At 35.3% G+C, this 533902-nt stretch overlaps 2 protein-coding genes across 6 annotated transcripts; one reads left to right on the forward strand and one right to left on the reverse strand.

The window, feature by feature from the left end:
• Window positions 1-14985: 14985 nt before the first annotated feature.
• LOC150098914 (divergent protein kinase domain 2A-like) lies at window positions 14986-431701 on the reverse strand. Of its 5 annotated transcripts, none has more exons than XM_090404859.1 (9): window positions 431679-431701; window positions 408757-408810; window positions 110632-111211; window positions 80466-80607; window positions 59096-59266; window positions 53495-53627; window positions 40861-41097; window positions 29983-30192; window positions 14986-21061 (listed from the first exon to the last, which is right to left on the reverse strand). In XM_090404859.1, exons 3-9 carry the CDS (start codon window positions 111186-111188, stop codon window positions 21045-21047), a joined length of 1467 nt encoding a protein of 488 aa, XP_090260985.1. In that variant the 5' UTR covers window positions 111189-111211; window positions 408757-408810; window positions 431679-431701; the 3' UTR covers window positions 14986-21044. The 5 variants fall into 5 exon arrangements, with proteins under 5 accessions (XP_090260985.1, XP_090260987.1, XP_090260986.1 ...); XM_090404861.1 differs by lacking the exons at window positions 408757-408810; window positions 431679-431701 and adding an exon at window positions 137038-137370 and having other exon boundaries at window positions 14986-16476; window positions 21017-21061; XM_090404860.1 differs by lacking the exons at window positions 408757-408810; window positions 431679-431701 and adding an exon at window positions 137038-137370 and having other exon boundaries at window positions 14986-16983; window positions 21017-21061.
• Window positions 411455-414064, forward strand: LOC150098915 (uncharacterized). Its single transcript, XM_090405510.1, has one exon. It carries the CDS (start codon window positions 411578-411580, stop codon window positions 413954-413956), a length of 2379 nt encoding a protein of 792 aa, XP_090261636.1. The 5' UTR covers window positions 411455-411577; the 3' UTR covers window positions 413957-414064.
• Window positions 431702-533902: the final 102201 nt, after the last annotated feature.

A 533902-nucleotide genomic window follows, 5' to 3' on the forward strand; every position in this document is an offset into this window, starting at 1 on the left:
TTTCTCTCTTATTCCATATGAATTTATTCAATTGACTGCCTACCATACCAGCTTTGTTGATTCTACTGTCTATTTCCATATTTAATTTACCATCTGCAGTAAAAATCGTGCCTAAGTAGCTGAAATGTTTTACTTGTTCCACAGGTTCCCCATTCACAACACAGTTGACATTTTCAGCGATTCTACCTATTTTCATTGTCTTTGTAATGCTGACCTTCATACCGTATCTATTACAACATTTATTCAATTTAGTCAGGGAATCTTGCAAACTTGTAGCGGATTTATTTAGAAGTATAACATCATCTGCATAAAGCAAAGAGCTGACATTAACATATCCAGTTCTGATATCATGTTTAATACTACTTTCCTTCATAATGTGATCCATATAGATAATGAATAACAGAGGGGATAATGTACATCCTTGTCTCACACCAGATTTAATATTAAACCATCTTCCTGTACTTCCTTCAGTTCTAATTGCTGACTTACAACTCAAATAAAGACTAAGCATTGCTTGATATAATGCCCCATTGAAACCATATAATTGTAGCGCATTGAATAGCTTCTCTCTTGGCACCTTGTCATATGCCTTTTCCAAATCAACAAAACTTAAATACAGATCTTTGTTATATTCTCATGCTATCTCAACTGTTTGTCGTAAAGTGAAGAACTGAACTCGACAGCCCCTATTTGGTCTGAATTCAGCTTCACCAAGCTTTTCTTCCACAATTCTTCTCAACTGTTTTTCAAGTATACTTGCATAGATCTTGCCAGGAACACTCAGTAGGGAAATACCTCTGTAATTCTCACATTTAGTTTTATTTCCCTTTTTATATATGGGTACTATTAGAGCTCTATTTCAATCATCAGGAATTCGTCCCTCTGTCCAGGATTTCTGAACTAAGCAGTGCAGCCACTGTAAGACTTTTATACCACCATACTTCAGCATTTCTGGTGAAATATCATCTACTCCTGCTGCCTTTCCACATTTCAAGCCGTTGATGGCTTTTTCTACTTCATGTATGGATATGTATTCCTGATTGTATGCCTGTTGAGTGTTTTTTTACCACTGTGCTCTCACTGCTTGTTTCATTTAGCAATTTTTTGAAGTAATTACTCCATACTTCAAGGATATCTTTTTCTCCTGTTTTCATGTCACCTTTATCATCTCTAACTCCTTTTACAGCACTCTTTCCTCCATTTCTAAGCTTCTCCAACAACCTCCAGAATATCTTATCACCTTCTTGATATTTATTTTCTATGTTCTTGCCAAAGTCCTTCCATGACTTTTGTTTAGCTAGTTTTACACAGTGTTTCACTTTCTTCATTATCAGTATACAAAGGAATGAAAATTGTTATTATAGACTAGTTTTAATTATTTCTGCTTTTAATTATCATAATATACTTTTGTTTTTACAATACACATCTATTCTTGAAATCAATAAATTACGAATGCACCAATGACAAGCATCAAATTGGAGATTGTTTAATCTTTTGTTTAGTGCAACTTGGTTTAATTACTAGATTTCGGCATGTTTCAAAGATGAAACAATAGTATCTAGGTTGACCTGCCTTTCCTTAATGGTAATTTCTTAGTAAAGTTGGCTGCAGTTTATTTCTGATCTGCTTCTGTGTTTGGCATTTTATTATTTCTTCCTGCTTTTTTTAAACTTCAAGTGAATTAAAGAGTTTGCATGTTTTATGCTAACAAGTTTGTGACTTTGTTAAAGTAAACAATTTAATAATAGGTTAACTATTTTATTTAATAATATTATTTTAATTTAAATTGTGAGGGTGGTTAGAAACATTATGCAATATAACTTATTGTCGATAGATAAAATAATCTATTGACAATAATAATAAACTTAATAACTAATAAATAATTAACTCGCATAATATTATTTGCAATAATGAATAATTAAATATGTTGAAATTTCTGTTTTTACCTTTTTATCTAAAAAGGAATTTTGCTCGAGATTAAAAATGAGAAGTTTTTAGAGGTTCATTTATCTAGTTTACCCAAACTTGACATACAAAAAAAAAAAAAAATTAAATAATAAGCTTGTCATTTTATTTCTAATCATTAATGAAAAAAAATATTTAAAAAAAATATATATATATATTTATTTGATGTTATTACTATTAATATGCCCTGCTTATTAGAAGCGTGAAGCTTGAGACCAAACAAGTTCCATATTTGGTCTTTAGAGCTGGGTTTCGGATAATATAAAATATAAAAGAGAAGAGAAAAATAGAGAAACAAAAATCCTTAGCCCCACCCATGGTTACAAATGTACATATTATACTATGTATGTAGCATTTTATGCACACATTTGAGCTATTAAATGAAAATTTACTCGGTTGTGTGTATGGTGGTGGTGGTGGGGGGGTTCCTCTTAGTTATAACTTAGGGACCACAGTTATCTTAAATCTGGCCCTGCCTCCACTCCTCATCATTGCTTTATTCTGTGTCATGTTAGCTGTCTTGGTGTGGAGTTGTATTTGTACTAAATGCAATAATGGAGTGCTTTGTTCATGTTCTATGAATTAAGTGATGCTAAAACAATAAAATATAGTCAGATATAACTAGTGTTATAAATATCTGTACGTTACATTCCTTTCGTAACTTCCATCCCTGGAAGTTACGAAAGGAAACTGTGAACAAGAGGGTGAGGAGTGGTTTCTTTGCATGGAGGGTGGTTGAGCCGTGGAATGCATTGTCTGATAGAGTGGTTAGAGTGAGAATGGTCAATGAGTTTAAGGAGTGGTATGATAGACTTTGTTTCTTAGGGGGGAACCTCCCCTCGATGAGTCTTGACAGACTTTATGTTCTTAGGCAGGACCTCCCACGATGAGTCTTTCGACTCCATGGAGGCCTGAATAATAATAATAATATTACCATTACAAGAAGTTAAAAAAATTCATTTATTATTAACATCTGGCCTCCACAAAGTCAGAAACTCATCGTGGAAGGTACACACTATCAACAAAAAGCTAATCCAACTGTGCCTTCAACTGATTCAGTGTGTTCACATTCACAACACACTCGGGCAATGCATTTCACTCACTACCCACCATGCAGAGAACCTTCTCCTAATACAGTTTCCAGGGACTCTTGTTCTACCTTTCTCTCTCATTCTATGAAAAATTTCTTCCATGTCAATCTGATAACAATTACTGACTAGCTTATATGTCTCAATCATGTCTCCCCTCTTCCTCCTATTCATGAGGCTCTGTAACTTACATTCTCTCAATCTGTCCTTGTAGTCCACATTGCAAAGACCATTGATCACCTTTGTGAATCTTCTGGACCCTTTCCAACATATCCTCGTCACTATGAAAACCTAGCAACCAAATTTGTGCACAATAATCCATATGAGGCTTGATCAAGGCCTTATACAATGGCATCATAACCTCTCTATTTCTGCATGTCAGGGCCTCCGCATCATTGTCATTCTCTGACGTGACGTCTTCACATCAGATAATGTGTACAGTTTATTTATAATTAGTAGCATGTGGCCCCTGAATTTCAGGTCCTTGTCCACCATCACTCCTAGATCTCTTATCTCCTCTACTTCCATTAAAGTTTCCCCACCAAGTGTATACTTTGTATCCCATCGTTCCTTACCAAATCTCAAAATCTTATTCTTTGCAACAGTGAACTGACACTTACCCTTACTTGCCCATTTCATGCAATCTATTCAAGTCCTATTGTAAGGCTATAACATCCACTTGACTCTGCATTGCTTTCCCCAGTTTTGCATCATTGACAATGACGCATTGTCATTACATGACAGTGATCTGCAAATAGCTGCATATCACTAGTTAAACCCATCCCAATATCATTAACATACAAATTGAACAATAATGGCCCGAAAACTGACCCCTGCTGCACACCACTAGTGACCTTCCTCTTTCTGGATACCGTACCCCCAATGTTGTGATATTTATCTGACAGCCAGTCACCAATCTAACTTTTTAATCTGTCATCCAGTGCCATCTGTTTCAGTTTAACAGCTTGTCATGTAGCAGTCTATCAGAAGCTTTTGCAAAATCTAAGTCTACCACAGTACATGCATCTCCCTTGTCCAAGACATTTATCACCTTGTTATAGTACATAAGTTAGTAAAACATGATCGCCCTTTACCAAACCCATGCTGATAAGCACAGAGAATACTGCTGTTATCAACCTATTTTTGTATCCTGGGTCTCACCGATCTCTTCAGTACCTTAACCACAACTCAGAGGTGTAGTTAGGGAGGGGCGACACTTTGAACTTTTGCAGTTAATTCTAAAATACAGTCTCGATAACTCACTTCCAAATATTGTAATATTACTGCGAATTTTCCTCACAATTGCTGTAAGTGTTGCTAGTTACGAGAGGAGTTTTTCTAAATAAAATTGATTAAGAATTACCTACATTACTATGAAATAGACTTCACCAATGTCATTGACGATTTTGCTAACAGAAAAGCAAGAAAAATAACATTTTAGAATGTTGGAATTAAAGTTTTACTTCAAAAATGAACATAGTGTTTTAATTTATTTCCGTAGAGGTCGTTTTGACTTTTTGTATTATTTTGGGTGTGTATTGAGAGGGGTGGTAAACTCAGGGACTGCCCTTGGCAGCAAAAGCTCTAGCTACACCACCTTTATGCAGTGAAACAATTTTATCTTCTTTCCACTCCCTTAGAACCTGTGCTGTTTTAAGACTCTTATTAAACAGGCATGCCAATGCTACTTATAGCCAACTTCCTGGAACATTCCCTTAAGAATGTGGTGATATGTCATAAAATCCTATCACCTTATTTCCTTATATACATCCAGCTCGCAATTAAGACATCCTCTCCTATGTTCTCTATGCTTGAGTTTATCATGATTTCACCCGGATGAGAATAAAACATCTTTATAAATTGTTCACCAAATACCTCAGCTATGTCTTCTGTAGCAGTTATTATACTATCCTTTTCATCTGTTAACATCATCTCACATGATCATTCTTCCTTCTACTTGTGACATATCTGAAAAATTCTCTAGAGTTTTTCTTTGCCTAATTTGCTAATTTCTGCTCATCTGTAATTTTGCTGTTCTTACCAACTGTGACTCACCTATCTTTTCTGCTCTTTATACTCTTCATACAGTTGATTGCTATCTTTATTCAGTCTTTTAACCTTTGGAATACATTCACATATTGATGTTATTAAATATCTTTTGGTTTCATACTAAATGTTGTTAACCCATTTGTTATACACAATTTTTTTTTTCTTTTCAAAGTCATGTGAGAAAAATGAACTGCTACAACTTGTACTGAGTAAGGATGGATATGCTCAATATTTTGAAAACTTAAACCTGTAAAATTAGAAGAAACCTGTTACAACAGGTCTTTGAGCCAGTGTGTATGTTCTTCTAGAATCAGTTAACCTGACAGTGGTTGCCTTGAATGAATCTCCTTTTTGTTGCTTACAGAAAAAAGGAGATTCAATTTTACTTTTCTAAAAGAAAAAACGGATCAAATCAGAAGGAAATTAGAAACTGATTTCTCTATCCCTGATGATTCTTCTAGTGATCACAATGAAGAAAATCCAACTCCTCCTTGTCTGCAATCGGATTACCTTGAATTAAGAGAATAATTAAAGGAAAAATCCATTTGATGAAAACTGACATCATATCCTTTGGAAACATGAATTACATTTAAGTGGTGAGTACCAATTATTTTTTACTTAATTACCTAGCTAAGTTAAAATAAAATTTTATAAGCATTTCAAACTGCAGCCCTGTTCTTTGCAAACCTTAGCAATATGGTTTATAAAGTTAATGGTCTAAAAGTAAAAGTCTGAAAGTAAAAAATTATAATTTTAATATGTTATTCTATTTTTACATTAATGACATGTAAAAACTGTCATCGTATAATTTGCTTACTTCATGCCACTCAGGAAGTTCTAAAAAATTCTTGATAAGTGGATGTAATTAATATGTGAAAGATGTAACAAAAAAAATTGCTGTTTCTTCATTTTAGAAGGCTAAAAGGGATGAAAATGACAAAATGGACAATTTTGCTTTATAGCATCCAATCAAGAATAGCTTTCTTAAAAGAAAGGTAATTTTGACTTTTTTACTCAAAATTACCTAAGTACATATTATGTGTGCTTTGCATTATAGGTATACTAAGGCAATTAATGTGAAGTTATTAGCCTCCCTATATAAGTAGCCTAGTTATGGAGATACTTCGCATGCTTTGTTTGCTTACACTTGAATAAAAAATTAAACAAGAATATAATCTATTGTCAAATTTAATGTATACAAATGCCAGAAACATCAGAAATAAAGAAGAGGAGTTTTTGGTATTGGTCAGCTTGAATTGTCAAAAATAATCAGCATCAATGAGATTTTAGTAGGGATTTCATTGATGGTAGCTGAAAAACTGCAATCACCAAAAGTAGAAGTCAAGGGGGAATTTTAAGACTGAGGGTGATGGTTCATTTGAGGTTATCTGGTGAAGATAGAGGCCTACAACACAAAACATACTGTTGCTAGGAGATGCATGGAAAAATGTGGACACATGCATTGGCAGATTAACACAATGAATGTAGGCAGAGCAATTATGGGGGGGGGGACTTCAACTATGGGTTACATAGACTGGAAGAGAAAAGGGCATACGACAAGATGGAAATGGAATCTATATCATTACTAAGGCATAATTATCTGAAACAGCATGGGATGTAATGGCCTACGGTTTGAAAGCACTGGATCTATTAATAGCATCAGAAGAATGTATCCATAACCAAGGTGGCACCACCTCTGCTCCGATCAGGAAAAGTAACCATGGAGTCTAATCTTGATGGGTTGCTAAAATCTTGTGATTCTTAGTTAACCCATTTATGCCTAGTGACAAGAGAAATGCAGTTTTCCTCATCAAAATATGATTTACAAAGAAAATACAAGTTGTCCTTGTCCAATATACGTAGGATGCTAAAAAAATACCTTACAACAATAAATTAGTTTATTTAAATGTTACTGAATATGGTAAGCACTTTCTGAAGCATTTTACATGCAACTATCTTTGTTTTTATCTGACAATATACACATTATGTCTGATTTTCTTGGAGAACAACCCAATGTGTATGCATGTCAAATTGATTTTCATTCAAGTTTTGCTGTGGTCTTCCTCGCTAGTCTTGTTGTGCATATTACGATATCACTCTACATCTAAATAAAATCGAACTTATAGTTCTATGAAAACTTAATAGTTCCATTGCATCCTTTTGCCTTTGCATGTTCATTACTCATAGCTACAATGATTAAATACATTGCTTGGAAAGAAGTCAACAGACACCTTAGCATGAGGAACAAAGAGCCATGGGACATCCACCTTAAAAAGATGTAGGACATCCTTTTGCAGCAATTCTGTAGGGCATACTTTCCATAAGTGTATGATAGCAATCAATGGGAATTTTTACCCATTCTTCCTGTAGGCATGTAATGAGATCCTGAACTGTTGTGGGGCAGACATCACATGACCTCACCAGATATTCCAATTAATCCCACAGATGTTCATTAGGGTTGAGATCAGGGTTCTGTGGAAGCCAGTCAAGTGATGTTCAAGGCCACAAACCAAGCAGTTACATAAGTAGCCTTATAACATGGTGCATTGTATTACTGAAAGAGACGATAGTCAGTTCTGTAGAAATGCCACAAAGTACAAAGCATTGCATTGTTTAGATACCTCTCTGAGTTCAATGTTCGTGGCACCACAAACAGAGGTCCCATGCCAAACCAGGACCATACCAATACACTGCCACCTCTGAATATGATAGTCGTGGTTACACGCTCCGGTAAGAGATGTTCGCTGAGCATCTGCCACATCCTTCCATCTGCTCAGTAGAGAGTGTAGAGTGATTCATTGCTCCATAACATAGCTTTCCAAGCTTCTGCATCCCAATGTACATGCTCTTTACGCCACTGAAGACGATACTGCACGTTGGTTTGGGCAATGTAGGGCTTGCATATTGCGGTCCTACCATGGAAACCCATGTTGTGAGCCTCAGTTCTAAATGTTTTTATCTGGAACACAAATCTGAATGAAAACATTTTTCATTCCAGTTGATGCTTGGCACTCTGCATGCAATGTGTCAGCTGACAAATGGCAGTTTTTACATATTATTCTTTGCAGCACTCTACAGTCACATTTAAGGAATGTGGTAGGTTAGCACTATGGAGAGCACTTGCAGTTGACTCCCTGCACTTCCATCTTAGTCTGGCATTACTGATGGTTGGCCTGGGATGGTCTAATTTGTTAACAGCTTGCCGAACAGATAGGCCTGAAACATGGCATCCTATCACAATGCCTCTTTAAAACTCAGTCAGTTCTCTTCTCAGCCATTTCATCTGGATGCAGTTACATTGTATCATATTCTTTCAATTTACACTGGCTATAAACACGACTCGTTACGATGCACCTTGCCCTTGGGGTGTCCGTTGACTTCTTTTAGTGTATGTACTTGTAATAAGGTTAGAATACCCCCCCCCATGCTAGTTCTGTATTTTGATATATTCTGGTTCATTCCTTCGATGTATTCATTATAAACTTTTACAATATATGGCTGTTGTATAAGAACATGCTTTTTTTGGATACTGATGAATAGTGAATAATAGGTTTAATCCCTGTATGTATTTGAACAAAGTTTCACATTGTTATTGTTCTATCTATACTACCAATACTTCATTGATTGTATATGTACTAAAGTAAAAAGAGCTGCCATCTCCTTTTTTTTTAACATTTTTTCTTTTCCACTGTGCAATTTGAGTCTCTTATCACAAATGGTACCTATAGCTGTGACTGACATTTCTTTTAACTTTGCAATGAACTTTATACTAGTAAAAAAACTTGTCATACGATAAATGAAATTTTTCAGATTGCATTTCAATAGAATTTAAGCGAATTTGATAACATCTCTGCCTAACCTGAAGCTAATTTCTTTTCCTGCTCCACTTGTGGGACTTCTTCCTTGATACTATTATTATTATTATGATTATACGGGCACCTTCATGGAGTCCCAATTTATCCACACAATCTATCACACCTCTCCTTGAATCCATTAACAGATAAAAACACTCACAATTGTCTCTGGCAACCCATTCCACTCATTGACAACTCTCCAAGAAAAAAATCTAGTCCTCACACCCCCTTACTAACCAGACTATCAAGGATGACCCCTTGTTCTGGTTCCTCTAGCCAAGTTCTGAAACATTTCCCCTGCATCTATCCTATAAAATCCTTAAATCAATTTAAATGTTTCTATCCCCTCTTTTTTTTTTTTCCTATCAACCAACTTCTGCAATCCACACACCTTTTATCTATCCTCATAGAGAACATTCCACAGGCCATTCACCATCTTGGTCACTCACCTCTGAATCCTCTCCACTGCTTCCTCATCCTCAAGAAACCTGACTTGAGCAAGTAATCCAGATGTGGGTTATCAAGACCTTATAAAGAGGAATAACAACTTCCTTATTTCTATTTGCTAATGTGTTCTAGTCAAGTAATCTTATGGACTACCTTAGCAACATGTCTTCTAAACTTGAACTCTGTCTACTACCACCCCTATATCTCTAGATTCATCTATTTCCTGGAGTACAGTCCATCAATTTGATACATGGCTTGTAATCTATTTATCCCAAAATGCATTAAACTGATGCACATTATTTTTTGTCCATACAGCTATTTAAATTGTCCTACAAGCTTCTACATTGTCTTGAATAGCTATTACTCTCCTAATTTTGCATCATCAGTTTTCCTATATCATTTATGTACAAATTAAACAGCAATGGTGTCAACACTGTACCTTGCAGCACACCACTAGTCACCTGCTTTCATCTAGATTTTCCCCCTGCATATACCACTTTTTGATATTTGTCCAGCAGCCACTCTCTTATCCACTTAACCAGTATCATATCCATCCCTATTTGTTCTAATTTACCTAACATAGTTCTATGTGGTATTCTGTCAATTGCCCTTGAAAAATCCAGCAAAATCACTGTGTAGATAGACATTTCCTTTATTCAAGTTAGCTGTTACTTTGTATAATTATTCCTTATAATTATACAAAGGAACCTATGTATAATTATAAGGTATAATTACCTTATAATTATACATAGGTTCCTTTGTCTTGGTATTCCTGTATGTTTATTCATTCTACCACCCAAAACCATATGGTCACTCTCTCTCCAGCTGGAAACAGATGCTATGACCAAATCTGAAACTCTTGAACCTCATGTTCTTTCTACTACGTGTTGCATAAGATATTTGTCTCTCAAGAATTACAGAAATTCCATTCCTTTACTACATTGCAGTATCCTCTTTCTGATTTATACTGTTGTAGTTAACATCTCACATAAATCATTCTTTTGCCAAGCTGAACTACCTAAACATCTCTACCCTCTTTGCTCCCTGGTTTATAGCAACATCCTCACTAAATATCTTATCCTGCTTACCTCAACACCATATGTTCTCAAAATCATCAGTGCCCTTTCTATCCTGCTATATCCTCCTACTTCTATTCTTATCAGCATATCATCTTCCATCAACAATGCCTCACTGCTCCCAATAATCTTTAGACAGGCTGAGGCTATCAGTGCCACCAGTTCATCTCTTTTGCTTTAGATACTCCTGGCATTCATCTAAAGGAACATCACCAGACTATCAATGTTTCATTATTCCTTTCAGACTTCATTGGATTCTGCATTACGCCATGTGTTCCCCTTTCTTGTAAGAGGCCACTCCTGCTACCATCCACCTTGCTGTTTCCCTGTGCCAATATACTCTCAGATGCCTGGATAATCTAAGGCCCTCTCTTTTGACACATTTTGGCTATCATACCATTCATTACTGCCACTCTTTTCCACAGCTCTGCATTATCATACCTGGATAATGCACTATCTTCCCTCTCTCACTCTTCTGCTGTACAATCTCAAGCATTAATCTTGCATCTCTCCCCATTCAGTTCACATGGTTTAGCTGGCAGGAATGCTTTGTAATACTATTATTCATGCCTCCATGGAGTCAAAAGACTCATCGTGGGAGGTCCTTCCTAGGAAACACAAAGTCTATCATACCACTCCTTAAGCGCATTGACTGTTCTTGCTCTCACCACTATCAGGCAATGCATTCCACGCTTCATGCAAAGAAACCACCATTCCTCACCCTCTTGCTCACATTTTCCTTTCGTAACTTCCAGGGATGGCCCCTTGTCATCACTCCTTCCCACTGTTCAACCAAGTGAAAGAACTCCTCAGTGTCAACCCTGTAACCACCTCTCAACAGTTTAAAAGTCTCAATCATATCATCTCTCCTTCTTCTATCCACCAAACTCTGCAGTTCACATTCCTTCAGCCGATCCTCATAACTAACATTGTACAGTCCTGAAACCATCTTAGTTATCTTCCTTTGTACCCTTTCCACAGTTAATTTATCTCCTTCAAATCCTGGGGGACCAAATCTGAGAACAATAGTCCAAGTGTGGTCTGATCAGAGACTTATACAATGGAATGATAACCCTCTTATCTCTGCAGGTCAGTGTCCTTCTCATAATTGCAGCAATCATCAACCCTATATTGCAGAGGTGGTGTTACCTTCACCACCTTTGCAATATGTCCCCTAAACTTCAGGTTTCTATCAATCGTCAACCCCAGATCTCTTCTTTCCCCTACTTCCTCCAATAGAGTACGCAGCATCCCATCAATGTGTCCCAAACATTTTGCTGCATTAAACCTACATCCCCATTTATCTAGCTTATTCAAATCCTCTTGCAGGACTACCACATCTGCACTATTACTAATAATTCTTCCCAGCTTCACATCATCCGTAAACAATTGAATATCCCCTGCAATCCACTGACAATATCATTGATATAAAGGTTAAACAGGACCCCACTTATAACCCTCTGCTTCCTTGGAACTTCCCCACCATACACAACTCTGATACCTATTGGTCAGCCCACTTGACATCCAAACCCATGTGCCGCAACTTAAATATCAGCTTATCATGTGCCACCCTGTCAAATGCCTTTGCTAAATCCAAGAAAATGGCAGTATATGCCTTTCCCTCATCTACTGCTCTTGTAACTTTATTATAAAAGGCTAGCATATTACTAAAACAAGAGAGCCCCCTTCACAAATCCATGTTGACTCTTACAGATAACATTACCCTCATCTGCCCAATGCTGTATACGGTCTCTCACTAATTTCTTCATGATCTTAACAACTACTGATGATGCACAAACTGGCCTATAATTAGACACTTCCAGTCTGCTTCCACCCTTATGTAATGGCACTATCTTACCTTCCTTCAATTCCCTGGGCACCTTTCCCTTAGCCAGACTTTCATTGAAAAGTCAGGTCAAAGGAGCTGTCAGTTCTTTAGTACATTCTCTCAAAACTCATGGTGAAATACCATCCAGTCATACAACTTTACTGACATCCAGAGTACTCAGTATTAGGAGCACACTCTCCTCCTGTACCTCGACCCTGCCCAATCCTTCTAGTATTAAAATTTACTCAGGATGAAATACTCCAATAAAGTGTTCATTGCACAATTCCACTATGTCCTCTGCATCAGTCACTCTATTCCCATTTTTATCCCACAATGTCATTCTTCCACAATCATTTCTCCTCCTACTGGCCATATGGCTAAAAAATTCACTAAGATTTTCTTTGGATCTTAGGGCCAAATCTCTTCTCATATCCCAGTTTTGCCTTCCTTACCATACTAGTCACTCTCCTGGCCTGTGCATCTGCTCTTCATTTGTCTCCTTATATCTCTTCCATGGGCTCTTTTTCGCATTAAGTTCCTATTTAATATTGTTTGTCAACCACTTTAGTCCAGATTGTGTCTTCTTCACTTGTGGAATACAGCTTACTATTGCTGCTAACAAATATTCCTTCACAATTTCCCAAGCACTAATGATATCCCGGCCTTCCAATTCCTCCCTCCATGAAACTTCCCCAAGTTGACGTCTAAGACTATTATAATCACCTGCCATATAATTTCACATATGTTCCCATCTCTTTGATACACCTGCTTGTCTATTCATCTTCCAAGTCAAAACCACATGGTCACTCTCTCCAACTGGTGGGAGAGATGTCATCTCAGTTATGCTATGACCAAATCCAAAACTCTTGAACCTCTTGTTCCCTAAGACATTTGTCCCTCAAGAATTCTAGAAATTCCTTTCCTTATTTCTATATGCATCTTCCTCTCTCCAATTTATACTGCTTTAGTTAAAATTTCCCATAACAATCATTCTTCTTGCACTTGCCAAGCTCAACTGTCTAAACATCTCCTGGTCCCCACCCTCTGTGCTTCTTGGTTTGTAGCAACACCCCACTAAATATCCTGTCTCTCCCACCTCTATCTCACACCATATGCTTTCAAAATCATTAGTGTCGCTGCCTTCCAAAGCCTCCACTCTTAGAGGACATAAGTTGTCACTTATCATACGCAGTACTCCACCACCACCACTTTCCCTTCCTATCCTGCCGAAAAATGCTGTACCATGCTACTTCTGTTCCTATTATTATATCCTCTTCTGTCAACCACGTCTCAGAGATCCCAAAATAATCTTTGACCGGCTGATGCTATCAGTGCCACCAATTCCTCTCCTTTATTCCAGATACTCCTGGCATTAGTATAAAGCATAAAAATGTCACTGTTTCTATACCCAGCATTATCCCCCCCTCCAGACTCCACTGGGCTCATCGTTATCTGATGTCGTCCCCCTTCTCCCAAGTACCCTTTCCACAAGAGGCCACCCCTGCTACCATCCACTCTGGGCATTCTAGTTTCCCTGCATTGACACACATTCATTCAGAATGGCAATCTCTCCAGATGCCTACGTCCTTCCTCATTCAAATGCAAGCAGTCTCGCATACAATTCCTTTCTGTCCTCAAATGCCCTTCACATATTCCAGTCCTCTCTTCTGACACATTCTAGCTATTATGTTATTCAATATTACTGCTCTTCTGCTCAGCTCGTCACTATCATACCTAGGCAACACACACACTATCTTTCCTCTCTCTGTTTTCTTTCGTATAACCTCAAGCAAGAATCTCATATCTTTCGCTGCCCAATTTACATTACCTCTGAAGTCATTTGTTCCTACCCTCACAATCATCTTTTCACCCCTCTTAAGTGCCAAAGCCACACTTTCTATCGTTCCTCCAGGCAAACACTCCTCACACATCCTATTGAGAAAAAACCTACTTCCATATGAGACTGGCTAACTACCTTTTAGTTGAAAGCGATAAGATAAAGGTTCCTCAATCATGGATAGGAATCTAACCCAGAACTTTGTTTATACAGACTGAGCTATGAAGGCAATGAGCAGAATATGAGTGCTCTGTTGACAAACAGGGGTTAACATGGATTTCCCACTGAGCATTCAGACTCTAAAGGGATGCCATGTGGTAATAATATCTATGCATGTTGCTGTGTTTTTAGCTATGTTTATTTCAACAAGGTAATAAAAAGGCTTTAACTATTATATATTTAGAATACTTACATAAATGGTTCACATACTTCCCTTTCAAACTGTCTGCAATGGAGTTATATGTATTCTGAAATTAATTTTCTTTACATCTATTGTGGTGGCTTTTAAGCATTCTTGTACTAGGATTAGTAACTAGTACTTAGCTTTTTTATGACAAACGAAATGCATAATTATTTATTACATGTGGAAATGTGAAAATAACTGAAAGTTAAGGGTAGATGTTTGTACTGAGTATAATTGTTATTATACTCAGTAACAACTGAATGCTGTAATATAAAAGGTTTAGCTCTCAAGAAATTTAAATGTATCTTGTATAATCTATTTAAGGGATAGTTTGTTTTGTAAATATTTCCTTTTTCTAATGAATTTAGCATGAAAGAAGAACGGTATCAGCAGCAATATAATTTATTATATAAATTTATTTTTAATATTTAACACTTTTCAAATTAACATCAGCACACATGTAAACTTCTATGAAAGGCAGTAAAAATTATCACATGACCTAAAACATTTCACAAAAATATTGCAAATAGCTACAAATGCATTACATAGCTGCCATTGAAGTTCACAATTGCAGTGTTTTTTGTTTGTTTATTAAAGATAAGGCTTTCAGGAAGACATTTTTAGAACATCTGTGGGCACTGAACATCGAAATTTCTTACAGCAGCTACTGATATTTATCAAAAATATTTGTTTTATTTACAATCATAAATTTAACAAGAAAGGATATATTGAGAAACTGTATAACCATTCATTACCACAACAACAAAAAAAGCATTCAATTCCAGTTCCCAATTTAAATTTTGAATCAATGATAACTTCATTATATTTTAAAATCTTAGTTTTATACATGCTAAATACAGATGAAGTTACTACAAACTTAATCATTTTATAATTTAAACAAACAAAAAAAAAAGCTGCCTTGGAAGAAATATGATTTAAATTTAAAAGAAAACAAACTTCTAAAAGTAACATGAATAAAAAACTTGTTTGTAAAATTTCTAACAATAAAATTCATGTTTACACTATACAGCTTACTTAAAGATTGAATACTAAAATTTGATAGTCCATTATCTTAAGTATACAAATATTTGTGCATATCAAGAAATACCACCTTTTATATTTTTTAGCAAACTGATATACATTTTTAATATACAAAATTCAAAACACTATAAACTTCCTATCATCATTATATACTTTTTAAAAAAAAGTTATGCTCATCCTATAGCACCACCCAAAAAATATGTACATTCAAGTTATCCACCATCATTAGCAAGAAACACAAAGGAAGGAAGAAAGAAACTTAAAGTTCAGATATGATAGGTAAAATAGGAAAGTACGGAAAACATGTTTATTGTGCATTTAGTTACCCTTCCTCACTTTTCATTAAGAACTAGTAAAAATAACATTTGGAATATTAAAATTAAAAGACATATCATTTTAAAAGGACTTTTTAAACTGCTGATTATGAAGATACCAAAGTTAGATTTAATTATTCATGTCCAAACTATATCTTATATAAGAAATATATAAGAACATATATTATTATGCAGGTAAGTATGTCATCAATAAAGATAAGTTGTCTTGAATTAATTCTATAGATATCTTTAGCTTAAGCTGCAGGTTATTACAGGTGACAGTCACTACAGCAAACATCATTGCAGGCAATTCTGGACAAGTCCCAACCCAAAACCCCAGTCATAATGCTATTTTAAAGAAAATTCATTACAACAAGCTATTTCTGAGGACTTAGTTTGTTATGAGAATCGTCTGTAAGTGAATTTCATGATGGGGATGTGAAATTTTTCTGAATTTATCAGTTCAAAATAAAAATGGGAAAACTATTCACAAAAACTCTTTGATTACAAAATGTGGAAACACTGCCATATGTGCCTGTCATCAAAAGTTTATATCTTCAATGACAATATCTACCTATTATAAAAGTCAGAGTTTTAATAGCATAATGCATTACATACAATAAGATTAATATAATTCATCAAATACAAGACCATTTATTTAACTATGATTGGACTGCTAATTTAATGCATTTTATTATTGCCATATCTGCACAGAAATGCAATGTAGCTATATTCTGTGTAAATATTACAATGCAAAGCCAAATTCCTTATCATTAAAATACCCCAATGGTGTTGTCAAAATGCAAGCAAAAAAATCTTATGATAATAATGCCACAGTTCTTTTTTTCAGTATTTTTGCATACCACCCAATTTTTATCTCCAAAAGTAATGTCAGCATAGAAGTTACAAAAAAAGAGAGGCTTTCCCTGCATTTCTTCATGAGTCAATTGATCTCTGTGAATTAAAGAAGATGGAAAGTCATGCTCATCAATATAACACTCATTGAAACGAGCCACAGGTGAGGATAACAGAGAAAGGGAACCAATTTCAAAGCCACTTTACATGTGTCCAGCTCATCTTTCTATTAAAGAAATATGTTAACTAAGACATCAATCAGAAATGAGATTTTTTCTGGAAGCATCATCATATTATTAGTTTGATAAAATTGTATTCATGATTAGGCAAAGTGGAATACTGGTCATGAGTATCTTGGAGAAGTCAAATTCTTAGACTTGATTTTTTTTTTTTTTTTTTTTTTTTTTGATGCACAAGAATACAGTGATTGTGTCTTAATGCTTCAAAAAAACATACATCCTTCTTTCAAGGAGACTATAGTACCTTCTCAAACATGGAAGGTTTTACTCAATAATATCAACTGCATATACTAGTGATTACTGAAAATCTAATGTAATTTTGAATTAGATTAATATTATTCTTTAAATTTTGTGAGGAAGGTAACTGAATCGATTAGCAATCCACACTGACTCGTATAATAAACATTTGTGGAAATTCATTATTTCTGTATGGCAAGTCATGTATATATTTTAAAATCCTTATGCCATGAATTAATGACTATTGAAACAAAAATTGAAATGCCAAGATGGGTGGAAAACTGCCTAATAAAATAAAAGACTAGATTGGTGAGGAATAACCTCTTGACACAAATAGAAGTTATATAACCATTACTGAGTATTTTGCAATTCACAATAAGACCACAAATTAACCTTAAAATTTCAAATGTTGATTTCAGGAAACAAAAATTGGAATCTATATTACTTAACAATTTAAGTACCAGGTCAAGCCAGTTTTGCATTGCTATTTACAAGGAAATGTCTTTTAAACAATAAAATGAATTACAATACTGAAAATATAATGATCACTAATTTAAAGCCAGTTAAAAACACGAGTATGTATTTATACTAATTATTATACAAAATCAATGCCAACAGCATTTTATTAATACTATACTATGATCAGCGACCACATGTTTGTAGGTTATAATTCAATTCACAGGTAGAGAGAATTTGACGTGATGATTTGCAGCCTATATAACTTGTTTTTTGTTACAGCAATAAGAGTATAACATTTTTAGAATAGAAATGGATCTGATGGGTACACATGTAGTGAATGTAATTTCTTACAATAAATGATTCACCAGAAATGTGACATTTGGAAATAATCATTACTATTGAAAAGTTTCCTTTTTTTCATGGAGAAACGAAGTAGAATTTTCAGTTTTGTCTACTGGATACTAGATAATTAATTCCTCAGCACTGAGAATATTCTTGGTTTGATTTTAACAATTAAAAATGAATTGCTGGTTAGATTTAGGGAAAAAAAAACACAACTTAGTAAAAAGATGTCTGAGAATATTGAATTCATGCATCAGCAAATTAGTGCAAGTTTAGTGATTATTATGAAGGATTTTAATTATGGTGATATCAATTGGAAGGAGGAAATATCTCGTAACAAAAAGGAAATGGAATTCATACATCTTCTACGAGATAATTACTTGAAACAGCACATAACTGAAGGGACAAGTGGTGTGAGAGTGTTGGACCTGGTTTTTGGTTCAGAGGATATATGCATAAGCAAGGTGTCCTCGTTACCTCCAATTGGTGAAAGTGATCATGTGGTATTGACTTGGGAGATTGCAAAATCTGTGGATTTTTCTGTTAACAGGGTTATATACCGAACTTCAGGTTAGATAATTATAACAAGCTTTGGAGTGAGCTTGCAGCCATCCCATGGCAGAACATATTGCAGGGGAAAGATGTCAGCAGTGCATGGAATAAAATTAGCGGGTATCTGAGGAAAGCAACATCAGATTGTATCCCCATGGTAAGGAAGATAAACAAGGCAGGCGTTAGATGAGTGATCATCTAGCTTGATCTACAAAAAAAGAAAATGTTATGGAGAATGTACAAGGAGAAATGCAATCAGTACACCCATGAGCAGTACAAGGCTCAAGCTAGGAAGGTTACCAGCATAGTAAGAAAAGCTAAATCTGAGTATGAGAAGATCAAGGGTAATCCCAAAGAGTTCTTCTGCGATGTGGCAAGTAAAAGGAAGAATGAGTGCGGAAGGATAACATGTGCTGATGGTATTGAGGTGACAAAATCAGATGTAATAGTCGAGTTACTGAGTGATTACTTTTCAAAAGTCTATCATCCAAGTGAGGATATCTCTGTACCTGTAGCAACAACTAATGTGAAAATTGAAGCTAAGAAATCAGAGGTATTTAATATATATTGCAAAATTTAAATGCAAACACTGCTGTAGGTTTACATGGAATATCAGCTCAGGTATTGCATGAATGTGCAAAGGAATTGTCAATCCCTTTTACTTGGATATTTAATTTAAGTTTGAACTCAGGTATGGTCCCTAGGGAGTGGAAGTTAGGCAAAGTGGTTCCTTTGCATAAGGGTGACTCTAAAACTGTGGTAGTTAATTACAGACCAATCACCATCTCAGGAGTAGTGGTAAAAGTATTGGAAAAGTTGGTTAAAGACAAAATTCAAGAATGGGTGGATCAGGATATGATATTCTATAGAGGCCAACATGGTTTTGTTAAAGGTAGATCCTGCCTTAGTAATCTAACTTTTCATAATAGAATGACATCTGAGTTGGACAAAGGAACTGGCTACACAGTGGTACTTCTGGATTTTGCTAAGGCTTTTGACAGGATACCTCATGGAACACTGTTACGCAAATTAGAGCGGACGGGAATGGATACTAAATTGGCGATATAGATAGAATGGCTCAGGGAGAGATACCAAAAGGTGGTGTATGGAGGAGCCGAGTCCAGGATGAGGCAGGTGACCAGTGGTGTTTGCTAGTTTGGGTCTCCTCAGGGCTCTGTGCTTGGGCCATTATTGTTTAATTTGTATATAAATGATATAGGAAATGGCTTAAAGGGAGATATTCAGTTGTTTGCTGATGATGCAAAGTTGGGTAGCTCAATAAAAAATCAAGCTGATGTTGAAAGTTTACAGGATGATTTAAATAAGCTGGTAGAATGGGCAAAAGGTAATGGATGTCAGTTCAATGTGGAAAAGTGTAAAGTCATGCATTTTGGGATTAAAAGATTACCAGCTGTATACTACATTGATGGAACAGTACTCCAAGAGATTGATGAGGCTAGGGACTTAGTGAGATGAAGCTCAGGGGACACATTGCTAAGGTGTCCAAGATTGCACATAGGATTACTTGGATGTTGAGGAACACACTGACATCCAGAGATAAAGAGGTTATTATTCCCCTTTATAAAGCATTGATACTTCCACACTGGATTACTGTGGTCAGGTCTGGTCACCTGGATTCCTTGGAGATGAGGAGGCTGTGGAGAGGGTTCAGAGAAGAGTGACTAAGTTGGTGAAGGATGTAAAAGATGCTCCCTACATTGATAGATTGAGAGCTTGTGGGTTGCAGAGGTTGGTTGATAGGCAGAGAAGAGGGGATATGATAGAAACATTTAAATTACTGAAGGGTTTTTATAGGATTGATGCAGGGGAAATGTTTGAGCTCTGTGATAGTGATGGAAGAACAAGATGTCATCACTGGAAATTAAAGAAGAGTATGGTCAACAGGGGTGTGAGAACAAGGTTTTTTTGCCTGGAGGGTGGTGAATGAGTGGAATTCATTGCCTGACTTAGTTGCGAGCTCTTAATCTGTAAGTAAAGGAATTCAAGAAGAGATATGACAGATATTGTTTTGCTAGTTTGGGTCTCCCGCAACGAGTCTACTGCCTCCATGGAGATACCCGTAATAATAATAACAACATTTTGGTCATCATATGGGCACTCCTTGCCTAATTAAAATTTGTTTTTTTTTCATTTTTTAAGATGTAAATAAGACACTGTAAATATATACTGCTGTTTATCACCACTTAATTTCTGTCTACACATCTTCCTTAGAAACAACTGAAATAAGTTTAATGATAGGAGCTTTACTCCTCTAGTTTGCACTTTATAATTAAGCATCAAATTTTTATACCTGATATATACCTTCAGAACAACTGAAAAATTTCATTAAAAAAAAAAAAATAAAGTTCAGATTACATAAACTATACATTAATCTATAAAAGAAAGTTTCCACAAAATGCATGCAGTTACCAAGTTAATGAATGCCTTCCTGATATTCTTATGCAAACTTTGAATCTGCAAAAAGAATGAAGGAAGGGTGTAAGCCTAGATTCAATAAAATAAAGTGTATATATAAGTATGGAACTATATTTATTTCATATTATTCTCACCAATGAAAGGTAAACATATCATATATATATTATTGTGGTGGGCTAAGGGTCAGATAATTAGTTTCCTTATTCTAGAGACCACATATAATACTTTTTTTTTTCAAACACTTCAGGCCTCCAATCAGCAAGCAATTTTTGTCACTTGGTGCAAGATGACCAATTGATGATAAACATTGCCTAAAGACATCACAAACATTTGTCTGTAGTGCAATTCAAATTGACTTAATGGATGGATTGCATTCATGTTATACACTTAAGAAACCAGGCTGCTATATATATATATATATATATATATATATATATATATATATATATATAAAATAAGGTTATATTACTTTATAAAAATAAAATAAATTTAAAAAAAGCTAGGCATGTATAATTTATATTTTTATTCCCCCTTCCACAGTATAATTGCTAGTCTAGCTTGGCCAAGTGGTTAACATCTCCAATGAACAGGTTAAAACTAACTCCCACTGTCACATGAATGCCTTCAAAGTAGTAAATGAATTTCAGTGGCAGGTGTGAGACCACCACACTGCTGATTTTGAGGGCTATGGCTACAAAAGTTCTTCAAATAATAATCCTTAGCTTGCTCATGGCTTATCTTTCATGGGTGGAATTCGCATTTAAAAAAAAAATTTTTTTTAAAGAATTTTTTTTTATATCAATTTACATAATTATATCAATAAAAAATTTTTTATTGATATAATTATGTAAATACAACTGGAATCACAATAGCCAGAAGTAAATGAAAAGTTAACACAAGATAAAACATAGTGGATAAGAACAATGTTCCTTACTCCTCTAAAAATCAGAGTATCCATCTATAGTGAAGAAAAAGATGCAGAAAAGCAAATGATGAGCTAGCTCGATTAGAATGCTGAGAATCAAAAACTATGTTTTGGTGTATTATCAAATATATATATATGCTAAGTCTATATATTTGTAGAAAGAAGAGTATCTTCTCCCAACAAAAGGTTGAGTGATCCTTCTGAAGCCAGTATTTTTCAACCAGGAAAAGTATGTTATCACATGTGCCCGTGAGGTATTTAAAATGTGTAAATAAAAGAATAAGGCCAGAGTATTCAAACCTGCACAGTACATAAATGCCATTAAATTTTCTGTGCAACAAGCTATTCATTGCAAGGCAGATATAAAAAAGAGTAATGAGATACTCTACCAAATATTACATGGAACATGGCATAACTAAATTATTTTATGAAATACCTGTAGTCTAATGCAGAATTATGGCACAGGCACTTAATTCTATTTGGTCATATGAACTTTACTCAGCATCACAAAGTAACCATTAGGTTGGTTAATTCATTGAAAATGCTTATTCAAAATATTCTCTTATAGTAAAGTGATCAGATACTGTTAATTATCTGATAAAAACATTGGACGATAATTTAGCTATATTAATCCTCGCCAAGCTGATGAAATAAAATATATAACACCATCTTATCATTTTATATCCATGTTATTTTAAAAGGTATTATCTCAAAGGCATTTTAATGCTGCAGCCATGTTTTTCATGATGGCTAAACATATCATGACTAGTACTACTGTTAATATATTAAAACATTTCTATTATCAGAAATTCACTGCTTAGTTTTTAATTTCACTTTTGGGAAGCACTGAATGGCTAATAAAGCAACAAGAGTGAAATTAAAAACCTATCTTTGAGAGGCAAGCAGTGAATTTCCGATAATAGAAATGTTTTAATAGATTAACAGCAGTACTAGTTCATGATGAAATTCACTGCTTACCTCTCAAAGATCAGTTTTAATTTCACTTTTATCAAGCAGTGGATGGCTAATAAGCAACACTCCTAATGTATCCAAAGCTCATTTTAATTCTATATGCATTCACTAAAAATATAATCAACTTGGAACAGGTTCAAAGAAAAGTGACTAAGGTAATATTCTTTTGAATGTTGGATAAACTGAGGGAATAACAAATAAAAAAAAAAAAAAATTTATTGAACAGTTTGGGACAGAATAAGAAGCCATCCCTAGCAGTTGTAAGAGGACAAATATCACAGACTGACTAAACAGCTTCTGTAGTACTCCACATAATAGTAATCATATTTTTTGTTATTAGAATATACCACCTTGTGTGAATGTGCTGAACAGTGCAAACAAAATACCATATTTTTCAATAGATAAGGCGCACCTGCTGTATAACGTGCACCACAACATTTTCATCACTCCTTTTGATGTATAGATAACGCACAAGCGCCAACTAGCGGTAGAGTTAGGAAGTACAGACAGAGGATGGAGGAATTCTTTAAAAGCAAGTTCGTTGCTAGTAATCATTCTCTTGTAACTAGATATGTTGTTATTAGATCTGAATTACCCATGGAAGACAGAAGTACTTCCCAGAGAAACTCCTACAAGCACAGTTCAAGCTTGAAGTGGTTGAATTTGCAAAGGAAAAAGGGAATCGTGAAGCTGGTAGATTGTTCAGTGTTGGAGAAAGTAGTGTTCGTGAATGGCGAAAGGCTGAAACAGTCCTGAAATGTTTACATACAAGGAAACGTGTTATGAAGTTTAGGTGCTTGTGGCTAACCATAGAAAAAAAATTGTTTGATTGGGTTGTTAGTGAAAGAGCTAAAGGTATGAGAATATCTACTGTCTGTGTGTTGCAGGAATCTAAAATAATTGCAAAAAACGATAATATAAAGGATTTTTCAAGGCCTACCCATCTTGGGTTTTTGGATTTATGAAGAGAAACAATTTAAGTGTACTTCCTCCACTAGTGTTAGACAAAATTTGCCATGCGACTGGGAAGTGAAAGTAGCTAAATTTAGTTTCTGAGAGAAATCTGTGTAGGATATGGTTACGTGGATTGTAGAAAGTTGGGCTACTGTAAGTGAAAACTGTGTTAGAAATGGTTTCATTAAAGCACAAGGGAATGTAGTGGTGTCTGGTGACAATGATTATGAAGCTGAAGAAATACCAAACGAAATTTTTAACAAAAATGATTCTTTCAATATTGAGTCTGAAGAATTTTTTGGATTTGAATATTGTAATGTTAATAAATATTAATACTTCTACCTTAGTTTTGTTATTACATTTGATTTACCTCTCATACCTTTCACAAGTATACTGCGCATGTTCATTTTTAACAAATTTAGACTTTTTTGTATATATAGATAATGCGCACGTTATCTATCAAAAAATATAGTATTTAACATAGATGGGGTGGTGGTAGACAGAGAGTTCAAGTTTACAGAACATATTGCTAAGGTAGCTCATAAGATTACTTGGCTATTGAAGAACACATTAACAAATAGAGATAAAGAAGTTGTAATCCTGCTTTATAAGGCCTTGATATGCTCACATCTGGATTACTGTGCTCAAGTCTAGTCCCCTGGGTTTCTTGGCAATGAGAAAGCAGAGGAGAGGATCCGAAGGCAAGTGATCAAGATGGTGATTGGGCTGTGGAATGCCTATAAGGATAGATTGAAGGTGTGTGGATTGCAGAAGTTGGTTGATAGGAGAAAAAGAGGGGATGTGATAGAAACATTTAGGTTGCTTAAAGGGTTTTATAGGATAGATGCAAGGGAAATGTTCCAGCACTTGGGTAGAGAGACCAGAACAAGGAGTCATCCTCCCTGTAAGTTGAATAAAGGTGTGGTTAGCAGGGGTGTGAGGACTAGATTTTTTGCTTGGAGAGAGTTGTGAAGGAGTGGAATGGGTTGCCAGAGTCAGTTGTGAGTGCTTTGTTAATGGGTTCAAAGAGACGTATGATAGATTGGGTCTCCTGCGATGATTCTTCAGACTCCATGGAGGTGCTCATATAATAATAAAAGATTTAAATCAAGAATCATTGTAAATAAAAAGTAGTAGTAGTAATTTTCTTAGAACAATGATAATATTAAGTATAGAAAGTTTTAAGAAATTAAATGAAATTACTAAATATTAATTTTCAAAAACACCACACTGGAATTGCACCACATTCATGACAAGCAATTTCATAACAAATATCTAAGATCTGGGAAACTGATACTTTGTTTAGCTAGTTTCTTCATAGTGACTAATTGATATATAATTTTTCTGACTTATATGTAGAACTGTGTATATATGTATATATAGAAATGCTTGTAGAGCAGCTGGCCTGTAGCATTATACTATAAGCCATAATTTTTTAAAAAGGAAAAGCACACTTTAGTCATTTACACACACACAGTACGAAATAAATATTGGGATAGTTCCTATTTTTGTTCCTGAAATGTGAGGGTGTAACACTGGGGGGGGGGTATCACAGCACCAATATGAAACAATCAGCCAAGAGTTTAAAGAGTATAGGGAGTCAAGGTTAGTAACAGGACACTATGCAAAGCTGCATATTCTTGGTTTCTATATATAGTAAGCAGCACTAACTTGCCACCTGTCATCATGTAAAAAATATAAGTCTATAATATACAGTGCAAAATCATGCTACACCCTTTTCTAGGGTGTAGCATGATAGGGTAGATGCTTGGGAATTGCCTTATACAGTCCATGGATGTAACAACATGGCAATATTTCCTAGAGTGGACTTAGACCTGGGATGGTGTTCCCTTTGAATGGAAAAGACCCGAGTTTGATTCTCGTCATGAGGAGTTTAGGCTTTTTCAATTTAAGGTTTATTAGCCAGTTTCATACGGGAAAAGTGAGATTCCCCCATCCTGGAAACTGAGTTTCCAGGAGGAAAAAATCTCATCCTGCATAAAGGCAAACTGGTCATACAACAAACACAATTTACAGGCAAAATTACATTATTTATGATCACCAGCATTATACCGATTTCATAAGATGCTGATCTGTGCTTCAGGTAAGCACAGATTGGGCTGATTAATGCAATTCTTCTTACATTATGGCAGCTTTATGGAATAGATCTCATCTCTTTTTGAACATAACATACCATGTCATATTGTTATTGCTGTTTGACGTTGCTCGAAGAAAACAATCTCAACCCAAACAGCATATCTTTGGGATCATATAGCAAGAAGAATGGTCCAAAATATTTGACTATCACAAATTGGTGAAGAGCATAGCATAGAAGTAACTGCAAATCAGGGCCCAAATAGTAGCCAAATCTGGGGTGTGGATGTGTGCAATTTAGAGTTCCCTGATACACAGTGCTGTCTCAATAGTTATTTTAACACAGAATATGATGTCTTGTAAAGATGTGAAAAGATTGAAATCCAAATAGCATTTTTATCATCCATTTCTAACATATCCAGAATATAAAGTATTGAAATTTCAAGGCACTATAATTCACTAACTAGACTGCATGAAATCAGATAAATTAATGACAAATAATAATAATTACTATAAAGACAATATTATGCTTCTCATGAAGCCTCCTGACTTGTTTTTAAGAGATCTTTATATTTATAGGCCATGTTAACACAGATGTGAATATGAGATAGATGTATAATACAGCTATTTTGGGGGCATGTAGTAAAATTAGTTACTTCAAAGAAAACCCAATAGCTGCGAGAATTTTAGTTATATTAAGAGCAATTTTACATTAAAAAATTCTCCTGAACACAAACTGCTTTTAAAAGTAATATAAAAAGAAAATTTAAGCTCGGTGTGGTATTATGATTTGCACTTTTCTTATGGCATTGTAATGACCTAAAATTTTACTGAATAATTCAGAATATTTTGTGCTAGGCATTTTTTTTTATACAAGTTCATCTATTTCATGACAATAAAAAGAAAATGTGAAGTTTCCCCATCAATCTACCATGATTTTAAAGCAAAAAATCCTCTTTTGAAATATCCCTTGTCTCCCTCATATAACAAATTCTTAGTACAAAATCCAGTTCCTGTGGAAACTGGTTAAAACAGCTTATAAGATATTTAAGATGATACTACAACGGCCATGCATATGTTATGATACACTCAAAATCCAGGTTGGATGAGTTGCACTTATATAACTTCACAATATACATCAAAGTGACAAATATCAAAATAAAGCTAAATTTGAACTATGTGAAGTAGAGGAAAAGGTTAAAAACTAAAACCCCATATTTTGTTACATAATGTTGAGAAGACTAATACAAGCTAAAAATCTTTGAATAAGGCAGTATAGTTTTATGTAGTACTGATATCAACATTTCTATGAATATCTGTATAACTAAATTAATAATGGAAGAAACTTATAAAATGATAATGTGAAAAAATCATGAAAATAAATATTACTGAAATAATAATATATCACAGCAATCCTCAATATTTGGCATAAAATTAGCTTTATCCTTTCAGACTGGCTCAGAGACATAATAATGTGACCATACAATGAATTTTCAGAACATGTTAATTTATATTAAATTAAACAGCAGAAAAACCATGAGCATAAAAACTGACAATTATGCTATCTGACATCAAAAACTAAGACCAGATATTTATATGTTTTGTTCAAGGTCTGATCAAAAAGTGCTCATACTGAAGGCAACAATGTTTAGTTAGAAGCAGAAATGAATTCCACTGAATACTCCATATACTACTGCATGGAAGTGTAAGAACATATTCAGTATTTTTACCATTGTTGAAAGTACCTTTCAAATGCAATTTTTCAAAAGCTTCCTTATCACACTTGTTCAACTCTCAATATCAAGCACAACTTTTGCATGTCAGGATTTTCTTTAAATGGGGAAGTGTGAATGGAATCACACTGGTTGAATATTACATTTGGCAAAAAAACTACAATGCTTTTTTTTTTTTCCCAACTGTAACAATTCATAAAGTTGGCAGATGTCAACTTCACCTGTTCCTGGAACAGATGAAGTTGATAACATAATTAAGATGAATTCTTTATTCTGACCACTCTAGTATTATTTCCAACACTTACCAAAGTGCAACATTATAAAGGGGTAGTACAAACCTCTACTTTGAATGATAGTTTCATGACAATAAGCACACATAGCATTAATGTAGGATTGCAAGTTAAACACTATATATATATATTCACTCAAATCAAGTTGCATCGTTAATTCTACATTAGTGATAATATGCCTTACTGTCATATGTATCCATTTTAAACTAGATATTCTACTAGTTTTCAATACTACACTTAATGATCTTTGCAACAAAACCATCATACTATTCAGAATAAAGAATTTATCTAAGTAAATCTCTAAGAATTTAATAATGCAGTGTTCCAGAAATTTGATTTTCTCTCATTCAATTATGTACTTTATCCAATTGGTTTTTTACTAGCAGTTATCAAACCTCTAGAATAGCTGCCACGCTCAACAGATATCCATTGCCAAAACTTACTCTAGGAAAACTCACCGAATCATCAAAGTGGCCAATATGTACTATCTCCACTCTAACCTACAGGGACTGTGGGTTAGAATCCCATTATGCCACTGATATTTGTATCATAAATGCCTTTATACAGTAATGATTTCAATGCTCAGTATGAGACCACCACACCTCACTTATCTCAAGGTCTAAAATAGCCTTAAGTTTGGTGAAACTGTCAAAAAAAAAAAAACTGCTTATTTCATTGATTTTGTGTAAATGCACATACATTGATTTTCAGTGCTGACAATGAATAACTGAAATAATATGAGACAGAACTGTTTCTACACAAGCAGTAACGCTATACGTGAACCAAACACATGAGCAGAGAAGAAACTGCCAAAGAAATAGTCATTTTTTTTTTTTTTTTTTAAATTAGATCTTCTAGAATGTTTAATAGGCAAACTGAACTAAAGTGGTTGGTTTAGTCCATTTGAGGTTGTGGATTTCTGATGTGCATCATGATACATTAAAATTCTACCTCAAGTAAAAATTAAGAAAAGAACACTCATGATTGGTGAAAGCTTAAATATCTGCAAGGAAAAGGTAATATAAATAACTACATGTGACTGATGGTTAAAAAAAAAAAAAAAAGCAGATCTTCTGAAATGAGAAACATCACATCAAAATTAAAACAAATAAAAACTGATGGGAGAAAAAAAAATTATGAACACTTACTGCAATGTACATTGGCAAAAAAACTTCATTTAAATAAAATAAATATTTCTCTAGTTTATTAAAAAAATATGGAAAAATCGTATGCAGTCAGCTATCACAAAAAAAAAGCATTATGATGGTCTAATAAAATAAGTCTTAAATATATCTAAGGAAGATGAAAAGTTCACAACTTTCAAAATAAATGCTCTAACTGTTACCCTACAATCTCAAACTACACAAAATATTAAAATTAAAACAAATGTAAGCTTTCAAATCAATGTTAATAATTTAAGAAGAATATTTTACAAAACATTTCAATGTTTCCTATTACCAAATTCTAAACCCTCTTAAAATTACTCCAAGTATATATATAAACCATTGTTATCAGTAGTTATAGTTTGCTGAATTGAGATAGCAGATATAAACAAAGGTACACTTGAAAATCAGAATGACTGATTTGCTGGCTTCTCTCTAAACTGGCAATGACAGCTCAAGATGAATAAATATTTGTCTATTTGTGATTACTTTGTTTGCACATACCATTTCAATTCAATGGTTATTATATTAATTCAGAATAGATATATTCTGAATTGAGAACACATAAAATCTACATTCTTATAAAATATTTATCTTATTAAAAGTATTTTAATATACTATTTAGTATATTTGGTTTTATATTTAGGACTTAGTTTAAAACATTATTAAGCTTAAACTGTTCAGGCACTGTGTTATAAAGATATGTCAAAAGAGATATTTTAGATTACAACAGTATTAAAAATAAACTAATCTTTAACTCATCTACAGTTTTAAAGGTTATCATCATCATACTCTTCTGTTTCATCTTCTGCATCACTATAATCATTACCTTCAGCTTCTCCACCTCTGTTCTGTTTTTCTTCCTCTTCATCCTTGTTACCAAACTTTTCATCAACATTTTCATGAACATATCCTTCCAAAATGTCCCTTAATTCCTCTATAGCATGTCTTCTTCCGCCTGGGGTAGTTTCTTGTACACATTCTCGCAAAAGATCTTCCACATTTTCTCTGTCTCTCTGAGGAACTGTATGTAAAAGTCCTATACAGAGAAAGCATAGAAATTATGCATATGTACAAATATTAAATAGAAGTTTGAATGCATAAAACTTATCCACAATTTTTTAAAGTTCAACAAATGAAAAAAGAAAGTCCAAGAAAATGATCTGGGTGGCAACAAGGAGAATGTAAGGAAGGATATCAGGAGGTTGCTAAGGAGAGTAAAAGATAGTGTGGTAGGAAAAGTAGGAAGCATGTTGCCCAGGTATGATAATGGCGAGGTGAGATGGCCAGTGAGGATTATGAACGTGATGCTAGCAGAATAGTGTGAAGAGAAAGAAATTCATTTTGTGAATGTGTGGGATGAATTTATGGGGTAGATGGAACTATATAAGAGAGGGGGGCTACAGTTAAATGGATTTGTGCGAGTCAGCTGGAAAAATAGTTGCTGCAAGAGAGAGCAATGACAAGTGAATGGAAGACCCGAAGAAGCAAGAGGTGGTAGAGGTGACATGGAAGAGAGGAAAGTAGGTTAGGATCATGTGAATGCAGAGGTGAGGGGCATGAGAGAAGGAACACAAATGTGGGATCAGGGAGACACTGCATAAAAAAAAAAAGTAGATGATGTACATAAAGGATTGGGTTGATCAGGGATGTGAGGGGGAGGGAACAACTAAGGAGTGGGGTTGGTGAGGTTTACTAGAGAAGCAGAAATAAGTATGTATGTTTACGAATGCCAGAAGTATTTAAAATACAGAAAATGAAATCGTAGCATTAATAGAGTATATATTTGCCCAAAAACTGTTGGAATAAGTGAAACATGGTTAGGTGAGGATGACATCTTGACAGGTGTATAGAGATCGATGGATATGATGTTTTTTTGTGAAAAAAGGCAGTTATCCCTATCTAAGGAGTAGATGAAAAGAGCATACAGTAGCAATTATATATTTGGTTTAATCCTTTATCCAAGTGTAAGCAAACAAAGTTTGCGATTGAAGTATTTTCAAGACTGGGACAACTCATTGTAAATGTGGCTTAAGTTCTGATCACTTGCCTTAGTATCCCATAATGCAAAACATCTCCTTGCGGACATGTATACTGCTATGCATTAAGGGAAGGGTCACTACCCAGACTGGTTTCGACCTTTATTGAGATCTCGTCAGTGGGAGCCAGACCCAGAGGTGGTGATACTAAGGTGGAAGTAATGCAGAAGTCATATCACCATATACCAGTTGCCAAAAGGTCTGATAAAGCATTAAACTAAATATGTAATTGGTGGCATAGCCAAGTGAAAAAACTTCCATCAACATACAGTAGCAATGGTTTTGAAACAGTATGGTATGAAATATCTAGTTAGGTGTTGCTATAGACTTGGTAATGTGGAGGGTAGTGAAAAGGAAATGCATAGGAAAATCTGTCTACCTAAGAAAAAGGCGATCGTTACAGGTGATTTATGGTAATATATAGATTAGAATGGGGGAGGGAAGAGAATGAATTTCAGTTTTTGAGAGACAACTTCTTAGGCAGTACATAACAAGGATACATGGGAATTAAAGGTCTTGGATTTGATTATTGCATCAGATGATGTTTTAGATCTCCCTCCAGTTAGTGAAGGTGCCCTCATGGTCACTTTCACCAACTTTTACTTGGACGGTGGCCAGCCATATGAGGACTTCTGTGAGAATGGGAGACAGCTTGCAGCTATTTTATGGAATGCAGAATTCGAAAGAAAGGAGACCAATGCAGCTCGGAACCTGTTCAGAATTGTGTGGCAGTGGCAATGTCTGAATGCATTACAAAGGTCAAGAGGTCAAATAAGGTGGATGAAATGAAAAGGTGAAGCATGAAATTTGGAAGGCAGCAGCATAAGTTGAGTGATGGCAACAGTCAGTTGTATTGCACGAGGAGTACAAAGAGCAAGCAAGAGGTAACTGGCTTGTTAAAGGTAGCAAAGGTGTAGTTATGAGCAGCAGTTAGCTAATAAGGCCAAGAGTAGTCCTAGAGAGTGTTTTCAGTATGTGGCCAGTAGAATGAAAAATGATTATAAAAGGATGATAAAACAATTCATAAAGGGATTTCATTCTCATGAAAGTAGCATCATGCAGAACTGGAGAGAGCAGTGAGGAGTCACTGAACGAGCAGGAGATACATGAGGAATTGAGTAAACTTAATAAGGACTTGATGGTATATCACCACTTGGCTTGAGGGAATGTTTTAGGGAGTTAACAACTTTCAATTCTTTAACATGAGTCTTAGATCTGCTCAAGTTCCAAAGGAGTGAAAAGAGCAAAATTATTCTGCTTCATAAAGGGGGGGGGGTTGATAAGGAAGCCTAAGGCTTCAAATGAACAGGCCAATCTGTTTGTCTGGAGTTATGATAAAGGTAGAGGGGCTAGCAATGACCTGGATTCAGAATTGGGTTGACAACAGAAACTTTCTCTTTGATGGATAGTATGGGTTTGCTAAAGGAAGATCATTTTTTAGAAATCTACTTATTATAACAAAGTGACACAAGCACTGGACTAAGGAGCTGCACACATGGTGTGTATATTTCGATATTGCTAAAGCCTTTGATAGATTGTCACATGACAAGCCAATAAACTGATGCATTTGGATTAGAGATTAGCTGTTCGAGAAGTATCAATAAGTCATGTATGAGGGAATGATATCAAAGAAGAATAAAGTCACTAGTGATGTGCCAAGAGCCTGTTTTTAATTTTATGTAAATCATATTGGGAAGGACTTGCATGGTGATATATAGTTATTTGCAGATGATACAAAATTGGGAAAACTGAGTAGAATGCATGTGGACTTGAATAGACTTTTTGAATGGGTAATAAATGGGTTCTACCAGTTCAAAACAAAGTTTAAGGTTTTAAAGTTTGGGAATCATAAATAGGATGCAGACTATATAAGATTGGTGGGAAAATTTAAAAGGAGGTGGCAGAAATAAGGGATCCTGGGGCATTGGTAACATTGTGAAGACATTGCCATAATGCCACAGTGCATTATGGCAATGATGCTGACACATTGAAGTAAGGTTATGATTCCATTGTACATTATTAAATCTGGAATGAACACTTAAATTGTCTTTCAGTGTTTCATTTGAGATTTAACTGAGATGAAACATCTTTCTGAAAAAAAAAAAAATTACTTGGAAATATATAATAGATGAATCTTTGTACATATAATATTAATAGTCTTTTCATGTAAGATTGTAAATGGTCCTTAAATAACGACAAGAAAATAAAGTATTGTAAAGGAGACTTTGTAACAAGAAGGTCAAAGTTTAGCGTAAACAATCGTAATCGGATTAATATCATGACTGCAGGCAAATTGCGATACGAACCGAAGGCACGTGTAAACTAATCTTGCGAAGATGCAATGAGAAGAGAAGGTGTGATGTGCAAAATTTGGGTGGCGTCTGCAAAAATCAATGACGTAATAGGGAGAACAGACACGGAGCCTATAAAAGTTTTAGCGATGCTAGTTCGAGGCTTCTTTTTGGTGGTTATTTTTCAACTTGTTCAGGTTTTGGGTGTTGGCTGTCCCCTGTGGTTTTCCATGGGTAATTGCTTCGAAGTGACGGGAACAAATAAGTGTCGTTCGGCGGCAACAACGATGTGGCTAAGTAGCGGGCTTGTCCAAGCATAGCATTTCATGCGACGAGACGAACAGCGAACGTCAATGTTTCGAGTAGCTCCAAACGCACATTTCTGTCTGATGGGTTCCTGAGCATAAGGTTAGAAAGAAGCATGTGTCCGAAGAATAATCGACTGGCCAAGACAAAGAACAAAGAAGCGATCGAAAGAAAGTCTAAAGGAACAGAATGAGAAGTATCGTCTAATTGAATTCTTCAGGCCGGTAAACTACAGTTTATGTCTTATTGTATAATATCTTGAAGCCAGGGTGAGCAATTGTGTATAAAATTTGTAAATCGGACTCGTTAAGGCAGAAGTCAGGACTTTGATACATATTTCTGTAACAAGGATCTTTAGTATTACAAGTGTAAAGTTTCAAGCATTATTAATTTTTGGTCGATGTATTGTATTGAAGTTAATTAAGAAGGAAGTGAGACTAAATCTACTTATTTGTATTAAGCAATTGGGATATGGGCAGGTTGATATTTTGTTATATATCATCTGATGAGAATTACCTATTGTGAACCTTATCTTGTGTGTTAGTTTAGCTTATTTAATTTTGTCATAATATTTAATTTCAACTAGTTTAAGTTTTGTTTAACATGCATTGTATTTATTATGAATAAATTTCTGTCTTTTAACCCAAATTAAATGTCTGATCATTTAAGTCAATGCACCACCTGCTATAAATACAGAACCTATATATGTAAGAAGTGCAGGAGTTTAAGATAGGAGACGGCTACGACTGCAGTTAAGAGTAAATTAGTAAGAGTTTGAGTAATTCTGATGGTTTTTGGAAATCGTGATAATCTGCGAGTCATATCTCTGACAAGAAATTCTTTCTTGTATAGGAACTAAGATGCCACAGCTAAACAAATAAATTCGCTTAGTTCCGAAAAGGATTTCATACCAGATTTTCAATCAGGGAGAAATTGGCCTCTAGCTTGAGGCATTCTCCTTGTTTGAGTTTTGCACATGATTCTAATTCTAGGATAGGCTACGGAAAATCATAGAAGGAGCGCAATGGATAAGAACTTGATTGGAGTTTTAAAGTAAGATAAAAATTTTGTTATTTAGAAAGAAATTAAAGAAGTAATAAGTTTTACAATAAAAATAATAGAAAAAAAAACAACGACGTTACAATGGCGCAGCTGGTAGGATGTAGATTTACATAAATTAAACATAGAAAAATTAATTTTGTAAATCTAGTAGGTCGGTTTTGACTTAAGATCAGATGATTTTGGTGCAGGAATCTATTCTGCAATAATAAGTAAGATATTATCGAAAGTTTGTAAATCTATCTACAAGTATGAGTCTACCATCTAGTTCAAACATGGATGACGGAGAATTTTTCAAGACCATCAGGACTGTTGAGGAGTTGCGAAAGGCAGGGAGATGGATGGACTTTCAACTCTTAATTTTGTTGCGTAGTAAGCTAGTGGGGAAAGCTAGGAATTTTCTCTACTCTTCCCCCCGTACTTAAGGAAACATTAAACTATGAAAAATTTAAGGAGGTGCTAATTGCCAAATTTTCTCGTGAAGGGGGGGTCCCTTCCAAACCTTCTGGAAACTTTACAAGGTAAAATGTGACTAATTTCCTGAACAGACTGCTCTCCATTACACGATCTATGACAGTGTCCATGGAGGAAAGGTCTCACCTTGATTGGATAACTTTCCAACAGTTCAGGTCAGGGCTATGTGATGAATTATGAGAGGTGATATACAAGAAGTGAGCCAACAACTTGGATGGGTGCTATATGCTGGCCAAGGAAAGGGAAAGAATATTAGAGGAAATGTCTCATGCTAATTCCCTGAGAAGGTTGTTACTAGAAGGATTGAGCACACAATCCCCCCCCCCTCTTTTCCTTTTGTTCAGAATGCAAGAGCGATTCCAGCTCCAAAGGAAGAGCTGAGCTTCTGAAGTCATCAGAGCAAGATCAATCCTCTATGGCAATAAAAACAGTAATGTCAGATCATCTGGAGCATGGAAAGGAAGAAGGGGTGAATCCATCACTGAACAAATATTGTGAGATTAGGCATGAACCTACGATTAGGAGTTTAAGGACTATTTCCTTAGTACAAAGGGGTCCAACCATGCGTAGAAAGTAACAAAGGGTCAATCGTGAAAGAACGAGGACTCTCTACCCAAGAGTCCGATGAGTCAGTAGGTAAACCCAAATCATGTAACTTTGAAGCCTACAAGATGCAAAGTGTGGCAACTGCAGAGATCGTAGGACGAATACCATTGTCCCTTGTCGAGAGATTTTTGGAAGGAATTCCCTGTATATTCCTACAAGACACTGGAGCACATATATCAGTGATACCAATGTTGCTGGTCGAGGAAATTAGAAGGTTTCTTCTGATGAGCTCGTTGAACTATGATAAGCCCGTGAAAATTACTGGAGTCGCAAAAATTGAGCTCCTCTCAAATATGAAGGTGAATGTCTTGTTTTCCAGTTAACCTCTCTTATGAAGTACTGGTTCTCCCTGAACTCTCAGATACGAGCAACCAAGTCATATTGGGACTCGACTTCTTGGAGAAACACCGGTTCATATGTAACTTCACTAGCAATATGATATCTCTTTGTGGGAAAAAAATTCCAGCCTAGATTCATAACTGGAAAGGGGAGGGATACTAGTGAAGCTCTAGAAATTGAAGTAGGAGATTCGAAGGAAGTCTCAATTGAATGGGAGAGGAAGTTGGTGCAAGACACTATCAGATCATCAGTCAGAACATGAGCAAATTGAAATTTAGAGTTTTTTTTAGTTTGATATTTCATCGTTTTCCCAGCGTGTTCACTGAAGAAGTTAGGTCTCTCTATCCTGCACTAACAAGGTTAAGCATGCTGTACAAATCAAATCCAACTTCCCTGTGTATGTTAAGCAATACCAAACGCCTCTAAAAACACTTGGACAAACTCCAGAGATTATTGGAAGACTATGAGAAAGCTGGACTTATTGAGAAATCCAATTCCTTGGGAACAGTCCTTTCATACCTGTGGAAAAACCTAACGGGGGGTTTAAGATTTGTGTTAGACGTACGTGAGGTGAATAAGGTCACCAGGCACACTGACTTTGCCATGTGTAAGATCGAGGAGTTGTTAATAGGTCCGGGAGGGACAAGATATTTTTCCAAGCTGGACCTGAACTCAGGCTACTTCCAAATCCCCCTTAGGAAGGAAGACAGGAAGTATTTTTGCTTCACCATGAGATGTCAAAAATATCAACTGTGTCGACTTCCTCAAGGTGCCAGGAATTCTGCCATGAGTTTTCAGAGTCTGATGAATTCCATCCTTTCAGACATGCTGGGAAAAGGAGTCATCTGTTTCCAAGATGACCTATTAATTTACTCATCCGATCTACTAAGTCACAACGAAATTATTTTGGCTGTCTTGGACAGACTGGATGAAGACCAGCTTTCCCTGAAATATTCAAAATTTCAATTTTTCCTAAGAGAAGTAGAATACCTAGGGTACATTGTAAGTGAGGCAGGGATAGTCCCCACTCAAGATAACATAACAGCTATATTAAAGGCTAGAACCCCCACTACTGTTAGGCAAGTTCAAAGGTACCTGGGAATGATCAATTTTTACAGAAAATTCATTCTGTAAAAATTGATCGTGAGACTAACCAAAAAAAGGGGTGAAATTCACATGGGGGTAGAACAACAGGATGCATACCAATCCCTCAACCTAGCATTGACTAGATCACCTGTCCTCACTTACCCAAGGCTCGGACAAACCTTTTTCCTCTCAGCTGATGCCTCCAATGACATCATTGCTTCAGTAGTAGAGCAAAAGGAAGGGGAAGGCCTATTGCCTTCATCAGCAGGAAACTCTCCCCTTCTGAAAGAAATTCTGTGCTAGAGAAGGAGGCACTGGCCATTGTCGACGCTCTGAGAAAACTTAGATATATGTTACTAGGGCAGCGGATCATCCTGAGGTCAGATCACAAACCTCTATCTTTTATCTCGTCCATGAAGGATAAGAACCAAACGATTATCCACTGGACCCTAGAAATACAAGAATTCAATGTGGAAGTAAAATATATCCCTGGGAAAGCAAATGTAGTGGCGAACTACTTGTCTATATCATTAGGTTCTGAGCCAGAGGAGAACACCGGAAAAGGGGAAGAACTGGTCAACACCATACAAAAGGCTGGAGGGTTAGAGGAGAACAAGAACATCCCCCCACCTACAAGTCTGGGAGAAATCTCTCATTATAGAGGCCCAGAAGATGGACCACATATGGGGAGGGGTATACAAAAGGTTAGTGAAAGGAGAAAAACTCTTAGACTCTTGCCACCTTTGCCAACAAAAATCTAGTATTGGAGGAAAGACCCCTCTTCAGCCTTTTCCGATCCCCACGCGTCCCTTTCAAGCTGTGGCCATGGAAATCATTGGCCCACTTCCCACCACCTCAAAGGGTAACAAATATATCCTGATGATGATAGACATGTTCTCCAGGTTCCCTGAAGCCACAGCTATGAAGGACCAAACAGCAAAGACCGTGGCGGACAAATTGTTCAAGCTTATCATCTCGAGATATGGGACACCCCAAACTCTCCTCTCAGATCAAGGCTCCAACTTCACAGCTGAAGTCATGCTGCAGCTGTGCAAGTTGTTGAAGATACGAAAACTATTCACCCCCCCCCGTCATCCCCAAGGAAACGGAATATGTGTGAGAGACTTAATTAAACGTTAAAACACACTATCTCTAAACTGGCAGACAGGCAAGACAAACTGGGATGCTTACCTGTCCCACACCTTGTTTGCTTCCAGGACCGCACTTCATCCTGCCATCAAGGAAGCCCCTGCAGTCGTATTGTATGGGTTCGAGCCTCTATTTCCAAACAAGTTTAAAAGCTTACGTGTCAATACTGGGTTCCCTGATATGAGTATCATGATGAGTGACTACCAGCACTGAGGATTAAATTAAAGAGCCTAATCAGAGGTACTGCCAGTTCCCTTGCACATTCCCTCAGAACATCAGCTGATATCTCATCTAATCCCACAGCTACATTCACACTAAGATTCTGTAATATCCCAACAACCTTCAATTCATCCACCTCTGTTCCAACATAAATTCTTGTCAAAGCATTAACCTCACTTGAATGATATACCTATTCATATTGAGTCACTCAGTAACTCAACTATTTTATCTACTTCTATCACCTTGCGACTCATTAAAGTTAATCTTCCATAGTCATTCTTCCTCTTACTTGGCACATAACAAAAGAACTCTTTGGGATTTCCTTTGGTCTGCGAGGCTAGTTTCTCCTCATAATCTGATTTTATCTTCCTTACCTGACTCTTGTCCTGTTCATGAGCTTGCTGGTCATCACTTTATATACCTTCCACAGCATTTTCTTCTTCTGCAGCTCATGATTATGATATTACTCATCGATCGAACTCCAACCTGATTAACCCTCCTTGTCTTAGGTATACTAGATAATTTAATACAGCTTCCTCTAGATGCCCCATACTATCTCCCGTGCACTACTAACATCCTTCCCTTGCAGGGTTTTATGCCATTGCACAGCTTCAAGCTTCCTGCTAAGCTTATCATAATCACCTGTCTTGTAATTCCACCTATCTCCTTCTTGACAGAATATTCCTCATATTTTACAATCTTCCAACTCGAGACTGCATGGTCACTTTTCCCAATTGGAGACAATGTGGCCTTAGTTATAGATGGCTCTTCTGATCCTATGACCAGATCCAATACTCTTGCACCTTGAGTCCCCTCCATCACATGCTGGCTCAAGTAATTTTCTCTCAGTAGGTGTATAAATTCCATTTCCTACCTGCAAATCTATAAGGGTGTGCTGTAACGTTGTGATAATCACCATAAATTGAGGTAGAATCTCAATTCAGGTGTTTATCAGAACTTTTTAGCTTCCCCTCATATCTCCATAATTGTATTTGTGTTAAGTGTTCTGACAACAAGTGCCAGTTAGGGTGGCAATAACAAAGGACAACGACAAAATCTGAAAAAACATTGACTCAGCTAGGGAAGCAAGGTGAAGTCTGGTTAAAACAGAAAAACAAACTATGGTAGACTGAAGATATTACAGCAACTTGGTCAACACAAAGAAATCACATAGGAAGTTTTTTCTGGTTGGCAGATTAGATTAGCATGTGTCTTAGAGGAAAAAAAAAAATATATATATATATAAATAAGTGATTATACATACATATATAAATAGTTATGAAGAGATGTTGGAAAGGATGCAGAGACAATTGACTAAGATGATTTCTAGTCTCTGGAATGTTGAGTATTAGGACAGATTGAGGGAATGCAAATTGCAGAGTCTAGTGGGTAGAAGGATGAGGGAGGGACATGACAGACATATAAATTGCTAAGGGGTTATTACTGGATTAATATGGATCAGATTTTTTATAGACTGGGTGGAAGGTGGGAGAACAAAGGGCCATCCCTGGAATCTGAGGAGGGGATAAGGAGTAGGTTTTTCACATGGAAGAGAGGTGAATGCAGAGACATTGAATGCATTTAAGTCAAGGTATGATGAGCTGCATGTGTGAGAGTGAGACCTCCGTGATGAGTCTCTTCACTCCATCAAGGTGTGATGACAATGGTAATAATATTATCCCATGCACCACAGCTTTATTAACATCAGGGTTACTTAATATTCTAACCACTTTCCTACCACCCCTCCCCTCCCACATGAAATACACTAATAAAATATTCACTGAACATTTGTTATGTCAGCAGCAGAAGGAACAAAATCTTCCATGTTCTCCCTTTCTTCTACTAACAGCATGACTGTAAACTTCTGTAGGGTTTTGCTTTAATGCTTCAGCCTCTCAATATGAGAATTTCTCTTTTCTTATTATACTCATGCTTCTGAGGGGTACCTTGTTTGTTATATCTTCTCTATAATAATGTCTTCTTTCTCAGAAGTTCCTGCATAATTCCATGATTCAGACATTTTACTCCTACTCTGAACCTTAGGAATACAATCTGACATTGCAATAAGAAGCATTTCCCATAAAATAATTGTTTACACTAAATAGATCAATCAGAATTAAACTAAATTTCATTACTCACCAATATTTTCAGATTTCTTATGTATTTTATTTCCATCAAAGTTGAAAAATCCTTCTGCTTTATGTTCACTGAGATTAGATAACACTTCCTTGCAAATGATAGCAAACATCAATTCACCATACTGAGGTACTTCAGAACATACAGAAGACGTATTCTGCTCAAACAACATTTTCAAGCTAAATCTTTGAAAGCACCCTTCATTACATAGTTCTGCACTTGTAACCTGGTTTCGGTTAACTATAAAAAAATAAAAATACTTAAATATGCCAATTAAAAATATTTGTTTTTATTTTTTAAGTTATCAGAGTAAAAAAAATATCTTTCTGCTCCATTTACCAATAATTTAAATTTCTGGTTGTCACCTTATCTACAAAAATTACAATATGGAAATCTAACAAGGATTCTTGAATGTATTTAAAAAAAAAAGTGTGTTAATTCCTATTCAGTTTAAAGTGATTGGTTCTTTAGAAAGCTTGCTTTTGATCATTTTAAATAGTCCTCCCCATCACAAGATTATAAATCTTTACAGGAAGAATCAGTAGCTAAATTTCCTTTATACTTCTGACATGCTATTTTATATATATATATATATATTGTGACTAGTATTGATTCGGCTTGTAGACATTTTAAAAATTAGTGATATACTGACTAAGAACACCAAGAAAGGTAAGAAAAACTTGAATATAACATGACTAGTTTCGTTGGAACACCGACTTCTTCAGGCATGTAAATAATAACAAAAAAACTGGAAAAATAAGGTAAAAAACATGGACTTCCCAAATTAACAAAATAGGAATGACGACGTTCCGACGAAACTAGTCATGTTATATTAAAGTTTTTCTTACCTTTCTCTGTGTCCTTAGTCAGTATATCATTAATTTTTAAAATATATATATGTGTGTGTGTGTGTCTGTACAGGGTGATTAAAATTAAAGTATCACTGTTTAAGACCTCATGGAGCACCACCTTGTGATCCAAATGCTGCGAAACTTTGCAGGAATACAGTGTGCATCAGGAGGAAGTGATATCTGAGGGGAGTGGGGAGAGAAGCAGTTCCAAAACTCACTGCAAGGGACGATGTATGATATACTGAATGTAGATGGAGTAATTTTTCTGTATGTGTATAAGGAGATAAACAACAGAAGTATAAATAACACATTTTTATTCACTCTTCCATTATGCATTCATATGCTGTTCAATGTGCTACCCTTCCTAGTATGCCACAAAGCATTATGCTGTTTTTCCAGCGCTAGCAAGTTATCAGGATGATTGGATAAACTCTGTCTTTGAGAAATCCCCAATGCTAGAAGTCACAGGTGGGGGGGTCACATCAGATGAATGAGGCAGCCATGCAGTGGGTAACGCATGACTGATCATTCTGGCTTCTGTGAAATGTTCTCGAGGAAAATCATGTATGGATCAATCGACGTGTGAAGGGGCTCTTCCATCCTGCATGAAAATGACCGAATTCATGCACAGGCTCTGGCGTAGCTGTGGCACAACAAAATTGTTTACCATATCATGATACCTCTCAGAAGTAACTGAGCAGGTCACGGGGACTTGACTGGTGAATGCCCTCAAAGAAGAAAAATGGCGAAATGATAAACAAAGCTACAAATCTGCACCAGACAGTAACTTTGGGTGAATGCAAAGGAATTTGTTGAATTGCATGCAGGTTTTGCTTAGCCCATACCTAGCAATTGTGGGCATTCACAGCTCCATTCAGGTGAAAGTGAGCCTCATCTCTCCACAAAATCATCCACAGCCATGCAGCTTCCAACTCCACTCAAGCAAGTAATGTTAAAGCAAATGTCAGTCAATTCTCAAAGTCCTGCAGGTGCAACTCCCGCATCAGGGTTATCTTGAATGGGTAGAAATGCAGACTCTCTTTTGCAGAATTTTCCAAATAGTTGCATAAGGCACATCCATGTATCTTGCTACAGCATATACACTGCAGGAACCAATGCTATTATCTATGGCCTGCTCCATAACAGCAGTAGCAACTGCATTCACTTGTGAAGTGACTGGTTTGCAACCTCTAACTGCCAACAATCCCATTTCTTCAAATGGCTAATAATTCGTCGCAGAACACATGGAGATAGTGAACCTTGCGTTCAGGTGACGAAATTTGCAGAGGCCAGCAACAGCATTGCAATTGTTTAGGTAGCACAGCTTCACGAGCAAAGGTTAGTGCCATCACTGTGGACAGTACTAACAACCAGAATGAAGGGAAAAATCTGGTGTCTCCCCTCAGATATTGCTTCCACATGATGTACAATGTATTCCTGCAAAGTTTTGTAGTATTTGGATCACTAGATGGTCTATGTATGTATCTATGTATGGTGTGTGTGTGTGTGTGTGTGTGTGTGTATATATATATACATATATATATATATATATATATATATTGTTATTAGAATAAATATTTGTACGTATAAAATAAAAATTAATATTTATCAGTATAAATATTAATTTTCTAAAGGTACACACACACACACACACACACACACAATAATTCTGAGATATGTGAAGGGGGGAGGCCTCCATTTTGGAATCTTTTCATACAGTATTAGTGCTCATCATCACAGATGGTCTGTGTCAATTGTATCCGGTTTTGCGTGCCACCCGTTTCAATACCCTCCTGTCCCTGTCAGTCATTTCTGGCAGCTGCCCTGGGTGTTTTCCCTGCACTAGTGATGCCAGAACATCTACATTTGTTGATCACATCATCAACCATTGATTTTGGATGCTCCAGTTGAGTGGCAATGGCACATATGGACATGCCATCAATATGACAGTGATGACATCTCTCTTGAAGTCAATGAGTTCATGCTGTGTTGCTATACCACCTGTATTCAACTACTACAATGAAATACTGCTTCCTACTATCTGTACACTGTTTTTTTATGTTATTAACAAACCTGGAATGTTCTATAAGTTCAAGGAGAGGAGGGGTGTCCAGACAATTACTGGTAGATAGTGTATATGGAGTCACATAGGATCAAAGCCAAATAACTGGGAGGAGACCTCCACATCAACTTTCAGGAATGCTGAGAACAGACTGGGACTTCTGACCTAACATCCAATACCATTAGTAGGTATCTGCACCCTATAAGTAGGTATCTACTGGTTACTGAATGAACAAGGATGGGCTGTCCATTTGGGACTTAGCTGACCAAACTGTACTGTCTATTTGCTTAAACTACAAATGCATATGATGGTACAACATGATGAGATTTCATGAAGGCTAGAGCTTTACCCAGTTAAACAAGGCTACTACTGGAACAACCTTCAACTCAACATCTAGAAGAAGAATAAACCAAACACAACATCAAAAGAACTGAAGATAGGAACCATCAATATAAGGACTTTAATAGAAAGAAAATCAAACTTTCTGAAGAATTGTAAAATTACATGTGGACATAGGTATTACTAAGATAAAGAAGACAAAAACAGGTGAGATTTTACTAAATTATAAATAGGATGTTATTTTCAAGCAATAATGATCAAGGAAAGGAAGGGGTACACTAAACATGAAGATAAACTTCTTGATTGGAATGAGGTTTCAAGTTGAGTTATGTGGCAAACTTCAAAATGGGGAAAATGTACAATGAAACTTATTTGTGCCTATGGTCCCACAGAAGGTTCTTTTAAGGAAGAAGTGAAGGAACAGCCAGCTGACACAGAAAATGGGAAAAGTTGCTCTTGTTGGAAATCTAAACAGCAGAATAGCAAATGAATCCCACCAGGCATATAGGAACATTTTGGGAAAATTTGGAGAAAAGGGCAAAGTTAATAATAATGGTAAGTATTTACTGGACTTCTGCTCAGGACACAGACTAATAATTTCTAACACCATGTTTCAACATAAAGATGTGCACAAGTTCACATGGAGAGAGAAGACACAGGAAATAAGAAAAGCCTCATTGACTACATCATGCTGGGTTCAGGATACAAGAGTATACAGAAATTTGAAATTAGCAGTGACCATTATTTAATAATAAGCAAGATAAAAATGGATAATTACATTGAAAAGAGCTTAAATTTGACTATACAAACATCAGATTTTCACTTAAAGAAAAAAATGAAACATTGAAAAGAAGAACTAAATCTTAGAGTCTCAGTGGCAAAGACACTGATTAATTCAGATAGGGAGGTATGTGGTGAAGTTGTCTGCAATGAGAAAAAAATAAGAACATCATGCTGGATACATAAAAAGATACAAACCCAACATTCCTAGCGAGTAAGTTGGCAGATGTCCTAAAAGAATACAGAGAAAAATGCAAGAGTATGCTATGTGTAAAAGTAGATAAACAAATGTCACAGGAGGACTTAGGTAAGAGAATGGAAAATAAATATCAGGAAGGTGACAATGTTCTGGAGGCTATTGAAGAAGCTTAGAAATGAAGGAAAGATTACTGTAAAAGTATTCAAAGATGATAACAATGACATGAAAAAGAAGATAAGGACATCCTAGATGTCTAGAGTAATTACTTGACAAGACTGCTAAATGAATCAAGCAGTGACAGAAGCTTACTAGAAAATTTTCAAGAGGAATGCAAAGATGAGTACATATAAATACTTAAGGTAGAAAAAGCTGTCAAAAACTTGAAATGTAGAAAAAGGCAGGTGGAGTAGATGATAGTTGAGCAGAAATGCTTAAGTATGGAGGTATTAAAGTTTTGCATTGGCTACAACTGCATAATTCAGAGGGGCTGATCAGAAGGTCGAATTCCAATGATTGGAGTAGAACTCTCATAATACCCATCTATAAATAAATTTATTATAAATAAATAAATAAAGCTGAATGTGAGAATTACAGATGAATTTCTCTACTAATTCTCCAGGTCAGATTTATGTGAGCATACTCGAAAAGTGGTTTAGAAAGTTTGTGGAAGAGAAAATTGGAGAAGAACAAGCTGAGTTCAGGCCAAATAGAGATGGTCAAGATCAGATTTTCACTTAAAGACAAATAGTTGAGAAATTGTGGGAATATGAAAAGGATCTGTACTTAAGTTTTGTTGATCTAGAAAAGGCATACAACAAGATGTCCAGAGAAAAGCTTTTCTAAACACTTCAGTTGTATGGGGTGAATGGAACATTATACAGAGCAATACAGTCCATATTTAAGTTGTCATTCACTAGTTAGAATTGAAGGAAATACAGGAAGATGGTTTGATGTAAAATCAGGGATAAGAATGGTGCACATGATCTCCACTTGTATTCATCATCTATATGGATCACATTATGAAAGAAAGTGGCATTAGGCCTGATATTGGAGTCAAACTTAACGTCATCTGCTTTATGCAGAAGATGTACTCCTAAATACGTCGAGTGCAAGTCTCCAGGATTCTCTAACTAAATTTAATAACAGCTATAACAAATTTAGCATTAAAATGAGTAATAAAAAGACCAAAACTATGAAAACAGACAGGAGAATAGGAAATTTTAGCTGCATTCTGAATGGAGATCCAATAGAACAAGTAATATATTTCAGCTATTTAGGCACAGTTTTTAGTATAGATGGGAGGTTGAATCTGGAAATAGACAACAGAATAAGCAAAGCTGGTATGGTGGGTATCCAGCTGAATAAATTTATATATATATAGAGAGAAGAGCCTGTGTACTCAGTAGAAGTGGTGTTTGCACCCGACTGCACGAAGAAAGACTTTGAGTTCAAATCTAGTTGCTGACTAGAGGAACATTTTCTAAGCCTTTTTTCGACCGGTTCCTGAGTTAGTCGATCTCTAGCACGGGCAAGCGGGTTTTTTCTCACAGAAACTCAGGTTTTTCATTCTATAAACTGAAGAAAATTGGCTGTCAAACCCACACTATTTTCAGACATTAAAAATATTGTGTTAGGGACCACAAGATGGCAGCACTTGCTAGCAGTCTCCTACACTGTGTACCGATTAATTAGTAATAGCCTTGGGCCAGCTATCTTTGATTGGCTACCAGTGGAGATTGAACTGCCTACTCAGTCTCCAAAATATATTAGAACAAAAAGGCATTAATTGATTTTTTTTTTTAAAATAGAGAAATTAGCCAAAACACTAAACTAGCACTATACAAGACGGTGTTCAAACCAGTTTTAGGTTATGGATCTAAGAGTTGGGTTAGAAATAAAGTACTTGATCACTAGAGACTACAGATATGAGGATTCTGAGAAAAATTAAGACAGTGAACTGATGGCATCAATGGCAGAATCATATTAAAAATAACAATATTAGAAAGGAACTTGACATTATTAGCATTCAAGAATGTGTCAGTAGAGCATATCCAAGGTGGTGTGGTTTAGTGGAAGGAACGCCACTTCTATAACAAGTAAGAAGCACAGGTAGTCCAAATTTTCAATTGCCAAGTTTCTCTCACACCTAAAGACATTTACAAAATTCACGACCACAGCAGAACTAACTTATGTTCAACTGGTTGGAAAAGGAAAACATTATCCTCTCAGACAATCAAGCTAAATGTCCTATCAGTCTCTGAAATGGAGATCCTCTATCAATATAATGGTGCTGAATAATCTCTGCTCTTCCTTCCCATGATCTGAATGCTTTCACTCTTCTGACCCAAACACCTGATCTGGTGAACTAAGTGATAATCTTTGCTTGAATATGGGCATTCATCCTTCATCAAACCAGGCTTGTATAGTGGTCAACAGTTTTGTGGTAAAAAAAAATTTGGCATTTCTCAATTGGCACTCTGTAGCAGTCTATAAATCAAATACAGAAATTTCCTCCTGCTCAAATAGGAATTGAGCCATATGGCTGCTTGGCAAGGCTAATGGGTGCCACTTCTACCATTTCATGCTTCCATTTCTCATATTCAGAGATATGGATTAATATGGATTTCACCACTCAATCCACAGATCCAGCTACTGTTACTTACCTTTAGACCTACTATTATTACTATTACCCACCTCATAGGAAGGTTCAAAGAAGCTCATGTGGTTAATATGTTCCAATTTGGATATGGATATTTGCGAATATATCTACTGGGCAAGGGCAGTGTGAGACCACTGCTCTGCTTATTAGAGACCTAAAGTGGATTGAAAAAGTTCAATGTTTGATCTCTACAGCAGAGTTTCTTCTGTAAAAAAATAAAATAAAAAAAATAGCACTAGCCCAATCACAGTATTAATAGACTATAGATACAAAACCTTTTGCAGCTGGATGTTACAAAAAAAATTTGTATCTGGAATAGAGATCTATTTACCAAACTACTATCTTATGGTAGATGATATACCATCCATTTTGGATACTATTTCAAAAAACTCCCTAAAATGATTTATGCTACTATCCAGAAGGCAGAGTTCTTATTACAACTCATTAAATGTTCAATGCTTAAAAAATACATAAATAATTTAATAAAAATTCTCATAGCAGGGCAATGCTATCGAATAAGTTAAGTTAAAATTGTAGCTTTGTTTGCAATGCATGTAGAGAAATCAGAGAGTACTTATTTGAGTAATGAATTTGAATCAAATAGTTTGTTAAAAGTTTCTGAAAGTACAAATAACCTAAATATTTTGAAAAGGAAGAATAATTACCATTGTTCAGCACTGAGGAATGATTTCTGATAACAGAAATACTAAGCAACTAAGAAAATGTCAAGTTGGGAATTTCATGAATAAATTGAAAATTATTTACTTCACGACTCATAAGTTGTATCATCAAATTCCTGGCATGTACCCTCAAGGGATGTACAGGATATGATAGTACAACATGAAAACTTACATCATTACTAACTTCCTATCTACAATTTTCCTCCAAATCAATCTCTTACCTGTCAAGACTCCAATGTTATCAGATATTATAGTTCTGTCTTCTAAGGCACTTTTTACTGTTGTTAATCCACCTATATCCTTGTCTGGATCTTTTTCCTGCCAACCTGGCAGAGAACACTTGTTTTGCTAATCTTTCCTCTCCCATTCTGCTTAAGTGACCATACCACATGAGATTAGCTCTACTAACACATTCCTGGATGCTAACCATTTCAAGTTCTTTACTAATATCCTCGTTTTTAATATGATATTGCCATTAATTCCATCTATTCACTCCTCTAATCTTTTGCAGGACTCTCATATTTGAGGTCCCTAGTCTTTTATTTCTAATCCAACTCTTATATCCATAAGTTAAAATTGGTTTGAACACTGTCTTGTATATAGTTAATTTAGTATTTTGACTAATTTCTCTATTATTCTATATAAATTCATTCAGTTGACTTCTTACCATATCAGATTTGTTGATTCTGTTGTCAATTTCCATATTCAATTTATCATCTTCCCTAAGAATCATGCATAAGTAGCTGAAATATTTTTACTTATTCTTAGGTTTCCATTCACAATGCAGTTAATATTTTCAAAACTTCTGCCTATTTTCATTGTCTTGTTATTGCTGACCTTCATACCATATCTATTACAATAGTTATTCAATTTAGTCAGGGAATCTTGCAGACTTGTACAACAACGTCTGCATAATTACTTTATGCGGATGATGAAATGATGATGAAGAGCTGAGATTAACATCTCCAATTTTGATATCAGGTTAAATACCACATTCCTTTATAATGTGATCCGTATAGATAATGAATAACAGATGGGATAATGTACATCCCTGTCTGACACCAGATTTAACATTAAACCATCTTCCTGTACTTCCTTCAATTCTAACTGCTGACTTACAACTCAAATAAAGACCGAGTATAGCTTGATATAATGGCCCATTGACACCACATGCAACTGTAGCGTTCTGAATAGCTTTTCTCTTGGCACCTTGTCATATGCCTTTTCCAGATCTACAAAACTTAAATACAGATCTTTGTTATATTCCCATGATTTCTCAACTACTTGCCATAAAGTGAAAATCTGATCCTAACAGCCACTATTTGGCCTGAATCCAGCTTGTTCTTCACCAAGCTTTCTTTCCACACTCCTTCTAAACCATTTCTCAAGTATACTTGCATAAATTTTACCAGGAACCCTCAGTTTGGAAATACCTCTATAATTCTCATATTGTTTTATTTCCCTTTTTTTATACATGGGTACTATGAGAGCTCTACTCCAATCATCTGGAATTCATCCCTCTGTCAAAACCTTCGGAACTATGCAGTGCAGCCACTGTAAGACTTTTATATCGCCATACTTGAGCATTTTTTATTATTATATCACACCTCCAGGGAGTCCAAAGACTCTTTGAGGGAAGGCATCAACTCCACAACTCTGCATCTCACTACTCCACCAACCTTCATCATCTAACACCAACAACACCATCTAACACTGACTACCACCACTAGTGCTTTCACAGACAATCACAAACATCCATGCCCACAGCAGTATTCAAACCCACAGCCTTTTGGCTGGAGAGCAGATACACTAACCACTTGGCCAACCAGTCTGCCAAAACGGGCTCGCCCAGGATTTGAACCCAGGACCTCTCTCGCACCCTAAACAAAAATCATACCCTAGACCAACGAGCCACGGTCAAATATCATCTACTCCAGCCGCCTTTCCACATTTCACACTTTTGATTGCTTTTTCTACTTCAAGTATGGATATGTATTCCTGATTGCATGCCTAGTCAGTGTTTTTTACCACTGTGCTGTCACTGATTGTTTCATTTAGTAATTTCAGTCTCTAGTCTTTGTTCAAGTGTTTTATTTCTAAACCAGCTCCCAGATCCATAAGTTAAAGTTGGTTTGAATACTGTCTTGTATACGTCTAATTTAGTGTTTTCACTAATTTCTCTCTTATTCCATAAATTTATTCAGTTGACTTCCCACCATACCAGCTGTGTTGATTTGTTGTCTATTTAGTATCTGAAATGTTTTACTTGTTCTATATCCATTCACAATGCAGTCAATATTTTCAATGTTTCTGCTTATTTTCATTACCTGTATCTTGTTATTGCTAACATTCATACCATATCTATTACAACGGTTATTCAATTTAGTCAGGGAATCTTGCAGACTTGTACTGGATTTATTTATAAGTATAACATCATCTGCATAAAGTAGAGCTGAGATTTACATCTCCAAATTTGATATCAGGTTTAATACCACTTTCCTTTATAATGTGATCCATATAGATAATGAATAACAGATGGGATAATATACATCCTTGTCTGACACCAGATTTAACATTAAACCATCTTCCTGTACTTCCTTCAATTCTAACTGCTGACTTAGAACTCAAATAAAGACTGAGTATTGCTTGAAATACTGGCCCATTGACACTTTACAACTGTAGTGTTTTGAATAGCTTCTCTTTCTCTCTCTCTCTTGGCATCTTGTCATATGCTTTTTCCAGATCTACAAAACTTAAATACAGATCTTTGTTATATTCCATGATTTCTCAACTATTTGTCGTAAAGTGAAAATCTAAACAAGAATCCTAATCCTTGTTCTTCACCAAGCTTCTCTTCCACACTCCTTCTCAACTGTTTCTCAAGTATGCTGGCATAAATCTTACCAGGAACACTCAGTAGAAAACTCTACTGAGTTCAGTTTATTTCCCCTTTTTATATGGATACTATGAGAGCTCTACTCCAATCATCTGGAATTCGTTCCTCTGTCCAAACCTTCTGAACTATGCAGTGCAGCCACTGTAAGACTTTTATACTGCCATACTTTGGTAAATATCATCTACTCTAGCTGCCTTTCCACATTTTAGGCTTTTGATGGGTTTTTCTACTTCAAGTATGGATATATATTCCTGATTGCATACCTAGTCAGTGTTTTTTTACCACTGTGCTGTCACTGATTGTTTCATTTAGCAATTTTTCGAAGTAATTACTCAATTCTTCAAGGATATCTTTTCCTCCAGTTTTCATGTCCACTTCATCTCTAATTCCTTTTACAGCACTCTTTCCTCCATTTCTGAGATTTTTCAACTACCTCCAGAATATCTTTCCACCTTCTTGATATTTATATTCTATATAAATTCTATTTATAGAATATAAATATAAATTTACATTTGTCTCTGTATTCTCTAAGAGCACAAGCCGAATTATTTGCCAGGAACTTTTGATATGCTTTCTTCTTTTCCTTCACTGCCTCTTTAACTTCCTGTGCCTACAATTAAGTTCCGAGTTTTCTATCCTTGCAGACAACCTCACCACATGCCTCTCTGGCTGAATCAACCAATGTTTCCTTCAGGGCTTGCCACTGAAATCTTGAAGGTTTGGTTCCTGTTCTCAAACTCTTTCATTCTTTCTTGAATAATGTTTGCATATTTTAGATTCCAGTTCACATCTAAGAGCTGCTCACCTTTTATTCACTTTAAAACTTTCTTACATGTTCTTCTTTTCAATATGAAATTCAATTTTATTCTACTCGAAACTAAAATGGTGATCACTTCCAATTTCAAATCCTCTGTACACCTAATGTCCTGCACCAAAGATAAAATATCACTATCGACAATAACATAGTCAATGAGACTTTTCTTATTCCTTGCTTCTTCTCTCTAGGTAAATTTATACACATTTTTATGTTGGAACATGGTGTTAGTAATAACCAGTCCATGTCCTGAGCAGAAATCCAACAGGTATTTGCCGTTATTATTAGCTTTGCTCTTTTCTCCAAATTTTCACAAAACATTTTTGTATGTCTGACAATCATCATTTCCTACTCTGCTATTTAGACCCAACAAGGACCAACTTTTCATTTTTCATTGTATCGGTTGCTTTCTCTAAAGCCTCAAAAAAAAATCCCCCAATTGCTACCTTAGTAGAACTTCCTGTGAGAACCATAGGCACAAATAAGTCTCATTGTCCAGTTCCCCATTCTGATAGCTGCCCACATCACTCTACTTAATATTGCCTTCCATTCAAGAAGATTAGCCTCACATTTAGTGTTGAATACCATAGCTACTCCTTCTTTTCCCTGATTGTTATTGCCTGAATATAACATTTTGTATATATTGCTCAGAAAGATGTCACTAGTTTTTTGTCTTTTTTGTTACATCACCCCTAGTATGTCGATCTGGTACTTATCCAATTCCTGAGCTAGCTCCATTTCTTTGTCATTGAGGCTTCTTATGTTGATAGTACTGATCTTGAACTCTGGTGGTGATGTTGAGTTGGAGTGTGTTTTAGGGTTTGTTCTTCCAGTAGCTGACTTTTCGCTGCGCACCCTGTTTCCCTGGCCAAAACATTGGGGCCCTTGTTTAACTTGGCAACGCCTCAGCTAGCATGAAATTTTGCCACATTGTACCATCATTTAATATTGTGGTTTAAGCCAATAAGAATACATTTTGGTTGGCTAAATCCCAAATCAGCCCATCCTCGTTTGTTAACTATCCAGGTAGATACCTAACAAGGTGCACCAAAAAGGTGAGGATTTGACATTAGGTCAGAAGCCCTGGTTGGTTTTCTGCATTCCTTTAAAGGCTATGTAGTGGTCTCCTCTCAGTTATACAGTTTTGATCCTTAAGTGCCCCAGTAAAGTCGTTTATTATTATTATTGTTATTAATAATAAACTTTCATGGATTTGTCATTCTAGCATCAAATTTTGATGATGCTAGGACAAAGCTGTGTGTTTTTTAAAATATTTTACAGACATATATAAATGAAGGAACATGACAGCATTCTTTTATAAAGTCAAATGAAATAAATCATTTCACAAAAGACATACCTGCTGGAAAAACAGCTTTCTCCAAAATCAGAATATCTTTTAAATCTGTGACAATTACTTCTCCATCTTTTGTAACAGCTAAGGTGTCATGAGAAAATTCAGTATACATAAAATACCAATCAGGATCTTCTTCCTAGAGTTTAAATAAATATCAATAAGGAATATTTTTAACATATTAATTTTTTTATTTTTTATGTGCTCTGTTAACTAGAGAAACTAGTTAACAAAGCACATATGCATAATGTCAATTACCTTCTTGAACCTATATTTTTACATTTCAAATGTGCCTAAATTATATGTGCATATTCGTCGTGAAATTATTTAAGAATCCAGAAATAATACATACGATAATGAGCTTTCATTTGTCTGGTCAGTTTGCTGGCCTGGGTGGCTGAGTGAGTAGTGACTCTGTATCTGCTCTTACCAACAGGTTGCAAGTCTGAATCCTAGTATTGGTATGGATATTTGTGATTATCTTTGGGTCTCCGTACTCCTTGGAGATGCCATAAAATAATAATTTTATTTCGTGGTGTGAAGCCACCATCCTGCTTATTGAAGGCCTTAAAGTGACTTGAAAAAGTACCATTTTTGGTCTTCTGAGCAGGATTTCTGGCTTTTATAAGAAAATAAGTAAAATACCAAAAAATCCTTAGTCCACTCACAGTTTATGGCCTTTCGAGGGTGGAGTCATAAAAAGTACTACTGTTCCAGGAGTCAGCTAACATATTTAAGAGTAGAGTATAACTGGTGTTCTTGTTATTTGAGAGTGAGATAATTGAAATCATTATCATTAATTAATTCAAAGTCACAATCAGGAAATCAATCTAACCTCAAAAATGGATCTTGTTAAAATATTCATGCTATTTTTTTTTTCTTAGTATTAACTCATCATATTAAAACAAAATAAAATATGAGTTTATTAAGTCTACTGATTTTGCTGGTGGATTCAAACCAGCATCCTCAGAGAACAAAAACACTATAATCAAGTATATAGCAAAAATAATTCAAAATTATGAAGGAAAAATAAACAAAAGCCTGGTGAGCACTCACTCAGAAGAAAAGAGATGCTGTAATTGTAACTGATGATCATCATCAAATTCCTGACATGTACCACATGTGTGCAGGATACTATGATAGTGTGCGAAATGAGGAGGGTACTAACTTCCTAGAATGTGCTGAAGCCCAAAATTTTGCAGTCATAAATACCTTCTTCAAAAAGAGAACTTCACACCTAAAGTGAAAGACATCTCATTAGGCAATGTAACTACCCAACACTGTTTATTAGTACTAGATACATTGATCAGTCTACACCAACATTGTATAAGACCAATCATATAAAATGGTAGAAATTAACAGAACATGAATCCCAGCTGAAGACTTTACTAGAAGAAACACTGATTGTAGACTTCAATCAAACAGCAAATGACATCAAAACCTAAAATCTGTAACAAAAGCAAAGGTTGCCTCTGCCAAAGCTAAGCATTAAAAACAGATATATGATCTGCTGGACACATCAGAAGGCAAGAAGTTAATATACAGTCTTTTATACAAGACCTAGGGCACATTATAAATATCAAAGATGAAACTGGAAAAATGTTACAAATATTGAAAGATATATTACATTGTCGGCAAAACTACTTTGATAAGATCAGTAAAGAAGAGCTCTCCCACCCACCATTGCAAACAGCCACAGAAGTCCTTGGACCTGTGCCCCTTATCAGCACTTATGAAGTACATATTGCAGTTCATCAAATGAAAAACAACAAGGCCATCGGCCCAGATAATATATCAGCTGAAATCTGGAAGCTACTCTAACCACAATGGTTGACAGTGCTGTTTAACAAGATTATAAACAAAAATGAAATACCATCAATCTGGCTAACCAGTATAACAATTCCCATCTGGAAAGGCAAGTGAGACATTGGTGACTGCTTAAGCTACAGACCAATTTGGCTACTTTCTATACAATGAAGATTTTCGAATGGATACTCAATGCATGCCTTAGAGCCATCGTCGTAATCTTACCAAATCAGTGTGGATTCATTAAAAATTGTGGAACAACAGATGCAATCCATGCCATTCAGCTCTTAATGGAGAAACATCTAAAGAAGAGCATCTAAAAAACATACATATAGCCTTCTTAGATCTGGAAAAGGCATTTGACCATATACCACATGATCTTATTTGGATGGCAGTGAAAACACATTATGTACCTGAAGCTTATGTGCAATGCATAAAAATGCTATATCAAAATGTCACCAGCACAGTATGCTGCACAGCAGGAAACTCTGACATCTTCCCAATAAAGGTACGAGTTCACCAAGGTTCTATCCTCTCACTCCTGCTCTTCATCATTTGAATGGACACTAACCAAGGATATTCAAAAGCCACATCCCTGAACACTATTATATACTGATGACATACTTAACACTACATCGCAAAACAAACTCCTCTAACATCTCGCACAAAAATAGAAAACTCATTTGTATGAGTTTGGAATAAGATTTAACACTAAGACAGAATATATGCAAGAAGGTGACCAAACCGATGGCTTGCTTACAATGGATGTCACGGAGCTGAACAAATGCATCCTGTTCAAACACCTAGGATTCAGCATTAGCTCAAATGGCAATACAACAACAACAGATGCTGAAGTCCAAGTCAATGCTGCCTGGATGAAGTGGCAACAAGTCACTGGAGTTCTTGAAAGAAGATTCCACTATACTTAAAATCAAAAGATTTATAGAACAGTTGTTAGACCAGTAGCCACATATGGAGCTACTGGTCTAACAACAAAATACTGAAAATACTGTCTAACAACAAAGAAACACTAGCAAATCCTAATGCAGAGATGGACGCTTGGCACCACCAGGCTCAAGTGAATACCAAACACCAACATATGTTAGATCCTTGGCATTGCACCAATAACAGAAAAGATGCAAGAGGCAAGCCTAAGATGGTATGGCCATGTGCTATATAGCAATGAAAATTCTGTGGCAAAATTAGCCATGAGGCTTATTGTTGACAGCATTGACCAAGAGGCTGACTTTGGCTTGATCACCTAACTAAAGACATGCATACAGCAAATGTCAATAGTAGAAGTGTTTAAAACACGATGAGTCTCTGACTCCATGGAGGTCAGATGTTAATAATAGTAATTAATAATAGACTGCACAAAATGAAGGAAGCTGTGTATTTGAGTGAACTCTGCCTTAAAGCAGGACAGACACTAGGAAGAAGAAAATCTGGATTGTAGATGACATATATCTAACTGGCTGAGTGGTCAGTATATCCGCTCTCCAGACATAAGGCTGTGGGTTCGAATCCCGTCATGGGCATGTATGTTTGCGATTGTCTGTGGAAATATTAGTGTGGTGGTGGGCAGTAGATGCTGTTGGTGTGGTTCTGGTTCGTTGTAGTTGGTGGATTGAGTAGAGACAGAGTTGTGGAGTAAGCCCTCCCTCAATGAGTCATGGACTCCCTGGAGGTGTCACAATGATAATATCTAATTGACCACTGACATGTAAAATAAACTAATCATGTTACAAGAAGAATCACTGAAAGTTGGTTTGGGGGGAAAAAAGAAAAATGAGAATTGATGTGAACAAGGTACTAAAGTACAATTGAAAATGAAAAAATTGAAACTATTTTAAATTTTACACATATTGAAAGTGTTTCATCTGCAGATAGAGAAGCAACTATATTGCAGATGTTGATATAACGATTCTAAAGATAAGAAGTGCATATGCTAAACTTAGTAGAGTATGGAAAATGAAAAATCTTCTCACAGTTACAAAAATAAAAATATTTCATGCATGTATTGAATTAATTATTTTATATGGAATGTAGTTGATTTCAACAGAAATACAAAGAAAGCTATAAACATTCATAAACCGATGTCAGGGGAGCATACTTCTAAGTTGGTGGCCATAAATTTTGCCAACCTCATTGGCCAAGTGGCAGTGGTGTAGCTAGAGCTTTTGCTGCCCGGGGCAGTCCCCGAGTTTGTCGCCCCTCTCAATACACACCAAAAATACAAAAAGTCAAAACGATGTATAGGGAAATAAAGTAAAACACTGTTTATTTTTGAAGTAAAACTTTAAGTTCAACATTCTAAAATGTTATTTTTCTTGCTTTCCTGTTAGAAAAATTGATGACATTGGCAAAGTCTATTTCATAGTAATGTAGGTAATTCTTAATAAATTTTATTTAGAAAAACTCCACTCACAACTAGCAACACTTACAGCAATTGTGAGGAAAATTCGCAGTAGTATTAGAATATTTGGAACTGAGTTCTTGAGACTGTATTTTTTTTTTTAGAATTAACTGCAAAAGTTCAAAAAGATAAAGTGCCACCAGGGCAGACTGCCCCTTCCACCCTCCCCTAGCTACACCTCTGCTGAGTGGTTAGCTCATCCTCTCTCCAGCCAAAAGGCTGTGGGTCCGAATCCCACCGTGGTCATGGATGTTTGTGAAAATACTAGTGGTGGTGGGCAATAGATGCCGTTGGTGTAGTTGCAGTTCATTGTAGTTATTGGATTGAGTGGTGGAGACAGCTGTAGACTAGGTGCCTTCCCTTGATGAGTCTTTGGACTCCCTGGAGGTGTCACATAATAATAATATATTATTAATACTAAGGAAGAAAAGAACAAATTAACAAAAAAGGCAACCTGGAAATTAGAAAACAAAACTTTAGATAGACTGGATCATCAAGAAATCTGTCATGAAGTCTTAGAATGGAACCCACAAGGAAAGAGGAAGCCTAACTGTCCAAAAAATACATGGAGGAAATCAACTTCAGTAGAGTGTGAGAAGAAGAATTTTGGTAAACAAAGTCCAATAGTGAAAATAAGGAACCAATGGAAAGCATTTACAGACTCCTGATGGAACAGTGCACTTTGCATCCAGGTAACTGTAAAGAGAGAGAGAGAGAGATCTTTTCAGATCAAAATTTCCTGATGTCATAAGAAGCAGCCTTTTTCAGATGCCATAACAACTTACTGTTATAGGGAATTGTTGACTACCTAGTTTAAAATAATCATGCAACCAATTATCTGTTTAATTCTCCCACCCACCCACAAATATACTCCTTGGTGGCAGTTCATCATCGTGTCACAGGAACTGGGCCTTGTTAAATTTTTAAAATTTTGCTATATGCTAAAGAAGTTCATTTCCAACTTAGTCCTTATGATTTTCTTTTCTTTATATGGCAAAGAATTGGCTCTCCAAATGTTATATCCATTTTTTTCTTTTTTTAAGAAAAAATAAAATATATGAAAGCTAATACTTGTTTATTATGATTATTTTCAAACAGTACTGGAAAGTGAAGGGGGGGGATTAAACTGGCAGTTTTTCATGTAGCTGATCTGAAATGATTTTGAAATGTCTAATCAACTATAATGATATATATATTCTTATGTTGAATTCATGACAGTGACAATCTACCTTGTCTAACTTACCTGTGGATTTTGCTATTATGTCAATGACATAACAGTAAAATCCAATGCTCTCAAATAAGTCAGTATAAATGTTTGATCAATAACTGACACAATGAAACAAAACTAACAGAATGCAACTTATTTAATAAAATTGTAACATTACCTCAAAATCTTCCACAATCTGCAAAACTTGTATAGCTAATCCTGCTCTAACATCAAATGGCTCATTTAAATAATCTTTTAAGAAATGGTAGTCTCCTTCAGTAACTACTACTCGACCACAGGTTTCTACACTATTCACAATAGGCATATTGATGTTGTTCTTTACCTGAAACTGATTTTAAAATAAAGTTTGATATTATAATATTTGTAAGAACAATTTACCAAAAACATTTAATAATATTCATTACTTTCATGTAGAATATCAATGAAACAAGGTAAAACACACACTCAACTTTAAAAATTATTAGCACTAACAAATAAATATGCACTGGTCAGGTAGAATCCAATTTGCGTCATTCAACTTATATCTTTTTTCCTTTTCATTTTTTTTTCTCTATAGCCACTACGTGAACCTGTTTTCATATTTATTTCCTGTAACACTAACTAACAGATACTCATGTCAAATGCTAATTAAATTTTCTTCATTCTTATGAAGCTTCTCCAGCCTACTCAAGGTGCTAAACATTTAGCACCTTGAGTAGGCTGGAATACCAATGTTTTCATGTTTATGACTGCCATATGAACTGCATTTCAGACACTGAATACTATGCTAACAACAGGAACACAGGCTGAACAGAAATTTGAATTAAAAAAATATTCTCCAACTCAGTTTATGAACATACAATAATTTATCCAATTAAATAACAAAAATATTTCAAAAACACGTAAAATACTCATGTCCGTGCAGTTAGCTGAGTGGCTATGTGCTTTGCAACCATATGCCTGGGAAAGGAGTGCCCTGGGTTCGATTCCCGTCACTGATGTCAGGAGCTTAGGATATTTCTCAGACATAGCAAGTTAGTCGGTCTTGGGCGACTAACTTGCTATGGATTGCAGGGTTTTTCTCCCCAGTTTATCTGGGATTTTTCATCCCGCAAGCAAGCAAACCAGTCTTGAGAACTCAACACTTCTACAGACATAGGGCTAACCATCTTATCCTTGTGTACGGTTGTGATTAAATGAATAGAAAACCTTTGACGCTGCAAAGTAAAAAGAGGGAAAAAGGAAGAAGAATCAACAACTTATTAAATTGATAATTCCCCACCATATTTTCTGAATGACACCTGTGCCATTTTTCTGATTGCTCCTCAATGCTATAGTTACAAGTCATCTTGATTAGTAGGTGGTAAGGAATACACTAGGAAGAAGTAGGGCATTGATCTATACTTATACTAGTTCCGTAATTATTCAATCTCACTGAGAAATAGATTTTCTTTTCATAAATGTACAGTTAACTGGATTTATAGCATACATACAAGTGCTGTTCCAGAAGGTGTAAATCCACTCAAGAATGGGTTAGTTGAATAGTTAGTTATTTAAGGATCATAAATGAGAGAGAGAGACAGCACAGTTCCTATGTATGCATGTGTTAACACTGGTGTGATGTTAGAGCAAATATACACAAATTATTTCAGTGGGTAAAGAAAGTTTCATAGACAATAATTATCAATTCACAAAGTACATTGGGTAAATGATGTATCAATGCAGTTATGCATGTGTGTATAGTCATCACCCATCTTATTTCAGATGTAAGATAGCTAGTGGTTATCACTAGAATTAACAAGTGAAGCAGCATACATGTGGATCTGCCTTGTCCTGCTCCACCAGGACATGCTCACAAGTATGTAAGTGTCCATTCATGGAACAGAAGTATATATTATTTCTCATAAGAAGTTGATGATGCCATCTTCCCAAGATCTGTTCTAGACAGATGGAAAGCACATTGTTCTGGATAGAAAAAAAATATGAGAACGAAAATTTCTATCCAATAGTGAGAGTGCTGTAAAAATAAACTATATTTATGAATCTTCTTACATTAGTCCCCACACCTAAGAATTCATACAGTTTCATTTAATGTAGCTACGTACTATTGACAAGTGCATACGTGAGGAATAACAGTATTTAGAAAATTAAACTATAAGGTAAGCAGTTATGGAAAGAAAACTCAGTTTACAGCAATGCACAGGATGAAGAATTAGGCAGAAAGAAGACAACAGTCAAGGAATATTAACAGCAGCAATGCCTGAATATGCTTTAAAGATCAAAGCTGGATAACTGGGAAGAAATCTCCATGTCACCTTTTAAGGAATGCAGAGCTGACTGCATCCAATTCACATCTTCTCTACTGTTAGGTATCTATCTAGATACTGAATGAATGAGGATGCACTAGCAGTTTAGAATTTAGCTGACCAAATTGTATTCTTATTGGCTTAAACCATAATGCAAAATGATGGTACAACATGACAGAATTTCATGCTGGCTCATGAACTGCTCAGATGAAAACAACCAGGAACTTGTTTAAGGTCCTGTTGTTTTCACCAGGGAACCATAGTGAACAATGAAGAGTCAGCTGGAACAAATCCCAACTCAGAGTTCAACATTAGCACCATCAACAGAAAAGTAATGGAACTAGCAGATTGGTTGGTGGTTTATTGATGCAAGGACAACAAAGGTTACAGCAATTCATAAATAGTCAAAGACAAATTAGTAAATAATATGTATAAAAATTAAGTTAAGCGATGCAGTATCTATATATAAATAAAATTACAATGAAGGTTACAGCAATACGCAAGGTCAAAGGTTACAGAAGTACATAAATAGTCAAACACATTAGTAAACAATGATCAACAGCACATCAATAATCACAGACACATTAGTAAACAATGCATGCACAAAAATTAAGTTTATCTGCAGCATCATTAAACAAAAGTACATTAAACAAAATTACAGCAAAACACAAGGTCAAATCCTACAGCAGAACATAGTCAAAGATAAACTAGTAAATATGAATGTACAAAAATGAAGTTAAGCAATGCAGCAATTACATATAAATAAAATTGAAGTCAAATGTATTTGTACAAATTAATTCTTTGTAAGAGGTTAAAAACATCATGCAAAATCTGTCTGAATCTGATAACATTTGTCTGAGTGTATATAGCTTGGCTAGATAATAAAAATTTCATTCCCCTCTCTCTCATGTAAAGTGCTGGCACTCCACCAGAATATGACAAATAGTAAGATGCATATTGCATTTCTCTCTCTCTCTCTCTCTCACACACACACACACACACACACACACACACACACACACACACACACACACACACACACACACACACACACACACACAGGTGGGTGGGTCATCAGCCCTCAGTAAAAAGAATGTGTAAGATGACTGTGACCTATGCAGAATAGCCTAACAAGAATAACTTCCTTTCTTCTCTTTCTATTTTGACTAGAATGCCAATGCTTAATTTCAGACTTAATGTGATGTAATTTGTTTGTCAATGCTTCTTGCAATAATTACTGCCAATGAGCAATTAGCTTTGATCTTATAAACTGTCTATAGTCTGTATATGGTACTGTCAAACAGCACATGGAAAAAGTGTAAGCTGATCTAGCACCTGCAGTCTCATTTCAATTAATTCTAATATGGTTGGGAATCCAGCACAAATGAACATCAAAATTAAGGGTTTTCATTCTGTACAACAAGTGTAACACTTCACATAGCACTGGATGTGGATTATTCATAGGAAAGGAGATAGTCTGTAAAGAGCTCAAAGAGTCTATAAATCACACACTTTTGGTAGCAGTTTTCTTTTATATGCACAAGTGCAAGCTGAATGGCATGCAACTCTGTGTATATCAGATGGGATCTGGTTAGAGACAGTAATATCAGAAAAAACACAGCCAACTCAGGTGTCAATTTTTGAGTCATCAGTATAGATGGGAAAGAAATTTGAGCAGGTTGCTCTGTGTGCATTAAACAACTGTAGGCTGACAGATAATGAAGTATCACTTCTGTAGTTGACAAAGTGAGAGGTTGCAAGATGGAATGTAAACCTGCCATTAAGGGATGCTGTTATGTTTAGTGTAGGCAATGTTGTCAACACTTAAACCAACAGCTTGCACAGTCTCTTCAACACACATATGAAAAGGACGTATTGGCAGTCTGATATTGAGTGTAATATTGAGCTTCCCAATGTTGAGAAAAGAGACTAGTCCATGTAGGATAATCTGGAAGAGACTTTATCTTAAGAGGCAACTGTTTCCATCTAAGTGATTGAGCTGGTTCATTTGCTTCAACATAAAGACTGAGTGGGCGATATGCGAAAGGAACCATTAGCTATCTGTACACCCTGATTATGAACGGGATCCAACCATCACAAGTTATTCTACCTTGCAGAACAATAGACTTGAGACCCAGCTTTGAATGTACAGTAGCGAACAAAATAACCCAAACACTAACATTTTAAAGAAAAATTTTAATTTCTCAAGAAAATAAGTACAAAAATTTGTACAACTCCAATTTTACCTAATAATTTATATGTGCTCGTCTGTTCCTAATAAGTTCATTAATTCCCTTAGGCATGGACTCTACCAACGTAGAACACATTTTTCTTATTTCTGCATCTAGAAACTATACTTTATAATGGATTGTATTAAGTTATCAATCTTATCACAATTTAATTTTCCACTTCTCTTTTTCATTATGGCCTACATCTGCCAAGTCTCTATTTAAGTCTACAACAGACTATCTTGGATTCATTTTGCTTTTCCTAACTAGTAAACGGTGTTGAGTAAGTGTAGTTTTCCTTTTTCACCCATATTTTCCCTTTCTTCAGGAGAAAAAAGGTACCTGTCCCCCCTAAGCCTGTTTAAAATCACTACCCAACCAACAGCACAATCAGTGGCAATTTCATGAATGTGTGCATGAAAGAGTCATGAATGTGTGCTGAGAAAAAGTACATACTTTTGAATGCTTTCTTGGAGATGTAACCATTTTATAGCTACACAAAATGAATAAAACACTACAATGTCAGCTTGTTTACACTATTAAAAATGCACAACACTATTAACAAACATCGAAGAGACAGTTAAAAGATGCAGCACTCAACCAAAATTACTGTGAAATGAAACAAAAACCAAACCAAAAATTCGGCTTGTTTGGATTTATTTGTTCCCTACTGTATAAGTGCATGATAAAGACGAAGCAATGAAGTTCGATCTGTACCCGATTCAGTACAGGATAGAGTGCGAAGGAGATTCAATGTTCTCTTGCACTTTTTTTTCTTATGACAAATGTGTGCAAGGAATGTAAGTTTTCTGTCAAAGATGCATCCCATGAACTTGGCTTCTGTTGATACTGGAATAACGGTTTGTCCCATTTGTAATTCAGGATCTGGGTGAAAAGTGCATTTTCGACAGAGGTGCATGCACACTTTTGTCTGTTGAAAATCCGAACCCATAGAAAAACACAATCAATTGCTTGTTGAAGTTGTCATTCAATTACTCTCATGTTATGAGAGCGAAAGTAAACTGAAGTCTTCGATAGTAAAAAGTGTCACACTTAAGACAAAGCATTGGAGGAACACCCTGTTCTTGATATGGCTGCGATAATGTATTTCCCATTCTGACTTGGAAAGTTCTCCAGGACAGAAAGTTTAATCAATACAGGACAGCAGTGTCCCCTGAGACTTATGTTATACAGGTCTTTTAATATGCTATATCTCCAGGGTGTGTCATAAGCTTTTTCCATGTCAAAGAAAACTGAAACCAGATATTCTTACTTCAGAAATGCATCTCTTATACAAGTTGAACAATGTCTATGAAAGCCATTGTGTATTGAGGGTAATTGAATGAAGTTGTCATTCAATTACTCTCATGTTATGAGAGTGAAAGTAAACTGGAGTCTTCGATAGTAAAAAGTGTCACACTTAAGACAAAGCATTGGGGGAACACCCTGTTCTTGATATGGCTGAGATAATGTATTTCCCGTTCTGACTTGGAAAGTTCTCCAGGACAGAAAGTTTAATCAATGCAGGACAGCAGTGTCCCCTGAGACTTATGTTATACAGGTCTTTTAATATGCTATATCTCCAGGGTGTGTCATAAGCTTTTTCCATGTCAAAGAAAACTGAAACCAGATATTCTTACTTCAGAAATGCATCTCTTATACAAGTTGAACAATGTCTATGAAAGCCATTGTGTATTGAGGAAAAGATTATTGCTTTCTAAATACCAGAAAAGCTTGACATTAACCATTTTCTCTAATAATATCTCACAAAGACAGCTGGTGAAAGCAATAGGTCAATAATTATATACTTGTGTTGGATCCTTTCCTGGGTTTGAGATAGCAATGACAACTGACTTATGCCAAGAATCTGGAAACTTTTCCTCTGCAACTATTCTGTTGTATATTAAGAGAAGAAAATCCAAAAGAGATGGTAAAAGAGAGCTCTTTTTTTAGTTCTTGAAGAAATGGCTGATTGTATGGCTCCAGCCCACTGGGTGAAGGATTTATGTTTGTTTCTCTTGAGGCTCTTTCATTATTAAAAATTCAGGAAGACATGAAGCTGTTGCTGAGATTCTGGCAAAATTCTCTCCTAAAGTGTTCTACAATAGCTTTGGATCAGCAATAACACACCATATAGTCTAAGGTAGACAAATGGCGTGTTCTATATCTACCTTTTGTTTTCTGGATTTTATCCTATACAATGTTTGCACTAGTCATTTGATTAACTGATGAGATAAATTGGATCAAGATTGTTTTCAACTCTGATGTCTCACATAATGTGCTTTGGCCTGAGCACACTTAAAAGCTATTAAGTTTGATGCGGTGGGGGTATCTACGAAATATATCCATGCATTGTGCTGATCTTTTTTGGCTACCTGGCATTCTGAATTCCACCAAGGCTTTGGATAGAGTGGAAATCTAAATGATATTCTTGGAATGGAGGCTGTTGCTGCCTGGACAATGCAGTCTGTTACATACTTTTACTGCTTCATTGATAGTTATTTGACTGATAGTATCTGGATTAAACAGATGAGATTAGATAATAGTCTGTTATCTAATCTCATCTGTTTCAGTTTAACTACCGACTTGTCATGTGGTAGTCTATCAAAGGCCTTTGAAAAATCCAACTACACCACTGTATATGCATCTCTTTCATCGAGTGAGTTTGTAACCTTGTTGTAATATGTAAGCAAATTGCTGAAACATGACCTCCCCATAACAAACCCATGATGACCATCAATAAAGGATACCACTATTATCAACTCACTTCCTGAATTCTAGTTCTCCATTACCTTAACAATGACCCCAGACATAGACTGGGCTGCAATGTGTAGCCTCAGTCTGGCATTGCTAGAGATTTTGCAGCCTGGGGGTGGTCCCGAGTTTGCTGCCCTCTCAATACACACCAAAAATACTACTGAAAGTCAAAACGACATATAGGGTAAGGTTCAAAGTGCTGCCCAGGGAAGACCATCCCCCCCCCCTCCCCTAGCTACACCACCGGCCTTAGTTTATCCCCTCCTCCTCCTTTGTGAAGTGGAATAATTTTTCCCTTCCATTCCTTTGGGACTCACTCTGTTGCAAGACTCATGTTAAACAGTTGAGCGAAAGGTGCCATTAATTCCATAAAGTATTACCCTCAAGACACATGTCAAATCCTACAGCCTTATTAATATCAAATTTATGTAATTCTTTCTCATATACTTCCTGCTCATTCACCATCAGTACCTCCTTTGCCATGTGTTCTACACTCCAGCTTCTCCTGATGTTGCCTTCACAAGGATGAAATACACAAACTGATCACTGAATATTAGTCCTGAAAGTACTTCAGGCGCAAACTTTGTTTGCTTACACTTGGATAAAGGATAAAACCCAATATATAATTAGTAGCACAGCCAAGTGAAAAAACTTCTATAAACTTATCTCTAATCTAGAGAATTTTAATAAAAGGGTGTGACATCCATTGGCAACTTGTATAGTTGCCAATGGATGTCATTGGCAACTATACAAGTTGCCAATGAATTTACTTCCACCTTAGTATCACCACATCTGGATCTGGCTCCCACTGATGAGACCTCAATAAAGGTCGAAACCAGTCTGGGTAGTGGCCCTCCCCTTAATGCATATATTTATACATGTCTGCAAGGAGATGTGCTTTGCATTATGAGCGATACTAAGGCAAGTGATGAGAAGTTACACCACTTTTACCAAGAGTTGCCCCAGTCTTGAAAGTACTTCAGGTGCAAACTTTGTTTGCTTACACTTGGATAAAGGATAAAACCCAATATATAATTAATGATCACTGAATAATTCAACTATATTCTCTGCATTGGTTACCAATCTGCCAGTATCAACAACTAGCATTATCATCCCATAGTCATTTTCCCTTCTACTTGCCACATATTGAAAGAACTCAGTAGGATTTTTCTTAGCTCGATTGGTTAATTTCTTCTCATACTCCATTTTTTGCTTCCCTTACCAACCAAGTCACCTTCCTGGTCTGTTCCTTGTACTCCTCTTGCAACTGATCGTTACTTACATTCATCTTGTGTTGCCTCCACAGTGCCTTCTATATTTCATACTTAATCTCTTCATTTATCCATTTTACTCCTACCCTGTAGAAGTAAAATTGATGAATACACTCAGACACTGCTGCTGTTAAATAGATCTTGATCAATGCCCACACAGCATCTATATCCTTCCCACTCAACTCTTCTTTACACACTATATCTTCCAGTTGGTTTTCCATAATCACCAGCCTTGCAGTTTCACATATATCCCTTCTTTATAGAGGTTCTTATGTGACTGGCTGTAACCCATGTGATCACTTCATAGTCACGCTCTCCAACCGAGGAAAGATTAGACACTCCATTCTCAACCACATCCTCTGATGATATAACCAGATCTAAGACTACTCTTGTGTGCCCTCCATTTCACTGTCCCTTAAGAACAAGGAATTTTTTTTCCTTCTTCCTTCTACATATTACGCCTACTGGCCTGATACAGAGCTATCTTAAGCCCTTCTAAGTCGTACCTGTCCCGAGGATAAGGTGACTAGCCCTATGTCTCCCAGTATATTCTATGGCTGTAGCTGCATGTGTTTATGGGGCCAGTTTGCCTGCTTGCGGGAGGGAAAACCCTGCTGTCCACGCCCAAGACCGGCTAACTCCTGGCTATGTGTGAGAAAGATCCTTAAGCTCCTCACATTGGCGACAGGAATCAAACTCAATATGGTTGTGAAATACATAGCCACTAGGCTAACTGTAGAGACCAAGAAATTAATTCTCCTTATTCCATCTCTTCAAATATAGCCATAGTTGAAATTATCCTTTGCTTGTTCACCAAGCCAAGTTGCCTATACATTTCTTTGTCTCCATCTTCTACATTTCCTGGCCTGTAGCAACACCCCACCAAATATCTCATTCTATCAACCTCTTCTTTAACACCATACTGATTCAAAACCACTACCACTTTTTGCCTCTTGTATCTCAACCTTGTGCAGACATATTTCCCCTAATATCATCACTCTCTCCACTTTGTGCCTTTCCTATCTTCACAAAAAGTATCATATCATCCACTTCTATTCCTGTCAAGATGTCATTCTCATCCAACATATTTCACTTATTTCAATTACTTTAGAGAACATAAACTCAATCAATGCAACAATTTCGTCTCCCTTATTTCTGATATTTGTAAACAAACATAATTCATTTCTTAGTCTACAGCATCGGTTCTCAACAGGGGGTACGTGTTGGGCCATTCACGGGTACACGAAAAATAATCAGTAATGGGAAAAGCAAGTAAAGTAAACAAAATGCAAAACGTTAGTTATGGAACAATGAATGTTAAGTTTGAATCACTGCTATTTTAAAAACAAGGGATACAATTTATAGAAATGGGTTTAAAAGGGGCAGATAAGTGGGAAAAGTTGGGAACCACTGGTCTACAGCCAATCTTACTCATGCTGTACCCCATCTGTGACTTCTCACCTGCTCCTGTCTGCTCATCTTTCACCCACCCCCCAGACTCAATCCTCCATGTACTCCTGGCCTTTTCATTTCTGCTTTTGATTATCCACATGTACATTCTCTTCTCCCACAACCACATCAGTCTCATCTAGTTCACTTTTGTTGCTCATTCACTTCGTCTTTGACTTCCACTGATACCTTGTCTGCATCACTCATTACGCTTCCCTCCAGCACTCCGCAACCTTCCCAAATGACTCACTCCACTACCATTCAAATGCAGTCTACTGCTCTTATACAAATCCAATACAAGTCCCTCACACTCATCCCATACATCTGCAAACTGTACTCCTTTCTCTTTCACACATTTCCGCTAACATTCAAGATCTTTACTCTCCACCACAACTCATCATTGTCACACCTGGGCAACACAAACTATCCTTCCTACCACACTGTTATTTTTCACTCATAATGCTATACACTGAAATATAAACCATACAAATTTTAAAGAAATGGTTCTGATATAACACAGTAATTCTTCATAAAAAAATTACAGATGAAGTAATGATATTTAATCTGTCTTTTATTACATTCAGAATATGTAGACAGTTAAGTGTATTGTACTGATTGCAGTCTCTTAGAACCTTCGATTCTGGAAGACTTAAATGAGTACTATTATTTTTGAAAAAAATTATTCATTTTGGTAAAACTCATTCAGAAGTATAAATATCCACACTTTAATGAAATACAATTTTGACTAAAAAATGCACATTTTTATAACATTAGCTAATTTCTACCTGGTCTCCAATGAAAGAAAGTAGACCTCAGTCTACCACTACCCTCAGTGGTGGTGGTGGTAGTACTATCTTAGTATTTAAGTTCCTCATCATTCCACCCTGATCAGGATGAAACACCCTTATAAATTGATCAATGAATATCTCAACAATGTCTTCTGTAGCAGTTAATATTTTCATCCATTAACATCATCTTACCATGATCATTCTTCCTTCTATTTGCCACATATCTAAAAAATTCTAAGGTTTTTCTTTGCCTTATTTTGCCAATTTCTGCTCATACTACACTTTAGTTTTCTTTACTAACTGAGTCACTCTCCTGGCTTGTATAGAAGTATAAAAATCTTTATACTTTTTGTGTTATTGATTATTACCATTATTCATCCTGTACTGTGTCCAAAGTACCTTCTTCCAGATTTCATGCTTAAGCCTTTCATTTATACATTTTATACCTACCTTATTCAGCATTTTGGCCTCCAGAATACATTCACACATCGATGCCATTATGTATTTCTTTGTCAGTTCCCAAGCAGCATTTATGTCCTTACTGCTCAACTCCTCATTCCATGCTATATCTCCAAGCTGTCTCCTAAGCTTGTCATAATCACCAGCCTTATAATTCTAAATATATCCTTTCCTCACAAAAGTCCGGATATTGCTAGCCACAACCCAGGTGATCACTTCATGATCACCCTCACTAACTCGATTAAAGTACAAAACTCACTCACAATTATCAGATCTAAAACTCTTGATCCTAAAACTCCTGCTGCTTGAGATAGCTATCTCTCAAGAACTCGAGAAATTCATTTTCCTTATTCCCAAATGCTATCTCTCCATTCCAATCTATACTGCCATAATAAAATCACCCGTAATAATTATCCTTCCTTTGATCACTAATCGAAGTTGTTTATACATTTCTTCATCACTAATCCTCCACATTCTATGGCCTATTGCAACATCCAACTAAATTTGTCTTCCTGTCAACCTCCACGTTACACCACACTGCCTCATAACCATTGCCACTATTTCACTCTTTCTTGTCTAACAAGTGGCGCACTCAGGATTTAATCTTGGGGGGGGGGATGAGTTGAGTAGACGATTTGAGAATATACACCACTCATTGTATACAACCTATGACTGAGCATCTGCAGTGATCGTGTTATATCCTGATAAGTTAAGAATGTTAAAATTCCACTTATCTTGGTTTAATGCGCAAAGAAGTAAAAACCCAGTAAAATAATTAAGTAAACATGCTTGCTTCTAAGTAGGTATCATTGTAAACTTTAGAAAATATTGAATACATTGATTTAAGAAGAAAGAAATAATTAATTAGCTCAATAGAAATTTTAGTGTAAAAAAAAAAAGGAAGGGGAATTAGATCAATATGTATAAAAGAAAGTTGCCTGAGACAAAGTGTAAATTAAGAGAGTTATGGTTTTGTGTTGATGTTAAATTGGATGTAAGGATAATTTGTAGCAGGAACACTAGAATGTATTCTGTGTGAAAGATAATCCAATGTTCAAGGACACGCTGACGATTTCCCCCGGCAGTCGCGTGCTTGGTGCGTAGAGTGAACAAGCAGGGAGAGAAAGGACGTCGTGAGTACATGTGACATAGAAGAAAATCAAGGTGCCGGATGAACAGCAGAGTTTGCGGTGTTTACCGATAGGGTGAACGTATAAAAGGGTTAGGACCCCCCCCCCCCCCAAGACTCTCTTGGTCCTTCGTCGTGTGGAAGTTCTCGCATTTTCCTTGAGTAGTGAAGGTTTAACCTGGTGCTGGTTCGGGGATGGCCGAATGATACCTAAAGACTAGGACGATGTTACAGCAGGTAACCCTGTCCCCGATTCCCAGAAAGTAGCGGCAGACCATGCCATTGAAGGGTCCCAAAGTTTAAGCTGATAATCACTATAAAGTGTTGACCTGAGGTAAATTGAGGGAACCAATGAAATGTCTTAATGAAGCAGAAGATAGACTAAAGCAGATGCAGACGGATAGAGGTACCATCAAGTAGAGATAAGTATGTTAAATTTGTTATTTATATGAATGCAATCTGAATGTGTATTGATATGTGAAGGACTCAGATACAATTTAAGGTCAGGACTATAGCACGTGTGTCTTATTGGAGGTCATGAGTGAATGGTTACTAACTGAATCTGAATCTATGCATGTTGGAGAATGGTTAATGCTACCAGTTGTTAGCATAGAAATTAAATAATGGAATTTAGTAGTAATCTAGATGATATAGATTCATTTACTTTTGTGTGAATTATTTGAGGAAAATGTGTTCAGAGATCATATCTGATGAAGTAAAGCTTATTAATTGATTTAATTAGAATGCGTCTTCTTATTTGGAATGATGAATATTCTTGTATATTAAACTGTAAATTTAGAAACAAATAAACCTTGCTTGACTTTAACTAAATATGAGTCTGTGTATAGAATTCGATGCACCACTTGTGAAACTCATTAAGGATCTGAGTGGGAATTTAACTGAATAAGGTTGTGGACACGACTGCAACCCTAGGTCACATGAGTATATCTTCTAACTTACTTCTTGATTGAGTTATCTTTAATCTAATAATTCTCTAAGTGGCGCAGTCTAAAAATATAAATTTCTTGGGATTTAAGAGAGGTAAGGTTTGAGGACTCTGCCTCATGGCATTTTGGCTGTACCCTGAGGCTATTTCTTTGTGTGATAGAGATACCACGTGACCCATGTAGAAGACACCTCACTTCTAGTGGCTTGATAATAGTGATTCAAGGAATAATATTGAGAGGGGACACAACAATCGCCGATACATGATACTCGTGATCTCTAGAACGGCTTGGACAAAAAGTATCGCCTGAGCACTACTTCATTCCCCTTGCGTTCACAGCGGCCGTATTTCCCAAGAATTAGAGGGTATTTCCGCCTTATGTGAAGCGCTAATTCATAAGTACTATAGAAATAGAAGACACGACACAACATAAATTTAAAAAAAAAAAAAAAGAATTTTAATTAGGAAAAGATTTTTGGAAAATTTTCTAGTCTTTTTTTTTCCTTTTTCTTTGGGGGGGGGGGGGGGGCATGGCCCCCTCCCTGGGTGTGCCAATGTGACTAACTTTATATAGACATAATTCCCCTGCTATCAGCAGCAACACTCTCCCCTCCCTTCTTGTCCTTTCTATACTCACGAAAAATACCGTATCCTTCTATTTCTATTCCAGTTAGAATATCATCTTCATTCAACCATGATTTTGGAGTGAATAAACTCAATCAGTGAAACTATTTCATCTCCCTTATTTCTAATACTTCTGGCATTTGTAAACCAATATTTGTATAATAACAGCATGCTACCTGCTACTTTTTTTGATAGAATTTTATTTGTAAAATTAGCATTTGTGAAGTGTCTTAATGATATTGGATATATTAAATGTAATTTGAAAAGATTTACATATATATTCTCATATGAATCTTTTTGCTTTACATAAATTGTGTGGGTGCTTAAGGGTTAAAGCTGTATAACTGAGAGGAAACTTCCACATAGCCTTTAAAAGAAGGCAGAGAACTGACCACGGTTTCTGACCTAATGTCCAATCCTGACCTTCTCGTGGTGCACATTGTTAGGCTAAGTTAGGATATTGGGATTTAGCCGACCAAATTGTATGCTTATTGGCAAATGACAACGAAATGGAGCTAGCTCAGGAATTGGATAAGTACCAGATCGATATACTAGGGGTGATGTAACAAAAAAGACAAAAACTAGTGAGATCTTTCTGAGCAATATATACAAACTGTTACTATTCAACACTAAATATGAGGCTAATCTTCTTGAATGGCAGGCAATATCAAGTAGAATGATGTCGGCAGATATCAGAATGGGGAACTGGACAATGAGACTTATTTGTGCCTATGGTTTCCACAGAAAGTTTTACTAAGTTAGCAATTGGGGAATTTTTTTGAGGCTTTAGAGAAAGCAACTGATACAATGAAAAATGAAAAGTTGGTCCTTGTTGGGTCTAAATAGCAGAGTAGGAAATGATTGTCAGGCATACAAAAATCTTTTGGGAAAATTTGGAGAAAAGAGCAAAGCTAATAATAACGGCAAATACCTATTGGCTCAGGCATGGACTGGTTATTACTAACACCATGTTCCAATATAAGAATGTGTACAAATTCACATAGAGAGAAGAGACAAGGAATAAGAAAAGTCTCATTGACTATGTCATTGTTGATAGTGATATTTTATCTCTGATGCAGGATATTAGGTGTACAGAGGATTTGAAATTGGAAGTGATCACCATTTAGTCTCGAGCAGGATAAAATTGAATTTCATATTGAAAAGAAGAACATGTAAGAAAGTTTTAAAGCGAATAAAAGGTGAGCAGCTCTCAGATGTGAACAAACTAAAATACGCAAACATTATTCAAGAAAGAATGAAAGAGTTTGAGAACAGGAACCAAACCTTCAAGATTTCAGCAGCAAGTCCTGAAGAAAACATTGGTTGATTCAGCCAGAGAGGCATGTGATGAGGTTGTCTGCAAGGATAGAAAACTCAGAACCCCATTGTAGACACAGGAAGTTAAAGAGGAAGTGAAGGAAAAGAAGAAAGCATATCAAAAGTTCCTGGCAAATAAGTCGGCTTGTGCTCTTAGAGAATAAAGAGACAAATGTAAGAAAGCTAAACACTCTGTATAAATTTAGTTTAATCCTTTATCCAACTGTGAGCAAACAAAGTTTGAACCTGAAAATATCTTTGGGACTGAGCTAAGATGGTGCAACACCAGGCAACTCGTTGCAAAGGTGAATGAAGCTATCATCACTACTATCTCAGTATCTCCCATAATGCAAAGCACATCTCCTTGCAGACATGTATGCTGCTATGCATTAGGGTAAGGGCCACTACCCAGACTGAGTGAAAAATAAACTTTCAACATCTTTCTCTGAATCCAGAGTAATTTAATAATTAGGTGGTACAGCTTTTGGCAACTCCCATAGGTAAGGATGACCTCCATTGCTTCTGCCTTGATATCTCCACTGTTGGGCCTGGCTTTCACTGACGAGACCTCAATAAAGGTCGAAACCGGTCTGGGTAGTGGCCCTTGCCCTAATGCATAGCAGCATACATGTCCGCAAGGAGATGTGCTTTGCATCATGGGAGATACTGAGATAGTAGTGATGATAGCTTCATCCACCTTTGCAACAAATTGCCTGGTGTTGCACCAAGCTCAGTCCTGAAGATATTTTCAGGTACAAACTTTGTTTGCTCACACTTGGATAAAGGATTAAACCAAATTTATTATAGTCTAACCAAGTGAAAAATAAAATTTCAACATCTTTCTCTGAATCCAGAGTAATTTAATAATTAGGTGGTACACCTTTTGGCAACTCCTATAAGTAAGGATGACCTCCATTGCTTCTGCCTTGGTATCTCCACTGCTGGGCCTGGCTCCCAATGACGAGACCTCAATAAAGGTCGAAACCGGTCTGGGTAGTGGCTCTTACCCTAATGCATAGTAGCATACATGTCCGCAAGGAGATGTGCTTTGCATCATGGGAGATACTGAGATAGTAGTGATGATAGCTTCATCCACCTTTGCAACGAGTTGCCTGGTGTTGTACCACCTTAGCTCAGTCCTGAAGATATTTTCAGGCGTAAATGTTGTTCGCTCACACTTGGATAAAGGATTAAACTAAATTTATTATAGTCTAACCAAGTGAAAAATAAACTTTCAACTCTGTAAAATAGCTAAACAAAAGTCATGAGAAGACTTTAGTAAGAGCATAGAATATAAATATCAAGAAGGTGGAAAGATATTCTGGAGGTAGTTGAAAAATATCAGAAATGGAGGAAAGAGTGCTGTAAAAGGAATTAGAGATAAAAAAGGTGACATGAAAACTGGAGAAAAAGACATCCTTGAAGAATTGAGTAATTTATTCGAAAAATAGCTAAATGAAACAATCAGTGACAGCACAGTGGTAGAAAAACACTGACTAGGTATGCAATCAGTAATATATATCCATACTTGAAGTAGAAAAAGCCATCAAAAGCCTGAAATGTGGAGAGGCAGATGGAGTAGATGATATTTGGCCAAAGTATGGTATAAAAGTCTTACAGTGGCTGCACTGCATAGTTCAGAAGGCCTGGACAGAGGAACGGATTCCAGATGATTGGAGTAGAGTTCTCATAGTATCCATATAAAAAAGGGGAATTAAACTGAACTCAGTAGAGGAATTTCTCTGAGTGTTCCTGGTAAGATTTATGCCAGCATACTTGAGAAACGGTTGAGAAGGATTGTGGAAGAGAAGCTTGGTGAAGAACGAGGATTAGGATCAGATTTTCACTTTATGACAAATAGTTGAGAAATCATGGAAATATAACAAAGATCTGTATTTAAGTTTTGTAAAATCTGAAAAAAGCATATGACAATTGATTGAATATTACAACAGTTATTCATTTTAGTCAGGGAATCTTGCAGACTTGTACTGGATTTATATAAAAGTATAACATCATCTGCATAAAGTAGAGCTGAGATTTACATCTCCATTTGCGATATCAGGTTTAATACCACTTTCCTTTATAATGTAATCCATATAGATAATGAATAACAGAGGGGATAATATACATCCTTGTCTGACACCAGATTTAACATTAAACCATCTTCCTGTACTTCCTTCAATTCTAACTGCTGACTTACAACTCAAATAAAGACTGAATATTGCTTGAAATACTGGTCCATTGACACCTTACAACTGTAGTGTTTTGAATAGTTTCTCTCTCTCGGCACCTTGTCATATGCTTTTTCCAGATTTACAAAACTTAAATACGCATTAAGGGAAGGGCCATTACTTTAATGCTTAGCATTATACAAGTCTGCAAGGAGATGTACTTTGGATTATGGGAGATACTAAGGCAAGTGATGAGAACTTATACCACCTTTACCACGAGTTGCCCCAGTCCTCTTCAGGCGCAAACTTTGTTTGCTAATACTTGGATAAAGGATAAAACCCGATATATAATTAGTGTCTTAGAAGATGGAAATATAAGATCTGACAATGTTGGAGTCTTGACAGGTAACAGATTTATTTGGATGAAAATTGTAGATAGGAAGTTAGTAAAGATGTAAGTTTTCCATGTAGTACAATCATATCCTTTACCCAACAACTGTATTATAAACAGATGTTTTACATATTTTCTGGAGCTGAAAATTTGAAAGAGGATCTTAGAACAAATTTCTTTTTTTTTACTTCCTAAGTTTAGTGCTACAATAAATCTATTTTGCTTGCATCCATGTAGCACTGTCTGTGGGAAGGGAGTGTTTTTCTTTTGAGTGTCATTCCAATTATCTCTTCTTGCACTAATTGTTGCTATATAATAATAATAATACATAGGAGTATTCATTTTTATTTAGGAATAGAGAAATTTTTACTATGTCTGTTGTTTCTGAAGACTGGAATAAAGTTCCTATACCATAAAAATATGTCAATCTCAACAGACTCTGTAGTGCAGAAGCAAGAAAAACAAGTAGCTTTTTTTAATCACTAAATACAGTCAATGTCTCTGTACTATATATTTAGTGATAAAAAAAAGCTACTTGTTTTTCTTGCTTATGCAGTAAGCATCTCTTGAGGTTGGCATATTTTTCATGGTATAGGAACTTTATTCCAGTTTTCAGAAACAACAGGCATAGTAAAAAATTATCTATTCCTGAATAAAAATGAGTACTCCTATGTATTGCAATTATTATTATTATTAAGAGAGACCTCCAGGGAGTCGGATATTCATTGAGGGAGGCCACATACTACACGTACCAGCTATCATACTTATTCTTGAATTCATTCACACCGCATGCACTCACAACGTCCAATAGCAATCCATTCCAATCACACACCACCCTATGAGAGAAAAATCTAGCCCTCACTCCCCCTCTTAGCTACATTCATCCTCAGTTTCCAAGGATGCCCTCTTGTACTTTCCTCACCTCCATAAATTGAAAAATTCTATCAATTGAAATCCTGTATGACCCTTTCAGAAGTTTGTCTCAATCATATCACCCCTCTTTCTTCTGTTTGCTAGTGTCTGTAGTCTACAAATTCTCAATCTGTCTTCATAATCAGTATGCCATAATCCTGATATCATTTTCAACTCTCCTTTGCACTCTCTCCAATATCTTATCAAGGACTTGTAAAGAGGCAAAATGACATCCTTATCTTTACATGTGAATGTTCGTTTCAACATTGCAATTATATGTTGAGTTGCATTTGCAATCTTTGCTACATTATCCCTGAACTTCAACTTCATATCTACTAACACTCCAAGATCCCTAGCCTCATCAGTTTCTTCAAGCATAATCACACCAATATAATACAACATTGGATATCTGATCATGCCAAAGTGAATGACTTTACATTTAATGATGAACTGACATTCATTTTCCCATACCCACAATTCCAACCTATTCAAATCATTCTGCAAGTACGGTATATCAGCAACATTCTTGATTACCCTACCTATCTTTGCATCATCAGGAAATAGCTGTATGTCACTTGTCAAAATCTTTCCCAATATCATTAATGTACAGATTGAATAATAGTGGACCAACACTGATCTTTGTGGTACACCACTAGTTACCTTAAATCTTGCAGACTCACAACCCTCATATACTACTTTTTGATGTCTGTCAGTCAGCCATCCTCTTATCCATGCTAATATTCTATAACCCAAACCCATTTTCTCCAATTTATGCAGCAGTCTGCCATGCTGTATTCTGTCAAAAGCCTTAGCAAAATCCAAAAGTATCATAGTGTATCCATTCCCCTTGTCTAACTCAGTAGTAACATTATTATAGAATGTCAGCAAGTTGCTAAAACATGACCTTCCTTTAGTAAACCCATGTTGTTCATTGCAAAGTACAGATTCACTGTCAACCCATTTTTGAATGCGAGTCCTAACCAATTTTTCCAAAATTTTCACCACACCTCCTGAGATACTAATTGGTCGATAGTTGGATACATCTGTCTTTGCACCACACTTATGCAATGGAATTATCATACATTCTTTCCATTACTGTAGAATCTTCCCTGTTCTGAGACTCATATTAAACAGTCTGGTCAAAGGAATAGCCAGTTCAGCTGAACACACTTTTAGCACACATGCTGATATCCCATCAGTCCCTATTGTTGAATTCTTATTCAGTTTGTGGAACAGCTCTAATATCTTGTCCTCAGGTGTATGAGAACGAGATATTAGAGCTGTTGCACAAACTGAATAAGAATTCAACAATAGTGACTTATCGACAATAAGAAGTGGCTTATCTACAATAAAATACCAGCGGATATATCTATTGTTGATAAAAAAGCTGTTGACAAAAGAAAAGTTATAAATGTAGGATTCCATTCAGCCAGAGCAGTTGCTGCTTTATGTAATTCTGAAATGTTCAGCAAAATTTCTGTGAGAATTCATGAACAGTTAGGTCCATCCAGTAGCTAGATTAATATACACACTAGATTAATATACGCACGTGTGTACATTAATCCCAGGATTAATATACACACGTGCGTGCGTTCAAACTGAAACTAAACGAGTGCTATACATTTTGTAAACATATCTAACAAGGGGTAACCCAGTTGGGTGAGTGGTTAATGCACCCAATCACCAACCAATAAATTGCAGGTTTAAATCATTACATTGGCATGAGGTTTGTGATTGTCTTTAGGTGGAAGGTGAATTTCATCTTCTGTTGACCTCTTATTGAAAGTCTGAGAAAGCTCTGTTTCTTCAGACCTGAAAATGCTTCATGGCCTCTAGAAAGTTTTGAGATTATATATAATGTAAAAATAAAAAATTAAAATTATTATTTTTATGACTATTTTGCCTGCTTTTCAGGAAATGAAAATAAATTCCTAATCTGCTATAGGTTGTAAACTTACTAATACTAGTGTACTATATAGGTTTACAATCTCTCCTAGATGGGAGTTGAATAAAAAGTAGCTGGGAGGGGGGGAAGAGACAGGAGATGCAACTTCATGTCTTTTTCTTTATATTAAACTGATTCCACTTTTATGAAAATTTCAAAATCAGGCTATATAAGATAGCTTTCAGTAGACAATATAACAACAGTAATAAACATGCTGGCATGGCTGGTTATGTGGATAGTACTTCTGCTCTCCAATGGAGATGTCATGGGTTTGAATCTCACTGCAGGTATCGATTTTATGTGAAAGCCAATATTATTAAGCGATGACACTGACTGATGTATGGGACCACTACCCTCATTAACCTCTCTACCGGCCAAGGTGGATGAAATAGTGAGACCACTTGCACTTCTTATCCATGTTATTCAATAGGTGTTACAGAATTGTATCCAGATTTATATGGATGTATATATACGTCCTGGCCAGTTGGAGTGTTAACGGAAGCTTGAGGTGGTTTGAAAAGTTCCATGTTGTGTATCTCTAGTACACGTAGTTTTTAGATTATTTAACCCTTAAGCCGACTCATGGTATAGGGTATGACATGTTTACAACTTTTTGTGGTGGGATTCACATTAAAAAATAATTGACAAATAAACACATAAGATTAGAATATATCCTGTCAGTTATGATGCATTCTTACTATCATGACGACATTTTGGCCTCAATGTAATTTTTGCATTTTTTATTTGACTACTGTATTATTCACTTAGAAAAATAAATCCAAGGAACAGAAATAATCATAATTAATAATTTACTACAATTAACAGATAATGCAAAAGCATGGGTGGTGTACATACTTTTATAGCCACAAATCCAGGATTTATCAACATACTAGTTAAAAATACAGCTTGCTCTTCTCTGCTTAGAAAGCCATCCTCATCTTCATCAAATGTCTTTCTGAACTCCTCAATTAATCTGTGTGTAGCACAGACTGGGAGGCTAATGTAATAATCCAATTTGAATTATTTAAATAATAAATATTATACTTTCTGATTAGCCAAAATAAAAATTAATACTATATTTAATGGATAAAAGAACCATTACAATATGCTGCAAGTCAAATAAAAATACTTGCTGATTTAAAACTTTATAATCCTAATGCACCAAAAACTTATTTGTACTTATATAAATTTTGTATAAGAATGCATATAGCATTGACAATAGTCAGGTATTTTACCACCTGAAGCAAATAGGATGTCACCTTATTTTAATTATTTAGGGGGGGGGGGAGAGCTTATGAAAAGGCCAGTGTTACTTTGATTTACACTATGTGTAAATTGGAAAAATTACTTTCATAAATTAAATTTCTTGTTATTATTAAGAGTGTGCTTGACAATAATTATTTGTTTACTTTCCAGGAATGGGCATCCAATATCTTGAGAGGATCATCTCATTTTGATGAGTTGATCCTAAAAAAAAAAAAAAAAAAAAAAAGGGGGGGGGGGCAAGTATTTTCATCCTCCAATCCCTTACCATTCCATTTATGGCAGTAACTGTAAATATAATTACTTCTCTCTTTCAAAATTAATAGCTAGTAATGTCTACACTGTTTAGCCAGTGTAGACATTATCAGTTGGCCATGAAAGAGAGTAACTTGGATATGATGTTGGTGATGCTTAATCTGCTTCATAATTATATATTTTGAATGCATTCAGTTTCAAGTGTTTTAGACTATCTTATCTTTTCCTTTAGTGTAACACGGTGATCAGCATTCATTTTATACAAATTATGGACTCTAAAATAAGTATTTATAACACGGTTGCAGAGTCCATAATTTGCGTAAAATGAAGATTATCTTATATTATTAACACATCTCTTTACTTAAAATGGCTTACTTATTTCGCTGTCATTATTGAAGCTTCTTCCGTTCTTGGATATTATTATTACAAATCAGGCACCTCAATGGACTCACCTAAGAGAGCACTAATCATAAACTCTTAACTTCATTCATTTAAGAAGCATTCACTACTCTAACTGAAATATACCTCACCATATACCTTGAGAAAAATAAGACTTAATGCTATTGCTGTCCACATCTTATTCAAGTATCTGCAGAACCTTTTTTTTTTTTTTTTGTATGCTGTGAAATCAAAAACTTCTGCTTTATCAATAAAAAAGGGGGACCCTCTTTATTCATATACTTATGATATCCTCTCTCCTCAGTCTTTTGAAACAATCACTCAACCTATCTTTATAATCAATATTCTTATTATCTGACATCTCCACGAAGTCCAGGACTCAAAGGAGGTTATACATGACTTATACTTGTTCTTAAACTCATTCACATTAGATTCACTTGCCACTTCAATGGGCAAACAGTTACACTAACTACGAACTAACTGCTCTGTGAGAGAAAAATTGAACTCACCTCTTTTTTTTTTTTTTAACTGTGAACAAACTTAACTTCCATGGATGCCCTTTGTTTTGTCCTCATCTTCATATAACAAAAATTTCAAAGAGTATCCTAATAACACCCATTCAGTGGTTTACAGACCTCAATCATATAATCACTCTTTATCCTCTTAACAAGAGTCTAGAGTCCATATTCATCTGTCATCATAAATCTACATTTCATAATTTCCAATATAATCTTTGTTGTAACTCTTTGCATTCTTTTGAAAGTTTTCTTTATCCCCTCCGAACCCAGGAGACCAAATCTGTACACAGTATTCCAGGTGCAGTCATATCGAGTTTATCAAAATGATGTCCTTATCATCACATGTCAAAGCTGCAAATTTTTTCTATGTGACCTTTGGACTTCAAATTCCTATCTACCATAATACCAAGATCCCTAAGCCTCATCAGTTTCTTGTAGCATAATCCTGCCAATATAATATGCCAATAGAAATTTCATCAGGCCAAAGTGAATAACTTTATGTTATTCACTAACAGTGAATTGACAGCCATTATCCATTTGCCACATTTCTACCCTATTCAAATCAGGCTGTAAATGTGCTGGATATCAAGCAGCATCCCTGATTGCCCTGCCTATCTTTGCATCATCAGCAAACAATTAAGCATCTCCTGTCAGTTCCTTCCTAATATCATTAATCTATAGACTGAACAACAATGGCCCGAGGACTGATCCCCACGATACATCTTAAATCTGACAGATTCACATCCACCACATACCACTTTTTGATACCTATCCATTAATCATCCACTTATCCAAGTCAAGAGTTTATATTCTAATCCCATATTTTCCAGTTTATGCAACAGACTTTCATGTAGTATCCTATTATTATGTGACACCTCCAGGTAATCCAAAGACTCATTGAGGGAGGGCACCTTTACAACTCTCTGTCTCCACCAACTACAATGAACTGCAACTAGTATTTTCACAGGCAATCACAAACATCCATGCCCACAGCAGGATTCGAACCCACAACCTTATGGCTGGAGAGTGGACATGCTAACCACTCGGCCAACCAGGCTGGCAACATAAACAAACTTCCATATCCATTTCTTCAGCATCTGCTCTTAACACAAATGCTTTAGCAAAATCTAACAATATTATATCCATTCTCTTCATCCAATTCAGCCATAACATTGTTATAAAATATGAGCAAATCAGTAAACCATGACCTTGCTTTAGTAAACCCATGCCATTCCTTGCGAAGTATACCTTATTTGTCAACCCATTTCTGTATGTGAGTTATTACCAACTTGTCTAAAATCTTCACCAGATAAGTTGGTAGTGTCACTGGCTTTTGCACCAACCTTGTACAATGGGACTATCGCACATTCTTTCCTTTAACCCATGTGCTGATATTCCATCCAGGCAATGCAACAGCTCTTCAACCTTATTATCATGCACTGCTATCTCTTTATTCAATGTAGCAGTAACACTGTGCACCATGTTATATACACCTGGTGGATATATATTAGCAGAATGAGCACACTCATTAACTGAACAATCTCATCAGATTCTGATCTACATTCAATAAAATTATTCTTCCACATTCATTCTTTTTTACTTGCAGCATAATGATAAAATTCTTTAGGATTGTCTTTAGTCCATGCAGCCAATTTCTTTTTGTATTCCGATTTAGCTTTCTAAGTCATGATTGTAACTTTCCTGGCCTGCACTTCATATATTTCATAACTCCTCTCACTCTTGTTCTTAGGATATTCCTTCCATATTATCTTCTTCTTATGGATCTCCTGCTTAATAAGATTGCACATCCATTTTACTCCCACCCTATTTGTTCTTGGAATTCTAGGAGATATTCAGATACTGTTTCATTTAAGCACTTTTTCAAAGATTCTCATGTATTGCTGATATCTTTTACGTTTGGTAACTAATACCATGGGATCAAAAATTGTATTATTCTGAGTTTGTCATCATTTCAAGCCTTGTGGTTCTGCACATAACCTGTCCTAATTAAAATATCTATATAATTATCTACTTTCCAGGAAAGTATAGCTTGATCACTGTCACCAACAGGCAGCAACAGTCACATTTTAAACTATCCCTTCTAATGCTATGAAATGTCCAATGAAATTTAACACTTTGACCTCAAGCTCCTTTCACTTGCTGCTTGAGATAGTTGTCGTGCAAGAACTCAATAAATTCTCCTTCATTCTTATGAGATTTTTCTTCTACCCACTCAATGTTTGGATAATTGAAGTCACCCATAATGATTATCCATTTGGTACTCATCAGGGTAATTTGGCGATGCATTTCATCATCCCTAGCAACTGAACCATTGAAGCTATAACAACACCCCACCATATATTTCATCCTGCTAGGCTTACATCAGAAACCTCAACCACACATAGAACATTATTACTGTTTTTACCCTTCTAATTTTTACCCTTCTAAGTTTTTAAACTATCCCTTCTAATGCTATGAAATGTCCAATGAAATTTAACACTTTGACCTCAAGCTCCTTTCACTTGCTGCTTGAGATAGTTGTCGTGCAAGAACTCAATAAATTCTCCTTCATTCTTATGAGATTTTTCTTCTACCCACTCAATGTTTGGATAATTGAAGTCACCCATAATGATTATCCATTTGGTACTCATCAGGGTAATTTGGCGATGCATTTCATCATCCCTAGCAACTGAACCATTGAAGCTATAACAACACCCCACCATATATTTCATCCTGCTAGGCTTACATCAGAAACCTCAACCACACATAGAACATTATTACTGTTTTTACCCTAGTTGGAGATTCAAGTTATCTGATATCATTAGTAGTACTCCCCCTCCTCTCCTATCGTTCCTAAAAATACTATACCCTTTACACTTGATCACAGGTACATCTGACTTTGATAGTCAGGTTTCACTAATACCAAGGAGCATCAGGAACTCTGTTTGTGATGCTCCTGCCATTTGCGTATAGACAAATTACCGCCTAGCTTTTTCTTATACTTGAATTAACATTTGGTTCTGCTGGACAACTCCCCCCCCCCCTCAAATACACTCAAAATGTCAAAACCCAAAGCATACATTTCCACTCCTTTGTCAGATACATAACCATGCTCAATGACACTCATATCATTATCATGTTTTCATACCACAGCTAAACTTTCTCTCACTCACTCACACACTCACACACACACACACACACACCACGATGATCTAGTTTTCATGACTCTCTGCATTAGGTCTCATCCCAATTAAGTTATTTTCCAGGCACCCTAATGCCAAATCTATTCATTCAAGTGCAGACCATCCTTCTTATACGTCTTCTCTGCATCAAATTTACTCTACACATTCAAATCTCACACCAGGTTATTCTGTACAGCCTGTATATTGAATAATTTATCGTCATAGTTCTCTTTTTTAACTTATTGTCATATCCCAGCAGCAAGCCAACAATTTTTATTCTTTCACTTTTCTTTCTTGCTTTTTCCAATAGACTTTTTTGCATCCTCTCTCATACACTGTATTTGTCACTGCTTAAATCATTCCAACAAGAACTACTATTTCTATTACTGTCTTTTAACATTTGTTATATCTTTAATTTTTGCTCAAATTTCATGACTGAATTGAAATACTATTTGACTTCTTTTTTTCTTATATTTTAATTGAATTATCTTGTTAGGATTACTATTCTTACCACATTTAGTGCTTTCTTGCCTCTTTTTCATATCTTAAGTTTCTTTCAGTGTTTCTCCACTTTTTCAATTCTCTAGTCATTTTCTAATAATTTCTTTTAACCAGGATATTTCAATGTCAAATTATCGTCAGCTGTCTTATCAACTGTTACAACATTTCTGCTCAGCAGGATACGGGAAGTTTTTGGCACCATTTTTCAAGACAAAAACACAATATTTCTACAATTATGTCACTAAATGCAATAAATCAACTGAAAAATTACAATAACATACCAGTTAATCAAAGAAAATACTCAAATAACACACACACACACACACACACAAAAAAAACAATCTTACAAGAGTTTCTCAACATTCTAAAATATTACCTTAGTTACAAGATAATAGAGTGTTGGTATCTTGCTCCACCTTTGCAACGAGTTGCCCTGGTGTTGTACCACCTTAACCCAGTCCTGAAGATACTTTCAGGTGCAAACTTTGTTTGCTCACACTTGGATAAAGGATTAAACTAAATTTATTATAGGATGACCTTGTGCAACCATAATTTTGCATTTGGGCAGGTAGCATTCTCTTGGCATATGTCAAGCCAAGCCTTTTCTGTCAGACACCAGATGATGAAGCATTCATCACTCCAAATGATGAGTTTTCAGTGTTCCAGAATCCAATTATGGTGAGATTTACACCATTCTATTCGATACTTGGCAGAGTCCTTGCTGAAGTTATGATTTTGTGGCTGCCCAGCCATGGAAACCCATATTTTTCGGCTCCAGATGAACAGTTTTGGTGCTGGCATTGCTTGTCTCTGCAAGCAACACAGCCAGTGGTGTATTTAGGTATAGGCCTTGGCCTAGATGTTGAAAGTTTATTTTTCACTTGGTTAGAGTATAATAAATTTAGTTTAATCCTTTATCCAAGTGTGAGCAAACAAAGTTTGCGCCTGAAAGTATCTTCAGGACTGGGTTAAGGTGGTACAACACCAGGGCAACTCGTTGCAAAGGTGGAGCAAGCTACTAACACTCCTATCTCAATATCTCCTATAATGCAAAACACATCTCCTTGTGGATATGTCTAATGTTATGTTATGCATTAAGGGAAGGGCCACTACCCAGACTAGTTTTGACCTTTATTGAGGTCTCTTCAGTGATAGCCAGGCCCAAGTGGAGATATCAGGCAGAAGCATTAGCAGGTCATCTCTACCTATAATTATTGCCAATTGGTGTGCCACCCTTTTTTTAATAATTTACTCTGGATTTAGAGAAAGATGTTGAAAGTTTATTTTTCACTTGGTTAGAGTATAATAAATTTAGTTTAATCCTTTATCCAAGTGTGAGCAAACAAAGTTTGCGCCTGAAAGTATCTTCAGGACCGGGTTAAGGTGGTACAACACCAGGGCAACTCGTTGCAAAGGTGGAGCAAGCTACTAACACTCCTATCTCAATATCTCCTATAATGCAAAACACATCTCCTTGGGGATATGTCTAATGTTATGCATTAAGGAAAGGGCCACTACCCAGACTAGTTTCGACCTTTATTGAGGTCTCTTCAGTGGGAGCCAGGCCCAAGTCCTATCCATCTCTAAATCCAGAGTAAAAAAAAAGCCCAGAGGTTATGGAAACAGCCAGAGGGCCTTGGAGGTTTCCTCCCACCTTTCCCAGTCTTTTTAGCGACCAGCTACAGAACCTTTGTGACAGATGGACAAACACCAACTGGGACTGGGAAAACTGGCTGAGCTTCAAGTGGCAGGCTAGGAAACTGTTCCAAAAATGCGGGCATGAAAGGGCCTACCAACAATGCAAATGGCTGAGGGATCTCTACAGGGAACTCGGCTGGTACTGGACAAACGAACGGAGCGGAGTTCCCTGCGGACATCTTATCAGGCAAGTAGAAACAGAGCTGCAGCAAGAGCGGCAGAGTAGAGTCGAAGACCTCGATTTTCGAACGAGACTCTATCTCAGAAATTTGGAAACACCTTCCGCCACATTCTACAACTAACAACGGGTGGCGGCTAATGATGAGAAAACGATTCACCAGATCGAGGAGAAGGGACAGATTTTACGCTCAACCAACGAAATACTCCATCACTTTCATCAGCAGTATATCGGTATCTTCTCTGACCGGCAGGGCACGGATGACTTCACTGAGTGGGACGCAACACGTTTTCCCGATCATCTTAGTGCCCTGCAGGACAGGCCGATAACTGCAGCCGAATTAAAGGCCACGTGCAGAATGATGAAAACAAAGAAGACCCCAGGGCCAGACGGACTGGAGATAGAATTCTATAGATCTATCTGGGAATTTGCATTGGCAGCGTTAATAAACATCTTTAACGAATTCCTCACTTCGGGAAACATCCCCGAGGAATTCGTTAAGAGCCACACCATCTTTATCCCAAAGAAAGACCAAGATCGGGCTTTGTCGAATAACTGGCGTCCAATCTCCCTAACCAACGTAGACTACAAGATTTTTGCAAAAATTATCTGCACACGCCTTAAGGGCGGTATCAAAAAAATAATAACAAGCTCACAGGTCTACGGGATCCCTGGTAGATCTATGGAATTCAATCTCTTTTTGTTAAGAGACTTGATCAAACTGGCCAAAGAGAAAAAATACCCCCTGGCACTTCTCTCCACCGATCTGGAGAAAGCGTTTGACAGCGTCAACCACAGGTACTTGCAGAACATCCTACAAAAAACATGCGTGGGCCCGAGACTTCAGCGTACAATTAAAAACATGTATGCGGAAGCCACGACCAACTATCTATTAATGGGTTTCTAACAGAACCAATCCGCATAAAGAGAGGGGTTAGGCAAGGCTGCCCGCTAAGCCCCCTCCTCTTCTCCCTAGTATTAGAACCCCTAATCAAAAGGATTGATAACACCCCCGCAATTAACGGTATTCCACTGCCCCAAGGCTCCAGACAATGCAAAATAGTGGCATATGCAGACGATGTAGTGGCTACATTCAGAGACTCTGAGTCCATCTATATCTATCTGTACACGCTGCAAAAATTCAGCATAGTCAGTGGTCTTCGCGTTAACGCACAAAAAACCAAAATCAAAAGTTTCGGAAATTTCCATAGCACTGGACTTCCCTACGGTTTAACGCTACAGACACAGCCCCTAACTATACTAGGCGTGCCCTTTTCAGACACCCTAGCACTACCAATCCAAAAACTGCAGGAGACAAGCAGGGAAAGGATAAGGCTGTTCAAACCAACCTTCTCCTTTTATGGCAGAGCGACAGTAATAAAAACAATCGTCACCCCAATGCTGATGCACACTGTCAATATCACAGGCATCACACTGGCACAAGAAAATAAATTATCAAAAGAACTCCTGGATTTCTTCTGGAATGGGAGAAAACGCGAAGTAAAGAAAGAATACCTACAACTCAAACAGGAAGAAGGGGGTTATGCTCTGCCTGATCACAAAAGCTTGCTATAAGCAAACAAAAACATCGCTTACAGCTCAGGATAACTGCAACAGGTCAGAAATTTTCCAACCTGAGTTTTTGAAAAGGTGACATCCTATGATAATGCCACGTTGAAACCACTAAGCTCTTCAAGTATGACCCATTTTACTGTTAATGTTTGTCCACGAATATAGCAAAATCGTTGCTTCACAACCAGGGTTTTGGTTGTGATGTATACTACCATATACACTACCTCAAATGGTGCCAGGATATTTTTGATCAGAGTATTGTTGAAATATTTTGTTTGTTTTACAGGTTTTCCCATCAAGAATCTGTCTGATGTCCTGCCCGTTTTCCTACTGCAGATTTTTATGACATATTTCTTACAGTAGATTTAAATTTAGTTAAAGAATCAAGAAGACTAAAATGGATTTAATTATTACTATAATATCTATATTACTATAACTATCATATATTACTATAACCAAACAGGTTATAAAGAGGGTTTTTAGAAATGGAGAGATTGTGCATACTCTTGCCATACACTTGATTTTGCATCAAACCATTTTTCTGCACCTCCATCAATTTTAACTGCTGACTTACAACTTAAATATAGGCTATGTATTGTTCAGTTATTTTGAAAAGCTTTTCTCTTAGCACCGTGTCATATGCTTTATCCAGATTTGTCATGTCAAGTGTAATCTCCATCCAGAAGGTTGACTGTTATGGATATCTACCCGAGATTCATAACGCACAGTAGAAGGATATGGTGAGGCTCTAATCTCTTCCATCTTGCAGTTAGTATCCTAAGTCTGCAGAAAGATATTCATGGGCAAGTTTTTTCTTTCCTGTTTTGAGGAACAAAAAAAAAAAAAAAAAAACTAAATAATTGCAGTTTTCATCCCTCAAAACAGGAAATGAGGAAAACATGGCACTGTCCTTGTACATGGGTGAAAAGCAATAAGATGGACAAAGGCATTAAGCCAGTGGCATCCATATGAAGATGTCACTATTTTTATGCAGTGAGCCATTGTGAACTTTTATAAGACCATAACTGTGCAATCTGGTTGAATATGAGAGGTGGAGGGAAACCCTCTACCTCTATATGAGGCCAGCTAACTTACCATTTGATTGAAAACACCTGATAAAAATTCCTCATTTCACAGATGGGATTCGAACCTGATCTTTCCAATCAAAGAACTAGTCTAAACCAACTGAGTTACAGAGGCTCTCATCCAGATCTACAAAACTTAAATACAGATCCTTGTTAGAATTTCCCATCATTTTTTAAGTATCTTTCTTAAATCTGATTGTGACTATCTATTTAGCCTGAACCTAGCTTGTTCTTTCCTGGGTTTCTTTTCCACAAGTTTTCTTAGCTTCTTTTCAAGTATGCTTGCATAAATATGCAAATATGATCAGATTACCAGGAGTCCTCAGTAGGGAAAATCCCTCTAATCCTCATATTTAAATTTTTTTCCCTTTTTCACTGATAGGTCCCGTGAGAACTAACTCTACTCCAATCATCTGGAATTTGACTTCTTTAATGATGCAGTGCAGCTTCTGTAAACTTTTTATTATTACACCCTCCATGTTCTAGGTTCATTCAACTGACAACATATTTATCATATAGAATCTTAAAATCCTTAACACTCCTTGCATTAACAACACATTCTGGTAATGCATTCCATTTGCTGACAATTCTCCATGTAAAAAAATCTACTCCTCTAATCCTTTTTCACCACACTTTTACATAACTTCCAGAAATGACCTCTGGTTCTTCCTCTCTCACCTTCTACTCTTTTTATAATCCTCTCTGGATTAATCTGATAAAATACTCTCACTAACTTAAACATCTATCATATCATCTCTCTTCCTCCTATCCACCAAACCCTGCAACCCACATTTCTTCAACTTCTCTCCATAGCCAGCATTTGTCTTAGTCAATGGTCTCTGGACCCTCTCCAATGTCTCCACATCAAACTGAAAACCAGGCGACCAGATCTGAGCACAATAGTCCAAGTGTGGCCTGACCAGTACCTCATACAGTGGCACAACCACTTCCTTATCCTTGCATGTTGGAGCACTTCTTATCACAGCAGCACTACAATGTGCTCTCTAAACTTCAGTCTAATGTCAATCATCACTCCCAAATCTCTAATCTCATCCACTTCCTGCAGTATGGCACCACTGATATAATACACAGCTTATATTTCTGCACTCCAAAATGCAACACCTTGCATTTATTGATATTAAAACTACAACTCCACTCTTTTGTCCAAGTAAAAAGTCTATTCAAATCTTCCTCAAGGGATTCAGCATCAGCAGTGCTACTTATAATTCTTCCCTACTTTGCATCATCAGCAAATAACTGAAGATCCCCAGTCAGTCCACATAATATATCATTTACAAACAAGTTAAACAGCAAGGGCACAAGAACAGAACCCTGGGCAACACCACTGGTTACCCTTCTTTTTTGAGACACTGCTCCATCATACACAACCTGCTGGTATCGTTCAGAGAATCTAACATTCTGATGAAAAATCAGAGAATCTATCATTCTGATCCATCTAACCAGTATACTATCTATTTCCATCCTCTGCAGCTTATGTGATAATCTATCCAATGCTTTTGCAAAGTCTAAAAATATCACTGTATATGATTCTCCCTTATCTAACACACTTTGTCACCTTATCATAAAATGCAAGTAAATTACTAAAACAGGCCCTATCCTTTACAAATCTGTGCTGACTATCATAAAGAATGCTATGTTCACCAACCCAATTCTGTATTCTATTCCTTACCAATCTCTCCAAGACCTTGATGATAACTGTAGTTATACATACTGTCTTAGAACCATGCTTGTGGAGTGGTATTATTTTGCCTTCTTTCCACTCCTTAGGAACCCTACCAACTGCAAGACTTTCATTAAGTAACCAGGTCAAGGGCATAACCAACTGTCACGCACATTCCTTAAGAATACATGGTGATATGTCATCCATTCCCACAGCCTTATTCACATCTAACCCAACAAACATCTGATACACCTCTGTTTATTTCACTTCCAATTCTCCTAATACTTGCCTTTCTTCTATATATTGTACCAGATCATTTATACCAGTATGATATACGCTGATAAAGTGCTCGTTCAATAATTCCACTATATCCTTTGCAGCTGTTAGTCTGCTGCCATGACTATTCACCAATGTTAGTCTGCCATAATTATTCTACCTCTTGCTTGCCATGTAGCAGAAATATTCCCTTGAGTTAATCTTGGCTGGTCAGGCCAAGGTTAACTCAAGGGAATTGAGTTAACCTTGGCTCATACTGCACCTTTTCTTTCTAGCCTGCACCTTACACTCTTCATGGATCTGATCACCACCAACTGTCTTGTACCTCCTCCTCCATAACATTTTCTTTTCCAGCACGGATTGCTTGATTTGGCTGTTCATCCATTTCATTCCCACTCAATTTACTCACCTTGTGAATTTCCACACATTGTCAACATCTTTTCTGCTCAGCTCATCTACCCAACATACTGATGCTAACTGACTACAGTACTTCTTATAATTACCTGCTTTATACTTCCACATGTATCCATTTTTGGATACATGTGGAAGTATATATATACTTTTCTTGTTTCATCACTTCCTAAACAAGTACCTCGTGATCACTCGCTTCTATCCACCAAACTCTGCAATCCACATTTCTTCAACCTCTCTCCATAGCCAGCATTCCAAATTCCTGATATTGTCTTAGTCACTTGTCTCTGGACCCTCTCCTCGAAAACCAGGTGACCAGATCTGAGCACAATAGTCCAAGTGTGGTCTGACCAGTGCCTTATACAGTGGCACAACCACTTCCTTATCCTTGCATGTTAGAATACTTCTTATCATAGCAGCATCACCACCAACTGTCTTGTACCTCCTCCATAACATTTTATTTTCCAGCACAGCTTGTATGATTTCGTTGTTCATACATTTCATTCCTACTTTATTTACTCACTTAACCCTCAGTATGCAGTCATACATTGCTTCTGTCAGATACTGCCTTGTGAATTTACATTGTCATCATCTTATAACACCATAACTGAGCATTTTAATTGAATATCATCCACCAAGTTTCTGTATACTCTTGTGTTCTGAACCTACATGAAGATATCAACTGTCATCAATATTAAGCTATTTCTTATTCCTATGTCTTCTCTTCATGCAGATTTATGCACATCTTTATGTTGGAACATGGTATTAATGATGACTAGTCCATGTTCTGAATGGAAATCCAGAAGATACTTATTACTGTTGGCTTTTTCCAAGTTTTCCAAACAACTTCTATTATGCCTGGAATTCATTTCCTACATAAAATACAGATGTATTTTGGGAGAATTTAGGAAAAAAAGGCCAAAGCTAATAATAACGAGAAGTTCTGTTCTAGACATGGACCAGTCATTGCTAAAACCATGTTCTACAGTAAAGATGTGCATAAATTTAAATGGAGAGAACACATGAGAAACATCTTATTGACTATGTTACTGTTAATACTGATATGTTAATGTTGATTCAGAATGCAAAATATAGAGGATTTGAAATAGGAATTCTTTATCATTTACTGTGAGCCAAATAAAAGGGAATATCATAGTGAAAAGAAAAATACATAAGTTTTAAGAAGAATCAAAGTTGGATATTAAAAACTCAAATATTATACAAGGAAGGGGGGGGAGCATTTGTACACAAGAATTGCAGCTGCAAACTCTGAAGAAAACATTAATTCAAGCCAAGGAGACATATTCTGAAATTGATTGCAGTGACAGCAAAATCAGAAGAACTTAACAGTACTCTGTTCAGAAGTTAAAATAGGAAGTGATGGAAAAGAAGGAAGCATACTGAATGTTCCTAGCAGGTGATTATTAGAATTATGAATTTGCAAGCATTAATAATCTAAGAAGTAAATAAATAAAATAAGAACTATTTTATAATTGTTACTATGTCACAATTGCCATTAAAAACTTGTTTGAATCAGCAGGTAGTACCCCAAAAGAATAATGTAAGAATGTACAAAGAAAAATGGAAGAAAGCAAGTCATACGTAAAAAATAGCTGAACAAGTTATGGGAGGACTTTCGATTATTTTTTTAACATGCAGCTTAGAATACAGAAGATAAATATCACGACAAAATGTTTTGGAGGCTATTGAAAAAAGTTTAGAAATGGAGGAAAGGACAGTGTAAAAGGAATCAGAGATGACAAAGGTGACATGAAAATTTATCATAAAAATATTCAGACTGTAATTAATTTTAAACATTATTAAATGAGATTCAGTTGCTTCAGTAACACTACTCTTTAAAGGTGAAATAGTAATGAAATTATAGATCTATATCTACACTACTGACATTCTCAAGAATATGAATACTGAGATTTTAATTAAACCCTTAAACAACAATCTAACACATCGCATCAGCAAATTGCATTGCCGAAATGAAGCCCCTGGCTCTTTATTGTAGTAAATACTTTACACACAACCGAGAGTTCGCTTATGGAAAATACACCTTTCCGATGCTTCGAGTTCCCTAGTTTTTGCTATTAGGTTTCTGCCTAGTCTATGATGAAAACCAATGAGTTTGAAACAGCTGTCAGACTAGTGAAAGCTACCAAAATGGACTAATAGAAGACAACATACGGGTGCTTTTCCTATTAGGTTCACCTAGGGCAACTCGTAGTATGGCGGGAGTGTATTCCCACCAATTTTTGCATGAAACTTTTATAGTTTCTGTATTCAGCTTTGAAATGATGTTGGATTTAATATCCACTTAATTTACATAATCTAAACAGTATCTTCTTATTCATACAATCAGTATGATTTTAGACCTGCTCTAAACATGGAACTTCACTAGTAAAACCACTGATATCAAAAATAGTTTTGAATTCAAAGAAAAAAATTAACTATCTTCGTCTTCAGGAGTCTGAAATGATGGTTTCTTTTGACATGGTTTCTCTGTTTACACACATACCACTCCAAGAAACTCTACAATTTACAAGGAGATTTCCCTGATGACATTGTTAAATTATTTAAGCTTACCATCAATACTAGATACTTTACATAGCAAAATAAACTGCTTAAACAAATTGAAGGTACTGTAATGGGGAGTCCTATATTGCCTGCTTTGGCCGATTACCTTATGGAAAATTCAGAAGACCAAATTTTATCACAATTTCTCCCAGATCCTCTATTTGGCTACATCAAAATGTAGCCAAATAGAGGATCTGGATTGTTCATGATGTCTTTTGTGATCTAATCCCATTCTGAAACAGAGCTACTTCAGTTTTTGGACAAATTAAATTCCTTGTACACTTGCATTAAGTTCCCAATTGAGCATGAATCTAACAACGGTCACCACTTTCTGGATACCCTAATACTAATATTACCAAGAGATAGCTTCCTGTTTAGAAGCCATCTACTAGTAATATTGATCTGCTTGGTGGCCCAGTGCCTTATAGTTGTGTGAAATAGTGCTCAGTAGTAAACAACATTTTAATTAGTATCTTATTTAAAAAATGTATTATAGTAATTCCTGAAGTGTAGTAGCTTGTAATAAAGCACTTTACCAGATTAATCTGATAAAAATCCTAATTTTTATCAGATTCCTCAGTAGGGAAAATCACTCTAATTCTCATGTTTAAATTTTTTTAAATATGAGAATATGAGATAATGTAATGCTCAGCTCTATGAAAGTTAACCTCTGCAATCAGTTGTAAAAAAAATTGCCTATTCATTCTGCTGTTAATCAATGGTCGCCATTGGACTAGTATACAAGGTGAGTACCTAAAACAAAAAATACGATTAACTTTAGCACTAAACTAACATAATGGCAGTCCACTGCAAAGTTTGTGAAGAGACACGTATTGACGTTATATCTGTTATGAAGTGTGCAGATAAATGTCACAGTAGTTATCATTTTTATTCTGCTGGTCTCAACGAAAGCCAATTTAAAAGCCTCTCCAAAGACGGGAAACAAAACTGCAAATGCGCTTCGTGCAAATTCGGCAAACAACAAAGACCAGCTTGATGTTCCAACTCTTTGTTCTATGACGGACGCCATTCCAGTGCTACTCAATGCCTGATGGCAACTCCCTCCCCCCTAGGGGTGATGACTCATGCATGCCAGAACTGGACAATATATGTATAATACATTTAATGGGGATAATGAAAGAATTAAAAAAGACGGTAATGACTTAAAAAGTTCAACTGAATATACCTCGAACAAAATAGATGACTTTCTGGCTATCATTGCTGGCCTCTTAAAACAAAGAACTTTGAACTAGAAAATGCAAATATGGAGCTGTGTAGAGGAGCTAAAAAAATTCATGAAACAGTGGATGACCTGAATCAACAGGCAATTAGCTCAAACCTGGAAACTGTTGGTGTTCCTCATGAGCCACGCAAAAATATGCATGAAATAGAAAAGAAAATTGCACATAAAATCAAGATCAACTATACTGAAGATGATATTGAAGTATACGTCATCACCCTAGTGGGCAGAAAAACAGAGCAATGACTATCATTATAAAATTGAAAAGTAAAGCGATCAGAGACAAATAGCTAGATGGAAATAAAATTATCAAATATAGACTAAGCACAACTGATATATGTGACAATTTTAAGGATAGCAAAATATATATAAACGAGCACTTGACTGGAAACATCTACTGTTTATTGCCAAGAAACTTAAAGAAGTCCACCACAAATATCTCTGGGTCAAACAGGGTGAACTCTTCATGAGAAGAGATGATCAGATGCGAAGAAGACTTGTGTAAATGAAAAAAACAGCGAGAGTACTAACTGACTCACAAACAACAATGGCAGATGAGAATAACAACTGTGATGTCACTTTTCATAAATGTGTAATTTGTCATGATTCAGTAGAATTAATAAACTTTTTATTCTCAGACACTAAGTACTTTGAATATTTTGCATATAAATATAAGAAGTATTCGAGATAAATTAAAACACATTGAATTACTACTAGACAATTTAAACTACTGGCTAGATAACTACTGATATTAACAGAAATCTGGGTTAAAGACGAAGAAATTGATTTATATCATTTAAGCGGATTTAAAAATTATTATCAATGTAGAAATTATAACAAACTTGGAGGTGTAATTATCTTTATTCAAAATTTTATGTCTGTTATTAACATAAAAATGAAAACAGCTGAAAATGTCAATTTATATTTAGAACATCATAATATATATATAATGGCTGTATATAGGTCGTATTGCTACACAGAGTACAACTTTATACAAGAACTCGAGCACAGTCTAGATGAGATCAATGTTCTCATAATGATATGAATATTGACTTGCTAAGGAATAGTGGATTATCTAGATTTACTTGCCATGCATGGACTCTAACAATATATTAATGTCCCCCCACAAGAGAATTCAATGGTGGTAGAACATGCCTAGATCATGTTCTACCACATGATCTAGGCATGTGGTAGAACATGATCTAGGCATTCAGGAGAACTTTAAGTGGAAACAAAATCCAAGCAGCAGTTCTGCAAAAACCTCTTGTGGTCACTTTCCCATCAGTATTAAAAGTGCATTTGCAAGTACAGCACAGAGATAGTACAACCGAAAACATTCCCTACACAGCAACTGACTCCAGAGAATTGAAGTTACGCTTGGGAAGAGATAACGACAGAAACAAATATTGATACCTTGTAACATAAATTTATTTCGATATTAAACAATAAAATACAAGACTCAATTAAAGTTAAAATAATAGACAAAATGAAAGAAACAAAGCCCTGGATTACACAGGAAATCAGACACTACATAAAAATTAGAGATAAAGTGTATAAAAAGTTTAAAAAACACCCACACAATCAATATTATGAACAGAGTTTCAAGCACTATAGAAATCTAATACACCATAAATTAAAAGAAAGTAAAAATTAATACTACAGAAATGGATTCCTAAAATGTCACGGAAACCCCAGAAAACAATGGAAGTTTGTGAATAAATTAATCAGCAAAGATATATACAAACAAACCCTCCCCATATCTTTAAGTATGATATGGGAATAGAGAAAATGGACAAAGAGTATTAGCTGAAGAATTCAATAATCACTTTGCCACAGTCAGTGAAAGTATTCTGAAAAATGCTATAACTACCGTGCAGAATTGCATTCCCAAGAGAACTGATAACTCTATGTGAAAACGAAATCAAAAGTGTCATAGCTAGCCTAAAAACAACCAAAACTTCAGGATATGATGGTATTAACACTAGCATGGTGAAAGAATGCCAAACATTATGGAACCCCTAACTTATCACTGATGATGGGCACATTTCCATCAGATTTTAAGAAGGCCATAGTTTTAAGAAAGCCATAGTACCTATTTACAAAAAGGGAAACAAAACTACCTTAAAAAATTACAGGCCAATCTCCCTTCTACTGGTCTTTTCAAAAATATTAGAGAAATTGGTAAAAATTCGACTCATGAAATTTTTGGACAAAAACAACTTCCTTTCAAAGAATCAATTTGGGTTTAGGCAAATGTTTAGCTCAGAACATGCTTACCTTCACAAATGCAGTTTACACCTCCCTAGATGAACATAAACATTAGTAGTATTTTTAGATATACACAAAGCTTTGATACTGTATCACATGAAATTTTAATAAAAAAATTTGAAGTCATGGGAATACGAGGTACTGCTCTTAACTGGTTCAAAAATTACTTAAATGCCAGATCGCAAATTGACCCTAAGACAGCAGATCCTTGTACCACAAGGATCGGTCTTAGGACCAATTTTATTTAATATTTATATCAATGACTTCTGCAATCTTAAACTAAACAGTAAAATAAATAATTTTGCAGAAAATACAGTACTAATTTTCTGTATGGACACAGCCAAACAAATGCAAACCATAGTGAATGCTGATCTTTTAAAAGTAACAAATCGGCTCCAGTCAAATAAACTCAGTCTGAATGTCTCAAAAACTAAATATGTAAATTTCAATTTGTGAAATACTACAGGCAAAATGAACTTCACTGCACAATAAATTTTGCATGATTGGAATAATGCAAAATTTGCAGGACAAATTCAAATTGCAACTGTGAGGAAATAGAAAAAGTCAATTGGGATTAAAAATTGATAGTAATTTAAGCCTGGAAACCACATATTACTGATGTCATAAATAAAGTAAGGATTATGTTAAACAGACTTTACTACCTAATTAGATTTTTAAATTCAAATACGCTAAAAATATTATATCCTGCCTGGATTCAAAACACACTACAATATGGTATATTAAGTTAGGGGAGGAATCTATTGCACTACGTTGAAACCTTTAGTTTTGACCAATGCTGGTTTGAAATTCACGCTTGTTCTTGTTATCATTCAGGGAGCGAGAGGTGTAATTGAAGTCTGATTAGCTGAATAATGAATTAATGACCATCTAAATCTATATATTTAGAAATTTATGTACATTTAATCATACAAATACAACATTTATTTTATAAACGATATTCTATCTTTTTCAATTTAGCTACTTGAATACAAATTCTACCCTACGGTTCTTCTTCATGAACTAGTCAATAGCATTGTCATAAAAAGTTGGTTGTAACTTAAATTTTGCAAGCAACACGCACACTTGTAAATGATGGCTGAAGCTCACTGGCTAGAGCTACTTCGACTGCGTATGGCCAATGTTTAAGATGACGTGAAGGGAACAGAAATGGTTATGCACGCGCATGAAATCAAAGTGCTGCAGTGAGGATCTGGAGGCTCCGACAACTGAGCAAGCCAAGGTAGCTTTGACCAGACGAGCAAGCACTGGCCTTTGATACACAACGCAAAGCTCAATTATTGCCGTGAAAGCTGTTAAAACATCTTCTGTCTACAAAAATAAAAGTCTAAATGGAATGCTTATAAATGCATGCATTTATTAACAAATAAACATTACTTCTTTCTCAAGTAATGAGCTTGTGCAGCAAACATAGCAAGCATGGAGAATTCGCCCCTGGTTTTGATTAAGAATAAAGTAATTCAAATTTTAACTAGAAACAAATACAAGGATACTGCAATGTGTAATAAATACACCATACTAAACATATTATCCCTTAGATATTTATATGCCTATAAAGTACTGTTATTCATAAAAAATGACAATGAATACATAAATATCAAACAAGATGCTTTTTTCTTAGTAGACATAAGGGCCTAAAAATATGTAGTTCCTAAAGCAAATACAGAAGCAACACAAACATTATACTTAATTAGCACCAAAAATATTCAACACACTACCTTTAGCAATAAGAAATGAAAACCAACCCAAACAAATACAAAACTCTAATAAAAGAATATTTATTTTCACACAGAAATGAGGAAGCTCTGTTCAAAATAATAACATAAATGATTGTTTATGCATATTGGTATTAAAAAGATCCTGTTTCAGGTGTAAGATGTAAAAAATTTAAATGTTATGCAACTTTCTCTGTACATATTAGCATGTTTCCTGTGATTTTATCATGTTATTTTATTACAATAATATTGTTACACCCTGATAACTAAAGAATGTGAAAATTTCAGTTATCATGATGTAACAGGAGGAAAAAAAAAAAAAAAAACTGTATAAATAACTAAGTAAGCAAGCTTGTTCCTATGCAGATATCGTTAAGAGCCTTTGAAAGTAACATATACAAAAAAATTATAAAGAAAGAAAGAAAAATATGCTTGCATCCAAGTGAAAAATATAGCTCAAATTGTTTGTTGAACTAAATAAAAAAAAAAAAAAAAGGGGGGGGGGATTTATTACAGCTGTGATATGATAAAATAAGGTTAAGTAAAGCAAAAAAGATTAGTCATATGATTTTCTATGTGAGAGGCTAGTTTTTACACTTGAAATAAGAGATTAAAGATTCGAGTTAATTCTTAGAAAATTTTGGAAAGGGGATTAATTTAATATAGATGACATAGAGGTTAGCTTAAACAAAAAAAAAAAAAAAAAAAAGCTCAAGGGCATAATTCCCAAACTGAGACTTCGTCACGTGTCAGTCGCGTGCACACGGACCACAGGATGTTTTGGCAGAAAAACGCCACTCTAATTGGTGTCAGTGAAATCGACTCCAGTAAAAGGGGGGAAGAAAAGAAATTGAAGAAGGTGCCGCTAGGGTCATCATATAAAAGGGTTAGGAACCACCCCCATGAGGCTTTTTTCCTCAGAGTTTTCTTCACGAGTCTTCGTATAGGTCTCACGTGGATTTCCTGAGTGACGGGGTAGGAGTTTTCTCCGTCCGACATAACAAGGAAACAAAGTGTGCGGGATTTCAGTTCTGTGTTCCTATTGTAAGAAATGAGGGACGCCGTTTAGAAAAAGGAAGAAGATAAGGTCAGTGTGTTTCATCATCCAGTGATAGTAACAAGAGAAAAAAATCTATACAGAAGTCAGTGCCCACATGGTGATTTTTACAGCCATAGAATAGATGATCCTATGTATGTCCTTGATTGAAGCATGTAAAGTAAAGATTGTGAAAGTCCATCTAAATGCCAAAGGAACTTAGGAGTGATAAGTTATAGAAGAATTCGTTCTAGGAAGGTACAATCGGAAAAGGGGTAGAAACCAGTGTTAGAAGACCCAAGTAAAAAGGTAATGTAAGAATCTCGTGTCAATTCAAATCATATGCAACTGTAATCATTGTTCAATACCAGAACAGTTGAAGGGATTAATGAGAATTATACTAGGACTTTAGTACATGTCAGACTAGAATGAGAATAAGCTTGTTACTATTAATTAATAAGTATTCATGTGCCTAGAGATCTATGCATGTACATTGTATTTCATTTAAGAGAGTTTAAAGGTCAAAAGTGTGTATTAGCTCAGAGAAAGGATAATTTTAATCTATATTGTCTTAGTAAGAAAATTAGAGTAACTGATTAGATATGTTCTAGAAAGTTCAGGATTATAGAGTGATCAGATTAGTAAGGGGTTAAATAAAGGGTCAACTAGTTCCAGGACTATATGTTTGTTTGTATAGAATCTGTTATGGCAAAGAAAAACCTTAGTTTTTTAGATATGTGGCAAGTAGAAAGAAGAATGATCATGATAAGATGATGTTGATGGATGAAAATGATAAAATGGTAACTGCAAAAGACATTGTTGAGATATTCAGTGATCAATTTATAAGGGTGTTTCATCCTGATCAGGGTGGAATCATGAGGAACTTAAGTGTAGATGACATAGGAGAGGATGGCATAATTGTGAGCAGGAGGTATTTCAGGAAATAAATAATCTTGATGTAAATAAGATGATAGGATTTGATCACATATCACCATGCATTTCGGAATGTTCCACGGAATTGGCAGTAGCATTGGCATGCCTGTTAGATAAGTCTTGCAACAGCACAGATTCGAAGGCAGTGGAAGGAAGGTAAAATTGTTCCACTACATAAAGGTGATAAGGCTGTAGATTCAAATTATAGGCCGGTCTATATATCTGGAGTTGTGAAAGTACTGGAGAGATTGGTGAGAGGCAGGATACAAATATGGGTTGATAACAGCAGTTATCAGCATGGGTTTGTTAAGGGGAGATCATGTTTCACCAACTTATGTACTATAACAAAGTGACAAATACCTTGAACATGGGAGAAGCATATATAGTTGTGTACATAGATTTTGCAAAGGCTTTTGATAGACTGCCACATGACAAGCTCTTAAATAAATCGAAACAGATGGGATTGGATAACAGACTTCTGAGTTGGATCAGTGACTGGCTGTAGGATAAGTATCAGAAAGTTGTTTATGGGGATGCAGTATCCCGAAAGAGAAAGGTCACTAGTAGTGTGATCAGTTTTGGGACCATTGTTGTTCAATTTTTATGTTAATGATATTGGAATGGATTTAACTAGTGTGATATGCATTACTCTCTCCCAGTTTTGCATATGATGCAAAACTGGGGGAGAGTAATGCAGAGTCAAGCGGATGTTATGACTTTACATAACATCCGCAGAGTCAAGCAGATGTTATGACCTTGAATAGATTGCATGAATGAGCAGGTAAGTGGAACTATCAGTTCAATGTTGCAAAGTGTAAGGTTTTGAGATTTGGTAAGCTATGATGGGATGCAAAGTATACACTTGGTGGAGAAACTTTAAAGGAAGTAGAGCAGATGAGAGATCTAGGAGTGATGGTGGCCAAGGGCCTGAAATTCAGGGGCCACATTGCACAAGTTGTGAAGATGTCATTGCCATTATCTGATGTGACATCTTCACAACTTGTGAAGATGTCACATCAGATTCCACTCAGAGAGAGGACCCTGACATGCAGAAATAGAGGGGTTATGATGCCATTGTATAAGGCTTGATCAAGTCTCATTTGGATTATTGTGCACAGATTTGGTCTCTGGGTTTTCATGGTGATGAGGATATAGTGGAATGGGTCCAGAAGATTCACAAATGTGGTCAGTCGTCTTTGGAATGTGGAGTATGAGGACAGATTGAGGGAATGTAAGTTGCAGAGCCTCATGAATAGGAGGAAGAGGGGGGAGGGGATGATATAAACTAGTCAGGATTGTTATCAGGTATACATGGAGATTTTTCATAGAATTGAAGGGGGGGGGAGATATAATAAGAGGCCACTGCTGAAAACTGTATAAGGAGGGTGTGTGAGCAGAGAATGAGGAGTAGGTTCTTTGCATGGAGTGATTGGTGAGTGGAATGCACTGCCTGAGTGTATTGTGAACGTAGGCACACTGAATCAGTTTAAAGCACCGTTGGATGAGCATTGTGAGCAATAAAGTGTACCTCCCATGATGAGTCTCCGACTCCATGGAGGTCAGATGTTAATAATAACAACAACAAATTGACCCCTGCAGCACACAACTAGCTATTTTCCTTTTTTTGAGATAGTGCTTTCCCCCATACACAACTTGCTGATACCTATCTGATAGCCATTCACCTATCCAACTCAGTAGTCTATCAACTAATCCCATCTACTTTGGTTTATTGACCAACTTGTGATGTGTGGGCAATCTATCAAAGCCTTTGCAAAATCTAAGTATATGACTGTATATGCATCACCCTTGTTCAATATATTTGTCACCTTGTTATAGTATATAAGCAAGTAGTAAAACATGACCTCTATTTAACAAATCCGTGCTGACAAGTACAAAGAATACCACTGTTATCAAAGCACTCTGTATCCTATTTCTCACCAACACCTCCAATACCTTAACTATAACTCCAGATATACAGATCAGTCTATAATTTGTAGTCTTAGAATTATCACCATCTTTATGAAGTGAAACAATTTTCCTTTCTTCCATTCTTTTTGAACTTATACTATTGCAAGACTCTTGTTAAACAGATAGGCCAAGGCTGATGCTAAGTCCTTGGAACATTCTTTTAAGGCAAGTTGTGATATGTCATCAAGTCCCATTGCCTTATTGATATCTAGCTTACTTTACTGCTCATGAACCTCCTGTTCACCCACCATTAAGGGTGGATGAGCAAAGAGAGCAAGGGTGGTCGACACTTAAGCTTCTGATTTCACACTGAGGATGAAACACCTCGATGAACTGCTCGCTATGTGTTCTGCAGTAGTTACCAACCTCCCACTTTCATCCATGAACATCTCATAATAATCTTCTTTCTACTTGCCACATATCAAAAAAACTCACGAGGTTTTTCTTGGCCTGATCTAATTTCTGCTCATAGTGCACTTTTTTCTTTACTAAATTGAGTCACTCTCCTGGCTTTCTCTTTGTGCTCTTCATGCAGCTATTTCACACCTACCTCATTCAGCCTTTTGACCTTTGGAATATATTCACATATTGATGCTGTCATGTATTTCTTTATCAGTTACCAAGCAGCATTTATCTCCTTACCACTCAATTCCTCATTCCATGCTATAGCTCCAAGTTGTCACCTAAGCTTGTCACAATTACCAGCCTTGTACTTCTAACATATATCCTTTCCTCACAGAAGTCTGCATGTGGCTAGCCACAACCCAGGTGATCACTCTCACCAACTGCAGGGAAGTGCAAAACCCAGTCACAATTACATCTGATGATGAAACTGTCAGATCTAAAACTCTTGATCCTCACGTGCCCTCCTTAATCATCCTTCCTTTGTTCACCAACCCAAGTTCCTTATACATTTCTCCACACTCCCTGGCATATAGTAACATCCATCTACGAGGGTGGTCTGAAAAATTCTTGGCCTAAAAACGAATTTATAACTTCAAAATTATTTTTATTTTTCAATATAATCTCCCTTAAGACTAATACATTTATTCCAGTGATGTTCCAGTGCCATTATTCCATCCCTGTAGTGGGTCTCAGTAAGACCTGCAAAATACTCCTCAACAGCTGCAATCACCTCTTGATTCGAAGAAAAACACTGACCAGCAAGAAAGAGTTTTAGGAAAAGATAGAAGTCAGAGGGAGACAAATCTGTGGAATACGGTGGATGTTCCAACAATTCATAGTGCAGATCCTTTAATTTTCCCATTGCCAAAACATATTTGTGGGCAGGTGCATTGTCCTGATGAAAGATGATTTTTTTCTTCTGCAAACTGGTTCTTTTCCTATGTTTTTTTGTTCAGTCTAGTTTAAAGATCGAAATAATATTCCCCAGTTATTGTTTTACCCTTTACAAGATAATTAATAAATAAAATGCCATAGCATCCCAAAACACCGATGCCATGACCTTTCCTGCTGATGGAACTGACTTTGTCTTCTTTGGCGCTGAACAACTGGCTTCTGTCCACTGTTTTGACTGCTGTTTGGATTCTGGTAGGTAATGGTGAATCCAGTCTCATCCATAGTAATAAAGCGATGCACAAAATCAGTTTTATTCTTGTTAAAATGCTCCAAGCACTGTTCAGAGACTTTCATCATACAAATGATTTTTGATCTGCTGTGAGCAAGCATGGCACTCATCTTGCGCAAAGCTTTTTAATTTGTAATTCTTCATGCAAAATATATCCTACACGTTCTTTTGAAATGCCTATAGTCTCAGCAATTTCATGTGCTTTGACTCGCCAGTCATCTAATACCATATCATGCACTTGAACAATGATTTCTGGTGTTGTTACACTTTTTGGGTGTCCTTGATATGGATCATCTTCAGTGTTGGTACAGCCATGTTCAAACTCGGCAGCCCATTTCTTAATTGTCGAAAACAAGTGCCCATAAACTTCACATGAATTTCTTTTGGCGTTAAAACTTCTTTTACAAAGAATTTTATAACTGCATGATACTGAATTTCATCCATTTCAAGAGATACAAACAACAGTTTTGCTTCAGGCAGCTGTATAAAACAAACTACTTGATAGAATGATTTGCAATTTCACACGGATGCTTATGAGAGATGTACCAACTTAGAAAAAAAAAATCTTGCCAATTGTGCTGCCACCTATGGTCAAGGCCGAGAACTTTTCAGACCACCCTCGTAAATATCTCTTTCTGTCAACCTCCACCTCACACCACATTGCCTGAAAACCAATGCCACCATTTCCCTCTTTCATGTCTATCTCATGTGGACATAATTCCCCTTCCTTCTTGTTCTTGTCCTTTTTATCCTCGTGAGAAATATTGTACCTTCCATTTCTATTTGTATTAGGATATTATCTTCATTCACCCATGTTTCACTTATTCCAAAAATTTTGAGTCAAATAAGTTCAATTAGTGAAACAATTTCGTCTCCTTTATTTCTGATACTTCTGGCATTTGTAAATAAACACAGCAGTTCACTTTTAGGTCTATAACCAGTTGCAACCAAGCCACTTGTTGGTTGTAGATTTTCCACCACACCTGCCTTTGTCCAATCACCTTTATTACCACTTACCACATATATCTGCTCTATCTCAACTATGCTACTCGCGTCCCAATCTTTTCCATTTCTATGCTGATCATACATACATACATTCACTCTCCATATGCCAAGTCTCCTTATCTACCCAGGTTCCCCACAATTTCCCTGTTCCTCTTGCATTTCCATTTTTTCTTTATCTTTCACATTACTATTATTTCTATTGCCAAGCACTTCAGTCTCTTCCATACCATTCTCCTAATCTTTCACTTCACCACTTGCTTCTGATCTCTTGCTTGCATTACACACACTGCACTTCCACCTAGTAACAGTTTCTTCAATTCACTCACTCCAAAACCATTCAAATGCAATCTGTATAATTCCATTCTTCCCACAAATACATGCCATACATCCAGAAACTACACTCCCTTCTCCTCACACAACTCTGCCAAGCATACCATTCATGACTCTGGCTCAACTCGTGATTGTCATACTTTGGCAACACACTGCCAAAGTATGACAATGTTTCCCATTATACTGTTATCTTTGACTCTCCTTAATAACTTTCCTGATATTCGCAATTATATTTTCATTATTTCCACTTAAAATTTTTTTTGTCCCTACAATCACCACAAATTCTCTTGCTTGTTTTGTTTCCTCCTCATGTCCAAAGCAGGAATTACCTTGCTCATTCTCTCCCCTCCTGGATAGTGGACCTTATGGATGCTCTCATTAACTAATCGTCTAACAATTGAATCTCCATACACTATTTTTCTCAAATCATTTATCACCTCTTTTTGCCAAAAAGAGGTGATAAATTAATTGAAAAAAATTTTTTTCTTTTTCTTTCATTCTATTCTTTTGCACTTTCAAGACAAGTATGGCAGGGATGTACCTTATCACCTTTACTTTTTAATATAACAATCTGGAAATGGCATAACCAATTTGGTATGCAAATAAGCTCACAAATAAAGACAGACATTAATATTTACAGATGATCTAATTGTATTAGCTACATCAGTAGATGATTTACAAAGATCAATCAAATTATTAAATGAAATCTCAAAAGTATATATTATGAGAAAAACTAAAGTATAAACAAAAATAATCGCTTTCAAAGAAGAAATCCAGTAAGAAGTAAAACAGATAGATAATAAAATACCTTCAGATCCCAGGATGTGATTATCATATGAAGATGAAAAAAGACAGACATTAAAATATCAAATTTTGTTAATGTAAATGATATAAATAATCGAATATATTTATATCATTTATATTATTTTTATTCTAGTATAAAAATATACTAGAATCAGACTGTATAATGTCCTGTCTAAACCAACTTTATTATATGGAAGTGAAACATTGACCATAAAAATAAAAAGATGAATGAATTCAAACAGCAGAAATGAAATTTCTTAGATAGCTGGATATACCAAGTTGGACCATAAAACAAATGAAATTTTAATATCTCTGATTATTACATAAGTAAATATAAACAAAAATGGATAGAACATCTCAAATCAAATGGACAATAAGTGATTACCAAAATTACTATACAGATGAAATAAATGGAAAAAGAATTGAAAGCCCAAGAAAGTGATGCTATGACACCAGAACACGTCATTTGGTCTAAAATTTAACAGGTAGAAGAAGGAAGTTGACCTTGTTTGCATATGTATGCAGATATGATCTAAGGTATGATCATTTAAACAGAATGGGAGAGGAAAGATTAGCAAAACAGGTGATCTGATCAGGACTCATTGACTGGAGAGGGTGGAAGCACCATATCCATTCAAGCCAACCAAGGCATTGACTGTTGATAGGTTTCTACATTACAACTAATTTAACCCTTTATAGACAGGGGTCACAAAACAAATTTTTAAGTAAGAGCAATATGATGGTAATCTGATATTAGAGATTGGTCATCTGTCTTAGGAATGGTTATTTCCAAGTTGCAGAATAAATACTAGTGTAACAGGAGAGTATACTCAAAAAAAGGCAACACAAAACAGGAGTGAACTCTGGAACACAAACCTTTAGAATAATCAGAGAAATTATCAGGACCGAAGACATTTTCATATCCAGTCTGGATAAGATTCTTCTCTCTCTTTTTCAAAAAAAAATATTGAATCTTAAATCCGACATGGTACAAAAATTGTACACTAAGCTCAAAATCGAGGGAAAGTAAGAACCAGATATTAGCTTTTGCTATGGACAATGATGCAATAGAATTATCCAAGTTCCAAAGAGAAAGATGTAGGGTTGGACAAAAGTTGACCAATAGCTTTCAAGAGAGACTAAAATGTACAAATTGCATTTGGACTATCATGCAAGTTTCCTTTTCTGATTCTTGCAAAATCAATTTATATGCTGATAATTTGCTTTTAAGTATTTCAAGCTTTAGTGGGTAGAAAAGAAGTATAACATTTTCAATCAAAGCTGTATGTAATAAGCTTGGTGGCTCTTGAACAGCTTGCATACTTCTTGAAAATCAAAATTAGATAGAGGAAGAGAATTTAAGGTGAAACAGGAAATTAATGTTCTCAAAGTTATAAAAATAGTTTCAGAGATATATTCAATGAAATGTTTGATTAGAAGACTGGAAACAATAATCCAAACAAGGAAATTAAAATTATCCCACTTAGCAATTATAGCTACCCAATCTGACTGTGGCCATGTGAGGGTTGCTATATGGAAAAAGAAGAAATTAACATCCTAGAGGACAAACCACCTGCAGCATTCTTAGAAAGATCATTTGAGAGGAAGAGATCAAAAGTTTGGAGGGGTGAGGGCTGTCAGATATTCTGGTAGATGTGCATCTTTTTTTGAGAAACCAGTGATAATCGCAAATGGCCTTCAACATCTCCAGCTACTAGATCAATGCAGTTGATAAAGGAAAGCTAGTTGGAATGAAGAAAATCAAGATTTAAAGAAAGGAAATTAAAAAAAAAAAAAAATTCAGAATGGTAAGAATGTGATAAAGAAAAACAAATGTGATAGAATAAGAATGTTGAAGCCAAAAGATCAAAAAGGGGTTCTCTGACCAGTGATATCAGAGTAGACATGTGCAAAAATGCAACCTTTTGAGACACAAGGTGTTGAAGAGTAATTAGGAAATGTGAGCAGAATATTGATTGAAGAAACTGACAGATGAACTTCTATTATGTAAAAGTAGGCATGGTCTATACGTAAATAACATGAAGGTCAGAATGAAGACTTCAATTTGTAGATTATGGGAAGCTTACATTTTTTCCCCCCTGCATGTAATCTCTCTCTTCAACTTTTTTGTGTTTAAGATGAAATTATAAGACAGAATATGTATGGAAAATTTCATGGATCTACAAATCATTTGGTGTCTCCCCAAATACCAGTACTCAAATCACAGGCTCTAGGAACATACAGCAGTAACACATTTATTTTCTATCTTACCTGGAAGTTTCCTACAACATGTCCGTGTTTTAGATTCAGTTCTGTATATTATGTAGCAGTTGTCTACAGAATCAAGCTGGTATTTTATAAAATTTGAATTGATCTGGCTAAGTTATGCAAAAATTGGTGAAATGCTACTGTTTTTTAATGTATATTTAAAACATACTTACAGAAAAATATGCAATATTTAAGTATTCCATATTTTTGATGACAGTGCAAACAGCTATCAACTTATGTACTTACGCAATTTCACTGCGGCTCTTGCTTAAAATTAAATTTAGGTTCCTGAAGTTCTCCACTTCTAATATTCTCTTATTTGCTAAAAATCCCAACTTAACTGTTGCATGAACATCACAGGGAATAGGTCTACTAGCATTTCGACATATAAACTCATCAAACTTCATCCATTCATCTACAGATGCTGTACTTAACATCACTTTCTCAGAATCATCTAGCAATCCTTTCCGCCATATTTTACCATCTCTTTCTATAATGGAGTTTTCATCCAAAGTAAATGAACCAGTATTAAATTTTGAACAAATACTCCTACCAAAACAAGCAGGACACAAGTGTGCTTGGGTTAATTCTTCAGATAGAACTTCTATTTTTTGCTTCTCATTACTTTTTTCTATAAGATTATTTCCCAAAATTCTTTCTGTTCTTACACTATCTATACTTGGTAAGTGTTGCTTCCATAACTGTATAATTACATATGCTCCAAGAGCAAAAAACAGCAGCAAGAGAGTCTTCTTCAACCACTGACGAAGTAGCATCTTTATCCACTGTTTGAATGCATACATCCCTATATTCTGGATGTTTTATCCTAAAACAAATATAAGCATAGTAAGCAAACACTTTTATAGGAATTCCAAAGAGAAATAGTTTAATTACATATATACACATAAAAAATATCTTTGAACAAATACATAACAAGTTCGATATGAAATTTACAGATTATCTTCACTTCAACTGATAATTCAAAAAGGTACAATAACAACAACAGATTTCAAAAGATATGATAGAAATTCTCCTTCTCCAGCCAGTCTCAGCCCCATATCCTATGTCACTACAATGGTACCAGTTGGGATGATCTTTGAGATTTCTACTCTTTTCCACTGTCTGATGATTGCTTCTACTCTCCTCATCGAAACACCAACTCTGATCTGATTTGAAATTAATCTTGCTGAGATGTGTGCTTTTAGTTCCCCACTGCACTCAAAATCCCAGATCCTAAGCTTTGGTTTTCAAACAAATGCACCAAATTAGTCCAAGCTAAAAATGCAGCATACAGCTCAATTTAAAATCTACAGCTTTTTAATCAGCTTACACCCTGTTAACAATTACAAAAAAAAAACATCAAAAAATCTAACGCAGACTTTGTAAAGGCCAAATGTACTATGCTTCCAGGATAAATAGCCACTTGAGAAGTTTAATGGCAAAACTTTTGCCCTGTTATATTTCCAACTTTTTTTTCATACAATGGCAACATCTCTTAAAGATAAGGCAAACCTTAGAATCATTCTCCAATTCTTGTTTATCTGATAAATGCAAATCTCCTCTTCCTATTTCACAAACCACCCTCAGTATGTCAACCTCTGATTTTTTATCAGAAAGATTTCAGAAAAATACTCAATAGCCTTGAAACTAATAAGTCACCCAGCCCAGATGATATCCCTTCAGTTATACTAAGAGCTTGTACTCCAGAATTAACACTCATCCTGAATAGCTTTTACAAGCTGTCCTCCATCCAGCAGCACAGAAGCAAGCTTTTATGGCCTTTTGCTAAAAAAGATCTATCAAACTATCATCCCATTGCTCCCACTTCAATATTCCCAAAAGTGACTGAGAAGGTAATCAACAAGTTAGAGACCTCTTTAGTTAACTGATTCATTAATGAAGAAGTCTCTAGTTCATGGAAAGATTTGAAGAAATCATGTGGTTGCTCAATATGTCGAAGGCATTTGAGAGTTTGACATTGTTCCTTCTTATCAACCTGCCATCTTATGAACTCCCTCCTATCTTTTGTGAGTATTCAAGCTTCCTCTATGGTCAGCCACTGCACATCATGGTGGATGGTTCCCTCCCATTTGATTTTTCCCATCGATGCCAGAATATTCCAAAGCTGTGCTTTCACCAACACCCTTTTCTTATACATCAATGATCTTCTCTCACTAATGTACAATTCTATTTACAGCTGTGCTTATGGCAGTATACTCCATTTCTCTTAAATCATGCAAAACTTCATAGTACACAGATGACTTAAGCTTCGAGATATTCTATGGCGAATACCTCAAACACTTTAGCCATTATCAACTGGGGTGAAGATAATTTAGTGAATTTTAATGCTACCAAAACACAAACCTACATTGAGGCCTAGGTTTATAAATGGACAAAGTGGGCACTTGCTAGGGTGCATGGTTTAAAGGGCACACAGAAACTATTTTGATTTTTTAGATGATCTGAGTATTTAACAAATGAATACATTTTACACATACAAATCAATCACTGATTCATACACATCTTCATAATATTAAAAAGTAATTTTCATAAATTTCTATGTATACTTTGAATTTATACTATATTGATAGTAATTTAAATTTTTAAAAATCTATTGTTGTATCATGAATTCGGTGTATATGAGTGAGCATTAACACAACAATAGTGTCTGAATTTTGGCAAGGGCACTGACTCCTAGTGAGGATGTAAAAGCATATGAGTAACAAGCAAATCATTGTCAATGGTGTATGTGAAACTCAATGTTAAAAAACATCGAGTTTCAATGTCAGATTTACTCTTACATCAAGTAAGAGTACATCTGGAAAGTACTTCCCAAACTTAGGGGTTGCTTTAAAAATTTATCGAATATTGCCAATTGCAAACCATACAGCTGAGAGAAGTTATTTTTTTCCTTCTCCAGTTGAAAAATAAGTGAAAAATGCAAAAGATCTGTTCTTAAAGAGGATAACAAACTTGCTGGCTATATGCTCTGAAAAAAAAAAAAAAGCATCACTTAAAAAATGAATTTCTCAAAACTGATTGATCATGGTTATTTTGCTATATGTTTGAAGCAGTATTAGAACTACCTGAAGCAAAGAAGTACAACAAATGTCATTATGGTAAATGTTTTAATAACCAGTGGTGTCGCGTGCCCATTTCGGTTGGGTATGCTGTTGTGTGGGTTATGCAACCTGCGCTACAAAATTCACGTCAACTTGACCATATGATTGCATTTTTATCGATGTATGAAAGTTTTGAGAGTGCATAGCGCATCAGTGCTCATCTTAATTGGTCCAATGCAATTAATTGCAGGATAACTTTAAATACTTTAATTTATCAATTAATGTAACCAATTCGCAGAGCGGGGGAACAATCTGTTTGTTTTAGGATTTATTGGAAGACAACAATGAAGGAGAATGGCATATTTGGTTGGTATATTTGAAATACCCAAAGGTTGAAAATATGTGAACCATCATCTATAAGACATGTGAGAATGGGAAATGAAAGGAAAGAATAAGTGTGAGTAGAAATACTTTCATTAATGGCAAATGAATTATTAATAATTAGCATTTGTGATGTGTGCCCCATAAGTTGAAGTACAGCGAATAGCATGATCCTATAAAGTCTAGACATGAATAAGTGAATTTATGATGGCATAATTAAAAAAAACTTATGAGGAGACAGAGTATGGCAGGAATACATATGGGTTTGATGAAGCATCAAATCATCTCATAAAATTTGTTGCACATGTTATCTGTATTTCTCTGGTTTGTGTATATTTCGCTCTATTTTCTAAGAATTTTCTTTTGTTTACTGAGACTCAGTATATATTTTATGCAAAACAGGATATATAATATAATATCCAACCAATCATTATCAGAATTATCAGCACTTTCGGGAATCCTACATTCATTAGTTTTTTTTCTTTTTTTCAGCAGCTCTTTATTCACATATGCTGGTATTTTGTTGCGCATCAACAATGTCTCATAATACACAGAAGTATTCATTTTAATTCAGGAATGAATTTTTACTGTCTGTTGTTTCCAAACACTACAATAAAAATGTCTCTATACTGTTAAAAAAACTTTCCGATCTCAACAGATGTTATACTGCACAAGCAAAAGAAACAATTAGTTTTGCTTATCATTAAATACAATAAACAGATTTTTGACATTGTGTACTATATTTAGGAACAATTAGCGCAAGACAACTTGACGACACACTTAATGAAAAAATACTCCGCTCCCACAGGCTATGCTGCATGCATGCAAACAGAACAGACTAAACAACACCTAATTAAACACATTTGTCCTAACATTCCACTTTCAAATTTTCAGTTACAAAAAACATGTGTAACAGCTGTTTGTAATACAGCCATTGGATACAGAAAGTGCTCAATTTATGAAAAGCGAAATGAATTTATATATATATATAATATATATATATATATATATATGAAACTTGAAATCAGTTTGAATTGCATTTCAAATATTCGATATCATTCAGACACTTAAATGCTAATTGCATTGACGTGTTTGGATGGAACTAAAGCTTTGTGAAAATGTGACCGCTTGACGCACAGAAGCCGCATACATATGCTAAAAGCTAGTACCAGCTAGGGAATAAGGGAACGACAGACACCTAGGTGCAAACAAGATGTGTTAATACAATTTTAAATATGGAAAGCATAAAGGTAAAATGAACAATAGCTAAAGCTAAAAGTCTTTAAATGTCTAAAAGAAGATCATACTCAAGGAGCACATTTAAAATGCTATATAATTTCCTCAATTAGCTGAATCTTTGGACTCATCATGATCTCTAAAGAAATCCTTGCTTAATCAAATAGCATACAACATCAATTAATTTTTTTAAAATGTCTATATTTTTCTTTACCTGTTCATTATGATGAGTAACTTCAATTTTTCTTTGTCAAGGAGAGTGTCAATTCTTTGTTTTCTAAACATCTTGAGATTTAAAAATGATTGAACATGTGATTGGGAGCCTCACGTTTTTGCACAGCTGCAATTAAATGGTTAAGGTCAGAATATCCATGCTTATCTAAATGCCTTTCTCTCTGGAGAATAATAAACAAGGCCAACAAAAAAGTCTTGACTGCACTTCCCATCCAGTTAACCATTCTACTATACTATATTGTGAAATAGAAAAGTGTCATGTACTCAGTTTTTGCATCTTTGTGAATGATCTATAAATTTGGAAGAGAAGGATGAGGCTTACCTCCTTCAAGTACAGTCATACAATCCACAAAAGTTCTGGCAGAAAACGGGACATTCAGTAGATCGTCAACATTGTTTCCCATTGTAAATATGGGCAAAAGTTATAAATTTATGGAAAATTATATATTAAAAACTTGTGTATGTCTATATTATATATATATATAAAAACTTGCCTACCATGTCAGTTCACACTTCATGCATGCAAAACAGATGAAGCTCATGACAAATGACAATGTTTAATTCAACTGGTTGACACAATAACCAGTCACAGTTGCTAGGTGTTATTGTCTCTGAGCTCACCCAGCCTTGCCTTCTGAGTGGTTTAAAAATACTAGAACGAGAAGAATTTGACCCGCTGAATCCTCTTTACATCTTTTCAAAGGGCTCAAAGGTGTATGTATTTTGAAAGCACGCATGGGCTAATAACGTGAATGGGATGCAATGTTTACATGTCAAAAAGTGCCCTCTTCATGAAGCATTAGCATATTGCATTTAATTTTATGAATCATGCAAAGTATGCAAACAATTAGGGGAGTCTTTAATGAGAATAAATGCAAAAATATAATAGCAGTAATATTGATATTTTGTGTATGAGCACTGCACACCTAGAATATTCGCCCCTGTTAATAACATTAGTCTGTAGTACACTGTACTGGTGGATTTTGTGAAATAATTACTGTAAGTGAAACTATTCTGGAAATTTTATTTTCTGGATTTAGAATATGCATGAAATTTAAACTGCTGTTAGGAATAAGATAAAACTTTTTTTTTTACAACCTCATCAGTGAAAAAATTACAGAGAAGAGAATTATTATGTTAGCAATTTGAATGTCTCAATCATATCTCCCCTTTTCTGCATATCAACTAATTTCTGCAACCCACAAATCTTCAACCTGTTCTCATAAAGTTCATTCCATAGACCTGCTATCATCTTGGTCACTCGCCTCTGGATCCTCTCCACCTCCTTCCCATCAAGAAGAAACCTAGGTGACCAAATCTGGGCACAGTAGTCGAGATGAGGTCTTATCAAGGCTCGGTACAGATGTACAATAACTTGCTTGTCTCTGCTCGTCAAAGTATTTTTCAACAACCAAGTGAGTTGATGAGCTGATTTAGCCAATTTTGCAACATGCCCCCTAAACTTCATCTCCCTATCCACCAACACTCCCAAGTCGCTGGCCTCGTCAGTCTCCTGGAGAACAGTTCCACCAATGTGGTATACTGCTGGTAATCTTTTCACCCCAAAATGCATAACCTTACATTTTGTCACATTAAATTGACATCCATTCTCCTTAGCCCATACCTCCAGTCTATCCAAATCATCCTGCAAAATTTTGACATCTTATGCATTCACTATTGCCCTACCCAACTTTGCATCATCAGCGAACAAATGAACTGTTCCTCTTAGATCCTTCTCTATATTTATTCGTTAATAAACAAACTAAACAGCAGTGGTCAAAGAACAGAACCCTGCAGCACACCACTAGTCACAGGCCATCTTTTGGACTCTACTCTTGAATAAACTACTCTCTGATATCTCTCCATCAACTACCCATCTATCCATCTCACCAACCCTATATCCATTCCCATATGTTGTAGTTTACAGATTAGAATTCCATGTGGTATCCTGTCAAATGCCTTAGCCAGGTCCAGCAGTATCACTGTAAATCCATTACCCTTACCCAGTTCAGCCGTCACTGTGTTATAAAACTTGAGCAAGTTACTGAGGCATGATCTACCCTTCACAAAACCATGCTGTCCCCCCTTACAGTATCTCATTTTCATCAATCCATTCCTGTATTTTTCCCTTGACTACTTTCTCCAAGACCTTGACAACGACTCCTGATATGCTGATCGGTCGGTAATTTGCAACAGTAGTCTTGGATCCTCCTTTATGCAGTGGAACTGTTTTCCCCTCTTTCCACACCTTCGAGACTAAACCAGACCCAAGACTCAGATTAAACAACATGGTCAAGGGCACTGATAATTCTTTAGCCGTTTCACGTAAGACCCGTGCTGATATACCATCCAATTCCACAGATGTATTCACATTAAGGTTCTGTAATAAACTATTCACCTCCACTTCAGTCATCACAATTCCCATATAAACTAATGGTTCCTTCATTTTTTCAATGTCACCACCTAGATGATATACTCTTGCAAAGTGCTCGCTCAGTAATTCCACTATATCGACTGATTCAGTGACCTCCTTACCATCTTCCTTGCTTAAAATCATTCTGCCGTGTACAGGTTTTTTTTTTTTTTTTTTTGCTTGCAGCATATTGAAAGAACTGTTTGGGATTCTCTCTAGCTTGCATAGCTAGTTTCCTTTCATAATCTGCTTTTGTTTTTTTTACCTCACTCGTTACTCTACTGGCCTGCTCTTTATACCATTCGGGTGCCTGCAGGTCACCTTTCTCTTTAAATTCCCTCCACAGTTGTTTCTTTTTTTGCAGCTGAAGCTTAATGGTGTTATTCATCCATTTAACCCCTACTTGTTTTACTAATTGGACCCTAGGTATACAAATCATCCATAACCTCCTGTATATGCTCCTTGACCACTTTCCATGCTCTATCGACATCCAGCCCTTGCAGTTTTACATGCCATGGCACTGAACCAAGCAATCTCCTAAGCTTGTCATACTTACCAGCCCAATAATTCCACATGTACCCTGTCTTAATCAAAAATTAAACACATTTAGCCACCTCCCAGGTGAAGACCCTAGATCACTGTCACCAATAGATGGCAATATGGTCATATTCATTACAATCATTTCCTGAAGTTTCTTCAGAAAACTAGAGAAAAACATGAATGAGAAAGTTTTATAGATGCAGTTATTTAAAAAAAAGACTACAATGGCTATCCCGGAGTATATTCCTGTTTTCCCTAGTTAAATCTTTCTAAAAGATAGTGTCAGATAGCAGTAAAATATATAATGTAAACTTTATTCATATTAAAAATACAAGTGCATTCCCATTATCTCACTAATGTTTAGTCTTCATGTTTTCTCCTTTTTAAAATATGAATTTTATATCGGTGTGGCAGCATGTTATGTCTAATGGATGACACGAAATAGAGTGTCATTTGTTTAAAAAACTATACAAATCTCTTCTGATTATGAAACGCAACTGGAAAACATTTTTGGCTGCATATGTATCCATAGAAGAAACTCATGAGCGATTATTCAATGCTAAGAAAAACCAATGAAAAGTAAATCCTAGCAAATTATATTTATTTTAAAATTATAATTATAATAATGAATGAATGAATTGATTATCTATTAATCTGATTAAATGAATTCACTTTCTAGTTTTTTTTGATGGATCCTTTTGAGATGGAGAATATTTGTTTGCACTGCCCTCCCCCACCCTCTCAGAGGACCAAACATAGACAGCCTTCAATGGGGCCCATTTTCTCAGGCGATGGTCATTACATGAGGATTGTGTAATGTGATAGCATATTATTATTATTATTATTACGGGCAACTCCAGGGAGTCATTTGACTCATCGAGGGAGGCCCCAAATCATTTTCATCACAACTATTCGACATTCATACAGTATCTATCATACCTCGCCTTAAACTCATTCACTGTCACAGCATCCACCACAGACTCAGGGAGCGCATTCCACTCATTCACTACTCTAAAAGTAAAGAACCCAGCTCTAACACCTTTACTAACCACACTTTTGCCCAGTTTCCATGGATGTCCCCTAGTCCTCCCACAACCAGCCCTGTTCTCAAAAATTTCTTCTGAATTAATTTTATAGAAACCCTTCAGTAATTTGAATGTCTCAATCATATCTCCCCTCCTCCGCCTATCAACCAATTTTTGCAACCCACAAATCCTCAACCTGTTCTCATACGGTTCATTCCACAGACCTGCTATCATCTTGGTCACTCGCCTCTGGATCCTCTCCACCTCCTCCCCATCAAGAAGAAACCTAGGTGACCAAATCTGAGCACAGTAGTCGAGATGAGGTCTTATCAAGGCTCGATACAGAGGAACAATAACCTGCTTGTCTCTGCTTGTCAACGTATTCTTCAGCAACCAAGTGATTTGATGAGCTGATTTGGCCACTTTTGCAATGTGTCCCCTAAATTTCAATTCCTTATCCACCAACACTCCTAAATCTCGTGCCTCATCAATTTCCTGGAGCACGGTTCCACCAATGCAGTAAACTGCCTCCCATCTTTTCACCCCAAAATGCATAACCTTACATTTTGCCACATTAAATTGACATCCATTCTCCCTAGCCCAGACCTCCAATCTATCCAAATCATCCTGCAAAATTTTGACGTCATCTGCATTCACTATTGCCCTACCCAACTTCGCATCATCCGCAAACAAATGAACTGTTCCTCTCAGATCCTTTCCTATATCATTTATGAACAAATTAAACAGCAGTGGTCCAAGAACAGATCCTTGTGGTACACCACTAGTCACAGGCCGTCTTGTGGACTCTACTCCTGAGTAAACCACTCTCTGATATCTCTCCGTCAACCACCCTCCTATCCATCTCACCAACCCTATGTCCATTCCCATATGCTGCAATTTACTGATTAGAATTCCATGTGGTATCCTGTCAAAGGCCTTAGCAAGGTCCAGCAGAATCACTGTAAATCCATTACCCTTATCCAGTTCAGCCGTCACTGTGTTATAATACGTGAGCAAGTTACTGAGGCATGACCTACCCTTCACAAAACCATGCTGTCCCCGATACAGTATCCCATTTTCTTCTATCCAATCTTGTATTTTCCTCTTGACTATTTTCTCTAAGACCTTGATAATGATTCCTGTTATGCTGATTGGCCGGTAATTTTCAACAGCAGCCTTGGAACCACCTTTGTGCAGTGGAACTATTTTCCCCTCTTTCCACCCCCTTGGGACTGACCCAGTCCTGAGGCTCAAATTAAACATAATGGTCAAGGGCACTGACAATTCTTTGGCCGCTTCACGTACGACACGAGCTGGTATACCATCCAATCCCACAGATGTATTGACATTGAGGTTCTGTAATAGACTAGTTACCTCTACCTCATTCATCACAATTCCAGTATAAGCTGTTGGTTCCTCCATTTCCGCAAAGCCACCACCTGGATGATATACTCTTGCAAAGTGTTCGCTCAGTAATTCCACAACATCGACTGATTCAGTTACCTCCCTACCCTCAGCATTTTTTAAGATCATTCTACCATGAGCATTTTTCCTTTTACTTGCAACATATTGAAAAAACTGTTTGGGATTCTCTTTAGCCTGCATGGCCAATTTCCTTTCGTAATCTGCTTTTGCTTTTCTTACCACCCTTGTTACCATCCTGGCCTGAGCTTTATACTGTTCATGCACCTGATGGTCACCCTTCTCCTTAAATTCCCTCCACAATTGTTTCTTTTTTTGCAGCTCAAGCTTAATAGTGTTATTCATCCATTTAACCCCTACCTGATTTATTATTCGGACTCTTGGTATACAGTCAACCATTGCCTCCTGCAAACAGTTCTTGACCACCTCCCATGCACCATCAACATCCAGCCCTTGCAGTTTTACATGCCATGGCATTGAGCCAAGCACACACCTAAGCTTGTCATACTTACCAGCCCGGTAATTCCACATATACCCTGTCTTAATTGTAAATTCGACTCCTTTAGCCACCTCCCAAGTCATGACCTTATGGTCACTCTCACCAATTGGTGGCAACAAGGTCATGTTCGTTACAGCCACATTCTCAGTTGCAATTACTAGGTCCAGCACTCTCTGCCCCCTGGTATTTTCCAATACATGTTGCCGTAGATAGTTGTCCCTTAATAACTGCATAAAATCCAATTCCTTCCTCCCATGTGCCCTCTCCTCTTTCCAGTCAATATTACCATAATTGAAATCACCCATAATAATTACCCTCCTTCCATTCATTTCTTCTATTTGCTTATGCATACTATTCCCACCATCCACTCCATCACCCGGTCTATAGCAGCACCCAATTGTATATTTTGTTCTGCTAGATTGTATCTCACACCAAACAGCCTCAAATGTGCTTTTTTCCCCATCCTGCAGTTCAACTTCTATACTCCTTGGCTGAAGCTCATCAGCTATCATCAATAACACTCCTCCCCCCTTTTTATTCACCCTGTCACTCCTGAACACGCTATACCCATCGCATTCAATCCCACTAGCTTTATCATCTTCTGTCAGCCATGTTTCACTAATACCGACAACCTGTGGCCTGGAAGTGCCAACCATGGCCAAAAACTCTTCCTTCTTGTTCCTAATACTCCTGGCATTAGTGAACATGAATCGCAGAAGCCCATTTGTCCCATCCCTACTTTGATTCCTTATACTAATTATCCCATTCTGATTTGTTGTCCGTCGTACTCGCCCGGGCATAATATACTCATTCATACACTTAACTGCCCCCCCTAAAGTCTGCATATCTACTCCCCCCCCTCTTAATAAATCTAGTTTCCCTGAGTCTGTACATCCACTTCCACATCATTCATCAACACTCTTTCAAGTCTCCGTACACCAACTCCATTCAAATGTAACCCATCCATCTTATATAAGTCCTTTCGCCCATCGAACTCATTCCACACATCCACAAATTCCACACCACTCTCCATGCATAACCCACGCATAAAGTCATTGGCAATTATGGCCCTCCTTCTAAACACTTCGCTGTCATACCGCGGTAAGATACTCACCATCCTAACTCTCTCACTCTTCTCTTTTGCTACCTCAAACAACTCCCTCACATCCTCTATCATTTCCATTTTGTCCTCTTTCAAATCATTCGTTCCTGCCACTATTATCATCTCTTTCACCCTCTGTTTTTGCAGTCGAATAGATTCGCTGACGTCCTTTATGTTCGCACCCGGCTGGTACGACTTCGTTAAACTCTCAATTATTACGCCTCTTAATAGCGAATCCCCATACAGCACTCGCTCCTTCATTTTATTGACGTTTACGTACATTCTATTATTTGCCGTCACAGACTTCCGCCGGTTATTTGTCGGTACGTTCAACACACATTTTTGCATACGCTCCAGTTGTCGTTTGGCTCTGTGTATCGCGCCATTTAAACGGGCAATTTCGCTACTCGCACTTATCTCACCATTTTCGTTATCGATCAAATCATCCATTCCTTCGGTGTTTCTACCTTCATTTACACTTTCAGCGACGCTCTCACACATATCTGGCACTACCACGGAATTCTCTAGTACACCGCCATTTTCTGCATTCTGACTACCGTTAACGATATCAGTCTCGATACACGAAACACGCTTGAAGTCCTCATTCTCTTTACACTTTCTACACATATTAACTCCACTATCACTTTCTAACCAGACTCCTACCGCTCTTCGCAAGGCATACATCTCACAGATAGCACACTGCATAAATTCTTTTACATCAAAACTCTTAAGCAAGCATGGCGACCTGGCCGCCATTTTTTTCTTTATCGGTGCCATGTGTACGCTATCTTTTCTTAAAAGTAATAGTTAAAATAACAGAAAACACGCAAAAATTGCACAGACACACCAAGAAACAAAAAGCAAACAATACTACTTAAAATTCTGGTAAAATATCTAATGTTAACACAAAATAATACTGATCTTTTCAGGAGCTCTCGACAAGCCGACGATCTAATCCGTGCGACACCTAGCGACACCCCCTTTGAACTTTGAAATATGGATATACAGTGTAATTCATTTGTTACTTGTTAACTAACATGGTGATTAAATGTTGAAATATACAAGATCTTACACATCAGATAAATATCTAATTATTTTTTTAGTTTAGCAAGCTTAATTAAATAGCTTAATGTTTAACTATAAATATAATCTATCTCATTGAAACTGAAACGTAATCTTCAACCTATTAAAAAACTTTAGATCCAGTATGCTTAAAGTGAACCTTTGTAATAATTTGGTATCAAGGACCTTCTAAAAGAATTATTATTACATGATACCTCCGAGGAGTCCAAGGACTCATTGTGGGAGGGCACTCTACTTCACTAAATACATCTCACCTGCTCCACTACTACTTAATTCTCCTACTATGAAACTACTATAGTATGCCCACAGACTAACTTGCACCCCCAACCCACATTTTGGGTTGGGGGTGCAAGTTAGACACTTGCCACAGGTGCTTCATACCCTCGTTACTGTACTGGAGGGCACCTGCTCTACAACTTTTCGTCTCCACCACTCGAATCCACCAACTACATCAAACCTAATCATCTACATTAATGCCATCTACTGCCCATCACCACTAGTATTTTCACAGACAATCACAAACGTCCATGCCCATGGCGGGATTCAAACCTGCAGTCTTTTGGCAGGAGAGTGGATACGCTAACCAGGCTGGCATAAATAGATTGTGTATCTAATTATAAGAATAGGCTAGGTGGTAATTTGTTATGTCTATATACAAATGCTAAGCGCATCAGAAACAAATGGGTCGAGTTTGTTGCTTTAATGAATATGTTTCTTGTACTAAGACTGTTGGCATTAGTGAACTCTAACTATCAGAATCAGATATGGTGACTGGGATCAAGTATAATGGGCATACTACTTTTAGGAATGACAATAGATAGGAGAGAAGGGGAAGTACTACTAATAATATCAGATAACTTAAGTCCCTATCTGAACTGTGACTTAAGTTATCAGATAACTTAAGTCCCAGTTCAGATAGAAACACAAGAAAACAATTATAGTAATAACGACTCATGTAGCAGTGAGTTTGAGGCTAACAGAATAAAACATATGGTGGGGTGTTGCTACAGACCTGGCAGCTCAGTCGCAGGGGACGATGAAATGTGATGCCAATTTAGCCTAATGGGTACTAAATGAGTGATCATTATGGGTGACTTTAATTATTCAAACACTGATTGGTTAAAAGAAAAATCTCATCAGTTTATTGAATTGTTGAGAGGAAACCAGCATGTGAAAGAAGGAATGCTAAGTCAAAGAGCATTCGATTTGTTCAGAGCATTAGAATGGGGTCTCTGTTAAGAATATATGACTATTTTACCACAAGTTAGTGACAGTGATCATACCGTGCTTTCTTGGAAAGTATCTAATTATATTGATGTTTCAATTAGAACAAGTTACATGCTGAAAACTACAAAGCTGGAAATTATGATCAATTTAGGAAATACTATCTTTGGTCCCATGGCATCTGTTACTGAATGGAAAAAATGTAAGCAAAGCATGGGAAATCTTTGAAAAAATCGTTTAAATGACGCAGTATCTGAATACATCCCTAGAGTTCAAAGAATAAACAGGGTGGAAGTGAAGTGGATGTTCAACCTTATTAAGTAAGAGATCCACAAGAAGATGATGATAGAACATCACAAGAATAACAGAGATGAGTTATGAAATATAAAGCAAGGCCAGAAAAGTAACAAGTATTGTGCAGAAATCTAAACTGGAGTATGAAAAGAAATTGGTTATGCAGACTAAAGATAATACAAAAGAATTTTATCGTTATGCCACAAGCAAAAGAAAAAAATGAATGTGGAAGAATAACTTCATTGAATGCTGATGGTACTTTAGTGTCAGAAGCTAATAAGATTGTTCAATTAATGAGTGCTCATTGTGCTAAGATATATATCAACCAGGTGTATGTAAAATGGTGCACATTGTTACTACTACACTGGATGAATTAAATAAATTTTAATATAGACTTTCCGATATTTCGGCAAACGTCACGTTGCCATCTTCTTGGGAACTTATTACAAAACAAGTGCACACAAGTACTACAAAACAGCAAATGAGAATAGAAGCTAGGAAGTTAACGTTTTCCTAAAGTCCTGATGGTGCCCCCTGGCAGGCTATATTGGTAGTTCTTGGCCTTTGGGCTGAAGTTCTTCTGATAAATGTTTCCCAAATTTGGGACAGTCTCATGCATCCAAATTTGTTGAGGTTTGGCATGTTCCTAAGGGCTGAGGCCGATTCCATGAATAGTCTTTCATATTTGAACTTGCTGCGGTGTATTACTGTGGCTTTCTTCCATCTTATTCTGTGGCGAGTATCCAGAGCGTGGTCTGCAAGCCCAGAGTGGCTGTACTTGTGAAATCGGATGTAATCCTTGTGTTCTGAGATTCTGATATTTGCTGTCCTGCCTGTTTGGCCAAAGTAGGACAGTTTTCAGCTGCAAGGGACCTGGTATACACCAGGTAGGTCTAGGGGAAGTGGTTGGTCTTTAGTGAAGCGGATAAGGGATGCCAATTTTCTATGTGGTCTGTAACAGGTGGTCAAGTCGTTTTTTTAAGATTTTGTTGATTTTTTCCAAGGTGCCTCGGATGTAGGGAATGGTGATGGATCTAGAGTAATCTTTTTTGTGAAGGGGAGGGGGTGGTGGGTTGTGGATAACTGGGTTAAGTATTTTTTGGATTCTTTTGGGAGGGGGTAGCCATTGGCTGAGAAAGTGTCACGAATGTGATTTAGTTCAGTAGTTAGGGCTTGATCATTAGAACAGATTATTTTTGTCCTGTTGATTAGTGTCTTAATAACTCCATATTGTTGTGAGGGAGGGGGGGGGGGGTGATGGGATTGTTGGTGAATGTATCTACCTGTATGGGTGGGTTTTCTATAAACGGAGAAAACCAAGGTTCCATCAGGTTGGCAGATGACTAGTGTGTCTAGGAAGGGGGGAGGTTATTGTTTGCTTCTTTTTCCAGGGTGAACTCGATTCTAGGGTGTTGGTTGTTTAAGTGTGTTAGGAAGGAGAGGAGTGAATCTGGGCCATGTGGCCAAATTCAACAACAATCCCATCACCCCCCCCCCCTCACAACAATATGGAGTTATTAAGACAGTATTCAACAGGGCAAAAAAAATCTGTTCTAATGATCAAGCCCTAACTACTGAACTAAATCACATTCATGACACTTTCTCAGCCAATGGCTACCCCCCCAAAAGAATCCAAAAAATACTTAACCCAGTTATCCACAACCCACCACCCCCTCCCCTTCACAAAAAAGATTACTCTAGATCCATCACCATTCCCTACATCCGAGGCACCTCGGAAAAAATCAACAAAATCTTAAAAAAACATGACTTGACCACCTGTTACAGACCACATAGAAAATTGGCATCCCTTATCCGCTCCACTAAAGACCAACCACTTCCCCTAGACCTACCTGGTGTATACCAGGTCCCTTGCAGCTGTAAATTGTCCTACTTTGGCCAAACAGGCAGTACAGCAAATATCAGAATCTCAGAACACAAGGATTACATCCGATTTCACAAATACAGCCACTCTGGCTTGCAGACCACGCTCTGGATACTCACCACAGAATAAGATGAAAGAAAGCCACAGTAATACACCGCAGCAAGTTCAAATATGAAAGACTATTCATGGAATCAGCCTCAGCCCTTAGGAACATGCCAAACCTCAACAAATTTGGATGCATGAGACTGCCCCAAATTTGGGAAACATTTATCAGAAGAACTTCGGCCCAAAGGCCAAGAACTACCAATATAGCCCGCCAGAGGGCACCATCAGGACTTTAGGAAAACGTTAACTTCCTAGCTTCTGTTCTCATTTGCTGTTATGTAGTACTTGTGTGCACTTGTCTTTGTAATAAGTTCCCAAGAAGATGGCAACGTGACGTTTGCCGAAATATTGGAAAGTATATATTAAAATTTATTTAATTTATATTTCTAGCGTACGCTGTCAATTCCTTAATTATTAGTTATCATGTATAACCAGCGTATAAGCCTCTCAACAAGAATAGTACACTGGATGAACAGTCCTGAGGTACATGAGAATGACACTGACGAACTGTTGCATAACGTGGATAAGAATTTGTCAATAGGGATAGATGGAATATCAGCTGAATTGGCTAGGTGTTTTCACATTTATGACTTGAGTCTCAGCTGAGGAATGATAGCACAGTAATGGAAGGAATGTATTATAGTTCCATTGTGCAAGGATGGTGCAAAAACTAATGTGTAACTACTGACCTATCAGTATCTCTGGTGTGGTGCTGAATATTTTAGAGAGGTTGGTAAGAACTCACATATAGAAATGGATAGACAAACAAGCTATATTCTGAAGGAGCAGCATGGGAGGTCATGTTTTAACAATTTTCTCATATTTTATATTATGGCTGAGTTGGATAAAGGAAATGGACACATTATATGATAATGTTGGATTTTGTTAAGGCAACAGGATACCACATGAAAGGCTTTTGCATAAAGTTGAAAATATGGGATTGGAATATAAACTCTTGACTTGGACAAGTGGATAGTTGACAGACATCACAAGGTGGCATACAGTGAGTGAATCTGCCAGATTTAAAGGTGACCAATGATGTACCTTAGGGTTCAGCTTTTGGGCCATTGTTGTTCAATCTATTGAAAGCTATTGACATTAGGAAGGCCTAACAGGAGATATGCAATTGTTTGCCAATAATGCAGAGAAAGGCAGAGCAATCAGGGATGCCACTGATATTCAACACTTACAATGATTTAAATAGGTTAGAAATTTGGGCAAACAAAAATGGTAATTGGTTTAATGTTAATAAGGGTAAAGTTATGCACTTTGGCATGATGAGGTTTCCAGTGGCATATTATATTAGTGGGGTTATGCTACAAGAAACTGATGAGGCTAAGGATCTTGGCATAATAGTGGATAGGAATTTGAAATTCAAAAGGTCACATTGCAAAAGTTGCAAATACAATGCAGAGGTTAATTGCGATGCTGAAGCGAACCTTGACCTGTAAGGAGAAGTCATTTTGCTTCTTTATAAGGTCTTGATAAGACCTTGGACTACTGTGTGCAATTTGGTCTACCAGGTTCCAAGTAGTAAAGAAGCTGTGGAAAGGATGCAAAAAAGAGTTCAACGATTATATCAGGATTATGAGGACAGATTGCGAATATGAAGATTACAGACTCTTGGTTAACAGGAGAAAGAGGAATGATATGATAAAGGTCTGTAGACTTCTGAATAGATGTTGTAGGATATTGAATGATGAAATTTTTCATTATATGGAAGGTGGGGAGAGAACACAGGGGCATCCATGGAAGTTAAGTTTGTTTGCAGTCAAAGGGATAAGAGCTAGGTTTTTCTCTCACAGAGCAGTGACTGGAATAATTTGCCTTTAGAGGTGGTGAGTGTATTTAGTGTGAATGAATTTAAGGGAAAGTATGACAGCTGGTTTGGGTGATGTATAGCTTCTCTTAACTCCCTGGAGGTCTCAGATAATAATAATAATAATAATAATATGCTACAGGTTCTTATACCACTTGTGTGCAGGATAAATATAATAAATAACAAATAAATAAATAATAAAGTACATGCAATGCAAATCTTGTATTTTTTCTGGAGCATGATCACAACTTCATGGCTACTAGGCTACATTTGTGGGACTCATTATTAATAGCATCCATAATAATAATTTCAGAGTTATAAAATTTAACTTAACAGCTAATCCACCTGAACTGGAAGAACTCAAAACAGAAAAATAACTGAAGAAATTGGTAATTGCAGCAAAGAACCTCAGAGGTTCAGCAAGCTAAAGAAGACTCTTTTTTTTGCTATCCTAATTAGGATAAAAAAGCTTATCCTAATTAGCTGTGAAACAAACATTATCACTGCCATAACATGAAGGAAGAGCTATAAGATAATTTACACACTAAATGCTAAAAATTGAAGTTTTCTTATTGAAAAAAATTTTGAAATCTAATGAATTCTGTTATTAGGGTCAAAAAAAAAAAAAAAAAAAAAAAAAAAAAAAAAAAAAAAAAAAAACCAGTTTATGTTATGTTGCCATCCCAAATGTTAACTTTATATAATTTAAGGATGTACGTGAAAGTATTATGCCCAGAAGGTGAAAGAAATGATAGTCGTAGCGAGAATGAATGATTTGAAAGGAGATAAATTTGATATGAGAGAGGACGTGAAGGAATTATTAGAGGTAGCAAAAAAAAGAGTGACAGAGTTAGGATAGTGAGCCTGTTGCCATGGTATGACAGAGAAGAGTTTAGGAGGAGGGCCATAATCGCAAATGACTTTATGTGCAGGTTATGCAGATGGTGTGGAGTGAGTTTGATGGGCGAAAGGATTTGTACAAGATGGATGGCTTACATTTGAAGGGATTTGGTGTGCGAAGACTGGAAAAAGTGTTGCTGAATGAAGTGAGAGTGGATGTGCAAAATCAGAGAAACTAGAACTATTAAGGAGGGGAGGAAGTGGATATGCAGACATCAGTGGGGCAGTTGAACGTAAGAATGTATATAATGTGCCCGAGTTAGTACGAAGGACAAGAAATCAGAATGGGATAGTTAGTATAATGCATCAAGATAGGGGAGGGACAAATGGACCTCTACATTTCATGTATACTAATGCCAGAAGTATAAGGAACAAGAAGGAAGAATTTTTGGCCTTGGTTGGCTCTTCCTGGCCATCGGGTTATTGGCATTAGTGAAACATGGCTGACAGAAGATGATATAGTTAGTGGGATAGAATGTGTAGGGTATAGTGTGTTCAGGAGGGTCAGAGAATAAAATGGGGGAAGGAGTGTTATTGATGACAGCTGATGAACTGCAACCAAGGAGAATAGAAGTTGTATTGCAGGATAGCGAAAGGAGCTCATTTGAGGTTATTTGGTGTGAAATTGAGAGTAACGGAACAAAATGCACAGCTGGGTGCTGCTATAGACCAGGTGATGGAATAGATGGTGGAGATAGTATGCATAAAAAAATTGATGAAATGAGTGGAAGGAGGGTAATTATTATGGGGGATTTCAACTATAGTAACATTGATTGGAAGGAAGAGAGGACACGTGAGGAAGGAACTGGATTTTATTCAGTTACTGAGGGATAACTATCTGAGGCAGCATGTAATGTAAAATAATAGGGGTTCGAGGGTGCTTGACCTAGTAATGGCATCTGAGAATTTGACTGTAATGAATATGACCATGTTGCCACCTATTGGTGAGAGCGATCATAGGGTCTTGACCTGGGAGGTGGCTAAATGTGTGAAATTTTCATTTAAGACAGGGTACATGTGAAATTACCATGCTGGCAAGTATGACAAGCTTAGGAGATTGCTTGGTTCAGTGCCATGGCATGTAATACTGCAAGGGCTGGATTGATAGGGCATGGGAAGTGGTCAAGGAGCATTTGCAGGAGATTATGGCAGACTGTATACCTAGAGTCCGAATAGTAAATCAAGTAAGGGTTAAATAGATGAATAACACCATTAAACTTAGTTGCAAAAAAAGAAACAACTGTGGAAGGAATTTAAGGAGAAAGGCGACCTGCAGGCACATGAATGGTATAAAGCGCAGGCCAGAAGGGTAACGAGTGTGGTGAGAAAGGCGAAAATGGATTATGAAAGGAAATTAGCCATGCAAGGTAAAGAGAATCCCAAACAGTTCTTTCAATATGCTGCTAGTAAAAGAAAAACTGTACATGGCAGAATGATTTTAAGGAACACCAATGGTAGGGAGGTCACTGAATCAGTCGATATAGTGGAATTACTGAGCAAGCACTTTGCAAGAGTATATCATCTAGGTAGTGACGTTGAAGGAATGAAGGAACCATTAGTTTATATGGGAATTGTGGTGAATGAAGTTGAGGTGAATAGTCTATTACAGAACTTTAATGTGAATACATCTGTGGGATTGGATGGTATATCAGCACGGGTCTTACGTGAAGCGGCTAAAGAATTGTCGGTGCCCTTGACCTTATTGTTTAACCTGAGTCTCGGGTCTGGTTTAGTCCTGAAGGTGTGGAAAGAGGGGGAAAACAGTTCCACTGCATAAAGCAGGATCCAAGACTACTGTTGCAAATTACCGACCAATCAGCATATCAGGAGTCGTAGTCAAGGTCTTGGAGAAAGTAGTCAAGGGAAAAATACAGGAATGGATTGATGAAAATGAGATACTGTATGGGGGGGCAGCATAGTTTTGTGAAGGGTAGATCATGCCTCAGTAACTTGCTCAGGTTTTATAACACAGTGACGGCTGAACTGAATAAGGGTAATGGATTTACAGTGATACTGCTTGACCTGGCTAAGGCCTTTGACAGGATACCACACGGAAGTCTAATCCGTAAACTACTACATATGGGAATGGATAGGAGGGTGGTTGATGGAGAGATACCAGAGATTAGTTTACTCGGGAGTAGAGTCCAAAAGATGGCCTGTGACTAGTGGTGTGCTGCAGGGTTCTGTTCTTGGACCACTGCTATTTAATTTGTTCATTAACAATATAGGGAACGATCTGAGAGGAACGGTTCATTTGTTTGCTGATGATGCAAAGTTGAGCAGGGCAATAGTGAATGCAGAAGATGTCAAAATTTTGCAGGATGATTTGGATAGACTGGAGGTATGGGCTAAGGAGAATGGATGTCAATTTAATGTGACAAAATGTAAGGTTATGCATTTTGGGGTGAAAAGATTACCAGCAGTATACCACATTGGTGGAACTGTTCTCCAGGAGACTGACGAGGCCAGGGACTTGGGAGTGTTGGTGGATAGGGAGTTGAAGTTTAGGGGGCATATTGCAGAAGTGGCTAAATCAGCTCATCAAGTCACTTGGATGCTGAAGAATACCTTGACGAGCAGATATAAGCAAGTTATTGTTCCTCTGTACCGAGCCTTGATAAGATCCCATCTTGATTACTGTGCCCAGATATGGTCACAGTTTTCTTCTAGGTTTCTTCTTGATGGGGAGGAGGTTGAGAGGATCCAGAGGCGAGTGACCAAGATGATAGCAGGTCTATGGAATGAACTTTATGAAAACAGGTTGAAGATTTGTGGGTTGCAGAAATTGGTTGATAGGCGGAAAAGGAGAGACATGATTGAGACATTCAAATTGCTTAAATGTTTCTATAGGATTAATTCAGAGGATATTTCTGAGAACAGGACTGGTGATGGGAGGACTAGGAGACATCCATGGAAGCTGGGCAAGAGTGTGGTTAGTAAGGGTGTTAGAGCTGGGTTTTTTACTTTTAGAGTGATGAATGAATGGAATAAGCTGCCAGAGTCTGTTTTGGGTGCTATGACAGTGAATGAGTTTGAGGCAAAATATGATAGATACTGTGTAAATGTCGAATAGTTGTGATGGTCATGATGTTCAGGGCCTCCTTCGATGAGTCTAACACCCTCTTGGAGTTGCCCTAATAATAATAACAACTATGTTTGAGTGACTTCTCATCTTGAAACCACTTGTAAAACATATGGATGCAGTTGTCTCCCTCATTGCATTTGTAATAAAGTTGGCATTAGGAATATCAGCATACTGTATAAGGAAGATGTGAGCAGAGGAGTGAGGAGCAGGTTCTTTGCAAGGAGAGTGGTTGGTGAGTGGAATGCTTTGCCTGAGTGAGTTGTGAATGTAAACACATTGAATCAGTTTAAAGAACAGCTGGATGAGCATTGTGTACAATAGTTTGTATCTCCCATGATGAGTCTAACTCCATGATAGTCGGATGTTAATAATAATAATAAAAATGTACTTTTCATACCTTGTTTTCTTTGTTGGATACTTTACATTCAGATATTGTTTCGAAAATATTATATGCTTCTGTAGTGGAGTTGGAAGAACAGTGGTCACTGCATCCTTTCATTGCAAAAAGCTTGAATTTAATTCTCGTAATTATGAAAAAAATCCTATATATGGGGAGGGGTCTGGAAAGTTCTGATAAACACCTAGAACAAAAATGATATTCAAGCAACTGATATAACTACAAGAAAGAACATAAGTTACCTTCATAACTGTGCTACTAGTATGTTCTTTCTTCTGGTTATATCAGTTGCTTTAATATCATTTTTGTTCTAGCCATCTATCAGAACTTTCCAGACTCCCTGCCCCCCTCATATATATATATAGAGAGAGAGAGAGAGAGAGAGAGACTTTTTCAGTTGAATGTTAGTTAGCCAATCTCACATGGAGAAAGGTGGGTTTTTCTCCCTGAAAGCAGGTTTTTCACCCCACAGAGATAAATTGATAACTAATATTTAAGGAATTGACAGCGTATACTAGAAATATAGATTAAATAAACTTTAATATATACTTTCCGATATTTCGGCGAACGTCACGTTGCCATCTTCTTGGGAACTTACTACACAGACACGTGCACACAAGTACTAATAACAGCAAATGAGACTGAAGCTAGCGTTTCCTAAAGTCCTGATGGTGTCCCCTGGCAGGCTATATTGGTAGTTCTTGGCCTTTGGGCTGAAGTTCTTCTGATGAAAGTTTCCCAAATTTGGGGCAGTTTCATGCATCCAAATATGTTGAGGTTTGGCATGTTCCTAAGGGCCGAGGCCGATTCCATGAATAGTCTTTCATACTTGAACTTGCTGCGGTGTATTACTGTGGCTTTCTTCCATCTTATTCTGTGGCGAGTATCCAGAGGGTGGTCTGCAAGCCCAGAGTGGCTGTACTGGTGAAATCAGATGTAATCCTTGTGTTCTGAGATTCTGATATTTGCTGTCCTGCCTGTTTGGCCAAAGTAGGACAGTTTACAGCTGCAAGGGACCTGGTATACACCTGGTAGGTCTAGGGGAAGTGGTTGGTCTTTGGTGGAGTGGATAAGGGATGCCAGTTTTCTATGTGGTCTGTAACAAGTGGTCAAGTCATGTTTTTTTAGGATTTTATTGATTTTTTGCGAGGTGCCTCTGATGTAGGGAATAGTGATAGATTTAGAGTAATCTTTTTTGTGAAGGGGAGGGGGTGGTGGGTTGTGGATAACTGGGTTAAGTATTTTTTGGATTTTTTGGAGGGGGTAGCCGTTGGCTGAGAAAGTGTCACGGATGTGATTTAGTTCAGTGGTTAGGGCTTGATCATTAGAACAGATTAATTTTGCCCTGTTGAATAATGTTTTAATAACTCCATATTGTTGTGAGGGGGGGGGATTGTTGGTGAATGTATCTGCCTGTATGGGTGGGTTTTCTATAAACTGAGAAAACCAAAGTTCCATCAGGTTGACGGGTGACTAGTGTGTCTAGGAAGGGGAGGTTATTGTTTTCCTCTTTTTCCAGGGTGAATTTGATTCTATGGTGTTGGTTGTTCAAGTGTGTTAGGAAGGAGAGGAGTGAATCCGGGCCATGTGGCCAAATAGCGAAAACATCATCAACGTAGCGAAGCCATATGGTAGGTTTTTGTGGGGCTGAGTTTAAGGCTTTCTCTTCAAACATCTCCATGAAGAAGTTGGCCAAGGGTGGGGAAAGTGGTGAACCCATGGCTGTCCCCTCTATCTGTTTGTAGAATTTTTCCTGCCAAACGAAATAGCCTGAGTTCATTGTAAACTGAAATAGGGCTGAGATATCGGGAGGAAATTTAGCTTGGATTAGCTCTAAGGTTTCTTTGAGGAGGAAAATTCGTGAATAGGGAGGAGACATCAAAACTGACCATTATGTCATTATGTTGGAGTGTAAGGTTTTCTATACTGGCTTTGAAGTGGGCTGAGTTTTTTTTATGTGTGATGGTGTATTGCCAGTATAGTGTGAGAGCGCTTTGGCTAAATGCTTGGCTAGTTGGTAAGTGGGGGAATCAATGCCATCCACTATGGGACGTAATGGCACATTTTCTTTGTGTATTTTTGGGAGCCCATATATGTGGGGGGGGGGGTCTAGAGTTATAGGGTTTTAGTCTGTTGGTAATCTCCACAGGCCAAGAAGTGACCTTCTTAAGGAGCCTATGGAGTTTTCTAATTTGTGAGTTGGTGGGATTGTAATCAATGGGGAGGTAAGTGTGTAGTAAGTTCCCAAGAAGATGGCAACGTGACGTTCGCCGAAATATCGGAAAGTATATATTAAAGTTTATTTAATCTATATTTCTAGTATACGCTGTCAATTCCTTAAATATTAGTTATCATGTTTAACCAGCGTATAAGCCTCTCAACAAGAATAAAAGAGATAAATTGGTCAGACAACACATGCAATTAACAGACAAAAATACTATTAGTGGGCAGTAAATGGCATGGTACATTGATGGTGACTGTGTAGATGAGGATTAAATAGTATAGGCTGTATGGTACAAAATATACTTTCACGACGAGTCTTTGGAAGTGTCACACGATTATGGAAATAGTAATATTACATCTTTAAATAATGAATGACTTATCTGAATCCATTTGAAAAACAAATGGTTGATGATGATGTTTCTTATTCCAGATGGAACATGGGAGAATAAAAATGAAGGTTATTGCAAAGAGGTATAACATGTGTGAAGATATTAGTAATTCCCACTATTAAGTATATGAAAATTTCCAAACAGATATATTTTCTTTAAAGTGAAATCATGCCTACATACCAATTATTTTAGCATCTTCATTATCTTATCCTAGTCCTTTATAGAGTATTGCATAACACTCTTCAAACTTTATATAGATCATATATATACATGCGATTTCTGCATATTAAGTAATACGAGTAGCAGTGATGGTATAAAAAGAGCAGATTTTGTTGAGGTAGTATGTTTTCTTTTAATGAAAGGTATATGACTATTATAAAATATCTGATATGATAGTTCTTCTTTTTTTTTTGAGATTTGTCGATGATGTTTAAATTTTTAACAATACTTACCCAATACAACATAAAAATGCATGAAAATACTCAAAAACTTGGCTAATTCCACATTTCAAGACTAGTATTTGTTATTTCTTGTTTGGATGTTAACAATTTTTCTGTTCAACTCTGTTCAGTCTGATGATCACCACCCAGGGAACCCACCACTCCCACAAATGCACAAGTTTTGAATTCTATAATTGGAGTTAGCTGATAGGTAGAAAAACAGAGGCATTACACAGCCATATAGATTACTTGAAAGGTTTCATAGGATTGATACAAGAAAAATTTCAGTATACTTGAATAGTGTGAGAAGTACTTGGGGATCATTTCTCGAAACTGAGTAAGAGTGGATAGTAAGTAATTTTTTTGCTCGTAAAGTGAGGAATGATTAAAATTTAGTACTTGGTGAAAGTTTAGTGGGCCTGCTTGATGCTCAAATAATACTAATTTGTAGAAATTATGTCAGAAATACTATTTTCTCATTTTAATAGAGAATCAATAATAATAATAATAATAGGCTTAACATTTTGGCGACTAATAAGTCGAAATTCAAGAGGAGGGACATGGCAAAACTAGTATCAGTGTGTTATCCAAGTGCAAGGTACCAAAAATCTTAAGTATACTTGGGAAAAAGAATTATTCAAAAATAACGCAGAAATGATAAAGAACGTACAATATTACTTCCATAGAGAAAATAGTATATAAGAACTATATTTGTATATAGTTCTTATATATTACAATACATATTCATTTTACCGACAAAGCTTGAATAAGAAGGTAATCTTACCTTTAAAATTCACATTTTAATGTAACGCCATTGCGCCAAATTGGGAAATCTTTAATATATGATGTCGCTAGCTTAAAATATATATGTATTTTAATATTTATAATGTAACAAACCTTTAATTTCACATAGTCTGATTCATGTATTCCCGCCTGGTGAATGACGAAATTTGGGTTGAACCAGACCACAGTTCATCACCCCCATCTTCCATGCTCATTCACGATGTAAACAACAGCCACACACCCCTTACGACACATTTCTTCGAACTTTTTAGCTACGCCAAAGGAATATCACATTACAACAATTAAGTGGGTTATTTTTTCTTTGTTCTGACATGTCAGTATAAAATGCTACGGAGTTTGAATTCATCCGAAACAAATATTGACAACGCACGCATCCTACTTGCTACCTGTTTACAAAATTCTACAACGCACAGACGACTTCAACAGCACTATTCAGTAGGTATTAAGTCGCACAGCAATTGGAAAACAAGACTGGCGGGAGGCAGGTTTGCAGCTGTTGATTAAGGTTAATAACACTAGAGGACGCAAAAGTAAAACTATATACCTAGTTTTACGTTTCGTATACTATTATAATATAATAGTATACATAATATTATACGTATATTATATTTAAATAATAATATTATATTACACTTACTGAAATAAGAGCCAACAGGCTTCATGGCCAAGTAAAATTATTCAAAATTAAGTGGATATTTGAATACCACATTATTTCTTAGCCGAATAAGAAACTCAAAGATAGGAAATCTAATCTAAGAGTTCATGCCGCTTGGACTCACTGATCTTTATATAGTTTTCTATATTCGACATGAAACTCTTTGATTAGATTTCCTATCCTTGAGTTTCTTATTCGGCTAAGAAATAATGTGATATTCAATATCCACTTAATTTTGAATAATTATATTACACAACTATATATAATATTATTATGTATAGTTGTATATAATGCATACTCTCCCCTTTTTTCAATGAGAAAAATGAATAATAATAATAATAATCTGGTTTGTTTAAGTAAATTCAAACTTCTTAGATCACTTTCAGGCAGAAACGTCCAGAAAAGTATCACAATCTATAAATATAAATATTGAGGATGCCTCTTCTTCTGGATCACTTCATTCTATACAAATATGCAGTTTAGATATATTATAATAATATATGTATACAATACACAGTATAAAGAGTGAGTCTATGAGAGTCAAACGAGATACTTGCCCGGAAAAGCAAAAACGAAACAATAAAAGAAAACGAAGAGGAATTTCTGTGGATGCTGAGTAGTGGATCACATACAAGGGTAGTAACATTTTTTTTTTCTTCGAAAATTTGGAATTTTCATCCCTCATACGGGCAAATTGGCGAGAGAAAACACACGGTTTGTGCCATCTTACGATGAGTCCTTGAAGGCATAACGTAATATTCATAATTATTATTATTAATCCTACTTTGCGCATGGATGTTTGTAAAAGCCCACTTAGACGAGCATGATAGCCATAGCCCTTTGGACCTTATAAGATTTATCTTGATTGTAAAAAAAATAATAATAAATAAATAATACAATATACAAACAAAAATACTGCTACTGGACGTTGTGTAGGTGGAGGGTTTCATGGAATGAAGTCTTTTCAGGCTATAACTCCTTGGGGGTGTAAGTAATAAGAAAAATCAAAATCATAGCATTTTTAAAATAATACAGAACATAGTACGTATGGGAGTGGTCATCTTAGAAGTTTTACTGTTGTTTTATTGGCTAATGAGACAGGACCTTTATAAATATTCTGGAGTTTTGTAACTGATTAGCATAAACGTATAGTCAAACTATTTTTTTCCAAATGGCAACAAGGATCTTTGGGGAATTTTTTTGTGTGTGTGCACACACACACACTGCCCTAATAAAGCAGTTGGGTACAGCTGTTTTCATGTCGTTATATTTCCAAATGTATCCAGGAATTTCACTTATATTCTTGAAGACTAAGAAAACTAAATCTCTTCTCCGAATACAAATACTAAAGAAGCAAAGTTATGCATTATAAGCGGTTATATACACTACTTCCTTCGTTTCTTCATGCCTTATATATGCACATCACTTCTAAAGATCCAGAACAAAAGTAGCCAAACTTCTTTATAATTGCCATTCTCATCTGGTTTTATAATGAAAGACCAACGACCAGTTATTAGATGCTTGTTGCTGAATGATAGCAACAAATATAAATCTTCTAATGCCTCTTTTTCTCCAAAAGGGAGTTAGGCGAAGCTCCTTTAGCCCCCAACACTTTTTAAAGACTAGTGGGTGGCCAATCACCATCCTTCCAGCATTTACTGATAGAAAACCCAACTATCAATAAATCAAAGCTTTTCAGGAGAGAGAGAGAGTATGGCGGAAAACTGCCGCCATCTCGTAGTCCTAGATCCTAACACTCATATTATTATTACTAATAGTGCGAGTTTTAAGGTTGATTTTCTTGAGATTTTATTTTCTTCCAAATAGAAATTTTATGGGAGGATCCTGCTTTCTCGCATAAGACATCAATTATCTCGTGAACCGATCGAAGAAACGGTTCGAAAGTATTCCTCTAGATGCTGATCAAATCGAACTTTCAACAATCTCTCTTCAGGTGGCCTAGCGTTACGATGCAAATGCAATTTCTATAAAAGTAAATATACGTAATTCGATAATTTATTATGTACAAGTATAGATACAGCATCATCAAATTTCTGATATGTATGCTTCATGGGTATACAAGATGCTATGATGGTAATAAATGATGATATTATAAACTTTTTATCGACAATCTTCCTGCATATTACTCTTTTATATGTCAGTACTTCAATACTCTCGTATGTAACATTTCAGTCTTCTAAGGCACTTCTCCTGCATTAATTCACCTAGAGTTTGGTCTTCCTCGGGGTGGTCTTTTTACAACGATCTTAGCATCAAAGACTAGTTTTGTTAATCTTTCTTGTCTCGTGCTGTTTAAGCGACGTATGATTAGCTCTGTTCGCACATTTTTGAATGCCAACCAATGTCAAGTTCCTTCCTAATATCGTTACTTTTAACGATTCTGCTATTAATGCCATCAGAGCCTCCGTAGCTCAGTCGGTATAGACGAAGCCTTTTGGTAGGAAAGATCCGGGTTCGATTCTCGACTTTATCTGGTCTCTTTCGACTAAAGGTGAGTTAGCCAGTCTCATACGTAGGTAGAAGGGTTTTTCACCCGGAAAGTCGGGTTTTTCGTTCCTCAGAATAGGCAAACTGGCCCGTAAACACACACGGATCTACAGTCGAAAGTACATACTTAAAAATCTTTCATTGGGAGGGTTCAACCAGTCCTAAGGGATGGATGATGGAAACTGGGAGAATACCACACGACAACAACATTAATGCCACCAGTTCACTCTCCTAATTATTCTCAGATCTACTGTCTGTAGTTTTTGATTAACTGTTTTGCTTCTAATCTCGATCTCAGATCAATTAGTTAAAATCGATTTGAACATCGTTTTTTCTCCTATTTCATTTAAATGTATTCAACCGACTCCTCACTCTACTATAGTCTGTGATCTATTTCCATGTTTAATTTATCTTCACTAAAAACTGTGTCTAAATACTCGCAATGTTTTCTCTGTTCGATAGGTTAACTATTCAGGACGCAGCCGATGTTTTCAATGTTTTCCAATCTATTTTCATAGTCTTTGTCTTTTTATTGTTCATTTTATGCCAATATGTTACAGTAGTTATTTTATTTAGTTAAGGAATTCTGTACACTTGTATTGGATATATTTAGTCGTATACATCTGAATAAAGTCAAGAGCTGAGATTAACACAATCAGTTTGAAATCAGCAGGTTTAATGCCAGTTTCCTTCATGTGCTTCATATAGATGACGAATAGCAGAGGAGGTAGTGTACATCCTTGTTTTACATTTGATTTTATCTAAAACCATCAGTAAAGTTATTTACCACGTGTTACCTAAGTTTCATAAAATGGATTACCTTTTTTCAAAATTTTAGTTTATACTTCAGATAACAGATGTAGAAATTTCGAGAACAAATATAGAATTATGATTGATTCTATTGTTATGCAGCAATTTTGATTGTTCACTTCAAAGATTAAAAAAATGTCAAGATATATTTATAAATATATACATCGATATTTAACATAGGATAAGTAGGGTCTTTTTTATCCCAGCAGAAACTCGGAATTTCAATCCCGCATCTCCGAAATTGCAAAAGAGCTCCCATGATATTCACCTAATAATGCTAGGTATTATTATAACACGAGAGATGAGGGAAGTTCTTTTGTTACTTTCGGAAACAAAAGAACAAAAGAAACAAAAGAACAAAAGAACTGAAGTTCTTTTGTTCTTTTGTTTCTTTTGTTATGCTTACTTCATAATCTCATTAATTTTCCAGTGATGATGATTATGGTGGTGGTGGATCACACGACATAAAAAAAAAAAGACAGAGCTCTGTTGTGCTACTTTTATTTGTTTTTCCTTTTTCATGTCATGTACCTGCCACTTGCGAAAGTTTGTAAACCTGCAATACATTAGTGCGGTGGGATGGACTAAGGATTTATTATTATTATTATTTTATTTAATTCATATTTATTTATTTTTTCTACATAATCTGGAACCTCTCTCGAGACAAAATAGAACTTTTTCAAGCTAGTTCGGGGGCCTCTCAAAAGCAGGGTTGTGGTCCCATATCGCTTGATGAAATTAATCTCCCCTAAGACGTGCACTCATGCCTATTTCAACTTACATACGAGTTTGATTTAACCGTATCCGTGTCATTAACACATGATGTTACGACAGCAACACACAACTCAATATCTTTTTTTTGGCATGAAAATGTCTATTTCTGATCGTATACAGGAAAACCTCGCTTAACGCGATTAATTAACCCGTCAATTGATGCGCGCTAAACGAAATCGCGTTAAGCGAATGCAATAAACAATAGAAATAATTAAAATTCATCCACCAGTTAGCGTAAATTTGGGAAAAAATTACAGTAGAAGTTATATTAGAAAATAAAATCATCAAAGTTAATAAAAATCAAGTGCTTAAAATTTTATTTAATATCTAAACATTTGATTGAGCTACTTTTTTTACAAAAAAAAGAATTAAGTAAAGATGTTTGAATCGTGCTCGACTTTTTCATCTTGTCATGCAATTTGCGACAGCTGGCGATCGCTCTATCAAGATTTCGGCGGACTTCGAAGCTTCGATCCATATCAGGATCAGCATCAAACAATTTCCTTAGCATGCTCAATGTGATTGAAAACTAGCTCAAGTTCTATTGCAGTTAGCTTCTTAGTCGTAACATTCTCTTCTTATTCGCACTCCTTATCTTCTTCTTCTTCATATGCACGCTGCTCTACTAGTTGAAGAAGATCATTCTCGCTTAAATGTTCTGAATGGGAATCGAGCAAGTTTTTCACATCTTCATTATCCAGTTCATTAAATCCAAGTTCTTTTCCAATTGTGATGATTTCTTCAATAATGTTAGATCCTGGATTTTGCGCACGATAAACTAACATAGGCTTGAGCTTAAAGTCGCCTTCTGCATTGCCTCCTAATAAAAGCGTAAGGCGATCTTTAGATACTTTATATCCTGGTTGAGATGCTTCAGTTTTGTTAGGAAAGTTTTTGTTGGCATACGCTTCCCAAAAAGACCAATTTCGTCGACGCTGAATATTTGCCGATCGTCATAATCACCCTCCTGAATTATTCTTTAAAATTCTTCAGGAAACTTGGCCGCAGAATCTTTATTAGCACTAGCAGATTCCCCAGTTATTCTTACGTTATGCAGTCCAGCTCGATTTTTAAAACGGTCAAACCATCCTAAACTCACAGTAAAGCTTTCATATTCCTCTTGAAATTTGATCTCTTTCAATGAGGTAAAAATATTGAAAGCTTTTGCCTGAATATTCCCTGTACTAAGAGGTATTATTTTTTGGTTATAATCCTCAATCCGGAGTGATAGAAAACGCTCTATTTCGATCATTAAATGGCTTCTATTTCGGGTGAGCCGCATGCTTAAAGAAGCAGTAGCAACTTTTCCTTGTTCTTTGTATTCTTTGCTCTTATTTAATATAGTTCAAACTGTAGACTCGCTGTGTCCCAGGTCTCGCACAATCATTGTATTACTAACGACACTTTCATGTCTCTTAATGACTTCCAGCTTTTCCGCTCGCTGCAGATTGGCGCAAAAAAATTCCGCGTAACATAAAAAAATCGCATTAACTGATTAAATTAACCACTCGCTTAAAGCTGGAAATAATATCATTTCATTCAATCCCGCTAACTGATTATCGCGCATATCGAATTCGCGTTAAGCGAGGTTTTCCTGTATTACAAAGGGAAAAAAAAATTCCATGCTGCAAACTAAACTTAGCTATATCACTGTCTGAGAGTACCCAACATCACCATATTCTCTTTCAATTTCTCCTCGCCTCCACAAAAAATTGAACAGGGGGTGGGCTAAAGTTGATCGAATATAATTTACTATTGAAATAACGTCCAAAACCTTCTTAAATGAAATCTTTTCTCAGCAAATGATCTCCTGATGCAAATGAAGAACCATTTGGATTTCAGAGCTTATTTGCTTCCTTTCCTCTTGCGATAAGTCTTAGAACTATACTCTGTTTCTGCCACCGGCTGCTATTCTACTTTTCGATTTTTCTGATTCCATTTCTGAAGACTCAAGTAATCTCTTTACTTCCAGGAACAAATCCTTGTCAGTGGTAACATTTTAACTGTTATATAAACAGCAAAGATGCTATCAATTACAACTGCAAGCGTGTCTGTGATTATTCTGAATTAATCACGGACACTCTTATTCTGAATTAAAAATCAGGTCAATTTTCTGTAAATAAATAAATTTGCACTCAGTTCTGTACGATTGAAGACAGACTCTCGTCTTGAAATTGTTTTGTTATCTGTTCAACCAGAGTAATAAACATTCACAAATTTTGAAATTGTAAAGATATTTCAGTTTTTGAAATTATTTCTGTCACTGCATAGATAGCACACGTACTGATTTATATCAAAGGACGCTACTGCAATTACGCTTTCTCAAATCCAAATAACACACCAGAGACGCTATTTCAGACTTAGTTTAGCGAAAACGTCTACTGTAAATATTGTATATTGAGCAGAGATGAATTTGAGGTTGCTGATTGTTTCGCGAGAATTGTCGTATCTGTAACAAAGTGACATCATTCCAAAAACTCTTCCAATTGGTTGCAATTTTGTAAAAACGCAACGTCATCTCGTACATATACCAATTCTCAAATTCCATTACATTCTATCAAGCTGAAGTGTTATTGCAATATATATCATTTGGATTCGATTAGATCGTTTGCCCCTGCAAACGATCTAATCGAAGCAAAAAAATTAGATAAACAAAAAGGAAAAAAAAGAAAGAAAGAAAAAGACATTGGATAAATGGATGTACGGAAAACAACTCCTATAAGTGCTTGATGCATTTCGTGAAACCCATTTAAAAGAATCGCGTATCTAAAATAGGTTCCACAGCTGTGGTTTTTTAGGTGCGTTTAGCAGAGCACGTCCGTCCAGATGCAAATTATTCTCAATTGTTTCTAGACGTAATTGTAACGAAAATTAATATCTGCGATTCGTTTTGAAGGATTTAAAACATCGAACGTCTATTTGATATTTCAAATTTGTGGTCATTCCAATTTGTGTTTCAAATTTGTGGCGCAGTTTCGGTTTCAATCGGATCAGTTTTATTGACAAAACATTCGAAAATATCGATAATTTGATATTTTCGTTTACATCATGAAAGTTCTTGCAAAAATATCGACTATCGAAGATTTAATATGAATAACCGGGTATTAATATGAATCTGTACTGTACGTAAACGACTAAAAATCATTAGGATGAAATTGGATACAGTTTAAAACTATTCCTTTTTATATATTATTTCATTCAATAAACGGAAAGGTATGAAAAAAATTATTTATTTATAAATATCATTACGTAAACAAACCGCTACGTACTTTATAAACTCTATGCAATTATGAGCTACGGTCTGTATTTAGAACTCTATTAAAATTTGGCGAGTTATTCAAAATCTACCATTTTAATTCCAGAATTACGTAAAAGAAAATTATTTCTACTTATATATGACAAAAACTGACTCGAAGTTTAAGTGTTATGATAATAAATGATGTAACCATACAAGAATGCAATTATGAAACCAACTTTTTTCATGGCTGTCTGCAATTTTCATTACTAGTTTGTTTTACGACTGTCTACGATGATTTCCTTAGTTGTTGCTGTATTGTCCGTGTCATTTAATAAATGTACAGTTGGGATAATAACCAAAGCTACTTCTATAACGGGAAACACTGCGCCTGGACGACCGAAATTAAGGGGCAACCACATTCCAAGTAAATTGCAATAAGTGGGAGTAAATTTATAGCAGTAAGTTTGCAGAAGCTCACATTTAGACACAAATCATTATGCAGTTATTGGAAACATGTCAATGGCTAAAGATAAAGACAAATTAAAAGAAAAATAGAAAGTGCATTTAAAATAAAATTGTTGTGGGAAAAAAAAATATTCGAAAGCTGTACCAAAAATAGTAGAAGCGAATTTACTGGAAATAGAGAGAAATGAAAATACTGAAATAGAATGAAATATATATCGAAGACAAATAATGAACGCAGTCAACAGCCCAATAGGGGGAAAAATTGCAGAAAAAAGGGCTACAAAAATTTGACCGAACATAAAGAAGAGAATAATAAAAGAGAAAAAATGAATTGTGATATAGATTTCTGAAAAAATATTCAGAGAAAAATGAAGTTTACAGAAAATGGTTACCTTCTTCTGATCCTAATGAAAAGAAAGTAAATTATAAGAGAAAGAATGTCGTAGCTAAATGCGAAATTAAAACCTTACGTGGAGAAAACTGGAACATGGAGAAAACAAACTAAAATTAAAAGAACTAGAAACAGAGTTAAATGAAAGACGCTCGTCAACATTTAAAATCATACAGCCTCTGAACAAAGAAGTTAAAGAACAAAGCAATATATCTTAAGTAAAAAAAAAAAAAGGGAATGGAAGAATTTAACATTCCTAACATAATAAATAACTGTAACAAATTAGAAATCATAATGTTAGATGAATTAACTGAAATTCTAAGGAAAATGAAAAAAGAAAAATAAAATAAAATAAAAATACCTGAAAATAATGGTATAAGTATGAAATCATTTTAATAAATATGCCAGCTCGGAACTACATAAAAGATTTCAATCTATTAAATAAAATGCTGAAATTTGGAACAGCTCCAGACGACTGGAAGTTATCCATTACACTTCTTATTTTCAAAAAACGGAATAAATCACAATGTTCAAATTACAGGGGAATAAGTAGATTATATTCTGGTAACAAAATATATACTGCAATATTGTATAGGGAAACATTTAGCAGAAAAAGAACGGATTTAAAAAGGATTCTTTATGTATTCATACAGTCATCACTTTAAAACATTTAATTGAAAAACAAAGAAAATCCAAACTAAATACTTCTAATCTAATCATCCATTATGGAAACTCTTTTGATCAAGCAAAAAGAAATAAACTTTTTGAAATATTAATTAAAACTCAATTATCTTCACAATTAATAAAATAGATTATTAATGACATTATTTTAATAATGTCATTAATATATGTATTTAAAAGGACATGTTAAAATAATGGTGGTATGTGACTCACAGAAATACAATTAGAATCAAATTATCGAATAAATATATTATTAAAAGCACACAATCAAATCTTAATTGTTAATGTACTATAATTATCTCTATACAACCGTGACGACATTGTTGTCAAACATGGCGTGAGATAAAACATGCGAGTATATCAAAAGCAAAATAGTTTGACATACCAAACACACTGAATAAGTTAACAATTAATTATCTCGGCCTACAATTCAGCTACACAGAATAATCAAATTCTTGGAATTTGTGTAACACAAGCCTCCAATTAGCGATCTCTATAAGTTTCTACTATGCAAACGTAAATACAATAAATAAATAAATAAATATAAAATAAAATAATAAGCAGTGATTAAAAATTCTTAGTCACGCAGTACTGATGTATTAGAGGTTTACAACCTTTCGTGGGTGGGAGACACAAAATATATATTAAACATAATAAATCAGTAAACATTAGAATTGTAAAAAAAATTTAAATATTATTCGGTGTGAAAAAGTTTGCTAACTACGAAACTGAAATTTAGAATTCAATTACCAAAACTGCGTACAGGATTGAACTACAGTAGTACTTTTCTCCGATAGATGGCGACGTGATCCACTTACGTCAATCTGCTGAATAGAAAAATTCATGTCCAGCGATTGAAGGAATGTTATTTTTATTCCAAACGGTAATCGGTGACCTGAATTCAAATCTCATCTGTGATGAGAGGAATTATTTAAGTGTGTTTCAAGCAAAGATGGTTAACTGAATTTAAACAAAAGAAAGTACTTTCGTTTATTTAAATTCAGTACTTTCAATAAAAAAAATTTTTTTTTTCTTTATAAATTTAGGAATAAGGAGTTCAAGACGAATATACACAACTGGCAGATAAAAGTCACATCAACGAAATTAGTTAGCGTTTGAATAAAATTGTTCGTACATTCATTTACGGAACTCACCCCAATTCTTCATAACATAGTATGATGGTCAATATGAATGCGTTATACACACTCTTGAACATCTTCCAGAGGAGAGCTTTTGCGTTCAGCCTGAGCATAGCGGATTCTGCCATGTGTCATTAGCAGGAGATGTCGCTAATATTTTGCTACTGATTATAACATGCACGATATATTATATAAAATATGTATATCAAAGAAAAAGGGCTTTATTTGTAATGAGTGAATTATGCTAATCTTTCTTTTTTAAACGGTTTTGAGAAAAATGGAATAAGAAGCTTTGAGAATGAGGAAAACATTCTATTTTTAATGGAAGATAAATAGTTTCTCAGGAAAAGAAATTATCTAAGAGTGCATAAACTACTCACGATGTTGACTATGGATATCGGAACGATCAGTATAGCTTATAGGGTTCCCTTGACGTCAAAAGGCAGGAGAAATGCACATTCATAACGTTGTCGTGGCATTCGTAAACTTCTGTGATCCGAGTAGATACTTAATCTATCACAAGGAATAATATTTGAAATAATGGTATGCTTATATTTAACTGAAATTGATCCATTAAATTTTTCAAGAGTTCAAGTTAAGAATCGGTTAAATTTTTACGCACAAGAAAAATGTTTGAGAAACTAATTTTTTAAGATCCCTTAATTTCTTCAATTTAGTATAATTTAGAAGAATGAAATATTATTTGTTATTAAATAATAATCGATATATTATTTTTAAAGTAATAAAGATTAATATCTGGAAAATTTACAATTTTTCCAATTTATTTTTTTTTATTTTTAGGAAACTCAAAAAAAATTGAAGTAATCATATTTTTACACATTACTTTAGTTCTCGCTAATATCTGTCAAGAATAACGAACATACAAGGGAGGTAAAAATTTAAATAAATTTTGTTTCCATTAACAGGCGTAGTTTTTTCCTTTTCTTCCTTGATTCGTATAGAAGTAAATATTTAGTGTTTATTTTCTCCAAATATTAACCATATTGCTATATTTTTGCTATTAACAGGTTTTATGATAGCCCTGATATACATTACAAACTAGAATTTCGCATTACTTTACGACAGTTACAAAATATTGCAAGAACAAACATAGGAAGAGGATACTACTAATGGTGATGAATATAACTCATTCTCCACAAAGTGTGGGAGGGTGAGGAAATAGGCTTTGAGGCTGTGTGGTGAGAGGTAGAGATAAGCAAAATGAAATATCTAATAAGATGCTGTTACAGACATTTTAACGCAGAGAATTGCATACGTAGACTAAAAATAGTGGAAGACTTCAATTATAACAGGAAGCGGTCCGTGAAAGTAGGGAAAAAGTTTTTTTTGGGCGGAGTTATCTTGAGTAGAATGTGATATAGGACACACGATGAGTGAGAATAGTGGGTTTTGTAATTGCATTAGAGAATATGATGGTGAAGCGACCATTCGGCATTCGCTTTGTGAAAGATAATTGAGTCCGTATTTTGGCGGGGAAGGAAGGGGAGGAGGGGTCATACAATCAGGTGTTAAAAGTTCAGAAATAAACAGTACTTAGGAAGTAATGTATTCATAGGATTAGAAGAATGAAAACGGCTCTCAAGTTAGAAACTAAGCAAGAGTTTCAGAAAAAGTAAATGTTATGGAAGAATTATAATAACGGAGTAGGAGAGACGACTACACGTGGAATATAAAATGCATGACTAGTAAAATGAAAGATTGTATACCAAAGAAGAAATTAGTAATGAGTACTTCGTTTAGGCATTTTATTAGAGTTATTTTGTTCTTAGTCCAGAAGGGGGCGCAGTGAAGAAATTAGACGTCAGCGAAATCATGCGAGCGTCGTGACTAGAGATTTACAAGCAAGTGGAAGGAGAATAAAAAGACTCGCGAAGTTATGGAGAAATCGTGGTCAGTGTTTCTGGAATTGGAGTTGTGGGTAAGATTTGAAAAATCGAGTAAAGACAGTTCTCTATGTAGGACGATATGGATCCCTGAGGGAGAAATCTCGTATTGGCAGTTTACTTATATTTCACAGAAATAATACGAATAAAGATTAGTAGTTTGAATAAAGGATTGGATCTCTGATAGGCATTGTCGAGTTGTGTATGAGGGAATAATATTTCAGAAAAATTATAGGCGAGTTCCTACAGGATTCGTTTCTTGGGACATTTTGCTTAACTTATATGTTAGCGATGTGAAGGGTCTGGAGAATGACATTCACTTGGATGTAGATCATGCAAAATTTGTAGAGTAATAAGGAGTGAAATGGATGTAGCATTTTATGCAAGAGGATTTGAATAGACTTGAATTATCAAAAGATGAGTAGCGATGTTTGTTAACACTTTCATTGCCAAGCTGAAAATTGAAATTTCGTGTGGTGGCCAATTTTTTTTTATTTTTTTATTTAGTTAGCGACGTCCACGCGATAACGCGTGATCGGCCGTTTGGTGAGAACTCGCATCGCGCGATATCGCGTGATTGGCAATGAACGTGTTGAAAATCGCGCTATAAAATGCAGAAATGGTAAACAGTGACAAAGAAGATCCAGAGATGATTAATGAATATTAGGAATGTGAAATATTAACTGTCAAGATATACTGCAAACGTGTGAATTACAATTTAGTGGATAGAAGACGTAGAAGTGCTATGATCTGATCTGAACGTACAGTTAACAAATTAATGGTGACGTAATTACCTGAGAGAATGGCCTACTAGGACACACGACTTTCCTGAAAGATGTAATGAACAAGAGTGTCAGGCGCAATTTTGTTTTTCTCCTGACCAGTGATGGGTTAGCAAAATGCATTACTTGATGAAGTGAATGAATTAAATGCACCATATGATGAATATAATAGCAATAAGGAAAAGTATCAATGGTAACGTGAATGAGTGTGCACTGGAATTACTGACAATAGCAGTGATAATAAATCTTGTGACTCCACAGAGAATAATAATAATAATAATAATAATAATAATAATAATAATAATAATAATTCATATGAGAAAATATTTCGTCTGATTTGTTGGTTCTGGTAAACAATGAAAATAAATAATCAAAAAAAAAAAAAAAGTGAAAAATTCAACAATCGTAAGCCCAAACGATACGCACACTATATATTACATAATAGATCTGTTCTATAAGAAACTTTGTTCATTATAAAGGTGGAATTTGAGAACGTGTAGCTTGTGATATGGTCTCAGGTGCCACAATCTTACACTGATAGAAGAAACCTGTAATACATTCATTTCTAGTAGATGACCGAGAAACTTTTTCTGCACCATTATGATCACGTAGGCATAGCTCTCGTGATCACGTTATGATCACGAGAGCTATGCCTACTTATTTTGGAAAATAAAACGGTTTTAGAGGGTTTATCTTATTTTTTTACATCTTAGTAATGAATTTTTATTTTATCTCGCTTCAAACATCGTCTTATAATATGTTATAAGCATATAATACCTCTAATGACCGATATTTCCTATATAGTTTCGTAGTATTATTACAGGTAATAGTTCTGTACATAACTAGACAAATTAGTAACGAAATTAAATGCGTATTACTTTGCATTAGTTTTAAACTGACACATTGAAATCAAATATAAAGATAGTACAGGTAACCCTCGTATAACGCGATATTTATACAACGCGGTTTCGATATAACGCAGTCTGCAAACTGTAATAACCTTTATCCTTTCATATCTTTTTCACAGCGCGATTTAAAAATCAAATTTTATCTTATTAATTTGCGTCTGCCCATATCGCGCATGTAGTTATGAGTGGCGAATTTATATTAGGGGAAATACCCTTCAGCACGCATGTACGTCAATTGTTTACAGTAAACAAAGACAATTGAAATTGTCTTCCTTTTTTGCAGGAAAGCGCATTAAAAGTCATAAGTGTGTTAATCTCAAGCTGAGCACTTTGTTTTCTGTTGAGTTACATACAATATGTAATGCTTTTCATGTAACAAATTTATTTTTATAGTAATGGCCACTTGAAGGGCTTTTGCCATATGGTTGGAAACGAAATTAGTGAATTAATTGATGGGGAAACAGATTTAAATGAGGAGGAACTGGTACAATTAATAGATGACATCGAACCAAATGGCGGGGAAAGTTCTGCCGAAGATTCTGATTGTGATGAATCCGTTAAAGAATTCAGTTTAAAGAAATTAGTAGAAGTTATTTTACGGATAATGATCCTTCAATGGAGAGCTCCGGAAAATTCACAAGATAACTGGATATTTGTTTAGTTCCATATCATGAACTTAACAAACAAATTGCAGCATAGTGGTAAGCAAGGTCTTATTACTAATTTCTTGATAACTAAACCAGCCGAAGTATGCAATGAGAATTATACAAATGATGTCCATGAGATTTCAAGTGATGACGACGTCCGGCCACTCGTAAATAAAGAACATCTACGAAATGTTCGTTTTGAAGACAGTGATGACGATTAAAATATGCGCTTTATTTCATTTTGCCTAAAACATTGATGCATTATGTGCAAAACAATTTGTAATTTTTATACTTTTATACTGTGTATTTGTTTCATAGTTTATATGTTTTCTTAACTTACATGAATTACCTGAATTAAATAAAAATATATTTTTGTTACATATGTCATTGTTTATATAATTTAAAAAAAAAAAAACGATTTCGGAACCTAACTCTACTTTTTCTATGTGATCTGAGTCTCGCATAACGCGATTTATATAACGCGGCATTTCTATGGAACCTAACATCCGCGTTATACGAGGGTTACCTGTATTTAAATATTATACTTAGATCAATGTAACATTTTTCCTAAATTTAATATTCAGAATAGTTCATTATTTTTATTATTTTTTTTTTCAGTTTTTCGAATGTTCACAAAAAGATTTCGAAACCCTTATAACGGAGATTATTGTATTTGTACAAAGAAATTTCTGATCATTGAAATTACCAGCTAATCGCGAGAGTCAAGAAGCGTACAATTTTCTGCAAATTAACAATTCCGGCTCAATTAAACTTTTCCGTCTGCTACTGCACGTGATTCAACAGAGGATGCTTTATCCAAAAAAAGGTCACGTAGTATGATTAATACAACAATCAACCTTAGCAACGTCCTTAGCGGCTACGTGGGGCATGTTAAAAGACTTTTCATTACAATACGGTAGAACCATTCATAAATCACTTACAGTCTCGAGCCTTTTGTGAGCGCTGGGAAAAAAAAAAAAAAAAGTTACGGCAGCGACACATTTTTTCCACGAGCAAAACCGCTACACAATGAGACCTAGTTAGCTCCCTGTGGTAAGTTTGGCGGAGCATTTGTCGCTCGCTCACCAAGACATTCCTTCGTAATCTATCATTGTTTTGAAGCTGCGATGACGCCAATTCAGTGCATTTGCCTCCAGTAAGCCTTTTGCAGAAAACACAGTGTTAGGGTTCGCTCCGATGGTTATATGTGCCACGAATCTTGTGCGAGCGAGACATACGCACTCGGTTTGTCTTCGAGATGAAGCGCTAAATGTCCCTAAAATTTTCTCTTTTTTTAGAACGCAAAGAATTCATAATTAAGGCCCGATTTGCAAATACTCCAGATTCTCCATACCCAAAAGTCTGTTTTTCGCACATCATTTTTAAAAGTTTTCTATCGAAACTCAATTACGCATCTTACAGAAAATGTAAAAGTGCCCTTAAATTTTGCTGAAGGAGTGTAGTAAGAAAATCAACATTAAAAGAATTAGCACTGATAATAATTGAACAGTCGTTTATGAGGAAATTCAAATTAGTTTTAAACATATTATGAAAAATCTAAAACGTTTTAATTTTAAGTGGAAAACAAATTCAGAAATGCGCTAATTAAATTTTAAATTGATTTTGAAGCTTTAAATTCGATATTATAATTAAATTGTTAAAATGTTTCGACTTAATGGTTGGATGCGCAATGGAGGGGACTCTGATTATATTCAGCATGCGCATTAGGTACTACAATTCATATTCTGTTTGAAATTTCTTATAAATTGATTCATTGCTGTTTTAGGATTTATAATATAATAGGCAATTTGAAATTTGTGATATGATATTTCTGTATTCTCAGATCTCCTATCTATTCCTGTGATCTACGACCTTCAGGATTATGATAATACAAATCTTATAGAATTAATCTATTCACTATTATCGGTGTAAGCGGTAAACAAAAGAGGTTGAATGCCAAAATATAGAATGTAAAGGAGTGGGGAAATAGTGGATGTCAATACTGCTCAAACCGAGTGAACAGCAAGATGTATGGTGCTGCCATCTACTGATGTTGTCGATAGTGTTATTTTGAAATTAAAAAGAAAAAAGATAAATACTTATCCATGTTATCATTAAGGAAACGAAAGAGGACGATTATTTCGATCGTTAAATATTTTAGCGGTGAAAGTTATAGCTGTGACAGGGATTCTATGAAACCGACGCTACTTAAAGAATTTTTTTTAAACAATCATTTAATTATAAGGAATGAAACCAAATTAGTTCTGTATGAACCTTCAAATGGAACTAATTAACACACCATTAATTCCAAACAGTTTTTTCACTTAAATATGAATTAAATTATTTATCTTCTTAAAAAACGATAATCGTCTAACTTGCCCATGCTTGGAAAAAAGAAGAAAAAAAAACGTCTATTTCAGATGGAATTTGACCTAAACTCGCTTTTTTAATTAAATGAAATTAATTTCATAATATTAATTTAAAAAAGGGAAGACTGGATACCATCGATTTGCTAAATACTCTTCTAGAATAATTTATTAAGATGCTGGTTAAGACATTTCTTTCTTTTAAGGTCACACGGTGGTCAGCATTCATAGTGAAGAATTTACGGAGACACAACACACGTGTTAGAATAATTACTTTATTTAGAATTAAGAAAGTAATATTCAGTGCACCTGCAACTTACTTTACATAGGGGAAACAGAAGCACCATCCCAATTAGAAAAGATGAACACAAACGCTACATTAAATACCTCTACTATGGCAAAACAGGCCTGTCAGACTACGCACTTCAAACATGTCACAGAATTCACCGGAAAAGCACGAAGTCCCTTACACCTCACCAAAAACCTGGTATGAAAGAAAGTTCCAAGAACCCTGTGAAATGATGAAACATCATCCAAATCTGAACAAGAATGATGGATTAATTATTCCAAGAATTTGGAGGACCCATCTTCAACCCATATAGCATCCAGAACAACCCCAAACAGAAGAAAACTCTAATATAAAAGGACTTTAGTATTTAATGTAGTTCCGCTATAAACTTTTTATCATCTGTATATTATTATACTGATATGTATGAAAAGTTTATTTTATTTTGTGAATTAATTTTTAATTTTATATATTTTTATTTAGTTTTTTAACACCAGAGGTCAGAATAGGTTAACCAATTAACAAAGCATTTAGATTCATCTTACTTTTGTGTAGTGTAGCTTGTGTCCCGTACATATCTTTGTTTCCCTGATGATGACCTCGATACAGAGGTCGAAACGTCGAATACTATTTTCTTAATTATAAGTAATTATTCTAACAGATGTGTTGTGTCTCCATAAATTCCTCGTTATGTAGTTTAAGATATTTGCTCATCGTCTACTCGGATATCGGAATGAAAATATCATTTTTTTCAACCTCCCCTATTTCAGAGAACCGAAGATGCAGGGAAATTGCACGTGGAAAGGTAACTAAATCGTAGTGAATGTTCCAACGCTTTCCAATTCATTTAATTAATCTTTTTCTGGATGATTTGCGTAACAGGAGATTATACCTTGACGTGTGAATCATGATTGATTGGTAAAAGGTCTTCTGAGAGCTTATTTTTAATGGCTATACGTCAAGGGTTTCATTATATCGAACAGAACCGATGAAAACTTCACATTAAAACAAAATTGTAATATATTTTTAGGCATTCTGAGATGATAACAAAAGAGTAAGCGCAACTCTGAATGGCTGTTTTGCTGAATCTTTCCAGAAATTATTGTTTTGGAGCAATTAGTACTTTTCCGCGGCATGCAGGAGCTCTTCTTTGACTGGAATCCATAGTAGCGACGCCATATTTCATCGATTGTTTAATTCAGGAAGTCATTCATTTCTAGTATCAACAGTTCGCATCGAATGCTGCAAGATTATTCCATTTGGGACTCGATGCCATTACAGAGTCCCATGTATCGCGAGTCGTCCGGGGAATGATTCGTCAAGTAAACTGAAAGCGCTGGAAAGATCTTTACATACTAGACCTCTCCGCGTGCGATTTCCACGTGTTCAGTTCCCTTAAAACAGAAATGCTTCGGGTGCCATTTTCATTCGCATCGAAGGGAAGGTGAGGTAAAGTAATTAGTTTACCCGACAGTCTAAAGAATTCGTCTTGTAAGACATTCAGCACTTCGTAAATTGACAGACGCACACGTCTCAGTTGTGACTTTGTAACTAGATTCATTAGAGAGTTCCTGTAAGTGCGTTTCTCTTCATAATTCCTTCATACAGATCTCTTCATATGCTCCTTTTGTGCGTAACACACCTAAACATTAGTTAGTAAACCAGTGTTGTATCAATTATTAGCATGAAATCTCAATTCGATGTTTGGGGAAAGAATAATTCATATTCTGAAATATTTTAATTTTTTTTTTATTTTTTATTCTTCTTCCTTCGTTGCCTCTGCACCGAAGCCAGAAGAATCGACGTGTCATTTGGCTGGAAATATCTAGTTCGAATGCCAAACTAGATTTTCTTTTTATTCGTCTAGGAACTTTGATAAGAACTTTTCAAGCGAAGGGGAGCTAGTCCATCTCATACCACCCATCCTCTCTCTCTCTCTCTCTCTCTCTCTCTCTCTCTCTGTGCATAAAGACATACCAGTCAGACAAAGAAAGAATTATTTGACAAACATAATTCTTTCAGTTCAAGCTTTAGATCTCTCGTCGATATTTAAACAAACACAACAAACAAACCATTTCTGTTTTCCTTCACATCCGGAGTCTGTTCAAGGCCAAACATTCGGTTTGAAACCTATTTGGCACGATAACATAATTATACTCATACGATGCTTGTCAAATACACACAATCGACTTTTTTTTAGACTTAGCAGAAACATTCTTTTCATCATAGATGGGATAAAGAAAACCACCTGCGCCACGGAGGTAGCAAATATTTATTGAATTCCTAAACGCAAATGCTTTTCATATTCGTGTATTGTATACTGTATATACGTAACATGGAAAAAAAAAAAACGCAACGTGTGAGTAAAACCCGATTACATTATAATATACACGGCTATGTACAGAAATATATAATTAATTAACGTGTGGGGTAATTTAATCAAAACACTCGAGGCTTGTGCGGGGAGGTGGGAGGGGGGGAAGAGTTCCACATCATTAAAAGTTAAGAGGAGAAAAAGAAAGCAATTTAGAAAATATGTTTCCTTTTAGAGCTCAAATTTCAAGTAAGGAAGCTAATCTAACAACTTAAAAGTTTGACGTTTAAAGAGTCAATGAACCTACAAAAAATTAAATAAGATGTTGTTTTTACCAAGTATTTATTTTAGAGTTTAAGGAGTACATCCTCTAACTGAAGTTTTGACATCTCACAGCCAAAGGCCAGATTAGAGTTTCGGTACTCTTTGACAAGATCACAAAAAGGGGAAAGAAACTGTGGAAAAATTTGAGGAAACAGCCAGGGGAAAGTTTTTTAAAAAAAAAAAAACTGACAGCAATCATGAGGATTCCAATGAGAACGGGAAAAAAAATTGAGATGTAGCTTTTATTTTCTACTAACTTTTGGGCTTTGGTGAAATTGTGTTTTTTTCAGAAAGCAAGAAATATAAACCCAAGAATTTTCCGCTGTGGCTTAGCAATATCATTGGTGAAGGAAAAAAAAACAAACGCACCAAAACACAGAATTCTCCGAAAATTTTATTAAGCTTTATAAGAAGTTCCACCCTGACTTACGACAGATAAGTACTGTGTAGAAATCCTAGTATTTTAACAGTTTATACTTATAGGCCAATGCACCGAATATAACAAGACAAGTTTTCTGTAATCATTTATTAAAATCTGGAACGATATGCGTCATGTGGCAGATACAACAGAAGCATCGAGAACGAGTTTCACACACATATAATATCATCCGTGGCATGAGATGAACATGATTTAAAAACAGTTTCCTTGACAGACAGAGATAGACGTACGAAGGAATATTTATCATAGAAGTGATATATCAATATCACTTCAAGTGGCTCGAAAATCGAGGACAGTGTCCTCGTCTCCCACCTAAAAACAATCACAAACATCCATGCCCACGGCGGGATTCGAACCCGGAGCCTAGGTACGTTAACCACTCGGCTAACCAGGCCAGCTAATCTCTTAATGGTGTTTATTTATTGAAAAGTATGTTGCCAGTGTATTAAGTCTAGAACCAAGCATGTTTGGTGCCTAATCATTAATCATACGAGGCAAATTGTTGGATTTCTATCCCAGAATTTATTCCAGTTACACTAATTAGAATGGTTAGTGGCCTAAATAAGCGAAAGAGAGTTGAGAAGATTTATATATCTCATGAGATTTATGCTGTGATTTTCGATATAAATTTTGCATTAGAAAATAACTCTGTTGTTAAAGGATGCCCTTCAAAGTACGTGTTGCTCGTGTTTGTTTGTCAACTGCGCTAATATCAAAACGTACGAAAATTTAATGCTAACTAGAAGATATATTTCAAAGGCAGTTTAAAAACTGGAGTAACTCTTATAAAAGTAAAAGGTGTTTAATCACTATGACTGTCTTTTTAAAACTTATAATTTGAAACAAGTTCTGCTGCTAATAAACGAGACATTCAAATGGACTCAAAAATGTTCTGTTGTTAATGCAGTAGCTCTTAATTTAGAGTCTTAGCAAAGTTCTTTCAGAAGCTACAATCAGTCTCTGGATCCTGCGGTCAGAGATGACATGACATGATTCTGGGTTCGTAATTGAAGCTCGTAGTTGTTTCCAAGAGATCATTCAATAATTACACATTCCGACTGTTTAGATATATCACACATTAGCAATATTAGAATAGAATCCATCGTTATCGTCGCTTTAAATATGTGAACTGATCATTAAGATGTGAATGTTTAAATATAAAGAAACGCTTCAATGAGCTACCAATCTCTTGATGTTGCGCTGCCTCGATATATGATATGGATCTCTTATGAATGAAAAGAAAACATTTTGCCCTGCTTTTCTCCTAAACGGGACACACATTGCCGCAGACTCATCACTCAGTAGAGCATAAACTCTAAACTAATATATTCACCTAATAACAGTTCGTGGGGAGGTGGGGGGGAGGAGTATTCTCGTGGGTAATCAGCCTCTCATGCCATAGTACTAATCTATGGCTTCATACTTAAGGGTTACTAGTTCCGGCAGGGTAGGGGGGGGGGTTGGCCACTTGGGTGCTTCGCTATCAATCATCATTTTGTCGCTCACTGTCACTAGAGTGAAGATTACTTCTCGGGGAAAAGCTCCTGAGAAGTTGGTCAATCGTTGCTGGTTTGATCGATCAGAAAGTCAGTCCTGAAAGTGGTAGTGACGACCTGTCTCGGGACAGATGACACTGGTGACACCATGCCTGAGGCAGCGGCGGTTTCATTAGAAGCTACAGTCTGGTGTCTGCGTTGTGACGCCTAACCTCATTGGTGCAAGAGATGCGCTCGATCTTAGTCTGCTTTTGACACTCTACGTGGTCTCGAGAGGTTTAGAAGCTTTTCCCTAGCAAGTCATGTTTGGTAAACGCTGACATAAACCAGATCAGTTTCGATCAGCTGAATGCCTCGTAGACCATCAACTACAATTCGTTTCGACATCATTAGGACTCTTTAGGTGGGTGCTATTGATAGCCGAATGGCACCAAAATGGTCATGCGACCTTATTTAAATTTGAATACGCCGTCTAAACTCCTCTTATGCACATTCATTCGTGTATCGTAACTTCGCTAAAGCTAACGCGATCCCTCATTTGCAAATAACGGATTTTTATTCATTTTTTTTTTTTTTTAGTGTAAGAAGAATTTACTGAACTTTTTTTTTTCCCATCTTCTTTTAACAAGATAAATTGAAGCAAGTTTTGCTTAAACTTTCTTTTAAATTTTCCCGGAACCTCTAGAAATCCATTTCAAAGGAACTCGACCTGATTCTTTTAAAAAAGGGAGGAAAAAGAAAAAAAGGCAAAACTGCAATAATTCAAAAAAATCGGTACGTCCTAGAATACAGAACAATTATTCATTTTAGCAATCGCCTAAACTAGAATGTTTGCAAAAGATTTTCATGCAAATAGTTTCTAGTTCCTTTCAACAATATTGAATAATAGAAAAGAGGAGGAGGGGATGGGGGAAAGAGGGAAAAGTAAAGAAAAGCTGAAAGCCCTAAACGTTCTGAAGCGGATATTAAGAAGAAACGAGAGGGGGGGGGTGGCTTGCATTCACGGTTCTTTCACACTGGATGGGAAGTGGATTGCTGTGTACAAAGATGCTCTTTAAAGACTAGGAGGGAGACATTTCCATTATAAACAGTTTTCTGAAAATAAAATGCAAATTTCTTTTTAAAAAGAAGCTTTCTCGTCATTATTTATATTTTTTTTTTACTTTTCTAGGAAGCACAAAAAAAGAAACAGGTAGCACAATGCAGTGTTGTGTTGGCAGTATAAGATACGCTAATAGCTCAACTTTCTTTTTAAATTCGGGAGTAGGCGCTAAATGAAAAAAAATAAAAGAATAAAAAATAGTCCGTAAAAAATAACCGTAAAATAGATTACATAACTTGATGGAACAAATAATAGAATTCCCAAGTTTATTTCGGTTCGATTTATTGCAACAACGCATCAAGTAAATATCAAAGTTCTGCCGTATTTCAACAATGCAATATATCACTCCAGCGCGCACACGAGTTTGATGCCGCGAGAACAAACTCGTGGATTCCTCTTTTTTTTCTCTCCTGTTCTTTTTTTTTTTATATTTATTTATTCATTCAACAGACGTTTGAAACAAACGAATCGCTAAACAACAGAGGATGCGTGGTTGGTGCAAGATGTGGTCATTGCGATTTATGATCGGTGATATTTTATAAATAATAATTCATTTGACACCGATAAATATTCAAGTAAATGTATACAAAGTGGAGTTCTAGAAGACGAGGTGCTTGTTATGACAGTATGGTAACGGTCCGTTAGTATCGATGCTAATTTTTGCAGATTACTTCATTTCAGGGACTTCCTTCCTGAACACAGGTGTCCAGACGGGCAACTTAATTTCCAAAGCGATACTCTGCTCTCTTAAAATGCATCTCTTACAGTACGAGATAACTGAAAAGCAGACGTATTACGATCTACTGGCAATTACAAGAGAAGTCATACAACACACGTGCTGCAGTAATTGAGTTAGAAGTAATCTCATTGAACTAGTTCACTGAATATGTCCGAACAATAATAAACCAAAGTAGAAAGGAAGTTGGAAAATTAGAGAAATAGACAAATAAACAGAGAGATTTATGAATGGTAAAAACATGAAATTCTATTCTTTAATGTTAAAGAATGAAATTGTATATTGTTGTCTTGAAACAATGCTTCTAAAAACCAAACAGTTTTAATCTCGTGACAAATTCTCCGATAAAATTTCATTGTTAGAATTTGCTCCCTTGCAGAAAGATCGTTTGGTGTTGCGGTACCACTGGCATCTCGCCACATCTTGACAGCTATTTCGTTCCTCTTTTTTTTTTTTTTTCTGAGTCGTTGACCAAATAACAAACATCACCCTCGTCCCCAAATAGCATCTGTTATATGATTCAGCGCTCGGTGAGTTCAGATGATGAAAGAGTGACGTCACGAAGCAAGGAGGATAATTGCGACAAGACGAGATGTATTTGCTACCCCGCTGGACTATAAAGATGACAGGTAGAAATGAAGACACAGAGACCCCTTAATCGTTTTCAGATATTTAATAGCTGTGTCCACAAGCCTCAGTCAGAAAGCAGGAAGATGAAAACAGAAAAAAAAAAAAACTTTGAAAAAGTGTGGTTGAAAATTGTTAGCAAAAGGATAAGCTTCTTGTTCAGGTCGATAGCGTACTTTCCATTTTTCATTGTTTTTTCGCTGTCTTGAGTAGAGAGGAAAACCTAATATATAGTGTAAACCATGCGTTTCTCTTTCTTCACAGAAAGATCATTTATCGTAGGGAAAACAAATTGAATGGCTCTTTTCTCATCTGTTACCCTCAAGACTTTACATGTAGTCACTGTTGCCGGTTAATTTTGAAACTGTCAGTGTGACGTGGCAGATACAGATTACTCTCTTTTTGGTATTGTTGAGTCACAAACAAGATATTAGCCAGCACACCGCGTGACTCATGTAATATTGATACTGTTGATTTCTTTTACTATTGCGGATTAGGGTTACCGTGTGCTTTGTACAAAGAATCAGAACAATGCAGAAACAAAAAAAAAGGAAAAGAAAAAATTGGGTCATAAATTTGAAAGATATTCTCTAAACGTGTGGATGAAATCAGATAAATCTTGGGTTTTTCATTTAACAGTAGTATAACTCCTGAATCTTCGATTTAGACAGTGTTATTTCAAATCTAAATCATTTTGATCGGAACTTTTGGATAGGTTAGTGGATAGTGTTTCAAACGAGCTGTATTATACCCAATAAATTAAGCACACGCATATCCCTTCCAAAAATATCTGAACCTAGTGCTTTTTACGTTAAACTAGACCTTCATCATCTGTTGCGAAAACGTTGTCAATTTCGCTCTGGATGACTTAATCCTCGTGTATATTTCCGTATTACATCACATCCGTCTTCGTCGACAACAAACAAACAAAACCATTTTATCATATAGAGAAACAATGATGCTGTCATTGTTAGATACAACAATGTTAAAGTTTTGCAGTATCGGATTTGCTTCAATGTGACAGGTTCAATTGGTAGAATGCATGGAACTCGTAGAAGGGTGGATAAATTCTAACTGCCCACTATGAAATTCCTGCGAGCTGCTGCTACTACTATAACTCGAAAAGGGTCGACATTTGTTGTGCATAGGAAAGCACGCCATAAATGGGGAGAGCGCTATCTATCATCATTTGATGGAATTAGGTGCGTATAACGACGGTTCTGGATTTCAGGTATTAGTGCGTGTATGGTGGTCACTGTTATCAGAAAGAGGTTGTTGTGCATAAATCATTGTACTGATCCGGGTCTAGTAGGGCAGACGCAGGCAACGGAAAGTTAATTACCCAGCCGCGTCGTATCTCATTGTTCATTCTGTTTCGTGTAAGACTGGTCCAGCTACACAGAATGACAAATTGATCTGAATATTCATAAAATATTTGGACATAATTATCTCGGCTGTTTGTTGAATTGACTGTCCATGTGTAAAGTAAGGTTCCGCTGTAAGCGTCAAGAAATAACCAGCAAGTACTTTAATGGATAAGCTTACACTCAAATCGACAGATTCCTCTTGCTCTAATGTCTATCTTAAGAGCCGTATTTCCTGGCTGTTCTCCTAGGAGCAATAGCGAGACTGCAGAGCGTGTCGGTGTAGCGGACACTGTAGATGGACTTTTAAGGCGTTGAATTTTGATGGCAAGAGGGAAAACGGGGAAAATTTTACAAGTTGCTTGTTCATTCTGTGAAAGTTATGATGTATATTTCCACGTGAATTGTTTTGTTTCGCGCTGGGAGGCTTTCTGAAAGCCATATATATCGATGCGATCACAATGTGCCTTAGCATAAAGCGTGTCAAGTGTTAACTATTTCGAGTTTGTGTTTCGGAAATATTGCACTACTTAGGTTACACTACTAGTCGTATTGGTAACAGGTGGACGACTTTTCTAATCGAGTCTACTGGAGCTGGTTTCGTCTTTATGAACCTGGATTAAGAGCACAATATCTTTAAAGTAAAAATATACAATTGGAAAACGAATCCAAGAAACATGAGAATATATTTAGTAAAAAAAAAACAAATATTAATTATATACACTATTCAGAAATATCTGGATGTTAGATCTTTGTATTATAGACAAACTAACAGAAAAATCCTGTCGTCTGTGTTTGGAGAGAGAAAAAATTCTAAGTAAAGTTTTTAGAAGTTTCTAATCTGTGTTACTCAATGAAAGTAAACTGATAAATACCATCATGAACATTCCTTTAAATAAAATATGACTCGCTCATTTCCGAGGTGCGAACGAAGGATTTTTTTTTAAATAACAAATCCAAAGTTATAAACCTTTAAAAGCGGTAATCCTGCTGTGGAGGACCGATATAATTTCTCATGTCACATCTCCAATCAACAAGGTGATGGTCTCACAACACGTGATGATACCACCTAAAGGCTTCCATGAACGTTCATGCCGCAGTGGGATTCGAACCCGGTTGTTAGTAGCAAAGCGCAGACGCCCTAGTTCTCATTCTGCAGGCAGATTTCAATGATCAGTGACGGAAAGTACGTTTTATATTCCCTCGGTAGTATAACGATTATCATTCCCGCTGTCATGTGAAACAAGAGTTGAAACTCCAGCTGGGAACCCCTGGCCAGCGTGGATGGTCCAGTGGAGGGCAAGGTAACCATTACAACATACGAAAAGACAGATGATTTATGAAGGAGAGACAGAGAGAGAGAGAGTAAATGACTTTCAAATGAAATGTTTGATGAGATTATAAAGGATGAGATGCAAGAAAACCAATTCGATATTTGTTTTGAAGATAGGAATTGAAAAAAAAAATGGCTGAACGCGCCGTCAACATATAAAGAAAGTCGGTCTAAATCTTGTGGTACTTAATTAACTAGATTCTCGGACTGAGAATCAGTGATAACGCCAAGAAGCCTCGAAATCGTAGGAATTTTGAATTTTTTTGCAGTAGTAATACGACACGAGGTATTTCGAATAAAGGTTCGATTTTTGTTTATAAAATAGGAATTGGAACAAAAAATTAGCTGAAAAGCACCGTCAATATATAAACGATGTCGGTCTAATCTTGGTTTCTCTTAATAGACGCCCGTTAAGACGCATCTTCTCGCAGAGGGCAAAGGCGTGTTTGAGGAAATGGGGGGGAGGGGAGAAACCTTTTTTCGTTTCCCCACGTGATATAATAGGCCTGGCCCGCGCCTTTCACTCAGAGAGAGGTACCGGTAGCGTCTAGTTTAAAAAACAAACAAACAAACATATTCATTGTTATAATTGTTGTAACTGAAAAAAAAATTTATACTATATTGTTTTCGTTTTTCCCATCTTACATATTGTCCCTGGAGCAAAAGCTTATGATAAGTAAGCATCTACAATGCCTAGATTAAGAGCAACCGAAGCAAATAATGGGTGTTTCATTTAAAAAAAAGGCAAATAATTATTACTTTCATAAAACTGACGAATATGCTTATTTGTTTTGTTACAGTCAGTTTGTGATTTTATCGCATTTTAGAAATCCATTTCAGAAAATCGAAAAAATTACACATATAAGTTTTTTCTGAGGGAAAATAATTGATATAATCTATTCTTTTAAAGGAATTTTTATTTCTGTCCTTGTAAATAGACCATCAAGTGTAAAATCGAGAGTATTAGCTTCAAGGTCTGCTTATGTAAGATTACAGCGTCCACAACATTCTCGGTGGTATCCAGTGGCCTTGTTGCCATCAGTAACGGTAGGAGGATAAGACAAACTTCTCTGAGTTTTACCTACATGAGAAACTAACTGGCTTCAAATCCTCCACTGGGAAAATTCCAGAACACTGTGGCTAGAATGTCTCAGATGTCTACGCAATAATGCGTAGTTATGCTAGGTCGAGTCTTAGCGTTAATGAGTCTTATGATAAGAAAATTCAGTACGGTACTCACTTCAAAGCTACTTCTGCGACTCTTAGGCCAAGAAAAATTAGCTACTAGATATATATTCGAAGCACTCTCAAATAATAAAGAATTAAGAGTCATGGCAGCGTATGCAACGCCATGTGTATCGTAATGAGTCACTCGCCACTCTTACTGCAAGAATCATTAGGGTCAAAATTCGATCTGTTGTAGCCACGATTCTAAGTTGAACAATACTTACTCAGCTTATCGATTAGCCACTTTTATCACACGGAGGTGTTCAATGGACATACGTACCAAACCTGAAGCGTTAACTCCAATTAAAAGAATTCGAATCAGAGCATTATCATGTCCGAAATGCATCTTCCTATCTCCCTCCTTTACAGATACTTCTACAAATCGCATTATTCAATTAATGTCAACTGAATTTGGAATGTAGTAGTTTCTGACGTTGTTTATGCTTACGTTAATTAGTCTAATAGAATGAAGGGAAGTTGTTGGGAGTTAGCGTGTGTATAGTGGTGGTGGGGAGAACTCTTCTTTCACAGACAGGCTGAAATTTAAAATTGGCTATATATGGACATTATTGTTTTCGTTATTGAGGACGTAAATTCCTTTTGAACAACTTCATGCGGTAACATAGCAACAACAAAACCACTAATAAAAATCATATCAGCAAAGTAACCTCGTAAAAATTGTAAATAATCTCCTGGATACTACGTGGATTACATTTTTAACACACGAGATGTTTTTATGAAATCTAATTGACATAAGTGTCAGTCGATCACTAATTTTGTTTTCCTCTTTCCCAAACCTCGTTTTAATTAGACTTTTCTTAAAAAAAGTAGTTCAAAGTCTGTTCTGTTGAACTTATACATTAAAGCAAGTACATGTGGCCTAAAAGAACTCTTTCTTCTTTGTGTATTAGACTTTCAATATGAGTTTTCAGGAGGGAGGAATCCTGATCAAAACAATGAATATTTTACGGAACAGTCGTGCTTTAAAATATCAGAAACTGTTTTCAATCTTTATAGATTAAAATAACGTTTGATCTGGAAAGCATGGATTGAACACAAGTAATTAGGTGTGCGTCTCTTATGGGACGGGTTAGTTATTTCCATAACTCATGTCTTTTTAATTTCTTTTTAGGCTAGGGAATAGCCTTCGCTGATATGATTAAAAAAGTGAACAGTTTCTTACAGCCAAAAAGCCTAACTGTTTTGAAAATTATTCTCCAAATGTATTAAGATAATTTTACTTAGAAACATGCAATAGCTTCGATTCCTAAACACGATTTAATTTTAGAATGATATCTGCTTACCTGCAAAAGCAAACAACTGAGAAGTTTGGACTTGATTTTGATAAAATTTACAAATTTGGACACGAAACCTAAACACAATTTTTAATTTTTTTATTCTTTTTTTTTTGAATATTTATATAAATCAAAGATGAGCGAATCCTAGCATGGATGTATCACCCATGGTACTTGAGTAGTGCAGGTTTACAACCTTTTGTGGGTAAAAGTCACACAATTACTAGGAATTTCCATGATCAGATTCTTGTTTTTAGTTCAAAAGTGCATCGCTTATTCTTTCAGTACTGCTAATTCATTAAGAGCAAAACTATTGAATATATAGAAAACATTAAACTGAAATAAAAGGATTTAACAGTAACAGATTTACAGAAAAGACAAGTTAAAATTATAATATGAAAAACAATCAGTTTAAAAATTGATTATTATAAAATAAAATATTTTATAAAATATTCAGAATAACGCGATATTCATCATTCAATGGAAAATGCTTGAATTTCAAAATGACGTGAGGAACATTTATAAGAACGTTTTCAAATGAAGGTGGGTTAGACAATCTCATACGAAGGTGACAGAGTTTTCCCTATGGAAAGGATTTTTCATCCCGAAGAACAAGCGAACTGCAATTAACAGACAAAAATGCAATTTATGTGTAGAGTAGATGAAGTGGTCTCCTATGAGTCCTGCGATTTCATGAAGATCGCAGATATAATAATAATAATAATAATAATAATAATAATAATAATAATAATAATAATAATAATAATAATAATAATAATAATAATAATGCGACATAGTGAAGAACGTGTGCATATATATCTGTATACGTCTTCATCTACATCGCACGGAAATATATTTATGAAATTGATTACGAGAACCAGTTCGATTTCGAAAATCCACAAATTTATCATTTTCTCTCCACTTGTATCGATATAAATTTTGAGAATTTGATGAGCGTTTTTTTTCTCGCTTCATCTCATACTTAAAAATAGTTAGTCGAGAGAATCAATTTGCAATATCGTGAAAACGTTTTCGATGCTTTAAACTAAAAGAGTTCAGTTATTTTAAATTTTATGCAAAATATCAGCTAAACAAACCGAGATAAAGAAATTTAGAAAAAGGAGCTTTTACTTGAAAACTTCATCTCCACAAAAAAGTTCCAGTCAAAATCTATATCCCATCAATACTGTGGTAGGCTAAGAATTAGATAATCTCACTTTAAGCTACTAGTAAGTAGCAGAGAGAGAGAGATAATTTCCCACTCGGGCGATGAACATTGCATGCCATCGAAAGAAAGTCATAAACATTTCATCAAAAAGAGAAATGCTATCCACCAGGCTAACAGTTATCTTACTCATCATGCTATCAATATTTAGTGATATTCTTGTTATAATTTGTACTTAGTATCAATCAAGTACATTATTACTCTTACTGAGCTATTCGTAAAGAAGTTTGTGCAAAAATAAAGCCTACAATCAATCGGCTAACATTTCATAATAAAATCCATAACAGATTTGTACAAGTAACCAAGACAAGAGCTGTGGCCAAGAGCCAATGATTTATTCATTTTTTATTTCAAGGGTGTGTTATTCTTTATTCTATCTCTCTTTCTATAAGGACATTCCCTTGTCTTCACTAGCTCAATGAATTTGTATTCTTTTGAGATTATGGAATTAAGAGATTCAACAGTGCTAACTTTTGCAAAATTAATAGCGGTTCCTGTTTATAATATATATATATATCCGAGTACATGGACACAGGCTCACGTAATCGATTTCACTTGGTGACCGTCGCTTATCTGTGATAATACATTCTTCCTCAAACGTATGGTTACCAGTACTATACATCTGAAGAAAAAGTGCTTTTTTAAAGCAGAAACTAATCTTTCCTTCTTCCTAATTTCATGCTAACGTTTGTTATACATCACCGTATTATCACGCCTGTTTTCTAATAATAATAATAGTTTTCCCGCCTATTTTGGCCAAGGATAATACCGAGATCTCGAGTCAAGATCAACTTGCTCTCTTTCACCATAAGTCTCTCTTGTCATGAACACAGCACATTTATAGCATCCCATCCTTGGAATCTGAAAAAGATTTTTTTTTATTTCACTTCTGGTGTGAGTTTACTTCAGACCCGGTAATAATCTTGTGCAAATCCAAGATTCGTCTCATCGAAAAATACTATTTCCATATTCAGTGATGATTTTCTGGCAATCCTAAAATAGTACATTATTTTCAGATGAGTGCAACTCTTTCAATAAATCATTTTTCTTCCATGAAAACAGAATTTCTTGTCACAACGTACGACCAGTTTCTATATATACAGTATATTAATAATTAAGTTTTTTTCTTCCTTGTAAACCTTTAGGACTCGATTTTAGATAAACGAACTCGCTACAATTGAAAACAAACTGAATCCACGTGATTTTTTACAATACTCATTCAGCAGTATATTGTTACGTCAACTCTAGTGTTACCAGATGTGGCACCATATTTCGTTTATATGATGGCAAAAAAATTCTATCTGATCCCTCCATTGCCTGATGTCTGTTCTGCGTATGCGTATATTTACTCAGCTATCACTTGCATGTCGGGAAATGTACTGTTATGTACTAATAATTGGCATAAAGTATTTCATTCACGAGATCTTTTCATATGACTGGGGAACACGTGGCAAATGTTCCCCAGTCATATGAATGAGGGACTGATATTTTCCATTTGTACCATGAGAAAAACGAAAGAATGTCATGACCTAATAGAATTTCCACTTCTGTTTGTAGAGATGAGTAAGGCGCTATGTCGGCCGAATGGATAGCGCTTCTGCTCTCCGACCAATAGGCTGTGGGTACTAATTCCAGTGCTGGCATGGATGTTCTGTAAATGTCGTTAGGTATAAGATGAATGTCCTAGCCCTTTGTGAGAGCACCTTCCTTACTGGAGGCCTGAAGTGGACCGAAAAAGTTCCATGTTTGAACAGGATTTGATGATAATCTAATCCTTAGTTAACGATGCTAATGTGCAAACGCACAAGAGTGGAGCGATCGGCTTAAGGCTCAACTTTGGGGGGGTGGGGCTTAAGAGGAATATTTTCCAGAGAGGCTTAGTTATATGACATCGGATAAGGTTAGAAGGATTGTGAGCTTCCGTAGCTCAATCGATATAGGCGAAGCTCTTTGGTAGGAAAGACCTGGGTTCGATTCCTGTTGGTGACGTGAGGAGCCTTTATCTGGTCTCTTTCGACTAAAGGTGAGTTAACCGGTCTCATACGGAGGTAGGATATTTCACCCGGAAACTAGGGTTTTTCGTCCCCCCAGAACAGGTAAACCGGCGCCGTGAACACACACACGGATTACAGTCAGGAATACTTAAAGCGGTCCTTGCCAGTCATAGGCCTGATTCGTCAGCTATGCCGGTCCCGAGCCTGGATAAAAATAGGGGAGGGATTGAGATGGTGCTTTACCTTCCCGTAAAAGAGGCTCACGGGCGTTGTGTATCATCATACGAAATAAAAAAAAGAAGGATTGTTTACCTTGTAAACAGAAAAAAAAAAGCTTTTCCAACTTAACTAACTAAGCCAAATATTACTACTACATTTCATTTTTACTGAAAGAGAAGTCAAATTGATACTATCACTATATCTTTTGAATTTTTCTCCAAGTCAATTTTGAAACAACTACTCATTCTGCTGGTCCTTCCTCCCGGAGAAATTCAAAGAAGAAGAAAGAAGTGTGGTCTCTTCAGTCTGGTGTGTCCGGTGTACATGGATGGTCAGAGTAACATCACAATTTTCTGAGATAAATGCTGCTGACATCGAAGTAAACACAAAATGTAAGCTGTAATGATATGTCATATTCGATTCACGTAATGCAACAGAAAAGGAGTAGTTTCTCCCTTTATCTCTCTCTCTCTCATAGTTGGCCAATGCTCAAAATTATTAAAATCTCTATTATTATTATTTTGCAAAGCATGCCACCTTATTACTACCAATTATGCACTAATAGTGAGAACATATTTTCCTCTAAAGGCAGTTCAGTAACATCTCTGATAAATAGTTCATATAATTAAACAGAGTAAATTAAGAAAATTAAACTGGAAGTAACTAGGTCACCGTTTTCATTTACATTTAGTGTCTTTAGAGAGTAAAGTATTTTGTGGAACGTGGATATAGACGCAGAAGTGCACCCAACTTAAAAAAAATATAAAACTGCTGGAAAACGTGTAAATTGCTCTTTTAATATATGAAAATATAACACACAAGCATACTTGTTGTAAATAGACACCATTTCCAGGGGGTCAAGTCACAAAACAATGAATTCTCGTTAAGTGAGGGGTAAGTGAAGAACCTACCTTACAGGAGCGTTCTTCATCTACCCCCCCCCCATCTCCTTGCACACACACACACAAGATAATCCATCCGGATTATTCACTGATAACAAAGTATAGTCCCCCCCCTTCCCCCAGTGATTTAGGAAGGGATTGGAAGGAATTCTAATATAAAGCACGGCCCCGATAATGTTACGTTTGTTGCCCTACTCCACTCTTTTAACCAAAAATAATAAGATGTGCACATACGTGGCTTCAGATAATTAAATTAAGATTAGTTAAAAATATTTCCAAATAATTAAGAATTCAAAAGTAATTTACATAATTTTACAAGTTTCACTAATAAGATATGAGAGTGAAAATAAGTAAAAAATGATAAAATGAGTTTATAAGTTTTTAGTAAAAAAAACTAAAAAATTCATAAGACTAGCTATAGATTAAATAAAAATACGACAAGCATAATCGTAATATAGTCATTGGCAAATTTTATTTGCAACAGAAAAAAGATCACACGAGTTGACAGTCATTCTTAACTTTGATCGTGATCTCTCTCCCAGTTCTACCATGACTGAAGCTATGAATAATATACTTCGATCAAATGATTACTGTTTTCATACGGCTTCTTTTGTAAGCTAGGAACATAAATGAGAATTTGCATAATTCATTGTATAGTTTTATAATTATATTACCTGTCTAGCATATGCTATTCTTTTTCCATGAAGTTTTCCATATTCATCTTGAGTTTCTTCCGCTGTGTATTGCACATTCGCAAGGCAGAAATTAAACAGAGTGAAGCCACTCAACACTTCGAAGTACCACGATGAAATTAAGTCTTAATTTACCATCTTTTCAGATATTAGAATCGCAATAACAGCAGTAATTCAATTTTTCTTTTAAACCCGTATAAGAAATCTCATGGAGATTAATACTAAGCCATTAGTAGAGGTTGAAAAAAAATATCGAAGTCTGTTTCCTTGGTAAAATAGATAGACGACGTAATCACTTGGAATGACTAGTGGCCGATGATGTGATAGGGTGTGACAGCAAGGATTTTACCGACGCCTTGAGGTCTCAGCTGTCTACAGCTATAACTGATGGAAGCTAATCTTAGTATGCAAATATTTTTTATTTTATGGTAGACATAACAGGCTGTAAACAGAAGAATACTGTTCGAAACAGAATGGAATAAAAACTGGATAATTATAGAAAAATAAACTATAAAAACGACTGATTTTATAGTTCTACATACAAATAATTAATTGCTGATTTAATTGGCTCTACCGATGCGGAATAAAATTTTTAGCCAGCACATTATTACACAATAAAAATCGTCTACAGTATAAAAATGAAGGGTTTCCATTAAAACGAGTTAGCTGTAGTTATGGAAATTGTAACGAATGAAGTGTATTTATATACGAAAAGGGGATAAAATTATCTATTTTAGCATCACAAAACTACCCAAGGACAATAAATATTCATAATAATAGATAAAACAAGTTTTATAGTCCAATGTTTACCTTTGAAATTAAAAAAAAATCATAAGTAACCTCCAGCTTACAAGAATACAACTTTCGACCTGAGAGATGCCTTTCAAAAGTTTTTGTAATGCACCAATTTACAATTTTACCAAATTGAAAATATTTAATAGCGTGTTGATTTTAATATATAAAAATAGAATCTCGATGTTTGCGAAAAAAAAGTCAAGTTCATTTTTGCTTTGATATATTTCAATTTATTGAAGTTGCGAAAAAAAAAAAAAGAAAAGAAATCAATGTCCAATCTAGATGGAGGTCATTCTCGGGAGAGAGAAATTAAGAAGTATAGTTGATACCGACCAGTTACGGGTTAGTGAAGTCTTTTTTTTTTTTCTTTTAAAAAGAAGGCCGAAATGAGAACAACAAATGACAGCTATCCTCCCGGTAGCAGAATTGTGTGTGTGTGTGTGAGCTCATAAAACAAAGACTTCTCATTAAGACGAATCGATTTTGCATTTCTGAAGTGTTCATTAGAGCTAGATGTGCAAGAAGTGTAGCCAAGTCTATAACCAGTCAATAGTGTGGCAGTCGATAACCAACAGTTAATGAAAGGGCAGCTTAACTAATGAGGATGGCTAAGCAAAATTTAATGATGTCAAATCTGCTTCATTAAATCTACATCTGGCGAATCATCTGTTTTTTTTTTCTCTTCACTCTTTGCGCGTTTCTCAGAAGCGAATTCTTTTTTTTTTCTGATGTGGCTTTTTTAACGCATTTTTCCTCAGATTCATTTGGTTTGCTAAGATTTTTATTATTCGTCTATCGCTTCGCTTCATCAATGCAGCACACGCTGACGAAGTTACCGAAGTGACTCGGGAATAAATGAATGTTGTATTTAGCTGATTGTAGGAAGTTAGAACTTCTTTTTTAAGCTGGAGAAGATGTAAACAAACATTCAGTACTATTGCAAATATATGTCAAGTCAGGTGACTAAACACCGCAAATATTACGAAAGGTATGAAACCATATTAGTTTAAATAAAAGTTCACAAAAAGTAGGAATATCTAGGATCTTATAAGATATTATATTATAGGTTATATTTTTATTCTTTAATAATGTCATGCCATTCTGACGTCATGCGTCAGCCAACTGTTTCATATTTGTAAATATCTATATTTGCGACATAAAACTAAACATTTACAGTACATCACAATTTACAGTTATACAACCTATAATTTTCGTCGGGATGTTTCAAGCATACTAATGCAATGCTCTGATCACTGTCATGTGTCCTTGACGCTAAAGTCTTTTAATTTTTTTTATCATTATTCTTTTCATATATCAATGAAATATGGTCCTCCAAAAAACCGACTGATTATTAAAGTAATCTGTCGGTTGTGGATTGGCTATTTGGTTGGTTAAGATTTTTTTTTATCACATTGCTGTCTCTTGGACGCCGTATGGTGCCTCCTGTGCCTTCTAGGATTTTGTGGATCGGAGAGTTTAAAGACGTCTGTGATACACAGTCTGTGGATCGGAGAGTTTAAAGAAGTATTCTGTTACTTTTTAGACCGTCTCAAAGCAGATAAGGAAAACGTCAAAATGTCATCCATATATATTTCGAATGTTCTGTTTTGCATGGCGCTAAAATCAATGCCTTTTCTTTCGAATGTTGTAATGTGAAGGTTGATCAATGAACGTAATGGTGAACGATTGTGTGCATGTGAGTGAGCGCACGATTCATAATCAGTCCATCAAGCTGTTCGATTATCATTAGTGCCAATTTTATACAATAAATATAATCATCTTATACTGCAGAGCAATAGTACCAGACGTTTTCAATAGGGAGAGATTCATTTGAAAATAAATACATATCCTTTCTTCTTTTCTAGTTCCCCCCCCCCCCTAGTACTTAATTTTAGGAAGGCCAGTGGGGGGATGGTACCTTATGATTTTATTAACTTTGTTTTGGTTTCATGGTCTGTTCTAAGCCCATCAGCTGACTGATTTTTGTGTTAATTTTTTTAATCAGATGTGTCATTAAAATTAAATTACAAATGGTTTTAGAATAGGACTTATTAATATGATTTTTTTTTACAAAATGTTATCTGAAAACGCGAAAAATCCAATTATACTTTGCTAAAATTTAAATTCCACATTTTCTTCCCCCTCTCTCCTTTACTGTCTAAGGACAACTGTCTCATATCTTTTCTACACAAATATCTTGGGGGTAATTTCGAAGTACGTAACCCTGTAGTTGAGGAATGGTACACTTGCACGCAATTAAGTCCAATGCAAAATTAACAGCGGTGTCTGCCTTCTATGAGTCCCAAGAGAAACGGTTTACTCTTTGCTCTGAACATTTCTTTTAACTGCAAGGCTAACATTGAATTATTTTTACACATTTGTCTCCTTGACAGACGTATTCGCTACCACTAAGCGTACCACAGCAAATTACAATCGTACATGGAAGGTAAAAACCATTCTTGTAATTGGAATTAATGCAACTCGATATACAGCGAATCTTTTCTTGGATTCCGATCAATTATCTGTAACTTCCATTAGAAGAATACGCAATAGTGAAAAATAAATCAGCAAAAAAAATCTAAATATATTGTTACTTCGTGGATTCTTTTCTGAACTGTTTATCTTCAGAGGTTACATATTTATGAAAGCGATACACGAGATTCTAACAAGATAATAATGTTGCTGACAATATGCAGATTACAGTATATAACTGCGCAGTTCTGAAATGGCGTTTTTAACAACTGGACAAAGTTTATTTGAATGCAAATAAGCAAAAATAATTTTATTATAATCTACTCATTATATTTGTTTTGCAGCGCTTAGTTCACTGTAAATAACAAGATTGGACAAACATACAGCAGCTTCTGTAAAATCGTCTATTAGGTCACATACTGCAAACACCTTATGCCAACTAACTCGAGTTGATTTAAAGAGGAGAATGTCTACTGAAATATGTCACGTCATAGGAAAGGACACACTTTCAAATCTTTATGCAAATTGAGATACGTAGATTGCTACCGTGAAATGGTAAACAGTGCTGCCAGCATTTGGTATGCGTATGTGTATTTACATTGTCCTCAAAGCAGGCGAGAGATAGAGAGCTGTCAAGCTGTTACTAGCTTTAAAACAAATTCATCTGATGAATGAGCTCTTAGTAAACTCCCATAACAACTACAGTCGTTCTTAAAATCTAGAGAATACGTATAGGAAGTTATCAGAACTTCAGCCACGACAGATGAATAAACATTATTTTCTAACAAAGTTACTCAATAGATGGAAAAGAAATTTGTTCGTTATAAAGGAAAGAGAATTGTTCTAGTAAGAAAAATACTTTTGGTGTGTTTGCCTTCGACTAGACATCAAATTCACCAATACAATTGAGTAAACTTAGCAAGGCCCTTTCAGATAGATTGCAGCAGAGATGAAAATATAACAGATGATAATACTTTTATGTAATTTTTTTTATTGCTAATTGCTTTGAAGTTACATGCATATTCATTTCGGAAAATGAAAAGGGTTCTAGTTATTTGAGATCCTGAATGTATTCCTTTCATCACTAAAGTTCTTATAAAGCAAGTCTTTCATTACGTACGGATTCCAGTGAAGATGGGTAAAATCATTGATAGGAAACTAATAAGTTCATTTGAAAAACAACCTCTGTTTAGATTTCGGTTTTATTTTACTGCAATGCATCTAAAGTTCTTGAGATTCCCTTCTTTGAAAGCTCCTAAACCGACAGATATTTTGTACTGATCCCACACATGAGAGGTCATAGGGCATATAACATAACAGTGCCATGAGTGGGCAAGTGATGAAGGAGAGAGAGAGAGAGGGGGGGGGGAGAATCTATTAAGAAGTTTCTTAAAAAGCTGGAGATTTTATTCACATGGGAGAAACAGAACACGGGAAGGCTGCTCCAAAGAATAGAGACAGATGGAATAAAGGAAGAAGATGAGACGTTGGTTTGATATGTCTGGATTTGAACTGCGCACGGACGCCGACCGGTGCCCGAGTGTTCCCCCCGCATGATAAAAGGAGAGCAAAGGAATGGCAGCAGCCAGCCCGGCGGATGAAAGTATCAATGCCCATGAAAGTACCTATAAAATGATAATATAGAACCGAGTGGCTATAAGAAAGTGAATGGACGGAGTCTACGAGAGAGGAACCACCCACCAGGCGGCCGTCCTCCCCTGTTCACAATCGAGAATTCTTAGGAAAATTTTAGGTGCATTACCTAAAATGTGAAATGTGTCAGCCGTAGAAGGAGTAGCTGATCTTGACTAGAAATCGGAGCATCATCATAATAAGGAAGAGGGGAGCAAGGTAGGATTCTTCCTTCCACCTCTGCAATGAGACAGGACTGTGCCCCGGCAGCATAGAAAGCCACCAGACCACTCCACTCACCTCAAAACAGTATCTTCCAAGGCCCGTATATTCCAAGGGCCATGAAAGATACTGACGCAAGAAACAGTTTATTACCACAAGCACCTTAACAATAACCGAAGTACTCTTTGCATGATAGCATTCTAAGCAGACGTTAATACCATAGAAATTTGAAGTGACATTTAACAGTTGTTATGCTAAAGCAGGGGATTTCGCTTCCTACTGGTTCTGCTGGTATATAAACTTAATTGCTTCATATAAACTTAATTGAAACGTATGGATAGGATCACAGAAATCTATTAAAAATCTGCTGAAATCTCGAATACAGGGTCCCTACGTCCTAGACTGAATTCGAAACCCAAATCTTTTTGCATTTGTATTTGTATTTGCTGGACAAGGAAGATCCTTTACGATAAATTTTATTTCTTCGGAAAGGAAGTGGTTCCTCATCATTAGTACTCATATTGGTGCTGTTTATTTTAGTAATATATCATATCGAATTAATTCGAGTCTCGCCACTGTCCAAGCTTTTCTAACGGCAATTACATATTGGCTATTATGAAATTATTCGTGGCTAAAAACATTGTTTTATAGGCAAATAGGTAAATTATTATTAGAAGAAACACACGTATAAACCACAGTGAAAATTATTTAATTGTAAATATTTCATCCTAAGTATCTTAGGACATCATCAGTACAGTATTTAAACAAACTTAGGAATAACATACAGTTAGGGCGCATGATTACAATAGAATCTCATGAAAACGTGCATAACGTGCTAAAGTAGTACAAAAAAAAAAGAAAAAAAAAAAAGAGATTTTCATGAGATTCTATTGTAATCATGCGCCCTAACTGTATGTTATTCCTAAGTTTGTTTAAATACTGTACTGATGATGTCCTAAGATACTTAGGATGAAATATTTACAATTAAATAATTTTCACTGTGGTTTATACGTGTGTTTCTTCTAATTATGAACGCACCACAGGTTTCGTTATTTAAAAAAGGTAAATTATTATTGTTGTTGTAGGCACCTCTGTGGACACCGAAGACTCACTGCGGGACAAATTATAATAGACAATAAATTATATTCTTGTTTTAATCCTTTACCTAAGTGTAAGCAAAACGTTTGCGCTTATCTTCAAAACTAAGCTACTTGAATACAGAAGCTATTGACTTCATGCCAACTGTCTCATCATGACTTCTACATTAATTTAACCTCCTGGGTCTAATTCTCACTGTTGGGGACCTCCATGAAGGTTAAAACCTGGAAGAGTCACTTCCCAGTGATATTAAAGCAGCGGCTAATGTAAACAGTCTCCATATTCGAGTAGACTCGTCATGAAGGTACCCCACGCACAAAGTTTGTTTGCTTAGGCTTGGGTAAAGGATAAAAACAAAAATATGATTTCTTGTCTATTATAATTCAGTTTGCAACCAAACGAACAAATTTCTTTTTTTCTTCTTCTTAATATTTACGGATTATATCATATAATGGATCTAAACGCATATTTCTATATAATACAACATCATGTATTAGCTGTTTTCATAGCAACAATATGCTGTTTATGTAATGAAGAAATAAATATTTCTTCATTACACACACGTTTAAATATTTAAGAATTACCTAAGAAACTTTTCAAGAAGAAAACGCATTTTCCTATTAATCTCTAAAAAAAAGAAATGCGTTTAACTTCTCTTTAAGAAAAAGATTTAATTAAAGATAAAAGTCTGCGGGTGCATTTAATCTTTAAAGAAGGGATCTCTTAAAGAAGATAAGGATATCTATGGTACATTTAATCATTACTAACGATAAAGGAAAAGATCTCCTTAGAAATAAAAAGATCTTTCTGGATTAGTCAATAAATACTTAACGAAAGTCTTAGAGAAGGAAGTGCGTTTCTCAAGGTTTCCGCTTTTATGCTAGTCTTGAATCTCCCCAGAAAACGTTCACGATAGAGAGTTTTCGCATTACATCTATATAAATAATATATTTGTATTGACATGATATCAAACGAACTTGGAAGGATTAACTCATTCCAGAAATGAAAAAATAATGTTATCCATTGAAATTATTCTCTGATCCATTTTCATGTATATAGTTTAAAAACAGTGGTCACAGCTCCGACCCTAAGTTGTCCAAATGCATTTTAAGCAATTTATTAATAACGTAGTCTGAAGGATTAACTCATTCCAGAAATGAAAAAATAATGTTATCCATTGAAATTATTCTCTGTTCCATTTTCATGTATATAGTTTAAAAACAGTGGTCACAGCTCCGACCCTAAGTTGTCCAAATGCATTTTAAGCAATTTATTAATAACGTAGTCTGAAGGATTAACTCATTCCAGAAATGAAAAAATAATGTTATCCATTGAAATTATTCTCTGTTCCATTTTCATGTATATAGTTTAAAAACAGTGGTCACAGCGCTGACCCTAAGTTGTCCAAATGAATTTTAAGCAATTTATTAATAATGTAGTCTGACACAATGTTGGCTTTGATTCACGCAGTCAATGACTAGAAACTGGCAAATCCGTTCCGGTCACAAATACATGAGGAAGACCATAAGATGGTACTTGGTAAGAAGATATCGATGTTAGACACGATGAAATGCTTTAGAAATATCAAGAGAAGAAATGGTTTCTGCTTTCATACCAGTCTTGAATCTCCCCAGAAAACCTTCACGTTAGAGAATTTTCTCCAGATCACTCCATTGACTGTGTCTGAAACAATATGGTCAGCGAAGAGGTCTGTGTAGAATGAGAATGTGTAGAATCTGTGTAGAATCTATATTATTCTTATTATGGGCTACTCCATGGAGTCCTTGGACTTATCAAGGATATTAGTTATCACCAATTAAAACCGATGCCCCCATCCAAAGAAGTGGTGAAGAACCTGATTATTGAGGATGGCCTTCTTCACTATCGAGAGTACTGAGGTAAAAGCAATAGGACAATAGTTTGATTGGTGACGTCTAACTCCCTTTTTAAGATGAAGATTGGATAAAGAGTCTGCTTCATGCTGTTGAGTAGATGATACTAGATAAATACACTTTATACAGTATTTCTAACACCGAAAGATTAAGTCTTTTAGGCTTGATGGAAATATTTTAATAACTAAAAGATACTTTGTGTGAAAGAACTAGATTTGGATTCGTTGAATCTTTATTACGTTTGCTGCAACTTAGAGAGAATATTTGTGTCCCTTTTATATAGATAAGCGCTAATTATATTTTGAAACCAATCACCTGTACTCAGTCTTCAATATTACAAAGGAAATTATTCTATATTTCAATATAAACTCAACCAAGATGCAAGATTCATGATATGGACTCTACATAACTAAATCAGTAGATGCATAAAGAAAAAAGAAGCTATTTGTCAAATCCATTCACTGTCCAGCTTCAAACTTACCGACCCACCCTTCTATTTCTTTCCTTCCATTTCATGTACTTTTTTTTTTCTTTGGAAAACCCTCTCTCCTTCTGTCTTCACCAAAAGTTGACGTTAAAATATATATATATCCAGAATTATAAATATACGATATTTCGAAATGGGTGTCTGTGAATGTGTGGTTTCATGTGTTGTAGCGAAGTCCCTTCTGCTACATTCAATTCAAGTAATTTCAAACGAGACCTTGTGTTGATCTGCCATCATTATAAATCACTCTAATTTATAAACTTTGGTGGTATAACATTATATAATATTGCAGGTCGCGCTGGTAATTTCATGAGGAAACAATTACACTTCAACGCATTTCCAACATTTAAAATTAAAATGTAAGTTATTTAAGGAAGGGTAATTAAAGTGTAATACCGTTTTCAAGCAAGGAAAAGCAGGCTGATTTCCTTACTAAAGAGAAATAAAAGCAATTTATGACTTACAGTATACGTTTGCATGCAGTTTACTCAGGTGCAATAGTACCGCATTGAAATATGTTCGTTGAGTATTTCGTTGTCTTGTTACGTTACCTGGAGTCTGAAGTTTAGTGCTTAAAATCTCCATCTTGAATTTAAACGAAATATTTCATATTTATATCTGAAATTTACATTCTAAATGCGCATCTAATATTTATATTTGATTTAGAATTTATAGAAAGCCATATATTCGTGGGAGAATGAAGCGAGATGTCTCATTAGAATTGCCCAGGTCAGATGAACAGGGAGATCGTAGCTGTAAAATTAAAATATTCTCGATGTTATTTTACACAACTGAAGAGCATTTAACAAACATTTCTACAAAAATACCGGATAACTGTACAATGGGAATTCACGTTCGTATAAAAATATTCACTTTTCTGTATAATTTTTCAATTACAGTTTCACATTATGCTTGATTATTATACTACCAATATATTTAAATTTCAGTTTTCATCTCCATTGCTTATGACGATCGCTATCGGAGAAGACAATTATAGAGAATATTTGCTTTTCACCCCTCTCTCTCTCGATCTCTAGCGAGAAACTAAAGATGACAATTACCAGCGGGTGGATTCAGTACATTAAGTCAGACGACCCAAGGAGGTACAGTAGAAAAACAGCCCTCATTAATATGTAAATGAGACAATAAGCTTGGCATTACCAGAGAAGCGAGCGAAGGGGGGAGGGTAAGAAAGGAAGAGAGGAGAAGCATTTCTTAAGAAGTTTGTCTTGAATTTTGCGCTTGATTGCAAGAGTGGAGAGGCAAAAAAGAGTATTCCGGAGATTTCAAGCTTGTTTTCTGGAGCAATTTATTTTCTTAATCCGGTTTTCGGCTCATTTATCCACCATTGTTGATGTAGTTGAGGATTATTGCTTATTCAAACGTGCTCATAAATATTTATTTTCTGACAGGAATGCGTAATAGATTACATAAAATGGGGAGGATTAGAATGCATTTAAGATATTCTCACTAATTACTATTTTTAATGGGTTATGTTTAACGCATTTACTGCTTTTATCTTCCGTAAATTTAAAAAAAAAAATTGAATCGTTACTAGGAACATGCTATCGTGATGTAGTGTTTTTGTGACTTTCTTAAAGGAACGTTAGAATTAGGGGATTTTTATCTACAACTCAGAAATGTCACTTACATACCCAAAGTATTTATGGTGTACGAAGAAAATTAGCATTCATTTCTGGGCATCAATATTCAAAAGAAAAATAGAACCAGCAGCATGGCTACGTATCTGATAATTGGCATTACTATTTTTTTTTTTTTTTTTAATTTTTATTCACCGATCATCGAATAAATACTATTATCAAAGAAGCTGTAAGCAGAGCATTGGGCGTAACATAAATTCTCAACAAATTACATTTCATGAAATATAAATAAGTGCATGCACTTAAAACTAAAACTTATTTTTGCTGAACACTGTAGAATGTTCATAATTAGCGACTAAGGTCTACGTATATGGTGGCAGTCAAATGTGAGTATCTGTTCTCAAGCTTCTTTACTTGTTCTTAAGAAAAATCGATTATCTGCGCAATATAGATGTCGATTTGGTCAGTTTTATTATCCATATTTATACATTTGTTTGCGAGAAACGTTTTCCTTATACTCAAGTTACACAGACTAAGATTAAAGTAGACAAACATAGAAATGAACCCATTATCAGTAATTCTGTTAGCCATTTGGCTTCCATGACTGTTAAAAGATGCAAGAAGCAAATAGTAATTTGGTGGCTTAATTTGCTACTAATGATTCATGTACAGATGGAGGAAAAGAGAGATGTTGCGTGATGGGTGGATGCGAATTCTTGTTTCCATTAACCTTTTTTTTTCTAGTGTCAATCAATACAGTCAGCTAGATAAGTTGAAGGTAACAGTGTGGTTATTAGCAATGCGAGAGATGGACTCATTACTTGAAAAGGTACTTGGAGCACAGCTAAGTGTCTATTAAGGTGATCACCATTATTATCCAATGTTTATGTCTCTAACATGATCATCACCACCGGGAACTAGCTGTCTGTGGATGAGGACTTCACTCGTTGTGTGAGGTGAGTCTGCTGAGTCTGTGTTTTTCCTTCAGTAACGATGCAGTGGTTCAGGTCGATAGAATGCATCGCTTTGTGTGTGTGTGTGTGTGCTGAAATGGAAACCAATGGATACAGTTTCATAAAATGCGTTCAAAGATTAACTCTGAATGATTAACTTGATTTATCAATCGGACTGACAATTATAATCGAAACTACTCTCTGTATACGAGATTTGAAACGTCGCAGAAAATTTATCCAACCAACTAAACCTGTTTAGAGCATTTTAACAGTAACGAAGCTGTTTAAATTTTCGACACTTTTTTTTTATTTAGATTATCATTAATTTGTAATCCATCGATAGTCGTGTGTTGGATACTATCGCGTAAATCAGACTAAGTTGGGTATTCACGAACAACTTTATCAAAGATTGTCTATAGATAACAAAACCAAACAGAAAAAGACTTGAAACGAAAAATTAGTCGATGCTTGAGAACAAAGGAAAGTGAAAAAAAAACTGTGCAATCATTCTACAGTGACTCAAATAATGTCACGGTACAGCTAAACATCGACAACAGATATCGAAATGCACTATGCGTTATGCTCGTATTCGTTTAAGCCCAGTGCAACAGACGACCCAGCTGTGCACCAGTGGAATCAAAATGAAACCAAAACTGCATTTACAGTGAGCAAACGAATACCGAAATCGGCTACTTGAAAACTGGAAGAAAGTTTCTAGTCCAATGAATCGCTGGCTTAACATGATACGCAAGTTTCCTGTTGCATTATTAGATGGATAGATTTATCCAATATGTGCATAAATCTATTGAAAGTAATTATAATTAAATTTGCATTAATGCGAAAACATAGGAGTAAGCGGGAGAAGGAAAATATTTGACAGAGTATGCTGGTAGCTCTACAGAAGATGATTATGCAAATCGAGCCGTCACGGGTCTTGGCATCAAATGTTATCGGCTGGGGCTACCGTGTGGCATGCAAATATCGTCTCATCTCAACTTGAGTGGATGCAGAATTGTTGTGGTGATAAGCCATAACAATTCTTTGACGGATGAGCTTGACTTGAGAAGTGGCTTAATAGAGATAACGCCAAAATAATGGGCTACTTTAAAATTTCCTATGGAGTAGTGAACTAGCTTCGCCTTCAGCACTGCAATTACGTTCTTTCGCGATTTACAGCTGGATGTGAAATCGGCACGTTTTTGGGGATGAATAATGTGATCTGGTTTTTATTCTATAGTGCGGTAGTTCTTTGTACTCTTCGAAGGTTACTTGTGTGACGCGTTGACATCATCGAATACTTAAAAAAATGTTACCAAGTCGACAAACGTATTCGGCTAATGATGCCATGATGTTCTTTGTAACTGTGATTTCTTCAACAAGCAACGCCGATGACAGGAGAAGACTATTTTCCTGTAGGACAGCGTTTCTCCCTTAATACAGCCAGACTGAGACATGTTTACAAAAATTTCAGCTGACTGTGCAATAATTAGAAGTTTCCCAATGGACTTGGAGCAGAATCTTTGTAACCGCAATAGAATGGGAAACATGAAAGACTCCTGATAGAAGCGATGCGTACGTGTTCACTGACCTAAAAGCGAGCACGACGCATCATAATACTAATATAAATGCAAACACAAGGTGACAGAGCTCTTTGAAAATCTTTTCATAATTGTATTGAAAGGGAACATGCTTCAACATGTTCACTTCAGTTACTTTCCTTTCGTGATTACGTCTGTCTTTGTATAGGGTTCTGCTATACGATTCAAGTTAAGCAGTCGCCTGGTGCTTTGAAACCACACACGTTTCTTTCACGACATTCATGTAGTAATGCAACTACCTCAGCCACAGTAGAGACTGTTGAAGTTGCTGTTTGCTTTAACTAAACCAAACTTTTAATATCTGTTATAATAATCTTCTAATAAGAAATAGAAAAATAATGAAATCAATAAACTCTGAATGACACACACACACACACACACACACACACACACACACACACACACACACACACACACACACACACACACACACACACACACACACACACACACACACACAAAGTAGTCAGAGGTAGTTAAAATTATTTATAATATGATTTTAAAGAAATCTCAAGGCAGAATTATTCGTATGCCAATAATATAACATTGAGAACAGGATCAGTGAATTTCCATTATCATAGGCTGGTTTTGAACTCAGATCTGCTATATGATGCAAGGCACAACCGCAAATTAGAAAAGCCATAGTCTCATGACTTCTGTGCTTTAGTGGTTCATCGAATATTTTTGACAACTTCGGAATACCATGCAGTAACTTTAGTTGGTACTGTTCCTTCGGAACGCCACAAATCGAGAAGGAACTCAATGTCTTCGTTCTAATCCGAAGTTCCAACTTATTTCTTTCTTCCTCTACTAGACGGAGTTCATGGGATGGAACGTTATCCCATTCGAACTAGAAATAGTTCTGCAGTATTTCCAGATTACCTCATAATTTCGAAGATTCCATGCTACAATTTTTTAATTCGATTAAAACCTTTCGGTACGCAGTTTATTCGTAACTTTTTGTGCTTACTTATGCGTTGTTGTCAAAACTGCTTTTCGCGTAACACTGCCAAAAAAAAAAAAAAAACGCACGAGTAGAATGTGAGGTTTTGTTTACGTCATCTGTTCGCCATTTAGGATTCTTCAACCTTAGTAAAGAATTAAAAGCAATGAAAGAAGCAGAAGAGATTGGAGGAAGAACAAAAACAAAAGGGAGCTGCAATGCAGTAGCAGGCGAAGAGCTTTTCGAAGACCAGAAATGGAAATATTTCGAAATAAAACGCATTGTGAAATGTGTAGTGAGAAGCGGAGGTTCGACATATAACCACTTTCACGCTTCTATAAATTTAGATGCTTTTCAATTTTTATTCCTTTAAAATGGGGGTGCACTGCTCAGTTAAGAGTGTAAGATATTTGATAAAATACAATAAAAGTACCAGGGAGTCATCCAAAACGGAAATACACAATATGACAAACCAAACAATGCAAAAACGCTTTGTATAATGTGACGGCCATTCTTCGCTTCTTTGGACACGTTTCCAATTATCCGGAATCTGAGAACAATGTGCAACGGTTCTGGTCAAATGATGCTCGACAGCAGTTAATGCAATCCATTATGAACAATCATTCTATAGTAGTGATGTTATACTCAACTCCGTATTGAATCAATCAATACGGAGTTGAGTATAATGAATCAAAAAAAAAGAGTCGAGTTTTTGATCCAATCTCTCTCTTTCCTTCAAGTTCTCTTTCTATTAAAATTTCTTTACGCTATTATTATTAGTATCAAACCTCGATGGAGTGAACTATCGGATCATTTGTTATTAATTACTAATCAAATAGCCTTAATGCTAATTATGATCTGACATTATTCAATAGACGAGCTTAGCACTCAATGAAATTACTCATAGTTGTGATTAAATTCTTAATTTATGTTTTTAGGGTTGATGGACGAAGAACGACTACTATCACGTCGAACGATTCCTTTATATTAGTCTTCAGGATATTAAAACACATACGGGTTGAGCTAGATTGGTGCTATATTGCATGGTTGCAGCATCCACAGCGATGAATTATTATGTGTCCCTCCTAACGTCAAACTTTATATTTAAGCGAACACTTACATTTAATCTTCGACAAGAAATTCATCGTGTTCCACCTGGATATACGCGTTTGATATTTCATTTCCTTTAATGTCAGGCATATTATTAATATATACAAAACGAGAACGGAAGAGTTAGCCTCTTGCTTAACAATATCTGGCAAGCCGAAATAACATCGTTTGACTTTCAAGGTTCAATGTTTGACCATAGCTACCATTGCATTATACACAATATTTAATATCACTTTTAAAAGAAGTCTGTTAGTAAGAGAGCTTTGCGTGTAGGAAATAGAAAGATATTATGTTTTTGAAATATGCAATACTATGCAAATTTATTATAATGGTGAATCTTCTTTCCGGACTTTTTGTGCCTTATTTAGTGCGACACTGTATCTGTTCGTGTAATAGCAGCATATATCACGCGGTAAATTAAAGGTATTTTAAAGAGTAATTCAAATAGTCTAACCTTGTATTTGTATTTTCCGAAAACAGATAACGAATCTTCGTAAAGTTTGTCTTTCTAAGTAGATACACAAGCAGAGTTTTGTTTTTAACATTTTTAGACCACTTCAGCGCTATTGAGTCAAACTGAGTGATATATATGACAATATAAATTTCGTAATAATATTATATATTCTTTATTATACGTAATATGTATAATCCATGACTTATTGCAGTTCAAACAATCAGAATACGTTGACTCCCATTTCAACGATAATTTTCTGTTTAAGGGCAAATTCTCCCCTTAATCCCTCCCAATCAAAGTCTGAAATACAGTTAAAAAACACCATAAATAACATCGCTTTGCTATCCTCCTGCTTCTCCACTTAGCGTATAGGTTTAGAGTTTAAGACCTCCTGCGCATGTTCTTTATTCAACTCACGAACATACATGAATAGATGAATAAATTATGGCCCGGAGAGGTTTATGCACTTATTCATGTTTGCTACACACATCATCATCTTCCATTCTCCTTTTACATTTATTAAAGCCAATCCTTTTTTTTCTTTAGTAGAGCCAGACGCTGGCTGTAATAAAAATACCTTGGACCGAAGAGAATTCTTTCTAAGAAGGATGTTACTGAAGACATAGTCTATATTGCTGCGGCTCTTTCAACTCAAGAAATGGTGGAGACTACGTTTTATGTTACGGCAAACTTTTGAGAAAGAGCCGCGGTTATTTGCTTGTAGAAATTTATTGAAACCAATATATGAGAAGGGACAAAAATAAGCAATATCCGAAGTTCGCTAAAGTGCTACAATAGATGCGTCGTTTTTTTTTTTTTTTTTTTTAGGATTAGGAAACACGAGACGCGTACCAGACATCTAAAAACTCGATAAGAGATGATTTTGTTTTTCTGGAATACTTACATTCAGATAAGGATCGTAAAAATATCTTATTTTAAAAGTTAAGGAGTAAAGTTTTCGTGGTAGACGCAGTTTATATATTTCGTTCAATTTACACAAACCTCCTGCGAAGTGTTTGTCTGCAATATATACTACGCCCTGAACTGTTGTTCTATGCAATTGTTTCCCAATCCAAACTAAACAATGTACTTGCAAAATATGTAAAATCTCTACTACGAACAGGTAAAAATGACATAGTATGTTGATGCCTAGATATCTCCAGGTGACAATGAAGCCGTTTGGATGGAAAAACCTGGATTTGAATTCCGTCCAGAATGTAAAGAAACGTTATAAGTTCCTTTCAAACGAAAAGGAGTTTGATATAGAGTTAGAAGGGTTTTTTCGTTCTGGAAGCTCAAAATTTTCATCCAAAGCCTGAGAATACTCAATTGATACACAACAGATTGTGGAGACTGCAATCCAAGAATTAAATTAATATATGACATCTAGTTATTTAATGGTGATAAACGTAGTGAAGGGGATGGTACAGATGGAAAATTTTATTTTTTTTTCATTGATTTCTTTTAATATTGAAATAAACTGAAGAGCTACAATATGTGTGATTTCTCACACCTAACAGTGAAATATTAACATTTTTTTAATGTTATGTTCTTAGATTTGACTATTATTAATGACTTTGGTAACACTCAAGTTTTTTATATGAAGCCAATTAACTTGGATTCATCTAAATCTATTTAATCCACTAATAGATAGTTAATTAGGCTTCACAGTGTGCTATGTCTGTTAATTGCTTTTTCTGTCGTGTATCGGGTTTGGTAAAAAAAAAGCATTAAAAGAAAAGTGTTTTAAATTATTTTTATATTTTACACATGAAATATATATTTAGTTAAAAAAACTATCGCAGCTGGGAATTATATTGAAAGATACTTTTGTGTTATTTTTAGAAAAGTTTGAGGATTTAAAAAGTAAGGACTTTATTGCAAAAAAGTTTCCGGACTGATAAAAATTTGCTGGAAACAGATACCAGTTCGAGAGACTAGTAGATAAGAGTAATAAGTTATTATTATTACCTTATGGAATATATCAGAATAAAAAGCACATTTTGTTTTCACTTCTTCATTCACGATTTTGTTGGGGCCACTACAGTGTAACACGTACACTTTTGATTCGTGATTCATTACATATTTTAATGTGCGCTCAATATAATCGTGTATTTATAAACTGTACTCAATGTTTTCATTATTATTATTATTATTATTACGGGCAACTCTAACGAGTCCTTAGACTCATCGAGGGAAGAATGATGAAGCAAACGTACCATACCATATAAGCTTATTTAAGTTATTTAGAAGTTAACTGAATGAATCTGAAATGATGTTATAGCACATAATCGGAAACTGAACCACTTAAGTAATCAGGTTTCATTTCGTATATTATTATATTATATTGTAAAACTAATTGAAAAAACTAGTATATACAGTAAAACCAGTAGCGTAACTAGCACATTTATATGAACTGCAGAATCTAGGGATGTATTAGAGGCCCGAAACTTTTTTTTCAGTATAAGCAATAATTTTTTGCTTAAATAATAATTTTGCTTATTTTGCAGTGTCCAGATACTAAACTACAGAATCTTAGATCCTGTAAAACTTCACTAGTAGAATTCTAGAAAACAATGGACGCAAAGGTGCTAGGATAGCTAAAGAAATTTTTAATTTATTAAAATATTTTAAAGGCTAATAAAATCATATGTATCGGTTTCCGAATTTAGCAAAGTCATTGTCATACCATACAAAGGTAATTAATTTTGATATACTCAAGTGAAGCGAATACTGTGGAGTATTTCAACAAGGAACATTAAATACCATCTCACTTAAAGATTGAACTAATTATCACAAATGCAACAGCAAATAAGTGAAAATACCCTTAAAAATCACACCATCGATTGTTCTAATAAGATATAATGGGAGAACAGTGATAAGATGTTCTTGATGTTCTGAGTTGGAGTGTCATTTAAGATTATCACTCCGAAACGACATCTAATTAACTGACATTTCAAATGAGACAAGTAACTGCAGCAATAACTTCTCATATTATCTGAATTACTCTGCAGGTTTTCATTATACTAATTGGATCCTTTCTTCTGTTGACGTACTTTTTTTTTTACTGATTTGAAATGGTGTTTAGCGAAGGAAGGATTTTTACGATAGTAAACTAAAAGTCACACTTTTGTGTTAGCATCTGAGAATAAATGTGAATAACTTTTCACTTGCATTTCTAAAAAATCTACAGGATATCAAACGGTGCAGAAAAGCTTTCTATAATTAATTGAGTATTCCATAAGACAGGTAAATCTAGCAGGATTTAAAATTCTTGTTCAAAATCACGCAGACATACACGATATTCAATTAAGGCTCGTCCATTTTTCTGTCAACGGGGCCATTTTGATATCCAGCAAGGCAGATGGAAACAGTTAATTGCTTCACTTATCCCCCTGATTCACGTTCTGGAGGAAGGAATTTCGTGCTGCGTCAGATATCATAATGTCAGAAGCTACATTATTAACAGGAATAATGTCGTAATTAGCCCAACTCAGATAAGAGACATATGGCGTGCAAGCGTGGGAGGTCTAATTGTTAGTATTGCTCGCTTCATCTTGATAAACACAGGGGTTATCTAGAATCAAGCTTAGGTTGTTGGTTGCTCCATCGAGACCTTTTTAGTACATCGTTTATGTTCCTAACATTTTCACAAAGAATACCGAAAAATTTTATCTTAGCAGTTTGAAGTTTAAATCTCCGAAAGACAATTCTTCACCATTCAAAGATGTCATAATTAACGCAGTTGTTATGATGGATAGTAAGAGAACACGCGGAATTACAAGGTTTGACGTCGTTAAGCATAGATTAATTAAGATGTCTGTTAATTGATGGCTTGATGAGTTTCTCTTCAGTGAGTTTGTGAGTCGTGTTTTGCAACCAGGGAATGCAGTTAATTACAGAAATATAATGTAGGTTACATTCTTCTTACCTTTATTAGAATGCATTACTTTTATTTATAGACTTTCACTGACAGCGCAAGTTATAAGAAAACAGAAATTATATGAAAAATGTTAATTATATGCATTACTACAATTGAAATTCTTGGTTATTTTTCATTTGGTTTATTTTTCACTTTTTCGGCTTGATTTTCAGAATAGATATCTTTGGCTCTTGAGGTTCAAATCACACGTCTGATAGAGGCCGTCAGGTGTGAGATAAACGTCCTGCTTACTGGAGATCTGAAATGGTTTGAAAAAGTTCCAAGTTTGGTCGCAAGAGTGGAGGAGCTCCCGATTATCTAGTCTTCCTATTCATAATGCGAAAATTTACTATAAGTCTCTAACCAATCACGACTGGTTGATGTAGTCTATTTCGTTTTCGAAATTCAATTCTCATGTTTGCGCATGCGTAAATGAATAAACTGTTCGTATCTATCTACGAAATGTCTTGCGTAACCATACAATTACAGACCAATACCAACGCATACGAAAATGTCATCATTAATAGTAGCCTTGTTCGACAAGCTTAATAAAATCAACGCTATGAAATTATCAGAGTTCTTGGAAATATTAATTATGCCAGATTTTTGGTGGTGTTCTTTGTATTCTTTATGACACTGAGTATTGTTTTTGTATTTTGATTATAATATTCATAATCAAATATTCAAATCTGGCAACTGGTTTGCAGATGGTCTCCGATTTCAGCGAGATCTCTAGCGAGATCCTGGCTAGAGATCCTTAGTGTTTATAGTGAATTTCTTTACGGAAATTTTCTATGTTGAATGACATTTAAAAACTTATAAGCCTACATGACTTGTACTTTTAGTTATAGATTATTTAACATCATAGACGAAAGCAACACAAGAATATGGTAAAACCACGACCGCCATCTCATGTTTTTAACATTAGACAATGTACAAATAAATTGCTGGGTTAAAAATCGAGTCTTCTCTGGAAGAGTAAAACAAAACAAAACAACAACAACAACAAAAAAAACTACTTAGCTACACCAAAGATTCGAGATTGGATGAAAAATGGTTTAGAAAATATTTACTACAGAGTTTTACGCAGTCATTCTATTGATTAATTATTATTTTAAATTTACCTTAAACATCAGCCGATTAATTTTAATTTTAAGAAACGATTTTAACTGTCATCTGACATTCCTTATAAAATCGTAAATATTAAGTAAATTGGGAAGACTGTTTAGTAGACACAGATTTCAGTAAATTTGACACTAGTAATCAGTCGAGATGCTGGATGGATTAGTTCCACGTAATGAGTGAGTATTGTTACAGTAAAAGACATTTTTTATTTTCAAATATTTGACGTCTCGATTAAATACCAAGTATATTTAATCGAGACTGTTTTGTTTAAAGATGCAATTAACTTAATTATCTCTTTAAAACCAAATAGGGGAATGTTTCGACAAATTATGTTGTATTTGTTATCATACACCATTTTTTACTCACCAAACATGCTGGCAATCGACCATTGACTGGAATGCGAATTTGTGCATAAAAGAAAATGAAAAATAAAAAAAAAAGCAATTGGCAATTGTCTGCCTGCTCTGGTCGATGTTGAACACCTTTCATTCACTATTATACTAATTAAAGAAACACGGAAAATTATCTTTACAAAGGTATGCTCATTTTAATTAGAAAGTTCCGCGGCACTAACCGGTGATAGCGAGCTATAGAAATAACGAACTGCGCGTGCACCACACGCAGAAGCGGTCGATAATACATCCAGATGGAGGCAAGAAGTCGATAGAAGACTTACTAAAGTAAAGATTTCTATTTTAGAAGCAATTAGCGTCCGCCCAATGTCATGTCGGGGTTTTTCTATTTATGCGATTGATTGATTTCAAGAATCCGAAGAAAGATTTGTATTTATAGAACAGATTATGTCTTCGAGAAGTTTATCCGAACTTAGTTTACTCAAATAAGAAAGCTTGAAGATACTCAAAAATAATCACAAAAGCAAAAAAAAAACCAAATATACCCTTTGAAAAACAATTTTATTACGCTGCTACCATTTCTCAATACAATGTAAAATTCTACAAAACATATTAAAACAAAGACTATAATAAGTTGAAAAAGAATACGTCCGTAGACGTATGAGGTAATGGAGAATGTTTATTGTCACCTTAAATATGACCAAAATTGTGAATAAATATAATTTTAAAAATTTAAACTGAAGTTAAAGAGATTTAGGATTTTGCAGATTCGTAATATATCAACTTGACCTATCTTAAAAGAGTCGACAAAGTACTACGTTTTGAATTTGGTGATTAAATTGTGCTGGATACAACAAATAGAATTCAGTCATTTATTAAACTAGTTTCAAGACACGAATCGACATAAATTGACTTAGAATTTGTTTCCATTTGAGAAGCGATGAAGAGCAGCTCTGCGACAGAGAAAAAAAAAGATTCAAAAGTCTCAACAAAATCGACATTTAAGAACAATTGTGAAGTAGGGTTTATTAGTGGGGCTGAGATAGGACTGGCCTGCAACCACTCTCTCTCGCATCTTTAATAAATATTTCGACTGCATTAAATATCGTATTAAATCACATTGAAATTTATTGCTCTTTTCAACGTTAATAGTACAATATTATTTTAGTGTTTATAATGAGTTTCTTTACGGAAATTTTCTATGTTGAATGACATTTAAAAACCTATAAGCCTACATGACTTGTACTTTTAGTTAGAGATTATTTAACATCATAGTTTAAGACATGGTAATCAAATGAATTTTTTCATTTCTATTAAATTCAAGTTTTTATTCCCTTCGTAATGCCGCGATGTATAATTGCAATGAGTTTTTTTGTTTTTTTTTTTGAAAGAAAAATATTGCAATTTTATTTCGACGAGATTAGATTTAAGAGAGAAGTTGGAGATGGCAATGCCCTCTATATTACGAAAGTAACCAAGGTGTGATTTACACTCTCTAATATGAGTTACATTTAAATCTTACGGATGGTCGAGTTCTTCATCTCGTAGCCCAAAGTAGGACCATAATTCTAAGGAACGAGCAGAGACAAATATGGTAAGAAGTAATTTAAGAAAGGCCATTTTGACTGAAGTGAATAAAAATCTTTCTTCAGAGGCCTTCTACTAGTAATGAAAGCATTAAGGAATTATACCGCTATGTGGTGAGGGAGACTTTTATAGGTAATTTCATAATAAGAACGGGATCTCCGGGCTCTACAATCCCATTACCTTTGTATTAGCTGGGGAGTATGAAACCACCTCTCGAAATATCCATTAGACACACACACACACACACACACACACACACACACACACACACACACACACACACACACACACACACACACACACACACACACACACACACACACACACACACACACACACACACACACACACACACACACACACACACACACACACACACACACACACACACACACACACACACACACACACACACACACACGCGGAAATCTTTAGAGAAGTCCGATTTTCCTTTTTTTCCCCTCTTTTTTTATTATTATTTTATTTTTATTCTTTTTAAATGACGGCTGCATTTTTCATTACTCGTGTCTTACTAGTGGGGTTCGTTTCATTTCTTAGAATGATTCGTAAGCCTTGAGACTTCAGTTATTTTCTGCCGTCATTTTGATGACTTCCCCTCTTCTGAGCGTTTGCTCTCTTGCAAACTTTGCCCGCTGCGTCATTTTTACAAATGAATAGTGGTTTTCGTTGGATTTCATTTTTCTTCTTCTTCTAGCTCTCAAAAGACAGATGTCTCTGTAGATACTGTCTTGCGTTGTAGCAGAAACATTTTCTCTTCATAGCTCACCGATATTTCAGTTTTTTTTTCTTCCACATTTAAAGTTCCATTAGTTTTTGACGTTCGTTCTTTAAACCACTTCATTCCAAGCCGTCTGGTTATTAGTATTATATTTCTTGCCTCCCAGCAAGTGAAGTGTCATCAGTCTTTATGCTTGAGTCCCTCCTCTGTCTATTAGTTTATGTTCAGGAAGCTTGTTGAGGTGGTAGATTAGAGAGAGCTTGACAAATGGGAGTAGAGTTATTAATCTGTCCCGGCCACCTATTGTTAAATCCAATTCACCGAAGTTAAGGGTGATTTTGCCATTTTTATATATTCGTCTATAAATAGATTCCTGACTTTTTTTTTTATCCATTACCCTCTTGACGTAAAATTTTAAACTTTCTTATAAAAGTGATTTCGGCTAGGTGCTCTTTTGTACCCTTCAAATGAGAGAGAGAGAGAGAGAGAGAGAGAGAGCTAACACTTCAAAATTCCTTCATTATAATTTTATAGATGATATGCTATATTAATGTTACGTGAATTTCCCAATTTGAGATAATGAAATCGGGGATTCGATTATAAATTCGTTTTTATCCTAAGTTTTTTCTTTGTTTTTTTCCCGAAAAAAATTTCTTGATTATTTTCTTAATTTCGTTCAGTAATACTGAAATAATAAAATTATTTCAAGTTATCTTGATTGCTACTTTGAGCAAATTAAACATATTATATCAAGGGTATTAAAGGTTTTATATCGTACTATAAGTTTAATATTAAAGAAAACATTACTGCTTAAATGATAACTTAATTCTAAGTTAAACCTTAACACTGCCTGAAAATTTTAAGTTTTTTTAAGAGCCTGACTAATAATTTCTCTTGTTATTCATAAAGTGATTCAATGTTCCGAAAGAAAATGACAAATTTACACGAGTGAGATTCATTCACTAGAAAAATAAAATTCCATGACATATTATATTATTATCAAAAAAATGTGATGCATAGTAGCGTTATGCATCACATTTTTAATATAATTTTAATTATAATTTCAATATCTGGAAATTTATAATGGGAGTTTTTTTTTAATTTGCAACAAGATATAATGATAAACCTTTCGTCCTACAGGAATAAATAATTATCCGACCGTGCATTTATTTTTTGATATTTAAGTTAAAAATTATAATAGCATAAAGTCTAAGATTATAAAATAAAATAATACTCTTGTCTTTATTCCCCAAAGGATTATGCACTTTGCCTTTGTTTATGGAATTTGGAAGGCGCTGATCTTCAGATTTCGTCATCGCCAAAAGTTGAAAGCGATCTGTAAGTCAGCATGGAGAGCAAACAGAAAATAAGACAAAAAACTACTGACGTTCGTTCCTAATCCTTTGTTATTGGGTGTTAATCTAATATGCATCCTACGATCGATTTGTCTGAGTTAAAGGATTAAAATCGGAACTATCTTCAGGTCATAAAAATACCTACTTACCTATTAAATACCTACTAAAGATCGACTAACTCGGAAACTAATGAAAGATAATATCGGATTTAAATAAATATTGATTATTTCGGATTTAAATTTACTTTTTCCGAAGCACAAAAGTTTTATTATTTTTCAAAATTAATTTTGCTTTAAGATACTCTTTTCGAATATATAAGTTTTAGTCGTACGTTTGTTACCGTGTTAGTTATGAATACCGCCAAAATGACGGGAAAACATTATTTTGAAAAGTAATTGCAAAACTTTAAAATATATACGTATTAAGAGATGACTTAGAAATAGACAGGACGAGTATTCGAAATATTCGCATACTGGTAGTTGTATAAAAGAACACCGAACTCCCTGAAAGGTGTGAAGTCTTATATCAGTGTAAGATGCACGCATGCATCTGCAAAAGGACAGCTATATAGAATATTTGGGAGATTTAAGAATACAGAAACTGGGTTAATACAAATGCGAAAAATGTACGATTTAAGTTAGCATGCTAAAGAAAAGTTTACTATTGTGAGAAAAATTTGGTCCAGCAGGGTTTTGAAGATGGTTTTTTTTTTTCAAATAAAAAAGCAACCGATCAAACAAAAACGAGCAATGGTGGAACGGAGAGTTCATCAGCACTACAGGTAAAAATTACATTGGGATATACAGTCAATAAAGCTTTTTTTCATTATCAGAAAGTAGCAGCTGGGTTTTAATCATTTCGTTGTGGCTCAGCAGGTGCAGTTTCTCATCTCAGTAAGTTGCATGCTTTGTTCTTGTTAATTCGTTATCGTTGGAGTTTTTAGAACTTTCTTGCCATTCGTTTACAGTTGGGATCATTGATAAATTACTTAGTTGGAATTATGTCCTCTTTGCGGAGTTATGTGAAAAGAGAAAAATGTTCTTTTTTTATCGATTGATGTTCTGTTTAAAATATCTTTTGATGGATTCACTTATCTCAGTACACGTTTCAAATATTTTTATCCTTGTATATAGTGAGCAATGAAATTTTTTAGAGCTTACTTTGTTGTTCTTATTATAAGAGGATGGTAATGAATAATCTTCTTTTCTCCTCAACCTACTGGTTGGTGGGTAGCGATGTTACCCAACTACGGAATAATAATAATGCCCAAAAAGTATATTCTTGTGTGTAAATGTGTGAGCTCAAGGGACCGGCTTGTAGGTTTATGAGGTGAAAAACTCGAGTTCCTGGAAGGAAAAAACCATTTCACAATCAGTATGAGGCCGGCTAACTCACATTCACTAGTAAAGGTTCTTTGTGTCCTAACTGGGATTACAATCTTTCCAACCAAAAGGCTTCGCCTATACCGAATGAGCTACGGAGGCTCTAAACAATAATAACATATAATAATAAATAGTATCCGTATGTTACATTTCCTCTTGACACACTAGATGCTAAACAACCCTTTTGCACCGTGATGCTAAATGAACATTAAATAATTTTAATTTATTTATAGACCAACATAAATATTCCAGTAAACTGATGCATATAATTTTTCTTTGGTCCAGTAAACCAGATGCATAAAATTCCAGATGCATATAATTTTTCTTTGGTGCTCTACGCCAGCGCTTCCCAAACTGTGGGCCGCGGTCCACTTGGGGTGGGGGAGGGCGTACGTTTTGTTGAAGGGGGCCGTGAAATAATGACAACAAATTTAAAATGTTATAAGGCTAACTAGATTTTTTTTACTCTTAAAAGAAACGTATTTAATTTTTATTATTTCTTTTTTTATTCTTTTTTTTTATATTTTAATGGTAAAGCTCACACATTGGTGCGGGTTCACAAATTTTGCTTTTTGCGTATTTCGGAGATTAATGAATATTAGTAAATATATGCTTATTCATATAAGTTTCATTTCAAAGGTATTGATAAGAAACACAAAAAAGATTAGAAGCGTAGAGCATCAAAGACATATGCAACTGCGTAGAGCAGTGCTTCCCAAACTTATGGATGCCAAGGCCCCCCTTTGGAAAAATTTAATATTTCACGGCTCCCATCGAAAACGCAAAACCTTGACTATAAATTGTATTGAATATAAATACAAGAAATATTAAAATAATATATATTTATGTTACGATTTTTTTTTTCGATGGGGGCCGTGAAATATTAAATTTTTTCAAAGGGGACCTTGGCATCCATAAGTTTGGGAAGCACTGCTCTACGCAGTTGCATATGTCTTTGATGCTCTACGTAGCTGCAACTGTATCGCTGATAATATTTATTATCAGCGTCCTCGTTTTTATTCAAAAATATGCACTTGTATATAATAAGGACGAGAGATCAACACTAACCATAGACATCAGAAATAAGCTATATTTATGCTATATAATTTTAGCACGGATACTAGACGATCTTCATGGAAATTTTATTTTATATCAAAATAACTTCTCTACAAAAAGAATACTTTTCTTTATACTAGTTGGGTATTTAGAAAAGACAAATTTAGAAATACACACAATCTGTACACGCGCGCGCGCGCGCGCGAGTGCAGATCTCAAGATGAACCATTAATACCATCAACACTTCATACAAACTTTTTCTCCAAAGTCATATTCGCGATCGGTGCAAAGCAGATTGGCTCCATGTTTTAATCTAGATGGGCTCAGTCGCTTCCTACGCTGTATCCTGATTATGTCGCGTGTCATCTTAGCGGTCGCCAGAGGTAACGTTTCCTTTCTCTTCCACTTTTCCAAGGTACACCTGAATGTCCAAATAGCTGAACTATGACTCCATAGGGAGGGGTCAATTTCTTCGTAACTGTCCACTTCAAGACTGTCTCTAGGGGTCATCAACCCGGCTAACAGTGGGGTCGTCTGTATTTACGACCGCTGTACTATCTCTGAACTTGAGACAGACAAAGAGATCGTCATGATTACTTTCAGGCACCAGAAACACGATAATTCGCTTTGTGGGAACAACTCTCTGTAACAAAGCGAGGGCATTCTGAATGATGGCTTCGTTTGATTTTGTAAAGGTCTCTTCCATTTTTAAAGAAAAGCGGTAAGGGTACACAGAAAGCAGTAATTTTGAACGCCATTAAAAGGATATAATCGAAGCATCGAAGAATAAAATCGTAACAAATGAGGACGTCTACATCCAATTTCAGATCTCAATTATCTTTAATTCTCTATTCAAATTACTATTCCCGCTCCACTTGGATTGTTATCATGGAAATATCCTACTAGAGCAACATAAAGCGCTAAAATGAAGCTAATGAAGCCATAAATGTAACCTGTCTAGTTATTTCCAACTAATAAACAGAAGTAAATATATATATTAGACACCAGAATCCGACTTAACTCTCTGTCCGTCTTCATTCCTCTAATTTCAATGTTTACGTATGAATAATTAGTATATCCAAGTATACTACCTTCTTCTCTTTTAATAAAGGGAAATATCTTTCCTGAACAATTGTTATCGATTTTAATCACAAACATGTCCGTTTGTATGTTTAATTACGAAATACACTGATAATTATTGTACACTTCAGTCTACTCTCTCTCCTTATCTGGATCAACAATATCTGGTTCCATTTGTGAAGCGCTGCTAAAGATAAATAAATTGAAACAAACTTCAACAGTGAGAAGTCGCTTGCCAGCTCGTAAGTAGATTTACCTTAACTGATGCAGAAGAATTAAAAACATTGAACAGAAACTCTGTGGTAGAAGTTTATGGATTTCTTGTGTAATCTGGCTTAAGTAAATACTCCTAAAAAGTTTATCAGTTTTTAACTTAATTTTTATGGAATTCTAAAGAGTTTGTAACTATAGGCGAGTCGCTTTTTTTGGGGGGGAGGGGGAAATGATGGTGCAAAATTCACTTTCCATTATATTTGAATCTACTTCGTGTCCATTCCTTATTATGCTACTATCTACTCAATTTTTACATCGCAAACTCTGCTGGGATTAGCCTTCTTGTCCTAAATCAAGTGTTTGTACTTTAGATTGCATTAAAGCATGTAAAAAAGTATTGCATGCTCCCATTAATAATTCACTGAAGGTATTTTATTTCCCAAAGGTGACCCTAGAGTTTTTGTTTTAAGGAAACGAAAGGGGAGGAGGGGATAAATCTAAGCAAATAGGAACGCCAATTTCAATTAAAGTGAACAAAAAAAGAGAGAAAGGTTGTTTGGAGACGTTGAAAGAATTGTGTTTTCCCTACAAAGGATGCTTCACAATGTTAACAGATGAGACGTGTGTAGATTTAACAACAGTCTTTTGTACCCGGTCCTTTAGTAGCCCACTCAGGCCAAATTAAGGCATTTCTTGCAAGCAATCACATCTAAAGTGACTTAATTAATTAGCTGATCTCTCTAATGATGTGTAGTAAGGAACATTAGCAACAGAGTTAATTACAAGTTTGAATATTTCATCATCTTTGATGAAATTTACAATGAGCGTCATCTCCGGTATTAATGAAGTGATTATAGATACTCGGTAGATTGTTCACTTGTGTTATAGCAACTGCAGTTTTCAATGGAAATTATTATTGTCAAAATATTCGCAATATGCACAATTTTAGTGTTTTCCATATATAGGAGGGCATTTTCGATTTACCAAAATACCAGTGCTGAGGAAAACCTTTTAGGAAACTATTAATAATACTAACACGGCAACAATAGCGTATTAACATTATACTAACACAGTAATAACAGTGTATTAACATAACACTGACACAGTCCTAATAGTGACGACCATCAAGAATATTTAGCACATTCCTTACCTCTACCTGAAGGTGGCTACTTGACTCAGTCATGAGCGTGTTGATCAAAAGTATACACACATATTTCATTCATCGCATTGTGAAATGCGATGGAAAATATTCCAGAACACCGGATCGGTGTGCGATCATTGGGGCCTGAAGGCTTTGGGGAAAAAACGTTGCCATATTTGGTCTCTAGACAAGGTCTCCAGGATTGCGTAATCCTTCACCCAATCAGACAACCATTCACTTTCATGTGAATTTCACCCTTTCGTTGGGGAAATTCACATAAAAGGAAAATAATAAATTTTTATTCCGTCTATAGAATTTGAGTGGAATTCTCCTTTTAAACTGCCAAGACAATGGCTGGTTGCTTTCTTCAACTGAAAGGATTTTGTATCAGGAATTTCTTTCCGGAGGCTAGACGATAAATAAGGCTGTTTACAAACCATTTTGTAACAACTTCAAAATGTAGTTCGTTTGAAACTGCTTCACAAATTGTCCTTTTCGGCGCGTGGGTTTTGCACTACGACAATGCCCTACAAATTTGAGCGTCCGGAAACTCTTTGGCAATCACAGCATCCTCATAGTTTCCCTCGTCTACTTTATTTTATAAAATTGATCTTCAGCATCACCCTTGCAAGAAAAACAATTTTAAGATATCGCAGATATACAACTGAATATCGCATTTGCAGGACATCCTCAACAAGACTACTAAAAAGTACTGAAGAATGGAAGATTCCTGAAAACCACTGCACATTTAGATAGGGTTAGGAGATCACATTTTTAAACAAAACTTGGTTTAATTTCCTAAAAATATATGTCCAGATATACTGTAAACCCATTACCTGGATAAGGGTAATGGGTTTAGAGTGATACTGCTGGATCTGGCTAAGGCCTTTGACAGGATACCACATGGAATTCTAATCAGTAAACTGCAGCATATGAGGATGGATATAGAGTTGGTCAGATGGATAGAAGGGTGGTTGATGGAGAGGTATCAGAGAACAGTTTATTCAGGAGTAGAGTCCAAAAGACGGCCTGTGACTAGTGGTGTGTGGCAGGGTTCTGTTCTTGGACCACTGCTGTTTAATTTGTTCATTAAAGATATAGGGAAGGATCTAAGAGGAACAGTTCATTTGTTCGCTGATGATGCAAAGTTGGGTAGGGCAATAGTGAATGCAGAAGATGTCAAAATCTTGCAAGATGATTTGGATAAATTGGAGATCTGGACTAAGGAGAATGGATGTCAATTTAATGTGACAAAATGTAAGGTTATGCATTTTGGGGTGAAAAGATTAGCAGCAGTATACCACATTGGTGGAACCGTACTCCAGGAGATTGATGAGGCCAGGGACTTGGGAGTGTTGGTGGATAGGGAGATGAAGTTTAGGGGGAACATTGCAAAAGTGGCTATATCAGCTCATCAAATCACTTGGTTGCTGAAGAATACTTTGACGAGCAGAGATAAGCAAGTTATTGTTCCTCTGTACCGAGCCTTGATAAGACCTCATCTCGACTACTGTGCCCAGATTTGGTCACCTAGGTTCCTTTTTGATGGGGAGGAGGTTGAGAGGATCCAGAGGCGAGTGACCAAGATGATAGTAGGTCTATGGCATGAACCTTATGAGAACAGGTTGAAAATTTGTGGGTTGCAGAAATTGGTTGATAGGCGGAAAAGTGGAGATATGATTGAGACCTTAAAATTGCTTAAGGGTTTCTATAGGATTAATTCAGAGGATATTTTTGAGATCAGGACTGGCGGTGGGAAGACTCGGAGACATCTATGGAAGCTTGGCAAGAGTGTGGTTAGCAAGGGTGTTAGAGCTGAATTATTTACTTTTAGAGTGGTAAATGAGTGGAATAAGCTTCCAGAGCCTGTTCTGGGTGCTATGACAGTGAATGAGTTCAAGGCAAGGTATGATAGATACTGTGAGAATGTCGAATAGTTGTGTGGACATGATGTTTAGGGCCTCCCTCGATGAGTCAAAGGAATCCTTGGAGTCGACCGTAATAATAATAATAATAATAATACTAATAATAATAATATCACATTGTGGGATATATTTCATAAAAAATATGAAAGACGAATTAATTGTATTAAACACAATCCAGATTTTGATGATTTTAAGTGCATTTCACAAAATGCATAACAAATGTAATTACTCTTTTTCCAAATGTACATACGCATGTAATACCGCTCTGCTTATGCATATTTTATTGAAAATCGACAATTTTGATCTGTACTTGAATTCAATGAATGAATGAATGAACATTCAATCGATTCATAATTTTGTTCTCTTTACAGATTTAGTTCCATTTAAGTGACAGTAAGCAGCTTTATAGAAATAAGTATAATTATATATTATGATTATAAATGAAGAAGCGATTATAGACAATCATAATAACGAGATGCGTTTCGTAGCAACATTTTTTGTATAGTGGCATTGTTTATTATGACAAACAATTAAATCTATAGCCATGTTGACACGTACGTTTCTGTGTAATTTTACGTTTCAAAGTACGTCACTTCGGGCGTAAGTTTTGTGTAATTTTTACCATTACAAGAAAAGATTCAAAAGAAACGGCAAATTTTAACAATGATACTAAATCACTATTAAACTATCCTAAATTACTACATTGAAAAGTATCCATAATGAGAAAAATGGACATTAAACTCCGCAGGATTGTAATGTTTACTACACTATTAATAGAGTTGGAAGTTGTTCATAGCCAAAGTTTCGATTTTTCCTATTTCCGCTGTCTTCTCAAGAACTGTCACGATGTCTGTGACAAATGTACAATAGAGAGCGATCGAAGTGGTACTTTTGTAAAATACCGACGAGGGTGTGTCAAAAGTTAGGGCGGTTGGCTACAGATTTATAAGATTCCGATCCGTTGCTGGTTTATATAATGTACAATATATTTTCTTTTGCTTAATTTTAATACTGCTGAAGGTCCTGTTGAAATGATTCGATAAGTTTTAATATTAATTCTAAATATCAAGTTTGACTGAATTATTACTATCAGTTCTAATCATTGTATTAATTCTGTTTAGATATTGCATGGAAAACACATTCTTTAAGTTCCAATAGAAATATGAACAAGGCCTCGCTATCGGTTCAGCTTTTTCAGGCTTAAAAAACTATTTATGGAAATCCTCGAGAAAAAAAAAACAATGAAAAGATTTCTATAAAAGCCAACGACCTGACTTCGGTACGTCGATGATGTCTTTTCCATGCACCAAGTTTGGTCTTCATTTATTAAAAATTTGCCATCTTCGGACCTTGGTTATGACACGCACTACACTACGGAGTATTAGTATCAACTACTGCTCTTTCCTTTACACGCACATTACTTTGATTTGAACTGATTTTCATTCTGTTATACTGTTTAAGTTCCCAGTATCGTGTAATTATGCTTTCTAGTTTTCACACAGTTAACGTATAAATTTTGCTCCTCAAATAATGTAAATATTAATATATTTAAAATATATTTAATCTATTATATTAATGGTAAAGCAATTTTACTCCTCCTCAAATAATGTGGTCTGCTCTCGGCGTTTGGACGTCCAAAACTGGAATAGCGCAAGAATTTTTTGTACGTATTCTAACTAACAAATTTCGATAAAATTCGTGTATCCAGATTCCCGGAATACTTGGTACATACGGTCGTATAAAATGTATCTCATACTGCTAACGTATTTTGCGAAACGCTTCTGATAGTAGTGACAATAATTATAATTATCGTTAATGCAAGATTACGCACTGAAAGTTTTTAAATGCTTTGCACACAAACAGAAAACAGGAGATATTTACGAGCAGGTGCTTATTAGTTAATTCTACTTTAAAAGATAAGAAAAACATTTATTTGAACCTTAAAAAAATATGCAGAGAGTGCTTGCATATTGAGCTAATATCTATTTTAGGGCAGTGAATGTTAAGACATTATTATTTTTTTTTTTTTCGACGGTGAAAAGAAGACGATGTCTTAGTAAACCGAAAGAAAAGACTGAATTCTCGGCTGCTATTCAAGAACTATTTATAGCTACACATCACGAATGAATGTGTCAATATTGCATCGTGAAAATATGCCTCTCTTCCTCCAGCTACTTTTCTAAAGAAAAATATCTTTACATTTATCAAGCTTTTCGGCTCGTCTTTATGCATCTCTCTCTCTCTCTCTCTGTATTCACCCCCCCACCACCACATACTCTTCACTATTTTATATTCTATTTATCTTTAACCAAATAACTTGGTTCACATTCAACGAGGGGGGGGGGGGGTGAGATGAAATAAAAAAAACCGTCTCTCTTTTTAGGTATTCATTATCATGAGAGGACTTGAGGGAGTTGTACGGCTGATTCCCCTGTTTTTTTTTTTCTCTCTCTCTCTCGTGGGACAAGAAGGTGATTTCAGGCAGAAGGAAGGACAATCACAAACTTCATAAGGGGAGATTCGAACCCGGGGCTTGTTGGTTGTAGAGTGGATACGCTAAGCACTCGGGCAACCAGGCCGGCACGGATTAAGATCAAAGTGTTGTAGAACTTGTTATACCAGATATTATTTTGAAATAAAATAAAAAACGCATTTACGTTTATTTGAATAAAATGTTCGAACGAAACAGTTGTTCCCTAACGTTCTTCCATTTCATACGTATCGTGTGAAGAGACCATATCCAGCATCCAGCAGGTCCCAATACCATCCAATGATCGACAAGTGTGCTGTGCCTCATCCGAGGACACTTCGATAAATGTGCGTTCATATAAAATTAAGTTTTGTAATTTCAGTATTCTTTCACACAGTTAAAACTATAGTAGTTCTGCCTGTTCCATCTTTTGCAATTTTTGGTACTACAACTTTTAAACTATTTTAAAGTGCTAATAAGAAGTGAAGTCATGTCGCAGCAATTTTATAATATAATTTTATAATATAATTTACTTTATTTTATTTACTTAGCAATAATAGCGTATTTTATTTCCTTCTTTATAGTGATTTTATCACACTTCATGCAGGCTCCGCTATGATTATGCGACTGTGGGAAAATCCCAACCGGTTTGGCGCAGAGTCTGGCGTTGGGGGGGGGGGCAATTTTATGACTGTAGATGTGTTCACCAGGCGGAATTGCCTGTTCTGGGCCACGAAACTCCCGACCGAGTTTCCGGTTGAAAAAATTCCGTACCTCCGTATGAGACTGACTAACTCACCTTTAGTCGAAAGAGACCCGATAAAAGTTCCTCATGTCACGGACGGGAATCGAACCCAGGTCTTTCCGACCAAAGAGCTTCATCTATACTGACTGAGCTATGGAGGCTCTTAATAGCATATTTTATATTTTTATTTAATTTATAAATCAACATTTTTGAATAACTTAAGATGTTATTCAAAATGAAAAATCTGGAATTCTGGGAGTGAAAAATCTTTCGTTATCTCCATAATAGAACGGATAACTTACTTTCAGTTGAAAATCTGTAAGATAACATGTTAATAAAATTAAATTATAACAAAACATAAATGAATTAGCCTCAGCCTTTATTGTTCGCTGAATGTATGATATATAAATGAAATAAATAATGAAATTTCAGAAGCTTTACAACAACAAAAAAAAATAATAATAAATATATTTGCTTGCTTTCCACTAATATGCAAAAAAGCAAGTGCGTATTACTTAATGCATACAACGCAAAATATGAGTATGGATTACAGAATGAGTACACCAGCACAAAAAAAGAAGAGCATTACATTCATTTATAATCTGAACAGTAAATCTCAATCACATAAGCACAAATTGTGGACTATAAACTGTTTAATTCTGAAAGCGATGGAACAAGGGCGTGATTGAAATGTAAGAAAGACGTAGTGAAACATAAAAACAGTTCTTTCCCCTTTCCCCATCCCGCTCGCTAACGCTAACAGAAACGCAGGCGGTAGTGACAGACCCCAGGACAGGGAAGTATCAAGTCGATAGTTTGTGCACGTGGAAATGACTTTCTGCTAGTTTTCTGGAGCCCACTGAGCCGTGACAAAGCCTACGGTTTTGGTGTTATGACGCGAAATAACTCCCACGAGATGATGTTAAAGAAGATCTTCACAGTCTTTGGACAGAATTCCGAATGGCATCTTTATGTTGCATTGGAAATACATCGTTTTGTCTTTCCCGTAGCGCTACAGGACAGGTCCGTTCGTATCGAATAGAAAACAGGTATGGATGAATGGTATTAAATTCAATTCGATGCGATGCCTCGAGAGCTACTGTGATAAGAAACGAACAATACTTATGAGTGTGTCAAATCCCAGGACTTGTTTTCTGTAGTTTTGAAGGCGGAGGAGAAAAAAAAAAGGTTTTAATGTAATCTCGTTCGCTTTTTATAGAACCTAGAATAAAGTGTACTGTAGAACCAAGTGGACGAGAGTATATAATTTTTTTTCTGGTTCCCACCCACGAAAGGTTATTGGCAAACCTATAGTAAATTTGTACCGTGGGTGGGCTAAGGATATTTGTTTTTCAATTTTATATACTGTATAACATAGTCTGGAAACCCTACTCCAGAGATTAAACAGGGAACTTGTTCAAGCCTTCAGACCTTCAATAAGCGGGACGGTGGTGTCACACCGGGAGATGAAATTCATCTAGAGACACTCACAAACATTCATGCCCACAGGCTGTTGGTTGGAGAGCGAATACGCTAATACCCCCGTCCAACCAGGTAGTCGAAAAATAAGCTGTTTTGCATTTCACGTGATTAAATACGAAGAATGATTGGTTGTTGATATGTCGCATTACGTCACAATGCAAAACAAGCAAAATTACTTTTTGTAACTAATTTTTAAACATATGTATATATACTTAATATAACTATCCCTAAATCTTTAACAATTCTAGCGTTTTATATAATCAGACGGGGCACTGCTAAAATCATATCTGTTGCACTTAATAGAAATTATTTTCATGAAATACGCAGAATTAAACACACCGAAAAAAAAGGTTAATCTTTTATTACTAATCTTTTCCCAAAAGTACTTAATTATTCAACGTATAATGTTCAACATCTATCTGGATGACAATTTTAGAGGAAAATGATTTCTCGGATATCAGCGCCATAAAAACCAATCTGCTTGTTTACGTACGTGTTTTTTTTCCACGCTATTAATAACATGAAATTCTATTAGTCTTTCTTTAGAACGTACTGTGAGCCCAGCTGAAAACTGGAATCAGAACTTTTTTGATCACTTCTTTTTGCTTTACAGCAATCTTTAATACTTTTTACGATAACCTCATTTCTCTCACTGAACTTTCTACGATCACTTAGTGATGGCTGTAATCGTTAGTACAAGAAAAATGGTGCACACTTTTAAGACACCCAGTTTGAAGCAAATGGTTTTGTGTAAGAGGCCACATTTGTATGACTTAGTTCAATTGTACGAAACAAAGCCTTAATCTTGTTCTGCGCAGGTGTGCCAGATGTGGTTTCTTCAAACCCATTTAGATAAGGGTAAGGTATTTAGCTTTCTAGATGGCATTGGTTCACGTTAATCGGATCGTTGGAATTATGTACCTAACAGGTAATTTATGTGCTATCGGGAATCTGCTGCCTCTCTCTCTCTCTCTCTCTCTCTCTCCTCTCTCTCTCTCTCTCTCTCTCCCTCTCTCTCTCTCTCTCCCTCTCTCTTTCTTTCTCTCTCTCTCTCTCTCTCTCTCTCACAACACACACACACACACAGCTCATTATAGTGAATGGTAACGAGCCAGGCTGAGTGATGTAAATCCTTCTGGTGATGAGAGCACTTTACTGTAGACAATTTCTCTTATTCGCTCTGTCTCAAGCAACATAATGGTATCCTTTGAAATGCTATTTGGACTCCTGGGGAATCACTGTCAAACAGCAACTAAAAGTTTCCCATTTTCCTCTTTCTTCTGTGTTCAAATGTGCGAAATACAAATTTGCACTGAGTGAAAATTGTGGTAAATCCCTTTTCTCGCTTTCTTCTTCAAGGACTTCAGACTCTTCTTGTTTCTCAGGTGTTCGCAGGAAGAGAAATGCAGGCTTGCGTTCCACGTAATTGCCGCAGACAAACAATGACTGGTAATTGGCCATTACTTCGTCAGGTCTCAAGGTGTTTGTTCTGCTAATGACCATGGAGCCTCGTTGTATTTAATCTACTTCTAGAGAGCTCTTTACTGCCGGATTACCGGCATCAGATGACACTAGCCTGCTCGTGCATCCATCAAGCTCTATGCCGTTGGGAGAGATGAGGGTGATAGGTTCATGGTGAGTATGGCTGTTTACTCAAGAGTAGAGTAAAGTGCAAAAAAGTTCACCCCGTGTACTTCTGACTCATTTTTAACTTCCGACTGCGGAAATCAATTTATATATGTAATATCCCTGCTTACTGATATAACCTTTCTAATACATTAATATTAATTCTCGAATTATTTTATGTTGTTCCCACTAACTAAAGGTTATTTGCAAATCTACAGTACATTTTGTACCGTGGATATATATATATATATATATATATATCCGCATTGAAAGTTTTTTTTTTACCTTGGTTCTATGATGCATTAAAGATACCAAAAAATTATATACTGTACTTTATTTTAAATCCTTTACCCAAGGAAGCAAAACAATGTTTTGTGCGTGAAATAAATTCACGTCTGAGTTACTTGTATACAGAGGCTGATGACATCACATCACTTGCCTTAGTATGTATCCCATAATGCAAAGCCTACACCCTTTCGGACGTGTATAATGCTATGCATAATGGGAAGGGCCACTATTCAGATCGGTTTCGACCTTTATTAAGGTCTAATCAGTGGGGGAAGACATGGGAGAGATACCAGGGTTGAAGTAATGAAGAAATCGCATATATTTCATATACAAGTAGCCAAAAGATGCTGGACCTTACTAATCAAAATCTCAGGATGTGAGAGAGAGAGAGATGTCGAAAGTTTTTTTTTTTTTTTACCTTGGTCCAGTTATACATTAAAGATACCAAGAAATTATATACTTGGTTTTAATCCTTTATCCAAGAAGTAAAACAATGTTTTGCGAATGAAATAAATTCACGTCTGAACTACTCACATAGAGGCTAATGGATTAAAACCAAAGCGCACAACTAGTTTCGCTTTCATAGAAAGCTTCATCGGGTACATAACATGAAAAGAGAAATACAAAAATATCCATTACAAGAGGCAGTTATAAATTAACTTCCAAACGTATTGGGAGAGAGAGAGAGAGAGAGAGAGAGAGAGAGAGAGAGAGAGAGATCACTGCTGGCTTCATAGAAACCTAAGTCATGATAGAGTGGCAAATCTGCGCAGGTTTGCTAATTGTATGTATTCATTGTATGTTATGCGGCATAAAAATACAAGTTTCTGAGAGGAAAAATCAGACCTCCATATGGGACCATCTGGGTGGGTGTGTGTGTGGGGGGGGTGAGTTGAGTCATACGAGGATTCTTCGAGTATTAGAGCGGATTCAAATCCAAGTCTTTTAACTAAAGGGTATCGTCATTATCGACTGAGGTAGTCGCTCAAGCACAAGTATGACCTGTTCGGATAAGTAATATAAATATGCTTAACAGAATAATTTATTTTATATACAGCGTAGAAAGTGATCCCTTCAATAAATAATTCACTTCAGCATGGTTGCCGAATTTAAATTAGTTGAAATATAGTACAGCAATTTTTCATTAACGAACACATAGGAATTCTTCAGAACGGCAGTCAACATTGATCCCGCCTAGGATGCGAGGAAGTGCGTTTCAACTCCACCGCTTATGGAGGTGGCAGGGTTTTTCTCCTGCATAACAGATATTATATTCATGTATAACATATAAACCAGTCAAAGAACACGCAAATGACAGACAATGCAGAGTGTGCAGATTGGATTAACTATCTAGCTTTACATATTGTTTATAAGAAATCAAGTAACTTGACTCGTGGCAAGTCACTGGAGCTTAACATTAAGAGGGCGATGGAATGAATTCCATTAGAAACACATTTTTACACTCGGACTTACGACCTATTCATTCCACACTGACATTATTTTTTTAGATTTTAGATATCCGACTAATAGGTCCTTTTGGAACACCAGAAATTATCAAGAACAGCTTTGATATGCTGAGACATTATACCCAAGAAGGTATCGAAGCTCTCCACAGCTACTATCTCAGGTGAACATACTGAGTTCCTGCAGTTAGATCATATTGTTGGCTGCAAATCCTAGCAATTTTGTTTCACCGAAATCTCTAATATGCTCAGTGAGATTGCGATACAACAACTAGGGAACTAACTTAAAACGTCAAGTTATCATTTAACATTCCTGAACGAGGGTGCACTGGAATGTGATAATTCATGATGGAACTATCTAATACATCTAATGATATGGTCAACACGAATTCATGCTACATATCGGCAACGATATTCATGTAGGCTACTCAACCGTTAACTGTACTGGCAGGCATCCAGAAAAGCAAGGAACAGAAAAACGTCACCTCATTTCGCTGTTTTGTATTATTGTGATTATAGTAGCCCAGCCTGGTAGTTTAGTACTGTTCTTGTGATATAACAGGAAGTGAGATTCATTATTCCATTTGTTTTCTCCAATCCTCTGGTGTCCAATGTTAATGTTCCTTAATCATAGATGCTTGCGTTTATTTAAAAGGATTGTACCTTCAATAGCTGTATGCACTTATATCCACTAAGCGAGAGATTGCAAGGTACTGAGAGGATGTACTGTGCAGTCATCATTTGATCAAATTGTGCGTCTATTGGACTTTGTTATCTCGTTGATCCTTTGTGAGTAACTTCGAATCTCTTCACATCGATCAGCTGTTCGCCAGATGCTGGACAGTAAATTGTTGTTGCCGTTTATTGTGTTGCTCTTGGTATACTCGAAACATTGTCGCACATACTAGCAGAACAGCAATTTCCGAAATACTCTTACTAGCCCGTTTAGTTTCTACTGTAACTCACCTTTCATTCGAAGTCACTAAAGTTTTATCCTTTATCCACTGTCTCACACAATCGAAGATACCACATCTGAAGGCGAGTCACTGCTTATTTACAGTCAGTGCCTGCCAAGTATAACTATCCGAGGTGCTACTAATGGGTTCCATTTAGTATTTTTAATGTGAATCCTACCCAAGAAAGGTTATTATAAACCTATCGTACATGAGGAGTAAGGGTTAGATAATCTGGAATCTTACTCTAGAAAAAACCAAACAGCGAACTTTCTTTAAGGAACTGGTGATCTCCAATAAGCAGGGTTGTCTCACACCAGGTAATGAAATTCATTTACAATCTAAGGATATTCACAAATATCCCTGTTCATGGTGGGATGCGAACCAGCAGCTTGTTGGCTGAAGAGCGAATATCTGTCTCCACTCAACCAATTGGACAACAGTATGGGGATATTACATACCTGTGGCCTCGTCAGAGACATCCTCATACTCTGATAAATGGAGTATTTAAGTATTTATGAGATATTCAAGTTCTCGGTACTTCACATACGCAACAAAGCTAGAAACCAAATAAAAACATAATAAATAGTTCATAGTAAAAGATGTTATTCTTAAAGTATACACAGAAAAATGAAAACCAGTAGTGGTAAACTAAACGAATTCCACATAACGCGAATTTGGAAAACAAAATACATACATACAATAATCCATACAGATTATATAAATAAATGCGAGAAAATATCAGGACAATCACTCAGATTAAAGATCCTAGAGAATAAAAAGGCAGTTACACTAATGGCGATGGTTTTATGTTAATTACTATGTACTGTATACTGATTATACATACAACTGCGGATAAAATGAAATGAATTCTTATTTGTCATATATCATAGACTGGTGTAGCACCTTTGAATATTTTAGACTGTGCCTTAAATAATATTTTACTGTTTAATTTTGTGACAATTTAAAAAAACTCTTTGGATTTAAAATACATCGTTTTTAAGAAATTATTCTTTCGTCATCATCAGCATAAAATTCCTGATATTATACCCTCGAGGGAGGAAGTATAGGATACTATGAGAGTACTACATGAAAGGTTTCTCTTTCACTATTTTTCTTACTGGCTTCTCTAGTGTATTTTTACTTGCATAAATCTTATCCTGGAATGCTAAGCAGAAAATTCCTCTGTAATTTTCACATTCACTTTTATTCCACTTTTTGATACACGGGGAATTCTACTCCAGTAATCGGAATTCAACTTTCTGACCAAGCCTTGTGAATTATGAAGAAAACTATTTTCTACTGTAAAACTTTTACACCTCCTTGTTGAGCATTTCTGGTCGACCCTTTCCACTTTTCAGGTTAGGGATGGTTTCTTCTATATAAAGCGAAGATTTGTATTCCTGATTGCATGCTCTTGAATATTTTCTGCCGCTGTTCTGTCACTTCTTGTTTCATTTAGCAAGCAATCTTTCAAAGAAATTAGTCCACATATCTTCAATTTTCATGTCACCTTTATCAAGATTCTCTGCTTTCTTTCACAGTATTATTTCTTCCTCCATTTCTAAGCTTTGTCAATAACAGAATATTTTGTTACCTTTCTGATATTTATCTTGTATATTCTCTCGAAAGTCTTCCTATCAATTTTCGTTTAGTTATTTTTAAACAGCGCTTATCTTTCTTACATTTTTCTCTGTGTTCTTTCAAAGCACATGCCGACGAGCATCATGACGAGCTTTCGAAATGCTTTCTTCTTATTTTCTATGACTGCCTCTTTCACTTCCTAAATCCGCCATGGAGTTTTGATTTTTCTATCCTTGCAAGTAACTACACTACATGTCTGTCGCTGAATCAATCAATTTTTTCTTCTGAATCTGCCGCTAAGTCTGAAAGGTTAGGTTTTCTTGTCTCTGAACTGTTTAATTCTTTTCTTGAATAACACAGTCCAACGCAAGTTTTGCTGACTTTTATATGAGACTTGTTTTTTACTAATTTGGGTGCGTTGATTTCAAATATCAAACCCATTTTTCTCTATCACGTCAGGTTTTTCCTCTATGGCATTTTCGTTTTGCTAATTTGTAAGATTTTGATAGTTTTAAGGAGGCAGTACTATTTAAAATTTTCCTCCATTTCTTCTTTAGTGGAACATTCTATGGAAACATATGCACAAATGTCTCATTGTGTACGTCGCCATTTTGATGTTACCCATATCAGTCTACTTCATACTGCCTGCTATTCAAGATTAGTTTCCAGTTTAGTGTTGGATAGTATAGCTTACTCTTTCTTTTCCCTTATGATGATTGCCTGAACATGTATTGTTTAGTTAAAAGAATATCACCTGTTTTTTTTTGTCTTCTTTGTTTCGGTAGCACAATTATATCGACGTAATTCTTCTCTAATTCCTTTGCCAGTTTCACTTTTTCGTTGATAGTCGTTATTTGATGGTGCCTATCTTGAATTCTTATAACATTGAGTACTTTATTGAGCGTTAGCAATTATTGTTTTTCGTAAAAGAATTCGTAAAGAAGTTTTTTTTTTCAAAAAAAAAAAAGATCATAAAATTAAACAGATCAAAAAACAGAATTCCATTATATAAAAATGACCAATAAGAAATCAATACAATTTGGTTCGAAATGGTGATAATTTCTCACAGTATTTTGGTCCCGTTTGTTAATCTACATTTCGTGCATAAATAACTTACGATAAACTTTAGGAAGGACAGAAGAGGAAGGGGATATGGCTACTGATGATTCATGTCCAGCTATAGTAGAAACCCACGAAAGCAGCGATTAGTAATGTCTCGTGTAACAGTGAGTTTGAGGCTATCAGTAGTGAAGTAGAGAGTAATAGGATGAAATATGTGGTTGGATGCTGCTACAGATCTGGTAGTTCAGTTACTGAGGGACGAAATTCATCGCCAAATTACCCTGATGGGTACTAAGAGTGTAATCATTATGAATGACTTAAATTACCCAAACATCGATTACGTAGAAGAGAAATCTCATGGATTTAGAAGAAGAATTTATTAAGTTCTTGCGAGACAACTTTCTCGAATACTATATGAAAGAGAGAACTTGAAGTGAAAGAGTGTTCAGTTTGATCATAGTGTCAGAAGGGGTGTATCTGTTAGTAATATGATTGTTTTGCCACCGGCTGGTGACGGTGATCATACCGTGCTGTCCCGGGAGGTAGCTATCAATACGGATGTTCCAATTAGGACAGGTTACATGCTGAACTACAAAACTGGAAAGTATGACAAAGTCAGGGGAATACTATGTTTGGTTCCATGATATCAATTACTAAATGAGAGGAAGTCATCAATTCATGGGAAGCTTGGAAAAGGTGCTTGAATGAAGTAGCATCTGAATATCCCTAGAGTTCGAAGAACAAATGAGAAGGACCTGACAGACTTCAATTGTTAGCTGATGATGCAAATAATAAGAAGGAAAATAAGTGATGCTACTGATGTACAGCACGTACAGAATAATTTAAATAAGCTGAAACAGTAGGAAAATGATAATGGCTATTAATTCAGTGTTTGTAAAGTTATACACTTGGGCGTGACGAGATTTCCAATGACATATTATATTAGTGGGGTTATGCTACAAACCACTGATGAGGCTAGAGATATTGGAGTCACGGTAGATAGGAATTTGAAGTTCAGAGGTCACATTGCAAAATTTCAGATACAACGCAGAGGATAATTGCGATGTTAAAAAAATCATTGATATGCAAAGATAAGGAAACCAGATCGACAACTTTTGTTATCACAATGATCTTAATCATCATTTTAATTATTATTTACTTGTTAAGAATACTTTACTACCTCGATAAACTCTTATCTCGCTTGTCAACGTGGAATATACAGCTATACATAACTCACTTGACCACTTAGGTTCAGTATGGTACTGCATGCAACAATCATCATAAAAAATATAAACAGCAGCAATTCAGTTTACTTAGTACCTTAAATTAATAACAACTTTTGTAACCAAACTGAAATATCTATATAGCAACTACATTGCCAACTCGGTTAGAAAATAATATACCTATACAATAATAGTACTATTGTGGGTGGATAATTGAGGGTTAAATATATCAAAATATATATGATTAAAATATTATTATCATAATTATCACTTTTATAGATAAATTTTGTTTATTAATTATTTTTAGGATATAAACGATGACATTCATTGAAATCTTCGTTTTTATTTTTCTGTTTATAACAACACATACAAAATCTGATTTTAAAATAAAAACAGGAAACTTGCATCACGTCTAAATAACAGTCATACTCTCTAGTTATTACTGGTTGTAACTAAAGTTATTGGTTGTAACTTTTATCCAAACTTGATTACACCTCTTTCGCTCTCAGATTGTTTCAGTGAACATCCTTACCAGAAAAGCCAATTTCCCAGCTTTTTACTTTTCCGCTACATTCAATTCCCCTTGGATTTTTCGATTCATGCTGCAGAGGTGATGATGCATGTTCTATTGTTCTATTTTTATTCTCTCCTAATTCACATTCAACCTACTCCTAAGAAGGACGACAAAATGTTTGCCATCTAATTATTTTCCAAATCACACACTTCAGTTCTTCTTAAAGCAATAGAAAAACCCATTAACACTCAACTTTTTTACGCTGCCTTGAAGCCTCTCAAATAATAAACACTCTTATCCTAATTCCACTTCAAATCACCAAAACTTTCAGAATATCAACATTTCAACCTTAAATCATAATCTCCAAGCCATTCTTCGATGGGATTCTGATAAACTAGATAATATCAGTGATAGTAAAACCTAATAGTGTCTTATTTCTAGCAAAAAAAGAGAAAATCCTTTTCTTCCACTCTCTTTCGACAACACCCACAATTTTAGATAAGATGGGATTTCTCTTTTTGAGATTACGTTAACCTCAAAATCTCTTCTGGAATAAACATATTACCGATATTATCTCATCAGCATCAAATAGTTTGGTTTTCTCTCAAAGCATATTACTTTACCTTGAACAGCTAGAATTTCTATACAAATCTTACATCCGTCCTACCTTTAAATACTGTTCTCTAAAAATTCTTCTCAGTAAAGAAGAAATAAATTAAGTCAGTTAAGGTGATTAATGACTCATCTCTCACCTCAACACACACACACACAGACAATCATTTTCTATAAATTGCATTTTCTATAAATATTTCTATGAATATTTTTAGAAACTATTTCACATGCACCCGTTATTCCATACTCCTTCACAGTTCAACTCCAAACTGAAAGAAGAAATTTTTCTATCTCGTCATTCATTCCTTCTACTGGTGCTCTTTGGAAAAAAATCATCAAAACAAATTTAATGAGTCTTCTTTCTCCTCGTCCGTCCAAGACACTAATATACTATAGACAAAATATCCTCTAGTGAATACGATTACCATAAAAATATTTAAAAGTGCCACAAATGACTTGCTCATTCATGCAATGAAAAATTTAATAATTTCATTTTATTATTTTCGTGGTAGCTCAAATGTTTAAAACTATATTAGTTTAGGTGATTAATAAAGATTACTTGCAGTCATCATTACTTTGGTTCTATGGGGAATATGAATGTTTATGACTTCTGCAACTACCAGTAAGATGGCTATAACTTTTTAGTCTTATTCCAGAATAAAGAATTTATCCAAAAATATAGCTACCGGAAAGAAGTGTAGAAAAACAATAATTATCATAAAGCTTGTCAGTATCAATATAAAAATATCGTATTGGTGAGGGAAATCAGTATAAATTGAGAGACAATTTTCTTTGAAGTTTTGGGGTATTCATAGATTAAAATGTCCAGGAAAACAGACGAATTCCGCTCAGATAAATGCCTACTTAGTTCCCCGAACGGATAGCGCTTCCGTTCTCCGACCAATAAGTCCTAAGTTCTAATCCTAAGTTCTAATCCTAATGCAGACATGGACATTTGTGAATGTCATTATAGGGAAGATGAATTTCACCGTATGGTGTAATTCATCCTCCCTCTTCTTTGTCGAAGCCCGAAGTGACTTGAAAACATTCCGTGTTTACTCACTAAATGAAGTAGGAGAAACGGATATTGGGAGAAATGTGTAGCCATTTCTCCCAATGGTACTAATTTAAGATAGGGTAACCAACTTTCGTGAGTGGGAGTCACATAATAATAATAAATAAATGAACCAATAATAAAGAACTTAGCTGGACAGGTATAAGAAAGACAGTGCATATTTGACGGATTTAATCACCTTAAATTTAATTAAACATGATTTTGTTATAATCATTGTAAGATAAATTTTACTTTCCAGTGATAAATGGAAAGGCCTCCCGATGACGAAGAACCTTTATCGGGGCTATTCAATTAACTCTCAAACAGCCCCGTGAAAATACATAATCTATAGAAGCCATAAAAAACTCACACCTAGGGGATGCAGCAGGAGAATGGCAGGGCGGCTGCATTACTCGTAATTGCCTATAACAACTAATCAGTGAACTCAACCAGCCTTGGACGAACGAGAATTGGATGGGTGGATAAAAACTTGTTCTCTAGATAAAATTAAATATTAAAGGATAAGATTAAACCGAGTCAGTAAATTTACTTCTCTTAGCGTAGAGATCTGCTACTAAAATAATCAGATTAATAGTTGTTAATTTTCCTGGGATGCTATACAGTGCATTGGTTAATGAATGCTTGGTTGGGTGGCTGATTATTCCTAGTGAACTAAGAACTCTCAAGAGAGTGCGTTAGGTTTGTAAATTGTGTGTGAAAGTTCTCTGTCGGGTTGAACGATTTTTGTGGATGGACAAAACCGGAATTTCCGGGGGAATAAAGCCAGCTACCCCACTGAAATATCCTTAAACAGATTCTCGGGTCTTAGACAACATTCGAACTGTGATCTCTCACAGATGTACTGTTTCATTGAAAAGAACTGAGTTCGGATCTTAATTTTTTTATGAGATGGCAAATGATCTTAGAGATTGTTGTTTATTAATGTATCTTCTCATAATCGCCTATTTGAAGTATGGCACTCTTTTAGTTTTTAATTTTATTTATTATATGGCTATTTTAGGAACTATTTTCTTCATCCCTCTTACGATTTAGTTGGAATGATTTTAATGCATTCCGTGTTGATGTCAACACGGAATGCATTCATATAATTATCGTAACGTCCTCTTCTTTATGATTTCTGCAACGCAATTCTACAGCATTTCATATACAAGATTCTGCGCGCATTAAACTTCGCAGGCTTTTGTTTTAGAAATGCAAACTTTAGTCTGAAAATAAGCCAAATGATATTCTTGGGGCAATTACCGTCCTTTTCTAAACGAACATTGTTTTCCGATATCTAATGTGTTTTCGTTGTGCTATTTGATGTGAGCTATTGGGTTTTCTATTTCTAAGAGAAAATTAGAACTACTCTATATGGGATTCATTACTAGTTCGCTCCGATTTGAATTAGATTTACCCTTTCATGTTGACGGAAGCTCCCGCACAACAATAGCTTAATTCCGACTCATCTTGCCTATCACACCATTATAGCACACTACCAGTAATCTCATTACTTGTTTGGCAGCTCTAAGCACTGTGATGAGTTCTTTTGTAACCGTTGTGTAACATGACATTGGTCATAACATACGGGTGGATTGGGATGGTCGCAAACAGAAGGACGCTGCGCAATGAACTAATCGCAGGGGATAACGTGAAATACATGAGAAACCAACAAACGCAAAATGATGGGTTTCTTACTGTGTGTGTGTGTGTGTGTGTGTGTGTGTGTGTGTGTGTGTGTGTGTGTGTGTGTGTGTGTGTGTGTGTGTGTGTGTGTGTGTGTGTGTGTGTGTGTGTGTGTGTGTGTGTGTGTGTGTGTGTGTGTGTGTGTGTGTGTGTGTGTGTGTGTGTGTGTGCGTGCTCGCGCGCGCTCTCTCGTAATGGCTTTCGATAATAAGAAGCTAGAAAGTTATTATTATTATTTCCAGATTCAATTTTATAAAGAGGATTTAAGTCTTAAGTCCCACACTGTCTTCTTTAAGCTTATTTAATGGCAATCGTATCCAAAGGCTTGTTAACACTGTGCTTGAGCTCAGGATTAGATTATACGGGAATCCTACTCTAAAGACCAAACATGCTTCTTTTCAATCCATTTCAGACCTTCGACAAGCTGGTAGTAGGGGTCTTATGCTGGGTGATGAAACCATCTAATAATTAAATACTCTTAAAGAAAACAATTTCAGATATGTGAATAACAATGAAAACAACACAAGATACATAAGCTACATATTTATAAAAAAATTAACGTTATCTAATATATATATATATATATATATATCTTCTCCGTAACGCAGGAAAGACCTCGACTCAGAATCCTTCGCTGAGCAGAAGAACATTTATGCAGTGCGGGGGAGGACTTTTGAATGGCTGATATCATACGGAGGTATCATGTTTTTCCTTCTCAATAACTCGGGTTACTACTCTCATGCAAAAAGGCAAGCGGTACAAAAACATCTGCAGTTATCAGATAGCATTTTTCGTAGTCTAAGTTACTTTGGTGTGATCCTAAACAATTAAGAACAGTGTTTTATAGTTGTGATTTGAACAATGATATGACTGATGAATAAACACAAATAGTCATACCTTGAGATGGGCATTTTCAAACCCAGGTACAGAAAAAAACTATATTGCAATAATGATTCGAATACCCATTAATTAGAGACTAATGCGTACAAGTGGAAACCTAAATGGTTCAGCTTCAGGTATAGAGGAAAAATTGCCATAAATGACTAGAATTGTACATAATCCTGGAAGCAGGATTGAAAACACCATAGTAGTCATCACGTAATTCGGTTTTACGTGGTACAATTTATAGGATCCGAGATCAACTATGTCTGATATGATAAAAGATGGAAACATGGCGGAGAAAAGAAGCCCATTGTAATTCAGTCTGCAGGCAGAAGCAGCCTGCAGACTGAATCACAGAAGAGAGGAACAGGAACTAGTTCAGGAACAGGAACAGGAACAGAAACAGAAAAATAGTTGTGCGTTCCTCTTATCGTGAATCAGTGGAACTCGCAACCAAAATTCATGTTGGAAAAATATATGAGACTGAAATCACTAAGAAACAAGATGAAAATATGAAATGAATTTAATAACAAATAAAATCAGAGAACTCGACGTTTCACAAGATTTTAAACTTGAACTATCAAAAGCCACTACAAGACTATAGTATAGCTAGAGCCGTAATTATAGTAACCGATTGCAAAAACTTTTCAATAGATTCTATGATAGGCAGGAGTGTCGAGCGGTGAGTTCCTTTTTGTGTGTGTGTGTGTGTGTGTGTGTGTGTGTGTGTGTGTGTGTGTGTGTGTGTGTGTGTGTGTGTGTGTGTGTGTGTGTGTGTGTGTGGTGAGTAATTTTTACATATCTTTGAATCTTTTCTCGTAAAGCAGCGCGGTTAGAAGAACGACAGAACAATATGCCCTTCGACTGGAAAAGACCTGAGGGCGACTCATGACGAGAAGAATCTTTATATGAACTTTTCAACGGAAGGCGAGTTAACCGATCTCATACAGAAGAGAAAGGCTTTTTCCCTCCCAGAAACTCGAGGGGGGGGTCATCCCGCATACAAGCAAATTGACCAGTGAACTCACGCAATTGACAGCCAAACAATATATAATTAATGAACAGTAGATGTCGCAGTGTGTATAGATGGGATGAAAAATTATGTAAGGTGCTAGGGGAGTGTCAAACGTGGTGTGAATGATGGAATATGTAGTGTATAGGTGGTGTTAGTGCAGAGTGTCCTAAAGTACCGAGTTGTATTCATGGTTAATCTCATTAATTTATCTGTTTTCATTATCGGGATGTTACAGCGTAAGAGGCGTCATGAACAGTTCTTTGGTTCAATAGTTCAGTGTTGCGCAAACTGACGAAAGGACTTCATAATTGCATAATTTTTCATTTTATTAACAGACAAATTTCTAGTTCTTCTAGTTCCGCCGATGTTGGGGATACCAAACGACATTTGCACTTGATGATGTATACCCCATGAAAGGAACATAGGACATCTTAACATCTATCTGTCTCATATGGTGCTGTCAATCTGTTTTTTTCTTTTCTTTTGTGGGAGTAACTGAGAGAATTCTAAATGTAGTTTTTTCTAGCTATCTGATACAGAGTTTTTGTTGTTAAAATCATTTTGTTCAAAGGTAATAGTTGTGCGCTTGATTTTCCTCTTGTAATACGACGCTGAAGGTTGTGATTTCTTTAGCTTTCTTTGTAAAGAACATAATATACAATGTGTTTGAAAAGGATACGGTGATGTGTAGTGAAGATATAAGATATATTCCTGTATGTGCGAGCGTTCTAGAACGTGCGAGAGCGTTGTTTGGATTCTAGGAAAAAGTAGTGGAAAGTTGTTTCTAATCCACCGGTGAATTTGATACGGCCTGGAATTGTTAATTTTAGACAAGAATGTATCTAAGGTGTTCGAACTATGAGAACAGATAGTAAATATATCTTCATCATATCTGAGATACAGAATTGGTTTTAATGGTTTAGTTAGGCTTTCATGTGTGGGTCAGTAAAGACAATAGAAACTGTTAGTTGTCGGAATGACTGGACTAACTGTACTAATTGGACTAATCACTAATTTTCTTAAATTAGTGTTTTAACATAACATAACATAACAACCTTTAATCTTTCTCAACCATACGTCGAGATCTGGAGGAGTCTGACACATTATTCAGAAATGCAACTGTGGAAGACTCGATTTTTCTGCTTCTTGGATTCATCTAATTAAAATATTCTTCTTCTTCTTCTTCTTCTTCTTCCTTTCACGTATTAGGCTTAGTGGACTGTTACGGGACTATCTTTAACCTTAGTCTTTCCAGAGAACTTTGCAGCAGTTCTCTGGAAAGAACTAGTTGGATATCATCATGATAATTATGTCTAATGAAAGGACTTTGACGATATGGTTTCAGGAAACAGGAGAACAGGAGCAAAAAAGAAGCGAGTCTCTATTTGAACCATGCAGACGCTTTTGGGAATAGTCAGAACACTGTAAGTTGAGATTACATGTCAACCTTCACTAAGAACTCTAAATGCCATTTCAGGGAAAGAATTAGCAAAAATATGTACGTCTATTAATCGATATTCAGTGGAAAGTTTAATGTAGATAGTCAAATTTGTATATGCAATTGGGCCAATGGCATATTGTGGTAATAACGGTATTGTAACGCACTTTAGTGTCGGTAGAATGTTTGCAAACATAGTAAAATTATGGTACTTGGTATATGCTGATATTACACAGGAAAAAGCTGAATGCATGAAGTCGCACAACGGTCAAAACTAGATACCTGGAATGAGACCTGCACACGGCCTTTTTAAGAAATGAGAAGAACCAAGTGGGACATCTGACCTAGTGTCCAGTCCTCACCTTCTCGTGGAGTATTCGTTAGTATGTATCTATCTGGATATTGAACGAAAGAGGATGGGCTGGCAATTTGGTATTTAGTTGATCAAACTGATTCGGTATTGGCTTAAACCAAAACATAATGGTGGTACAATGATGACACCACATGCGAAAATTCCATGCGGGCTGAGACATCGTTCGGTTAAACAAACAGTTTTCGTTAGATAACCAGGATGAACAGTGAAAAATCTACTACTGGAACAAACTGGACATAATTAGTATTACTGAAATAAGACAAAAACAGGTAAGGTTCTAAATAACCATTACAAGATGTTAAATTCAGGCAAAATGATCAGAGAAAGGAAGGAGTAACTTAATCGTCTTCAATAGTTGGCAATTTCAAGTAGAGTGATGTGGACAAAGATCAAAATGACGAATAAGACAATGAGACATTATCTATAATCCCACATAAGATTCTACAGAGGAAGAAGTGGAGTAATTTTGGCGTTATTAGATAAGGTAGCTGACATAAAGAAAAAAAGTTGGTCCTTGTTACAGTAGATAGAAATGTTTCGGGAATTTTTGAAGAACGAAGAAAGGCTAATAATAATGAGAAGTACATGCTGGATTTCTGTTCAGGACATGGACTAGTCATTTCTAACACCACATTCCAACTTAAAGACGTGTACAAATTCACATGGAGAGAAGATGCAAGAAATGAAAAAAACGTTTTGCGGATTCGCAAAACTGATATCAAAATTAGAATATATTATGTTAAAAAATTTATAAATGCAGAATTCATAATATTTTGCCATTACAAAAACTACCTTTATTGTTGCATATTATTTGCAACAAATAACATTGTAAATATTTCTATATATAATGTAGACTATGGTTTATGCTGTGACTGGAACTTGCTTGTAGTTCTCAAGGCAAACAAAAAAATTTTTCATAAATCATTTGGATGCCTAGCAACAAGCAGCTACAACAAACTGCGAAATGAAATAAGGTCAGTAACCTCAAAATATGCTTTCAGAAAAAGATTAAGATACTACCTCATGGAACTAAATAATGTTGGCTTATTTTAAACATATATTATAAGAGATCTCTGTAACTTATATATTATATCTAATTATGACTCTAATAGATTATGACTAAGTATATATCATGTTACGTAATCCCTCATAGATATCGATTTGCAGTGACTGTATTGCTTAAATTTAATTTTTCTAGTAACCAGTATGACTACGGCCCTTGGTTACACAAACTCTGCAGTTCCTTATATTTCCTTTTCCTGTTTATTATCATAAGTCGTTTCCTTACCATATCAGTCTCTGCAGTTCAAGTGGCTATACTGCCTGCGCATTTAGCTTAGTGGCTATGCGCTTCGCAATCATATGCCTGGGGAAGGAGTGTCCTAGGTTCGATTCCCGTCGAAGAAGTGAGGAGCTTAAGGATCTTTCTCAGCCATAGCCAAGTTTGCCGGTCTTGGGTGTGGACAGCAGGGTTTTTCCCCCAGTTTATCTGGGGGTTTTCATCCCTCAAACAGGCCCCGTGAACACCCAAGTTACAGTCATGGGATATAGTACCTAACTTAATCCCTCATTAGGAGGGCTCAACCAGTCCTAAGGGGCGGTCGAGGAACGGGAGGGGGGAACCCCACACGAATAAACCGAAAGTGGCTATACTATATTTACAGTATACAGTACTTTCTATGTTCCATGATCACTTGTATTGTAGCAAACGTGCATCACTATTATAAAATTGTTATCATTTGTACCACTTTTCAGTTCTTAATAAATTTCAATTTCAATTTGAAAAAAAGATGTAGATGTTTATCTCAACTCTTTAGAGTATACAGATGATGGTATACTCTTAGAGAAATCCAGTACGAATTCCTTAACTAAATGGAATAACTGCTGTACTAAATTTGGAATGAAGATCCCCAACAAAAAGACAAAGACTATGAAAAAAAGGCCGAAACCTTAAAAACATCTGCTTTGTCCTGATTGGGTAACCCATAGAACAAATAAAACAATTCAATTATTTAGGCACAATTTTAGTGTAGATGGCAAATTAAATGTGGAAATATACAACAGAATAAACAAAGCTGGTATTCTGGGTATTCAAATGAATAAACTGTATGGTATATGACAAACATCAGTCAAAACAGTAAAGCAACTGTATACAAGACAGAACATTTTAACTTATAGATCTGAGAGCTGAGTTAGAAATAAAACATTTGATCAAGGACTAATACAGATACAAACTTTTTTCAGCAATTTCGGGAATACTTCAGTATGCAGCTTTTACACTATTAGTGCTTGAATTGTTGAGTATGCAACATTTCAAGCAGTAATGAAGTGGTGTGTAGGGATATGATATATCCCTACACACTACTTCAATGCATTTTGTACACGAACAAAGTAATTTCAATATTTTATTTAATCACGGAATATGAAAATCACATTTTAAAGCTAAACCAATAAAGCATAATCATGGAAAAATTAAAGATGACAAGCTTTTCACGAATTTTTTTAATTTTAATTAAAATTTTTTGTGTGATCTTAGAAACCATAAGATTAGTTTATACATGTGTGTACTTTAAAACCAAATTTTTTATTACTTAAGGATGACAATAAGTAAGTCGCAGCATTTTGCATCCACCCAATGTTGACGCATAATAAGGCGCAACTTTGTAATAATGCACGAGAAGAGTAAAAAATAAATAAAAAAGAGAAAGTTCACCTAACTCAGTTTAAGGCAGCCAGGCTCCCAAACAAATGATTAAAAAGTCATCATCTTCCTCACGAGGAACATAACCCTGTCATGATGAGGCAATTTCGTAGGTGAAAAATGTAGCTGGTTGTTGGAAAGGGATAATAAACTCAGAGCCGAAATTGAAATAGAAAATTGAAAGCCGAGAGGCTAACACCTTAAGTAACAACTCTTCAAGCGAAATTGCTACTTACTAGTGAAGTGGAATGGTGAAGAGTACACCTGTTTGAGAAAGTTGAAGCAAAGTAGTACGACCTCTGTGTAATAAACATCGCAGATATTTAAAACCCTGAGGATAACAACGGAAACAAGTTATCCGAAAATGCGTTAGTTTGTTAAAAGAAAATCTCCTCTAGATTTTAAAAAAAGGAGGAATTCTTGATAGAACTTTTCTCCACGTATAATACAAGCAAACTTTGTACCTAACGCAAACTAAACGTTGGGAGACTTAGGCGTTATTTACTTAACAATGTCAAGTTAAGAAATCTGAATCTATGTCGCCTTTTTATCCTAGAAGATAATGTTAGCTGCATAACACAAAAACTGACGTATTCATAGATATTTTAGTTTCTTAACTGCTTGGTCTAGGCATTCACTGATAGAATATTTAGAATGAAATAAACATTCTGAATATCAAAAACCACCACGTCGTCTCATATTTGCATTTTGTAATAAAAAAAAAAGTTTCTACAATCTTTAAATAACGATCAATACTAGTAAATGATTAATCGACTAGGATATATATACATACAAGAACCGAATATCTAAATACGCGTTTAAATGTGACTTAAAGAAAATTCAAAAACAAATAGGACTTAGTGACAGTACAAAGTGTGTCCCATAAACGACCAAATAATATCCGCACGCAAATCTTAAAGCTAATAGATTCACTATATCTCCTATGATTATTACTTGAAGCCTTCCCAAACAGTTTAGAAAGTTTGCCGAAAGCGGGCCTTCTAGATTTCGTATTTTATGTATGTATTTATGTACATACGAACCGAGAGTTGCGCTTGTAGCAGTAAACAGGGTCAAGCCGATGCCTTGCTGTCCATAGAAAGTTACACATGCATGACTACATACATATATTTGAACACAAATACATGCATATGTTCATACATGAAGCGAAAGCTGGGTTCGCTTTGGCGACATATGACGGGCGAAAGAGATACATCTCCAGATGGGAGGTTGTAGTGTCAGTGGCTGGAGCACAAACGGAATACACTTGTGCGAGTTTTTTTTTTTATTTGTTTGCTTGTTTATTTCTAAACCACAGCGTAAACATATTCAGCTGCGGATAAATCATGAGAAATAAATAATGTACATTAATTGTTCCAAATTAATCTAAAGGGTTGATAACAAAGCGAAACGTATTAAAAATAACTTTTAATTTTCAATTCACTCCAATTATTGCAATAATACTTATTAAAATGAACTAATGTAGTTAATTAAGAAATGTATAATAAATTCAGATATTTTTCAGGTTTTGAAATATGTTAAAATTTTCTAGGCCTTGTTTTATTATCCGTCATCGCTATAGAATCAGGCAAGGCAGAAAGTTCAAGTTAGTACCGTCAGATAGCGCTTTTTAAGCCTTATTAAATTTATTTATGGATATTTTCATAGTTTAAGCAGATAAGTTAACCAGTAAGCCAACGTACAAAATTTTAGTAGTATTATGGAGAAATAAAAAAAATAAAATAAAATCGCATTGGAATTTTTTTTTTATCTTTTCCTCCTCATAAATCCGACATTTATTTTTGCTTAAATATGTTTCCACAGACACACAATTCAACCCAAAAAGACAGGTGAAAGAGCAAAAGGTCCAGAGAACTACTGAATGATGTATTACATGCCTGAAGGAAAGAGACAGACTAACTTATCAAATATTGACTGTACTATTCAGTAGGGTAAAGAACCGTAGCAACCCCTGAAGATAAAAGCATGACTAAACAATTGATACAAAGAAACAGCATGTGCGAAAAAAACAAAGGAAGCAAAAAACGGACCATAGACGTTATTATAAATGAGATTTGCCCATCGTGTCTCTAGGAAATAACAAGAAAGAATATTTTACTTATGGCTTTATAGTTTCCTTGAGGATTAAAAAAGACAACCTTTAAGAAACTACTACATAACGAATAATACACGATAGCTAACTATTAAGTATCAATCTTCAGGAGCTGTTTGCAAGTTAAATAATTTTTCCTTCGACAAAGGAAAAATGATCTTAAGAGTATTTCTTGAATGATTATTTTCCGCCTTCAAATAATAATATTCGTCCTCTTATTCTGCAGTATTCGTATATATATGGGGGACCCATCGTCACTATCCTTCGAGAGGAAAACAAACTAAAAGTATGAATTCTAAATGGAAACTATTATCGACTTAAACCGAAAATAAGTAAAATAGCAAATTACTTTATAAAATATGCACGGCAAATGCTAAGATGAGGAGAATAACTCCACAAGAGTTCATCACAGAGTGCGACGAAAGAGAAAATAATAAGAGGCGGTATTCTTGTTATTTTGTGGAATAACAAGAATAACAACAGGCAGTATTCTTAAATTTAGTTTAATCCTTTATCCCAGTGAGAGCAAACAAAGTTTGCGCCTGAAAATATCTTCAGGACTGAATATAGTGTTGTACTATCTTACCTGGGTAAGTAGTACAACCAGGCAACTCGTAGCAAGGTGGAGCAAGATACCAACACTCCTATCCCAGTATCTCCTATCCTATCCCAGCATAATGCAAGACACAGCTCCTTGTGGATATCTGTTGGTATCTTGTTCCACCTTTGCTACGAGTTGCCTGATGTTGTACTACTTACCCAGGTAAGATAGTACAACACTATATTCAGTCCTGAAGATATTTTCAGGCGCAAACTTTGTTTGCTCTCACTGGGATAAAGGATTAAACTAAATTTATCATAGTCTAACCTAGTGAAAAATAAACTTTCAACAGGCAGTATTCTTGTTATTTTGCGGCAGTAAAATAATAGGTATGGTGAGGATAAGAAAAGGAATAAACGATTTTAAACTATTTTTATGAGGGATTTTCGTATTACTGGTATACTGCAGTTATCTCAAACGATTCTATAATTTGCTACAGATGTTAAGCGACAATTAGTAATGTGAGAGTTCACGTATACATTTAAAATAAGGTTTCAGATAGGAATTGGACTGTTACTGACAGTCCAATTTTTATCCGAAACTTGCAGCTGACACCCTGCGCTTCCATCTCAGTATGGTATCACTGATCGTTGACCTGAGATGACCCGATGTGTCAACAATTTGTCGAACAGAGAGGTCTACAACATGGCATCCTATCACAACGCCTCTTTTAAACTCTGATAGTTCCCTTGTCGTGGCCACTTCACTCAGACACAGTTGCACTGCCTTAGGATCATCATATTCCTCCAATTTATATTAGTTACAAACATGTGACTCGTTGCATTGTACAATGCACCTTGCCCATGGGAATGTCAGTTGACTTCTTTCCAAGCCCTGTATGTATTTAATTATTTCCCATAAATGTTTAACTAGAGGGCTCTTTCGGTTTTAGTAATTAGTCAGCAACTGACTCATCTGAAATAAAATGTTCCGATTTACACATCTTTTAATTAATATTTAGAATTAATAAACTATTTCGCAGTTTATTAATTCTAATTATTTTCTGTATGCAACAATAAATTTCTTTTTAAGTGTGAGTAGAATAATGCAGCACGCTTTACAGTAATCTATTCAACGAGAATGCAATAAATTCTTCAAGTTGTTCATTAAAAAATAACATTTTTACTAGTCTTATAGAGATGATTAACTTTTCAATAGTGATGCACCATCAAGTCTGTAACAATTAAGTGATACAGTATTTAACTTCCTAGATTACACAGCCTTCGGTATGTGAAATTACCATGGATAATATTTTATAAATGCCGTATGTTGTATCACCAATATGATCTACACGAGCCATTCAAAGATTTTTGGGGTTGCAATTATGGACGATGCAACTAAAGCTTCAAAAGCTTGTGCATTGTCTGTTAATTGGAGGTGTTTTGAGGTAGGTTTGCCAATTTTTCGGAATGAAATATTGAGTTTCCGTGAGGAAAACCACTGCTGCCATTGTATGAGACTGTTTAACTGGCCTTCAGTTTGAAAAGCATTATAAAGGTTCCTTGCGTTCTAGACAGAATTCGAATTCAAGTATTTCACCTGAAGAGCATCGCGAAGTCCGTGCGATTCATTATGGAGGCACTAATTAGATGCCAATTAAATCATTCATACAGTCTCATATCATCCAGTATTTAAATTATGACGTTAAATATATCAGTATACTACGAAGTAAGGGATGCTTTAAATCGTTAATACGTTGCGAATGTCATTGACGATATTGAAAACGAAATTGTGGGATTGATGTTCACTACTTGGCCTGTAGCTAACAGGTTATTTAAATTTCTTTTCTGTTCATTTTCTCTAATTTCTCAGATCCTAAATAATTGGAAAGAAGGAAATAGAAGGATGGAAACTCTCCCTCTTGTACCGTATACGGGAGAAGCTGCTGGAATAAGCATTGAATTTTAATATTCATTGACTGTGTATTCGGGTACATCAACAGATGTACCCGAAGAATTGTTATTGCAAAGACTGAAATAATAAATTAAGAAAATAAAAATAGAAGGATAGCACAAAACTTAATTATTGAAATGTGTGACCATGCTTGAGAATGATGTAGTTCTGTGTGAAGAAAACAGCATTCTGTTTCAAGTAGGATAATTCTCACAGTTCATTAAATAATCGCTTTTGTGCTAAGAATTTGCTTTTCATAGTCGAATAATTCGCGAATGACTGTTTTATCCCTTGTTAGCAAGTGAACTGCGAAACAATCCTATGAGTTCTGTTAAAACAAACCGATATCAATCCATAGTCCGGTGCATTGTTTACTTGGTCACAAGAGACGATCAAAGTCGGTGAAATAACAACAATACTCCTAGGAGTGCAACTGAGTTCAGATGGACGTGATTAAAATCTCATTAGACACCAAGCTGTAGGAGAATCCACTTATCTGTCACAGTGCGCAGAAAGGGAAGAGCTAGTTTATCACCGGGAAACGATCAATCAAACTAATAACTTGCAAATCTTCCGAGTATTTAGTTACAGATGTTAGATCTGGTTTCAGATTCCTCGACAATATGACGGCCGGTGTCATTTATCTCTTTGGTGTCTAGTGATGCACGTCACACCAAATGCATACTCGGGCTTGACAGCGGAACGCAGAAAGTAAAACTGACGAACTTAGCGGACAGCCGGAATAAGTGATGCTGACTGGGAAGTGTAAATTAAGAAGTGAAAACAGAATATTTGTCAGTTGTACACTCGCAAGATTCAATAAGATGAATCAGTCGAAGTGGAAAGACAAACTACTAAACACATTGGAACTTAATTAATTTCGTCATTAGATGTGAGAGATTCGATGTCTTAAGATATTCTTATGAACATGTTGGGAGAAAATAAATGGATTTCGTTGCAAGCTACAAAACTTCGCATAATAATATGTAATATACATTAAGGATCATGGACCTATTTATACGAAGATTTTTAGGAATGAAGTATGTTGGGAATGTGGTCTGAACTTATGATTATTAAAACAACAGCAAAAACCCATTAAAACTAATTATTTTGCATATCTAGTTAGGTCGTTAGTTTAGGTTCTCATCAATTAAGAACTTTACAAGTTTAAATCGTACACAAAACTTTTAAATCATAAAAAATCGTAGACGCAATTCAAATAGTTTTAATCGTTCTTTGTTTTTAATTGTTTTTTTTAATTATTTCGTTGGTATAGTGCTGCATAATGTAATCTGTTGTTATATTCAGATAGATTTAAAATCGGTTATAAAATATTATCGTACATATTTAGTATTTTCAATATAACAGTGTTTAAAGGACGTTAGTATTTCGATCCATTCTGAGAAATCAATAAATGATATTTTAGCAAACATTTAGACCGTGTCGCTGTTCGTCTACTTTTATCAATATCAAACCTTCGCCTACGAAGGTAAGAATTTCATTTGCGTTGATCGAAGGCAAATATAAATGACATGTAAATGCGAAACCTTTCTGAACGAAAACACTTCTGTCTGGATAGTTTCAAAGAGTTTGTCCTACACGACTGTGCGCTGTCTAGAGAAGAAAGAAAATAGAAGTTCGTATGACTGCCAACCACCATTTACCGACACGTTCTCTTGGCGGTCCACTGTTAGCCCTGCAGGTATTCTCTGTGACGGTTTCTCGTCTCAACTGACTTATCGTTTCGTTTTTCTTTATGGAAGTGCTCCCGAATAATATTTTCGTCTTAACCTATCTCTAGTGTCACACCTTTGCTGTTAGGTCATTTGTTATTTCTACTCCGTACAAAGCGGTTGTTGATACGTCACGACTTGAGGAAGACGACCAACCATCGCTTTAATACGAATTTCAATTCTGAGGTGTTCGGTACTGCTCGGTAGATTGAAGCATTATGTCGTTTTTAAGAGACAAAGTTCTCGCCACTGTTACCAAGTATTTCGGAGAGAGAAAGATTATTTCTCATTGAAAAATGTACTTAAATGATTAAAAAATCAATTCATTTAAAAAATATTCTATTATAATAATATTTTTGGCTTATATTAGTTAAATGCAAGCATTGAGGTCAAAATAACTTGAACCTAATACTTGTATCATTTAAATAGATTTTGTTTTTTCTTCGAAAACATTTGTTTATGTTCATCTTGGGGAGCAGAATCCCTTTCTTTTTTTGAAAGAGTTCTCAGAACTGTGGTACGGCGTTAATAGTGGAAATAATCACCCAAGATTTGCAATTTGCATAAATTCCGTTTCTAACGCAGAATAACTGCATATAAACCAAACAGCAATCATCATAAAAATTAACAAAACAGATCATATTGCTGTAAAGAACATCGAACTGATCTGTAGAGTGCTGGCAGTCTATCATATAGCAACGAATCATGTCACATTATTTTCCAATTACGCAGTCTATTTTGATATGGTGAATGTCTAAGTGTATCATACCAACAAAGCAATTGGTGTAATTCTTTGGGACTGCTTCTCTGAGTATGGGTTATTATTATTCTGTTAAAGATATTCATACTTTGAGGAAATCACACATCAACTGACCTATTCCGATGTGACTCCAACCCAGCTGTTGCGCCCACCCTTATTAGAGGCCTCAAATGGCTTGAAAAAATTCCATGTTTGGCATGGAACTTTTTTGGCATGTTCTATAGCAGGATTTCAGGGTTAGAGAAAAATAAATAAAAATATACAAAAAAAAAACATAGCACATCCAGAGTACTAATGCATTATAGCTTTACAATATTTCGTGGGTGGGCGTCATAAAAGAAAAGATCAACTATATAAGCCTCATTTAAGATCCTAAACGAAGAGATGCACTGAATAGTGTAGAAGGTAGGATCGTGTGTGTTTAGTCCTCAACCTTATGGCTGGTTGAATAGCAATATGCTATTTTATCAGTGAATAATTATGAAACAAGATGGTTTCCCGTTGCCTTCCTTGCTCTAAGTGTTTATGACTGTAGACGTGTGTGTGTGAGTGTGTGTGTTCAGGGGGTCGGGTGGCCTATGAGACCAGCTAACTCGCCTTTAGTCGAAAGAGGCTAGATAAAGGTTCCTCACATCATGGATGGAAATCGAGTCCGGGTGTTTCCGGCCAAAGGGCTTCGTCTATACCGAGTGAACTACGAAGGCTCCCGAAGGTAGGATTATTGACAATTCTTCTTCTTCTTCTTCTGCAGCTTCTCCCACTTAAGTGGGGTCACTGTTTGTTATGAGACTCCTCCACACCTTCCTGTCTTGGGCTGTCACCACATCCAAGTTCTTCATCTTCAAGTCCTCTTCTACCAGCTCCCTCCATCTCTTCTTTGGCCGCCCACGCTTCCGCCTTCCTTGCACATCCATCTGCATGACCCTTCTTCCCACATATTCGTCCTCCCTCCTCATCACATGACCAAACCATCTCAGCCTTGCCTCCTGTATTTTCGCTCCTAAGTTCGTAACTTTCACTGTTCCCCTGACATAGTCATTTCTCAGATGATCCTTTCTGGTCACACCGCACATCCACCTAAGTATTCTCATCTCTGCTACTTCCATCCTGCTAATGTTATTTTTCCTCAGGGCCACAGTTTCTATAGCATATGTCATAGCTGGCCTCACTACTGTCCTATAAATTTTGCCTTTCAGATTGATCGGCATCCTCTTATCGCATAACACTCCAGCCATCTCCCTCCAGTTCCTCCAACCTGCTTGTATCCTGCATCCCACTTCCTTCTCACCTCCTCCATCTTCTTCCACTGTTGAACCTAAGTATCTAAAGTCTCTCACCTTCCTGATGACATTTCCTTCCAGCTCCAGATCTGTCTCCTGGCCACCGCCCACTGCGCAACACATATACTCTGTCTTACTTCTGCTCAGTCTCATACCTCTCTCTTCCAGTACTTTTCTCCATCTTTCCAGTTTAGTTTCCGCTTCTTCTCTTGAATCTACACACAGCAAGATGTCATCTGCATACATCATTGTCCAGGGTGCATCTTCTCTCACCTCCTCTGTTACCACCTCCATCACAATATTAAACAGAAACGGACTTAATGCTGACCCTTGATGCAAGCCAACTGTTACTTGAAAACTTTCTGTCTGTCCCAAACAGGTCCAAACACTTGTCTTCACATTTCTGTACATTTCCTGCACCAACCTGACATATTTCTCCGGCACCTTCTTCTCCCTCAGACACCTCCAGACTTCTTGCCTTGGCACTCTATCGTATGCTTTCTCCAGATCAATAAATACCAGATGTAGCTCCCTTTGTTTCTCTCGATATTTTTCCATCATCTGTTGTTGATCTACCAGGCATGAAGCCAAATTGTTCCTTTGCAATCTCCACCTCCTCCCTCAATCTACCATCAATAACCCTTTCTAGGATCTTCATTGTGTGGGACATCAACTTTATTCCTCTGTAATTTTTACAGTCTTGGGCATCCCCTTTTCCCTTGTAGATGGGAACAAGAGTACTCTCCCTCCATTCCTCGGGTATATTTTCCTGTTGGCAAACTTTCATGAACAGGTCCCACAGCAGGTAAATTCCCTCTTCCCCCAGTGCCTTCCATGCCTTCACTGGAATTCTGTCGGGGCCCACCGCTTTTCCATTCCTCATCCTCTTCATGGCCTCCGTCACTTCCATTCTACTGATGTTCTGCACCATCTCCTCAGAAGGCTGCCCATCTCCTCTGTGAGTCCTTGCATTTTCCTCATTCAAAAGTCCCTCAAAGTATATTTTCCATCTGTTTCTTATGTCCACATCCCTCCATAATACTCTTCCTTCATCATCTTTGATCTGCCTCACATGTAAGATGTCCTTAGCTGCTTTATTTCTACATTTCGCTAGTTGGTAAATTTTTCTCTGTCCTTCCTTTGTTTCTAATTGATCATACAGATCTTGATATGCCATAGCCTTCGCCTGTGCCACAACTCTCTTGGCTTCTTGCTTTCTCTCTCTTTGTACACCTCTCTGTCCTCTTCCACTCTTGACTCATCCCACTTCTGCTTTGCCTTCGTCTTAGCTGTCACTGCCACTTGTACATCATTATTCCACCACCAACCCTCCTTCTGCTCTCTAATCTTTCCAGATGTCTCACCAAGCACCTCGATTGCACAGCTCAGGATTACTTTTGAATTATGTTTCCACCAATCTTGTACACTTTCCAGTCCATCCGAAATCCTCTCTAACACTCTCTCCCTAAAACGATTCCTCACACTCTCATCTTTTAAGCGAAACCACTTAATTGTCTTCATACCATGGCAACCAGAAGTCTTAAGTTCTTATCTGCGATCTTATTTTAAAGTCTGCGCACAGCAATCGGTCTGTTGTGCTACTTGATCTGTTGGAATTACTTTACAATTTGTCACAACCTTAAGATTATTGACAATATGTACGATTTTTTTTGTGGAGGTAGGAATCTCTCTATTTTAGTTCCTTTCTTTACCTTTGTGCTTTGCTGAGCTATGTGTATTGACTCTTAGTTAAGACAACTAAGTTAATAATATTAGAAATCCGTAAAAAAACATGCTTGCAGTCTCTTTACGTTTTTTTTTCAATATTAGTTCTGAAAAATTAAACAGATTTAAATTGGCTAGGAACGAACGAATCGTATAGGTCGTACTCATGAATTAGCTGAAAAAAATGGACTAACTCAGAGAATCTGTACAACTATTTCCACGATCAATCGATCAAGCCTCAAATATTCAGTTATAGCTTTATATTTGATTCATTAAAATATTCATTCAATAACCAATACTTAGCATAAAGATTTTCTTATTGAATGGCAGCGATTGCAAAAATCACATCACGAGACTTGAAAACATGAACAAAAAAAATATTCAAACATTATGATGAAAAGATGAAAAGACAAATTGCAAAGAACATTCCACACAAAAGAAACGGGATAATCAAAATTAAAACTAAAGGATCACGATCAATATATTCATTATTAGCGCAGTTGTTTGTGGTAAGAGAGGAAAGCGGAATGAAATACCAAGACAATCGTTGGATGCATCATAGTAAACAATTTGGTAACGGCACATGAACAAAAATAGTACTACACTTCAAAAACGTAAGAGCGCGACGCCACAAAGAATGTGCATCTCCACTGCCACAAATGATTAGACAAATACCCAACGTACCACGGTTGATACATGTATAAAAAGACACATTCAGAGAAGGTAAGAGAAAATCGTGCGCTTAAACAACAGGACAATACATATTATACAGCATTCCCAGATAAAGCAGACACGAATTAAAAAGAAGCATCATGAACTAAAAAAAAGAAACACGTATAAAAGAAATAGTGAGAGTTAAAATATCACCCTACATAAAAGAGAAAAATAATAACCAAGAAGAAGAAAACGGAAAATTTCACAAAGAAAATGGAAAATTTCACAAAGTAAACTCAAGAAAGATGACACGACAGCAGAATTCAAAAAAACACTAAACACATGGGACATATCAAATTTTGCAATGGTAATTAATGAAAGAGACAAGTAGTTCAAATACATCAAAGAAAAAAAAACATTGTTAGTATGAAGAAGCACATTATAGCAACATTAGATTAAAGATAAGAAGAGGGAAAAATATATTTAACGTTTCTTACAAAGAAATGTGAGCTATACTACGAACTAAGCATCATTTGCCAGAAAAATATGACATAAGCAATCAGGATTAATTATAGGAAGAGGGGGAAAAGCAAAAATAAGATATATTATAGAATATTTCTACGGTGAACTAAGTTGTAAAAACCAGAAATGAACTATTTGGCTGCAAGAAATGACTCATGGAAGCAGATGATCGATAGGTACACACAAAGAGCTATGATCCGCCAGTAATAAAGTGCTAAAGAAATGGCGGCTGTTTAATAAAATAAGTATGGAGAAAGATGATTGGGACAGGAATAAGATCAAAACGGTAAATTCGCGTCATTATTAGACAGTGTTTAACAGAACTTTCTCCTGAACATCATAAAGAATTTGGTAACAACATGAACAAAAGATTCATATCGCTTATTCGGAAAATGTCCAAAATGGTAGAAATCCCTTAGATATTGTATTTATAACTTCAACATGGTTACTCAGGACTGATCATCCAAGCAGTTCCATCTCTACCTGTTATTAGTATATCTTGTTCTTTTAAACTCACCATACAAATTTAAAGAACCAGGATCTACTAAGAATAGGCAGGGACAGATCTGCGAGACATCTTCGTGTTCGAAAGCAATGTGGACTACCATTAGAGGGAAAACTTGTCCTTCTCCATTCCAAGAACACATGCAGTTAATGATATACCCTTTGTATACCTCGTGAACTTATTACCTTGCTAACTCATGAAACAGTATTGAATACAAAGTGAATTAAGGAAAGACAAATGTATATTTTGACCCTAAAATCAAGTGTCTTTTATTTCACTTGCCATCTTTTTTGTACATGTTAATATAATCGTATCCCTCAACGATACGATTCTTTATTAACATGTACAAAAAATGGTAAGTGAAATAAAAGGCGCACTTGTTTTTATGGTCAAAATATACATTCTTCTTTCCTTAAACATTAAATAAGTATACGTATCTAGTTTTAATTCCAAATAAGCAGGAATATGTATGTAGTTTTTATTCCAAATGTTGCAAGTTTCAAGGATTCCATATGTACGCTTTTAGGTATCATGTCAAATATCTAGCCTATATTCAAACTCCTACTGTGCAATATATAGAGATTCACTGGAGCGAATCAAGATGTCAAGAAGAAATCGGTCCTTTTCTCAGAACTATATCCATTCTTTGGACGTAGTCATTTTAATTCACTAGCGGATTCATTGACAATCTTGTATCGAGTTTTGTACATACAAATGTAACATATTAAAGATATACGCATTTGGGCGTTCATGATACACCCTGTGTTGTATTCAATTCAATTCAACTTTTGAGGCATTACTTATAGATGTTTCATTTGTTACGTTGTCAGTGAGGAGATATCTAGAACAAAAGCTTTAATAATAAAGTCGGGTTTTCTTTGTTGCTCGAGCGGAAGGCACCGCTGAAAAACATTCAAATAAGTAGTTCTGACAAAATAAACACTTCTTTTATTATTACTGATTTTTGAGGATCAGAGCAAAATTAATCCAATTAAAAAGCTTTCAATTCGGATTGGACTCTATTTACTTATTGAGAAATCTGTGCACAGTGTGCTTGAGTTCGTTTATCATTGTTAAAATACATTATTCTGAAGTCTAAAATAGTTTAAAATCCAGGTCATCACAGGAATATTTATCGGAAATTGTTGAAGTGTAGCTAGTGATAAATAACCCAACTGACCCATTTATTGTATGTGCATGGAATTATCCACAATGCCTTACCTTTTATGCTCTCTCTGAAAAAAAAAATAATAAAAATAAAATAAAAAGGCGTGTATCATTGAATCGAGTTGACAAAAGCCGATATGACATGGTCACAAAGAAACGTACTTATATTAAGTACCTCGTGTATGATATATTGCGTTAGTTATCTTCGTCTTGTCCTTTGTGAGCAAATGCAAAGAGGGGATAGTGATGCTATTTTAAAATCACGCTGTTTGAAAGCAATCACTGTATGCGTCGTTCATGTAGATAATGCCTCGATCTATCACACAATTTTTCACATAGAAATTCGTCAATGATTCAGATTTATTTCACTACACCCTTCCAGGATGTTTGTATCAAACTGTATTATATATAAACATCGTTACTATAAACAAGTTTCATTAATTTATGCATTTTACCATTACTGTGCAACGCACAGGGAGGACTATGATAATTTATCTTCTAGTGGTAAAGAATAAATCAACGAAATATATTAACGAACAAATCTTACATTGTCGTGAGACTATGTAGCTCAGTCGGTATAGACGACGCTCTTTGGTCGGAAAGATCTGGGTTTGATTCTCGTCCAAGACGTGAGGAACATTTATCTGGTTATCTTTCTGACTAAACATGAGTTAACCGGTCTCGTATGGTGGAAGGTTTTTTTCCACCAAGAAACTCGGGTTTTTTTCCACCAAGAAACTCGGGTTTTTCGTCCCCCAGAACAAGCAAACCGGCCCTGTGAACATACGCATTTACAGACATAGGATATACTGGGAGGCATAGGGATAACCACCGATTTATCTTCGAAGCTGTTGCAGTTTTGAATCGTAATAGGCCACTAGGCCTAATATATGAAAGGAGGAGTTATCTTACATCGTCGAATTTTAAAGCGCTGAAGAGTATAGTGCATGCACCATGAACAGCTACTATTTTTGCATTTTGATTGTTCACTTATTACTCTTTCATACTTGTTAAATAGAGAACGACCAAGTGAAGGTGAGGGAGGGAGGGAGGGAGGGAGGGTGAATAGCAGAAGAGGCGGCTTCTTCTGGTATATACAGAGATGTAAAATGCGTTGAGAAACCATGCAGAGAAACTAAAACTCAAAACTTTTTTTCATTTTTTTCATTTCTTTTTCCATGCCTTTTTAAAGATAAATTGCTACCTCTTTATTCGAGTGCAAATCGTATTCCGCAACTAGTTTCAGATGAATAAATTTTTATTTTTGTTAGCTCCCACTACAAATAAGAATTTAAATCGGATATTTGCTCTGGTTTGCTTTTCTATCGGATGTTTACAAGTGGTATTGGCGCAAGAAGCAACGCAGCACTCTTCGCCGAAGCAGTTTTACTATTAATTTAGCTTTGTATTGGAAGATAACAGCGATCCGAGTCAACGGTGGATTTTAAGAATCGTCCGTCCGCAGATACGAGAATCAAAAGGTATTATCGCCCGTTGCGGCTGAGTAATATTGGTTTTTCTCGTTTAGACGAGAAAGAGGATAAGAAAAACATAATGCACACATTATCTTGAAAACAGAAATGTCCATAGCGAAATGAAACTGAAGTGGAATGTCTTTAATCTTTAGATGTTTGCAAAATTTTATTCATACAAATAGAACAAGGAAATAAGAATGTATGCAAATATTAGCATTTCGCTAAGTAAAAGTTCAAATATTCTAGAGATAAGACATCTGTTTTTCTCTTCAGCACTGGTTTTTCTTTGCTTTATTTGTTACTCGAAATCCACTTAAGAAAAGGAAGAGAGAGAGGAAAAGAAGAAAACAATTTGTATATAAAATTTCCATTTTCACTGTTCATTAAACACACAAAATAGGTGTATTTGCATTTACGTGTTTATCACGCAGATATCTTTGTATTTCAATCATTCTAACGAAATTAATTATTAATACCTATACAATACCCTATTGTATCTAGTGTTTAAAATATTTACCAGTTAGGCTTAAAAAATGTTTTGAAATTAATTATTATAATGCAGTGTCATAAAACAATATATGGTTATTGGTAGGATATTTTGCATTATCTAGGAAATAGCATCATTTCAAAATCAATCCCCTAGTGAAATGTTGCGCGTGTTTTTGTAATATTTTCTTCATTCTGTCACAACTTAAGTAATCGGAATAAAAGAAAGTCCATTTCATAGATTGGATTTATCAATCTATCGATCAATTTATCTGTCAGTGTCTTGATTTTCATAAAATCTTTCTCTCTTAATCTCTTAGTTGGAAATTTCATAGACATTCACAAAAGATGTATAATTTTGACAGGTTATTCGTCTTTCATTCTCTGTATCGTCAAAGATAACAAAATACTGGCGATTTTTCCTTCATCTCATGCAGCCAGCTCTTAGTGATAACAGCATCTTCCTAGACAATCTGTGCAAGTTGCGGTACGGCTGTCACTCCTATTGATTAATAGCATTTGGATGAGACATCTAAAGACTTCATATCTTAGAAAGCACAATTTAGTCACTTCTTTCAGTGGTGGTTTTGCTAGGGAAGCGGAGGGTCATTGCAGTAATGCAGTATAAAGTGGGGTCAGTGAATAGCATACACAGCAGAGAATATTGATCCGCACCGTGTACCGAAAAAAAAATCAGTTCTCAAGAAAGAAGAAGAATTTTCCACACTCTAGTAGACCCGCTCATAATGTCTTCCTTAGACTTTCACATTAGTGATTACTTACGAAGAAAAACGTCGCAGAAATTTTGCCAATAACAAATGTACTTCTAATTTTATAATTTATTCTCTGCTAGCTCAGAATTTAAATTTCCAACTGATATTGGCAGTGATGTCACAGTTCTTCAGAAAAGTGTACAGAACAGTGACTAGAGTGACATAATTTGCTTGCATTTTCCGCATAAGTGCGACTCGAAAAGATTCATGCAATATCAGCTGAAAAAATATAGTTTTTATGAGACATATATCGTTAAAAAGTACAGTTTTTATACTGTAAAATTTAAATATGCATAATTAAATAGTAAGACTCTAAGAAATATATGAAATATCAACAGTCCTGAGGGAATGCATTTATAATCAAGAAAGATTTTTTCATGAAATAGATCCTTACTGTGTAACAGTTGGTAACCCATGATAAAGAGTGAGATTCAAAAACCAGCAATAGAAAATATTAAAAAATGTTTAAACTGTTGGTTACGCAGTTCTGTATCTCAGTATTTGTACTGTAAACAAGAAAGCTGATCTTCAATCAATAATGTTTGGTCTTTGGAAGACCAAGAGATAATTTTCGAATAGTATGTAATTGGTCAAATAAATGTCTCTATAAACCCGCTTTCCAATTCATCCCAAGTAATTTAGAAAGGGATCGGGAATTTTATTATGCATAAATCAGACTTTGCACTGTCAAACGAATAAAGCACGTGTATAAGAGAACTCGCTAAGAAAGAAGTTCAAGAACTGACATTCTTTTCTCTGCTGTAAATGATCACTAAGCAGGAATTGAAAAAAACGGCTAGGCCGCATTCAAACACAGGTACATGTAGCTAGATTAAAGCCTTTTGAATATCTGTAAAGATATATGAAGAGCAATTTAGAGTACAAAACTACAAAATTATTGTATAGTATGCATAATCTGAATCTGCTGATTCAGAAACTTAGCTGGATCATTTTAAGTTTCTGAATCTCCTGATTCGGAAACTTAAAATAGTGCACATGTTCTGACAGAAATATATTCCTACCGTATTTGCAAAATGATACGTTTTATTTTTAGGTGTTTGTATAGTGAAATACACAAGCATCTTATTAGATTAGTTTTTGGTCATCTGTTTATGCATATCATTCAGTTTATATTTGTGCGATTCTTCTGTTATGAATAAATATATTTTGGTTTAAACCGTGCTATTATAATGAAAAAAAAATGGCAAAACGATTCTTAACTAAATACAATTATATGTTACAAATGACAATAATGAACTATCTACATTAAAGGAGTAAAAACTGCTCTAAGCCCAACTGATTAATGTCACCATACAAGAATGTGATTACGAAATGCTCTTTTTTTATAATTTTTTTTATCCTTTCCATAATTGCTCTTTGTCCATATCGTGGACGAAACGTGTATTGGAAAGAAACTTCTTGTATTGCTGCCAGAGTTTACTGAATCACGATGTTTGCTTCACATCACTGTACGGTTATTTCAATGTAGTTCTATAATTTTTTCTGTGAATCATTTTCTGTAGTTTTTAAAAAATAATTAAATAAAAAATCCCCAGATTTATTTTTATTTCTGTGCTGAAAATTTCTGTACTGAAAATCCATGACTGTCGCACTACAACTCTCCTAATGTTTAAACATCCACGGTGTTAGTGTACAATACGTTTACGACTTGTGGGTGGAATTCACATCAGATGATTTTTTGTAATATAATACTTAGATGGACAATAAGCTATAACACTTCTACCTTAATGTTTTTATGCTATCTAAATTTTATACGCAGTGGCATGAAAAAATGACTGTCGATATTTAAAGAAATGGCGCTTTATGTTTGAACGTATATCGTGCATAAATGACTTTTTTCCCTTCTGAAAGCTGATTAGATTAGATATTGGTTTTATCAACGCATGATGTCGACTAGCGCTTTTTTTTTAGGGCCAAACACATCCGCACAGTTAAGTCTGATGCATCTAGCTACTTCTGTGGCTCTTGTTTATGCTAGGTGAACGGGTTTTTTTTGTATGTTTTTTTTAACCTTCGGGTTTTCTTAAGGAGTGTGCAAATGGCGTGAATAAAATTCGAATTTCCGTACTAAACCAGTTTACATTCCTCTTGAACCCTTCATTGTAGTTCCCAATAAAATATCGCATTCGCACTTTGACTTTCAGATCAGGCCACTGACCGACACACATCGTGCTCCCAGCCGCTACAAATAGCGTTCACGCCACACCTAATGTAATGGGAAGCTGGCGAAAGTGATATATCTTCTGTTACAAACCGCCAAACAAGTCAAACTGCTGCAGGAAGTTATTTGGTGAATCTCAATGCAATCTGCAAATACCTCAACTCTACGTACAATGGATAAATTTCAATTGTTTACAGAAGAATCTTTCGTTGTATGCCTGAACCAAATAGTAAGTACCTCAACAGTAAAAGAAATTTAACGTTAAAATTTTTATTACTTCAATTATCATATTTAGCTTCCGTTGATTTCATGAATTACGTTCTTAAAATATTATATATTATGCTAAATAAGTTACATGAAACCAAAGAAACATTATTGGAGAGATCTACACACAAGAAAAAAAGATGGGAAAGGCTAGGAGTAATTGTAGGTCTAATCGAAATCTGCTCTTGACTGTTTAAGCTATGATTATCAGGGGGGGGGGGAGAAAGAGTTGGGAATGAAGAGACCTAATTCCAACATGAATAATTTCTGTTACGGGTTTCAGGCGTATTTGGATAACTTCAGATACACCTCAACAGACTCTTAGGTGAATGGAGAAGATTGTCTAGTATTTTGGTCGGTAAATGAACAATTTGCTTTAGATCATTGCAAATAGCTCGGTTCGGTATCTCTTTCAGCTTGGTGAGCAGAATTAAAAACAAGAGAGTCAGAATTGTGGACATTAAAGTAACTAAGGGAGGTGACTTCACTGTTAAAGCAAATTGATTGTAGGAAATTCAGCTAAAGGATAAGAATTCAAAGAGCTCAGAATGATTTTCAGAATGGTCGGGGGCGGGGGGGGAGCTATAGAAATAGCAGATGAATGATACGTAATGAGACAAAGAAATCTTAAACCGTAGAAAGTCAAAAAAGAGGAGATTCAAGATTAAGCATCCTCTGGCGAGGAATATCAGATCGTATAAAAGCAGGTATTCACTCTTGTGGCGAAAGAACCAGATAAAATATAGTTTAGACTGCGTCTGTTGTAGGAGTAATTTGGAGTTCGGTTTAAAGCAAGAGATCGTGTTTGAATGTCTGTAGGCGATGGAACACATCATTTAAGTTGGTATTCATACCACGAATATTGGTGAATCAATGTTTCTTTGCTTTTTATTTCTTCAATTGTTCTTCTTTTGACTCATTTGATGTTCGGGTTTGTCAGTAAAATATCATTAAGCATTTCAAATCTTAACTTATTTATATACTGAGTTGCAATTTTAATTATATTTCTCACCATGTAAGTTAGGCGGCATCCGTACATTTGAAAAGTCTTCAATGGACAGTCTATTTATTTGATATTATATAAACAGCTGAAGAACGCCTAAAATTATTACGATTCTGTTAGTTAATGAGTAATTTAATGTATAAATATTATTTATAATTAATACTATTATAGATTTTATTAATTTTAAATTTTTCAGGTGTAGAAAATAAGAAGGTTACACATAGAATTTGAATAAGTCGAATAATTTTCAGGGCAGCTGAAAGTATTCCGAAATACTTATATTTTTTGAATACTCGATTATAAAATATACGAAATAAAAGTGGATCACTCTTTTTTGGGGTCGGGTTTCCTGTTTTAACCGGTGAAAAGCCCGAGTTGCCTGGAAGAAAATCACCGCTTCCGTCTGAAACAGGCTACCCTTTACTTGAAGTGTGACAAAAGTTCCTCTCATCATAGGCGGGAGTCAAATCCGGTTTTTCCAACAAAAGTGCTTTCGCAAAACCGACTGAGCTCGGATCTCTGTTTCTTAAATATGTATAAATTTATAAAAATAGTTTGTTTTAGACTTTTACTTTGTAACAAGTTCACAAAATAGCAAAAAAAAAAAAAAAAATGCGGTTTAGGTAATTCTTAGTCCAAGCACGGCGTTAATGTACTACACAGTTACAACCCTTCTTGGGGTAAGACACACACATCATCCGTCTATGCTAAATGGTTTTGACAAGCCAAAACTGCTCCATGTATTTTTATAAAATCCTACTGAAAAGTAGCGGTCTGATATTCAGTACTTTTATCGTTATACTTAGTAAGTAAGTAAGTTATTCAAAAAGTATTTCCGCGAATCAGGACTCTTCTAATTTCCTTAATAGCCACTTTGTAGGATTTTATTAGAAATTTCGTTTTGCTCAAATAGCAAAACAGGTGTCAGGAATCTTCAAGAATAACCAAAACTGTTCTTCTCCTTCAAAAGTTTTCATTTAGATTAAAAGTCAAAACCGATGTCTTCAAAACTTGTAGTTTATAACTTGGAGATTCTATTATTTTACATTATAACAGTGTTTTAGTGGAATGTTGGTATGAAATCCTAATCTTTCAGATTGGATTTTATGACTCGCCAAAACTAATCTAATTTTATAGTAAACTGACAGCGTTATAACTTGCTACACTTAGTTACTTGTCTGATAGAAGTTACTCTCCCCGTCCCCGGTCAAATTGTGTCTTGCTAATAGTTTGGAAATCGTATTTCAGTCGTTTTAAAAAGAATCTGCCAACCATTTTCCCATTGCGAGTAATCCTAAATAAGAAAGAACAGCCCTGGAGAAGCAGTGACCAAAGCCAAGATAATGCTACGCAGCCCATGATCCAAATAACAAAAGGACAAATTAAATTTCTATGTTCATTTAAGAGTTTCCTTGCAATTCCGTTGTTTTCACAACCGTCAAATAGTGCGAGAGCAGCGAAAGCAGAAGAAGCGGGATGAAGGGGAGAAGATAAAAGTAAGTCTTGTGTCCACAATGCCAACTCTAATCAAAACCAGTTTATTTCCTCATCAACTTCTATTAAAGCAATCACTTGACTTTGCTTCGTACTTTCTATAAAAGAAAAGAAAGAAAGAGGGAAAAAAACTTTCCAAAAATTAGGAAAATAACAAGAGTTATTGAAAGGTAAAAATTTAATTTGTGCATTTTTATTGAATCCGTTGTCAGTGCCGACTGTCGAGGTTGGTGCAAGTTATTTCTTTTTCTGTTTGCTACCCTCGAGACGTCGTTTAATGCCGGTGGAGCGCCAGTGATTTATAGGAGGAGGATGTGAGATAAAATGGGATCCCAACCATCCTGTGTCTCCTGCTACGAATGGAAAGCTCTTTTACAAAATGTAATTAGTGAGAGATACTTGTTCCACACAAGGCTAGCGCTTTGCCTCGTGACATAGAAAGGAACGCAGATCAATATCTACAGAAGCTCGTCTCGAGGTTCATTGCAGCCCACACACACACACACACGGAGAATTCGAACGAAACATTTTACCCCCGAATAATTCACTACTTTGGTTGGTTACGCCTCACTGTGGATGAGCTTTATTTTCCCCATTTTAAGGGATAATGGTTCTTGACCCAAATAGAAAGAAGCCGAATGTTACCAACAAGGGATTTATAAAAGAACAGCGATATGTGTTTCGTTACTCCATTTATAAGCAATGTCAAATTGGTCAGTTCCTCTGTTATTTGTTATTCGAAGTACTTGGCTACTTCTACGAATATAAATGTAGCCTCCTTTATTCTCTGCCATTCAACTGTACCACAACGCACTTCAAGTTACTATTTTTCGGTTCTATCATATTTATTACTGTTGGAAAGAGTTTCATAAAAAGAATGTGTATTATATTTATTTTGTGTACTAAGTGAGCGATTCAATGCTATCCGGACAATATTTAAATAAATCAATATCCCTGCCCCTACTTTATTTCTGAATCGACTAATAACTTCATAGTTTTTTTTTTCTTTTATAAAATACTCGAGTAGGCTTGTATTTCGGTAGACAGTATTGGTGTTGTAAAAGAATTAAGTACTATTTACAATCAGAGGAACAAACTTTGCCTCTTATTTAATATCTGTCTAGGCTTTCATTAAAAATTCTAATAGTCTTGTTCTCCTAAAAGACTCTTTTCTTAACATATTTGTCCACAACATGATTTACGTTTTTGCAAATACTGAAGACCATGTTTATTAAGACTTCTGAATTACATTTATATGTTAAACTGATATTCAATGACAAATTTCTGTCCCTAATATAATATTTTCTTAAAATGTTCGTCTTGAATAGGATTCTCTCTCTGTATTGCATGCCAAGCGAATTAAAAAAATTTTTCTTCTACGAATTTTCAAATTTTAATCATACTCGTAGATATGTTTTAAGAATAACATGTTATTTTTAGTCTGCTTTCTTTTTTTTCCAATAGAAAATTTGAAAAATTCCTACGAAAAAATAAATTGATAAAGAAAGAGGGGAAAAAAATCCAAGCTACTGATGTAGGCAGTTTTTGTGGTATAAGCAAAAAAAAAAAAAACGCATAATATAAAATTAGTAGATTTCATGAGATTCTCAGATATACTGCTACCTTAAAAAGTAGACACAGTCTACGATAGTCCCATAATTAAATAGCCAAGAAAAACTTGATGGGTGGTGTGTATAGTTGTGCAGATACTAAGGAGAAGATAAATAAACAAACATCATCTTTATAGAGGAAACGCAAAGACATATCTAACAACTTCTGTTTATTCGATGCGATTAGTTCCTTTTAAAATGGATCTTAAATTGAAAATAAGCAACAAAATACGAATTTCTCATACCATCAATTATTTCAGACGTAAAAGATCTAAAAGATGTCAGAGTACAAATATTAAGTAAATAATGACTTTTTCGAATATTATTTTGTTTACACATATTTCTCTTTAATCCATTTTCTTCATGAACGTAATACGTAATAAAACGTATTAAAATTAGTATTGATTCCACATTCCTTATAGAGAACGTCTATAGGGAACTAAATAAGAACACGTCAAATTATGAGATGCTACCCAAAAATTCATAAAGCGTAGGCTGCTTAGTTTGAGATCGTGGCTACTTCTAAAGTATTTCCATCATTTAATTTATACACCGAGTCCAACATGGGGAGTCTTTCCATAGAGATCAAATTCAGCACTCGTATCTCTGATTCGGTCTGGATTTCTGAAACAACCTCAACGTCTATCTTCTGAGCTTCATACTAGAAAACAATATTGTGCGCTGGGGCATTGTCGCAGTGTCATGGTGAACGCAACAAATTCTGCTTGTGCAACTTTGTTGGTCGTTTTTGGCGAACATTTTAAACGCCTAAGAACAATAAGCATTGCTGTTAGTTAAAAGTCTGACTTGCAAAAAACAAAATGTCTGATACACCACCCTTTCACAGTGAAAGAAAACGATCATCATGTTTATTGTTTGTAGGATTTTTCCAGCTTTCTTTGGAAGTAATAATGGTGGATTTTTTCCCTGATAATATTGGTTATGTTGCAACAATTCAAAGGTCTCTGAAGCAGTTTTATAGTTTTAAACAAAACGATGCAAAACTCTACTCTTTCGCATTACTTATTGAAGATTGAGTAATACAGTCAACTTAAACTGCAGTCTCGTGAAAACGCCTCGAGCTATAGTTACAACTTTAACAGACTAACTTATAATGAATCGGTACAAATGGGATGAAAAGTTCGTAATGCCATCTGTATGAATGAATCTAATCGCGAAACGTTTGTATACATTCTCGTAAATCAATAGTCTTAATCAGTGTAATCTAATTCTAGAAAGAACATAATAAGATTTTACTTATGATGAAGTTAATCCAAAAAAAGTCAAAACGTGATATCAGATTTTTAAGATTAAAGTGCAGAAGAAGGGAAAACTAACATTTTGTTTAAAGTTTTCGTGAAATTCACTTTGATAATTCATTATGAAACTTTTCTAATATTTGAGACTAAACATTAGGATATGGAGACCCTATTTCAACTTTCACCTTTAACCTTCTGCTGATGAACAAGTGAGGTATCTGTCATTCCACGTGGTCATTAGATACCTCGTTAGAGGCTATTGCTTCATAATCCACGTTGCAAATGATAGCTATCTGTCAAAGAGACAGGTACGTTATGATGAACAAATAATAATTATAGTCGAACACGTCAACTACACCTGGCTTCCTGCACGGATAATGATGAGTACCGTTGCAAGATAATGCCTGTTAAAAAGGTAATCCGTTGAGGTAGCCGAATAATTAGTTTTAATCCAAAGAGAAGGATAGATGTTGACTTTATGGAAACAGCTCTAATCCATCAATCATTAAAGGCTTATGGCACAAAATGTCAAGGGACCAGTTAGTAACACGCAATGCACTTAACTGAATAGTGGCAAACCATTTTCAATAATGATTTAATAATCACTTTCATTAGGAATATCTCATGAATGTTGCTGGACTTTTAGAGAACTTTGTCTACCCCTATGATATGAACGAGTAATGTGTTTCACTTATAATGAGAGACTTTTTTTTTCGGGGCAATTTTTCAAAGAAAATTTTGATCTTATAATATTTCATGGCTAAACAGATACTTTTCCATGAATATAAATGAAAGCCATGCGGTAAATTTACAAACTTAAAGCAAAAGATGTACAAACGTTTGCGGAACAACGTACTAAAACTGAAAGCCAAAACTATCTCCGTCCACTTTTCCAAACTTAGACCATCTTGAAGTTGCAGAGGTGAAGCTAATAAGAATAGTTTAACTAGAAACTAATGAATATTAACCTTACTAAATAGTAATTAAGCTCCTCGTTGTCTCACGAACGCTATTAATGTTGGAGAAAAAGGTAACTCTTAAGATAAAACTTTAGTAGATTTAACGTTACCCTTGGGAACAACCTAATTACCACCACTTGTTTTCTTGAGTTTCCTCTCTTCGCTTTGTGTGTGTAGAGTCTGCGCAGCTCATAGATCCTTATATGTTTAATCTAATTTTAATTTGTTTCTCGGGCCATGTGTACGTAAAATGAAATCTGAACTTCCAAAATACAAATTTTTTCAGGTTTTCTAAGAGACAATGCACTTAGTAAATGTAAAGAAAATGATGACATCTTCAAGATAAATCGTTGATGTATCGTAGACTTTATGATATGATTGCTAGTGTTCCATGAGTCATATTGTCCGTATAAATAGTAATTATATCAGATTTTATGTGATGTAATAGTAAAGCATGTTTAATGCTTTCTGATTAGACTTTACTCTCTATCACTACAGAAGTGGATTAGATTTTTTTTTGCATTTTATGACATATGAAATGAATCCTTATATATGTTTAATACGATTATGATTATGATACGTTCATTTCTTATTTATAGATTTAACTGTGGATTAGCAGAGGCGATAACTTGAGTTAAAGTACGATGAGGAATTATCTCGCTATTCCAAGCACCCGACTACTTTTTTTTTTATTTGAAAATCCGTCAAGAAAGAAATTCGATAAAACTTGGTACAAGTAAGAGCGGAACTGGTCAAAAGAAAGTTTGAAATAAAACCCCTCTGACACTTTTAGGAGCGCACGTCATAAAAACACATAGCCATAATTACTTCAGAGTTTTGCGAGACCAAACTTCATTAATGCAGTTAGTGGAAAATACTCGCCGCTATGACATTTTTCTGGAGGGAGTAGGGAGAAGAGGACAAACGTAAGTTGTATCCCAAACTACGCTGAGAAGGCATCAAATGCGCCTTTTATCTTTCCTTTGCTCAATAAGTTGGAGTCTTTCTTAAAGTCCATGTGAACGCCTTCTGACTTTATCTCCCTCCCTAGGCCACTTCTAGGAAAGTCGAGGTGTGATTTATGTGGTAATCCGGATATCAGAGACAGCCAGAGAGCCTGCACGTGCACCAGAAAGACATCCGATATGTCAAGGAAATATTGAGGTGATAAATAGCCACTGGTCCTTCAAGGGTTAAACACTGCATCTTAGGGGGACTATTGAGAAAGATTTAGAACGCCCGTTGCTTTCTCCTTACTGCATCCATGTCCCTTACTTCTCGACATTCTGGGTCTATTAGCCTTATCTTGATTGGCTAGGGGAAGAGGGACATTCCTTTGCCTGCCAATTCCGTCGTATTTCGTCAGCCATGTGATCTATATGTTTCAGAGAGCAGAAAATAGAGTGAATAAAGTTAGAAGGCTGCATTGTAAAGCATATTAAGGTTAAGAATTTCCTATTTCGTTGTTCTCAGAAAGCGTTTAAAACAGCTGATAGGGGGAAAAATCAATAATCTCAGTAAAATATACTTCAAGCGTATAGTCATTCAAAATCTCTTCATAGTGGCGAGAAAAGATATTAAATGTTAAATGAGATGATGTGACAAAATGGCACTTACTATTAATTATAATTATACCCGAACTCTTTTGATCATTCATCAAAGACGAATTAGTAAAGCAATGTTCGAATTTATCCACCGCATATAGGTGTGTTACACTGATCAATGATTACGCTATAAATGAAGTGAGTCAAGGTTGTCATCAGCTTGCTTTATCTCAAGTTTTAAATAATAGAACCCGTGCTAATTAGACACGTTTCTCTATTTCCTGCTTCCTTTGACTCCAGCAGTTCATCAATTTTCAAAGGATTCAGCTGTCATGAAAATTACTCAAATACGTCTTGGAAATAATAATGTTTAAAAATATTTTAAGTGGTAAAAACTATACACACGGTCAACAGTACTGATAGGAACAATACCTTAATCCCTAAGTTGATCGTCACTGGTTAGATATACTTGTTGGTATGGGCTTGTGTTTACAAAATATTTCTGAGCATTTGGGAAACTGCTGGCTTAATTTTACTCTTTCATTTCTACTGGTGTCACCATTGTCTTACGTTAATTAATTTTGAGGGTAAGTTTAGTGCAAATTTGTCGTACAAGGCATCATCTCTGAACGTGTCGTTTTTGGTAACTCCTCGAATTTAAGAGCGAAACAAAAGTGTTTTAATTTGCCTAAAATGTTTCGCTAGTTTATTCTGCATGAAAAGTTAATTTTGAAACAAACGTTTGAAACACACATTTTTCAGGGTTTTTTTTTTAAAAAAAAACGGTTATAGAAATAGAAATGCACAAAATTTAGCGTATAAAAATTTTATATACGCTTATTCCCATGTAACTTCATTATTGTGTAGAACAACAACATTCTTTGTCATTTGAAATCGCAATTTGTAATTAAGCACTTAGAGAAGAAAAAAAAATTGATAATCAGATTCTGTTTGTATTCGGCAGTATTTCGAATTATTAAAATGATTTTTAATATTTTTCAAATATTTGAATATGCTGTATTTCTAATGTGTCTAAAAATTAAAAATTGTCTAGAAAGTGTTAAGATCTTGGTGGATTTATATATACTTCCTCCGACCTGTCGCACTTTACCGACCATTTACTCCATCCCTCCCGTCGTAAGAGTGCAATATCATTTAGGAAACACGCTTCGGTAGCATACTAGGAAGAACCAACATGAACAGTGGGTTCAAATCCCATCGCAATATGTGAGGAACATTTATAAGAGCTTTGCGACAGAAGGTAAGTTTGTCAGTCTCGTATGGAGAACACTGATGCCTTAAACCTCATCCAGTACCAACATCAAAATAATGATAAATATTACATTCAAACTCTGACCCGTCTTTAGGTGCGTTTCCCAAAATGCATAAATATCTATTAGATCCTTTTTTTTCAGTCATTATGCAAGCTATTTCAAGACTCTCTGGCTAAGGATAGTCAAACTGCTATTTGACTATCCTTAGTTAAATAGCGGTTTGACTAAGGATAGTCAAATATCCTTTTATTTGTTTCAGTTAGCCATTTTGAGGGCTACAAAGGGACAAAACGTGTCAAAATTATAGATGACAATAGCTCCATTCCACTCTAGGCGGGTAGGATTTAGTGAAATTTGGGATTATGATATACACAAGAACATGCTCGTGTTGTTGTTTAATTTTCACTTCATTTCGATCGTTTTTATTAACGAACATTAGTAAAAAGCTTATTCGAATCGATATCAATAATTCAAGATGTAATTTAATGTAATCTGGCATTTTTATCACTATTAAGATATAATTTTTATTAGACATTCACATTATTTTTTATGTATAAAGAGAGATCTTAGCACCGAACATGCTTTACTGAACTTCACAAACACAGTTTATACCTCCCTTGATGAACATAAACTAACATTAGCAGTATTTCTAGATACACACAAAGCTTTTGACTCTGTATCACATGAAATTTTAATAAAAATATTAGAAATCATAGGAATACGAAGTATTGCCCTAAACTGGTTCAAAATTTACTTAAATGCCAGATCACAAATTGTAAAAATAAACAACAGCTATAGCAGCTCCAAAACAATAGACTGCGGTGTACCACAAGGATCTGTCTTGGGACCAATTTTATTTAATATTTATATCAATGACTTCTGCAATCTTAAACTAAACAGTAAAATAAATACTTTTGCAGATGATACAGTACTAATTTTCTCTATAGATACAGCCGAACAAATGAAAACCATCGTGAATGCTGTTCTTTTGAAAGTAACAAATTGGTTCCAGTCAAACAAACTCAGTCGGAATGTCTCAAAAACTAAATCTGTAAATTTTAACTTGCGAAATACAACTGGCAAAATGAACTTCACTGCACAATTAATTTTGCATGATTGGAATTGCAGGACAAATTCAAATTGCAATTGCGAGAAAATAGAAAAAGTCAGTGTAATAATTTACTTAGGATTAAACATTGATAGTAATTTAAGCTGGAAACCGCATATTACCGATGTCGCAAATAAAGTAAGGATTATGTTAAACAGACTTTACTATCTAAAAAGATTCTTAAATTTAAATATGCTGAAAATATTATATTCTGCCTGGATTCAAAGCAGACTACAATATGGTATATTAAGTTGGGGAGGAATCTATCGCACTACGCTGAAACCCTTTAGTCTCGATTCAGAATAAAGTAATTAAAATCTTAACTTGAAGCAAATATCAGGATACTGCAATGTGTAATAAATACACCATACTAAACATACTATCCCTTAGATATTTATACGTCTATAGGGTACTATTATTCATAAAAAAACGACAACGAATACGTAAATATCAAACAAGATGCTTTCCTTAGTAGACATAAGGGCCTAAAATATTTAGTTCCAAAAGCAAATAAAGCAGCAATACACAAACATTATACTTATTTAGCGCCAAAAGTATTCAACACACTACCTTTAACAATAAGAAATGAAACTAACCCAAACAAATACAAAACTCTAATCAAAGAGTATTTATTTTCCCACAGAAATGAAGAATTTCTGTTCAAAATAATTGTATAAATTATTGGTTTTTTTAGCATATTTGTATTCAAAGATCCAGTCTCATGTGTAAAGCGTAACAATTTAAATGCTATTTAACTGCTTTGTTTTATTTTGTTCCTAATGAATTGTTATGCAACTTTCTCTGTACATATTAGCATGTCTCCTGCGATTTTATTATGTAATTATATTATAATAATATGTAATATGTATATTATATGAATGTACATATATGTATATAATGAAAATGATTGCATACATGTTTGTAACTTTATGCATATCGTAACCTGGATAAGCTGTTGCTCTTAGGTTACACATATGATTGCTCAACATTTTGTACTATTATAGGAAGCTTATAAATAAATAAATTAATTAATTAAAAAAATGATCATATGATCTAACGTGTGGTTGCAAATTAGCAAAGTACATTAACTTAGAGACGTGAAAATTCGCAATGGCCGATGAGTTCATGAAGTTGCTCTGCCTTTTGTTCGGTGTGTGTGTGTGTGTGTATATATATATATATATATATAAAGACAACCTTAGATTGCCTGACTGCGATGACAGGATTAGAGATGGAAGGATGTGTTGTGTTTCGTGAGGATAGAAAGGGTAAAAAGGGAGGGAAACACTATTGATGATTGGATATTGGAATGAGCGGTCTAGAATTAAGCCGAAACAGTGTGTTTACTGGCAGGTTTGCCTGCTTTTGTGGAATGTAAAAAAAAAACAAAAAAAAACGAATTTCTGGGAGGAAAAAACCCATTCAGAAATTCTCTGTATGAAACTGGCTATCTCAACTTTCACTGAAAAATTCTTCTAAAGGTTCTTCCCGTTCTAAACGGGATTTGAACCCAAGTGTTTTCAACCAAACCACGTCGTCGTTACCGAATGAGCTGAAAGGTTCGGTTATGCATCAGTAAGAATAGTATTTGTATTCAAATGTGTGATAATGGGCAAACATTTTGAATTCAGTCACTCAGAAAGAGAGGGTGATTAAGGAAACCAGACGATTGCTAATTCCATCTGAGAAACAACTGCCCTTTTGGGATAGCCAAATGCAACTGTGTATAATAGCAGGCAACCATTGAGTGGACAGCGTCTGTCCAACAAAAATAAACATCTCTGGCTAAGGCGGGGAGAAACATCATCATTGGACACCCGCAACTGGAAACAGGTCACATGAAGTGATGGCAAAATCTTTATTCCTGTTATTTCACCAGACGGAAGGTTTGTTTACAGCAAAAAAACTAGGCTTATGAGGCTAATACATTATGCCTGTTAACCCATGTGTACGTTGATACTAAAAGGTACATTTCGTGACATTTTGTACGTCCTTTTTGATAAATTAGAGGCATAGGATGAATAATACAGCTTTCCCAAACACCACTGTCAATTAAATACGTTCATTCAATGTTGACTGTTTATCCTGTACGTGATGAAAACCTCCTACAGGATAATGTATCATCCCACAGAATATATATCATTCAGGAATGGTTATAAAAACATGATGACTTCAACTTGATGTTTATCCTCCCTTCTTCCTAAAGTAATGGGATCTCAGTGGGAAGTTTTAGACTGTGGTGGAATATGTTCGTAATAGGAACCAACAGCCAGTTGGCAGTGCGCAAAGATTTATTATGCTTGTCTGTAGTAGAATAATGAAGTGTTTTCGGAGTCTCTTAGAGTCAATGTCTCGTATATCGAGCATTCTTAAGGCTTACGTTGGTCTGATAATGTGTTAATGTTTTTAAAATCAAAAATGATGCAGCAGTTGTATGTTTGACACATTCATTCCTGTTTGCTGGTAATTTTTTGAATCAGAGTGCAACAATTAACACCATAAGTAAATTGTAGTCGCATCCTCTTTGTCATTTTTTTCTGGCAAAAATCTGATGTTTATTTCCAATTAAAATAATTCTTCTACTTTTATATTAGAATTTATCGCTTGTATACGTCTATAAGAAGTTTCTTTCATCTCTGACAGAATTCAAACGTTGGTATTTTCAACAGAGAGAGAGAGAGAGAGAGAGAGAGAGAGAGAGAGAGAGAGAGAGAGAGAGAGAGAGACATGCATCACATCTACTGCGTTACTGGCTTATTTCTACATTACACGTGAAGTATCTTTATGATATGTAAGAAATCCCTTTGCACTAATGAGACAGTCGCCGATGGTGGATATGATCTCTAGAATTTCCACCCAGATGGTCTCGAAAGGGAGGGTGAGCAACAGAGAGGATTAAGTGTAGAGGCTGTCTCATCCCCTTCCCTTCTCCAACAAGCAGCTTACATTATGCTTCAGATTTAATCCTCAAACTCATTTTATTTGTGCGACTATTTTCTCAGATCAAGTAGAAAGTATCAACTACGAAGTGTTCCTGCAATCTTTCAAATTCTCAGCGTCAGCAATAGAGAGAGATAGAGAGAGAGAGAGAGAGAGAGAGAGAGAGAGAGAGAGAGAGAGAGAGAAAGAAAGAAAGAATGAAGCATTGACGTTTCGCTGACAAAGGCTAGCGGAAATGCTTTACCGGATTATTTCACACGATCCAGCAAAATCTGGTGATTCTTAAAAGTGAATTCAAGTTTCTCAGATGTTCGTCTTCTTTCACAAAACTTCTCGCTTCCTGTTAGTTTACCTTTCGTGTACAAAAAAAGGAAAGAATCCCCAAAGAGAAGTTGCAGAAAAGAAAGAGTACCGTAAAAAAGAAATCGTGGTGGTTCGGTATCAGCGATATTTGTTTTAATAAAATATTCATGTAGCGACGACTTTGAAAGAGATTTTCGTCTAGCAATATTGAAGCCCTTTGATAAACAATAATTCCTTTGAAGAGTCACTGGAGATTTGGATTGGGGAAATGCTCCGAACTGCGATCAAAGAGTTTCTTTTCGAAATATTGCATAATGCACACAAAAGTAAAGAGAAAACTGCCTAACTGGAATTTAAAAGATGTATGGAAGCTGGCGACAAACTTTGATAAATGACACTCATATTCCTTTTCAACGATGCTCTGTTTATTCAATATGCGCTGTCTATTTATCTGAATATATACTTCTATATTTGTAATCAATGGATCTTCGGACAGCAGATTTTCATCTCTTGCAAACAGAAGCTACACGCTTTAGTACGCTGTCATTAGACCTCATTCTTTGGCTAATATCTTCTAAAAATTTAATAAATTTAATAAAAAGCATTTGCTCACACAGCATTTGTTTGTTATAGGCTCTCCTGCTTTTCGTGTATGTGGAAGAAATTAAAAAAAAATGGTGTCACTCAGTCGATCTTCAAAAACTCCTGCTGAGTCTCGTTATAGCAACCACTGTAACACTTCCCACCCACTCACCTCCCCACATAATAAATAATACTGCGAAATAGGGACAAGGAGAGCCTCAGTTAAGTCAAAATGGCAGTCCACTCTAGAGAAATCCATTAAGTATATCTACGCTACCAATAATTATTGCTATTAATGAACTAATCATTTATAAATTATTGTATGCCATAATTATAAATGCAATTAATTAAAACTCCTAAGACTATTATTCTAATCAGTAGTCATTTCGCCTTCTAATCAAGTTTTCTTCTATTCCTATTCTGTTATAAATAAACACGACATTCGTTTCTGTTACTAATCTTAATAGTCTGCAACTTGATATAATTTAATTTAATAGAAAAAAAAAACAAATCTGTCTCCTTTTTATCTGTCCTTCTGGTCCTTAGTGAAACTTTAGCTGCCTTTAAATTAGTGTACTCTTTGCGTAGCAGTTAAAAGTTCGAATCGATCCATTCATTTAGATTAGTAGAGTTTTGCAAAAAAAAAAAAAAAAAAAAAACACGCAGTCTATGACCCCCGCTAATGTCACTGCTTCTGTTATTCAATACCTTTTAATAGTAGTTGCTATTTTGTTTTAAAAACATATTTTATTGCTGCACACTAACCATTTTTTAATGAGGAAATTCTAATTTGGAGAGATTTAGCTATTAATAAAATGAGTTCTTACGACTTCAAATGAATGAAGAGAGAAGAATAAATGGCTGAATGTAAGCATTTGGGTGTAGGCAATCGAGGAAAGTAATGATGTTCCATGTTAGTTCTGTATCTTAAACAACCTTTCCAATTGGGTAATGCACATCTGATGTAAGAACAAGCATAATTCTCCTTCATTATGCAAATTACGCATACATTTGTTCTTCACTGGCCCGAACCTTGAATTTGGAGACTTACATCGCCATAAGTCTTGGTGTTTTTATTCGTCAAGAAGACGCCTACAACATAAGGGTTGCGTGTGTGAAAGCTATTACTAACAGACCAAAAAGGAGAGAAAGCAAAAAGGAAAAGATATCCGAATAACTGCTATTTTCTCCGTCTGCTTTAAGACATGAAAGAGGGAAAAAGTTTTTTTTTTTTTTTTTTTTTCTTTCCAGGAGTTATCTTTTTCGGTATTCCGAAGCTTTTTCTATATGTAGAAGTATTAATTGTTCTACCAGACACTGGCTCTAGGTCAGATGTCATTACGGGAAACGATTTAGTTTCGTAAGCTGTCTCTGGAAGCCATCGTCACGAAGAAATAAAGAGATTAAGCGCTTACGACAGATGAGGTGAAAGGAAAGGGTGATAATCACTACCCAAACGGCGGATCAAAAGATTCTTTTGCAATAGGATAGAAGAGTCTTCGTAAGAATATATACGGGGATGTTCGATGACAATTCTCTTGTGGTGAATGAGAAAAAAAGAGTTCGGACCTTCTGATAGAAAACTCGTTAACAAAACTAAATTAACCTTGCCAGCCTGAATCTTCCAAATCTTCCTTGAAGTAAAACGAATTATAAACGAAAAAACCCTCACTTTCGAATTTATTACGCCAAAAAGTATACAGCAGAGATTTCTTTTCCGTTATTACTATTTATACAAAAGTAAATATAAATTTATTGCGCGATTAGCACATCTTAATTGTCACTGTATCATGTAACTGAGACTTTGAGAGGCGTGTGTGGTTATGTCTCTCAATTACGTATTCTCAGATCGATTTATCTGTGAGAGGAAAGAGGGAGAGCTGTGCGAAAAAAAAAAAATAATAAAATAAAAATGAAAACTTGTTGAATAGAACGTTTTCATGAATAGTGCAGTCTGTTGCTTTCGAAGAAAAAAAAAATTAATTAAAAAATTGTTGTGCCATATTACTCATCTCATCGCAAGCTCTGTATTATGCTCGCTGATGGTTGGTTATCCCTGGTCACTATTTATTTTTTAAACGTTTTGCATATCTGTTTACTACCTATACATTCGCTTACTCAAAGAAGCCCCGAGTTTGAACTTCGTCAAGGAAGAACGAACATTTTCTAGGCACTTTCAACCGTGTCTGAGTTATTCTGAGGGAATGAGGATTTATTCACCGCGGGCTTTTCATAAGGTCAAACCGATAAACCTCGAGGACACCCGAACTTCACAGATTTGACTTTATTAATGCCTCCTTAATAACGTATTAACGAGTAACGTAACGTATTAATGCTTGGACGTTTTGTTTTCGGGTTGTATTGGAAGCATCACTATTCACCACCAGTCATGATTCTCTTTAAAATGGTTGTTTTTATTGTTCCATTTTTGAATTTCTGACACGAGTCTCTAACTAATGAAGTTATCGCAATACGAATAGGTTCGTTGGAAAGAACGTTCAATCTGCTAAAATAATATACTATTTTCACTAATTCTATTTACAAAACGCGCGTAAAAAATCTGTCTCGTTATTTAACGGGCACACTGTGTATGCCCGTTAAATAACGGGCTTGATTGCTTTGTAACTTTACGAGTGCACTTAATTAGCCATCAAAGTTACCACAGTGAGGTCTTCAGCATTTTCAATTCAATCCAAGCAAAATATAGATGTCTGAACTTACGCTTTACAGAATATTACGTAACGATTTCAAACATCAAAGCGTCTGGATTCGTTTAATATACCTGTTATCGAGATAATATGAGAGTCTGAAAAAAAATTTTTAAAAGAGTCGCTGTTAGTTTGCGTTTTCAGACTGCAATAAATTGTTTTCTACGATTTCTAGGGTTCATTGCCAATATATTGCATTTCAAAAAGGAGAAGGGGGGGGGGAGTTGACAATTAAAGTTGCATTCTGTTAGAGTTCAAGCACTTGCTCTATATTCGAAACAGAAATCGATTGTAATGAAATTGATTTTTTTTTTTTACTTTTATATTTTTCCGCCATTTTGTCCAGATTTGGCATATTCTATAAATAACTTTTCAATAACTAAAAAAAGTCCAAAAGTTTTTAACAAAATGTATCCGATGGCATGTATCGAGTGATCTCCGTTAGTGTCGTGTCTAGTTGACGGCACGTTCGCCTTCCAACCGTGTGATTTGAACTGTTTGCATTAAAAGTTTAAATCCATATAGCTCGATCCACGTGGTCAGAACTCTCCGCTAAAGTTCATTAATCTTATTAAGCTTTTTTATTATTATTGAAAATTTAAATTTCATAATTTAATTTCATAATACGAAATGTTTTAGCTGTATGTATATTGGATTCGTATAACTAAAATGTATTTAATAATTTTAAAAAATATTTCACATGTTTAATGTATTATAGTGCTAATAAAAAAAACAAATATCATTAAAATCATTCGTGTTTGAATGAAATATTATTAAAACTTCTAAATTGTCTTTGTCTGAGAGAGGGGGAGTACGCCAGTGTTACTAACCTTTTAAAGGGCCTAAGCGAGTACTGAACGTTTGGGAAACGCTATTTTAGACTATTTTAGAAGGAAAAAGGAAGATTGGTTAGATGAAATAAGTAAAGATACAACAGCAAAGGCAGAAAGAAAGGACATAAAAGGTGTTTATAAAAACATTAATAATGATGACAGGAAGGAGAAAGATGCAAAGGACTGGAGCAGTCAAGAATGAAAGAAGAATGAAATTCTGATAGAAAAAGAGAAGATATTACAGAGATGGGAGAATATGTAAACTTTATGAAGACAGGGAAAGAGGAGAAAATCAAAGGAAAGAACATAGTGGGCAGAGGCTGTACATCATGAGGGAGGAATTGAATCTAGAAATTCAAAAGGTGAAAGAAGGAAAATCCTCTGGAATAGATGGTATACAGATATAAGGAATATAGGGGGAAAAGGTATGGAAGTGTTATGGCAAATTATTAACGCAATTTACGAGGGACAAGAATTACCAGAGGAGTTTAGAAGATCCATCTTTTTTGGGTGGGGATAAAAATTGATCTTCTAATCTCCTCTGGTAATTCTTGTCCCTCGTAAATTCCGTTAATTTTTACAGTCTAAAACTCCCGTCTTTTTTGGATGGGGATAAAAATTGGAGTTTTAGACTGTAACAATTTTAGCACGTTAAGTCTTATGACTCACACAGCAAAAATTCTGGCACAAATAATTTCTAAGAGAATTAAGAGTAAAATAGAAAAAGAAATGAATTAAGGAATAGTTTGGATTCCGAAACAACAGAGGAACTAGAGAGGCTATAACTTGTCTAAGAATTATTGGGAATAAAACACTAAACCATGGTGGAAAGTTGTTTTTGGGATTTGTAGACTTTGAAAAGGCATTTGATACAGTGAAACATAAAAGGATCTTTGACATTCTAGAAAATATTGATATTGACTCTTATGACTTGGAAAATTTAAAGAGATTATATTGGACACAAACAGCGTCAGTATGTGTAAATGGAGAGGAAACAAGAGAATTCCCGGTGGAGAGAGGAGTTAGACAATGATACAAGTTATCACCATTATTGTTTAACCTTTATAGTGAATAGATGCTTAGAAAGGCACTTGAGGATGTAGAAGAAGGAATAAAAATAAATGGAAGAATCATTAATAACTTAAGATATGCGGATGATGTAGTGGTGATGGCAGAAAGTGAAAATGGATTACAATAAATTGTTCAAAGCATTGAAAATTCCTGTAAAGAGTACGGACTAAGGATTAACACAAAGAAGACCAAGATAATGATAATGAGCAGAAAAATAGGAAATAATGTAAAGATAAGATGTGGAGGAAAGATTTTAGAAGAAGCGGAAAGATTTCAATATTTAGGTAGCTGGATCTCAGAGAAAGGAACTTCAGAGTTGGACATTAGAAATAGAATAGGCAAAGCTAAATCAGCATTTATGGAAATGAAGAGAATTTTAATAAACAAGAATATTAAAATAGGTGTTAGAGTTAGAATAGTTAAAGCAATAGTTTGGAGTATTGCAAGTTATGTAAGTGAGTCATGGACACTCAGAAAGAGAGATATGGAAAGAATTATTGCATTGGAAATCTGGTGTTATAGAAAGATGGAAAAGATTAGCTATGCAGAGAGAATATCAAATCAAGAGGTCTTAAGAAGAGTTGGGATGGAAAGAAAACTGCTGAAGAATATTATGCAAAGAAAGCAGATTTGCAGGACATCTTCTGAGAAGTTCTTCCGGACACCTGACAATAACTATATTACAAGGGAAAGTTGAGGGGAAGAGAAGACGTGGAAGATCAACTAGAGAGTTGTTCAATGACATCGTGGAATGGACTGGTTTAAGAATGACGGAGGCGACAGACAGAAAGAAATGGAGAAGAGCTATTCATCTGCAGCAACCCTCTTGCTAGAGGATGCTACCGGACGACGACGACGAATTTAGACATATTATGCTATCGCTATTAATTAAGACAGTCATGTGATTTTTTTCTTTGTTTGATATTTATGTAGAATCTATACTGCGTGAATTTGAAAATTTTTCATTTAGTCTTGTCCCGTATCTGTAAGTAATCGGAATCGATATATTATATATATTTCTTCAAATAATCCCTAAATGAAAAAGGAGAATAATGCCAATTGCTTTCTCATCGAAGTTAGACAACCAGTTTGTGGATTCTCCCTTCCGGAGTGATAATCAAAAGAAAATAAGAAAAAAAAAGCAATGCATACAGAACATAAATTTCGGATGTGAGTGGACTCTTAAACGAAAGTGAATGCCGATCCTTCGAATGGAAGTTTCTTTATCTTTTTAGATGATCTCGTTTATGGCCTACTACTACTTCAATATCTAATCAGGTCAATACGTAATAGAACTAATGGAAAAACTTAAATTTTAATGATAGCTAAAAAGAATAATTCTCTGTGTTTGTACGATCATTTATATAATTAAATGATCATGTCTGGATATTTATGAGCGATAAAATAAAACTTACGGCTTGAATATGGCGACGCTAGAGTTTGCCACCATTAAAAAAAAATCATCTTTGACAAAATAGGGGTCACGTGCTCGGAATATCACTAAACAAAACATAAAAAAAGAAAGAGTCTCAAAATCGATATTGTTAAACGTCGTCTTGGAGTGAATAATTTTTCTCATAAAATAGGGATTTCAGATCGGGTTGCTTTACAAACATCTTAGGCCAGAATCTGTGACCTATATTTCACATATTTTGCAGACGTACGCCGTTTTTGCTATTGATCGTTTGGGTCTCGCCATTCATTTTTTTTTTACCTTCACTATCATGTTATGTGCATACTTCTTAGCTGTAAAAGTAAAATGTAACCAATCTTAAGCCGAATGATAGGAGAAAAAAGAATCTTCTATGTGTGATAATATACGATGATTCCTTTAACGAAGGAAATCATTTTTTGTTCCTATAGATAATTCATACATTCATTTTAGTGGGACCTTTCTTAATAGTCACTTGGTTATTACCTTCATTTTAGTTTCTAATGTGATTAGGACGCGGAAGAAGTGATTGACATTTTATATTACCGAATGGAAAATCCGCACGAAGTGACTTGGTATTCTTAGGACGGTTGGAGTTTAAGGCTAATTTGTAATAGCAGACTCCATTAAAAGAGTTCTTCCCTACAAGATCCAATTTGTTATGTCTTGTTAATGCATGTTTAACGTTTGGAAACATTTAACATAATAGTAATGTTCGTTTCTTAAATATACAAATTCCTTCAAAGGATTTATATCCGGACAAAACATAAATCTACTGTAATATTAACTAGCGACATCCACAGAAATGTATGTATGAATCGCTAACTGAAGAAAGTGGACGTGCATTTTTTTTCCCTAAAAGGGCTTTATTGAGATCTGTGATACAGTATGCATCTGCATCACACAAACTCTGTACAGAAAGCAAGAATAAAACATGGCAATAGAAAGATCGGGAATGAAGTGGATCTGGAATGAAGTGATAAATAGGATCAAAGGAATATGAGAAAAAATATTCAGAAATAGAGTGTTTTATTATTCTTGTTCAAATAGCATTGTGTCTGCCTATACTATACTTGAAATACAAACTTTATCAAGCACGTCGGCACTTGTCATGTGTTTAATTATTACCTATATGACCGCAAAACACACACGCACACATATGCACATACCAGGTTCCCTGAGCACACACATGTCAGGAATTTGCTAGCTGGATGATGTATTATTTCCATGGCAGATCCGTTGAAACATTACAGCATAATTGATGGGACTGGGATATTAAGCCGAAGTTTTCTGGTCCACACGCCGAAACTATTAACGAATAATTGATGAGGAAAGCATTACGTTACGCTGTTGGACAAAACTTGAGTCCAGAGGTATTTGTTCTGTCGTCCAAATACATAAAAAGAGCAAATGCACAACTCTGTGTAGCGTCCAGTAGAGGGAGCTATTTATCGTTTGGAATGTAATTCTCTAAGAGTTCTTTATCATTTTTTTTTTCTAAAACCGTTTTATGTAATCTACTCACGCCTTCCAGCTATTTCGTTAGAGAAAAAGGGAAGATTTTTATGATGCACCATGTGCGACAATCCTTTCTATGTTTGGGAAGCGAACATTATAAACGAACTTTTTTTTTTTGTGCACTCTTGATTTCCGTCCGACCCTTGGAAAGGTTACAGAAGACGAGTGAGTCGTCTTATGTATGAAAAGGGCACCAACACTGCCATAAACTATGTCCGGCTACCATGCCAAAATGGATCTAAGCAGATTGTTCCCAGTACTTCCAACAATATTTTATAGGCTCCTTTGAGATTTGTATAACACGTGATGCGGATTCTAAATGCATTTCGCCTACTACTAGAACTCTGTAACAGAAATAAATTTTTAAGAGCACCGGTTGGGGGGATTTAGATAATTTAAGCAACCAGCTTAGTTCATAGAGTGCAGAAATAGCACTTTTAGTACACAAAACATCTGAACAAAATGCTTAGAAACGAAAGATGAATCATTCACATCATAACCTCATCATATTCACTATTACACATTATATTTCGTGGTTGAATTTCCACGTTATAAATTTATTCACTTTCAAGAAATCCTGTAATTCTGTTCAACAGCGTACTGTTGTCTTAGATAGTATATGAATTGTTTTTTGAAGCCAGTATTTAATTATTACTATATGACTGCAAAACACACACACAGACGCTCATGCACATTCCAGGTTCTCTGAGCACTCAAGGAGTCTTTTATTAAACTGTATACCCGAATGTTCCTTTTTTTTAACATTATTTACCAGTTCTAAATGCGTATACTTTTTTTGAATAAATGTCATTCCTTCTTTTATTTACTAGTTGTTCAGTTGGAGTGCCATTACTGTCAACTTAGCGACTCCAGAGAGTTACAATGCAATTTTTTTAAAAGAAAATTGGCACAAATTCATGGCTAAAGAATTTTTATCTTGATGCACCATTTCTATTACAGCTTATTATTCTTGAAAGTAATATCCATCTGTCTTCCACCCGTAAAGTCTCAAGGAACTGAAGTTCATGAGAGAAAAACGATCCAATGATTCGATTATCGTTCTTTTAATATTTAACACAACGAACTAAATAATGCAATTTAATTTTTTTTTCTTGTTCATTCAAATAATCGCTATGGTCTTATCATTATTGATTCGCAATTCTGCCTTTTTGGTACTGGAAAACGCAATAATGAAACATTCCGAATTTTACCCAGAGAGACTTTTAAAAATAGATAAATAAACTCAAAAATCGACAGGAATAATTTGTTATAAATTAATAGCACGCACTTTTATTAAAAAAAATGAAGTACAAAAGAAAATACAGAGAACGAAAGACATTCTATAAGTTATTTCTACTTATATCATTAACATAAAGGTATTCTCTTCTTTGCAAATACAGATTAAGTACTTGTCGTGGGGAAACGTAACGTGAGGAACCTTCATTTGGTCTCTTTCGACGAAAGGTGAGTTAGCCGGTCTCATACCAAGGTAGGGAGTTTTTTCAACCGGAAACTCGGGTTTTTCGTTCCCCAGAACAGGCAAACTGGCCCCATGAACATACACGGATTACAGTCATGAACACTGCCCTTAGGATGCGTTAGAGAAGTGGCGAACGGGCTGCATTAATTCGTCGTGAGCTCCTCATTAGGGGGAACTCAACTCGTCCTAAGGGACGGATGAGAAGGATAGGATAGGATTTGTCGTGGACAACAAGAAGCAATATAGCACGTAGAGTATTTTACTATCAAGATACATTTCACTGAAGCTTGATTCGTCAATATAAATGTTAATACTTCTTGGTGTTTTGATCGTCATTCATAACACTTTATTCAAAATGAAAAATGAACCGCCATGTTCCATATTTCAGATACAGTTCTGTGCGTATTCGCATCATTATTGTTCTTATCATACATACTATCTGATCAAAAATATCCCGACGCTCATTCCAACTCTCACTCTAATATGAAAGGAATTAATATGGAGTTGGTCCATCCTTTGCTGAATAACAGCATTCAATCTTTTCGGGTGGCTTTCCAATAGAAATTGCTACAGTAATTTCCTTCCATTCTTTCAGAAGAGCATTACAATGGTGGGTTACCGATTTCAGACGATTCGGCCTAGCTCGCAACGCAATTAGCGTTCCATTTCATCCAACGGGTATTCGATGGGGGGGGGGGGTTGAGATCAGAACTCTATGCGAGCCAGCCAATGTCTTCAACACCCATCTAATCAAACCATTCCTGCACAGAACTAGCTTTGTGGACGAAAGAATTGTCGTGTTAATGTAGACACGACAATTCCTCGTGTGGTGTCACGACACGAGGAATGTGTTGTGAATATGTCGAACTATTGCCATAAAGTTGGAAGCACAAAATGTCTTAAGCTCTCCTTATAGGCCACAGCGTTAACATTCCTCGTCAAGGAACTAGGGGGCCTAGCCTAAACCATGAAAAACAGCCCACGACCATGACGACTTCTTGCCTTCTCCACAAACTTCACAGTTGGCACAATATATTTGGACAGGTAGCGTTCTTCTGGCATCTGTTAAATCCAGACTCGGAGAGTGTGATTGTTAATCCTAGGCGTTTCCACCTCAAAATAACATCACTTATAGTCAAGGTTTGAAAAATATTTTGCTGGCTCACCAGTCAGGCAAATATCTCACTCATTTAATGTTATCCTGGCATACTCTACTACAGTCTCCCAATATATCATAAGCAGAGCCATATTTAAGATTGGTGGTCCTAAGCTATAACTTTCAAAAGCTCATTTACTGAGTAAATTTTGTATAATCTATACTGAGACTGGGGGCCCCTGTAGTGTGAACCCCTACGTTGTAGGGGTTTACACTACAGGGGGCCTCACACTACGTGTCTATAGCGTATACGTGAATTCGGCCCTGATAATAGTCATGCGTTTATTCCTGGATTGTGCAATTTATATGCGTTTGTTAATGCTATGGCTAATTTTTATCCTGTATTACTTTGTTCTGTATAATTATTATTATACAGAATTATTAATTCTGTATAATTAACACCAGCATTGAAGCAAATATTAATGTGTTTTTCAGTATGTGAATAAAAAAGTCATGCTTTTTATAAGTGAAACAAAAAATATAGTTATTATTATAATTTTTTGTTACTAATACAATGTTACGATACATTTTCGCTTCTAACACTTGTAATACGTCTTGAATCGCTTTGATGGAAAAAAGCAAACAATTTTTCCAGTACGCCTCTCAATAAAATAAAATCCTCGTCTACACATATAACTACTTTAGTGCATTTTTTAAATTTTGATTGGTTCTGAAACATTGTAGGATAGACAGGGCCAGTGATGGCTTACGACATGGTGGCAACTCAGAAAACAATCGAAAAACATTTGGGCTAAAATCTATTATAATGCAATATTTTGGGAACAATAAATACTTCTTTCTCAACTTTCCAAGTTTTACTATCCACTATTAACATCAAATTCCACATATTCCATCAACGGGCAAGAAAAAAGCTAATTACTCCTGTCCGCTGCGTATCTATTTTAGGTTGCCGTGTCGCAATTAACTTGTTACCTTGCAGTACGACTAGGCGCTCCACAAGATACAATTATGTCGTATACTAGATTCCTCGCGGACCGTATACCATTATGACAAAATCAGTGATAATCGACAAAACAGGTATCTGCAATGACCAACATTCCTCAATATATGCGATAAATAAGATAAACATATAAAAAAAAATATTTACGACGTAAAACGTGAAACATAATCGGCATTGCGTAAATAAAACTGACGATTAAACCAAAACTTCTAATGTTTTCTACTCGTCAACTAAAAATTCTCACTCGTGATGAACAAGCAGACGAGCGCATTTTTCAAGCATTGCTTATAGTCCCACTATCATATATCCTATGATAGTGGCACGTCGAGCTCTTCAATACGGCCCATTTTATTGTTAATGTTGGTCTATGAAGATTACAAAACTATTTATTTCCTTTTATACCCGTACGAGGCATGGTTGTTGTGATGTATATAGCCATATCCACTGCTACGAAGGTGGGGGAGGGGGGGGGGGGAAGGTCCGGATAGTTTTGATCTGATAGTATATTTTCTCCAGCGAAGGCTTTAATGAGGGTGTAGTAGTTGTTATCATGATGAAGTTTTTTTATGTTCCATTTTGAATCTATTTTCGGCATAATAGCATTTTTCATGAATGGTCGATATTCTGTTATTGCTATAAATTACGAGCTTCACTAGCATTATGAACAGATTGTAATCAGAAATTGCTATTTACATTAATTCCATGTATTTCGCTTGTCAGTAATTCTTGATACTTAGACATCACAAAATGTGGCTTTTTCAATGCTGACCACAAAACGCCACAAAAAAGAATCAGATGTGAACACTTGACTTCAGAAATAAATTACCCAGTCAAACATCAATGAGCCGATGGGTGATGTGGTACCTGAAAACGCAAATCAGTGAATACTTTTTGTGATCAATTTCCGTATGCAACATGCTACTATTTCTTTTCTTTTCTTCTTTTTTTTTAAAGCAATTGAAAATTTCATTGTTTAGTATTACTGCTATTGAAAAAGCTAAAATATTTCGAATTAATCTTAAAATATTTAGAAATGATTAAACATGTACTTGAAATGCAAGAAAATATATGTGGATATCTGAGGGCCTCACGACTGAAATAAAAATTGTAGAGAAACAGAATTCAAATAAAATGGAAAGAATAAGTCGAACTGTTAATTATACTACGACTTTGTTGTTAGTGGAACAAAACAAATAATATAAAATGTAGATGACAGAAGCTCTTCATATTCGTAAATACGATCATAAGTAAAAAGCATTACGTTATGTTCAAGACAAATCACATCATCTTAGTTTGCTGGTCAAGATATTAAGGGCTTTGTTCCAGTTCTGTCCATTAGTGTGGTGTTAGAAACAACGTGTTCTTTCCATCACGTTTTTCCCATAACACTGGAAGGACCCGCGGTCCTTTGCCATCATAGCAATCAAGATAAGACCACTCAATAAATCAGCCAACAAAAGAATGTTTCCTCGTGTATGTGTGTGTATTTGTGTGTCTGTAGAAGGAGGGTGTTTCCGCTACCTAACAAATTTCTAAACCCCTCGTGCAGTCTGTAGCTCTTTATAAGAGGAAATTAAATTCTGAGGGAAATGCCTCTCTCAGTCACCGCTCATAGTGTCACATGGTTTGTGGAAACCATGGACCAGTGCTCGCCATAATGAAGCTTGTCAACCTTAAATGACTCGGCGAACGGTCGAGGCCTATTTCAGTGCTTGCGATAAGGGACACGAGAGAGAGTTCTAAGTGCGATAAATGCCTGCCCACTGTAGATAAGAAGTCTTACCTTTAAAGAGAAACAGAAGAAATGGCTGTTTTTAAAAGTGAAATTTCACTCCAAGAGCGGCTATCTGCACTCCCTGATGGCCAAGGGTAATGGTTCGGTTTGTGGGGTCTTTATGAGACTTGTGCGTGCAAATCGACTGCCATTTCAGGCGCCTCCTTCTGCCCACTTATACTTTTTTTTTCTTATCTGAGGTTCGTTTTTAAGAAATTCACTCGAAAATTTAATCAAACTCTCCCGACAGTAAAATATGCCGCTTTTATTTCTTATATCATAATTAAGTACATATTGAAATATCTCAAAGGTGTTTTCAGACACTTAGGTTCCTTACACTTCCAGACATTACACACGTTTGCGTGATAAAAATAGATCATCCAATTCCGTTTTGTGTAAAAATGAGCTACAGTGCAATTACATTTCTCTAACAGTATGTTTAATCTCTTAATTACGCTAAGAGCCTTTAAAACTTTGCTAGAGATTCCCTTATGATCTTTAATTTCCCAGCTGGTTGTAGGATAAGTAATGCTTATATTTAGTTCAACTACCACTTTTATCTGTAAACTTTGTCCACCAGCCAAACAATTCACAAATTCGAATAGGTGCCGCTATCGTTCCCGAAGTTACAGAGTTACTAATGGTATTTTACTGCTGTAAATGAGTTTCTGGTCTTTATAGATAGTTAATGATCTACTGTTTGCTACGATGAACCTTTCGTTGCCATTAGTCAGCCAGCCTTCTTATGATGAACTCTACAGCTCCATCGATCACAGACATCAGATAAAGTCGTGTTATCTAGAGGCATATTCGCAGAGAAAGAGCGAAGGGGAGGAGAGGAAGAATAAAACAAAGGGGAAAACATGAAAGATAGCTAGCCAGACTGGGCGAGAGAGAGAGAGAATGTGATATAAAAAAAGAATAGAAAGAAGCAGACGGTTTTGTTTTATAAGTCCATAATTTCTGCAGTCTAGGAGTTTTTATGGGGACGAACAATGAAAACGGTACATCAACATTGATATGCACAAAATACATTAAATGCCTTTATTCAAAGCTCGATGATATTTGGCCCACTAAATCTCAGCTGTAAGATGTACTAATAACTTTCCAAAGCTTTGTTTCAATAAAATAGAGCTGTTATATTTTTTATGCTTGTTTAGTGAGGTAATTTGAAAGCGAAATGTCAAACGACATTTATTCACCGACAGAGGTTTATAGGGTAATGAAAATGGAGTAAAAAATTGACAGAAACAATAAAGCTTGGTGCTTGAGATATTTTATAGAAGTTTATGATGCCGAAATCCAAAGAGACTTAAAAAGAAAAATTCATGACTCGGATTTTTTGATTTTTCATTGAAAGAAACGTAATGGGGATAAACATAGGCAATCTCTAAATTTATGTTAAATATCAGTTTTAAAAACTCTTAGTCTGAAATTCTTCAGAACTCCTAGCAAACTAATTAAAATAAACTGTATTTTCAGTTGTCTGAATTATGCAAATATATAAAGCACGTAAGCATATATTGCCGGAATGGTTGGCAGAATGATTAGCGTTGGTTGGTTGGTTTATGGTTTATTGGCGCAGGAATAGAAAAGGTTCATACTGCGACATAGCGAAGATTACAGCAGTACACAAAGTTACAGCAATACATAAAAAGTCAAAGGCAGAGTGGTTGGAGAGCGTATCCGCTCTCCAACCAACAGATCTCGGGTTGGAACACTGCTGTGAGCATGGTTGTTTGAGATTGACTTCAAGTGGGAGATGAATTTCATCTCCAGGTGTGAGTTCACCGTCCCGCTTATTGGAGGCTTGAAGTGGCTTGAAAAAGTTCAATGTTTGGTCTCTATAGAGCTGGGTTTCTGGATTATATAAAAATTACAATATATACAATATATAATGAACAAAAAATTCTTATCCCACCCACGGTACAAATGTACTATAGGTTTACTAATAACCTTTCGTAAGTGGAAACCACATAAAAATACACATGTAAATGATTCGCATTTTTATGTACATATCCTAAGGAAATATTTCATTACCGACTTTGTTTTTCTTGTAAAAGTAAGTGTATATTTCAAAACTGCACCAAAACGTTTTCCACTTCGGAAACCCAACCTTTTCATTTGGCAACAAAAAGCAAACCGGTCAGAGAATATATATCAATCCTGTGAGAATGGATGTGCCATATTCTTTTTTGATATCAGTTATTTCTTTTTCCTTTAACCGCTTGTAGCCACACAGCACTGACGTCTTAGGTTTTGCAACCTCTCGTGTGTAAGGTTGGTATAACATAAATCGGGTTCCATTATGCGCCGTACATGACTGATTTTATTCTACGAGTATATGAAGTTGTTAATAAAAAGAAATGCTTTGGTGACGACGGCAGCCATCTAAATATTAGTGAATTCATGGCGATGAGTAAGGTCATAAAAGATTTAGAATGAAACTAAAGGAAAGGAAATTTATAGCAACAGAAAGCAAGTAAGGGTAAAGAATATTACGTTAAATAATGGGATGTGCTCGATTAACAATTTGGACATTAATGTTTATGTATCACGTTCTTATACTGTATATTAATTAATGAAGCTAAAATAACGAACTCACGTTGTTTCAATCATTACCTAGAGCAGGGTTTCTCAAACTTTTCCTAGGACGGAACGCTTCACAAATCCTGAAATTTTAACGGAACCTACCTTGGTTAGAGTCGAGTATCATCGGTCTCGTATTCAATAAAGCTAAGCACATGCTTGACGCAGCAGGCTGTATGGCATCGCAAAAATGCGAGAGCACACACTACATGCGTGCCGGGCCGCATTGCATTGACCTTGCTTGTGACTGCACGTTTCCTAGAATAGATACCTCCATACTTTACTCGCGCTCGGAGGTGTCGACAACCGCGGGAAGCTGAGTCAAGGCCAGCGCGCGCTGGCCTTAATAGCACAATCCACACGCAAAGTGAGGAGCGCCTGATTTTTAAACATGTTTGAACTTGTCGCAGCATTTTTGATAATTTTTCACAGAACACTTATTCACTATCTGCGGAACATAGTTCGGGAAACGCTGACCTAGTGTTCAGCTGCAAATCCAAAATGTCAGGATTTATGAGGTTGTGGATTAACGAGAACGAAGGCAACTTGATATATAGAAGTGAAAAATGATAATTTTAATATTGTCAGGAAAGAATGAATAGGGAAGAAGAGGAGGGAATATGTCATTACTTATCAGGGAAGATTTACACCATGAAATCGATGATGCATTGACTTTTCTTAATCGAGAAAAGAGATCGCGATAGTGTGATGATTACTAAATCAGGAACCTATGCGATTTGGCAATTTGGACGAAGAAGAGTACTACAGTAGCGGAGGAAACAGTGATAATATTAAAGGCTTGTTGTTTAAAACAGTGAAGCAAAAAAAAAATATTATCAGTAAAGGAATTTCCTAATACTGTTTGGGAGCATTAAACTGCTAATAATACAATTATGATTTTGGTTATAATTTTATAGCAATTTATCTAAACCGCCTTGAGCCTCTGTGTGGCCGAGTATCTGGCCATGGAAGGTGAATTACGACTGAGTGGGAAGTAGCAATTAGAAAACATCATGGGTGGAATATGAAGTACAGAATGGTAGGATGAAATTAGCTCACTTTAAGCTAAAAACTCTATAAAAACTTCTCGCATTCTAAACAAGATTCGAACCTTTCTCTTTCCATCGAAGGATAAATGTCGGGTTGTCTTCGCTACTGAGTTCAAGAGGCGTGCAAGCTTTCTAATCAAAAATTCTAAAATAATGAAGAATTAATGGCTTCCATAACATCATTCGTTTCATCTTCAAAAGTTGAATGATGTTTGGCGGGTTTTATAGATCGTATTTTTGCTTAGAAAATTCTGAAAATTATCCGCATCTATAACTGCGTTGGATCCTCCACGATTTCCTTTTTAAAAAAAAGTTAGATAAACATTTTTAAAATATTTGATGGCCTTTAGTATTACAGAAATAGGTTAGCTGTTTTATCCAAAAAAATTTCTCTGGAGTTGGATTTTAAGCATAGAAACAAAAAAAAATATTTAAATAAGAAATGTAACTTTTCATAAGATTTATTTAAAGAATTTATAGAATTATAATAGGGATTCTAATAAATAATAAAATCATAATAGAATGAGTCTAGTACATTAAACTAAAAATGGGATTTGTGGCATCACGATCTTTCATTTATTATTTTTTTTATGATTATTTGCTGATATTAAAATACTTCGTCTCGTATTTCAATATGTTAGACCCAACTGCAAACCTACTGATATGATAGGATGGTAATGCTATTGAGAAAATCTTTTTCTTCCATGTTTTAATGTTTTGTAGGATGAAAAACCGGTCATATCCATATGAAATCTAATACACTTTCAGTAGAAAAGATCACGTGAAGATTCCTCGCATTCTAGAGGAATTCGAACCAGATCAAGTATTTCAAGCAAAGTCAAAGTCAGTAATGAATGAATGACAGTAGTTATTAACATTTTGAAGACCGAATTTCAAGCGAAGAGTGATAGAAAAAATCATTCTTATCAAAATTAGGGAAAGGAAAGCGTGTAATTAAAAAAAAAAAATAAAAAACTGAATATAAACTAAACTAACACAAACATAGAAAAAATATTATATTCCAGAATTCATTAAATTTTGTACTAATAAATGTCAAAATTTAACTAAACTTTGCATATCAATGGGATATTCATGGTTGCATATTTGCAGCATTTTAGGGAATTCCAACGATGACATAAAATAGTAAAGATGATCTTCGCACATCCTACTGCTATTTTTACCTAATAATTTTATAGAAAAGACGTTGCTCGCAAATGCATTGATAATATGTTTCCGGATTTAAAAATTTAAACATTTTTAAATAGTATTAAAAGACTATACCGAATATATATTTTACTTCTTAAGTGCGGTATAGTATAGTATACAAGGAATAAAATTGCTCGTTGGAATAAACACCTCTAATAAAAAAAAAGAAGAAAAATAATCGAATAATAATTACTATAAAACTGGAAAACCTAATTGCGTCCTACTTTCAGTAAATGTTAGGGGCATAACGTAGCCCCTATGATATTATGGTCATGCAATATGAAGACGGTATGATCAAAGTGTGTCTGCGCGGTTAGCCGAGTGGCTTTGCGCTTCGCAACCCTATGACTGGGGAAAATTTAGTTTAATGTCTTAGGTTCGATTCCCGTCGTGAGGAGCTGAAGGATCTGCCATAGCCAAGTTAGCCGGTCTTGGACGCGGGTAGTAGGGTTTTTTCCGCCAGTTTATCTGGCGTTTTTCACCCCGCAAGCAGGCAAACCGGCCCCGTGAACACACAGGGATACAGCCAGGAATACTTCGAGGCGTAGGGGTGACGTGACCATTCTCTCCTCGTATTTCGGTTACGAAATCCAGGCCTGCTTGGAAGGTTGTGGGCCTTAAAGATAGTTTAAAGTCATTTTTTAAGTTAAAGCCATTGAGATAGTAGATGATAAAATTGTCAGCTTTCACTTATAAGATGGATTGTGGTGAAAATAATAATATACATTAAGAAAAGGATAAGAAAATCCAAAATAATATCACACAGCGTAAAAATGGCGATGTGTCGACTAAGTCTTGAAATAGAATTACAGTACTTTATCTCAGCTTAGCTACCTACGTTGCTAGTGAAGAATAAAAGAGTGTTAGTGAAAGTTGGAGCACGACAAATGAATGGCTGGCAAGGCCACTGCTGATGGTCGCTTACAATGGTAGTCAATACTCATAACAGACACTATCGGATCAGAGTGATTAATCGGAAATGGTCGCTTTTGTGCTGCTGTCTCGCGCTGTGCGCTGATCCTGGGTGGAGACATCGGATATAGAAGTCTGAGTTTGTGTGACAGTAAAGGGAAAATCTCCAAAGCGCGGCTCATCAATGATTTCGTACCTGAGGTGAAATATTAAAATGGAGGTGCACCTCCATACGTTTCAAGGCACAGACCTTTGTGGCTCGAGAGCAGGAACTCTATTGCCTTTCGAGAGAATATTAACCGAAGTGCGAAGGAGAGAAAAGTCTTCCCACGTATTTTGATAACACTCACATGCCGAACACGCATCGTATAAATCGCAACTTGTGGTATGTTCAGAAAAGTTGTGCCACCTGCATGCATGCATTTATGGACAGCTGGGATACATTTCAGATCGAAAAATTTTGGAAACTTTGACACGAAATTCCGAAAACTCTGGGTTCGTTTGAAAATTCTGAAGAAAAAAAAAGTACAGACTGCAGTTGGAACTGCAGTATGTGCGTGTTTAAATATTTGCGCTTTATAACTATAGATTAAAAATGTAAACTGATAATAAAAATAAATGTGCACACGCTACATTGTTATTATTGACAACGGTTGCGCGAATTTGATTGAACCTGTAACGTAGCAATATCAACAATAGAGAACGTGACATAGTTTGAAAGTTTTTCTTCTGTTATAATTGGCGCTAAGTTCTCTGGAAAACAAGTATAACGTCTGCACTTTATCACATCTAATCACTGTAGTTTTTGCGCCTTGTCATAAACCAGTGTTTGTCTCTGCGTGCAACCAGTAAACCCTTAACGCTAAAGTTCCTCAGGACAAACAAGAAGGATGACCTACAATCACAGAGTACTCATAATTACCGATAGAGTTCACTGGGATCATGTAATTAGAGTGACATTAATCACCCGAGTTTTTGGGAACAAATCTTTTCATAAATCACCCCCTAATGATTCTCATTAACCTTGGAGAGAAGTCACAGCGTTGTTCATTAACTCAACAGGACTTGTAGCATCTAGGCGAGACATTAAAAAACACTTAAGGGATGTTCTCTTCCTTGGTTAGCATTTTAAAGTACACAAGGGATTACCTGATGGTTTTTGCCTTGGTTGTTGAATAAGATGAACTTAGATTGCTACGAGGAACTTACAGGGACGTTGAGTTTATACAAATAAATTCAGTTTCGGAGAAAAACAAATTATGGTTAAACAAGCCATTGATAATTAATTATTCACAAACTTTAGCTTAGATAAGAAATTAAGCTCAAAGGTGGAACTAATTGAGCCAGGCAATCTAAATCGGAATTAATGAAAAAGGCACACGTAGTTAAATACTGAATAGATAAATCAAATATTAAGAAGAGCTCAAGCTTGTTATATACAAACGAGTTAAACTGTGATAGAACTAAGCCAAACCAAGTTAATAAATAATACCAAGTTGGATTAACAGCAAAAATTCTTAGATTTGGATTTAACATTCTAAATGTCAAATGTAAAAGCAAACGTGTTGTATTCACACTATATATTACGTAACCGTACATTTCGCTGCGGACAACTACATCCAAAGTTACTGATTAGGATATTTTCGACATCATTATTTCTAGAGCAATTTGCTTTATTTAAAATTTACTGAAACTTTGGAAACTTTGTTTCCTTAGGTCAAAATCTCTGAATATGCGCAAAGTCATTTTTCTAAGGAAATCAATTAAAATGTTCGCTTAGCAACGTTCGCATTGAGCTTAACATTTGGTATTATGCAATCGCATCTCTCTCTCTCTCTTTCTCTCTAGCTAGCTTGCTCGCATTGTGGATCTGTTCCTGTTAATACGCTTAATCTTAGAAAACTTAAAAGTGATGAGCTGTCGATAACAACGCGTCAACATATAGGTCGCCGGCTGATTATTCAGTGATGGGATTCGATTAGGATGAGGAGATAGCAATGTCGCAATTAAAAAGGCGAGAACAGCTACAAATCATTTTGTTTTTATAATTAAATTTTCAGCATTCCATAATTTTACAGAAAATTACGTTATTGACCTTGAGCGTGCTATTTCATAATCACGTGCTGTTGGATTTTATTTTTCAAAAACTTATTTTCATTATTTATGATTTTATTTATGAGTCATATTTTGCGTTAACATACATTGCGAAGAAGATTCATAGCATACGATATTATGAAGTAACAGATAAAATTAATGTCCACAATACTGTGAGGGAAACATAAACAAACGTAAAGAAAATAATTACAAGTAGGATTGCCTCTTGAGATTCAGTCAAACCGCACAGCACCTCATCTCACCGACCAACTAATATTGGATTGCGAGATACATCACTGTTTAGAGGCTCGCAGACATTGTTTCATTCATTGATGATCCCTTTGTGATCACCGAAAATTACACCGACCATCTCCAGTTTCACAATGTGGCCGCATGGGGACAGCACAGTAAATCGTTATCCATTATCAAATGGCTATTATATTCTCACTAAATCTGTGCAACCAGCAATGAAGTTGTGAAAATGAAAGGACCAAAATCCACCCCTAGAGGAAGAAAGATGATTTTTATTGTGTAACAGCGACTATCCCTTAATTGATGAGGTGCATTTAATTTTCTCTCTATTGTTATCTAGGGGATAGAGCCAATCAGTAACAAGGCCAAGGGTGTCTGCATTGAATACCGGTTATCGAGTTCGGATATTATAGTTCCTGGAAGATTAGGAAGAGTGGTTGTGTTAAAGGTTACTGGCTATAGACGATTGATGCCCTTTAATTGCATACATTACAACACCCCCTTATCTCAATAGGAGTCATCAACACAAGGGAAGGAAGCAGAGATAGCTACGCTATCCAACTTTATGTATCCCATATAACTTTCTTTGCGATATTACGTCTTTTGTGCAGGGAATTTTAAACCTTTATACCTACTAAAATGTCACTGTCCACCTAAGTGGACGCTATCTGATTAACGATTCGCCGGAGAATGTAATAGAGACACGGTCATAAAAGATTAAATAACTTCCTTGGATAGGATGCAGTTCAGATTTTAATACAAGACAATTACAGTTTTCAATAAATAATGTTTACAAGGCGGTCAGAGATTATTATACACAAAAGCGTACTTCCGATCTTATTAACAAGCGAGTGATTTTAGATAAAGTTGAGTAAATATTTTATTGACACTAAATTAAGTCTATAGAAGCTGCCTATCTATCTTTTCTTGGACGTAAGACGTTACCTTTCTTAAAAAAAAGAATTTTATATGTGTAAGAAATCGATATTTATGTTCTAGCTATTAATTCGTATCCCTTATCGCAATCGCTATAAGGGATACGAATATAAACAGACTTCCCTCACGTTAGCTTTGGGGATTAATATAAATTCATGAATGAAAATTTACCCAATAATTTTAAATTCATATTTAAATAGATAATTAAGAATATGTAATTAAAATATTATTGAGAGAGTTAAAAAGTAATTTGCATTCGCGATATAACAACACAGTACGTGAAAATTAGATTTCTGATCGAGCCTGAGTCTAATATAGAGACATTAACAACAAGAGCAAGCCCATCCACGTTTGCTATTTCATACATCAGTGCAATAAAGAGGGGGATTATAAAACCTGCGTAATTACTCCATCGATTTAAATATTGAATATTTCAGTGATGAACCAGTAAAAGTTTTGCAGTTTATTTTGCTGATAACGAGTGTACAATATTCAACCTTCAATAACATTTAGTGGTATTGCGTTTTCTATTATTAACACTAATCTCTATCGAAGTACCCGAGTTTTTTTCCTCCCTAAAGATGTTTTTTATCCCTTTAAGCTCCATTAACGTCACGAAGAAGCACCGATAAACATTTCATGGAACACAAAAACGCACATGCAACAGTTTTATAAATTTCCTATATGTGTACGTGGCTATTAACAGAGTTTTTGTTAAAATTTCAAGCATATAATTCTTTAATGCTTTGGATTTTTATTATTGGTCCGTAGATTAAAAGTGATGCTCGCTTCACTTGTCGTCAGCAACCGTGAAAGCATTAGTATTAATGAATTTGCGAAAGGAGCATTTTATTGCAGTGAAAATTCAGAGTTTTAATCTTTATTGCTGATAGCTTCGCCATGGGTATGCAATAAAAAGAAATTGCTAAAATGGACACTAGCGATAATGTTTACCTTCTAGCTTAGAAGCTCTAATTTTTTTTCATTCTCTCTCTCTCTCTCTCTCTCTCTCTTTCTCTCTGGCAATAAAACGAGATATCGCAATGTGTGGTAATCGGTCACGTTCGCCCCTGTTAGAAGGGTGGTGGGGGGGGGGAGCCAGAGAAAAGAGATTACACCAGAATCACCGAAAGTAATCAGAAGTTTGAGGCTAAAATCTACGCATGTAGAAGTCAAATTGCAAGTAGAAGTCGGATCTAAGATTGTTAAAGATTTAATGTGATTTCTTCTCTGTGAAGCTTATTTGAGGAAACACGTTTTGCTTTCTAATGTTTCTTGACTTACTCTAGGCAATAAAACACAACTTAAGTAGCTTTTATGTTCGGGATTACATTCACTAAGTACTACAGACACGCAGAGAAAACAAGAAAGAGTAAAAAAGATGTATTGGCGACAGACATACAGAAAACAGGAAACCAGAAAACAAATTAAAATAGAGGTAAGACAGAACAGAAAATGACATGAAAAATAGAAGTGAAAATTGACACTGTTGCACTCTCTCTCTCTCTCTCTCTCTCTCACACACACACACACACACACAGTGTGCGAGTTTGTGGTCTAGCGTAGACTTAAATTTAAACAATACTCTACATCTGTCTTCCTTTTCATTTGATTAACGCGTTTCCAATTCCTACAACAAAACATACAAAAATAGGTTAACAGGAAGTCTGGAAAACCTACATAAAAGAAAGTGATATCTTCTTCCCCCCCCCCGCTTTTCTGAAATGTTTGAAGGTACGTAACAGCAAAATGTAAGCAATTATTTTTTGGTGAAATTTATTTCAAATTTTTGTTTCAAGGATTGCAAAGACAATGAATAGTAATAATTCCATCTAATATCGGTCACTAAATGAAATAGAATTATACTGGGTAAACAGCATCACCATTAAATTTTGTAGGCCATTTCGATTTCGATTTCACTATCAGATCATTTATAACTCCAAGATTAGCCAAAACAAAATTACATGTTTACAGAAATGTCACACTTTAGGCTTATCGCTGTAAACTGCATGTTTACTGTCTTCTTCCTATAGTCTATAATAGGGCCGTTGGTGATGTCAGGTTTGAGACTATCACACTACGTCTGTTAACTTTTAGCCGGTATTCCTATTTTGTAGGAAGAAAAATCAGCTTAAAAATTAATGATGTGCGTTTAATCATATGATTACAACGCAGTGCAGTAAGTTTCGTTCTTGAACCCGTCACTAGTTCGAGACTTCCTTTTTTATAGTAATCCCATAAACGAAAGATTATTTAACCCTATATTATATTAGTATACAGTGGATGGACAGAAGTTGAGAGGTGGGGGGAAATAACTTTTTAACATCTTCTTCTTATTATTATTGTGCTATCTTCTATCGAAGGTCAGCGACCATCTTGGCGAACAAACTGCGCTCTTGTGCTAATCTGAGCAGTTGTGCACTGCTCTTTCCTGTCCACGTCTTGATGTTGTCAAACCATGATATTCTTTTTCTTCCTCTAGTTCCTTTGCCACCAATTCTTCCTATCAAAATAGTTTGTAGAAGTTGGTATTTGCTGTTTCTCATGATGTGGCCAAGATATGATGTTTTTCGTTTCTTGATTATTTGTACAAGATGTTTAGCTTTGCCAATGGATTTTAAGACATCTTCATTGGTAATTTTTTTTGTCCATGATATCTTTAGCATTCTTCTGTATAGCCACATCTCAAAGGCTTCGATTTTCTTGATGGTTGTCGCCTTCAATGTCCATGTTTCAACTCCATAGAGCAGAATAGACCACACGTAGCATTTCAGCATTCGGTATCTGACTTCCATGTTTAGGTCTTTATTGCAGAATAGTGTTCTCATTTTCATGAAGGACTGCCGTGCAACTTCAATCGTTGTCTTTATATCTATTTCTGGATCCCACCGTTCATTAAGCCAGCAACCAAGATATTTATATCTTGACACTTGATCGATATTTTTCCCATTGAGCGTCAGTTTCATTGATGAGGCTGGATGTTTGCTGATGATCATGTATTTTGTCTTGTTGATGTTTATATTTATTCCCATTCTTTGGCTTTCTATGTATACTCTGTCAATGAGTTTTTGGAGATCCATAATATTATCTGCAATTAGCACGGTGTCATCTGCATATCGAAGATTGTTAACAATCTTTCCATTTATTGCGATTCCTTCTGAACATTCTTCCAATGCTTTTTTAAAGATTACCTCTGCATATATGTTGAACAGGAGTGGTGAGAGCACGCATCCTTGTCTCACTCCTCTTTTGATGTTAATATCACTGGTGGTAATGTTGTCTAATTGAACGGTAGCTGACTGATTCCAATACAGATTTGTTATTAATCTTATGTCTTGTTCGTCTAGCCTTATTTGTTGAAGGACTTCAACAAATAAGGCTAGACGAACTTTTTAACATAGGATTTAAAAAGCTGTAAATTGTGCTCTTTAGGAAATGCATAAGAGGAGAAAGGTGTTCCAAAATACAACAGGAAGAAAAAAATTGTTCTGCTAGTCTGAACTGTTAAGAAGTGTTGAACAGCTGATGCACGTTTTTACACATTTATAAAACAGCAATGAAACGCAAAATCATGAACAGTAACGATTAAAATATTTGTAGAAATTAAGCAGCAGAGACTGAATAAAAGAGTGTAAAACAGAATGGGTGAATTAATGAGAAATCATAATACGATCTAAACAGGCCATTAATACAATCTAATGCTTTTTTCTGCACTAAGTATTTTAGGGAGCTCTTTGGAGCAACATACCAAATACGAGAACAGTATTCAATAATTCGTGGGATTTGCGATTATATAATAGCTGTTCAGAGGTGAAGTAATGTTTTGAGGACAAAAAAAAGAGAAAAAGAATTTCAATGATGCCGAGAAGGCGATATTTGTAATATATTTATGTCAAGAAGAATGGAGGCTAGAGTTATTCCGACCAGATTATTTTTAGCCTGGAGATTCGGATGTAATGTTGTCCAAAATAAGATTGAGATAAAAAGTCCTCTTTTTGAGAAATAGATAGGATAATAGTTATAGAAAACGAAATAACGAGTATATTAGCATCCTCATCTAAGAATGGCTTGGGTTGTTGAAGAAGTTAATATTCTTAGGTTTTAGTGATTTATATAGTTTTTTAAATGAAAGAGGTGTACGATGTAAAGTGTCACAAGCAAAACTGTGTGTGTGTGTGTTGCATTACAGTCATCTGGAGTCATTGATATAAGGAAGACCGTAGAAAGGAACAGAACCTCGTGGGATGCCAGCATTGGTTTCAAAGTTAGAGGATAAATCTCCTCAAACATTTCAATCGTCTTCATATTTATGAATGACCATAGAGAGAGAGAGAGAGAGAGAGAGAGAGAGAGAGAGAGAGAGAGAGAGAGAGAGAGAGAGAGAGAGAGAGCTGGATACCGCGTTGCAGAAGCTAGAAGTACCATATGACGGGCGTAATAGGCTTTTGTGCGAAACATGGTAGAGCAATTATCTGAAAATCCCCAAACTTTTCCAAAGGTAGGTGACATAAGTAAGAAGATTCCCTGATCATCGATAGTAGCGAAATAAAAAATAAATACTGGCGATGTTAATTAGTTGAGAGGCTTCAAGTTAGCGTAGAAATTGAATGTTAATTGGTTTTTCTCATCACACTGCAAAAATTGAAGCGAGAGAAATTCGACGATAATTTCATGGTAAAGATTTGTAGTTTCTTCGGAGTTCGCTGAATATGGGCTAACTTCTAGACTGCGGGAGAGATACTAATGGAATAGAAAACAATGAAAAAGTATATCATGATCACGATACCAGAAACATTTTTCTGATCTTCTTCTAGCGAGAATTCAAAGGGTATTGAATGTTGTGTCTCGGGAACAGAAAGAGGATATTTACCAAGAAATTAATGCAACATAAAAAAAAAGATTGAAAACTTTTCCAGTATGGTTCAATTCCTTTTTGTTGGCAAACGATTCGAAATGATAATAATTCCTGCTTGATTTCACGCTATTTAATAAAATGGGATATTTAGGATTTATTATTAATTTTAATAATACCTACTCTTTTATTAGGCAATTTTAATAACAAAATTAAATAAAATAAATTACGTCTAAAATATATCACTTATGATGATGAATGGTGTTCAATAAATTCTATTACGAAAACACTATTTTATGATTATCTTCAATTATTTCATTAGTTATTTCATCTTCTAGAAGACTGAAATTCCTTAAAAATCTTCAACAATAATGTAGGAGTTTGAGGGTGATATAAATCGTCTTGATGTACCCCAGTAAATTTTCTTAGCGGATATCAGTGATTATCTGTGCATGCTTGGTAGCCGTTTATTTTATTCTGAAACCTCCGACTCTTTCTATTATATTTCAATAGCTTCAAAAGTAAATTATCGCACGGCTATTCTATTATCAGTCACAACAGAAAACCCAGTGTCGTGTATTAATTGAAAGCAGTTTATTTGCTCTGCAGGGAAACAAAATCACTTTCGTCGTCTAGACAGCTAATAAGATTCGTTGTGCCGAAAAATTAGTGCGACGACAAGAAATACGTCTCTTTAGACAGAACATGGGATTTTCATTAACGACGCTGGCAATTCGTTGACATTCAATCTACGTACGGCAATACATAGCATTGTGCACATTCTTGACCTAAGATACCGTACACTGATAACGCATGACTGGAAGAAGAAGAAGAGAGCATACAAACACTCCTGTTTCTAAGGAGTACATTAATGCAAAGAAGGAAACATATCAGAAGAGTGAAAGCCTATCAATTTCAGATTAAACTGATTAGTCACAGATTTAAAAGAGGTTTCTTGAAATAAAACAAATGTTCTATTTCTCTACTCAGTTCGACAGCACGATTTTCGTTGCCATGAGATATGGCATAACCGGGGTTATATTCTATACATATAAACGGATATGAAGCAAAATTATTTTTAAAAAAATGAAGTATATGAGGTTTCAGTATTAATAATATTAATGGTGAAAAAAGTACAAATAATATAAAAGTCATATAAATCTTCGCTAAGTGGATATCAAATAATTTCTTTAGACATATCCTTTTGATTCCTCCAGGAATATCTAACGTTTGTTTATTCATTCATTCATCAGTGGTTCTAACAAACTCTTAAGCCCCCACGAACTTCCAAGTCTCCTTGAATTTCGCAGCCGTAATTCGAAGATAAGGTGGCTAGTCCTATGCCTGAAAGGTATTATTCTGTCTGTACAATCATGTGTTCTACTGGCTAGTTTTCCTGGTTGCGGTATATCTAACGTTCATTAAATCGAAATATTTAAGAAATTTTGCTCTCTGCTCTGAGAGAAAGGGAAAGAGAGATAGAATCAGTCGATTCCAAGAAAATTTTGATTAAGATTAAATATTTCATTAATTTTTTCATCAATATTTTCTTTCTTTTTACTGCGTGTGTAACATGGTAATAAGAGAAACGAGTTTAAAAGATAAAAAAAAAAAAGAACAATAAATGGTACAACTATAATAATAACATGCTAAAGTTAACTATATTTGCATTGCTTATAACAGATCTTTAATGAACGAAAACAAGAGGGGAATACCCGTTTTATATTTAATTCTAATACAAGTGCATTATTGAGTTTTATGACTCTCATTCAAAATTATTAAATCTCTCTCTCCCTCTCTCTCCACACACATTCTCTCTCTCTCTACATAGTTTTTCTTCCCTTCAACCACTAGCTGGTTCTCCTCCTCCTTCACTATCTTCGCCTGTCCAGATTCTTCCGTCTCAGAGCCGTATTTTTCCTTCACTACCTCTCTCTGCATGCATTAGCGGTAATGCACATCATCTCGAGCCCTTCTTCCACCCTCGCCAAATTACAAATCCCGAGATCGAAATAAAGTTTGCAGTCAAATCCATCGCGCGATACTTCAACACGCCACAGTTTAAGAGCTAGTTAAGAGAAGAAACATTACGCCTCTTAGAGTTTTACAATCGGCGCCGTAGAGATGCTCCGTCTCTTCGAAGCTCATTGATAACCCGGCCCTACAAGGTTCTCCGTTTGCTACGTTCAACCAAGGGCTGTTTGTGCGCGTGAGTTCCGAGTACCCTTATATTTCACGTATTAGATGTGACGGCATTGCGAAAGTGATGGCCGGAGCTCCGTCGGTTACCGATGGCGTGGAAGTCATTAGATGGGGGAAGGGGAGGTAAAGGAGGATCTGGGAGGCGTGTGTAAGCCGTCCGTGACTGCCAAGGGGAATTAGTGCTCCATAAAATCACTTTTATTTGCGGACAAGTGGTGCAGGGAAATGTATGTCCTGTAGAAGCATTTCTTTAGCCCAAGTGGGTCCACGCCAAATGAGGCATCGCCTTTGCCCTCGTACGGCCCGACGCGTGAAATACTCCAAGCCATCAATTTATGCTCTGTGAGGTTTGCTTCTTTTATCCGAACTGACATTCTCTTCCACGTCCTGGGGTCCAGATAATCACGGTATAATTGAATTGCAAAACAGCTCACTTTTTGTGCATTACCTGCTACAATAATGTCCACTGATGAGGATTCGGAAGGGATATTGCACTTTAGTAGACAGAAGATTTCTTTTGGATAATAATCTTGGCCATTACGAAGAGTCGACCTTTTCTTAACTCCGTTTCACTACAGACAATTAGGGTTTTTTCCTCTCCATCGAAGATCTTTTATTTTTATTCCTTTTTTTCGCTGAATAACACTAGCGACATCTACGTTGTTTTAGCACCGCTAAAAACGTAGATGTCGCTAGTGTTATTCTAGTAGGAAACAATATCATACCAAAATATTGTTCAAAATCCTCGTTGCTTAGTAACGTTCCATGAGCCAACATAGCATTTTGTTGGTTCCATGATCCAACATAGGACTTTGATAAAACATTATCAGACAAGCAACTGACTATTTTATCATGAATTGGTAGAGAATCATAGAATCCCAATATGTATATATATATATTGGAATTCGTCAAATGTTTTATCACGAATTTTGCTGAAATGAATGCTTTGTTTTATTGTAAAATAAAGAAAGAAAACTCCCTTTGTTGCAGGTGTCAGATAGATTTGATAACACTGAACAACAAATTTAATATTTTTTTATCCTTTAAATAAAATGTAGAGATTTTTATAAACTCGGGTAGAAGTTAGATCCTCTGACTTCAGAATTTCTATCACCTACATTTGTAAGGGAAAAATACAATTCTTATACAGTATAACAAAAAATCGTCATAAGTTTTATTTTATTTTAATTAATTTTTATAATTCAAGTGTTATAAATATTTGTATTTAATTAATAGTATTTTGAGGAGTTTGAAGAGTTTCTGTTATCTTAAATAAATGTAATCTCACTAATTATTAGTTTCAAGAACAATAACACTTCCTTTTATTACTTTTAATAACATTTATCGATGTTTAAGTCAGCGAATGAGTAACCGACTTCAATTGCTGTTTACTAGCTATTTTTTTTTAATTCGACAGCAGTTAAGGAATCTACAATTTTAAATGTCATTTCATAAAAAAGTTACGGTCCCAAATCTGAGCTTAATTGTTGGCTCTGACATTCAGAAAGATTTTTTTTCGGTTTATAAGAGCCATAATTTGTTGCTCCAAATTGCCCATGACATATCAAATATAAGACAAACAATAACCGCCTGCAGTTGCAACAACTCCGTTATTCTTGTTGAACATTTAAGACAAGGACTTCATCAGAAATAAATCTATCACTTCTATTTGAAAAATAGGATTTCCAAAATTTAGTTAAACCTTTGGGTACCTCAACATCGCCACTTTAGATTTTCCTCGTACATTTTAAACCTTTTATCTTCCCTTTTGTTTTTTATCAAATGGCTCATGTAAACCTACTTAAATCTTCCCTAACATATATCAGATAGGATTTTGTTGGCCTGTTAAGTTTTGTAAACACATCGTCGTGTTTTGTATCAGCCTCCTTTATGTGCGTCTAACTCTAATGCCTCTTTTCTTTAAATCTCTTTTTTTCGGGATTAAAGGGGATTTTTCCAGCACACGTTCAATACTGACGCTGTACAAGGTGTTTTTCCAGATAAGCTGCGCTTATGTTTGCTAAAAACACGTGTGCGTAGAAATCTGACAGAGTTTAGACTTCAGTTACATACAATTGCAGTGAAGCCATTGTGGATATATATATTTGTCACAGAAACGGTTTTGTTATTTTGCTCTGAATCTAAGGAAAACTTCTTAAAATGGCTTCAACATCATTATATTTTGGGCTTTTCCATAATAAAGTAAGAAAGTTTAAACATTCCACTTAATCTACCCTATAATATAAAATGATAAGATTTTTGTAACGTTTTTGTGTCACGTTTTTTGTCAAGTTATTTGAAACGTTTTGAAACTCAGGGGCTACCCTGAGTGTCGAGTCTTCAAAATTCGAATCATTCAAATTAAAGGAGAACCGGCCTACCAGTCCAGAACTCGGGGGGTTGGGCGCCGTAGGCGTCGGGGGGGGGGGAGAATCCCCCCTAGTACTTTTATAAATTCTTTTCCGAAAAATAATATCAAGTACTTGCAAGCTATAATGATTTAAAAAAAGGAGAAGTTTTCAAAGGCATTCTAACCTAGAGTAAATAGAAAACAATTTATTAGTATAGTTTATAGCCTTGGCGGATTTTGTAGCTTGTGTCACAGATCTTGCCATTGTGGTTATGGAGAGTAGTCTGAATTGTGTATGTATCGCATTACCAGCTGTATTAACTGCTTCTGAAGCTGTCAAATCTGTCTTTTATCATTGCTTTTAGTGACATGCAAGTTCTCCATTATATTCGCTCATTTCGCATTATCCTACAGCACAGGCGTACATATCTCCCAAGCCATCTTAATGTGATGACACCGAAGGTGATTTATACGGCCTTGTAAGAGGTGGTGCGATCCATTTTTCTCCTTATCTTGCACAACGATTTGGACGAAGAGCATCAGCTAGGTGCTGTTTCATAGTACTTCATTATATACATATATCTGTAAATAAGACATATAACGCTGATCAGAATCATGCAGATAAACAACTTACCAATATCAGATAATATAAGATATTTGTGTGACGAAAATGGAGATTTACTCTCGGGACTCTTGATGTTGCAAATAACTCTACTGAAGTTATATATTAGGATTGCTTTCAACTCAAATCAGTCTGCTAGTTGTTTTTTTAAAATATTTAATAGCTTAACTTGGCTTGAATCCAATATTAGATTATTAATTGTTACTATAATTTTAAATCCTTATTCTTATAATTATGTATTATTAATTTATTTATGAACTAAGGTTTTAAAATAAAATAGGTCCAACCGAAATAAAAATAAAAGATGACTAAACATTAAAGTTCATCATCACAAAATTCACCATAATAGGCAAACATTTCAAAGAATGCAGGTAATTATTAGATATGAATTATTCGTCTCATAGACAAACTGCTGTTTAGTGTGATCCTAAACAAAATAACATCTTTGCTCGTTAAATTTCGGTTATTCGTCGTTCTACTAGTTAGTTACTTTTAGCTATTTTCACCGCCTGATATTTAAATTTTTAATTATTATTATTTTTTTCCATATAATATATTTAACTGATACCCGATTTTATGTCATTTTATTCTGGTTATACTTTATTTGTAGTATACAAATTTCAAATTTCAGTAACTATATTTCATAGAAATCTAAAAAGAGTAAGGGATTGAAATATTTGTATAAGCTACTAAGATAATTTTATAAATTATTTTATAATTCCGAGAATTTTATGAAAGAAATTTTATCAGCTATATTATAATTCTGAGATAATTTTATATAAGAAATTAAACTATTTTATAAGCTATTGAGACTGCTCTCATTTTAAACAAAAATCTAGTAATGTTCACTGAGGTTTTTATATTTATTACAATTACTTATTTGTATTTTCTTTAGAACATGCATACCGATAAAGTCCGCAGTTTTAGATGGGGATAGTTTTTTTTTTCAGTTTAATAAACAGTTAAAACATTATTTAAAGTAAACTTTAGAGAAACAAAAGTTTAGTACCACTTTAAGGCTTCCTAAAAAAGAGATAAAAGCAACTACTGGATCATTTTTAAAATTCGCTCTCTCTTTCTGTCTTAGATAAGAGAATGTGCAGCTGTAAGAGAATGTGCATCTCCAAACACACGTCCATCCTCTGATTGCCTATTTTGTATCGGAAGAAACTTTGTGGCATTTCGAACAATCCCAACAGATGTACTGGTTTGTGTGTCTCACAAATAACCACCTGAATCTATTTGGAACTGTTTGATTCCCATCAAGTAGTGAGGGCTGCTATAGACACTGTTCGCTATCACGTCTTGTGTTTTCCTGTAGCGAAAAAAAAAATCGATCTTTTTTTGTTATCTTTTCTTGCTTGAGATGCATCTCTTTTTTCCCCAGTTTTCAGATCTTGCCATGTTATCAAGTAAGACTTGAGAGCCGGGGAGGGTGAGGTTCGACTTATCTCTCGCAGTTCCTAAGTTTTCATCTTCGGGAGATAAGGGTGTGTATTTGTTTCTCGTGCAACGGAGAGCAAAGAACGCTGCACAAGAGCAACAAAGTCATCAGACACTGAGGCGAGGCCCGTCTCCAGAGTACTGAAATCAAGATAAGTTCTCGTACTGCCTCACTACCCTCCAGAAAGGTATCCCAAGAGACAGATGCTACTTCAATGAAGTAGAAGATGTCTAAAATCCATCTGTCGTCTTGGGAAAGGGCTGTAGACACGTGCAGTGGAGGCTTTAAAAAGGTGCAGGATTGCGACCGTTGCCAAAAAATCAAGAGCTGCGAAACCTTGGATATAAGGAAGTCAAATCAGAACAATGCGGTTGCAGTCAATTCATGGATATCGTAAACGTAACACTCGTTACAGTTCCGGTTATTTATTTACGAAGTATACTTCAAAGGAATTTGATCAGAGAACAATTTTAAGCAATGACTGACGGAATAGAAACTGAAAAGAGAGAGTACGTTTGATTAAAAAACTGGAGGATTAAATAAAAACGAAGAAAAAATGAAGTATGGAAAAATTGGAATAAAGGAACAAAATGAAAACATGTCAATAGAGAAAGCTACTGTAGCTTTTAATGTTGATTAAAGTTAGCGAAAGATACACGGAATTTTTTGCCAAGTTAATTTTTATTCGTATGAATTCACTATGCCGGCCTGATTGGCATAGTGATTGGCACTGTTCCGGATAGTTAGTATACCCGTTCTCCAAGCAAAAAGCAGCAAGTTCATATCCCGCCGCGGGCATGGAAGTTTGTGATTGAAGTGAAATGAAAGATGCATTTTATTGTCCTCTGTGAGGCCACCGCACCACTTATTGGAAGACTGAGGTGGCTTGATAAAGTTCAATATTTAGTCTTTAGAAAAGGGTTTCCGGTTTATGTAAAATAAATAAATAAAATTATAAAACGAATAATAAATAATAATAATAACCTTAGCCCACCCACGATACTAATGTACCATGACCTTTCGTAGGTAGGAGTCGCAAAAAATATATCAGTGATTCTACATAAATCACATACAGCAATGCAATAAGGCACCATCAGAAAACCTGAAAACATTTAGAAGCTAAGCAAGGAAGACACTGAGAATGATAGAATCATATAGTGTAATGAATTTAATTAAGTTTAATGAAATAAGAACATATTTTAGTTCTTACTTTTATGCCATTTTCTTTACTTCCCTAGTCAAGTTTGGTACCCGTGTATCTCTCTCTCTCTCTCTCTCTCTCTTTTTCTCTTACACACACACACACACACACACACACACACACACACACACACACACACACACACACACACACACACACACACACACACACACACACACACACACACACATTGAATATTTATATAGAATATATTTTATATATTATGCACGCATGAAGAACATTTTTTAAAAAGTTGCTTTAGTTATAAGACTGATATTTTTATATCAAAATATGTCGATCTCACTGCCTATCCATCTTTGTCACTTTCTCTTGCAGCGCCCCACAGCGTTAATTCCGCTGCATTAATAAACAGTATCCTTGTTCTGCCTGTGTTTAGTCTCCAACATCTCTCCCCATTGCTATCACTAGAGGATGTTTGCTCGTTCAAGTACTTGTGATGAGATATTAAAGATGTAGTATACTCTGGACCGAAGTGATGGAGAGTTCTCAGCAGGGGTCTGATTATAGAGAAAAGTGTGAAGAATGTAGAAAAGATGGAGCTAACACAACACGGAGGCGGATCCTTTGTGCACTCTGGCATACATATGCAACAGAAGATCCGGCTGGTGCCTCCACCGCCGTGACGGACTGCAAGGCAGCCACCAGATGGGATGCAGACACGCCATTTGGATGTTATGTGGTACCTACGCTCATCTGTTTCTCTTGTTCCCCGAGTAGCGGCGCTATTATTGCTACTCCTCCCTATCCATCAGAGACAGGCAGTGTGCAATTAGTGTGGAGTGGCTGCACACTGTCACGCTATCTGGAAATTAGTTTCTCAGTTGAAGCTCATTACCTTTTTGTCTGCCATGTGCGTTAGGCATTAATTACCCCCTGTGATTGCTACGAACATTAATTATTTCTGAAAATCGAAACCTAACTATGAAGATATTTGATGAGATTGATTCGAATTAATGACATCTCTGTGCCTTTTTGGCTTCATGAAACAGTATCAGTTAGGTAATAAAATGTACAATAAGTATGAACATCTTGTCCTCTGCATGACTTTATTTGGCATCGCGTAACAGTCTGTTAAAACTAACAATATCATTTTAAAACTGCCATGTAACGCTGATCTATTTTCTGGATCCTTAGTTTATTTAAAACAAAATTTCGTTTCTCTCTCTGTCGCTCGCTTTTTCGCTCTCTCTTTCATCTATCGATAATAACGTATTTCCGCTGCATGGCTTGGATACGAACATCCGCTAGTTGTCAAGGGAATCTGTTCTTTTGTGGCCAACCCACAATGACGTAAGGAAACTTTACATTATTGATATATTTCGTCCCATGGAGTCGAAGAAGGCACCACTGGTAGAAGTAGACGATTTACCTCACTCGAAGAAGGTGATCTTTGACAAGATTGAAAAGAAAGTTATAAGACGAACTTCTCCGTTTCACGGGACGTCGAACAACAAAGATTTTCCCGCAGCGACAACGTCGGGTCGACCCCTCAGAATATAGATTACGAGATAGCAGCCCAATTCAGTGAGAAGACGTCCATCTGAAAACCTGATACAATGAGTCTTCCTGGCAAATACTCTTATTTATTGATGTCGGGGTAACCTAAATAGCATCCTATTCTGGTTTATAAATGATAGAATTTCGGTAGGGATAGATTTCTAAAAATGTTATCCTTCCTTCCTTCTTTCCTTCCTTGGGATCTCTTTTGTAGAAATCGATTGCTAGAAATGTATCAAGTGAGAAACTATTATTACTGATGTAATGATCGAGAAAATACTTGCAATAAAAAGATAACGTTCTGTCTTGCTTGGTCCCTGGAAAGGATTGTATTTCAGATAACGTTTAAGAAACTCGTACGGACAGAATTTTATATTCTTATTCGAAATTTTCACCTTTCTTTTTTATTAACTAAAATCACTCTCAGATAACCACGATGCATATCATTGATCTAGAGAAGATCTGAGGACAAAAGACTCATTATTTGGAGTCTGCTGATAGAAAAAGGGTCGAACACAAAATTTCAAACTGGTTCAATGAAAAAAATATTAACATGTGATGTGCAAGAAAGTTTCTTCAAACAGATATGCAGATCAATAGAGGGCAATTATTACATACCACGTTTATAACGATCGTATAATTAATTCTTACGATTTTGTTATAGGCATTTAAAATGTAAGAGTACAGAGGATCATTTGTAGACGATAGAAATAATTGCTCGATAATATATTTACTCCTTTTACTTAATGAAATTATCATTGCGTTCGTACACACATAAATTAACGGACATTAATTCTACAGTGCCTGTAATTTTAAATACACTCTGAAACAATGTCAAACCAGAAGGAGATATTTGTCATCTGTAGTATACACTCCAAAAGATCTATTATTACACGATTATTCAGTCTTCAACAAATTTCTATTAAAAAAAAGTAAGATCGCTGTTCAGTTTTTCACAGGCCAGAGAAAAATTCATAAAAGAATAATTTAATATGTATTAGAATATAAGTGGTTTCAATTTATTTTCATGTAGATGGGAGGGGAAATACAGAAGGGAAGAGAGAGAGAGAGAGAAATAATAAAAGGAAAGAATGGAAGAGAAAAAATCATGGCAGCAAAAGTGAGGGTAGTAATACAGATAGAGAGACAAATGAGAAGGGGAGAAAATGAAAAAATATAATAAAAAACGAGGCAGGGTGGGGGACGCTGCCGCTTCTCTCCTGAGTATTCCACTGACATCAAGACTAACATATGATGCTCACGAAATACTGTATCAAAGAAAAATTCTTTCGGTCGATCCTCTCCGCACGTGGTCTTCAATTTAAACATTAAACCATCAATCAAACTGATGTGCACTTTTTTTTTTTTACCAGAAACAAGTTGGCTATTTTCTATTGGTCTACCTAACGCAAAGACATTTCTTCTTCAATCTCCCTTTATATAAATAAAAAATGAATGTTCCTATATAACAGATATCTGAATTCACGCTTAAGGTATTGCTAAATTTATCTGTCATTGCAACGAGAAAAGCACTTCAAGTTTTTTTTTTAGTTTCTAAAATAGGCACGTTGATTAAAATATATTCATTAGAATGCCCTAATGATGCAGTAGATGACTTCAAAACTAGAAGGAGATGGCAAAGACATAATGGCTTAAAGAACACTTTCAGTTAATATTAAGACTAATAAAAATAAGACCGCCATAAAGACAAGGGATCTCTCTACTTTTATTACGATATATATAAGCACAATTGGATGATGAAAGAAAATGGAGAAGAAAATGTTTTAATTTGTCTCTTGATGTGAATAACCAGCAAGAAAACTATAATCATTTTATTCGTCCAATTGCATTTCAATCTGACTTGTTTCCATACTCGGAAATTAGTTTTTATTAGTACGATGTAATTTAAAATTTAGTCCGCGCGGTTAGCCTAGTGGCTTTGCGCTTCGCAACCATATGCCTGGGGAAGGAGTGTCCTAGGTTCGATTCCCGTCTACGACGTGAGGAGCTTAAGGATCTTCCTCAGACATAGCCAAGTTAGCCGGTCTTGGGCGTGGGCAGCAGGGTTTTTTCCGCCAGTTTATCTGAGGTTTTTCATCCCGCAAGCAGGCAAACCGGCCCCGTGAACACACAGGTTACAGTCATAAATACTTACGGCAAGGAAGGCAACGGGAAACCACCTTGCTCATAATCATCTCTCCCTAGAATGGTAGCATATAGCTACCCTCCCGCGGCCGTATGGCAGATGGAACCAGAAGAAGAAGAATTTAAAATTACACTTTTTTTCTCTTTCGTTATTTTTTGCTAGTTTAAACCTGGCTTGTTTTTCTATTTACAGATAATACCTTTAATTGACGTAATCTTCTTCCTCGCAGAAAATTAAACCATTTATGTAAATCCATATGCTGCACATTCGCAGCAATCGCTATTGTTTAATTAAATACGGAATGATCCGTCTAATGTTCAAAAACACCTTGTGGCGGATCATTCAGAGCGAAGTTAAATAGTGAACCGATCATTCTTTCGTTACGAAAAACTGCAAAGCAGCAAAAAATAACTGAAAAAACCTGTGCACTTTATTTGTATATGTAGCCTATGTAAGAAAAGTTATAAACTTACAGTACGTTAGTAAGGTGGATGGGATAAGGGTTATATTCAATTGCATTTACTTATTTCGGTGAATAACGAATGGCATCATAACAAAATGTCTGCACTAACCAAATCCTCACTCCATGAGTTATTATTATTATACAAGTAATAATGGAGTCAGAAGACTCATCATGGGAAATCCAATATTCACACACTAGCCATCATTCACACAATACCTGACACCTTAAACTCATTCACTGATGAAGCACCCACAACCACCTCAGCCAACACATTTCATCCATTCACCACCCACCCTCCAAGCAAAAAATCTAGTCCCAACACCTTTGCTAACAACACTCATACACGGCTTCCACTGGTGATCCCTTGTTCTCTCTCTTCTTGCTATGTACTCAAAAAAGTCTTCAGTGTCAATCCTATAAAACCATGTTAATAACTTAAATGCTTCTATCATGTTTCCTCTTTTTCGCCTATCAGCTAATTTTTGAAGCCTACAGACCATAAATCTATTTTCACAGGAAACAGTCCACAGACCTGCCACAGTCTTTGTCACTCACCTCTGGATCATCTCCACTACTTCTTCATCTCCACGAAATCCAGGAGTCCAGATCTGTTTGCAGTAGTCCATTTGGCTTTATTAAAGTCTTATAAACAATAACCTCTCTATTCTTGCTTGTTAGTGTGTTCAACAACCACGTAACCTTATCGCAATACGCCCTCTCAATTGTCTGTCCATAATCACACCCAAGTTCCTAACCTCATCAGTCGTACAGTTCAGTTCTATCAATATAGCCCACAACTTCTGATCTTTCTCCAGTGCATCACCTTATACTCGGCCACATTAAACTGTCAGCCATTTACATTTGCCCATACTGGTAGTCTAAGTCCTCCTGCAGGATTTCAGCATAACCTTCATTTAACACTGCTCTTCCTAGTTCAGCATCGTCAACAAACAACTAAATATTTCCTGTCAAATCATTTCCTATATAATTGATATAAAAATCTGTGCGGCACACCACTCATCACTTGTTTTCCCCTGGATTCAACTCCTCCACAAACCACTCTCTGATATCTGTCCATCAGCTACCCGCCAATCCAAATCGCCAAATTCATAGCCATCCTCATTTGCTCCAGTTTATGCAATAGAGTTCTATGTGGAATCTTATCAAATGCTTTTGCAAAGTCTAGCAATATTATTGAGTAGTCATTTCCCTTATCCAACACCATTGTTACTTGATTATAAAAAGTAAGCAAATTACTAAGTCAAGATCCATCTTCACAAAATCATGTGGTCCCTTATAAAGTATTATATTCCTATCCATCCAGTCCGGAATTCTGTCTTACATCAATTTCTTCAATACCTTAACCACCACTCCTGATTTGCCTATAATTTTATACTTCTGTCTTGGAGCCTCCATTAGCACCTTCTAAGTACTGAGTCTTAAATTAAACAGCTTGGTCAGAGCAGCTGATAATTCCCTTACACGTTCTCGTAATACACAGGCGACATGCCATTTAATCTAATAGCTGTGTTCGTATTGAGGCTCTGCCATAATTTTAAGCGCCTCCATTTCCTCAACCTCTATTCTCCTATCAGTCTATGCCACATCTGTAATTGCAATGTCAACACCTAGATGGTACACTTCTGCAAAATGTTCACTCAGTAATTCAACTATTTGGTCGGGTTCTGCTACCTCCCCAGCATCAGCACTTTGTAAAGTCATCCTTCCATAGTCATTTCTCCTTTTACTTGCCACATAGCAAAATAACTCGTTAGGGTTTCTGATAGCTTCATCAGTTTGTTTTCTCTCATAATTAGTTTTCGCCTTCTTGTCTTGGGCATGCCGATCTCGTTTTCTTTATAATCCTTCCACAACCATTTCTGGATGTGCAACTCCTACTTAATGAAGCTATTTATCCATCAAACGCCTACCTAATTTATCCTTCTGACTCTAAGTTTACATTCAGATACCGCTTTCTTCAACCATCCCTTGACCACCTCCCATGCACCACTATTTCTCTCCACTAAATTCTTATGCCATTGCTCTGCTAAAACCTGTCTTCTCAGCTTGTCATCATCACCTAACTTTGTAGTTCCACATACATCACTTAACAGAAAATTCTGCATGTCTGGTAATCTCCCAGGTCAAAGTTATATGATCACTTTCTCCAAGCGGAGGCAGCGTAGCTAGATTGGTTAATGTTGCATTTTCTGATGCAATGATCAGATCCAGCATTCTTGAACCTCATGTCCCCTTCATTGCATGTTGCCTCAGGTAATTATCTCTCAGCAGCTGTATGAATTCCATTTTTGTCCTCTGCCTGTGACCGTTCCTCCTCCAAATCTATGTTTCCATAGTTGAAATCCCTACAATGATTACTCAAACTGTACTCATTGCGCTAATATGCGAGTGCATGTCAACTACATTCTCCCTTATACTCACTGGATTATAGCAGCAACCAATTACATATTTATTTTATTGGCTTTAATTCCTCTGTTTTCATTAGCAACTCCCCTTCCGATCCTGCTCCTTCTGTTCTCTCTGGGCAATACATCTTGCATTCTATTCGTGTGACAATATCATCCTCAGTCAACCACGTCTAGCTCATGCCAATAACTTTGGGCCAAGTTGTGCTAACCATGCAAAAAACTCCTCAACCCCATTTCCAATACTTTTGGCATTAGTATCCATAAATTGCAATACCCCTTCATCCTATAACCTTTCATTGCACCTTGTGTTACTTAGCCCACTAAAGTTAACCTAGGGTATTAATTTTGCAGCATGAAAACGTTCTCCAACTTACTAACCTTATTGCCTGAATTCGCGTTTACCTACATCCCTCCTAAACATTTTAATTTCCCTGACTTTGACTTCCGAATTTTCACTGAACAACACTTCTCAAGACTCCTGATACCAAATCCACTTAGATGCAAGCCATCCACCTTATATAAATCCTTCCTTCCATCACTCACTCCACAAGATAAAAACTCCATACCATTCCTGTTGCACAATCTGCGCACTGACTCATTTGTGATCATAGCCCGCCTCCATCATACACTGGCAACAAACTCACAACTTTTACTTTCTCACTCTTCTTTTTTCGCATGCACTAGCAACTCTTTCGTGTCTTCTCGCATACCACATTTGTCACCTGATAAATCATTTGTACCAACCAAAATGAACATCTCTTTCACCTTACTCTGTGCAGCCTTGCATAACTGGCATCTTTTATCTTAACTCCAGGAAAACACGATTTCGTCACACTCTCCTCAAGGATTCCTCATATCAAAATCACCATACAAAACCCGATTCTTATTTTCACGCTGTCACTCTTTCATGCTCTGCTTTCTCTCCCCTTTCTTTCGCTTCCGTGTTACACATCCGTCAGACGTTTCTCCAATCACACAATCTCTCCTTTTGTTCTATGAATGCACGTAAATAAGCAATCTTTTCCATTACCATCTGGTCATTCTCCTCATTTTCCACCGCGTCATTCGCAGTCAAACATACCGCTTGCAACACTAACTACGCCAATCACATTATCCCGTATTTCGTATTTCAACTCACTATCACTCTTCTTACTCTCTTCTGCCATTCGCTCACGAAATACTTTTTACAAATACGTTCTCTAGTTTTATTCTCCTTCCAAAAATCTCTCGTTCTGCGAAGGCCATACGTTTAACACATGCTGCAGCGGATGTAATCACGCACGTTAAAATCGCCCGCCATTATTTTTGCGAATCGGCCCTATGACACACAATACAGTCTACAAGAAAACGAATATTAAACCTTTAAAAATCAGAAAATTAAACACCCTACCTTTGCAGTCAATCACACAAACACTCATAGGTATAATGTTGCAAAACGAATGACTTAATTAACACTGAAGACTTCCAAACAAAACTTCATTTTCCACAGATATTCACCGCTTGCACTCCAATTAAACAATAATCGTTCCTACTGTAAACCTACTGCAAGTTTTATACTGTATTCTAGTAAATATCCATATCTTGGATTAACTCTATCAGCTTAACAACAGAATTTCATATAGAATTTCTTTCTTCTTTTAGTATCGCAACATATTAGAGTTTACCGCACTCATCTAATAACTACAGTAATCTTTTGAGGAACAAAGTGAAGTGCACCCTTCCTTACATTCTGCAGACAAGAAACAAGTTTGATTGTTCAAGAATTGAAAATACACCTTTTGTAAATTCTTGCCTTGCATAACAAGAATTTATAAAAAACGAAAATAATTCATAAATTTTAAATGGATTGCTCCATCTAATCAAAAACGATTATTGGAAGAGATTGCTTAATATCCTTTCAAATATATATATATATATATATATTTTATTTATTTTTTTTTTTTTTAAATTTCAGAGATAAAATTACGATGAGATCTCATGCAGCAAAAGCATATGGAAACAACAACAAACAATAACAGCGCTCAGTAATAATAATAATAATAATAGTTGATTTGCCTGAGTTGACTTTTCTGGACATCTTATACCTTGATGTAATAATCAATACAGGATCAGGATTGCATTTCTGATCTTTCTAGTTGGCCCACAACAAAACCCTTATAATGAAGTTCGTCTTTCTTATACTGTTTCATTCGTCCATAAATTCATCCCACATATTTAAAAAATGGACTCTTTTCTCCTTACACAATTCTGCTAGCACACCTTTCATGATCTCAACTCGACGTTTCAAACTGATCACTATCATATTTATGTACCCACACCCACCCACCCCAACACACACACGCTGACCTCCTTTACTATCATTTTTTTATCTTTTACTCTCCTCAGTAACCTCCTGATATTCAATCTGACAATTTCCTTGTTCCACCCAAATCATTTGTCCCTACTACCACTAATTCTTAATCATTTTGCTCGCTTGTTCCTCATATCCAAAGCTTCAATCACTTTGCCCCTTCTACCTCTAGAAAAACAAATCTTGTGCACGTTCTCTTTCGCCACATCTCTAATAACTGAATGTACATACAGAGCCATTGCCGAATCACTTATTACCTCTTTCACACGGCATATTTTCTTCCATTCTTCCTCGCTTTCTTGCATATCTATAGTTCTCTTCATTTCACATTGAAAAGTTTGTACGATCTTTTACCTCCAGTCACCCCTCGAAAATCTGACTGTTCCACCACCTTCGCCAACTTCGTCACAAATGTTTGATGTGCGAGTTTCGTTTCGTAAGAGTATTGCAGTTGTTTTAAACAGTATGGAAGCCGAAAACCGTGTGTAATACATAGAATAAAATAAAACTCATTTGCGACAGCATTGAAGAAATTATGTCATCTGACGTACGCTTATATGTGGAGCAAAAGCTAATGACTCTTATTATTATATTATTTTATATATATTCCGCCTTTAAACTCTCTTAATCTTTAAACCTTTTCTATATTGTGTATAAAAGTAATAAGAGTATTTCATAAATTGCTTTTCAATTCACAATGTACTCATTCTAGTTTATCATTGTGATAGAATTCCATTCTTTTTCTTGCGATTATATTATGTTATGTTTTCGCATTTTGTACAGCAACCCTCTGGCAACATGAACAAGCGCAGGTCAATAACACTCTCACTTTCATTTTTATTCGATTTTCTCAAGACGGTGAATCTGCTAGACTTTTTATAACAGTTCTTTTGTTCCGTTTTTCTCCACTCTATTTTTCTTCTTCTGTTCCTCCCACCTTCTATATGGTGTTCGCTTGCAGATCGTCGACAGTGACAAGGAGCCTGTCCGAGAGACAATCACTGGATATGATAAACAACTGCACAACATGTTCATCCAGATGCACAAGTCCTGCAACGCAGTGCCCAGACAAAACATTAAAGTCCACTAGACATATTGTAATGTTTTCTATACTAGTCAAAAGGGTTATCAAAAAAAGATATTTTGTACTTCAGTTCTTCTTTTACATCGTTTGAAATGAATACCTTCCTCGAAGACCTGTAAACAAGTCAGAAACGCTGTTCATATGTGAATGCTTTTCTTACGATTTTCCTCAAGAAACTATATCTCAATCATAGGCTTCAGTATAGCCAAAACTGGATTTTCCTTCTGATCTTTTCTTGTTAGTTACAGTCACTACTGGTTCCTCTTTTTTTCATTGTCCATTTCATTTTTGTATACATAAAGAAGAAAGAGAGGCTTCTTTTTGTACATGTATATATATATATATATATATACTGTATACAGAAAGAAGGATATCTGTTTCTTTTCAACTTCTCTTTTCTTTTACTCTTTCAGCTTTCACAATGGAATTGAAAATGTAATTCAACAAACAATCTGCCCACAGCATTCAGCACCTTTTAGTTAAATAAAAAAATAAGAGAATAGGTGTTAGAATGCAGCTATCTATATATTGCACTGAATTCTGACCGGAATGCACAAAAACGAAGATAGTAAATAAGACAAAGAAATAGGCTATATAAATAATGGCAAACGGGAAAATGGAAATTTATCCACTAAAACCAAAGAGTGTTTCAGTAAATCTCATATGACAAATTCATATAAATGGGTTATTACACCAATTATGACATATTCAGCGGCAACAACATAAAATATTCTAAAACATTATGCAGACATATCAGATTCACAACTCGCAACTAAAATAATAGGCAAAACTAGACATTAGATAATAAAGAATAAAGGCATCCGGAAATCAATAAAAGAAGGGATATAAGAGTAAGAAGTAAATAATGTAATAAAAAAGAAAGAAATTATAATCGTGAGAGAGAAAGAAATTTCTACTCAGACTGCAACAGTTTCATTCTCATGTTCAAACGGTGTCACTCAACACTTCACGAACTGATGAATATCATGGAGTCGTATATTTTCTACATGAATTAGAAAAGTTGATTAGAGCTATCAGCCGTGTGAGGAATATGTGCCCTTGATTTCTGTGAAAGTGAAATTTACTTTTAAACTGAGGCCAAGATACAATGTACATGAACGATGAGTTGCTTGTGTCACGAGCGTTTACTTTCCACCTGTGTACGCAGAAACCTTCTCAGACACTTCATGGTATCCCCCTTTTACAAAAGGAATAGAGTGGAGGTGTTTGCACGAGAGAGAAAATCGATTGGAGAAAACACGCCATCGATGATCAAAATTACTACAGGTCATCGCAGTGATGTAGAATGCTGCATACCATTAGAATATGGAGGAAGAGAAGCTGTAGACATATCCGTCCACCTCCATCTATACACGCCGTCCTGTCCTTAATAAATTTCCACTTTCCTCCCATATGACCACATAACAATAGCTGCATTGATAGTGAAGCTTCAGCGAGAAGCTAGACTTGATAACATTTCCATTCTCTGTACTACAATAAAGCGAACAGAGGAATCTTGGGTGTTGTTTGGCAGTTTGACACACTGAATACACCAAGGTGTCAAACAAGTAGAAGTTTACACACTGCTAGTGCTTTGACAAGAGCATACAGGAAGAAGCGGAAGACTTCGACGGAAGTGTCGGGACATGGAAAAGACGCAATTTTACATAATACTCAGAGAACGATTAGCGCAAAGTTTCGTGTAAGTTAAAGGAGAAGTTCATGAATATTCAAACGTTCCTTGCATGTGTATGCGTGTATGTGCGTGAGTGAGAGAGAGAATAACTAACTTTGATTATAAAATGCACTTGGTGTTCGATAAGAAATGACGAAGCAGAGGAAAGGGATACATCATAGTGAAAACAATTCGTGAAAAACAATGCCTGTTATATTTTTAGATTCTTTATCCTCTCTCTCTCTGTTGCATTCTGTATTAGTTCGATTTTTACTGTTCTTTGATTATTTTGATTCTCATTTATCATTCTTCGTTTTTTTCCGATGCTCACTCAAAAGAACAATGTTTTATTTGGAAAGGTGCGATTTAAATTTTTGCCAGTACGTGATGAATAAAGCAGAACTTTTTCAGCTGATAAAACTAAGCTAGTCAGTCTCAGACAGAAAAATAATAAGATACTTTTCTTAAGAGCAAAACCTCACATTTTCGGATCTTTAATCGTTTGTTTTTCCTTTCCGCGTTTTCATCCCGAAAAGTAGAAAATTGGTCCGAAAAACATATACTTTATAGATATGACATAACTACTGGCCTCATAGCCTTAGCTGTTTCGAGAGTAACTCAAAACAAATAAACTTTTTCTCCGTCTTCAAATTTACTACTTTCATCTTCTTCCTTCTTTCATTTTATTTTATATTTTATCTTTCCTTACCATTTTAGTATTCTCCCTGCTTAACTCATTTTATCTATATTCCCAACCTTATTATTTGATATCCGATGTTCTATCATAATACCACATCTTCCATATGTAAACATGTTCAATGGTAGTGATTGTTGTTTGTCTAATGTGCTCTTCATATTTGTTATGCAAATTTTCATGCATATTTGCTCAGGAAAACATTCTATGGATTAATAAAAAACAGTATGCCTTTCCTCTTCACGCTCTGTAGAAAATTAATGGTATCAGGAAGAAAAACATAAGGTTTGTTCAAATAATACTCTGATCATGAAATATGCATACTGATATATTTCGATATCAGCATGCATATCTCGATGACAAGCAATGATTATTATTTTAGTTCTGAAAACAGTCATAGGTTCTGTGCAGGTCTTAGAAAATTAAATCAGAATCCACTAGTCGTTTCGTAGTCTGATATGGTGAGCCTATAACATGTAAAAACATAATCATAAACTCTCCACGAAACAAAACACGTTTAACATGTTTTATTTCGTGATGAGTTTACGTTGTCTGAAAGTACGGAGGAACATCTTCGTATTAAAATTGGCAAAGCTACTAGAAAAATATTCGTTTACTGAAACAAAAGCTGCGATGGAATAAGTCTTTGAATGGTTCCGTCAATTTAAAGATACAAGAACTTTAATCCAAGTACCCATCTCTCAGACAACTACGAACATCTAGCACCAAGAAATTATGAAGAATGGCTGCGTAAAAAAGTTTGAATGATACTTTGAAATGACTGACAATTGTATACAACATAATAGAAGCGGTTAGAAATTTTATACTCTAAGAAACTCCAGTTTAACCGGAGAAGGAAGTGTGTCTCAGCAATTTGTTTGCGCAGTGTCTACTAACAGAAGAAATATACCAAAAATATGCTAACCTCTTCGCCAGATTTACATAACTAATATCAAAGACTCAAAAAACATCTCAAGCTCAGCGATTTGAATACGTCAAGGCCACTGAACGAAAACCCTGAAAAAAAAAAAGAAAATAAAAAGGATTTTGATAAATTTCCAAACAGAATTACAAACAAGGAATAGAAGACAGGCTTGTGTCATATCATTCCAGATACTTTTAAGATCCTTCGTAGTGCGAAAAATGTGCGAAACCAAACTAAGCTATTATTTGTCAGTATCATTATTAAAAACAACATTCACACATATAGGACAGCTGTAAAAAGATAGTCTTAAGCTGATAAACATTTTATAAGCTTAAGACTGGAATTATCATGGAACACTTGACCACAAAAATCCTCAAATCCTAAAATATATCATATACATAATCTATATTTACTGCAAAATGAAATAAAATCCAAGAAGAAAATGCCAGTCACTACGGTTGCTTTAAATCTTCTTCCTTAAAAGAAAATGGGATGACTACCAAACACATTCATTATACTGAACTCCAAAACGAGGAAAGTTTGCATTGCAACAAACAAGATAATTTTAATACGTCAATCTCATGTGCAGAGATCATCTTCCGAATTAGCATTTTCATAATGAACAGGCAGTAAATTGAAGATTTGAGCAAAACTAGTTTAACTAGTTCTTTAATGCAATAAATGAAATGTTCGGTCACTTCACAAATCACCTACAAAAAGGCCACAACTTATATCAAACGCCTAACAGGCAAAATAGTCCCCTAAAATTAAAGATCAGAGCAGTGCATATAAACTTGCTAAGGAAACTTCTGCTTGTCTCGTACATATTGTATGTAGTATTTCCAAAATCTACTGTCTTTCCCAGAAATGTAAGCATCACAAGTTACCAGCTCGCAATATTTTGGACAAGCAGGTAGATCAACTGACATCATAATACAACATTTTGTGACGATTACGTACTTCAACGTGGATTCTCACAACAGACAGTTGACTCCGACCATATTATACAATGAAAGAAAACAAATCTCCACGAACTAAATTAAAAGCATAGAGTTTTCTTGGAAATTACAAATTACTCCAATTTCCTTTGTTAAATAACAAACACAAGAAAGACTTCCATAAGCGATCGTCGTTACGAGTGGACAACTGAGCATGATGCCACAGGTCTATCAGCAAATTAAAAACACGGTTTTTAATTCTCCAAAACAGGTGGACCTACCAGAAGAACAAACCCAATTAATCATACAATAGTCTCGTGGCCTCAGATAACAAGAATAAGCGTTACTTCGTTAAGTTGAGGCTATGCGTCACCTATTTTTGTTATTCACATTTTCTTGTCAATGACAGTTAAATTGGTTTAAGCATAAAATATTATTTAATTTACTATTAAGTTTACAATCATCCTATTTAGTTTTTTTATTATTATTCCGGAAAGGATGGTGACAATGAGGACATTATGACATTATGATTCTGCTTGTATCTTCCCCACTGCTGAGGTAAAGACCTCTCCCATTGCGGGAGGGCCTGGTTGGCCGAGTAGTTAGCGTAAACCGCTCTCCAGTCAAAAGGCTGAGGGTTCGAATCCAGCCGTGGGCATGGATATTTGTGATTGTCTTTCACTTTCATGCATTCATGAATTCATACAACTGTATAATAATGACAAACAGCTACGAAAATCTTCATAGTAAAATTAAACTATTAGTTACATGACTGACAAACAATGGACTATAAGTCCGTTACGCCAACAAATAATGGAAGTTTCTCAGAGGTAACTGATGAGAAATGAGATCAGATCTGATCTCATTGCACCTCATCATTTAGAAGCATCATGCTAAAAAATAAGCAACTAACTCCTCTGCTTGCCTGAATCAATAATTCAGAAGCGATTTTGATAATTGATTGCTTATACGCATGAATCCACAAATAAAAGATATTCAGTGGGCAGCCAATGTATTACTGCAAGACAAGGCTTTCCTTACTAATTAATAATCCTTTATCAAACCTAAGAATGCATTACTCACATTACATAAATGGCAACCGCATTGCACGGAAAGTACATTAGATAATCAAGGCTACTTATTGGTATCTTCTTACAGGAAGATACAGAAAGGAAAAATCAATTTTCAATTAATGAAAACAGCATCTTCTATGAGTTGATTTGGAAAACATTGGGAGCAACGCTCTCAAAGAAACGGAGAAGGTGAATACTTTAATTTCTTAAATTATACTGAATAGAAAGCCACTAACTTCAATAAGAGCTATTTAAGATGCTTCTAAATTAATAGGTGTTTAATGAATGTAGGTGAGAGGGAGAGAGAGGCTATTACGTGATGAACACTGCATAAAAATTAATTATCTCCGCAACCTTTATGGACATTGATTTCCTTCCATGGAGCCACCCAGCTGTTAATTACTTGCGGGGAGACAAGACCAGAGGAAAGTGGTATTGAAAAACAAGGAACTTCATTATAACGCTCTAAACTATGTTATAAGTTTAACTCTTCCAACATGTGTCACAAGGATCGTTGATTACAAAAGAAAAACTAAAGCCACCAAAAATTCCCAGTAAAAAAGACGAACCAAAGGGACTACTAATTATTGTGAGACCTTCCACGATCGTTGACGAAATGGGATTGGGGAATTTTTAATTTTAAAGGAATATAGGCGCTTATTTAATTTTCTTTCATCAAATCTAGGCCTGGTGAGTGAACTGAATAATTAATAATTAGAACAGGATTAACAGGGAGGTGTTATTAATTACCACTGGCTTAATAGCGGCTGGTTTAATTATTGCGGGTAAACTAAGTCCTTAATTAGTTATAGAAAAACTACAGAGTTACTGATTATTTGAGGTGAAAATTAAATAGGCGTTATTACATAGAACAGGCCGTGAAAAGGTGAGAGATGATGCAAATAAGAGCGGCGGTGAAAGTTGATTTGCCATAAAGTGTGCTGATTTGTTAAGTTTAAGTCTGTAAATGGCTTGTGAAATATATAATTTTGCTATGTCCTAATTATCGAAAAATCGACATTTTAGACAACATCTATACGGTAAATTCCTTGTGCCCAAAATTCATGACATTAAAACCAAAATCTGTACATCAAGTTCTTAATACAGAAGGCAGAAGCTGATTCAAAATATGATTTTATATGGTTTAGGCTTAAGATAATATACGATAAGATAGTATATACGTTATGAATGAAGAAACGAAGAAAATGCATTTTGAAAATACGAAATATTATCTTATCTTTAATTTCCCTTGAATGCCATGCTATAAAATTAAATTTTCGTTATGATGTTCGTTTGTTAACTGCTGTAATTCATTGCTATACCATGCACATGAGGGAAACATTTAGAAAAAAAATGACAGTACAGCCTGAAGGTGCATGCAACTTAAACCTTAATGGTGTAATTTGACTCACATTTAGGAAATAAGCGAGTTCCCTGACTGTACAACTACAGTAGAATGACAATATAATATTAACTCCCCAGATATTATATAGAAAAGAAAATGTCAGTAGAGCTTCATCAAGCTCTTTAACATAATAAGTATATACCAGAACGTTCAAAATACACTGCAACACGCTCTTAAAAATATACAGACTTATAGGATCATTTTTAAATATGAACTTCCAAACACTATTTTTCCAAGCCTAGATATACACATGCTTATTCTCCATCAAATCTTTTAATTTTATTAAACTCTAAATGACCTTGCAACACAGTCAATAGCGACGATGGCCTTTGGTTCAAATCTCAGCCAAGATGCGAACTTAATAAGAGCTTAACTGAAGGTGGGTATGACGATATAATAAGCATTATTTTCTATTCCAGAAGCTCAAGTTTTTGCTTCTGCAAACTAAACAAACTAGCCAGAGAACACATAAACTTACAGACATATCCGAATATGGGTATAGAAAGTAGCACTGTATCAGTGCCATAATTAGACTTCTCGTAGAAAGCTAATTTACTTACCTATAATAAATCAGTGATCTAATAACGTAAATGGAAGAAGTTAACGGGGTTTTTTTTCTTATAAAACTGCACGCAATTAAATATTAGCAAGCAAGAATTTAATTATCAATTTTAAAGTAATAGTATCCCTTAACATAGCAGAATAAATAATATTTTGAATACTAATATCTCATTTTCTATATCATTTAGAATTGCATGATATCCCACAACTCATAATAAGAATGTCGCCATATGTTTTGAAAATCGTTTTAAAAAGTAACTTTGCGATGAGTCTTCTAAGGTGAATATATTTGTTCGAAATGGTTTTAAAGATTTAACAAAACTTAAGATCTTCTTAAAGGTAGTGCGGTTTCAATCATATTATTTTCCAACTAGAAATTTCTTTTGCTTTCTTACTGTACTTATGATTCTAAATATAAGAGGTCGCTTAAAGAAAATAAAAAGAAAAAAATTAAAAATCCGAACCATACTTAAAATATAGTTCGAAATATTTTCTAGACCCACATAAGTTTTATTATGAATATTTTTGTATTTCAACCGTTCTTTTTCTTTTAATTCGCTTAAATATTAATTAATAATGTAAGAGACCAGACATTATGTTAACGAGACAATCTGAAAAAGGTTTTCTTATGTTAAACTTATGCAGACACGATGGCTCCAAAAAAAAAGGATAAGGATGTAAGTGAGAGCAGCAGAATAGCTGGAATCTACATAACCTCTAACAACGTAGAGATGATAGAAGAGTGGAAGTAATTAAAAGAGGTACTATTGTTTTCATTTCTTCATAACAGCTTAAATAGATTAGACCGAAGATGACTTGTTTACTGATGTCATCCAAACAGTCTAACATTTATAGCAGAATTAGTTTTCAGTGCTTTTAAGTACAAATGCTTTACAAATATTTAATGTTTAAAAATATTTACACTATAAATATTAAAACATTTTATAAATATTAAATATTACACTAAATTATTAATGGGTTCAATGTTTTCAAGTATATTATAAATAAATAATGACATATTAGCGCTCTTTCAAAGTTATCTTTCGAGTATTTAACAGAAAAAGGGAATATAGTAATATTTTTGGTTAGTCAAGAATGAATGTGTCCGTTATGGCATGCAACCTTATTAAAAAAAATATCCTTGAGACGGAATAATGTTTTGAAAAAATCCATTACTCTCAAATACCTATATCCACTTTGTGATATCTTCAAGCATTTATATAAAAAAAAGTCATTCTGATTAAATAATATGAAAGAGAAGGATATCTAATTTGTCATAATAAATTGGAGGATATCACGAATCCATTCATTTTTATCGCCATATTAAGAAACTTAAAAGTTTTGAAATTTACCAGAGAATATTACCTTTGGCATCGGAGTTGCTTTGGCTTTCGCTACTTAAAAGACGCGGTCTCTGCCTGGGAATTCGTTTATCCGCCTTTTATTGGCGCACCGATTAAGTTTCACTGGCCTGGTAGCTGTTTCCAACCTACTTAACTAGTTAAAAAAGTCCGATACTGTGAAGGTATTTTCACCATCTTTCTGGTAAATTTCGAAACGTTTATGTTTATTCATTTGGTGATAAAAATGAGATTCATAACATCCTCCAGTTTTAATATCTTTATTACGCCAACGTGAACCATTTTTGGATTTAGATTTCATTATTTGATTATGCAATTAGTGAGAGTTCACTTTGATGAATTTAAATTTTTCAACTTAAAAACCTAAAAAAGTTTTCAAGCTTCTGCCTGAGAGGATCTTTGTCCTTTGCAAAAACCCTCTCAGATACGACTGAGATTGTTTTTTCAAAGAGAGTTTCTGACAACAACAGCAGGCCTGGGAACACCGTTGGACTTTATCTTTTCTGAACGAAGGCTTTGCGCAGTAGTGGTACTTGCCTGTGCCAAGCTGAGGCACAGGCAAGTACCACTTAAGAAATCCAGACAATTACTCTATGGGGCACTGACAAGTTTAAGCTATTAGAGAATGGTCTTTTTAATTCATCCACAAGTTTTGGAACTTTTGGTTCGGCCTAGTCTCTGATGAGAATTCATAGTTTGGAACAGTTGTTATGCGAGTGAAACCTAATTAATGCTCTAATAAAAGGCGAATATGCGGACTCCTGGTTAGAGCCAGTGTTTTTTAAGTAGTGCAAACCATTGCAACTCCGATGCCGGAGGTTACATTTCTTGGCGTTAAAAGGATGAATTCAAAATATCCTCGAATTTTAATATCATTGTGATTAACGAATATTTAACATCAAGAAAGCTCAGCAGTATATAATGAATTTCAATCTTATTATTCAGGAATATTGATAGTGTTGCCATATCAACTTAATAACATCAAACTATATAATTATTTTTCAAAACAACAAACCACGTACTGTATAGTGATGATGATGATACTTCAACTTTTAAAAAATTATAAATTATGTTTGGCTTAAGAGAAAACTTAGTTTTTGATAAAGTCATAAATTGTGGTCAACATCTTAATATATCATTTTGAATTTATTAAATACGTGTCAGCTAGACATGTGTTTAATAAACAAAAATAAGTAACGTTGAAAAGTAAATCTAAAATGTAAATACTTCTGTCATTGCATAGGGAACAAACGACTGTTCTACGCGTGATGCCAGAAATAACTGTGAGATTGTGGGAAAATTTGATGGTGCAATATTTCACTGATATCACAACGACGTTAAAAGTCTATTAAAAAAAATCCAATTACAAGCCTTGTTTTCTTTTCCTTTTTTATTTTTAGTGAAGTTCTCTGCAGCAGTTATGATCCTTGTTTTCATTCTAAACAATATGAGGATTATTCTTACATATTTTGTTTAAACATCCTCCAAAAATAATCACATGAATTTTCGTGAGTACACGGACTCTAATTTCAATGTCCATTTTATTGTTTCGAGATAAGAATCATGAAATGCTACTACGTAACGCTATCAGGTCATAAACCGGTAATTTCTGTAATAAACTAACTGATAATAAACTTCATGTTACGTGTTTTTCAACAAGTAGTTCAGCAGTCGGAGATGTAGCCATCTTGTTCGTAAGCCATGCCGTGAAGCCCTCGTAATACTCCAAATGAGTTTCATTCATATTTTCTGCATGCCGTAATACTAAGAGCCTCATCCTTTCGCCTTCTATATAATCATTGATATTTTCTTCATTGCTATAGAACATTGGTAATAGAACCCACAGAATAATTACACTTTGAAATCTGAGAGTGAAGCACTCTATCGTTGGTTTGTTTGTCATAAATCTCGTGAATCACATTCATTACATTTATATAGTACAGACAGAAATATAGACGAATAATGTGTCGTATGGTTCTTTATTTGCAGTCGGCAAATGAACAAGATATCTTTTGTAGCTTAATTAGCAAAAATGAAAGAATCTTTTGTTTTTTTATATATACTATAGAAATTTCACTCAGCAAGAGTTGTTGTTTTCGAGTTACAGTCAATGCAGCTAAGACTGTAAAACCAATGTTTGTGTTAGTTATTATGTGTATTATTATGGCCAGTTTGTCTTTTAATAAAATGAAAAACCCCGGTTTCCAGTAGGGAAAAACCTTTACTACTTAGTATGAGCTTTCATTAAGTGCAAGTACTAAGCCAGTAAGTCTGGTAATCTTTAATACAGTTCAACCTTTATACAGAAAAAGTGTTATCTTCAGGATTATATTAAAATTTTGAAATCTACTTTATGGAAAGGACAGGTCCATTTCAGCAGGGCGATAAAAAAAAACATACAGCAGGGGGACAGAAAATCCCTGGACAAGTATTTACAGGGATTGCCTCTTTATTGTCGTAACTGAAGTAAATAGTATCGTTAGGCAGTTAATTAAAAAGGCGATTAAATGAGAGTTACGTTCCATGGGTGAAGAAACAACAATTTAAGGATTATAAATTTAAATTCTGCAATGCTTAAATTTGAGAATTTATCTACTAGATGATTTTTTCTCCAGTGCTTTCTCGAACGCCTAAATCATGAGCAACAATTGCCAGTTGTTATTCTTTCAGTCTTCCTAGGGCTTTTTCACCTATTATTCACAAATAACGTAACCTTTTTTCTTACATCATTCAGTATTAGAAAAAAAAATGTAAACCACACAACCTAAAAAAAAAAGTACACTATTGGTCTTAAGAGTACTAAATTATAATAATTCAGTACTCTTAAGTACTATGTTTACACGAACAGCACGGTAGGGACTTTACCACATTCCTTCATACTCGTTTCATTAATTTCTGAAAAAAAATGCCGCTGTGTAAAACTCAATATCAGGTTAGCATATATTATGAACTGAAGGTAATTAAACCGGAGAGTCGGTTAAGGAGGAATCAACTAAGGAAAAGTCCAGTATATACGTATACATTAAATCCGTTATTAAAACTATTTCCCAGAGATTTTTTTCATCTTGTCATTTTGCAGTTAGCAGAGGAAATAAAATCTCTTTCACGTAGTATGTATGATGATGTGATTAAAACAAACCTATAATTTTAATAATTCCATTCTTCATTTGAGCCCAATTTCCATTTAATTAAACAAAAGAAAATATTATGGATAAAATATCGAGTATAGGCATGACATAGTTATTACTAAAAGCGAATCAAAGAAATAAAATTATAAATTGAAAACATACTGTAAGACAGCAATAATTTTCCAAAATAAAGTCATTACTTTATTTGACAAAATATCACGAAAAGAAGGATTACATTGATCTTTGTTTCATTTAGTTGAACACCTTAAACTTTTTTGATGGACACCGCTCTTCCAAAATATTTAGTTTGTGACCATAACTTATATACTTCCCTACTAAACGCTATATACATATTTTCTTATTCTTGTTGTTGAGCAGAAAGAAGAAAAAAATACATCAAACAAGACATTTTAGTTTCCATCCTCTCTACGAATGTTTTTCCGATAACTGACATCAATAGCACTACCGGTAATATTTTGAATACTTCTGCTCACAGTGACACTTCTGTGGAATATTTAATGCGCATAATATATTCAAAGGTAAGGATTATGACTGGTGTAAAAATGGGCAGTTTTCTCTCTAAGTCCTGCAACAATCTATGCTATCACCGAGACAAAGAGGATATAAAAATTCTTTTTATAGTTTCCCAAGAAGAAATAATAGAAATTGTAACAGCAAAATCTATTTGTTTATTCATAGTCAAAATTCCATACGAGAAAACCCTTTCCGGTCAATAGCATGTAAAATTTATCCTAGAATAGCGAGCACTTCTTTGTTTCCTTTTTCTGTTTTCCATTCGGCTCTCTTCCTCCTTCCCTCGTTCTTATTGATCCCGTTGTTTCTCTACATATGGCTGTTCTAGATGATAGAACTCGGTATCAAAATAATGCTTCATCTATTCCCCCCCCCCCGTCTGCTCCAAACCACCTCAGCAAAATTTAAATATTCTTCCAACGTACGTCTGTTGGATATTTTCGTAGCGTTCTGTGGGCATTGTACGGTTTCCCTCTGTATATTTTTCTCATAAAACTTTTAAGTGGATAAATCTTAAGAAGCTGGGGAATCATGTTGAAAAATGTACTTTCTTTTGTTTTTCTGGACAGTCCGTGTACACATTTTGAATAAATAAAAAAGTGTTTTGTAGAATAAAAACTCAATTACGTAATCGATATCGGTAGAACAAAAAAGCATGAATGGACTTTATCTCGTTATTGATTTTCGGTGTTCTGGCATGAAATAGTATTTAGACGGGAAGTACGTGGAGCTTGATGCATTGTCTGTATAATACGGCAAAATATCCAGAATATATGGAAAAAATTCTTTCACTTTCTTTCGAGTGATTAACATAATGTAGAATTTTATTATCTCACACAATACAGACTTACTAATGATTGTAATTACTGATCGCAAACTTTCAGTTAAAAAACATACTTAACGTGCATTATTAGTATTATGGACGAATGAGGAATAATAAATATAAATATACAAATATACTAATAAATACAGAATAAATAAGTTTACAATCTTTCGCGGGGAAATTCACACCAGCATATACATTTTCAAGTCATTTCATTTTATTCTAATAATATTTAATACTATTTTATTAATCATTTTTTTAATTTTTAATAATATTTAATAGCATTTTAATGCTATTTTATTACTTCTATTATGTATTATAAAAAAGAAATGAAAAACACAAATGCAACGAAACAATGGATATAAAAATATCATAATAAAATATTAAAATAGAACACGTGTTCAAAATTTTGAAAACATGATAAATAAATTTACTTGATATTTAAATGTTAAATTTAAATTTACGCTTGTAAATAAATTTACTTAACTAATCCTAAATTTATTTATTTACAATCACTTGATTTAATCAAGAAATGAAAAGAAATGAACTGGAATAATATATATTATTATTCACATAATTTATGTAAATCTATTCAATAAATACTTTTTTTTTTAGAAAGCAACTATCAGTCATTTACTTTCCATATAAATAAGTTACACTACCGAAGGAGAAAATAAAACTAAGGCTTTCTCGAAAATAATTTTTTTTAAATCGCTACATTATATCACTTTTCATGAACTAATTTTATATAAAGAACTATGCTTTGAAACTGAAGGACAATATGAGCAGAATAAAAATTCATAAATTGACAGTTTTCTGCTACTATGAAACAACGCTAGTTGTCGTTCATCTGTAAACAGATCATTCTCACTCCACCTAAGGAAAACAGTGTATATTATTCTGCATACCTGAGAGTGCAGTGCATTAAATAGTTGTCCATTAATCTACCTCCTGTACATTAAGTTAGACTTGAGCAAGTTTATAAATACCAATGTAAATGTGAACAAGTTCCTTCTGCTCATCCACGATGCTAATGTACTACAGGTTGGCCAACCTCTCGTGGATACGTTCCCCATAAAACATCACCTTAGAAGTTTGAAACACAAACCCTAATCCCAAACTGTCAACTAAATAAATGGTGGTAGAGATATTTTCTTCATTCTTCAACCAATACATATAGGAAAAGAATACGCGGTGATCCTCATCAGCTATCCATACAACCTTAAGACAGGATGAGCGAAAGCATCGAGTCATACACATCTAAAACTATACCAAAAAATAATATTCTCCTGTTGACATCTACAGTGGTTACATAGTAGAAACTCCCCCCCCCCTCAGAATCCTGGATTTCATATCAAACACTTTTTTTGCAATCATAAGCAGTTCATTACAGAAGAAAACGTCGCTATCTCTATACTCTATCTGTATTTTTTGCAATCATAAGTCTTTTAAACTTTTAAACTCACTAAAACATTAAAAGAGATCTCTTAATCTTTAGAGATCTATGAAATGCTATAAACAGTTATAATTATCACAAAAACGCATTGCGTCTTTTAAACTCACTAAAACATTAAAAGAGATCTCTTAATCTTTAGAGATCTATGAAATGCTATAAACAGTTATAATTATCACAAAAACGCATTGCGTCCAAAGAAGGCCACAGAGGTCTGGTATAACATTAGGGCGTGAGGATTTTCGTTTACTGTGGAGAAATTTTGTATCAAGAATTATTTGCTGCAAGTCAAACTCTCAACTAAAAGTACTACTCAGCATCCGTAGACGTTTAAGGGAAGATTCTCGCCGAAAATTACTATAGAAGTAGTACAAGCAGGACATATTTCTTCACTATGACATGATCATGGAGCACAATCGTTTTTCTGTGCGATAGTTTTTTTTGGCCAAGAAGAACGTGGCTGGGGTCTGGCATCCTCTGTATTCTACAGAATCGGAACACTGAAATTTATGTTCTCCAAGATAAAACTGCAACTTTATGAGAGAGGTGAAGACTTTTTAGATATTAGATCGCATCGCAGGTAGTGCTGAACGCGATCTTGAAGGAAGTCTGTATTTCTCGAATTGGTTGAAACGCTGGATTAAATGTGTACATTTGAAAAGGTACTTGTCAAGTCGAAGTTCCTCCAAGATTGGTATCAAAAACAATATATTTCATCCTTAACGGATCCCCATAAAATTCTTCTGGAATCAAATCAGGGGATCGAGAAGAACAGGCGAAGCATAAAACATATGTAAAATGCTATGAAATCAACGATTGTTCTGCGCGGGTTTTATAAGCACTACATATAATGGATATAACCATCACAAGAACGCGCCTTGAAAGCAGAAAACTTCTAGTTCTGTTTGTTTCTCAGATATAAATGTTCAAAAAAATTATCTAATGCTGGGACATCCTGTACATTTATTTTTCTACTAATCTTGTTTAGACGAGCAAGGCATCCCCGCTCCGCTATTCAACAAACCACCTTCAGTATGCCTTCCCTGATCTTTTAACAGAAGGACATCAGAAAAATTCTTAAACAGCCTTGATACTATAATACTAACATGTCTTGCGGGTCAGATGGACTACGATCCCTCCAGTTGGAATAAGAGCTGTTCCAGAATTAACACACATCCTGTTTCACCGTTACCTGTCCTGCTCATATGGCATCTATCCAACATCTTAACATGTTGAAAGCAAGCTTTTATACAGCTTGTTCCTAAAATCAAGATAAAAATCGGCCATCAACTACTGTCTCATCCCTCGCCTCAATGTTGTCAAGAGTAATGAGACGGTCATTAACCTTAGTGATCACCAATATGAATTCCGCTATTCTCGTTCTACAGTAGACCTCCTTTGGCACAGGCCATGGAAAGATTTGGAGAAGATGATGTGACCACCTTTTGATATTTCCAAGTCATTTGGTGGAGCTTAGCATCCTATTCTTCTTTCCAAGCAACCATCTTATGGTCTATCTGCTATCTTTTTTGTGAGTGGATTGCCAGCTCCCTCTCAGAGCGCTCATGCATATTATGGTATGGTTCCTTTGCGTATGTGTTTTCCATCAATACCAGAGTACTCTCAAGGCTTTGTGCTTTTACCTACACTCTTTCTCCTATACATCAATGATTTTCTCTCACTACATCCAATCCCATTCATAGTTTTCTTTTATGACAATACACTCCTCTTCGTCATTCACGAAACCTTGAGTACTCAAATGTCTCAAGCTTCAAGATCTTCTATAGCCAAATGCTTTAAACACTGGCCTTGTAATTCCCAAGTGAGGTGAATAAAATGTAGTAAAATTTAATGCTACCAAAACACAACCCTGCCTTATTTCCCGGAAGAAATACCATGCTTCACTCTCCCTCACTTTTCAAAACACTTTGTTCACCAACCAAATCATTTTTTTCTTCTTGGGCATATAGCCTATCCTCGCATAAATACGTTATTTCTAGACATTGGATATTACTTCTCTTCTGCTAAAATCTTAGAACTTTATAAATCTTAAATCAGCACAACTTTAGAATATTGGTCGTCTCTCATCTGGGGGGTTGGGGTTGGCGGTACCAAAAAGCTTCTTCAGAATGCTTGATTGTATCCAAAAGAGAACTATTCGCTTAATAAATGACCTTTCTCTCACTGACTTTCCAATCGCTTTCCCATAGATGATATTTTTCTGAATTATTTTTTTCTATAGGTATTTCCATGGATGCCGCTGAATTGGCTGTCACTATTCCTCCATTTCCCTTGAATCACGCACGAAACAGGGACAGCTTCTGGTTAACATCCATATACCATTCAACTCCAGACTCGCCAAACCAACCTCTCATCGCATTCCTTCATTTCACATACTACCTTTTTTCTTTGGAACAGTCTTCTCTCTACCGTTTTCCCCAACGCATACAAGCTCTAACTCTTCAAGAAACACGTTAACAGATTCCTTTCTTTTCTCCTATCACTTGCCCGCAACATAACACTCCACGTTATAGGTCTTTGGGGGGGGGGGGGTAATATTAAAAAAATCAGATGCATCTTTCACTTCCATTACAACAGACACTATGTCTTTACTAAAACATACTTTTTTTTATTCCTTAGATCTGAAATTTTTCACACTTCGCCGAATCCCTCATGTATTCGGTTCACTTGTATTTAAATTAAATGAGAAAAACTAAACAAATTTCAGATATAAAAATGAAAGATATAAATTGAACAAACATTTTCTGGAACAATGAAGATTCGGCCGAGTTGCATCCGTTTGCAATCTGCCTTTAATCTGTACAAAACCAGAAAAATTCTGTATTGGACATTTAACATCAGCTCTTAAAACATTCTGTATATGTTTTAAAAGTAGTTTGGTGTCATTTCTCGCTCAGACAAAAGCAGTCTGTCAACTAATGTTAACGGATGCCCTAGTTTAAAATATTTTACCCAACTCTATCATCAAAGTCAACAGAAGCCTGTCCATGTCCATCAAGTTTGGTAGAAGCAAGAGAATCTCTCTTTCTCTTTAGCGCGAACACATTTTTAATATGTTATTGAACATTCGCCATAGTGTGTTCAGCATAACAAACGACACAAACTCAGAACTCTGATGATAGCTATCAAAAGGACTGTTCGATACATCATATTAACGCTGCGACTAATTAGTTTTTAATCTATCTTAAAATAAAATATAGAAATATCAATTTCGCTCAGTTCTAGATGTAAAAGAGAAACATTATAGAAAATATAAAAATATAATTTTTTTTTCAAACTCATATCAGCAGAAAACATAAAGATACAACAGAAGTCTCCAGGAACTACTGAGAAAATACTACTATAAGGAATCACATCCTACTATGTTTGAATGAAATCCTAAATAAACAAATGAAAGCAGCATGCATTGCCATACCGAATAAAATTCTTTTGATTTGTACTGATTAATTTCAGGATTTCTGGATTAGTTTTACCTCCATGCTCTTGAAATGTTGGAAGAAACGCATCCCCAGAAACTTCTCGCTTTAGTTAATATCGCAGTCACGTCGCCGATTCCTCGAAGAAAGGCCACTGAGATTTCCAAATCTAGTGCTAATTTTCTCCTATTACATAGAGTATAAAATAATGTCCAAAGCAATAACAAACCGCCTGCAACCCACTCTTCTGATGTAATCGATCGGTATGGAATATACATGGTAGCAGGAAAATCAATAGATCACAATCAGTAGTAAACCGACTTAATTAGAGACTTCATACACACTGTAAACACTCAACAGGAAAACCTGGTATCAGTCTTGATTAGCAAAAGAATTTGTGATAACATGGAAGAACAGAAGTATCGAAAGAGTTTAAATGTGGCACTTATAAAGATGTCGGCGCGGTTAGCCTAGTGGCTATGCACTTGGCAACCCTATGCCTGGGGAAGGAGTGTCCTAGGTTCGATTCCCGTTGACAACGTGAGGAGCTTAAGGATCTTCCTCAGCCATAGCCGGTCTTGGGCGTGGACAGCAGGGTTTTTTCCCCAGTTTATCTGGGGTTTTTTCATTCCACAAGCAGACACACCAGCTCCCTTGAACAGACACGGATACAATCAGGAATACGTAAGACAATCCCTCCAGCGACAGGGCTTGAATTATCAGTTATGCCGGTCCCGAGCCCGAATAAAAATGGGGGGGATTGAGGTGTGCCGTATACCTCCCCGTAAAAGGGGCTCACAGCCGTTGAATCACCATACCAAATGAATGAACTTATAAAGATGTCTATATAGAGGAATGAATATGCCATTCAATATTATATTAATCCATTAATTGCTAATTATTGCTTCCTTATGAGGAATATAAAAGAGTATCCTTATTGGGAACTCACCAGAGAATGCCTTTTAAAATATTCACGTCGGCAACATAGATAAATGTCTAATATTATCACTACGAGTGTAGTGAACGAGTGAACTAACTTCGATATATTTAAATTTTATGAGATTCTGCTCACTCTTTAAAGATCGTAAACCTATATTGCAATTAAGCACTACGGGTGGACTAATTATTAGGTAATCTGCAGTCTCTAGAGACGAAATATGGTACCCTTTTTCAAGCCACTTGTTGCCTTCAACAAGAAGGATAGTGGTCTCACACTGGCTAATTAAAACTGTTCACATCCTACAGACATTCCTAAACATCCATACTACGATGAGTTTCAAACCCACAGTTTGTAGGCTGTAGATAGTTTACGCATTTTGACAACTATGCCGATAATAATGACACTTCTTTAGAAAGAAAATCACAAAAACTGGAAAAACATGCAAAATGGTAATAAACTAAAAACCTAAAAACAATAGTTTTATGTGTAGGTAAGGAAAAGTATCCGTTCCATCGAATAATGCAGGCCAAGAGGAACAAACTATTTAATCCCCTACTTCCGTAATATCCCTATCTGCAGTCTGAACTAAATGGAACTAGGATATTGTTTTATTAAGAAATTAGAGTAGAATGGACCATATTCAGCGAGATAAAGAGTACTCAACATCACTCAGGAAGAACAAATGAGAAAAAATAATCAGTACGTACTTTGATATACTCTCAAAGTAATGATTCAACCAGTCGATGTGCTGTGTTGAATTAAGGACTGGTTGAATTAAGCATCCAGACGTTCTCTCTCTCTTGAATAAAAGCAACTGTAACAGTCAACGGTAGGTACTTAGTTGGTTAGGATAGAGCTGCTGACGCCAAGCTTAAGATGATAACATGCTTAATTACTGCTGTAAACTTCAGAATTAAGAATGCAATTATAACTCTTAAAGTGACAGATATGATAAATCGTCACCAAACTACGAGGTATCAGCAATATATAGACAATCTAAGAGCTAAGGGAACTTCAGTGTACCATTGAGTCTATTTTCGAATCCTCAAGAGACGAAGTAAAAATGCTGTTTTCGTTGACGCTGTTCTGTTAAACTATCATTATTACTCCATTCTTTAAGTCTGTAAAAAACAAGCAGTCATTCACTGTAAAACTTCAAACCTGCAAAACCAACTTCTTCTCTTCTCTCTCTCTCTCTCTCTCCCTCTTTTATTCCATCAGTCGGTGTTCTTTGGAAGCGCCCCCCCCACCTCATAGTGGTTTACACCAAGCTGTTCAAGAAAAATCAAGTTTTCTTTCTTCTTAACCACTTGTCCGCAAAAAGAAGTACTATGTGTTTTGCAACCTCTATTATGTGTGATTATTATAAAAAAAAACTTTATACTCCAATATACCACCCCCTCACACATACACACGCGCGCGCGCAAGATTTTTTATATTATCCCTCCCATACACAAGATTTTATAAATGATTATGATTAAAAAAAAAGCCCGAGGAGTACAAGAATTCTCGTAAAATACAGGTGATCGATACAGTGGGAGAGGATAAAAGGGACAGAAAGAACCAAACAATATGAAAATGATAGCAATTGTTATATATGACTGCGATGATATTCTTCTTAGGCATTCTGTAATATGCAACAGTCAATGTCGAATACTATTCGTTTTTTTTTTCAGTAACTTCTGCAATCAAAACATAATAATAACTGGAAGCATTTGTTTGATACTCCGCTCAATATGTTGTATTAGAGTACACAAAGAGACGTGACGGAACTAGTGAAAAATGATTTCCAAGCCGAATGGAACGGGAAAACGTTGAAGAAGGACCGATGGCGAATTCTTTGTCACCTGGGTCAAATTATGTCGCCACCTTTTTAATGGACTTTTTTCTAAATAGATGGTTTTTAAAACAGTATTTTTAAGAGACGTCTTATTTTACATTAGTGTCTAGAGAAATTTCCCCATTTTTCCTAGCGATGGTTCTGCATTGGAGCACCCTTTCCATACTCTTTAAACACCAGTTCTTGTGACTAATGGCGTCTCTAGTATGAGGACACTTTTCTGGACCAGACTTTTTACATTTTACTAGTCAGAGACAAGTTACTTGAGGATTGTCGTCAACAATGTTGATTTGCAGATAGAATTTCTCCTGTTATCATGAGTGTGGAGAAAAAACTTTATCCAGATTGTCATTGATTGCACAGAAAGAATGTAAGCCACAATCCTTCAATATAATCAATCAATCAACGAAAAAACATGTTGCTCCTCCTCCTCCCCATTCTTCGTACGATGGTTACGCATTCGTAAACAACAGCGCTGAGTATGGTTGAGTATATCGGGTTGAGTAGAAAGAAGAAACATAAAAGAAACAATGTTCTAGAACAGGGCTCGTCTTTCATCGGTAACGCAGGTTTCCCAAGTTACTGCTTTTCATGTTAAGGGTTTCACGAGTCGAAGCGAATAGCTGCAGAGCTGTCTATCATATAACCTTGAGAAGATAAAATACCATAGACAAAATACTAAAATTGCCTCTTGCCATAACAACAATGCTTCAAGTGGAATAAAATGAAGAAGAAATTATTCCAGCTCCTTTAAGCGAGATCATTCTGTTATTAGGGTTGGTATATTCATTATCACTTATATCAGTATTTCTTCCACAAGAAATAGAATTATAAGTTACTTAAGCCTGCTTAGACGAGAGACTTATTTCACAGTGGTTTTCTTCTTTTTCTTTCTTCTTTTTTTTTTTTAAATGATCATTTCGCACGACTTAACCGAACACCGCCCTTCTCCAGTAGAGTAATTAAAGAGATCATAAAGGGTAATTTGAAGTGGCCACTGTCTAGGGAACAGTCCGGTGATCTTATGGTATACCTAAGAAGAGTCGTAGTCGCAACAAATACTGCTTTAGTCTCTCCTAATACTTTTCCTGTGTTTGATTGTAAAATCAATAGGTTCCTTAGCGCTCTACACCATTTTTTCCCGTAAGGCATCCTCTTTGCACGATTAACTGACTCAACAGCATTAAGCTAGCACACGATAACATCAGTTCTGGTCCTTTTATCACTTCGTATCCTTACACTATTAGATAATTTCGTTGTTATAGCTTCTCCATCCCTTACAATTGTTTGTTTCGTGTTCGACATCGCAGACTCTACGTCATTCATATAATAGGTCTGGTAAGATAGCGCGCATGAGCAGTAAGTGTTATCTTTATTCCCCAGCATCCCTTGCAAAATGAGCCTTTTCCACCTTCTAATCTCGCGCGCCTCTTTGCTCCACACCACACTTCATCACAGCCTCGCGCACGGCGACATGTTCTGTTAGCGAAAGCGGCATCATACCGTCGATGGGAGAGTAAGGGGGAAAAAAAGCCAAGAGGTGGCAGTTACGAAAGTGGCGACTCATTCATCTGTTCCAAGAGGCCTGACAGTTTTGGTGGAAGGAGGATGACGATGTCTTAATAAAAAGGAACAACCAACTGAAGAGACGAATTTGATACTTGCTTTACAAACCGAGGTTCTCTAAGAACTCATTGTTCTTAAGAACAACGCAGACGAGGATAGAAAAGCAGGCATGATGGAGTGCTTGGAGGACTAGTGTGTCTCGATAATATTCAGGTAAAGTACCTCTAATGTCTTTTTTTTTAAATAATTCAAGTGACACCTAAAACATTAGTAAATTACAAAAGTTATGTGATTCCTCTCCCTAGCTATCTTGCACAGTAGGCGTAGTAGAAACAACTTCGTACACGTGGCTACTATACAGTATTCAAAAGATCGTAAAACTATAATGAATCAAGTCAATGTCATTTATCTTTAAAGTAATGATGATATATTAAGTGTAGAGAATTGTTCGTAAGAGGATATGAATAATGTTTCCTGTAATTGAATAATTTTACGGCACATATGAAAACGGTTCTTGTAGTTTGGAAGCATCCCATTATATTCATTTGACAACTTTGAATAGCTAAATTACAGTTTCTAAAATATTTGGACTCAGTATATGACATAACATCTTTTATAGAGCTTTTTCCCTTTTCTAGAAATCACTTCTGCTATACCTGCTAGCACTAGCTATTCTCATATATATAAGTGATGTATGAAAAACTGATATTCTTGGTGCTACAAAAGAGAAAATTGTGAATGTAGTTATTGCTGTTGTATATTAGAAAGGAATTAATCAGTTTTCGATCCACTACTACGAACCGATACTTATAATCACGGAAATCTCTGTTTCAAGCTATATTTTATTCACGCTTGCTCACAATGGTATTGATTACATTAGACAGGCTAAAGAATTTCCAAGATTTTTAGTGTCTCCTATCAGTTTTTTTTCTTTTTTCAGACAAAATCGAAAATTCAAAGTTGCCATTCATTTATCTTACACAGTTCCTCCAAATTCTTCCTTTGACTACATCATCAGTTAACAACAATAAAAAATACACATGAACAAACTAAAACTGATAATTTATGCTTTAAAACTACAGCACTAAAGGCTTAAGTGTCTCTTAAATCCTTAGTGTTATATATTTAAATCCTTAAAATCCTAAAAAGAAAATAAGTATGGAGAAGAAATACTCATTTCGGCGATATGTCCCTAAATTTGCAATTATGAATGTGCATGCATTAACAAATGTACTAATAAACTTAAATCGAAGCGCCATCTTTTAAGTATTTCGACTATTTTAACGTCGTTCAAAGAGAGGTATGAAATCCAATTACTAATACGTGAGTCTGTTCGGTTATTTTGTGTATATTTATTCATAAAGTCCAATACGTTTCGCTACTCTTTATTCAAGAACATCGTTGGGAAATATGCTGTGTTTTACAACATATTTTTTAGACTGCATATTTCGAAAATAAATGTATACCATTGCACAAAGGTTTGCTTCGTAAAAAGAATACAATAGTGCATTTTATGAACTACTATTGATGAGAATAAAGTGCAGAAGTACCATGTGTTGCAAAATTTGCATATTTATTATTATTATTATGTGAATAAGACATACTTTCACAGGTGTACACACAACACCTCTCCATTATTGTCTCCAACACTATTTTCTATTATATATCTGTTAATAAGAAATGAAATTAGGCACGTATTTTGCAATATGATAGTAAATATGTCAATGATACCATGATACGTAAAATATAAAAGCTATTAAATATTGTTCTTAATACGTCTTCAGTTTCAGAGAAGATTTTTCTCATTTACAATGTTTATTTCTAAATTAGAGAAAGCTTAAATAATTCAAAGCATTGTTTTAGCAGTACAAATTCTAAAAACATATCACAGATGAATGAAATTTCTGAAATTCATAATCATTGTAGTTTAAGAAACTTAAAATTAACTACACTCAAGGTTTCATGGATAAGGGGGATAAATGAATTTAATTTCAACTATACGAATGACACGAACAATTTCTTAAGAAAGCTCATTGCTTGCAGAGTGGAACAAGGGTGACATTTCTTTCTTACATTATTTATAAAATGGACATCTTCACAATGGAAACACTAGAAATTCTCTACACGTTTCGAAAAGTCCGTTCTATTGCGTGATGAAAATCCAGTTTGTTTAGACACTGTAGCCAGACGTGCACTGAATAACTATTTACCCGACTGTGTTGGGATTTTGAGTGTTATGACTTCGAATGAAAGTCTTTGCTCTGATGAGAAAAATAATGCTACGAATATTTACCAAAGTACTAGTGGAAGGAGAAAAATGAGACGCATGAAATCTAGAATGTATAGATTATTAGAGAGGAAATATTTCACTGATATTACAACTTCATTTTTGTAATTTAATAAAATGATCATATACATACAGAAAATCTTTTTTCTTCTTCAGCAGTCTGCAAGGATTACAAACTTTTGAAAGCTCCAAGAATTATTCTACATTCATTTAATATTTCAGTTTCGCTTACGTTTTATTTGCAAAAACAAATCCTTCATATATTCTGACCATTTCTAGGTACAAATGCAACGTATATTTTTCATTTAACATCATATCAGAAGAAGAAAGCAAACGCAGTTTGATTAATGACACATGATTTCCAATTCATACCCCCCCTTATACAATTCACCTTTTCTTGACAGCGAATCAAAAATGAGAGAGAAACTTCATATGTCCACATTTTTCAAACTGCAACAGGAGATCACAACATAAATTACACCTTCCTTAATCCGTCGACAAGATGGCTTGCAGCAACTGAACTTCATAGTTTCTAATGACAAGAAAATTTTTCCATTCTATCTTCTGATCAGCTCAAAAAGCCAAATCACCAAACATTTGTGCTGAAGAAATAGTAGATCACGTTGCACAGCTCGACTTCGTAATCCATTTTTAAAGGTTCGATGACATTCCACAGCTTCATCAATTAAACCAGATAAAAAATGTTTTCCTTTCAGCGCATGTATGATGTAAGTGATCTAGTAGGCATACTTAAATTTAAAAAAAAAAAAATATATATATACAACTTTCGTTTACTTTTGCCAAAACGTTCAACTTCGACTTGCAACTCACGATACTTTGTATTTTTTTCAGTTTCTTTTTCATCAATTCGGCTATTTCCTTGTACTGATATTTCGATAAACCTTGTTTTCACTTTTTTTTCAACCACTGTTATATCGGGTATATTAAATTCCAAGCTTTTGTCAGTCTAGATTTTGAAATCCCTTTAAAAATAGCTTTCTCATTCTTAAAACTTGATGCTTCCAATAGTCTTTAGATACTTTAAGCCCATATGTTTTACATAAATGCTAGTGAATAATTATCTTAGCTATATTATCGTGCCTTTTACGGTACTCAATTTGTGCGATTTTGATGCACCCACTTATAATGTGGTCTACCGTTTCTTCCTTCTCTTTGCACAATCTGCATTTACTGTCTTCTTGAAGTTTTTTGTATTTTTGCTTTATATATATATATATATATATATATATATATATATATATATATATATATATATATATATATATATATATATATATATGTATATATATATCTCTACATGTATATATATATATATATATATATATATACATGTAGAGAATTGTTAAATTTATTTATAGTAATACTCGTTATATATATGAACATTTTCTATTGAATTTTTCTCACTGAGTATGACTTGTGTATCATTTATAAATACTTTCTCCACTACACCAAAAAAATGTTTACTCTATTTTGTAATCGCTATTCCTTGCGATGACATCCTATGGTACGTAACATAAAAAAACGTGAAAAGCTTTGGTAAGCCAGATGTGATGAAGTTAAGATTTTATTGCATTACAAGATGATTGCATTTCTGCTGTGCGGAGAGAAGACACATCATTTCTGTCATGTGTGTCCACACTTATATGTGTTTTGCTCGTCGTGAGCGACATACGAACTGTAATTCGCCGAGTAAACTGGCTGACCTTTAGTGACCTTGTCATTCTAGCGAAGAACTGTGCAGCGAGAAAATGACAACAAGAAAACAAGAAAAACAGAATCGTATCAGTACCCAAACTCTATCTCTCGATGTCACTTTTTTTACCGCTGAACCAACGTGCCTTAACGCACCATTTAGCGGACTGATTGATGTAATAGTGGCTACATTGCATGCCGCCCATTCTCCCGCTGGTTAATCTGCCGCCAGCGATTGTCTGTCATACTGCATGCGTGACGTAGATTGGGCCACATGTTCTACTAGTAATCAGTGATGGGATCGCCACAGTCTGAAAACTCCCATTTTCTTTCCCCCTCCCAAACTCATAGACTAAGCAAACTTTATTGAAGCATCAAATATTTCGTCTTATTACAAAAAATTGCAGCAGCAGCATCAAGGTCACAAGGTCATGAGGAATACGTACATTACTTCGGAAGGTGAGAACTCTATCAAAAATATCCATCTATGCTTCCTCATTACTCAAAAGCACACCTGTGTTAATAACATCCGGTAGACATGGCAGTTGCTAAGTTACGGTTGCTAAGCAACATTTCTAACACTCCTACAGTGCTCGTTCTTGCTGTATTAGGGTCAAGGAACAAAGTGTGGCCTCATTTGATGGATGGCCATACAGGAACAAAATTTCATTAAATGCTTATTGTACTTAACCAGCAGTTAAGAAAATTATACCCATTAAGAAATCCATATTGCTTTAATAGCACTGTTTCCGTCTTTTACTCATTTCAGTTTATCAGGAAATGCTATATTTATGAATCGATGTTTACAGATACGAAACAAAATGGAAACAGATTTAAAGCTAGAAGGTAAAAAGGGATAAATAAGTGACTGCCAGAAATAAAATGATCTCTCTTGAGCGGTTGCGGTTTCAATAGTTCTTCAACTTCAGCCAATGTTTTCTGCTCAGATGTTTTCTTCAGCCAATGTTTTCTGCTGGTTAATCTGCCACCAGCGATTGTCTGTCATACTGCATGCAATGGACGAAATTGGTTGCAATTATGGCCGAAGCAACTAACGCTATATGATCAGTGTATCCTCTATGCTAAGTGCTTTGTGTGTATTCTCAGGTTAGTTTGCCTGTTTTACCATTTGAAAAAACCTGTTTCCACCCTTTAATATCCGTATAAGGCCTGTTAAGTCAGTCACCTTCATTTGAAAATCCAAGCCTTTATAAATTCTTTGTATCGAAGACAGGATTCGGATCCATTTCCAGGTCTTTCAATAGAAGAGAACATAAGGACAATGTTGCATAATCTTTGCGATTGCGTTATGGGGGGGGGTATTGAAAAAAGATTAGGGGAGAAAATCACGCAATAATACAGTTACATTTGAAATGCGGACTTAGTCAGATCTTACTCACGACACTAAAACTAAACACTAGAAAACAAATTATTGTTTTAATGTAATACTTTAACATGCGAATTGATTAAGGAAGATTAGCGTTACTGTCTTAAGTAAAGTAATTTAACAAAAACTAGAAATAAAGGCGTTAGATTAAGCTTGGCTTATGATAATCCTTGTTAACAAATGATTATTCCGGCTTTCGTGAAAACAAAGTATTAAGAGGTTAAATATTCAAACAGGTTTAAGTTATATTTGATTAATCCAAGAGCAGCAAAAAAGAAATGGTACATATCAAATGGACGGAGTTTTTAAGATTATTATTCATACAAATTTAGTAATCTGCAAGTCAGCAGTAGAGACGGAACTTTAAAGGTTATTTAGGAGAAATGAATTGGCCTAGTACCTGATGTGGAAGCAAAACATGGTTACAAACTAAAGTGTAATTTTCTCGACTAACTTAGAATCTCAAGAAGCGATTAGTTCAGGATGGGTTTCGAAGACATCCATTCTTTATGGATTCGCACTCACTGCGTTATCAGTGAATAACAAAAAATCCTCTACAAGACGCAGGACAAGTACCAAATATTTAACGAATAGCTCTGGATAAAGATTTTTGTCTCCTTCAAACTACTTAATTTAGTACTTATGTTGTAAGCTTCAAATATTATGCAAAAACAGGTCAATACTGGTGAGCTGGATTAAGACTTGAATAAAAGTCAGTTACCAATCAACGGTGAATAGTTGTTTGGTCGGCAAACCTTTTACCAACAGAGAGTGGAAAGTTATCATAAATATATATTGACTTAAGAATGAAGTGAATTCTGCGGTGCATCGGCTTGTTTTGAATCACCTCCGAAGCATCTCAAGCTATGTATGATGTTAGCATATTATGCCTGTTAAATGAATATAGATAGCCTGGTTGGCCGAGTTAGCATACCAACTGGCTGAGGTTCGAATCTCGCCGTGGGCATAAATGTTCGTGACTGTCCTACTAATTCTTTGTGGAAGGGGGCCATACCATTTCTTCTTTTAGCAGAGACTCCATTCCCAAAACCTTATGAAATATGGGGGGTTACCATACAGCATACAAACAAATAGCAATGTACCAAGGGAAAAATTGTGTGTTCTGGCCGATTTGCCTGTTTTGTGGAATGAAAACCTGCGTTAATAGGAGGCAAAATTCTTCTGTATGAGATGGCTAACAATGAAATCTGAAATATGCAGCAAAAAACGCAGATGCCACTATATATATTCCGTTTGAACGATGTAATTTCCCTTTTTTTAATCTTATGAAACTTTATTATAATTATTTATCACAAATTTAAAAGAACAATCGAATTAGTTGTTATCAGTTTGTCAAAGTTTCACTGGGTAGATAATTTACAGTTTCGTCGCTAAATAAAAACAAGTTAAAATGAAATTGTTTTTTATTTAATTATATGAACAAGCTATCAGCAAATGTGTAACTGCTTCTCTTCCTCTCTTTAAATCTTACATATTAAATCGCCCTCTTTGACTTTTATAAACATGTTCTACAATCAAGAGATGCTCTCAGCACGCAACAAAACAGGCAGGTATACGTCATAACTGAGTACATTTCAACTTTCAAATGTGTTCGTTTGAAAAGTTAAGTTAAGTTAAGAATAACAAATATTACAGCTCTTATGCATAGCGTATATTTGGGATCTGTGTTACATTCAAATATGCAAATAAAGAACAATATTGGTGAGCGAGTTAACACATTGAGCAGAATTGCTCTGTTAATGAACAGAGAACAGCCGACTGGTTCACTAGACTTTTTGTTTATACAGAGTGATTCATTCTAATCCAGTGATTTAGCAAATATGCTATATTCAATCAAATTCATTTTGAAAATGATCTTTATTTTTATCATATTAGAATTTAAAAAAACAAATTATCAGAAAAATGCCATTTATACATAAAAAGTATAATTATTCATTTTATTATTTACCTAAACGCAACAAAAATTTTGTATTATTGTGCTTGTCAAAGAAAATACAAAACAAAGTAATTTTAATAAAGACGAATTAGATATGACACTAGTATCCCTATTTAATTCTTTATGTGTGTATGTTCTCGTCAACATCTTGGAGATGACTGACTTCGACATAAAAAAAAAACAGACACACACAGACAGTTCTGATGAGTGCACATCAGTGCTTTATACGTGCTTCGATCCATATTAGGTATGAAAATAACTACTTTATGTACAAATATGACATTCTGGGAGAAATACTCGAATAGTATCTTAAAATGGATACAATTTTGCGGAATCAGAATAACACAGGAATTACTATAGAACAGATAAAATATTTAAGAAAGATGATGAACTGCTGCAAGCTATTACTTATTTATGTCCCTCAATATCACTAAAAATCATAAATTAAACAAATAGTTTAGGCCTTTTATTTTGAAAAGGATGTTAGGAGCTCTTAAAACTAGATGCATTAGTGTTAAAAAACGTTTAATTTTCTTGACCAAGAAGTTGATCAATATAATCCCATTAAAAGTCATTCTAGATGCACTAGTATTGTAAATCTGCAGTTATCCAGAGATTATCAGTTCCCGTATATCTATAACTCTTCATGTTTGCATCTTTCAGTTATTGTTAAGATTTCGCTTTAAAAATAGTAACCGTACTTTTACGCAATTCACTGGTAGAACCGACAAGGAATTTTAATAGTTCGAAGTGATTAACAAATGATTTTTATTTGGAATAGCTGTCGATGAAGCTTTTTTGTGGAATTATAGCGTGTGAAATATAATGTCGGTACACGAAATATCGTTTAAATTTACTGGTCTATAAAATTCGATATGGAACTACTTCTCTAGAATGAGACAGTAATCTAAAGGGTGCCGTTCACCATGACTAATGAGATTAAGCCAAAAGCGTGAAACAACTCCCATTCCATACCATAACACCATATCCAAACTTTTACTGTAGCCACAATTCAATCTTCCGGGAAACTTTCTGTGGCATACATTGCTGTACTGTTGTAAAGTGCGAGTTTCCACACAGTTTCGCTGCCACTTCTATTAGGTCCATTACTTTTGTGCGTTGTACCATAACAATCATTTAACGGAGTAAGCAGGAAACTAACTCCATGAAATAACAATTTATATAGCCTTCCATCCTTGTGTTGCCAATCTACATATCTGGTACTCTCAAAAGTTCTCTACTTTTTACTTAAGTTAGGTGTCTTACTGCGTAATAGAGAACGATACATAAGGCAATTAAAAAAAAAAAATCGAAATTCTGATAAGGGTTTAAACAATGTATTGTTTGACGTGTCAGAAAATAAACTGAATAATTAACTTGTTATATACTCAGTTTCTACCTTACTGCATTCAGTAAGGTAGAAACTGACTGTGAGCACAGTCTTTTAGATAACGAAAATTAATAAATTATCATATATACCTGTTCGTTCCCTAAATGGAACAGGTGGCACGTTTTAGGAAAAGCGTTTTGGAAAAGAGATATCTTCACCTTTCGTCAACCCTCACTTCAATGTGTTTCCTCAAGTGTTAGACAGAGGGCGATGTTCCAAATACCAACTAGTATTTTAAGTACACGTACGTATTTTTCTACGGTATTTTGCTGAGTCGCGCGGTTAAAAACTCAAGTTTCTTTCAGGAGTAAAAAAATTACTTATCTACACTAAAGATGAACTGCCTCTGCTGAAAAAAGGCTTAAAACGTTCCCGTTTGTAAATCTGATGTCATGAGAGTTACTATGAGACTATGCCGGCATCGTCGATCGATACAAACATTGTCTGTCTGTTATTTTATTTATTTTTAATATAACAACTTTCATTATAATTTTATATTGTATGTATAAATTTCAAGTGTCCCTGGAGTTCAGAACCGATAAATGGCTCTGATGATCTATCAGTCAATATTGTGCTATTAGTAAAAAGGATGTGTTATCCAGTAAATAGCATATTATTGAAATTCTCATTTACTGAATATTTTTTAAAAAGCAGGTTATTATTAAGAGAAAAATCGTAAAAGAGAAAATACTTTTCCTTTAAGTTAAATTAAAAAAAAACGAAGATGGCTTCTAGTAATCCAGATTAATGAGTACTCTAACGTACATTGTAAGTTAGGTTACTTACAGAATAAGTAATGTAAACAAGCAATAAGCAGGTTGTAATGAGCAGAAATGATATAATCACAGAATACAAATCAAAAATTATAAAATATTTGTAGGTATACAAAACTAGCGACCATTCAAGATAGTAACGAATGTTTTTCGACTGGCAAAATTTATCATTAAATTTCCGCCAGAGAGAGAGAGAGATGAAAGAGAGAAAGAAAGAAAGAGCTCTGAATGTGCTGGTATGCAATGTTGTCTTGAAGAAAGCATAACCCAAATTGCATTGTCACTTTCTACTGGAAATTTGCACACTACAGAAAGGTGGTGTCTCTTTTTACCCATCGCTTACAACAGCATGTTTTAAACTGTAGAGTTTTTTCAAACCTTAATCTAACAATATTTTTCAAAAGAAAATGTTAGATTAAGATTTAAATAACTAATGCTATGAAGTTAGTGTGCTATGTCCCTTAATTGTCGGCCTGGTTGGCCGAGTAGTCAGCGTATCCGCTCTCCAACGACGAGCTGCGACAGGTTTGAAACTCGTTATGGACATGGATGTTTGTCTTTAGGTGGGAGATGAGTTTCGTCACACGGTGTGAGACCACCTCCTTGCTTACTGGAGGTCTGAAGTGGCTTGAAAAAGTCCTATTTTTGGTCTCTACAGCAGGATGTCTGAACTATATAAGAAATAAATTTAAAAAAATAAAAAATATATATAAAATTAATACAAATGGGGAAAAATCCTTATCTCACCCATGGTACAAATGTAATATAGCTATATTATTATTATTATTATTTCATTACACCTCCAAGGAGCCCAAAGACTCATCGAGGGAGGGCACCTACTCTACAACTCTCCGTGTCCATAACGTACTTCAACAACTACACCGAACTGCCACTCTATCATCATCTACACCAACGCGATCTACTACCCACCACCACCACTAGTATTTTTTGTCTGTAAATTGTGTGTGTTGTGAAGGTCGATTTGCCTGTATGCGGGATGAAAAACCCGAATTTCTGAGAGAAATAACCCTGCTGCCTCCGTATATGATATCGGCTCATTCAGCTTCAATTGAAAAACTCATATTAAGATTCCTCCTATCACGAGAGAATCGAACTTAGGCCTTTTCCAATTGAAGGGTGCAACTTACCGTTGCGCTCTTCGATCAAAGACGTGTTTCTTCCAAAATACTGTGCGTTTGAAGCAGGTTTGTCTATCTTGCGAATGGAAAAACCAGAATTTCCAAGAGGAAAATTGCGTCACCTCTGCAGGAGGATGGCTGGATGAGAGTCAACATAGGTTTCATCAACACAGTAAACCTCGTGACGTCCTCCAACCTGCACCAATGAGAAAATGAAGCTACACCAATTTAGAAAAGAGAGAATAAAACTTGATAAAGACAGCTAAACCCAACCAAGTTCGCTACAACTGCTTTAGGTTTAATTTGTTGAGATAAAAATTTTGCATTTTTAAGTTACTCTGATTCACGAAATGTTATAAACCTATAGTACATTAGTACTATGCGTGGACTAAGATATTTTTTTTTAATTTTATTTTTATATGATCCGGAAACCCTGTTCTGGAAATCAAACACTGAACTTTTTCGAGCCATTTCTGCACCAGTAGGCTGGGTGATGGTTTCACACACCGGGCAATGAAATGCATCTCTCATCACCTAAAACATTTACAAACATGCATGCCGGTAGCAGAATTCAAGCCCACGATTAATCGAAGAGAAGAAAAGCTATCCACTCTTCAACCAAATATAACGAAAAGTATTGTTTAATTGTGATAACATAATTTACAATATTAACATATAATATGATATAATAAAAAGTATTGCTTAATTTTTAATAGTGTAAAAAGAAGTTTACACATCGAATCGTTTTCAAGGGCATTCTACAGGTATCATTCCTCCAAAATATCAACAATTCCTTCACGTTTATTCAAATCTACTATAGCAAGTGCAGCAAACGAGCTAATCAAAAATTAACTACCCGTCAAATGCAGATACAAATCTCTGGAACACTTTTCTTCCTTTCCCTTTCTCTTATTTTTCTTCTTCGTCATTTTCAGGTAAACAGTAATTACATTATAATCTACACTTATTTTAAAGAGCTATGTAAAAGTATAGAAGTTTGCTTTACTTCTATACTTTTATTTCATGCTAAGTGCGCTATTTGTAACTTTTCATACCTGAGATTACTACTCATACCGGCCACTGAATTAGAAACCTTTATGCAAAAGTACGCAAACGTCACTTACGCAGTGAATATCTAAAATGCTTGGCCATGTACGTCACTCACCACGTGTTCTAGGCAACTATTTAAGAATGCTGCTGGTCAGTAATCATCAATAGTATTGACTGCAGTGGGAAAAACGAAGGATCTTTCAGAGGAATATAAAGGATCGTCAGACCCGTCACCCACATCTCGCGTGTTTAATCAGTGGAAAAATAAACCACATTGGTTGTCTAAGAGGCGCAATTGTGTTCCAAAGATAGTCTGTCAGAAAAAATGAGATCACCGTCGTCTGAGAAGGTGATCTCATTCCAGTGTCTAGAACATCGTTACCACGTGTTCTAGATACTGGAAGTCTGGAAAAAAAGTCATGTGGTCCGACTAGTCACGATATACCTTATTCTGTACCAGCTAGGCAGAGTTTGGCAGGAGTCCCATGAAGCAATGAATTCAGCTTGTCTTGTGAACACGACTCAAAGTTCTGGAGGTGAAGTCATAGTGTGCAGCATGTTCTGTTGGTAAGGAATGGGTCCCCTGATATTACTGGAAGGTCGTTGTCCTGCAAGGAATATCTGAACATTGTTTCCAATCAAGTCCATCCTGGAATGTTAACTTTTTTTATCCAGCAGGTGACGGTTGTTTCATGGAAGAATTGTTCAGCAGCGGTTAGCGAACATGACAGACTTCCACCATCTTCCGTTGACTGAAGCATTTAGTGGGCTGTTACAGGCCCACATCTACAATGGTGTCGGGAACACCACAAAGCTCGCATCCGAATCCCATTGAGAATGTATGGGACATGTTAGAAAAACAAATCCGGGAGCAAATTCTTCTTTTCCGTCAAATATGAGCCAGTTCAAGAACTGTCTGGTGAACGCGTGGTAGATGTAATCCAACACCTTGTGGAATCTATGCCAAACCGCATATATGTTGTAATTCTGGATAAAGAAGGTCCAACACGGTATTAAATAAAAGTTTCTAATTCAGTGACCGGTATGTGCATTTAAAATAAAAAAGCAGAATATGCTCTGTATTCACTGGATTGACTTTAAAATCCTTCTCTCAGATTTATTGAATAACAGGCCGCATAAGTTCATTATGCGGCCTGTTATTATCAATAGTACATTAATGTAAAAGATTATTTATTTTACTTGCTGTAGCAAGGTGGGTTGCAGACGAAAGATGATCGCGAAACATCTTAGATCAGTTTTCGAAGAATAACTTAGCGGCGCTTAACGAAAATAAATAATATATTAAAATGTAAGTCATTTTGAATTTTTCTAATTATAATGTGATATTTTAGACCATCTGTATGAATGAATGATAAACGGTGCGTGTTTTACCCTGCGTTAGACGGCTTATAGTGAGCTGGTGATGTTTTCTCTTGTATTCTAGTTTAAGAAAGAAAAATTGCTTTTCCTGCAAGTCATCCAACCTTCCCGACATTGCGTGTGTTTACCAATTCCCGCGACTCTCCGCCCAGCACGCACGTGTTGAAAGTTCTCACACGGCACTAGTCATAATACCCAAAGAGAAGAGAAGAGAGAGAGAGAGAGAGAGAGAGAGAGAGAGAGAGAGAGAGAGAGAGAGAGAGAGAGAGACTTTTGGTTCTGTGGTTCGAGAATAAATTGCAATTGGCAAAAATTAGATTAAATATCGTCTGTACGAGGTAAGTAGGTCTGCGTTGTCGGTAGCATGGTAGACAAATAGATTACTTTATTTACAATCGCTTTGCCTAACCTGCTCCGTACTTCACTGATAGTTACAAAACTGTTGCCCATGTTTCCGGTTTCTAATATTAATCACTGGTGACTTGAATGTGAGAATTGGGTTTGAAATAGAATCTGAGAATTGGTTTGGATTAAAAAGGATCTGAAAGTTGATTTAGAAATCAAACATTGTTGGAAGATGAGAAACCACAAATACGATTTCGGAGAAAAATTAGGGGATCGAACAAATGGTATCAATGGAGGAATGATATTAAAAAATCATGAGCTTAGGAAGCTACTCTGAGAGCTCTTCATCATAATGCAATTATAACATCAAGTTATGGAACGTTTATAAAAGTAATTACGTACTTTTAGCATTTTAGAAAGTATTTAAACTATTTGAAATTGAGGATAATGATTCAATCCTATATCCCAGTTTAACTGAAACGTTAGCAATACCTTGTCTCCCAACATTTGATATGAACGGATTATACGAATAATCTCTATCTATATGATTATTTTTATGTCTCCATTTAAAGGAGACGGCAGCCTTATGTAAAACACAGTTCTAAAGCAAAGAGAAACAAAATAATCTCGCAACCAGATATTTGGCATAACCTCGAGTCCAAAATAATAATTTCGAGCATAATCTTGAAATCAAATATTTGACGAGAAATAAAACAAAACTCACGTTTCAAATAGTCAGTCCTAGTGTTTATAGATTTACCTTAGGGACTGGCTATTTAGCTTTGGAGTGGAGCACATTTTTACGTATGGATCCAGAAACCGAATTACGAATTTAACTCGGTTTCTAAGTTAGTCCGAGGCAACTAATTGTTCATTAAAGTAACTCAGTGAAGCAATTAGCGAATATCGCATCAGAAACTACTTTCTGCATCGGCAATGTCGCTAATGGATTGGGTTCAGTTTAACTGAAACGTTTATATATTTAAACTATATCACTATCATTTTTATAGAAATATATTACACTGGTAAGCTACGCAAAAAGTAATATGTGTAACGCTTTCGTCTTAAACGGTCCTATTTATTTATTTATTTATTTATGCTTATGGCTACATGAAACTGGTAAGTGAAGAGAACAACCACAATTTCCAGCAACAAATGATGAAAATCTTAACATATAAAAGTTCATTACATAAAAGGCACAACCAGCTTTCTAAGTCTTTCCTTTTGTTTTTTTTTTTTTAAATAAAGCAAAAGTAACTTTGTCATAATCAAGCCAAGGGCAATTATCGTCCTACTGTAACAAGTATGACAAGGCTGCATGTTCTCACAACACTTCACGACATAAATGTAGCTGTATCCGAGGTTTAATTAGAGAGCAGTTGTGTCTTGTGTGAGAAAACTTGATCCACTAGAGGGGGGGGTCCATTTCACATTGCATCATCTTCTAACATGAGGAGGAGTCTCTTGATACCATGACGAGGACTATGAGAGTAACTATGACAATAACGTCTTCGTGGTGAGACGGGACCGTGATCTTCTGTTTCCTCCATAACCACCGCCACACCAACTACAGGTCAAGGTCCAGGCTGGAAAGCCAATTTAAGGCCTCATCCGTCACTTTGTGGATGTCCTGTAGGCCACCACCACCGTGAAATTGGCGCCTTGGGCAGTCGTACACAATATGAGTAATAGTCTGAGCCAGGGGAGAACAATCACAATAAGGGTGATCTGACAGCCCCCCACTTACGTAGAAGATACCCACATCTGCGCTGACTAGTTATGATCCTGTTTATTGATGACCAAATCTTCCTAGGAAGATCAAACCCAGGCTGCGGAGCACAGGGATCTTCTACCAGGAAGCCGTTCGTTGGTAGATTGTTGGACCAGCGTTCTCTCCATATGTCAGATATTGATGGCAGCGTAGCTGAAGAGAGTTCGTCCATGGACCAGAGAGGTTTTCTAGATCTGAGGCGTAGACTAGGTGGGTTTATGAGAGTCTGGTGTAGGGGCAGGAGTGGGTTGCTCATTGCTTTATTAAATTCCTTAATCGAGGCTTGTCTTCTCCGTATATGTGGTGGAGCAATGTTAGATAGAACAGGCAGCCAGGAGAGAGGGGTCCTTCTCACTGTCCCACTAATTGTGTGCATGGTAGAGTTTAGCTGGGTGTCTATAATGTTAGTGAGTGTACTTCTTCCAAACAGGGGCACAATATTCTGCTGCAGAGAATGCGAGGGATAGTGCAGACGATCTTAGGACTTCTGAACCACAATTCCAGGTTGTTCCGGCAAGCCTTGAAATTATATTATTTCTGGTTTTAATTTTATAGGAGTGGTTAATGATGTGCCTTTTATAGGTTAGGCTTCTGTCCAGGCTCACCCCAAGGTATTTTGGGTTTGTCTCGTGTTCTGCCATTTTTCCACAGAAAGAAAGGTTAAGTTGTGATTCGCCTCTGCATTCTACATGTGGAATACTGCGGATACTGCTTTCGTTGGATTTGGCTTCAAGTACCACTGTTTAAAGTACTCTTCCAGGGTGTTCAGGTCTGTATTCAAGGTTGGTAAAGGAGGTGGATTGATGTAAGATCGCTAGGTCATCGGCATACATATACTTGCTTGATCTGGTATGAGGTACATCATACACGTAGATGTTAAAAAGTAAAGGGGATAACACAGAGCCCTGAGGAAGACCGTTGTGAAGGAATCTGGGCCTGCTCTTTTTTCCGCCAATATGGACCTGGATCTTTCTGTTGGAGAGAATAGAATAAAAAGTTGTAAAGTTTTTTTACACTTTATAATATTTCCTTGTTTTAGGAGGAGGCCCCTGATCCAGACAGTGTCATAAGCAGATGTTAGGTCAATGAAAGTGGCTACAGATTTAAGTTTCTTCTGGAAGCCTGCTTCAATTTGAGTTGTCAGGACCTGGTCACAGCAACTTCTTCCTGGCCTGAAGCCAGCTTGTTCAGTCGGGAGTGCTCTTTCGATGAGTGGCAAAATTCTTTTAAGGAGAATTCTTTCAAAGAGCTTAAAGGTGGTGCAAAGCAAGGAGATAGGTCGCGGGTCTTTCACATCATTTGGATCTTTTCCTGGTTTGGGCACGGCAATTATTTTGGCTTCCCGCCACAGCTTTGATAGTTTACCAGTCATGATGATTTCTGAGAAAAGGGCAGCCAGCCATGTTTGGCCATGTTGACCAAGATGTTGTAGAAACTCAGGGAGCATACCATCCACTCCTGCAGCTTTGCCATTCTTGGTAAATTTTAAGGCTATTCGTACCTCTTCCCGAGATACTGGGTGTCGAGTTCAGGAAACTCGGGTTTCATCCTCAGGATTTGTCTGGTGGAAACTTGTACAGCAATTTTACTGATAGAGCTGGGATGAATCTTGGAGGTTTTCAATAAATGGTTAACCATTGATCAGGAGTTACCTTTGTTGTTTTGTTTGTTGTTGGCTCTGCTCCACCTAATTTTCTCAGAAGTGACCAGCTTCTCCGACTAGATGTGACGAAATCGAGTTCATTGATGGTTGAGATCCATCTTTCCTTTCTGTTTTTATCCAGGGTTGATATGAGCTCCTTACAAATAGTTGGATCTTCAGATTTCTCATATTTGGCTAGCAGTTCCTCACTTTCTCTACTTGTTTGGTGTAGCCTCTAGGGATAGAGGCTTTTGCTGCAGATTTGAGCAGTTTAACAAATCTAGGATAGCAATTAGGAGTGGGTGGAATTTCTCTAATCATTTGCTCGATTTGTTTCTGAAATGCAGTCCAGTTGGACCTGCGGAGATTCCATCTAACGATTGGTGTTCCGCTGATGACTGGGATTGATATTCCTATCTCTATTAATGTAGGACGATGTTGACTATTAGGGAATCTGTTAAGGATGGTTCTAGTTGATGGTAGAGGGTGGTCTTCGGAGTCTTTAGTGACTATGCAGAGATCTTCGGTGTAGGTTCTGTTCAATATGGTTGAGTAAAGAGTGCCGTCTTGCTTGGCATCATAATTCAAATACAAGTTATATGTATCCATCCAGTTAGCTAGATTATTACCATCTCGGTTGTTAGAGAAACAGCCTCACATGGTATGATGGGAATTGAAGTCACCAACATAGATAGCAGGGTGAGGAGGAGGTCGGTCCATCTGATCAGGCCAGGATTGCGAAACCTGTGGGAAACCCATGGGAACATATCTTGAGGTAGTGTTGATTAGGGGACTGTAACATATTTTTCGATGCTTGCCCTCCACCTAAACAAGCAACGCGATCCTTGTTATTCCGAGCGACGATCGAGCCGGCATGGAACTTTTTATGTTTTGTATTCATCATAATTGTGAGTAGTCCAGGAGGCTTGGAAATATTTGGACGCCTTGTTTGAGACATTAGCTTCGTGTTGCCTGTGATTCATCTCGGGGGCTTCTTTTGTCTGAAGCACCAACAATGTACCACAAGGCAGCACGTCCTATTGAGTTATGTGTATACACTAGAACAAATGTTTCCAGATTATTTTCTTTGCGGTTCGTATTAAGAAAAACGCGCTTCCTTAAAAAAAAAAATTCATCATTTATCAACAGAATTAATTATAATAATTAAACACGTGAAATGATTAACATATACTGTTTCCATATATGCCGTATATATATATATATATATATATATATATGTTTCAGTTTACATTTTACCTTATTTTATTAATTATTACAAACATTTACATACAATATTTAAATTATATCACAATTTAAGCATTAGTTAATGAGAAAAATGATATATTACAACATTCTTTTCTGAAATATGAAGCCAAAATTGTACTGGATATTTATAGAAAATTTTGAACAGACCAGACATTTTTATTCATTTTGACCGTTTTCATGTTCATTTCCGTAAATGCTGATTTACGAAATTTCGGGAAAAATCTTACGTTTGTAGCATTCATTTATTTTCTTCGCGAGTCCAATTTCATCGACGAGGTAAGGAAAGATAAGTTCACTGAATGTCCTTTAAATGTATAAGTACTTTAAAAGTATAAAAGCAGAATTACTTCATATGGAAATTATTGAGCTAATAATCTCTGTATAAAGATTATTATATTAAAACAGTGTAATAATATCCTGAAGTCACTCGCGATCCGTGAGTTAGGTGCGCTTATGCTCAACACTTCAGTTGGAATAGCTCACTAATAAATAATATTGCTTATCGTCTTTTAAAAGACATGAATATCGAGTTTTTTAATAATCAGTTTTATTATCGTACAGAGTATTTACATATATACAATTAAACATTATTATTACATTTTCTATTCAATACAATCATTCAACGAACAGTGCAGAGTACATTAATTTCTTTTCTTTCTTTTTGAATATAAATATTCATAATTTTTTCCCTTATCAATATCGTCATTCATTATTATACACCGTATTTACATATATACAATTAAGGACATTGTTGTTCCATTTTATTACTACAAAAACTCAGTATAAAAATGATTGAGTAAATTCATCTTTTATAAATAATATGATGAGTCTTTTCACATCCGTTTAATAATAATAATAATTTTATCAATCAAAAAATTTTAATGTTCATGCATACATACTATTGATTAGTATGTATGTATATTATTATCTATTATTATTAGTAGTACATATATGGACATAGATTACGTGCATAATAGGGTAATGTGGTGCAAAGAACGGAAATGATATATTTATGAAAATTAGTTAGGTGCTAATATTCGCAGCAAAAGGATGACACAGAGTAATCCACGCTTTTCTGAAGCCAGTGAGATTAACGATTAACGTCAACGTTTTTTTCTTTTTTTTGTTAGCATTTGTTGCTGTGGTTACTATATTTTATGTGAAACATATGGCAACTGTTGCAGTTCTAAGTGTGCTGATATAATTTCCATAGTTCGTCTTTAAATGTTCAGATGTTTTACATTATACGACAAGTTGTTGAGTAATGTTGGCATAACATGCTCCCTCAAGTTATGTGGCTCCATACAAATTGTTATAACACCTGGTTGTGTAGAGGATTGTGTTCGGATTTGCTATGCAATACATTTTTCTATTATTATGGTAAGCTTGGTTGAAATATTGTCTTAATAATAGTATAGTGTCTTGGATTTTTCATACTCATGATTTTGTATTTTGCCATTAGGAGTTCGGTGATTTCTTGGTGTGTACTGGGTCTCCAAAGCACTGTTGAAACGATTCTTCGGTGAAGTTCTAAATTTGATAAGTGACTGTTTGCTGTTTTCGTGTGGACAGTTATACCTTACCTTAGTATTGTTTCACACATTCCATGATAGATGAGTTTTTTTAGGTTGGTTGACATCATATCGTTTGCTTGGAAGAGTTTGCAGCAATAGTACGTAGCCTGTCATGAAGGTATTCTATATGTTTAGTCCATTTAAGATAGTGTTCAATGTATAAAACGAGGTATCATAAAGTGCGATTTTAGAATAGTGGTAGCTTCCATGATTAATGCAATGGGTGTGACAATACATTATATCATTAGTGGTGCAGGGTGCATAATTCTTAGGTTCTTTATGATTAGCTTTTGCGCTTTAGTCTTGTTTACTATAATTGAATTGTGGTAGAAGTAGGCGGTTATTTACGATGGGTAGTTACCTCTACTCCTTGTAATTTATTCGTATACTTCGCACCTACCCATTTCCTAACAATGCATGAGAATCATGCATCATTTGTAAAGCAACAAAACATTCCTAAACAACAAAAATAGACAATAATGGGGATAACATTAGTGAATAAATAGTATTACACAGCATAATACATTATTCTAGTTGTTCAGATCACGCAAACGTGAAGTCATCTTTTTACTGAAAAGGCTCCATTACTAAAATATATACTATTCTGATGATGAATAGCCCAGCTCAATGGTAGATTTGTTTTTACTTTAAAGACCAATAGTCGTTTCAGAGTTCCTTTAGGCAACAGACGGTTAGAAATTACTATGTGACTTCAATTTTTTGCCAACACACGTGCCGAAACGATCATAAATGTACCATACTTTTGCACTTACCAAATTTTAAATATTTATATTAAAAAAAGATAAAAGACATTAACAATGAAGTCAAATATCATTTATTGAATTTTTCTTAAATACAATTCATATGTTAGTCTATTTATTTATTTATTTATTTACTAAATTAATTATTTTTCACCCAAATTGACAGGTTATTTCAAAGCCAATATATTTCGATAAACTTAATTATTGTGATAGCATTTCTCATTATATATTTCAAAATATTCGCTTTTATGTGACTCCCATTTGAGAAATGCTAGAAACCTGCAGTACATAAGAGGGTGGCTGATGGATAGGTATCGGAAAGTGGTATATGGAGGGTGTGCATCTGCGAGTTTTAAGGTAACCAGTGGTGTACCCCAGAGTTCAGTCCTTGAGCCATTGTTGTTCAATTTATATATTAATGACAGTATGAGGGGGGTGTAACAATTGCTTGCTGATGATGAAAAGATAGGTAGGGCAATCAGGGATGTTACTAATATCCAGCACTTACAGAATGATTTGATTAGGCTAGAAATGAGGCAAAAAATAATGACAATCACTTCAATGTTAGTAGGTGTAAAGTATGCACTTTGAAGTGCTGAGATTTCCGACGGCATATTATAATGGTAAAGTTATGCTGCAAGAATCTGATGAGGCTAGAAATCTTGGCATTATGGTAGGACTTCTGAAGTTCAAAGATCACACAGCAAAAACTGCAAATACAGCTCAGAAGATAATTGCGATATTCAAAAGAACGAACACTGGCATGCAAGGATAAGTTCGCCATTTTGTCTTTTTTATAAGGCTTCAATAAAACTACACCTGGACTACTGTGCACAAATGTAGTCTTCTAGGTTCGTAGGGAGATAAAAATGTTGTGGAAAGGGTGCACAGAAGAGTAACAAAGATTAAATCAGGATTATGGAATGTGGATTATGAGGACAGATTAAGAACATGTGGACTACAGGCTTTGGCTAGCAGAAAAAAGGTGGATTGTAATATGGATGGTATGCATAAACATCTGAACGGGTGTTACTGAATATCGGCTGATGAAATTTTTTGTAATAGGGAAAGTTGGGAGAGAACAAAGGGGCATCCATGGAAGGTGTTTTTTTGCAGTTAAAAAGGATTAAGAGCTAGATTTTTATCTCAAAGAGCAGTGAGTAAGTAGAACAGTTTTCCTTTTGAAGTGGTGAGTACACTTAATGTGGATGAGTTTAAGAGAAAGTATGACAGCAGGTATGAGTGATGTATCCTTCGATGAGTCCTGAACTCCCTGGAAGTCTCAGATAATAATAATAATAATAATCCTGGTCCAAACATGGAACGTTTTCAAGCCTACTTCAAGATTACGATAAGAAGAACAGTGATTGCACATCGGGGAAGAAATTCACCTACCCTACCACCTAAAAACATTCATAATCCATACTCTCAGTAGGATTCTCATCCAAGCTTGTTAGTTGCAAAATAAAAGACATATGCTATCTACTCGGCTAAGCAGACTAGTGAATCACATAGATTAATCTAGAACTGAAGAAAATAAACGATTATTAATCATTAGCTTTAATTTCATTCTTGATATAAGATTATCATTTGTTAACTCATTTTGTTTCATGATTTTCTCTAATCACAAAATACACTACTCGAACTCTGTACATCCTGTATACTTTAGATGGTAGAATGAATTTCATCGCCCAGTAACACATCACCACAGTACTTATAGGAAGCTTGAAATGACCTGAAAAAGTTTCATGTTCAGTCTTTGGAGTAGAGTTTCTGAGATCTAATCCTCACATAATGTTTAATTACTGCTCTCTATATAGTAAAATAGTTTTAATGTTTTGTTAACAACACAGATTTGACACCATATTCGCATGAGAATAACAACTGACAAGTGACAAAAGTAGTCAGTTGATATTTCTACTGCTTACTAACAGCAGAAACCCACACTACGTCATCAAAAATGTCTTTAGGTTCCGATGACATGTAGAATTTACGCATCTCGCGTTCAACTAATGGGTATATGTTATAATGGGAAACGGGGAAAGAGAATTTGAAACATACATGATCCCTATAATTTTCAAAATAAATAAAAATAAAAAAGTGTGAAGTATGCGATAGTTTAGCGCACTAGACACGTATGAATTCTAGTTTAATTAATATTTTTTTACTTGTAAATCTCTCTCTCTCTCTCTCTCTCTCTCTCCCGAGCATACGTGCACGAGTTGCAAATAGTTATCAAATAGCTAATTTCTCTAAGAAATGTAAAATTTTGGGCATGGATGCCCTTTGATCAAATGCGGAAAATTTATAAAAAATAAAACTTTTTAAAACTGCCTAGAATTTTAATATTTGCTTTATGTGTGTTTTAACTGCAGCGGTGCAAGCGAGGTCAGCGCTATTTGACACCAGAGAGAGAGGCCGTCATGCCGTTAAAGTTTCATTTAAATAGTCAATCGAAATGGGACGCTGAGATGCGTGCAACATGTGATATGATGAGGGCACACATCGCTTCAGTCTGTTGGCTGCAACTCTTACTGTTGTACGTGCCGATTGCACTTTATCTGCGAAAACAAATCATGGTTCTCCTTTACGAAAGCACATAAGACACCGTACATAGAATCTGAAATCGCTCTGGCCTGCTTAATATGTACTACTGATCCTTCCATTTGTGTCTTGGCAACATCCAATCCATCCCTGCAGAGTTCCGCGAAATGCCTAGGGTTATGTAAACGTCTCTCCAGTCTCATTTCTATAATGCAGCGCGCATATAAGCCGATAGGTACGGGAGTCAAAATTACATCGCAGCTGGGGGTAGGCTGTTCGCCTCGTGTGCGAACGCAAATAGAACGCTCACAAACAGAAAACGTGGCTTCCGTGACTCTCCATCGAAGGCTACGTTTTAGGTTTAAATAGGAATTATTTATATGAAACAAGGCTCGGAAGCACAAGACAGATTTCTCCTCCCCTTTGTTACCGACGCTATTTTCTGGAATGGAAATTAAAATGAAATATTTAGTTTCCTGTCAACTTAGAAGGGTCTGGAGCCGACAATAAACAGAAAAGATATCAGAAAAGAAGCGGACAAAGTGCAGTCACGGTTAGAATCTGTGTTTCATATAGTTGAGAAATGGGTAAGTGCACGCACTAAATAACGGATACGGCATTGCTTAAATATGGCATATGTATGCCTAGATCGTAGGCCATATCATTCCATCTAATCGAGTTTCCTTTGCGTGCTCCAAAGCAATGCAGTGAAAGCTACTTCTCGGGGGCCGAAATGAAGGTAGTTTGGTATTATGACCACCAATTTAGTCTCTGTCTTCTTGTAACTAATATCGTCACGCAATCCCCTTAACTCTGTATGTCACTTAGGTACAAAGGTCATCGCCACCATCTCCTAAATACAAACTAAGGATTCAACTTTAAATAGTTACAAGAAAACTTGCTTTCTTACGTAAGGTTCTAAAAGTTAATATCTCTTGAATCCATGAAAAAACTGTGAATGTCTGTCTCTTGTGTGATTGCCTCTTACAATCTTACCAGGTCAAAGACGAGACATAAGTCTCTGAGGTTCATTCAAGATACTTTTTCCTATCTGGCTATAATTATAAGATTATAGCCAGACAGGTTTTCCTGTCTGGCTATAATCTTATACCATGATATGAGCCTTCGTCATACGTATAGCAAGTAAAAAAAAAATGCAGTTTCAAAGAGAGGGATTAAGTGAACCCTTACTATACTTCCGTGCATGTCGGACGGAGCTAAAGAAATTTGTTTTATGCAGAGACATAGTAAAGCTCTCCACGAATCTTTCAACCAGATTTGAATAGAAACGCAAAAAAAAAAAAACTCTAGTGAATCGGGTATAACTCTACACGCGATTTCAGTGGATTTTGTACCGATTTTCTTATATTTCGAAAGTTCAAAGGGATATGCTGCTTTCATCAGTGAGTATCACCACATAGTTATGACGTCGTCTTTTATTATGACAAGTTCCATTTATAGTAGATGTCGTCGATCTGGCTGCGCCTCTCTCTCTCTCTCTCCCCTTCCCTCTTTCGTAATATGTGCGTGAGCAGAGAGAACGAGAGAGAGAGAGAGAGAGAGATCCTCATACCATTCAGACATAGAAATTAACCAAAATTTTCTCATAAAACGGATTTTACCGCTAATGTTTTACATAATTTTCCACGAATTTTTCGATTTCACAAGCATCTACATAAAGTAAAAAGTAATATTTCCTACATACTGAATATTCAATTTTAAGGAAATAATAATTATTATTCAACACTAATAAATATCTGGCAATGGAATACGAAAATTACAAAGATAAATTATCAAAAAATCAAATTATTAACCATAATACATATTTTTGCTGGTTTTCAAAATGCGTTTATTTAAAGAGAAACTGCTTCAATGCACTATACATTTTGTTTAATAAAATAGCCAAATCATTCATAATGGCTTAAAATCCTTGCAGCTAGAATACTAAAGAATGAAATGAAAAAGAGTATCCTAGTAAAATTGTTCTAAAATGGACAATTCTGCACCCTAATAATCATTAGAAGTCTGCATTAGGAAATTCAGAGCGCATATTAGACAAAACTCAGAAGTATAATGGGGTCAAGCATTTCGCACTCGCTGAAGTGTGAAATCAGAATTAGAAAGTTTAATTTGACTACGTTACAAAATAGTGTGGGTAACTTACAGTTATCTGCTTTATTATAATATTATCTAGATTGAAGTAGGTTTTCCAAAACTCGAGCAGTTTTTACTAATGAACCATTCGCATTCTAATGAAGAGCGACACACACACACACACACACACACACACACACACACACACACACACACACACACACACACACACACACACACACACACACACACACACACACACACACACACACACACACACACACACACACACACACACACACACACACACACACACACACACACACACACACACACAGAAAGAGAGAGAGAGAGAGAGAGAGAGAGATTATAGTAGGAGTAGAAAGTTTAAGAATAATAAAAATCTTGTGTGCTCTTTCATTAATTCTCACTTTGAAACTAATTTTCATTACGCACGTTACGTTACGTTGAATTACTATCTTATTATTCACACATTTATCATGTTTGCATAAATGAAAATTCTGTTTCAGAACTAAATAGCAATATATATATATATATATATACTTTCAGTTTCCCGTTTCTCCAGTTGCAAACAAAACTTTCCTCTTCCCTGAGTGTCATGTAAACCATTTACGTCATAAAAAGTGTTCCATACGGTTGTTCCCTGTCAGGGCACAGACTTGGTTGCAGAAATACGCATCAACAAGGAAAGCACCTGTTTGATTTAATGGGTAGTGTGAAAAAGTCCATCAAACTGTTTTCTTTGTGGTAGTTTGAGCAAAAAAAGCCCTTGATATCATCTCAGACAGCGTTCGGATATTAAAGTGAGTGCTGAAGGGCGAACGCTTTCGTGGAAAGTTAGCGTTCATCCCATTGTCTCATTTCAGCAAAGCGTCTGATCAATACCCGGGGAGAGGTAATGCACGCGGACAATGTTTCCAGCCATACGGTGAAGGCTTCCCTCCTCCCAATGTATCGCTTAATGGATTTTGTATAGGATGAAAGCCGAATGCTTCAGAAACGAGGTGTTTACTAGGTATTGTAAACTCGAGGCGAAATTACCAAGCAGCCAATGAGAAAAGGGAAAACAAATTGGAAGTAAACTGCTAGTGAAACGGTTTCGGTACCTAGAAGAACGGATTGCTTTGTATCTTCGGATTCCGTGACATAAACAGCTTTCCATCCTCGGTGGTGTAAGCAATGGGAAAACAGGCCAAACTATCAGCTGGTCAGGTTAGGCAGAATGCCATAATGTCTGCGATCACACATTTTCAGCCGCAGCCATCTCCCACAAAGAATAAGAAAAATTAACAAGATATTCGCAAATTATCTGACATATTCCATGAACGGTGATAATACTCATATGTACACTACTTAGACGTTACAAGAGAAGGGGGAAACATATACAGTATATTAAATTTCCATGTACAAGTTACAGACCAATTATATCAATAAACTGCAGTCAGGCAATGACATCACAGCCATAAATAAAGTTCACGGAGATATCCTAGGAAAATCAGGCACGCACTTTTCGAGTTATGCTGTATTCATAGGAAGAAGAATAAGAAGAAGAAAGATGGGAGTTTAGATCTTATTAAGGTAATAGAAAATGTTTTCGAAATTGTAATAAACTCTGAAGTATATTTTCGACTTTTTAGATAATGCTGGGTTTAGTCGAGAAAGATCTCTTAGATATGGTGAAAATGAATTTTCTGATAAGAACTTTATTCCAGGCGTTTGTTTTCAACCAGGGATAAGTTAGTGTGATTTTTTTAGAGAAAAATAATTATGAAAGTGAAATAATTAACTCTAATAAATCTACTATGTGAAAAAGAGATGATGAATTTTTCAAAGAGAAAATCACTTAATAATTGCTTCCTTTATGCAGCAACCATGAGACTATCTGGTTCCATTTATATCTAACTATCTTTAACTACCAACGTAATCGTTTCTTTTCTTTGCTGCATTTCTATGAAGTAAAGAATGCATATAATAAAATAGTATATATAAAAAAGTATATCAACAGCTACAAGTATTTAAGTTTTACAATATATAAAGCCAAAACAGAATGGCTTTTTCCCAAAACCTCGGGTTTCTCATCTCAGTAGATAAGCAAATCGGCTAGAGAATACACACACAATTGACCAACAAAAAATTTGGATGAATGTGAGTAGTCTCACGCGATGTATCCATCGCCTTCTTCGGGGTATTAGATAAATAACAACAACAATAATAATATAGTGATTAAAACACTGCAGTTATCATAGATAAAATGTTTATAGTCGCAGGAAATTTAGATACAATTCTTCGAAAAGTACAGAAAAAATGCTATATAAAGTTTACAGTATTCCTCTTCTTTTTTAAATTAAAAAATCATATTTGCTTTTCTGATGTTATATAAACACATGAATAAGCGTGTGTACGATGTGATAGTTTGGCACTACGAGAATAGATCTTTTTTTTTCTCTTTTTCTAAATAAATGTGCATTATTATACGAATATGGCTTTACTATGTATTGACTGGAGTTTAAATTGTGTACCCTAACAGAGTTTAGTTTTTATACCAAGTTTAACTGACCTTGATTTAATTTAATCTTCATTACAATTGAGTTAAATGACTAAAAGTTTCATATCCATATGATTGGCAGTCTAATGATTGTGTATTAGCAATTTGATTTCTTAGAAAACGAGAATATAGGTTTAATAAATCAGTGGTATATTTTCTAGAATAAAAAAGTACCAAATACTTGCACCAAGTTATTCTGAAATTCAGTAAAGGTCAGAGACATAACGGATATTACGCTTTATATAATACAGTTTAAAAGCCACGTACGTTTTCCTAAGTCAGTACACTAACCTCAAAAGACATACATACATACATACATACATACAACTCGTAGAAAGAAGCAAAGAAATATTCATAATTATTTCTCATGAGCAAAATGAACATGAAGAACAATTCGATAAATTAAAAGCTTTTATGGTTTTATAGAACATTTTAACCTACTCTAAAGTTATTTGATCCTTAGAACATCCAAAAGGCGTTTTTCCCTTTTGGCTGTTCCTTTAACTTTAAAAATCAAATTCGATAGCAGAATACACAAGAGTTTTATATCATAAATTTTGTTTGACACTATAATTGAAATACAACGAACTGTATAAGATTATGAAAGATAGATCCCAACTGGCTGCCAACTGATTTTAATGAACATTAAAATCAGTTGGCAGCTAAAGGAGCGCCACCTACTCTTTTTGAGGTATCAAACGGCATTAGAGCAATTTTAATATTTTTAGTAATATCCTCCGTATCTCAGTCGATAACAACAATACCCTTTGGTTGAAAATATAAGGAATAGAAACTTGTAGTAAGCGAAGGAGTTAAGGGTTTTCGGCCGAAGGAGAATTAAGATCTCATAAGGAAGTAGCAGATTTTTCCTCTCAGAAAGTCTAAGGTTTTCATGCCCAAGACAGACAAATCGACTAGAGAGTACATAATACGAATACTAGAAAACTATGTTACAATAGGATTAACGGCCTTAAAATGGCAATAATTAGTTTTTTATGAAATTTAGTTACTTGAGCGTAACAAATCTCTGAGCTTAACATCAGTGAGAAATTATCAAAAATATCTTCATCATCATTCAGGGATAAAGAAGATAACTTTAGTATACTTTCTTCATGTAAAAATTAAACAATATTTTTTATAATCTTCATTTATTGAGCATTATACAATCACGATTTTAAAATAACGTTATTCGTTTTCCACAAAGCATATAATTCATTAGTATGGAGGAATTCCTATATAACACGTTGTTTTGAGGTTTATCATATATGATAGATGGAAGGGGAAATAAAAACTCCATTGGATGAACAATTTATTCTGATTGAGTAAACGTCTTCTCTTTTACTCAATGAAAAGTTTGGTCAATAATATTAATGCCGCTTCAGTGAGAGAAGCCATTGCGACCCTAACAGCCAGTTTGTGTTGCTACTTACAGCGGAATCGTACACCAACTACTCTAGATAAGTACAGCAAGCGTTGTATCATCATACTAGAGAATATCATATACATAACAAGCTCTGATTTCTGGGTGAAACACCCTTTTAAATGGGTAAGAGCAAGCATTCGGCCACCAGTAAATTTTTCACTGAACAACGCATGATAACTGAAAAGGAACTGAAATAGAACCTTGTTTCCATTGATACATCCTTTTAGTTCTGCGTTGGTTGCAATTTCCCTTCGTGCTGTGCACTTTTGACTTACATTTGCAAGAACGTTGCAAAGTCTTCTTCACTCTAGATTTGGATGTTTGCGTTAGAACACAGCTATACTTGAAGCAAGATGGACACTTAGTCGGAAATGAAATTCAACCGGAAGTGGTTGCATTTAAAGCTCCTCTCTTGGGTTCTAAAGTTATCAAAGTAAACAGTTGGACTTAGTCTTTGCTATTGGACGAAAACAAACATCTCACAAGTCTCGTGTTAGTTCTGCCTTGCGTCTGTAATTACTTGGTCAGGCGTAAGAAGAGGGCGTCACGAACTTAATGAAATACAGAATAGTCTGCCTTTTTGTTTGTCTTCACATGTTGACATAGCTGCCGCACTCTCCAGGAAATGCTTAAAGAGTTCTGTGCAAACACACACATGCACACACGCACATACACATAAGACCCTGACCTTACTGTTGAATGGCTGCACTAACATGCTCAATCTTCATGTCATTGATCAGTTAATGCTTGTTTAAACCTTTATTATTATTATTTTACATGTAATTACTATACAGTAAATGTGTAGTATCCAAAATAACACGAACTATTCTGAGGGTAAATATACCGCTTTCTTAACAGATGAAACTAGTTTTGTTCTTATAAATATATTTATCTGTCATCATAATGTGCATCAAATTCTCTGCAACTTTAAAATTACGAACAAACTCATAGCTGAAAGTATAATTTTAGAATAGACTACATTTTTTAGATCATAAATTACCGCCGTTCATATCGCTAATTGTTATCACTAAAATACCACTGAGTAAATGCTAAAAATCGATCGTTTCACGGTGAATATAGCGAAACAAAATACGCAAACATTCACCGCCTATACAAAATTTGTGTGTTAATATAAGCGTTTAGAGGTCGCTGTAAGAATGTTCATAAATGAATATAACGTGGGAAACTTATTAGTGCGTGTGATTTGGCACTGGTCAATAAGAAAGTAGGTTATTTTCCATTATCTCAGCCGATATGTGTAAGGTGTCACACTATTTTTCTCTTCTCCTGGCAGTAATGCATGCTGTCTACACCCGCCTGCCTCCAATTAGTGGGCCATTCACCCTTTATCACTGGAAGACTGCATCCGCTACCGTAAATGGCGAACCGACGCCCTTTCCTGTTCGGCGGATATTACACACACAGAATATATCCTCTCCGGTTTCTATCTTATATCAGAATACATCAATTCCGATAATAAAAACTTTTGAAGTATTCATAAATTTCATTAAAATGTGCTAACAACGCTTATCTCCTATCAAACTATAATGATAATCCTTTCGGATTATACTTCATACCAATTATTCATTGATAAAAATAATATTTTCCTGCCAGTATGTTATGTGATCAATATATTTTTCCCTTGGCACATTTTTATGAATATATCATTATTATTACTATTTAATAATGAATATTCTGAATGAATGAATTTAATAATGAATATTCTGAATGAATGAATTTAATAATGAATTCAATAAAACGATCATAATAAGACATCATGTTTCTAGAATATGCTGAACGACAATGACTACCCATATCAAACCAAACCATAGCATATATACATAACACGTTAGTATATTTTAGAACCTTCGTAGTTCAGTCAGTATAGACGAAGCCCTTTGGTCGGGAAAACCTGGGTTCGATTCCGTCCGTGACATGAAAGAACCCTTTAATTGGTCTCTTTCGACTGAAGTGACTAGCCGGTCTCATACGGAGGTACGGGATTTTTTCACCCGGAAACTCGGGTTTTTCGTCCCCCCCAGAACGCCACACGAATAAATAAATAAAAGGTAATTCGTATGGGGTTCCCCCCTTTCCTTAAGATCTCTCCTAATGAGCGATTAAGTACGTATTTTTTGACTGCAGATCTGTCTGTGTTTACGGGGCCGGGTGGAAAAAACACAACCTCCATATGAGGTTGTGTTTTTTCACAAACTAACTCACCTGTAGTCGAAAGAGACCAGGTAAAGGTTCCTCAGGTCTTGGACAGGAAGCGAAGCAGTCTTTCCGACCAAAGGGCTTTGTCTATACCGACTAAGCTACGGAGGCTCTACGAATAAGAGAAGAGTATACTAATGCCTATGATAAAGCAACTCGACAGTTCTATTATTAAACATACGATATAAAGCAACCTAAGTTCCTTTTTTGGGTGGGAAGGGTCTTAATATACGCCACAGGAGTGGACTTTGTGGTCTCTGTACTCAAAATCTGGCAATAATAATGCCTCACATTATTAAACGAGCCATAGATCACAAAACGTATTGTATTTGAATGCAGGTTACAAAAATGTTATACATGAATGCCTAAAGTGAAATATGTACATCACCAGTTCTAATTAAAGGATGTACTGATTCTAAAACAGAAAAAAAAATATAGCAGTCCATTAAAAAGTTTACAGAACAACTATATTAACCAAACGAGTAACCGTTAGAAAAAGAATTATTTGTTTAATTCAGAGGTTCTCAAACTTTTTAGTTTCAAGACTTCTTTACACTTATGGAAGAAAGGAAAGAGAATTTCTTGAGTTCATAAGGGATCGCTATCTCATACAGTTGGTGGTGGAAGAATTCGTGAGAAAATGAATTAGATTTAGTAATAACGTTTTATAATGTAATTGTCAACAGCAACATATCAACATTGTCACCAACTGGTGATAGTGATCATATAGTCCTGACCCGGAAGGGGTGAAAGCATGCAGAGGCATCCAGAGTAAAAGGATACATGTGGAGCTATAGGGCATGCGATTTCAGATAACAGTCTGGAGGAGTTCTGTGGGGAAAATAACAAAGGAAAAGAGATTAATATAGCGTGGGTGGGTCAAAATATGTGTTAAATGGATGAATAGGGAAACTAAGCAGGAATTGCAGAAGAAAAGATTATTATAGAGAAAATATAAACTTCGAAGAGGTGAACAGTTAAAGTTTAGACAAGAAGAGTGACAAGAGTATAATAAGAAATGCAAAATGTGATTATGGGAGGAGACTAACGAAAAAGGTTAGGAAAAATTCTACGGAGTTTTTTATGCAGCTAGCAAGAGAAAGAATGATTATGGGAGGATAACTCTGCTGGATCGAGATGACGCAAGAGTAACCAAAGAAAAAACAATTGCGAAGTTGTTTGTAATCATTTTGCTAAGGTTTTTCATACTGATGGTAATTATACTATTCTAAGGAAACAGGAAGTTGAGGAATCAATACTTCACCTCAGTTTTTTGAATGTGAATGATGTTGAAGTCTGTGATTGTTTAAGTCATCTTGCTGTGAATAAGGCTATTGGACTGGATGGAATTTCACATGTTGTGAAAGAATATGCTAAGGAACTAACACTTCCGTTGACTCAGTTGTTTAATGAGAGTCTAGTGTTCTCAACAATCCCTAATAAGTGGAAAGAGGGCAACATTATTCCATTGCATAAAGGTGCAAGCAAAACAGATGTTCCAAATTACAGACTAGTTTGCACGTCTGGAGTGGTTGTTAAGGTCTTGGAGAGATTGTTTGGAACAGAATACAGGATTTTACTAATTTTACTTACATTTTATAATAAGGTGACTACAGTTCTGGATAGGGGTGATTCATAAACAGTGATACCTCTGATTTTGCAAAGGCATTTGAGGCTACCACATAATAAATTGGTGTATAAATTACAGCGAATGGAATTGGAAAATCAGTTGGTTGATTGGATAGCAAACTGGCTTTCTAATCCATTTCAAACGTTGTGTATAGAGGTGAGGTGCCGTGTCTCTCAGGAGGAGAGTTACTAGTGTAGTCCCACAATTTTCTGTTCTAGGACCATTGCTGTTTAATTTGTTATTAATGTTATTACAAGTGGTTTGCAAGCTGATATTCAGCCTATTTGCAGATGATACTAAGCTGGAAAAAGTTATTAGCAATGATGCAGGTCTACTGGTGCTTCAGAGCAATTTCAATAAAGTGACTATGTGGGCTGACAGGTGTGGAGAAAATTTAACACCAGCAAATGTGAGGTTTTGTACTTTGGATGTCATAAAAAATTAGAGCTGAGTATCATATTGGAGACGTTGTATTACAGGAGGTGGAGGAAGCGAGGGATCTTGGGATATTGGCGAATAAAGAACAGAAATTCAAGAGACATGTTGCAAAAGTGATATAAAAACAGTACAAAGAAATTTCAGTATACTGAGAAGAACGCTGACAAGTAGAAATAAAGATGTGGTCATGTACAAGGCTTTGATTAGACCACATCTGGACTACTGAGCATCGATTTGGTCACCTGCATACCTAGGTAAAAATCAAGCTCTGGAAAAAGTTCGGAGGCAGACAGATAACAAAAGCGATATAGGTATTGTGGAATACTGACTATGAAGACAGTTTGAGATAATGTAAATTGCAGACTCTAGTAAACAGGCGGAGGAGGGGAAATATGATTGCGACATATAAATTGTTAAGAGGTGAATATCAAACAGACACCCAGGATATTTTTCAGGGTTGAAGGAGGGAAGGGATAGAGACAAGAGGTCAGTCTTGGAAGTTATATAAAGTTGTAGTGCATAAGAGAATGCAGCATAATTTGTTTTTTGCATGGAGAATGGTTGGTGAGTGGTGAATGAGGTGTGAGTGCACAAATATTGAACCAGTTTAAGACGAGGTATGAAGATCGCTGTTATAATGCATCTTACTATTGCCACTCTTGATGAGTTATATATATATATATATATATATATATATATATATATTCTGTATGATAATAAACTTTGCACTTACTTGTGATTATAACTAGACAATGCGACTAATTGACTGGAACAAAAAAAGAAAAAACTTCCACAAACTGCTTAATTATTAGGCTCATAATATTTTTAATAATTACATTAACAACGAATACTAATAGCGAAGTCATAATTAGCATTACTTCACCCTAAGTATAATTATAGTTGTGAAGCGTACATTTAAAAGATACATTTACAATCAAAATTAGTCTTCGCAGCAGACGATTGATATGCGATGTATAATACTGCCACCTATTGTCAAAAATGTTCCGCATAACTCTTTATAATTATGTAAATTCGCAAGCAGTTGTTAAAGTATAATTTTGTATTATTAGCTTGAGGAAATTCATTATTCATAAAGTATATAATTGTGTTTTATATTACCACAGGGATGTCATAAACAAGAAATATAATTTTATGCTCCCATTAAAACGTTGAAGTCGTTCTACATAATGATTTTCGTGTTTATTTTCTCATTGAAATTACGATGTGAATAAATATTTCTTTAACGAGAATCTACTGTTTTCGTTTCTGCATTTTCGTTCTTAAAACTACAAAGAAATTCTGACAGTTCATTGGACGTGGTATATTAGATCTAATTTCTCGGAAATGCCAAAGCATGGGAATCTCTGAGATACGCAAAGCAACTAAACAATCTCAGAAATAACGTTATTCCCTTAAGTGACTCCAGATTTTGTTATGTAAATATTACTAGATGTTTGTTTCAAAGTCAAGATACATCCCCAAACTTGCTTAATATTTTCAAAGTTATTCATGAAATTTAATAAGATTTCCATCACTGCCATGGGAAAACTGATTTGCAATTTAATGGAAATTTTATAATTTTACTGCGTTCTTTCCTTTGTTATATTCTGTGTTGTATCGTCTTTCTGAATGATTCAAAATGGAGATTATACACGTCCAAACAGATCTTATTTCACAGAAAATAAATGCGAACGTAATGTGACATATTTCTCAAAAAAGGCTTAGCGTATACTTCTTTCAGTGCAACAGATCTATTTTATTATTGTGTTCAAACAGATGGAATTATTATTTTTTTATTATAGCTATCATCATTATCCTTATTAAAATAAGGATGACATTGACTAAAAAAAATTCCTTAGAAATATATATTTTTCAAACATTTGTCATAATATAAAAATATTAACCCACTTCCCAATTTTATTAAGAATGTTTTTGTCTTCCGATAATCTGTCAACTAATTTTTGTTAGTTGACAGATTATCGGAACACAGATTATCGGAACACATTACCCAAATAACATATAATGTTATTTGGGTAATGTGTAAGGATCCAGGCACTGTTTTTGTTTCTCTGCACGCATATTACAAAAACAGCTTTGCTACGAGGATTTGCATAAAATTTGGCTTTTTAGGTCTCTACTGAAGTAAAAAAAACTTTACTAATTTTTGATTAAAATTAGAATGGCCTTTAGCTAACTTTAGGCAATTTTCATACTGATCTTCTATTTCTACTTTTTTTTAATATCAGACCCACAAAACAGTGCCATGTGTAAGTAAAAGAGTAAGAAGAAATAAGGAATCTGTTGATTTATTTTATTTGAAAATTATGCCGACTTCGTATTGATAAACAAGGGCCTAAATATAGGCGGGTTCAATATTATTTTATAACAATTATGCCTATCTAAATTTGTAAAATAAAATAGCAGAAAATTAGTATCTTATTGATAAGTAGGTGTTAAAGATAGGGAATGGATAAATGATCATTAAGGAAAGCTTTTAATTAAGGACTACACTCACAGGCTATTCATAACCCTTTGTGCATCCTATTATTTAATTATAAAATCTGTTGAATCCTGCAGGATCAAGTATGCATCTCAATGGGTTCTTAATGTATCCTTATCAAGATTAATTAAATGAAGTCGAAGAGATTTATCTCTGTGAGCATTACATGCTGGTCAGTAACATAAATAATGGATGATTGTCATATATTGATTATGATTACATTAGTCATATATTGGGTTATCTTTGATTCTAAGTAGTGCCAGATGTTTACTATTAGATATGACTGTAATCACTTTCAATTATTCCCTAACAACTTGCAGTAAGTCCTTAGATCGGAGACCATAACAGGACTGTACAAAAGTCGAAAGGTGTTTAGTCGGCAATCAGCTTATACTTTCCAATTTTCGATTCTATGTGCATATTTAAAGCATCCAAAATCCCACTCTTACAGCAGGTAAAATTGAAATGTTTTGATGCGTTAAATGTACTTCTGCTACGTAAAAATAAAGAGTTAAGTTTATTAATGACAGTCCCTCCTAGACATGGTTGTAAACCTATACTACGTTACATGGTTTTCTAAGGATGATTATTCGATCTCACAACGAGCGAATTAAATCATCATCTACCATCTAAAGACATTCACAAAAATCCATTCCGCCATACTATCCAAACTCATTGCATATAGCTCTGAAAACAGACGTGCTCTCCACTCAATCAACCTGGCCAGAGTTATGGGTATGGACTGGACCGATGCCAGGAGTAGACAAGTGGGAGTATTTTTGACAAACAAAAAACAAAGAGCAGCTGATTTTATTATAAATAGTTAACTTAATATTCGAAAATTAAATATTTAATTATATTTATTTATAAAAGCATCGAATTAAGAAACGCATGCTGATCTCTCGATACATCTTTAAACTGGAAAGTTTAAACCAGAACGAGTGATATCACATTTGTATGTGATTTGAATACAGACAAGCCATATTTAAAATGATTCCTTTTCTGACTAAATTAACTACTGCATTGATTCTTCACTGACTAAACTGCTACGCCCTTGAATATAAAATTAAATTTCCTGTTCAATAAATTAAAGAAAGAATCCCGCATTATCGTTTTGATCCTGGACAACAACAATATTTCATAGTGCTCGATGTTGCTCACCATGTCTGTGCACAAAGCGAAAGTCATATGGAGTAATGTATTCTGATTCTATTATTTGAATAAATCAATTACTCTTTATTGCATACTACGCATTCTTCATCTCAAGACATGTTCTATCATGAGAATCGATTCCTTTATCACATATAATGACGTCATATTTTTCGATTTGCTATCTCAACGTTCATTCTTGCTATTTCTATACTAAAAAAAATTAATAAAACAAAATAAATTCTTTCATATAACTTTCGTCTCACTATACAAAATTGTAAATGATAGCCAGCTTTCCCTCTGGGCATTCTCTGCGAATCATGATAAATGGATCCCTCTCTCAAAACTTCGCAACCAATGCTGGAATGCCACAAGGCTCAGACCTATCATCTACTTCCTTTCTCCTGTACTTATTAAACGACTTACCCACAATCGCCACTAATCCTATCCACAGCTTTGCAGATGATAATATACTCTCCACTCATCTTACTTATTTGACAAACCATGCAGTACTCTGACATCAAAAGCTAAAAGATCATCTATAACTGATGCCTTTAACATTGATCTACATACTATCCTTCAATGGAGTGCAAACAACCTTGTCATGTTCAATGACACCTAAACACACTTTTACCTTTTCTTGTGCGAAAGAGATCCCAGCTCACCTACCCTAACCCCTCAGTAATATACAAATCACCAGATCAGATCTCTTTGCTTGGACTAACGTTTACCTGCAATCTCTCTGGCATAAATACATCGCATCAATTGCCTCTTCAGCATCCAAGAAATTTGGCATTCTCTTTCCCAAATCCCAAATCCACCTATGCTTGGGATGTTACACTTAAAACGTTCCTTAAAATCCCTGGTGCCATCCAGATGCAGGCAGTTAGGCTCATAGACGATCCCTTTCTTACAGATTCACTTCAACCTTTATCTCACAGGAGCAGTGTTTCAACACTGTGTCTATTCTACAGGTACTTCCATGGTCGATGCTCCAGCGAATTGGTGACCATCATTCCTCCACTTTCTTTGCATCTGTTAATAAAAGAGTGGCAGGCATCCCTTTACTGTGCAATTGAAAACAAACCTTACCAGCTTCTCCCCTTCCTCTTTTATTTCGTCCACCTCTGTCACAGTCTTCCTCATGAAGTATTCCCAAACAACTACAACCTACAGATCTTCAAAAGGAAAAGAAGGGAAAAAATCAATAAAAATCAATGCTTATAGATCTCCAGACCTCTGAAGGGTCTGGAGATCTATAAGAATTGTATGAGAGCAATATAATATATATATATATACTGTATATATAAAGTCGGAGCCCTTTGATTTTCCATCTCGATCAATTAGTCGCTTTTGAACTTATTTTATGGTTTTTTCCAGCTATCAGAAGAAACACCAAAACTCATTCTCGACAGATTTCATTTAATAATTCAGACAGGGAAATTAGGTACAACATTTCTTTGCTTGACATTCGGAAATTAACTAAGAGAGAGAGAGAGAGAGAGAGAGAGAGAGAGACGTGTAAGTTAATAATAATAGTTTGGATCAAAGGGATGTTAATTGCCATTAATAGGTTAGATGAAAAAAAACTAATTTCTTAAGTCCTATTGATGTTGAAGCAAACAAGATAAACAAACCGATAAAAATCTATAAAGAAAAGCACACTCGCCTACGTTTTTCAGTCAGTCGGCAATGTATGATCAAAGCTTTGTGAGTAGTTTTAGACAGCGCTCAGTGGAGAAACAACAGAATTGCCTTTAAGATTTTTTTAACGGGTGTATAAAAAAATAATAATCGATTGTCATGATTTGTACATCCTTTTCAGTAAAAGTAAGAAAATTTCCAAAATCAAATTTTCGTGTTCTTAATTATTCCACATAATAAGAAATTCCACATAATAATAACTAAATTACTGGAATCAGTATTAATAAACTATGAAGGAAAAAAGAGCTTTTATTAATTATTACTTGAAATTCAATATTTATTCAATTAATATTTCGTTAATTAATATTCTAATTGCATTGGTGCTATTAATAGAATCAGATGGTGACTTTGGAAATTAAATATTTTCATGGTTTATAGAGGGCGTCTTCACTAATCATTGTTACAATTATAAATAGGAAGAATGTTGGCGTTACGAGACACTTGAGCTAGATTTATTTGGGAATCTGTTTCTTCCAACATTTAAAAGACTTGCAGAGTTTCCTGTCATCGATTGGAGACTTTGTTATTATTCAAGTATGATATAAAGGAAGGGAGGGGGGGGAATCATTTAGTGAAAGTGCGTCGTTTCACTCGATTTGAAGGTCATTCAGGTCAGAGAAGATGGGGAGGTTCCTCTTTTATTACTCAAGCACACATCGCGGTTAGGGTTAACATATCCCATGTATTATAAATGTCCTCGTAGTAGACAGCGGCATCTGGTGTCCATTTATCACACGAACTTCTGTATTTAGTGACTTGGTTAATTGTAGCTTTTGGCTAACTTTCTTTGCTATTATCTAGGGTGTAATTAATGCAAATTAGCATCATATAGTGACACTGATTAGGATGAAGCTTAAGGGCGTAGCAAAAACTTGCAGCAGTTCGCTAGGGGAAAATGGGAACTGTTCCTTTGCTCGCATTATCTCCCACAATTAATTATGATATGGTAAAGAGATTAGGGGAACTTCTGGTTGCTTCCATCCATGACAGGATACATGACTTAGTAATTTATAGCAGCAGCAGGCAGTAGCTCTCTCAAAGATTATGTGGGGAATATTGGACTGTCGTAGTGATTTATCATCTCGAGAGCAAGCAGTCGATATGTGTAATACACCACACTGTGTACATGTGTAAAACGTAGAATTAATAGAGATACAGCGTATGTCAACACTTTACCTGCAAATTCTGGGGGAACTCTCCGGAAATTGGAAAGTTGACAAATACCAAGATAAACGAATCTGCTCACACCTTTCGTATTAATTAAGACTAAATGAATCATTTATTGAAGCCCCTGAAACCAAAGTTAATATCTGGTTGATGAAAGGTATTAGAAGTATTACGAGATATTAATGCAAATAAAGGGACATGCGCAGTATTCAATCTTTACTGTTCAGATCAATTTTTCGATACACTGCGATGAGATACTGTATTTACAATTTGTCGTATTCTTGTTGTATGAAATTCGAGACTAAACAGGGAATACAAATGGCATAAGAATTAAAAGTCATTTATGTATTCTAAATGTGTTCCGTATTATGTATTAGAATCCCCTTCTAGGATGAGAACAACCTTTATAAGGACTTTTCAACTGAACATGAGTTAGCCGAGCTTATACGGAAATATCCAAATTTTTTTTGTTTTTGTTTTTTCCATCAGAACTCTTTTTTTTTTTTTTTCATCCAAACCGGCCAGAAGAACACAACCCATTAATAAAATTGAAAATTGGTAGCAACTTTTAAATATTTTGGTAGCAACTTTTAAATATTTACAAAATGAGACAAACACTCTCAGTTTAATAAAATGAGAATTAATCAGTAAATGTGCCTAAAAATGATTCTTAAAAATAATACAATGGCACAGACATAATACATATCCTTAGTTGTTTCGGTTATATTTCCAAATTCCAACCAATTCAACCCTGTCTTTCGTGGGGGGGGGGGGGGGGGAATCCAAGTGTCCGGAAGAAGGAGAGACTTCTGCCGGCGTATGAGACCAACTTGAAAAACCTAATAAAGATTCTTTGCCTTTGCATCTAGGCATGATTTGAAGAAGATCTTTCCAACCACAGGTATTGTCATTACCGCCTATTGCTACGGAGGATAAACTAGTTTCAGCGAACCTTCCAAATAAATTTGAAAAGTTCTCTGACCTTTCAGAATTTCTGAACTTTCTTGCTTTCAAATAAATGAAAGCAACAACTTCTGGAGGATCTTTTATTACCTATTAAACCATATGGACAGGATCGGTTGTATAGTTTTGACGAGAACGAGCAAGAATTATTTTGGTAGCAACTTTTAAATATTTACAAAATGAGACAAACACTCTCAGTTTAATAAAATGAGAATTAATCAGTAAATGTGCCTAAAAATGATTCTTAAAAATAATTCAGAAAGATCAAAAATTGCGCGATGACATTAATCAAATTGATATTAAATAAATTTTAAGATAATAAGAATTCAATACGCAAAGACGTATTACACATCAAAATTCTAGGCAGTGGTTCCAAACTACAGTCCGTGGATTCGAATCCTAAGTAGTAAGAGATGTTTGCGAATGTTCTCAAGTGGTAGATGGTTTTCATCTCTCAGTGTGAGACCACCACCACCACCACCACCACCACCACCACCACCCTACTTACTGGAGGACTGAAGCGGCTTGAAACTTCTATAATTGGTCTTTAAAGAAGGTTTCTGGATTATTTTTCCCACAGACATAGTCTTTCATGTTGACGGACCTACCTACGAATACAAACCACTTCCTAACAGTGCTTACACATCTCAGAATGACAATTCATTCCATTCCTAAAAAGCTTTTGATGTGGTGTTGTTATTCATAAATTTTACATTTATTAAACAAGACATTTGCTAAGAAAGATATGAAACTCTTTGCACATTGAATTTAAAGTGAAGGAGCTCCCGTAACTCACCCGGTATTGACGATATCCTTTGGTTTCTTTGAAACCAAAGGGTTCGAATTCTAAGACGCGGTGAACATTTATAATTTTTGCAACTGAAAGTGAGCAAGCCGAATTCATAAGGAACTGGTAGGTTTATCTTCTTGGAAACTTGGATTTTTGATCCCGCAAACCAGGAAAACCGTTAGAAGAACGCGCAATTAACAGGCATAATTACACTAGCCCCATAGCCTTAATTGCTACAGCTATACTTCCAAAACATCCAAAGAGAGTATTTATTTTTATATAACTAAAAGATATGATGATGAACAGCCTATTTTTCTATCCACTACAGGATCACGGCCTCTCCAATTGCGGGAGGTTTTTGGGACTACTACTCCCACGGTGACCCAGTCCATATTGGGAGAGTGTATCTATACTTGGGTGAATAAATGTATGAAGGTGGAAGACAATCACAAACATACATGCCTACACGGGATTCGAATCAGCAACCTCTTGGCTGGAAAGCGGATATGCTAACCACTCGGCCAACTAGGCCGGCAACTACAAGGTATGCAAGCAAATTAATGTGAAGATGGACTGCTTTCAGTTATCTCCTTCTTTTGCTTTATTTTTATTTATTATTTTTAAATCCTTCCGAAAATGCAATCAAAGCAGGCCGTTCGAAATACTTGCTCCGCCCTACTGATAATGTTCTCTTTTGGGTATATGTAGCAAATAAACCCCAATGATTTCTGCACATTTTGGTTTAATACTCGCAGTTATATTGGAATTTAGATAAAATTCTAAAATATCAAAATAAACAGACCATACTGAGTCACATCGTTAACAGACATCAAAAAATCACAAACATTCGAACCCTTGCATTCAATGCCAGACACTCCACGGAGAATTCTACAAGACTATAGTTTTAAACGGCCACATCAAAATAACAGCACATGAAGAGAGAGAGAGAGAGAGAGAGAGAGAGATACTGCGTTTCACTAGTTTGTGAAATGAATCCCAAATAATGCAAAAGAGCCTTATCTTATCATACATGAGCAGAATTTCATCCAAATTGGTAAACCCACTCAGACACTTCAAAATTAGGACTACTTTCTGTTTTGTCTGTAAAGAAAGTATCCGCAATACTCCTTACCTAAATCAAACAAAGCTATCGATAGAAGATGGTTGCATCTGATATGTGCTAAGCATGAACGGTAATCAACAAAGAATGAGTCAAAATTTAGATTAAAAACTTAAGTTATTAATGCTGCAACTAGTCAAGCAAATGTGTTTGCCATTGGCATTATTTTAATGTACGGTATACAAACTCTATCTGAGGATGGGTGAGATGATACACTCGACACATTATTAAATAAGCTTCAAGAAAATGCAAATAATTGTTCTGTATTAAAGAAAGTAAAAATTAAGAAACTTTTCTAGAGGGCAACTTAAAAACGGTTTGTGAATTTTATCCTAGGTAAATTATAATCATATTTGAAAATATACATTTTCCTCGTTACTGTATAAAATAAAATTTAGATATTTAGTGAATTATTTTTAAAGTTTTATGAAACTTTTCAGTTAATTAATTTTAAATTCAAAACTGCATTTGAAATGTTATATTAATGCCACTTTAATTTTAACGTATATAAATTAAATAATAAATATAAATATAAATCAGCTACTTATTCTAATATAAACGTGCGCATACAGTTATGTAGTTGAATGTACATGTGTGTGTGTGTGTGTGTGTGTGTGTGTGTGTGTGTGTGTGTGTGTGTGTGTGTGTGTGTGTGTGTGTGTAGTACTTGCATATAAATAATCATTTCCACTGATTATTTATATGCATAATAAATAATCAGTGGAAATAAAAACCTCATCAAATGGGGCTACCTCACTGGCCCAGACAATTGTAAGTGTGGGACAACCCAGTCCAAGGAACACCTTCTTTCTTTCCCCTTTCTTCCATCACCTTACACAAAAGAGGACCTTACATCCTGCACAGAAAGAGCAGCTGATTGTGCAAGATACTGGAGGAACATCTGACCATATTTATTTATTTATTGTATATAAGTTATGTATAGTTTCCTTTTTTCATATTTAATTATTACTCCCTGTATAATTCACCTACCAAATCTAAGCTGATCTCACTGTAATGTATCCAAATTTGTTGTAAATCATGTTGTACCACTTACTTACTACTGTACCACTTGTGTTTGGATACGAAATAAATAAATCAGTGGAAATAAGATTTTTAAGCGAAAAGTTTAAAAAAAAATGCTACGATACTAACTTCATAAGTTCGATTCAGTTCACGGGCCATTCCCCGTCTATGAGACGAAAAACCTATAACAAAGATTTTAAACTAAAAATGAGTTATCCGGTTTCATATGGAGGCGGGGGTGGGTTCTCCCAGAAATTCACAATATATATATATATATAATTTCCCTGCAAATATATATTCGCAGAGAAAGATGGTGTGCAGGTATGACCTTTACTATCCGTGTGCAATTAAATCCCAAACCAACCGAACCAATCCCATTTACATATAAAAATATCAAAATAAATAATACATATTTATATTTAACAGATTATTTCATTAATTAAACAGAGATAACCAATAGAAATGACGCGTGTTCCCTCTTAATTAGAAATGCATGTTGGAAAACGTGTTGAACGCAAATTAACAACAAAGGCAGGGCAATTCATTATCAACGAAATTTTATATTTCCTCCGATTTTCCTACACCTGTGACTACCTCTCTCCTTATTCTTTAAACAACGAACTAATTATACTGGAGGTATAATCAGGGACAGATGGTCCACTAATCAAACCTGCTGTTCTCATTTGGAGTACAATTAATCCTCCTCTACCACTAGCTTAACAAATTAATAACAAGTTTGACGAAATTGCCTTGTAAAACAGCTCTCTGTGGAGAATGCAATTTCCTCATGTGACCAATTAATTCTAGCTTTAGTTCGCACTTGGTGAGTGTCCAATAATTGGCATGAAGTACTTTCAAACTACTGTAATGGGGTTAAGGAGATTAGCCAGAAGCTTTAGATACAACACTGCTTCAGAGACTCTACACATCTTAACTATATATATATATATATATATATTTGTATACATTTCGATCCAGCCACAAATGCGCAGAACACATTTATTAGCAGTTTCTGACAGTTAAGTCGATCAACAAGGGATTACTCGAGTACAAGGACAGCCGTCACGAAGACTTGTTACCATGATGTTTAGTTTACAGCTCCGTAGCAATCATCCAACTATTTATAATGAAAAACACGGTTAAAATCACTAATAACATGCATTGTATATATTATACAAGTTTTAAAGTCTGATTACGTTTGAGCTTCAGCGTCATCTGGGAAATTGACTGAAATATCAATTTACATTTTTGGAGTTGAGCGCCATCTAAGGAATGCAATATTTTGAAATATCAAATTCCATTTTTCATAGTTAACTAATTTCGATATTTAGCAGTTAAATAATATATTTGCGATCTATAAATAGAAGCTAATATTGCAGATAAATTATCGTAACCGGTAAAATGTCTCTCATTATGCACTTATGGTCCCAGTGGTATCATTAATTAATGAGGAAAAGTTACACCGCTTTTCTATTTAATCTGGGCGTCGTGTACGTGACAAGGCTTCTGAATCATGCACGAATGAAGGCGATTAGTAATAAGTTAATTACCTTCCATCTAAGTTCAAAAAGGTCAGAATGAATTATTTCTGTTAGAATAATCCTATAAGGAGTTTAGTAATGCCGATCATACTAAAGACTGTGATAACGAAACTGTAATAAATTGTACACAAATATTAGTAGTTATAGATGATTACACGTTGTAGTGTAAGTTCAGTGGGATTTTAAAAAATACGTTTGGATACCAGTAGCGCCATCTGATGTCTAACGAAAATTGAAATACGAGGTAGGAACGATTTCAGAGGTAATTCGCATGAATAACTGCGTTTCATTTGCTACTAATTTTCACCCCTCGTTGCACATAGAAAGGGCCATAATCTCACTATTAAAAGTGTCGCGGATCTGCAGTTTTCGCCTGCCTACGAAGCAGTAAATATTCCCATGACACTATAGGTGGCTTGACCTGATGTATATACTGTTGCATGAGGCGAAACGTTGACACTCAGATAACGTATCGTATGAGTTGGCCTGTCATTATCACTGGTTCTACTATAGAGCAGCAGGGTCATTAAACAGAAGACAACTAGTGACACTCTGGTTCCCACTGCTATTTGCGTTGCGTATCTACACTCACTATTGTAGGTAATGGGATTAGGCGTAACATTCAACGGTCCTGTGTTGATTGATTTCGCTTGTGCTGGCGACGCTAACACCAAATTGCGAATTACACTGTTCCGGACATGATTAATTAATGCCTCTCCCTGAAGGGATAAAGTTGATCGCAGTTGCTATAGCAACAAACATCGATCTACCTTTATATTCTCTTTGTCAAGTCATATAATATTTGCTATACAAAAAGAGCAGTTAACTTTCATCTGCAACTGGTTCACTTTCTGCTTAATGAGAAATAATAATAATAAAAAAAAAAAACAATTTTTTTCACGTGTCGCTAAAAATAAAACCGATGCTTAACCAATGTTGACAGTATGCTAAGTTGATGTTTCTTGTGGATAGATTTTCTCTTCGGTTTTATTTTTAGTACAAAACATTAGTGGCTCCACCTATACTGCATTTTTGTAATATCTCAACACACAGAAGAGTAGGAAAGTGACAGTTGAAACGGGAAAAAAAAAAAAAAAAAAAAAAAAAAAACGAGTAGATAACAAAGTATGTTAGGAAGTTCTTTATTCTTACAATTATATAATCACCGTAAATGGTCAAAAATAAAAGTTTAGGCGTATGGAAATAGCCATAATCGTTTTTGTTATCCATGCTAGCATTGGATTCGAAACCCAATCGTCTGTTAGAAACGCTATCCACTAAGCTGACCAAAATAATAAAACTGAAGTCAATCAATTTAAAAAAAAACCACGTTAATAATCTGCTGAGAAACAAACCTAACAGCAATCACAATGAATTGCATTTCTACAGATCATAAATGAACAAACATCTTTGCGTTTTAATAATAATAATAATAAATTAATAACATGAACAAGTTGATTTGGTAACTATGTGGTATAAGGGAATTCCTCACTTTCAAGTCCCGTTATCCACCCCCCCCCCCCTCTGTGCGTTCTGTGCTTTTCTATCCTTATGTGTTCCTGTACTAATAATAATATTGCAAATTCAAATATTTCATATTTACCGATAATAAAACTTCAAATTCAAATGTTTCTTATCGAAAGATTTCCAAACAGTAGTGTCACTAGCGTTACAACAGATGAAATACTAAACCACTTACAATATTATATATTTTCTGGAATCATCATTGGCCTTTGGAGTTCATTAAAGAAGTATTAAGGCACAGCGAAGAGCAAGGAGGCAGAAAAATAAAAAAAGAGATAGAATAAGATATAAAATGAGCCGTTTTAGCTGTTGACGCATGGAATACACCTAAAATGGTCGTCGTTTGAATTTTCACTCTAAAAGTTCCAAAAGCTTCATCGTGTTTTCTATAGCTCTAAAAGATTTTTTCTTGTGTGTCTGTGATATTAATGGTGCGGGTGCAACATGGGAACCATAATCGTCTTAATTAATATTATTATTAACTAGCACCTCCAAGGATTCATCGCTGGGGGGCACTCCACACCACAACTCACTGTGTTAGACTATTTAATCCCCATCTACACAATGTACACACACCCAGTATGTACGTGGTATATTTGGTGTGTTCAATGGCGGGTTTGCTTGTATGCGAAATGAAGGACTGTTTCCCGGAAGAAAAAAAAAATCTCAGTGACTGTTAACAACAAATCTCTCTTCCAAACCGGAAGAAAAAAAATCTCAGTGACTGTTAACAACAAATCTCTCTTCCATTAAAGGGTGAACCAAAAGTTTTCACATGTATCCTTATTTAAGTAAAATTGAAATTATCTGCTTATGTAAAGTTTCGAAGAAGCCATAGCTCACTTTTTACCTATAAATTAAAATGTCAACAGTTAAAAATATTGTTTGTGGATGGAATTTCTCACTGCATGACTAATAGATATCGAGAATGTTATCACAGTGAAACGTAATAGTGCTAAGAATAGTGTTGTTAGTATTTTACACAGACGTGATAGTAGGTGATGAGAAGAGCTACAGTATGATTATGAACAGTATGACAGCAAGGATGTGTGTGTGTGTGTGTGTGTGTGTGTGTAGAGAGAGATAGAGAGAGGGAGAGACCTTGTGTATGGAATGAACAAATCTATGGGATAAATTTGAGGGTAAGAGATTTGCTGAGGATCGTTTGCATCCGAGCGAGAGTGCCAGCAAGAAACTAGGTAGATTGCTACGGGGCAGTTTGTCGAGGCAGGGTGGCAAGAAGTAGACGACTGACTTCCGAGTGGGTGGTTATCAGAATAGGTGTGTGGCAGAATGTGTGATGGAACAGCTGCAGGGTGGTCTCGAAGGACGTAGATTAAGGGTGTGGTCCCAGAATAGGGTAAGGAATTGTGGGACGAGAAGGGGGATTTATGAGTGATTCAGTTTACCTATTAAGGTGGATGACAGAGATTATAATTGTGCTGATAAAATGTGTGTGTGTGTGTGTGTGTGTGTGTGTGTGTGTGTGTGTGTGTGTGTGTGTGTGTGTGTGTGTGTGTGTGTGTGTGTGTGTGTGTGTGTGTGTGAGAGAGAGAGAGAGAGAGAGAGAGAGAGAGAGAGAGAGAGAGAGAAAGAGAGAGAAAGAAAGAGAGAGAGAAAGAAAGAGAGAGAGAATATAAGTATGGAAGAGACAACACCAGAATAAGTAGGAGACTAGTTTTATCAAACAGGAGAAATGGTGATAACAGCCATGGGGATAGGAATTTAGTTCAAAAATCAACTCGGGTTACGTATCTAAATGAGTCAGGTTTTAAGAATAGCATGAGTTAGTTATCGTGCATGTTCATTAAAGTCAAAAGCATCAGGAAATCAGGAATAAACACGAGGAATTCTTATTCGTAGCATTGGTAAACGTAAATGAACCGAAAATTATCTTTACAAGGATAAATCGCAATAGGTACAGTAGTGTATTCAGAGAAGATAGGGAGAATAAGACAAAAGTGGGGGAGCTATTGCTAATGATAAATGAACAGATGAATGATGGACGATAGATAGAGTGGGATTAATAGTGATAGCATTAGTTCAACGAAAGGGTTTGAGACTGATTGGTGAGAAGTAGAAATTTGCGAGAAAAAAAATACATAGTCGAGTGTTGCTTTAGACTAGGATAAACTGAAGAAGAATTGGAACAGCTAATGGACATTGTGAATTCTACGCAGTTATAAGGGTGTAATTATTCATCTCAATTTTTTCCGCTTCTATAATTGCGATAACTGTTTATATCGTTGATGAATCATATATAACTGCATTTGTTTCTGAAGGTAACGCATATCCGTTCAGATAACAACCTCTAAATCTATCTCTGTAGTGCATTTGTGTAATTCAATGATGGAGAACAATTTTGAGGCTCGGATGGGAAATCCCACCACACGTGCACGCTGGGATTGTCTTTCTGAAGTTGTCACCTAACTTTTTTGACTAGCTTGATTGAGTTAATGACGTTGAAATTGCTTCGGATTAAGCCTTGATCCTATTTGATGAATGTTTAAGAGCTAAACGACTTCAGAAACGCACGATTAACACATACACAGAGAGCGCACACATGCCATTTACTGACGTCAGTAATAACCGAGGAGGTATAAATAACTAACCCTTTCCCATGACGTGCGCCAGGAGTTTTCATGGCAGGAAAACCTATTCCTGCAGTTCATATAGGCTGTAATAAGGAAGTTAGACTCAAGAGTGGCCATATGCTCTACTTTCCCACACACACATTCTCTCTTTCTCTCTCTCTCTCTCTCTCTCTCTCTCAAATGAGGTCATCACTTGCTTCCCAGCTAACAATACACTTCCATTAGGCAATTAAAAATTAATCCCATGTGACACGGATTTGCCATTAAGTGAGTTGCTCCAGCGTCTCAAAATCCCTTTTCCATGGCAAAGGTGAACGGTAATTTGTGAGGTCGCATCAACTATTATAGTTGATGCCTTTCTTCTCTTTCTACTACACTTCCCTCTAGGAGAGAAAAAAAAGCATCAATCTGATCTTCCACGAGCTCTTATACCACCTAACTTCCCTGTTAATGAAGTTAAGATACCTTCTTGTTGAAAAAGACTTCTAAACAGCCACCTAATGCAAGCTTCGAAGTAGACTTGATAAGGAATTTTCTTTCGCTGTAGTTCCGAGTGCATTCTGTTGGCTTACGGTCCCTTGATGCGTCATCACCGAGCTTCCTTTTTTCCCCTTTTTCTTTTCAGAGAGTGTTGCATTACCTCCGGACAAAGATGGTGGAAAAAGAAAAGCGTGGATGAATAAGCATGCGTGGTGCCGTTGCAAGCTTGCTTTAAATTCTTTTAATATAATTTAAAATCCGAAACTATACGTAGAACTTTTATAACAGCAATTATATTTCCCTCGTGTTTTTTATACAGAAAGTTTGTTTTAGAAATAAATTAAGTAGACTGCGTTGAATGCGCCATCTATCGTCATCATTTATTTAATGTTGGTCATTTATTATCCCTAATGGTGGAGGGGAGGAATAATACATATTTGGAAAAATCAATATTTCCTTAAAACTACAATTTAAATCACATGTTTTAAGTTTTATAACCTTTATGCAGTATTAAGCTAAGAAAAATAAGTATTTTATGGTCAATGAAACATTCTAGTTAATAATTACAAACAATATAAACATCTAATGAAATCTGAGAATGCTATAATTATGTGAAATTACAGTTGGTACAACCTTATTATATTCTACTTGACAAGAAAAATCCCATAGTGTACTCAGGCATAAACGTTTAAGGAAGATATCTTATACTAAAGGATCACAAGACGTTTCTCTATTATTATTTTACTAATAAAAACATTGATAATCATTATTCAAGAACAAATATTTGAAAATAATCCTTTACGGATGTGATACAACCCATTCCACCACCTTTTACAAGGCTTCAAAAACTAGTTATGTATGTATGTGTGTGTGGAAGGGGGGGGGGATGGTTTCTCCGTTCGTTGTCAATTAAACCATGAAAATATGATGTACAAGCCTTTCTAAAAAAATACAAACGTTTCCTGGGCATTTCCTAATTCTAATGCTGTAACATATCCCATAATTCAACTATAATAATTATGTTATTCATAACAAAAACAGAATTAACTGATCCTATCTTACTGCTTCGATGGAGTTTAAGAATTCAACTTAAATTAAAAAAATGGAAGAATGAACAAACAGTGTGAAGCAAGCGAAAGCTGGAAACACAGACTAGCTTCCTTTTCGACGTTAAGAGTACTTAAAATCTACGCTCTACAAAGAGGACCCAGTGAAGGATCAGTATCCATTAGACGCGACAAGCTAGCAACGAGGGGAAGCTAGCGTTGTCTGTGTGTGTGTGTGTGCATAGTTTAAACCATCGTCGCTCTCTTCCCCATCTCGATCGAAGTGGCGATCCCCAAATTCTGCGCGGAATCTTCTCCATCACTTTATAATCTCCCTTCCCCCCAGCTCTCGAGTCGTGAGTTGATTACTGACCCCCCAACCTTAAGTTGAGGAGGGAAGAGAGAACAAGGAGATGCTGGCACTTTTTTTTTTTTGCACCATCTCACGACTTATCCCTCTTCAGTCTGTCAATGAATAAATGATGACCCGATTTACTTGGCACGTCCCAAAGAACTGCGAGCCGCACTTCCGCCAAGCGACAATAGAACAGCGCTCGCCAGACCTTTATTAAAGTGCTGAGCTGCTTGGAATTTTAAGGAAGTTTTGGAACCCTAAAAGTCTCTTCGTGTGCTTATCTCTCTTCGTCGTCTGCTGCAACTTTACCCCTCCTTAGCAGACAGGAGTTCCCGGTAGAATAGCGACTACAGGTGAATTACGGGCATTCCGTATGCTAATCTTGATATCTGTAATCTGTAGGAAAGTGTGGTTAGTTTAGGCTGTTAGGGGAAAACGGGAATTCTATTAGGTGCTGGCAACTTGTAGCTGACAAGCGATTCATTATTTTTGAATAAGAATATGCATAAATATTGCAAAGAAAACGCTGTTTGTTTTGACGCTGTATTTCACCAAACTTTATTATCAGCAGAATAGTATATTTGTCTTGGTAACCAAGCTTGTAGCGCCAACAGTTCAGTTGATATCGTTAAATATTTTAGTTTCTATGGCGACTATTGTTGCTGCGCATGTTATTGGACTTGATATGGGTAAACATGTATACATACACGTTTTCAAACAGAAATTGTATCTATGATCAGTTGAGAATTATTCCACTTTTTTCATAAATAACAAATCACTTCATAATTATGATAGTAGGATATGGCGTCGCGTGCGAAATTTTATCCAAGACCAATTCTGCGTAGTCAAATATTAGCGCAATATAACTTTCAAAAAAAAATAAAATAATAATAAAAATAAAAATAAAAATAATCGCCTTGAAATCGACATTAGCGACAAACGCGTTGGCAGCACGTGAGAAAGGGACACCGCACGCACGCCCTCTTCCACCAGTTTTAGTGTTTTGTATGGAAAATTTCGAATGGCACGGACTGTGCCCAGCAAGGCTTTTGTAGCACTTCTTTCGCTAGCAGATACAAGCTAACAAAAAACGAGGATAACTGATGACTTAGCTCCTGCCATCGTCTAACAAAGGCTTATGCCATCGTATCTGGTGATTTGTAACCGCTTCGATGCATGTCATTTTTTTTTCACTTCTCACTTTTTTTTTTTTTTATCTTCTCTGAACTCATGCTGCTTCCTAAAGTCTCAGAAACAAATGGTTCCTTCCGAAATATTACAGTGTAGATTACATTAATCCCTTACAGATGTGGTTTGTCAAAGAAAAAAAAATCCTAAACGATTAAAATATCACAGTGTTAATAAAGAAATTAGTAGAGTGATTAATCTTTCATTCCCTAATAAACATAATCAAATAAAAAAAACTTACGTAATTATATTGTATTAATTATTTCAACAAAGTTTAAATTTGTCGATGCCAACTATTTTAACCATTTTCCTTAAAACATTGCATTATCTGTCGACACTTATTGTAAATTCACTTCGTTTAAACTATAATCAAGATGGTTAGCGTGTAAGCGAGGTTATTTGAGCGTTCGTAATTAACTGATACGTTCAGGGAATAATGGAATAAAAGGAATAATGCTGAGAATAAAAGTTTCTGATCGAAGAGGACTGAAAAACGTCATTCAACTATGAAATAAAACAACTTTTGACTGGAACTAATCTACTTTTAGGATATTAGATTCACTTTTCGATCAGACTACTTTCGTCCAAAAATTATTATTATCATTATCACGTGACATCTCCATTCCATGGAGATGTCACGTGATAATGATAATAATAATTTTTGTAATAATAATAATAATAATGTAATTTTTCCAATAGAAAAGTTACCAAAGTAAAATATAGCAATAGTATAAAAATCCATACGACGCTATGTTCTCTACAAAGTTCCGCGATCTCTAGAACAAGATTTCCTGACTAGGTAAAAAAAAAATAAATAAATACGATCTCGATAATATATTATAATTATTGCAAATTAAAATTTTTAAGCAACAGTAATGTATCAATTTATTTATTTAGTTAGTTACAATTTGCTTATTGTTTCAATTCGAAGTTTGAGCGCTGTTTACTTCAAGGGCTTATCTTCAAGCAAAATTTGAAATTTTCAAATGATTTCATAGATACGCTTTAAACACTTAGAAATGACATGCCAATAGCTCCTTTACGTATCTCTCATCAAGTGATAAATCTAAGAGGCTGCAGTTCTTCCTCTTGTTGAGTTAATTGGCTTTAAGAACCTGTTATATTGTGCGCAGTCGCACCCTCTTGTTATGTTGTGGTTCCATGACGTCATAATTGATCTGGTTAAGTGATAGCAACTACATGGAAATCTCCTTTAAACAGTCAACATTCCCAAAGATAAACTGTTCCAGTACAATAGATGAATGAATCATTGACAGTCTACGAGTTGCTCTGCTAATTAAAATCTACTTTTGGCTATTCAACAAGAATGTAATCAGTGACTGGAAGGAATGCTCGTCTGGCTCTTAAGATAACACGAAGTTCTCGGAGAGAATTTCGCAAGTGGCATTTTAGACGTGTGCGCACTCACGGGAACAAGGTGAAGAATCAGGTGATTAAGAATATATTTCGATTAATTCTCAAGATGCATCACTAGAGTCAAATATAATCAGTGAGCGGACAAACTTCTATGTAGTAATGTTTGCAAGATTATTAATTGTTATGGGTTGAACATGAATACGCCAAAGCAATTATTATTACTTTTATTATTACTAATTATTATTTCAATTTCCAATTTTTTTAACACCATCACAAAGCTGCAATTGCTCAGACACTAGTGTTGTTTGTGGCGCCATCTGGCGCGAAGAAATTACTAAATTTTCAAAGTCTAGTACTGTATATGTTTTATCAAAGAAAAAATAAATAAGTAAAAATACAATATTTAAGTGAATTATGAAATTCTAAATACAAGTGCACTGTTTTCCAATTATCGAACGATAGGTAAACTGTACTAATTATCAAACAATAAATAATTTTAAAAAAATAAACATTTTTTCGTATATTTCTTACTATTATACTTAAGAAATATAATCAACGTATATTTAAATGTTCTGAATATTTTTTCTGGATAAAGTTATGAATAGTAAAAAAATAAAATAAATAGAAACAATTATATTTTTATCATAAATGAATTAGTACACCATAAAAATTTTCTCTCCTACCAAAGATCAGTAATAATCTCCAGGATTTTGTTCGGAATTTGATTGCGTCGATATTTGGCAACTACTGTATTTCATCAAGGGGGAGGCATCAATCACGTGAATAAATAAACAAGACCTGTTGGCTACAAGATTAGTTGGAGCGAATGCATTGGACAGTTTATACAGAACATTAGTAAGATTTACACAGTATCAACTCGTGCTTCTATAACTGACCGCTAACAGCAATTGTACAGATATCAGTTTCAAATAGAAGTAGGATGAAACTATCTTGGCAATTAAATATTAAAATTCCTGAAAGAGAAGAAATCATTAAAGAATCTAACATAACATCAGAATTTAGTTACAAACCGACGAAGAGAAAAAATTCCTTCGAACATGAAGTAATTTCGAAACAGCGCAAAAATAAGTTGATTCAATGAGAATCGTATTTTAAAATAAAAAAGAAAGGAAATCTTTTGTAAAGTTACTAAAATCTTACCGACAGACTAAAACAAATAATTTACTGGAAATTCAACAAATAATCATGTGAGAGAGAGAGAGAGGAGAGAAGTATTGTATTCAAGAAATAAATCTCAATTTTATTGATTCACTACAATATTGAATATTGAAAAACATTCGGTAGAAAGGAATTTCCTTTTACAAGCTCTATAGAAAATAACAAAATTACTTTCAGTACTAGGAACTATAATAATATTAATTTACTGGATCAAGTAGAAATCATGTTAGTTATTCACATATGACGTCATATGGTTACTCCCCACCTCAAGCGGTTTTGGAAGTGAAGAAGAAGAACTGGTAGGGTCGAGATTCCGCTTCCACACAGGATTAGTAGGACGATCACAAACATCCGTGCCCTGGTGGGATTCCAAGCCGCAAGTATTCTCTTAGGTGGAGAGCCGATACGCTGCCACTCGTCCAACCAAACCAGCAGTAGAAATCATGTACACTGTTTATTATCAAGAATTATTTGGCTAATTCCTTATGGAGTCTTTTGCTAATTGAATAAACCATTACAACGTAACACAGTAGCTTTCTGAATAGACCTATAAGCATTCCAGAAATCTCAGAATATATCTGGGAAGACTTTCTAGTAGGATTCGCCAGTCGAATACACTGGCTTCGAACTGACGTAATTTTCAATTCCTGAGAATCGCAAGGATAGGAACTTCTATTGAAGACCTATTGGTGTTCACAATACATCCAACTCAAGTGTGTGTAGTACAGCCTCATGGCTTTAATAATCTTACAGTAATGATGAGAGGTCGTGACTTCCACTGAGAGGTTGTTTCATTCACTGTATTGACTACTACAGGCAAATTCCAGGTATAAGTTTAGATCAAGTTCATTCGATTAGGATGAAGTACTATTTTTTAGCGTTCTGAAGCACCATGGATATGGCGATCCATTTGTATCAGGAATTAGAGAATGGTATACATTATGAGACCTTCCGTAGCTCAATCAGTTTCGACGATGCTCTTCGGTTAGAAAGATCTGGCTTCGAATCCCATCTAGGAAAAGAAGGAAACCTTTCTCGGGACTTTTTGATGGAGATGAGTTATTCGGTCTCGTACAAAGGTTGCAGGATGTTTTCTTTCGAAAACTCGAGTTTTTAGTCTCGCAAAAACAGGCAAACCGGCAAGCAGAACAAACGCTTTTTAAGTTCAAAATATACTATAGGCACAGCTAACTCTATCCTGAAATAATAGTCAAGAAATCCAAAGAGTACTGTTTGAAATGGTATGGTCTCATAAGGGCTTAATAAAACTGTAGAAAGAAGATCACTTCATCACCCTCAAAGAGTGACTTCGCGCATTATCAGCTTTATCACAAGCTTCAGACCCTCGCATAAATGAAGACAAAACAACGATACGATATTTTGGTTGTTTGAGGATATGAAGAACTGGTAAACACAAAACTGCTAACGAGATCAACTCAAACAAACTGCTACGCAGGTTTAAAGAATAATTCTCCACATTGTCAGGATGTGAACACCAATTTTATACGAGGAACACAAGCAATAAAAGAAGATAGAATGTCTGTTGTCGCTATATTGCATTATTCCCCTTTCTGTCAGATAAGAAGCTGTATAAGAAACTGCAAGTTTGACTATTCTTCTACATAAAGAAAAGCAGTGTCGAACATGTTTCAAGGTAGCTGCAGAAGTTGTAAGAATGTGGATTTAACAAACACGAACTGGATTGGATTTGAATTACTGCCCAAGCAACTAAGACTATGAGGCCAGTGTAATATTCTTGCCTCATTTATATATGGTAAACGTATGTCCATTTGCATGCTATGAGGGGGTTCAAAAATCTGGGTTTCAGGAAGAAAAAAAAATTCGCCTTCATATGAGACCGACTAACTCACTTTCGGTTTAAAAGTCTTTATAAAAGTTCTTCGCGTCCTTGACGGGATGCAAACCTAGTTTTTACTTACCAAAGAACACTGTCATTGCAGGCTGATGCACAGAGGCTTTAATACACCAAACATAAGAAATTTACGGAAAAGTCTATAAGTTTTGTACCGCCGCAAGCAAGTATTCCACCTAGATGTTTGAAATGCGATTTACAAATCCAGGGAAAGAGAGAGAGAGAGAGAGAGAGAGAGAGAGAGAGAGAGAGAGAGAGAGAGAGAGAGAGTTTCTTTAATTTAGAAATTTAAAAAACGACTGTGTACAATTAACGCATCTAATTTTATATGAATATATAATAAAACCACACAACTATTTCAGCATGGAAAACCAAAGTTGGAAAAATGCTTGTGTACAGAAGATATATCTAACCAATAATAGATCTTGATTTGCAAATTCGTCAGGATTGTCTACTAGTCCGATAAAATGCAAGAACGATGCAACTAATTGCAAAACGATTAATGGAAATAATAGATAATCTTTTCTACTGTTATTTATCACAGTTTTCCAGAGATATAGCATTATTCTGACCCTTTTTCCTGACTCAAATAATCAAAGTTGTTGTTATTTAGTATTACTGGATTATTTTTCATCCCATTTTGTTTTTAACAAAAACAAAAATTTTTAATCGTCCATGACGTGCTCAGTAATGGAGGTAATGTTTTGTTTGTTTTATAAGACTAACCCTCGAAACTTGGAAGTGAAGACTTTCGATGAAGTGTATCTTAAGATCTAAATTGGCTTATTATATTGGCCCAGTCTATAGCATACCAGCTCTTCAAAAAGCCAACTGTAAGTGAGTTTATATAGCTCTTTAAGATTATACTGCTTGTATTTAAAAAAACAAAAAAAAGCAAAAAAAGGTTAAATATGCCTTATTGGAAAGATAAATTTCGAAGCCCACATGGAGATGCGAACTCTGGTGTGAAAGATGAATATTTAGTATGTGAAAGAGTTCCCTCTCCTTTTTTTTTTGTCATAACTTAATTCCTCTTCTCCATTTTTTAAATCAAATGGACACTACGCATGTCTAGTTTTCTGATCGACATGGATTACCAGTTGCCTGAAATGAATTGCAGGGCCGGTGTGTGTGTGTGTGTGTGTGTGTTTTCTTGGAATATCGCATTTAAAAATCAAATCAAATTGTAATACCGTAGTAAATAAAAAATACAAGTTTTATGTTTACTAGAAGGATTACGATGATGATGATGATGATGATAATAATAATACTACTAATAATAATAATACAAAACAGAATAAAATGGGAAAGACAAGTTACTTCGATCCAACGAACTTGAATCTATCCAGTAGGTGTAGAGTAATGATGGCTCTCGTGATTAGGAATAACACAGATGACATCCGAACTAATGATGCAATTGACGCAAATTCTGATGTTTTTAAGCAGAAATTACAAAAAGAAAACTTATAGTGGTAAAATGGATAAAACAGAAAATTCCACTGTTACCCCTAAGGTAGTGATGAAAGTAATGTTAATTATAATAATAAGGTACTAACAAGATAGTTATATTTTCTTGTTAAATAATGTAAATTCTCCAGCATCGAGTACACATCTCTAGATATAAAAGACTCCTCACAAATGAGATTGAAGAAAATCAATTTGTTCAGAAAAAAAAACTTCTTTCCACTGTAATTTCGAGCAGATTTCTTTATCTTGAAAGAGATTTTTTTTTTATTTTTTGCGGTACAGTGTGTAAAAAGCAAGCCTGTCATTACACTTCAAGTGGAGCCCCTTATATTGACATTACATTCTTTGATGTCCATCTGACTCTGTGTACGCTTCACTGCCTCTAGTAGTGGACGATACTTAGGCTTTCTTGGAACACCAGCTTCAACACAATATCCCAGCTAGGCGATTGAGAGCTCTCTCTCTCTCTCTCTCTCTCTCTCTCTCTCTCTCTCTCTCTCTCTCTCTCTCTCACACACACACACACACACACACACCTCTTAGAAATGGAACAATCTGTTTCCGGTGGTCATCTCAAAATTGCTGACGCGGAAAGAGGAAGCCAAAGACACAAAAAAAAACAGCCAATCGCATTTCATATTTGGCAATAATGGCGGAGATATTGAAAGAAAAATAAAATATCATATTTATACTTCTCATCTAGCCTCCAGTTAAAAAATAAAACAAGAACAACAATAAAGAAAAAAGTTTTTCTTTATTGTTGTTCACATTAAGCTAATTGCATTGTTAGTTGGTGAAAAGGCATCATCATACACCTCAGAAAGAGATAAAGAGAATTTTTTTTTGCTTAAAACAGTCTAGACAGTTAACTATAATAATCAAGTAACTTTGATATAATTAAAAAAAACGTCACGCTGTATTGAAAAGATAACTAAAATATTTAATGACTAATTTTATATTCAGCTAAGACTAAAACATTCACTGATGTACAGTCTGCGATGGTTGTGCTAGCAAAATGTCTAGACTAAGTGGAATGCAAAAACAATTTAGAATCAAAGAACTGAACATTCTTTATTCTCTTTTTCCTTCTTAATGCTGTTTAAAGTTTTGTAATCAAAATTCGCAACAAAAACATCAAGGAACATTAGAAATCTTCTTAACTTGGACATCCTTTGGTTTTGTTTAACAATATTCAGTCTATCAAAAATAAACGAATAAATAAAAATTCATCTGCTAAATCGAAAGTAACTAAAATTCATATTAATGACATATGCTGATCATTAACATTAATCTCCTGGTGTTTGTTTAAATCCCTGAGTTCAGTATATTGATGTCTGTAAACGGTGTGTGTGTGTGTGTGTGTGTGTGTGTGCTCTGGAAGCTTCGTTTGTTCTGCAGGATGAAAAGCGAATTTCTTTTAATCTTTTTGGATGACTGAAGTCTTTTCAATAGAAAATTAATTCAACAAAGATGAAAAATTAATCGTGCATTAAAAGTTATTTTAATTCATTTGCTATTCGCTAGATCGTTATCTGATTATTTTGACAGGAGTGTATATTGTGGCTTCAGAGACGTCTTAAAAACTTATCGAGATATATAACGATCTTCACTAATTATTCATTAATGCTTTTTGCCGTGCTTTATAAAGATACACGAGCGGTATGTACAATGAATTCGTTTTTCAGGAGATAATGCTTAGATGTTTAGCTGCTGTTGTTAGTAGTGCACACTAAGAACTCCCTAAAAATTGACTCAGTACAGAAGAGAGCAATTAGTTTGATTGATGACCCACGACTCACTCACCACACCTCCGCCCTCTTTCATAAAGACATTCTGCTGCATTTTCTACAAATATTTCGGTAATTCTAATGAACCCACATCTAAATCGGCGGCAGCTATTCAACTTCAACACTTCTTTACATTTCATCTCTACTCATAGAGCACATTTTTCTTCCTTTTTAACTTTTTTTTATTTAACTGGCAAAAAAAAAAGTTGGATTTTTGCAACAACAAAGGCTATGAGAAGAGTCAATCGAATCTATTAACACATTGCTTCCTTTGTGGGAGGAAAACCATGAGTTTCTCGGGGTAAAAACCCGCCACCATATATAAATAAATAATATAATAATAAAATAAAATGAATATTTTTTGAAAAGAGGGAATTTTCGATTAGTTAGACAATGCATTAATGAATATCTAGATTTTTAAGCCCTGCGTAAAGATAGGTATCGATACCTATCTTTAATGCAATTTCTATTTCTCATATAATTAACTCGATATCTTAATGACATGTTCAAAAATTAATTATTCCTAATATCAGATCACATAAATAACGAAGAAGCAAACGTTGTGTTATGAAATTTTACAAAACTTAATTGTGAAATGTAGATATAACGACAAAATTACGTAATCATCATTCCAACACCCAATATACATTCATATAAGTCAATTATAAGATTTCGCACAGCGCCAAAATCCAAAATCCAAAACGGAAGCATTTATTGGAGCATTCATGTTGAGATACTCGAACATCCACGTATAGCTTAGCAGTGTGTGATCGATTGCGAAGTTTTTACCCCCCCCCCCCTCCCTCGTCTCTCTCTCTCTCTAGATTTGCGAAACGAGAGAAGAAATCTTGAAAAGAAAACTTCCGAAGGTGGCAGTTAGTGGCCAAAACCAGCCGATGATGCTTTCCGCAGCGGCTTCATCGGTGCCCAAGTAATTACTGGCAGATTACGATGGATATCTCAGCAGCGACGGCGCGATCGTACCCTCAATTGACGCCTTCGCTAATACCCTGTCGGGATGGAAGCAGCATTTTTATTTTTATTATTATTATTTTTTTTTTTTTTATGAACTCGAGCGAAATGATATGCAGTCAGTGCAACCACCAATCAAAACAGTTGCAAGGAATGATGGGAAAGCACTGGATTGTGAAGTTTTTAGGGGATGGAGGGGGGGGGGGGGGTGAAGAAGCATTGGTGATAAGAATGCCTTGGTGAACGTGGTTTAACGCCATTATTTTGGCATCGCTATTAAATACGCTAAATGGAACGTGAAAATAGCAAATTTGTTGTGGTTTAATAACCAGAGTTTTTAATCCATGGAAGCATCATTCAGAACATTGTTGTATTTCAAGTATTGTTGTTTTCACTCGTGCACATTATGTATTTTGAACAAACAAAAACTGATTTGACGTCGAAAAGAATATAAAACGGGGAAATATTATATATATCTCCTTGAAAGCATTTCTAGATGTAAAAAAAAAAAAAAAAAAACGAGTACTGAAAAAGCAAGAAAGTGGCTATAATTTAGAAGCGACTACTAGGCTTATATTATGCCGGTTAACACGTTTATTGCAGATCACGCGATATCGCGTGTTGCAAGCTCTCGCCTGTTGGTCGATCACGCGTTATCGCGTGGACGTCGCTAACTAAATTAAAAAATTAAAAAAAATTTGGCCACCACACGAAATTCCAATTTTCAGCTTGGCAATGAACGTGTTAATTAGCGATTAGTTTCATTAGATTTTTAAAACTGGAATTTCAGATGAAAATTTTCTGAACATTTAAAACAATAATGTCAGCCAAGTAGCCGTTTCGAAATTGTGGTCAATCTGTTTTTCTTCATACTTTTTTTTAGATGATTTCTGATGTGTCAGATGATTTACAGTCATTAATCTTGAAATCAACGGTCGCAAATATTTCAACATTACAAAAAATGGCACTTGAGCAAGTAGAACCAGTTAGACCTGCACTTACGCCTTTATTTTATGAAAAGTAAGTACCGTATTAATTAAAAAGAAGATTAAACAACTGATTAAAGACTAATAAACCTTGAGCACGTGTCTCTGAAGAAAATCTGACGAGAAACCGGCAAACCTGGGGATGTTTCGAAGATCTGTATATTTTAAGGAGGGCAATACCAAGGAAGCTTAACGCTTAGTAAACAATCACTCAAAACTCGTTTCATAGAACAATCGGTTGCCTGTCCACATCTTTACATCATAGTCCGGACCCGAGACTTTACCAACTTAGTGTAAAAGTCATTTATCTTTCTTGTTTTCAATAATTTTTAAGTGCTAAGCTGACACATTTAAGTAATTATTATAAGATTATTCTATCACATTTAATTAATTATTTTAAGATTATGTTTGCCACATTTACGTAATTAATAAGTAATTATTCATACTTCACACGAGATTTTTCCAAAAATTCAAAACTGACACTAGTTTTACACGCATTTAAAAGAAATATATAAGTGGAGAAAACTTTGTAATAAATGATCAAAATGATCTGCCATAAAAGAATAAAAAAATCGCTCAGTTAGTTCCTAATGGGAAAATACAAAATGTATATGTTTCGTAGAAACTATTTTCGAAATATGGAGTAAAAAGTAACTGCTATAATAGAACTCGACGCGAAAAAATGTTACTCTTATCATTATTATTATTATTTACGCACAGAATACTATTTAAAAAAGAGTCACTAAGTCGTCTGAAACTAAGAGCAGGAAACCTAAGTGTTAGATTCTCTAACACTTAGGTTTTCCTGCTCTAGAGACTAAACATAAAACTTTTTCAAGCCACTTCAGGCCTTCAATAAGTAGGATGTAGTCACACATTGGGCTATGAAGCTCATCTTGTGTTTATGTACACCTAGTTAGGTAAGAATGTATATTTGTGTGTTACTATGTCTGTTTATTTGACTTTACATTCTTTTTTAAAACTTATTCTAAAAAACAAAGGAGTACAAATTCAACAAATACCTACACGTGTATGGATCTACACTCAGCTTTGCATTTAATTTGCAAGGGGTAATGCACACCTAATTGGGTCTGGGAAAACTCATTGTCCATCAGCAATATTTAAATGATTTCCTTTCACATGAGGTAGGTTATAATTTTAACTAATTTGGTATTTCAACTTTAATTTAAAAAGGAGCAATAATCAGTGGACAGCATTAACTAGTCATAAAAAAGGAGGAGAATATTACAAACATCCTAACATTCTCTTTACATCCTAGTCCGGACCCGAGACTTTACCAAAACGTTTATACCTGAACGATATAATTAGTTATATTGTTATATCTCTTGCTTTCGTGGGAAGCACGAGCAATATGGCTGATTCCAATTACTTCGAATCTTCTGCTATCAATTTTCGTTAAATTGAAGTCTTAGATAAAACAAAGAGAAAATGAAATATATCATGAAATCATTTTTGTTGATGTTCCAAAACCCCTTCATTCTCAATCTTCAATCTAATTTCCAGATTGATTGAAGATTGAGAAAATAACGACGAGCTTCATTTATCTGAATTAGCCTCACAGGCCAATTTATTACTAGACATCTGTAAAATTTAGAGTATGCTAGAGGCCAATTGTTGCCAAATGTCTCGTGCTAAATAACGTATAGAAAATATTGTTTCGATTACAGGGAGCATACAAAAAGTATCCAACTTAATCTGTTGATTCCCAATACGTATATAAACTAATAAAAATTCTTCCTTCTGATTTACCAATTTAATTTGAATATTCCTCTTCTCCATTGAGTTATGGAATACTTAACTAAATGATCCTCTTTAAGATATCTGTTACAAACTTTTCATTTGATAACCAACCTATACTGTAACGAAAGCTGGAGCTGTTCTTTCCTTTTTAAATGTAATAATGATTCTCCCGTACTTTTTTAAAAACCTACTGAGCTTCGATCTACTGATTTCAAGTAGGTCATCTTTTTAATTATGTTCGCAAAATTCAAACCATTTACATTGCATTCTACAAGACGGCACAGAGTAACATATTGTATTCTGGACAGACGATATAACTTGAAATTATCTGTATAATACATATCATATGATATACTGTATTTTTTTATGAATTGCGACCTCGGTATACATGAGAAGTCGCAAAACTTCAAACTCACCACGGTGCCATGCTTGGGCAAATGATTAAGGAAAAAGAAAACACCTCTTGATATGTGTAATTCTGACCTTGGAAGACACAATGTAAGAGAATAAGCTCCAAAGACCAGAGATAGGTGGAATGAACCAAGACGATGAGCAGCTGGACAGTAAACAGATATTGACTAGAACAGGGGGTCGCCAAACTTCTTTGACCGTCGACCCTTTCAAGAGCTTCTTGACGTTTTATCGACCTCCTCTATTTTACTATACGTAATTATAATAGGACAAGCGAAAAAGACGCTTATGAGTTTTTAGATTGTTTATTTTAGAGTTACAGTGTTTATTGTATGTATAATATAGTATATATTATTATATTACTACTATCGCTATCACTAGTGATATCAGTGGTATTACTAGTGATATTAATATGCTGGTATTGAAAAATTACTGGTATTAATATCACTGGTATTACTGCCAGCCCTGCTCAATTCTTCAACATAGAGAAGTTTAGTTCGTGAATGAATAACGATTGAATTATAATATGTATGTTGATGAATTTTAGAACATTAACGCTCACTTGTATGTCGATGGCAAAAATGAGACTGGGATCGATAAGCAACCGTGCACGTGTTGCCATCTCGCCCCTGCCGCGCCGGCCGGGCGGGAACCACCCACATCCGTTTATTGGTAAATACGTCATTTTGGCCTACTTGATTGTCCTCCGTAACTATTTTCAAGACCTTACTCCATCTTACAGGTCTTATTCATGTCACTGTTCCTACTCTTAATTGACTCTTAATTGCGTAGTCATTCAGGATGGAGGTAATCCAAGTTAACCGAATTAAATATTACCCGTACAATGATGTCTTATATTTTTCTATCGACCCCTAACAATGTTATATCGACCCCTGGGGGTCGATATCGATCACTGGACTAGAAGCACCTGTGTGTTAGCACACTTAAAGGAAGCTAGATGAATGGCAGTATGAAAAAAATGGTTTCAGTAAGGATGTGTGAGGGTGTGTGTGTGTGTGAGAGAGAGAGAGAGAGAGAGAGAGAGAGAGAGGGTATAGATTAAGCAGATTGCTGGTCTTCTGCATAATATAGGCATTCTCAAGGAGATTTCGATGTATTATTCCCGACGTGTGAAAAATATTCCACAGTTGAACGAATTTGGGATTTATAAAGGATTGTAGAAGCAAGAAGTAATGTTTTGAATGCAAGAGGTCACCAAGGTGTTTGGAAGCTATGGATGGATATGTGCAGCGAAAGGCTAGAAGTTAGCCTTTCGCTAACTTCTAAAAAAAGTAATCTGATCGTGAGTAGAAATAACAAAATTAAGGAGAAGGTGAAATGTGGGATCCTTCTTACGAGATAAGCATTTTGGTAGCATGGAGGTTTATCAGGCTTCTTCCGCTAATAGTTATCCTCTATAACATTAGTTATGGAGCATCTTGAACTTGGATCGTTTGAGCGCTATAAGACTTGTCATATGAAACAGGGGAATGGGATTTGCTTAGTGTGAGAAAGTCATTTATTCATATATGGAAGAGAGCGTTGGTGAAAGTACAGAGTTGTGTGGTGGTGCTCCCGGTGTGAAGGAACTGCAAGCCGAGGTTTCTGCAAAGGGCAGAAACGTCGACCATAAGGTGGTGTCTTGTTAAGTAGGTCTGTATGCCAGACGCAATTGAATGCCCTAAAAATGTCAACAAAACGACCAACAAGAGTTTTTCCAAACGTTCATTGTATGTAATGTTCACTAAAAGATTTTCTTTGGATATATAATAAAATGTTATTATGAATATTATATAGTATAATACTCTGTCTTGCTGAAATTCTGTTATAGCTGCGTAGCAGGTACTCCATTTGTATTTCTAATGTTTGAATTTTTAAAAAAATTTAAATAAAAAAAATCTTAGAATATATCAGAATAGCACTGTAAACAACGCAAACAACAAAAATTGTGAAAATTCTTAATAATATTGACACTACAGTCAATATTATTAGGACGACATATTTTATTGAAATCCATATATTACCCTTCGCAAGGTAGTGTATAGAAACGATTCTGTTTGTTGCGTTAGGGGGAGGGAGAGAGAGAGAGAGAGAGAGAGAGAGGTCCTCCTGTAATAGAGATGATTAGCATTAGAAACCAGAGAAAAACTGTCTTGAAATTAAAATATGGGCGCGGCAAATAGACAGGTCTTTGAAAGTGATTCGTTTTCTCAATAGATTTTTTAGCCTATCTTATATAAGACAATAGAGTAAATCAAAAAATAAAAAAGTAAATAAATGGCTCTTTTAAACAACTTAATCACTCCAGTCAGTAAAAAACGAGCGAAGAGGGTTGGGGATAGTAGTCAAAGGAAGAGTGCTGGAGAATAGTGCGTGATAAGATAATGTATGGGGGGGGGGGGGAACGAGGGTGGTGAAGGATTTATATCTCTACAATGAACAGGGTCCAATCATTTTAAATGATTGATTACAGATTGGAGATGCGTGGACAGTCGGGATGCGTCAGTTCACTGTCCTCCCCCCAGGGAGAGAAGACATGAAGCCATTTACGGTAAATTAGTGTCGACTAGCAGTGTTCGTGAACGAAGGGCCAGTCTGATGAATGTCCCTACGTACAATACAGCCCCTTATTCATCCACGTTTATCTGGAGTACAGTAATGATGTCTTGAGATGAACTCATTTGTCTCCACGAGCAGAATGGCCTCATTTCAGAATGCTTATTCCAATGGTACTTGCATTAAGCGGTAATCTAGCAGATAGCTTGTGGGCGGCCATCAGGGACTCTCTATAAGGGGATGGGAGTGGGGAGGGGAGGATCTACATACGTACAAAGATGACCTATTTGAATATGCATTTCCTCGCTTGATGCTATACCGAAACAGATCGAACGTTGCGGTGTTTTGGACGCTGTTCAAGTCTCCTTAGACAGTTTCAACTTGCAGCAGGACTGTTACGGAATATTAGCTCATATTTCAAAAGAAGGATGTTTGTCGTCTCATCCATTTCACTTATTTCTTTCTTTGACAATCCACGCAGCCGACTGCACTTATCTTTCATCTACGACTTACAATAAATGATAAAAGAACGTCTGCTGAACGAGATGGATTCACTTTCGCGTTCATTCTAAATCAAGCTTCCCTGTATCTCATGTGTCATCGTAGCCACAGGGAAAAAAATCCCTGATTTATTTTCAACCACTGTTAGCTCGTTAAAACTTTCCCTTGTTTTCTAGACTGAAGCATTGGTTTTCATTTCGTATATGCAGTGGGAATGTCCAGTGTTTCTTGCAAAATGCTAATATCTCTTATTATTTATTATCATAGGTTCAAATTTTTCTGATTAATAATCTTGCTTTTAATAAATGGTAATTAAATGGGATATCTCAGCTATGCATTTTAATTAATTCAACAATAATTAATAAAATATTTTTATCATTCATTTTTATATTAATATTAAAATGTCCCCATTCTTTAATTGAAATTAGTAAAATAAAATCGTTATCTTATTTATTGAAGATGAGTTAACCGATCTCATACGCAGATAGTAGGAGTTCCTCTCTGAGAAAATTGGGTTTTTCATTCCGAATCGGCCAGAGAACACACGCAGTTTTCAGACAAAAAGCCATCAATGGATGGTAAATGACGTGTAAATGATGTGATTCTGTGCAGACATATTAAGCAGCGTGGACGGTAGGTTATGTGAGGTGGAGTAGCCTCCCGCGATAATAATAATAATAATAATATTGTAAATATTATAAATAAAATATTATAATAAAATATAATTAAAAAAATAATACTAATAATAAAAATAATAATAATAATATATATATGGAAGTGAAATCTGGACAATAAAACAAAAAGACAAAGAGTAATAACAGATGAAATGAAATTTATGAGAAAAACTGCAAAGTATATTCTATCCGATCACAAAGAAATGAAGAAATTATGAAAGAATTAAACCAAGAAACAGTAATAGAAAAAAGTCAAAAATATAAACATAAGTGGATGGAACACATTGAAAGAATGGAAACAGAAAGATTACCAAAAGAAGGCTTAAAGTACAAACCATTAAGAAAAAGAAAACCAGGACGTCCTCTTAAGAGATTCTACGATGACCTCTAAGGCGGGAACAGGCCACTCTAGGCCTAAATCCTTGACAAGCATAATGATGATGATGATTAAGGAATGAATCTCTGACTCCTCCAGGGAGTCAGAGATTCATCTTAGGAAGCCACATATTACACGTACCAGCTGTCATGCTTATCCTTGAATTCATTCACACTGCTTGCGCATACAACATCCAATGGCAATCCATTCTAATCTCACCCTATGAAAGAAAAATCTAGCCCTCACCGCCTTCTTAGTGGCATTCATTCTCAGCTTCGAAGGATGTCCTCGAGTCCTTTCCCCGCCCTCCATGAAATGAAAAATTCCATCAACTGGAATCTTGTGTGACCCCTTCAAAGGTTTGTAAGTCTCAATCATATCACCCTTCTTTCTCCTGTTTGCTAGTGTCTGCAGCCTACAAATTCTTAATCTGCCTTCATAATCAGTATTTATAATTAAGTGTCTGTTATATCTCTATATAATTAAAATGTCTCTTCCATTCACTCTTATGATTTACTTTACTTAATCCTCCCTCTTCGACCTTTTATGATGTCGAGCTTATTCTTAGACTTTGAAATCGTAACCGTATCGAGGTTAAGGTGAGCAGCCCTATGCCTCCCGGTGTGTCCTATGTCTGTAGAGGCGTGTGTTCACAGGGCCGATTTGTAATTTTAAAATTACAAACCGGCCCTGTGAACGGGGAGAATAAAATCCGAAGTTTACTGGTGAAAAAACACCCTACCTTCGTATGAGACCGGCTAACTCACCTTTAGTCACCAGATAAAGGTTCCTCACGTCACTGTACTCACGTAGCTCAGTCGGTATAGACGAAGCGCTTTGGTCGGAAAGGGCTTTGGCTATACCGACTGAGCTACGGAGGCTCTTATAATTAATAACTCAATTGAATTGGTTAACACCTTACTTATAAGTAAATTTTTACATGTTTATGTTGTAATTTATTGATAAGATGTTATTTTAAACAATTAAAATGTTATTTTATGTTTTACATATACTCCTCTCATTTCCCCTGTAGTTCTGGGGAAATGACGTTTTCATCCAAAGCGCTAGACAACCTGAAGAAAGACCTTTCTAAGTTCGATTCTAGTTTACTGACTAGAGGAACTTTTTCTAGGTCTTTTTTGCTTCCGAGTTAGATGACATCTGGCATGGACAAGTAGGGTTTTTCTCCCGAAACTCGGGATTTTAATCCAGTGACAGACAGAATAAAATCTACTGTAAAGCTGACGCTATTTCATACAACAGTAGATAGAGTTAATATTACGAAAAACGCGATGGTAGCAGTTGTCTGCCGTACTCTCTTTCCCGGATACCAATTAAAATCATCGATAGTCTTGGGTCCGAAATCTATGACTGCCTAAGGGCGAAGCTTGGCTTCTACAGTTTTCAAAAGTTAGTGCTAAATGGTCTTATCCTTTGGAGAATAAAAGGCGTTTGCGAATTTATTTATTTTCTTTTTTGCCATATGCAGTTATTTGTAATGCAAAAACAATGTAATTTAACTTCTTCGACCGCCTTTATGGCTGAGAACTCGTGACGTTGTAATGTTATATTGACAGCTGTTATCATTTACAACTGTTACATTTTCAGTTAAGATAATGTTAGTCTACAGTGTCCGCATGAATTTCATTGCAACATGCAAAAAAAAAAAAAAAAAAAAAGAACCAGAAATGGCAAAAGAATTTTCTTAAAATTATAACCTGGGCCGAAGCAGAGAAACACTAGTCAAATTTGGAAGCATAGTCATCTTAGACAAATTACAGACACAGGAGGATTTGTTTTCTCTAGGATTGTTCAAGGTCATAGGGTTACAAACTTTTCGCATTCACGAGTCTCTGTTAAATCATTTTTTCCCCTTGCGGGATCACTGCGTATTTTTAACCCTCGTATTTACTCATTTTAGTTACGTTACTGGTGGTGTGCGGTACAGTTTACACCATCGAATATTTTTTTCGAAATAATAATAAAAACATCCGTACGTACCAATTTCATTTAACATAAAAATCCATCAAAAAATGACATTATATGTAAATGACTCTGGTGAATTTGTGAGAATAAACTATTTTGAGATAAATATGGTGAGATGAATTTGAAGTTAAAATTTGAGATGAATTTTAGATAGATGAATTTTGAGATAAATTTATTTCAACTGAAATATTTTAGCATGTAAATAACAAGCTTCAGATGATCTTTATCTTTGTTCACCTGTAAATTATTTCTTGTGAAAATATTCTAGGTAAAACTAAAAGCAGCACCATTTTTAAGATCTTTCATAATCCTACAAGACCAAAGAAAAACATGAAATGCTCGATGTAATAATAAATTGTAACAAATATTTTCATTTTGAAGATTTAAGATACTTTTAAATTCGGGAAATGGGTCCCATAAGGACATCCAAAAGATGTACCTTCCGATATATTATAGTGCAAGTAGCAACCTGACAAAAGTTATGGTAAATAAAAAAATGGGCTGATCACAGTGAATCATAAAAACTTCGTCCCAGGTATCAGTCTATTGGGCAGAAAAAATATTCTATAAAAAACCATCCCGACTTTAGTCGATGTTTTTATATATAAATACGCCACATCCCTAACACGTCTATTTCATTTTCTAATGTTTACTGAGTGACTGGCAAGATTCTGTTTCTTTGCATCCTTGTCTTAGGATGCAATTCCACTTTAATAATAATAATAATAATAATAATAATAATAATAATAATAAACCCTTTTCTAAGGTTTCTGGGCTATCTAAATCTATATATGGCTTAATATATGATCGCTTTTCATTAGTGGGATGTACACAGAAAAAACATTTCCACATATTTAAGAACGGGTGCTTCTTGTTGCGAAATTTTTAATACCTTCATCTAATTGCGATTATTTGGGTCAAGAAATTGATTAGTCTTGGATGAATTTTTATTAAATTAAATCAAATAGCCATCGGAACAATTAATCGGACTAACCTGATAACACCTTTCTTTCTTGACTTGTAAGAAATTAAATCAGCAGTCTAAAAAAAGTAACCGAATAAATAAAAAACAATGTCCATTGTGATTGTCGCGGTCTTTAACATCATTTTAAAGTCTTAAATACGCAGTAAAAGTCGTTCCCTTACTCCAATAGCATTGTTCAAAGTTTTCCTACTTAGACACAAGAAAAAAAAAAAAAAAAAAAAGGGAGGAGCGGCTAATTTTTAACAGTTAGAAGGAAAAGCCTTTTTTTTTTTTTTTTTTTTGTCTTCCCCACCTCTGGTTTTGCAAATTTCGCTGGTAGTTTGTCTCAGCATTTCATTGGCACCAGTCCAAATGCGTGTTTCCAAAGTGGAAGTGATATGCTACAATGGACACACAACCAAACGCAGTGTGAGGTCATTAATGTGTGTACAAAAGATCTAGAAGGTGTCAAGAGATATTTTAAAAGAGGAGGGGGGGGACTACCTTTTTCCTTCATCCTTAACTTTTTAGAAACACTGTCATCAATCTTTGCATAGATTATTTTTCCGACTTTTAAAACTGTCCCAGGAAACCTCCTCCCTGTTATCCCCGTCCCTTTTCTATCATATTTCTACGACCTGTAAAGAAAACCACATTCTTGTAATTTGTCAAACGTCCTTCTTGTGAATAGATTGAGGGGAAATGGTCTTCGCACCACAAAGTACTTTTCTTCTAAAAGGAACTACTGGAGGGAGCTGATCAAGACACTTCTTTCCCTCCTCATCTTTCCCCTTTCCGTATTATGCGAACCCAAATATCAGTCACTGACAGTGATTTTAATATCGCTGTCGGCTTCAGTTTTTTGCTATACATCGTCAACTTCTTCCTCTTGCACTTGTCTACTTCTCAACAGCTTATTAGAAGATCAATCACAGTAGATCGTATCGAGATTTTGCAATTTTTTCTCGTATATAATATATTGGTACTTCGATGGCATCGCTTTTTTTTGTTTTAAAATATACTCGATCGAGAGCGAGACCCTATCGTCTGGTGATCGCATATCCCAGTTATGTTTAACTTTTCATTAAAGAAGAGATGAATAATAACAGCTACAAAAGCCATTTCAGAGCTACTCAAAGAATCTGATGTAACGTGCATAGGCGAACAATATTATATAGCGATGAAAATAAATATCTATATTTGTGATCATTCAATGATCATTGATATTCAACTTACATTTTTACGTAAATCCCATCCATGAAAGGCAGTAAACATATAGTACATTAGTATTAATACAGTGGGTGGGATAAGGGGAGGGAGGGGTGTTATATAATCAGGAAATCCTGTTCTGTGAGGCATGTATTATGTCTATCATTGCATGCGTTTTTCTGGACAGCCTATTTTTGGAGATGAAAAACCCTGCAGTCTTCGTATGAAACTAGCTAACACATCTTCAAAGGAATACTCCTTATGAAGGGTTATTCATCCTGGGATTCGAACCCAGATTTTTTTCCAAACAAAGAGCATCGTCGATACCAGCTGAGCTAGGGAGGCTCGTGAAACAGAGTTCTCATTATTTCTCTCCGAAAGAAAATATCACCTGGAACATTTCTGTGGTAGTTTTTCTCCGGTTTGAAGCAAAACTTCATACACACGCGCTTGTTATGTGAAGTAAACGATTTTTTGATAAACAGAAATTGCAAGAGATTAAACAAAATGGCACTCTACAATATTATTGGGCAATTACTTCTCAAAATGCACAAGTTGCATCTTTGAAATAAACAGTCAATGGTCCCAAAAATTTTGCCTTGCCTACACCTTCGAAGCAGCTTCGTACCAACGATAGTAGCGTCATCTGGCGATCTGTCCGGAAACATTTTGATCGTGCTTTAATATCAGTGTGAGTGCCAGCTCTTTCATGTCGTAGCCACTTTCAACGTGGAAAGTGTCACGTGGCTAATAACTTTTTTTTTTATTGCTTACTATTTCTGTGCTTGTTTCATATAGATAAAGATACTGAAATAGGCACAGAAATGACTGTTAAAAAAAATAATTATAAGTTATTTGTGAACAGATAAAATATCGAAACTAGTTAACAGATTGGCGCCACTTGAGGTTTATTATTTTTTAAATTTAATTTTTTTTTTTCAAAAAGTACACGTCTGCTGGCAACTCCAACTAAAGGGCGAAAAATTCCCGCTAGTGAATAAAAATAAATTCCAAATTCAAATAGTTTTGAACCATTCCATAAATAACAATACTATTAAAAACTCTTCTAGCTAAACTGTTGAAGACAAAACTTCAGCAGGTGATATCTGTGTTTATAGGATAACCAAGTAATGTTTACAAGTATTGGGTGAGAGGGAGAAACACTACCTCAATTAATACTAAATCGAACCCAACATTGCCACTTGGAGTGAAAGTGTTCATGACGCAAAGGATTTGCAAAAGGAATTCTTGACATTCGTCATCTGAATGCTAAAAGAGCATAAAGTTTTGCCTTCTGTTGTGATAAATTCTTGACATGACCTTAATCGAAATGTGCTGGTGCCAAACTTGGCACCGGTGTACCAATAGTTAGCATCACTGATGTAATAAATACCAGTTGGAATTTACTGCATTATTCACAAACAGAACGCTGAAGTCTGTTTATATTTGGAACTACGAACTCAATTTTACTCTCTGAACAAATATGCATTTAGTATTCAACATCACGTATTACCGATGCGAGCTAACAACCGTATTCTATAAAGCTGTTAGTGCTACTAGGCAAGGACTATGTTACGTTAGCAATGGATGAACATGGGTGTGTGTGCTAGGCAACCTTTGAAGTTCTGTTATGAAACGGAAACATTGATTGATTTATTAATCTAAATTCCGGTAAACGTTAATGGTGTGTTTACCGTGCATACGTAGTAGTCAAATATTTAGAAATTAATCAATTCTACAATCGGAAAACATAGCAATAAATGCCTGAGACACAACGCAAGAAATATAGCGAGGAAATACTTGTGATTCTTGAGACACATAATTAACATGTTCTAACAAATTAGTCGCCGAATTACAAATTCCTCCGGCTGTGGAGAGCCTGTCACAATCTTTAAATACCTTTTCCATATTTCTCTGCTTTTCATTTCGTATTTTTAAGTCTCTGTTCTATCCTCTCTCTCTTGATTTTGTCACTTTTTCTCTTTCTGTCGCAGTTTATTGTCTTCAGGCCAAACCAAGTTGTTTACTCAACTCAACTAATCTTCTTGGATTCCTCGTCCAAACCGTTTGTTTTCGTAGTTTCATCTGTTCGTTACAAAACACGCTCCGGACGGCAATTCTTCTTCTTTATTACCTGCTTTAATTAACTCCCACTATTCGTGATTTCTACTGGCGAGAATTTATTTCTATTAAGTACTTTTTTTTTTATCGCTAAGTTCGAAGAAAATAAAGAAAAGACCCTTTTTTATCATTTAAGTTTCGACGTACACTACTTCTGTTTATTTTCCATGCTTTAATCCGAAAGGAAAAAGCACGTTAAGGAGACTACACTTTAAGAAGGGGAAGTTATCTTGATTACATTGAAATAAGACTAGACTTCGACAAACACTGGATATTACTTCAGCTCTGCTGGACAGGGAACGTGAAATTGAAGCATAAAGTGAGTGCCGCTATGAATATATTAATAACGAGATTTAATTAGGATTGCTTTTTTTTTTCTCACTAGTGATTGTCGATCTTACTGTAGTTGGAAATTATTTGCTTATCCTTCCATTTTTATTTTAAGACATTCAACAAAGACAACAACCGATTTTGTGAATATTAAATTAAGTCTTCATCTTTACAGAGCTCTACATCGCAAATAATATTTAAATATTAGTATCGAAGATTCTGTTCTTTTCCCCGGAAATGATTACAGCGTCTATCTTTCAATTCCTTGATGGTTTAATGACAGATTAGGAAAATTGAAATAAATAAATATAATGGTTCTGATTTCTATTCAACGTATGGGTTGGTGAGATGACGAAGACTAACAAGGATACAGAAAAAAAAAAACTAATAAAATAACGTAATAAGAGAAATTAAAAAGAATAAAAATTTGCGATTTAAAAAAAAAAAATGTATGACCCCAAAGTATGACCTTTCTCTGTTGATCACCACTGCTGCTGGTGATCGCGAGCAGATTGTTTTCATTTAATTATGCTGTCTGTAGGAATGATATCTGTGAAGTACACCAGCTCTTAAAGACAATTACCCAGCTTTCCTTCCCTTCCCAAGTGCTATTCAATGGTGCGTGCTGGGAATGGTTACGATGTAAGTTAGGGTGCAATGCTTTGTTGAACTACATTAGAATTCTTCAGTACAAATGCATAACCTCCCGCTCATTGAGCTAAGCAAAGACGACGTAACTGTGTGGTGTCTACTTAACATGCCACTTTATTTCGAGATTCATTACTGGTCTGGGAATTTCTTTAGCGAACTAACGTTCAAGATCTACTGTTTAATATTCTAGTTTTTGTGAGAAAGCAAAATGGAATTGGAAAAATATATATATACAGAATATTTCAGGAGGCTGCAAACATTCCTCTTTGAACAGAGGGAGACTGGTTTTATTTTTCTCGGGTCTGGATGTTAGAATTACTATGATTTTGCGCTAGTTTGAAAGTTACTGCTTCTGTCACAATGAATAAATGATGTGTCTTGCTTATCATTATCATGACAAGTAAGACGCAGAATAACTAACTTCTATTATCAGGGTTTTTTCTCCCAGACTTCAGAATAACCAACTACTATTCAAATATAATAAAAAAAGTATAAAAACTACGCCTTTTGGAGCAGTTAAAACAGAAAGAAAAAATTTAACTTGCTATTTTAACTGCGCTATGCGGCGTAGTTTTTATACTCTTTTATTATGTTTTAATAGTAGTTGGTTATTCTGAAGAATATATTTATTTCAAGTTCCCGAATCTCTCCTTTTTAGTTTAAAGTTCTCGGATGTCTCGTAAATTTTAAATACTGCAGAAGATTAGTTCAGCAAAAATAAAAGAAAAACATTAATCAGAATCTGTTGAAAACAAATAGATATACAGTTCTTTATAATCCCCATTCAAACTATAACAATATCTGTGTGTGTGTGTGTGTGTGTGTGTGTGTGTGTGTGTGTGTGTGTGTGTGTGTGTGTGTGTGTGTGTGTGTGTGTGTGTGTGTGTTGTGTGTGTGTGTGTGTTGTGTGTATGTGTGTGTGTGTGTGAGAGAGAGAGAGGGAGGGAGATTTTTTCATGTTTCTGCCACCGACAGTTTTAATTATTTTACTTTTACTTATTTCAAAGAGCATTCGTAGCTCAGTCGGTTTCGATGAAGCCCTTTAGATGGAAAGACCTGGGTTCAAATTCGTCTAGGATGCGAAGAATCCTTATCAGTGCTTTTCCATTGAAGGTGAGGTAGCCGTACGCTACCTCACTTTCATACGGATGTTCATTTATTTATCGTATGGCTTGTACACATGGTTAAAAGACAATAAGATATAATACACATGAGAATAGATAAAATACACATATGATTAAAAAAAGTCTACATTCAGGCAAATACAAATATGAAATTTATGACAAGCATCAGACAGAAGATTAGTCATATTTTAACATTTAGGTTTTTGATCCAGTTGATCGCCTCTGGGGATAGGTCAAAGATGTCCTTAAAGTCACCTGGATATGCTGTCAGCTCGCATTCCTGTACTATATGGTAAATAGTTTGGGTCTCGGCTCCACAGGGACAGTGGGGATTTGGTATCTTACCCCACTTTGAAAGTAAGTCTCCACATACACCATGGCCTGTACGAATCCTGTTAGTCGTCGTCCATATATTCCTGCATACGGAGGTAGTAAAGGTTTTTTCCTCCCAAGAACTTGTTTTTTTTCCATTCCAAAAACAGGCCAACCAGCTACAAGATCACGCAATCTGCAGAAATAAGAGGCTATGTGTATAAAGATTAACCATCCTATTCGGTCGGATCTCGTTTCGAAAGCGTGGGTGGGTTTAAAAATAAGACAGAAAAAAAACAGAAGTTTGTCGCCATTGACAAAATAGAGTAACAAAGGCCAACTCAAAGTCCCGCCTGCTGTTTTCAAGTACATCATAAAAAACTATACGTTGCAAAAAAGAAGTGTAGAAATTATCCAGCAAAATAACGCAAGTATGGATATTTATATAGACTCCATATTTCAGTCACAAGTACATAGGAATGGGTTCAAATTCAATATAAAATGCGAGGAACATTTATAAGAACTATTAAACTGAAGGTAAGCTAGCCAGTCTCATACAGAGACCGAAGGATTTTTTTCTCTTGCATGAATGAAAACTGGCCAAAGAACAAGCATGACTACCGGAATTAGCCCAGCAACTATGAAATAAGAGTAGCCATTTTTCCATCGCATTTAAATGTTCTCAAAGCATAGTGTGGGCCTACGTGGAGTAAACTATAATGTTCATGGAAATTCATTCATCATTCATTCATCAGTTACATCAGTCTTGGCACTGGTAGCTCAGCAGCAATTTCCTCCATTCCGCTCTGTCATTCGCTTTCTTCTTAACTTCCTGGTAACTCCTCAAACCCGTGCTGTCTTTGACTTGGTCAAGAAAGCTTTTCCTTGGTCTGCCTCTTCTTCTTTTCCCTTCTATTTTGCCTTCAGTTATTCTTTTCACAAGTCCATCATGTCGAAATATATGTCCAAACCACCTATCCCTTGTAATTTTGATCGATTTTATTAGAGTTCTTGTTTCGTTTATCTCTCTCAGGACTTGTTGGTTTGATTTTTTTCTGTCCATTTTATTTTGTTCATGCGGCGCCAGCACCACATTTCAAAAGCCTCCAATCTTCTTACATCTTCTCTGCCTAGAATCCAGGTTTCACATCCATACAGTGCAATGCTCCATATCAATGTCTTTACTAATTTTTTTTTCAATTGTAGGTTGAGTTTTCCTGTTAAAATGCTTTTCATCTTAGAGAATTGGACTTTTGCGTTGTTTATTCTTGATCTTATGTCTTCGCTTGTTCTGCCATCTTCTGTTATTAGGCTTCCTAAATATTTAAAGCTTTTCACTTGTTTTATTTGTTTCCCGCTGATGTCTATATGCTCTATATTGACAGGGATTTTGCCTGTAACAATGATTTTAGTCTTATCCGTGTTGATTTTCATTTTATATTTTTCATGGTTATTATTTAGTAATTCTAGCATTGTTTTTAACGTTCTTTTGTTTTCTGCTACAAGGGCTATATCAGTAAATCTTATACACATGACTTGCTCACCATTTATCTTTATGCCACTATTAATTTTATCTTTAGTTTTCTGAATGGCCTTTTCAATATATAAATTAAATAAAAGTGGTGAAAGTATACATCCTTGTCTTACTCCACTCCTTATATTTATTATTTTCTCCTTATCATTGATTTTAATCCGTCCATTTTGATAAATTATTTTCCTATCCCTCAAATCCATGCCGATATTAGTTAGACAATTTAGGAGTATTTGCTGGTTTACTTTATCAAACGCTTTCTCTAAATCAAGGAAGCAAATGTAAGTATTTTGACTAAGGTTCTATTCTTCTCTCTATTATTGTTCTTAAACAAAGTATTGCCTCTCTTGTTCCTTTATTCTTTCTAAATCAAAATTGGTCTTCATCCAATAGACAATCTATTTTTGAATAAATTCTATTTTGAATAATTTTTAGCAGAATTTTGCTAACATGTGGGATTAAAGCTATTGTTCTAAATCTGCATTTGTTTGCATTATTCTTTTTTGGTATTGGTATTATGGTTGATTTCATAAACTCCTTTGGTATTTCTCCTCTATCATAGATTTGAGCTATTAATTGATAGAGCAAGGGTTTTGTCTCATCACCTAGATTTTGTAGCAGTTCTACAGGAATATTGTCTACACCTGGACTTTTTCCCTTACTCATTTCGGAGTAAGGGAAATTCTTTATCAAATTCTTCTCGCATTATTGGGGGTCCTAGATTATCTTCATTTTGATTTTCCATGCTGACATCAGCATCAAGCTCGTCGCCATTATAGAGATTTTCAAGATAATTCTTCCATTCCATTAATATATCGTCAGATTCTATTAGTAATTTTCCATTTTCATCTTTGGTGGCATTGTTTTTGCTGTTCTTATTAAATTTGAAAGTTAGTTTGTTAATTTCTTTATAGGCTTTCTCTATGTTTTCTTTTTTAAATAATTCATCTATGTTATTACACTGTTCTTCCAGGTATTCTTTTTTGGCTTGTCTACATTTTCTTGTAATTTGATTTTTAAGATATTTGTATTTGGCCACATCTTCTTCTTTAACAGCATTTTTATATTTTCTTTTTTCATCCATAAGGCCAAGTATTTCATCTGTTATCCAATGTTTTCTTTTTTCTTTTTCTGCATTTTTCAATAATCGATTTGATGAATTTGTAATTATGGAATGATTATTTGTTATTCATGGAAATGTGAAAGAAAAAAAGTTTTCTGTATGCTGAGAAGACTGTATAAAATAATAATCATTGCCAGTTTGCATCAAGAAGAGGCATTTGAAGAAGCTGTTCCTCGTATTTATCCGCTATAAAATCCCTTAATGCAAATAACATTCTCTTGAATGACAACATTCGATTTAAAATTTTATTTTCAGGAAAGCAATAACTGGAAATGTCCGCCCTAGAAAATGATTCAGGAGCCGATTTTTGGAAAAAAGAAAGAAAATGCTACTTAAATCAGTCCAAAATTATATAACATATTATTTCATTATTCTAATGTCAATATTTTCTGTTATAAATATTACTATTGATAGTATTTTCTTTACTGAAAGAAGAAGTTAACACTCGAACATTACCCATATTGAACACGTCCATTAATAAAAATCCATTGAAATATGCTAATAAAAGTCAAAAAAAGTGCGTCCTTCGCCATGAAATGAGCTTAAGGCTAATTAGGCCTACAGATCAAGTATATTGTTCATCGTTCATGCTATATTAGGAAAAACCATGACTTACTAACCATCTTCGGCCATCAGAAAGGTATTATAGAAAGGCATTATAAAACTCGAGTCCATTACGCTAATTAAGAACTCTTTCGATTGATCAATCATCACTTCTTTGTTTTCATCATTCTGTTTTTCTTTCATTTTTCTCTTCGATAACGTTTTCTGCAAAGATACTTGAAAAACGGTTCGTCTAACAAAATTAAAATAGTAGTCGGTGGCTCCCTCTGATGGCGTCCTCTGTAAAAGTATTGACCTCTAGTATTCGCAGATGCAGTCTCTTTTTTAAACCTGTTCTCCGGAATCTATTCAGAGAGTAACTTTCGCAAAATACTCTGTGAAATCTTTTCGGTAAAGAGGTATTCAATTAAAAGGAATGGCAAGTTCATTTGTACGTTATAAAAGTAGTCAGAACAGAAAATTAAATTCGCTTCAAGTTTCTGTACTGCTAAAGTAGCTGTAAATTAGCCAATAATTATATGGGTTCATCTAATAAGGCTGTAAGTGGACTCATCTGGTAACAGTTAATTGCACGCGGATACGATACTACCTGACACACCCCATCAAGAAGTAAGTGAGGCAATTAAAGACCGAAATAGAAACAGATAATGATGCAGTGCTTGGCCTGCATTAGGCAGTGGACCGATGTAGGACATGCCAACAAAACCATGCGGTCCACTAACTCGTTGATTTCTTCAGAAGTCTCAAGTTAATACAATACGCATTAACAGTTGAAGATGGAATAAACTAAATCCAGGATTAATCCAAACTAATTCTGTTGATTAAAATCATGGGAATTGCCTTATAAAAGGCAATTTGAATTCAATCACCGGGAGATTAAAATTTACGAATTTAATTTTCAAATTACTTTATTGGGAAAACTGAACTTCTTGGCGAAGTTAAAGTTACGAAACTGAACTAATCCGGAACCAATAATTGAAAACAATAAAAATAAAATCGATTTTCTGACATCTGGTGGCGATCTAAGTAACTATATAAGAAAATTAGAATTGTCTTCTCTCTTCTTCTGACAGCTGAGTGTATCAACGACGATAATGTATCGCTTCGGGTTATGAGTATGCAACCATCGATCAATATTGTCTCTCCCTGTCTGTGTGAGCAATGAAAGCGGCAAACAAAGTGCTGAGTAGTGGATAGGGTCAGTGTTTGCTTTCTTTCTTTGAACGAGCATCGACACACACACACACACTTTTAAGTGCGTTTTCTAATCAAACAATACATTAAAATTTCTCCTAAGTTTTCTTATTGTAATCCAAGCAGAAATTGCAGGGGAATAACTTTCAAAGAATAGTTAACACTTTTACTGAGTCTAACAAACTTACTTGTGCTTACAATCACTTACACTTTTCTTCTATATACCGTAACTGATCTTTAAAGTAGGCCTCACATTTCTGAGAAATTCGTTTCGAGCGAATACGTCACCACGCTTTCAAGCGAATACGTAATTAGTCACCATTTATAATAATAATGTTATTTTTGTCCCCTCTGCATAGCATCCCCCCCCCAAATTCTTGTGCAGTTATATCTTCATATACCTACACAGGAACGTGGGGGATTTACCAGATCACCATACCAACCACTCTTTGAATGATATAGTTCGTAAGCAGAATCTGCATCGTATTATTACCGGAAACTCATTTTTGGACAGAAGTATTTTTTCAAGATACCTTTACTTTCCTGAACAGGAAAAAAAAATTCTAATTTGGTATACGATTTATAGATGTAGGGATGATGCGACATTATTTTTTAATTCTAGAAACATATACTAGCTTGCAGCCTTACAGACAGGTGGCACCGCTGGGTGAGTTTCGTTATCTGAGTAAGTTACATTCTTCTTCTTCCTATTATTATTATCATAGAAACTCTTCGACGCGTGTAACGTATTAATACACAATATTGCTATAAAAAACACGACTTATCAGTGCAAGTCGCATTTTCTTCTATCATTATCCTCTATAATAAAGGATGTCATTCGGGTGACAGCGGAAACGTGCTCTTGTGAGCACGCAGAACCTATTTTTGTTAGGGAAACATGGAAGCATGACGCTCCACTTGGTCAACTGTACAATAAACAAATTTTATGATATAAATAAAAATCTTTTATTTATATCATAAATTACTAACCAACATGGAGGTCTTGAAAAAATTACCTAGAAAAACAACACCTTTTACCCGTATTTTGATCTTATCTAAAAATATTTAAATAATAATAATATAATTTTGTGTAAACATACTATAATATAAAATAAATATATGAAATTTTTATGTAAACTTTATAATAAATTTTAATTTTTAATTAAAGATATGGGTGCATTTGAATTGAATGAAATCACTAATAAATACAGTAACTTTCCTGCAGTAGAATTATTTTTGCGACTGTCGGGAAGTACGCATATTCAAAATGCATGAAAATAAACAGTTATTACTATAAATATACATAGAAGATCGAGATGTAAACAGAGCGTGTGTATCATCCTAGCATTTTCAAGTAACTGTTAGCATAACTGAAGTCTGTAGTATTTAGAAATTCAATCAGAGATTTCCAAATATCATATAAAATTAATGATTGGTTCCTGATGATGGAATAATGCAAATGAATTACTTCCGCAGACTGATTAGCGATAAGGAATGCTTTCGAAGGCATCGTGACCGTATCAGATTCCATATTGTGGTTCTTGGGAGAGGCTGACTGTTAGGCCCGATGAATCATTTTCCATTGCTTTGATATCACTAAGTTGTTGTTTTTTTCTGATCTCAAAATTTTACGAGTTCGATCAATGTAAGGCAGTCTATATTAACAATACATGTTATCATTTTCTGAAATGGATAATATTTAATTTTAAACTGGAAAAAAATCGGAAAAAATAAATAAAAAAATACAAAGGTGGTAATAAATCTTTCAAATGATCTTCTAGACCCGATTGAAAGTAACATTCGTGTAAAAAGTTTCGGATTTTCAGTTACTCCTGATTATATTTCAAAAACTGATAAATAGCAAGCATGTGTCGTGTAGAGAAAAAAAAACCAAACATTATCGAAAAATAGTGCTTATTATATAGATTTAAAACTGTAGCTCTACTTACTATTTTCTCTCATCTCTAAAAGCAGCATTACTAGTTTGGAATGTGCTTTTCAATCTAAAAGAGAACAAACACATCACTTCAAAAGCCGACGAAGGAGATTGCACAGTTATTATGAATACAGCTGAATGATTATGAAACAAAAATATTAATTCTACTTTCTGATCCATCTGCCTATTCTTCGCTAGATAATGATCCAACCTGAGCAACGAATAAAAAGACAAGTGGTTTAACTTTTTATCCTTCACTAGCCTGTGAAATTAAAGATACAGTTAAAATCACCCCTTGCTCTACCTCCTCGATTTTACCTAAAATCTGTACATTAGAAATTCCTAAATATAGACGGAGCAACTTCCCCTACTTACTATTTAATGTTTAACATTATTGTTAGAGTCATATTAGACACAAGTTCATTCATCAAACATAGTCAGAACTCTTCAGATGAATATAATCCAGCTAGAGTAAAAACATTGTTTCGTTAACTAATGTAACTGAAAAGAAGTTCTCATCGAAAATATTCCTTCTCCTCCTCAAAATATTATAAATTTATTTAAACACCGTCTCCATTCAAATTTCTTTCAACGGAAGATCTGCTTCCTCAAACCAAGCTAAAGCTTGAAAATTTGGTGGAGATACACAGATAGTGATATTTTTACTACCTTGAAATATATAGTATTTCCAACTAGTTTATAAAACGATGTTAGTGGATTTGTTTATTTATTTACTTATATTTTATTTAATATTTGTATTTATTTGATTATAATTATATTTTACTTAATATAATTATTTATATTATTATTTACGGCTTACTTATGTTTTTAGATTTATTTATCAATATCGGATTATAAGTGAATTAAAATATGAGACATGGGGAAGGACAAAAGTACTTACGACAGTTTCACATTTTTTTTTTTATTAATTATTTATATTTATTTACACTTTATAATAAACGTTGTGAATAAATTCCTAATATTTAAGTGGCTTTGGATCAACAAGAACCGGACTTGAACTCGGATTAGGTTAAATTTGTAATTCTACTTAAATCTGTACTATCGGTCATTAAAAATAAATAAATAAATAAATATGAAATAAGAAAGAATGAATCGTAAACAGTCGACAATTAACTCGTCAAATTAACTCTTGAAGAACAAGTATGGAAATAGGATTCCTGTGAATCATAAATTAATTGAAACTGGAAATAACAGTGTAGCGTATTTGTTTTTCATTTTAATACATCAATGTGTACTGATGTCGATTAACTTCTACGATTCACTGAGAATTAAAAAGTAAATTTGACTGATTTTTGACTGCTATTAGTTGCGCGCGCGCGCGCAGGAGAGGATTGTCATGCAGTCGTGTTTTTTTTTACAGGATTCAATGTTTCGTTATTTCAATCATTTTGTTCATTAGTCATCAAAAATTAGAGGCGACAAAATATCTTTGATTTGATCGTTTTCTCAAAGACCGAAATCGAAAAAAAAAAAAGTGTTTCCAGTCGCTGGTAAGTAACAAATTAATTTGTGAAAAACTGAAAAGTGTGTAGTTGATTTTTAATAATATAGGAGGGAGATTCAGACCATAGTTTTAAGATAAATGATTGAGAAGTATTAAAGGAACGATACCAACTTTAGTGTGCCACCCAGAACTCTTTGTTCGTTTTTTTTTTAATATTTAATATTTTATTAATGTAATTTATTTGGAGTTTAAACCGATAGCATTTATTTGATTTTTAAAGTAGATAATATGAAATAAATTATATTATTATTGGTTTCGTTTTTATTATTTACATAAAAATTCAAAGTATAGTTTCTCGTTCTGATTTCTTAAAAAAGGATTATTGTCCCCCCCCCCCCTTCCAACGAAGAACCCGGCACTGGAACTTAGCATCATGGTTATTCACTAATCTGGCCAGTTGTTATCTTATTCATGTTTAGTATTATGATACGCGTTATTGTCTCATTCTTAAGAATTTGGAATATAAGCCTAACAGAAGCTTACAAACTCATCATCATCTTAACATTTTGTTTCTTTACGTTTCAGATCCTCCAGACGCTCTACCTGAAAAGTTTCCGACTGTGTGCTGCTGGTTCATGGATTGCTCGTAATTCTTCGTATCTGAGTGTAGATCTTCTGTGTTTGAGTGCACATAAACTGGGCAGTTCTTTTCTTCAGATACATATCCGTGCAATGGAATGGCCAGCATTTAAAATTTTCTTCGTGCTGACTTGGAAGAATTTCCATTCACCGTCTAGAAAATTTAAAACATGTCGACAGGAAAGTGATTCGCAAAAATATATCTAATTAGGAACGACCATCGCAATTTGCATCATTATGAAGGGGAAAAACAAACTGAAGAAAAACCATACTCATAAGCATAACGATGGTCAGAATCCGTTCTCAATGTGTATTAAAGGAATAACCTTGAAGCCATCAATAAGTGACAGCAGAGGTGTACAGTAACAAGTTTCCGTTGGATAGACAGTCTAAGTGGCTTTTCAGCACGAAACAATAACGAATTTAGTTCATTGACCATAGGGGTATCGACAGAAATTGGTTTCGAAAAGGAGATGGCCAAGGTCATCTGAAATACAAAATGTGATTGTCCCGTTTCCGTCAATCCACTCTGGGGGTACGTGGGTGTGTGTGTGTGCGCGCGCGCGCGCGCGAGTCTGTGGGGAAACAGAACAGAACAGATGGAGGTTGGACAACAATGAACCAGTAATATCTGAGATTTAGGATCAAGAAGTCGTGCCAAGAGTATCTCAAACATGCCTTCTCTACGGTGACTTCAAGATTTGAGTTGGCTCAGCGCAATCGACTGGGGATGGCTTTATCATGGAGTGTGGTTGCGTGGATCGTAGTTTTTCCTATACTCAGTACTGGTGGATGCTCGACTTCCTGTTACTGTGACGAGCAAGGGGAATATGCCAGTTGTGTGGGAGATGGTGTATGGGACGCTCTACCTGACATTCCTAGAACGGTAATTCGTCTTGAACTTCGTAACTATGTAGTTAAATCACTGTCTTCCCAACATCTTCAAGGGCTGGAAGACCTCCAGGAGTTGAAATTACAACAGACTCAAATAGAGATCATTGAAAACGGGACGTTTTTGAAATTTCCACGACTAGAAAGACTGGATCTTAGCCAGAACATGCTCCAGGATCTGACCCCCGCCATATTTCAGGGTCTGGAGAGCCTTCGAGTGCTGGAACTCTCTTCCAATCTTCTAGTTAGCATTGATGTGGCCTTTGGTGAGCTGAAAAATTTAGAGCAGTTGAATCTACGAGACAATCATATTCCTTTCTTAACGGCCAGCACTTTTGCTGGACTGCAAAAAGTCCAGTACCTTAACTTGGACTCTAATACCATCCGCTCGGTGGAGGTGGGAACGTTTCAGTACCTCACAAACTTAGCTCATTTGATCATCAGTAATAATCCACTTACATCTTTATCCAGACTGGATTTTTTCGGTTCTCGTCTTCAGTTTATTGATATGTCTCTACTGGGACTTTCGAGAGTTCCCCAAAGCCTTACGAAGTTCGTACGGGACCTACGACTCGCCAAAAATAATTTAACTCGCATCAGTGCTGGAGACTTTGACAGTTACCCTTACCTGGGATTGCTGGTTCTGGATGATAACTGCATCTACGAAGTGGAGAACGATGCTTTAGGGAGGCAAGAATACCTCGTGCGACTGTGGCTAAATGGAAATTGTCTGACGAGTGTCCCGCGAAATCTTCCCCCAAGTCTTCAAGCGCTCTATATGGAAGAGAATAAACTGACCAGAATATCCCCCTATAATTTTAGAGGCTTGGTTCGTCTTGAGCAGCTCTTCCTACAGAGGAATGACATTCGCGAGCTTTCACTATGTGCCTTCTGCGACCTTGTTAGTCTTAAGACACTTCACCTTCAGGCCAATCGCATTGAAAACTTGACAGAAGGCGTCTTTGCCAACTTGACAAAGTTGGAAACTCTGGATCTTTCTCAGAATATACTGAAGACCATCGAAGCCCGCTCTCTCTACGGACTTAGCCGACTAAAAACACTGCAGGTGTCTCGAATAGCGACCAACATAAGAATAGACGAATCTGCTTTCGATCCTTTAGAAAACTTGCAGATTCTGGAAGCCTATGATAGTGTCCGGCTGGTCCATCAGTTGCTTAGTTCCACCAGGATGTTGCACAGCCTCAGAAAACTCCAGGAACTGAATGTCATGCGAAACAAACTAATAAAACTGAGGTCGGATTTTCCTTCTTTCTTTCCCGTTCTTAAAGTGATCAAACTGAGTGGCAATCTGTGGCATTGTGATGGTGGCATTCTCTGGCTTACTTCCTGGATTCGTGTGCCAACACTACAGTTCGACAACAGCCACAACATCCGGTGTGCTTCACCGGAGAGACTGCAGTTTAAGCCGGTGATGACGCTCACCGAAGAAGACGTCAAAGCCCCTCAGATGGTAACCATGACCGTCGACTTCAGCGAACTTCCGCTCGGTGTCGCTACAGGCGTCGTCACTTCTACGGCACCTACTTTACCAACAGAAACGCACGCCACAACGACACTCCTGTTCACCACAGACCAGCCGACGGCAAAGGAGATAAATGTGACCCTGAGTGATACAACTACAGACAATACTCGCGGAAGGACGTTCCGACATATCCCCACCAACGCCAGCGTTCAGTTCGACGGCCTGTCGACCTTCCTAAACGAAACGAGCAGCGAGGAGACGCATTCGGAAAATCGAAGCCAAGTGGAGACAACCCCTCAGAGACGTGTTTCCTTGCACGCTGCAAACGACGGCTACGAGACATCCACAGCTTCTCAGAGATGGGTGGAGACAACGACTGTAGTGCTAGCGACGACCCTGGCCGGTGGGTCCGTGCTGATAGCCGTTGGCTTCTTCACCTTGTTCTCCGTATTCAGGTGTAAGTACAGGTATCGACCCATGAAGCACCGGCAGGTGAGGCGAAGCAGCAGCGTCTCATACTTCCCGCAGCAGGATGAGGTGTCGATCGTAACCTTGACCGAAGGAACCGTTGGTGTTCGCACCCAGAACCACCACGGACTCGGCAACAAACTATATTATATCATGGAAAGCGGAGACGGCGCGGACTGTACAAAAGACTCGTCCCGCGATCCTCAACTCCAAGAACTTCTGCCTCGTAACCACGACAACGTGGCGGGGAATTTTGATATCAACTGAATACGAGCGGAGATTTTCCTCTCGCACTTTTTGTATCTACACGTACACTCGACGAAGCAAGAGAGAGCAAAGAAACTATTTGTCTGAATATAAAGTCCTTTATTAAGATGTTCCGAATCGTTATTTCAATACATTAATTGCAGAACGCACACAATCCAATTAATTACTAACTCATCAGAAACGAGATTTCTCTGCTTGGAACTGCTCGGTTGCATCATCAATAATTACATCATTTAGCTTGGAGACCTTTTAGGAAATGACTTCTCCCTTTTCCCATTCGTTATATGTAGATATAGGAGAAGTGTGAGAGTTTTTATTTCTCCTTAAAAGTTATTTCAGTTGATGTTAAAGTCAACCAATGAAAGTGTAAATATCCGTTTTTTTTCCCCTCTACATATTAAAATCAAAGACAGACTCGATAGCGTAAGAACGCCATCTACAGCACAAGACGATTTGAGTCGGTTCGCAATCATAAACATGAACTGATGAACTAGGAAGTCAGCTTTCATTTTTTATCTTGATCAAACTAAATTTATAGATTACGACTCTCGCATTTGGCTGTAAAACTTAACCATGCTATCTTAAAATGAAATGCAAATACACGTAACAGGTGAATTTCAAAAGTGTTAGTCTCCCTCCCCCCTCTCTCTCTCTCTCTCTGTGTGTGTGTGTGTGTGAAGCATTTACCTTATTATTAATTTCGTTCACATTAGAACTGCACTAACTCACGTTATATGAGTTGCCTTAGTATTACACTCTCGTATTTCACGATTTAGTCAATCTTGAAATTCTCTTCTCAACAGGACAAATAAAGGACCCTCTGAAAAACAGAACTGCTTTCACCCTTCGTTATGTGATTGCCTTTTTTGTGCGAGGCTGTTTTTTCGTTAAATGCTGAATGACTGCTGAACATTGGAATACCAAAACAACTCTCGAGAAGTGGGTTGTTTACTTAAATACTGTACAATGTATTCACAAATTTTGAACTGAGTGGCGCTAGTCCAGTGATGTAGCACGAGATATTGAACTAGAAAGTACAATACCTACCTCTAGCTTTTGTCCTTTGGATGTTAGACAAAAATTGCGTCCAATACTAGTCTTAGCGAAGGAACAGAAAGCTTGATTGTGTAAATGGAATGCAAGTGTTTTTTTTTTTTTATTATTATTATTATTCATTTGGCACTTACCGAGTCTGTTTCAGATTTGGATGATCTTGTTACATATGTAGAGGTTAAGTGCAAAGCTGGGGTTTTTAACTGGAGCTCTTTAGGACTCGAGTCAAAATCTGATTGTAACCGGCCTCTCACAGACTCGCTCCAGTTACTTTTGTGTGTTGAGAACAGTGCCTGATACTTTGGATCTGTCAGATGCAAAGAGTGAGGTACTATGTTTTAATTATAAGTTTGAGTGAGGTATTCAATGCTTGACTTTCATTTAGAAAGAAATGAAAACTTAATTATGGCACTTAACATGAGTTACTGACCACATACGCACACCAGTTACAGAAAATAAATTTTTCCTGTGATTATTATTATTCAGTATTATATTAAAATAATGAAAAGAGTAGTAAATAAAAACAGGAAAGTTGATATATATATATATATATATATTTCTTCATATATATATATATATATATGAAGAAATAAATACTGTAAATGGTTACAATTGATTATCCAATGCTTAAAGAGGATAATGAAACTTAATTTAAAATAACCGTAAAAGTTTGATATAAGTAAAAAAACCAAGTTGCATTAAAAGTTGTATGTTTCTTTATATTACTTTTCATAAAAATTAAAAATATTTCCAAATAATTAAGTAAACAAATAAATAAATAAAACACCGTTTAATTTATGAAATACTCAAAACATATTATTAAGGACAATGGAAGAGTGCCATACAATTTCTCCTACTGTACTCCTCTTGAACGGTTGTCAAAAAATAGGAATTTTTGATAGCCGAATATAATAAATAAATATAAAAAACAAAATAGAAATAGGGGATATTAAAGATCCAAACCTTTTTCAAAGCCGAATATATGTAGAAACTTTGCTAATAGACTAAACTTTTATTTCGACCAAGCGGTACCCTACAATATTCTATACATAAAACAATCTGGTTAAGATGTTGAAACGATCGTGTTGCAAAGATAATTTAATGGCAGGGTGTTTTGTTCCCCCCCGCCTCAATACTTTTTTTTGGTAAAGTAATAGTGCTCCACATAATCAATATGGTGTTTGTATACGAATAATCTGCACTTGTACATATCAAGATAGAGATTGTTAATGTACAAAAAAAGCCCTTGGCTTCGCATGGTAGACTGGTAGTAAGACCGCATTTTCATACGATTTATGCACCCTATCCTCCTCATCAGCGGTGGATTTCTTGAAATAGTTTTAAAGGTCTTTTCCATAAGAGTCTTATTAATAGGTCATATTATTAAACAGTAGCATTGTACATACGCTAGTTTACTATGACAAAATAGCATCCTCTTGTGGCACAAGATTTCTATCGTAATGAAAATATTTTTGACGCATCAACAAGCATCTCGGACATCCAAAATTTGTCCTCACTTTCTATTGAAAGGGAGCGAGGTCACAATTCTGATACAGTTTCCTCTTTTCTTACTATTGGAATTACTGCATGCGAAATACTTTGAAATGAAAAAAAAAATCAAAACTATAAAATAAATTTTAAAAAAAGAGAAAAAATCCAAAATACGAATGTATTATAGGTTTGCAAAAACCTTTCATGGGTAGGGGGCTATAAAAATATCACAAGTTTCTGTTTAATGAAGTGCGTTTGCTATACACCAAAGTAGGCCAACGTATGTGAGAGATAGAGAGAGAGAATATGTCAACCATATTTGAAGAGATAGCAAATCAAATACTGATTTATTTACCTCTCGATATTGATTTTTTTATTTACAAAATAAATACATAAATCTTCTCATGCGTTTTCTGTTCTCTTTTAATCCTAATTTTGGAAAATCGACAATTTATCTCGAATATGGATGTTTATCCGCATTCTCCATAGCCGGGTGCGAATGTGTTTCTATCCAACGCGAAAAAGACAAAGAATGATGAGACTAGGGATGCTCGTGTTCCTAATCCTAAGCAGTATGATATTTCTGTGTATTATCGTATATGTTTTAAATTCGAATATTGTAAGGAAAGGAGTCAAAAACAGTTTCTTTTGGGTTAAGTTAGATTGCTATGAGAACAGTGTATACTGTTTGTAAAATGTATGTGTTCTTCGGCCTGAGACTGTCTGCTTTGTGGGATGAAACACCCGAGTTTATGGAAAGAAAAAGTCCTCCTTATGAAATTGGCTAATTCACCTTCAGTTAAAGCCTTTATATATAAAATGGTTCTTCGCGTGAAATTCATCAACTACCTAAAGACATTTACCAACACCCATGACCGGAGTGGCATTCGAATACACAGCATATTGGTTTGAGAGTGAATATGGAGAGGTCAATTAGGCCCGCTTGAAAGAGGAATATAAAAATTGACAGCATATTTAATAGGTAAATTATTTAATAATAGTTGCAAGGACTTCATCTACATTATTGCTGCACATGAATTCTGTTCAACTGAAGAAAAAAAAAAGAAAAAAAAAAGTGAAACTTCATTTTATAGATTTTGTGGCTAGAAAATAATTTTAGTCAGCGCGGTTAGCCGAGTGGTTACGCGCTTCGCAACCATATGCCTGGTAAAGGGTGGTGGGCGGTAGATGGCGTTGGCGTAGATGATGAGGGTAGTTGCGGTTCGTTGTAGTTGGTAGATTGAGTAGTAGAGACGGAGAATTGTAGAGTAGGTGCCCTCCCTCGATGAATCTTTGGACTCCGTGGAGGTGTCACATAATAATAATAATAAATTGCGGATTTATGTGTAATAAAAAGAGCACATAAAAAAAATACAAATCGAATAATATCATCGTACCTGAGCATAAAATGCTTTTAATGAATCGTTTTAGGCCGATAATCTTCAGTAGTGCAGCTTTCTTTTTCTTTTTACAATGAATGTCTCATTTTGTTGCATTAATTTAAAAGGAAAACGAAATTCTCTATCTGAGAACAGTGTCAGCTGCAGTTTTAAAATCCCCTAAGCTGAAAACATGTCCTGGCTTCACTCGCTAATGATTTTATTTTAAATGTCTTGCCACTTCTTAAGCATTGAACTCTCTCATAACAGGTAAAAGGCTCAGTTGCTACTTTTGACTATGAAAATACCCGCATTTGTTATAAATCCTCAAAGTGTTTTTAGTAATGCTGTAAAAAGAGAATTTTACTCGCTGCAGAACTTACAACAGTAGCATAAAAACACAAAATCCCCAAGGTGAGCATATTTAACAGACCAGGCTTCTCGATGTTTCCAAGTAAAGAATTAAATGCAAAGTGTCCCTAAAAATGGTTTCAGCTAACAGGATCAATAATGGTTATATATATATATATATATATAACCATTTATATATTCCATCGAGGAATGAAAAAAGCTACAAAAATGATCTTTCATCTTTCACTAATCTGAAATCATATTCATAGTTATGCTGATGACAGGGCACCGCCAAATATTCCAATATTTTCATTGAAATAATTGAAATAACCGCACCAACTGTGCACTGCAATCCTTAGGTAGACCTATGGTCTGACTTTGGGCGCCAAAGTTTGGAAACCACTGCCTTATACCGTATATATATTTCGTGGAAAATTGAAATTTGTGTGTGTGTGTGTGTGTGTGTGGTCAGCGATGATACAAGTAATAAAGACATTGAAACTTCTTTTCTAGTGAACGAGGGTCCCGTTCTGATTTGTCTTGAAAAAATAAAAGAAATATACAAAATAAATAAAAAGAATAAGAGTTTTATTCGACAAAACAGAAAAAAATATATATATACAGTATACTAGTGTATGAAATTCAGACGAAAACGATTTTCGTTAGAATTTGCAACTGTTTCCTAATATTTTTCTTTTATTAGGGAAAAAAATGTTTGTCAATTTTGAAATTTATAAAGTGCTGATGTCAAATAAAATAAATTCAGTGTTTCTTATGAAAAAATTAAGATAATTCACTGGATTTTATTATTAGAAGAATTTACAGGATTGCATTACAGCAAAACACTCAAAGAACTGAGTATATTAAATTAGATTAATTGGGAAATTAAGACAAATGTTTTTATTGCTCCGTATCTCAGTCGGTATAAACGAAACCCCTTTGGTCGGAAAGACCTGGGCTCGATCCCGTCAGTGACGTGAGGAACCTTTATCTGGTCTCTTTCGACTAAAGGTGAGTTAGCCGGTCTCATATGGGGGTAGAGGTTTTTTTTTTCTCCTGGAAACTCGTGTTTTTCGTCCCTCATAACAGGCAATTCGGTCCCGTGAACACACACTGCTACAGTCAAAAATACTGTACATCAAAGGATCCCCCCCCCCCCAAACAGCTGACTCGGCGACAGACTGGTTGGGGAATTGTACTAACAAAAGTCGCATCAATGTAACAAGCGGACCCTGCATTGGAAGCGGGATGAACTTGCACAGAAGTTTTTATTGCAATTTAATTTAAAACAAGAAAAGCGCATTCAAATGAGAATGAACACGTCTCGTTTAATAATGCAACCGCTTTTTTTTTTTTTTTTAAGAATACAGAACATTGCACATTTGAGTAATGATTTAGTAATTCCCTCAAACAATAGTTTTCTTAAATTTTAAAGACATTACTACATTTCAAGAGCAAGTATTATACACTACTACAATCTAGCAAAAAAAGTACTGTTTTGGTTCAACTTTTCAAAATATGAACCTTTTTTGGCGATGCTCAAAATGCATAAACACCATTTCGATTCATTCTGTGCCTGTGAATGACTCAATTTCCTTGACACAATCATAAAATGAATGGGTTGTCTCTAGAATCAGTTCCTACTTGTTTCTTTCCTGTGGAATCATTTCCGTACCTTCTTTTTTTCATCCTATATGTGCAGATTATGCAGAGGGAGAGGAGAAAAGGGCTACAAAGATTCCTTGGTATCGGTAACTGCTTTCCTTAATTTTAAAAGTTAGGTTACTTCATCCAGTAATCCTAAATAAAATAATAATAATTACAACAACAACAGGTAGATTATTGTCCTGTGGATTACAGGTCCAGATCGTTTATATCCATTTCAGTGTCATCCCAAAAGTATGATAAATATGGTAATGGAAGAGGTTTAACTACCGTCTGCTGCCGTAATCAGAAAAACAATTTTTTTTGCGAATTCAATGAAAGGATACGTAAATCATAAAGAAGGCGACGTGCGTTGATATATATATATATATATATGCGCGCGCTAAAGATGGCACTCACGTGTTGAAAACTCATGTTGAAAAAATATATCTTCCGAAATGAAAGAAACTTCTTAGAAACAAAAGAAAATTTTAAAAATAAAATTAAATAAAATAAAATTTCGTATTAGTTTCCTACGGAACTAATACGAAACCAGACGTTTCGCTAGATACTGACAAACACTATCATTAAGAGTAAACATACACCATAAGTACATTGACCCACTTGTATCCTACCGAAATCTCCGATTTTCATTTGTCTGGAATCCTGAAAGATACCAGTTTTGTCCCGAATTTTGAATGTATAGTTTAATACTACTTCTACTACTACTACTACTACTACTACTACTAATAATAATAATAATAATAATAATAATAATATCTTCTTGAATACGTTTTACAATAATGAAATTGTATCAAACACAAAATATGGTATATAATAAACAGACAAATAGTAACATTTACATGTCACTTCCTTACATGTCATAGAAATGTTCATTTGCTTATGAGGCTTACCTACTTATGTGGAAATGACATTTGCATCCATAGCGCTAGGTCGCCTGAAGAAAGAGTGTTTTCTAAGTTCATTTCTAGTGGCCGACTAGAGGAACTTTTCTAAGTGTTTTCTTCAACCGGTTGCCCAAGTTAGTCGTTCTTTGGCATCGGCTAGTAGGTTTTTCTCCTCGGAAACTCGGGTTTTAATCCCAAAACAAAACATAGAACTGATACAATTTCAGAGAATAACATATTGCGTTAGGGGAGGACACGAGAAGATTGTTGCCTGTCGTACTCTCTTCATCTAATGCCCTTTAAAAAATCACTAATAATTTGGGCGATATTTTTGATTGGCTAAGGGTGAAGACTGACTACCTTTCAGTGTCCAAAAGTTAATTGGGGCTAATACAGCCTCGTCTTCTGCCTTAGGAACAAAAGACGCTAGGAAATACAGGTAACCCTCGTATAACGCGGTAATTATACAACGCAGTCTAAAATTGTAGTAAACTCCTTGTTGAACGCGGTATTTATACAACACGGTTCCGATAAAAACATTAGGGGAAATACCCTTTAGCACGCATGTGCCTGGATTGTTTTGAAGTAGATGGGGAGAAAATGGAAGCACTTAAAATTTTTGTGTTCCTAGGATCCCGAATTGATAAAGATGGTTATTGTACCGAAGAAATTAGAAGATTATTACTCGGAAAAAAGTCAATGACAAATTTAAGCAAGATCTTTAAAGATAAGGATATTAGCCTCACAACAAAAATCAGAATTGTGAAAGCAATGGAATTCCCTGTGGTGCTGTATGGATGTGAAAGTTGGACCCTGGGAAAGAGTGAAAGAAGGAAGATAGATGCATTTGAATTATGGGTTTGGAGACGCTTCTTAAGAATACCATGGACTGCAAAGCAAACCAATAAATCAGTGATAAACAGAATAAAGCCAGATTGCTCCCTTGAAGTTATGATCACCAAGCAAAAATTGTCATACTTCGGACATATTATGCGAGCAAATGACAGTCTGGAGAAGATGATGATGCTTGCTAAAGTTGATGGAAGCAGGAGAAGAGGAAGATGAAGAATTAGATGGGCGGATGGAGTTAAAGAAGCAACTGGAGTGCGCTTGGAGGTTCTGAAAGACATGGTCAAGGACAGATCGGAATGGAGAGTGTATGTTCTTGGAGTCGACAGGAATCGGAAACGACTCGACGGATCATAACACACACCTCAATTGTTTACCGTATAAAACAATAAACGTTTTATACGGTAAACAATTTTATACGGTAAACGTTTATTCTGCTAGGAAAGTGCATTAAAAATCCTAAGTGTGTTCATCTCAAGCTGAGCACTTTATTTTCTGGTGGGTTACATACAATATGTAATGCTTGCTTTTTTTAAAAAAATATTTTTATAGTAAAGGCCACAAACTGCAACGAAAGGGAAAAACCAATATTGAAAACAAAATTAATTTCTCTCGAAGAAAAATATTCAAAATCTTGGATCGGTTGAAAAATGGAGAAAAACCAGGAATTTTTGCAGGGGCTTTGAATTTAAATGAATCAACAATTCGAACAATCAAACAGAATGAACATAAAATCCGAGAAAGTGTTTATTGCTGGGTCAACGATAAGTACAAAGCGCGTTGCTCGTGTACGATATTCTAATAGAAAAATGGAGAAATCTCTAATGATTTCGATAGAAGATTGCACCTCAAAAGAAAATTCCTATGGATGGAAATCTTATTAAACAAAAAACTCTCAAAGTTTATAAACATTTATAGTGCAGGGGGGAGACCACACTCCTACCAGGCGCGTCCCCCGGGTGGCGGATGGGGGAAACCCAAATGGGTTGCTCTGAATAAAGAATAAAGAGCCGTGGACCAAAGGATGTAGCAGAGGCATGGCAAGCTGGCTACATTATTATGTCAGTAACTTTCATGAGCAGGAGAAAGTCTACAAACCGAGATAGTGCTACTGCGTACGGGACAACCGACACGCCTATTCAAAGACCACATAGAGTAGGTGAGAAATCAGCAATGTGGTCAGCCAAGGATGTGAAACATGTAGCCACCCTCAACATAAGATCACTATACCGACCTGGAAAATTTCAATTAGTCCAGGAAAATTTAAAAAGACTGAAATGGAGTATTTTAGGTTTATCAGAGACACATTGGTGCGGAGATGGATTCATGGATTTACCAGAAGGAAGACTGTACTTCTCAGGAAGAAAAGATAACATACACAGAGAAGGAGTTTCATTACTAATTGAAAAGAAACTTACACACTCAGCAATTGAAATAAACCCAGTGTCTCCTAGAATAATAACAGCCAAACTTCAAGCAAAAGAAAAAGGTCGAACAATTCAAATAATCCAAATATATGCACCAAACAGTAACCATTCAGAGGAAGAAATAGAAAATTTCTATGAAGAACTACAACAGTAAATAGATAATCCCAAAAATAGAGAACTCATGAGAGTGATGGGAGATTTTAATGCTAAAATAGGACAGTTCACAGCAGACAAAAAAGATGTGATGGGGAAATTTGGATACGGAGAGCTTAACGACAGAGGAGAACAATTACTCCACTTCTGTAAAGCAAACGATCTAATGATTACAAACACATTGTTCTATCAACGCCCTAATAATAAATATACATGGACATCCCCAGATGGTAATATAAAGAACTGCATAGACTATATCATCATAAACAAACAATGGAAAAGATCAGTAAATAATGTACGAACATTAAGAAGTTTTGATTGACTGACCACGAAATATTAACTGCCAAAGTGAAGATAAAATTCAACAGGAAAAATAATATCAGAAAAGAAGAAAACATCAACCTATCAAAACTAAAAGATAGCTCAAGCAGAAGTCGATTTTTAGAACAGATGTACTTGAAATTAAAACCCTCCATCTTACAGAACAGCGGAAAATACTGGGAAGAAGGAAAAGAAACAGTGTTATCAATTGCAAAAGACACTCTAGGTTCCAAACCCAAAATAAACAAACAGTGGATAACCCAAGAAATCATAGCTACCATAGAAGAGAAAAGAGAGGCCAAGATACTTGTAAACCAACAAAACAATGAAGAGAATAGAGAAAAATACAGAGCACTAAAAAATAAAGTTGATAACCTATGCAAAAAAGCCAAAGAAAAATGGTTAGAAGAAAAAGCTAAGAAATGCCAAGAAGCATACCAACAAAACAACCTAAAAGTCTTCCATGATACTGTAAGAGAAATTACAAAGGAATTCTCAGCAAAAGCAGTACCAATGATGAACAACAAGATGACTGAAACCGGGAATATTGAATATATAAGAAAAATCTGGTCAAACCATTTTAAGACTATCTTCCACCAAGGAAACAAAACTACAATGCCAACAATAGAAGAAAATAATGATCACCCAAAAATTTTACAAGAAGAAGTTAGATACGCAATAAAACAGATGAAAAACACTAAAGCACCAGGCATTGATACTATCCCTACAGAACTGTGGTCATATGGAGGCAGCATATCAATAGAATATTTAACAACCCTATTCAATAAAATACTACAAACAGGAGAGATCCCAGGTGACTGGAGAACTGGAAATATCATCCCAATATACAAGAAAGGAGACAAAAGAGACTGCAGAAATTACAGACCAATCAATCTACTCCCTCATACCTATAAAATATTCATAAGAATTATACAAAATAGATTAAAAAAACACCTACGAAGAAATGATAGGCATAGAACAAGCTGGTTTCCGAGGAAACTATTCAACAATAGACCAAATTTTCACAATGCACCAACTAGCAGAACTCAGCTGGGAAGACCATAAAGAGCTATATTGTTGTTTTGTGGACTTTAAACAAGCTTTCGATAACATCAACAGAGAAATTCTTCTCAAAATTCTACTAGAAAAAGCAATAGACAAATATATAATACAGTTTCTGATAAAATATTACTCTAAGACAAATGCAATAATTAAAAAGGATACACTCACAACAGAACCCATAGAGATCCAAAAAGGAGTAATGCAAGGATGCCCATTATCCCCATGCCTATTCAACATATATCTAGAATAAGTTGTAAAGAAAGCAACAGACAATGAGCCTGGAATCAATGTCAACGGTTTAAACATAAATAATATCAAATATGCAGATAATCTCGTCCTTCTTGCAAGAACCCCAAATGAACTACAAAAGTTGATCAACAAAAGTTGAAACCTGTAAAACATATGACATGACAATAAATATACAAAAGACAAAAGTGATGAAAATAGGGAGGAACAGAACTACCATCTCAGCCACCCTAAACGGAGAACAATTAGAACAAGTAGACAACTTCATATACCTTGGATCAAAACTAACAGAAACAATAGATGAACTCAAAACAATGAAACACAGAATAGCGATAGGATGGATCATCACCATGGGAAAATTACAGAAAATCTGGAAAACAAACAAATCTAAACAAACCAAAATCAAATTATATGAAGCAATAATTATACCAACAGTCATCTATGGAGCAGAAGCATGGACAGTTAAAAAAAGAGAGGAGAAAAAACTGCTGGCATTTGAAATGAAATGCTTAAGAAAAATAAATAGAACAAGTTGGATAGAAAAGAAAACAAACATCACAGTCAGACAAGAACTATTGTATAAAAAGACAATAATAGAAAAAATTAGAAAACAACAACTGAGATGGTTTGGACACACTGTACGCATGGATGCAGACAGACTTCCTAACGTCCTAATCAATACTTTTCCAACCGAAAATAGAAGACCTGGAAGACCAAGAATTACCTGGATGAAATTAATAAAGAACATCTCGGGATGCAGAACATATAAGGAACTTTTTCGAACAGCAAGGAATAGAGAAAACTGGAAGATCCTGCTCAAGAGAAGACTCAACCCGTCTTAGACGGAAGAGAAGAAGAAGAAGAAGATAGTGCAGACCAGGTGTTCAATGCGGATGAATCCGGGTTATATTGGAAAAAAGTGCAAAAACGCACCTATATTTCGAAAAATGAAAGATCAGCTCCTGGATTCAAAGTTTCCAAAGATAGAATTACTCTACTGTTTTGTAGTAATGCATCAGATGATTACATGACAAAACCAATGTTTATTAACCAATCCTCAAATCCTCGTGCTATGAAAGATTAAAATATGCACTATTTTATTTTGCCTAAAACATTTATGCATTATGTGCAATGAAGTTTAAGTACAATTTACAATTTTTATACTTTTATACTATGTATTATTTATTTATTTATTTCTAGTAAACAGTACTGATTGTCCAAGGTTATACACATGCGCGACAATTTCCGAACTGAAGGATTAAACTGAATAAATGTTACGTTTCTTACCTCCTGAGCGATAATTGAGAGTAGTTTTATGATAAATAGTAATTATTTTGTAAATTTTCACCATGTACGACATGGCTTCTTTTTTTTCTTTTAAGAAAAAAATATTTAGTAAAGACTTTCAAAATGAATACAGTTTTAATAAGAAAATAAAGTGTGATAATAAACGCGAAGTGCTGGGCGATATTTGTGAAACAAATTTTTCTGTATTTCGTTGTGGGCCATTTCACATCGACCGGCATTTTGTCTTGGTTTGGCTCTATAAAAATCTGGTCACCTTAGCTTTATGGTGACCTCCTCCTCCTCCTCCTGCTCATACGTATATGAGGCCTAGTGGCCCGTTATGTTCGTATTAGGCATGACCTATTACGATTTGAAACCGTGACCGCCTCGAGGATAAGGTGGTTAGCCCTATGCCTCCCGGTGTGTCCTATGTCTTAGATATTTTAGATATTATTTTTTATATAGTTTTAGATATTTTAGGAAGTAAATATTCAAGTACTAAATGCTCTACGTTAATGTATTTATGGTGCATGTATACTCTGGATAAAGTTGGTTGTAAAAAATTAGCGAAACGTCGAGTTCTGTGCATTTATGTTAATCATTTATCAAATAAATTTTATACGTACATTTGTTTATAGGTGAATTTAGTATTCGGGATATATTTACGCGACACTTTATAATGTTTCTACAAAAACAGTATACGCATAAGAAGTCTTATGTGTATGTACTGCCTTCACTTACTAATTATTATATATCCAAAAATCGTATATCACAGGCTTAACGAAGGATGTGTTCTCAAGGAACTTCTCAATTTTTATGAACTGTCTGGTTCCCAGGAAGCAACTGCCATGAACAAAGCTTAAAGAATTGCAGTCTATGCCTTGATTTGATTGACGGTACAAAACTACACATAGCACTTCCACTTCTTGTTGAGAAAGTAAGGAATGAAAATAGCAAAATCAGTTACGTTTTATTTTTATTATTTTTATTTCAGTGATAGAACGCATTGGAGTGCAGCTTAAAGCAGTCACATCTGCATATAATAGCTATAATTTGAAATTTTCAAACAAGCAAGTTTTACTTTATTTTATTTTATTTATTTATTTATTAAATATAAATAAATAAATATTTATTTATTTTACAATATTTATAAATATTTATTTATTGCAAAATAAATAAATAGTTAATGAATAACTAACTCTTATTTAGAAGTATTGGTCAAGTGGTAATAAACTATTTAGTAACCAACTAGTTTCGAAGGCTATTGCTGTCGGCATCTTCAGGGTACAAATAAGGTAGGCAAAGTAAATTACAAGCTAGATGTTAACTGAAATTCTAAATCAATGACAAAATAGTACTGAGCGTGAAACAATACACGTGTCGTGGATACATGATTTACTTGCTGAGAAACATTTTGTAGTTGGCACTGAAGTTCATTTCATGTGTGTTTAGTGATCTGAGTAAGTCTGATAAGTCTTCTTGATCTGATTAAGGTCTTCCATATATCAGGGAGGATTAAACCTTGATTTCTGTTGAGGTTTTTTGTGGAACGGGCGACTGTAGCTGCTTCTTTGAAGACTCTGGAACGGTAGTTTTCTTCTATATAAGGCATATAACTTTTATTCCATTCAGTAATGTGGTTGGTTGTAGAGAAGTGGGAAGAAAGACCAGATATATCTTGTCTGTTATTTCTTACATAACCGATGTGTTCCCCTTGTCTCATTTCGAAGCCTCTAGACGTCTGACCCATGTAACTAAGACCACAGGAACAAGGGATGTAATAAACTCCAGCATACTTGTAGAAAGGATGGAAGTCTTTCGGTGATCTTAGAAATTTCTGAATAGTTTCAATTGGCTTGAAGGTCACTCTAATATTGTGTGGTTTTAGGAGGAGAGCCAGTTTTTTGGAAATGGTACCAACGTATGGAATAGTTATAGTGATGATATATTGGGTGACATCACGTTGTCTTTGTGGTATGTCAGAGAAGATGAGTCTTCTAGGGTAGCCATTTAAGGATAGGTCGTTGGATATTGTAGTCAATTCTTCTTGTAGATCATTTTGGTCCGTAGTAAACTGTATAGCTCTTTTCTTCAGCATATGAATAATGCTAAGTTTTGGGGAGATGTGGTGTGATGAACTGAAGTGTAGATAACGTCCAGTATTTGTAGGTTTTCTATAAACAGATAAGTTGACACTGTTATTTTCTTGTTTCTTTATTATGATGTCCAGGAATGGTAGTTGTTTGTCCTTTTCAAGTTCTAGTGTGAATTTGATAGTATGGTGGAATGAATTGATTTTGTTTAGGTAATCCAGAGCCTGTGTAGCTCAGTGGATGTGGCGTTTGCACACCACGGCGCTTGGCTGCATGAAGGAAGACTTGGTTTCGAGTCTAGTCGGCGACTAGAGGAAATTTTTCTAAGCCTTTTTTCGACCGGTTCCCGAGTTAGTCGATCTCTGGCACGGGCAAGCGGGTTTTTCCTCCCGGAAACTCGGGTTTTTCGTTCCGTAAACTCAAGAAAATCGACTAGAACCCACATTATGTCAGACATTAAATATATTGTGGTAGGGTTAGGGACCACGAGATGGCGGCACATTTGAGCCGTCTCTCTTCACTGTGTACTGCTTAATTAGTGATAGCCTTGGGCCATCTATCTCTGATTGGTACCAGTGGAGATTGAACTGCCCACTCAGTCTCCAAAAGTTAGATAGGACTAAATGGCCTCGCCTACTCCGTATACGGGAATAAAAAGGCGTTAGCTGAATCCAATAGCTCTTCTTTTTTGTGGTTCCATATGATAAAGATGTCATCTACATATCTAAATCATGCTGTAGGTTTTGGGTTAATCTGAGTTATAAGATTTTAGTTTCAAGATCTTCCATAAATAGGTCAACACAAGAGGGTGAGAGGGGACTACCCATGGTCAATCCGGTTAATTGTTTGTAAATGGTTTTCTTCCATACGAAATAGTTAGAAGTTAAACAGTGACTAAACAACGAAGTGATGTCTTGTGGGAACGAATTGTCTAAGATGTTGATGTCTTCAACTACTGGAATGTTGGCATTCCAGTAGTTGAAATCATCTTCAGAGATAGGGACGTTTTTTTAATTTTTCAATAAAATGTTGAGAGTTTTTAATATAAGTATCTGAGTTATGGATGTGTTGTTGTAGAATTTTGGCTAGATGTTTAGATAAATAAGTTGGAGAATTGATTCCAGCTACAATGGGGCATAATGAGGAGCCATCCTTGTGCACTTTTGGAACGCCGTACAGTCTAGGAGTTAGAGGATGGATAGATTTTAATTTTTTAATTAAATCTGTAGGCCAGTTTGTCATCCGACGTAATAGTTCAATGGTGTCGTTATGATTTTTTAACGTTGGATCTGTATTAAGGACATTATAGACGGGCATATCTGATAACAGATTGTTAAGTTTATCTTCATAAACTTAACAATGACCAGTACTATTACCTTTGTCCGCGTTAAGTATGATGATGTCTTTGTTATTCTTTAAGTTGAGCAGGATTCTTTTTTCCATAGGGGTGAAATTTGTGTGTGGAGATCTGGAAGGAGACGAGAGGATTATGCTGCTTTTCAATCTAAGGCAAAATTAGGCAAAATTGAAGTCTTTTTTGAGAATAGTAGCGATCTCAGGTTTTGTTAGTATGTGCTTTGATTGGTTAACGATCACTTGGTTATCTGGTAGGGAAGGTTTAGATTGATTTATTTATAAATAAATAAATAAATATTTGTTTATTTATTTTGTAATAAAATGTAATAGAAATAAATAAATATTAAGCTTATCGGGTTCCTAATGCAACTGAAAATATAATATCATTTATATTTGAACAACATTTATTTATCTCTGCTGTGCATCCTTCTGCAAAATTAACTGGCTTGAAAACGAAACAGATTTTTTTTAGCAAAAATAGTCGATAAGCAAAATAATAGTACACTTATTATTTGCAGTATTAGAAAAATATCAAATGTTCTTCGACCCCGGTAGATGGCAGCATAAGCAAATAACGTATATGATTTGTTTATACGCTCCGTACTTTATTCACAATTTTTCCTATGTTGATTATCAATTTTCATATTTAATATAAATAGTCCTGATCGACCACAGATAGCCAGAAGAATTTACTATGGAAAGAGCGCGGGGGGGGGATAAATGTTTGCTGTTCAGTTTCATGAAAAACATGAAAAGGCAGTTAGAGTTAGTTTCGTATTTTTAAACGCATATTTTCTAATTGCATATTTCTTCTAAATTCATACTCATATCCCATTGAAAAAGAATACGAAACAAATTATTAGTTGCAGTTATTTCTAAATGCCTATCCTTATGCCCTTGTAAAACATAAATAAATAAAATAATAATAATAATAATAATAAAACTAATTGCACTCTTTCTAGTTGCATTCACTTCTAAATGCCTCTCCTTATGCGCTTGTTAAAAAATACGGAACAAAACGCTTTCTACTTGTATTTATCTCTAAATGAGTACCTTTATCCCCCTTGTAAAAAAAAAAACACGGAACTAATTGCACGTTTTATTATTGTAGTTACCTTTCCAAATTTTCCATGAAGCCGATTTCAACCTCTGTGCTGTGCGCTTCCTACCCGTGTTTATAATTATTTACCTTATTATATTTTATTTCACTATTTTATTTTATTACAAACCAATTATAGACTGAACGCGATGATTCGTTCGTCACAAATTTAATTTAAATATCTCTAGTTAATGTTAACAAAACCTCCATTCTATAACAGCTTCACACATACAGCATACTTGCAATCAATGCCGTAATTATCTTAATTTTTTTTTAAATTATTTATTTAACAGTCGAGGGTTGATTATTGTTTTTAATAAAATCGTCCAAGATGAGATGAGCAGTAACAGAAGTTCTATATTATGGATTTGGGAGTTACTGTTGATTAGTTCTTTCTCTTGAACGATCTTATAACAAGAGGTCTATGCCAGCAAAGTAATGATAAATAGTTTTTCAGAATTCTAATAGCAGTCGGAACAAAAGATAAAACCCAACATTTTTGGCATGTTAAAGGAAAGATATGCCAAGAAAAGTTATAAATAAAGATTGTTTCAAGCAACGATTAAATATAACATTTCCTAGAAATATGGGTCCCAGCGAAAGCAAGAAAATAAGTTTAAAAAAATCCTCTTCGAGGAACAAGGACAGAACTGAGTGGTAATTTGTTTTTTCACAGCATTTACTATAAAGGTTTAATGAATATGTCAGAATAGAAGTACGGTATTTGACAGTATGTTACAGTACAAACGGTCATTTTTTATCTTTTGGTTAGCTTTAACCATATAAAATCATCCTACCATAAAATTCTAACATACCGCTTCTGTTACTGTTAAGTAAAAATAACTTATATATTTTTGGAACTTTTTTTCCCACCTACCTTAACAATTTTATGTAGTTGAATGAAGTTTAGACATAAATTCAAATTAAACTGCACTCACGATCTTAAAACAACTTAACAAAGCACAGTAAATATTAAAAAATCACCAACGTATCAATTACGTACCAATATTCAAACAATGCTTTAATAATGTTTCTCGTTTATCGATTAATTTTGTCTTGTTTCACTGTGCCTTTTTTTTTTTTTTTTTGTATTTGTAGTCCTCCGCCAGTTGATTTATTTAATTTTCCAAATTAGAAGAGTAAGTAAGTGAAATAAGAATTTCGAGTAACTGTTCTTGCTGTAATGCACCACAATATCAACTAATTAATAAATCCCACATTATAATAATGAAGAATATGACGAACTACTATTCAAACCTGGCCAAATTAGTCGAGTGACATAAGAAGTTCCATATTGCTCGTATTAAAAATAGGCTACACCGATAACGTTAAGGCTTAATTTCCTTGTTATGAATAAGCTGAACTATGTGTAAATTTCAATTAACTACATTTTTTTACTTCTTTTATGCACGATAATACATAATATAGATTAGAGCCATCTGCCCTTTCGCGAAAGAATTGTCGTATCCTCACAATAAATACAGATTTTATTCATAAGGTTAAATATAATAAAGCATATTTATTTAGGCCATATCTCAAATTCGTTTGTAATTCAAAAGTATTAAAAACGTTCAGCAATGTTGGTCTTCATTATCATGCAGTTTCGTTATTGTTCTGGTTATCTACGATAAATAGACAGTCCTTATATAATGACTTTAAGCCAGTCCTTATAAGGACTGGCTTAAAGGGGCGAAGCAAGAATGCACCGTAGAGGACAGTGTGGGGATAAGTGTTATTGAGCTATTAAAGCTCTGATCATGGCAGGAGGGTAACAGCTATCACCGAGCCTCAGTTAGAACTTTATTGGCTACAGTATTGCCATCCATTACCCTCCCAGGGTTTCATGCTCTTCCGCAAACCTCCCCTAAATAAATAGACAGACGACAATCAAGTAATATTTATTTTGTGTTAATATAATATGTTTTGTGGTGTGTTTGGGATCGCATTTGTAATTCTCTTTAAAAGTTTTCTTGAATATTAATCCTTAAATAGGAATGAAAATAAATAACAAATAAATAAAAACTTAGAACTAAATATTGATTATATGTTAATTTTACAGAAGGAAAAAGGAAACCACTATTTTAGAGTGGTGCTTACTGGCTGTTTTGAAATAGCTTCAATGTTTGACAGTGCCTACCTGTGAGCGAGCAACTTCCGATATTAAACGCATAAGATCAAAATATGGGAATTGCATTAATAGCACAACATTTGAACAAATGCTGCGAATTATAAAAACAATATATCCACATGAATATAAAAAGAACGTGTAGCCCAGCAGGTTTGTCCACAACGCTCTCATTCAATATTAATTTAGACACACACACACACATATATATATATATATGTTAATAATACCAAGCAATTTTTAAACCTATATATATATATATATATATATATATATATATATATATATATATATATATATATATATATATGTTTATGGTTTGAAAAAAAAATCATTGTACATACTATTATATTAAATATTATAATGCATTATTTTTTACGACTGTCCATGAGCTTTTCTTATTTATAGATTTTATATTAGAATTTTGCAACCTGCATCTGTTTAACTAAAAAACTGTAGCTGTTCTAAATAAAATAATATTTTATGAGTGCTGTCCAACAGCACTGTTGGACAGCACTGATGTTGTTGTTTTAGTACTCAACCTTTTGGATGGTTGGATAGCAATATGATATTTTACCAGGAAATGATTATGAAACAAGGTTGGTTTTCAGTTGCCTTTCTTGCTCTATAACCGGTTTGCCTGTTTTTGAGGGATGAAAAACCCGAGTTATCGGGAGAAAAAGCCCTTCACCTCCGTATGAGACAACCGGTTAACTCACCTTTAGTCGAAAGAGACCAGATAAAGGTTCCTGACGTCATTGACAGGAATCGAACCCAAGTCTTTCCGACCAAAGGACTTCTTCCTCTATAACTGACTGAGCTACAGAGGCTCGAAGCAATATCATGGAAATGAAAAGTTACTAGTGGAGTTCCACAGGGCTCTGTGCCATTACTGTATAAACATTATTTCAATGACATTGTCACTGGAATTCAGAGAGATATTCAGTAGATAGTGGGAAGCTGGAGAAGATTATTAAGTGTAGTGCTGATGTTATGGCTCTTTGGGAGGATCTGAATTTAAAAAAAAAAATATATATATATATATAAATAAAAAACAAAGGGCAAAGTAATTGGAATGCTAGTTTAACGTTGCTTAGTGTAAAGTTTTAAACTTGGGGATCTGCGGATGGAGACCACGTACTCTATAGATGAAAGTATACTGGAGGAAGTAGAGGAAGCACGGGATATTGGGGTGACGGTGGATGGAAATTTGAAATTAAAGACGCTTATTGCAAAGATTATAAAGACACTTCTGAAGTTTGCTGAATTATTAAGAAGAACATTAACCGGCAGTGATTCCATTGTATAAGGCACTGATTAGGCCACATCTGGACTACTGTGCTCAAATCAGGTCACAGTGATTTGGGGGGGGGGGGGGGGGTATGAAGATACTTTAGAGAGGAAGCAGGGGCGTCTGCGGAGAAAGGGTGATATGATTGCCACCTTTGAAATTGAGCAAGGGAGTGGTGTGAATAAGACGGTAAGGGGTGTTTGTTTATCATGTAATAATAATAATAATAATATAGTTTGTTCATTTCAAAAATTATAAACTGCAGAACTGTTGCTTAATTAACAACTGTACCTTTTTAAACACAGTTTCAGTGACTTGAACTATATATCGATTTTCTGAGGACTATTAAGGTAGTAGACCAGGCAGTCTTCGATTCGCTTCGCTAGCACTCTAAACTAAAAACTTTCTTCTCTTCCAAGCCAAGTGTTCACAATCAATAACTGCTTAGTTCTAGGATTATAATGAATGATTTTATTTATTTCCATCCGACTGCTCTTTGCATATTCTAGATTTCAATTATAACGGTAATTTTCGTATCTAATATGATTGTGATTGTCTGTGAAAATAGTGGTAGGGGTCGGCGGTAGATGGCGCTGGTGTAGAGAATGAAGGTAGTTGCGGTTAGTGGAGTGGTGGAGACGGAGAGTTGTAGAGCAGGTGCCCTCCCTCGATGAGTCCTTGGACTCCCTGGAAGTGTTATGTAATAATAATAATAATATCGAACCGCTCATGCATATTTATTGCCATTTAATCTTTACTGCAATCTTTGTCTTTTAAAACTGCTACATATGTGAAAAAAAATTGATAGCATTATGTTCAATTTTGCAATGTATTTTTAAATTAGACAATTTTGATTTTATTAAAATAGTGGCAAATTGTATTCTTTAATTATAAAAAAATCACTCATACTTACATCTCAGCAGTTTGTAGACAGAAATATGTTACTCCGAATCGAAACACCAAAAGTTATTCTAAGTAACATAAGAATAATTATCCCAAGGCAAAAAAAAAAAAAAAAAAAAAAAAAAAAAAATTGTATTATTCATTATCTAATCGGTAACAGAACTACAATTGTTTAGATTTAGATTTTGCAATTTTATTTTAACGCACTATGTGCTATTTGGCATGAGCCATGTTATTTATAAGTGCAAAAGAAGTACTTATGTTTTCTGTTTTAAGCTCTCAACCAGAAATGAGTTTCTGGGAATCATTTCTGTGAAAGCAAGACCGTGAATGAGTTCAAGGCGAAGTATGATAGATACTGTGTGAATGTCGAATAGTTGTTCTTGACATGATGTTAGAGCCTCCCTCGATGAGTCTGTCGACTCCTTGGAGTTTCCCGGAATAATAATAATAATTTAAAAAATTATCCATTATTTAAAAGAAGATTCAAATATGTATTATGTCTCCCTTAATTTGGAACCACAATCAATTTGCATATGTGTAAATACGGTATTGGGCATTATTTAGATATTATTATCTAAAGAACATATATTGATAGTAATAACAGTCAGTACACAATACTGATTTGTGACAAAGGAAACGAAAATTGAATTTGTAGAAATGTTATCAACCCTATCACATTAAGTAATGCACTAAACTCAGGGTCGTCGCCAGATTAGATCGCGCCCCGAGGCAAACAATTAAATATCGTCCCTGATGGATTATAAGACAAAAATATAAGAAAATCTCCAATTGCTATTTTGTTTTTATTACAAGAGAAACATTAATGCAAAACGATTACTAAATAATATTAATTAAATGTTTGCTCTACGGGGATATCGCACAATAAAACTGTTTTAAGCTCTTCTAAATTTAAATTATAAGTTATGTCCGCCTCTATCGATATAGTTACTAGACCAACCAATCTTTCTTGAGTCATTGCTGTTCGCAAATAATTTTTAATCAGTTTAAGCTTGAAAAAAAAAAAGGGGGGGGGGAGGGGTGCATCACCACCATATCCACATTTGCAAAGTTTAGTCAGTACCGTCGACAGGATGTAGCATAGAGGCAGCTAGCGTAGCGAAGACGCTTACCGCAATATGGCTGAACGAGTGCCCTTATTAATCCACGCCTTGAGGCAGGTTGCTTCTATGCTACACCCTGTCGACGGTACTGATTAAACTTTGCGAATGTGGATATGGTGGTAATGCACCCCCCCCTTTTTTTTTTTCAATGTACAGGCATACCCCGGTCAAATGACGCGTTAGGTTATAGATTCACTTGCAGATGCATGTAATGGTTTAATAACGTTTTTAAAAGTCATGTATGTGCATAAAAATGTGCAAAGAATGCATATTTAATATCCCAGGAGTATAAAGAGCGATCATGGGAGATTCTCGAAACCTTTGTATAGTTTGCGTCCAAAAATGGGTACAGTTGGCAAGGAAATTTTATGGAGGGCGACAGTGGCAGAAAATCATACCAATGTTGAATATTAAACATATTAAACTAGCGTTAAAACATCGCTCAAACAGTGATGATTGTTTAATTAATAGACCTGAATTTAGTCGATGAAGTTAATCTTATTGTTGATCTTTCACCATTGTTTCCAAGCCCTAATCTTACTGCAGCTATCAACGCTAACTTCATCCTCCTGAAAGTCGGGCAGATATACTTTTATTGCATACTTACCTATCATTTTACATCGAAATAAACGTTGGATTAGCCTCAATGACCAGCACGGTACCCTCAGGCAGGGTGGTCTACTTTTCAAAGTACCTCAGACGAATAAAAGTATCCAGCAGTGCCATTTCACATTCCTAGCACCAAGAATCTTTAGTTCTCTTATGGGAGAGCTCAGAAATGAGAAAACGGAAACAACCTTTAAGAGAGGATTAAGACTTTATTGCAGCCATAAATGAAATTGTATCAATGCTTACGTTTTAACTACTCAAGCACAAATGAAGTTCAGACTAGATTGCTCAATGAAACGTATTTATTTATTATGAAATGTAAGAAAATTGTTGAAATTCCTTTCTTTTACAAACTTATAATGGCTTCTATAGAGCATCATGGCCTCTTTTACCAAATCTCAAATCAACCCATCTTCTTTGAAATCTTAACCATAAACAGAAATTGAATCCCTCTTCTTGCAACATTCTTCGTGTATTGGCACTATTTTGGCCATTCTTTCAATTCCTCTGAACCTTCCAAATTTTTCATTGAGCAGTGGAATCAAAGGTGCCGCTATTCCCTTAACATCCTTCCTTAAAACCTCTCTAATCTAGCAACAACCACTTTGATCAAGATCTTCCCTCTCATGAAAAATCTGAATGAATTATTCATTAAAATGTCCTGACAATATCTTCAGCTGTTGCCTCGTAATCTCAACTCATAAAAACAATTTTCTCCCTAATTATTCTTTCTTTTTATCAGAAAAGTAGAAGAAAAATCAATTTCTATGATTTCTTTTTTTCTATATAGGTTTTTCCTTCTTATTCTAGTTTTATTCTTCCTCACCATACTTGTTATTCCCTTAATTCACACTTGACTTTTCGTGCAATTGATTCTTATCCTCTTCCTTATATACATTTTCATGATATCTGCTTTTATAATTCTTATCGTTTCTCTATTATACTTTCTCCCCATTACACCTTACGCATGTCTGGCAACCCTCCACATTCTCTCTCTCTCTCTCTCTTCCAACATGAAGTCCCAATGGTCATTTTACTTACAATCACATGATCTGATGGTATCACGAAATCCAATATTCAAAACAGTGGCAGACCACTACCGCGGAACTCCGCAATGCAGGAAGGACCAATGGTTCTAGTTGCCCAAATGAAAGCTCTCAGGGGGGAAATACAGAAGCTTGTTATTGAGGTCCAAAGTGTTCAGTTCCATTATTCGTGAAGTATGTGTATTCAATTAGTTTAACTCACTGGCTCTCAGAATTTTTTTTTTTAATTTAATTAATTGAATAAATGGTTTTTGTGTGTGTGTGTGTGTGTGTGTGTGTGTGTGTGTAAAAAGTGCGTCATTTTCCAATTCTTGAAATCATTGTAATAAGAAATAAACTTATCTTAACATATCTCGTATTTCTTTTGTTAAAACACAAAGAGTTGCCTAGGACACGTGATGAAGCATGTGACCAAGTTTTTGGGCGCTGCGTGAGTGACGTATATCTGCATGAAGGTATCTAATTCAGTGCCTGGTATGCGTATTTTATTTGCACCTTACGATCCAAACATGCCTTGGAATACAAAAGTCTTGTAAAGCACTTGATAACAGCCAGTGAGAAATAACAAATAGATGGTTATTAGTGGCAAAATGAGATGGCGCAGAAAATTATTAGTTATAAATTATTTAAAAGAATAAATAGAAATTTTAATATAAATATTGAAGAATATGCACTTGTTCTTTGAAGTAAATAATTGATTTTTAATAAAATTCTAAATTGCTTATAAAAGTTTATTATTTTTTTTTTGAACACACCTTAAAATTTAAATTATATAAATAGTACTGATAAAGTAATTTACGATTTTCGGTAGATTTTGTTCATCACATTAATTTGATATCTGTAATGTGTTTATTTGTTTGGTGCAATGGTTACAGTGCATTTATTCACAGAACATTGTGATTACGAAGTTTGCATCATGCAGCAGTAGTGTGCACCAGAATACCATAATTTGAGAGGATTTGACAGGTGACATACAGCTATTTGCTGATGATGATGATGCAAAATATACGTAGGGTAATCAGGAATGCTGATGATATGCAGGTACTTGTAGAGTGTTTTGAATAGGCTGGAATTGTGCTTATGGTAAAATGAATGTCAGTAAATGTAAAATCACCCACTTCGGTGTAATTAGATATCCAATGTCGTATTATATTGGTGGGATTATGCTAGAAGAAACTGACGAGGCTAAGGATCTTGGTAGTAGACAGGAAGTTAATGTTCGGGACATGTAGCAAAGATTGCAAATACAACTCAAAAGATATTTGTAATGCTGAAATATGTAAAGATAAGGATGTCATTTTGCCTCTTTACAAGGCCTTGATAAGACCTCACTTGGCCTATTGTGCGCATGTCTGATCCCCTGGTTTCCGTTGTAATTCTGATATAGTGGAGATGGTGCTAAAATGATATCAGGATTGTGGAATAATGATTATGAAGACAGATTAAGAATTTATAGACTGCAGTTATTACCAAACAGGAGAAAAAGGGGTGATATGATTGAGACTTAAATTTCTGAAAGTGTCATACAGGATTTCAGTTAATGAAATTTTTCAATTTATGAAGGGGGGGTAAGGACAAGAGGACATCCTTGGAAACTGAGAATGAAGGCCGCCAAGAAGGGTGTGAGGGCTAGATTTTTCTTTCATAGGGTGGTGCGTGATTAGAATGGATTGCCTTTGGATGTTGTGAGTGCAAGCAGTGTGATGAATTTAAGAATAAGTATGATAGCTGGTGCGTGTAGTATGTGGCCTCCCTTGATGAGTCCCTGACTCCCTGGAGATCACTCTTAATAATAATAATAATAATAATAAATTACTTTATGATCGAGGTGAACACTCAGCTCATTTATGGTTGTCCCAAGATATAGCCTAAACTTTCTCTTAAGAGAGTTAAAAATTTTTAGTCCGCCCGCTAATGTAAAGTGGCGATGTAGGATACTCTTTTTTTTGTGTATTGTATCTGGAGAGGTAGGTCATCCTGACTGAGGATACGACGCTGGTCATTGAAATTATTCAATGTTTTATTTAGATGTAAAAAGAGAAGTGTGCTACATAATTTCCTGCCATCAACAAGAATTAAATTTCAGTTAATAACCGCAGTTGCCATTACCACTGACGATTTTTTTAAGATCCTATTGGATAAATTGTTTAGTTTTCCGAGGGTATTTCTGAATGCCCCCCCCCCCAGCTATAGAATCAATTCTGAAATCTAGACTTGGTTGGTGAAATAGTTCGTTTATTTGCTCTCCAGTCGACGTGCTGGGGTTTCAAATCCCGCCGTGCGCTTAAATTATTATGATTGCCATTGGATTATAAATGAATTTCAGCGGTCCATGTGAGGCCACCACTTTGCTTATTGGAAACCGGAAGTGGATTGAAAAAGTTCCATGCTTGGCTTGAGATCTAAACACGGTTTCCAGACCAAATAAAAATAGGAAGACCTAAAATATTCAGACTATTTTGGCCTATATCTTGAAATAAGAAGAAATTGTGTGTGGGGGGATGGTCTCGTAAAATTTAAGAAAAATTCTACTCGCCATGCAGAAAAAATCCTACTCGTCCGAGATTTTATTAATTTTATTAATAAAATCTCTCAAATAAAGTCAATAACAGCTTCATAAACTGATTCGTGATGCTGAATCTGTGCTTTTAGCGTCCAAAGATTTTGTTTTAAAAATTATTTTTTTATTAAATAAAAAAAAATTCTATTTTGTCCAGTGCAGCTACTCGCCAGTTAGCAAGACTGCTCACCACAAGACAGTAGGCGAGCTTACTTACCTACCCACATAGACCTTCATTTGTAACCCTTAAGTGATTTAAATTCTCATACACTACCACGTATTAATTAAATTCTTGTACGACAAACACGTATCTTAAAAAGTGGGGAAAAAAGGGGAAGAAAAGGGATGTGATAATTTTTATACACTTTTTCGGGATACAGTAAAGATCCCTTGTCTTTTAACTTTTTTCTTAAATCTCCCGAAGAAATGTACTTAATAAAAGTACGAAACCAGTAGAGAAGTATAATATTCTAATACACTATTTTTTTACAGCGCAGAATATTGCGTTTTTATGCAGAAAAGCTCAACATTTTTAACGTAACCACAGAAACCTCAGAGGCTTAAGAAATTAATCAAAATGTAAAATAAAATAAAATAAAACAACGCAGGGAACAAATATGCACAGAAACTGCGACTCATCATGGACGAAACAAACTAACCACTATGAGAATTCCTCCAGCCACCCTATGAGCTACGGAATAGCGAAGGGAGTGGTTGCGCCCTTAAAAGTTGTAAAATCGACTACTCAAAAGGCAAGACAAGAATACAGCCGTAGACGGCACCCGACTACCGCGTATTGACTTAATTCGTGTACGACAGAAACGTCCTTTAACACTTTCATTGCCAAGCTGAAAATTGGAATTTTGTGGTGGCCAAATTTTTTTTATTTTTTTATTTAGTTAGCGACGTCCGCGCGATAACGCGTGATCGGCCGTTTGGTGAGAACTCGCATCGCGCGATATCGCGTGATTGGCAATGAACGTGTTCAAAAGTGAAACAAAAAAAGAGGGGGGGGGGTAAGAAACTCGAAGCTGGTACACTAGTGGCGTAACAGAATCCGTCACGGAAGAAGTCACTATAGATCTCGAAAATTGATCCTACCCAGGAAAGGTTTTTGTAAACATACAGTTGTTGTTTTCGTCGTCGTGTGGGATTCCCCCAATTTTCCTCATCCGTCCCTTAGGACCGGCTCAGCCCTCCAATGAGGGATTTTTTAAGTACAGTATGTATTTTTGACTGTACATCAGTGTGTGTGTTCACGGGATGGTTTGGCTGTTTCGAGGGACGGAAAATCTGAGTTTCCGGGTGAAAAAAACTCTCTACCTCTTTATGAGACCGGCTAACTCACCTTTAGTCGAAAGAGACCAGATAAAGGTTCCTCACGTCATAGACGGGAATCGAATCCAGGCCTTTCCGATCAAATGGCTTCTTCTATACCGACCGAGTTACGGAGGTTCGTAAACCTACAGTACAAGCTACTTTACACTTCTGATAAGCAAGGGCTGGTCGCACACCGTTAAAGTTAGCCTTTATGCTCTGATCAGACAAAGGCTATTGCTTCTTGTATTAGTAGAAATCAGCAAAACACTTACAGATGACCTAAAAACTATCTATGATCGGACTATAAAACTAGAACCTATGTGACAAAAAACATCAAATGGACTATGCCAGATTGTCAAAAATTCGCCAGCAGTCAACAACGCTGCTGCAAGATCTATTTTCGATGCCGATGCTTTAAATGCAGAAAAAAAAAAAAAGCAACTTCAAGAAAATGGGCGGAGTTTTGGGCAAACTCCGCTGGCCTACATCCCATCAAAAGTGCAAACCGGTGGCCAAATATTTCCTGAATTCAAAATCGGTAAAACGCTGTACGGGTACCCGTTGTTAATGCCGAAATTCCTCTTCCCCCAAGGCAGCCAAACACGAGTCTTGTACAGAGAAGTGACGATGTAAAAACTAGATGAAAAACCCATACAAGACTGTCCAACGTGGCTGCAATCGTAGTTGAGAAAGATGTTAATGACATTTAGTATATTTAAATCCCAAACAGGACCTTCACCAAACTGTTTTTGTGACTTACACAAACAATCCTCACTGCACCAATCGATACTTAACACGCAAAGGGTGAACTCACTACAGATTGTGTTTCCGGATGCTAAACTCAAATTGCGCGAACTACAAGAATTCATCACGCTAATCCTTGTAACTAAAGATACTTCTGACAAGAGATATCCCAAGGCTCAGTATTTTCTATTCCGTAATGGCATGGAAAATGGACATACCGTAATGCCAGTGTGGCATGCCATTACGATATGCCCAACGCCAGTGGAGACGGCAAGACCATCTTTCTCACAATATAGGTAAGAAATAACATAATAATCCACAGTACTTACACCAAAATACTCCACAGTACTTACACCAAAATACTCCACACTTGACTCCAACCATTAACCAAGAAATTAACCAAGTTTCAACCAGCGACACAGGAGAGGAAATGGATTATTCAATCTCGGGTTGGAAAGACAACAACTGTTCTTGTAATTGCAACCATGGAGGTACCGCACGTAAACTCTGATCGAATCCTGTGTTGAATTAAAAATCTCATCCATGAAACGAAAAGCCAGACGCCAATATCATAGAACGCTGGCAGGTTCAAGAATTTTTTTGCAATAATTCTCTGCTCTCTCTCTTTCTCTCTCTCTCTCTCTCTCTCTGACACAGACTAGCAACTCAGAAACTACAAAAAGCAACCTCTCATGCAGTTCTATTCATAAGAAGAAAAGCATCTTCGGAGCGCAAAGTGGTGTCATGTTTAGCTTCCCACCCCCATGGCAATTAGAAATGAAATGCTTTGGAGTCAACAACTAGATAAAGGGTTCTTCCTTCACAACTCATATCGAGTGGGTCTGAGCAAACACTGCAATGGGCCAACTATACCTGCTACTTAAATGACGCAACGGGCTAAGTCTGGACTAATCTAGACTGATCAGACCAGTTCGAGATCACGCCTACAGTCGAATCATAGTGGGGTATTGGAATATAGCCCACAATGAGCGAGCGAAATGTTCGAAAATATCCCAAACACTTTTTTTTGCGGTCTGCCAGACGGTAGATTAAAGCGAACAGGACCATTCAAGTTAGAACACTTTCAAAAAATCTTTCCGATGACCAATGACCTACGTCAATTCAATTCAATAACTTACTTCAGTTGACGTCCAACCCAATACACAGTTTTGCAGACAACAGCACATTGCAATCCTCCCTTTCATTCGACAAACCCTACTCTATACAACTCACTTCAGCCCATAGAGCATCAACCACCACTGCCCTTAATTCTGACCTCCAAGCCACCCTTCAATGGAACTCAGATAACCTCGTCAACTTCAACGCTAGTAAAACGCAGTTCTGTTTTATTTCTTTCTCTCAAAAAAGAACCATTTTCCCCAGTATTATTTTTGATAACACTCAAATTCCCAGTCAAGATGAAATTTCTCTTCTCGGAATTACCTTGACATCGAGCTTCTCCTGGCATAAACACATCACAATCATTGCATCCTCAGCTTCCAAAAAAAACTAGGTTTTCTCTTTCGCTCAAGACGTTATTCACCTCTAAACAGAGGTGAATTTGTTAACCTTAAACAAATCGCGAATCCTCCCAGCATTCGAATACTGCTCTCATATTTGGAGTAGGGGCTCCTAAAATGCTTGACTCAATACAGAGGAAAGCAATTAGACTGATAAACGACCCATCTCTTATCAACTCGCTCCCCTCACTCTCACATAGACGTTTGGTCTCTGCAATTCGTGTATTCTATAAATATTTCCATGGCAAATGTTCATCTGAAATAGCATCAATAATTCCCCCATTCTGTACTAAGTCCATTGGAACACACACAACTGCCGCCCAACATCCTTTCACAGTACACCTTGAAACCCACAGAACAAGTTTCTTTTCCTCCTCCTTCATCCCTGCTACTGCTGCATTGTGGAACAGTCTTTCACTCTTCTTCATGTGTTTCCCAAGAATACAATATACACGCTTTTAAATCAAATGTAAACAAGCAGGGGCACACCAAGGGTATTTGCCTCCGGGGTGCAAACTTTTTATCATCGCCCCTAATACTGCATTGTATAATCCAAATTAGATATTAGCTACATAAAATGCCGCCCTATCAATGTTGTCGCCCGGGTGCGGTGTATCCCTTGCACCCTCGGGTTGGCGAGGCCCTGTAAACAAGCTTCTCCTTTCCCAACCCACTACCCATATACGGTACTAACGTACTATAGGTTGACCAGCCAACCTCTCGTATATGGGCCCAACATAAAAAAAAAAAAAGTTCCAAACTCCAAGTTAATAGTAAGCCAAGTGATCAAGGATAATCCCCAACTCTACAATTTTCTCGTGTAGATCCGGCAAAGAGATAAGGAACCACATCTATTCTGTTGTGTTAGAACAGTTAACACTTATTAATCAAAATTAAACAGTTAAGATTAATTCAAGATTTAAAATTAAAAAAAAAAAAAAAAGTAGCTCAGTCGGTGCCTTTCGGTTGGTAGGACATAGATTTGAATCTCGTCTAGGAATCCAAGGATCCTTACCACGGCTTTTTAAGTGAAGGTGAATTAGCTGGTCTCGTATGGTGGTGGCAGGGTCTTTCGCCTCCTGGAAACTGACTTTTCATTAGGCTACCTGTCCATAAGAGCACGTGCCGTTTGCAGATAGGCTTAACCGCGTTTTTATAGTCAAGTTTATAAGAAGCCAACTTACTTGTTGATGATAAGCCATGGAGCAAAATACGAGCGGAAATATAAGATTTCAACAATTCAGACAGGCTAAATTATAGAGGCGGTGGTACTGCCATTTTCATTAAAAATTATACCAAACACCATTCTGTAACACAACCCTCCAACCACTAACCTCGAGATCACAGGCGTGGAAGTATTCACCAGCTCGGCTGGTAGACTGAAAATTTACTCAGCTTACAACCCACCCTTAAAAACGCTACTGCATTCTGATCTAAATGCCATCTTAGGCATAAGAGAGTCCATCATTATTGCCAGAGATTTAAACTCCAAGCAACCTACCTGAAATTGTAGAACCACCAAAAAGAATGGCTGCATCCTTTCCAACTGCATAGGATCCAACTATGCTGTTGTGGCAGGCTCCACCGAACCAACTCTTCTCAGTACGTTTGGCACTGCTGACATCCTGGATATAGCTATCCTGCAAAATATTAAACTTCAGTACAGCCTAAAATCATTGAACGAGTTGTCATCTGATCATAACCCAATTCTACTACAGCTGGGAAAACAAGAATTTCTCATTCATTTATATCGTGGGAAAAATTGCCAAAGTATTCTGGGATTACATTGAACCTGTTCCTCATATAAGTTCAAAAGAAGATGGGTTGAAACCGCAGTCACAACCCTCACCGAACAAATCTATCCCCAACACTGGTCATCTGCCCGAAGACATTATGAACTTGATCAGAGAAAAAAACGGAGCAAGGAAAAGATTTCACAACACCCGCGCTCCACAAGACAAAACAGTTCTTAACAGACTAAATGGTGCAGTGAGAGATGCACTCAAAGTTTACAGAAATGAATTATGGGAAGAAAAGTTAGCTTCTATCTCACCTATTGATCAATCTATTTGGGGACTACTGAGGAATATCAAACAAAGGCAGATCCCTTCCCCCCTATACTTTCTGATCAGGGCCTTATTCACACAGATGTAGGAAAGGCAGAAGCTATAGCAAAAAATTTGGAATAGCAGTGCAAGCCTTCATATGAAAACTTTGACTTTGATCACTTGTATAAAATTCACAGACAGGTCAGACACTCATTAAAACTCTCTGATACCGATATTGACCACATTACACCCACATCACCTGCTGAAATATATGATATTATAAAAAAAATTAAAGAACAAAAAAAGTTCCTGGTCCAGATGGCATCACAAATAAAGTGATCAAGCTGCTACCCCAAAAAGCTGTGGTGCACCTGACCATAATCATAAATGCAATCGTGAGGTTTCACTATTTTCCTACCACTTGGAAACTGGCTGATGTAATCCCAATTTATAAGCCAGACAAGGACCCATACCTGCCTCAAAATTATCGTCCGATCAGTCTCATCTCCAACCTGGATAAGATAGCAGAGAAAGTCATCTTCTCACGACTTCAAGCTTTAGTAAATGAACTAAACATCCTCCCAAAGGAACAATTTGGTTTTCGGCAATGCCATAGTGCTACTCGACAAAATCCTCAGAATAGTTGAATATATTACCACCAGCTACAACTGGCATCAATACACTGTAGCTGTTTTTCTTGATCTATCCAAAGCATTTGAAAAAATATGGCACTTCGGATTGCTACATAAACTTATTACAGCGGGTATCTCACTGAAAATGGTACAGTTAGATCTTATCTACAGAATAGAAGCATGCAAGTCAAGATCAATGATACTACCTCATCCCAGGGACATATCTGGACCGGAATACCGCAGGGATCCCTACTAGCTCCATTGCTGTTCTCTATATACATGCCAGATATTCCGCACAACCCAGTGTCATCCATCATGGCCCTATATGCGGATGATACAGCATTATTAGCCAGACCTCTTCGGCCACACTTTACTAAAAACTTCAAGAAAACCTTCTAAAGTTAGAGAAATGGTTCGTCAAACGGAGATCCTTACAAGTAAATCCCCAAAAGAGCTCAGCCACTCTCTTCACGAAAAGATCGATACCCCTTGCAGGAGTCTTACTATTCAATACTAAAATTCCCTGGCAGACAGAAACAAAATATTTTTGTGTAGTGCGGGGCAAAAAATTAACTTTTAACCAGCACACAAGACTACGTGTGCAAAGACATCTAAAGCCATCGCCCAGATCTACCCCCAAATTAACAGGAACAGCTAGCTAAACATCAGAATCAAATTGTTTTTATACCAGCTGGCCATTCGTCCCATAGTCACTTACTCCTTTCCAGCCTGGAGCCATACCTCCAATTAATCTTAAACTGCAACGTGTACAAAACAAGTGGTGGCTTGCGAATGATTCTTAACGCCCCATGGTTCGTAAGAAACAATCAAGATACAAATATTCCTTATATCTTTCTACAATCTTTAGTAACAAAGTTTTTCCTAAAAATGTCCATACACCCCAACGATCTAGTTCAGCAAGCTATAGCCTACGAGGCAACGGATATATTTAAGCGGGAAATATGAAAAGCATCTTGCTTTACCCCTAAAGCAATTAATGGCAATTGTCAATACTAATGACATCGGGCTCTAGTATATAGACTGTATATATAACTGTATATAAAGAGAAGTATAATATGTCATTAAAAATTATAATGATAGCTGGAGTTATCAATGAACAGTATCTTGTTGTTAATGAAAAGCCGTGTTTCTTAAAGTACTGATTACTATGGCAAGAATTTATTTTACTTTATTTGTATTTTAGTGAGAGGATTTGAACTACAGTGTACTACAATATATTTTACAATATATTTTCTTTGAGCCTCCATAGCTCAGTTGATTTCGATGGAGCCATTCCCTTTTATAAAATATATCATTTAGGAGTACGGTGGTTAAGACGATTATCTTAAGGCATCTAGGGTGGTGTTTCATTGAACAGCAAGTGTTTCAGGACTTTAAGATCTCGATGTGGCTGATAAGATGTAAACGACGGTCAGTAGTCCAGTCGGTCGACTGGATACTTATCAGCAAATTCCATTTAAAGCCATTGATTCAATTAAAGAAAATATGACTCGAGAACCGAACTTGATCTCGGAAATTTATATACTATTTTTGTGATATTTTAATTTATTTATATTTTTGTTTTGTACTGAACTTTTGTATATAATAAATGTGTTTATTTGATCTTTAATCAACTAATTATGCAGAACTTCCACTACAAAATGCACAATAACGTCCTTATAAGGACTGGCTTAAAGGGGCGAAGCAAGAATGCTTTTCATCTTCCCCGTTATCTGTAGAGGACAGTGTAGGGATAAGGTGTTATTGAGCAATTAAGGCTCTGATCATGGCAGGAGGGTAACAGCAATAGCCGAGCCTCAGTTAGAACTTCATTGGCTACAGAATTGCCATCCCTTACCCTCCAAGGGTATTGGATTGAATGAATCAATCACCTCACCGCATCTCACGGTCGATTCAATCAACCTCTGCACAATAACGTTTTCACCAGTTCCAATTATTAATAAAATAATCCTTAGTTAAATGAAAAGGTGTCATTGTATTATTTTAATATTAAATAAAATTTTGCTTTATTATCCTTTAAAAGAGGAACTATTTTTATTCTTTTTATGTTATATTATTATTATTATATTCCTGACACCTCCAAGGAGTCCGAAAACCCATCGCTGGAGGACACTTACAACTGTCTCAACCACTACACCGAACCTCTACTACGAATCATCTCTATCAACGCCATCTATCGCCCACCTCCGCCACTACCACAACTAGTATTTTTTGTCTGTAAATTGCGTGTGTTCTGAAAGGCCGATTTGTTCTGTATGCGGGATGAAAAACCAGAGTTTCCGGGAAAAAAAACCCTGCTACCTTCGTATGAGATCGGCTAACTCACCTTCGATTGAAAATCGTCCAGATAAAGATTCTTCCCATCGCGGCGAGAATCGCACTTAGGCCTATTCCAATCGAAGGGTGCAATGTTATTATATTAAGAGTTATATTAAAAATTTAAATATTTAAGGAGCTTGAAGGATCTTCCTCAGCCATAGCCAAGTTAGCCAGTCTTGGGCATGGACAGCAGGGTTTTTTCCCCAGTTTATTCTGGGGTTTTTCATCCTGCAAAGCAGGCAAAACTGGCCTTGAGAACTCAACACTACAGGGCATAAGGCTGACCACCTTATCCTGTAAACGGAGTGAGGTCCGATGATCAATGGACCCTCGACACCGCAAGGTAAAAGAGGGTATAAGGAAGATGATGATGATGACAAGAAATTTTAAACTTTTTTAACTGCATAAATTATTTCATCTCAATCACCAGAGATCATTCTAACAAGATATATTTTCAATGAATGGATAACTATTCAGCATAAATTCTGCTAATATTAGGTGATTGCTATATGTATTATCTTTATTTGTGTTCTGTCTATAGTTAACAAAGAAATGTGTCATTAATTATTACGTCGCGTTTACTTTCGTAACAGACAATGGCTTATTTTTGAACATCATTTATTCAAAAGAATAGTAATGTATGTAATGTATGTATGTAATATATACCTATAATGTATGTAATTTATCTGAGAAATAATAATAAATTTTTTTTTAAATTATTATTATTATAATTACGGGCAACTCCAAGGAGTCGATAGACTCATCGAGGGAGGCCCTAATATCATGTCAAATATCACTGATTTAACAGGCACTAATAAAATACGTGAGTCTGCAATCACTCTGCAAGAACAACTATTCGACATTCACACAGTATCTATAATACCTCGCCTTGAACTCATTCACAGTCATGGCACCCACAACAGACTCTGGCAGCTTATTCCACTCATTCATCACTCTCCAAGTAAAAAACCTAGCTCTAACACCCTAGCAAACCACACTCTTGCCCAACTTCCATGTATGGCCCCTAGTCCTCCCACCACCAGTCCTGTTCTCAAAAATATCTTCTGAGTTAATCTTATAGAAACCCTTCAGTAATTTGAATGTCTCAATCATATCACCACTTTTCCGCCTATCAATCAATTTCTGCAACCCACAAATCTTCAACCTGTTTTCATAAGGTTCATTCCATATACTTGCTATCATCTTGTTCACTCGTCTCTGGATCCTCTCTACCTCCTTCCCATCAAGAAGAAACCCTGGCACCCATATATGGGCACAGTAGTCTAGATGGGGTCTTATCAAGGCTCAATAACAGAGGAACAATATCTGTTTTTCTCTGCTTGTTAAAGTATTTTTCAGCAACCAAGTGATTTGGAGCTGATTTAGCCACTTTTGCGATATTCCCCCTAAATTTCAACTCCCTATCCACGAACACTCTCAAATCTCTGGCTTCGTCAATCTCCTGGAGTACAGTTCCCCTAATGCGGTATACTGCTGCTAATCTTTTCACCCCAAAATGCATAACCTTACACTTTGCCACATTAAATTGACATCCATTCTTCTTAGCCCAGTCCTCCAAACTATCCAAATCATCCTGCAAAATTTTGACATCATGTGCACTCATAATTGCTCTACCCAACTTTGCATCATCAGCAAACAAATGAACTGTTCTTCTCAGATCCTTTCCTGTATCGTTAATGAACAAATTGAAAAGTAGTGGTCCAAGAACAGAACCCTGTGGCACACACTAGTCACACGCCTCCTTTTGGACTCTACACCTGAATAAACTGCTCTCAGATACCTCTCCATCAACCACCCTTCAATCCATCTCACCAACCCAATATCCATCCCCATATGCTGCAGTTTACTGATTAGAATTCCATGTGGTATCCTTATGCAGTTCAGCCGTCACTGTGTTATAAAACGTGACCAAATTACTGAGGCATGATCTACCCTTCACAAAACCATGCTGTCCCCATGCAGTATCCCATTTTCATCTATCCAATCCTGTATTTTCCTCTTGACTATTTTCTCCAAGACCTTGACAACGATTCCTGATATGTTGATCGTCGGTAATTTACAACAGCAGTCTTTGAACCTCCTTTATGCAGTGGAACTATTTTCCCGTCTTTCTACCCCCTCGGGACTAACCCAGACCCGAGACTCAAATTAAACAAAATGGTCAAGGGCACTGACAATTTTGTCAGTGTATATTCTATCAAACAATGTCCAGAATTCATTTATACAGCAACAGTTTAACAATATTATCATTTCCCCTCAAGAACTTAAAATATCCTTTTTTGTTGATGAAGAATTTTTTCTTTGGAAAGTTGAAACCACGAATCCCCATATTTCATCTAAGTTAAATTCGATCAGCATGACTAAAAAAAGGTCCTGGAAATTTATATTTCAATGGGCTTCATAGATTACAAATTTAAAGAAGTTATTAATATTATTAATACTATTGTAATAATAGTATTATATTATATTATTATAATAGTATTAATATTATTAATACTATAATAATAATAATTTTAATAATAATATTAAAAAATTTGAACTGCTTCCAGTATGTCTCACGCATTTGCGGAGGAGAAATAGCTACTTAACAGGATATACTGTTAATGGGGCACAAAATCCAACAAACTACACTCATTTTTTTTTTTTTTTTCATTATTTTACATCATCTATGCAAAGCACCCGGCAGAATGGATAGTAACATTAAGTACAAAACAGAAGGTCTGTGATTTAGAAATACAGCACACGAAATAGACGGACGTTGGAGAAGTTGGCTGTGGTTGTATGAAACGCACCGTCTTTGTCGCTGGAGTTCTGACACATCATTACCACGTACCAACCGTAAAGCAATTGGGAACCGGCTTATCTGCCTACCGACTTATGCGTGAGAAACATTTCCTTTTGTTATTGCTGGGTTGTTGCATTACGCGCTTCTGTTTAGCCTACTTGAATTGGCCCAATAAGAGATTCAATGGCTAGAAAATCATATAATCATATTTTGCTACCAGTATTATTCTCCTTTGGATCAGTTTGGATAACAGTTCCAACAATATTAATAATATTAATATCTTTGGATCTTTATTGCATTTTCTAGGTGTGCAGAGACGTTCCCAATGTACAGTTCAGTTAATTTTAATGGTCTAAACATTTATAAAATATATAACTAGTAGGTCGTTTGTAAAAGTGCCTCCATAACTTCGTTGATTTCAACGACACCTTTTAGTGAGAAAGACCGCGGTTCAAATAGGGAAAAAAAAAAAAAAAAGCCTTTAGAAAGGCTTTTTCAACTGAAGGTGGATTATTAGGTCTCATAAGGAGATGTCCCCTTATGAGACCTAATAATAATAATAATAAAAATAATAAAACCTAAAGTTTTTTTTTTAATCCGTAAACTCAAGATTTTTATAACTTTCAAGATCAGTGGCGTACTCAGGATTTAATGTTGGGGGAGGGGGAGAGGTGAGTAGATTTGAGAATACACACTACACATTGCATACTACCTATGACTGAGCATCTGCAGTGATCGCCAATACATAATACCCGTGATCTCCTCTGGCCTGGCTCGGGCAAACGAAGTAGCGATCGGTCCGCCCGAGCACTACCTCCTTAGCCTTGCCTTCACAGCGGCCGTGATTCCCGAGAGCTATAGGGTATTCCCACCTTGTGTGACTGCTAATTAATAAGTAGTATAGAAATGGAAGACAACACAACACAACATAACTAAAAAAATGAATTTTAATTAGGAAAAGATTTTTGGAAAATTTTCTAGTGTTTTTTTTTCCTTTTTCTTTTTTTTGGGGGGGGGGGTGCCCGGGTCCCAATTCTCCTCCCTGGGTGTGCCACTGTTCAAGGTATTGCAAACGAGCCATAAGAATACACGCAGTTTATAGAGATAAAATACTGTCTTCATAGCATCATTTGCTTTGGCAACTTCTAGAAAGTAATTAATATCACTAGCCAATAACGATGCTTCATAGGCCAATTGATAATATATAATAATGAGGATACCTGTTTTGAATGCCATGTAAATTTTGAAATATTTGATGACATTCTACTAAATCACTTCTTCCCCCCCCCTTCCTTCAAATAAGCGGAATAAATATAATTGTGTCAATAAACGAATCTACTATGCTGCAATTTAATGTCAAAACTAATAACGTTGAAAAAAAAAGGGGGGGGGGGAGTGACAAAAGAAAACGGGAAAATGACGGATTATTTAACTTTATGTAGGTAGAATACTATTATTGCTTCTTCTTTTTCCAATATCAAAGTTCTTTGCGGCAAAGACCTATCTATTCTTGGACTAAACTTGCAACCGTAACTCGACGATAAGGTGGTTAGCCCTATGCCTCTCGGTGTGTGTGCTATGTCTGTGGATGCGTGTGTTCACGGGGCCAGGTTTGCCTGTTCGGTGCCAGCTGAAAAAAAAAACCTATTTCCATAGGACTGCTGACTCACCTTTAGTCGAAAGAGACCAGATAAAGGTTCCTCACGTCACTGACGAGAATCGAACCCAAGTATTTCCTACCAAAGGGCTTCGTCTATACCGACTGAGCTACGAAGGCTTGCGGTAAAGAACTGGAGGGTAATAAAGTTCAAGAAACCATATATATATATATATATATATATATATATATATATATATATATATATATATATATATATATATATATATATATATATATATATATATATATATATATATATATGTGTGTGTGTGTGTGTGTGTGTGTGTGGATAGATAGATCGATAAATTAATTTCAATTAATATATATCATTTTTATAATTTCAACTATATATATAAATTAATTTTTATAATTTTTTCTGGGTTTTTAAATTCTTTTTTACCTTGTCCGGACACCCTGGTCTAGACAACAAACATGGAATTTTTTAAGCCACTTCGTGCCTCCCATAAGCGGGGAGATGGTCTTTCTACCATAACAGCTTCCGTAACCCAGTCTGTACAAACGAAGAAAACCTTTGGTTGGAAACACCTGGGTTCGAATCCCGTACAGAATGCAAAGAAACTTCATCAGTTTTTTTTTCACCCGGAAACTCGGTTTTTTCGTCAGGAAAAGTGGCCAGTAGAACTCACGCCATTTGCAGACAAAAATCCTTTACAACCGGTAGTAAGATCGTGTGGGCATCCCAGCCGTTCTATCATCATACACAAAATAAAGCTTTCTGCCATGTTTATTTTCTACTGGAAATTTCGATCTTCCTTAATTTTAATTAATAAAATTGTGCATAGAGGAGATGAGATTGTGGGGTACTCAAAGCTCCACCCTTAAATACGCACCTGACTGAAACTAAAATTGAATGATTAACATTTTATTACGTTTCATTTTTTTTTAGAAAATGAACTGACGCATAAGATCGTCTAACCGAAAGCCATGATCAAAATCATTTAATTCTTTTTTATTTATTTTTTTAATATATTTTTTATGAGCGTGGCCACAGCACCCATCTAGTAAGTAAATTTAAAAATCGCTCTGGAAGAATGTCTTAAAAAGATAAACCATTTTAAAAACTATATCTGCCTTTTGACTTAAAGGTGTTGCCAGGAGATTTTCTATATCAGTAAATGCTGTAGTTTAATTTCGCGATCAACTTTTTATTCTGGAAAATATGATGGTGAAAATAAAGAAATACCTTCTATCAAACAGGGAGGAAAATTCTTTCGGTACAGCTCTAGTATTTTCCGAGAGGTCACCATTCTTTACAATAAATGATAAGCACGCCGGTTGCTAGCTACGATGTCCTTTGCTCAAGTTTGTGCACTCGTTCGCTTGCCAAACCAGATGATTTTGTATTTCACATGGCTTAATGCACTACTGAAGAAATGTATTGATATTGTTTTTCTGTTTATGATTTCTCTACATAGTTATTAAATGCAGAATTCGGCGTTTCTGTTTGAATGAGCAAACCATCATTTCTATCAGGCATGTCAAACTCGTTTACCTTCAAGGGCCAAATTAAGAATTATACATCAAACAGAGGGCCTCGATAGAAAAAAAAATTCTCGAAATAAAGAGAAAACAGATTTTTTTAATATTAACATTAGAGTACATAAGTACAAAATATAACCATGTTACAAAAATACATATAAAATATAAAGTTTACATATTTAAATAAAATTACACATATCATTTTTTTGAAGAAACTTGACAACGTTTTTCATTAACGAAATCTTCAAAATTTGGTTGAATTTGTTGAGCTGTAGTTATTTTCAATATTGATTGCATCTTCTGGTCTGTTAATCTTGATCTTTCCGCAGTTTTATCATTCTTTAAAGTTGAAAATAGTTGTACGCATAAATATGTGCTACCGAACATAGATAAAATACGCCCAACTGCACATAAAACATTGGGGTATCGATCGATTGATAAATCATTATAGGACTTTGGAATTCCAACATCCATATATTTTTGTTCCAATACGGAATCACACTGAATTTCGATTAATTCCAAATGTAAATTGTCATCAACAGTTTCAGCATCAATCGATAGAGGAGAAGCAATCGATAGAGGTGAAACTGATTTTCATATTTCTTAAAATCTAAAAACCTTCTTTCGAATTCATTTTCTAATAACTTAATTTGATTGGCATATTCTGAAAATTTCAAATTCGGTGATTTTTGTAATAATGATTGACAGCATTCAAAATGGGATAAATTTTCTTTTTGAATCTGTTTTTGCCAAAGTAATAATTTCTGTTTGAAAATATTAATATTGTCAAATAACATGGTAACTACTTGATGTTTGCCTTGTAGCTTAAGATTAAGTTTACCAAGGTGACTTTAATGTCAACTGAAAAAGCCAGGTCCTTAATCCATTGATCATTTTTTAATATTTCATATTAATAATTTTTCGATTCTAAAAAAAATGGTAATTTCGTCCAGCAATTCGAAGAATCGCATTAAAACTTTATGAATGGAAAGCCATCTAATTTCTGCATAATAAGGTAGATCGCTATATTCACTTTCTTCTGGAAAGTTACTAAATTGGCGATGATTAAGCCCACGTGCACGAATATAATTTACAATTTAGGACATGTCCAATATTTAAAACTTTGGAGCATAGTGTTTGCTGATGAATAATGCAATGAAAATGTTGAAAATTATTATTACCTTATTCTTTGCATTTTTCTTTTAAATTTGTAAACAATACCAGTCATGGCAGGAGCACCATCAGTTGCAAGACAAACTAGCTTTTTTAACGGTAAATTGTATTCATTCAAAATTTTCATAAGGGCGTCAAAAATATCAATTTCAGTGGTTCCTAGAAGTTCTTCACTTACTTTTAAGTTCATATCATATCCACGAATAAAAACAGCCAGCTGAGTGATATCCCGTAGATCTGTACTTTCGTCAATTGCAAGGGAATAGTTCTGAAATGTTGGAATTATTGATTTTAGTTGATTCCTTAAGTTCCCGGCTATATCATCGATTCTGCTAGCAAGATAAGCTTATATTTTTAAATATCTTTAATTGATCAGGACTTCAACTGCTTTAATAATACATTCGCGAATAAATTCTCCTTCAGTGAATGGTTTCGACTTGCTTGCAATTAAATGTGATAACAAATAACTGACTTTTACCGTAGCTGTTATCTTCAATAGGTTTGGTAAATACATCATCATCATCAAATTCCTGTCATGTACCCTCGAGGGATGTACAGGATATGACAGTACTACATGAAAAAATTACATCATTACTAACTTCCTATCTACAATTTTCCTCCAAATCAGTCTGTTACTTCTCAAGACTCCAACATTATCAGATCTTATATTTCTATCTTCTAAGGCACTTTGTACCGTATCAATCCACCTACATCTTGGTCTTCCTCTGGGTCGTTTTCCTGCCAACCTGGCAGAGAACACTTGTTTTCCTAATCTTTCCTCTCCCATTCTATTTAAGTGACCATAGCACCTGAGATTAGCTCTGCTAACGCATTCCTGGATGTTGAAAATGTCAGGTTCTTTCCTAATATCCTCGTTTTTTAATATGATATTGCCATTGATGCCATCTGTTCACGCCTCTAATCTTTCTCAGGACTCTCATATCTGTGGTCTCTAGTCTTTGGTCAAGTGTTTTACTTCTGACCCAGCTCTCAGATCCATAAGTTAAAACTGGTTTGAACACTGTCTTGTATACAGCTAATTTAGTGTTCCGACTAATTTCTCTCTTATTCCATATGAATTCATTCAATTGACTTCCCACCATACCAGCTTTGCTGATTCTGTTGTCTATTTCTATATTTAATTTACCATCTTCAGTAAAAATCGTTCCTAAGTAGCTGAAATGTTTCACTTGTTCCACAGGTTCTCCATTCACAACACAGTTGACATTTTCAATGATTCTGCCTATTTTCATTCTTTGTCTTTTTATTGCTGACCTTCATACCATATCTATTACAACAGCTATTCAATTTAGTCAGAGAATCTTGCAGACTTGTAGCGGATTTATTTAGAAGTATAACATCATCCGCATAAAGCAAAGAGCTGACATTAACATCTCCAATTTTGATATCAGGTTTAATACCACATTCCTTCATAATGTGATCCATATAGATAATGAATAACAGAGGGGATAATGTACATCCTTGTCTCACACCAGATTTAACATTAAACCATCTTCCTGTACTTCCTTCAATTCTAACTGCTGACTTACAACTCAAATAAAGACTAAGTATTGCTTGATATAATGCCCCATTGACACCATATAACTGCAGCGTATTGAATAGCTTCTCTCTTGGCACCTTGTCATATGGCTTTTCCAAATCGACAAAATTTATATACAGATCTTTGTTATATTCCCATGCTTTCTCGACTATTTGTCGTAAAGTGAAGATCTGATCCTGACAGCCTCTATTTGACCTGAATCCAGCTTGTTCTTCACCAAGCTTTTCTTCCACAATTCTTCTCAACCGTTTCTCAAGTATACTTGCATAGATCTTGCCAGGAACACTCAGTAGGGAAATACCTCTGTAATTCTCACATTCAGTTTTATTTCCCTTTTTTTATATGGGTACTATAAGAGCTCTACTCCAATCATCGGGAATTCGTCCCTCTTTCCAGGCTTTCTGAACTATGCAGTGCAGCCACTGTAAGACTTTTATACCACCATACTTCAGCATTTCTGGTCGAATATCATCTACTCCTGCTGCCTTTCCACATTTCAAGCCTTTGATGGTTTTTCCTACTTCAAGTATGGATATGTATTCCTGACTGCATGCCTGGGCAGTGTTTTTTATCACTGTGCTGTCATCACTGCTTGTTTCATTTAGCAGTTTTTCAAAGTAATTACTCCATACTTCAAGGATATCTTTTTCTCCTGTTTTCATGTCATCTTTATCATCTCTAACTCCTTTTACAGCACTCTTTCCTCCATTCCTAAGCTTCTTCAACAACCTCCAGAATATTTTGCCACCTTCTTTATATTTATTTTCTATATTCTTGCCAAAGTCCTCCCATGACTTTTGTTTAGCTAGTTTTACACACTGTTTAGCTTTCTTACATTTGTCTCTGTATTCTGTTAGAGTAAAAGCTGACTTATTTGCCAGGAACTTTTGATATGCTTTCTTCTTTTTCTTCACTGCCTCTTTAACTTCCTGTGTCCACCAGGGAGTTCTGATTTTTTTATCCTTGCACACAACCTCACCACATGCCTCTCTGGCAGAATCAATCGTTTTCTTCAGAGTTTGCCAGTGAATCTCCAAGGTTTGATTCCTGTTCTCAAACTCTTTCATTTTCTTTTCAATAATCTTTGTGTATTTTAGTCTACAGTTCACATCTGAGAGCTGCTCAACTTTTATTCGCTTTAAAACTTTCTTACATGTTATTCTTTTCAATATGAAATTCAATTTTATCCTGCTCAAGACTAAATAGTGATCACTTCCAATTTCAAATCCTCTGTACACTCTGGTGTCCTGCACCAGGGAGAAAACATCACTATCAACAATAATAGTCAATGAGGCTTTTCTTATTCCTTGCTTCTTCTCTCCATGTGAATTTGTGCACATTTTTATGTTGGAACATGGTGTTAGTAATAACCAGTCCATGTCCTGAGCAGAAATCCAGCAGGTATTTGCCATTATTATTAGCTTTGCTCTTTTCTCCAAATTTCCCCAAAATATTTTTGTATGTCTCACAATCATTTCCTACTCTGCTATTTAGATCCCCAACAAGGACCAACTTTTCCTTTTTCATTGTGTCAGTTGCTTTTTCTAAAGCCTCAAAAAATTCCTCCACTTCTGCCTTAGTAGAACCTTCTGTGGGACCATAAGCACAAATAAGTCTCATTGTCCAGTTCCCTATTCTCATATTTGCCCACATTACTCTACTTGAGACTGACTGCCATTCAAGAAGATTAGCCTCGTATTTTGTGTTGAATACTATTGCTGCTCCTTCTTTTTCTTGATTGTCATTGCCTGAATATAACATTTTGTATTTATTGCTCAGAAAGATCTCACCAGTTTTGGTCTTTTTTGTTTCAGTCACCCCTATTATGTCGATCTGGTACTTATCTAATTCCTAAATAAATTAATTCCTAAATAAAATGTTTGGTAAATACACTTTCTTGATTTTTGAAGTGTCAACTTTAATTCTGACAATTTATCTTCACGAACTTTCGCGACATATTTGTCATAGTTTTCTTTATGATTTGTATCGTAATACCTTTTAATATTATATTCTTTGCAAACTGCAATAGAGTTTCTACATATCGGGCATAAATTTTTTCCCCCTTGAATACAAAAATATTGTAACTCCCATTTTTCTCGAAAACTACGATGTTCTTCTTCAATTAATCGTTTTTTACTCATACTGGTTGAAGGTTTCGACATTATTTTTATAAATTCTTTATTAATTATAAAGAAAACACTGCACTTTCTTACTACTCGAAAATTGTTAACGGCTAGCCTCCGATTGCTGTGGTCAGCGGATGGCGCGCCGTAAGTAGACTTGCTCGTTAAAATTCGATATTTATGCAGTGGTGTAACAAGATTTTCTGTAATGCCAAATAGAACATTATTTCCTTTAGAAATTGCAGAGTAGTTTGGAGTATAAAATAATTACTTGTCGGCGGGCCTCGTGCGGCCCGCGTGTTTGACATGCCTGATTTATACGTAACATTTTGAATACAACCAATTACAATATATACCAGTAAAATCTGTATGTTACTTGAAATTGATGCGCTGACTGTTTAGTAGGTGTCTAGATTTTTTTTCGTTGTCATAACGACCAGTAACTATGACGTTAGTGTTGTATGTCAGTTAACTGATTGCGTTTTTCCGGCTGGCCTCTATGCTACGAGAAAGGACATATTCTTCGACTTCCGTATGAGACTGACTGACTCACGTTAAAAGCCCTTATAAACGTTCCTCGCTTCTTAAAAAATGTGATTCAAACCGAAGTTTTTTCGACCGAATAGCAAATGTCGCAATATCTTCTTGACTAAGGTGTGGAGGCTCTGTAGTCAATTGTTCCTCGCAATTGGAGTATACTTTCGACATCTTCCAAGTTGTTAGAAACCGGACTGTTTTCATTTCTCCTCTTTCTCGAATTTTGTTACTCAAAAACTTGTGTTATCTTTCAAGAAAAATTTCATTTTTTCTGTTTTTTACAATGTCGCATTTATACAAAACGAATCAATCACATGATTTAATCCCACAATATTTATATTTTTGAACTCGCGCGATGATATATATAATTTTTTATTTTATTTTTATTCCTCATTACTTATTTGTAATAAAGACGCTGTTTCTGTAGCCGTGGATGACTTGTTTATCATAAAAGGACTGCGAAAAATTTGTAATATACGGGGTGTTCAGAATACATTGCATATTTAGGGTACTGCAAATTGCTTAAATGAGAAAAGTCGATATTCAGGTACGAATGCTTCAAGGTCCTGTATGGTCCGTTATTGCCCCATTTGGGTCAAACGACAAGTTCTAACCACAAACAACCTAGTAATGGCTACCGAAGAAGTTTCCCACACACATCGACCTCAGTCTGAGGCTCCTGCCATTTCGGGAATGAAGCCTAAAGGTATATAGTAATGACGTGTCGCAATTTAAATGATGATGGCAGTATCTATCCCCGAAGACTACGTCACCTTTGTGTCCCGCTATTTTTCTATACAGCCAACTGATCCAAGTTTTGAATATTAATTAAAAAAAAATTAATCCATTACAATTATGTTGATTACAGTTCAAAATATATGATATTTCAAACGATCAGAATAATCCTTAAATATATTTATCTCTTTTTTTTTTTGAAAGTGGATTAAAAATCTTCTAAGTCTCTGCGTATAAAAAACCTTTCTGAACTTAAAGGATTGCTGATAATTTTAATAATTTTTTTTAAATTTAACTTTGGAATTATGGTACTAAATTTATTTAAAAAATCCTGTTTTTTTCTTATTTTTTTCTATATAAGCAAATTATTATTATACGAATACTTCTTAGAATCAAGAGTAGGTAATATTTTCTTCTTATATATAACATGCATATCATCATCATTATTATTATTACATCAGCTCTCCTGGAGTCAAAGATTCACCGAGAGATTTTTAATATAATATAATATGGTTGGTTTTTATAGTGCCTATAGATATACCCTTTGAAATATTTGAAAAAAAAAATGCCAATAAATATTTACTTAATTTTTCGTGAAACCTACGCAAGAAAGATTTTAAACCTACAGTACATAATCTGGAAACTTAAATACTGCTCGAGGCCTAACAAGGATGTCTTTCAAGCCACCTCATACCTCCGATGAGCAGGATAGTTATATACAGTATATATATAACAATACTTATTCACTATAGTTCACAGTTATTTGCAATAATGAAGTAAGAAAACTTTTAACTTTAACATAAATTAGTGTTATTCGATACACACCATTTTAAGTCTCATTTGAGTATCTTATAAAAGATATGATAACTGATGTCTTGACCGGATGTGTTATTAATGAAACAATGTTCTTTCCTGCCAAACTATTATTGTTCATATTCATCACATTGGGTATGGGTTTAATTTTGTCATTTTGATTTTTACATTTCTCAACTCGACTGTGTCGCTTTCTTTTTCCGGCAATCTCTACCACGGAGATTTAATCTGTTCTGTGGATAAGAAATCGCTCCATTAAAACAATTAGATATAGCATTGATCTGTTGACAACTTTTCTATGGGAAGAAAACGGGAAAAAAACTAATTATTTAGTGCGTAGGAACCTTCGCGACGTGTAAAAACGTTGATTCGTATCCAGCGCAGGATGCGAAGAATCCTTATTATGGCTTTACAACTCACGGTGAATTAGCCAATCTTATATGAATTCCCCCCCCCCTCTTGTAATAACTCGGATTTTTCCTTCCATAAGGAGACAAATCAGCCCCTGGTGAACACATCTATTGACATAATAGATGTCTCTAATATTGACATAATAATGTCTCCCCTAATGGAGACAGACGAATCTTCAGATGGTGTGGAATTAGGGAAATTTAACTCTTACTAGGATAGACGAGATGATGAAGATGAAGTAGATAACAAATACATTAATGCTCTCAAGACTGAAATTCTTGGATCGAATTCCACATCCACAAATCCTTCTTCCCCTCCACATATTCTAACAGCTGGTATCTGAATTTATCTCCACTCAAATTTGTGTAATTCGGAGAAAGGACTAATAAGTAACTAAAATGACTTAACTTTCAAAATCGGAGTATGCTTTGCCATATGACTGAAATGGTTGAAGAGGAAATAATCTCTGTTTAGAAATCGTCAAAAATGTTTATTTGTCGATAACACTATAATTTCAGGCAAACATTAAAATTTTTTTTAAAAAAATGTTTGCCTTTTGTCTTCCCTTGTCAATGAAACATTGTCGAAAAATTTTTGTTTAAGATTTCCCATCGCCTTTAACGCTGACGCTGGTGTAGGTTTCGTTTCAATGGAATTTCGACAGAGGCAGCTATGATAATGAGCCCAGTGTATTATGTGTGTGTGTGTGGGAGGAAAGAACAAGGAATTCTTATGGAAATTGCATAAGAATGCAACTTCCAGCGTCAAGGTTACTCTTCGCCAAAGTGTTCATATCGTCATAGACAAGATTCGAATCTAGATCTTTCCAATTGAAAGACAATTTTTTACGCCTTTCTCCTCCTCAGTACATTACGTAAGTGGTAGGACTTTTCTCTAGGAGTTTAAAAGTACAACTGAATGTTACCGTTCCCTAAGTTTTCTCATATGGATGTGACAGACTTTTTCTACCAGAAACTTTGGTTTTTTTTCATAGGCAGGAAAACCGCCAGAAGAACCAACTCCATTAAAATACATAATACACTAGCTTCATGAGCTCTTGTTGTTTCAATTCGAAATAATTCAAAGCAACAAAGGTTTATGAGTGTGGTTATACTATAAATTAAAGATAACAAAATATTATATAGAACCTCCGTAGCTCAGTCAGTATAGACCAGTGATGGGGAAACTTTTATTACCCAGGTGTGTCAAACATTTTTTTAAAAAATATTGACGTTGTTGATGTGCCACTTGCATACATGCATTATAAATTTAACTACATAATCATAGATGGTGACTCATCATATTAGGCTATTTATTTAATAGGACATTGATATAAAATCTATGAATTCATATTATACAATTAATTTAATAAAGTGAAATTACAAACTTACATTACATTTAATGGCTTTTCTGTTGCTGAGTACTGGAAGAAAGTTGCTTTATAGAAGGGATATAGTGTGTACATTTTAAATGCTGCGCAGGCAGCGCTCAAATCATTGCTCAATCTATCTCTCCCTTTCGATTTGATATTATTTAAGGCAGAAAATAGAGTTTCACAAGAGTATGTAGAATAGAAAATTGTTAGAAGAGCTTTAGCAAAGATTTTAAGAGCATGAAAGTTTTCGGGAAGGCTATTCCACACGCTTAGAATTTCACAGTCTGAATTTTTACACGCGGTATGTCATGAAGATGTTCCCGCTTAAGTTCTAATTCATTTCTAAGAGCAATAAACTTTCTTTTCCAGATAGGATTACACTGGAAGCCGGCTAGTTGGTTGTATTTCTAGATCTTTTAAATTCAACCACTCAAAGCCATCTAATTTAAGATCCATGAATTCTGTTTCATCAGGATACTTTATGAATTGGATTGTTTGTTCCAACATTCGAAATTGCTCAAATCTAGAAGAAAACTGCTCAGTTACTGACTTTAGAACTTCGGTAGATTGGTTGATATGTTGTTGACGATTTTTGGGGCTGGTTTCATTAAAAAAATTTTTTTTTCACTCTTGGGAAATACTTAAAATTGTTACTTTCTAAATCACGTTGAAATATTTTGAGTTTATTCTCAAAGCTGTTGATTGTGCCAATCTTAACATCGACAGATTTTCCGAACCCTTGCAATTGTATATTAAGTTCATTCAGGTGCAATGAAAAATCTGTGAAAAACATCAGCTTACTGAGCCAAGCAAAATCATTCAACTGAGAAAATTCGTGCTCCATGCCCTTCGTATTTAAATATAATTTAATTTCATTTAAACATTCAACAAACCGTTCAAGTACTTGGCCACGACTCAACCATCGAATATTATTGTACATTAATAGACCATTGTACACTGATTCAACCTCGCTTAAAAGTGAATTAAATTCTCGCTTGTTTAAAGCCCTGGCAGCAATAAAATTAGTTACCTTTGCCACAATTCTCATCACATCACCCAAATCCTTTACGCTTGATTTCGCACACAGGGTCTCCTGATGTATAATACAATGGAAACAAACCAGGGGATGACCAACATATTCTGTAAATTGTTTGATAAAACCGACATTACAGCCAACCATATTAGGCGCGCCATCAGTTACTAATCGAAAATATTTTCGATAAATCTATCTGTTTCTCACGGAACACTTTAACAACACAGCCGCATATGTCTTTACCTGTCGTGTTTTGAGGTAAATTTTCTAACTTTATCAATTCCTCGGGCATAGAATCACCGTGAACATACCTTGCAATAATAGCCAATCGAGCTGATGACGTAATATCTATAGTTTCGTCAAGACAAATGGAAAAACAATGGCATGAGTTCAAGGCTTGTTGTATTTGATACAGAGAACATTATCGCCTCTATCAATAACACCATGTTGTTCAGTCCAGGCATCTTGGAAATTTCTTCCACTTCCTTTCTGTGATAATTTTAGTTTTTTATTAGTGCTAGCTGCCATTGTAAAAGGGTTCACAAATTAAAAAAAGAGCACAATTATATACAGCGACAATTAAGCAGTAATAATTAATAAGAAATAACAATTACTGGAAATGAATTATACACCAGCAACTCAAATTACTTAAGTGGCAGACCATGCAAGACTACCACAACTTCTTCTTTCAGCAGGGTTGCCAGATTTATTACCGGTACGTTCATAGCAACCTTGTTACATTTTACTCTCTATCATGCTAATAAATAGCAGCTATTTAGTAAGTTTTGTCGCGACGTCATCTTAAGTTGTTACTATTCACATCATTTAACAAAAGTTACTGAATTTATTGCAACTATAAAAATGTTTTCATTATTTACTCAGATAAATTCAATATTTAATGCTGCGAATTATATTTTCTGTTAAAGTGGTTTTAAATATGTTTAGAACTTATAACTCAGTCGAGAGACTTGGAATGCATGCATGAACGAATTTCACACAAAAGTCAAATGAAAACTTTAAGTTTATAATATATAAAGCACGTATTTATAAGTTTGTATCATATAATATTGATAATAATTTTTATAAGTTTTTATAATATAATATGACTATGCAGAAATTATAATGATTAAGAAAGAAAATGTAAACTTAAAACGCTCGTTTATAGGCTAGTTACAAAATAATAGAAATAAGCTAACTACAAAATAAAATAGAAATAGGCTAAGTATAAAATATAATTCTTTCAATGAACCGAATGAGAGCGATCTTACACGATTTATCGCAGTTTATTCATCAGAATACCAATATCTTTCAACATCCAAGGTGTGTCACCTGAAACCCTCAAGTGTGTCAGTGCTGTCACGCGTGTCATAGGTTCGCCATCACTGGTATAGACGAAGCCCTTTGGTCGGAAAGACCTGGGTTCGATTCCCGTCAATCATGTAAGGAACATTTATCTGGTCTCTTTCGACTAAAGGTGAGTTAACCGGTTGTCTCATACGGAAGTAGGTTTTTTTTCACCCAGAAACTCGGGTTTTTCGTTCCCCAAAACAGGCAAAACGGCTCCGTGAACACACATGGATTACAGTCATGCAGGAGACCGGCATATGGCTGGGACGTATTCAGTCATGAATACGTCCCAGCCATATGCTGGTTCCGAGCTCGGATGAAACTGGGATGTTGGGGAAAGCAATGGCGAACTACCCTGTAAAAATTTCATCAGGAATACTTCGTAAGGCAACGCCTACAAAAGTCACCTACAGTCGGAAACGACTGAAAGGAAAAACCAGCCAAGAAATTATATTCTTGGTTTCATCCTTTATCCAAGTGTAAGCAAACAAAGTTTGCGCCTGAAGTAATTTGAGCACTGGGGCAACTGGTATATAGAAGCTAATGATTTCATATCACTTGCCTGAGTATCCCATAATGCAAAGCATATATCCTTACGGACATGTATAATGCTATGTATAATACTAGGGCAAGTGATATGAAGTCATTAGCTTCTATATACGAGTTGCCCCAGCGCTCAAATTACTTCAGGCGCAAACTTTGTTTGCTTACACTTGGATAAAGGATGAAACCAAGACACGGTATCTTTAATTTAAAGGGCTTATGAAGGCAGTGTGTTATTCGAATTAACAAGAATAACCCTAATCGTAATTTTTCGAATACACACACAATGGGGGGGGGGAGGCTGGAAAGTTCTGATAAACACTAGAACAAAAATTACATTAAAGCAACTGATATAACAACAAGAAAGAACATACTAGTAGCAGACTTATGAAGGAAACCTATGCTCTTATAATCCTCGTATGTGCTTTCTTGTGGTTACATCAATTGCTTTAATATACGTATATGTTGGCGTATAAGACGACTCTCAAATACTACAGAAAACCCTACAGAATGGGTCGTTTTATACGGCGAGTATAAAAAGGGAAGCTTAATTCCTTGGATGAACAGTTAAGAAGTTATAATACATCGTTATATAAGAAAATAGGCAGTGTTTATAAACAAATCAGATTAATTTTTTGTTACATAAATTTATTTAAAATATTACAATAGATGTAAGTCTTAATTATTAACCTCAATTTTCATGTTAATTTTCTTCATCATCTGTTGAAAATAGTTCTTCAGATTCATTGTTTAAATGATCGTCATATGGATCCCAATTCGAATCCGGTGAATTGATTTCGTTTTCATTGTTATCAGTGTCCCACAACAGATCATCTTCCGTACCATTCATTAGATTAGATATACCACACTTTTTAAATGATTTTATTACAGTCTCTACTTTTACTTTATTCACTCTTTTCACATGTGATCTTCAAATGGTTTGTTCAAGCAGACGTCTAGTGCTTGCAATATAGAAGTTAAACCACCTGCTATAACAGCAATTTTTGTGTTATGTTTTTTCTAGAAGACTTTTTAGTATTCTCAGTTAAATGACTACGAAACATATACCATACTAATAAACTGCGTTTCTTCATTATATCACCTGGTTGTGTTCCACACATTCTTTATCCATCGTTTCACATACACATTTTTTTCCAACCATCCATCATTTTTCGTGAAAATGTGCAAAAACACCTGAAGGAAATTTTATCCTAGGTTTAGTTTTACGTTTGAAGATGATCATGGGTTCCATCAGCCAAACATGACAACACAACCGTAAACCTTGATTTTTTTTATGACCTATACTTCGAACTAGCACACTCTTACTACCTTTAGACTCGATTATTATCAAATAATTCTCTATTTGATAATATTCTATTATCAAAGCTCATAGGAGTTTCTTTCATATTTCCAATATTTGACAATAGAAATTTATGTTCTTGTCTCAACTGAATAATAAATTTATGGAAACTGGTAAGTTTGTGGTCAAGATCTGCTGGTAGTTTATGAGCAATTTTCGTTTTCTGTCGTATTACCAGATTTTGTCTGTTCATAAAACGATTACACCATCCTGAAGTAGCTTGAAATTCTATACTTTCATCCGGATTCAATCTTGGCCATTTTAGTGCATATGCTCTAATCATATTTCTTGTAACAAGATAACCATTCTGCCTTTGTTCGAATGCCCATTCTGCAACGTGATTTTCCAGTTGTAGCCATCGAGTGATCCCAATTCTCATCGCACATTTTTTCTTTGACAATTTTTTAAAAATATCTTCTTTCTTCCTCCATTCACTTACCATCTTCTCTGTTATGTCACACTTTCTTGCAGCAGCACAATTATTAGTTTGCTTCGCCATTTCAATTGCCTTTATTTTAAATCGAGCTTCATACTTTCTTCGTTTTGTTGTTAATTCCATGATTTTAAATGATAACAATTTTAATAATTCTAAAATTAAAAAAAAAATACAGAATTAATAATTAATTAAAATCGGGGTTAATTACTTTTAATTAGGGTGATTTGCGTAAATACTAAAAAAAATAACGGATATAACAACAGCACATTTTGCATTAATACAAAAAAGAAGAAACTGAGGGTAGGGGGGGGGGGGTCGTCTTATACAACCGACATAAGCTTGAAACCTAAACATAGCTAAAATTTAGGCCTCGACATATACGGTAATAGGTATTATTTCTGGGAAAATCCCCATGTTACTCCTCTAAAATAAACTATTTTAGATGGCTAATATAGCCTACTTTCGTATATAACAACACTTGGATAAAGGATGAAACCAATAATAAAATTTCTTAGCAACTGGGTCCAATCAGGCCCCAAAGCAAGAAATTGAAAATTTCATACCATTTTGCTGAACAAAAAAACAAAGAAAATTTTCTTTATAATTAGTTTTTTTTTTTTTGTCAAAAAAGTATGATCAATAGATATGTTATTTAATTTTTTTTATATTTTTAATAGAAGATATTCCCGATACCTAACTATCTTCAATTTGCGTCGCATTAAAATGATCCCAGTTGGGTCTCACATTTTCTACGGTCAGGACTGAGACAAAGGATGGTGGGGACAAAGAATTTCTAACAAATTACTAATTATTAAAATCATAATGTTTTAAAATTTTAAATGTTACTGATTACGAATAGAAATCAATTATATGAATTTAATAATTATAATTATATAGTAAGTATTAAAGCTATAAAAAGAAGAAACGCTAAACTCGAGATGTTGAAAGCGAAAATTATGGCTATGAAAAATAATTTTTAAATATATGATAGTATATAGAGCCCTCTCTCTCTCTCTCTGTGTGTGTGTGTGTGTGTGTGTGTATATATATACTTTACTATCATAATGAAACGGGGATAATTCAAAAGTATGACACTGAAAGATAATCCATTTACAAATAAACTTATTTTGCTAACATAATCCATTTCCTGCTCTTTCCAAGTATTAATACCGAAGGGAACATAAGCTGTGAAACATGAAAGCCTGAATATTATAATAAACCTTTTAAACTTAATCACATGAAATAAAAATGCGTAAGAAACCTGAAAAATGCTTACTTTCCTTATTTCTCTCTCTCTCTCTCTCTCTCTCTCTCTCTCTCTCTCTCTCTTGTAAATGCCAGAGAGAAATAAGGTAAAAGTGACCCTCTTAAATAAGTAAATAAGAAAGTTTATGTTAATATAAAAGAAAAGTCACATTTGTGGCATTATTTTGACACATTTTTACTACCGAGTTTTAAAAAATGCAGCATTTAAGTTTGAATCAAAGTCGGCGTACTTGAAATGATGTAGAGGCGTGCGTCTCAGTGGAATACTAATCTTCTTGTTAAGAGGATTAAATTACGAAACTTATGTTTACTTACTAAGTTTCACTCCATTAACTTTCTCAGAATAGGCACTCTAAAATACCGTAAAAAGAATTAAAAGTGACACGTGTATCGACATTGATTCACTCTTTGCATTCCAATACTGTATAATTTGGTGTATGTGAATTAGTTTTGTTTGAAACAAAGTTGGAATTTCGGGAAAGAGTTGGCAGACGATAGAATATCGCACACAACAATATGAAATTTTATCTCAAATATTATAACCAATGTGTTAGTGATTTATCTTTTTTTGCTTGATGTCTTATACCCGTTGCCGTTTTTTTAACAAACTCCTAAATATTCTAGTTGGTCTTTTAGTACTTAGTTTCCATTTTTCTATCTTTTTGCATTCTATTAATTAACATATTTTTGCTATTCCTTTTCTCTGACTATCCATTCATTTAACTTTTTATTTATTGTTTATCTCTTCTCATTCCTGATGTTACAAATTTCTCGTGTTTTCATTGTAGTTATTTTTGTTTAGATCAGATGCATAAATTAAAACTAGTCTTATTATAACTTTATATATACCAGGCCTCGCAGAGGGGGGGGGGGAACAGGGCACTTTCCCCGATCTACTTGTGGAAAAAAAAAAACCCAAAATATTAAATAAAAATTTACTGATGTAATTATTTGTCTCTAAGCATTGCCCGCCTCCCTGGAAATATGGATATATCTTGTATATGAAATTTTATAGATGGTTTTATGTAAAATTCGAAGAATTTTACATATTACTTTGAAGAAATTTTTTAAGGAACCAACAAAAAAACTACACATATTTGAAATTACAATCCTGAATATATTTGAAAGTCGAAAACTAAATCCAAATATACGCATATTAAATATGGTTTAAAATAAATACATTTATGTCGCATTTAACAATCATTTTAATCAAGGTCTGATTAAATCAGACCTTGATTAAAATGTTTTGTACCTCCTATAGACACTAATTCATTAAAAGATTAAATCAGACTTTGATTAAAAAAAAAATTGGAATCTTTTATTATGAAAGCTTGCAAAATTTGAAATAAAAAGTTCGAAAAACTTCCAGATGGACGATATTTTATTTTCATTGAATGCTTTATGACAAGCTGATGGCTTGTTAGTGTCTACAGGAGGTACAAAACTAATAAAAACATCGACCGTTTAAGTTAGATTGTTTCGCTTTTAAGTGCAGAGTACCCTGGGAGAAGAGCGGTGTCTTTGAAACCAAGTTGTCCACAATACTAACAAGGCAATATCAATTGCGAAGCAATTTGCCTGCAGTAAATTGCCTTTGACCAGGAGAAATCGTTTACGTTTGTTTCTTTTTCACACTTACTTTTCAAACCGCTGGCTCCCGGCTGCCTTGTTCGTTAGCGCTAATCTGTGTTCATGGAAAAAGCTAACAGAATGTTTGATTTCAGTATTATGCGTTTTTAAATTGGCGTGTCAACAAATCAGCTTACAGTATTTGCTGGCCCACCGTCCAATGGAATTCGTTCCATACTGCTCCGTCATTGCAATGCATCATAGCCTGGTCCTAACAAAAACTCCGTGTTTTTCTTGAAGGATTCATATAATTTCTGTTATTGTTACGCGTCCGGTTAACATATTCTGATATATAGTCGTCAACGCAATGCCGTCTTATTCACCTTGTCAAGTCCAAGAAAAGAATGTTACTGGATCCGATGGAGTATCTGCGAATTCTGATCTTGAATGCGATAGTTTAATAATAGATGAAAATGAAGCATTAGACTGTACTGTGTCCTCGCTTAGCGATTCTAATGATAACAAAATTAGTACCAAAACAGGCGAAAAAGATGAGGAAATCAAAGGTAAGTATAATTTCTTTTATTCGATGTTTGTTTGGGTTAATGTTTGCACTACAGTAAGGCATTGTCCGATGGAAAATATTATTTTTAACATTCATTTATATTAGAAAGGATTATTCATGAAATATGCGTGTATTATTTAATTTTAAGCAAGTAAATGATTGTATTATTTAGCAATATATTAATATTGATAAAAGATGTTTTAGAATATTCGTATCCATTTTCTTATTATGATATGTTTATTATAATTTCGCATATTTATTTCTTCCCGTATACTTTATTTTTTTAAGAAAATGTTATAAAGTTAATCAGTTTTTTTTAAAATAATATTCTACCTTCCAAAAGTTGCCGAAGGTGACGTGTTTTAAAGTTTTTGTAAATAATTGGCAACGTAGGTAGTTCCCATTTACAAAATACGAAATTATATTTCGTAAAGCAGTCTCTGCGCTATTCTTCACACCAGCTCTAGATATAATTATTTAAAAGTTTGTTTAAATTTGCTATATTCAGTAATAACTTTTTATTGTATAAGTTGTTTTTAACTGCTCGATACAACTCTTAGAAACTGTTTTTTTTTTTTCAATATAATTTATAATTCAGTTTCAATCTGGAAATTTAAGTTTAATCCTTGTCCTTTTTTTACCTTCCCCATGTCAAGTTCATTGTGCCACCGAACTTCAAACCCACTCGTGAAAATTTTCAAAAAATACTTTAGATGTTTTATTTTATTTTTATTTTTATTATTTTTTGTAAGGATTAAGGGATGTAATGATATCTATATTATCATATTTTTGAACTCGGAAGATAAATCATTGAACATTTTTGTATTTGTGAGCTGTTCACTCTTTTTTTATTACAGATTTTAAAGAAACTTAAAATTCTGTTTCCATTAAAAATAATCAAAATTCTCTAAGCAACTGTTTCGCTTTCTTTGTGAAGAAAAGCTAAAATGCTACATAATTTCTGCCTTCCTCCTTCCACGTATACACATTAATACCATTAAAAGGATAATCCCCTATTTATAAGATCTCTTACAAGAACGCGAATAAAATTCGATAATAACGATAATATTAACAACATAAGTGATTATAGGTGCTATTATATATTTGATATTATGTCTTATAATAACAGATTGTGCGAAATGCATCGCTATCGAAATTGATTCATTGATGCGTGAAAACAAAGAAAAAGTCACGAGGATTTATATTAAATAAATAAATTAAATATATATAAAATAAGTATATTTAATAAATATTAAATAAATAATTAAATAATTACTGCATTAGAAGCAGAATAAAAAATTATTCGCTTAAAGTTTAGAAGCGGCCACTAAGTATAGAGCGCCCTCTGTTATTTTTATATTCCATACGTATAATTATTTATTACACTTAAATCAAAAGATGGTTCAAAATTTCCGTGTTATTTTTAAACATAAAACTGTTGGCAACAAAACCTTACAAATTATCTATAAATGTCTTTAATGAAATTGTTACTTGATATAATCTTTTTGTACTTATTCTTCAATAGCAGAAAATTTTTGATATGAACGGTAATTTAAGATATGACATTTTTTTTCTACAGAAACTACAGAATCAGTTCCTTTTCGTCGTTATCGTACTGCTTTCACAAAAGAGCAACTGACAAAATTGGAACAGGAGTTCACAAGAGATATTTACTTATCTCGAAGTCGACGTCAGGCCTTAGCAACCTCTCTCGAGTTACCCGAAACTACTATCAAGGTAAATCTTATTATTTATTCCAATTTCAGATCTCACAAGGGAATATTTTAATAGCTTATAACTACGGGTGGTCGTGTATGTCACGTGCCTTCTGCAATGTAAATACATTACATACCTGCTGCTTGTTTCTTGTGGTTTTTCTATTATGACCACTTTGGTCAACAAGGATTGTATAAGGATGATATTAACTAATCATTGCTTATTCCTTAAAGAAAATTTAACATTTCTCGATATTTAAGAAAGAAGCTTTCCATAAATATCAATTATGTTATTTTCCCCCCCTATAGTTAATTTCTTTTAATTATTTTATTGATTCCCGATGTCAGATAGTTTCTGTTTAAGGGAAGAGATACCAAGAGAATAAATATTTCGGTTAAATCATCGATATGAATGAAGTTGGGATAATTTTTTAAACAATATACTTCACTCCCGAGTGTGTTCGAATATTTTAGAATTATCCCCCCCCCTCATAAAAAAAGTCACTCAAATTTTTCTAGTTGTCACCACGGGCAAAAAAAAGCCTCGAAAAAAGGATTTTATACTAACATTTTATTCATCCGTTCGAACTCTTACCTGCAAGAATACGTAGAGAAACAGAATGTAGAAGAAAACACTTTCCCTCTATATGAGATCGGTTACCTCCCCCCCCCCGCGTGGGGGCTTGAAACGCCCTGATAAAGGTTCTTCGCGTCGTTGACGGAATTCTAACCTACGTCTTTCCACCCAAGGGCAATCAATACCGACTAAGCTACGAAGCGTTCACGTTTTTTTTTCTTCTTCTTTTTTTAAAAGAAGATATATAGTAATAAAAAACCTCGTTCATTCATAAGCAGATATTATGTGCATAAGAGCCAAGCTATTCGAGTTTTTTTTCTTCTTATGATTGCTATACTGTATATCGTATTATAATTTTTTTTTTTTTTTAATTTGTTCTAAGGGAATTCATATCTTATACATGCAGTATTAAGTTATTTACCCAAGAACTCGAATGTGTATACTATTGATGCCAAATATAATTTCTTTGGAATAACTTTGGGATTTTTTTCCAGATATTTTTTTATTGCATCGATTCATTTATAAACAATACTTTCATGTATGTCGTTTTTCCACGAGAGGGAGATTAAGTAACAAAATATAGAACCTGATATGGCACAAAATGGAGACGTATTATGGTTCCTATTAATTGAAAGTTCCATAGAATGAATGTAATTTCGCACTGATATTTGTTAATTTTTTCTATTTTCAGGTTTGGTTCCAAAATCGCCGAATGAAGGATAAAAGAGAAAAAGGAATACTGACTCTCCCGTATAACGACCCTCGTTTTGCATCCTACTTAGCAAACAGCTTACTCTCAGCAAAAAACGGGATGCGGTCATACCCATCAAACCAAATTCCCCTTGACTATTACAGCGTAATGTATCCAAGTAGCTGTCTACCAGTATACCCTACACATTGTAATCCATGTAGGTCTACCCACTATCCGTTTCCTCCGCTAAACCAACAGATCTCACCGTTGCACTCTGCACTCCCTCTTTACACTTCGGCGTCATATTTTAATTTCACCCCCTCTAGGGACGGCTATCTTACCAAAGTGCCTCTTCAGCCAGGGATTCCTCCTGTTGGTGATTACTTATCACCGTTGAGTGCCTATTGCAATGGTCACGCTTGTTGTAATGAAAAAACGGATCTCACCGTTTTACCACTACCCTCCAAGGAACAAGAATTGCAGCGCCCTCTAGTTAGGATTCCTCATTGTGATAATACAAGAAAGCCCACACTATTTAGGCCTTATAGCTAAAAGTGCAAGTTTAAGACTTTATGATAATTGTATAGTATTAACCAGTGGCGGCCGGTGAATTTTTAAATGGGGATGCTGCGTATTCAAAATAAATATATATATATATATTTTCCTAATTAGTAACCAATACAAATTTATTTATTAATAAATTGGTTACTAATTAGGAAAAAAAAATATTTTTTTATATTTTGTATAGGCAGCACCCCCACAGAAAATTTCACAGGCCGCCACTGGTATTAACACAAATAAGCAGCTGTGATAAAATGAATTTGAAGCGCTCAAATCAGTCATATTATGAACTGGAATATTTATTGATATTGATCCAGGTCTACAATATGAAATAGTTTCATTTTGCCAAAATTTCAAATTCTAGTGCGCATCTGTATATATGATGAATGTAATATTAATCACTTCACGTTTTTTTGGTATTTTTGGAGGAACGGAGTTAAAAAAAAAAGCAGGATTGGGTTTCCTTTGGCAATTTATATAAATTTTAGGAATTATTTTCTATAATTTCTAAACTTTATATATGTTCCAAGATAATTTGTTTGCTCATTAATTATGTGGAGAGAGAGAGAGAGAGCGAGCGTGATTAACTGCTGATTTAATTTCAAAATTGGCTTAACTTTTTAAAGGCTAAAAAAAATTTTTAAAAATATTAACTAAAAATCCAAAGATATTTAAAATGTTTTTTTTATATATCTTTGGATTTTTAGCTAATATTTTTTACCACTACCTTCCAAGGAACAAATAACTGATTATACAAAATTCTGAAAGATAAGAGAGAGAGAAAGAGAGAGAGAGAAGAGTTATTAAAAGAGTAACGAAGTCCTAAATTTTAATAATATTAATTAAAAAAAATTAAACCAAGTATTTATGGACTCGCTTGTTGTTACTCAAAGCTACCTTTATTCATGAAAAAAGAAAATGAATTAAAGTAATTTTTTTTTGTAGCTCATTACTGTAAGAAATTTTGTATAATTTATTTTCTTTGTATATCATGCGACAAAATAAATTTATTTATGACTTTTTATAGTTCTTTTTCATCAACTCAAATCACACGTAGTTTGCATAACACGGAAAGCTTTTGCTTTACTGAAACTGATTATGAATAAGATGGCTGAATGGGAAAGAAAACATGTTTACTAGAAAAAAATTGTTTACATGTGAATCGCTAAATGCAGAAAGAGGACATGCCTATTTTTGTCAACTTTACAGGAACAACTAAAAATTGATATAAGTATATATAAGTGGATTTGTTGCAAATTTCGCAATTTGAACTACTCAATCATTTTCTAGAGCCCTAATATTTTTATAACCCATCGCTCTCAAAATCTGTGGTATTATTAAAAATTAATCAGCAACAGGAGATCTAAATAAAGTCATTTTCGCAAAAACACGTCCCCTTTCTGCAGTTAGAGATTCATTTATCACATTCATAAATCCGATCCATACACGAAAGATCGCCTATGGGCCCGATTTATATATAAAGCATTAAAAATCGATTTTACTACGTTTATTACATGCAATATCAAAATTCTAAAATACACCTTTATTAATTTTGTTAAGTAGGTAATAATAAAAATACCAGATGTGATCAAATGAGCTATTGATATAAGTATTTAACTTTACATTAAAAATATAAAATATTTTTTCAATTTTTTTAATATTAGTTTTTTTTTTTTTTTTTACAGTCAATGATTTTTTGTTTTTGCCGATGCTATCTAAATTCTATCTTCAGGGGGTCTACTCATATTTCTCGGGATTTTTTTCTAAAGTTGAATATCTTTAACCTCTGGGACCGACCATGCCCTCCCCCGGCCCGATACATGTTCCTCGGTGCTAACATCTCAAACAGCTTTAAAATATAAAAATGTGGGTTCCCTTTTAAAAAAAAAAAAAATCTATTATTTGTATTCTCTTTTTGCATTAGAAATATCATCTTAAAGAGGCTGTTGAATAATGAAAGAATGCTATTTTTGTTTCCTGTCAAATATTTTATCATCCGGGGATTTCATTTCCCAAAACATCTTCTAGACGTTTTTATGTCCTAGATCTATTGATAAATAATCGAGAATATCCCAGAGGTTCCATTTTTTCTTATATTTATCTTTAGATTACATTCCACTTACAAATATTCAATACTCTGTGCGTTGTCAAAAACGCGCTCCTATTACTTGACTATTTCTTTCCCGAATCATTCTACCACATATCGTTTACTGGTAGCTGTCCATCAACAATTCTTCAACTTTGGTCTTTTATGGAAATATGGGCTTCTTCTCTTTTACAGTGCACGAAAAATTCGGATTAATCTGTTCAGTAGACAGGAACGTTTTCTACGGGTTTCCAGGTTATTTAATATTATGTATATCAGTTTCTTTAATCAAATGTGCATTATATTCTTTTTTTCTTTATTTATTCCAGGATTTTTATCATTGACTTGTACAAAATAGATGGTCATTTTGTTTACGATCCTTCTGTTGTTATACTTCCTACATATTTAAATATAATCCGCCAAATTGTATTGGAATTTCTGATTACTATTCGTAGCGACGTATGTCTTGGCTGATTTATGTTCTTTTATTGTATTTTGTTCTACTAACTACTTTATCTGTCTCTTTAAATGTTAAGTCATTCCTTTGTTTTTAATTTTTCTATTTATCTCTGTTGATCGTTGAGAAGATAAGTCTATATTTCGTCTGCTTTTCCTTCTACCACTAATTTTGTTTAGATTTCACTTCTTGACCACAAAGTTATGACCTTTAATGTGTTTATTTTGATGCACCATATGGTTTTTTGGTTAAATACAGAAAGCCACAGACCTTGCACGATCTAAATGATTTAAGATGGCTCCGAAATACTTTTACTACTTATGCCATTGTTTAGTGCATATATATCTATTATTCGTGTTTTATTTTCTTTTATTAGCTAGTCTATTACTCTTCACCTTTCTTTTGCACCTCTTTGTTTATTTATACATTTTTTTTTCTTCAAGTAGCTTAATGAAATTCGTATACCCCCGAGCATTCGAAGTGTATTATATAATTCCTTTATTTGATGAATATTAATAATGTGTTCACTGTAATAATACTCGTATAACTGTAATATTGAGATTTATCATCGGTCCTCCAAACATGATCTTTTAAATCCTAACTAAGCCTTAGAATGTTTAACGAGCCTATTTTCGTTGCATAAAAGTGTAGTTTTTTTTTTTTCTTTTCTGTCGCCTTCATTTTTTAGGTTTATTCCCTGAATCACTATATCTTTTCCGCAACATTTCATACACGAGCAAAGTTTTTTTTGGGATGTTCTGTGCATACTTTCATCAAGGGAGTTGGTTCGGTACCAAGTCTTCTGCTTCCTTTGTCTGTTCTCCCCCCCCCCTTTTTTTTTATAAGTATAAATATAAATACAACGTGCATTCGTTTTCATCTGTTTTCTTTCGCTAACAAAAAAATAAATAAATTCTTCATATGTTATTGAGTCCTCACCTAAGGTGTCAATTTTTGTTTTCTTATTTCTCTTCGGACATGCTTGTCTTCCTGACTATCGTAATGTATGATTACTGTGTAATTTTAAACAAAACAAATTTGTACTTGTATACAAATGTGCAATTGTTTAACTTAGCAAAGCATAAATGGGAAAGCATGATTTTGTTCGTTGCTATTCTGACACGATAGATTGATTGGACCCTTATTCCCTTTATCGAATCTGCATAGAAATAATTCGATTAAAGGTGATTATTGAGCATGACTCGTCCATTATGGGTATTGATTATTTTAAACTTTATCTGTTCGGTGAGGTTTTTTTTTTCTTCTGTAGTCTACCGCTAGGTAGCACTCCATAACTGACTTGTAATATTATTGAAATGAAAGAGTCTCCGTTTAAGTTGTACATCAACTGTGTACGTGTGCGCGCGCAGTTGAAAATAATCTAAGAACAGCACTTCTCAAACTACTTAATAAAAAAATTAAAAAAAATTTCGAATAATTTATTTTGAATGTTTTTTAAGTTAGATATGTATTGGTGTCTGAACGATTTTTTTTCTGTTTTAATAGTGATATTAGAATAGATTTAGAGAATCTAAATTTTTTATGCAGCTATTTTTGTTAGGACAAACGATCTTAATAAATCTCATCCTTTAATATGTTGCTAAAATACATTGTATTGACGTTATTTCTTATAAATCGTCTCCCTTAATGTTACGGATTGATATCGTTTTACTTGGGGAGTGGGGGGAGATTAAACACCTGAATATGTCAGTTAATACTGGAAACTGATATAAATACGATAATCATGTAATATAAGCAAGATTATTAATAACATCTTAAACAAGATTATTGAAGATTAATAATATTGAGCATTATTAATTTTGTCATTAATAATCTTCAAGCCTTACTGAGCATACATGAAATGCGTGTAAATTGTATGCATTAGTACAAGCATGAAAATGAAACTCAATGAAAAATTATTATCACATACAAACAAAGTAATATACAGGGAGACATACATCACGATATGTATGTCTCCCTGCTTAATGTGATTGTTTTCCCTTAGTCAAATTATCTATATCTATATCCACTTTACAACTTGAGGTGCAAATTCGAATCGAAGCATGCAAAGTTCATCAGTGAGGTCGAGAAGAAATTTATTTTTTGTAAAACTCATGGCAGAAAATGCTTATTCACAAATGTATGTGCTTCCAAATGCGACTCATCTTCTTTGTGAAACTGATTAATCCTTCAAATTTTTTTGGTAAGCATCGATAAAATTTTTGGATATTTTCTAACGAAAATGCGTTCTTTAATGTTTCATTGTGCTGTAATTCCAAAATTTCCATCTGTAGTTGGTTTGGTACGTCATCAATGTTGACAATAAAAGTGTTCAAAAATAATCGCATTTCGATGCTATTTTTATGAAAATCAACAAATCTTGTTGAAACTTCCTTTTGTAAATCATCAATAATACCAACAAAAGTTTCCTTTTGTTTGTATTTCCAAGTTGCACACGCGATATCACGAAGTATGGGTATAAAATTATTTTTAATTTATTATAATTTATTATTCATATTATTTAAATAATTCAACATACGGGCCACATGCCATGTAAGTATGGTCAACTTTTTTATGGGCCGCCAAAAATGCACGTTTGGGCTGCAGGTTGCCGACCCCTGCATTAGTATACTGGACAATTCCAAGATAAATCACTCAAAACCAAATTTTATTTTCTTGAACTGGTGTTGGTAAAACAATGAACACCAAAAGTTCCAAAATCGAGGATCCATGAGGCCAATTACTTTTTTTTTTTGATATTTCACTGCAAAACTTCATTATAGAATATAGAAATTAATAATACAAGTTTAGATACTATATCCTTTCACTTCTTGTATTTCCAATTTACATGTGAATCATGTTTGCTGAAATACAATTTATATCATAGCCAGGATCAGTGGCGCACTCAGGATTTAATCTTGGAGAGGGGGAGAGTTGAGGAGACTGAGCATCTGCAATGATCGCCAATACATGATACTCGTGATCTTCTCTTCTGGCCAGGCTCGGGCAAACGAAGTGGCTCTCGGTCCGCCCGAGCACTACTTCGTTCGCCTTGTGTTCACAGCGGCCGTGATTCCCGAGAACTATAGGGTATTCCCACCTTATGTGACCACTAATTCATAAGTAGAAATAGAAGACACGACACAACGCAAATAAAAAATGAATTTTAATTAGGAAAAGAAGTTTTTGGAAAATTTTCTAGTGTTTTCCCCCCCCCCCCCCCTTTTTCTTTGGGTAATGCCAGGCCTTGGCACCCCTTTGGGTGCGCCTCTGGTCAGGATACCAACAAATTAATACGAAGAAAGAGTGTTAAATGTTATTCCCATTCTTGACAATAGCCTATACCTGAAGTGCAAGGATTAATCTCTGTTAGAGGAAAATATCTAGTTAAAAAAAAAAAAATGTACATTTACGACGGTGCCCAGAACCGTACTAAAGTATTAGTTGATTGGATCGTTGGTCAGGAAGCCGCGAAGCATAGAAATGAGAGTATTAGACACGCCAGGATTCATAGCTTGAAAGCAGGATTTTTGGTCTGTCAAATATGCTCAGTTATTTATTTATATTTATATTTATTTTATCATCTCATTATTACATTACTTCCATGGAGATTCATTGTCAAAATCAAGTCGATAATTCACTACATAATCTACCATTAATATTGTACTCCATTTTTTGCCTGTTAACTGCATATGTTTTTTAGCGGGCTTTTTTTTTTTTGGTCGGTGGGGAGTGGAGCAATTCTGTTTTCTTGTGAGACTGGCTAACTTAAGTTCAATTGAAAAAGCCCAGATAAAAATTCTTCGCGTCAGGACGCGAATTGGACTTGCTTTCTAATGGAAGAGCTCATGCTATGCAGTTCATTCAACTGCAGTACGGGTATGCTAATCTTCTTGTTTCCTGGAGGATTCTTTGTATGTGAAAACCATTGCTATATGGTTAACTGGATGGAATAGATATATAGATTTTTTATTTTATTTTATTTTTTATTTTTTTGAAAGTACCGTACTGTAATGAAGAAAATATGCAGTGTTATACGCCAAGCTGCCGGTGATTTGATTAAAACAAGAGTGTCGAAGGGTTATAAATATGCAGAGGTGCAAATCATTTTAAAGAAGTCACAATAAATAAAAGATTGGAAATCACATTAACTCACAATTAACTCACAATATCAAAGAGATACTTAATTAAAACAGCAAATCACCCCACGAGGAATACAAAAGGAAAACATTCTTTGATATTGTGAGCTAATGAGCTATTTATGCGCTCACGACTATGACATGGAATTGTATTACTCGAAAAATGAATACGCTTCTAGCAGTGCGACTGTCTATATATTTATAGACAAACAGAGATTTTTTTCTCAATTAACATGATTATAATGTTAATTTCTGTGCAAGAAAGACTATTTGTGTCTTATATTAAGCATGTTAACGGCGAGAGGATTAGTATATAAACAAATGTAAAAATATTTTTATTTATTTATATATATTTATATTAGACTACTAACATTTCAGCAATACAAAATAATTTTAAATTTCCTGCTGGGTACTAAAAGTGATCAATTGAAGTGACTTAAATTTATCCGAACCCTGATTGGTTGGCAGAGAAAACCCATGATAAGAATGAATGATAATTTATTGCGTTCCTACCAGACAACTTTCTCAAGCAATATGTGAAAGATGGAATACGAGGTCAAAGAGTTAGGTTTAATCAAAATGTCACAAGAGGTCTCAGTTAAGGATCTGAATGTTTTGCTTCTAGTTGGTGACAGCGATCATGCAGTATTGATTTGAGAAATAGCTAAGTATAATATATGGACGTTCCAATCGGAAAGGTAACATGCTGAACTACAAATTCCGAAATTATGACACTCAAAGGAACACTATGTTTGGTCCCATAGTATCAGTTACTAAATGGGAAGAATATTAGCAATACATGGGAAAATATGAAAAAATGCTTAAATGATGTGATATCTGATTGTCTCCCTACGGTTCGAAGAAAAAATATAGTGGGAGTGAAATGAATGTGTAAACCTACCAAGCAGGAGATCTCTCAGAAGACGATGATGAAATGAAAGGAATATCGTGGGAATAAGGATGAGGAGAGTTATAGACTATATTAAGTGCAGGCCAGAAAAGTTGGGATATGAAAATAAATTTGTTGTGTAGGCTAAAAAAAGCCAATCCAAAGAATTTCACAGTTATGCTGCAAGTTAAAAGAAAGAATTAATGTGGAAGAATAAGCTTTATGGAATGCGACTGTTCAAACAATGAGTGCAAGATTTATCAGACATGTATGTAACATGCCGTATAGTGTTACTTTTCCATTGGATGAAGAATTACAGATACATGGGAAGGAGGTTCTAGAGCTGTTGAATAACCTGGACAGGAATTAGATAATATGGACGGCTAGAATAGAATATCAGCATGTGCTAAAGGAAAGTTCGGCTAAACTGGTTAGGTCTTTGATGTTACCATCAAGGACCTAACCATTTGACGAAGTGTCTGAGCTCAGGAAAGATCTCACAGGAATGCAGAGTCAGTTTTTGCATCATCCATGTTTGTTGTACAAGGGTGGTGAAAAATCTGTTGTCTCACTACCGAACTATCAGAATTCCTGAAGTAGTGGTGAAGATTGTAGAAAGCTGTTAAGAGCTAACATCAAGAAATGGGTTGACAGACAAGCTGCATTTTGTAAGGAACATCATAGGTTTAGTAAGGAGAGGTCATGTCTGAGAAATATGCTGATATTTTATAATATGAGCTGAATATACTATAATAGTGTTTAACTTTTGCTAACGCATTTGACATATAAAAGGCTGTTGCATAAATTGAATGATATAAATTCGGAGTATAAGCAACTGAAGATAAGTGGACAGTTGACAGAAAACCTATCAGAAAGTTGTATGTATATGGGGGGGGGTGAATTTGCCAAATTTACGGTGATTAGTGGTGTATCCCAGGAATCAGTCCTTGAACCATTGTTAGTCAGTCTATACATTAATAATATTGGGAAGGACCAAAGAATTTCAATGTTTGTGGACCATGGAAAGATGAATCAGTGATGTGTATTATCCTCTTAGATAAACATCTCAGAGGATAATTTCATATCTGAAACGAACAATGAAGTGTAAGAATAAGGAAGTCATTTTGGCTCTTTAGAAGACTATAATAACACCAGAAATGAAGTTTATGAGAAAAACTGCAAAGTATACTCGCAAAAGAAACGAAGAAATTATGAAAGAATTAAACCAAGAATCAATAACAGAAAAAATTTAAAAAATATAAAAATAAATGGATGGAACACGTTCAAAGAATGAAAATAGAAATATTACCAAAACAAGCCCTAAAGTACAAGCCATTAGGAAAAAGAAAACCAGAATCCTCTTAAACGATTCAACGATGACTTCTAAGGCAGAAACAGGCCACGCTAGGCCTAAATCCTTGATATGCATGATGATAATGATGATGATGATGAGAAGACTATAATACTTCTGTACACGTGAACTACTGTGAGAAAGATTTGGTTTCCTAGGTTAGTTCTGAAGGGATGAAGAAACTGGAAAGGATACAAAGAAGTGTTTGCATGTATGATAGCGAGATTATGAAGATAGACTATGAACTGCAGACACTAGTAAATAGGAGGAAGAGAGGTGATATGATAGATGTCCATATGCCTATAAATTTCTGAAACGGTGTCATAGGGCACCGGTAGAATTTTTCATTATATGGAAGGCAGAGGGAGGACTAGGGTCATCCATGGAAGTTGAGTTTGTGTGTAGTTAAGATATGGGCAAAAGCTTGATTTTTCTCTGACGGAGCAGTGAACGAATGAACAGTTTGTTTGTTAAAATGATGAATATATCTAATGTTAATGAGTTTAAGAAAAGATATGACAGCTGGTGTGGGTGATATGTGGGTGATATATAGTCAACGAGTGCTTGATTCTATGGGGGTCTCTGATAATAAATAAATAATAATGCACAGAAACATGTAGCATTCCGTATCGACAAATTAATTGTGAACCATAAAATTAGAAATTTTACTCGTTTTGCAATAAGTGGTTTGAGGAAATCGATGCAACTTTCCCTATTGAAGGCTTTTATTCCCATTCTATCCGATATTGTATGCTATAGCCATTTAATATATCTTTGTAGTTTCAAATAGAATTTGAATATAGAATACTCCAGTTCCGTTCAAGAAATACAGTACTGCATATAAACAGCTGACTGATTGTGAAATTGCGTGATTTATATTTTTCATTTAGAACTTAATTTAAGATGTGTTAGTATATGCTTAATATTATTTAGGATTATATTCGAAATGTATGAACAATTATTCTATTACAGTATTATTTTCATGAACATCTACATGAAGTCCGTAGGCTCATCGCGGAAGACACATCCTATTCATAAAACATTCATTTTAGAGAGAAATCAGTAACAGAGGTGCAATGATATCAACGGGGAATATGATGGGACTATTGAATTTTGGTTTTCAGATTTACTCGTGTGTGTGTATGTAGCAGAGAGAGAGAGAGAGAGAGAGCGAGCATGAAACCACCACATGAGGCGATGTACTCTTTAAATCAATGATATAAATCAGTGCTTCTATAAGATAGTTTGAATTTCAAGGTTAAGAACATTGTGTCCATTTTCCTTGTGATATTCGATTCGATTTTTATCCATTTAATTCTCATTTTCATTAATATGCCAAAGTGCATACTGAGTTCACTTGGGAAAGTAAACAGGACTATAGGATAGGACTACTACAACGAAATTTTATGGTTATAAATCATTGTAGTTTGATTTGTACAACATTAAAATTGTGCACGATGTTTTATGGTTCATTCCAATAACGCGTTCTCTTGATTTATTCAGTATTGATATCTTTGATGCAATATTTTATTACTTTACTTTTGCAGTGAAGAAAATATTTTATCCTATATATTTTAATTCCCCCACCGCCTTTAAAGATATGAAACTGTTTGGTAATTCAAAAGTTTTTGTATAGGCAATTTATTTTTGCTATCTACAAGGCAGTAAACATAGAGATATAATATGTGCCCTAAACAAAAGAAAGCAATTTAGATGCACTAAAATGAGTTTTTGGTCTTTCATAGCCTAAACGAACCCGTTATAAGACCGCTGTTGCTGTCTGCTATTTTAACGGTTACTTCCCTTTGTTTATTGTTTTATACCGCTTCATGTACCCCTTTCTTTCCCAATCAGTAGTCTTTGTCTCTTTGTACTTGTTTATTGCTTGTTTACCTATTAACTCTTATTTCCGTCTGTTGGCATAGCGAATGTCCGTAAAAACATTCGGTGAATGCTTGCGCCACTCCCATTTCACAAGTAGCTATTACTATGTCTGTTTAAACATTATCACGGTATTAATTTAACTTAAACATGGTTGTATTTTGTCGCATAAATAAAAAAAATGCTATTAAACTTAATATTTTACGAATTTATAAATATGATATTGAATAAAACTAACAACAATTATTTCAATGACATTCAAATCATTTAAATTAAACACGTTTATACACTTTTGCATAATAAATTACGTGAAAGCTGTTAAACTGTTTTATTTTAATTTTAATTTTAATTTTATAGAACCTTAGAATGGTAGTTTTTTCTAGTAATTGATAATAAATCTATCATTATACTAAATGATGCTTTAACAGCAACAAATATTTAGAAATATTTCGGCTCATAACATTGCTTAATGGGAAATTACAAATAATTTACTGTTTTATTTTTTCATGGAAACAAAACAACATCTAGAGGGCATACTAGTTCCTTCTCTTCATGCGCTAGGGGTAGCAATTACAGTTATTATATCTTGTTTTGTTTTGTCTGTGCTTGGTTAATTTGGAAATAGTTCTGGAATTAAAGTAAGTCAGTTAAACATATATACATATATATTAAATACAAAGTATTAATTTTTATTATCAGAAAACTTTAATATTACAGTGGATTGTTTTTTATGGACAAATATGATGGTGGTTGAGTTATCTTTTGGTTGTTCATTTTTTAGGAAAATGGCGGGTTTCTTAATTTTATATACTGTAATTCATGACAATTTATATTCCCTTCATTCGGAAATGTGTTTTTTTGGAGCTAGGTCACTTAAAGTATTTACATTATAATGTATTTCATGTCAAACTATAATGTTGTCCTAAAACTGACTAAAAATGAAATAAATACATTTAAATGCGTATCTTCGAGCAATTTTCACTTGAATAATAATATTAAGTATTATTATATCTGAAAAATATTAATGCATTTCAGTTACAAAAGCATTAATTGAGGAAATAAAAGGCATTTTATTTCCTCATTATTCAAATGATGTTACATTTTGTATTAAAATTAAATTAAATGTACCAAATAATTATACTTGAAATGTATACAATGAAAAATGCATTTTTTATGCTAATCTCGCCCAAGAACTGTTGTAAACCACAGTACATTAGTATCGTGGGTAGACTAAGGGATGGATAATGCGGAAATCCTGTTCTAGAACCCAAACATGGAAAATTTTAAAGCCACTCCAGTGAGCAGGGTGCTGGGAGCACACCAGTATTGTTTCCAAATAGGCTCGTTTACTTATAATATTACTTTTCAACTCAGGAGGAGGCGCCTTAGATTCATTTTTTAGCATTTGGAAATTTTAAAACTACAGAAATTTAAATAAACATAATGGCTCTTTTTGTAAGGAAGTCAGGGCACTTCTTTTTATTCAGCTTATTTGTAAGCTAGTATGTGCGACCTGACAATGCTTCACTGTGGAAGCATTAGTTTACACATCTTTTAATATAAGGCAGTTGTTATTCTTTCCCCCCCCACCCCCCCCCCCCCCCACCCCCCCCCCCCCCCACCCCCCCCCCCCCCCACCCCCCCCCCCCCCCACCCCCCCCCCCCCCCACCCCCCCCCCCCCCCACCCCCCCCCCCCCCCACCCCCCCCCCCCCCCACCCCCCCCCCCCCCCACCCCCCCCCCCCCCCACCCCCCCCCCCCCCCACCCCCCCCCCCCCCCACCCCCCCCCCCCCCCACCCCCCCCCCCCCCCACCCCCCCCCCCCCCCACCCCCCCCCCCCCCCACCCCCCCCCCCCCCCACCCCCCCCCCCCCCCACCCCCCCCCCCCCCCACCCCCCCCCCCCCCCACCCCCCCCCCCCCCCACCCCCCCCCCCCCCCACCCCCCCCCCCCCCCACCCCCCCCCCCCCCCACCCCCCCCCCCCCCCACCCCCCCCCCCCCCCACCCCCCCCCCCCCCCACCCCCCCCCCCCCCCACCCCCCCCCCCCCCCACCCCCCCCCCCCCCCACCCCCCCCCCCACCCTTGTTCTTCTTGTTTAATAATCTTGTAGAACTAGAAAATACCACCGTGGAATGTATACATGCTACTATAATTGCTACTTTAAATTCATATGGATTTTCTGATAACTATATAAAAAATCATTTCATTCCATTTTGTTCTGATGGAGTTAGTGTAATGTTAGGAAAACAAATCAGGTGTTGCAATCAAACTTCTACAAAAATTTCCCAACGTTGTGATTTGGCATTGCGCTAATCGTTTACACTTAGCATTAGAAGATTCGATAAAAAACATTAAAGAAATAAATCATTTTGAAATATTTATGGATAAACTATATGCTTTTTATCATCAATCACAAAAAATTAACGAGAATTAAATACGATTGCAAAAGACCTTGGTATCGAAATTTTAAAGATCGGCCGTGTGTTTGGACCACGATGGGCAGCTTGCAGTTTACGAACGGCTCTTACTTTGTGGAGAAATTACTCAGCTTTATGCAAACATTTTGCATCGAACGATAAATATAAGGGCTTTTTAAACCAACTTCTCAATTTGGAATTTTTAAAAGATCTAGCATTAATGATTGATATCCTACAGGAATTATCATATCTGTCAGAAGCTCTACAAAGTCGCAATATAAGTATTATAAGGGCTACTTTTTTTTTTTTTTTTTGCTCGACGATGCGAGCCCTTTGTTAAAATTTCCATAGCTCACTACTGGTTGCAACTCTCTCAAAAGAGAGGAAGCCACAGGATTAGGATTAGGAATTCAGTGATTACAAATAACACTGCAAACAAAACATAAAAGAGAAGTATTTGAGTGACGTTTGGCATATATACACACCCACACACACACCGGCCACTGAATTAAAAACTTTTATTTTACGTATAGACATATGCGACTGCCAATACCGATCCTCTTCAGTTCCCTGCGAATAGTTCGATATGGATCGGGAATAGCCTTCATTAAATGTTTCGGTCAATTGCTACACCAGGAAATTCTGTTTGTCCGTACAACGGCTACGACAGCGATCTCATTCCTGACAGACTGTCTTAAGTCCACAGTTACGCCTCTTCGACAAGCAATGCGGATTATTTTAAGCCCTTTATTGAACTCCGAAAGCTCCCTTGTTTTCCCATTGTGATCAGCACTATTGACGATTAGTGACCAGTAGCATTGATAAATAGTTGCCTAGAACGTGGTAACGCACGTTACCAAGTATTTTGTATATACGCTGCGTAAGCGACGTTTACAAACATCAGCATCAAGTTTTGTAGGTAAGAAGACCATACCAAGAGGCTTCCGGAGGGAGTATATCCCTGGATGGGATGATGATAGTAATAAACTGTATCAAGAATATCTAGAGTGTGGCGATCCTGACATTGCAGATGAACTCATTCACAGCCTTGACACCAACCGACAGAAGAAATGGACTGAAACAGTAGAAAGACTCGATTTTCGGCACTCCAGTAGAAAAGCGTGGAGCCTTCTAAGAAAACTAGGTAGTAGCACCCTGACTGTCCGGGAACAATCGGCTATTTCTCCTAACCAATATGCATCACATATTGTCAACACGTCAAGATATACCAGCAAGGACAAACAACACACTCTTCAAATAAAAAGAGAACGTACATATTTGAAAAATAACAGACAATCAGACCCTCTATACTCACGGCCCTTCACTCTTGAAGATATTAATTAACACTGCTCTAATGGATATGAAACCAGGCAAGGCTCCAGGTTTCGATGGAATTCATCCTGATTTCTTGCTGAAGACAGGCCAGAAAGCTCGACAGTGGTTGGCTTACTTTTTCTCTGACATCCTCCAGACTGGTAGACTTCCAAAAGAGTTTACGAGGACAAAAATTATCCCTATCTTAAAACCAGGAAAAACCAACAACAAACCAGAAAACTACCGACCAATTGCCCTGCTTAGCACCTGCTATAAGCTCATAGAAAGGCTCATCCTTAATAGAATTGCCCCTAAGATAATAGAACAAGTCCCAGTGGAACAGGCCGGATTCAGACATAAACGAAGCTGCTGTGATCAGGTTCTGTCACTCACCACACATATAGAGGTACCAACAATGCCGGAAAACAGCTGTAGCTTTTGTAGATCTTACTGCAGCTTATGACACAGTCTGGAGGCATGGCGCAGGCTGCAAGTTGCTCCGTGCAGTCCCATGCAAAGCAATAGCAAAACTAATCGATAACATGCTAAGCAACCGCCTGCTGTTCCAAGTGTGTATGGACGAGAACAAAAGCAAACAAAGAACACTGGATAATGGATTACCACAAGGGTCAGTTCTGGCTCCCCTCCGTTTTAACTTATACATCCCAGATATGCCTCATACAGCCTCTAAGAAGTTTTGCTATGCTGATGACATTGCTCTAGCCACCAGGCGCACCAATTTTACTACAATGGAAGATACACTAATAAACGATCTTGCAGTCCTAGATGAATACTTCAGCAAATGGAGATTACGCCCGAATCCTAACAAAACACAAGTTTCATGCTTCCACCTAAACAATAACCAGGCTAACAAAGAACTCATGGTCTACTTCAACCACAAACTGCTACACTACAACGGATTCCCGAAATATCTGGGCGTCACTCTAGATAGAACACTATCTTTTAAACTATATCTCATTAACACAGCATCCAAGCTAAAAACAAGAAACAATATACTGCAAAAACTATGTGGAACAACTTGGGGTGTCTCAGCAACTACGCTTCGCTGCACTGCTCTTGGCCTCGTTTACTCTACAGCTAAATACTGCTCACCCGTATGGCTGAACAGCGCCCATGTGTATTTGGTTGATGCCCAGCTTAACACCACTATGCGCCTTATTTCTGGAACTGTAAAATCAACCCCAACCTACTGGCTCCCAGTGCTAAGCAACATTCCGCTTCCACACATTCGAAGATCCAACTTTCTTCTACATGAATACAGCAAAATCATGGAAATCCAAAATCTTCCAATCCATGAAGACATCTCATCCCTAGAAATAAACAGGCTAAAGTCAAGGCACCCTCCAATCTTAACAGCAAAAAATCTTGCAGAGACAAGCTTCAACATGAAGGAGAAGTGGAAAGAGTCCTGGTGTAACACTTCAACAGGGATCTTCCATGAATTAGTGGACCCAACACAGATATCTTCGGGTTTTGACCTACCTCGGAAAACTTTGTCTGCACATAACCGAATCCGCAGCAATCATGGCAGATGTGCAGACCACCTTTACAAATGGGGCATGAAATACCTCACCCAGGTGCGACTGTAGATCACCCAGCCAGACAATTAATTATATTACATCAGAATGTGTCCTACGTGCATACAGTGGAAACCTGTCAGACTTCATGCATGCTACACCAAGTGCAGTCGACTGGATAATCAACCTGGACATTCAGTTGTAGCCTATTCTTGATTCTTGAGTCTCTTTTATGACTGTATTATGTCTTCTTATTGTACATATGTCCATATATATATTTAGGATTAATGTAATGTAACTTTTCATGTGTGAACCATACGCTAAATAATTCATTGACCGGTACGTGTAGAAAAGAGCTGATGGAAAAGCTAGTTTGTTTTTTTTAGTGTTGTGCGCTTGCGCAAAATACTGACATTTATACTTAATGGAAACAGAGCTATCAACACCTCGACGCTTTTATGTGTATGCGTGTTTAGTTATCACAAGCGATACGATTACGATGTGTGTTAAATGCATTGTATATCTGCATATTTATTAACATGAAATCAGATTGATGGCTTACAGCACATCAAAACCAAGCATTTTCGTTTACGAAATTGGTTCCCACTTTCGCTGAAAAAAAAAAAAATCTTAATTATTTATGTTCAACTGTACAGTGTACTGCTTTTTTATCTTTTACTGTATAATTCTGTATAATTCACCTTTTTAGAAAAAAGTGAATCATACAGTCATATATGATGGCAGAAGAGAATTCCCCTCTGGGAACTGTTGTTTGTCCCCCCCCCCCCCCCCACACACACACACGCACTCTAACCTGACCGAACAACTCGCCTCACAATGACAGCTTTTCGGTGTAATCATAAAGAACATGTGCATCAAAGTCACGTTTGTATAATTAAGTTCATATTTGCTAGCTATATCGAATTTTTTTATTTATTATTTGGATGCATGCGATATTTGCATATGCACACAAATCCTTGGAATGCAGCTTCTCAAAGACTTACTGATCCGTTGCAGGCAAACCTAAAAGTGACTTTTCTTACTGTGAAAAACAGTTGGTGCAACACACCGCTGACTTCTCAGTAGGGTGCCAATGCAGCTTTAAGTGTATTGAGACTTTATGCTACAATAACTGGAGATAGATTTTTGGTATGAGAAGCCAACGGAGGATTAAAGGAATCGTCCAGTCTAAGACAGGTTACAATCGGTAATATGGCAGGCTCAGCGCAACAGTGACCTGCAAAGGAGTGTCGTTCGCACAATTGTGATGGGAGGAGTATAGCAGAAATCGTTCTCGCTCTCCTGTCGGCCTAAAAAATAAAGAATTGATTCCAGACAATGTATAAAGGCCTTTTCGTAAGCATTCCTGTAATAGCAAACCTTGAAGCGCTAACAGCAAGGCCAGGAAATGACGACAACTTACGATTAGTTTGATTGGAATTATGACAGGGCAACTAAGATAATGAGGTCAGGGTATTGTGTACGTTAGCTGCGCGTCTTCAGCAAACTGTACTGAATGTAGTTAAAATCGAGACTCCATTCAAAATTTAGATCATCACTTTCCATATTTCTTAAACCGGAATCATTATTATTTATTTATTTTTGTTTCAAATGTCTCTACATATCTTTGTAATGTAAACTTATGGGTATGATAGGTATTTTATATTACCGGAGGTATATGAGACCACAAATATGCACCGTATCGTAAATTATTTAAAATTAAACTGCTAATAAATGAAGAGCGAGGCATAAGACGTTCGCTACCACTGCAGATTGTAGTCTGATTCTCCTCTGCACCTTTTATGTAGGGTAATTTGCGCACGATTCATAGCGAATTTTTTTATTTTTTAACGAACTTAGACAAAACTTAGATAAATCACTTTTATTAATTTATTCGAAATCATTCATGTTGGTTAAAAGTTTTATTTTCTATTGTACGCTGAGGTCTCGTCAGTCGGAAACCTGTCCTAGAAGGATACGCAGTGCCGCGCCGTGGGTAGGAGGCGCCCTTGTGCAAAACCTTTTTCAGCGCCCCCATAAAATAAGTTTCCATGAAAAATTTTACTTTGTTAAAAGTACAAAACAATTTATATGCATACATAAAAATAAAATTTATTTAACAGTAGTAGAACATTGTAATCACTGAAATTCATTAATAAGGAATTTTTAATAATAAAAATTTTCAAAAATGTTTATTCTTTGATATATAAATACAACAGAATGTGTGTGTATATATATATATATATATACACACACACACACATGTTTATATATATACACACACACATGTCTATATATATACACACACACACACACACACACACACACACACACACACACACACACACACACACATGTTTATATATATATATTTATATAATATATATATATATATATATATATATATATATATATATATATATATATATATATATAAACAAAAATCACTTTTATCTTAATATAAAAAGAAATATTACATAACAAAGATAATTTGGAGATATGCTTTTATCTATATAACAATTAGGATAAATGTAGATTTATTTTACATATTTATCCGTCTTGCTTTGGCCGCCACAAAATTTTTAATAATATGTTTAATGTCTAACGAATCCATAATATTATTTTCAATTGATATAATTGATAAATCCGTTAGACGCTCTCCAGACATTGTTGACCGCAAATAATTTTTTATTAATTTATTATTCGGAAACGTGTCGGCTAATTTATTTTCGTATATATAATTTAAAACATCCTGAGGAGCCGACTCTTTTTTAATAAAACATTGCAAAGTTTTTAATTCCTCAAATAAAGTCATACCATCAATATCGCGATTGTCGGAATCTTGATTGTCGTTCAGTTTTAAGTGCAAATCTTTACAATGTTTCATTAAATCTTCATCGCTCCAATCTTTTAATTTGCTAATGTCTTATAACTTTAAATCCTCGCTATGTTGTTTTAAGAGTATGAATCTTTCCGTGACTGAAGTTATTGTCGTGTCTAAAATCGCGAAGAAAAAAAATTATTTTAAAATTTTGTTTAGGATTATGCGTTGTCTCACCTGATGCTTCGTAACCAAACATTTTTGCTTTTGTTCTTTTGCGAATGTCTGGAAAAATAGGATCAATATTAAGATCATTTGCTACTTCTTTTGCAGTTCTAATAATATTTTCAAAATATTGGTCTGCTCGGCGAGTATTTAATTCTTGTATAACATAATCAAGATTTTCTGTAATTTTTTCTATATCAAATGTCGGATTCTGCATTATTTTGCTTGCAACATTTACGAGACTTAAGATTTCGTACCAAACATGAACAGAGCAAATAACTTTAAACGAATAAATCTTTGAATTAAGTTGTCTGCCTGAACTCTAGAATCGATATCTTTAGTTTCATCTTCCGTAATATCAAAAAGAGCCTGGTAAATTTCCTTGATATTATTTTTAAGTGGCTTTATTGCTTCTACTCTACTTTCCCACCTAGTAGCAGAAAGTGGTTTCAAATTTAAAACACGAACATGTTTTTTTTTAATATAGCCCAACGTTTCACAGATATTGAATAATAATTATATAATTCCTGTATTAGCCCAAAAATATTTACAGTTTCACAGGATATCTTAGCTGCATCATTAACTACCAAATTTAATGAATGTGCAGCACATGGAATAAACAAAGCCCTTGAATTTATTTCATGGATTTTTTCTGCAGTCCATTATATTTACCTCGCATATTTGAACAGTTAACATAAGCTTGGCCACTTAAATCCGAAATGTCAATATTCAATAATTTTAAATAATTTTTTATAAATTGAAATAGTCCTTGCCCAGTGGTATCTTCTACAGATTGAAAACCCAAAAAATGTCCATGAATTTCTGCTATACTTGTATCTTTATTTTGATTAACAAATCTAATAACAATAGATAATTGTTCTGTGTGGCTTATATCCGGAGTAGTGTCAAGAATTAATGAATAATATTTCGCCTCTTTAACCATTTCTAAACTTTTTGGTTTTATAGCTTCAGAAATTATACGGATGATTTCATTTTGTATTTTATCACCTAAATAATGAGCAATGTTCATTTTTTTTGTGATGTTTGGATGCGATGCAAGTGTTCTGCCATTATCGAATCAAATTTAGCGACAGTTTCTACTAACTTTAAAAAATTGCCGTTATCATTTTCAAAACGTTTTTGTGAAGAACCTCTAAAAGCTATACGCTGTCTTGATAAATATTGTATTATATAGATTAACCGTTCTATAACACATTGCCAATATTTTTTCTCAGTTTCGTATAATCTTTGTTGTGTGCAATCAATAATGCATTTCTTAATCAACGACATTTTAAGAAGACATTTTAAGTTCGCTGTATTTTGAACAGTTTTTAATGTGCACGCAACTTGTCTCGTGTATTTTTAGTATATGACTCAAATGTTGCCAGTCGTTACAACCGTATTCGTTAGTAAGTTGGGAATTTTGACTACTAAATATTTTGCAATAATAACAGAAAACCGAATTTCGCGATTCTGAATAAACTAAATAACTCCGTAAAAGTTTTTCTCCATTTGCTAAAGTTCGATAATAGTATGAATCGGAAAACTTGCGGCCAGATTCATCTTTTGGAGATTCTTTATTAACTACTTGACGCGGGCCTCAGCTAAACAATCTCTAACTTTAGTACTTATATGATTAGGCCAAGTACCTGGATCATTAACATTAAAATTTAAAGTAAAATTTGAAGTTTCGTGTTTCGCTGAATCGGAATCCAATATTTCTTTCATTTTCGCTTGTAACATTTGTTTCTTCATAGTTATCTTGTGTCCTCTCTTTTTCTGTAGTAGAGAAATACTTGCTTCGTCAGAACTTTCTGTTCGTTTTTTATGTGGTCCTGAAGTTAAAAATTTATTCAGCGATCCAGCCAATTTATGTTTCAGTTGTACTCGTTGCAATTGTCTTTTCCTGTTTTGTGCACCAGATAACTTCTTTGGCTTTTTTTCCCGGCATTTAGGGGTTAACACACTTGGTTAGACTTTAAAATAAGAAGAGCGTTAAAAGTTGTCCACCAAAATAAATAATAATTTCTGAAATTTTCCCTGAAACTTATTTTTTAACCCCTTAACCGACTATTATTTTTAAGGTGAATGGCCCAAGACTGACTATTTTTTTTATTACAGAATTTAATTTTTCAGATGTTGTGAATAATAAATATGCTTACATTTTATGTATTTTTTGAAAATTAACATGTAGAGATATTAGCCACTGATTGATTTCTCAGTGATATTTATTTAATATTTTTTGCATTCAGGTAATTGTTTAATAATTAAGAAATTTCTAGAATATTAAAATTATTTATTAAAGAAATTAGTAAAAGGACCCCAAACTCAACGTCTTCCAACCATAACAAGAACAAATATATAAATAAATCTCTTATTGAAAATTATTTATTTTCTAGACGTCTACCCAACATAACGTAAAATCTTTTGTTTTCAAAATAAGATAATTAACTAAAATGAAACAATGAAACAATGAAACTGATTTTCAAACTTGGCAAAAATATAATAGATGTACTTACTTTACGTGAATAATAATCCAAAACAAGTCAAAAATTGTCCAAAGTCACTTAAACACAGAATACACAATACACTCAATATGTTTCACATTCAAAATTGAAATGACGCTGAAAAAAATGTACGAAGTGCATATTCGGATAGACGCTATTTCGTCTATCCAAATTCGAAGCTGAATTTAAGAAAACGAACATCGTACACCTATGTTTCAGACTAAATATTTGGATAGATCAGTGTTTCTGAAACTTCAGATATCTGTGTACCCCTTCTTTAATTTTTATTATTACCAAGTACCTTTTCAAAATACCCTTATCAAAATAATAATAATAATAATAATAAATAAATAAATAAAAATATTTCATTGTAAATGTCTGTTTTATTTGAATTTAGATGTACATTTAAACAAAAAAAAAAAAAGATTTATTTTTAATAGAACAAAATTTATAAAGATACTATACATTTTTACTTAATATAAATAATTTATCATCAATGAGACAAGTGAAATTGCCTATTTCTATATCTACAATATTGCTCTCTTTGGTGCGTTTTATAAATCCAGTCTTTTAACCGATGATCCATACTTAAGAATTTGAAAGCTAAAAAAATTACCGTATTTACCCGACTATAACTCGCACTTTTTCCCCAAAATTAAAGCTAAAAAATCGTGGTGCGAGATATATGTGGGGATTTTCGCAAACTAAAGTTTTCAGGAAAAAAAAAAACTGAAAATGGCTATGACTTACCAAGAAGCTTCTATTCTGCATCACTTATTCTGTCCTCGAGAGCGGTTTCCTTGTGTGCAATCAAAGTTATCTACCCAAATAGAGTCATCTTCTTTCCCATTATATCAAGCAAAAATTACCAGTAATTTAAGACTTTGGATACGTAATGAGCAATCCTTGACAAATTAATAATGAGAAGTGAAAGATGTGCGCGATTGTAGGCCAGTAGAGAAAAAGCAACTATTAAGAAAACGCATATGATTGGTGCGGTATTAACAAAAGATCGCGCGACCCAAACAAAACAAGCTGACAATTGAATTGAAATTCTAATTCTCTTAAACCGATTTCCATAATATCTGAAATGTATTCACTATATATTTCTTAGTTTTAACACGTTCATGTCGGGTAGTGTCAAGCAAAACCATATGTTGCACCTGCAACATGTGGTTTGCTCCAGTCTATACAGCAGAGGAGATGTGATTATTAGTTAGTGTTTATATATTCCCAGTTGTCTCTTATTGCACTATTTGTTGAGAAATATATTACACAGTCTACAAATGTCTGTGAACCTTATTCAGTGACATGACAAAACTAATCGTTTTTCTGCAGTATTGTTGCTGTTGTGGAGGGCGTATTGTTTACTGCAGGGAGTAAAATGTGAAAGTCGGGGGCGATAGTGATTCGCAATTTGAGTAGGAGAATTCATGCATAATATAATTTAATATATATATATATATATACACTACAAAAGTATATGGAAATTCACATCGTATGATACTTTATGAGTTGTTTCCTTAAGTATCTAATAAGTGGTTTCTAAAATGTTTTAGTATGTATGACTGTAATTTTTTTATTAATAAAATATAATAAGAACATATTTAACTGTCAATGGGAACTGGCGCCTTTTTTTATTTGCTAAACTAAACGCTGTATTTTTGTAAAATATCATGTTGCCCGTAATACGACTGAATGAGCGCCCTTATTAAGCAGCACTGTTAGGCAGGCTGCCTCCATGCTACACCCTGTCAACGGTATGAATTCACGGTCTGTCTTAAACTAACAATTTCCACTAAAAATATAATAAACAATCGAGAATATTTATACAATTTTCGCTGAGTCGATGCTAACTCTGTGAAATAAAATCTGTGGTAATATTGATAACCTTTCACTTCAAACAAATTATAAAAAACTGGTGATGTATTAAGTTAAAAATGTTGTTAGATTATTAAGAATTCATAATAATTTGACTGATTTAAACTGTCATTTTTATTGCATTAACTAGAATTTGTAACTGTGATATTTATATAGTACGATATAATTCAAGAATAAGTAAATTTATTATTATTATTATTATTATTATTATTACGGGAGACTCCAGGGAGTCCTTAGACTCATCGAGGGAGGCCCTAAACATCATGGTCACACAACTATACGACATTCTCACAGTATCTATCATACCTTGCCTTGAACTCACTCATGTCATAGCACCCACAACAGACTCTGGCAGCTTATTCCACTCATTTACCACTCTAAAAGTAAAGAACCCAGCTCTAACACCCTTGCTAACCACACTCTTGCCCAGCTTCCATAGATGTCCCCTAGTTCTCCCACCACCAGTCCTGATCTCAAAAATATCCTCTGAATTAATCCTATAGAAACCTTTTAACAATTTGAATGTCTCAATCATATCTCCCCTTTTCCGCTTATCAACCAATTTCTACAACCCACAAATCTTCAACCTGTTCTCATAAGGTTCATTCCATAGACCTGCTATCATCTTGGTCACTCGCCTCTGGATCCTCTCCACCTCCTCCCCATCAAGAAGAAACCTAGGTGACCAAATCTGGGCATGGTAGTCGAGATGAGGTCTTATTGAGGCTCGTTACAGAGGAACAATAACTTGCTTGTCTCTGCTCGTCAAAGTATTTTTCAACAACCAAGTGAGTTGATGAGCTGATTTAGCCACTTTTGCAATGTGCCCCCAAACTTCATCTCCCTATCCACAACACTCCCAAGTCCCTGGCCTCATCAGTCTCCTGGAGTACAGTTCCACTAATGTGGTATACTGCTGCTAATCTTTTCACCCCAAAATGCATAACCTTACATTTTGTCACATTAAATTGACATCCATTCTCCTTAGCCCAGAACTCTAATCTATCCAAATCGTCCTGCAAGATTTTGACATCTTCTGCATTCACTATTGCCCTACCCAACTTTACATCATCAGCGAATAAATGAACTGTTCCTCTTAGATCCGTTCCTATATCGTTAATGAACAAATTAAACAGCAGTGGTTCAAGAACAGAACCCTGCGGCACACCACTAGTCACAGGCCGTCTTTTGGACTCTACTCCTGAATAAACTACTCTCTGATATTTCTCCATCAACCACCCACCTATCCATCTCACCAACCCTATATCCATTCCCATATGTTGCAGTTTACGGATTAGAATTCCATGTGGTATCCTGTCAAATGTCTTAGCCAGGTCCAGCAGTATCACTGTAAACCCATTACCCTTATCCAGTTCAGCCGTCACTGTGTTATAAAACTTGAGCAAGTTACCGAGGCATGATCTACCCTTCACAAAGCCATGCTATCCCCCGTATGGTATCTCATTTTCATCAATCCATTCCTGTATTTTTCCCTTGACTACTTTCTCCAAGACCTTGACAACGACTCCTGATATGCTGATCGGTCGGTAATTTGCAACAGTAGTCTTGGATCCTCCTTTATGCAGTGGAACTGTTTTCCCCTCTTTCCACACCTTCTGGATTAAACCAGACCCGAGACTAAGATTAAACAACATGGTCAAGGGCATTGATAATTCTTTAGCCGCTTCACGTAAGACATTATATATATATATATATAATGTCTTACGTGAAGCGGCTAAAGAATTATATATATTTTATTTTTATTTTTATTATTATTTTTTTTTTATTATTATTTCCCGTCGTGAAATGGCGCCCCTATCTTCAAGCGCCCTTGTGCGGCGCACAACCGCACGGCTCGGCCTGATGATACGCATTCTGATCGCTTCGCTTCTGTGGCCCAGTAAGTCATACAGTCATAATAGAATTTATAACCGACTATAAAATCGGGGAATCGTAAAGCGGGGTATGCTTTGTGTGTGTGTGTGGGGGGGAATAGTTTACGGTCCCTTTTTTTCATTTAAAGGATAAAAGTATACTCTTATTATCATTCTACACATGAAAAGTGACTGAGCAGAGCAGATATTGCACTTCATTTGAATATAATTTGTATATACAAAATTCTTCAGAGTAAGGTTATAATTCTGACGAGTTACAGTGGATAAAACACTGACCAAATATCTGTTTACTGTTGACCACTTTGAGAGCGCTTGGTCATATTTAATTATTAAATTGTACCTGAGATATTCAAATTTTATTCCATTAAATAATCTCATTCTAATAAATAATTCCGCGAAATAACTGCCATAATTAGTATTTCATTTATCTGAATTTAATATATATATAGAGAGAGAGTCTGTGTAGCTCAGTGGATGTGGCGTTTGCAATAGACGGCAAGCCGGTTTTTCCTCCTGGAAACTCGGGTTTTTCGTCCCGTAAACTCAAGAAAATCGACCGTAGAACCCACATTATTTCAGACATTAAATATATTGTGTTAGGGTTAGGGACCACGAGATGGCGGCACATTTGAGCCGTCTCTCTTCACTGTGTACCGCTTAATTAGTGATAGCATTGAGCCATCTATCTCTGATTGGTACCAGTGGAGATTGAACTGCCCACTCAGTCTCCAAAAGTTAGATAGGGCTAAATGGCCTCGCCTACTCCCCGTATACCGGAATAAAAAGGCGTTAGCTGATTTTTTTTTTTTTTTGAATTTAATATAATACATTTCATAACGAAATTTTCAGAATGATATTTAAATAAGACGAATGCATAAAAGTGAATTTATCTCATATTTCGAAAACATATCTTAAGACTAATTACAGTTTAATTTGTAGCTTTTAAAAATGTTGGAATATTTTAGTGGGATGAATAGGTTTGTTTTTCATCGTAAGACACTATTTTCTCATATTGTGGTATTCTTCTCTTGTAAACTGATACATACAACGTTGGAGCTGCACTGGGGCTTCTTCATGGTGGGACGAAGCCCCAGTACAGCCTGCAACTCCAGTTTAGACAGATTGATCTCATCTTATTGATCTTATGTTATCGGTCTCGTCTTACTTATCTCATATAATAAAAAGAAATTCAAATAAATATATAGCGGCACTACTTACTAAACTCGCACTTGTCTCCTACGTAACCCAAAGGACAAATACATCTGACTTGACCATCCAGATCTTCATCTTCTATGCAAGTTGACCCATTGATACAAGGATCTTCCGCACAAGTTATATTAGCTGAGAAATACAATATGCAGATTAATTATACATTATGGACTTTGTTCCTATCTATAATTCAGAATCATATGCATGGGCGTCCGCAGAAAATTTTAGAAACAAAAGCTTGGAGACAAATAATTACATCAATAGATTTTTATTTAATTATTTAATTTTTTGTTTTTGTTTTTTTCCCAAATAGATCCCAGGGAGAGGCAAGTGCCCCGTTCCCCCCCCCCCCGCCTGCGGACGCCCATGGTCATATGTGTTGTTTTAAATGCCCAAATCTCAAAGAAAGCTCACGAAGAACCTGAAATTCGGTAGGATACGAGCAATCGAATTTCAGCGTATGATGGGTTCCTCCGTAAGATTAATCTCTCGCCTTTCTTTTTTTTTCCCCCTTCTTAATGGGACTAGTTTTCTTTTAAGTCGCACTTTGAGTGTCCTTCAACTTTTTAATCGTACTTAGATTAAGGTTATTACTTATTATATGCAACGTTTTCAAAGAAATAATTCTGGTGGATATCCTAAAAGATGTTCATTAATTGATTTTTCGAACAGAAGCAACTGAATAGGAATTATGTTTCTCTTTAAGAATAAAAACTGCGTAAACATGCCTTTCCATTGAGTTGTTGCTATAGTTTGGAATTACAAAGCGACTGGTGGGCAAAGCGACTACGGCTTTCAAGTCAGTGTTATATGTCAGTTAAATGCGTTTGTTCTTCTAGCCGGTTTGTATGAAATGAAAACCCCAAGTTTCTGAGAAGGAAAACTAGGCCACCTTATAAGACCGGCTAACTTACTTTCAAATGAAATTCCGATATAAGGGTTCTTCGTGTCCTAATTTCATGCAGCGGGAAAAATCCTAGTACAAGAATATAAATAGGAGCACACATTTTTAAGAACTATTATACAGAACTATTAGAATAAGACGGTTAGTTGGTTGGTTTAGATTTAAGCTGTAAACTGCGTGTGTTCTTCTGAACGGTTTGCCCATTTTGCGGGATGAAAATCCGAGTTTTCGGGAGGGGGAAACCTGCTAATTCTGTATGAGACTTAGAACGATAGCCTAATGCTAAGATTATGTTAATATTAAGTTATTGTTAACATTAGTGACATCCCGATGTTAACATTATTGAGAATGCTTTTGATCTCTCTCTGGTTCAAAATAAAATGAGGGATTGACTATGATATATTCAATATGGTAGGAAAATATCTGACAAGATCGTCAGTGCAGCAGCTTGCTGGAGGAAATGTTAAATTAGTAAACTAGTTTTATTCGTAGCGAGTAGAACTGACATATCTTTCTCGAATAGGCATACCGAGGTTCAAAAAAATCTTCAAGCTAGTAAAAACTTTTTTTTATTTTCGAGGATGGATGTGTTGGTTGGCCTCAAAGAGTAATGACAAATTTTTCATTTGGAAACTCATCTTGGCTTTATGTTCGATTAACAGATAACATACGCTTTGACTTCTCCTTTCCCGTATCCATTCACCCAAGCCATTGTTTGGTAACGTGACATTAGAGCCATTCATAGAAAACGGTTTATAAGAATGGCGAAAAGTTATATGTAGCTTTAGCAAGAGAACAGATTTATTTCTACAGCCTTGAGAAAGATTACATTATTAATTAAAATCACTCGTATTATTCTAAGATCCACGCAAAATACAAATTTTCTAGATCTGAATTATTACACACGATGATAGGATATTAAGGTTGTTTTCCCTTTATCCAAGTGGTCGTAATGGATTAGTTTCTTAGACTTTTTTATGTTTCGATAAAACAAAGTTCAGTGCTTAGTACCGCCAAACATTTTCAGTTTTGATAGCCTTCCTTGATGTATTTTAAACGTAATAGCTACAGGATTAAATCAAGGAGCAGGCATGCATATTTGCATAGTTTAAAATTCCATATAATAGTGCTTACTAATTTCTAACAAATATGATCATAACATTTTTAGCTGAGTGTATATACTTACGTTTACATTCACCATATTTTCGTACGAAACCACTTCTACAATGGCAGATGAAAGATCCATACGTGTTTTCGCACTCTTCGTCTTCTTCACAGGGTTCACTTGTCTTGCACTCATCAACATCAATTTCGCATTTTGCACCTGTGAAATTTGATGGGCATTTGCATCTCACTCCTGCAAAAATGAAGAAATCCATTAAAGTGATATACGCTTTAAATGCGTACACTAGAAGGGTACGAGTACACTACATACCGAACAAATGATGCATCGTTATTTCAAACAATGTACAAAGTAAAAAGAGGTGTACAATTGATATTCCATTGCCACAGTAAATAACTTTTTATTATGTAAATATTTCGTCTTATGTTTATTAAGACATGATCAGTACAACCATCGAACAACAATAGGAATTGAATTCAAAAAACAGTAGTGCGCATGCTTAAATTGGAATCCCTCTAAGTGTACAGTGCGTGTTCATGGATCAACACTATTGGGCTGAAATTAAAACTAAATTCAATTAAAATATAACAGATAATTATTTAATACAATTCAGGATAACAATTTTGCAAACTTTTGGAATAGTGAGACAGTCGTTCCGATTAAGATTAGGTCTATGAAGTAAGGCTTCAGCACTTTCTTTATATAAACGTACGTGTTTATATATGGATCTATGTAGCAGCTTAGTGCTTTGCCACTGGATTCTGTGGTTAGCGTTTTTGCTTCATGTTGTGCAAGGCCAGATTTGTGATGTTTGATAAAGCGGATGTGGTTTTGATGTTCAGAGATACGTTTATTTATAGATCTTCCTGTTTGTCCAAAGTAAGACAAGTTACACGAACATGGTACTTCGTATACGCCAGGTAACATAATTGGTGAGAGTTTATTATTTTTTTGGAGAAGGTAGTACGTTGCAAATGTGGTTGAGGGTTTGTAAGTAGCAATGAGTTGATATTCTTTCATAATTTTTTCTAAACGTTCAGAGATGCCTTTAATATGTGGTAAAATATATGTGGTATAATAGTCATGTGGGCTTCTTCTTCTTATGTGGGTTGATTTGTTAATTATATTTGGGTTAGTTATTGGATTATATCAATGTAGTAAGGCTGTTTCTTTGATAATTTCCAATTCTTATTTTAGAGATTCTTCAGAAGAACAAACCTTATGTGCTTTGGATACTAAAGATTTTGTAGTGCCATATTTTTGAGATGGATGGTGAGCTGATGTATTATGGATATAATGACCTGAAAAAGTTGTTTTTCGGTAGACAGAAGTGGAAATGGATCCATCTTTTACGCTGGATGTGTACATCAGGAAAGGAAATACCTGTTGATGAGTCTTTTTCTAGTGTGAACTTGATACGAGGATGCAGGTGTTGATCTTTTGTAGAAATGAGAAGAGTTCCATGAACATTCAGCTGTATATATACATGTAGAGGGATTCCAATTTAAGCATGTGTACTACTATTTTTTTGAATTCAATTCCTATTGTTGTTTGATAGTTGTACTGATGATGTTTTATCATACATAAGATGACATATTTATCTCCTGACATATCAATGTTTATTATCAGTGTTCCCCCTCGGAAGTCTTTTTTATTATATTTATTTTATTTATTTTTTACTAATTTGATTACATAAACTTGTAGCTCCGGCTTCATTCGCATTAAAGGAAGAGATTAAAATTATTTAAGGCAAAGAAAACATTATCCTGAAGGCAGTTGACTGTTAACGAAGTCAACTGCCTTCCGATAAGAATTTGCGCTCTATTTTATGGGACGTTTTTCCATAGCGCTAATCTGAGAGTATCCCATGATATCATGCTTAAATATTTGAGTTTTCGTTATTTGTAATAAGCTTGTCTCAAACATTATCTCAAAGGAAGTTTTAGACTTAATTTAAAGCTTCCGCTCTCCTCAGTATTTTAGTAGATCTTCGTAAGGATTCATGCCGTTTTCTGGTCCATAAGAGTCAATCTTACAACTGAGAAAAGTGATGTAACATAACTTTTTTCATCACTATCTAAAACTTTCCTTAAGGTATTCTCTAGTAAGATATTCAATAAGCTTTGCATAGCCATTCGTTTAAATGGCGTCTGCCCATCTTTAGTGCCTCACATTGTCAGTTCTTTTTTTTTTTTTTAAATTTAGGAAGAGCTAAATTAAAAAAAAATAAAAAAAAATCAAGGCCCTTGACAACCCAGGCTGAGTCTTCCTAGCTCAAAACAGACGGACAGTATGCGATTAGATGCAGCTGACAAACACGCTGATGACCTGTAGCCTTAGTTTTATCATGCAAAAGTATTCATGGGAAAGTATTTATTTATTTTTAATTTTTTTTAAAGAATAGTCATCACCAAAAATGGCGTCTTATTTTTATGGTTATAGTTAAAAAAATATCTAAAAATGTGTACAATCGATGCCATAACAATGTCAAACTCACCATCTGACCCATCGAGACAGATACCCCCATTTAAACATTCACATACATCAGGATCGTCTTCTCTAATTGGAGGAATATGAACCATTTTCATTGCTTCTTTTATTTCCTGCGGTTTAAGTTTCTTTAACCTGTTGATGACCTTTTGGTCAATTTCTGGTCCTTCTTTATCTAAGTGAATATAATTTATGAAGGCAGAATTACATATCAGAAAATATATTAAAAAGGTAATCTTAGTGACATACGCTGTCGTCTTATTGTTTATTATCGATAATCAAGCTTTAAACATATATGATAACTTGAAAACTTGGATCACATCATTATTGAAGATGTAGGAAAGGATTAGGTGCAGTTGACTACATCTGTAGGCCGTATGCGAATCTCGTGTTTGACGAGCTTATTTTAAAGTATCATTAGACACATTTATTCATCACATATAAAGAGTAATTATTTTTATGTAATTATTTCACTGAAATAATAAATTTTATTAATTTTTAACCGTAACAATAGTTGAGAAAAAGGAAATTCAGACTTATGCAAGCGTTTTTTTTTTTTTTCCAGTAACATTTCCATTCAAATGAATGGAAGACACGAGACTTCATTCAATAGAGCAGTAGATGATTTATTTTTTTAAATGAACTGTAGGTGAAAATCAAATCACATTTACGATAAGGTTACAAAGAAGATTTACTTGAGAGACTCAATCGAACGCGAGTTAGCCAATATCACACGGAGGTAAAAGGTTTTTTTTCTCCTGGCAACTTTGGCTTTTTCATCCCGCAGACAGAAATTGGCAAAAGAACACACGCAAATTACAGACCAAAAATACTGTTAGTAGACGGTAGTGGTGTATCTACAGAAGCGTTAAGTAGTGAATACGGTAAGTTGTGTGGGGTGGAACGTCCTTCCACGATGAGTAGGTGTCATGTAGTAATAATGATAATAATAATAATAAATATGAACGCAAACTTTACCATGATGAAGTCCAAAAATCAATAGAAACTTTCTTTCCAAGTTTGCAAATACCATTTCAGCGATGTGCACTGCTAAAATCGCACGTATGGTATAATCATATCTGTTAGCAGATAAATTGTCTGCCCAATCGACAGAGTGGAAAACACTTTTGCGATATAAGCGATAGGGCGTTGATTCGAAATCCATTTACGGATAAGGATGGTTATGAATGGCTTTAGGTGTAGATGAATTTAATTGTCCGGTATGAGACATATCATCGGGCTTATTGAGGATCTCGAGTAACTTCAAAAAATTTTATGTTTGGTCTCTAGAGCAGAGTTTCCAGATTATTTAGCCCACCCATGGAGAGCCTCCATAGTTCAGTCGGTTTCAACGAAGTCCTTTCGTTGGAAAGAGTTGAGTTCGAATCCCGTCTAGGACGCTAAGTACCTTTATCAAGACTTTTCAGCTGAAGGTGAGTTAGCAGATTTTATTCGGCCTTGGAAGAGCTTTCGGAAACTTGGGTTTTCCGTTCCCCAACCAGCCAGACCGGTCAGGAGAACACACAATTTACACAGAATACATATTGTGCATAAAACTACCTTATTCTATAAGTATGGTTATGAAAGCCAATCTGGGCAAGTCCTCAGCCTTAAGGACCTGTAACTATCGCGGATTATTGTTATTATTTTTAGCCTACCCAGCCGTGTGACCCTAGAATTGCAGTCTATCATGAGCATGGGATTAACTTGAATCCTAGAACTCAGCATCAAGTGAATAGAAGCAAGCAGAAAAATAAAGTGGACTTTAAATAAAGTTTTTAGGGAAAAGATCTTAGCGTAGTAGATTTATGCTAAGGGTGGTCACAGGAATCGCTATCCATCTGAACAGTAAGTAGAAACGTACATATAATGGTCTTCAGGAAAAGAATTCTGGTTATTATTCACTTAATTCTTAATATGTCAGAATGTTCGAACAAGGAACTATCCGTGGTTTTAGGTACAGAGACGATATCCGAAGGGGATTTCATGTAAAGCTATCCTTGAAGAAAATTGAAAATCCTCTCTGAAGAATACTTATCTGCAAGAAGAAACAATTCATATACGTAGTTTCGGTATTGTGATCATAAGAATTGACAGAATATGATAGACATGTTCAGAATAATTCAAAATCTAGTAATGTTGAAAGTTCGGAATATAAGTGTCTCCTTTATTACATGAATAATGTTCTAGGAGATGAAACAACTTCTGTTAGTCATCGTCAGATGGATCTCGGCATAAATCCAGTGAATCCAGTGATTAATGGTGAACTTTTAATAATGTAACCCAACGATTTTTATATTGGAGTTAAACAATGAAAGATATTTTAATTTAAAGGTAGAGAATACATGCTTTGAGACATATATAGAACAATAATATATAAGCGAATTAAATTGAATAGGCTGCAACCGCTTTGCGATGATAGTAGTTTGCCGGCCTAATGGCCAAATGTTTAACGTATCAGCTCTCCTATCAGCAGACAGCGGTACAAATTACTGTACATGTTCTGCCATGGAAGCTGATTTTTGTGAATGTCTTTAGGTTGGCGGTGAATTTCATCTCCGGAATGAAACCAATGCTCTGGTTATTAGAGGCTTGAAGATTTATTGGTCTTTAGAGCAGGGTTTCTGTATTATGTAAAAAAATAAATAAAAATATTAAAATACGATTTAAAAAAAAAGTACCTTAGCTTACTCAAGATATAATACCCTATAAGTTTACGATTTTCGCTGGTGGGTCACATTAAAAATGAAACATTAATTAAGTTCATATGAAACCAAGTTACTTAGCTGTGATGAGGGAAAGAGAGAGGGGGGGGGGAATTCACAGCTTATGTCGATAACTCACCATTCAGTTCTATTCGAAATGTGCGAAACTATTACTATTATTAGGAAACGGGCGAGACTCTTTCCTGACAAGAGATTTCATTTCGTTTCAGACATATCATAATTGTTTCTATTTTAATTCGATATGTATTAATTTTTCATAAGGTAATTGAGCTTTTAGTCAAACGTTTTTGCCACTTCTGAATCTTATATTGAAGACAATGCAAATAATAGTTTCCTTATAGTAATAAAGACCGCTTTTGAAAACTGTGTATTTCATTTATGGAGCACACGTTGTTTATTGAAATGTTTTTCTGTTCTTCATCGACTAATAGAATAGAAGAAAAGATTATAATAGATTAAAAGTGTTTTGCGTCCGTTCATTCGAATATTATTATAAAATATTCAAAACAATTGAATATTTTATAATAATAAATAAGAAGTTTATATGTTACTATTTTTCATCATCATCAATTTCCTGAAATGTATCCCCAAGGGGGTGTTCAAGCTACTATGACGGCATTGCATGATTAAGTTTACCTTACTATTAATCTCCCATAAACAATTTTCCTCCAAATCAATTTATTACTCGTGATCACTCCAATATTGTCATATCTCATAATTCATGCTTTTAAGAACTTCTGACTGAATCAATCTTCTTAGATCTTAGTTTTCCTCTGGGTTTCTTTCCTGCCATCTTGGCATCAAACACCTGTTTTGCTAACCTTTCTTCACCCATTCTATTTAAGTGGCCATACCCGTTAGATTAGCTCTGCTGACACATTCTTGAATGCTTACAATGTAAAGTTCCTTTCTAATATCTTCCTTTTTAATAGTAATAGTTAAGAACTTTTAAGAACTTCTGACCTAATGTCCAATCCTCGCCTTCCCGTAGTGCACCCGGTTAGTAGGTATCTACTGGGTACTGAACGAACGAGGATGGGCTGGCAATTTGGGACTTAGCCGACCAAACCGTACTTTTTATTGGCCACAAATGCATATGATGGTACAACATGATGAGATTTCATGCCTGGTGGGGCGTCGCCATGTTAAACAAGCCCCCCTCCCTCTGTTTATGTCAGGGAACGAGGGCAAAAAGTCATCTACTAGAACAAACTCCAATTCTAATTTTACTATTTTAATTATTCCGAAATTATAATTTCATGTAGTTCTTATTGAATTGCTGGTAAGAGTAATGCAGTAACAGGTTGTATTAAGGAGCACTCAAAATAATCAACCTTGATGACAGTTATTTTGCACTCGTATGATTAGAGCATAGGATACTATGGGATTTTTCTATTAATAAAAAACAAGAGAAGATGAAGAATAATCTATGTTGTTTTTTAAGATGGATAGAAAGGCGAAACATGATTTCTTGAGCGATGAGAATAATCTTGAGGACTATTCTAATGTCTTTCATTCATTATATTTCTTCCTCTGAAGACGACTGAGTATCTCTAAACGGTTCACGCACAGCCTAATTTTTTTAACCGCTTTATCTCCTTTCTTCATTTCATCACATTATTCATAAATTCATTCGCACAGCAAGAGATTTTATGATTTTAGTTTCTTATGATATTAGTTATTTATATCATACATTTTTAAGTATTATCTTTTTAATCCATTTTTATATTGTCTATCTATCGAGTTCTTCTTTCAGTCCTGTTTAAAAAGTCGCATGTTCGTTATTTTTAAGTTCTATTTAATGTATTTAATATGAACTTTGGAGCTATGATATTAGTTTAGGTATATGGTCAACCACAGAGTTCGAAGATAAGACTCATTTTTCTGTTGATCTAAAAAAAAAAAAGTTTATTTTTTTTTATCTTCTCTTGTTTTATACTAATTAGTACGAAAATTTCATATCATTCTATGATCTAATCATATCACTACAGGGGAGAACAATAAGCATGCTGTATTACTGGTACCAACTTATATTTTATTTCGTTAACATATTTTTCTAGAGGATTATGAGGATTTATTTTCTGAATACAAGTACTGACTTGTAACTATATCAAACGATTAGCAGTTGAGCTTACCGTTGTTATTTTTCGTCTTGTTCTTCTCCTTTCTTGCCTTCTTCGTCGCTGATTGTGTCTGTTTGCGTGTTTGCCTTGAAAAGGGTGTTCGTTTATTTGGTGCTTCATCATACGAAGAAGGAATACGATTGCTTTTTTTAAAGAAAGAGTGACTTGCATCCCATCCACCTGTTCGATCTCCATTTTGGGGAGTTGCGTATCCATAAATATTGTGTTTTGGATAGACAGGGCGACTATAATACTTATTAATTCCAGCTCTCATTATTGCACGTGGTAATGGTGGTGCAAGTGCAGCGTCAGTGTGATAATCGGAATTTAAACGCCGACTATCGTCATATTTATTTTGACTCCTTTTCATTCTAACCTTTCCTGGAATAAAGATAAAATGGGTTGTTATTAACTATGGAAATATTTGTTACTTAGTATGTCGTCATGAATTGTGACGACTATGCTTATATCATACCAATATGCTAAAATTATTCCAAAAGAAGATGATTTTGATTTATAATTTAACTTTCACTAATAATCGATTTTTAATATAACTGAAAGATACTAATAATAGGCAATATTCATTTATAAAAAAATAAGCTATTAGGAAGAGAAAAAGTTGATCGGTTTTATCTGCTTTCTGGATATATACCGGACACAATTATAAAAAAAATATGGGCATGAGACCATCAGTAAGTAGATCGTGATCAGTGAAAATCACCATCCACCTAAAAAATTTCGTAAATATACATTCCGCGGTGGAATTCGACACTGATATCTGTTGGCCTGCGACATATGCACAAAGTATGAGACTTGCTGTTACTTTTCGACAATGCCGTTATTTGCGAAGATCATTCAAAATTTGGATAAAAAGCGTTGTTTTTCTTTTTAAAACTCTAGAAAAAGATGAAAATGTTCCACTGATTTGTTCCATTAAAAGGAAAGGTTGCTACAGCCTACATTCAGAGTGATTATCTGCATCTGTGCAAACAACATTTCTTCCCTTCTGAGAGGGCTGTCTTTCAAGATGATAGTGTGCTTTAGTTCTTCAATCTGCAAGGCATACGTGATTACTAGCTCGTTTTTAGAGAACAAGTATGAACTTATTCGCCTTTTACTCACACTCAAATAGAGCATTTGACAACAGCAGTGATGCAGCATTCCTAGAGAACAGTTATAGTCCAAGGAAACGTTATTTTTTTTTTTATAACATAAATACACACGAGGGCTGATCGAAAATATCTGTGGCACAATTCTTTGCATGAAAAGAAACAACAACAAAATAGTAAATACTTCGAGTTATATGCATGATCATGCATGATCCTTGTATACAGCGATTCTTTCATTTTTCATTGCTTCTCTGATAGGTTTCTTTGGAAATAAGAAAGAGGAAGAAATCTCATGGGATAAAAATCTGATGAGTGGGTAATACTGTGATTAATTACTTCCTGACACCGAGGGTCACGTGACATGACTGATTACGATGATGCAGAAACCTCGCCGGAACAATTCGTTTGTTTCTGTATCAAGTTTCTAACAGAGCTTGCTACCCCGCAACACACACACATCCTTCAATCAACACGTTCATTTTGCACAATATGACGGAAGTAAAAACATTCGTGAACCTGAAATTAATCCACTAATGACTAACTCAGATTGCCACCTTCTTTTCCAGTACAAGCTGCCAGATATATCACATGGTTTTACCAAATCGATCGAGCAGAAAATTCTGCTACTGATTAGCATTAATGCCAATATTGGATCCACACAGAGCGATGAAAATTAGCGAACTGATACGGAAGTCCCTGGTAGTTCGTGACGTGTTTCTTGGAAGTAACCTTAAAGAAATCTCCAATAACATAAAAATGAAAACAAAGAAAACAGTTACTGCGTTATCTCATTTGCTCATCTTCTTTGCCTTAAAGCTATGTATTCAGTCCCACTATTTAAACATGTTCTTTGGGAGAGAGCATTTGTTCTGACACCAATTTCAAACTTTTAAATGCTTCTATAAACAGTTCTTGGGACCGATAATCGCTGATGTATAACTGAATGTGATGACTTCTATTAACTTCTTTTCAGGTGCGTTTTGCAGTAATCTGCAGATACATATTAAGTTGGTTTGTCTATCATTTAGTATTTGAGATTTTTACTACAAATTTTTCTGATAACAAAATCACCTTTTATTGCCTTATAGAGAGTAAGCGAGGCCATTTTAACTATCTAACCCTATCTAACTTTTTTGGAGACTGAGTGGGCAGTTCAATCACCACTGGTAGTCAATCAGAGATAGCTGACTGGCAAGACCCAAGGCTATCACTAATTTAAGCGACCCGCAGTGAAGAGACGGCTCAACAAGCGCCGCCATCTCGTGGTCCCTAACCCTATTTTTAATGTTTGAAATAGTGTCTGTTCTACGGTCGATTTTCTTGAGTTTACGGGACGAAAAAACCGAGTTTTCCGGGAGAGAGAAAAAATCCGCTTGCCCTTGCCAGAGATTGACTAACTCAGGAACCGGTCAAAAAAAAAAAAGGCTTAGAATGCGATTCAAATCGGCGACTAGAATCGAACTGCCAACGCACTTTCTTCGAACTGTTTAGCGCTTAGGAATGCAAACATCACTTTCACTAAGCTACATTGGTTGATATGTTTGAATTTTGATTTTCATCATCATCATCATCATCATCATCATCATCATCATCATCATCATCATCATCATCATCATCATACGTATCAAGGATTTAGGCCTAGCATGGCCTGTTCCGGCCTTAGAAGTCATCGTTGAATCGTTTAAAAGGACGTCCTGGTTTTCTTTTTCCTAATGGCTTGTACTTTAAGGCTTGTTTTGGTAATCTTTCTGTTTTCATTCTTTGAACGTGTTCCATCCATTTATGTTTATATTTTTTAATTTTTTCTGAATTTTGATTTTAAAATGAGTAATTTTCCTACCTGAATTATGCATGAATGATTAATGCATTCTTCAAGAACCTGAACTCATGACCAGATTTCTATACACGTTGAGCAAGTTAGATATATAAGCTGAGTATGGGTGAGGCCGCAAGACAATCGCGGTCTTGTTTGTTGTTGTTTCCGTTTAGGCCTGCCATGTATATAGTCTCTCATGATTAAGGATTAATGTGAGGTTATTATAAAGCATCTGAGGCGTATTTCCGTACATAAGTCAGAACTAGATACGAAATGTATTATTATTATTATTTTTTTTAATTCTAGATAAGTTCTCGAGAATTCTGTTTAATTTATTTTTCTTCTAGAAAGGGCAAACGAAAGGATAAACCTTGCGAAAATGCGACCAAATGCCAATTGAAGCATTCGCTATCATTCGGCCTGATTGGCCGAGTGGTAGCGTATTCGTTTTGCAACCAACAGGCTGTGAATAATCGAATCCACAGCTTGTTGATGTGATTGTCTTGAGTAGGAGATGAATTTCCTCGCCCAGTGTGAGACCACAGCCTCGCTTATTGGATACCAGAAGTGGTTTCAAAACGTTCCATGTTTGGTCTAGACTAGAACAGAGTCTCCGGATTACGTACGAAATAAATAAAATAAAATAAAATAAAAAACTTAGTCTCCACTCAAGGTCCAAATATACTATAGGTTTACAAAAAAAAAAAAAAAAACTTCGTGGGTTGAAGTTACCTCCCTCCTTACCTTAAATTCCTTCAAGAGCTGTGGAATATTTGTTGGACTAAATGTAAACATGGTTCATGGAGCTGATTAACATTAAAATATCAAATCTACGAAAAGTTCTATTAACAGGATAAACGCGCTACTGATTAGCTGGGTGTATTGTCGTGTGTAACCAAGTACAGCAAGTAGGACTTGCTGTACTTGGTTACACACGACACTGTTGATGCGTATAGATTTTGCAATAGTTCATGCTTGTGGATATAAAGACGTATCATGCCATGTAACGAGTCACGTGTTTGTAGCTGCTATAAATTAGAGGAATATGATGCTCCCAAGTCATTGCATTCTGGTGAGTTGGCGTTCTGATAGGAATCCCTGTTGCAAGCCCATCTGTTCAACAACTTGGACCATCCCATATCAACAATCAGCGACTGAGATGGATGCGCAGTAAGTCGACTGCAAGTGCTGCTCTTAGTGGATGACTATTTGTAGCCGCTATAAATTAGAGGAATATGATGCTCCCAAGTCAGCGCATCTGTGTCCGGGTGAGTTGGCGTTGTGATAGGAATCCATGTTGCAGGCCTATCTGTTCGGAAAATTGTTGACAACTTGGACCATCCCATGTCAACAATCAGTGATACTATAGTGAGATGGAAGCGCAAGGAGTCAACTGCAAATGCTACCTACAGTGGACGACCCGCCACACTCACTGAACGTGATCGTAGAGTTCTATGAAGGATAATATGTACAAATCGCTATTCGTCCGCCGACATGTTGAATGCGGAGATCCGAGCATCGACTAGAACAGGAATCTGCACAAAAACATTCAGAAACGAGGCTCACAACATGGGTTTCCATGATAGGACCATAATATTCAAACTCCACACTACCCGAACCAACATGTAGCGTCGTGCATGTCGTGTTTCTTTTCTGAAACTTGGATTTTTTCAACTCGTGTTTTAGGCAAACTGGCAAGCAGATACACTCAGTTATTAATATATATAATATATTGTCCGCCATATAACCTTTGATGTTATAGTTCCTTTAATTCCAACCAACGAACTAATCGAAACTCGACTTTCATACCTGAACGTTTTGTAAACGTGATTCGCAGCTCAATACAGCCTTGTGATATGAAGTTGCATAGCTCAGTCGGTTTCGATTATGCCCTTTGGTTGGTAAAACTCGTGTTTGATTCCTGTCCAGCACGCAACCGAAAGTCAAATATTGTACCTTCCTTTAATGTTGCACACATTTTCCAATTGTCAAGGTCACATATTACAGGGAATATCCCCCTTTCCCACCACAACAAACATTATTATTATTATTATTATTTTGTGACATCTTTGGCTATGGGTAGGCTGTTCGCTCTCCCCTCAAAAGATTAGTAATTCTTTAAGACGGAAATATTGATAATGGCTATTCATTTAATGTTTCGGTTTAAAACTTAACGACACTGCTTAGCTAATTTAACCTATTACAATTTTCATAGTTACTGCTGTGCATACAACATTTCATTAAATGAGAGAATGGAATTCCACATTTTTTTGAAGATTTGAAGATTGAAGATCATGGATATCAAATATCCATGATCTTCAATCGTCTTAGCAGAAATAATTAGTTCTTTCTGATTATCTTTCAGTTTTTCACTACCGGACTTTAATGGCGAAGTTAAATATTCACCTTTCTGGTCATTTTCTTGCAGAACAGCTGCAGCTTGTTCCAATTCTGCAGTCCGTTTTTCTAAATTTCGAAATTCTGCATTAACAGCGGTAAGAAGAAGAAAAAGAAATATTATCATCTCTTATCATCACTTATTAGTACTTTTCTTATTGCCACTACTTGTTTTCATTAATTTTTGTGTTGATATTATGCAATATTGTTAAATACAACAATAGTCACATTAATATTGTTGAACAGTTAAATAGTTAGGATACATAGAACAATTAAACAATGATTACAAACAGTACAGGGTGGTTCAAAATTCCACGTACAAACTTTGAGGGGAGGTAGAGAACATCAACATCAACCATATTCACATAGAAAAGCATGATCGGAAACGCACCCGAAAGCGATAGGTGGCGCTGTTCGCGAACGCTCCAGGTGAGCAATTGGGGCTTCTTCATTCAAGCTTTCGACGTCGTACGAAGAACATGCGTCGTTTTACGAACGCTGAGATGGCAGACATGCACTTCGTTTACGGGTTAGCTGACGGTAATGGACGAGCCGCTGTACGAATGTATCGCGAAAGTACCCAAAACAGACGTGTATCCCATCACCAAATGTTTGCGCATTTGCATCAGAATTTGTGTGACTATGGATCATTCAGGGATCGCAAGCATGATAGTGGGCAGCCACGATCAATGCGAAATCCCTCCATGGAAGAGGTGGTGTTGTATGCGATGGCAATAATCCAGAAACAAGCACACGTGCCGTTACCTCTGCTACAGGAGTATCTCGATCCAGTGTATTGCGCGTTTTGCACTCTGAGTCCTTACATCCATTTCATTTGCAACGGGTCCATTTACTGATGGCCAAAGATTATCCTCGACATATGGAATTCACGCAGTGGTTTCTGCAGAAAAGTGCCATAGACCCGGATTTTCCAACTTGTGTTTTGTTCACGGATGAAGCTTCATTTATCCGCGAAGGGGTCTTCAATCACCACAATGCTCATGTGTGGGCCCATGAGAACCCACACTGTGCAATCACATGCCGCACAATAACGCTTCGCCATTAATGTATGGGCAGGTATCGTCGCTGACTGTTTAGTCGGCCCATACCTGTTACCACCTCGACTGGACTCTCAGAGTGCTTTCTGGATTATCCATCGCATGCAACACTACATCAACGTCAGTATTTGGACAGGTCCTTTGGGGCTCAATGGATTGGGCGTGGTGGACCCGTCGCATGCCCCCCCCCTCACCTGATTTATCGAGCATTGATTTCTTTCTGTGTGTGTGGAGGGGGAACTCTTAAAGCCATGGTGTTCGAAAGGTCTGTTGCCTCTGACATGGATCTCGTGGCAAGAATCGCCATCGCCGCTGCTAATATCTGGGAAACTCAGGTATTTTCGAAAATGCACGGCAATCAATGCGTCGTCGGTGTCAGGCATGCATCACTGCTAATGGTCGTAACTTTGGGCACCTGATGTGAAACCATATTATGTGTCCGACTACTATGGAACTGTTCTGCTACGCCTAATAAAGTTTTTACACTACTTACTGCCTTGTGTTATTTCTGTATCTTTGTGTCCCCGTTAATAGCTTCCGGCGGCGTTTCCGGTCATGCTTTCCTATGTGAATATGGTTGATTCTGATATTCTCTACCTCAGCGAACATCACGTACGTGGAAAGTTTGTATACCTGAAATAAATTATCTTTAGGTTAATGTTGAGAAGATTGTTGGAGATCTCACATTAGCGATTGATTCTAAGATATAAAACAGAATTTAGTCTATCTCTACAGGTTTTCATTTTGAAAACCTGTAGAGATAGACTCTCGGACTGTGTCCCATTTTCAAAACTTTAAAGTTTTGAAAATGGGACACAGTCCGAGATCTTGTGGAACTGCATCTTAAATGTCACACATGTCTTAAATGAATATCGTTGTCATCATAAATGTGTGAAAATGCTTTTCATACTTTCCTACCTTTAACGCCATTAAAACTTTCTCACAAACATGAGATGCCGTATATGCTATTTCCCTTCTGTTCATTAGGTTGAGTTAATGTATTTGTTTGCAACCTGTTTTACACTCCTCAAAACATTTAGGGGATATTTGGTTTTCTTGTAAATTATAAAGTTTATAAAAATAATTTACAAATATAACACATTTATTTTAAAATATTCTTAATATACAACAGCATAGAACATGCAACTGCATACAAAATCATGTTGACTTGTCGAAATGATCGCTTCAAGAGCTCGAAATTGCTCTCACAGAAGAGTGGAGAAATATTCCATAAGAACTGTTTAATTATCTTATCTGGTCTATGCAATCAAGATGTGCTAGTGTTTTGGCTGTTCATGGAAACCATACGCCCTATTAAAATTAACAAAAGCGTTTTTGGCTATTCTAGTTAAAATTATTTCACGCTAAAATGTATAATTTGTTAAATTTGTAATAAATATCGATTATTTAAACAATATCTCATCAATTACACTCTATCCATAGGTAAGAAATATTTATTCATGTATAAAGTACCCAATAGTTATAATTATTTGCAGAAATTTACAATTATCCGACAGAAACTAAAATATCTCTAATTGTTTTGAGCAGTGTATTTACTTAATACTCATTTTGTATGTGAATCTCACTTACAAAATGCTTATTAAAGCACCTATAATACATTAACACCCTGGGCACAATGAAGGTTAGATAATCCATACGCCCTATTAAAATTAACAAAAGCGTTTTTGGCTATTCTAGTTAAAATTATTTCACGCTAAAATGTATAATTTGTTAAATTTGTAATAAATATCGATTATTTAAACAATATCTCATCAATTACACTCTATCCATAGGTAAGAAATATTTATTCATGTATAAAGTACCCAATAGTTATAATTATTTGCAGAAATTTACAATTATCCGACAGAAACTAAAATATCTCTAATTGTTTTGAGCAGTGTATTTACTTAATACTCATTTTGTATGTGAATCTCACTTACAAAATGCTTATTAAAGCACCTATAATACATTAACACCCTGGGCACAATGAAGGTTAGATAATCCGCGATTCTACTTTAGAGACGAAACATGAAACTTTTCAAGTCCCTTCAGGTCTTCATTAGTGATCTCATGCTGAAAGATGAAATTTATGTACCTTCTAAAGATATTCAGGAAACAACCATATTCAATACGAGTGTGAATTTACAGCCTGTTAGTTGGAGAGCTGACATGGTAACTTGCTGTGCTCCGGCTATCGAGCAGCTTGCTAAAACTCTTTTGTACAGCATGGCAAAATCTTGGAAAGCTGGACGTGTTGTCTCCCTATAAACACTGTATACACACTGCTTGATTCAGGGTGTATACAATATTTTATGACAGCTATATTTTTCTAGATGTCACATATTCACGTAGACTTTTATTTTCCAAAGGGACTAGGCGAGACAATTTTAATACTAATTAACTTTTTTTGAAGATCGATGTCCAGTCAATCTCCACCTCCCCTCAGTTATCATTAATTGCTGGTCCAAAAAGTGATTCAAAGGAACGAAGGAAGGAGAGTAGGCAAACTGCTGCCATCTCATGGTACAAACATTATATATTACTGTCTGTGGTCGATTTTTTTGAGTTTGTTTGGTTAAAAATCCAAGTGTCCAGGAGGAAAAAATCCCACTTGTCCGTGTTAATGATCGACTAACTCGGAAACTGGCTTAAAAAAAGCTGAGAAAAGTTCCTCTAGTCAGCGGTTAGAATCGAACAACAATGTTCCTCCTTCTAGCGGTCTAGCGCAATGGAACAGTTATTATAAACGGCATCCAATGAAGAGACGGTTGACAAGTATCGCCACCTCTTGGTCCGTAATCCTAACGCTATATTGTCTGAGTGTGGGTTCTATAGTCAAGAAGGAGGAACATTGTTTGGTGTTCAATTCTAATTGTCTTCAGCCAGTTCCTGAGTTTAGTTGATCTTTAGTACGGACAAATAGGATTTTCCATCCCTAGAAAGAGTTTCTCCAGTCTGCGAGTAGATTGAACTGAGGCGGATTTCTTCGGGTGGCCTATCGCTTTGATGTAAATGCCACTTCCACATGGCTACTCAGGCCTATTACTATAGAAATATTACTGAAGAAAAATTATTTAGAAAAAAAAAACTTGAGATCTCATTGGCAAACTCTCAAGAAACCAACCATTGACTGATTCGGCTAGGATAAAGTTGTCTGCAAGGATAGAAAAATCAGAACTTCATGTCGTATGTTGGAAGTATGTAAGAAGAGAGCTTGTCCTTGGAAAGAGGAGTGTCTTTAAAGTTTCTAGCATGTAAGTCGACAGATGCCCTTAGAGGATATCTAAAAAAATTTAAGAAACTTAAGCTATGTGTAAAAGTCGCTAAATGATACTAATGGGAAGACTTCAGTAAGAATATAAAAGACAGATATCGCGAAGGAGACAAAATATTCTGGAGGCTATCGAAAAAGCTTAAAATCCTTTAAAAGGAATCAGAGATGATAACTGTAACACAAAAACTGAAGACATAGATATTTTACATGTTTGGAATAATTGCTTATAAAGATTATTAAATGGGATATAAACAATGATAGAGCTGCGATGAGAAATATTCAAGAGAAACGCAGGAATACATATCAATCTTGAAAGTAGGAAAGACCTTGAGAAACTTGAAATGTGGAAAGGCAGTTGGAGTAGATGATGTTCGACTTGAAATATTCAAAGATGGATGTAGAAAAGTTTTACATGCACTGCAATACATAATTCAGGGGACCTAGCCAGAAGATTGAATTCTGATTGACTAGATCTCTCGTGCTTTCCATCTATAAATTTACCTACTGAGTGTTCCAGGTAATAGTAATCAAACATCTTGCAAAGAGGTTAAGAGGTATTGTGAAAAAAAAGTAACTTACAGAAGAAACAAGATGGGTTCAGGTTGTCAGTATCTGAGTTTCACTTTATGAGAAAAGTAGTTGACAAATCGCGTGGGAATATAATAATGACTGCACTAAAATTTTTTAGATATGGAAAAAGCATACGACAAAGAACGAACTGAATAGCTTTTCAAACCGTTACAATTATTGTAGATGGAACATTATACAGAGCCATACATAATGCGTATTTCAACTGCAGTACAGTAATTGTAATTCAGGCAGTTGGAACTGAAAGAAATGCAGAAAGATGGTTTCACATGAAATCAGCTGCAAGACAAGGGCGCACGTTGTCTTCACTCTTCCATGAGCTATGGATATTATAAGAAAAAAGTGGCATTAAATCTGATAAATTGGAGATATCACTTTGCTCCTTACTTTATACAGATGGTATTGTATTCCTAAATTTAATTAAATTGAATTAACTTTTTTGTATAATATTTTTGAGTGGTTGGTCGGCGAATTTGGTGCTCCTGTAAAGTTGGTGATTTTTGTGTTTTTATTTTTCCCTTAGAAAATTAGTGTTTTGTAGTATACTAGTGTAGATTTTAGTATTTTATAGTGTGTTTAGTATTTTATCACATATTTTTATTAAGATATTTTATTATTTTGTATACGTTTAAAATTGCGCCCAGAAGGGCAAGAACAGTAATGCTAAAAAAAAGCACCGCAGGGAGAACAAAGTTAGCCCTGCCAACGAGGTTATTGTGCATATGGAGGAGGTTAACGAAAATGAATTAACAGCCAAAATAGCGAAGTTGAAGCAGATCATCAGAGAGACAACGCGGGAATTGCAAAAAGTTGAGAGACATTTAAATGAGCATAGGGAGGAAAAAGAAAAATGAACAGGAAAATAAGAAACAACAAAGCAAAGAAACAGGTAAGTCAGGAAATAACGAAAATCAGGTAGGTGACGTTGTTAGTAAAAAGAAAGAAGTTATTTGGTATGGTGACTATAATAAAACACTATACATGAGAGAGTTATAACATCGAGTTTTCCTGGAGCGAAAATTAAAAATATAGCGTAGACAATTCAAAAACAGAAAAGAAAAGTAAACGAAATCGTAGTTGTAGTAGGTACGAAAGTAGTATCGTGGGCACTCTGAACCAGATCAAGATAAGGAATCGTGACGTCATTGGGAGATAAGATGATTGACGTCATTGCGTGTGTGATGCGGCACGCAACGTCATGAGTTTGGAATTTTTCTGGGGAACGTGTCATCGACGTCACGTTGTGTGTTTTGGTTTGCATATGGAATTGTGGGTGATGGTTAGAGATAAGGAATCGTGTCGTGATTGGTGGGACTAATTTTAAACCAAATAGGGGTAGGGTGAATGGAGGAAGCGACGTCATTGATTTGAAGTGGAAAAGGAAGTTATAGGAGTGGATAAGGATTCGTGCCGTAATTGGTCGAACACTTTAAACCAAATAGTGTTAGGGTAAATGGGGGAAGCAACGTCAGTGTCATGGGTTGTTATGAGATGTAGATAAGTAAATTGCGTATGGCATTGTGGATGATGGTTAGAGATAAGAGTATGGAATGTTTGGAATTCTCTGGGGCCACACATACGTCATTGACGTCACGTTGTGCGTTTTTGTTCGCGCATGAGCTTGTGGGTGATGGTTAGAGATAAGATGGAGTATGGAATTTCGCTGGGGCACACACATCCGTCACGTTGTGTTTTCGGTTGTCTGTACGAATTTTCCAATATAGGTTTGTGGTATTTCATTCCTGTTATTGAGTATGGGAATTTTTAGTTTAGAGGCAAGAGATGGAGGCAGCATTTAGACATTTTCTGAATAATTAATTACAAGCTATCATTGTTGTTCCCTCAAACACACATTTTTTTCTTTCATGTTCATATTTCTAAAATAATTAATGATTGGCTATCATAGGTGTCCCCTCACCCCTCAAGCACACACTTTTTTTTTTCTTATATATATATGTATATACATAACTCATCTGAATATTTTGATGTCTAAAAATTTAATATCTTCAAGTTCATTACTTTCTGATTAAGTGTTATCTTTATTACAAAATTTTTGGCTATTGGAATTTTTAGTTTAGAGTCAAGAGATGGTGTCAGCTTTTAGAGATAAAAATGAGTTCTTTTTTGAATGAAAAACTAAATGGCATTTTTTAAAAAAAATAAACAGATTTAAATGGATTACAAGAACTTTTGTATGTAGTGTCTAGAAAAAATTCTAGACTACATACAAAAGTTAATCTAATGATAATTTAGACTAACTTACTTTCTCTCAAGAATGGCTCTTCTTGGAACGAATGAATGCAAATAGATATTCCAAAACAGTTGAATTATAATCATATATTCACAGCACAACACACACAAACACAAGGGCTGAAAGAACGAAATTGCTGTAAACCTGAAAATGTAGTCGACTTTTGTTCATTTAGGTTTCTATCCGTTTTTCGTTAATTTCATACGCACTGTGGCTCATGCTGTATTTTCCCACGGTTTCTGTCCAAAGTGACATCATAGAGTTGAATTGGAAACGCGTTTTTGTCGTGGCTATGTGTGACTTCCTGTGTTTGGGTTTGGAACTCTCCGTTAGCGATTTATTTTTAGAAAATTCTTTTGCCAGCACAAATAAGTAGTTATTTCTTATTATTTCAAATGAATATTAGCTCTGTAGTATACTTTGTTAATTTCTATGTTACAAATGCAAATATTGTAATAGATTTAACGGTATTGATATGAACACTGATGGATAAGAAAATAACTATTTATTAACTTAGAAGCTAATATTTCGCTGGTATTATATCCAGCATCTTCAGAGCACACAACAAAAGTTTGTTAATATGCAAGACAACCACAGTCCGGCATAACAGTGGGGCTAGTATAAGTAATTGCAGCGTGCAACACAAGACTAAAGTTCTAATAGGGCGCCATCTAGGTTAAAAAAAAAAAGTAGTTCAAAGTTTTGAAATAGTAGTCCAATTAATAGTCTTAGAAAGTTTGAAAAAAATAAAATAAAAGTAATAAATATTAATTTGGTCTTAGGATGACTGCCTCCCTGAAAAATCTTGGGTAGATTTATACAGCCATACTTGTTAAGGTTTGGAGTATGTTTTAAGGCTTCTGTTGATTCCAGGAACAACCTCTCTGACTTGTAGAAGCTTCTGTGCATTACTTTTGTTTTTTTCCAATTGATCCTGTGTGCTGGGGTATCCAAAGCATGGTCTGCCAGACCCGACTTGCCATAGCGAAAAGTGTGGGATATATTTTTTGTGTTCACAGAGGCGGATGTCCACAGTTCTTCCTGACTGTCCGTAGTAGGCTTGATGGCAAGAACAGGGCACTTCATAGACTCCTGAATGTGATAAAGAAGTGCATTTGTCCTTAGGTGAACAGATGAGAGTGGCTAATTTCACATAAGGTTCAAATATGGTGCACAGATGGTGTTTGTTAAGCACCCTAGATATCTTTTCAGATGTGCTTTTAACGTATGGGATGGTGATAGTTTTGTTGTAGTCTTCTGTGGTAGATAGAGGGAATTTCTGGGTAGCATTTAGTATGTTATCTATCTTATGGGGATTATAACCATTGGTTAAGGTGTGACATAGGTGAGAAAGTTCAGCAGTGAGAGCAATGTTATTGGAACAGATTGCTCTAGTTCTATGGGTTAGTGTTTTTAAGATACCATATTGTTGAGAAGGGTGATGGTTGATTGCTTGTGTAAATATCTCCCTGTATGTGTGGGTTTTCTATAAACCAAAAATGATAAGGAACCTTCTGGAAGACGTGTGATCCGTGTGTCCAGGAAGGGTAGGCAATCATTGGCTTCTAGTTCCATTGTAAAGTGGATTTTAGGCTGCTGGCTATTTAGATGCACTAAAAATGTATTCAATGTGTCTGGGCCATGTGGCCAAATAGCAAACACATCATCAACATAGCATAGCCAGAGACTAGGTTTGAGAGTGGCTGTGTTGATAGCTAGTTTTTCCAGATGTTTTATGTAGAAGTTGGCTAAGGGGGGAACCCATAGCTGTCCCATCTAATTGTTCGTATATTTTCCCTTTCCATGTAAAATAACCTGCCTGTACTGTGAATTTAAATAGCTGAAATATATCTGAGGGAAATTGTGAATTTAGTAAGTTAAGTGTTTCAATCAGTGGTACATTAGTGAATAATGATGTGATATCAAAACTCACCATTAGGTCTGAACTATTTAAGGTGTGGTTTTCTATAATACTTTTTAGGTGGGTAGAATTTTTAACAAAAGAGGGAGAATTGTTTGTGTAAGTGGCTAGTAATTTGGCTAAATGTTTAGCCAGTTTATAGACGCCTCCGTAGCGCAATTGGAAGAACGATGGTACATTGCGCCCTTCGATTGGAATAGGCCTAAGTTCGATTCTCGTCGCGACGGGAGGAATCTTTATCTGGTAGATTTCAATCGAAGGTGAGTTAGCCGATCTCATACGGAGGTAGCAGGGTTTTTTCTCCCGGAAACTCGGGTTTTTCATCCCGCATACATACAAATCGGCCCTTCAGAACACACGCAATTTACAGACAAAAATTACTGTTGTGGTGGTGTTGAAGGTGGGCGGTAGATGGCGTTGATGGAGATGATTCGTAGTAGAGGTTAGGTGTAGAGATAGTTGTTGGTGTCCTCCCGCGATGAGTCTTCGGACTCCTTGGAGGTATTAGGAATAATAATAATAATAATAATAATAATAATATGTAGGACTGTTTATACTATCTACAATAGGATGCAAAGGTGTACCTTGTTTGTGTAATTTAGGAGCACCATATATTCGGGTGTTTTAATGCAAGGGTTCGAGTTTTTTTGACAATTTCTTTTGGCCAGGAAGTGACTTTGTTCAGTAACTTGCACACCTTATTCTTTTGAGTTGGTGGGATCTCGATCTATGATTTGATATGTTGACTGGTCTTGGAGCAATGCATGCATTTGCTTTCATATTCTGTTGTATCCATTACTACAGTGATGTTTCCTTTGTCTGATTTGGTTATTGTAATGTGGTTATTATTGCATAGTTCTTTTAGAGCTATTATTTCTTTATGTGGGATATTATTTTTGGGAGACTTAGAATGGATTAGGATATTGGCCATGTCTAACTTAATATTATTGGCTATAGTTGGAGGCAAATGGTATATCCAACAGTAAGCAAACAGACAACTTGCACTACTTGCAGGTGCAAACTTGACTTACTTGTCTGTTTGCTTACTTGGGAAATGGATTAAAACCAGGTTTATATTTAAAATAGCTTGGTATCTTTAACGTATATTATACCCAAGGTAAAAAAACTTTCTACATCTATCTCTCATCCTGAGATTTTTATTTAATAAGGTCAAAGCACCTTATGGTAACTTGTTTTGGTAAAATATTTATAAGCTCTGTATTACTTAAACCTTGGTATTTTTAAGCCTAGCTCTCACTGATGAGACCTCAATAAAGGTCAAAACCAGTCTGGGTAGTGGCACCTTGCCTTTAATGCATAGCATCATACATCTCCTCAAGGAGATGTGCTTTGCATTAAGGGTAAATACTAAGAATAGTGATCGGAGCTTATTCCACCTTTACCACGAGTTGCCTAAGACTTGCACTACGTGTGGGTCACCCAGACTTGCACTACTTGCAGGCGCAAACTTGACTTACTTGTCTGTTTGCTTACTTGGGAAATGGATTAAAACCAGGTTTATATTTAAAATAGCTTGGTATGGTATCTTTAACGTATATTTACCCAAGGTAAAAAAACTTTCTACATATATATATATATATATATGTATGTAATCAATTTTTTACCTTGGGGATATTGTATATTAGGATAAAATAACCAAGTTATTTTATAAACTTGGTTATCCTAACATATATATATATATACATACATAGTTTATTCACAATATGATACAATGTGAAAAGGGAAAAGAGATTTATATTAAAAATTAAATATTTCAAATTATGTCTTCCAAGTCTCTCTATCTTGAGCTAACTGGTAGATGTCAGATGGAGTTTCGTAGTTCAGCCTACTGATGGTTTCACATATGTATTGCCAAAATTGTTTGCATGGTCTTCCTCTACTGCGTTTGCCATCTTCTGGTTTGTACATGATGAGGGATTCCAAAAAGGGTGAGACTTCAGGATGTCTGAATTGATGCCCAAGCCATCTGAGTTGTAGTTTTTTGACTATACTGACAAGTGGTTCTTGCTTAGCCAGATTTAGCACAGCAGAGTTAGTGATGTGTTTCATCTAGGTGTATCCAAGGATCAGTCTGAGACATGTAGTTCCAAAGGAGTTAATTAGATCTGTAGTTTTTTTGGTGCTTATTGTCCAGGTTTGAGAACCATACAAGAAGATGGATTTACTGGTTGCATGGTATAGTCTTAATTTTGTCTTTAATGATACTAATGATGATTTCCAGATGGGATGGAGTTTGTTATGGAAGACTAGAGCCAGCTGTTTACGTTTTCTGATATCATTTTCTGTATTGATGATGTATGATCCAAGGTAATGAAAGTCCTTTACTCTTTCTAAGGGTTTATTGTTGTTAATACTTGTGACTTTTGGATGTTGATCTGCAGACCAATAAGTTTAGCCTGTGCCTCTAGTAGACTGAAATATCATTGTGCATTTGTTGGTTCTGTATCAATAAGTACAACATTGTCAGCAAAGCTAAGATCAGTTATTTGCATGGTGTGGGTGGATGTTTTAATGTTAAAACCAAGATCTTCTGTGTTGATAGTCTGGAAGATGTAATCAAGCATATTAAAAACAAATAAGGTGCTAGTAAATCACCTTGGAGGACTCCTGTTAACACTGGAAATGATTCAGATGTTTCTGTTTTAAAGATTATTATAGCACTGTAATCTTTATAAGGTGCTGCGATTGCTTGTATGAGTTTTGAGGGTAGACCACAGAAGCTGAGTATTTTAAACATTGCTTCTCTATTAATGGAGTCAAAAGCTTTTTTGAAGTCTATAAAGGTTAAAATGAGTGGTAAGTTTTTATCACGTCAATCTTCTATGATTCTTCTGATGCAATGTATCTGTTCTATTGTACATTGTTTTTTTAGAAATCCAGCTTAGTTTTTTTCTTAAAAGTGGTGTTAAGTAAGGTTCTATTCTATTGAGTATCATCCTATTGTAGATTTTAACTGTGGTTGATAGCAAAGCAATACCTCTGTAGTTATCCATTCTATTGAGACTGCCCTTTTTGGGTATAGGGACAATAAGGCTTTGTTTTCATTGTTGAGGTATTATTCCAGTGTTTAAAGCTTGATTCGTTATGGCAAGGAGATTGGAATATGTATTATACCCAGCAATTTTGAAAGCTTCTGCTCTAATTCCAGGAAAAATTCTAAAAGCAGGAAAGTCCCTGGGGACTTTATTGCTTTGGTTTGATCTATTGCTATTTTTAGTTCCTTTTCAGTGAAGTCTTCACAATTTATTGGTAGAGTGGTGGGTAGATGCGGGTCCGCTAGCTGACTATATATATATATATATTATCATTCATTTCTTTTTTAAAAAAAAAAAATATATATATATTTTTTTTTTCTTTCAATGATTGGTTGTTTTTCTCTATTTTACTTTTAAAATTCAGTTTAACTACATATTCTAACTGGAATAACTGAGCAAAAATAAATAAATTTGTGTGAATTCACAGTGACTTAAAAAAAATAAATAAATAAATAAAATGTGTAAATAAAATGTACACATTTTATTTCACTGAAATATTATTTACAATATTGTATTTTATGACTCTAACATGCAGAAATTAAATAAACTGAAAATACACACCTTTCGCACTGTTGCTCTTAGTGTGTTGTTATCAGATGTAGAGAAGTGATGTAACTTGTTAGTTAAAAAAAAAAAACCAATATGTGGTCTTACTTAAATTTGCATAACACATCAAACGACACCATAAGTTGTTCATTTAAGTTTACACATTTTATTTGACTGAAATATTATTTACAATATTGTATTTCTGAATCTAACATACAGAAATTAAATAAACTGAAAAATACACACCTTTCGTGCTGTTGCTCTAGGGAATGTTTTCCCAATGTTGTGGGACATTCACGTGATATTTTCTACATATTGACACTCACCTGGGAAAGTTTATTCATTGTGTGATCGTAGGAAATTGTTACTGTAGTAAAATTAACGCTTACATTTTTATTTTTTTAAACCAATACATATATTTTTGAGATTGATATAAGCACAAAATCTTTGGTTATGTTTCCAATAACATGAATAAGAAATACATGGTATATTTTCACATTTTGGGCAACCAATTTCATTTAAATCAAGAACGGGTCTCCCTATTAAATTCCTTAATGTTTTTGATTTTTCTCTTCCTTTGGCGAGAAATATTTGATATTCATATGTTGATTCTATTATCCAATCTCTTAGTTTGTCCAGAGATAGTGAACCAGTTTCCCAGTTCAGCTGATGATTATATTTTATAACTAAGAATTCTGTTTTTTAACTCTTTCAGGTAATTCTTTCCAACTACATGGTGATTTTGTCATTGCATATCTTACAATAATTCCATCAGAAATACAAATTTCTTTAGGAAATAAAGTTGAACGCTTATCCACAAGAAATTCAACATCAATAACACCAGTGATATTTCCCCCTGCTATAGATATATCATTTTTATTCATTCTTCTTACTTTACTTCTTTTGCTAGCACAAATAAATAATTATTTATTATTATTATTATTTCAATGAATATTAGCTCTGGTAGTAAACTTTATGTTACAAAGTTCCAAACATTTAGAAATTTACACCATAGTGTTATCTTTAATCATGACTCATATCTGCTCTTTTGATCTTTATGAGACTATTGTGTGTGGTGGTAATTTATTTATTCATATGGAGTTACATCCCTTTTCTCCCCCGTCCCTAATGGGGCGAGTTGAGCCCCCCCTCATGGGGGGTTAAGTATTTATGGCTGTCGATTCGTATGTTCACGGGGCCGGTTTGCCTGCTTGCGGGATGAAAAACCCCAGATAAACTGGGGGAAAAAACCCTGCTGTCCACGTCCAAGACTGGCTAACTCGGCATGGCTGAGGAAGATCCTTAAGCTCCTCACATCGGTGACGGAATCGAACCCAGGACACTCCTTCACCAAGCATATGGTTGCAAAGCGCATAGCCACTAGGCTAACCGCACAGACTATGGTGGTAATGACATATGCATACTAAAGGAAGTTATAATCAGTTCTTGTTTTCGAGTAGATGGCCAATTTGATTACACTCGGGTAGGTAGCAAGGTTTGGAATTTGACCTCATGTGGGTGGTGAGAACTATGCTTATTGGATGTCATGTGGAGTGTTTACAGTAGGGTATGTAACATGGACAACCAACATCGTCTTTTCATGAACAGGTTTGCCTATTAATTTTGATCTTTATCCTTATTCCTATTTGGTTTTTAGTGATAGACTTGTATTAAGGGATAAAATTATGAAATGATATTTCATCTTCTAAGCAGAATAACTGAGTAAAAATCTTAAATATTTTTTTTTTTTTTTGCATGCATAATTAACCAGAAATCTGTTTCCAATAATCATTTTACATATATAACTCAAACAATGTCAATTGGTAGCAGTAGACATTTTCTAAAATAATTAATTAATTACAGGACCAATTTTTACGCATATGGTGTCATATAGATGTAATTTTCTAGATCTTAAAAGTTCATTACTTTTTCCTAAAGAAATGTTATTTTATTATTTTTTTTTTACAATAATTAATCAGAATTGCATTAAGGTATAAAGTTATGGTTTTATATATCAACTTCTAAACAGAATAACTAAGTAAAAAAATTTCAATGGGAAAAACACAACACACACACATCTTTGTTCATTTAAGTTTACAAATGCATATTTTATTATGCTGAAACATTATTTACAAGTATATTCACAGAGAAAAATTCGAAACATGTAATTACCTAAAAATATTTTACAATATTTAGTTTACACTCTTAACATTTTCCAGAGTTCAATAAAGAAAATGTTCATTATTCACTGTTTCTTGGTTACATTACATCAAAATAGCTGGTCACGCAAAAGAGTCTTAAGTTCGGATACCATAGGAAGCACAGATCCATACATTCGATATTGTATCAGTCTGGAAATTATTATTATTATTATTTGACACCTCCAGGGAGTCCAAAGACTCATTGAGGGAGAGAGTGCCAACAGCATCGAATGATTGAATCCCTTCCAACTACTAACCGCGCTCAAACTTGCTTAACTTTTTGTGTGAGCCATTAGTAGCAGAGGCTACTAATGGCTCACACAAAACTACCAACCTTTGCTGGCAAAATGAAAATGCCCCAGCTAAGGGGAATGACCCAGCTGAGTTATGCGACATCACTAAAAGATATCCGCAAATCGAGAGCTTGCTTATCTCTCCTTGGGTGAGTGGACATCTTCTGGTGGAGATGGTGATGGGTAGGGAAGACCACTGTCACCCTCTTGACTACTCTTTCACCTTCACCAACTAATGCTATATTTTTTTTTTTTTTCATCCCAACAATTTCGAACATATGAGTGACAGAACTAGTCACATGCTCTTACATCAAAATCGCTATTTGAGGATAAAAATACGTGCCAAGCAAGGTACAACGTTATGAGAGCTACATTGCAGTTCAGGGTGGACATATTCCATACTGAAATGTCTCTTTTGATAGTGTTCTGTAAGCACTGTACATTAATTCCTTAACTATGTCCTTAGGAAAATTGTAACTTTTGTCACAAATGTATTGCAATTTAATTTGTAAAATTTATAGGAAGTTATGTAAGTCATGGACTGGTTCAAAGGCTGACAGGTGTTAATTGTGATGCATATGTGACACAAGATCCAAAAGTTGAGTTGAAAAAAGAGATAACAAAAGATCTGCGAGTGGCGTTGAATGGTGATTCAATTATTAAAGGTGTGTGCTGGATGAGAGGATGCACAAAGTATGTTTTACTGGAGGTAGAATGAGTAGAGTGATTGAGGCATTAGATATGAGAAGTAAATGAGCAAAAGAATTGGTAGTTGTAATAGATACAAATGACGTGACTGCGAACAAAGAATATGTCAGATTAGATATTAGGAGATTGCTCAGACGGGTAAAAGAGAATAGTGTGATTGGAAAGGTAGTAAGCATGTTGTCTTGATATGACAGTGGTGAGATGAGAGGGAGAGTCTGTCTTTTTACCTCTTAAATTCCTAATAACACAAATAAGGCAAAGATCTTACTTGTTTATTGTACTTGTATGTACCTTCTAGTAACCAAGTTTCTTTAATGACATCTTTCCTTCATTTGTGAATAGGAATAAAAAATAATCACTTTGACAATAGGAATATATTTAATTGAGCATATGTTTAGTGTAAATATTTTAATATTTACTGTAAACATATAAATATATACAATTATGTATATTTAGTAATTCTCTTTATATCTCCAAGGAGATCTGACATTCATATTCTCTATAGAATTACAATTTTAAAGAGAGACAGTGTGCATTTGTGACCTGGCTGGTCAGAGAAAAAGGCTAAGTATAAATAATTAACAACAAGAAATATTTTTCAACTGATGATTTATTTATCATTAATTCATTTGTGATGTTCTTCAAGTGTCTGGTGGTCAACAGATAACTTAGTGATTTCATGTAACATTTTAGAACTAAGACAACTCCAGTGATCATTATCATCATTTGCATACTAATTATAATTCATAAACATAATTTTTTTGGACTGAATTAAAATTGGCATACCTCGGAAATAAAAGCCAATCATACATTATTAAGGTGCCTCTTCTTTGTACAATCAAATGATTATCTTTAGTAAATTACTTAAGTATCCAAACAAGTAAATTCCTTAATAGAGTAAAAACTCGTGGTTAAACAATTGGCAGTAGTGCTTGAAATTGAGCTTTTTTTTTTTTTTTGGTGTCAAATTTTGGAAAAATGTTTGCATGACAGTTTGCAAAGTGTAATATTTCTGAAGGTGTGATCTTCCTATTTTCAACTTATAGTTACCATATATATTAACATATAAGATATCTGAAGTTTAAAAAAAAAATCGCTGAAACGAGTCATCATACTCCAAGTATAAAATATGAACTTTTGAATTTGGCTATGGAAAGCATTGTCTAGCCATGGTTTCAGATTCCAAGTGAAAGTTTTAATACATAATGTCAACTGATGAACATTTTATTAAAAATATACTAATAAAACATACTGCATTGAGTTTTTAGAGTAATCGGTCGGTATTTATTTTTTATTATGTTAATTAGTATGTTAACATATTAATATATTTTGTATATAAATAATTGTATTTCATAAATGCACTCTATATGGTTAGCATGTAGTATTTTGTTTTCCATTTAAATCCTAATGAA

Source organism: Typopeltis vanoorti, chromosome 15, assembly GCF_054136105.1.
Source record: "Typopeltis vanoorti isolate ZY-2024b chromosome 15, IOZ_Tvanoo_1.0, whole genome shotgun sequence".
NCBI classification, from domain to species: domain Eukaryota; kingdom Metazoa; phylum Arthropoda; class Arachnida; order Uropygi; family Thelyphonidae; genus Typopeltis; species Typopeltis vanoorti.

Bases quoted from the DNA above. Each gene is read 5' to 3' on its own strand.
- LOC150098914 (XM_090404859.1), bottom strand. From the start codon at position 111,188: ATGTATGCATTCAAACAGTGGATAAAGATGCTACTTCGTCAGTGGTTG. The intron at 41,098-53,494 runs GTATGTCTTTTG...ATTTTTTTATAG, and splicing joins GAAAGCTGTTTTTCCAGCAG to TTAACCGAAACCAGGTTACA. The intron at 30,193-40,860 runs GTGAGTAATGAA...TTCTCTGTATAG, and splicing joins TAAGAAATCTGAAAATATTG to GACTTTTACATACAGTTCCT.
- LOC150098915 (XM_090405510.1), top strand. From the start codon at position 411,578: ATGGCTTTATCATGGAGTGTGGTTGCGTGGATCGTAGTTTTTCCTATA.